This window comes from Idiotropiscis lumnitzeri, chromosome 19 (genome assembly GCF_059441095.1).
Source record: "Idiotropiscis lumnitzeri isolate Australia: NSW breed Sydney's pygmy pipehorse chromosome 19, RoL_Ilum_1.0, whole genome shotgun sequence".
In the NCBI taxonomy this organism is placed as follows: Eukaryota; Metazoa; Chordata; class Actinopteri; order Syngnathiformes; family Syngnathidae; genus Idiotropiscis; species Idiotropiscis lumnitzeri.
In genome coordinates, this window is record NC_142409.1 from 12,809,505 (window position 1) to 13,365,807 (window position 556,303).

At 46.8% G+C, this 556,303-nt stretch overlaps 21 protein-coding genes across 50 annotated transcripts in view; 12 read left to right on the forward strand and 9 right to left on the reverse strand.

The window, feature by feature from the left end:
- Positions 1-37,961: 37,961 nt before the first annotated feature.
- Positions 37,962-109,264, forward strand: LOC148318661 (cadherin-12-like). The gene is made up of 12 exons (XM_088282952.1): positions 37,962-38,267; positions 58,588-58,999; positions 69,542-69,836; positions 74,861-74,980; positions 77,192-77,359; positions 78,958-79,145; positions 93,531-93,784; positions 97,952-98,088; positions 102,543-102,664; positions 104,088-104,205; positions 105,796-106,047; positions 108,496-109,264. Exons 2-12 carry the CDS (start codon positions 58,739-58,741, stop codon positions 108,999-109,001), a joined length of 2,421 nt encoding a protein of 806 aa, XP_088139078.1. The 5' UTR covers positions 37,962-38,267; positions 58,588-58,738; the 3' UTR covers positions 109,002-109,264.
- A 14,452-nt stretch (positions 109,265-123,716) lies between these two features.
- LOC148318662 (cadherin-18) lies at positions 123,717-226,528 on the forward strand. 5 transcript variants are annotated; one of them, XM_088282670.1, is made up of 13 exons: positions 123,717-123,767; positions 125,029-125,144; positions 191,322-191,823; positions 199,777-200,071; positions 203,624-203,743; positions 209,620-209,787; positions 209,852-210,039; positions 210,183-210,436; positions 211,414-211,550; positions 212,883-213,007; positions 214,557-214,674; positions 221,627-221,878; positions 225,722-226,528. In XM_088282670.1, exons 3-13 carry the CDS (start codon positions 191,581-191,583, stop codon positions 226,237-226,239), a joined length of 2,418 nt encoding a protein of 805 aa, XP_088138796.1. In that variant the 5' UTR covers positions 123,717-123,767; positions 125,029-125,144; positions 191,322-191,580; the 3' UTR covers positions 226,240-226,528. The 5 variants fall into 5 exon arrangements, with proteins under 5 accessions (XP_088138796.1, XP_088138799.1, XP_088138797.1 ...); XM_088282673.1 differs by lacking the exons at positions 123,717-123,767; positions 125,029-125,144 and adding an exon at positions 136,725-136,874; XM_088282671.1 differs by lacking the exons at positions 123,717-123,767; positions 125,029-125,144 and adding an exon at positions 136,975-137,082.
- Positions 226,529-226,651: 123 nt separating this feature from the next.
- On the forward strand, positions 226,652-284,048 carry LOC148318663 (serine/threonine-protein kinase H1 homolog). Of its 2 annotated transcripts, XM_088282675.1 has the most exons (6): positions 226,652-227,661; positions 262,210-262,303; positions 275,257-275,616; positions 277,191-277,666; positions 277,922-278,163; positions 282,772-284,048. In XM_088282675.1, the coding sequence occupies exons 3-6, from the start codon at positions 275,258-275,260 to the stop codon at positions 283,030-283,032; spliced, it is 1,338 nt and encodes a 445-aa protein (XP_088138801.1). In that variant the 5' UTR covers positions 226,652-227,661; positions 262,210-262,303; position 275,257; the 3' UTR covers positions 283,033-284,048. The 2 variants fall into 2 exon arrangements, with proteins under 2 accessions (XP_088138801.1, XP_088138800.1); XM_088282674.1 differs by lacking the exon at positions 262,210-262,303.
- A 6,163-nt stretch (positions 284,049-290,211) lies between these two features.
- On the forward strand, positions 290,212-305,568 carry LOC148318664 (enhancer of polycomb homolog 1-like). 3 transcript variants are annotated; one of them, XM_088283022.1, is made up of 15 exons: positions 290,212-290,714; positions 291,357-291,467; positions 295,380-295,539; positions 295,796-295,941; positions 296,576-296,782; positions 296,869-297,017; positions 298,033-298,180; positions 298,756-298,914; positions 299,798-299,887; positions 300,013-300,161; positions 301,091-301,527; positions 302,748-302,974; positions 303,052-303,190; positions 303,274-303,688; positions 304,161-305,568. In XM_088283022.1, the coding sequence occupies exons 3-15, from the start codon at positions 295,440-295,442 to the stop codon at positions 304,231-304,233; spliced, it is 2,439 nt and encodes an 812-aa protein (XP_088139148.1). In that variant the 5' UTR covers positions 290,212-290,714; positions 291,357-291,467; positions 295,380-295,439; the 3' UTR covers positions 304,234-305,568. The 3 variants fall into 3 exon arrangements, with proteins under 3 accessions (XP_088139148.1, XP_088139146.1, XP_088139147.1); XM_088283020.1 differs by lacking the exons at positions 290,212-290,714; positions 291,357-291,467 and adding an exon at positions 291,491-292,902; XM_088283021.1 differs by lacking the exons at positions 290,212-290,714; positions 291,357-291,467 and adding an exon at positions 291,491-292,902 and having other exon boundaries at positions 298,759-298,914.
- A 5,822-nt stretch (positions 305,569-311,390) lies between these two features.
- Positions 311,391-332,672, forward strand: LOC148318665 (uncharacterized). The gene is made up of 44 exons (XM_088283421.1): positions 311,391-311,515; positions 311,602-311,666; positions 321,458-321,705; positions 321,766-321,936; positions 322,045-322,176; positions 323,109-323,183; positions 323,425-323,511; positions 323,874-324,015; positions 324,097-324,149; positions 324,224-324,388; positions 324,465-324,491; positions 324,875-324,937; positions 325,012-325,086; positions 325,156-325,215; positions 325,296-325,412; positions 325,608-325,661; positions 325,747-325,782; positions 326,053-326,187; positions 326,261-326,311; positions 326,389-326,424; positions 326,500-326,544; positions 326,770-326,832; positions 327,008-327,043; positions 327,108-327,191; positions 327,273-327,338; positions 327,465-327,527; positions 328,022-328,108; positions 328,193-328,228; positions 328,311-328,364; positions 328,572-328,628; positions 328,725-328,784; positions 329,123-329,164; positions 329,262-329,289; positions 329,368-329,436; positions 329,565-329,584; positions 329,667-329,765; positions 329,851-330,001; positions 330,063-330,154; positions 330,372-330,500; positions 330,591-330,638; positions 330,711-330,773; positions 330,875-331,072; positions 331,219-331,334; positions 331,762-332,672. Exons 1-44 carry the CDS (start codon positions 311,505-311,507, stop codon positions 331,961-331,963), a joined length of 3,711 nt encoding a protein of 1,236 aa, XP_088139547.1. The 5' UTR covers positions 311,391-311,504; the 3' UTR covers positions 331,964-332,672.
- Positions 332,673-332,836: 164 nt separating this feature from the next.
- ggh (gamma-glutamyl hydrolase (conjugase, folylpolygammaglutamyl hydrolase)) lies at positions 332,837-335,986 on the forward strand. Of its 2 annotated transcripts, XM_088283071.1 has the most exons (10): positions 332,837-332,917; positions 333,129-333,155; positions 333,231-333,339; positions 333,423-333,473; positions 334,031-334,115; positions 334,191-334,329; positions 334,412-334,518; positions 334,932-335,022; positions 335,116-335,250; positions 335,328-335,986. In XM_088283071.1, the coding sequence occupies exons 1-10, from the start codon at positions 332,887-332,889 to the stop codon at positions 335,444-335,446; spliced, it is 894 nt and encodes a 297-aa protein (XP_088139197.1). In that variant the 5' UTR covers positions 332,837-332,886; the 3' UTR covers positions 335,447-335,986. The 2 variants fall into 2 exon arrangements, with proteins under 2 accessions (XP_088139197.1, XP_088139196.1); XM_088283070.1 differs by lacking the exon at positions 332,837-332,917 and having other exon boundaries at positions 332,924-333,155.
- A 2,465-nt stretch (positions 335,987-338,451) lies between these two features.
- LOC148318667 (A-type potassium channel modulatory protein DPP6-like) lies at positions 338,452-413,932 on the reverse strand. 5 transcript variants are annotated; one of them, XM_088282934.1, is made up of 26 exons: positions 413,688-413,932; positions 362,727-362,841; positions 359,856-359,954; positions 351,345-351,439; positions 351,003-351,077; positions 350,535-350,587; positions 350,357-350,438; positions 348,368-348,488; positions 344,793-344,947; positions 344,604-344,701; positions 344,399-344,522; positions 344,185-344,223; positions 343,994-344,101; positions 343,807-343,898; positions 343,586-343,633; positions 343,390-343,508; positions 342,762-342,848; positions 341,860-341,967; positions 341,693-341,762; positions 341,151-341,345; positions 341,022-341,076; positions 340,513-340,612; positions 340,252-340,310; positions 340,098-340,170; positions 339,957-340,030; positions 338,452-339,746 (listed from the first exon to the last, which is right to left on the reverse strand). In XM_088282934.1, exons 1-26 carry the CDS (start codon positions 413,742-413,744, stop codon positions 339,597-339,599), a joined length of 2,451 nt encoding a protein of 816 aa, XP_088139060.1. In that variant the 5' UTR covers positions 413,745-413,932; the 3' UTR covers positions 338,452-339,596. The 5 variants fall into 5 exon arrangements, with proteins under 5 accessions (XP_088139060.1, XP_088139062.1, XP_088139059.1 ...); XM_088282936.1 differs by lacking the exon at positions 413,688-413,932 and adding an exon at positions 406,142-406,575; XM_088282933.1 differs by lacking the exon at positions 413,688-413,932 and adding an exon at positions 404,391-404,585.
- Positions 413,933-424,371: 10,439 nt separating this feature from the next.
- adgrg2a (adhesion G protein-coupled receptor G2a) lies at positions 424,372-434,019 on the reverse strand. Its single transcript, XM_088282796.1, has 19 exons — positions 433,705-434,019; positions 432,975-433,051; positions 432,298-432,623; positions 431,923-432,181; positions 431,809-431,850; positions 429,081-431,428; positions 428,881-429,017; positions 428,653-428,809; positions 428,429-428,581; positions 428,169-428,291; positions 428,045-428,090; positions 427,871-427,968; positions 427,642-427,766; positions 427,294-427,562; positions 427,117-427,216; positions 426,722-427,008; positions 426,497-426,598; positions 426,310-426,423; positions 424,372-425,935 (listed from the first exon to the last, which is right to left on the reverse strand). The coding sequence occupies exons 1-19, from the start codon at positions 433,731-433,733 to the stop codon at positions 425,823-425,825; spliced, it is 4,905 nt and encodes a 1,634-aa protein (XP_088138922.1). The 5' UTR covers positions 433,734-434,019; the 3' UTR covers positions 424,372-425,822.
- Positions 434,020-434,878: 859 nt separating this feature from the next.
- ptchd1 (patched domain containing 1) lies at positions 434,879-444,493 on the reverse strand. Of its 2 annotated transcripts, none has more exons than XM_088282792.1 (6): positions 444,472-444,493; positions 441,614-441,783; positions 440,976-441,454; positions 439,119-439,821; positions 437,007-437,689; positions 434,879-436,657 (listed from the first exon to the last, which is right to left on the reverse strand). In XM_088282792.1, exons 2-6 carry the CDS (start codon positions 441,630-441,632, stop codon positions 435,554-435,556), a joined length of 2,988 nt encoding a protein of 995 aa, XP_088138918.1. In that variant the 5' UTR covers positions 441,633-441,783; positions 444,472-444,493; the 3' UTR covers positions 434,879-435,553. The 2 variants fall into 2 exon arrangements, with proteins under 2 accessions (XP_088138918.1, XP_088138920.1); XM_088282794.1 differs by having other exon boundaries at positions 440,976-441,511.
- phex (phosphate regulating endopeptidase homolog, X-linked) lies at positions 444,132-451,449 on the reverse strand. Its single transcript, XM_088282795.1, has 23 exons — positions 451,304-451,449; positions 451,084-451,240; positions 449,587-449,643; positions 449,355-449,516; positions 449,196-449,279; positions 448,773-448,999; positions 448,553-448,621; positions 448,083-448,199; positions 447,932-448,015; positions 447,603-447,745; positions 447,394-447,487; positions 447,182-447,310; positions 446,670-446,771; positions 446,522-446,599; positions 446,344-446,447; positions 446,068-446,126; positions 445,896-445,950; positions 445,714-445,781; positions 445,505-445,635; positions 445,266-445,331; positions 445,098-445,202; positions 444,948-445,024; positions 444,132-444,651 (listed from the first exon to the last, which is right to left on the reverse strand). The coding sequence occupies exons 2-23, from the start codon at positions 451,220-451,222 to the stop codon at positions 444,549-444,551; spliced, it is 2,253 nt and encodes a 750-aa protein (XP_088138921.1). The 5' UTR covers positions 451,223-451,240; positions 451,304-451,449; the 3' UTR covers positions 444,132-444,548.
- Positions 451,450-452,918: 1,469 nt separating this feature from the next.
- Positions 452,919-458,918, reverse strand: mbtps2 (membrane-bound transcription factor peptidase, site 2). 3 transcript variants are annotated; one of them, XM_088283119.1, is made up of 12 exons: positions 458,585-458,918; positions 457,646-457,794; positions 457,354-457,492; positions 457,091-457,194; positions 456,377-456,504; positions 455,559-455,677; positions 455,297-455,477; positions 454,971-455,068; positions 454,700-454,898; positions 454,173-454,248; positions 453,808-454,074; positions 452,919-453,243 (listed from the first exon to the last, which is right to left on the reverse strand). In XM_088283119.1, exons 1-11 carry the CDS (start codon positions 458,657-458,659, stop codon positions 453,852-453,854), a joined length of 1,491 nt encoding a protein of 496 aa, XP_088139245.1. In that variant the 5' UTR covers positions 458,660-458,918; the 3' UTR covers positions 452,919-453,243; positions 453,808-453,851. The 3 variants fall into 3 exon arrangements, with proteins under 3 accessions (XP_088139245.1, XP_088139246.1, XP_088139244.1); XM_088283120.1 differs by lacking the exon at positions 452,919-453,243 and having other exon boundaries at positions 453,668-454,074; positions 454,700-454,895; XM_088283118.1 differs by lacking the exon at positions 452,919-453,243 and having other exon boundaries at positions 453,668-454,074.
- Positions 458,919-459,883: 965 nt separating this feature from the next.
- Positions 459,884-464,172, forward strand: smpx (small muscle protein X-linked). Its single transcript, XM_088282708.1, has 5 exons — positions 459,884-460,203; positions 461,574-461,629; positions 463,170-463,256; positions 463,404-463,567; positions 464,022-464,172. The coding sequence occupies exons 1-4, from the start codon at positions 459,978-459,980 to the stop codon at positions 463,557-463,559; spliced, it is 525 nt and encodes a 174-aa protein (XP_088138834.1). The 5' UTR covers positions 459,884-459,977; the 3' UTR covers positions 463,560-463,567; positions 464,022-464,172.
- cnksr2a (connector enhancer of kinase suppressor of Ras 2a) lies at positions 461,816-487,353 on the reverse strand. 4 transcript variants are annotated; one of them, XR_015839886.1, is made up of 25 exons: positions 487,240-487,353; positions 483,117-483,280; positions 482,846-483,048; positions 481,011-481,098; positions 480,499-480,540; positions 479,790-479,909; positions 479,624-479,683; positions 479,329-479,397; positions 478,943-479,089; positions 478,200-478,312; positions 477,982-478,130; positions 477,768-477,857; positions 476,346-476,569; positions 475,401-475,452; positions 474,225-474,400; positions 473,976-474,049; positions 473,813-473,884; positions 473,656-473,723; positions 472,881-472,978; positions 472,212-472,430; positions 471,796-471,937; positions 471,222-471,449; positions 470,942-471,129; positions 463,121-463,218; positions 461,816-461,833 (listed from the first exon to the last, which is right to left on the reverse strand). XR_015839886.1 is itself a non-coding variant. In XM_088282705.1 (24 exons), exons 1-24 carry the CDS (start codon positions 487,301-487,303, stop codon positions 463,171-463,173), a joined length of 2,898 nt encoding a protein of 965 aa, XP_088138831.1. In that variant the 5' UTR covers positions 487,304-487,353; the 3' UTR covers positions 462,170-463,170. The 4 variants fall into 4 exon arrangements, 3 of the variants coding, with proteins under 3 accessions (XP_088138831.1, XP_088138829.1, XP_088138830.1); XM_088282705.1 differs by lacking the exon at positions 461,816-461,833 and having other exon boundaries at positions 462,170-463,218; XM_088282703.1 differs by lacking the exons at positions 461,816-461,833; positions 463,121-463,218 and adding an exon at positions 468,434-469,097.
- Positions 465,395-467,826, forward strand: klhl34 (kelch-like family member 34). The gene has a single exon (XM_088282706.1). The coding sequence runs from the start codon at positions 465,595-465,597 to the stop codon at positions 467,353-467,355; it is 1,761 nt and encodes a 586-aa protein (XP_088138832.1). The 5' UTR covers positions 465,395-465,594; the 3' UTR covers positions 467,356-467,826.
- Positions 487,354-489,042: 1,689 nt separating the features above from the next.
- Positions 489,043-494,317, forward strand: tlr22 (toll-like receptor 22). Its single transcript, XM_088282683.1, has 4 exons — positions 489,043-489,337; positions 489,408-491,978; positions 492,055-492,172; positions 492,390-494,317. Exons 2-4 carry the CDS (start codon positions 489,491-489,493, stop codon positions 492,640-492,642), a joined length of 2,859 nt encoding a protein of 952 aa, XP_088138809.1. The 5' UTR covers positions 489,043-489,337; positions 489,408-489,490; the 3' UTR covers positions 492,643-494,317.
- Positions 492,787-495,812, reverse strand: ccl20b (chemokine (C-C motif) ligand 20b). 4 transcript variants are annotated; one of them, XM_088282687.1, is made up of 5 exons: positions 495,762-495,812; positions 493,941-494,229; positions 493,733-493,835; positions 493,172-493,246; positions 492,787-493,079 (listed from the first exon to the last, which is right to left on the reverse strand). In XM_088282687.1, the coding sequence occupies exons 2-5, from the start codon at positions 494,011-494,013 to the stop codon at positions 493,016-493,018; spliced, it is 315 nt and encodes a 104-aa protein (XP_088138813.1). In that variant the 5' UTR covers positions 494,014-494,229; positions 495,762-495,812; the 3' UTR covers positions 492,787-493,015. The 4 variants fall into 4 exon arrangements, with proteins under 4 accessions (XP_088138813.1, XP_088138810.1, XP_088138811.1 ...); XM_088282684.1 differs by having other exon boundaries at positions 495,419-495,788; XM_088282685.1 differs by lacking the exon at positions 495,762-495,812 and adding an exon at positions 494,683-495,050.
- A 1,567-nt stretch (positions 495,813-497,379) lies between these two features.
- On the reverse strand, positions 497,380-508,541 carry map3k15 (mitogen-activated protein kinase kinase kinase 15). Of its 2 annotated transcripts, XM_088283122.1 has the most exons (30): positions 508,229-508,541; positions 507,627-507,766; positions 507,469-507,492; positions 507,167-507,247; positions 506,580-506,773; positions 506,090-506,258; positions 505,909-506,015; positions 505,655-505,825; positions 505,460-505,572; positions 505,093-505,252; positions 504,840-504,990; positions 504,661-504,768; positions 504,530-504,579; positions 504,118-504,213; positions 503,959-504,046; positions 503,684-503,817; positions 503,358-503,485; positions 502,976-503,106; positions 502,812-502,917; positions 502,107-502,264; positions 501,840-502,023; positions 501,568-501,742; positions 500,730-500,907; positions 500,289-500,474; positions 499,549-499,654; positions 499,210-499,459; positions 498,343-498,455; positions 497,769-497,875; positions 497,605-497,681; positions 497,380-497,517 (listed from the first exon to the last, which is right to left on the reverse strand). In XM_088283122.1, the coding sequence occupies exons 1-30, from the start codon at positions 508,539-508,541 to the stop codon at positions 497,424-497,426; spliced, it is 4,092 nt and encodes a 1,363-aa protein (XP_088139248.1). In that variant the 3' UTR covers positions 497,380-497,423. The 2 variants fall into 2 exon arrangements, with proteins under 2 accessions (XP_088139248.1, XP_088139249.1); XM_088283123.1 differs by lacking the exon at positions 507,167-507,247 and having other exon boundaries at positions 498,313-498,455.
- Positions 508,542-509,505: 964 nt separating this feature from the next.
- On the reverse strand, positions 509,506-525,555 carry sh3kbp1 (SH3-domain kinase binding protein 1). 3 transcript variants are annotated; one of them, XM_088283306.1, is made up of 18 exons: positions 525,302-525,555; positions 522,211-522,368; positions 519,095-519,212; positions 518,619-518,725; positions 517,919-518,063; positions 517,757-517,836; positions 517,506-517,595; positions 515,053-515,125; positions 514,885-514,979; positions 514,722-514,817; positions 514,455-514,509; positions 514,284-514,355; positions 513,357-513,483; positions 513,198-513,268; positions 513,021-513,127; positions 512,641-512,760; positions 512,153-512,437; positions 509,506-511,634 (listed from the first exon to the last, which is right to left on the reverse strand). In XM_088283306.1, the coding sequence occupies exons 1-18, from the start codon at positions 525,303-525,305 to the stop codon at positions 511,596-511,598; spliced, it is 1,842 nt and encodes a 613-aa protein (XP_088139432.1). In that variant the 5' UTR covers positions 525,306-525,555; the 3' UTR covers positions 509,506-511,595. The 3 variants fall into 3 exon arrangements, with proteins under 3 accessions (XP_088139432.1, XP_088139433.1, XP_088139434.1); XM_088283307.1 differs by lacking the exon at positions 514,284-514,355; XM_088283308.1 differs by lacking the exon at positions 525,302-525,555 and having other exon boundaries at positions 518,619-518,727; positions 519,096-519,212; positions 522,211-522,359.
- A 1,410-nt stretch (positions 525,556-526,965) lies between these two features.
- tfr1b (transferrin receptor 1b) lies at positions 526,966-535,376 on the forward strand. The gene is made up of 19 exons (XM_088283203.1): positions 526,966-527,086; positions 528,460-528,499; positions 529,199-529,424; positions 529,544-529,760; positions 530,115-530,252; positions 530,380-530,464; positions 530,546-530,668; positions 530,759-530,854; positions 530,936-531,075; positions 531,149-531,270; positions 531,355-531,474; positions 531,662-531,747; positions 531,832-531,895; positions 531,969-532,036; positions 532,104-532,171; positions 532,258-532,348; positions 532,437-532,664; positions 532,946-533,095; positions 533,332-535,376. Exons 2-19 carry the CDS (start codon positions 528,467-528,469, stop codon positions 533,542-533,544), a joined length of 2,268 nt encoding a protein of 755 aa, XP_088139329.1. The 5' UTR covers positions 526,966-527,086; positions 528,460-528,466; the 3' UTR covers positions 533,545-535,376.
- A 146-nt stretch (positions 535,377-535,522) lies between these two features.
- tnk2a (tyrosine kinase, non-receptor, 2a) lies at positions 535,523-547,525 on the forward strand. 6 transcript variants are annotated; one of them, XM_088283342.1, is made up of 22 exons: positions 535,523-535,763; positions 535,857-535,951; positions 537,213-537,506; positions 538,104-538,266; positions 538,342-538,412; positions 538,550-538,759; positions 539,240-539,389; positions 539,505-539,600; positions 539,671-539,852; positions 539,938-540,064; positions 540,139-540,285; positions 540,359-540,453; positions 540,800-540,994; positions 541,279-541,370; positions 541,452-541,496; positions 541,562-541,821; positions 542,852-543,076; positions 543,308-543,885; positions 544,467-544,602; positions 544,671-544,766; positions 545,141-545,268; positions 545,643-545,832. In XM_088283342.1, exons 3-22 carry the CDS (start codon positions 537,387-537,389, stop codon positions 545,647-545,649), a joined length of 3,123 nt encoding a protein of 1,040 aa, XP_088139468.1. In that variant the 5' UTR covers positions 535,523-535,763; positions 535,857-535,951; positions 537,213-537,386; the 3' UTR covers positions 545,650-545,832. The 6 variants fall into 6 exon arrangements, 5 of the variants coding, with proteins under 5 accessions (XP_088139468.1, XP_088139469.1, XP_088139471.1 ...); XM_088283343.1 differs by having other exon boundaries at positions 535,523-535,746; XR_015839946.1 differs by lacking the exons at positions 535,523-535,763; positions 535,857-535,951 and adding exons at positions 545,925-546,011; positions 546,896-547,525 and having other exon boundaries at positions 536,865-537,506; positions 545,643-545,707.
- Positions 547,526-549,136: 1,611 nt separating this feature from the next.
- Positions 549,137-556,303, forward strand: part of tmtopsb (teleost multiple tissue opsin b) — a 9,251-nt gene continuing 2,084 nt past the window's right edge. The window contains exons 1-3 of the mRNA XM_088282999.1: positions 549,137-549,662; positions 552,411-552,739; positions 556,125-556,303. The exon at positions 556,125-556,303 is cut by the window's right edge and continues 55 nt beyond it. Of these exons, the coding sequence (XP_088139125.1) occupies positions 549,236-549,662; positions 552,411-552,739; positions 556,125-556,303 (935 nt within the window). The 5' untranslated portion in view covers positions 549,137-549,235. The remainder of the gene's footprint in view (positions 549,663-552,410; positions 552,740-556,124) is intronic.

Below are 556,303 nucleotides of genomic sequence, written 5' to 3' on the forward strand. Positions count from 1 at the left end.
TTTTTCCGAGCGCCATTCACTGGCTGTTTTAGCTGCAGTAACCTTGGCTTCTAAGGACCCGGTAAATATCCGCCTTTTCTGCTAAATGCCACATTCATGTTCAGAGTCTTTTTGCCGTCCGGGATAGGTAGCGCACATGTGCTGAAAACAACTTCCTGCCCCTGCGAAAGACGACGGCCTTTTGAGACAGAAATATCCATAAGAAGCAAAACTGACTGACTGCCGATTGGATGCTAATTATCGTTGGGTTCATCGGCGGCGCCAGGTCCTTTCACATGGAAGCATTCAGGATTAATATCAGCGTGTTGATTAAAGCGCGTCAATGGCCATTGAGAGACTTTTTCCTCAATTTCGACTCATCCGCTGCGGAGGAGATGGCAAGCTAATTTGACAAGGTGGCGGCGTCAGTCATCAGAAAACTGCCATGGCGTCTGCAATGACACCGTGCGGTATGTTGCGCGAACGCACACTCAAGGGCGAGCGGAATCGATAGAAAAGCCAGGCTCGGGAAAGGGTAAATGATGTTCTGCTTGACAGAGTTGCACTTGGGGGGACCGTCGGCGGATGCGGTGACACCTCGGGTATCATTACAAACTCTCGATGAACGAGCCACCCCGCCCGTCTTTGTGCTTCAAACTGGGATAATTTTATTTTCCAAGACATACTGCATCTACCTGCTGACTTGTCCGTTCACGAAGGAGAGAGCATCTCTGCAGACCAATTAGGAAGCTAATTCATGGCCGACTTCTTGGTGGGAAGGCGCTGATGGCAGCGCGCAGATTGCTTGACCTCTGAATCCGCTCAGCTGCATCCAATGCAGCAAAATGAAAAGCTTGTTGGCAAAAAAATGGCGCGGGTTACCGAGCCAACGCCGCAGTAAATAGACTCCTCCGGTGAAGCGATCTGGAGTGGCCGCTTGATCCATATGGCCCGAGTACATTCGTTAGACTGCCCGAGCCAACCGCGCTTGCGCTTCACTCTAAAAGCGCTGCCGCGGTTTTAGTGGAGGGACTTGTTCTGTTGGCTTCGCAGAGGGAACCCGAGACAGTTGATCAGTTTCAGGTCTTGTTATCGTCATGAAGCGGCAGTTTCTGGAAGGCTTCAGAAGCGAAGCGTTGCGGCTGGTTTGACAGACCACGGACTTCGCTGGGCCGGCTGCAAACTTTCCAACTAGATGATCTCATCTCTTGCTTTTTGAGATTTGGCATCTAGAAGTCTAGTGTCCAAAGAGGGATAAAAATAAGAAATTCTAAGAACTATTTGTTGTGTGTGTGTAAGACAAAGTTGGTAGTTTTCCAAAGTTGGACCCCCTCCCCTCGGATGTCACACAAAGCAATATCAGGCGACTATAAAAGGAAACAGTCAGAGTTTAGTTTTATTATCCTGAGAAATAGCTCAGTGGCTCGGAATGCGACATTTCATATTTGATGGATGACTAAGACTGACACCAATTGTACTTTCATAAGCGAACTTTGTGCCCGAGTAGCGCGACGCTAACACAATTTTTATAACTTGGGTCAATTTGTGACATCTGGTTTTAATAAAATGTTTAATCAAGATTTCTAATAAATAGCCAGAAAAAAATGTTATTCATCGCCATTTTTTGTGAACTCTCCATCGTTTTGTAAATTAAATTTAAAATTGAGGTCTGCTATTTCACGTACGACATCTAATCTGACGGATGTGTCCCTCCTGTTGCATCATTCACGAGCTTGACGAAGTGGGTGTGGCTTCGGCTCCTCTCTGGCGATGCATTTCTTTATTTTTATTTAGTCTCGCAATTGCCACATGACCGACATGCAACTGTACTCGTATATTTAATTAGCATTTCAAACAAACAAGTCGCAACTCGTCGTGTCAATCTGCATCTCATTAGTAGTCTCTGGAGTAAAAACACCAAATTGAAAAAGTCCTTCATTAAATTAAAATAGGAAGGTGTCTTATTGACGGTTTTTTTTTTTTTTAAATAAGGTCCCTGAAAAAGAAATAATTCAGTGTACTTTAGTCACTCTGCTTCCCAAAGGGACTCATGTTGACATTTTCTTGCTTCGGACTTTTTCAACGACTCCCATTGTATATTGACGTCACTTTTGTTGTTCCCAAGGCTCGTGCGCGAGGCCACTTTCTTTTGTCATGTTTACAATAAGCTACAAATAGAAGTGATGAATTTTCAAGACGTTTTTTGCGCATGTACAGCGGAGTCATGAAAACATTTCTGCAAATATGTTCTGCTCTTTCCTATTGTGACTACGTCAAGTGCTTCGCCGCCGTCATCTTAATGCCTGCAAATGTACTCGTGTTATTTTCTGGCCGGCAAAATTGCCTTGCCGTCGTGTTTGTGTGTTTAATCTGCGTGTGCCAGCGCTTTGCTGACAATCCCCAACTGCTCCCGCCTGAGTCAGTGCCAAGGAAAGAGGTCTGATCACCAAATGGATCCCAGGAACGCCACCAGCTGCACTCGTTATCACCGCGGGGTTTAAAAAAAAAAACGACTCTTTTGCCTTCAGAGCTGCTTGGCTGTGATTTAATGTGAGCAGTCAGTCACAATAACGTTCCTTTCTGCTCGAGCGCTGTCGCTGCCGACTTCAAATTTGTCTTTGCGGAGCACACGCCCACAGACCGGATTTGTACAAGAATGTTTGAGGTATCATCTTACCCTGTCCTTGTTCTCAGTAATGTCGCCACGAGTTGGCCTTTTGGTCGGAGGCATTTCTCGGCCACTTGTACTTTTTATTTGTAAACCGGGTGGAAAAGACGCGCTCGATGTGCACCGAAGGGATGACTTTGTGTTGGATGCGACGTGTATCTTCAAGCCCTCTCATTAAAAGACCAGATGTTCACCTTCAAAGGCTAATAATGAGCACAAAATAAAAAAGCCATTCAACTCGGCACCCACGTCACTCACCAGAACAGACCCCGCCTTTTAAAGCCATACACACTCAAAAGTCACCAAAACTAGAGCAGCGCTTCAAACGACAAGCCCAAGCGGACAAAAATAAGACCCGCACCTGACATGTATGTTATCGTGATTGCAGACGTAATTTGTGTAAACGTACGGAAAAGTATGCAAATGCGTTGCTGAAGTGTTGAGCATAAAATTGCTCGCTTACAATCTGTTTTCAGAGGCAGAACACTGGAAATAATAGGAAGCTACGAAGTAGCCTCACACTCTGACTGCCACCACGATAAATAAAGTAGAAAAGGTTTCTGTGGAAGTCGCTGAGGCGTCCGCACAAACACGCGGTGCTGAGGGAAAAAAAGGGAGGGGGGGGCTGGGGGGTGGGGAGTTCAGCAAAGCAGATAAGAGATGGATTAGGGGAAACATCTGTTTATGAAATGAGACAGATGCCCTCACAAACTTTACGACTCATCATAGCAGCTTTCATCATCCGTTGATTCGCTCGCAAATCAAATTGTTTTGTTTTCCCCCACCGGGCCTGAGGGAGGTGGAGACCATTTTACCGCAATAAATACTCGCTAAAAGACTTTCAGTGGGGTATTTCCCTCGAGCGTCGATGTGGCTGGTCGCGGCAAGGAACGCATTTCCGAAAAAGAAAAATGACTCCCGGTGAATGTATCCAAAGAGAATTTTTTCTTGGGATGGACCCGACATGGTTTAAAAACCACGTCAAAATGTTAGTGTCTCAACAAGATACAGAAAAACGTGTTTGTGCTTTTATTTTCAGTAGACTCGATTCCTGTAATGCTGCATCTACCGGTCTTAAAGGAAAAAAACAATCAGGCTGCTGATCCAAAATCCTGCTGCCAGAGTCCGAACTAAACCAGGAATCTGAAAAAGCATAGTCTTCGAACTGTTTTTTGTGTAATATTCTTCAAAATTTATGTTTGGCTTTTAACGGAAAATATTCAGCGAGTGACCTCTAATTTGGAGGCACCGCTATCCTCCCAGTTTGGGCAAATTTGCCGGCTTCCCAAAAATGCAAATGTGCCGCAGTGTGTCCCACGAAGGGACCAAAAGGAACAATGCGCGCATGTTAATGAAGGCATCATTACCGAGCACGCCGCTACTCGAAAATAGCAAAATATTTACTCCTACCGGAGCTCCGTCATGGAGACAGTTATGACCCATTTTCGCGTGACACTCCCTCACCGCCGACGAGTAAGTCGACCAAGCGTTTTAAATGAGCCGGGCTCGCCGTAAAAATGACAAAAAGACACATGCGCCAAGGTCCCCGCAATGTGTCTTGATGCAGTCAAATAAAATCAACTCAAACACGGGCGAGACTGCATAATTTGAAGAAAATTACCATAGCGTGTTTTTGTGCAAAGTCGGTTCGAGATGAGACAAGGCAGTCGGCCACTGGCTAGGAATGCAAATAAGGCTCGAAAACACGTTTCGGGCTACAAAGTTGGGTTTGAAATTTGGATTTAGTTTCTTCGGTTTTTCCTGGCTTCGTTTTGCTAAGTAGGGTTACAAGTCGGTATTAAGGTCTAAAACAGGGGCGCCCAAGTCCGGTCCTGGAGAGCCTCGATCCAAGCCTGGACTTGGAAAGTCAAAGTCTAAGTAAGGGTTGGGATTTCCCAATGAACAGGTTTATCGTTTCAAAGTCGTGGTTCATTTTCGGGTCTCTTACTCTGAACGGATCGCTTGTAATTTGCGTTTTCTTTGGATTTGTGTGTCTTTTATTCCCCACGAAGCCGCCTGAAGAGCGGCAGCGATACATCCGACTAAACTGCAATCACCGCCGTCACTCCAACAAGTTTAGTTTGCGCCTCCTCGCATCAGAATTGAAGTAAACGCTTTTTAATCGCTATTACTTTTGTTCCACCGCAATTCCGCGGATGGAGAAAGTTTTGTCGGAGCCTAAAATAAGTATTGCAACGGGGTCCCTTTGAGACCGGCTGTCACTTTCTATTTAAAAGTGCAAGGCGTTCCGCCGACAAGTGTGAGAAATTGCTTATGTTCTGTTCAAAACGTTGACTGTTCCATCCTTGCGTGCTCTCCAAGTGCGAGCAAACTCGAGATGAGGATTTAAGACATCGTATCTCGGGAGGTCCTCTCGTTTCCCGCGCCAGCGTCTGACCCGCCCGTGCGCGCCTTAGCTCGGCGCTCCGAAACCTAAGCTCATTATCCTCAAGACTTCAAGTGAAAAACGTAATACCACCGGCGACCCGCGTCGTCTTGGCCAAATATGTTTAATTCGTCCGCCGTCTCCGGAGGAAGACAAAATGGTCGTACAGGAGCAGCGCAAAAACGCGCAATCAATTAACTCCCAACGCAAGTGACGCTTTAAAACGATCAGCAAATGACTTCAGACTGGAAACGTTTCCCGTCGTCCTTTTCACAGTTAGTTGATGCTAGCTTTTTTTTTTTGTTGTTGGACTACGGGAAATTTTTAGAACTGGAGCTTGCCTTTAAGTTTAAATTTGATGTGCTTTCTTTTGGATTTTTTTTTTCTCAAAAACATTGTCCACGTTTGTCTTATGTTAGTCTCTCACTGACGCTGACTTGGAGCGAGTGGGTGGGCCTGAGAGAATGTCGGCAACTCACACTGACGAATGACCGTCCGGATCCAAAAAGAACAAAATGCCGACCAATTCACCTTTAAATTCAAAACTCCTGGATGATACTTCTTTGACGCCAATGTACTCTAATCGTAGGTTCAAACCCAGATCTCCTCGCCGTGCTACCATGCATATGAACTACAACCAGAAAAACTAAATCTGAACATATCCAACGTTTAACTGGAAACTCCAGCGAGAAAAAAAATCAAATAAAATAATGCAAAAATACGAGAAAGGTGAGGTTTTCGTGCAGTCATGCGGTCGGCGGATGAGGCTTTGCGTGCGGGGCGTGTTGGAGGCCTCCAACATGCGATGCCCCACCGGTGAACCCCCCTCGCCGGCAGCTGACAAGAAGCGGCTGACCAATCAGGACATATTGGCCGCGTAAGGGGAACGGCGCGCAGGGCCGAGGTCAAGAGGGGGCGTCGGAGGGGACAAGGCCGAGCGGCCATCAAGTCCGCCAGGGATAAAAAGTCCATGGCGACGGCGTGACCACTCGTCAAAGAAGACAGCAGCCTCCACTCCTATTAAGTATTGCCTGACACGTCGTATTTAAATGGCCCTTAGCAACAAATCACTTTGTGCCCAATCCAAAGCGCCCCTCCCTCCCCCCTCCTCCTCCAGGCAGCGTCCGGCGGCCACAACATGTCTGATCTGAACTCAAATTGAGTGACAGAATAATTCTCCATTAATAGAGAGACTCGCTCACACTTTCCCCTTTTTCTTTTTCTTTTTCTGCTTTTTGCGCCTGACAATCAAAGATCAAAACCAGCGGCGGCAAAAAGGAAGAAAAAGGGGGAGAGTGGGAAAACATGTTTTATTTATTTATTCATTGCTGATATGCCTCACGCTGGCGTCGCCATTCTTTTGCTGGAAAACCGATTCAAGTCTTTCCTCCACTCGAGTGACGCTTTGTAAGCGTGTTGGCTTTAACATCGTCACGTTTTGGAGCGCAATTCTGATGGATTTGATTTAAAAAAAAAAAAATCAAAAAAATCTGATTAAATGTGCCTGAAAGACAAGCTTATATATTATTGAAACGTACATGATTTATCAGGAAGAATTTTAAATCCCGCCTCCCCCGTTTATCGGTGGTTCAGAAGCGAACCAAACAGGAGTGCGAGCACGATGGCCAATCTTGACGAGACGTAACGCTGCGCGGACCCCGCGACACTCGTCAAACATCGACACACTCGTCCATCGACTGCCGATAGATTTGTTCCCGAGCTTATTGTAATATTTCAAATTGTTTCATATGCGAGTGTGTCAGATGGCAGCCGTCAAACACGTTCTAAACAAAGCCGGCTCGTTAACGCTGAATTGTAATTGCAAAACCTGTCTGAAGTGACTCGAGAGATGTTTTAATTATAGAGTTGTGGCAGAGATCTCATTCGAGGCCCGCTAATATGCTCTTGTTTATTCCGACCGCATGTCTGACGGAAAGTGGCTGCCATCCAAAAGAGGGTGTCGGCGTCCCTTCAGCATTTTTTGCCATCTCCGTGTCGGTGTTTGCATCGTTTTTAAGTGACGGGATTAAAATGTACTCAGACTTGACTACGTCCCGCGAGGACGTTGCAAAAGATAACGCCGCAGGTCCGGCGCGCCGTTCGTATGTTACGTATGAAAAGTAAATAAATAAATTTAAAAAAATCTTTCAGCAAAAAACGTCTCTTATTTGCATGTGTTTGCTTTTGCGGCTCTGTTGTGAAAATAAATTGGCAAAGTCAAGCTTTGTTGTGCTCTTTGCGTGTTTATTGTTGCGGTGGCGCCATTGCAACGCGTCCTTCCTTCATGTTGTTTGCATGATTTTAGCCGCACGGTAAAAATAGAAGGAAGACCGCTGAGGGATATGCGACTTTCTAGAACATCATACAAGGAAATGGAAAATAGATTTTAACGCTTGCGTTCAAAATGATAAGAATCCGACAAACAAACAAAAAAGAACCCGTGCAAGAGTTCCAAAAGCATTTCCTATACAGTTGAAAAGGTTTTATAAGGACACTCTCCATTCTTCTCTACACTGACCGTAAAACTTTAGTGGCTTGACATGAATTCCAAGTTGCCTGTTCAAGTCAAACAGTTTTGGGTGAAGTGCCTAGTTTTGGGCTAAAGTAGCTAGTTCCTGGCTAGGACTTCTAGTTCCACAGTAAAGGACCTAGATCTTATTTAAAGTCCTAGTGTTGGGTTAAAGTTGCTAGTACTGGGCTACAGCTTCGAGTTCCTCAGTAGAGGTTCTAGATCCGCTTCATAGTTCATAGAGTTGGGCTAAAATTGCTTATGCAGTGAAGTTTCTAGTTATGCGGTAGTTTTGGGTTGCGGGTAAAAGTTACTAGTTCCTAACCTAGGCATAAAGTTTCTCGTTCTGTTCTGGTTTAACATAGACTATAAATTGATTTCATCGAACTTGACGACTAGCTTGTTACACAATGCAAACCGGTGGAGCTGCCGAGAAGCCGTCGTTAACACTCGCGTTGTGTTGCTTGTTGACTCGGCTGCTGCTGTTAACGCTAAATAAAGAAAGCGCTAGCGCAAGACGACACCCAGCGGGGGGGGGGGTGGATAGGGGGGAGCGTGATGAATGTATCAGCTCGCCTCACCTGCTTAGACGGAGGATTACAAAGAATGCGACTCTTCCCAAAAACGGGCAGAGAAGCGAGTCACGCTTGATGATGACATGAAATGAATCCCATAATTGCGCTGACCTTATTGTCTCCCTCGACTCACCACTTTTTTCTTTTTTGTTTTCTTTGTGTGCGCGCGCTGCGGATGCTAATGTGTCTTGATTTACTCATTTATTCTTATCATTCGGTTATTACTTACAGCACGTACTTGGAAAGGTTTTCGGCAGCATCTGCGTGGGATAATGACAAACATCGGCAAGCGATACGGAGATTCATTACCGAGCGTCGATTACGTCTGCCACTCAGTTGATGTTTACATCTGTTGGTCCATTTTTCTAAAGTGGATTTTTCAAGATTCACACTTGAAATCAACTTCAAAATTCTAAAAAATCATCACTTTGGGCCTGATCTAAATTTGATCCAGATTTGACGCCAGTGTAAATGAAAATCCAATTGGACTTTTCAGGTTGTCATTTGTCGTGCTTGACTTTTTTTTTTTTTGAATGATACCGATTCTGATTTCTTCCTTGACAAATGTTTGCGCCTTCACTTGCTGGCTCATCAGCTCACCTTTACAATATTTGATCAAATATTACCAACATCGTTTAGAAATCTCAAGCCCGGTTCATTTTAATGATGCCGACTTGGGCCGACATCCAAATCATAAATCAGAACGCACGCACCTTGCGATCATGATGATCGTTTTTGGCTGCGCATATTTGAGTTGAAACTATTTGCTGTGCAGACGACGTCGGCTGAATGCGGAAAGCTCACAAAGACAACAACGCTTCACGAAAGAAAAATTGACGCCCACCTAGATCATATTTTAAAAAGCAATTCAAGTGAAGACGCAAAAGTCGGAGCAGGGCATGAATACTTATTTGTCACCAGGGGGCGCCGATGAAGTTCTTCAGGGTGGAAAAGTCATCACACACAAAATGGTTGGTCAAGAACCAACCTTGTGCAACTGATTTAATCGTATTTTTTTTATTTTATTGGCAGACTTGCTGTGTTTATTCACTCCTGACTTTTTTTTGCCAAATTTTGTGAGCCAAGGCAGCCAAATTTGATGACGCTCAGTCAAACTGAGCCTGAGCTTGACGAGTTGACATTTTAGAGTTTTACATTCTACACGCGATTTGGAGCAATTTATCGTCGGCCATCTTTCAAATTTGCAGAGCTGGGCACTTGACCCCTTTTTGACGGTCAGTCCCCCGCCCTCCAGCAGCGATCTCGGTGCCGTTCCGGCCTCGACCCTCCCGCCTTACTCATAAAAATGGACCTTTTTTTAAAATTTGTCGTTAACTTCCATGCGTTACCTTATGAATAGCAAAGCGACAAAACAATTTTGGATAAAACTCCATCCGACTTGTTTGTCTCTGCAGACGCTAAGAAAAGGAAAACAGGAGCACGTTGATAAATGGCCGCCGCCCGTCTCAGGACCGGAACTTGCGGCCCATCTCCACGTTGTTGGAGTGAGACGTGAAGCGCCGGTGATTCGTGCCGCCGATCCTCATGGGCGCCCATAAATCAGGCCATCTCATTTCGATGCCACCCACCTCGCCGTTGCCGCTAAAGGAGCCGTTTGGCCACGGCGGCTATAAAGAGATTACAATGACATCCCTTACGCGCCGCTGACAGCTCACCCGGACACAGCCTTGATGCGCCGCTAAGAAGGTGTCAATAACGCGGCAAATACTTTATGGAGGGGAAAACATTGCCTGACACCAACTGGCGAGTTGAAGATTCATTTTAAAAAAAAAAAAAAACGAACTGGCAAAGCTTTTTTTTTCTTCCGGTGGCGCTCATACATCACAGTCAAGGATTAGCGGCAATAAACATTCATCTTGCCACCCTCTTAAAGGGATATTTTAAAAGTCAGCGGATTAGGGCAGAGCATGCTTGTAATCACTAGCTGGAGATAAAAGCGGCCACGTCTTCAAATGCCTCCAATTAGCCCAGACGGACTACCTGTCAGCCTTTCAGCCACACTTCTACAATCACTTGGACTCCAGAGCAAAAACCAAATCGTCAGGTCACAGACGACAGAGTGGGCTTTTTTTTTTTTTTTATTTCGATGGAGGTATTCTCGTCAACTGGCGTGGCGGAATTTCATCTGATTAGCATGCTAAAAGTCTAGCTAACGTCCCAAATTAGTGGTTTCGTCAGGGCTTCTGAAAGGTTGCGAACGTGCTCACAAACATTTTTTGCTGGCCCAAAAATAAAATAAAATCATACTCGACTCTTCGAATTTGACATTTACAAAAATGTTCCGTTTTCATTTTCTCGTGATGACATTTCCGTTCACAAATCACATTCCAGCCTGCTTGCCATTCGTAAAACATTAGAGCAACGCTTGTGTGTAAGGATGAGAGTGAAAAAAAAAAAAAAAGTCTTCAATCATTCATGTGAACTTTCAGACATGCCAAATCTCAACGCTCCACTTCACCTTTTTCCTTTTCGTCATGCGATGTTCAAAATCAAACGCAACTCAATATCGAGCTTGTGTCCAAACTGCGTCCTCGTGGGCCGCTGTCCGGCTTCATTTCCGTCTCTGCAATACACCAAATTGGGTGGGAGGGAGCATGAGGTGGATTACATCCATGGCAAATATTGATTTTTGCTCCGCCGATTAATCGGCAATTCATTAAGCTAACAACCGTGTCATGGTTTTGGATCCTGTTAATTCTGATGACATTTCTTCACATATAAAAGTCTCAACAAGAACCTTTGCTCACCAGCTAAAAAAAGCAAAAGGAAAAAAGTGTGGAGTTGCAAGTTGTTCTAAGGACACCATGCCTCCCACGCAGCCTCATCACATCTCCAGCCTGCGTCCATTACTCTTAGGAAAAAGCCAAAAGCCTGGAGGGCCTCCGCCTTGGTCCTAATGTGCTCTCTTATGAACAAATACATTAGCCGCCATTCACATCGGACGTGCCGCTCGCCGCTCATATTGACGCACGCTTCGCTCTTATTACCGCCGCCCCTTTAACCCCCCTCGGGAGTTTGTTTCACGAGCCCGTGACGGCCAACCGGTCCGCTGGGTCATTAGTGGAGCAGTGAGGGGTCCGGAGGGCGCGGCGCCCGCCAGCTGTCTTACCCACGCGTTCGTCAGCGGGGAGGCGGGAGCAACAAAAAAAAAAATAATTTTCTTTAAATGCTGCTTTTAATTAACTCTCTTTGCATTTCTTTCTTTTTTTTTTTTTTTTGCTCCCATCAGAATTAAACGTGCCAAAGCGATGAATTGTCCCACGCTGCGTCTAACGGACGCGACGTATCGAGACGCAGACGTTGGAGCAACTTTGCAACACCTCAAAATGTTTTATGTATGATCAGACGTTTCCGCGGCCGGCAAGCTGCCATGGCGGCCAACGGAGGCCCATTTAGGTAATGGCTTTGGAACGTCAACGTGAAAGATAAATGGGGAGAACTGGCACGCCAAAACAATTAAAAAAAAGGACTAAGAGGTTGTATGTAGGTCAATACGTATCAGCGCGAGTGTATTTAACGTAAGAAGAAGAGAACATCGTGTGCTAATTTCTCATCACATGGCGTAGTTGATTTTTTGTTCTATACGCATTCACTGTGTGGAACAGGTGTTGCCAAATCCGGTCCTCGAGAGCCCCCTTTCCAGCTGTTTTTGACGTCTTCCCCCTCCAGTTAGTGTTGGGCCGTTCTTGAACGATCCGTTCAAGAGCGGTCGCAGGGCGCGTGAACAATTGGGTGAACGAATCTTTTGAACGTTTCTTTTGAACGATTCTTTCGAAGGATTCTTTCAAACGATTCTTTTTGGTGAACTGATTTTAATGTTCCAGTTCACTTAAAAGAACCGTCTTGCCCTTCACCACCTCCAACATAATTGATTCAAATGATCAGATTTGCAAAGAGCTCATCAGTTCAACACTGCAATGTAACAATCCTAACAGCTGGTTAACGATGTTTTGAGTCATTTTCAAAGTTTGGCCAACTTGTTCGTGATGGACTTTTCCTCAACCTCCGGGGAGGGTTTATTTAGATGCGCGCGGTGGTGACAAAATGGCAATGCCCCGGGAGGCGCTCATCCATCAGCGAGATGCCCTTGCGGCGCGTTCCTATTAGACGCTGTCAGGTGGGCCGGGCTCATTATTGCATCATCGTAATGGTGTCATTTTTGAGCTTCATCAGAGTAATTGCCGCAATTTGTCAGCTCTGATGGCGAGATCGGAACGTCGCCGGCGGACGTAACGTTCGCCGCAAGACGCGTCGCGGTAGTGTTGTAAAAAAGAAAATAATAACGACGAAGGTGAAACATCTGGTCGCGCAGGATACGCAAACAAAATAACTTAATAAAAAGTCTGATTTGCTGATTTTTATCGACCTGTTTGTTTGCCACAATCTGCTTTTATTTGCCTCGGTTTTGTTTTATTTCACGTTTTGTCTTCTTCTCTTGTGCTCGATGTCGTCCTTGCTCGTTTGTTTTTCTTCTCCACCTGCTCTCGTTGGCCGTTCCTTGCGTCAGCCAATCAGGTCCCTCCGTCCACTCTCGCCTCGTCCAGGTGTGTCTCGTCGGCTCGTTCATTTGTTTGTATTTAGCTCCCTGCTTTGCGTCACTTCATCGTTGCTGTCGTGTGCTTTATGTGGTTTTTGGGTGCTTTGTAACTTTCAATTTTTTTTTTGCAAATTTAGTAATACTAGTTTGTCATGAAACTTCTCCTTGTTTTGTTTCGAAATACTTTTCAGAGATTATTTCTTCAGGGGGACATTATTGGTCTGGTTAAGATTTGAGGCTAACCATTTATTTATTAATTTATTTTTATTTATGGTTTTATTTATTTTATTGATTTATTTTTTAACACTACCCCAATTGTTCTCATCGTAAATATCAGAACCGCATCACTGCAAATAAAAACTGCACTCAGTGCAAATACAGACTCAAAGATGTCGATTTTGGGCCGTCGCGAGATTATGAAGCATTGTCGTAGTCAGCGAAAGAAAGCAATAAATGTCACAAAGGGAACAATGTGACTCGTTGAGACAAATGCGCAGTGACAGGATGCCCTGAAGTGTGTGCAAAAAAAAAAAAAAAAAAAATGGGCGGAGTTGTGAGCACTCAAAAAGCCCATTTAGATATTAGCCACTGTCACAAAGACACTTTTATGCTCTTAAAGAAGACTAAATAATGGATGCGGTCAAGCTGACGCTAAATCTCAGCCCTTAAAAGGCTGCCGAGAATTAAATGCACACACCTAATACTGTTAATGCATTTCACACGCACGCACGCACGCAAATAAAATGTCAAGGAAGTCAAATGCAACGCAACAGATTGCGCGACAAAGCACTTAGCATAACAGCGCTTGTCACTTGTCTGCGTCGATTTATAATCTCATTCCATTACGAGTGTCAAATATAAATTAACTTGTCGCAGATCTGCTGCTGTTGCGGCTCCTTAAAGACAATTAAAAAGTGGAAAAAAAATCTAAATGTTGATGGATTTAATTTGTGTTTCATGGAGTCGTCAGAAAGCGTTTCATTTGCGGAATAATTTCGCGAGTCCCGTGAAAATAACCGACTTTATAGAAGAACGTCTTATCGGGATTTTTTCATTTGATTATTAATGTTCTCTTTGGATTGTGTCTGTACCATTTTTCATTTGAGTTTTATTTGGTTGTTCTGCTCAAAAGCCAAAATGCATAATTAATAGGATTAGGTCAATAACATGAGGGAGAAAAAAAATGCAATTCCATCAAGTAAAAAGCCGCCGTGTGCAGCATGCTCGGACAGGTTGATGTAATTGGACGTGAAGGCGGGACAAGCCCAACTGGAGGCGAGTGTTTTCGGTTTCCATTACGGCACTGAAGAGAGCATTTGAAGGGTGTTTTGTCCATTGGGTGTTGTTGGAGCCCACAGCGCTAGCCGCCGCTCTCATTTGAGGCGAGGCAGCCCCTGAAATGGGAAAAAAAAAAAAAAAGCTTTGAAATGATGGATGTGCCATGGAAGCCGGCACATTTACAAGTTTTTTTTTTAACGCTCAGCTTTTCCAACCTTTATTACAAGCCACAGAGACATTTTGGCTAAACAAAATCTTTCCAAACAAGCGCCTGTTGCTTTTGGAACGATCCAGCAACCAACACAAACACCAAAACGGAAGTCGGCAATTACGACGACACCCACAGAGAGTGAGCGTCCACTCTTCTCAAATCATTTGGAGTGTCCATCTATCCAGAAAGAATTTTGTGAGATGCCCTCAAAGTTGGAGGCCGATAATTGCTCAAAATGTCGGCAATCAGTCAGAGACACCAAACACCTGATTCCAAAAATCACGATCGTTTCGAGTTGGGAGAGATCTAAAACGGAGAGGCATAACCGGAAGTTCCCTACGACTGCTTTTAAGGAACAAATAAATTTGTCGTGTAAAAAAAAAAAAAATAAATAAATAAAAAATCAAAGGTCAACCCAGGGTCACTTGATTGACCGGCTTGGCAGAATTTTGACGATGTTTTCAGGCTCTAAAACACGAAACCAAGTTGAGATCTTTGTCGATATTTGTGGTATGGTTTTGTTGGAGTAAGTTGGTGAGGTCCTAAATCCGGATTTTTGACTCTGTTGGAGGCGGGGCCGACTCATGAAGGCCGACTGCAAATCTCGTAGGGCATCGTTACTCGAGCAGTGCGCAGATGCGAACGAAAGAAGCAAAATAAACGTCTTGGCCGGGTCGTAAAAGATTTTTGATGCACCTGTGTTTTTTCCTTTGACTCGAGAACAGAAAGAGAAGCAGAGCAGACAGTGGCAATTTCTCCCGGATTTGTTTTGACACTCGGCATGAATTATAAAAGGCAATCTTCTAAACCTACTCTACGTCTTTTTGTGAGAGTTCAAAGACAATTTAGCCTTGAATTAACCTGACATACGGCTTTTTCTCAACATCAAAGACTTCGATGCAATCAACTTGCGTGTGTGCGTTCGGCGCCGGCTCTAATTAGCTTTGACTTTCTTGTCACACGCAATCGACTTGTTTGGCGCGAATGTAAAACTTCTTTAACGCGTGCGCTCACTTTTGAAGGGAATTTTGCTTGCTCGGCATGAAGTTTTATTTCGTTGGAGCCACATAAAGAAAAACGTATACGGACAAACGGGATGCGTCCGGTGTCGTAAGGTACCGCCCGACGAAGAGTGACTGCGACGAGTGGTCGAGAACGTTGGAGCGCCGCGTAAACCTCCATCGGCGTTGATCTGGCTTTCTATTTTCCATGGCGTCGGAAACCCCGAGCCGCTTTGTCATTTGGCTCCCGTCGCTCCGAGAGTGAAGATGAAAAAGCGGCTGAGACAAAGGCTAAATTGCTTCTCTCAATGAATCGACGAGAGACGCCGTGCAAGCGGCTCGCTCAGCCGCTTTGGGATTGTTTGCCGGCCGGCGCCGTTTACAGCATTGGTCACATGACCGCCCCGGCGTCGGCCTGACGCAGAACCTGCGGGGACTAGCCATTTCTTTTGGTGCTGCGCCTCCATCTCGCTGACACTCTCAGCCGTTCTAATAAGGTCAGCGGGGATGCAATCATAGCCGAAATGAATTTGGGAGCCCAAAAAAAAAAAAAGTTCCGAGTTGCAGGTAAATGAAAATCCCCCCTCGATTCCTCAAAATGCGAAGAGGGGCGAGGAGAGGTCCATAATGAGGACGATCCCGGGAGCCGGTGGAGGCGCCAAAGGCGGAGATTATTGTCATGGCTGCTTTGAAAGCACGAATGGCCAAGCTCCTTCTCCATCACCAAATCATTGACGGGCATTTTTACGGCCATTTCGCAACTTAGCGGAACACGCCAGACAAATGAATACTTTGGCGCAGCCGAAGCTCATTTTCACTTTTTTCGATAAATCTTGAAATCACCCCCCGGCTCCTCGTACCGGCTCACGCAAGATGTGCCCTGCCTCTCAAAAGCAACCAAAACGTGAGCGCACCCGAAAATGGAGGCTCGTTAATTATTGCCGACGTCTTCCGTGTCCACCGCGCGTTCGTCCGACGCCAGAGCTCCGAAAAAGAGAGAACAAGAACTTTGTCTGTCCCCACGGTGATGTGCAAAGCACTTAACCTGCCAGCCGGCCCGCTCAGCGGGGTTTCCACCTCGACACCAGACGGCGGTCCTGGCGGCCTTAAAACAAAGGCGGTGCGCACGCGAGGGCCGGGCGCCATCCGTCCACCTCGGCACTTACGCAACACGACGACCACGACCGGCCAGTCCGGAGCGCCCCATTTCTGTTCTTTGCAAAGATTGCTGAGGTGCGCAAAAGACGTTTTCCGCGGGGACCTCTCAACATCTGACACGCCTCGTCTTGATTGTGCGAGGAACGAGGAAAGGCGGAAAGCGAGTCAGTTGTTTGCCTCTCACTGGCGGAATCAGATGGAGCATGAACATCAGAGGAAATGCAGAAACTCTCAAAGGTTTAAAAAAAAAAGAAAAAAAGCCGCCCGAAGCGACAATTGGCAGTGTGAACGCGTCTTGGAGCGACTCATCTGAATATGGATGACGAATTCAGTGGAGAGAAGTGCATAATTGTCTTTATATAGGCGCTCCGGCGCAATGAATCACGGCGGAAATGCAACGAGGCAAGCATTACCGACTAATGCCGTCATGCTTTAAAACATATAGCTCGCTCCTTTTATACTTTTGGAGGAAAAAAAATCTCCACAAATTCAAATGGAAAAAAAGAACGACATCCTCTTGCAGCACCATTTTCCATTCACACCGTCGGGGCCCAAAATTCTGTGCTGGAGCCCACCCCCAACTTTAATAATACCCCCCCCCCCCCCCCAAACGTAACCCGCTAGCATAAATGTGCAATCGCTTTCAAACGGCCTCACTGGAATGTTTCCAGAGCCTTGCTGGCTTGTCTCGAAAGCCCCGTTCAAGCTGCCCATCAGTCAGTTTCTTCATTTTTTTTTTTGTCCTTGTTCAGTGGGAGCAGTCCAAAGAACAAAGAGGGATCCAAGTGACAAACCTTACAGCTAACCCTTAACACCCAAAATTAACTCTTAACACCCAAAACAAACCTTAACACCCTCAAACTAACACTTAACTCCCTAAACCAGGGGTGGGCAAACAATGGGTTCTAAAATTTGACAGAGGGGCCAGACCAGGAGCAGATGGGTGGAGTGTTTTGGTCAGCTCACCTCATTGGAGAAAAAAAAAATACATTTAATTTGAAATGAAAATGAACAAAAGCAGGACAACAAAGTATCTGTGTTTGACACACCAAAGTATTTAGAAAATAAAAATTTATTAATTGAATTTTTCTTCAAGTTTGGCGGGCTGGATTAAAACGTTTAACGGGCCGCACGTGGCCCCCGGGCCGTAGTTTGCCCACGCCTGCCCTAAACTCACCCTTAACACCCCAAACAAATCCTAACCCTCCCGTCTAGCATCCTTTTTTGTGTTGCCGTCAGAACTCTATTTCATGTGCTGTCGAATGATCTCATTAGGAGAAGCGGCGTCATCGATCAACCCGTGCGGCATATTAAGATGTGAAAGTTCTGAACAGGTGCAGGAGTTTTAATGATGTTTTCAGCCGCATGGCCTGAGAGCAGACTGTTTACAGAGATGATTGGACGCTCACTGGGCAACTTATTTCGATAAAAAATGAAATAAAAAAAGAAAAAAAAAATGCCCCTTGGTTGTTTAGCAGAGTGTCTCATAAAGTTGATATAAATTATGAAAAAAGCTCGCAGGCTGACTTTTGTTTATTGGCGCAGAGGGAAGAGAAGGACGAAGTTGTGAGCATCGGCGCGGATTCTGCCGGATCCGACCACCTTGTTTTTGTTTCGGTTCGGGTGGCATAATTCACTTCTCGGATTTGACCTCTTAAACGTTTGTGAGGACGAAGCGATGACTGACATTCTCGTCAAAAGCCCTCTCACCACTTTGGCGAGAACAAATCAATGGAAGCGAGCCAAAGTGGAAGCAATCAAAGACACCCCGACGCCGAAGAGTGATGGCAGAGCAGGTTAATTAAAAGCAAGCAGAGAGAAACAAGAGCCGCAAAATGAAACGTGGCGCCGCACATTTCTCGCTCTCCTGACTCGGCGCTTAAAAGTCAAATCGGGGGGAGGTGATTTCGCTTCACGTCAAAGATCGTATCCTGATTTGTAAAGTTTTTGTATTTGATCGAATGGAAAGTCGGCGCTTGGTCGGTTGTCGTGGTCGTTGGTCATCTTCATCGTCATCACTCGAGGCTTGCTTGGGCTGTACCGGTTTGAGGCGTGACCGCGTGCTGCTCAATTTATGGACCGGAATAATGTCCGTGACGTTTGTCATTTTCAATTCCCATTCATAGAAATAAAAACGTGTAGGAAAGTTGACTCTAGTCTCGTACGGGCCAAATACGGTACACAGCCAGGGGAAATGTAACGAAGGAACATGTGGCAAGTAAACGACCAAAATCCTTCTTTGACACTTTAATCAGGGCCATCTTTTGGAACGCCACTTTTAAACGCTATCCCCGTCTTGAATGTCGAAACAGAACTTGAAACCCCAACCTTAATTCAAAGCTTTAAAACTTGACCTATACTTTCTCAACTCTAACCCTGGCTTGAAACTTGCGTCCGAAACTTATTTCGTCTACTGGTAGTGAATGAGTTAATTTGCCCAGGGCGAGATGAGGCTTTTATTTTGGCGGCCTTGTTGCCCGGCATGTTGGAAGTCATGAGGTCGACTGCATTCCCGCCGGTAATTGTCGCGACACGGGCGGCGTCCCACCGATTATCATACCAAACACGTTGAATGTGTTTGTGTCGCCAAGACGAAAACCTCGCACGCTGGCTAATTAGCCAGGAGATCTGAAGAGGCACAAAAACAGTCAGCCTGCTTGCTGTGTGAGACACTCGGCAACTTTTAATTTCTCAGCGGCTGAAAAAGCGCCAACTGGAGGCGCAGATGCATTGTGGGAGGCGGGGGGGACAGCTCCCATGATTGCTATCCCGCCTCGCAGGGACGCTCAAGTCCAGCCTCCGGGACGGGCAAACTTTGCTCGGCTGCTCCTTTCACAGCCATTTATTTCAAGCGGGCGGAAAATGGCCAAATAGATCAAGTTTTACTGTGGCCAGGTGACTCAGCATCACATCACTTTCACACTTTTTGTGCGAAAGTGATTTACCGCCGAGGCCAGAACGAGGCTGAACTTCCCGGCACGCTACTTTTGTGATAACTTCCCAACAGGAAGTCACACTCAGAAGGTCAAATTTACTGACACTGAAACTCTCAACTGAAAATCTAACCGTGGTCTGATCTTGAAAACCAAACCTGGGCTTGAAACCAGAACTTGAAACATTAACCTTTGCTTGAAATTATCGATGGCAGCTACCTGGATTGGGCCGCTATTGGCCTTCTTAGAAGGCAACAGATTCTTGTGGTGGCTGCCGATACCAGAAACCGATACTTAGGGCAAAAGAATTCTGACATTGGCTCGTTGGTGCTCTACGGCCGCAGATTACCACATCAGCGAAGGAAAGAAGCGACTTTGTTCGTACAATTTTTATCATTGTGTGAAAAGAAATTTTAGTGGTATCGGTACTTGGTATCGGTGATTGATCAAAGAGGGATTCCTCCTACTTGGAAAAAAAGAATGTATCCCGACTTCAAACTGGAAGTTAATCAGCTATACGTTTTCTGAAACCGTATCCCGGACATGAAACCGAACCATGTGTTCTTGGAACTTTCATTTGGAAACCTAATCGTGTTTTTAAAATGAATCCAAACAATCGAGGGTTATTGAATTAGTGTAAGAGCAACACGCTGCGCTAATGAAAGCAGCACAGCGAGTTGCGTCCGTTTACCCTCTTGCCACCAGAACAAGAGGCGGACGGAAGCTGCGGCCGAGCAATCTGCCGTCTTTGTCCTCCAAATTGTTGGAATTGCTTGGCGCGCACACCTCGTCCAAGGCCGGCACATCGGAGCGCACGCCGCTCTAATGGGACCGACGGGCCGCGCACTCACGGACAAAGCAGGGAGGGCGCCGAGGGGGGCGGCGAGGAGGGCGCCGGCTCGGTCGGATTCATCAACTTTCATAGCTGAGAGAAAAAGTGAGTCGGGCTCGCCGGCTTGATTATCAGATAGCTCGCAGCCCTTTTGGCGGCGATGGCGCGCCACATTTTCTCTGGAGGCTCTCAAAGCGTCGACATTATGGAGTGCTCAAACAAACGGAATATAAAAACCATGCACAAAAAGTCAGCATCTAAAATCCACGGCAGGATAAACCTTTACAGCTCATCTTAAATTGACCTCTAAATTTTTGAATGAAACACAATCGTAAAATATATACCAGTTTTTAGGATCAACCTAAAAATTTATTTTTCTCAGTGGCGGACGGTCAAGGCCTTCGAGGGCTTCTCTGCTGGCCGAACATGATGAAAAAATCATGATCATATTCTTCACATTGATGTCATATTATATCCTAGTGTTTTATTTTTCGGGTCGAGTTTTTGTCCAATCAGAATTCAGCTAGCAGGTGTTGCCAGGCAGATTTCATAATAGCAGTAGCACACACTATTCGGCATCCAGCTGATGTTAGCATTCACCGATGCGCTCAGGGACCAAAAAAAAAAAAAAAAAAAAAAAGCTTTGTGGACGCGAGCTTGATGACGAGGCCGAGAAATAAGAAATGATGTCATTATTTCAACAGCCATTAGGATGCACGCAATCATCTCCGTGAATCGTTTCCCCCTAATGAGTAAAATGTTTTTTTATTTTTTTATTCAGATGCTGTTTTCAAGCTCGCCACTTGAAAACGGCAAAAAAAAAAAAAAAAAAAAGTCTAATGAGTATGGTTTGAAGGACGTCGTGAATAAAAGCATCAGGAACGCCAGACGTCCTGGATTTAAAAAAAAAAAAACAAAACCAAAAATTTCCATTTCCACTCCAAAGCGTGGCGTTGAGTGCGTCCGGTCGAAGGTGGGCCAAGCCATCTCCCCATTCCGAGTAGCTCCTGCGGGCGTCGTATTACTCCGTCAACTGCGGCGCTTGTATGCACGCCTCCGCGGGCATTCACGCTGAGCGCAGTGGGCAGCGGCAAAATCACACACCTGAAAGGCTCGTCCACACAAGGTCACAAAGCGCACAAGAGTGACGACTCTTCCAGAAAGGCTTGAATAGATGAATCTTAAGTGGATTTCACCTTTTGCTTACTGGAGGGAAACGTTCCGGATATCACGAGTCGAGAACGAGCTTTATTTACTGCAAGAGGAGAGGATTAGATCGAGTTCGAAGGACTTTCATTTGAGTCTTCTTGAATGTGGGCGAATACTCCCCTGGAACAATGTGGATGTACGCGGCAACGTAGGAGCAGTAATCAGGCTCAACGTTTATTTTTATCCAGTCAGATCGCAGGAAATATCAGCCGGTATCGAAAATATCGTTAGATACTTTTTATTCATTTTTGCAGCTCATTTGATCAAATTGCTGAATCGGGAAAAAAGAATTCCGATACCAAGGCGATACTGGGTTAGTATCATCGATACCAAGTTGATATTGCAACAAATGACCAATACATCATTTGATATCAAAATTGATAACGTGAATACTTGCTAAATCGGAATTTTTCATGATCGCATCAAATACTGGACTGGTTTCGCCCAAATAAATTCTGCACGTAAACCAAAAGCAGCAGCGAGACGTCTGCAAATTGCTAAAGCGGAGTCAACAAATATGACGAAACCGCAGCAACCGAAAGAAACCGCGGCCTGGTATGGTTGACGTGATTAATTTTTATTTCGTTTGGATCGATCCAGCCCGCCACGACAACACAACGGCTCACAATTGAATTTCATCTTGCGCGCTCTCGTAAACTTGCTTCAAGCGAACCGCATTCCTCGTTGACCACCTCCATGAGATTTTCCGCCTCCCTCGCGTCGGAACAGCTGCCGCCATTGTTGCCCCCGAAATAGCACGTGACGACGATTGTGGCGCAGCGTCGTCAGCGCTAATCCCGGCGACGGGAGTTTGCCGCATCTCGAGGCGTCACGTTGGTTCCATCGCAAAATTGTAAATGGCATTCATTGTAAACTCTCGTTTCAAACCCAAACACTTTTTGGAAATCATCACGTAAAACCCAAATCCTGGCTTGAACCCGTCACCTTGTCTTGAAATGAAATAATCCCGAGGTCTGGCGCTCGCCTCAATTTGATTCCAACGTTTTTTATCTCGTCCAGCGATTGGGAGCTTCGTTGTGAGCAACCTTTTGCCCGGCTTACTGTTCGCTTTTACAGCGCACACCACATCTCACTTAAGCTTGTAAACAGCGCGTCCAAAGTTGCCATTACGTTTTATTTGTGCTTGGCGGATAATCCCATTAGAGAAGAATTAATATCCTCCCTGTGAGGCAAACTCCTTTGACAAGTGAGCAAATAAGTATGATGCCAGCGCTAAGTGAAGTCCGCGGAACTCCGCGGGAGGCGCGCCATTAAAAACAAAAAAAAAAATGACAAGCAAACAGCATGAACGTTCTTGTTTAGGCAACACGGGAGCTGCTATCCTGTCACCTTAATTATTGGCCGACAAACGCGGCCGGTGGCGCGGTCCCCGACCACGGCGCTTGGTTATTAGACGGGAACCCAGCGGAGCTCGTTAGGCCGGCCCGGTAAATAAGGTTAATTGGCCACTCTGTCAGTTCCACGAAGAGGCTTACACTGACACGGAACAACTGGAACGTGAAACCTCACACCTGCCCCGCCCGGTGTGGGAGCATTGGCTCCTGTGGCGCCATCGCCGTGGTGATCGTCAGGGAAGCAACGAAAGGGAGGAGCGGGAATGTTTTGGTTTGTTCGCTTTCTTGTTACCGCAGAATGACCTCATAGGACCGAACCCGAACCCTAAACCTCAACCGGACATTATACAACCCCATAACTTATTCAGCTTTCCCTGGAAAATAATCCCCGCAGTCTCCGCAAAATGGGAACTAAGGGACCTTTCACAAAAAAGGATTGTGCAAAATTTCTGGATCAGCGTCAACAAAAAAAAAAAAACGTCAGACAGCGACAACAGTTTTTGAACTACAAGGTGAGCGAAGTGAATCTCATCTGTTAAACTTTGCACCTCTTTCCTGTCATCGTTACACCTCCAGATGCTTCTTCGGATGATAGAATATTTCAGATTGGCCCAGCTGATGGTTGCCCCACACCCACTCCGAATCGGAATCGATGTCGTCCAACTCTTCTAAAGTCTTTTGTGTTCAAGCACAAACGAGGCGAACCAAAGACGCAAATTTGCGTGGCGAGGAAGTCGCCGAGGGAGGTTGCCGTGGGTGGGCGTGTCAGCAAAAAATAGCCCGGCCGTGCAGCGGGTTGTCCAATTACCATCTCCCGCCTGAGCTAACCTTAATGATAGTGTTGACAAAATCGGAGGGCGCCGAGCCAGTGCAAAATAAACGATGCGCTTGAAGTCATCTGCGAGGAAATATTGTTTGGAAGTTTGTTCCGGTCGGTCAGCCTTTTGCAAACTTTTTAAGCCACGCGGCCTCTCCGGCATCCCCGCAGAGTCGCCGCGGCCGAGGAAATGTTTATATTTAACATCAAACGGTGCAAATGACACTTTTAATCTCGCCCCCTGGAGGGCATCCCCCGTTTAGGAAACCCTGCGGGAGATCCTAAGCCTCTTTCACACTGGCCATCCCAGCCGGCTTTTTTGTAAAAGGTACCGATGTGGGAAGGGGTGCGGGTATCAAAGTCGACCCGACGCTGTATTTAGCCGGCTTCTGACAAAGTACCAGAACCGTACCAGCGTGGATTTGAACACTTGGGACTCTCTGGCCACGCTCATTTGCGTTGAAAGCCACTGTCCATGATTGCTGAGGGTCGCCACTCGTATTGTGCGCCACAAAACTGCACCGTCAGATAGGAGGTCACCTTTTGGAGGGTTCTGTCATGGACAAAAATAAATACCTCTCGGCTGTCAGTGTGAATAAAAAGTGCTGGCCCAGATTTAGCTCTCAGATCAGTTCTGGTACGAGATTGCACTCATATTGTGGTGGGCGAGTCTTCCTTTTATGGAGCGCAGTCCAATCCTCGGCGTAAACGAGATGGATATCGCAATTAGCCGAGAGAAACTGGAGCAATATCAGTGAGCAGCTTTTGGATATACGCTGGTGTTTCTTTTTACACTCATGCTAACTAATCAAATGGAAAGTCTGATTGGACGGGAGGGGGACGGGTGCCCTCATGGGCCCGAGACTTTCTGCTGCTCTGCCTAATGGCAAAAGACAGCTCATTAAAAGGGTCTCGCCTGTTGGGAAACGGATCCCTCTCATTGTGCCCACTCAACCGACGGCGACAATTCCAAAATGGGGTGAGGTGATGACTGCAAGATTGCCGTGATGCTTCACAAAGGAGGACAAAGTCATTTGAAAAGGACCAGGACGGAGACCTCCTTAAATGCAGTTTTTTTTTTTATGGGGGGGCAAACCATTTTTCCCCAGTCCTGCATTTCCTGGCTTGCTCTCGTCTCATTCAAGTCCTCATGAGGTCGTATCTCTGCGGGTCTGAACCCAGCAGACCTTTTTTTTCCCCCCATTAGCGGATCGGCCTTTGGAGCTAATGAAGCATCTCTTGGTTGTAGGTTGTTTCCAGGAGAGCTTCCTGTGAAGCTTTTCCAAGGCAAATGCTCTCTCAAGCACCCCCCCCCCCTCGGCGCAGCCCACCAGCTGGAAAGTTTCAGCAAAACTCACTTCTTGACGGGAGTGTCAAAGGGCGACCTGATTTAATGCAAAAGAAAGTAAAAATCGCCGGACTGTGGATGCAGCAGTCGACCAGTGCCTTTAAAATGTCCTTTCCCCCTCAGGCTATTATGTAGCGCTGCTATTTGAAAGTCCTTATGGTTTTTGTTTTTTTTTTCTCATGGTTCACCGTTTGATATTTTCTGAACGTTATCAACTCTACGATTCAGTCCTTATCATTCAAATTAATTACAATGCACTTGGTCCAATTATTTAGCGGGACAATTCAATGCAATTACCGCACGATGTCGCTTGATATGATTGGCTCCAAAAGCGACACACATTTTTTTTTTTCAATTCCGTTTTTATCCTCTCCAGTGTGAAAGTGATGCAACAAGATCCAATTATGACCGGGCGCGACTCCTTCCGATGATGATGCACTCGTTGAGTGGTCCTTTCCCACTCCTGGTACTCTAGGTAGTGGTAATACTTAGTGGGCCCCGATGCAAGCTGACTGGACAATGGAAATGTTGGAAACTAACAAACCAAGTCTAATTTTCAGCTTTGGTGGTGGTAATTCTTCAAAAAAAAGAAATAAAAAAATCTCCGACTAGCATGATGTCATGTCAGGCGATGAAAGCTAGCGTGTAAGCGAGTATCGCAGATTCAAATCCTCCAATAAGCGCGCTAATAAACGCCTCGATTAAGTGTGTGACCTTGAGCTGCAGCGCCGTCAGTCAGCGTTTCTTATTTATGCGACCATTCTTTTTGATCACGCCGCAGTAAATCCCAGGTTAAACTACAGGAGCACTCATCTTAAAAAGACGCGACGGGAAATGGGAAGACTTTATGAGTGCCAGGAACAAAAGCCCATAAAAGAGGCGCTCATTTAATCAGCGCTGGATGGAGGGGGACGCATCAGTGGGACTCCCCAAAGGCGGGAGGCGCCCGGCTGATCATAAATCAATAGTTGGCCGTAATGTGCCAATGCTAAAAAGGCGATTGACAGGAACGTGCACTTTGAAATGTCCAGCCTGCGGCGTGAGCGCGGCGCGGAAAAACAAGATGTGCACTGATTATTCCTGCTAATGTGGCCTGTTTAATGAATTGCAACGAATTTGGGGGGCACATTTCTCGGGGGCGCAGACTTCAGCGGTTTGATGATTCACTTTGAGCCCATAATTCTCAATTATGAAACCTTGCTCAACTTTTTGGTTTCTTGGCCGCTCCATTGTTTGCACAAACTTTGGCCACTCCGTTTCTTCAAGCACACTTTCCACCAATCAACACACTTTACTGTGTCTGGATTTAGTTTTTGGTTTTGTGCCATCATGTTTGGGAGTCCAAAAGCTTTTCTGGTATTTCAGAATCATTTTGGTGTCATCTTCATGAATGCGATGCGTATCTTGCTACACGGCCTACAATGCAATTTGTCCATGTATAATGTACGTAAAAAGCCAATACAATGTGATACGATAAAGTATATTCATGTGTAACGCTCATAGAACGCGGTACGATGACATCACTTTATGATCGAGTTCCATCCAATCACGATGCAGTACGAGTTATCCGATACGATTAATCTCATCTGGATGTGATACGATTCAGTCCAATTCCGATACTATGTGATTCGTTCCCATGACGATGGCATGTATATGATTGGATTCCGTCAAATGGCCATGAACTGTGATAAGATGCATTCCAGAAATGAAGCAATTCGATTGTGTACAACTAATTGGAAAAAAAAGATTCGATTAGATTGAACTCAAGGGAAAATGCCGATACCATTATATTACCGTCCGGTTCAAACCGGATATGTGATACCATTCACTCTAATCCAATGAAAACGAAATTGGATAAGTCATTCCAGATACGATACGATTGAGTTCAACTCTGATCACCAGAGATGCGATTTTGATGCGCTTCAATCAATCCAGAGTTTTGAGGAGATTTGGCCACTGGCAACGGAGACGGTTGGAAATGCAAGAGAGGATGACGTCATCAGAAATTATAGCGCCTCATCTTTACCCATGAGAGGCAATTTGCAATTTGAAGCGATGCATCGTGATTTCCGCTTGAATCGGCGACATTGTGAACGTCCCCAAAAAGTGTTTGACTTCTGCCTCCCCGTTCTCAGATTTGGTTTTCGTTTCCATGCTGTCACATCCCAAAAACATTTGCTTCAGTGGGTGCCCTGCAATTGGCTAGCCGGTCCTGGGCGCACCCCCGCATCTCACCGCAAGCTAGCATGTATAAATGGATGGCGGGCTCGGAGCAGCCGCCTGAAGCCTGATGGCCGAAGCGCGCGTCTTTTTGTCTTTCCCGCGACCGCGGGACACCCTTTCGCTCGTCATCACATTCCATTCGATTACACGCTGCTGTGATAGATTTAAAAGAAGAAAAATGGCGCGCCATTATGAGCCTTGTCAGCGGCTCGGGGCTCGCTTTCAGTCTCGTGCTCGCAATCAATTCAAATGGCGGCCATCTTCAATTGATTGAGCGCTTTCAAGCGCGGCGCCAACGAGCTGCGTTGAAACAATGATGCATCACGCTGGTTTTGTTCCCCTGCTCGCCAAGGCCAACATATGGATAAATAATCGGAGCACATTCATCACGGCGGCCATTGTCCTGGCTCGTCGCCTGCTAACGAGAGCCCATCAGCCCAAAGCCAGACTTAATTAAGCGACGCGCCTTTTGTCCGAGCGGGCTCGACGGAACATCTAAAGCGGCCTTCGGTGCGCTGGCGCTGATGAGATTTCGATGCTTTTATGACTCTAATTACGCCGATTACGTCGAGTGTATTGATGGCGGGTCACTTAATTAGGTACACCGTGTCATTCGACGCAAGGCGAGACGCGCACTTGGAGGGCTGACGAACGTCGGTGGTTTTTTTCGTATTGGTGGCATTTTCAAGAGATTTCAGGAGGAGGAGTCATTTTTCCGATTTGTTGGAGCAATATTTTTGATGGTGATTTTTTTTAAAAGTCATTGTGCTGTTTTGAATTTTTTCTCGGATGTTCTTCTCCTGGACGGTCCGTGCTGCTGTTTGCTCCGGACATCTGTGCTGGTGTCCGGCCTGAATACGAAGACAAAGCAGAAGCGGCGGCGGCGGCGGCGGCGTGCATGCTCCTGCACAGTCCTTGACCCGCAGAACATCATTAGCTCAATCATAGCCCCGCTCTCGTCATTATATGAATCATTTAAAAAGTCACATTTCTGCTCCCGAGTAGCGCCGGTCGTCGTCCTTGAAGGTTTCATGTTTTAATAAGATGGAGGCGGACTCGGAGGAGCCTGCCCCCTGCTGACTTTTATTCAGCAGTAATGTTTTTTTTTTTTATGCCCCCTTTTTTTTAATTTAAAACGATAATTGCTTTACATGATCTGCTGCTAAATTAAGCGTTGATTAAACTTTGTGATTTTACAGGCACGGCAGGATGAACCTTTTCATTTTTAAAAAAAATTAATTTGCATTAAATGTATTGTCAGTATCTTTTTTTTCTATTGCTTTTGTCTATGAGACTGAAACTTTGCAACTGCATTTGCATGCTGTTGTCATGGCGACAATGTTGATCAAAAAAAGTTTTTGAGGGTGTAAATATTTTTATTGTACGATTGTCAAGAAATGCACACACACCAATGAAGCAAAGGTGGAGATTCTGTGGATCCATTGTCACGGCAATCCACTAAAAAAAAAATGAATATTTGAATTCTTTCACAGTTTACATGAAAAGTGTGCGAGAGGCTCCATCACTTTTATTCCTGGCAAAGTTGAGGCCGTTTGATGACGTGTTTTACGGCGCGGAATGAGGACGTGTGCGTTGTGTTGAGATTACTTCCATCAATCACTGGAACGACGCGCTTGCCTGCGCATAAAAAAAGGCCCCCGTGCTTTATTTATGCACGCACGTATGTTGTGGGAGTTTGCGGGCCGAGCACACCTGGCAATAAAAGTGTGGCAGTGATGAATATCCACCGACGACCGCTTTTGGACTTTTTTTTTTTTTTACGTGGAGAAATTCATGGAATCTATACAAAGACTTTGCTGTGTGGACAAACGTGGCAAGGATGAGGCCAACACGCAGGCCGGTCCAAACTGCTGCTTGCCATTAAAAGCGAGTACGTACACGCGTCATGATAATGAAAGTATTTCCGCTCTCACTGAAGCTGCGATGATCGATTATCCAGTGTGCGGTTCTTTCATCTTCGGTAAACTCAGAAAGCAGGCCGGGCCCGCAATCGTAAAAGTTACGAGATTTAGTTTTTATCTCGTGTTTACTTGAGTTTTTTTTTTTTATTTAGTTAGTTTTAGTTTTTAGAACAAGTTTGTTATTTTTTTTCAAAACTGCTTGGTTTCAGTATTAGATTTAGTTTTTTTATGTGGAGTTTCTGTTGAGTGTAAAATTTTTGTTAGTTTTATTATATAAGATATTATTATATTATTTAGTGTTTTGTTTTATATTTTATTTTCATTCATAAAAATGTTTTTTCAAATATTTTTTGTTCAAAACATAAATCATAAATCGCAATTTTTTGGTCTCACACACAAAGATTATTCTTTTTTTTTTTTATTTTGCGTCCCAATTTGCTTTAAAATATGTTAATGATCTTAAATCGAAGCTGGTCAATTTTAATGGTTGTTCTGCGCAACCGCTGGTAACTCCCGAAATTCAACTAACAACCCAGGCTAAACTGAGCTCCGCCCCTACAAACAAAGTTGGACTCTCATTCCAGATGTATCCCTTCAACTTCAATTGTAACTTTGTGAAGAGTGAAGCACGAATATGTGTGTGGGGGGGGAGGTACTCTCGTTGCCCTGCCACATAATAGTTTATGTTTAAAAAAAAATAAATAAATGTTAGCAAGGCTGATGGAGGAACGGTGGGCGGGGCAGCTTAATACGCTCGTCTCTGAGCAATCGGAAAAGTTCGCTTTCAAGTCCGGCGGAGGGATCAAGCGGAACATTTTTAAGTACTTAATCCCTCATTTTAGAGCGGGCTACGCAGTATCTGCTTAATTTCCACCAGCGAGACGCTCCTAATTGTCCCGCTCGTCAGCTCAGGCGCGCATTTGAAGACCCCACTCGAGACAAATGGAGTCAGGGATGGAAAATATGTCCAATTAAGTCATTACCATACCTTTGAGTCACAAGCTTCTCTCTTTTTTTTCCCCTCATAGCGCCTGCCAGGTCACGCTGTGTGAGAATGGTTTAATTAAATTTGCTGTAAATGAAGTTTTGTGCAAATAAAAGTTGCGTTATTGCCCATTTGGAGTGTCACCACAGTCCAAAGCGTACAAACTTAATGACAAGCCTCCAGCATTTAAAAAGATGTTTTTCCATACACTGCTTTCGCTGTGTCATCGCTTGAGCGCTTACATTTTTTTTTTTTTATTAATGAAAAAATAAATGATGGATTAGAGTGCAATTATGGCCATGGTGTTGTATTAAAAACTCACGTACAAAACTATTGTCTTCATTCGTCATATAGCGAGCGTCTGGAAAATATTCGCACGAAAAACAAAAGGGGAGGAAATGAAGAGGAGCCATTTAGAATTTAAAAACCTGCAGTAATGGCACGAGCAAAGACTACAAATCAAGCTGAGCTCATTCCAGGTATTCACAACACTAAGAAAAAAAAAGTAGAGGAGAATCAAGAAGATAGCTAAAAGCAGGTCTAAGTTGTGGCGCCGGTGTTGGAACGTGATTTTGGTGGATTTGATCCAGAAGAGGATGTCATCGAATTTCATTCAGAAATATGACAACGCATTTCACCCCGACCGACTCGACGAGGTCCACAAGGGGAGCTTTGCAATCTCTTTCTCCTCGGCTGAATTTAAGCGATTGTCTGGAGCCGCGCTCGTTGGCTACGATGTCGACCGGCTGTGTTCACGCCCACAACGGCGCAAATGCAAAAACTTTGCCCGTCGATGAAAATACCAAAATGAGAACTGATGGACTGCAAGACTTAAAAATTCGATAAAGTGTAAAAGACGTCGTTTCAAGTAATGTAATGTAAAAAGAAACAAATTTCAATTCTGTGATTGCTCAGTGCAACAATTTCCCTTTTGCATCCTTCAATCGCAGAGAATTATTCGGGAAGCGGACGGAGTTGAAAGGTCGCTGATTGTAGCGACCGATCAAATATTGGCGAGCGCCGCCATTTAACAACGTCCGCCATCCGTGTTGCGAATTTCGAGTTAAAAGCCGCTCTAATGACGGAGACCTCTCATCAAATATTGATCGTGCCCGAGTCAAAATCCCCAATTGACCGTCGTGCACGTTTGCCACGCGGAAGAAATCACATCTTTATTTATTTTATTCTTATCACAGCTTCTTCAGGCCTCTGGAGGAGGGAGCGGAAAAAAAAAAAAAAAAAAAGCCTGCCTCAGGAAGCGAGGACTTTTATTTTGCACATTTCTTCTCTTTTCTTTCATTTGTGGCGTCTGCAGCGAGCCATATAGGCGCTTCTCCCCGGAGACGGAGCGTGACGCGCCACAAAAAAGGCATATGGCCCCGCGTCTCTGGGAGGCATTTACAGAAATTTCAAATTCAAATACAAGCGTTTTATTGCTAGCGACAGATGACACACTCTCGTACTCTTTGCATACTCCTGCGTCGCCCGCAAAAGTATCCAAATCATGGCGGCAGTCCCGTAGGGGGCCGGCGGCCACACGGCAGATGGACGGAAAACACACAACACGTGCACTCGCCGACCAATTAGTTGCCAATGTGGAGCACAAAGTTTTGCTGGTGAATGATGATGCACGTTGCGTTTCAATGCAAAGAATTTTCGGCTTTTTTTTTTTTGCTGCTAATTCACTAGAAAAGTCACAAAATCTTGTTTTGGGTTTTTTTTTTTGGGAGGAGGTTGTCTACGTGTTGCTGCACCGTTGTTGTTCAAATATGAGTTTCTTTGAATTCTAACTACTGTGACCTCCATGCAATTTTTTTAGCCCACCTACTGAGTTTTGCGGCGTGAGTTAGCATGAAGCTAGCAGACTTTTGTGATTTTCCTCTGATTTGGTTGCTTACACATTTTTTTTGGCTTTTATTAGATTGCAACAAACCACAAGAAGAGTTCAAGTACAGAATGCCAAGCGTCCGTCGTGCGACCGTCCGTTGCGCACTTGCCGTGAACCGAGCGGCGAAATGCAAGAAGTCGATAAATAAGTCAACGCGTACGCTCAAGATTGATTGTGTCGCGACGTTTTTCTTCTTTGGCGAGTGACATCTAAAGTGCATTTGAAAAAGCCGGACATTTGGCCCATAAATAAAAGATTGTGCGAGTTTGACAAAGAAAGCAATCCGACGCCGCTCGGCGCTGGTCAAAGGAAGCCACGTTTCAAAGTGGCTTTTACTTTGGAACGCGTCCGCACGCAACAGGCAAGCTGCACGTTTCAGGTCGCTAACGGCTAACTTGACGAACGAACAACCGCATCATCCGACGTCATATTGTGGCTAACGAGCATGGAGGTAAACACCGGGGGGGGGGGGGGGGGGGGGCTAAACAATAGCCTGGCAGCGCGTCCCCACAGCGCCATGTGGCCCGACAACACGGCGTGTGATTGGTCGGGAGTGCAAATCCGGTACATCTGCCGGTTGGCCGCATCGTGGGAATTCGGAGCATAATCGCTACGTGGTGGGGGTGTCGGCGTGAGGTGGCGGGGGGGGGCGAGCGAACCCGCCGTAAAGGGAGATAAAGCCACAGTCGCTGGCACGTCACCGTCCCCTCTCGTCGGGACGGAGCGGCACAGAAAGGCCGTTTGTGGCACACTTCCCGCGGGGAACGCCTGAGCTGCATTCGCGCATTCGGCTCACAGAGTCTCCTTGATTTGAGGAAATTTGGGAGTGAAAATTTGATTTCTAATTTTGGATTTTAATTATTCTAATTATGAATTTGAATTTCAAAGAATTCTTCATCAGAATGATTTAGAATTTGGATTTAGAAGCAAACAGCGGAGCAACTTAATGGTCTTCATTGTTCAGTTGAGTTTGGGACAGGCCGCCTCCCACTCAGCACCTTCGCGACCCAACCCTCCCCCCCCGCGGGCCGTCCTCGTTCAATATCTCGCCCTCGGCCCGCAGGCGGGGCGCTTCATCTGTGCTCCGTCTGCACCGTACTTAATGTGTTTCCAAACGGCGGCACCACGTGAGCGCGCCGCCGCCGCCGCCGCCGCCGAAGCAATATGGCCTCATTTCAGCGGTCTTGGCTTACGGCGTCTGCGCAGGCTGATTAGCTGCTGATCAAATTGGTAAATCATCCCAACTTTTGAGACACAACTTGGCCTCCACCTGCAGCAAACGTGACCTCATTTTGTGTGGCCACACAATTTCCACACTTGCCACAATTTTTTTTTTCTGCAGACGGGCCTGATGGGACTCTAAATCAAATTGCTCATTTTTCCCTCGCCCGCCCCGCCTCCTCCTGTCGGAATGATATTTTTCATCCGTGAAATTACATTTTTCCGTCGGGTGTCTTAAATAGCGGTCGGGAATATTTGCGGGGCCAGGAGAAGCTTGATGAGAGACTCCGGCAACCTGAATGGTCGCACTCGCTTCACTCTGAATGTTTCCTTGTCAAAAGTCGGGCGAGTCAAGTACGAGTCCCTCGCTAAATTTCAACCGAGTCAAGTCGAGTCATTACTTCGGGTTAGACAAGTCGTGCATCAAGTCCCGATCCATCTCCAACGAACCGTCGGCCGTTAGAAAACTGCAGTTGCTCGTTTACTTCCTAAAATCCCATCGGGGGTAAAAATGAGAAACCTTGAGAGGGGACCACAGACGGGGGAATCCCCCCTTCCGGGATGATCAGGTTGAGTGGGGCGGGTCCTCGCGGCCGGTGGTCAAAGCCGAAATCTCCGTTGCGTGACGGTTGCAAGCTCCCTAATTGGACGACATCAGGACGCGGGAAAGATGGAGCGGTCTCGCAGCAGAACATTTGGTGCGCGCACATTATAGTGCTGACTCTCAACGTCTGCTCGCCACCCAGAATTAAAAAAATAAAATAAAATGATGATGCTGCTGAACTTTTATTTTCCGCATGCAGCTGGACTGGAGAGGAGGGATGTGATTTGAAGAATGGACACGAGAATTGCTTCATAGGCTGGATTGAGGCGGCGTGCTTCAAGTGACCAACACAATGTGGGCGAATCGAAAGCCTCAAAGCCCAACTTCCATTTAAAACCCGAATCCAGCCTCCAAACCTTCATTTGAAATTGGTCACGAAAACCTCATTTAAAATCCAAACCTGAAACTTCCATCCCAAAATTTTGCTTGAATGTGATCACGAGGAGTGACGACTGCAACTGTGTTACTCACAAGACCTTGGACCTGTTCTGTCCACATTTTCTTCTTTCCTGCAACAATTGAACCAGAATTAATTTCTTCCATCGATTCAACGGACAAACCACAACAAGTCTGGCATAATATGGACTAAAAAATACACCCCCCCCCCTTAATGGAACAGGCTTGAATGCTTTCATTTGGGGTGGGGGTCTCCAAGAGTGCCCTCCTGGCCTCAGAACCTCTCGAGGGACACGTGGGGCTTGTCTCGAGCTTCCCGATGGAGAGAGGAGAGGCACCCCGCTGATTGCATTAGCGCCACGCTGGCGAGTTGAAGCTGCACCTGAGCCCCCCTCCAAAAACACCGCAAAGCCCCCATCCAAACAAAAACACACCCCACCTCGCGAGCCCTCCGCCCACACCCTGCACACGCCAATATGGACGTTGGAGGACAAAGGGAAGAAACGTCAATCGTTGACGTTTGAGATGGAAACGTCCGCGCTGGCGGGACTGAATTCAAATCAAAAGTGTTGAAAATGAGATGCCGGTCTACGTGGTGTACCTAATGTTGTGTCCAGCGCGTGTAAACGGAGACGGCATCCGAATTTGAAATGAGAGTCTCCCGAGGACCTTTTCAAACGGGACGCGTTGGTGCTCTTTGGGCTGACGTGTGACGCAAGCCAAGAGAAAAACGACGTCCGCCGAGAGCCGAGAGACGCGCCGTGGCACTCCTCTGGCGGTCAATTAACAGACAAAGCCGACACCATAAACGGCACGCTCATACACGTGCGTGAATTTGGCACTGTAAATAATCCCTCCGTGGAGGAGCCTCGTCTCATATGAAATAAATATTCCAACATGAGAATCTCGGGAGTTTGGTGGAGCATTTGATCATACGAGCGGGTCGTCCATGAAGCGACGAACGTGTTCCTGCAGCACACGTCTTCATACATGACAATGACAGACTTGATACGGATTAGTCATTGACCGATTCCCAGCCAGGCCGATATTTGGCATTTTGCCGATTATCGCCATCTGCCTTTTTTCCGATAAATTAAAAGCTGCTTTATTTCACAGTTTTCTCTCTCTCTCTCTCTCGCTCGCTCGCTCTCTGGTGTGCTGGTGGCCTCGCTTGCAGAAGCAGATTGGCCCGCCCATAGCACCATCTGATTGGTTCCTTGTCGCAGCCAATCAGCACTAAGCTGCCTGTTTGCACTACGGGAGAGGTCCCGGAAGGTAAAGCAACAGACTTTGCTGAAATTTGAATAAATGTCAATCTACTTCAACTGGCAACTAAGCGAAAATTAATTTAAAGAGAATTTATTTTCATTGAAATAACACAGTTGTCGATTTAAATTAAAAAAAAGCTTTGACGTGTTATCGGCCTCGTGACTATTAGGAATCGGGTAACAAAGCATATCGGTCAATTCCAGATTGAACGGATTGTCTTTTGCTCTTATGTCAAATCAACAACGCTAAATGCTAGACGGGGGACATTTTTGTTCTCTCTTGACCGGCCGGCGATGTTTGACCTTCTATGAAATGTCAGGGATCGTGTTGCGTTAAATGTGTTGCGATGTTCAAGGCGGTGCGTGGAACAAAATGTTGGCAAAACGGCTTTTTCGCCACGTCAAGTTGACATCAAATCTGCCGTGATGTGAATCGCACGTGAAAGTCAGCGACAGTATGTTCCAAACGCGGCTTGTTTCTTCATTCTTTTTCTCTCGCATTTGGCATCGGGCCGCCGTGTTTGATGACCTTCAACGAAATGTCAGTCAATCCCCACCCTGGCGGCACGCCAACACGTTCTTTGGCCCGAGTTTGCGCGTGCGCCGCGGCGACGGCGTCATCGGGCCGGCGTGGCCTGACTGACGCCCGACTACAAGCATCCGTTCCACCTCTGGCTTAGCCCGGCCGGTGCCAAGAGGATTAAAAGCAGGAGTTCTCTCGGGCCGCACCGAGCCATCTGGACAGGCCTGATCCCGCCGCAGCGTTTAAAAGCCGCACGGCCACATTTAAATACAGCTTTTTTTTTGGGACGGGCATCCGCTGGCCTTTTACGAGCGTTTCGTGGGAGATGCGGGGACATTTGTTTTTATTTTGTTTGTAAATGTGTCGACCCTCCGCTGGGCTCAAACGTGGAAATAGCATAATGTCGCGGGTGTTGTGATTTGCCATCCGAGAGGATGCCGTACGGCACTCGGCGGAGAGCGGACACCCCGCCAAGCACGAACAATAAAGAAAGACGGCGTGTTTTGTGAGGTGCTCATTTGGTTGCATAATGGTAGGCTAGCCCTAGCATGCGCGCTACGCAACGTCTCATCTTGGATAATCGTTGTCAAGCTTTATTCGCAAACCTCTTTTCAAGCGATGGGCAACCCTCATAAATGAAAATCATGAAAATGACAAATTCCCTCCCTAAATCTCCTTAACTTCTTTTTTGTCTTGATCTTGTCATGTGGTAGAAAACTGCAATAATGATCCGGTCTCGATACACCGCCCCCTAGTGGAAGAGCATTGCCGTCACAGACCGATTTGCCGTGAATAAATAGCGCGGTGTTTACAAATTTCAACTTCTCGTGTTCCACGCTGAGTTATTTTGTCGGCCTTCACAGCTTTTGACAATCGAAACGCTAACAATCATGTTGTCGCCGCGGCTGTAAAATAAGAGCAGCAAACAAAAGGTTATGAAATGACACCACACGTTGAGCGCTTTTTGCCGTTTTCATTTCACCAAGTTGATTTCGACGGGAAAAGAAAGCGCCGCGTCCGTCTTGGTGACAGCGCAAATAAAACAGCGCGAATGCTAAATGCCGAGTAACCTTTTCCGCCGAGTGACGTGTGCCACCACATTATGTCCAGGCCTCTTTTTTTTGTTTAAAGGTTAAAGCCGTTGGTGGCTCCTCGGCTAAGTCGACACGGCGACCCGGCGAGCCGCTAAATCATGCAAAAAAAAAAAATGAACTTGAAGAGAATCCAGGTCTCGGACTTGAGAGAAACGAGTCAAGTTTTGATGTTTTCATGATGTAACACGTCTCTTGCTCATCAAACGGGAGCTGACTGATGTCGCCGCCAGAACTGTTGTCTCGTCACCTTCCTTCAAGGCAAACGCCAAGGACGCGTGTTGGGAACGGAAACAAAAGTGACTAAATTGCATTCGTGAAATTTTGCCTTTTCATCGACACTCACAAAATGTTTATTCAAATTAGACCAAAAACGGAGCGTATCTGTTGCTTATGTGTTTTCATTTGCCTTCTAATTTCCTGCTCATTTATAGGACACCATAAGGAAAGCGCTTTGTTACAGCTCCAGCTGTCGTGAAATGCGCGATAGAAATAAAGTCGTATCGTATTGTATTCATTATTAAATTGAGTAACAACAAAGTTCAATTCAACGTGAGGGGATAAAATATATATATATTTTTTTATGAAATTCTATTCACAACGTATCTTTTTCATATTGTGTTCTGCGGCTCATACCCAACAAACACATCATCTTGATTTTGTGGGAGCGAAAAGTGTTTGCTAAGCCTTTGAATCATCATTTGGACTGTAGATCTTCAAAACGTCAAAATAAATAATTTGAACACAAAATCGTAATATCAAAATGCGAGGTCAAGGCCAAGTGTACCTAATAAAGTGACCTTTGTGATTGGGATAATTGTCTCACTGTGTGCAGACAAAAGACAATTGACCACTACGAGTTACTGAGGGGAGAGTGCGCGTGCGTGCGAGCGTGCGTGTGAGCGTGTGTGTGTGTGCATGAGTGAGAGCCGCGTCCGCTAATCTGCTCCCCCAGCATAGGAGGTGTGTGTCTCTCTCTCTCTCTCTCTCTCACACACGCGCTCGCTTGCACACTCACACGTGCACGCGCAGGTTCTCCGGCTCAGTCGTCACTCTGCAGAGCGCGAGTGCTGCACGCCTCGCCATCGAGCACGCCTCGCACGCGCGCACACACGCACGCAACACATTGTGACAGCGGCGGTCGCGTCCACCGCGCGCGGAGTCGACCCCCGCAGGAGCGAGCATGAGAGCGAAGCGGCCGGACGACGTGGTTGGGAATTAAACGCCAAGGAGGAAGACGAAGCGTCAGTGGGAAGCTTTCGTTGGAGACTTTGCAGGACCAAGCCGGGCTCTTTGGATTTTACGTGCACGTCAAGCGTCCCACTGAGGGTAAGTCAAGTGTGTCAGTTTTGCGACTGTCTTCTTCTGGTTTTTCCCTGCGAGGTCTTTCCTTACCTTCCAGATCTGAATTAGGGTACAATGCGCCCTCGTGCTTCCTCCCGCTTGCCATTAATTGAGCTGATTGGTTTGACCTCGTTTGTGGCAGGAGTGATGGAAGTGCTTATGGCACTTTGATCCCAAACACCGAAGTGTGTGTGTGCTTGTTGGGTTTGACGTGTGTGTGTGTGCTAAAAGTGCAGTCAGTTGCTGAGCTTCTAAAAGCGTTTGTTTGCACACACGCCGCATCCGAGCGATCCCGACGAGTACTCGTCGGCCGCCTCCGAGCGGACCGGGATTAGAGCCACCGTCCGAGCGGCTTGACGGAATCTGATTTGCAGAGAAACAAGGGATCACACATGCAACACTGCCCCTAGCCGCCCCTCCCACTCTGACCTCTCCACCCCCCCCTCTGCAGCAAGCACATGCTTATTTAGATGAGCATCGGGTCCGAATTCCCCGACTGCTTTCTGACTTCTTCCATTCGATTGTTCCATCGCTGGACAGTAGGTGCACTTTGCATCGTTTTATAACCTGCAGTTCCCGTAATGCACACGCGCACACGCACGCGATGCGAGCTTGAGTGTGTTGTGATTGCACCACCACCAATCTCGCGTCGTCAACATTCGGGCACGTCGGCTGGAAGTCACTTGAAAGTCTTGCCGGCATTCTGCAGCCGACACCTGCTTGGGGGAGAAGCAAAGCGGCGAGACGGGACCGACTGCAAGGGGAGGACAGTGAGGCTACTGTGCGCAAAGCAGCCCCGCTCGGGTGGCGTCGTGCCACCGGAACGATTCGCGGGCAAGCTATCGGCGACGGTCGGTGGAAGCTGATGCACGGAGGGGTCAAAACGCTACGATGCGCTTAATACTCGAGCAGAAAAAGGTGAAAGGTGACCAAATTGAAATGGAATCGAAAATCGATTTTGAACCGATTTGAATCGGCTAAATCACAATCGTGGCTCCTTTAGCATCTTTTTTATCAGTTCAATTTTCCGACCTAAAAAAAAAAAATTGTTTTTTTTTTTAAAAAAGAAATTTTTGCCAATTTTTTCTGCTTTTATGTGGGAAATAAATTCACAAATTTTTAATAGGGGACAAGTTTTTTTTTTACTTTTAAATCATTAAATAACCTGAAACGAGCTGGCGATATTTTTCTCTTTAAAAGAAAGAAAAGTTTGTCCTTTTTCGTGTTGGCCACTCAACGGCCGCGAGCTTCTTCTGATCTCTGCTTTGCAAAGCCTCCTCCATTGAGTCCATCTTTGGTCTTGTTGCCTCAAAAGGAAAAAAAAAAAAAATGTCCACGCTCCCGGCGCCCGTCGGGAGGCTTACACGGAATCGATAGCGGAGAGAGTCTCCTTGGTGGCGGCGAGTCATCTTGACAGCTTTCTTCCCTGAATGACGCCAGATGATCCTCCAATGTGTTAAATTTAGTTTCAATTTGAAAAAGACGACTTTGCGCAACTTCAAATGAACGACCTGCGCCGGGTCGGCGCCGTACACCTTTCGCAAAATTAGCTCCACTTACAGCGGCAGCAAAATTAGTAGGCGACATTTTTTTTTTTCAGCTCACTAATTTATTGTACGGCTAAAAAGGCGAAATGCGTTGGAGTCACCGTTTTTTTTCAGTTTCCCGCCGTTGTTTTTGGAGCAGGAAGTTAACCGGAAGCTCACGAACACTAAAGACGAGGCGCTTCAGTACGTTGTGCGTTACTTCCTTGACACCCATTCCGATTGAAACTGAGATTTGGCGCCCACTTGTGGCCACTTGGAGCATTTTAGAAAGAAAACAAAAATATCAATTTGATCCGTTTTGGGTAGGCATGATTTGCAAACCAGATTAAAAACACAACGCAACACAAGTCGAGTATCGAATCAGGATTACGTCCCCCGCTTTGGAGCGACTCTCAATTTGCGTTTGTTCTTCATTTTTATGGAACGCTTTGGAGTGGACGGATCGGCCTCGGCTTGTTTGCCATTCCTACTCGCTCTCTCTGAGGAAAGACGTTCGCACCCCCCCTCCCCCCTGGAGCACTCTGATGCCGAGGTAGCCCGCCCCGAAGCCCCCCCGCGGTGCCCGCGCTGCGCTTTGGTTTGGAAATAGACGTGGGAAGGATGCAGTTACCTGGAGACGAGCCTTTTTTTTTTTTTTCTACCTTCTGAAAACGTTGGGGCTGAGGACGCGTCGCTTGTTTGCTGGTTGAAGATCATTTCTCCGTCTTTTTGTGCATCACTTCCCAAGGCGAGATGTCGCATATTTGCACATTTCATTCACACAAATGCAGCTTTTATCAGCTTTAAATGACTTTCACAAGCGTCTCCTGTGTGGACACTTCAAAGGCAGCTATTGTTGGTTTGCTTTACAAAGAAACACAAACCTGATTTTTTTTTTTTCTAATAGGCCCAACATTGCTCTAAAGTCTTTATTAAAAAAACAATCCCAAAGAGGCCTCTGGGGTGTCTTTTTGGTTTGCATCTCTTGTGAGAAGCGCACATGAGATTCTTTATCTGGATGTGATCGTAACCTCGTAACGAAGTGACGGACGCTCCGTCTTCACCTTAAACACGTCGGCGGCAGACTCCAGCCGCCATTTGCGAGCCGCCTCCCCTCCACCGGCAAAGATTTGCTGTCACACACGCGAGTGACTTTTAGTCCAACGAGCCCACAGGTAGCCTCCAATGATTTCTTCTTAGGCTGCTCGCGGAGGGCGGAGGGGGTTGTGGGCGAGGAGGGGGCGGGGTCATTAGATTTCATTCCAAGCAGAGCGAGCGGCGTACTGGCACCTGCGGGTCACAGTTTGGTGTATACGCAGCGCTTAACGCATTAAATAGACAACGTGATCAAGCTTTAATGCAAACTATTTCAAGTTGATTGAGTCGGAGCGCTTTCAGGAAGCGAGATGTATCCCGCTTTAGATTCAACGAGGCATGGGACGATCACCGGTTTACTGTGCTTTCAAAAAGGCAAGGTCTGCGCTCTTCTTTTTTTTGGAGGGGGGGGGGGACAGTCAATTACCTCCAATTAACTTCCTCGGCAAGCAGAGAGGGGAGGGTTGAGCAGTGACACACGGAAAAGGAGTGGGTAAAAACAAATAAATGATTCCAAGTGCAACATGGTTATAAGCCACAACTTTGTTCTACAAAAATAAAAGTTTTAATTACGCCCCGTTCTGCTTTTTCGTTGACTTTCACTTGCTGTTTACCGCCTGACTTCTTTCATGTCACGATTTCTTGCCACCTGTTGGATTTTCTTCATTTTATTTCAATGACCACCACACCTTTCTTCATCCCAGCAATAAACGCCGTACATTAGCCCCTTCCCAAATCCGGCGTTGGCGCCGACTATTCAGCACGCCGCCGGCGCAAAAAGCGCACACTTGACCTTGAGGAAGTGGCGACCTAAGACGCCTTGCCCTGGCCTTGTGACAAAATGATTTCTTAGTCTATTTAACAGGAGCAACGGCATGCTTTAGCACTTTTAGTCAACAATGCAAGGGGGGGGGGCGCAGATTCCGTTTTTGTTATGCACGACAAAAAAAAAAAGAAAATAGAATCTGATGATGCACGACCGCCCCTCCCTCAAACGCTGACATTTTACGTGCGGCATTTGTTGTTGCAAGATAAGCTTGAGTGAAGACTGAGGCGAGTCTTTCTTTGTCCTTCTGCTCTCACATCAAGCTGAAAAACAACACATTGGACGCCTCTGTGTTTTGATTCGTATTATTAATATTATCATTATCAGCTCTGGGGTGCGCTTGGTTTTTATTTTATTTTTATTTTTTTTTGGGTGTAATTTAATTTCTAGGTTGTTATCTCACAATTTCACAAAAAGTTCACATAATCGCTACAGGTGACGTAAAGCCAAACAAAAGCTGTGACAAATTTTAGAGCGCTATGGCTAAAGGGGCTACATGAAGGCTAACGTGCTACGATACAGTCATGGAGGCCAAGGTTGCCCGGTTTACCAAAAATTGATCAGTGAAGACAATTTAACGCATTGTATCTCTATGGTCATGCTAACCTGATTAGCATATCTTACGGCGCGACCAGCCAGCCCGCGATGCAACATTGAGGCTAACGTGCTTTGAAATGTGGGAACTGAGTTAAAATGAAACAAATATGTGACTTGATTAAGCGTTAAAAAACGACCCCAAAAGAAATTATTTTATGTCCTCCACTTTGCGGTTCTGTCGACTGTTGAGACAAAATTGGCATTTTGGTGAGAGGCTAGTTAGCATAACTGATGGCAGTGCCATCTCTCAGTGGTGTTTAGCCCGACACTAACGTGCCAAGAACGTTAAAATACAAAAAAAAGCTACAGAGATACTGATTAGCGTAAACGCGCAAATAAATAAATAAATAAATCCACGTATATCGTCAATAATTATTTCATCAGCTGGTGAGCCAAAAGTACAAATTTCATGCTTGGCTGGTTAGCATAATTTAAAGGCAGCCGCCATCTTTACAGTAAAGCTAACTCACGTTTTAAAACCTCACGCATGAGAGAAAAAAAAATGAATAAATATATTGAATGTGTCTCTTCAACCTTATATAATAAGACGCTAGTCAAAGTTTAATGCGGGGAAAAAAGATCATTTTCTGACTTGACGAGCCATTTTGTCACAATTACGAAAAAATGACATTTTCCTCGGACGTTTACAGATTCTCGCAATCTCATCAATGGTATGTTTTTCCCCCCCTCCAACCCCACCCCCAAGTGAACGCCCCAATGTGCAAACACCGCGTGATCACAAAAAAGCCAAGTAAAGACACAAATAAGTGACATGCAACGAACACGGCGCGCACGGCGCGTTATCTGGATATGAGCATGAATTACGTAATTAACACTCACTCGGGGGAAATCAGCGTCGGCGTCTGGAGGAAAAAACGGCGGGCATGTGACGCCGTCTCATGGCGGCGCCTCGTCAAATCGTAATCATTCGCACCCCCTCCCCCTCGCACTTGAAATGAATCTCCATATAATCATTACCGTCATTTTCAACATTCACCGTTTTTTTTTTTTTTTTTTCAGAAATCACAGCCATTCACCTGCCATCATTCGCACGTCAAAATAAAAGTATGCTGGGCAATTTTCTTTTTTTTTTGCGCTAGCTTGTTTTTGTGACTTGGCAAGAAATGGTTTGCGTCAGCTTTGTGATTTGCTCAAACATCCTTCGAAGGAGGAATCATGACTCTTTTTGATCCGTTTTGCATCTCCCCCAAGAGGCTGTTGGTGGAACAGCAGATGACCAAAGTTTGATCAAAAATGAAAAGTCTTGGTGCTGCATCACAGTTGCGATTTTGTTTAGGACTTTTTTTTTTTTTGGTATTAATATTATTATATAAATTAATGTTGTGTAAATGAAACTTCAAAAATGTTTGTGGATTTCGTGAGCTATTTTTTTCCCCTTCTGGAATAAACCGTACAAAAAAACTTGAATTTGTTTCTCTAAAATATTTTTTTTCTCTGAAAAAGGACTATTCTCCAAGATATTTTTCATAAAATAAGTTTAACTTAAAAAAAGACTTTATTCTCATTAATTAAATTATTAAGAGTAATTTATTTAAAAATTTAGTCGTTTTTTTTTTCTAGAATAAGAATCTTTTTCATCAAACGTTATGGTACCACACGGAATTGAGTCTTACTTCATTATCTTTATTTTATTTCTTTGGAATTTGTGCAGGAAGCGGTCGATTGGCGTGCAGCGTGCGTTATTTCGCAAGCTCCTCCTGCTTTCTGCAAAAGACGGAAGCCTAATTGGCACTTGGCCGTCAAAGCGGGACTGCTCCAGGTTAGCGCTCAGTCGTGCGGTGAGGTTCCTGTCAAGCTTCGAAAGACAAGATTGAACTTTCACTTTTACATTCGGAAAAACGGTGAAGCGCTCTCTATCGCACATTTTGAAGCCGTCGTCTTTGATGAGTTTTTACACGATACTGGCAAGTTTGAATTTTGAGTGGCACACTTTTAGTGTTGCAACGCACTTTAACGAGGTGCAATGTTTAATTATATAATTTTTGGGGATTCAGTTTTTATGTGTTGTTGCTCCACGTGTTTTAAATTAGCAGCTGTGTGAAGGTTTAGAATTACCGGAACATTTATGCTAATTCCGTTAGCCCGTTTGTGCTGTTAGTTTTACGCTAGTGGACATTCATTAGAAAAAAACCCCCAATATTCTTTATTTATATGTTTTTAGAAGTTTCTTGCCTTTTTTGTTTTGTGAATTTTTTTTCAGTCAAATTCCACCGGCAGTGGCAAACGATGCGTTTGTTTTTACATTATGCTAGCTGGGTTTTCAAACGTATCCCCAGCGACAAACGAGCGGGCTCGCCTTGGAGCTGAGCGACGGTGCGACAATCTGCGCGAGCGTGGTGAAGTGGCAGACGTGTTTAATTTTCACCTGTCATAGAATTAACGTCGATTAGCGGCAAGCGGAGTGACGCGGCTGACAGCGACGGGAGCTCGTTTAGCGTGCCCATCGTCTTTACTAATCGGAGAAGAAGAGGCGTCAGACGCGTTCACATCACGCGTGTGTTCGCCACGCTTGCTATCATTCTTATAATAAACACGCCCGGATGGATATCCGGCCGTCGTGTCAAGTCATCACGTCGCATTTGCATCAGAAAAGAACGCGTTTCAAGAACGTGTTTTCGTTACGTATATTTTGAACACACCATGGAAGTTCTTGTATGAACTCGTTAACGTCAAGTGGCGGACATAATTACGCCTTTAAAATTTCGGTCGCTCGACCGGGCGTCATTACGAGTAGATGGATGAAACGTCTCTAAATAATCGAAATGGCCATAAAGTGGACATACGTGTTTTTTTTTTGTTTTTTTTTGGGAGCGTTGAAATCAGTCAGCGCTAATGTGGCAAAAAAAAAAAAAACCCTCATTGATTGAACCGACACACGAAGCTGCTGCTGCTGCTGCTGCTGCTGATGATGATGTTGTTTTCCTCGGCGCCCTCCTCCACCTGCGTGGAGGCCCACTTGCGCATGCGGCGGCACGGCGCGCTATCGACCCGGAGAGACAGAGCCATTACAGAAAAGACTAATTCTTAATCTTGGATATTGCTTTCTCATTACTCTGCCTCCCTCTGGCCTCTGGCGCGATAACTGCTTGATTAGGGCAGTTATGTCGCCAGGGAGCCCCAAAGAACGCACCTTTTAATATTAGCCGGCTGACTGATGGCCGCGTCGTCGCTCCAGGCTAATAACAGCGAGGCGGCGACCCGCTTGATTGCCGACGCTGATGGCCCTTCGGTGACGCCGTCGCCTTCGGCGTGCTCCAATATTAATCAATAGGTGCAGATAATTAATTTAGCCCAACGTGCAAACTCAGCGGCTGTTATTGTTTGAAAAAAAAAAAAAAAAAAAACAAATCTCCATCAAAAAGGCGTAATCGTTTGCCATGTAGGATAATCAATCTGCAGGATTTATTCACGATAAAACAGACCCGACGTCAACAACTTGACGTATGACATAATCATTATAACAAATTTGATTTTCCTGTGAGTAGTTTAAACCAAGAGCTGTTCAATCTGTTTCATCGCGATTATTGTTGTCAATTTAGCCAATTATACTATTTTTGGAAACTACAACATTTTTAAATACTCACCCAGGCACATGTGTGTTGCGTCACCGATTGTGACCGCTGTTATTAGAAGAGAAAAAAAAACACAAAATATTTACATATCAGTAGCTTTTTATTTATTTATTTTTTTTACATTTTATCAATTATTTCATTAAAAAAATCTATTTATGATACAATTTTATTAAAATAAAATGTAAATTTTCTAATCTAAATTAAAACAAAAAAATCTAAATCTAAATAAAGCTATTAAATTAAATGCATTATACTGTCAGAAAAGTTCTATAATTATTTATATATATATATATATAAAATGAGTACTATTCTGTACTATTAAAATGTTGAAGAAAATAAAAAATCCCCCCCAAGCCATGAAACCAATCCAGGTTACAAAGTCAAACACAATAGACAGGAAGCCGCGTGCTGCACCGCGTTTGATTCGACTTCAATAATATGACGGAGACAACAATCCAAATGAGAGTTCTGCCACCGTCTTGCAGCTTTTCTGTTTACTCGAGAGCGTGTCGAGAGAAAACCGGCATGAGTCACGCGCGGCGTGGGCGGCCCCGCGTCGGCAAAACCAGCAGCTAGGCCGAGCTCTCTCTCCGGGGCGAGTCGGCAGATAAAAGAACATCTGACAACTTACAAGGAAAGCCAATTCCGACATTTTCCTCATCCCGAGTCGCTGTTGGATTTCAAAAAGCGATGACGTTGAATTGAAAGGGAAAAATGTGGCGCGGCGGCTTGTAGTGACCGCACCGTGCGGCCTCGGGGGCCAAATGTCGGCGTGTTTGCGCGTTCCGCCGCTGCCGTGCGCGCTAATGTTGCGTTGACATGCAGGAAGCGCACAAAGACATTAGCATAGCATAATGTGATGATCATCGCCGCAGAACCTAAATGCCTTTTGGAACCCCCCCCCGCCACGCACAATCACGACGAAGGGGAGAATGTCTCTTTTGTCTGCCACGATTAAAAAAAACAAAAACATGCGAAATGTTTGAAGGAGGCCGTGGAAACGTTCCCCGGTGCGTTCACCCCGTCTGAACCAGCCTTTCCTTTGCTTCTTCCTCCTCCAACGCTCCCGCGGGAATGTGGGATTTTTTTTTTTGCTCACTGACGCTGCAAAAGCTGTTTAATGAAATGATTTCCAAAGCGCTTGGTCAGGATGGTTCAAATCGGAATGTTTTTAGGGCTGATGAGTCCATTTTTTTTTTCTCATTTTAATATGCAAAACTGCAGCCGCCGTCTTTGGTCGTGAGCGTTGTGATTTAGAGTGGACGATTACGCTGTTGTGCTGCGGAAATGACTGATATCATTAGAGTGAGTTGAAAGGTCGAGGTTAGGGTTGCGGTTTGGGTGAGAAGGAGACTCTCTCTCTCTCGTGACATCACAGTCCAAACATCCGACTTCTGATGCCCTCCAAACTGATAAATGACTAAAAAGGTTGCAGTGGTAAAACACACGCATTGATTTGATTCATCGGCGGCTGACATTTGTTGCGCTGACATTCGGACTCCCCGTCCGGCCTGAAGGAAAATAAGATTTGTGTGTATCGACTTGAAGGAAATATTCACGGTGCGGCCCGCGCGCTTAATGTGAAATCTATGAGAATTTAAGAGCAGACAACATTGCTCAATCACTCGGCGGCAAGCGGAATTCTCGTGGCCCGGCCGAGACCTTAACGACATCGCCGTCTAGCGACTCCCTCGGCGCGCCTCGACGGATGCAATCCGGAACACAATAACTGTAAGCGTCCAAACGATATGGGCGGTTCTGACCCGAAGAAAAGCATCCATCACCGTGCGGCGGCGGCGGCGGTCCGCATTACTCCTGACTGACAGAAATCCGTCTCCGTCGCGACGTTTCTGCCGTTGACGCTGACGTCTTGACACCTTAACCCTTTACTGCATTCAACGCTTTTGATGTTTAATATCTTTTTGCCAAGACCGCCGAGTCCGTCTGGGTTTCTTGTCAATCAGCATATCCTGAATCTCTTCAGTGATTGCGAGACCAGCAGTAGAATTGAAAAACCGGTTCCGCAGCTGACTGGGAGCCAGTTCAAAGCCTTTAGAACAGGAGTAATTTGTTCTGATCCGAAGCTGCAGCATTCTTGAGGGAGTTCGGTCAGAAGTCTGTTACGATAATCAAGTCGACTTGGAGCAGGCGATGCTTTAGTCTGGATACGATTGAAATGGCCTTTGAAAGTCATGTCACGATTTGGGACTTGGACTTTGGTCCGAAAGATGGCGACTCCGCTTGGGAAATTGATTCTTATCGCTGAGTGTCATCTGCATAGTCGCGACAACTAATGTTGGCGTTCTGAATCATTTGAGCCCAGGGTAGCAACTCCAAACTGAACAAAAGGGGTGCAAGGACCGAGCCTTGAGGAATCCCGCAGGTCATGGCCCTTGGATTAAAAGATTCAAAAGGACTGTTTTATTTAATCCTACTTCAGCAGCAAATTCTGATCAGCTCCGGAGTGATTGACAGTAGATCCGACGCAGCCACTTTATTAGGTACGCTCGGAGATTGAATGCAAAAATGACAAATTGCACTTTTTGTCTTTATAATTGTGGTTTGCCGCTTGAAAGAATGCAAAATGCTCCGCATTGCAGTGCAAACTGTTTTGAATAGAGTGACTCTCCCCTGGAGCCACATATGGTCACTAAAAGCTCACACAAGTCCATTATTCATCATTTAAACATTGGCCCTCCAGGAATTATTGATTATCAAGTCGAAAAAAAAAAAAAAGCACAAATAGTGCACATTTCTTCCACGGGCAAAAATGGACGGCGAGTGAATTTGTGATTATAAAAGTGCTGAAATATTCTCCTTTTCATGTCCACTACTGAAGCCATTTGAGGCTTTAAATAATTAAGCAGACCTCCGGGCAACACACTGATTCACATTATTTATTCGGAATGCTTATTGGACCACAGCGGACGCGCTCTCAAACATCATCAGTATCACCGAACCACACGACACGGGAAACTCGGGCCGGAATGACGTCGAGATTTTCACATCGGGTCGATTACACAACTACGTGTGTGTGGGGATGAGTGATGATGTCACTCACGTGGATTTCAGTCATCGCGGCAACTCGATTTGTAGAACAGAAAGCTCACGTGTTTAGAAAATGTTGCGTTCATGTGGAAGTTGAAGTTTGAATTGAGGGTGGCTGCATTATATGAAAGGGGCGGAACAATCAATGAAATGTAATTGCAAAAAAAAAAAACATTTGTGTCATATTTTTGGGTCAAACAATTCAAATGACAAATATATATTTATACATATATATATTTTTTTTTTTTTACAAAAAAAGTAGACAAAAAAAATTTAATGACTCAATTATTTTTTTTTTAAATTTGGTGTCTAATAAATGTGGCTTAAACGTCGTAGGAAAAGTTTGATCACATCACCGCCAGACAAAAAAATCTCGTTATGTTTTGAGAAATTCGAATATTTGTAGAGTTAAAAAAATGTACAGTGATTCATTTTATTAATTTAATTAATTTAAATACTTAATCATTTATGTCATATAAATAATTTTCAGGTTTTTTTTCTCCATTTTACTATTTAGTCAATGCACCAATGATTTTGTCCGATAATTGCTTCAACAGTTCTGCGCAGTCACCAAACACAAGTTGAATGAACGTGGAGTTTGATTTAGAGCGTAAAAGTAACTTCATCACGTTCGACGATGTCAAGTTGAGAGCATCAAAATGCAAAGCGAAGCTCATTATTACCGTTTGATTGCATCCCAACGCTTGATGAAGCATCACACACATTTGCGCTTTATGAAACGCACAAAAAGCCGCTGACGCCTGCCTCACACTTTTTTTTTTCCTCTTCTTCTTTCAGGAAAGCTTAATGTTTTTGTTTGTTCTTATTGCTCACACACCTGACGTGCGCTTGCGATCTCTCTTTGCCCAACATCTCCTCAAGCCGGCGCCAAAATGTTAATTGCCGCACTAAATCTTCCTTTATGTTGCGGCAACGGATGCAGCTCGATGCTGAGACGGGAAATATATTTAATTAGCCTCAAGTGGAGAGAAGACGGAAAAAAAAAACAACTTCCTGCGTTTTTCAGTCTCTTATCGTCTACTTGAGGGTGCGTCGATGCGCAGAGGAGATTAAAACGTTGCTAAACAACCCGACGGCAGACGCTTGGCGGCGATAAAAGTCTGCGCTCCGTCTCGGTCATGTCCAAAACTCTCCACACCTCCCACTGAAATACCGACGCACACAAATCAGCCCGTCCAGAGGAAGGAAAGTAGATAATTTTTTACATTTTTTTATTACCGTAAATTTTCCTGGGAAAACTCGGCCTTGGCCATTTGGAGCACGATGGACTTGAGGCTGTTGATTTTTATTGCGTACTTAATTTGATGTTTATTTTTATATAATTTCATTTAGAATGGTCACGACACTTTTCTTTTTTTCTAATTTAGCAATTTTTATGTCTTTGTGCTTTTTTTTGGAGTGTAAATATCTCCTAATTTAGAAATTTTATACCACAATTTCAAAGACAATTAAGAGTCATTCATTGCAAATTTCATCAGAACAAGAATTTTTAAACTTATATGGGAAAAAAAAAATCCTATAAATTTTGCCTGTTAACATTTCTTGCGTAACGGTGAAATCACATGAGCAAAGTAAACCGTGACGCTCATAATGCGAGCCCGAAGGCAGAGAATTGGATTATAATTGTTTTATTCCACAAACGCAATATTAATCAAAAGAGCATGCTTGACAAAATACTTCTTTTTTTTTTCTGTGAATTCCGAAGCTTTTTCTGAGTTATGCAGAGGACGTCAACATCAACTCGCCAAACAACGGGATCATTGAAATATCTTGTTTGGACTGCTAAATTGTTCGCTTCTAAAAAAAAAAAAAATGTCCCTTCTTTTCCGAGTGAAAGGATGTTGACGTTTTTGAAATCTAACATGATTTAAGCAACACAATGAGCCAATTCATTATCAGGATGGCTTTTCCAGTGTTGTTCTGCTCTCAGTCAACACAACAACGACATTGATTTTTTTATTTGAATTTTTTTACCGTGTTTGTATCGTATTTCAAAAAAGCTCGCCCCGACTTCATACAGGTTTCCAAAAAAAAAAAAAAAAGCGCGTCGGCCTCGCCAAGATGCCGCTTTGCACTCATGTTCAATCAGCGGCATCTTTTCTCCCGCCAATAAGTCAACATGATAAGCATTCTTTAGCTCAGATGGCATTTCCAAAAGAGAAGGAGCACGTCTCAATTCCGCCGCCTCCGTCGCACGCACATGCTGTGCCAGGAGCATCCTCCTGCTGGAGAAAAGGGACACTTCCCATTTGCATTTAGATGAGCGCGGTAATAGAAAAAGCACAGTGATGAATCTGGTGCCCCAGACGAGGCTAATGTGCTTGTATTTGGAATAAAAGTGCAGAATTAAACACTCTGGAGTGAATCGGAATGAGAGCGTGTGACTGCAAGAGCAACACGTGCGCTTCCAAACTTCCCGACTTGAGTTTAAAAAAAAAAAAAAATCAATATCAATTGGAGTGAGATGCTTTTTGCAGGTTTCTTGGAACGCATCAAAACAACAGGAGGCTGTTTAGTGGACGAGATTCAAATCTGGATGAAATCTCAAGGACTCAATTTCTTGAGAAAGCACCTGGAGATTGTCCAAATGGATGCTGCTTGAAACCAAATTAACTTTTCAGACACGACATCCTGAGACGTTTTTGTGGGGATACTTATTATAGCGATGCTTACCAAATGTCGCGTTGCAAAGAAAAACATTTTGCAGGGGGCTGAATTTGCAAATGTTTTGAACAAACTGGAAATGGACAAAAGCAACCTAAAATAGCCACGTCAAAACAAAATGGCAGATTTCCTGTCTTTTTGGGGGTGTGGCTTCTCTTTTTTGTGGGGTCTTCTCATGATAGTCATGCCTGCTAAATATCTTGTTGCTCAGTAAATTTGGCTTCAGAGGTTGAATTTTCAAAAAACAACTTCTGGTCAAAATGGACCTCCTGTGTCTTTTGGGGCATGGCTTCATGAGACTTTTGATTGATTTATTTATTTTTATTTATTATTATTTTATTTTATTGAGAGGAAAAGCCACATTATCAAAATAGTAAGACTTAGTTTGAATGACATGCGTGTGTTTCATTATTCACAAAGTTTGAACAAGCTGCCCCACTCACACACATGCACCCACACACGCACGCACGCACGCACCCACACACGCACGCACACGCACACAGACCACTAAGTAGAAGTGGAATGAAGTAGTTGTCATCGTAGCTCATCGACATGTGATTGAAACGGAACGTGACACCTCGTCAGGGCGGCGACTTGATTTTCTTCCGCCGCTAAACGAGGTTTGGGATATATCACTAGGACCCTAAGTGCCCCCCCCCCTCATATCTAATTTATCGCCATCTGCTCAGCTAGGCTCTAAATCCACACGGCGACTGACTCTGGCGCCAACGTTTTTATCTGCTAACATTTAGCAACGTCTAATTAAGAGAACGCGCGGAAGCAGCCATGCAGCAGCGTAACGGCGCTCGTAATGGCCGCCATATACTCTGCGAGCGCGCGCCTTATTATTCAACGGGGCTAATGAGAGCGCGACAACAGCCGTAACGGTTGATGCGGTTAAGAGGCGACGCCACATCAACTGTTTGCTCATAAAAAAGGTTTTCAAGGTCAAGCGGAATTGATCACGGATGCTAACGGCGACACGGGAAGTTGTGGAGGGCGGCGGTTTTCAAACTGAGGTCTGGGGAGGAAAAGAGAGTCATTTGCATCCCATTAATTAGGTCATATTAAAAAAATAAATAAATAAATGAAAAAAAGCTACATACGGTATATCAATGTGAACATAAAAAAAATCGATTAAAAAACAGCTTGGCTTCCCTACGTTAGCTTCATCGCAGGTTTATTTTATTTTTTTTGTGACCTGATTGGAATTTATTTTGCATTTACATTTCTCACAGCACAGATTTAACCTTAAAACGATTTTGTTTTTCAAATATTCTCAAGATATCTTTTAACTAAAAGGACTTAAATATAAAAACAACACCGCTGTTGCCATGGATACCTACATTGAATTTTGGAACATGTAAGGCAATTATTTGAGGTGTCCCTGTAGATGCGTGAATGTGTTAAAATGATTTATGACGGGTCATGCAAAATTTATTGACTTTTTTTTTTCATTTCGACACCCACAAAAAGTCTCTAACTGTGCTCCAAATCAAATATCTGCGAACAACCGTGACGAGCGAATCTAGTTTATTCATGCGCTCCGACGTGATCGTCATCATTAACACACTCTCGTCAATTTTGCACGAGCGCCTGTTGCGCCAAACGTAAAACGAGCTTGCGCCGATGCCATTTGACTTTTACACGGAGACAATTTTCAATTTTTGCCACTTTAAACTTTACGTTTCCCTCCCCCCGGCAAATGTCAGCCGCTATCTGCCAAGTTCCGAGCGCTCGGCTTCCCCATCCGCCGCTTTAATGACACGCGGCAACCAGCGCCTGCAAATTCAAGCCACGGGCTTCTTCCACTTTCGAGCGGCGGGCTCGACGGCAGCAGGTGGACGGTGATTCCAGCCCGCCCCGCTGTCAGCCGCCGCCTCGGGGGGGTTTGCGAGTCAAGCTGGCGAGTTTTCATGGAACGCGCGTCCACCCGGGCGGGATCGCTGGAGAACAGCGGCGGCCGGCCATCCACCCGCACTCGTTATCAGTCCATGACAAAGACGCCTCCGCCAGGGTTGCGAGCTGCAAACATGCCGTTGCTGCCAATGTCAGGTTAGGCCGGCATCCCACGCACCAGCCATGCAAAACTGAAGGATCCAATTTTAGACATGCACGCTTTGAAACGACGGCGGATCAGATCAAGCGGAGCGATCCAGTTGCCATCGAGTCGATGTCCTGAGAAAGTGTAATGGAAAGGTACATATAAAGGCCTCGACGTACCGATCCAACGTCAGTCGTTGAAAAGTCGGTACACGTTTGGCGTAGAGCGCCACGTCGTAACGTCGGCTGCCGGCACAAACGAGTACTGATGAATCAATGCACTGGACACAAGAAATGCAATTTTGCAAAGCGGACACACGGTGAAAATTGAAGCTAGTTGTCAAGAACTAAATGAACTCTACGGACATAAAGGCTGGCTGGACCAAAGCGCGATGACGTCATCACTCTTATTCTGGAAGGACCGCCGTGATTGGACAAAAACGTCTAAAGCCGTCAATGGTATGGCGGGGTACTACTTGTCGTATGCGCTGATGGTCCGCAGTCGTTGAGTCTCCGTCGGTTAAACGTGTCGACTTCTAGACCGGTGCGACAGTTGGCAGTGGCGCAAGCAAAAAGGCGGATGGCCGACCAGACAAACAATTCCCCAAATTCCGTTTTTTCGTGCCATAAACATGTTCTTGAACTGAGCTTCCACTCTCGACTGATTCAAATGACATTTTTATTTATTTTTTTTTGTTCCGAAGCCTGCAATTATCTGGATTAGTTTCAGGTTTCGGGGAGCGATTGAAAAGGTTCCCTTCAAGCAAACTCTAATGACTCTCGCAAGGAGCAACATCATTTTGTTGAAATCTCATCAAATGCCAAACAGAAAGTGTCAAACTTCTCAGCAGCTTCGCAAAAGGTCAACTGTGACTTGTTTCTTTTTCAAATTTTATGTTAAGCCTTTTTTCATACTGGCGCAGCTCGGACTTTTTTTTTTTTTTTCCTGGAGGGGGCGGCAAGCATATCTCAGTGGGTGTGCGCAATAATTGTATTTATTTTTTTTGGACAAAGAACAGAAAAAAATGATACAAGTATGTAATGTAGAGCAAAAAAATCTTGAAAGAAAATGGACGAATATCCAAAAATTGCTGATCAGTGCTAAGTAGGAACTACGATAGGATTTCTTGGAAAGTCTCCCAAAACCATTTTGCTGGCTCTCCCGAAAAGAGTCATCGCTAAGAAATGGATCATTTGATGCTGATGGTCAGATTTTTTTATTTTTTATTTTAAAGCTGCATTCCAGCGCCAGAGCCGACTTCCTAATTGTGTTAGCACGTCGTGACGGCGGCGGCAGCGGCACAGCATAAACAGTCTTGGCGAGGAGATGACGGCCGCCATGTGTCACCAATAAAGAGTGTGTACGTGTGTGTGTGTGTGTGTTGGCTGGCGGGCTCTCATCATGAACCTGATGAAAAGCTGAAGACGTTCCAGGTCCTTCAAAGTTCTGGCATCCTCTTGACTCGTCTGGACGGCTTCCGTTTATTTGGAGAAGGATCCTCCGCGTGCACAACAAACACGGCGAATGGACTCTGAATAACCGGCCAAGAGCCGGACAATGATAGCTCTCTCTCTCTCTCTCTCTCTCTCTCTCTCTGTCTTTCTCTCTCTATCTCTCTCTCTCTCTCTCTCTCTCTCTTTCTCTCTCTCTCTCTCTCTCTCTCTATCTCTCTCTCTCTCTCTTTCTCTCTCTCTCTCTCTCTCTCTCTCTCTCTCTCTCTCTCTCATATGATCCTGAATCAAGGCACACTTGGAGGAAGTTGTGGTGGAAGAACAAGCCCATCCAAATCTTTTGTGGTGAGCTAGAAGAGAGACGTCAAGCCGGCAAATGGACAGGCAGACTATCTAGAGCGGTGGTTTTATCGGTCGCGGTCCGGTTCATACAACTTTTTGCGGATCGGCAACCGGGTGGGATTTCGTATTATTGGGGTGGAATTTGAGGGGTGCTCGGCGCATATTGTGCAGAACGGTCTTCATACGACATACATGAACTTTTTTTTTTTACTCAGTTTGCTAGCGCTGTGGTTTTAATATGAGCGCAATGCGACCCAATTGCGCAATTAGCATCTTGACATGCGTCGAGAGTCCATCATGGATGGATGGAATGGAAATAAAATCAAATATTTTTCAGCCTCGAATAAAGAAAGTTCTGCATGTGTTTTCGTTCCTAAGTGGCCCACGAACCGGTACCAGGCCGTGGGCCTGTGCTTGGGGACCACTGATCTCCTGGAATGCTCCAAAGTCTATCAGAAGGATGAGGAGGAGTACATTTTAGAAAGAAAGCACGAAGCTTGGTTTGGGGGGCTCCTGAAGGGGGCTCGGTCACGCTCAAATCACGTCGGTGCCTCAATACTTTTGCACCTTGCCTGAGCACGTTAGCGCGACAACCACGCAAATGTAATGCGAATGGTCGCCGCGGCGAATAAAGAGCCGACAAGATGACTCATGTGACGTTATTAACGTTAGCATTGTTTTGTCGTGGCCGGCGGGCAACGCGCTTGAGAGCGTCGCTAACGCCGCGACCCTCGTGAGGCGTTGTGCTAGCGTTGCTACTTTTCATTAGCTCGCCTCCACCTTGGCGCCTCCCTCCCACTCTTTCCCCCGAAGGCCTCGCTGATATTAAAGTCTTCTCGAGCTGCGGCGCTGCATCTTTGCACTCTCGTCGTGAGGCGGACAAGATTGTTTGAAGCGTTTTTAGAAACAGCAAGTTTTCAGCACAACTTGACGTGAAAAACATCCTACCCTCGAAACACAATAGTCGCAACCTGTATGTGATACTTTTTTTTTTTTTAAATTACTTTTTAATTACAAATTATATCCTGTTTATATGAACAACAGTTCTGATTAAATGTCATGCTGGATTGCAAGCGAAGACGCAAATTGAGAAGTGGATACGCATTTTGATCATGAGGTCTAAAAAAAATGAATAAATAAATAAAAAATGAAAAATGATGCAAAGTGAAATGAAGTTTTAATTGAGTCATCATAATGAGAAATGATTAAATAAAAAAAACAATCATGGATTTTTACAATCATTAAAAAAGAATTAATTATAGCAATAAAATTAAACAATATAATTGAATTTATAATTTGATTATTCTTTCTCTCTCTCTCTCTCTGTCATATATATATATATATATATATATATATATATATATATTTATATATATATATAAATACAAAACTTTTGTTTTTTTTGGTCTTTTTTTCACAAATGAATTTTATTTATACCTTTTCTGGGATTTGTTTTTGGGCACGTACATATATCGGTCTGAAGGTAATAAGAACGCGATTTTATGTATCTACAATGTAACTAAACAGTTCCAAAAATTATCAAGCTTGACTTTGAATATTTCTGTGTTTCTGAGCAAATTATTATTTACATAAAATAATTTAATTATTATTATATCACCATTTGCCATTTTTTTTTAAGATAAAATTCAAAGTTCGGTGGATTATTTTTGATTTTTTTTCCCGGCGTTCCGCCACCATCCACGTCGTCTTCCGTTCATCGAAAGTGACATGCGAGACGAGACGGGCGACGCCGCTGATGCGTCGTCAGCGACGGGTCAGAGCGTGCGACCGCCAGCGCAACGCATGCTAATGAACTTAGCCCATCAAATAAGCGCCGAGCCCTCTCGGGGCGACCCGATTTTGCCGGGCTTGCAGGAACACTCATTTTCCATTATGTCTTGGCTAAATGAGTAGCGACCTGCGGGAGACCCCGTCTGACCCGAGTCAAGACAGACCTCACCGGCAGAACTTTTGCAGCTCATTCTTGACTTTTTCGATAATGCGGCGTGAAGACGAATGGGTCGGGGTCGTCGGGCCACGCTAAACTCGTGATCTGCTGCTGATGTCGATGTCACGGGTCGGCGTAATTAATCAAAGACAATCAAGTCATTGAGGACTCGGCTTATGAAATTAGAAGCTCAGCCTCTCGCGACGCTTCAAATGTGATGAGGTGACGGGGAACAACAAACCAGGTGAAGTCAGAACTTAGACCGCAACATGTTCATAAAACAGAGAACAGAAAGCATTTCTGCACCTGATCTGATGAGGTTCTGACTCTGTGGCCAAGGTTAGAGGTCAGGATTCCTTTTAGACGGCGAGCGAGATCATGTCCGCCGCTCGAAATGTTATCGTGATATCGTGGCCGCTGGATCATGTCGCGTTATTCGACATGATTCCGTGCTGTATACTTTTTTTTCCGAGGGTTTCACTCTTGCGGTTGACTTTATGTGGCACGCAGAATGCGACTCAATAAGGCGGCGTGGCACGGATGTGACGGGCAGCGTGGCGTTCTCGCCACAACCAACGCAAACACAGACGAGTGGCACAGAGAGCAGATTACGTATTAAATTGCACGTCGGCAAGCCGGATTTTACCTTCCTAAACTTTTTCCACGTCTCCTCTTTTGTAGCGTTTGTCAATACTTTTTTTTGGGGGGGGGGTGTTTAAGTCACGTGGTCATGATATCGACGAGTTGCCGATAATCAGCTCGACAATGTGACGTTTGACCACATGAATCCTCAAAGGGACAAAGTTTTGCCTCATATCAAATAAGAATAGATTTTTTTTAACGTCGTCTCTGAATGAGATCCAACTTGCCACCCTAACCCGGTTTTGCATCTCTTCCCCTGGCTTGAAACAACATTTTGAAATCCAAACCTTGGTTGGTAACCTCCATTTGAAGACGTCGTCCTTGTTTGCAACTCTAATGCTGGCATGAAGCCTTAATTTACAATCGTACCCCGGCTCATAGCCCTCACTTGAAACTCTGCGCCTCGTTTGAAACCCGAGTTCACGTTTGAAACCCCAATTCAGACCAAAGAGTCACATTCCGAAACTCAACCGAGGGTAAGGCGGTAACAATGTCTTTTGTGTTTCAGGTGATGACGTTCTGAAGACGTGGGAACAATCACGGCGCCCTTCCTCGGCCGCCACCGTCCCGCCTCTTTCCTCGCCAAAGTGCTTTCAGCGTGGCTCAGCTCTGGTCCCGGTGCCATTTCAACTTTAAGAGCTGACCCGCCCAGACCGCCAATGCTAGCAAGGAACTGCCTGCTGCTGTTCCTTTGGTATCACCTCCAGGAAGGCTCGGCCTCGCCGCCGCCCCAAATGGGGCCGCCCTCCTCGCCACTAGGACCCGGCGGCAGGATGGCGGGGAGGGCGCGCCCCAGGAACTTGCTGGGTTCCGTGAGGAACGGCCCAACTGGGTCTCAACGAGTGAAGCGGGGCTGGGTGTGGAACCAGTTCTTTGTGCTGGAGGAGTACATGGGTTCCGACCCGCAGTACGTGGGCAAGGTAAACCACATTCTTAAAATATTGCTACTACTACCAATACTACTCCTGCTTCTTCAGGGTATTGAGAAACACGATAAGAGATCTCTTGGCTGTAATGTTTGACAGAGTACTCAAAACCCATCTTGAAAGAACTACTTTTGAACCCGGAAATTGAGTCAACCCTGTCTTTGAAAGCTTAACCGAGGTTTGAAAGCCTGACGCTGAAAATCTTTTGTAATTTCCTGACTCTGTTTTGAAACCACGACCTGAAACCCAAATTCTTGTTTGAAACCATAATCCTGGAATGAAGTACTTACCCTTCTTTGAATCCCCAATTCTGGTCTGAGACCCTAACCTTGTATTCAAACCAGAAAGCCTTATTAAAAACCCAACTTTGGCCTCCAATCCGGACCGAACCAGAATTTCTCAAATCTGTCCTTTGCTGTCTTTTCTAAATTTGGCATTGACGAACCCGAGTTACCCTGACGTTTATGCCACCCAACATGGCCCTCACGTGGACTCTACTTTGTGGCTTGCGTGCCGCTCATTGACAGCATCCGGCGACACGAGTGGGCCTTAACGACGTTGATGGTGGCGCAAGCGGGAAGGATGAAAGACTGCACAGATGAAACCCGCTGAGGGTGAGGGCAGGGTGACAGTGACACGGTCTTCCACGCAGTCATCAAGTTGACTTGAAAGAGCAGAAAAGATCACAGTCCTCCTTTCAAGAGAACATAAATGAACCCAAGTGGACCACCGGCTGGGCCAGCGGCATTAAAAGAGCTTTTAGAAGGTATCCTGAGAGCAGGCTCAAAGTGTGATTTCCACTTAACAAACTCGACGGTGCGTCTTTGCCCGCGTACTCGCGTATGCGTGTGTGCGTTTGCATTTGTGTGCAGGAAAGCAGAAACAAATGAAGAAACAATTAGCGAGCTGATTGGCGTCATCGTTTTTAGCTGCCTGCCTATTTGATGGAGACAAAGCAGCACATTTTCTCTCACCAACGAGCTTTTTAACGATTACGTACTTAAGCAGAAGTAATGGTGTCACGGGACTCCTCGTTTTTCCCTTCTGTCCCTCGATTAGCATGTTTAGCATTTAGCATTTATTAATCGTAGCTTGAACGATGGAAATTGGGCACTGTCGTCGCACTCCACTTGGGAGATGAAACCGCCGTGCCGCCGTTCATTTTTTTTTTTACGCTCACTGTATTTGAAAGAAATCTCGGAGATGTACCTAATATTGTGACCTACAGCTGCGTATTTCCTGCGTCTTTATCCCGATGCACGGCCATCGTGCGTGTTTAATGGGATGCATCGATCTGGTGTGCATCCTCTGCTGCGGTTGTTATCGCACCGCTTTGTTTTCATCTCGTCAGCCATTAAGATGCATAAGTACAGCATCTCCAGCTCGGTGTGTGTGTGTGGGTGGTGGGGGGGTGGGGGTAACATTTGCCATGTCAGCCCGCCCAGCACCTGGCATGCTCGTCCGCCGCACTCTTGGTCTCCTCCGTCGTCTTGTATTAATTTACAATTTACGTAGCCTTTGGGCCGCTCCATAAAAGTCAACGATTTGAGTCGCCGAGTGGACGAGCACCCGGCGTCAGATCCCATTTTGTCCGCCGTATCGCTCCCATTATTTTCTGCTTGGTCAGTGCGCACACACACGGGGAGATGCACGCGAGCCCAGTCAACGGAGTGTTCTGCGTGCTCAGCGCATTCCAACACACGTGGACGTTATGCTATTTTTATTTTTATTATTATGGAGCAACTAGATTGCGAGACGGGAGCAAACTGTCAACCCCAAGAAATGTATCCTGAAGAGCAATCCTCAAAAGTCAAACGACATCAAAGTGACTGCACCAAGATAACCTATCTTGTCGTAATCCCTTCAACAATTTTGATTGTTAGCTCTTAGCTAGTTAGCACCAGACTAGGTTAATAGCCGCCGGACCTCGGTCACCCGACCTATTACCCGTTGCTGTCGAGTGCAATTCCAACTTTGGCGCGACTAACAAAATGCGACGTCAGTCACGGCGGCGTGCACAATTTGGTGTCACGGGAAGTCGGGGGAGAAGGTGGAAGACGCAGGGGGGGAGACGCTGAAGGTGTTACGGATCGGCTAGTTACGCTATTAGCGCTTGACTTTGTCCTTTGAGTTGCTCGGGATGCTGGAGATAACATTTCAGTTTTTATTTTCTGTCCGCACAAATATGCTAAGGTCACTTTGGATGCACGCGCTTTGACTATTTGGAATTTTTTTTCCCAAAAGTTTTCTGCTGCCATTTTATGGTCTATCAGAAGAGGGCGGGGCTAAACTAGTGGGAAAAAAAACTGCACATGGCCAAATAAAAAAAATGTGGAAATCATTTTTTTTTGTTGTTGTTGGTGAGCGAGGAGCATTGTGTTGACGCGATGTTGCACGCGATCATCCGCGGATGCTTCGATGCGCCGCGATATCAACGAGCGCGGAGATGCTAAAAGACACGCGGCGCCAAAGCCGTCAAATGGCGTCTGCTCCAGTTTGACTGGACGAGTGTGAGCAAAGCAACCGTCGTTTAAAGGCTGACTTTCCTCGCGAAAGCGTTGGCGCTGAGCGCCGCCGCGTTTCCCTGCGTCGGACCACATTTGACCAAAGCGGCAACAAGCCAAGTGACATTTTCATATTGATTTAGCGCTCTGCTAATTGCTAATATGTTTGTGTTGTGAACAGCAGCCACTAAACTTGAAGGCAAACAACCAGCAGCTGCTGCTGTTTGTCCTCGCGGCTCACCAAGGTGCAAATAAGGTTGCGCCGCCGCCGCCGCCGCCGCCGCCATCTTTAGCAGCAACCCACGCGCTCTTATTAAAGTCATCTAGCATGTTTTACATGCGGCCTCTTAAAGGCTCACCTCGCCTCATCGCTGCCGAGCAATGTTGTTAAGTCTGTCCTCTTAAAGGGGAAATATTATGGAAAATTGACTTTGAAATGTTTGGACATTGCGGGCGACGGACGGAGCACGGCGGAAAATAGAGAACAAATGCAAGTAAAACAAGTCACGAAAGCCTCCCCCTTAAAATCGGGATCCCTTCCTGTATGAGTCATTTCAACTGGAAATGATCCCCAATTTGGAAAAAGGACCTCCTTTTAGGCGTGGGCAGAGTACGGCCCGGGGGCCACAGGCGGCCCGTTAACTGTTTTAATCCGGCCCGCCGAAGTTGAAAAAAATGAAATGAATAAACCTTGTTAATGTTATATTTCAAAGACATATATATTTGTGTAACGCTTGTGTTCACTTTCATTTGAAATTAAATGTATTTTTTTGGATCCTGGTCCGGCGCCTCTGTCAAATTTTCCAACCCATTGTGGCCCGCCAATCAAAAAGTTGGCCCACCCCTGATTTAAAGCATGCCAAAAACATCTCAACAGCGCAGAATTGCTTGCCTGACTTCAAAAACTTGATGCAACAAGGCCTAAAAATGTATCTCCCTGATTTTAATTCTTTTTATTTGATTTGATGAATCAATTTGCGTAACTGCCAGCACGTCCTTGAGTGCACGTCCTCCACATCGTTGCACATTAGCGGTTCGAGCGTGGAGGACGTCAGGAGGGTTAATGTGCCAATTAGCTCACGCGGAACGCCGGTGATGTGCGAACAAACGTCAGCCGTCAGCCTTCCGACCGCTCGGGCTGAGCGAGCGCAGACGTTCGTCTCTCTCGCCTTGGCTTCTGATGGATTGGAATCAGCGGCACGTCCGTTTGGATTGTAACATTAATTTGATTCATTTGCGGGTTAATTACACTCTAATTCCGAGAAGGAGTTTGAATATTGAAGGGAATATCCTGAAATATTGAAGGAAACTTGGTCGCCAGCGTGATTGGAATTGCGGCAACTACTGGGAACGGATCCCAGGTCAGGTGATGTGAGGCATGACCGTATTCGCCAAGATCGCGGTTTACCATTCGATTGTGGATGAGGCGTCGCGAAAAAAAAATTAGCTGTCTGTACAATTAAGCTTCCGATTTTCCAGAAATTTCCACTCGAATGCGGTCGCCCTTGGAAACGTCCCAGATGACGCCCCAACGCTTCTGACACCGGAAGACGAAAGGTCTCACATTTACATCAAAGTCACGAAAGCACTTTTAAAGCGAAAGGGCAGAGCCGCATCTTCTTCGGACTTGTTTTGCAACCTCGCCTCCCGCTTGCCGAGGAATGACCATCACTGCTTTTATTGATGGCGCTTCCCCGTCCCACTTCCCGCTTCTCGCTTCGCACCTCCGCTGAGATTTATTAGGAATCTAAACTTCCAATGAGGAGTCATGAGGGACGAAGTGGGCCACCTTTTCCACCACGCCCTATTAAACGTGCTTTAGGAATTTTATTGTAAAACGCTCCGGGAGCTGAGGTGTCCCGTCGGACCACCAAAAAAAAAAAAAAAAAAAGTGAGTTCACGGTGGGCGGATGACACAAGCTGCATATCTTAAAGCCCTCAAGTAAGACGGAGCCCAATAATTAATCCAAATCAGACGAGCAGACGGCTGCCCGGAGCGCTTGTCGCTGACCTCCAGCCATCTGAGGACATGACGAGCATGACGATCATCTTGTTTATCTGTCAGTGGCATCCAGCTAGCGGCGTGGCTAATACGCGCGCCGCCGCCACTTATCAGCCATTTAATGATCTTGAAATAGGATGGATGTTTGAGAGGAGTGCAGGAAATATGTGCACAGCCTCCAACATACGGACAAGTCACCTTTACACCGACACGATGCGAAACCAGACGCTCGGGAATCTGTACCGCTTTGGTTCTGGAAAATGAATACAAAGCGTGACCTTGTACTTTAACTCATTCACTACCGGGCCGATATTTGGTATTTTGCGGATGATCGGCATCAGCCTTTTTTGAACTTTCAAGGCCGATCCAATATATTAAAAGCTGGTTTATTTTGGCTCACTGCAGCACACTTCTCTCTCTCTCTCTGCTGTGCTGGTGACCCCGCCTGCAGAAGCAGATTTTCCCGCCCACAGCACCATCTGACTGGTTTCTTGTGGAGCGGGTCACAGCCAATCAGCAATAAGCCGCCTGTTTGCTTTTTCTCCTCGATTCACATGCACTACGGGGGAGGTCCCGCGAGCAGGTCCCGGAAGGTAAGGCAACAGACTTTGCCCAAATTTGAATAAATGTCAGTCGACTACAACTCACAACTCAAAGAAAACTATTTGCTGTCGTAAACTTTAAAGGGAGGTTTGTTTTCATCGAACTATAAGACATTTAGCTGAGCCTGAGAGCTCCGTGCAGTTTTCACCATTTTTTTCATCTAGATTGCAGTCTGCAATCTGAACTGCTCAACGACCAAAGACTTACAACCCAAGACCTTCACCATGCATGAACTCTACATAATCAATACTTTTTGTCATGAAAACAAATTCTCACAACCGTATAGGTGAAGAATAGCCGTGGTTGCCCTTTCATTGATGGCCGTAAAGCGGTCCGCTCCTTGTTAAGAGGCCGCTAACGGTCACAACTCGATGATAAATGTCGCCGGATGAACTGCTCGAATTAAGGCTAATGACGACCGTTCGTCTGTTCTGTCAAAAGAAGTTGATTGTATGTTTTTTCCTCCTCAAACGTCCAGCCTTATATTTCCACGGCGAGACCATCGCCATTTGTCTCACTTACATGTGTCCGTCTTCTCCACACGGTGACATTCAAGTTTCACGTCACAGTAAAAAAAAAAAAAAAAATGGCCCACGCGGTTTAATCAAGTGTGATATGAGAAAAGACATGGATCCGATCGATATTGCTCGCTAATGTCGTCATATGTGGCGGGCACGATGAGACGACAGAAGCCATTTGGAGGCTTGACCTATGTGGCCATCTTGTCAACAAACACGGCAACTTGTGCAAACGGCTGCCGTTGCGCTGAACTAACAGATGGCGAGGGTCTACAAATAAAAAAAAAATATATATTCTGACAACGATAAAAAGCACGGGAATATTCATTATGACTCGAGTCATCCCAAGTCTGAGTCCGGAGACTTGGAATCGTTCCAAGTCGCAATGACTCAATTCAATCTTTGCGTGGCGCTGAGGTCACGGCGCCTCAGTTACATGTCGTATCCGTCTTATCTATTCAATTTTGTGGCCCCGCTTATATGCAATACGCAGATAGCATGTACGCTTTTCATCCCCGACTTGGTTTGGTCCGTCCGTGTGCTGCTGTAAGGCTGGCGGCGGAGGCGTGACGCCGTTACAGATAGCGAGGTGCCATCCGCCGAGAAATGGCTCGCGCCCTGATATCGATCAGCTATAATAACCTGGCTGCGCCCTTTCTGTTGCCTGAGCTTTCTCGCCGCTTTTACTGTATTTCCGTGCTAGCGCGTGGCCGCTAGCTAGCGTCAAGAGATAAACAAACAAGCGTGTCAGGTGTAGCGTTATCTCAATCGATTCATTTGCGGGAGTTAATTGGATCTGCGGCGTGAAATAAAATGATGCATTGGTGCGTATGACACGATTATTAGCATACGTTGGTGTATACCGCACCAACGGTGAACTCTTGCAATTTTCAAAGGGTTAGCAACTGACGGTTAAATCTGCAAATTCTCATTCTAAATAGGTAGAGAATGAAAACTATGAACACAACATAAACACTTCAATAACGTTTCAAATGTGTCTCTCAACTTTAGCCGTAAAAATAAATGTACAAAATAATCAAGCGCTTACTGCTCGCGGCTCTTGCGCTAACATAGCGCAGAGGGAGGTGAAACGATTTAGTTCGAGAATGTTTCACTGAAAAAAAAAAAACAAAAGCACATTGGTGCGTTTGAAAATGATGAAGCTTTCCTGTGTCCCCAATTATTGTAACTGACTGTCGGGGGCGCTGTTGTAAATTCACAATTATTTCAGATGCAGAATCTAAATGTTTCAGAATAATTTCTTTGATGGCACTTTTGATGTGAGGAGTTTATCAAGAGTGACCTTTGTTACGTTTTTTTTTACCTTTTTATCCCCTACAGTTGGTTGATTAAAATGTATTTATGACGAATAAACACCTGCAGATAATTTCGACTGAAGCCTTTTTATGGAATGAAAAAGAAAGATGAAGTACCCGGAGAAATCCCATACAAGCGCAGGCACATGACCCAAAGCTCAAAAGTGTGAGACAGAAATGCGAGCCGCTGGTCCACGTGTGGCTGCATACTTGAAACCGATCAAACGCAAATAACCTCGCCTCATGCTGCTTCACCACGATATTATGATCTAATCACATCGAGCAGCTTGCCCGGGTAGATTCCACGACTCGGATTCCACAGCGCCCCCTTGGGGAGAAGAGTTGATAATCAGGGCCTTTCAGACCTCATGCGGAAGTCAACCTGATTGGTCAGGCTTGCCGGGCCCATTCCCAGGCTTCCCATGCGCATTCCTCGGAGGGGCGCCGTATAATCCCGGCTGCAGAAATCCAATTACGCCGTTTTCGACGCAGGCTGCTTACATTCGCCAACCAAATCAGTCAAATGAATCAATATGCAACCTTTGCGCAAAGCAGATGAGAAGCGCCGCTTGGTGCACATCATGCGAGTGGAGCACGACGCGCGCCGATCTCCCCTGGCCGGGAATTTGTTTAATATGGATATCACGCTTAGAATTCATATTCCTGGAGTCGTGTGAACGTTATGTGGACAAAATTTAATGGAGCAAAAAGTCTTTTAAAGGGGAGACGTATTGCAGAAAATGTGCATTTTAATTGCATGGATACAAATACAGTCGCTGCTCGAAACAAGCGTGTAAATGTCTTGCCGTCTGACTCTTTCTGCGTTAGGGAGCGAGACATTCTGATTTTTACCTCATTGTGAATTAACAGTATGGCTAATTTACATAATCCCGCCCCTGCCATGATTGGATAGCTGCGCCATTTTTCACTAGCTGCATTGAAGCAAAAACTATTAGCGCAGATTAGCATTAGAATACATACTCAGATGTCTGTGATCGTCGATGTGTCCGCTGCATGCGCCACATAAACAAATCCGCACACGAATTGACAAAATGTTGTTGGCAGTTGAGTTTTGAAGTGCTGCCTGCTCCAGGGAAATTTGGACTTCTCACCTTTCATTTTCAGACTCCAGGCTGTTGTCACGGTAACAAAAGCATATTAGCCCCGTAGAACACTGGGCCGCTCCCTCAAAACAAAATTGTCTTAAATGGAGCTTTACATTGTTTGCATTGTTTAATCATGCAAACATTATCCAGAAATGTGATAAAATGATTTTTTTTTAAATTGCATTTTTTTTGGGGGGCTGATGGCACTGAATCAGAAATGCAAATGGAAAAAATACAAAAAGAAACCGCGTGTTACCTCATTAATTTTTACTCGAAATGCTAGCGGCTTGTAATGAATGGGGAGGGGGGGGGGGGACGAAATGCCATTAATTTAAACAATGAAAATCAAGCGCATCAAACGATTCATTAATTGGCACACAGAGGAGACGTATGATCGAAGAGTTAAAAAAAAAAAAGTGATTTTCTCTTCACTATGCTGGGAAACAAAAAAGTCGATTTAGTTTTGTATGGATCAGACAATAAATCAAGAGAACAGTGTGTGTGTGCGTGTGTGTGTGTTACTGAATTTTAATCTCACCGTTCCATCGAGTTTTCCTTGCATCTTTTTTTTTTTTTTTGTGAGTATTCGAGACAAACGTCGACCAAATGTCGCCCGTGTGACTTTTCTTTACGAGCCTTTCATTGCAGGCCTCTCCCGCCAAATTGCATAAGACTCCGCAGATGTTGCACTTTTTCTCGGTTTGATTGTAAAACTCACTCGGAGTGCGATTAGCACGCAACGGTCCGTCTGTAGGATTTGCAACGCGCCGCGAGCAAAGTCTCCAGCAAAGTGCTTTCATGTAACTATTAGCATCTGCGGCGGCCTGAGTCCACACGAAAAAAAAAAAAAAAACGGCAAACAATAAGTGCGGATGGGAAATGAAGCGGCAACAGCTCGGCAAATTTGTAAGTCCCCCCCCCTCCCCCGCGGGTACGCCTCTCCAATCTGTTCAGCACCCTGCAACCAACAACGTGTTTTATTAAAAACTTCCAAACCTGCGAGTGCATGTTTCAGGAGAGCACCCGAGAGCAAAGACGCTCTTAAAGTCGACAGCTGGCTGCCAAACAATGCCCACGGGACGTGGCAAACTTTGATTTGAGGCAACCCAAAAAGAAAAAGACGCATCTGTTGGATGATCGTCTTTCTTTTTGTATCACAAGGCGAGACCACGCTAACATCATTAGCGGTTTTCTTTTTAGGCTTTTATCCACTGCCCGATTAAAGCCTCAAGAAAAACAAACAAAACGCATGAAATAAAAAGAAGACAAGAAAAGCACAACGGCCCTCGCAATGCAAACATGCATTCAAAGTCATCCAAGTTCATTTCTTTCACGCGGGCGAGGCTTTTTGTTGCGTGTACAGCAGGGGCGGGCAAACTTTTGGATTCATGGGCCACAACGGGTTCTAAAATTAAAAAAAGCATTCCAGCAAAATATGTCTTAGAGTGCGCCTCCAAGTGGGGACACATCAGAATTACAGGGAAAATAAAACATGAACAAGGTTTATTCATCTAATTGGTTTTTTTTTTCAAGTTCAGTGGGCCGGATTAAAACGTTTAACGGGCCTCATGTGGCCCCCCCGGGCCGTAGTTTGCCCACACCTGGTGTACGGCACGTAGCGGACTGCCTCTTAGCGTTGTTGGACCGGCATTGCCGGTAAGACCACTCGTGCTGTCTGTTGCCAACGCCGAGTAATTCTCCAAATCCCTTTCGTTGTTATCGCGTCAATGTAGTAAAAAATTAATGAAGTAGCTGAAAGAGCAGTTGAACATTCACCGTGGGACAGAACATCGTAAACACCGTGTGGCTTAACTGCTGTGTGTTTTTCACAGGTGGCAAAAGCAGAAGGAAAAAAAGCCTTTCCCCAGTCCAAAGACCCCGAATACGATTAGACTAGAAAATGGATTTTTGGGATTGTTTCTTTGTCATTTCCACGCAAGTCCGACCAACGAAGAACTGAGTGTGCGAAATAATGTTGTTGCATTTCACCATCCTGGCCTAATTTACTCGAAAGGTCAACAGTGAAGTCTGTTCCGAAGCTAATAGGAGGACATTGACTCTTGAGTGAACCATCGCTTGGATGACGGTTCTGAAGTCCATGCGACTTTGTCGCTTGGCGCAGGATGCATCGACAACAACAAGAAAGAAGGAGTCACAGGTGGCCGCCGCCCGTTCGCTTCAAAGTCGACGCCTCGGAGACAAATGTGCTTGACGCCAAAGTGTCGCACGTGAAGGCAATCGGGTCTTAATCTCTGCAGTGAGCGTGTTTCATTTCGGAGAAATTTATCCTCATTAGTCTGACAGCGCAATCGTTTTCTTTTTTTCTCTTGACAGCGTCTGTTGAGCTTTGAGTTTCTCGCTACTGTCCCACACGAGTCGCATTCGGTGACGGCTCTTCCCCACCCGAGTCGTCCTCGCCGCGTCATTATCTGTGTCCGTGTTTGCACTCAACCAGTCTTCTTCTGCTTTTTTTTTTTTGTCTCGCAGCTGCACACTGACCTGGATCAGGGCGACAGCGCGGTCAAGTACACGCTCTCGGGCGACGGGGCCGGCTCCATTTTCACCATTGACCAAACCACGGGGGATATTCACGCCTTACGGAGTCTGGACCGCGAGGAGAAGCCTTACTACACGCTCCGTGCGCAGGCGGTGGACCTCAACAGCAACAGACCCCTGGAGCCCGAGTCCGAGTTTGTGATCAAGGTGCAAGACATCAACGACAACGAGCCAAAGTTCTTGGAAGGCCCGTATCGGGCCACGGTTCCTGAGATGTCACCCGTGGGTAAGGCGGCAAACAAGACCAAAATACTTTCTTTGTCTGGGCTGTTTCTAGTTTCTCAAGACTTTTGTGTTTAATTAGTAAACAGGATGTGACTTGACCAAGTGAGGCAGAACCACCATTTGTGTCGTCGGAATGAATAATGATATTGCATCGGTGATGATATTCCTTCATTATCCGTGCAACAAGGAGGGAATGCAAACAGATCCCTGGGGAACACCGCATTTAATTTTCAGCTGCGATGAGGTAGAACTGCAAATAAATTTTAGGTGAATCAAATTCTGTGGCAACCGTTAAATGAAAGCACTGGCAGGGCTGTGATGTGTCGGAAATTTGCCAGAAGCAACACGAACGTACAAATGTTAATTTTACCGGCCTGGTGTGTGAAAGGTTGGCTGCTTTTCTTAGTTTGATATACTCACAGCACATTCTGGGTGTTGCCCCAGATGGGATCCCTCAGAAAATCCACTCAGTAGTCTCTGAAGAGATAACCTCCTGCCACCGGTGCGTGAGATTGTTCATCATGTTCGGACACCCGTTTAATGATGATGATGGACTTGAGCTGTGAAACATGCGGGAAGTCGGCCGTTTTGGTTTGAAGGTGCTAAGGAGGTAGCCCGTCCTACGTAGGACATGTACCAGATCACCACGTCACAAAATTCAATGACGTGGGAGAAAATAATTCATCATCCAAACGAAACAAAGGTCCCAAAGCCACTTGGAAATATTTTCCTGACGGGTTCCGAGATCTGCTGTACTTCCAAGTTTTGCTGTCTACCCGGTTGTCGGAAATCGAAATCGGAGAGTTCACTTTCAGGCTGGTGAGAAATGACAAGGAGAAGCGTTGACACTCTGATGTCACAAAGTTACAAGTATTTTCCACAACAGCCTTCGGGGGGGATGTCAAAGTGGTGGCGGCAGCAGGATTTTCGATGTTGCCTAATACTTTTCAAGTTGTTGCTTTCACAAAGGATCATAACGTGTCATGTTCACCCAAGAAACAAAAAAATAAAATGTGTCGGGAAAGGAGAGAAAATAATTGAACAGGAAAAAGTTGATACCGGAGAGTCGCCAATAACAAATGTGCATAATTAGTGCAACATCAGTCCACCGGCTCGTGTGGATGAGTTCTAAAGGTCGCAAATTCGTTGATAATGAAGCCCAAGATTTGTTTCTGCCAGTCAGCTCTCTTTGTTCAGAGTTTCCCCGAGTCCAATTTCTCCATGTGGCTGTTTTTCAAACAAAGCCGGTTCACCTTCACGCCGGATGTGGAATCCCGTTTGTAATCGTAGAAGTGAAATCATCTCCAAGGTCGCCAAAGCCCCGAGGGACGGCCCGATTGGAGGCAGGCGAGTCGGAATAAATAATTCAGGTCATTTTCTGCTTTTGAAGGGAAACACGGCAACATCAGTCACCGTAACCTCGGGAATATTCAAAACGGCCTCGAGAAGTCCGGTTTCTACTTGTCGTCTTTTGCTGAGTCAGTCCGAAGCCATCCAGAGCTGTCCTGTTCCTTTTTGAGTTCTGTTGCCCCGGGGGCCGCCGAATCATCGTGAACGATCACGCCGACAAAGTCAATGCATGCTAAACATGACACATCTGCGGAGTCAGCGCTAAAGTTGAGTGGATTTATTTTGTTGCTGGAGTTCCCTAAAGTGATAACAAGTCAGACACTTCCAATAGAGACGAGACGGTCACAAAAATTTACTTGAAAAACACTTCAAGTTGGGTTTCGCACGACTTATAATATTGGAAATTTGGAACCAAGGTTAAAGCTTTGTTAGTTTTTCAAGTTCGGGTCTAAAAGTTTCAAAATGTGGGATGCATCCAAACCAGGTTTTGGTTGGAAAGTTTCTGCTTTAAGCCTGGTTTAGGATTTCAAATTAGAGCCTCAAACCAGGATGAAGGCTTCACGTTGTTTTTAGGGAATTCGAGTTTGAAGCCTTGGTTAGAAGTTCAGACAATGTGAGGGTTTTGATTTAAGGTTCCAACACAGGGTTTAGTTTTCCAGTTTGGCTTTTAAGTCTGGGTTACGGTTTCATCGTAGAGTTTCGGACAGATGACGGGTTTCAACTCGGGTTTGCATTCCATGCTTAAGGTTTCAAATTTGGCTTTGTCTGGTTTTCTCGTGAGAGTTTCATGTCACGGTTGGTGTTCCAGAATTGGGTTCTGGTTTTACATTTGGATTTAAAGGCTGACATGGGCTTTGGAATCAGGGTTAGAGTTTCAATCCATTCCAAGGCTTTAGTGATGCGAGTGATTGTGGCGGAGACATCCCAATGGTTCTTGTTGCACGGATACCGGCCCGCGTCCTTTCCACTTTATCAGATAAATGCAAAGGTGAAGACGAACAGTCAGTGAAGTTGGCTTAGGGATTGGCAGGTGAGCTCCAACCGGCGTGCAAAGCCACTGCCTCACTCGCCCTGCGGAATCCTGACATTTCAGAGAGAGAGAGCGAGTGCGGCCAATCCTCATGAGAGCAGATCAAGGTAACTCGCCGGAAGAAGAGTTCCTCTCTGTCAGAATGGCAATGCCCCCCTCAGAGCGGGAACAAACCAAATAAATAAAGGAAGACGGAACAACACATGCTGCAAGGATACGAGTTCAGATTGAACGCTGGCGTCGCCGTGGCAACAGAGCTCCCGATAATGAGATGATTGACAGACAGCTAATTAGCCCAAACTGATTATCCCACAAAACATGTCGGGTGGATTTTTTTTTTCCTTCCTGTTATCAACGGGATTTAATAATAAAATTGATTTATTTACATGGCACATTTAAAACATCGGCTCACGCTTGGCTGGAGATGACGATAAAAGATAATGAGTCACTCGATGATTAGCTCTCGCATTAAAACATGTCATTTATTCACAACAGTTCACGCCTATTATTGCTCATTACTATTTAAATAAAAGATCTATCGGAACCTTTTTCCGACGGCAAATTACCTTGTAGAAGCGCTGCAATTAATACTGCCAACCAAAATGGCCGACTTCCTATATAATTGGAGTGTCCTTGAGACTTTGTGTGTGCATCCATCCAGTTCCTTGTCAACTGGTGAAATTGGGAACATTTTTTTTTCCGACACTTTCCAAGACTTCTAAAAGTTCCCATCAAACTTGGATGCCATGCTCCTCCCACTGAGCATCCTGCAAAAGTTCTCAAGAACCGATCCAATAAAAGGCTTTTAATGCCATCTAATCATTTCGCCAGCTGTGCTATTTCCGCTTTGAGTGGTCTAATGGTACGCGCCATTACAAAGTGACAATCAACTCAAGCACGTACCTATATATTAAAAAAAAAAAAAAAGCACGTACACACACTAAGCCACTGTGTACAATTTGGGTGTCACTTTGACGTTAAGAGTCGGTCACGGTAGATATTGCAAGCTTCGGTTGCCACGGTAACAATGCCGTGCGCTGTGTTATTAGGCCCGTCTGTCAGTCGTGGCAGGGATGGGGGAGGGGCGTTCGAGTGGGCCTGTCACATGCGGAGGGGAATTTGGACCCTGAAGTGGACATGACACGGAAGTTGAAAAGTAAAAGTCTTTTCGTTACGAAAGTACACCGGCATGGAACAAAGCTGTAGAAACCTTGACGCACTGACAATGGGGTCACCGAGTTACTTGATCTTAAATACTCTAAAACAGGCTTGTCAAACTCATTTTTGTGGACGGTCCACATCGTAGTTATGGTTCCCTTCAGAGGAACGTTAAGACTGTGAACTCATATAAATGTCAGTTTTGAAATCAGTCAGTAATCGTTTGTTCAACAATGTTTCAATTTATTTTAAAAGGGGAGAATTGGTAACAAATAAATGGCAACATCTCATATCTCAATGTTGTTAAAAGTAAAGAAAATGGGCCAGAAGCGGGCAGTGGACGCACATGATTTGCCCTTCGCGGGCCGCATAAAATGAGGTCACGGGCCAGATCTGGCCCCTGGGCCTTTGGTTTGACACCTGTGCTCTAAAATATCAGGCCTGTATTACATAGCTACTAGTTCTCGTGCAGAATTTTGTATTTCCTGGTCTCTCTCTCCTTGCTCGGGACTGTCCGTGGCCTCCGGCGGCGGACACGTTCTATTTTAAGAAGTGCAAACACGGGAACCGCTGACGACTTGGGACGTCCTCTGCTCGTGTTGGGGTCTCCGCACGATGAGCTGCACAATGGCGGCTTTGTTCGCTGCTAATCTGCTTCACCTAATGTTTTAATGTTTTCCGCTCGTTTAGGCGGGCTCAGCAGATTGGGATGTTCTGGAGACGTGGTCAATATTGATAACAATGTTTGGTGTTGATCGGTATTTTCATACTAGATTAATAAACAAATCCTGACTTGTGGTGCATACTGCTTAAACCCGAAATATGAATCTGGCTGGCAAGAAAAAAGGCTTTTTGATGCAAAGGAATTTTAGTGAGCAGAGGATTAGGATACACGTTGATACATTTCTGCATTGATTAGCTACAAAAATTTAGATTATTATATATTATTTAAAAAGATTAATATATATTACATATTTCTAAGGTACAAATTGTGAATGTTTATTTGGCTTTTCGTTCTTCATTTATAAGAATTCAATTTTTTTTTTAATTACATTTTGATAATAAACTAGATTTGATTATTTATTTGTTTATATTTTATGTAGGCATTTATATTTTTCCATAATAATTTTTATGAATTTTTGCATACTTGGCTTTGTCCTATCACGTTTTTAATTGCATTTATTTTTAATGACTGTATTATATTTTTAACTTATATTCCAAATTTGCTGTTCTCTCCAAATAATTTTGCTCACATTTTGCAATTCCGCAGCCTCCATATGTTGACTTGGATAAAACGATTGAAAACATTCTTACTTGTAATTGAAAAGCCACGCTAAATAATGACGAATGCAGTTAAGCGAGGTGGATCCAACATGTAATTCCACCGCTTGGACGGCTGCCACGCTAACAGCGTTGGCAAGCTTGCCTCTTTGTTTTCCGTCTTGATGTTTTTTTTTTGTTTGTTTTTTTTCCATCTTTGTTTCCAGGGACCTACGTGACGCAGGTGACGGCCACCGACGCCGATGACCCGACGTACGGGAACAGCGCCAGGGTGGTCTACAGCATCTTGCACGGGCAGCCCTACTTCTCCGTGGACCCCAAAACCGGTAACAAGTTCGAAGCCATGCCCAATCCCAAAGTGCGGAATGCGGACGCATCATCAATTCTTCATTTACCGTTTGAACGTCCCTAATTATTACCTTGGAGTCATTCGATGCGCGTTGGCGAGCCGGCAGCATGCAGATGTTTCCGTTCGCCGACGCTTTGTTGCGGACTGGCTAACAATTGTTTACGGCCGCCGCTTGAAAATAACCAAAGATAATTACGCCCAAACATCAACGCTGGTATTTATTTTGTTGTTTATGTTCACGTTCTGCTGGAGTCAACGCAGCAGAACGGCGGTAAAAGCTTCTGGATTGGCAGCTGACTGGCAGGAGTTTTTTTTTTTTTTTTTGAGTACGTAACTTCAAGGAGAATTTGTTTGGATTTTATTTCTCAATATTTGAAACAGTTTCTGCCATTCGTATGTCAAAATACACCAAAATGATCAATTCACTCGAAATTGCCCGATGCGTTTCGTTACCATGCCGACCAGAGGGGCAGGCGAGTGCTTTGCGAATTGGCGTGTTTCGCCTTGCATTCAAATAGACCCCCAAAAAAAACGTATTAGAGAAGCCTCTCTGATTGGCCATGATTGAAATGGGGCTGTGATACCTCCCACTGCGGCGCAGACCTCCCTCTCGCCTGCGCTTAACTGTGAAATTTCCATCATCCACCAAAATTGAACGTCAATTTGCAAATGAGCCCAATTGTGACTCCGCTATTCAGCAAATTTCAGAATGGTTCTCTTAGAGACATATTTTGTGAAAAGGGCAGATAAAAGAGTCAATGTTGTTATTTAATTTCACACTTCACGGGTACGCCCGGACTCCAGACACACCGCTATTTGTATACAAGCTATTAAAAAGTCACATTTCCATAATATGTCCCCCTTTAAAAGACACATTCGCCGGTAGCGGGACAAGCGGGACAGCTCGCGGTGTCATAAAATCCCTTCATGCATATCACAACGGCGACACAGGTGGAAGGTGTTGCCACTCACAGCAGAGCGCCTGCTGAGGCGGGACGGCAAAACAGCGACAACTAAAAACACAAATCATGCTGCGACAATAAATGTTTTCCCGGCTGGGCGTCCGTCTATCGGCGCAAACACTCGTCAGCAATCAACAAACAAACAATCAACAGGCGGGAGGCGAGCCAAATGCTGCTATTGTGAAATTATCTTCACGGGTACACTCGGAATTTCAAACCGAAATCTTCTCCAAATTGGAAAACTAAACAAAAATGCCGCCAAGGAAACGTATCTGAAATCAAGTCTGAATATGCGTGTTCTCGTTTGCCAAGATTTTTCATATGCGCATTTCGTCGCTTGACTTTACTTGCTTGAAAACTCAGCCCGAAAATCTTCCCTGGCTTTCCACAGAACCGCCGTGTTGTTATTTCGATTCCCTAGACAGGAGCTAGCCGCGCCGCCGCTGACCACGAGGAGCCTCGTAAGCCTGTTAGCACGCAAGCTAGCCGGCGCCTTCCGCCATCGAAAGCCTCGCGACAGCCCAGCGGGATTTATTTCGGCCACCGGAGGCTTTGAGTGGATATATTTTGGTGGCTTGAACACGGAGGGATGAGGAGGCATGAGAAAGTCGAGGGATGACGTGGCACGCATGTTTTTCGGGGTTTTATTTTGGGGCATAACAACACTCTTTATATTTATCTGTCTTTATTTTCGCACTGCAAGTGTTTTATGCTTTTCCCATCCATCACGAACATCATTTAAACAAAATTTTTTTTTTTCACGTCGGGAGTATAAATAACCTGAACTTTGATCCAACGCAAACATGGTGAAGCAGCATTTCACCGTTACGACGCGCACAAATGGAATAAGCTGCCGACTCGTGTTTTTATTCCGCCTATGGAATGATGCCATTATTTTCAGATCAATTTATTCCTTGCCAGGCAAAGTTTGAAAAGGGTCATATTTTGAATGAACGCAAGTACAAAGCTCGCTCGACACGATAACGCACACGTCGCCTTGAGTTGACATATTTCATCTCGGCTCGATTTGATGTGAAGCACAAACGCCGTGCGATCTTCAAGTGAATCACTGCAGGTCTTGGCTAGAGTTGGCCGTTTGAATGTCAAGTTTGTCATGTGACCTCTATTCCTGTTCCTCAGGTGAAAACGCGGCTTCCAATCAAAACGTGCGCTTTTCCACGCCGTTCCTTTAAATGCCGTTGTGACATTTGCGTGCTGTGCTGCAGGCGTGATCAAGACGGCCTTGCCCAACATGGACCGAGAGGTTAAGGAGCAGTACCAGGTGCTAATCCAAGCCAAGGACATGGGGGGGCAACTGGGGGGGCTGGCCGGGACCACCGTGGTCAACATCACCCTCAGCGACGTCAACGACAACCCGCCCCGGTTCTCCAAAAGTGGGTGGCCCCTTTTTCAATTTGCATCTTTACATGAGTTGTTGAGTTGAAAATAATGCTTTCCAGGTCAGATCTTGTTCTGTTCACGTTGACGGATCAAACGCCAAAAATTGGGACCTGCGTATTCAAGTCAAACGCAATCATTGACATTTGAAAATGTGTCATTTGAAGCACGCGCTGTAAATGGCGTGATGATGATGGAGCACTCAAAACGCCGACGCCAACGCCTGACTTGAGGCGCTTCGTCAATCCATCCGTCAGTCATCCCTCAAAAACGTCTCCTCGCCAAATTTGTTCACACGGCTGCGATTTTATGCCAGATACGCTTCCTGATGCAACGCCGCCATTTCAGGGAAGCAATCCGGTAGATCGACACTTGATGAATCAAACCCGTGGTTGGGAATGCTAATTAAAAGTTGAACGTCTACAAATAAATTTAAGAGGTTTTGCAACATATTTTGACCACCAGGGGGCAGTATAATTAATAATACTCAGTAAACTAATTAGTAATTCTTTGCCGAGGATGAAGGAAATCCACCGACACGTATTGTTTTGGCAGCTAATAAGATAATGCTATTTTTTTAGCATTAAGCTAGCAGACGTCAAGGCTGCCGCTCTAATGACGTAGCCACGATGCAGGATTTGGCACCTGGTCCAAACCTTGACTAGATCTGACCTCTCAGCGGTCAACCAAAACCAGATGGTCCGTAACATATGAAGTTCAACATTTCCTCCAAAATTACTTCTGCCGTAGCGTCGCACGTAATTATGTTAACGCCCAAAAGCTCGACTTATTTTTGCACGGCCGCGCAGACGAGCTCCGGTAAATAAAGCTTGTCGGTCGGCTCGCGGAGCTTCCTTCTATATTTAGATTTAGGTTTTAGCACGATGCACCGAGGGGGTCTGACTCATTGCATTTCAGCACAATGCTCTCACGTCACTTTTTTATTCTTTTTTTTTTTTTCATTTTTATAGGCTGCTAAACCTCGTGAAGTTGCCTCTTTCAATCCGCAGGGCAAAGTGGTTAAAAAGGAAAATATAAATAAAGAAATCCATTTGTGTAAAGTCACCGATGTGCGAGTTGTCCACACTGGCTAATGTCGGCAGCAGCGAGCGTATGACAGCAAAGCGCCGAGCGGCCCGGAATGGAAATGGAGCCGAGGTGCGGAAAGCAAAAGTTGATATTTCCATAATTCGGTCACAGCACAAAGGTTGGCGCCACGTGCGGATGCTTCTGGGCGCCGCCGAAGACGTTTCAAGTCCTCGCAAGACCCGATGAGGGCTTCGCTGGAGAGAGAGTTCTACTTTTGACTCGGAATGATCAATCCTGACAGAGAAGCGTTTCTCAAAGGAACATCCGCTTTTGGCAAAACGTTGAAAATCAACACCTGACCTTCAGAGTTGTTCATTATTTAGCGGGCAAATAACTGCCAGATTCATTCGGAAGCTCCCTCTCGCGCCTCCGATCAACATTTGAGGTCAAATTGAGGAATAACAAACCGGAGCGCGTGTGTGATTACATCCAGCGGGGGCTTGTTCAGGTTCGCCTGCAAGACGTTCGTATTTGACGGTCTGAGCGTGTCCGATCTGGTTTGCAGGTTTCTTCCACTTGCGCGTTCCCGAGTCGTCGGCGGTGGGCTCGGCGGTGGGTCGGATCAAGGCCCACGACTTGGACGTGGGCAAGAACGCCGAAGTGGAGTACACCATCGTGCCGGGCGACGGGGGCGCCATGTTTGACATCACCACCAATGACCACAACCAAGATGGCGTTCTCATCCTCAAGCGGGTGAGCGGCAAAATCGCTTTGATGTTCTTGTCATGGAGAGTCAACTTCGACTTCAGAAAGATCCAATTTCCGAAGCGTGACATCAAATTTTGCATTTGAATTTGACCGGGCTAGCTTTTTTGGACTCCCACCACTCGGGGAGACCGCGCGCCACTAAAACTTTGCCACTTCTCTCGGTTGCGGTCGAGATGGCGCTTTCCAAGGTCATCGAACATAATCGAGCATCTCCTTCACATGCTGGGTTAGGTTTTTAAGTCATAATTGAAGTTTCAAACGAGCGTTGTTCAAGTTCTGAAATTCAGGTTTCAAGTCTGCGAGCTCATAATTTGTACTTGCCCCAAACCGTCTTCACATTGTTAGCCAAACTGCTGACATGAGCTCCTACCCGTCATGGAGCATTTTGTAGCCAAGTTAGCGTTTGTCCTTACGAACCGTTTTGCGATCCTACTTTTTTTTTTTGCCCACATCAACGACAAACTAATCCATTCATTCAAATGATCTTTGATGATTTGTAGATCGGAATAACTCCCGCAGGCAAGATCCACACACCCAAGATTGAAACACTGAACCTCAGAATTGTCAAGCAGACATGCTCACCACCATGTCCCCCCGCCCAAAAACATGAATTTAGTGGTACAAAACCACGATGAGACGAGTCCATGCTTCTTGCATGGAAGTCACAGACGGCGCCAGATGAAATATGCAAGATACATTATACATGTCGGAGCGGACTTTGTAGAAGAAAAGAAACGACGGGCAGCGGGACCCCCTGAACCTTCGTTAGCGGCTCCGCGTGTTGCGCCGCCGCCGCCGCTGCTCTCCGGTAGCCGGCGAGTGCTCAGCGTGGAGGAGCTCATCTCGCGGGCCATATGTTCTGCTCGCTAACTTGATTAAGACTCCCAGAGGTCGGCTTTGATCCGCACTGCAATTTATTTCCCACGCGAACCTTCGCCATTGGTAGGGACACCATTTTGCTCGGCCAACTTTGTAGCAAAGTGGCGGCGACGTTAGAGGAATTAATTACGTCGGAATGAAGCCTTCAAGGTCTATCGTCTCTTGTTTGAACAAAAAGAAGACGTTACGGGCGTGCACTAAAATTAGGGTGCGAAATGGAGCAGCCACTCGGAATATATTAAACACGATAAGACGTAAAAGTTATTAACTTTGGCCTATATGCTTAAAAAAAAAATATGGAGGCTTAAAATAAGCTAACCTATATGTTCGATGTGTGACACAATTAATGATTTGTCATTTGGTGAACTATTAGGAATGACTTGACAAATGTCCTGCCGCTCAATTTTCATCTGTGACACTGACGTCAGGGAATCCTGAAAATGATCAAGTTGGATCCACAAAAAAACAAAAACATTTGACATCCATTTGTGATGAATACATCTTGATGACATCGTTTGCACGGGTGTCCATCGTCACGATAATACCGATTCCGAAGCTTCCGATTCAGGCTCCTTTTTGGCTCAAAGTACAGGCTCCGGAATTCCAACTCCCAAAATAATCGCTCCAAACCCAAATGAGAAATTTCTTCCGGCCCGGGTTCGTATGACTTTGTTGAGTCCTTATTCATAATGGACATGGCCGCCCACATCTGGCTTTGAAAAAACAAATATTTGAATGAAACCTCTGAGCCAAAACACAAACGAACAAACCTCATGCCATATATTTATGGATGTTTTGGAGCCCCCTTGTGGCCATGAAACAAATTAGCGCGCAGATCTTGCATTCAACACAATTCCCTGACTTGTGAGGACTGGCGCCTCTTTGGAGACGTGCGCCATCCATCATGTCCAAATTCACTCAAGTCAGAGAACGTCACGCCACTTCCCACGCCGCTTCACTGTGCCGTCTTATTTCTCCTCGGATGCGGGGGACGCGGGGGGGGTCGGCGCGAGACCAGTTCAGGTGCAAATATGAGCAGCACTTTGTTGCAGTTAAAGATAAACACAAAGATCCTTTTGGAATAATCTCAGCGGGTCATAAACGACCACAAATGAGCAGTCTAAGTGAAAACTTGATCTAGTGACGCAAGTGTACGATTTTTAAGCCCCCCCCAGCCCACCGGATATTCGAAGTAACTCTCCCAAGATGAAGCTGTGTTGTTCTACGAACACAATATCAAATTCATTAGCTTGCGTTGCTAATGTTGTGCGTGCAACCGCCGCAGAGCAACACAATCCATTTGCGATGCTCACGTCTGGCGAAGCTTCGCGAAGCGCCGTCGAGCCGTCAGACAAAATGAACGCGTGGGTTGTTCGGGCCCACGCGCACCGGCTCCGAGTGTGTGTATGTGTGTGTGTGAGGTGATGTGTGTTTTACACAAGTGCTTCTATTCTACCTTCCACCGCCTAAATGTGCTTGCTTACAATACCCCTCCCTTCTACACCCCCCCACCCCCCTGAATTCTTCCTCCCCCACGCACCGCTTTGGGCAGTCCAAATTCAATTTGTCGGCGCTCGAATAGAAATGAAAGGACTAAAAGTGTCACAGTCATCACGCGTAATAGCACCAGCCGCTAAACTCGCTTTTGTCAGGCAGAGGAAGAGAACATGGGAACATGTTAATGCACTCCAGTGAAGCGCTTCCCCACTATTACTTGAAACTCCTTAGAAAAAAACAACGTCAAAGTGAATAGTCACTTGAAGAATAGAGTGGATGAATTTGAATTGAAGTTTTCAGAGACGTGAGTGGAACACGCTGACTTGCTTTATTAGCAAACGGGAAATCTTTTTCATCGACATTGATTCTAATCACTTACGTTACCTTAGAAGGGCTCCCTCTGGTGGCGGGCCAAAGAATCGCTCCTTACCTTCCATTTAGTCATTGTTGTCAAGACGTTTGTTCAGGTACAATTTCTTGTCAATTTTTACAATGGCTGCCAAAAACATGAATATTTAGCAAAACAATTTTCCACTTTCAGATTGATGTCAATCTCTACGCTGAACATTTCATCAGCAAAATGCTTCCGCATGCCTATTTCCACTTTCAGAGCGTTAAATGTCGCGTGGCTATTTTTAGCGCCGAAGGTGCTCTCCATCCTTTTTTGATCCACACCAAAAATATTCGCACCGGCAGTAACAGCTCGTCATTGTGTGTTGGTGTTTGAGTTTAGTTGTGTGTGTGCTGTGTGATGTTTTTGTTGTTGGAAGCCTCAAAGTGTACAGCCAAGACAATTTGAACAAGAGATGTTGGGACATCACAGGCGTCCGCCACCTGCTGTGGAAATGACAACACAACGCAGCGGTGCCAAAGATGGCGCGACGCGACGCGACGTGACGGGCAGGCAGGCAGAGACAGACTCCATGACTGAGTCTCTGAGTCACTCAAGTTAGTGACTGAGTGACTTTGTGAACGACCAACCGACTGACTGACTGACTCAGTCACCGTGAGTGAGTGAGTGAGTGAGTGACTATGTGAGTCAGTGAACAGCTGAGCGACCGACCATGTGACTGAGCCACAGTGCGTGAGTGACTGCTAACGGACTTGGTGAGTGAGTGAACAGCCAATCGAGTTAGTGAGCGAGTGAGTGAACAGCTGAGCTCCAACCACGTGACGGAGTCATAGTGAGTGAGTGAGTGAAGTCTTAATTAAGTCATACTCAAGTCTGAGTGAGTGAGTGAGTGAGTGAGTGAGTGAGTGAGACGAGCAACGGTTTAGAGCGAGTGACCCCGAATGTGCGAGCGACTGACCGAGCGGGATCCCGATTGAGTGAGTGCCGGCCTCCGCCATGTAATTAAGTGCACAATAAGCGGGTGAGGAGTGACGAAGACAACGATGAAGGTGTGAGGGAGCCGAAGATAAAGCCTTCATGAGCTACTCGCTGTGTTCTGACCCGCCCACTCCATTGTCTTATTCGGGATTGCTGCAATATCCCCAGAGAGCAATCCTTCTCCTGCTCTCCTTTCCTCCCTCGTTTGACTTTCCGCTTGCGCGCACACACACACACACACACATGCACACGTACTCACACGGGCAGGCGGCAGGAGAGCCTCATTGTACACAGCCGAGTTTGGCAGAAGCCAAATTAGAGAGTGAGGAAGGTTGGCTATGATAAGAGGATCAGGCTGAGTAATGGGTTCAAAGGATGATCATCTGTTTCCCAGCCTGGCGAGGAGAAAAAAAAACAGGCGTGAAGGGGCCGCGCACATCCCATCTGCTAAACATAAGATTACGTGAGACAATAGGTAAATCCGCCAAAGAATTCCCGAGGAGGCGCGCGGACCGATGACACGCGCTACGGCGAAGGACACGTTGACAAACAAGAGCCTCGGGTCGCCTCGCCCAAAATCACTTCCTCTCCGATTAAACGTCGCGTTTGTCCAGATGCTCGCTTATTTACCTTCTCCCGGCAGACGCAGGAAAGCGAGCGTCGTGAAAATCTGCTCCTGCCAGCCTCGGGGGAAACGGGGGGGGGGGGACCTGCATTGTTTGACAACGGCATGTGTGGCATAATATTTGGCTGGCACACTCGCTCCGGGAAGACGTTTGAATAATAGCGAACGGAGTCTCATGTGCGACGTTGCGCGTCGACTTTAAGCTTCCGCATTTTTTATGCAGCCATCGCTTTTATTTCAGTCCAGTGGTCTTTGGTCTCTTGGAATCGCAGCTCAGACGTGTCACAAGTCGGTCAACTGCATGCGACCAAAAGAAATTTATTGATTAGCCGTTAGCGTTGTCGCCTCTGAACTAGCTTCGACAATCTCTCTTGAGTACAAGCCCATCCAAAAATCATCGTAAACCATCAAAAGGTGCCTTCAAATGAAATGAAACGAATCTGTTGCCAAACAAAATCTATTTAGCGCTCGTCTCACTTGCTAAAAGTTTAATTTGTCTAAATGCATTTTGGATGTCCCAAATCTTCAAGCAATAAAACAACAAAGTACAAAAGCAATAAAAGTGAGAGGGGTAAACTCCTCGTTAATCTTCTACCGCCGAAGTCCAGACCAAACAGGGCCAAATCCTCGCTGATAAAAAGCGCTACGCGAAGAAGCGAGGAAAGCCTTTATTTTTTTAGCGTGGGCCGCCTTCGAATTAGCGCAGTGGGTTTGCGTGTTTGGTTGGCCAAGGAGACGTTTTTGGGAGACGTTGGTAATCCGGCAGAAAGCAAGTCAGCTTTTAGCATGTTGAACACGCGTCCAACTGAACAGCCGTGAGCAGCTGAACCTGTTTTTTTTTTTTTTTTCCATGGCCCCGGTAATCTCATGACCCGCCGCCGCCCTTACTGACGAACCTTACCGTATGTGCCAAGCCACAGTGGAGGCTGGGCAGGCTCCGGCAGCCAAATCTGGTTCTTCCCAACCAGCCTTAGGGCACATGGACGAATGAAGTTTTTGGTTGCCAAATGTGTTTATTCATGAGGCATGATCAAGCAAAACGAGGATTCCAGGCAGCCGAGTGTTCGCTGGATTGACTCGGTATTAAAGCTGGCTTGGGAAGGTTTGGGTCATCCCCCCCCCTCCTATCGATGGTAGAACCAAAACCAAGTCTGCACGGTGACATCTAGGGGGCGCCGTACTGTTGCTAGCTGTTCACTGGCCAGTCTTTATGCGGCCTTGGATGTAACCAGAGGGGGTTGATGTGAACTGGGAAAGACTGAGGTCCCACGACAGCAACAACACAAATAAGAAGTCGATAACCAAAAGAAAGATGAATGAACTGTGGCCTCCATCCTCTGTAGACACACCAACAACATGGGGAAATCTGTGTGCCGTGTGTGCTCAGAGTCAGTCAAGGGCAAGTAACCCTCGTGTGGTCTTTGGCTGCCAAATGTTTTTATTTATGAGTCATGAGCAACTGAAAAGAGCCTCAGGGCAAAACCAAGACTCACTGGACTCTGTTTCACAGTTGGCCTGGAAAGGTTTCTCTAATCCCCCCCCCCCGGTAGATCTGGAGAAGGAAGGTGAAAACGGGAAGTCTAGAGATTCAGATTCTGCTTCTCCTCCAAACGGGACGCGGATGAGCAGTCGATGTCTGATGGAAAGGGGCAGCCAAATCTGATCCAAACCCGTCGGGAAGCCGTCTCAGAGCAGACCTAGAACATCCTGGAGGGTCTTTGTCTCCTGCCTCACTATCCCTGCAGCAGGGGCGGAGGATGTTGATGGACATGGACTGCTGTCGCAATGAACTGGACCAGATGAGGTCTGAGAATGAACAGGTCAACAAGGACCAACCCATTTTAAAGACAAAACTACCCGTCTAGGTGAGGAGTGCCGCCCACATTTCCAAGCTCCCTGCCCAGTCCAAGGCTGCGCTCGGATTTCCCGACGCAACTGAAACTGTAGACTTACCGATGAAAATGCTTGCAAAAAATAGAACTGTTTAGTCGACAATCTGCTGCCACACGGAAAATCATCTGACGTGGGCAAAAATGCACTTTTCTCTGCTTTTTATCAGGGGAACGGGTTTATCGGATAAAAACCTGCAAGATGCCACAGATGAACTGCAAACAAAATGACTAAAAGTGTGACTTTTTTCTTTTTATTTACTCTGAGTGTACCCTTGCACGGTTGAGAGTATTCTGTGGGTGTGGGCCCGGCAGGGAAAACGACTCTATGTCGGATCACGGCTATTGATCCCGGATGAGCTCCGTTTAAGCTCCTCCAGTCAACGCAATTGACAGTATTGAGGCAAGAAGCCTTTTCATCCTCGCTGCCATTAATTAAGAACTTAATTTCACTAAAGCCAGCCAGCCAGCGAGGTCCACTTCCTCCATCATAAATGTCATTAGTGGTCGGATTGAAGAAGAAATCCTTCCCCAGACCAGAATGAAGCCGCTTTTGGCTTTCAGTCATGAAAAGAAATGATTGCGCGCTGGCAATCGAGGCTGCCGGAGGGCCATTAAAACCAAACGCGTGACCTCGGCTATGTCCGGCCTCTCGGATGCCATCATTTTAAATCAATAGCAGTCAAACGGGGATATTCAGCTCCGACCATGTCGGGAGTTTGACATTTTCATGGGCTGAGAGGTGAAAAGTAAACTGCACAGATCTGATAAGGAGATCCAGGCTATTTGTGCAGGTAGCATACTGGACATTGAAAATCAATAGTGCAAAAAAGAAGTATTCCTGGACTGCATGGCTATGTGAAAAATTGATACGGGCGAGCGAAAAGTAGCTGAGTTTGATCGTGGCCATTTTGTACAAGAATATGAACTTTGGAAATCAACGGGATTCTTGTTTTGCCTGGAAAATGAAGCTTGGCACGCCTCTGGTCTCAAACGTATTTTGATTTCAAACACATTTGACTAAGATTGATTCAAATCCAGGTCGGACAATTTTTCATCGTGGTGCCTGGAGTTTTGAGTGACTTGATTGTTCGGCTGATGTGTTATGTGATCCGAATGTCTGCCTTCTACTGCCCCCGTGTGGCCATGGCGTGCACACCAGAAGGAGCAGCACAATGACCAGTGAATGGAAAAAAAAATTAAAAAGCAGTTACGGGATGAATTTGCGTTGCGAGCCGTTAATGCCCCAAAATCTACAAAACCATTGTGGGTAAAACCGCTAGCGTGACGTATCGTTCAAAAACGAGCACAGAGTCCAGTCTCAAGTCTTTTTCCTTTGGGGCGGCGACGCTTGTTAAGGTCATCCTAAATAACGCATCATCGGCGGCGGCATCCCCACCGTGCGACAGAAGTTTGGGAATTGCTCGACCGCTGCCGGTTAATGACACCCGATAGCGGCGGAGGATCATCCAGCGGCATCCGAGCGCCGGCTGCTCGCCCACAGACCTGACTGGGAATTAATCCATTGATTACAGCGCTCAAGGCTCCCGTGGGAGACGAGGCCGGCTATTTTGGACTCGGCGCTTGGCTTAAGGCGTGAAGAGGAAACGATACTTCCAAGCGGCGAGGGAAAAAATAACGCCGCACCAGGTGACCGAGTGGAAAGTGTTTGGAGTACGTGTTTGTGTGTGTGCGATGCATTCAAGGGATGAATTGGAAGTTGGCTGACACGGTTCGATTAACGCAGTCAGACGGTAGTTTGTGTTCATCCCTGGGGCAAATTTACATTTTGGCGATCCCCCGGAATATTTGGAATATTTAGCACCCTGAATCGGTTTAAACCATTTTAGGGCAATTTTGATCTTGCAAGCAAATTTGATAATTAAACCAGCGACGCTTAGAAACATGAATTTTGCTATGCATGTCATTCGTGAACCCACAAAAATCTTCAAGCGGTTGTGCCTGAAAAGACAAAGCGAGTCTGGCATTTTATTTGGAGTTAAATTTGAAAATTTGGTTCGACCGCCATCAGAGGCGAGAGATTCACGTGCTAATGTCCTAAAAGCAGCATCATGCTCGAAAACATGCTGCCCGGAAACAAAGCGGCCGCGGAAGCGCTGGCGAAGGTCCAGTGTGGTGCGAGCGGTGCAACGAAGGCAAGCGAGGACACAAACTGATGTGATTGATGGCGGCACAATAAAGTGAGCATCCCTCCTCCCTCGCTGGTGCCGGCGGCGGCGGCGGCGGCGGCGAGGGAGGGCGGTTGGATCTCTTCGGGCCATGTAATCTTTTCTCTCCCGATGACGAGCTTATTGAGCGCCCCGCACTGCCGACGGCGCACGAGGCCAAAAAGAAATCTCGGCTGCGACTCGACTGGCTCACCACGGAAAGGTTACGCCGGGCTCCAAAACGCTCTCGATTGCGTTTGACGGCCATTTTCTCACCGGTTGAGCTGCTTGTTGACGTTATTCTCCACGACGGAGATGACTCCGTAAGCTCTTTATGGCCTCTCGCCCCAAACTGAGAACCAATCTTTCTGTTTTCAAAGCCACAGCTTGACTTTCAACTATCGTCAACCGATTATCGCCGATTACAAAACGAGTGCCACCAAAATATTTGGACATTTTCCGAGATCACTATTTCAGTAGCTTTGCTGTGTTTCCTCACTAAAGGACTTGCAAGCGCCTGAGGTCATATTGGTCCACTTTGGGCGCTGTTCTCGTTTCGGCATCGCTGAAACGATCAGCTCCTGACTCGTCGGCGGCGTCTCCAGTCATCGCCTGACACATTTTGCCGATTTAAATAGTGCGAGCTGCGCTCGTGAGTCACCGGTCTTAAAAATGCAAGTGCTTGCTTTTTGCTGTTTGCATTCCTCATCGCCGAACGAGGAAGCATTTGTTTAGCTTTGACAAAAAGCTGCGCGTGCCACAAAAGAACTGAACAATTTATGATTATTTGGAGGACGCATTTTTCAGCCGGCACGGGCGGCATCCCTACGTCAAAGGTAACAAATCGCTCGACTGAATGTCTCTTCAGAGCGCCGCAACTTGTGAATTTTTCACGGTACGGGCAAGGTATTACCGTACACGTGACGGACCAAAATTTGTCCACGCCAGAAGTTTTTCCGATCATCGTACGGGTGACAGATAACGAACTGACAGACTTGACGTGAGCCAAAGCGGCCTGCCTTAGCATAGCATAGCATTTGCAAATCCCGTGTTTTGGTTTGTCCTAAGTGGTCCAGATATCGCGTGGACCACCAACTTCTAAATTTGGACCTGCCGATGTTTGCTAGCATCAGTCAATGAGTTTGTTAGCTTAGCTTTGAGCCACTCGCCGGATCACGCCATAATGATTTGGAAGTGTCTTTGTAAATATATAATAGTGCACGTAAGCAGATTTAGCGCCGCTGCCGCACGGCTGACACGTTGGATATTTTCCGCTGTTTTTCTGCCGCTCTTTAATCTCCTGGCGTAACACCTTTAGTGCTGCATTGCAAACAAATGGAATCAGCCTGCTTGTGATTCTGAGCGATGCTGACTCCCCCCTACGGGCCCTGGCACAAGACCGCCATCGCCTATCGCCCCACCCCTCGCCTTGCTCATTATCGTGGCCGGCGTAGGTGTGAGGGGAACATTCAATATTCTCCGGCAAATTCCTTTTTTACGCTAGCGTTGACGTAGCGACACTCGCTTTTCCGCCACGAAAGCTCACTTGACGTCAACTTGGACTCTCTTCTCATTTGCACTTGAATTCTGTCCTGGTCTTGGAGCACCGCATCCGCCGCGACTTTTAGAGCGGGGGTGCAAACCATCAAGCGCAATTTAATGGGGGAAAACTGCATTGATGTATCCTGTTATTGTTCCCTGTTGATTTGTTGTTTTTTTTTGTTACTTTTTTTTTGCTCTCTTCAATCTATTTTGTCTGACTGCATTCTCTGTGAATTTCCAACTAAGAAATGAAAGCTCATTGGTGGGTCGGCTGTGAAGAAGAAGAAAAGAAAAAAAAAATGTCAACCAGCAAAAGGCACAATGCCTTATTAAGCTCGTGGTCCACATTAGGCCTCGACTGGCGGAGTCGCTCAGGTTCTATTGTGAAGCGCGACGACGCTCCATTCGGCATCGGCGACGCTCCATTCGGCATCGGCGGCGGTGCACGGAAGGTGCACATTTGCATATCAAAGGCCAGGGAAACATGTCTGGAATTTCAAGTGACTTCTGTTGTGATGTGCTCTCGACACACGAGCAGGAGGAAAGAACGAGGGGGGGGCGTTGTTGGGGTGCAAATTCCTCCGTCGATACGCTTCCTGGTTTGCGTCCGCGCCGGACCGCGGCCGTAATGTGAAGCTTGAAAAGCCGAGCGCAGGTGCACGCCCGGCGCCTCGCAGCCAATCGCGTAAAAGTAGGTCAACCTCCTGGAAAAAAAAAAAAAGAATTCCTGGGATATTTCCCTCATGGCCTCCACATCTAGTGCGATGCTTTGACGCGTCGTCTCATTAATTCAAAACTCCTCGTCGCCCCCTACTGGGTGCGTGTTACTCCTGCAAAATGACAAACTGCAGCGAGGGACGGACTTTTTCATGAACTGCAGCGAGAATATGTCCTTCGGCTTACATCATTGTCATTGAATTCTCCTCAGTGGCGTTCGTCACCTCTTACGCATTCAACGAAATTAGATAAAACATTGTTTCTCATGCTAGAGTTTGAGGAAGCTGAAAAAAAATCTTCCTTGCGGAGTTGCTTTAATTCGGTAAAAGATTATGCCACAGCATTTCAAGTCTGGACTTCACTGAGACAAAACTGTATTTATTTATTTCAGTAATTCAGAAAAAAATGGTCTCTGAGGATCTTCCGGTAGTCACAGCAAGTGGTCCACCTCGCCACCCGCAGCTTTTAAACGTATTCGTGGTTACACGACCTGAAAAGTTGTGTTGTCCAGCGGTGCGCTTTGTTTGTGGGTGGAAGATTAGCGGGCAAAGGAGAAGCTCCACACTGAGACGAGTTTTTTTCTCTCTTCTTCCTAATGGCGGACATGCATCGCGAGCTGGCTAATGAGGCCCCTCCCCTTCCCCCCCGCTGGCCGACCACCCGGTGCTGCCGCCCCTCTTCCACCTGCGCTTTAGCTGAGTCTCACATGTGGGGCTTTCAGGACGCTATACGTCCGATCTATTCCCAAGAAATGTTGTTGGTCGCTGCAGGTGATGTTCACATTTGGTCCGCTTCGTATTTTTCACGCATGGATGCACCTGACTGAATTTAGTGGCAGAAAGTAGACTGCATGCACTCCAGCGAGTCCATTATGCTTCCAGTTTGTATAATGCGCGTCTGAATTTAAAGAGAGTGAGACGAGTTGCTTCCATCGGCCGGTAAGTGGCTCGGCTGTGTTCACACCCACAACGGCGCTCTCACGAAAATACCAAAAGGAAGACAACTCCGCCCTGGTGCACATTTAGCAAAGTCACCAATTTTTCTTTTTCATCACTATCGTGATTCATGAGTCTCGCTCCTCCTCCGGTAAATGTCGAGTTGAACCGTTGCAGCCACACGGAGCTTGGTGGTCTCGCGCTTGAATTAAGAGCCAGAGGCCTGGTGAGCAATCGGCACAAAAAGCACTCAAGGACTGCATTTAGTCGACCCGGAGGCATTTGAAGCCCCGTCACCTCGGGTTGGCTTGATCAAAGTAGCACTCTGACCCCCTTAAAAACGGATCGCACGCTGTGTTCGCGCCGTGCCCGCACTAAATATTCGATTTCTTTCTCGCTCCACGCTGTCGTTGTTTGCCCGGACGATTGAGGCCTTTTAGTCGTGGCTTTGAATGCCCGCCACCACCACGTGTGTGTTATCCGTTCCTGCTCGGTTTCCTCCTGACCGTGGTCGGGGGGGCGCAGGGGAGATTCGTCTCCAAGGCCGGAGTTGCCCGGGGATCGTGATCGGCGCACGTCGTCGGAATGCGGAGTCCGTCTTCGCGGCCGGAGTTGCCCGGGGATCGTGATCGGCGCACGTCGTCGAAATGCGGAGTCCTCCCAATCAATAATAACACGCCAGCAGGGAGACAGTGGTGTACCTGTAGCCTCGCTTTATTGTTTTCATGCTCTTCCCTCTTCCATTTTTCACTTCCTCCTTTCATTCATTCAACACTCCAACAACATCCGCCCCCTCCCTCCTCCACGCATGCGCACCCCACACGTCACGCAAGCTTGTCACCATACTTGCAACATGTGTCTTCCAAAGTGCGCACGCGAGAGGCGAGGTTGTCAACCGGCGCCACCGACTTTATTTCCTGATGCATTTCCCCAGTGTGGCTACGAGAGGCTGAAGCGCTCGCATCTGCTGCGCTGTAATCAAACCAATCACGCCAGCTGATGGTCAGTGATTGCTTTTAGATTGGCAGGCCTCGGCATGCCTTTTTTTTCACCCTTCTCCTCAAGTCTTTTAATGGACACCTGCTCCTGCAGAACCCGAGACGACTGAGTGGAGGAACATTTGAGGATGTTCACTCGCTTTCGCCGCCAACGGATGCAATTTAGCTTGAGGACAGAGTGAGGATCTTGATTTATTTTATTTTTCTATCATGTAAAAAAAAATACTCATTCTCATGCGAGTTGCAGGATTAGAGTGATTGTGAAAAAGCTTGAAAAAGAAAGTTTGCTTTCCCGAGGCTGAAATGGACCAGAAGCGGAAAGCAGCATGTGACGATTTTTGAACGTCCTGTTTCAAGTGGCAATTATGTGTTAGTGAGCACAAGACGACACCGTGTTGAGTATGAAAGCAGTCAGAAAACCGTGCACTTTCCGTACAGCCTGTACTGGATTTTCATTCTCAACGGTCACGATGGTGAGATCTATTTTTTTAGTTTTGTTAGCATTTCGGCCTGGTTTCAAGTCATGTACTTTTGTACTTTTGACCACCTGTAAAAAGTCCCAGTGTAGTAAAAAAAAGCCCATGAAAATCAAGATGACAGATGTCTTGGAAAAAGCCGGAAATAACTTGCTTGCAAAGCTGCACTTTGACTCGTCGAGGTGCGAGGTCGCCCAAAAACAATCACTTGCTCTCATTCCAAAGCGATTTGAACTTCTTTCCAAACAAGCTGCCAGACAAATCGGGCGTCCCGGGACGCTAGGTCAGGTAGCGGCGCCGCCGCTGCCAAGGTGCCGCCTTGTTAGTCCATTTCAAGTACACGCAACATGAATGTCTCTCGTGCGACTGCGCGGCCGGCGGAGCGTGACGGTTGGCGTTCGGCGCCGAGTGTGGGCGGTCTCACTTGAGAGGGCAGCAGACAGGCGTAGGCGAGAACAAGCGCGTCACCGCTGTCAAGACGTTCACACCTCAGACCTCACATTTCGGCCGTGCGCGTTGGTCCGCTCACGTTTGACTAATTGACCCTGAGCCGACGTGTCGGAAGCAGCCGGGAGGACGAGCGTGTGAACCTCTCCGCGACTTCTTTTCATGATGATATATATATGGAGAGGGGGGTAAACTAAATCGGCAAAATTGCGTGTGCGAAATCGCGAGTATGGAAGGATGGATCTGTAATTTTAAGTTGTAATATCACCAATCACCACTAGATGGCTGATAGGTCTTAGTTGCTCTTACTTTGGGTATTATACTGTCGTGAGTAGGCCTCATATTTTTTTGCAGATTTGGAATGATATGCGGGACAAAACGAGTTGCTTTTTATGAGGAAAAAAAAATTGCAAAATGAGTTCTTCCACTTCATGTTGTTTTGCTGTACAGCAGTTTTGTGCCGTCCTTGAAAGGTCAATTTTATACAGTTATGAAGTTTCCCATCCCTGATCTCGTCAATCCATTTCAAGTTTGGCGGCAATTGGTTCGATCCCCGAGGAGGAATTTGTTGCCTGGAAACGGCAGAAATAACAGTAGCCTAGTGCCTTCAAGGCGCGAATGTTTTCTCGCTCTCCAGGAAGCGCTATTATTGTTATTATTACCTGGATGGGCCTGCTGATCTCTTTTTTTTTCCGTGGGTGCGGGGCTCAGAAACGGTTGGCAAGCACCAATATGGACCACCCATCCCTGCACTGACTTCCAAAAACAACCGTTATAAAATGGATGTTCGGGGTAATGGCTGGAAATGACAAATAACCGTCAGCGCCGGTGATTGTGACTTTTCTTCCTTTTCTTTTTGTCCTCCAGCCGCTGGACTATGAGAGCAAGAAGGCTTACACCTTCAAGGTGGACGCGTCCAACGCTCATCTGGATCCCCGATTCCAGACCTTCGGGGCCTTCAAAGACACGGCCACGGTGAAGATTAACGTGCTGGATGTGGACGAGCCCCCGGTGTTCAATAAGCCCGCCTACGTGATGGATGTGTACGAGGACACGCCGGCGGGCACCATCATCGGAGCGGTGACGGCGCAGGACTTGGATGCCGGCAGCAGTCCAGTCAGGTGAAGTTCAACTCGGAGGAAAACTTCTTTCTGGGACGCCCGCTCGTCCGCGTCCGTCGATCGTGGCAAAAAATATATTGCCAATGTTCAACGGCATGGTTGTCATGGTTACAAATGAGCACAAGCCACTGCGGGGAAGAATTTGCAGCTTTAAAATGATTAAAGAAAATCATTATTATTATTTAAAAATGTATTTTCTCGATGAATCGGATTAAACATGTTTACGTTTTCCATCCCTTTATTCCAAAGCAGGACATTATTTCCAATTAACGGTGTGGAAAAAAATGCACAAACAATATTTGCGATTCACTTTCTGGTTTGGTTTGTAACACGTCAGCAACTGGGCCAAAAATTTGATTTCCAAAGTTCAAGTGAATATTTTATTTCGTCTTCTTTAGGTATTGGCAAACTTTTTTTGTGCCCGAGGAAGCTGATTTATTTATTTTTTTATTGTCCTAAGACGTCTTGGCGAATAAGAGCCCATCCAAACAATAGACATTGACAAACAAGGAGAAAATGTCACTCCATTATTTGCAATTAGCAGCGTAAATGTAATTATGAGAACAAACAAAGCGCTTTGGTCCTCCTAATGAAGTGCTCTTTAAAAGACGCTGATTGGCGGCCGCTCCCTATTGGACGGCGTTTCCCGACAAGAGTGTCCCGACGTTCTCTTTGATTGAAGCGTTTTCATCTGCTGGTCGATGTCCGCGCTCCTTGTTCATCAAGGCCGCCGCCGCCGCCGCCGCCGCAGACTTCCAAGCCAGCGCACGACTTGTCATCAAGCGCGAGAACAATCAATCAATCAATGATGGCTCAACATGGCAATCACGTTGGCGTCGTCGCTTTGTTGTCTCGACCTTGTGAGGATGACGACCTCACGAAAGGTGGGCGGTGGCTTCCGTTGGTCGAATTACGTTTTCACAAGAAGGACTCAAAAGCAAATTTCATGTCTTGCTTCCGAAATCCTGCAGAATTAGGCCCAGTATTTTTTTCCGTTCACGAGACGCAATTCGGGAAAAATCGGGAAGATTTTCAAAGAATCTTGGAACGTGATTCTTGCCCCCCCCCCAAAGAAAATCGAAATAATTGTTAAAATTGAAAAATAAACATTGAAAATATCACAAAAGAAAAAAAGTTGACCTGAGAATTTTTGCAGCGATCAACTGGAGCTTGTGCCAAGTCCACATTCGCACGAAGCCCTTTGGGAACGACGACCCTTCCAAATCTTTTCGTGTTCTCTCTCCGACTAAAAATCAATTTGCTCTCTTTCTTCCCGCAGTATCTTCAAATCTCAGCTGAGCGCTTGGAGTAAAAAAAACAAAACAAAAAAGGCAAGAAACGGGTGCCAGGTCAAATCCACAAGGACAAAATATCGGCAAAACATCACAGTCTCGTTGTCCTGGCCTTGATTTAAGCCCAGCTGATTTTTCTCGCTCTGGAGTCCGCCTGACGACGACAAAGCTGACACCTCTTGCCCGCGCCATCACGTCGTCGCAGCGGCGCAGCTTTTTCCCACATCAAAATAACTCTCGACCGCAAGTGGATGACACGGCGTGAGGGCAAAACGAGCACTGCAAAGAAAAACGCTGTCGCCTGGCGCGATAGCATCTTAATCGAAGTTCAAGCGTTGTGCTTTAGTGCTGCTCACTCGCCGGTAATTACGTTTAAACATCAGCGGCCCGTTATGGATGGGACAGCAAACGCTGGCGTAAACTCCGCACGCCCTCCCTCGCGCGTTCACGCCATCGCAACGGAAGCCGGCCACACGCGGCCCGCAACAATAGAGTCGTCTTAAAAATGCATGAGAAGCCTTTTTCGGGGTTCTTCAAATTTATGAACATGCTGAGACGAGATGCCCCCGTCGGACAAACGCATCTTGCGGTCCAGAGATGGTTTGGAATGAATATTTTACGATGCGAGGCTACAAAACAAAAGCACAGAGCTGATATTTGGTCAGTGAGAAAAAAAATAAAATAAAGTACAAGGTCTCTTGTTGGTAAAACTGCACTTTGTCTCCTGCATGTTAAATATTCATCTGTGACATGGCCGCCACTTTCGGCGGTGGAGTCCAAAAAAAAAAAAAGAAAAAACAATAGCGAGTTGCCGCCGCCGTGCATCGGCAAGCATGCTTTTAGGCCGCGGTGCAATTTAGCGGCGGTGCGTGCCGTTATCAGCGTCTGGGGGGACAAAAGACCTCATGAATGTTGGATGGCGCTCTGGTTTTAAGGAGCTTTTCTGCGTTAAAACGCAAAGACCTCGCTTGCTAGTTTGCGGTCGAAAAACTAGCGACCGTGCAGCGTGAACTTCAAGTTTGTTTTTTTTTGGGTTGTTTCCCCCTTGATTAACTTGAGTAGAGTGCGTGGCGTTTGCCGGCGCCGGTTAACACCCGTCAATAATAGCATTAAGTTTATGAGTCACGACCAGCGACGTCCAAGTTAGTTTGGCCAATTACGGGAAATTGCTTTGCACCAAAACCTGATCGGCATCGTGATCGGCGGTGGGTGGGCCCAAAAACGTGTTGAAAGTTTTCTACTTTCCAACCTGATGGCAAGAGTTAAAGGTTTCTCGACCTGGCAGTATTATGGCGCACCTCAGCAATTTATGACAAGTCAGAACCGTTGAAAAGGGGACACGTAAATAACGTTCGTCAAGAGTCCTCTGCCAAATTTGAAGCATCCGCAGCCTGTGTACAGTGAACCTCGTCAGTCGGCGGGGAATTCGCACCAGTAGTGACAACCCGCAAATATCGGACGACTCTGAAGGGTTACCGTTGCCTCTAGAGTGCCGCAATTCTTCGATGTGGACTTGACAATAATGAAGAAACTCGCTTAAATAAAAAAATAGATAATACATCACGCGCAAGTATCTTGGACCTTCGCGCAAAGTGGTTGCGCCTGGAAAACGCCGTTCTGTTCCACCACAATTCAAAAAGCTGGCCCTCAAAGAAAGAACAGGCCTAAATCAAAGGCAAACAAAATGGACGCCAACCAAAAGTTGTCAAACATTTAGCCAAAAGTGCTTCTGTCATCATCTTCTCATCTTGTGAACATGAGCCAGAACGCCTCCGCCTCCTCCCGGCGTGCCTCCGTCCATCCACTCCGACTCTCAGCGGGGAAAGACGAGAAGAAAAAAGTATTGATGAATATAAATGAGAGGATCAAGTAACTCGCCATCAGAAGAAGAAAAGTTGGGACGGTGGCATGGTGAGGCGCTCCTTAAAAAGTCCAGTCCGGATTCTCAAGAGAACTAACAAATGGAGTCGTGCATTTGCGAGGCCAGAAAAGCCCTCGGACCGTGGTCCCCCCCGTGTCGTGATTGCACTGCAGAAGTACAACACGAGTGGGCTCTGATCAATATTTAACTACTTTCTGACATTGCTGAGTTTGTTGAGCTCCACATTGTGAAGTCCGTCCGCAAAATTCGAGCGTGATCGACGGATGGCTCCAACCTTACTGGATTCAACTTGAACGAAACCAAAGTGAGTTTTCAAATAAATAAGGCGGCAGAATCACTCGCTTTGATCCAAATATCCATCAGGACAATCACCCTTCTGTTTATTTGGCAACACTGCCCCCGCAGTTTCTCGTTGGTACTGCGTCACGCGGTCCAAGTGTGAACTGAAAGCTGCGTGGCTATTTCACACTTTTTCTTTCTTTCGTTTTTTTTTTTTTTTTTTTTGCTGTGAAAATGAAATCAAGCAGCAAAATGCAAGCGTAAATCCATTTCTTAACATTTTGGTTTCATGACACACACACGAATACGAGCAGCTGTGATTTGGGGTTGCACTTGAGACAACGATAACTGCTATTTCCTGCTGACGGACAACGCCATCATTATGTATCAAGAAGCTTTTAGCAGCCGGCGCTGAAGATATTTTCTGACTATGTCGCTGATTGGCCGAGAGATTGACGGCCTCTGAATGGAGTTGCCCAAAAAAAAAAAAAAACCACAGTCATTCATTTCAGGTGGCGGCGCAAATGGTTTGCTCAGCACGTTGCCCATTACCAGATTGGAATTTCGACACCGTCCTCAGCACGTTGGCTGGAAATGAGCATTCCCGATGAGTCATCAACACTTTGACAACATGATTATGGCCCGAACCCGCGGCGGGGGGGGGGCAGGCGGGCCATCGGCGACAAAAATAACAAACTTGACTTTGTCTCGCAGGTACTCCATCGACTGGAGGAGCGACCTGGACAGCTACTTCGACATCGACCCGGCGGAGGGAACCATCTCCACCAATGAGATGCTAGACAGGGAGAGCGTGGCCTGGCACAACATCTCCATCGTGGCCACCAAGCTGAGTGAGTCGCGAAACACCACGCAAATAGTTGTTGATTTATTTTTGGCCACTTGGGGTCGCCGTCCTCACGTTCTTCTGAGTAGGATTTGTGACGTTGAATGCGTGTCATTAAGTGGCAGAATTTGCTGGTGTTGAAAACAATCTGTACTTTCTCCTTACGTTGTCCAAATATGCTTGCTACTCTTTTTTTTTTTCACCCCCTCCAAATGACGACATGACGTTTAAAACAGAATAAATAGAGAGAGGATTGAAGTATTGTCATCTTATAGAGCGTAAAAAAAAAAATGATCAAGGACAGCTGCGTCACGGCGGAATGTTAAGCAAGGCGCATTAACGACGACCGTAATAGGTTTGAAAACGCAAAGTTGAACTTTTCGCCCCCGGCAACAAGATTGCGGCCATTGAACACTTTTTTTTACGACCGTCAATATTCAATTGCGTTTTTTACGCCGAGCTTTACGGGGCGCGATAAAGCACGCTGGCGTCTCCCGGGGCTCGCTCGACTTCACCGTTTTCATTTTTTAACGGCGTTTTCAAATAAAAACGTGAGCCTCGGCGACTTTTACGGCCGATTAATGGCGGGCAGAGCTGCGGCTTTAAGACACGCCATCAAGCTAATTATCTCCCCTCGCCCCGTTCTCAATGAAAGGAAGCACGGCAAATTTCCGGATAAATAAGCAAATCCATCGTCATCAAGTCATCACTCCTGCTCAGAAGCGTCAAAGTGATTATCTGCCGAGGCGAGCCGGCGCTCAATCAAAATTACCCACGCTGGATATTCATTAGGGCTCGCAGTCAAACTCGCCGCTGTCGTCATCTCCGTCACCTTGGAAACGGATCCGATCAAGGTCACGGCGGCGGCGCGCCAGTCATGCTTGGGAAGTGCGCGGCGGCGGGCTCCTTATGTCGACCAATCAGCTCACTCCAGACACTCGTGGCGTGTCCAGGTGTGCCCGGTTGTCTCATTTTTTGGAAGGAAGAAAACAAATGTGGACAAATGTTGTCGAGTTGACATGAGCTAGCAGGCTAGCTTCTGAAAATCAGAACAAAAAATTTTTTTTAGGGGTGCAGCTCCGCTTTGTCATTTTTATTTCTTTCTGCATGACAAAACCACAATTTTCCGTTTGACGTTCCAAACACACAAAAAAAAAGTTTGTCAACATAATCATCCCGCCAGTGAACGGTATTTTCCTTTCCGCATGGTCCTCGGTCACCTGCTCCTCGCCGGCGCTTCTTATCTCGCTTCCGCACGGCGTCCGGTGATGTTGCTCAAGAGCAGCAATGACACGCGGTCAGGCTGCTCGGGAAAAATAACGGCCGCACGCTTTCCTGTCCGGGCCGCGATAGACGCGTCTCGTCCGACTTGAAAGGAGAAATTGCGCTCTTGACCTTGAACGAGATTCGGCAGGCGCTCGAACTCGGCGCTCTCGGATGCTCGTTTTTGGGCCGCCACGTCCGGCACCGGCCCGTCATCCCGTGAGCGGCGTTGTCACTCGTTTCAAGTCGACCCCGGCACAAATGATGCTCCCTGCGACGAGACGAGACGTGCGAGCGAGGCCGACAGCCGTGTCGGAATTGCTGTTTTATATCCGCCAGAAAATACGGTTTGGCTCAGCTCTTAAACTTTGTCGCAGTTCCATTCCAGAAGGTTCCCAGATAAGTAATCGTACTTTTGAGGCAGAGTGATACATTTCGGTTCACTTGTGTGCAGAGATTTGGCATGGCAAAAACATAAATCACAAAATGCTTCCACTTATCATTGGTAGCTCATTTACTGCCATTGACGGCTAAAGACGTTTTTTTTGTTTTTTTTAACTCTGCTGGTAGTGAATGAGTTTAAAGCAAACGCTGATCCCAAAACAGTTTCTTAGCATCTCAAACTCTTTTTACGCATGCAGCAAAGACTCTCCTCAACTTCCACTAACAACCCAGGCTAAACTTTGTTCCTCCCCAAAGTGTTGCATAAAACTCAGATGCATTACTTCAATGTTCTTCCTTGATACTCGTTACTGGACTGGGCAGCCGCAAAAACTGAAATAGCAGACCCGGGTTCATTCTGAATTGAACCCGACTGGACCACTTGGTGGAAACGTGACTGTGGTGAGTTCACGGCTCTTTGGCCCTTCACAACGAGATTTTCTGTCAAAACTCTTTTTTTGAATCGTTCCTCCATTATTTGCTCTAAAACTCCGACGAATGTACAGCTGCGCTCGCGTCACTGCAATAAAAGTAGCGCTTTGCTGCCATCTTGTGGCATTTTGATGCCAATGCGTTAAGTGAGTTGAAGAACTTCATTTGACAAAAGTAGTGCTTTGTCTCCATCTTGTGGCTTTGTCTTGTATTAATGAAGTGAGTTGAGGACCTGCATGCAGACAAAATGAGTGCTTTACCGCCCACCGTGTGGCGGCACGTCTCGGCAATCGTAAGGCTCGTTAGCGGGATGTCGATTATATTTTTGTTGTGCTGTGAGATTTATTTTTTTTTTCCAATGCTGGCTCACTAAAGGTTGCGAATGCCTTGTTAAGCCGACATTTGCACACAGCGGGATGCTTATTTTGTAAACGGAGGTCCTTCATTAAAGATTACATGTAAAGACGTTGCCCAAATCACTCCATGAAGTCATCAGGAAGCATCTCGGATTGCTCGCTAATAGAACCGTCCATCATCTCGCCTTTTTTTGTTTGGCTTCTCTTACCCCGACTGAAGTGAAACGACGACAGCAGCGCCGGCTCTCTCCCGGGAGATTTGCTGTGCCTGCCGCCGCAGTCATGCAGCAAAATGAGAGCGCCATCTGCAGCTCTCCAGAGACGCGGCGCCCCGGAGACCCGAGGTGACGGTAACGCGCGTTCTCCTGGCTGCTCGCATGCCGGCGTCCTTACCGGGCCGGCGAGCAACAACAATGGTCGAATCGTCGCTCGGAGGCAACGAGGAAGCTCGTTGGAGCTGCTCCTTACCATCCGACTTGCAATTCTGTCTTTTATGGCTGGCAAATTTTCCAGCGACGTGGTTGACTGAGGCGTTGTCAAATTCCTCGCTATATTCTCTTGCAGTGTTTATGTTGGATGCTCATCTGATATTTTTGTTTTGTTTTAATTAAGTTTCTATGTTTCAGGCCTGCTGCGAACAGCAAGAAAATGTCAGTAATTGAGGCCCGACTCAAAAATGTTCAAAATGGCCACAAAAATGCCACTTAGACGAGGCTACGGCACGGCGAACACGGCTTGTTATCATTAGCATGGCGTGGGAAAAAACAAATTGAAAGGCAAGCACCGACATTCCAACTTGAAATCATGGAACCAAGAGCCATAAGTTGTAACCATTTGTCCACTGCGTAAATGCACAGTCGGTGTGACTCCAAGTCAACATTATCTGACGTCTGGAGAAACGGTTTGAGGAGCTTTGTATTAAAGCAAGTTAAATCTCAAAGTGATAAACAATAGAAACGCTTCACCGGCTTCAGAGGAATTCTAATTCATAAAAACAACTAGAGCATGTGTTATGAGGCTCAGGAGGACACCAAAAAGGCGGCCTTGTGGTACAGTGGCGCCACCTTGTGGTCTAAATGCGCCAGTCAGGTGTCCAAGCTTTGTACTACAGTTCTAAAAATCATTTTTTTTTAAAAAAAAGATTTGAAGTTCTCCAAAGTATTCAGGATCTCGCAAATCCCGCGTGGCTCCTGGCACTGCGAGATTGCTTTTGACGTCAAGGTCAGAGGCGGGTTACTCGCTGAGCTCAGGACTTGCATGTCAAATCCCCCCGAGACGACTCCACGAGATCCCCGAGTCGCAATCCTGCCGCCTCGCCATCCCCGACCTAAGTAAGCGGAGAAAAGCCTATTCCCACATCAAATCCACAAAGTTTACCTTTCTGCGGCTCTCGTATCAAAAGAACATTTCCCCCTTCCGCACTGATGAAATGCTGCCGACGTCTTTCGGGGTGGGGGGTGGGGGGGGGGCTCTCCTGCTTCCATTTGAGTCACGTGGACATTTGCTATGTTTGCCAGCAGGAAGATTTCACAATAATTGTCTCCATCAAATTCTGCACTTGATATATTTTCAATATGTATTCTTAGTTTGTTTCATTACATCATTTATTTTGGGGTAAAAATCTCAAATCACATAGATGCATGTCATGCATCTATATATATATTTTTTTTTCAACAAGCGCAATAGCCACAAACTTAAAATGTTATGAATTGAGAAACTACAATGTGACGTTATACAGCTCAAAAGTGAAAGTGCTCACATATGTTATTGTAGTTAACAAAATAACAAACTAAAATCGAAAAAACATTCCCTTAACAAAATCAAATAAAATGTTTTGTTTTTTTAAATAAAGCCAGGCTGCATTTCCCACGGTGTCCACACGATGTCACTGCCACCCTCTTTGTTGCATTCACTTCCTCCTCTCACATCCAAATTCTGCACCTTGACGCTGTTGTCTTTCCCCGTGCAGACAGTCCGGTTCTGACCAGCCGGGTGGCCGTCTCCATCCACGTGTTGGACATCAATGAGTTCCCGCCTGAACTGGCCAGTCCTTACGAGAGCTTTGTGTGTGAAAACGCTAAGGTGGGGCAGGTAGGTGGCAAACTTCCCAATTTCTCCACATGACATTGAACGCAACACGTCATCCAAACGAAGCCTGTTTCGAAGTGATGACACGTTGCTCCTAAACTAAAGTCGCCAGAGTGAATTTATGAATCCTCCAAGGACGGAATATTTCACGGAAAGCGAAAGTCACGAAACGTACGCATCTCGCAGCACTTATGGCGTGATCTAATTCAGACTGAGCTCATCTGAACGTGCGCGTAAATAAGAATTGTAAAGCCGCGACGCCTGCAAACGATCATTAGCTCGCATCTCCTTGTGCGGGCGTCGGGCGTCGGGCGTCGGGCGTCGGGCGTCGTCCATCACAAGTTCGACCGCATCGAGGAGGTTCGTGCACTCATCAGGAGACGCGACGCGCTTCACGGCACGGAGACTTTTTTTCTTCGGGGATTCTCGCTGACGTGCAAAAATGTTTTCAAATTGAGAAATGATGGATTGGAAGTTGTCAGTCGGAGCTACGAGGAAATTATTGACGGCGCGCAGCTCAGGAAGGACGATCGTGTCAGATGTTCAATTAAAGTGCAAAGACATATCGACGCGTTTAATCAAGTGGCATCGCAGCGAAGTCATCAAGTCGAGAATCATTTCACATGAACATCTTCTGGCCTGCTATGTTGGTCGTCCGTTTTTCTGTAGATGGACTAAAAACAACTTTAGGTCTTGACAAAAGACAACTTTACTTAAACGGTCACTTAGCATTTAATGTAAAAAAAACCCGATATGTTCAGAAGTCTTAACCAACACAGAAATATTTTGGAATAAGTGACGTGCCTTGCAAAATGATAAAACTACAATGTTGAGAGTTGGAAATTTGAAAAGTTGAGTGCATGTGGTCAACTTGTTTTTCATTTGATTGTTTCATGTTTATCGCCAAGAAAATTTGGCAGAACAAAATGCTGCAGTCAAGACTTTTTGTGTTCGTGCAAGTTCGTTTTTACTTGAGAACAAATTTGGCCCGCCGCCACCGAAGAAATGGAACGGTCCTCAAGCAAGTGGCCCCCGTGCTCGACGGATGCTAAACTGCAACAACAACGACAAAAAAAATGCCATCAAGCCCCAAAATGGAGCAAACTCCTCTCAATTTCCTTCCAACTCCGATTGAATCATCCCGAGCGTGCTGCATCATACCGAAAGCTGCTTCCCGATATTTTATTGGCGCAACGGGAGGCGGCAGAATCAGCGACTGCGTCGAAAGGTTTATGACGACACAACCTGAGCGGGCAAACATCGTGCTGTGGCAGTCCGAGCGGTGATGGATGCGAGCTTGCAAATTTGGGCTGCTTCCACTTGAGCGAGGTCGACACAGGAACAGCTCAATCGTGTGTGTGCGCGCGCGCGTGTGTGTGCGGCAACACGGCGTTTGAATCTGTTTTGTTTGTCATACGAAAAAAAGGTGATTCAACTATTCAGCGCGAAGGATGAAGATGTGCCCAACGCTGGACAGCAATTCTCCTTCAAAGCAACAAAAGACGAGCTAAGGAACAAGAACTTCACCATCAGAGACTTTGGAAGTGAGTCTTTCATTTTGATGAACTTTTTACACCGTGCATCAAAAGCGACAAATATGGCGAGAATATTTGTCGCCATGACTCAAGGTAAAAGTATGAAGTGAGGTTTCCCAGGGTCAATTACTTTCTTTTTTTTGTTTGTTTTTTTCTGACAGACTGACTAATACTCGAAACGTCCTGAAGAGGGCGCAATCCAATAAGCTAACTGAAATGACATTTTGGGTTTATAAAATGAATGCTGATTATAGCAAAAGAAAATGTTCCTCGTTTTCATCTTTGTCAATTAATATCTTGCATGAGCTGTCAGGTTTGATTTTAAATGCGTTTATTTCGGTATTGATAACGAAAGAAAGTCAGACAGTTGTTATTTTTTTTATTTCATCACAAACTACTTAGTTACATTTTTTGTTGTCTTGCACAGCACCAATATTTCATAGATTTAAAAAAAACTAAAACATTCTCTCAAAACTACTTGAAACTCACAGAAAATAATCAACAAAAATCAAAATGAAGCAAGAACAATCATGAAAAATCTTCCGAGCTTCACAAAAAAAGAAAACGATTCTTTCTTTGACATCTTGCTGCAGCAGAATTTCTTTAAATGCGACTCGTCTCACCAAATTATTTTTTTTTGTAGCGATAGCGACCGCTAACGCCCCCGTAATGATGTCAAACGGTTCAGCGCTAAAAATATCTCAAAGGTGCTCGGTCGGGCCGGCGTGGAGGGCTTGAACGGCCGAGGTCTTTGAAGTGCAAAAGTGGGACATGTCAGGATGAGGTCTGCCGGAGGGAAGCCGAGGCGTTCGCCGTTCCGTGACGAGGCCGCATCCGAACGCTTCGGCTCACTTTTTACCTTTTAGAACCTCCGTCCTCCCTTTCGGGCGGCCCTGGAAGCACTTTGTGCCGTCTGAGACGTGATGGGCTGGGACAGGAAGTAAACATCGGCGGCGCCACCAGCGGGTTCATCGTGAGCTGCACGGAGCGAGAAAGCGAAAATGCTGCAAGGTGCGCTCAAACGCCCGACCTCCTGTCAAGAGGAAGTGGCGGCCTTGTTGCGAAGAACAAAGCGGCCGTGACGGCGGGTCAGGCGCTCCGGCTCGAGCCGACACAACCGGGCCGCTTCCATCTGACACGTTTGCTCGCCGTTACGCGCCGCGTCAACCTCCATCGCCTTCACGCGTCGTCACCTCGTGTTCATTTTCCTCATTGCCTGTCATCACCGTTATGTTTTTTTTTTTTTCTGGACTGAGCTTAAAACTTGACTCATTTTTCGCCATAAAACATGAAACTCTGAAAATTAAACTGCACAGCTGGGCAGGCAGTTCGTCCCGGACCGGCCTGACGCCCGTTTTTTTTTTAATAATGCCGTAGGGTCAAGGCCGGATGGATACCGAGCTCGAGGCCGAAGGGCGGGGGACTGACCGGCCAAAAAGGGTCAAGTGCCCAGCTCTGCAAAATTGGAACAGTTTTCAAATCCAGCCACGATTTCCATTTAAAGTGGATTTTCTTGCAAATAGTTTTTGTGCCTCCCCATCCACATTTGAACAACTCTCAATAACGTAGCGCCCGCTCCAACCTTCTCCTCCCGTCCAGACAACACGGCCGGCATCGTGACCAAGCGCGGCGGCTTCCGACGGCGCTCGCAGGAGATCTACCACCTGCCCGTGGTGATCGAGGACAACGGTTACCCGTCCAAGAGCAGCACGGGGACGTTGACCATCCGAGTGTGCGGCTGCGCGGCGGACGGCTCGCTGCTGACGTGCAGCGCCGAGGCCATTTTCTTGCCCGTCGGCCTGAGCACGGGCGCGCTCATCGCCATCCTGCTGTGCATCGTCATCCTGCTGGGTCAGTACGCCGTCGGATGTTTTTCTGCGCCGCTCTCCAAATGCTTTCTCCTCTTAGCGCGATGCCAAAGTTGCTCATCCGTCTCCGACTGCTAGCTAACGTGCGGCAAAAGTGATATTTTGCAAATTTCCGTTTTTTTCAGCCCAAAATGGCGAAAAGCTGCACGAAAACAAGTCAAATATTGCTTTACCGCCACCTTGTGGCGAGTTAGTGCCGAGGAACGACATTGATATGAGTTGAGGAGCTTCATTTGGACCAAAAAAAGTGCTTTGCTGCCATCTGGTGGCACCAATCGGCAATTTTAAAGATGATTGGAGGGCAACAGTTACTTCCAGACTGTTGCTTGAATTTAAAAAGAAAAAAAAATGCCAGTAATAGCAAAAGAAAGCAATGCAAAAGTCCTCATGACAGCAGACGGCGCGCCGGTTTTGACCCAAACAAGCCGATAATGATATCATTCACACTTCTGCAATATCTTTTGGTGTTTTCAAACACTTTTGCGTTGTCAGACAAGAACATCTTGAAAAAGATTGCGTCCATGTGTGGTCCAGGCCTTTTCCAAGAGAGCCAGTTGCCACGGCAACCCGACAGCAACTCCCCCAACAAGCCCCAGATGAGCCCGTCCGCATCATTTCCCAAACAGTTCATCGGCGTTTACGCTGCTTGCGTTTCTGGACTCGATGACCCAGAACCAAAGTTCCCTGTATGCGTTCCCGCAAGGTCGTCGGGGGCACGACTTAATCCCGAGCTGTTAATGTCCAAACTCATTTGCATACGAGGGAGGGCGAGATAATGGGCAACTTTATGGCCATGTTTTGTGAAGCATGAACGTCGGATGGTCGTTGCTTGGTGGAAGTTAATGGAATTCAAGGACAAGCCTTCAAACTTGACTTTTATTTACTTTCCTCCGCGATGGCCACTGGATGTCACCAAAAATCCTGCGGCCAAAGTCTGCTTGATTTCGCCATTTGAAATTTTATCACGAGGACATCTGCTAAAAAAATGTCTCTGGACGTCATCCAGAAGAAGTAAGTCAGCCATTTTGGTTTGAACTGGCCATTTTGGGGTGAGACAAAAATGTGAAGGTTAGTCGTTAACGCCAAGTTGGGATTAATTCAAGAGGTCCCTGCATTTTTTGGGGACTATGGTTATACATAAAGTACATTAAAAATGTAAAGTTTTAGCATTCAAATATTAACCGTCAGTTCAAAACAGATCAATTATGTTCAGTGGAATCCATAAAAACACATTTTTTATGTTAAAACAATATTTTTGAAAAGTCTGTCTTTATTTCCTGTTTTAAATAAAACTTTATCCGACAACATAACTGTTAAAAATGCCCATTCACTAAATTATGCATTGGCAAAACCAGTTTTCATTTTTATGCGACGCAAGGCTGAATAATTTACTTTTCAAATCAAGCAGTCAGTAAAGTGACTTATTTTACAAGGTAACTATGGCAACACAGTCTCGGATTTCAACCCCACATACTAAACAGGGAAACTCAACTTTGAGTGGTGCGCTCATCCATGAACTCCTCCTCCTTGTTTTTAATCAGATGTTAAATCATCAACACGAGTGACGTGTGTCTCCCGTTCCCACGGAAACCAGATTCACACTGGATTCCGGAGCAGGATTAGTGGGGATGAGCGGCGAGGTCGAGCGATGAGCTAAATTAAGCAGATGAGCCGACTCTCATTTGCATTGTGAAGCCGCCGATAAAGTTTGAGCCTCCGAAATAAGTGATGGCATGTTGTTGCGTTCTGCCGAGCCGCCACAAGGGGGAGCTGACACACTACACCTCGCAAAAAAACGAAGGGAGGGCGAGGCAAGGCAGTGCGCGAGGAAGAGACCTACTTCGGGCTTTATTCTCTCCATTTATTTATTTTTATTGGGCTTGAATCTGCAGTTTCATCGTGTCTGTCTATACGTACATTTGTTGCAATAAATTAGGAACATTTAAAACACAATCCAGCGGAACACAACCTGACGCAAACGATCGCGAGCCTGCCGTGTTTGACCTCCAAATAATTCCGGGCAGTAGCCCACAGTGCTCGGTGTTATTTATATATTTGTTTTCCAAGCGCTCGGGGGCCGACAGAGAAGTGCAATTCCTAGTGAGGGTCAAACGTGCGCACGTGCAGGTTCAAGCGAGGTTGAACATGCGTGAAAGTCAAAGAGAATGTCAGATTTGTGCATGGCGACATCACCTGGAGCAATTTTTATTTATTTATTTATTTTTTACTCTTCCCTGCAAAAGTCAACAAACTCGTTTCAAGGGACCGCACGCATGATTGATAGCCAACAAATTCCATGTGGGCCCCTTTTGCACAATCAAGCGAAGCATAAAAAAAAAAAAACAAACAAACAAAAAAAAGCCATGCCTTTAAAAACGCGCACCTCAAATTCACGTTAATATTCTTTTCCGTGTTGCCCCTCCCCCTCCAGTCATCGTGGTCCTCTACGTGGGCTTAAAGCGTCAGAAGAAGAAGGAGACGCTGATGTCGTCCAAAGAGGACATCCGGGACAACGTGATCCACTACGACGACGAGGGCGGCGGCGAGGAGGACACGCATGCCTTCGACATGGGAACGCTACGCAACCCCAAAGTGGTCAAAGACAACCTGTTCCGCCGGGACGTCAAGCCGGAGGTCAAACGGGGTCCCAGGGCGCCCGCCTCGAAGGACAGCGCCGACATCCGGGCGTTCATCAACCAGCGGCTGAAGGAGCACGACGGCGACAACTCGGCGCCGCCGTACGACTCGCTCGCCACGTACGCCTACGAGGGCAACGGCTCGGTGGCCGAGTCGCTCAGCTCCATCGAATCGCTGGCCGTGGATGCCGAGGAGGACTACGATTACCTCAACGAGTGGGGACCCCGCTTTAAGACGCTGGCGGGATTATTTGGCGAGCAGGCGGAAGCCCGCTCGGACTCGACGAACACGGAGCATTGAGGCTACTCGCCGACTCCACAAGCGAACATGTGACCTTGTTTTGTTGGTGATGACGCCCTTGGCACGCTGGATGTTTTAGGACATCATCGAGTGTCTGGGGGGGGTCAGGTGTCACAGAAAATGGGAAAAGAAGATCTGACGAGTTCATTAGATTCTCGCCGCCGATATCAAACGTCAGCATAAAAGTCATGCAGTGTCAGGAAAAAGGTTGTCATGTTTATGGAAATGCATCATCGGATCGCTGTCAAGTCCATACGCCGGGAGGGGGGTGGGGCCAGGTCTGGTCCTCCAAAGTCCCTGTTGGGCCTGTTTTAGATGTCTCCCTCGTCAAACACACCTGGCTAAAAATGAACAATTAACATTTTCCGTCCCCTCAATGAAAACATCTAAATTGGGCCCAACTGGAACCGAGACTCCGGTCAGCCTGTCAGTGCTCGGACCGGACCCAACGCTACATCAAATGGGTCAAAGATGGAACTATGATCTGTGGTCTGATGAGACAAAGATCAAATTTGGTTCAAGTGGTGTCAAATGAGTGTTGACCAGTGCTTCTCAAATAGTGGGGGGGGGGGGGGGGGCGAGTGTGACCCTGGGGAACTTGTTTTTTTCCTGCCGTACTACATTAAAGTGTAATTGCACCTCCGCTCCAGTAGTTGGCAGTGGCGCTCTCCTTGCCTGTTGGGCGCTGCGAGTAGTAACGCTACGGTGTTGCGGTTTGTTTTGCAACCAAAATGCGGCGGAGAGTGAGTGGTGGTCGGGGGGCGGGAATTGTTTTCTTCTTGCTGGGGGGGGCATAACCGAAAAGGAGTTAAAAGACAAAGTGTGACTTCTCCAAAGTTGAACATGAATCAGTTGCCTTCTGTGTGGCGACGCTCTTTTGTGTGACGGTCGTCGGTGTCATTCCATGAACATGACAGAAAAATGACAACCTCTTCCCTGACATGCGGAGACTGGTATCTGACATCGCAAAGGTGACGCTGCAATTTAATCAACTTGACATTTTTCTTCCTGAGACTTTTTCATCTCCCGTCTTGACACCCGACCGTGTCCTCGAACGCCCGCTGGACACTTTTCCATCATTTTTTTTTCCCGGTTCTGTCTTTTCTGTTTTCATGATCGGTCCCACAATTGTAAAAAAAAAAAAAAAAAAATGAAGAGCGCATACAGTGACGTGATCCGATCTGTCCTTCAGTTTGAATGTTGTTGACGCGTATCCGTGGAGATGATGTCATTTCCGTGAACATCCTTAAAAGTGCCTCAATAGAAGATTTCACGCCACGCACGTCCGATGTTTTTTCAACGCGAGCAAAACGACCGACGACGTCACTTCAGTGGCCCCCCGTCAGGCCAAAGATGTTTTGAATGTTATTTATCCTTCTATTTATTTAATGGCTGATTTATTTGCTTGTGTATTTATCTATTTATCTTGCGGTCATACTATTTTTAATTTTTTTTTTTTTTGTGGGGGGGGGACACTTTTTGTAACAAAGGCCCGCGTGAAGAAAATGGATGTTGCTGTTTGGTGGGTCGTGTGAATAGAATTGTAAAAAAAAAAAAAAAAAGCCAGAGAGAGCGAGTGAGCAAGAAAGAGAGACTTTAGGGCTAAATCCTGCAGTTCTGTCATGTTCTCAACACATTTTTCTTAAATAAAACACATTTGAACAAAGTTTGGCATGGGGTGAAAGTTTCTTCAAACTTCTTTTCAATCTTTTTCAACAAGCGATTAACCTCCTTGGCACCTCCTCGCACCTCCCTCGTCATCCATCAGATAAACACAATGTTACGTTCTCCAGGTAATCCCCGCCATAAAACATTCAGCCGTATCTCACTTGAGAAATAAATCCTCCGCTGAGTGCCCGTGCCAAGACGAATCAACAATTAGCCCACTGAGGTTGCCGCTAATGGAGAAAAAGCAACGTGTGCGCTGTTGTCAGAGCGTCGCGTTTCCCTTTTGTGTGGTGAGCGCGAACAACAGAAATGGAAGTTCTGGCAGGAAGCCAACGCAGTCAAGCGCTTCTCATCAAAGCTCGCCTTCCATCCAGTTTGACAGAGTTTGATTTTGTCCAAGAGCAAATTCGCAAAGTCTGCTTCAAAACAAAAAATTCAGAATGTTCGCGGAATGAGATCTAAAATCAAACGTTAGCCCCGTGACAGCGCGAGATGCTAACGTAGCATTCTACGTCTTCACGTAGCGTCCCCCCCCCCCCATGTCACAGATTCAAATGTCTCACGTCAATTATTTTTCCCATATTATTTCTCTTGGGCCTCACACCCAAAAAAAAACAAAACGTACGATCGTGATGTTCTTATCGTCTAACGGAGGCTGTCCGTAACGAAGTGCCAAGAGACCCCCCCCCCAGTCGTTGTTTTCAAGTGAAAAGGACTGTCTCACTCTGTGAAACAGACGAGAGGCGGCAAAACTGGCAGCGGCGAGTGATGGCATTGATGCTGTTTGGACTGGAGCGTGTTCAAGCGTCTGCTCGACGCTTTTGTCCAGCTTCATTGTTCACTCCCGCTTAATCCAGCTAGCGTACGGCGGCTATAAAATCAAAAATGTCCTCGCTCCGGCGACTCCATCACAACAATTAGCGTTTAGTCGTCCCCTGGGAGAATATGAAAGCATTGTGGGAAACGTCAGAAAAAAAAAAAAAATGAGCAGCGAGCGATTGTTTGGATGCCAACTAAAGTATTGACAGCGTTCAATTTTGTGTGAGGCGGAGATGTCGGTTGTCAGGCTTGGTCGTCGAGACTTTGCTCTGAGCCGCGGCGATGAAACTCACATTAGCAACAAACACTTTGGGAAAAAAGTACATCTGCTCTGATAACCGTGCGGGTTCCCTTTGGAGTCCCAAAGAAAAGCTCGGAACAAAGACTCCACTTGGCTCGAGTATTCGCGCCCATGCGAAAGGATGAGGCGAACGTGAGCTGTATTTACGAGGGAAATAACTGAAGAGCTCTCCGCTGCCGTAGACGGGATTGAAAACATCCCGCCGGTGAATAAAACATATCTATTAATGTGACATTGGAGCGCGTTACGGCAAAACTAAGCCGCTAAGAAACTTTGCTTATCGTGAACACTACTTCAAAGAAAGCTCGCCAATGTTGCAACGTAACAAAATTTGCATCATAACACAATGCGGAAAGTCCATTTTTGTTTTTTTGTTAGCTTGTTAGCTAAGTAGCCAAGAAGGCGTTCACTGTGAGCCATTCACACTTGGCTTCTAAACGGCGTACGAACCAAGTCGGCCGCTCGCTGGATTCAATGAAACCGCCGCACACGCGCGCAGTGGGAGAACGGGCCCAAGGGAGCAATGGTTCTATTTTTAAATCCAATAAGAAAGTGGCTGAGCTGCCTCGCAGGAACGCAACGTGCATACGATTACGGCGAATAAAACGGATAATATTGGTCAGGGTCGCCTTCTGCTCGCAGTCTTCCTTTCCCGGCCGGCGCTTCTTCCAACCTAATTACATTCGTATTTACGTCTCACAGTGGGAGGGGAACGCTTGCGCTCAGGGTGTACTGTGATTCCGCTTCACCGCATTCCGTCCCGTGACGCCGGCTCGCGCCACTTCCATTTCTGATCATCATTTGCTCCAGAATCAAATCTCTATTTACTGGCAGCTTTGAAAGTAAAATTGTGGCATTGTTTACTGTCACTAAATATTTAGGAGGTGTTTACTATTTCCAAATTTACAAGTAAATTGGAATGTGGTGACTTTTTCATTCTCATAAATGGATACTTCCTGATTCCAATTTGTTGTATTAAATAATCCGACAAAATTATTACAAAAATTTCACTGTGGCTATTTTCCCCTGACAAGGCTGCCGAGCACTTCCCCACCGGTCCCTTGTCTGGGAATTGCTCACAATTTGGTGCCGGGACCTGGATTCGAACCCGCGGTTGCTATGGTACAATGCTGGAAGTACAGCGCGTCTTTAACAACTTCTTTTGCGACGTCATCTTCAAGTTCCACCGATACTGCATTCCCTTAATTTTACAAACATGCGGCTGAACTCCATGCATCGAAAACAGGATAACACCAAAGAAGTGACAATAATCCTGCAGCAGCCTTCTGCACTCCGCTGATTGTCCTGCCTGGCAGGTGTGAGGCTCCGCCCACCGCCAGCTCCCAAGAGCATGACACGGGTAGGTGATCACGGCTGTAACGCGTCCAAAAGTGTCTTTTACAACTTTTTTTGGGGCCGCCTGTCTCCAAACAAACATGAGCTTGTCGGCACCAATAAAGCCGAACCGCTAAGCCAACTGTTAGCCGCGTGTGCATTGTTTCATGGAGCGGCGTCCACCTGGCCTCTTTTTGGCTTCCAATTTGGACCCGCTGACAGCGACAGACTCGGCAAAATTGGATTTCAAGAGCGCGACTCGGCATGCCACCCACGTCGCCCGGAAAGGTCCTGATGCGAGCGCACGTGTGAAATTGAGCCGATTAACACTCCCGACCGGCGGCCGGAACTCCCGCTCATCCTCTTCCAATATGAGTGACGAAGTTCCACATGACATTGTGATAAGCCACATCAGCAAAATAGATTTCAATCATAGAAGGATTTTTTTTTTTTTTATTGGCAGAGTCGAAAAGGTAAACTATTTGAGCAATTCGAATCATGATTCCTTTCAAATGGGAGCCTCCTTCGTCTTTGAAACGCTTGAATCCACATTTTCACTACATTGGATCATCCTTGAGAAATAATCACAGACGGCATTCATAATAAATAGTGGAACATGTGCATGAAAATTTAACACCTATTCATTTTTCTGCAGATTCCAGCCACCCTTGACATTTCTTATTTTTTTATTCACCATCAAAGATGTCGTGCATTAATATATTCTAGAATGTCCAGTAAATTTTCAGAATTTTCAAAGGAGTTGCACAGCATTGCTTATTCTCAGCTTTGACATTTTAATTTCTATAACATTTGTAGCATTTACCGATAACTTGGGTTTATCTGTATAGTTGAGATTATGCGAAATTGAACGATACTTTGTCGCATTTGTAGCGTGTTAGCAAACCAACGGCGAAAGGCAAAATGTTGAGACAGGTGTCATTTTCACTAAGATGGCGACGTTCTGCTAGCGCTCTTTAGCTAGCATCTTCCGCGCGTTCCTATTTGGACTTTTGTCAAGCAAATCAAAAGTAGGACTGTACGATTCATGGCCGTTGACGTCCTCAAATGGGGACTGATGGAGGACGAGTCGTGGCGCTGCGCTGGCGCACTCGTCGAAATTCACAAGTTGCCGCCGAATAACGACTTTGCCAAAAGCAGAAATAGAAAATGAGCAAAGTCATTACGCTGTCACTTTTGTTCACTGATGAGGAGCGCTCTCTTCCAACTCAACAAGCGCCGGCGGGGGCTCCGCGCAAAGACGGAACGCGCTCGCCCTCAAATTGGCCACTTTATTCGGCGCTAAGCTAAGCTGCCGACGTTTTCCACTTTGGCACTTTTCTCATTAGAACGTCGGCAAATGGACCGAGCTCAGCTCATTGCTTTCCGCCAACCAAGTGCTGCGTGCCCGCCCGTCGGGACACAAAATAAACTCTTCATTTTAGGCCTTTGACTTTGTTGTTGAACCCCACCGGAGATGTTTACCGTTGGCTTACGGCGGAAAAAAACAAAACACGAGAGCGAATTAAGCTTGGATTGAAGAGGAGATGGTGAGGTTTTCGATGTCTCTTTCCTCCAACACACCTCATTGAATGGATTTCAAAAATCCGCATCCTTCTCACACCTCTGTCGAGCTTGCTGATGAGCCGATCGTTTGACTCAGGTGTGTTGGACGAGCATAACATGGAAAACCTGTCCAAGTCTGGAAATGCGGATGCGTCAAAACCAAAATGGAACACTTTCTGTTTGTGGTTCTGCTCATGAAAAAAAAAATGCTTTCCAAATTCCACGCTGCTTCGAGAAACATGCTTGCTGAATTTTCTAAATATTCATGAGGCACGTTCTGCGGGTTTTGTGTTTTATGGCGAGTCATCAATCATTGCTGTCATTTACAACCCATGCGCATTGATGAAAATTGTAAATCGTCCTGATTTTGTTGAAGCGTCCGTCTCGTTTATGTGGTTCAAATTTGGTCCCAGTCCAAGTTGGTCTTTCGAGGCGCCCTGGAAATTCTCAAATGAGCCAAAAATGGCCACTTCAAACCAAAATTATTTGTCTTCTCCGGCATGACTTTGTCTCCGGGTTATTTTTTAACAATTCCAAGGGACCCGTTTTTGAGGGCCCCCGCCGACAATTTCAGCTTCCGCGAGGTTGAACACACCAAGACCCACCTGCCAAACATCATGCGTCTATTTTGCCGAAAAGCCCAGAAAATGTCCCCAAAAATTTGGGCCGTCAAATAACGATGACGACGGAAAAAAGAAAATTTGGATCCCGGCACGAGTGCGATGCACACCTTGAAAACTTTTCTGTGAGAAGCGAGTGTTCGACACCTGTAAGGAATAACACATAGCGTATGTTGTTAATTAGATTCAGTGACGAAAAGAAAAAATCTTTCGTGGAGGACGAGAAACCAAGGCGACTGTCTGTCAAACCCTCCCACAAGTTTTGGAATAACTTGAAGTCTGACTTGAGGGGGAAAAACAGAAAAAAAAAAAAAAGCAAATCAGCGCTTGACACCTTCTGGGAAGCAAAAGCGCCGCCCGCCATGGGGCCCGAACCCTTGGAAGAGAAACTCGCTCGGTCCGCCAAGGGCCGCCAATGTCCATCAAATTACGCGTTCCATCGCTCGTCTTCAAGCCGTGTTCCTTTTTTTTCTCCAACACGATATCCGTCCCGAGGGCCCGGAAGTGTAATTAACAAGCGGCCGCGCGTCGTTATGCATGCCAGCTGACAATCAGCTCGCACCTCCGAGAGCCAATCCGTCGCTCGCAATTCCTCGCCATCAGAAAACTCATCAGCGTTGTTGATTCTTAAGAGTTCCTCAGGGTCCGGTGAGGATAATTAGCCACGGGCGCGCCGTCCCTTCTCAAGCAGCCGGACCATCTGGAGCGCCTCAAAGATGCCTGAAGTGCCAATCGATCACAAGAACCAGCCCAAAAGGTCCGGTCCACAATGACGTGAAAACACTCCAAAAAAAAAAAATAAATGACGTTGACCCGTGAAGTCACGTCGCCAATTTTTTGCTGTAAAAGCGCCAGATTTTGGCACGCCTCTCTAACGTCTGATCGCGAGCCGTCTTGGCAACGACATGGAAGGTTCCGGTAAAAACCTGACATGTAGGCTGGCAAAACTCCTTCGTGCCACCGAAGTGAACTTCTCAAGATGATTGTGAGAAAAGTTCGGAGTCAAAGTTAAGAGATGATCAGATGCTCAAAATAACGGAGACCATAAAATTATTCCAAAGTTTGCGATCAGGTAGAAATCGGATCTGTGTTTTGGAATCATGCTTCATTCTATTTTTAGATCTTCGAAAATGTTCAAGGCTTCACTGTCCAGCGAAATATTGGAGCGTCTCCATTGTGGGCAAACGGCCTGTTGCACGCGCGCGGAGAACTCTCCGGAATGTCGAGCTGGCCCGGAAATGGCAGATTAGCGCCGCAAGGTGACCTCGCAGGACGCGGCTGGAGCGGGCAGATAGGAAGATGAGTGAGGTCGGCCGCGACTGCCGCGCTTTGGTGTCGCTGCACACGTGCTGATTGGAGGGAATTCATACCAGATTGAAAAAAATTCCCCAAAGCTGCACTGTACTTATTTTCTAGGATTTAGCGTGCAGAAAAATGAAGAAGGATGAAAAGTCTCCGTCTTTCTTATGTGCTCTCTGCACATCGCCGATGCATCGAACGTACGATTTTAAAGATTTTTTTTTTTTTAATTGAAAAAATTCTGCCCCTTCCTTCTTTGTGGTCTTCTTAGGTTTACTTTCATCTCAATTTGCTTCCAAAAAAGACTCTACGAAGCCGACTGCTGTGATGATAATTGAAAATTGATCTGGCGAGCCCAACATTAATTTGAGTTTATCAACAAACTGTGATAAAATCTCCCCCTCAGCAGATTGTCATTTCTTTTCCCCGTCGCAAGATTTGAACATAAAGGTCAGCGCGTGACACGATGACTTTTCTTCTTGGCCAACATGAAACACTTTTGAAGGATAAGTCGACAACACGCGCTGACCTTCACGCCACGACTTTTCACTCTTCATCTTACCTCCCGTCGACGTGAAACACCGTAGTTGCGCCACGACGACGCTATTTTTCCCGCTTTTGCCGCCACTTGAGTCCCGCATCCGCGCTTTTAATGGCCCCGACGTTCACAGCACGCTCGCGTTCGTCCCGACGCTGTTGCACGTCTGCGCCGTCAACTTTTCAACGCTTGTCAAATTCCCGCTTTTGTTCTGACATGTCGGCGAGATGGTCTCTGCTATTTGGCGTCCCTCAAGGAGTCTTGCGGAATCGTGTCGGCGCCTTCAAAGCGGCTCAGCCGGCTGATGCCCCACTTAAGTGACAAGACGAGCGAAGGAGCCGGCGTTTGTCTCCCAAACAACGAGCCGCTGCGGAAATACTCTCCAAACTCGGAGTGACGGCTGAGATGCGTTCAAGTTTGCGATTCGGAACGCCAAACATTTGTCCTGGACCGCAGGACAAAAGGTGCTCAAATCTTTTGTACTGGCGTCCTTTGTTTTGGTCTCCTTCCTGCTTGCTGGAGCTTGTGAATGTCCTCGCCTGCGCTCTTGTCCTCATGTGGACTTTGATCTCCTCGAAGGGAAAAACTGGAAACGCTTTCCGACGCTTCGGCGATGACGATGTTGTCGCGTTTAACTTGCGCGACTTGAACAAAGCCGTGATTGGTCGATACACGAATAAGCTACTGTGATGTCATTTGCAGTTGACAGCAAGTGGCAAGATGGCCGCCCTGTCCGATGGATTCAAACCTTTTTGGTGGATTAATTCATATTCCACCAAAATAATAAATGAATAAATAATCGGAATGCCTTTTTGGTTCGCTTTACGCTTGAAAGTGTGATTTGTCATTTTTCAATTATTTTTTTTAATTTTATTGAAGCCAGATAACACTTTGTCACCAGTACAGAATGTGCAATGTACTTTAATATTTGCTTTATCTGACACAAATTCGCATCCTTCTTGCTAGCGACAAGTCCCAGAACATTTTTTTTTTTCGTTTACATTTTATATAGATATCATAATAATTCTATCTTACGATATAGAAGCTACCTGTATTCTTGCGACTCTGCTCGGAGCCGAGCTGACCCGCGGTGCGGTCGTGTTGCTTTCAAGCGCCTTCAATAATGTAGGAACCTTGGTCGTCAAAGAAGGCGATCATGTTTCATTTCGCCGCATCAAAGGCGTCCATTTTTCATGAGCTTTCGTTTACGCGGGTGAATAATTCAGCTTTGATGAACGCCTGCCACATTCGTCACGTTTGTGCGCGCGTCGACGCCGCCCCACCCGCGTGCACTCGGCACGCCGTCGGCCTAATTATTCATCCTTTTATTCCTTCAAAAGCAAATATATGATGTCTGTCAATGTTGCGTTCATCTAAAGAGAGCTGAGTGCTTCTTTTTTTTTTCCAGATGCCCCCGAACTTCACATTCATCTCCGCAAGTGTTCTCTTTAGAGCCCTTTTCTTTTTTTCAAATAATTTTTCAAACTTATTGATGTCTTATTTCTTCGCTTGTCACCTTGCACTTAGCCTCGGAGGAGCTGTGAAGAATATCACATGGAGTAAAAATGCTCCTACTTGTGTGCTGACCGAGATCACTACTTGACACGATGTTTGTCAGCCATTTTGTAATTGGGCCATCAACATATATGTCTGTGTGTGTGTGTAAAGTTACCGAATGCGTGGCCAAAAGCAAGCGAGCGGAGCAAAGCCGGCCACCAAAGGGGAGTGACGCTGCACAAAAGCAATTTAGCGGTGTAGCCTTTCATTTGTCACCGGCAGCTAATTCGGTGTCACGGCTTCACGCCGCCGAACGGAACACAATGAAAGGTGAAGCCGGGAAATAAGAGACTTTTAATAATTTACACTAGCGCCGCCAATTGAACGGAAGTCCAACCGGCGTCCTCCCAATGATGCATGTTCGGGCGAGTCGCGAGGAAACGCCGTCAGTCAGCCGACGCGCCACAAAATGGCCACTTGACGACGTGTCCGCTGACTGCCAAATGTTCTCGATCTTTCATCCATTCCAGCTCGCAGCATTCACTCACTTCAAGATTTGTAGCTCGATGCGGCGACCGCTCACTTCTTAAAGCGGCTCGTGGCCCCTATTTCTTGCTAGCTCAGCGCTTGTTAGCTTTCTCTTTTATTCTTTTCATAATGGCACTTCATCAAGTGAACATTCGTGCTCATTCGTTGCCTCCTTCCGTGTTGCATGCAAAATTCGTTTTGGTTCGCTTTGATGTCAAGCGAGTCAGAGAATATGTCGTAGTCGGCTATCATTTAAATGTATTGCAAATGTTTTGGTGCGATAATTAAAATGGGGAAAATATTGCCATTGATTATTAGTTTAAAAATCAACAAGTTTTTTGAAGCAAAGCAGTCAATCTATTGTCTTCCGCCACAGGCCGCATTTCACCCACCCTGACAGACCATTTCTGGCCCACGGGCTACACTTTGGACATCCCTGGATTTGACGTTTGAATACTGTTGAGCTATTTTTTTAATTTATTATAACATGTTGAGATCAAAGTGCCGCTCTCCTACGTTATGTATCTCGCGCTCGTAAGCGACACATGAGCTCCAAGTGATCCGACTCCCAAACAGACGATTAGCTCGTAGCGTGACCATTAGCTCCCAAACAAATTTCAAACTCGGGCGAGGATTGCGAGTTGGGCGGCGAGCGACTTAAAAGATAGCTCATATGTAACATTTAACGATCGTCTTCAAAGGAAAGGGAGGCCATAATTGCGTCAGATGATTAAAGATCGCATTCAAGTTTTTGCTAAATGGAGCTTCACGCGCTCTGGCGCCTTCTCAGCCAGATGGAAATAACTCAAGTGAGGACTTCAATCTTTGAATATTAGCATGTGGAGATGATCAAGTTGCTTTTAATGAACTCGCTAAAAGTTGACTTTGAAGACGCTGAATCAGCAGACAAAATGTTCAGAAGGAAAATAGCCGCTCCAAATTTTTTTGCAGAGCTGGGCACTTGACCCTTTTTTTTGCCGGTCAGTCGCCATCTTGTTACCGTTCCGACCTCGACCCGCCGACCTTATTCCTAAAAATTGTCGAAAGCATATGTTGTGAATGACCATAGGTGGGCTAACAGAAATGACGCCAGCTCGTCCTCTTTTTTTTTTTCTTGCTCTTCTGTACGCTGCATCTCGTCCTGTCGAGCTCAGTGCTGCCAAGCGATGTAGTGGCACAATGTGGTACTACACGGAAGGCAGGTAACTCCAAATTCAAAAAATTGGTGTCCAAGTCAGAACATTATAGCGAGTTGGTGCTTTTTGCAATTGAGACAAGCTAACGCGCCGGCGGCCTCAAGTTGAACTTTTACCTGAAGGTGACATCATCGCCAAGAAGCGCAAGACGTCTCCCAGGCCGTTTGCTGCGTCTTATTTCCACATTCTGTCTTGTTGTTGTGGTTGCTTTGCATGCTGGGACGTTGCCGACGTTTGTTTGCGTCGCTATTGGCTTCATTTCAGCGCCCAGGCGGCCTCCTCCTCCTCCTCCTCCTCCTCTCAGGTGGAGGCGCAAACGCTTCAAGTTTGTCCCACAATGATTCAGCAGCTCGTTTGTTTATTCTCTTTTTTGTCTCTAAAGAATCCGCTGACCTAAATCGCCCGTGATGGTGCTACTATTCGTTAGTCCAATCAAGCCTGCGATGAGATTTCTTTCCTTTGTGATGCCCTCGTTTTTTTGTTTTTTTTATAAAGATGGAGAAACTTCTCTATTGTTTTCTATATTGCAGCAATAAGCTAAAAAGGAGGGCAGCCAGAGAGCTTTGCGTATGAGCTCAGACTCAGGCAGAAGGAAGAGAATCCAAATGATTTTTAGTCCAAAGGACATGAAACGCCGCATGCATATTTATAAATAAAAGGCGCAATCATTTCTCAGAAATGTCAACAAAATATGCGCCATCTTTTTGGAATGAATGCCGGAGTTGTGTTTGCAGTTTTGCAGCAGACAAGGTCTGCTCTCTGAATAAATTATATGATGATATTAATTGAATTGATAAATTGATTCACACAAGATAAAAAATATATATAATTTTGTATATATTTTTTGCCATTCAGTTTTGAAATAGTTTATCAATTTGTAAATGTGCTTTTAATTTTGTAAATTTTTTATTTTACATCAATTTGTTTGCACCCATCATTTCCAGATTTTGTATTTTTTTTTCTTTTATATAATTTTTTTTCTTCTGAGTAACCGTAGCAGAAACGGTGAGCCCACCACTGACCAAAATCTCCCCTGAAACGTTCCCCAAATGCTGCAAAACGTTTTCCTCACAAAGCGCAAGATGCAAATCCTCCCGTGATGCGGAAAATCTTTTTGTATTCGCAGACAAGCGGACACGCGGCAGCGGATCTTCCCGCGTGGCTCCATGTAGGCCAGACCGGGCCCTTGGACGCCGCACGCAAGGTCACGACGTTCCCAGGTGAGCACGAAGCATTTGGACACCGAAGCGATGACACGCGCTGACGGAACTTTTTGGTCGGGAGAGAATTAACCGGCAGGCGAAGCTACAAAAAAAAAAAAAAAAAAACTTGAGGTGACCGCTGGTGTCCTCGCAAAGCTGCAATTTACTTTCTGTAATCCCCCACAGCGCAGCCCGAGGGGCGGCCGGGGATATTCACGCGATTCCCCGAGGAGGGAATGTCTCTGAAATGTCAGATGGCTGCGAAGATAGTCGCACCTTCGGCTTCGGCGTGGCCAGGCAAGGAAAATACTTGGCTGGCGAGATTGAATTGCCTAAACTCACTTCAACTTAGTTCCTTGGTGCTAAAAAACGGTGCCAAAGCACTACTTTTTTTTCACATTTGTCCAAAAGAAGCTCCTGAACTCACTTCAACGCAGTTTGTTGGCGCCAAGATGCTGCAAAACGGTGCCAAAGCACTACTTTGGTCAAAATCAAGCCCTTCAATTCACTTCAACGTAGTTGGTGGCAAAATGACACAAGATGGCGGCAAAGCATCACTTTTATCCAAAATCAAGAACAACAGAAGTTGATGCGCAAGATTTTTTTTTTTTTAGCGGGCCTCATAAAACAACGTGGCGGGCCGGATCGGGCCCCCGGGCCTTAGTTTGGTACCTGTGGTCTAAAAGCAGATCCTCAACTAACTTCAACATACGGCCGTTTGCTCGGCACCAGAAGGGCAACAAAAGGCGGCAAAGCTCTACTTTTTTTCTCCTTCCTCGGAGAACTCGATTGTAGAAAAGCAAAAACTGTTCTGAGTCCAAATGTGTATTCATGTCGTTTTCTTATGAACTCGTCTCTCATAAGCACTGCAATCCTTGCCGCCCACTCGTGATTATCATCATTTGTGTTCGACAATAAAGGTTTGGCCTGAGGACAAAAACAGCGAGACGAACCGCCGACTTGTCAAGTCCGCAGTCTGGACGACATCAACGAGCTGTAAAATCTTCGCTCCCGTCCGTAGAGCGCCTCTGAATTATTACCGCCATCATATTTGCGTTCCTTTAGGAGGACTTGTTGGAGGAGTAACACGTTTTCTAATCAAATTCTTCAAGGCGCCGCGTGGACGTGAGGAATGTCTGGTAATTGGCTTTCGATCTGCAGCCGCCGCTCGTTTCGTTTAGCGGCTAATGAAAATATCCCGCGGCGTAGCCTTTCACTAAAGATGCCCTCAACCCCGGCAGTGGCCGTGTCCCGCCACGCGCTTTTTTACCGAAGGGGATGACGAGGCAACATATTCCCAACTTGAGAACAAGAAAAAAAAAATCTGCAGTAGTGGGTCAGGGCGGTCCCAAAAAAAAAAAATCAGCTTTAAGGGGAAGAATGTCACAATGTGAACAACTTGACATAGATGGAAGATGAGTTTTTTTTCCTTCTCTTTCTTTCGTTCTTTCTGCTTGCAGACAAAAAAAGGCCACAAGGTGTTCTTTCTCTCAACAGGAAGAAAAAGACAAAATGTGCTCAGTGAAATTCAACGTGATCTTTGTCCATCAGAGCAGACTTGAATTTGTCCTGCAGACAAGACCGACCGACCGCCCGTTCGCTCGCTCGCCCGCTCACTCGCCCGCTCACTCTCGCCCTATTTCTCCCTTCCCCGATCATACGAGCCCAATTTCAAAGTGTAATGGAAATTTACTGGCGTTGTCTCTGAGTAATATCTCGATGAAGCAGCATGTGGCTCATTCGGTTTTTTGATTGGACAGGTTCCAGTTGGGTGGGAACCTTTCTTCTAGGACTTGTTTCTGTTGGAACTCATTTAGTGACGGACTGCTCGGCCACATTTCGAGGGGTGAACATAAGACACGCCCCCTTTTGACCTGCATGACGCTAAGCTAGGTGGGGCAAAGGCGTCTATGAATTTGCGTGGCAAGAAAAGATGTTGGCATGTGTTGCATCACGTTGCGCAATGATGAGGGAATTGAAAATCTAATTTGAAAGGTTTAAGAAAATCTAGTAAAAATGTCGATAGCACACATTTTAAAAATGAAACCTCATGAGAAGGTCACGACTGAAGTTCGACGTCAAAGGCGCCCCTCCCAACATGGCTGCCACGTGGGCGTGTCAGTGGGCTGAACTACTCCAGAGTTATCTCGCCATCCTATCTGTGGGCGGAACTCTGTGGAAATGTTTGTTTGGGCAGCCGGTAAGAACTCTTTTAGGCTCTTCTGACTAACACTTTCGCTTCAACGATTTTGGTTTGTGCATATTTTATCGGAACTTGTGCTTTTTATGCTTTGGTGCCGTTGATTTGAAGGTTGATAACCTGCTTACCAAGCCAAGCTGCTACATGCGGTTGAAGTTTTAGACTGCGTGAAGCAGCGCGTGACTCATTAGTAACCGTGAGCACAAGGTGGCTCAATTGACGAGTTGCTGCCGTTTATTTCTCGGGACACAAATTGAATTTTTCCACAAGCTTTCCGAGGAGCGATTTTGACCAAATCTTTGAGACGCGCTGCTGTCTGTCTTCAATGTCATTGCCCCTCACCATCTCCCAAAAAGTAACAACGTGACGCACCCCGGTCACATGATCTCGTGCATCCACACTGACATGAATCATCACGTCTGCGAGCCAAAACACGGCGGCGCCCAGAAGAAGCTAATTGACCACCTGATGGACTGTTTTGCTCTCAAGCGCTTCTCAAATGTGCTCAGCGTGCACCTTTGGTGTGTGCGTGGTGTGTAGCACGCGTGTGGAGCCCTCAGTTGTTTGCATATTATGACTCATGAAACATCCTGGCAGGTAATTGGAGGAGAGCCACGCTCAATACATTTCTCATCATGATTCATGTCTCGGGCCTGCCAGAAGTGTGCCGGCTAAACACGACAAATGACTCGCACCTCGCCGCCAAATAGAAGAAATAAAGATTAAAAATAGTCCATTTCTGTAGGGCCTTTCTGATGAATATCTCGCGCGCGTGCCGGTTGGCGATGACGCGCCGGTCGGGCGCGGGAGGTGCCAAGTCCTAATTGGAGTCGTAGTGGCTGAGTTATTTTCACTAAAGCGGCGTACACGTGTTTCCGGGCCCAATTTCATTCCGTAATTACCGTGAGGGATTATTCACGTTGTCAAACTTGTCCTGTTTCATTTTTGACTGCACTAAAAATCAACCAATGAAATGTGACCATTTTTGCAAAACGGACCTCAAATACGAGTGCTGTCAAGCAATTCATTTTTTTTCTGGAAATAATCGCAAAAATGTGCATAATTGATCGCGATTAATCGTGTTTTTCAATTCCATTTTTTGCCTTGGAATTATTGCGGAAAAACTATCATAGTTTATTTCTACTCAGACTCTTCGAGTTGCTTTCTTTGATCGTCTAAAAGTCCGTCTTTGCGATAGAAACTCTTCTCTCACTTAACAAAATAAATAGAAAATTTGAAAATGTTTTTCTTCTTTTTTTAGCGGTGCCACAAAGGAAAGACTTTTTCCAAGTTGTCCCATCTGGATGACGCGACGCAAGCATCAAGACTAAAAAAAAGAAAAAAGTGTCATGGCAACAACGCAGCGCAATATTTGACGTGAGTACTTGCGCTTTTTCACAAGTTGACACAAATTTTGCTGTATTGACAATTTGACAAGAGCCAAATTCCTGCAGCGAGTTGTTTATTCATTTCCTTTTTGTACATTGCCTGCCCTCCCTTTTTTTTTCAACTTCAGCATTCATCTTTCATATTTTCAAATTGCTCCATAGTCCCGTTGTATTTTCACACGTCTTCAATCTTGACATTTACTGTGTGGATTTTTAGATTCACCCATGTGTGTTAAAACAACAAAATTGGCGGCAATGGAAAGACAGTTGACTGTCACATTGGACTCGTGCCGAAAAATTCTATAAAAGACGCCGTTGGATCTTGGCTTCGCCCAGAAAGAAATCGCATGTTAAAAAGTCATTTGCATTTGAAATTTGCGTGTGACACGGCTAACAGTGTTTTAGACAATTCATGATTAGCAAATTAAAATGAATAAAATAGCGAGGAAAATACTTGTCAAATTAGAATTCAGTGTGAACAAAAATAAAATGTTTGAACTGAAATTGCAGCAAATTGAACTTTATCAAATGCGTGAGAGAAAAATCCACACATGGAAAAAAAGTTCCTCAAAGCATTTTTTTTTTTAAATCGTAGAATTGCCTGAAATTTGACCTTTTGTACCTCCCAAAAAAAAATTAATGAAAAGTGATCCGATTGAGTTGCTTCAAAATTCAAACAATTTTCAGGTGATTATTCAATAATGACGACTAAATCCCGTAATTGCACCCAAATATTGCCTCAAAAAGAATTTGCGGTGATGACAAAAAAAATCAAAAGCAAACATTTGGCGCCGCCATCCCTGCGAGGAAGGCGTCCACAAAAGATTTTGGATGATTTCATTTGTTTGAAAGAAAAGTGTCAGCTGCGTGATTCCTTTTTTCTCTTCCCGCCCTCTGACCTTGATTAATACCTCGCAGCTATTTCTGCATTTGTCCGACCGGATGATGCATGGTACCGCCGGCCGCGTGCACTGCTGCACAAAGTGAGCACATTATTATTGTTTTTTTTTTTTTTTTTTTTCCACACACCGCGCTCCGCAGCTGCAGACTATCAATGATTGCTCATGATAAAAAAAAAAAAAAAAAAAGCGTAGGTTGTAGTGTGAGGTAATAAAAGCCATTCATCGTGGTGTCGCCGAAGCGCGCCCGGCCCACCTAACAACTTGTGCGAAGCTGCCAATGAAGCCGCCTTTGCCGCTTTTATTAAAATGATCAATAAAGTCACTTGATTGAGGACGGACAACTCAAAGAATGTGGAAAGCTCATAACAAACAAAAAAAAAGTCAGATTCATGCATCCTTTTACAAGTATGGATTGTGAGCGCTATCGTTTGTCAAAAAGTAATAATTGGAAATAAAAAGAACGACCAAAAGCTTTGTCGGGGGGGCCCGAGCGTCATGATGAATTTATTCTCCTTCCATAAAGAAGAGTTTCACAATTACTTTAAGCGACTCAGTAAATGGCGGTAATATCGATCATTTTGCGCCGAGGATAAAGAAAACATGCCAGAAAGTCAGCCCACTGTTAGCCGCCATATTGTGTTTTGCTTGGAGTGTTAGCTTTAAGCTAGCGCGAGCCAAAGTAAAGTAAGTAGCTGTAAATAAAATCAATCAAAATGTAAAGTATGATGAATAAAATCGAAGTTTGCGTACATAGTTAAAGAAATGAGATTCACCTGATTGAGCAAAAGCAATATAATATTTCCATTCAGCACTTTCAAACTGTCCAAAATCATCTTCCAAAAAAAAAAAAAAATAAACATCTTCGACTCTAAATGTGTTGTTTACCAGTGCTGCCATCCTTCCATCGTCAATTTGACGAGACAGCCGGAAGGCCGCGCGATGCAAATCGAATCCAACGGAGAATTCCGAGCGCGCCGACTCAGCGGATTTGAAAAGACGGCAAGCGATGCTCACGGGGGTCGCTTGTTAAGCGCGAGGCCAAGGTTATTTGAGAAGAATTGGGCGCCGAGGCCGACCACCTCTGACCCCCGGCGCGCTCGGCTTATCGTCAAGCGCAGGTGAAGCTCACACGGCAAAAAGCCGCCACGTCCGCGAAGAAAAAAAATAAAATAAACGCACTTGAGATTTGTGGTGTGCTCCGAGCGACTATCTGGCCGGCGCAGATCACACGAGCGGCGCTGATGCATAAATGTAAAACGCGGCCCCTCGCTCCCGGCCGGGTCTTATCTCCGACATTGGACGGGCAAAAACGGGATCAGGCGGCGACGTCAAGAGGAATGTCATCGCAGTGCAATTCCTTTTTTTTTTTTGTGCTCTCCATTGAATAAACAAAAGGTCCCGGAAGTTCCCACGATTGAATTTTGCGTGCAGATCAAGGCTGAGCCAACGAAGAAATCCTTTTTCATGCCTTTTTCATCAATTTTTTTATTTTTTATTTATATATTTATTTTAACAGTGGAGTCGCTTCTTCATAAAAGAGGAAGTGCATCGGCAAAGAAATGAAATAATAATAATATAATAATAATGAATAAAAAAAATTGAATTCAGTTTGTACTCAATGTCCTTCAAATACTAAAATGAAAATAAAATAATTAAAAACAAGACAGCACAACAGTTCTTTCCGGTTAAACTGTTGCATTTATTTGACTGGAATGGCGATGCTCGTAACGGGTTGCTAAGCAACAAGAAAGAAAGGCGTTTTCTCGCAACAACTAAATCGAAAGCGTTACTTTTGCCAGTCAAGTAATCAGATTACAGTTACTCTTCCAATATCACAAAATGTTACGACGGGCATGATTATTTCATGATTTTTATTTTATTTTAGTTGCAATTTGGATATCAAATATTTTTGAGTTATTCAGGATCCTGGCAGACAATCAACAATACAATTTAATGACAGTCTCTTCATTTGTCTAGTATTTGATTTTGTATTTTTTGGCAAGTCTTCTCTTATGTCTACCAAATGTCACGTGGTGAGCGCAAACTTTCTTTGGGTTCTGACTTTTTAAAGAACTAATGAGGGGAGTCATTGGCGCTGGTTTATTTATGGCGAGCCGTCAAACTTCACTGCCACTGCTGCGCTCACACACAATGACGAAAAGTCGTATTCTTCGCAATTTATCGCCATCCATCTGTTGAGTACGGGAGTGGGAAACCGAAATGCTGGAGGGGGGGCCGCCATTTTTCATCAGTGCTACCGGGGGGGGGGCATGGGACTCATTCTCACGTATATTCCCGTTTGAAAATTTATCTCCAAGGGTTCGGGCAGAGGTGCTGATATATATTCGTGACCGGGACATGATCCATGATAAAATGAACCACCCCAAAAAAAAAAAAAATGGAGAAAGTATTTCCACATGACGCTAACGCAGAAATGTCAAGCTGGTGACGTGGTATTGGTGTCATTGTATCGGAGCATATTGGATTGGTCCAAGAATCGGTTCTAGTTGGTCTTGTTTCACCAGGAAGTGTTTTGAGTTGCTCTCAAAATTGACATTTGTTTGCTTTGAATGTAAAAATGAATTCCAAGCATCCTTTTTTTTTCCTTGAAAGAAAATAAGAAAATTCAAGAGAACATCCCCAAAAATGTTCCGCTGTGATATCTCCGCTGGTTTGTTTGCACTTCATTACGTATTTGGAGTCATCCATCATTTTTCTCGGCTTCTCCGTCGACAAATCGGCGCCGACGTGAGCAAACGCTACCTGGCCGTTTGGCTGTCAGCGCGGCGTTCGCTCGCAAAAGAAAGCCGAGATGATGAGCCGTTTGCTTTGCTTGTCGCTCACGTTTAGCCGGCGGCCAAGCGGGAGCGGGAAGCCGCCGTTATGACTCACTCGGATGTGCAAAGCATCAGCCAACTGTCTCGCTCGGCATTAGCCGCGATATTGCATCAACGTTGGGATGGCGCGCAGATGGCGGCTCGCGACGCCAAATGGGATTGAGGTTCCGATGCCATGGAAAAAAAACAAAACAAAAAAAAATGTTGAGTCGGCCATCAAAATGTGCTTTTATTGGGGATTGGACGCCAAAACCAAACAAACGTCAGCGCCCGGTGGGAAGAAGTCGCAAACAAACGTCTGTTCCCGTTGTTTTGCCGCCTCCGAAACAAGCGGTCGGGGGGGAAAGAAAGGCAAATGATAAATAAAGCAATAAAAGTGCATTGTCAGCGACTTAGATGAAAATGCAATGAGGGGAAGAAAAAAAAAAAATAAATCGGATGATATGAGCGAAGCCTTTGTGGTTCATCCAAGAACATGATTTCCCAAATGGAGCCTTACAGACAATAAAACAACAATAATAGCGATATCATAACACATCGTGAGGTTCTTTTCTCTCGTGATGACATCGTGTTTTTGTATGCTACACCAATGAATGATTTAGTCGGCCAGGAGCGGATTCACAACATAAATAAATGCGGCGTAAATAACACACTTGAACGTGTCAAGCATGTTAACTGCGTGTGTCCTCACAATTCAGCAGGGAGGAACATTTCATTGACATTTTTCTTTTCCTTATTCAAACGTGGATTTATATGCGTGAAAAATGTGTAATAAGCATGTAATAAACTAGTAGTTGGAAACAAAGTGGTGCCTTGAGATAAAAGTAGTCGTCCCACGTCAGATATGAGACGTGGGACGACTATCGCTCTGACTTGCCGTGCCAAAATATGACGGTGGCAATCGAGCAAAAATCAAGCAGAGAGAATTGCGTAACGTTGTCCCCAAAATGCCATAAACAGGCTAACACATTCCATCTCTGTGACAGCGTTCGAACACCAATGGTCAAGCAACACATGTCGACAGATATTCACAGGAATTTATTCTTTATCCTCTTTGAGGAGAGACTAATTTTGCGGCAACTTATGAAACTCTTCATTGGTCGACATAACTTTTACCCTGCCGCCTCGTGGCCAAATTGTGTCAACCAAATAATTTTATTAATGATACAATAGACATACATCGTAATCCCGTGCACAAGAAACCTAATTATTCGTAACCCGTTCAAGTTTTGTGGCACATCTGCATAGGAATTATTATTTTTTTCAATTTTATTCAAGCCTGAAGTTGGCAAAGTTAATTAATTGGCAAGAAAAGAAAGGTCTTCCCACAGACGAGATTGCGTGTGTGCGCGTGCGTGTTTTTCGTGCTTCTCTCATGAATCATTAACACCTGCTTGCGGCATATTCTCAACATACTGTAAATATGCACATCATCAGTCAACGTGTCATGCATTGGAAGTGAACGTGTCTTTTGGGTGCTGTTCTACCATCTTCCTTTATTGAAGAGCCACAAATACGCCTCAATACCAAAAGAAAGGCCTAGAGCAGCGATAGCGTGTAATAAACATGTAATAAACAAGTCAGTCTGTCCGATGTCGAAATATGCTAGTCTAGAGTCTAGGCTTTAAAAAAAAAAAAAAAAAAATCCTAATTTGGTTTTGTCCTCTTGTAAGCATGAAGGCCATGTTTATTGTTCTGTGTTTGATTTTTAAAAGGAAAGCAAATATCTTTGAACCCGATTCCCTCGAGTGATGCATTTGGATGTCAGTAAATGTTTACTCGGCTTATTGGCCGCGATTGCCGAAGACGCCGGTGCTGAAAGCTTGTCAAATGTCGCAAATTTGACAGATTTCAGACGCGCTCCCGTTCATCGGCCGATATCCAAACACACTGTGGCGCTTGCAAATGGCAACAAATCACATGGTCGCTTCAATGCATCATAAGCTCAAAGAAAAAAAAGTATGAAGTATGTTCAGGATCTGCTTGCATGCCGCTAAATTCATTTCCAGCTCTCGATTGCACATTCGGAAGGAAATTGGAAGCGGCACCGCACGGACTTTGTTCGTCGCGGAAGCTGATGAGTAAGATTCTCCAAATGTGCGACTCGCTCTTGCGTCAGACTTTTTTTTTTTGGGGGGGGGGGGGGGGATAATTTGACCACTTTCGCTAGCTTGCTGAGCGTGCATTTATTTATTTATTTATGATTTTTATTTTATTATTATTTAATTTTAATTAATTGATTTTTTTCAAAATGTCAAAAGTCAATTTCAAATCACGTCCATATGAATATTCTGTTATTTAAACGACGGTGATAAACACACGACATGTGAAAGCTCATCGTCCAAGGTGGAGGGAGCTCAATGCGGATTCGGCAGTTTTGTTTGTGAGTATTTTTATTTTTTTTATTTATTTATTTTTTTTCTACCTGACAGTCATCTAATCAGCAGCTGATTTTCCCCTGACGACGTTCGCCGATCGTGATGACGTGCAATCAGCTGGCGAGATGCGCCGAAAACATCTTGAAAATCACGACCTATTCGACCAACGCCTGATTGGATAACACGCGCACGTGAGTCGGAAAACAACGGCTCGGAATTACGCAAACGCGTTTAATGGCGAGACGGGAGCCGACAACGTCAGCGGCAAAAAACATTTCAGAAATATTGTCAGCTAGCTGTGGCAAAAAGAAATGAGGTGACTTTCCGCCGCTTTGGTCAAAGATGAACGCGGCCGTTATCACGCCGGCCAGCCGCATTTGGGCGCATCTCGCGCGCCGCCGCTGACCTTTCCGTCCCTCCCCTGCGATGACTAATGCTGGTGACTTTGCTCAACATATCCCAGCAAGACGATTTCACGTTCACCGGGAAAGCCCGACGGCCGGCGTGTGTCGCGCTGTCAGCTTGAAGTGGGTCGATCGCCGCGGGATGTCGCCTGACTCGCTTCATGGGCAGAATCGAATCACATTGCCAGTAATGGGGAGGGGTGGGGGGGGTCGCTGTGCATGACGACGACAAAAGGGGTCGTTGGCATTGATGCTGATTGGCCTCAATCACGGCGGCCGACGGCTTGACATGATGACGACGGCGTCATCTTTGCGTGCACGCCGGCGTGAATATAAACGGCCAAACGGAAGCTCGTCTAAATACCTCCGACTGCGAGATCCGTTGAGGCCACTGCAGGGGATGAGGCAAGGAAAGGCAAGGCGGCTTTATTTATAAAACACTTTTCGTACGCAACATAGCTCAATGGGCTTCACGTCAGCAAAAATACATCTTTGAATAATTGCCTAGTGATGCGCCAAAGCACTTATTTTGCCCAACTGAAGCTCCTTACCTTACTTCACCGCAGTTTCTTGGCACCAAGATCCCACAAGATGTACCAAAGCACTACTTTTAATCCAAAAAACACTTTGACTTAGTTTTGCGACAGCAAGAGGCTGCCAGATGATGACAAAGCACTACTTTTGTCCACGCAAATGCACATCAACTCACTTCAACATAATTCTTTGGCACCAAGATTCTACAAGATATACCGAAGCACTACTTTTATCGAAGAAAAGGCTCATTAATTCACTCCAATGTAGTCCTTTACCATGGAGCTCTGGAAGCAAATGATTTCTGTGAGCGAACAGCAAAACGCAAATATAGCGCGCGAGTAACTGTACAAGCCGCTGTCATGCTCAACTGAATCAACGGGAAGACGAAAAAAAACCCCCCAAAAAACAGTAGCGCCTCCTCGTTCGCCAAGCGCAAAGACTGGAAACTAAAAACACAAATGCAATTTGTCAGTTTTTTTTTTTTTGTCGTTGAATTTTTTGTGGCGTACACTTGAGTCGCGCCACCGCGTTTCCCGATGGCGACACCAATCATGGTTGCTAATTGCACTTTTCCGCTACGTCGGCAATTAGCGCCACATGGCGTCATCACTCTGAAGACGAGTCAATGAGCTCTTTACGCGCGCGCTTGTGAGCTGCGGCGACTGTGGAGCTACGTAATTAGACTTAGCGTTGTCTAAATATTCATCATGTTGTTTTCCCGCCATCAATCGTAATTGGCTGCTTCAAGCGCACTCCTCCCGTCCGCCACTGTTTCCATGGCAACAGTGGACAGGCAGCATGCGGAGTTGTTTTATTTCAACAAAACGGCGCTCATCAATTAGCTGCTCGTTAGCATGCCGCGTCGTGCTCTGACGCGCGCTCGCCGTCCAGATCAAATCCAACGACTGGAAAAAGGGAAACAAATTGACGGCGTGAATAAAATCCGCTGATATTTGAAAAAGAAAACTCACGCATGTAAGCTGTCAAAGTAGCGGGTGGTGCTGTGAGGCGTAATCGTAAGAATAATCGTTAGGCGGTTGCACAAAATCAAATATTTTATTTGATATTTGTTTTTATTGTCCTCGTCTTCCTGCTTCCCTGACACTGATGGAGCAGGCCGGCAAGGGGGGGGCGGGGGTGGCGGTGGGGCGAGACTGCGGGCCGTTCAACAAGGCAGAAAAGCAAGACGGCTGGAAATGCAGGTGTAACGCTCAATTATTGCCAACGCTCGCTGAGAAACGCTGATGGATACTTGAAGACGCGGCGCACTCTTGACCGTGTTCGCTCACACAAACAACAAAAAAAAAGAAGATTTTTGGGTCTTATTGCGATAATCCGATTCCAAATTGTGTTTCTAGACGGGGATCAGGTTTTGAGAGTAGGGCTTCAAGACAGCGGAAGTTGTTTTGAAATAAGGTTTGAAGTTTCAAATTTCAAGACACGGTGAGATGAGCTTTTGATTCGATTTCCAGGTCAGCGTTCGCCTTTACGGCTTAAGATTCACCGCGCGTTGTCCAAGCAGCAAAACATTTTTTTTTTTTTTTAAACGTAATTCTGCGATCTACTCCGAGGATGGGGACGACGTTCGTTTGCCTCTGACATTTAACGCAGAGCGCCGACACGTCCTTGTGTCTCCGTGTCCTTGTGACGCTCTCGTCATCCGTCATCGCGCTTCCTTTCCAAGCTGTTACGCGAGGCACTCGGCAAAAAAAAAAAAGGATGTGACTTTGTGACTTCACATCTCCTTGGCATGGAATACGCAAAGACCACAACTGGTGTTCATGTTTTTTTTGTTTTTGTTTTAAAGCAGCCGTGGCGACTCAATCCACCGACTTCATTCCCCGATAATAAATTGGACGAGTGCGGTTGCTTGTTGCGGGATTGCGTTCAATTTGTTCCCATTTAAATGAATAATATGCTTCACGGTTGCATTCATAAATCTTTGTTAAAAGATTTCCTCTTAGATTTGTTTCGGTGGTGACTTTTCGGGCAATTTGAGATCTTCCGAAATATATACTTGCGTATTTTTCCGGACTATAAGGTGCACTCAAAGTGTTTTCATTTTCTGAAAACCTTCTGGGCCTTATTGTAAGGACGTCACGTTAACGTTGACCAAAGTCATATTTGCTGGACTGGAAATGTGCCTTATAACCCGGTCCACCTCATCTACGGACATTTCCCCAAATAGACGGCTTCGCTGAAACTGCACCTTATAAATCCCCGAATACGCTACAGATTTTTCTAAAAAAACAGAATGAGCCCTTCAAACGCTTCTAAAAAAATGAAGTGACTGTAGACCAGTCCAGGATGTACCCCGTTTCTCTTTCTTGTGAAGATGGCTTGCTGGCGTTTCGGCTGCAAAATCAACAAACATGGAAAAGCGTGTCATGTTAAATGAGAGCAAATGTATTCCGTGTTTTCCACGGCGGGACGCCGTTAACAAGCGTTTGCACTTTGCCGCCGCGTTGAAGGAGCTCCTCGAGGAAGCCATTATGCACGCGCCGTCGTTGTGGTCAACAAGAAAGAAGACGAGCCCGTCACGTGTTTTGGGTTGGAGATGGCGTCGGGTAAACCGACGCCGAGGTGAGGATCACGCGGCGGCGCGGTGATAAAAGCGGTCTCCTCTTTGCAAGTACGAAGCATCTGGCGGCTATTAAGCGCTGCCCGCCATCTAAAAGGCAAGTGTCGGAACAAGACTTCTTCGCTGGGCCCGACCAGACCAGGGGGTCCTAAGTTAGTTTTTTGTTGTTGTTGTTTTTGGCCAAAGTGCTGAAGCCCCCCCGCAGCGTGGCCATGTTTTATGCATCACCTCGTGGCGCTTGTTATGGTCTCTGCTTCTTGATTTTCACAGACGCTCCTTAGCAAAAGTCTCTTGAAGCAAATCCGTCTTTAAGCTTGACGATTTTTTGACTTCATAACCGGACAATAACTTGGCGGCCAAGCCAGGAAAAAATTTGGACTCCCTTCATGTAAAATTCGAAAGGTCACCAGATTAAGCGTTAGTTTCTGGCGCTTCCGGTGAAATGGAAAACAAATTTGAGTCACAAGACAATTTGGAAAATCCGTCGCTTCATCACGACACGCTCGCGTCACCCCCATTCGTCATTTTAACACGGAACCGCCTCTCCTGTGATTGACTGATTTCATGCGGAGTCATTCTTTCTCCTTCGTATATTTTTACGGAACGCCATCTTGCCGCTCCTTCTGAAGCTTTCGAACACTTAAAACCTCCTCAACTGAAGAACACGCGTCCGTTGTGACGGCCCAGGAAATGCAACAAACAACTACCTCGGAGTGGAATAATTAGACCTGTGGGGATGGAATTGGACTCGGAGCGCACCCCGTGTGCCGCTCTTCAAAGAAGGCTCGCCACATCCAATGCAGGAGGAGCGACGGAGCATTCTCTTTGCGTCAAATTGCTGGAGCAACATTCTGTGAATGTCACGTATCGAGTTCAAGGAAGGTTCTCAGTCTCCACTTGATTGCACGGTTACCCCAAACGGGCCGACGGACGCTGTTATTTTGCACGGATTCTGAGCATCGAGCCGCCGTGGATCAATTCCTGTCGGGGAGGCGAGTGACTCATTATCGGACTTTTGCAGCTGAAGAGCAGATGATTTCCCATCGCAGCTGTGTTCTGGCTAGCCGCTAAGCTAGCCTTGATTCTCCTTTACTCAATTTTCAGGACCCACCCGGGAAACTTTCAGTGACGTATCAGCATTTTGATAAACAATGCTTTGGCCTCGGTTTACGTGCCGGTTACGTCACACGTGCACTCTGGCCCTTCTTCAGCTAGCATCACGTCGTCAGACAGAAAATTGTGATTGTTGCCATCTCGTCGCCCGAAAATGTGAAAAACAGAGAGAGACAGAAATCACTCCTAAAACAATCGGCCTCTAAAGGCGACATTGCCACTGTTAGCTTAGCATAGCACAGGCAACGTGATCAGCCTCCAAACGTTCTCGTTTCAAGGTAATGTGTCTACATTTGGACCATGCGGGACACGTTTGCATCCAGTGTGGCCGTGAATAGCCAATTTGAAAGCGATCACTACTTCTGTAGGCCATGCTGTGTGGTTGAGGCGCAGAGCAGAATCGTAGCCCCTAAGTTGGGAATCGGCGAGTGTTAGCGTAGCAGCATGTAGCCCACTTTAGAGGGACACTGTCGGCATTTGGTTGGGCAAGCAACAGGGTTTTTTTTTTTTTTCAGACAAGTAAGTGAGGCTGAAAAGGTTGGAGCCCGCCGCTAATGTTAGCATCGCCAATTTAAAGGCGTTGCTGCTTTGTTTTGGGCCGCACCGGGCGGGCAACAGGTGCGTTTTCGGCATTTTACGACTCGCCGGCTCCGTATCGTGTTTACATCTCGTCTGTTTGGTTCGCTGGGAGCTTACAAACACCTGCGACAAGCGTGGAATAATTTGTCTGGCTACTAAAAGCCCGATAAAGTGCTCCCGGTGGTGAGCAACAGATGTGACAGCGAGTCCAAAGGGGGTCCTACAGCGCACGGCAACTTGATTAGATTGCTTGTGCACATTTGGGCTCGGGGATGTGATGGGATTGCTCCGATATGATCCGCACTTGCTCGGTGCTTCGCGTTCCGCGGGAATCGGCGGCTCTTCAGCGGACGCCGCCTTTTGATCCACACAGAAAACGATTCACACGGCGGTAAGTGAAATCAGCAAAGAGGTCGCTCGCTCTCTCACCATCTCACATCTATAATTCAGCGTTTGCCGCCTACCTCCCTCACCCTCCCCTCCGCCGCCATCGCCTTCCTCCTTACCGGCTGCCATGTGCACTCCGGCGTAACGTCCTAGCAGCTGGCCATCAGCCGTCTGTGAAGCGGCCGTCGGTAAGTCTGCGTGCGGCTGCACAGGTAAGGCGGGAAGCGCCGCTCGAGTGCCACTTGGTGTCAGACTTTGTGAGCTGTGAAACGGACCATTTGCTTTCGCACTTGCTGCATCGTTTACGCTCCTTTTTCTTGCCATCAGCTGCTTTATTTTATATTTTATTTTTTTTTTTGTGGGAAGGGAGGGACGAGGAGCTGGAAACGCTGTTGCCATGGCAGCCTTTAAGGAACTAGAAATTGCAGCACCACAGGTATGTTAAGGAAGCCTACCTTTATTGATGTCATGGGGTAAAGTTTTTTTCACTCGGTTTTGGGCGGCTCCTTCGCCTCTCAGCTTGCGAGGCTTAGCGCCGTCGCTCTCTCGTGTTTGTCTGTTTTCTGCTATATTGGATGTGCACAAATGCATGTTGGGTCGCTGCTAGGATTCAGCTCGTGTTCTGTCTTGCTCCGACGGCCTATATGAATACGTGTCCCGAGCCATAGGCGGCCGGATTGAAAGGTGAGCCAGCGGGTGCGGGGGGGGGGGGGGGGGGGTGAATGCATTTGATACACTGCGGCATGCAGTTCAGGAGTTCCTGTTGACTCTGCACTGTGAGGCAGCGGCTCCGCTGCGACTGTGAATGAGGCTACGAAAGCAGGTTAGCCCAACAAGCTTCTATTTCAAGCCAGGCAGCCCAAGAAATTCCTTTTTAGGATGTTAGGAACAGGAAAGGGGCGGCGAGAACAACTTGTGTTTGAGCTACGCTGCTAAATTGGAACTTATCCTGAACGACTTGCTGTAAAAGTCGTGTGTCCTGATTCTCTTGACATCACACTCCAAACTCAGACACAAATTTGTGACATTTCATCATCACCAGCTTTCCACGCTGCCGTTCCCGATCAACAACCGCTACACTTCTGCGAGCATGCTACTATTAGCATACGCAACGTTTTAATCACCCACCATGAGGTCATACGATCACATCAATGGCGTACACGACCCTCTATCAATGCCTTTGTTGCCCCCCCCTCACAACTCTTGTTCCTTCCACTATTATGGCGCACCTGAAAAATGGGGTGTGGTGGCGCCTTGTCAGAGGACTGTACTATCTGAGTATTAATGTCTGCTTTTTTTCCCCCAAACCCTTACAGGAGCTCAGTGTGTGTGCTCCTCACCAAAAGATAATGATTTCGGATCATCTTTTCCGTCAGGTCTTTGATTCCTGGCTCAAAATGGGCCCGATTATTGGCGTGCGAGTGCGCCGTGCTGAAAGCTGAGAATGTCAATACTTGTCTCAACCTGAGAAGATGGCGGTACCAATTGGTTTCTTCAAGATCGCTTATCAAAGGGACACTTTTGGCTTTGTTTTGGCGTGGCTGTCCTTGTCTCGCCTCGAGCTTCGGCGGTGTCATGGCATTTGTCAAACGGACCAACACATTTCCACAATCTTGGCCGGCCCGGGTGGCTCGCAACCCACTTTCAGCTCTGAAAGCGAGCCAACGGCCGTCACGACGCCACTGCTCGACAAAACCAAAGTAGGACAAAGAAAGTCAAATAAAACAAAGTGGCTTTTTAAGGCTCAAACTATTCACATCAAAGAGGATAAAAAAAAAAAGTACTCCTCTTCATTTGAGGCCGTCGAATAAAGTGAGGCAGAAGAACATGAGATCATCTCAGTCCCAAACCTTTTTTTTTTTTTTTTGCGTTGGCTGGTCCTCATCTGTGTCTTTGATACATCCTTGTGGCGCTTCCCATATTGCTGTCGATTAAAAGCGCCGGCGGCAACAATTACGCAGCTGCTCCCCGACGCGGGAATACAATAAGCCTAATGGTTGCTGTGCGCTCAAATGATACGGCGCGCCTTGTACGCTGACGATGTGACTGCAACTGAAACACCGCCATTTGGACATATAGACGTGAGAGACAAAAGTAGTGTTTTGGTGCCACATGGTGACAACGACTGGATGCTTAAGTGCGTTGAGGAGCTTCATTTAGCTAATAGTAGTGCTTTGGTGCCATCTTGTGGCGTTTTGGTGCACCCGGAACTGTGTTGCAGTAAGTTGAGGATCTTCATTTGGACAAAAGTAGTGCCACACGCAGCTCATGTTAGCGCAGCATCAAGCCAATTTTGACGCCAAAGAATTTTGCGCCTCCTGGGGTCAACTTTGGATATCGCCGCTATGTGTCACTTTTAAAATAAGAAGTGTTTGCAAAAAGTTGCGCTGACTTTGCATCGTGTCGCGCGTCACCCTTCCCGGGGACAAATCGACCTTTGATATTTGCCGGCTTGGGCCCGTTTGGCCCAATTTCATTGATCGCCATCGATTGGGCGCGCATGGCGTCTCTCCTGGGCTGCGTTTACCTTGATAAATGTCTCCGTTGGGTAAACAAAAAGCGCCGCTCTCCGTTTCCCGCTTCGAGCATTCCATACTAATCTCCTCGTCTGCTTGGGTGGCGATAAGATCCTGCAAAGATATGCTTTGCCAAACGCATTGACCATCATTTGCCACCTCGTCTTCCGTTTTCCTGCCGCGTTTGCCGTGAAGTGACGAGAAACAAAGACTTGAATGGCCGACGAGCTCGCTGCGGCGTTCTAAAACAATTTCCGCACCCCCCCCAAGAGTCACGGCGGCTTAACCCGGAGCTCCCTCGGCAACTCATTCCATCAGAAAACGGGCAAATATTTGAGCCGGCGTCAGTTCGCTCCCGTTCTGATGAGAGCAGAGCAGCGTGACTTACAGCTTCATGAGAACCAACAAGTCACACATGAGGAGAAAAAAAACAAAAAACGATGCCGGGCTTGTGAATCATCGTGCACGTTGCTTGCGCCAGAACGAACGCAGCCAAAAATGTGAAAGCTGTGCAAAAAATGGTCAAAATATACGGAAAACGACGCCACTAGCCAAGACGTTATCGAGACTCCAGACGAGATTTATCCAGGTTGAAACTGAAAAAAAAACAAAAAATGTAAATATTCAAATTCATACCAAAAAACTAAACAAAATGGTCTCTTTTTTTTCTCCATTTTGTTTGCCGCCAAAAACAAAATTTGCTTTGTTGTTTTTGAAATAGTACACTGAAAAGGGGCGTGGCACTCTTGGTGAAGGCAGCGTTCATTTTTCATCACAATTGTGCCTGCCGGGTTTCGAGCAGTCTTGAGCGAAAAAAAAAAAAAAAACTAAAATCCCAAACCGAGACAAGGAAGGGCCGATTAAAAATGCCTTCGATTCCGTCAAACCTTAAAAAATGGTCTGGAGACCAAGACTGAGAACTGCAACATGACTGACTGCATTGGAATAAATAGTCAAAGCGTGCCAATGTTTTGCCATTTTTGTGGCCTTATAAATATCGATTGACATGAAGAACAAAAGCGGACCGGGGTGGATTTTGTTGGACATCCGCGATTTAAAAAAAAAAAAAAAAAAAAAGCTAATTTTCCTCCACCGTGTCAAACGTAAAAGTTGATGACAGCAGGCTGATTTTCTTCCATCCACTGCTGCCGCTTCAAATACGACGGCGTTGACCCCCAAGCCCCGCCCCTCCCCCCTCCGTGTAATTGCCGTTTGCGCTGCGGTCTCGACTTGTTTCGCCTGCGTGACAAATTGCATGATCCGCCATCAGGAGAGTTTGTCAGCACTTTTGCCGGCAGCTATCCGTCTTGTCCGAGCGCCGGCGACATTTGCAGAGTCGCGCAGCAGCAATTAGGCTGATGGCATCACCGTGTTCCGCAGATTAGCCCGTGCCAAAAAAGGTGTAAACATGAGCTTTGGAATGCCGCCAAATACAAGCCGTCCAAAAAGCGCTTCAGGAGACTGTGTGTTTTTTTTTTTTTTTTGCAGCTTTTTGACTAATGCGCAATGTCCCAAAGTCAAGTGGCTGACAAAATAGCACAACAGAATTGATTCATCCAAAATTCTCTGCAGGAGGACAAAAGTCTGTCAGTTTATTATTTTATTCGATTTAGTTTTTTTTCGATGCTAGTTTGTACCACAAGGGGGCGAACAACCTTATTTGGTCACTTCAAATTGAAGATGAAATGCACGTTCAATTAATAATTCAATTTACATGCAAAGACTTGTAATAATGTCACGTTTCTTCAATAATAGACAACTTATTAAAATAATACAAGTTGCAATTTCAAACGGCAAAAAAGTAAGACTTGAATGAGGACATTTAAAGTGCTTTTGTGTTTGCGTTTCAACTAAATTAAATCATTACTCTCCCGTTTTGACACTTGCTACACAACTGAACCTTTTCGCAAAAAAAGAAAAAAAAGAACTTCACTGATAACCTCGCCCGGACTTGAAATAATAAAGTCATTAATAACGCCATTTGGCGGCGTGCTTCTGCGTTCCGTAGCTTGGACGGCTTCAAGTCCTTTCATCATTTACCTTGCAGAAGTACAACTCCGTTGATTTGGCGGGACGGCGCCCACAAATCAGCCCCCGAACGGCCTTGAGCGGCTGGCGGCCGATGCAAATTCAAGCTAGCGCGGCGGCGCCATCGGCGGCCATGACCCACTCTTTGCTCGACCAATGGGGAGGCGAGCTGCGGCGCGATGATTAATGGTTATGATTACCTGCTCTGAAAGTGTGCTTTTCTGGGCCATCACTTTCACACTTGTGAGCTTCAAGCGTGAGATGGAGGCAGGGTGGGTGTAGGCGCCGTTGTGGGGGTGGGGCCTTGGGGTCAATTCATCTCGCCAGCAAAGCACAGCATATTCTCGTTTGTCTGAAAACAAAAAAAAAAAAACGATATTTATTTTCTGCAATGTTGTTTTTCACGGTTCAGCAGTCGTGAATTTGCCTCATCGCAGTTTGTGCTCAGGCCAAACAATGACCGTAATTTCCGATGACAAAAAAGTATAATTCATTCCAACAAATTTATTTTGGAATGTTCATACAAAATAAAAGTGACAAAATAAAATGAGAAGTTGTATTTCATTTCCTGTTTTGTGTTCTTCTCAGCTCTGAGCTAACAATTAAGTTCTGTGCTTAAATCCTGCACTTCTAATAATCCGAACGGCTGAGGACGAATTAGCCACATTAGCGCGCTAGCATCGGCAACGGCCTTTCACGATACTTATGATGCGCACGTACGTGCACGCTATTTGCATATCGTCGAGTCACCTGATGTCGTACCGATTGCGTCTCGTTGCTAAGTAATGTCGGGATTGAAAAACATTCACGTTATCTTTTGAATCTGTCTTCATTGATATGATTTATTCTGATATTAAAAGAAAGCAGTTTTACACACAAGTCGAGAGAAAAAGGTTGCTTTGTATGCCGTGCCGACGAATCAAATGAAATCATCTCTAAGGCTGACGTTGTAATGACGTTCAACTCTCTCGATGTCGGAGTTTTGGGCACGATTTATGGTTGAATTCGTGAGTAGAGGCAATTATAAACATTATTAAGGCTGCGTCGATGACTCGCCGTGGGATTAGTGGAGACGCAGTTTACATGGAGGCCCAGGTGATGAATAAACCAATCGATAATGTCGGAAGCATTAGCGGGGAGGGGCGGGGGGGGGGGGGTGGCGAATCGGCTGCTGCCTCCTGTTGATTGTTACTCGCCGTCAATAGCGGCCCGGAGAGCTCGTCCAGCTGACAGCGGTGAAACTCGGCTCCCGTCTTATTGACTCTGTCGCTGCCCATAAAGTAGGAAGCCAATTGAACGCGCTCAAGGATACCGCCGAACGTCCCAACACCTTCAAGTGTAAACGCACATCCCGTCACATCCCGTTGGTGAAACATAAAAAGTTTAGCCCATTTTGTGACGCTCTTACTGGTTTTATTTTCTTTGGGTTACGACTTGCTGGTTTTGTTTGCTGCCGCCTTGAAGGTTTGTTGTCGACTAAAGTCGTGTCGTATTTCAATTAGGACGCAGCAAGTGACATCATTTTTATTTACTTCAAAGTTCATTCGTTCAAAACATGTCATGGCCTGACAGCACTAATATCTAAATCTATCAAATGCAAAGTGAGTAAGCGACTGCGCCTTCTTATGCTGTGCGGCCGCGTCTTCTTCCGGCATTCAGCCAAACGCGTTCAAAGTGTGGAATGTTGCGACCGTCGTAAACTGAGCATAAATAACATTTTTAGGAACTCGGAAATGACTTTGCCACTTCCTGGTGCCACTTGAGTTGATTGCCTGTCTGACGCGGGTTCAGAACAAGACAAGAGCTTTAAAAAAAAATAAAAGAATCACTCGCATTGCAAGAAGAGAATATCAGTTTAAAATAAAGAAGGCAGGTTCAATTTGAAGCAAAGATCGTTTTACGTTGGACGGCGTGAGGCACTGAAAGGAAAAAAAGACGGCGCGTTCCTTAAACGCAAACATTGTGAGAATGTCCTCGCAGCCTCGACGGGTTTTTTAAGGACACCGTCCAAACAAATGTGTGCTCACCGCTGACTGCTTTCCCTTCAGGGATGAATAAAGTCTTATTCTATCTTATCTTGGGCGGCGGCGGCGGCGGCGACAGATTTCTCGGCACCTTATGTAAATGTACGAGCGGCGATAATGCATTGGCGCCGTCGCCGCGATAAAGTCGGAAAAACACAAATGGCGCCAAATGGCTTCATTGGCAGCGGCGAAGCAAACGGACTCGGGCAGGCTTTGAGTGCGCGACACGGCGGCCGACTTGGACCGCTCGCAACCTAATCATTGCGCTCACTTCCAATCACGCCGTGCAAAGCCTCTCGCCGATTCGCCACGAAGGCCGCCAGCTTCTTGCCACGACACGTTCACCTGAAGGAAGACCGAAAGCAAGGACAGAAAGGGACCGCAATCCCATTGAAGGACTCAATCATGACTTCGTTTATTTTTGTATTCATGCTTTGCGCATTTTTTTTTTTTTTTGCAATTTAATTGTAAATATTGTTCGGTTATAGCTTACATCAAAAATTCCGATGAGCATACCAATTTGGCTTACGCCACTGCTGTAAGGAAAGACCTCTTTATTTTATTTGATTTGATTTGATTTTTTCAGTCTGAAGTAACACAATAGCACCTAATTTTTAAAACATTATTTTACTATGAGTTTTAGTTTTTTTCATTGGACGATTGAGTGTAAGATTAAGAACCATTTTGTGTAATTCTTCAACGACCGATCTTCCCTCTTCAGTCACTTTGAATGTCCAGCAATAAATACATTTTCATTGAAATGAAACCCAAAAGCTCATTTGCGATACTAATTAACAAAGACGTAAACATAAGTCATTATTGCTGTTCAGTTTAGTTAGCTTTATGGGAGTAAAATGTAGTATAAATTAGTATTTGCTTCAGGAAAAGGTCACTTGTGGACTTTTCTGGTCACGACCATTAAAATTTCCATTCATTCCACGGTGGTGTCAAAGCGCTAAGCGCTGCGCTAATCTTCCATTGGCTTGTGAGGCAGATTGCAAGTCGGGCCTTCATCCATCACGAGGCCGGCAGGTTGAGGCGGTGAGAATTGTAAAAGTAAAAAAAAAAAATGAAATGAAAATCACTTCCTGGCGCTGTAGCAGGCGATGATCAACAACCTTATCAAGGCATGCGGCGACGCGGCGGTCACTGTACGCTGCTTAAAAAACTTCCTGACGGCACCGTGAACATCTTTAAAGGCGCCAGCTTGCCGTGTTCTTCGCATGCTTGAAACGCGGCGGCAAACTCGCTGAGACAGACGCCAATGCTATCGTGGCAAACAGGCGCCGGGCCTCCCGCGAACGCCGCTATTAATAGACCCACTCGGGCGTGTGTCAATTACGAGCGTCGGGAATGACGACTGGCCTATTCTTGGAGCGCTTAAAAGCGGGAGGCTGTACTAAAAATGGCGGCGTGTGTTTTTGCTTAATTCTGGTTAGCTTAATGCTAACGGGAAAAAAAATGCAAATGAAGAAATAGCCTTGTTGCATTTGTGTTCGAACTCTTCAAGAAAGCGATATTTGAACGTAAACTCACATCGGTCGCCGGTATGCGTTCTTTATCTTCTGCAAAGAACACTCAGATTTCTGTCCTTGTCATAATTAATTGTCATACTATTATTATTAAATACACAAACATTTTTGGGGCTGAAAAATGTCATTTCCATTGATTTCAATGAGGAAAAAAATGATAAGATAAATTTGTGATTTTTGTTGACAAAAAAGTATTTTGTAAAAAATAAAAAAATGCACACTAAAATCTAATTGAAACTAATTGTATATCTATATAAAATGAAAAATCAGTGTTAGTCTTTACTGTACTTCCTTAACACCAATGTGCTCGACGGGCTTGTGGGCCCTCTTGTAGCATCCGAAAGCATGATCAAAGGAGTCCAATAGATTATTCAAATTTTTTTTTCAGTAAAAAGGCGAGTGTGTACAGAAACACACCTGCAAGGTTTCATGCTCATAATTGGAAGCAAAGTGATTCACGAGGGCTAAGAAGGATCTTTCGTCCACAATTTCCACGTCTGTCATTGGCGCCCCGATCGGCAATTAACACCGACGTGTTGGATGCAGCACGAAATGGCCGCATGCAAATTGTGACACCAATTTGCAAGATGGCAGCTCGCCCGCAAGTCGCAACAAACTCAGGTGCAAGTTGCTAATGATACTTTTTAAAAGCAGGAATTCAAATCGCTTCGGTGCTGTCGGGGACTTTGATGTACATTGTAATTGAGACTTTTTATGGAAATGAATTGAATGTGACGCGAGCACTTGCACCCCCCCAATCGCCCACCGCCGCCGCCGCCCGCTATTAAACATGTCCACCGCGGTAATAAAACCAATCGGGCCGGGCTGACAAATCCTCAGCGGTAACGTTGAAACATCCAAAGTGCTCCGGCTAAATCTTTGATGAGGGCCTTGGTCTTGTCGGAACATCATCGCGAATCAGTCGGGTCATGTGACTCGTCGCCGTTGACTCTTCGTGGTGTCCAATGAGGGCGGCCTTCGCTTGGAGGAGAGAAGAAAGAAAAAAAAAAAAAAGCGATTCATTAAAGTGGGTTTTGCCGCCTTGAGGGAAATCAACAGCGCCGGTGTCGGGGGGCCTTTACCTTAATGCGCTCGGGTCGGATACGACGAATAGAATCGGTCGACTTTTATGACTAATAAAGTGGGAAATAGTTAAGCTCTTGAGGGGGCGAAAATGATTCAAATGGACAAAAGCCGTCTGTGGTGGAGTCAACACGCAAACCGTCAGCACCGGAGGAGGGGGGGGGTTTAAATGTCAGCCATCTTAATCTCAAATGAAACAGCACAACCACTCACCGATCCGAGCAAACAGATTGTTTTCTTTTTTCTAAGTGTTGTTTTGACGGAGATCCTGGAGGAAATGAGACTTTGAATCATTGTAGTTAAACATTAAATATTGGTTTGATATATTCTTATTAATTAAATGGAGCGCTCGGCTTTGTCTGACGCATTTAGTGCGAGCCGGCCTCTTGAATATTTGATGAGAATTTATTGCAATCGCTCCGTTGTTTTCTTGTTAGACTTGTTATTTAACCCCGAATGGTCGCCGGCTCGCGTTTTATAGCTTCCATATGCCGAAAAACCTCAGCAAAGTAAAGAGCCACACTCGCTTTGCTGCAATACAAAAAAAAAAAATAGGCCAATGTTGATGGTGAATTTACGAACTAGTTGACCAGAGATGAGAAACTGGTGAATTTCTTTTTCTTTTTTTTTTGCCCCTCAAAAACCGGAAGACAAAAATACTCAAATATTCTGAAAATGCCCCAAAAAATATTGCTAAAAACTCGATATCTGGCCTGGCACATGCAGGGTCCAAGCATATTTCAGGGAGGGGTTGTGGGGGGGGGGGCAGTGCCCCCACAACCCCCCCTCTCGTTGCACCACTGCTACCAATTCTTTTTTTCCAAGTCCCTCCAAGCAGTTTTGCTCATTTGATTGCATTGCCACCGTAAAATTGGCCTTCATCGCCATCCGAAACTGTCCACCTCATTTGAAAAGACGCTCTGGATGGCAAAGGGAGGGATTTGTGTTCATGAATATTTATTTGATTGAATTTTTTTTTCTTTTTTTTGTCGTCACATTGTTCACCTGATGCGCTTAAGCTGTCTCGCCTACACAACAACAAGCCTGATTTTGTTTGTTGACGGATTTATGTCTTCATTTAAATCGCAGGAGTCGATAATTCTGCTTGGTATTTAAATAATGTTGTTTGCAATCTTCCCAATATGAACAACGGGATTCATATCGACAGATACAAGAGAGGATGATGGGATGGATTCAGTTTGAGTACTGCTGAGGTGTCATCAAATATGCACAGCCGGGCACTTGACCCCTTTTTGTCAGTCAGTCCCCGCCCTCCGGCCGCAATCGTTGCCGTTCATTCATTGTGACACGTTTGCCGGCGACGACCTCGAAACGCTTTGATGTTTGGCTGCTGAATATTCGCCAGGCAATCGCGAACGGTAAACAGGGAGTCGTCCCGCTTTGATGTCGCTCGCTGATTAAACCGCAAACGAAGACCCCCGCCGAGGCTTCGGCTATCCTGCTCGCATAGCGAACAGGCACGACTCACAAACCGTTACGCCCAGTGGAATTTGGGGGGAGATTTTGGAATTCATTTGACCTTCTCCAAACCTTTTTAATGTTTCATGCACGAATTGCTGTTCTCCTATTTCTACTTTTTTTTTTTAATTCCTGACCAGCAGATGCCCATTTCCAACAGTCATTTTTATTTGTTTATTTATTTTAATGTATGTTTGTGAAGACAGGAAAAGAAAATGCAAACAATACGGAATCACATTTGCGCCAAAAAGATTCAAACAAAACTTTTTGAACCGCCAACAAAATCCTTTGACGCTCGCTCTCGATATCAGATTTCTGATTTGTGCTGCCTGATATTTTGCCTAACTTTTCCCGTAAAGAAAATCTTGTAAGAAAATCAAATGAATTCACTCGCGTGAATGAAAAAAAAAAGAAAAAAAAGAAAACAACTTTTTTCTGGAAGCAATGAGTTTTCAGAAAGCCCAAAAAGCAGCTTCCCGCGGAAAGAAAATTGTCGCCATGGCGATAGCGGCGCGAATGCACAGCGACGGTGGCTTTCGACCCAACTGGAACACGACGTGGGTGTCGGCTGCTCGACTACGCACAAAGTTGCCGAAATGTTTTCGGGTTGCCCGTGTGTGACATCACGGCAAAATGGCCGCTAATATTATCGTGAGATGCTTTAAATAATTAACCTGCTGAATGCGGCCGTTGATGCGAGAATTTTCAATCTTCACATGACATGCCGCTGACCCTTTCCAAAAACTTTGAGGCTCGTTTTTCAATGATTGTCTTTCCCCGCCGTAATTATCGTGTTCGCAAACGGCCGAAACGTGCCATTTTTATCTGTCGTCAGTTGAAAAAAAATAGCGTGCGTTGCCGTTGTCTGTTCGGTATTGACTCCCTCCCCCGGCAAGCAGTCATTACGCGCCAAAACGACAAGCGACAAATCACGGCGATAAAATATTTACAAGTCGGCTTGGAATATCGCCATCCAAATTCCCGAGACGCCAACATCCATCACTTTTTGTTTGCTGGAACTTCTTTGGTCTCTGTTTGTTGTTTACTTGATAAAGAAGAAGCCGGCTTGTCTCCCCTGCATTTGGTCTTTCACAACAAGTGAAATCTAATCAAGTGAGGCGCTTTGCAAAAAAGGTGACGCAACTCGCTTGCAATGGCAGCCCAACTTCATTCCGAGCGATTAAGTTGGCCCGCGACGACCTTCCTGCTACCGATGAACGTCAACGCTGGACCATCCTCAAGCTAATGAATCCGACAGGAACAAATAAACGACGGGCAAAATAGAAATGCAGATGCCGAGACCCTGTTTCACATCTGCCCCTTCAAAAAATACGACGTAAACGTTTGATTCCAATTGACGAGTATAAACGTCCATGGCAGCGAAGGAGTTATTAATTGCATCACGATGAGAGCAAAGCACTACTTTTGTCTTCATTGAGCCCCTCAACTGATTTCAACATAGTTCGTTGACACCAAGTGGCCTCAAGACGGCAGCAAAGCACTACTTTTTTTTTTTAAATTGAGCATAAAAACATTTTTTCAGCCGATCACAAAACAGGCAGCAAAATAAAATCCAGGAATGGATTCAATCAGTCACACTTAAGAAAGTTCTGTTTTTAAGTTGATGTAAATGTCGACAGCAGACGTCTTGACGAACTGTTAAAAAAATCACTCTCAAGATTCACACCGCTGACCTTGAAGCATCTGGCGAGAGGGAAATGTTTATGATTAACTGCCGACAAAATGAAGACGCGCTTCAATGCCGACTGGCTGAGCGCTGTGATTAACTCGCAGCCCCCCCAGCTCACACCCTCTCAGATGAATTAAATATGAATGATTGCATGATGGCCCGCCAGATCTCAACACCGCTTGACTTTGAATGGATCGTCTCAACTTTATGGGACATCATCATTTTTAGCCACTTTTAAGGCCCCGCGATCGATTCTTTCTTTTTTGTTGTTGTTTATCTCAATGGAGAGGGGAGCCGCCATGGTGACAGCATGTCAATTGCTGGCGAATCAATGCTTGGCTCCGAGCCGCTGGCCTTTGCATTCCATTAGCATAGTAATGCCGTGTTGACCCTGCCTTAAGAACAGCTTTTGGACGAGTCAAACGCCAACCAAGAATGAATTATTCCCACTCGGAAGATCACATATCAAAGTGCTGAGAGGTCGTGATGTAGCGGCTCAAAATGTCCTGCGTCCACTGCCCAAAGGCGCTGCACAAATACGTCGCTGTGTGCGCGGCCGTTGTAACTCAAAGTGTCACGAGCGCAACATCTGCGCAATCAAGCAAGAAAAAAAATCTAGTCAAATATATATATATATATATATATATATATATATATATATATATAGTAGCATTTCAACTTGGATTGGTTTCAAATGGGATGAGAAATGGCCGTTGTATAACCGAACGTTGGTGAGCAGTCAGTGTGACGTTTCAGCACAGGAGGACTGACTAAGTGAAGTACTTAATATATGTATGGCAAAATCCCAAACGTCTGAAACCCTGCCAGGCGAGATATCCCTCCGGATGTAAATTGGGATCTGCTGCTTCGAGAAGTGTCAGGAAGCCTCGCTGGGCCGCCACGCCACGTCGCGCTAATATCAGCCGTCAGGCGGCGGCACGAACGTGGCCGCGAGGAGACTCCTGTCTGGGCAAGGTGCGAAAGGATGAGAATGAACACGAGTTCGCGCCAGGACGCTTTGACGGCGTCACCGTTTTGGCGGCGCTGATGTGCTGCGGCAGGGAAGAATTTATGGAAAATTTGCTTCATGCGAGGCAGTGGTTAGCACGTCGGTACGTGGTTGGAATCTCGGCTTCCTGTGCGGCGTTCGCTCCATGCTCGGGTTGTCCGGCTTTCTCCTACATTTGAAGAATATATCCGCTTGATTGAAGTCAAAATTCAGTCCGTTGGATGTGAACTTTGCTGGGCTCGCAACCAGTCCAGGGTGTGCCCCAATTCTTTTCCCGAAAGTAAAGTTGGCGAGACCCCACCTCAGCCGAGACCCTGAATTGTCCTTGGGCGTTAAATCTCAGAGATCGGTTCCGGTACATCTTTGATTGACTTTGTGCTTTTGGACGGCCAGTTCCAATTTTCAGGGAATGAAAGGATTTTCCTGGAAGGAAGTCCATTAACTGCTTTCATCTCTTTTTTTTCCCCCCAAACCTGAGATGAGAGTCATCGCCTCCTTTGCTGCCATGTAGGAATTCTGGTGTCACAGTAAACCGAAATGACCGGTCGATCGATTTTCTTAAAACCTCGACAAATCAATAAATACTTGGTCGTCTCGTCACGGCAGACCGGGAGAAACTGTTCCTCTCCGCGTTGAAGCGCTGTCGTCATCTACTGACAGACGCGAGTCCCACGGAGAGCCGTAGAAAACTCACTTCAGGCCCCAACTCCGCCTTTATCGGGAAGCACCTTTGAAAACTCAAATCTTGAAAGTGGGAGGAGCGCATACAAAGCTCGGACTCGTAACAAGACAATTAGAATTGGGGACAGACGTTCTGTTTTTCTGGCGGCGACTCTACCAGAATTGAATACAAACCATAGCTGGGCACTTGACCCTTTTTTGCCCTCCGGCCGAGATCTCGGTACCGTTCTGGCCTCGACCTACTTATTGATAAAGACTGTCAACCCCGTTCCGGTCCCCGTCATCTTATATGAGCTCTGTTGGTCTTGTAGGGATTGTGGTCTTGCCCCCCCCCCCCCCTCCTTGTATTGGTGTGCGTCCGTGCAATCGAAAATCCTGATTGAAATGTTGCCGCTTTATCGGTAAACACACGCGACTAAAGTGGAGGCACTAATTGCGATTTAAGGTCGTTGAAACTGCTTTGATGCAGGAAATTTTCATGAAACGCAATTCTTGGTTTTGCACCCTTTAATTACGAAGAGTCGAGGTTTGCAGGATGTCGATGTTCCCAAAAAGAATCTCATTGTGGTGACTTTGACCTTGCGGTGGCTCGTCATCAAAAAGTCAAAGAAGTCCCTGCGGCAAAGTCGCTAATGAAGCAAGCGAGGCGAATGCTAATGAAACACCTTTTTGTGGTTTTTTTTTTTTTTTCTTCCGCACAATCTCAAGCAACACACCAGCTGCGGTATGAGGTATTTTTAACGATAGCAAATTTATTGCCGTTTGACATGAAGTGACATGAAGGTCACATAAACGTGGTCTCGGAAGAACTTCAACGCAGAATAAGTTTCTACTTTTTCTGGTGGTCACGCCGCTGTCGACTCATTCCAAAGTGGGCAGCGCCACGTTTTTGAATATGACGTTAAATTTCAATTCTTTTTGCACGATCAACGAATACATTTAAAGTTGATGAAATTGCAGACGATGTTGAGTTGAGCCCAAATTGCTTTGAGATTTCAATCGGAAAAATCGTCTTAACGGGATTGCGTCCAATGAAGGTTTTTGACGCGGAGCATTGCGCTTTATATGCCTTTTAATGGCTGCTCTCATTTGAGAAGGCAAGCTACCCTGCGGCAAATGACACTCATGTGACCCAATGGATTCATTTCCCTAACAAGCCGACAAGTGCATTCATAAAATGTTTGCGCCGATCCATCCTAATAACTGCCGCCGCATTAGAGACGAGCAAAAGTGCAAACACGGGGAACATCATTTCCTGCACGGTGACGCGCAAACAACATTTCATCATTTGACTCTTTTCAAATGCGCCTTTCTATTTATTTTTATGATTATTTGGAGGGAGCCGCCGCCGCCGCCGCCGCGGCGAGGAGAACATTTGGCAGATTGCCATCTCACTGGCGGCTTGCTTAGGAAATGAAAGCGAAAACCAAGAACAAGCTCCGCCACTTGAAAAAGATGCTCGGCGGTAAATACCTTCTGTCTTTGTGAACCTCGGAGCGCCAGGAAAGTGGAGGGTTTTTTTTGGTTTGTTTTTTTGTTTTCTTTTGTGGAGCCGCAATATAAGCAAGTCTGTGTTTATTTGGTCGACCCGAAGACTTTAAATCAGGACTCTGTCCGCACGGCGCGCGAGCCAATAGATCAGAGAATGCGCAAACCAAAAAAAGAAAGCTGGCTTGAATCATGGAAGGCGGCTTGATTAAAAGCGCCTCGCCATGGATCACGAACGGCGGCGATTTAAAAAGCTCATCATGGAATAGGAGGCGGAGGGAGGTCATTTGGACAAGATGGAGGATTGTGCGGCAGGGGTGGGCTTCATTAGAGCAAACCAGGACGTCTAATTGTCTCCCCGCCATTAATTGACTGATTTGTCGACTGCTTTGATGGCGATGCCAGCCGCGAGGGGGCGTGTTGACCGGGCCCGGGTTCTGATCGGGAAGAGCGTTCGGGGTCGTCCGGGCTGCTTTTCAAACGATTGTTGTTGAGTTTTAGTGAACGCGAGCAAGCGGGCTGGTACGGAATCCAGAGTCGAACGGAGCGGTCGCAGTGGGCGGAGCTATGTTGCGGTATCGATACGGGGGAAGGGCTCGTATCGATTCCATGAGCGCAGAACTCTTTTGCGCAAAATGGGGGCACTTGACCGTTTTCTGCCTGTCAGTCCCCCGCCGGTCCGGTCGCGAACTCGGTACAGTTCCGACCTCGACCCTCCGGACTTATTCATAAAAATTGTCGTCCCTCAACCCCGGTTCACGATTTCCGATATTTGCACCAGAATCGTAAATATCGTAATCTCCTGTTTGCAATTTGTCGTCATTCCAGTTGACCATTTATTGAATTCATCGTAATTCAAGCTATGTCCCCCTTTTGGTTATTTCAAATTACGTTTGAGCGAGGCAAATTCTGCTTGGATTTTTTTTTTTTTTGTGCTGCTGTATTACATCCTGTTTTTATTGCTTTTGCGTTGGATTTTTGTTGTATTTATATATATTTGTATGACAAATTCCAGTTTTTATGATGGCGATAATTACCATGATTACCTCCGGGCAAAAAATTGCAGTTGGACCAGCATGCCGCTCGACAGTGCCCTAAAAGACTTTTTTACAGACTCGATTCTCTTGCGCTAAGTGGCTTTTACAGTCGCCAGAGGTTAGGCTACAAAATAAAAACACGCGCACCATGTTGTCGTTTTCCATTCAACTGAAAGTCAGACGATGGTGCGCCAGATGACCAAAAGTTGTTTTCTCGGCTTCGGCTTCTGTTTCACGAGTGCGCGGCGGGATCCAAATTGACTTCACGTTGAGACGCCACACACACACACACACACACACATTAAGTTCATATTCACCTGAAGACCTGATTCCAAGCCGATGAAACGAGGACGAGACATTTCCGAGAAAAATTGGAGATCACCAACTCAAAATTTACTTTGAAAGCCGAAACTCAAGCCGTTAACTCGTCAGTTAAATTGTCGAGAGGGTCTTGAAACCCGAATTGGAAAGCTAACTACCGAGATTGAAACTCCAAATTGTCTTTTCTAGGACAAAATGAAGCCGGGACGTATCATCCGGACAACATTGAGCGTGTTTGCGACTCGCCATTAATTGGAGCGCTTGGAATTCTCCAGAGTCGATTTCACGCAAACAGACGGTGAAATGAAAAACTGATGATTTGCAAATGAATCATCGTCACGTAGAAGTTGAGCGCGATGCAAGGCCAGCGGCTAGCCATCGCAAATGAGAACATCTCCTTGAGTGACCCGGCTCGTCTTGTTGGTCGAAACATAAAAAAAATTTAAAAAAGCGCACACACTTGTGGGCGTGGAGCTGCAAACTAAGTAGTGTTGCCCGGGGTGAAGATTACAATGACAAAGGAGAGCGGCTGCGAGTGCTCGGCGTTGAGATGGAGATGCTAATAAAGGCTCTCTGGTGGATACAATAAAGGAAAAAAAAAGTCGATAAATAAATAAAGTGAGTGCGAGCGGCGGCGAAACATTTTAGCGGCGAGGATGGAGGAGACATTAGCAGCCGAGTGTGCAGATTAAAGTTTCACTCCGGGGGTCAAATGAAGCATTATGGCCGCCCGCTTTACTTTCAAGCGTCGGCGACTTAGCGCTAACTGGCTAGCCGCAGGTTTCTTTAGCGTTTGAACCAGGAGCTTTTTTTTTTTTTTTTTTTTCCTCTTTTCAATCATTAGACTCTATTTCGTTGTCTTTGTTATGCGCAACCTTGGTGAGCTTTGCTAGCTTTTGCTCATTTCCTATTTTTCACCCAAAAAAAAGAGCAAGTATTTATCATTGCGAAAAGCGATTCATTGGATGCTGTGGAAAGTTGTGCTGTCCGATGAGTCCACCAGAAAGTCTGGAGAAGAACAGCTGAACTTTATTCAGAGGCACTTTTAAATGGCGGCAGGTGTGCTCTGGCTGTGATGTTTTGAACGCCGTCAGAAGAGGGGGTGCGCACTTCTGCAACCACATTATCGATGGGATTTATTTATTTTTTTTCCCGTTTGAGTTGCACAGGTTACAAGTCGCCGTAATCATAAAAACCTTACCTTTGAACAAGGGTGTGTAGACTTTTGATAGCCGCTCTTTGTATCGCTGTCAACCTACCAATTGATCGATCGATCCACGTAGACCTTGCGGGCAATTCATACGCCGGCTTGAAACAGGATTTGACACCCTAATTTGAACCCTTTCCCTTTGTTTGAAACGGTCATTTCAAACCTCGATCGAATTCCAAAGGCAGACGATCGCCTTGAAACACGAATTTGAAACGCTAACAGGTCTAAATAGATTAGGAAGTCTTGTCCAACCTCTTATTGATGAAGAAATTGATCAAGAGGCGCGTTTGGATATTTGAACACCTCCAAATTGGTTTTAGTCGGGTATCAAACGGAGCGGCGGCGGCATATATTTGTGCACCGTCAATAACGATGCGTCGGAGCTCACTAATGACGCCGCTCTCCGCGTCTTTTCTTCTCTTTATTCATTTTTTAATCAATGCTCGCTCCTCAATAATGAAGCGCGTTGTTTCTACCTGCAGGCAAAAGGAGGGCGACTAAATACACTCATTATTACCGAAACACACACACACACACACACGCGTAGGAGATGCTCCATCGTCATGTTGGCAAAACGTCTCCGAGGATGAGCAGACACTCAGACGTCTGGTGGCACAAAATGGAAGCCAGTTGCTTTCACTGTCGGGTGTTTCCAAAAAATGGTTTCCCCTGAGCGGAATGTGAGTTTCCTTCGTTGTCTTCTCCTCCAGCTTGGGCTTAATGCGGGAAAAAAAAAAAAAGGGACGAGATCCTGAAGCATATGGACGCCAATAAAAAAAAAAAAATTAAAAAAATGCTGTCATGTTTGCTGGAATCTCGCAACATGCATGATGCTTTTGCTCACATCTGAAAACATGGACATTTTCTTTTTTTTTCTTTTCCGTCTTTTCGGATCAATGAAAGGCTCTTATCCGGTCCCACTGCTCATTTGCATAGTCCACACGTACGCACGGCTAAATATAGGAAGGCAAACAACAGCTTTGCTTTGCAAGGACCTCACACTTGCAACCAAAAATGCGTCTCGCTAAATCGCAACTCACTCGTGCGCTAATTAGTCCTAAACACGGCGGAGGCATGTGCCATGTTTACACGCCGCATGTTGCTGGCAGCGGGTATCCCCCCCCCCCCAAAAAAAAAAAAAATCAGCTCCGAACGCTTTGAATTCGGGTAAAAAAAAAAAGTTTCCTTTTTTTTTTAAATCAAGGCTCGACATCACTCGGCGGGGACGACAGATGGCAAACGTGAGATTTATTTGCTCGCCCGAGCCGGCGTGGAGCCGCGATGTGACGGATATTTCAAAAGGCGGAACCGTTAATCTGCCTCGCGGCGGCCTCGGAAGCAGCTTCAAGGCGAAACAAAAAAAAATAAAAAACATGAGGCGACTAAATCTTCGGCGCGTTCGCGTGCAGGCTAGGCTAGTTCGGCTCCAAAGGACGAGAAAACTCAGACCTCTGCCAAGGCTCGACATTGCTTTTTTGAACGCAAACCACTGCACAAGGACATTTTGAAGTCGCTTCCATACAAAAAGAAGAATATTTGAACTATTATAATGTGATTTTCAATGCATCAAAATCGATTTCTGCTGATTGGTGCGTTCCCATTGAATCTGTTCCCAATCTGGATCAAGTTTAAAAGAAAAGTGGTTTGACATGATGGCTCCTTTTACTGATGCTGCAAATTTGCAAATCTCTTTTGAAGAATTATATGAAATAATTATTTGGATAAATAAACAATCATGGCTCCTTTTTTAATCCAATCGGAAAATTTTAATAAATAAATTTATTCCTCATCATGTATGAACGTTTAAACCACTTTGGCGGACGACTGAGCCCCAAAAAAAAAAAACACAAAAAAAAAACAAGCAACACATGTAGACGAGAAGTTGCACGCAAACTAAAAAAATCGCAACCTAACGAGCCTGCGCGATGAGATTGCGATGCATCGTTGAGTTGCTTGTCAAAACGTTTTCGGATATTTTGTCGGAGCTGTTCTGACCAAAATGTCAACGCGGCGGGAAAAGAACGTTCACACGGCAGCGCCGGCGCTCCCGAGGCCACCAAGTGATTCCTAATCGCTTTGTGGCGATGGCGAGCGCCTCGTCTCGTCTCACGAGGTGCGCACAATTTGTACCAGAACAGACGTCCCATGACTGCGACATGCTCATCGACTCTTCCCGTCTTCTTTGCACCTTTCCTCCTTGGCAAGCTTTCAATTTTCCATTAGTAATTTTCTTTTTTTGGGGGGGGGGGGAACGTCTGACTCACGACGGCTGTACAATTATTTTTTATTTTCCAGTGAGTCTTAATTTATTGCAGTTTCAGTGTAAAATAAATAATGATCTTTCGTTGACAAAGAAAAATGTGTTGCATATTCATTGAAATGGATATTCCGTAGGTGTTGAAAGGCTCCACTTTTTTTTTTAAAGCTGGCAGGGTGCCTATTATTTCTTGCTTATTGTTGCATTAACATGTTAATGAATGCACGCGGGAATTAAAAAAAAACCAAAAACCCAAACTGACGCTACCGTCGGTAATGGAGCAACATTCGCATGTCAGAACGGATGGCAAGTCTGCAGAAGTCGCGGCAGTGTTGGCAATTTGGTGCCGTTGTTTGGGGTGCTCTGTAACGGGCCACCTGCCGAAAATTGGGATGTTTTTGGTGGTCACTCGTCATCATCATCATCGGCGGCGGCGGCGGCGGGAAATTCATCCTAATGAAATGTAATATCGCGAGCTCCTCATTATGCAGCACCCGTCTTAAATGTCAGCCGTAAACAAAACAAACGTTCTTCCCGAGAGTTATCGCCAGGCAGCTGCGACTCAATCATACCTTATATGAAATTCACGTCTCGCTGAACATCACCTTAAAGAAAAAAAATTACCCTTTATCGACTGACGTGTCAAAATAAGTAAGTATGCCCGTAGTTGACTTTTCATTTTTTTTTTTTAAAATGGACTGGAATGTCAACCAATGAGTGCATGGCTAAAAACAAATTGAGATGCTGCTAGCTTCCTAGCGTGTGAGTGAGCCAAACTGTACAGTTCCACTCCAGTCCTGTAGGTGGTGATATGGAGCCTCGCAAACTGGCAACTTCCAAATGATTAAAGCGCTTTTAAAGGATAACTGAACTTCAGCGTTCATTCGGAGGCTACGCTAGGCTAGGCTAGCTAACAACTCCAAAGAAACGACAGTCGGCGCGTTTACCTGACGTCGGCCAAAGTTTCGATGTTTTACGACCGGCAAATCTAAATCGCAATTTGGATCCGACGGGAATGAAACGTTGGTTTTGGCGTGACGGAGGTCCTCACGTGTTTTTAGCGTGATGTATTTTCGTATGATCAAAATGCATTTGTGTGAGCGCCATCATGTGTTTTTGTGGACTTTGCGAACAGGATCTTTGACGTCTTTAGCCGTCAATGGCAGCAAATCACTAAACATTTTGGAGATGACAAGCCTCTCTTCCGTGGATTGGCTCCGCCTTCGTGGCGTCGACCACAAATACATTTTTAGTGGCATCCTCACATTTTATTTACATCATGACGTCAAGTTGTGATTTTTCTTTTCTGCGCACTGCTTCAGTCACTTGGCATTTTTCCCGCGCCGTCCGCTCGACTGCCACTTTCACTCAGGCGCTCTTCCGCCGTTGCCGCGACACCCGAGCGGGACGTCGGCCGGCGATGGGCGGATCCTCGGGCCGAACCTCGGGCGTCCGCTGATGTTTGCCGACAATGATGGATGCAGCTGTCAAGGCGACTGACACGCCAAGCTCAATTACATTATATTCCAACTTTTTTTCCCCGTTGCCGCCTTCTCGTCACGGCTAATGTCGCGAGCAGATGAGACACATGTCGACGGGACGGCCGCGTCTCCGGGACGGCCGCGTCTCCGGGACGCGAGGTGACAGCGTTGACGTTTTTTTTTTTTTTTGCGACTCGCCACTGGGAGTCGATTTATCTCCTAATTGTTGAGTCTTTGCTTTGAGATTACGCGGGCCCCAAGCTGCCGCCCGCTGATATCGCCATTCAATTTAGCCACGTTGACAATTGCGAGGACGGCAACGGGAGTCCTACTCGCCGTTTATCGCGGCTGTCCGCCACATAATTAATTCACATTTGCAGTTTTGCCGCAGCACGTCTTAAATGATATCATATTCCCGGCGTGTCGGCCGGGTCACGTCCGACAAAAAGACGATCCACCGGGCGTAGAGACCCCCGGTCACGGCGGACGACCTCAAGGAGAGACCCCCCGGCGATGGGCGCTCCTTCGCGTAGGAGCTCATGAATTTCAAACGTGCGCAGATCTCAAATTGGAGAGAAAAGCAACGTCGCAAGTCAGGCTCAAGCTGCAAAAAAGGAATCGGGCTGCTTTCGTACTCGCACTTTTGAAATCAGGTGCACATTTAGCGATCGCATTTTTTACCCCTTTCGATTAAAGACAGCACAGGCTCGATTATCGGAGGTTTCTAAAATGTGATCTTGGGCGATTATTCTGCAGTGTTGTTTGTTTTAAGAATCTGGATTTTGCTTCTATGATCTTCTTGTAAACGATCTCGGACGACAATCGTCAACAAATTATCCCGATTAATTGTTTCGCGATGTGGTCTTACGAGTGATTTTATACGCATTGATATGATCAGAAAACATTAACCATTGTGAACGTTAATCTTAGTTGAGATGGTCTGCAACTTATCGATATTCGATCCGATTATCCATTATCAGACGTCTCGGTGGAGATTTTGTCCGTCAGCCCATTTTCGATCTGAATTTTCAATTCCATTTCAACAATGCAGCAGGTGGAAGAGCAGGTCAAGTCTTGCTCCTGTTTAACAAGCAGAGAAGTCATGTGTGTGCGCCCCTTCCGATAATAAGACAAGGTCAACGTGTCCCCGTCATCGGGGTTTTCCTACCCGCCGTTTGCTAAATGGCGGCTGACCTTGTTGTTGTTTCCCGTCGCAGCAGCCCGTCGTGCCGAGGGAGGGGCTGACGTGCTGATTTGTCGTGATTGGAAGTAAGATGGGAAGAATTGCACGAGGTGGGGTCGGGGGGGCGGTTGCTGTGTCGCCATGCAGCATAATGTCTCACTGTTGACGAACTGGTCCGGCGCTCCGTTTGGCCCGAGGCGCGTTAACGTCAACCAACATGTCGCGCCCCCGCCGCCGCCTCGACTCTCGTGAGGTCATGTGTTAGGTCGTCTGTGGGCGGCGAGGTCAGCATCAACTTGGTCGACCTTTTAAATGGAGGGGCCAGATTCAATGCCGTAATTGCGGAAAACGCTGGCGAAAAACCGAGCGCGTGGTTTTGCTTCTTAAAACGAAACAAACATCGTTCACGTTCATCTTTAGATTTATTTATTGAATGCAAGACAATGCACATTCATCAACAACGTAAATGAATTAGCTTCATTAAGCTCATTTTCATCGCCAGTCCTTTGGGCAGATTTTAACAAGCAATTTCCAAAAGTATATATTTCCCGTCCTGTCTCTCAAAATTGAAATTCAGCAGGCCGACGATTCCAACAGTTCAGCTCGCTGAAAACAGAAGCTTTCTTGTTACACGACCGCCACGCTAGCTCGCCCGCTGGTCAAAAGACGGCGAGTGACCGCATTCGTCCGATGGCCGCCCCACTCAGTAAACGTCATCCCGCCTCTGCCATCACCCCTGAAAAGCGATCGATGGCGCAATTCGTGTACGCGTGGATCACGTGAGACGACTAATAACGTTATTACTCATACTGGACCTGTTGCGCGGAACGGCGGCCTGACCTCCTTTTAACCTGTCGCCCATAATAGACACAGTGTGCGCATTAATTGAATATAAAGCAGCTTCAATTGAGCGAGTGCGCGCTCTTCGCTTTGTTCTTAATGTCACTAGATTGGCGCTCGCTCGGAAAACAGCCTCGTGTTCGCCACACGCTGGAATAACGAGAGACTCGCAGTCTGCAAAGGAAAAAGAAGAAAGAAAAGCTAATATAATACCGTGTAATGCATCCTCCTCCATTTTTCCAAAATGTTAATAGTAGGAGGGGGGGGGGGAGAAATCCTAACTCTGCCCGTGATTGCGCTATAGTGATGGTTGGGGGGTGGGGGGGGGACTGCTGTGGTTCGACCAAAAAAACTTTTGTGTTAAGTTGCCGTCGAGTATTTGTCATCTTGATTTGGATTTGGGGCGAGGCGTGCGTGTCGCAACGTTGCAAAGGCGGCGTCGTTCCAAAACAACAAAAGACTTTGAAAGAACACAACAAAGTGTGTTTGTCTCCGCCAAGGCTTCACTTGACAACGCAAACACGCCATCGTCGCCGTCCGTCCGCTTTTGTGTTCCAATAATTGGGCCGCATTGCGCTAAAAGGAAGACTTTCCGTCTGATTGGCTATGAAATCGAGCGGCGCGGTTGCACTCGATTCCATTGGATGTGCAAAAGCGGAGGCGATTGCGATTTTTGATCCCCCCCAATTTTTTTGTTTTTTTGGTAGGAATGGAACAATTAGTTTTGTAAAGTTCCTTATTAGAATTGCAGAATTTTTATATTTGCAACCAAGCGACGTCATCCATGGTTTTTTGTACAAAAGAGCAATTTCATGCGATAATTGAAACTTTTGAAAGCGCTGTTGCCCGCCTTACTGTACTCCAGTGAAGCAAACGTATCTTGTTTTTTTTTTTTTTTTACTGCACAACAGTGACTAATTAGTATAAAAAAAAAAAGAAAAGAAGAAGCGACTTTTTGTTGCCGTTATCCGAGACGCGTGTCGATAGCGAGAGTCCCTCCAGAGCAGCAGATGAGCACCAAAAGCTAATTTCGAGACATGCCCGCTCATAAAGTCAGCACTCGTACAAAAAAATGGCTATAAACAAGCTGAGAGGTTAGTAAAATGGAACAAGGCCTGAAGGTTATACAAAATAAAATGGAAAAAAAAAAAAGGACTGAACCTTGTTGGATATTGAAGAAAATCGAACAAAAGTGCATGTGTGCGCTCGCAGTTAACCGACGTGAAAAGCTTTCATTTGCTCTCAAATATCGCCACACACTTGCGCCACTGCTGCCGCTTTCATTTCAGCAAAATCACTCCCAAATATTTTTGTTTCTGTTAATCCCGAGCAGGTACCTTTTGTCACGTGTGCCACGCCTCCGCCCGTCACCATGTCATCATGCGCCTTTTCCAAACCCACCCGCGACCTATAACTCCGCCTCGGGTAACAGCCGGGCTCGCGGGGTGCCACTTTTTCAGCCGGCGGCGCCACTCACGGGCGATAACGCGCCGATCACAGCTCTCCTTGTTGCTAGGCGACGGAAATGGACCCGCTACAAGCACCGGTGGACTTGGAGTAAAAGTTTGACTTAAATTGCTGCTGCGATATATATGTATATATATTTATTTATTTATTTATTTATCTATCATACTGCTCAAATTGATACTGTAGGTGAGCTATTTATTGTGCAATCCACCAATGATATGAGCTGCGATGAATTTCCCTCATTGTCACTCGGCGCTATTAAAGCAGCCGTTAGGACATCGTTTGAGGGCGGAATGTAAATGTGGAATGTAATGACATATATGGTCACAAAAAAAAGAAAAAAATATCAATCGAGATATTTGAAGAAGTTGCATTCCGCCAGGAGACGACCAAATCAAACGCTTGGCGCGACCTGTCAATACGACCTCGGCTCAACTCCGGCCAAGCGAAGGGCCCATCATCATCATCGTCGTCGTCGTCGTCATGGCGCCGCATCGCCGGCAGCGAGCTGCTCAGCCGCTCATGCAAATGCAATCTGCCGGCCCATCGCTTCGTGCGTGCACACAAAAGGCTGGTCAGTGCCTGGACAGAACCCCGCACGAGATTGGACTTCTATTATTTTTATTTGAAGAGAGGCCGGTTGATGGGGCAGAAATAGCTGAGAACATCAAAAATCAATGCAGCGACTGCTCTTGTCTGACTCCGGTTGCACGACGACCAAAACAAAGATGGTGGCAATGATGAATTGCACCCTGGTGGAGGTCACCGGAGGTCACAACTGGTTTTGGATTTGCAAACCTTAACAGCCTCAAAGTGCTGCCGGTGATACTTGTAAGAAATTTGTGGACGTGACCGATGGGCGGAGAAACGCCGATAATTGGAAATTGCGAGGAAACGCCAGACATCGATTTTAGCCATCAAGACGTCTGTAGAAAGTGTCCTGATTGCGCAATCACTGAAGTCCGCTTTTAAACGCGCTAGCCGTGTCAATCTGATGTTAGCTTAGCATTTAGCATGGCTTGTCTGTCTTCCCTCATCGTACTTTTGTGAAAACGAGACTTGTCAAAAATGACGATTACTGATGAGCTCATTCAGTGCCATTGACGGATATATTAGTCAAAAAGTCCGTTCATTTTACCTGAAGCTGGCAGGAAATGAGTTAAGGAGCGACTTTGCAAATCCACTAGCCATCCGAAGCGCTTTGCTAGCTGGCTAGCTCGCTCGCTGCTACGGTGCACGTAGAACATTTTGTGGCACCGAGACCTGACGTCAGCTGGGGTTGCTAAGGAGATTTACGCTTGACTTTTGCTAATCCCGCTGACACGTCGCCTCTCGCCCGCCTGGGCTTGTGCGCCGCCAGATGCGACATAAGAGAGCGCCGGTGGTAATGAGTCTTAATCTTCCATTTCAGTCGGAGGCAATTAGTAATGCAGTCGCACAACATTACTCAATCCGAGCATGCGGCGTAGCACACGTGTGCACATCGGACGCACGCGCCGCTCGTCTGATTGTTTTTGTTGGCCACTTTAAAATGAAGGGCTGTGAGCAAACGTGCCTGTGGCCTTTACGTCTGGCTAATGAGCACAAATAATCGGCTTTCCACCAACACGCCCGCTCGCTCTTTAATGACAATTTCCTGGACGGGAACATTTTGTTTCTTATTAAGTGCCGATGCCACTCCGCCGTCATTTACGGCAACGCCCGTTTGCGCTGCTCTGCTCACGAAGTTTGTACGGCTCAAGACTGAAACATTCTGGCTATCAAAAGCAAATTACATGAAGTAGAAATAGTAAACCGAGAAACAATTTTACCGACATTATGCTACGTTGGCAAACTTCAAAGTGATGCTAGGCTATCGTGCTACAACTCAACAGTTGCGCTACGATGCTTAACTCCCATAACATATTTCCTCGACCACCAGATGGCGCCGAAAAAGCGTGTTGTTGACTTTTTCAAACCAAATCAAATGTTTTCGGAATTGGCAAAATTGCAAATGCTAAACCGCAAATGGCCTCACCGTGCAGCATTTTTATTTTTTTTTGGGGTTTTCCAGTCCTGCGCTGATTGCAGTGCGGCTTAATAATGAACGTGATTACAAAGACCAGATGCTCGGCTCATAACAGGCCACGCCGTAATTTGATTATCAAATTGTTGAAATCGAGAGCGACGGGCCCTTTGGGGAGATCCGCTCGCAGCTTGCGGGGGCAGCGGGTCGCCGGCCGGCGCCGTCCCGTTCGCCCTTCCACGACAAACGGCGAGCAGATGTCACAACGGGAAGCGCGTGTCGTTTATTAGCCCGATCATTAGGCCGGGGGGCCTCGCGGCGGCGAGCGGCCGAGACGCCCGAGCAGACGTCGGCCCAGCGGCGCTTGGGTGGCGGCCAATTACTTCAAATTGGCGGCGGTTGTGATTGCCGGTTGCGTCGGCTCTGCTTGAGTGGTAGGCGGGTGTCACCGACGCGGCGGCGGGTGGTTAAGCGAGAGAGAGAGAGAGAGAGAGAGAGAGAGAGAGAGAAGAAGTAAGGACGCTTGATGAGGCTGGAAAATTGCTTTCGCACTTCCACATTCATCAAGAGCGTCGGCGGGCACAAGTGACAGGCTGCGCCCATCTTAACAAGACGGCCTTTGGAGAAGAATTATGCTCCGCGACGGCTGGCTAACATTGAGACGTCGTGAATTAGAGGTGTCTAAATAACACTCTCGCTAGCAAGAAAATAAATAAATAAAAATGACATGATGAACGGCGGCGGGCTGAAAGAGACGGACGGGACGTCAGCTTGGCGGTCAAACTCGCGGTTGATGCCGCGTAAACTTGATGGCTGAATGCAAACATCGCGATTTACACTTCCTGATGGATGGCGACGGATCCTCGCCGGGAATCGCAAGCGAAATCGACACGAAATGCTCGCAACGGTAGAACATCGGACCTCGTCGAATTGAAGCCGTTTTTTCACAGGGAAAAAATAGATCTTAAATATAAAATAAATAAAAATTAAAGTTAGATTGTCACGAAAAAGAAAATAGGAATTAAATAAATAATGTTTTGGAAAAATAAATAATTATACGGGAATTAAAGAAAAAACTTAAAAATAATATTTTGATTTGGAGAAAAAGAAATGGAATATTCAAATAAATATAACAAATCACAATTTGCGTAGACTAAACTCAGTAAAATGTTGCAGTTTTACGAACATGAAGACGCCAAACAAACGCGATCCAACATTGGATTTTCTTCAAGATTAAAGTCACAGAAGTAGTTTCACTCTTGCAATTTAAGACAATTAATATTAAAATAAATCAATAAATCCTGCTCACGTTGATTGTGGAGCCCCAGTTAGCATCCGTGTTGCATTATGGGATGTCGCTCTATTTGGCAGCTCTTGTGAACATGAAGAGGAAAGCCGTCTTCCATTGAGGGGACGGAAATGACAGCCGAGCGTTTGTCTTTGTTCCGACGGAGGCGACCCCGTTCGGAATCAAACGATCGCAGACAGACGCTTGGCGAACGCTTGATGTTCGCCCGCTCGCCGTTTTGGCGCGATGAAAGGAAGCGACAAAGAGAGCGCGAGAAAAAAAAACAAACAGCCAGCCTCGTTTGCGCCGTGCTCGTTTAGCGGGCAGAAAGTTTCGGCCTCCGGCGCAAATCAACATTTCGTCGTGAGAGCTTACGTGTCTCGACCACTGCGCACTCGTCGGGACGTCTTTATGTTTGTGCCAAAATCGTGTTTCACACTTTTTTTTTTTTTTAAACATAATGGGCAGAAATCATCAAAATCAGCTAGCGATACTTCAGGCAAACAAAACAGTCTCGACATCGCTCAGGATATTTCTTGGGTCGTTTTCGTACGCCAGCTCGTTGCTGCCAAACGTGTCGGCGGCGGCACGCGCAAAGACCGCCCGCGTCGTTCCAGCTCGCGAGGAGATGGCGGGCACGATGAAGGCGGCAGATGCCGCTGCACTCAGCATATGTGCCAGGTCATAAATCCAGATTACCTTCTTCCCGTGTCCCTTCTTCAGCCATCTGCTGCCTGCTCAACAACTTCTTCTTCTTCTTCTTTTTTTATTAACGCACCAAACGCCTCAGAGCGCTTATTTGGATTCCGCTTCAGTCAAATTGAGAAGAAGTGTTTTTATTTGTACGCGCGTCAGTGTGACCCGCGATCACAAACATTTGTCAGTGTGCTGCCACTACTTGTAATCCGAACGGCTTTTGCTTCTGTTTGACGAGGATTTGATGTGACGGGGTCAAATAAAAGAGCACATTTGAATCCTTTCATTTATTTTTGCAGAATTTCTTTTTTGCAACGTTCAGTTTATGAAATTCTTCACAGTCCAAAATATTTAAAAAAAAACTTTTTTTTTTATCTTAAATTTGCAGTCGAAATATTTCAGAAAAGAAATGCTCCAAAATGATTTTGAAATATTTATTTGAAATTATAAAAATAAATTCATAAAAATGTCATTGATGGAACATTTATTATTTCCCCCATTGTTGATTTTATGAGTCCCATAATTCTTTAATGACATAAATGAAACATCGAAATTTTACAAGACCCCTTCAAAGTTAAACACACAACACTTCTAAAGATTTGGGCCATGTCAGAAGTTTTTTTTGGTATTTGCTGCAGAAAGCGATCCACAAATGGCCCCCGGGCCGTGGTTTGGACCCCACAGCTTGAAAGAGCCTAGCCTTTGGTACTAATCTGTTTAGTAGTTACCGAGTAACTTCCTCTTCCGCCACTCGTCTTAGCAGAAACTGGAATAACGTAACACGTCCGTCTGAAATTCTCCAGAATTTTTTTTGGAGCATCTGGGCGCCGATTCCGGCGTGTCCCATCTCATCAGCTTTCCACGTCGTATAACAATCTCGCCCGGCGTAATCAGCTTTCACCGTCAATTGTGAATCGAATATGAAATTAGACAGAAGTTGCCGAGACGTCGGCAAGGCGGTCCTTCCCGTGTGCGCTGACCCCCGGAGTGATGGAGCGTGTGACCGCGTCAGGTGGACACGCTCATTGTCCGGCTGCCTTATCTCCTCGAGGCCATTTCGCTTCATGGGTGAAAATCAGCCAGCCTGACAGAGGACAGCCATTCCCGCCAAACATTCCCGAGCAGGTAGCGCCTCGCGGCAAGCCGTCAGCCTTGCTGGCGTGATGTGTAAACAACCCGCCCCCCCGCATGCCTCCCTGGATGGTTAATTGCCACCAGCAGGATGCATTAGCAATAATTCAGCGATAAGGCGAGAGAATGGAGCGGCCTTTCCTCTTCTTATTGCTTTCATGGAAGCACTTGAAGGCCTTTGGGAGATGCGAGTGATGGGGTGGAGGTTTGGCACGCCAAAGCTTTCGAATGGAGCCGGCCCGCTTTGTTTGGTTGCATCTATCACGGAGCTCAGCAGACGTCTGACGCCATTTAAAGTGATGTTTACCTCCACCAAGCATGAAAAGTGCCAAGTTCCTTGGCATTTCATTTTTTGGTACGGGAAAAGAAATCATGGCGGCCAATCACATTTTTTTTTTTTTCGTCACTTCTTGTCGCTGTGTATAATAAAAATACTATGAGGATTGATGGATAATTAAATTACATTTTCAATATAGATGTAATACTTATATATAAAAAAATCTCTATATAAACACTAACGTAATTAGTGTGTGTTAGATTGATTTATATGAATGAATCGCCGCCACGTTTTGAGGTCAGGAGTGGAACAGCATCCACCGTTTAGGACAAGAGTGAGTCTCACAAGGCTTGGATGTCATACACGTTGCCATGGCGACGACCTTATACGTGATGTCTACCGATAACCGGCTTTACGCGAGAATGTGTTCCACCGCCGTGGATGTTTCCAGAAAAGATGATGAGGGCACTTTTTTCTCAGGTGATAAAAGCGCACGCTACCGCAAACGCGCCACGTGAAAAGCAAATCTGGCCCGTTTGTACGGTTAAAGTGATAACCGGGGATTAGGCGGGTAGACAGGCCTGCTTACTGCAATGCGGAGTTGACGCTCCGCAGGTGGGGCGGGAATTTTACTGCACGCTAAACAGTTTAAGAGATTAAGACGTTGGTCTGTCAGTGCCGAAGCTGTGTTAACACACCGCAGTATAAAAGCAATGTTGATGTCTGCTGATGACTCCACAAATATGGGCGGACCTGAAAGCAATATGGAGTTCAAGGATGTGTTCATGTGGTTTGTTTGGATCAGGGGTTCTCAAATGTGTTTGGCACAAGGGGAACATTTTCTGAGGACCTCACAATGAAACTTGCAAGATTTTTGTTATTAGCGACGGATGAGTGGCGATACTATGTATCGGTATCCGGCTGATACCGTCCTTTTAAGGTACCTGTACTTGCGGAAGTTGCCATGACCAACCACCGATACTTAAGCACCCCAAAAAATCCAATCATTTCTCAAGAAGTTCCTGTTTTCAATTTGGTTGATTTATGGCCGATTTATGGGAAAATTTATGGCCGATTTATGGTCATTTTTAATTTTTGCTTTAACCATCGTGTTTGTGAAAGACTTGTTCCTGTAGTAAAGGAACTCAGTCGTAAACCACGAACCTCACAATTATGACAGAACATTACATTTTCAACTCAAACGAGGCCGCTTGCGATGACAGTGTTTCAAAAAGTTAGCCCCACGAAAAACTTTTCCCCCAGAGGAAAAAAATATTTCGGTTTAAATCAATGCAGCCTTAAATCTCGGTCGCCCCGTGGACTCCCGAGTCTTGTTTACTAGCTGGGTCTCCCCACTTAACTGGCGTCAGTTTGACCTCGTAAACGCGACGCATCGATCACATGTTATTAAATGTTTACAAGCCTTGCGAGTGCGGCACTCTCACGTGAATTTATCGCCCTGCTTAAGAGAGTACAGCGCTCTGCAGCCGAGCGCGCTAAAGTGGGCCTGAATAAATCAGACAGGTCGAGGATGCTTGGGGAGCCAAAACCAAAATGAATGGCAACGGGCTGAACCAAACTTTTTGAGTTGTTTCCCGCCCCCTCTATAAATGTAAATGCCACAAACGAAAGTTATTTTTACGTGGTTGATTCCGTAAAGTAATTATGAAGCTTCTAAAAGATCCAAAGACTGCCTTGGAAACAGTCACAAGAAGGAGTCATGACATATCTGCGACTAAACCGCTTTCAACTCTGCATTTCCTCGCACTCAACTGAAACGAGTTGCATGCCGTAATATTGTTCCTCTGTAAAGTATTGATGGTTTCCATACCAGTAAAGTGATAAAGTGAGGATTAAGTCAGGTCTATCCTCACTGAAAGACCAGGCAGCCAATAAAGAGCCCTCCTCTGACACGGAGGTCCGGTTTGGGCCACCCGACTCCCCCTCACCGGAGTTGGTGATCAGCTTATCCCAGCGGCTGGAGGCCATATTTAGCGTCAGGCGTCGACATGCTCGACCTGAGCCAGCGAGACACACGCAGACACACAGGTTGGATTACCTGGTGCTCCCGATTCGCTAATCCCAGATCTGTCCCGCAAAGATTAGGAGTGAGAAAGTCAGCCACACGCAAAGCGGAGAAGTGGCACAACTCCATGACTTCCTGCCTCGCACCTGCCATGTTTGCTTCTCACAAATAAACATCCACAGGCTCCAACAGCCTTAAAATGTTGAGCTATTTCCAGCATCTGCAGACGTTGTTCTCATTAGATAATAATTTGTCCTCCAGCGAGCGAGGCAGGAACTTGTTTGGCTGCTTTTATTCCCCCTCCCCATCCTCCCCCCGACTGAGCAAAAACACCACAAACGTGTCATCCCCAACATTTGATCTATTTGATCCCAAGCCAGCGCCTTTGCTTGAAATAAACCTTCACAGGGATTCTACTCGATCGGGGCAAGATGCTGATAAGATGCAACCAGTCAAATTAGGACTGTGAGTCTAACGTGAAACGCTGCCAGCCCCCCCACACCCCCAAAAAAGTGCTAACGTATTTGTGCTGTTAGCTTGAATTGTTCAAATGACATTTGCTAACAAGCTACAAAGAGCCTGATTAGCCACTGTGCTCACATCAGCATTGTGTGGCTACAACCACACCTGACTCAAAATGCGACTAAAAAAAAATCAAAATAACTTCTCATGTAATGTTTTTGCTATTTCATACCGTCTATACTCTAAGTAGATTTCGGTTTTTTTTCCCACGAAAAAAAACATTAGATGAGGCTAACAGGCTGCTGATCGCCTAATTACCCTTGGAGGGTCCTGTTAGCATGTGGTCACCCCAAAAATGGCTCACGGTAATGGATATGAAATTTCCTGCTGATCAAAAACTGAATCTTTTCCAAAAACGATAATTAGATGAGGCAAACAAGCTGTTAATCGCCCAAGTAACTAGTTTGCATTCCTGTTAGCGTCATGTGGCTACAACTGGACAAGATCACAAAAAAAAAAGGGTTCACGATATGAGATGGCCGATTAGATACTGGCCAAAAATAACAATTAGGTAAACCCGTTAGCCAGATTAGCTTCTGATTGGGCGGGTCTGAGTAACAAAGCCCAACTCCAAGAAGTTACATAAACCTTTACCAAGCTGCCCTGGATTTTCCAGAGTTGTTTTCCATGTACCTCTAAGGAATTGGTGTTTGCAAAAAAAATAAAATAAAACCTTGCCAGTATCAGAGGTGTAAAAAAACTCAAACTGTAATCTAAAAACAAGGTCACAATGATAGTTGAGCTATTTTCGACCAAACTAAAAGTGTATTGTCTCCCAAAATTAGACAAGGCTAACAAGATTCGATTAGCCTGATTAGCTGCTTCATTACACATTAGCTTCGTGTTGCTAAACCTTGCAACTATCCAAAAATATTTTGACGGGATTGACCCACAAATTCTTTCTAAATTATTATCAGAGTTGTAAAACAATCTGAAAAATTGGAAATTAAAAAAAAAAAAGCAATATTTGTGCTAAAATTCCTCGCGGTTTCCCAAATTGTCAATTAGATTGCGGCTAACAGGCCACAATTAGCCAGATTAGCTGCTAATTGAGTGAGTCAGCGTTACGAAGCCAAACGGCGATGAGTTAAGTAGACTCTTTTTCTCGCTGCCAATTACTTCACTTTCCAATCACTTCCAAAGCTAAAAGTTATCAAGGCTAAAACGCTGCTAATATCCACATTAGCGGCTCATTTGGGAGATGAGTGTTTCGTAACTAAACCTCAACAAGTTGTAAAAGCGCCTTTCCTTTGACTGAAGAACATCGACTGCGGACTGGGTGAGGAGCGTGAATGATAACGTTAGTGCTATTTGGTGCTTGCTAATAGCCTGATTAGCTGCTAATTTAGCGGCTCAATGCTACTAAAAATGAGTTGCCCGTGAATGAAGGCGATTGAACATCACTTTAAAGGATGATCTAAAGAGACGTCGGGTTGACTGGCTTGCAATGTTTTGTGGGACGCAAACAAAGCTTCAAGCTAATGTGCTGGGCCAAACAAGCCGGCTTCACCGTGGGACTCATGCTCCATGAATTCAGAGTTAGAGGATGTAATGAGGCCTGGAGTGCGAGCAACACACTGTGTGAGCGATGAGGCCGCTCGAGGTGGACCTGAATACAGATCAAGGCGCTGGCCGTATTCGGGAACAATGGCGCCGCTCCGCAGGGGAGCGTCTTGTTGCGCGGCGATTTTGTCGGCCCACTCGGACAAAAAGAAACGGCGAGAGGGTGAGGTGGTGTTGTGCCCAGCGCAAATCAATACTCTGGAAATTGTCTCGGTGCACAGGCCGCACGCTTGGAGTTCACCCAAGACGACCTTGGTGTGTCAGGTTTTTAGGGATATTGCTGGACTCTTTGCAACTGTTAAACGCAAACAACGGCTGCCAACATGTTGAATAAAACAACAAAATGTCGGCTTCGCTCGCTTTAGGAGAACATCTTGTCTCGGGGTGGTGCCATCAGAGGTTCGCCCGTTACGGTTTGACATCTTGGTGCCCTTTCAGCAACGGAAACGCTTCAAACTGCTGACTTGGATTCTCATCGTTACAATATGCACGTCTGATTTCAAAGGACTTTGTTGTTCTGCAGCTGTTAGAGTTCCACACGTGGAGCATTTTGTGGCGCCTTTTCTCAGCCTCGACTCGGGTTGGTCCCAAAGTGAGAAAAATGAAGGTAATCACTCACGCAAGTAAACTTCCGTCTTTGTTTATTCAAAGAAGCTATTTTGGTTCTGTTGGTACCCAACGAGGTCGGTCGGATTAATAAGAGAAATGTTTGTATGCTGATGGCGTGACGCTAATCAGATTTGTCATCCAACATTTACAGCAAACTATGAAAGCTTTATACGCCATCTCGTCTGTTTTTGTCGGCAAGCCGACATTGTTGGAACGCCGCCCGCCGAGCAACCGCATGAATATTTCACCGCGCTCGGCTTGCCCCGGCAATTCCTGGTGGCGTTTTTCTCGTCGTGGGCCGTCGAGGACGAACGGGAGTGACGCAGGTGTGCGTCTGCCTCTCCATCGCCTTCACGCCGATGACATCCGACAGTGTCAATTTCCACTTGGCGTCGGCGCTGGCGCTGCGGGCAACTTTGCCGTGTCGTCTCATCTCCCGCAAATTCCGTTCATGGGCAAAACGCGCACCTGTCGCCTCGCGTTTTGTCAGGCCGTGCCCCCGTCCTGAAGTTGTTACCTCAGCGCGGGGGCTTCCTCTCGACTCACTTTGTGTTAAATAGTGCACTTCCTCCTCGGGCGCAATTGGAGTTCACGGTGCGTGTGGGACCAAAACAAGGCTGGCTGATGCAGAGTTCGGCAGTAAAAGTTCCATTAGTTTAATTGGTCCCTCGCAATGCGTGCAGGAACAAAAGAGAAGGGATTCGAGGACGACTAAAAAGGACCTTTTTTTTTTTTTTTTTTTTGCTGAACAAAACACCCACTAAGGGCTTCTTTGAGAAGAGAGAATCGCTGTTAAAACGCCATATGTCATTACAGTAAGTAGGGTCAACGGGTTTTTTTCCTTTTTTTCTTAGTCCATTAAACAGCCGTCAGATTTAGTTCTTGAAGTTTTGTTTATCGAGTGCGGAAAGCTTGCGAGATGGTCGGCCATCGTTGACTCGTTGACACGAGAGAGTCCTTTTCGGAATGTGAATCCGTCAATATCGATGAGTCTTAATCAGAGCTGCCAGCATCATATTTGGACGTTATCACTTCGGGATGTGAATTAGAAAAAAATTGATCATGAACCTAAATCCGTAATGCCACCCCCTAAATCTAGTCATAATCTTAAAAGCTTAACTCTGATCCATTTCTAAATCTCTCAAAACTCAAGTGGCAACTCTGAACACGAAAACCAGACCTCTACCCTGTAAAACCTCACACCTTAGACCTATCCCCTAATTCTAACCTTAAAACCTAGACCCTAATCCATGAATCTAAAATGGAAACCCTTCACCCTGACTGGATCCCGAACCTGAAAACCAGAGTTGTGCACTTGACCCTCATTTGCCAATCCGTCCCCCGCCCTCCGGCCGTGACCTCGGTACCCTTCCGCCCTCAAATCCCTTCAATCTAACCCGGGCCCTAAAACATTGATTCTACCCCCAAACTCAAAAGCTAATAGCCGCTTAAACAGCTGTATGTCATGAAAATAAGTAGGGTCATTTGAGTTTTTGTCGGCCATTAAAAAGGGGCCGTATTTTGCTCATAAAGTTGCGTTTATTGAGTGTGAAAAAGGTTTTGAGATGCTCGGTTACATCCGGGCCACGGGAAACAGTCAATGGCAAATTCTGCCTGCCAGGATGTGAAACTTTTAGACCCGTGACTTTCCATTATGTTCATCCATAAATACTTTTATGGGAGCTGCTATCAGTTGGCTGAAAGCCTGTAAATATTGGAACGTTTGGTACGTTAACAAAAAAACTGAAAAAAATGATTTGCTTGATCACAATTGGTTGTTATGACTTTATAATCCTGACCCCAACCTTTACTCCCAACTCTTATCTGTAAACCTGTGCACCATCTCTTAACACTAACTGAAACTCTAACCCGATCCACGAGCTCAACTCACGACAGCTAAAAACCAAACATTCACCCCAACGACTTACTCTTGAGACATTAAGGCAAACCCAGCCGTAATCCCGAAACTGGAGACAAAGTATCTCCTTAAATGGCCGTATATCATTCCAATAAGTCGAGTCATCTGGGTTTTTGTCAGCCATTAAACGGCGGTCGTATTTTGTTCATAAAGCCATGTTTATCGAGTGTGAAAAAGGTTAGGAGAACGTCGCTAAGGTTGAGCCACAGACACCGCCGGCAGCAGTCGCCATCTGCCAGGAAGTGAAACCTTTTGACCCGTGACTTTCCATAATGTTCATCCATAAATATCACTTTACTTTTCCACGGCTGAGCTTGGCGGCGGCCGCGCAGTCGGAATGTGGCTCGACTACAAAGTCGCGAATCACGGCGGATCACATTTCAAGTTTGACGTTCCCGTTTCGCGCGGTGGATCGGTTGAAAAGTTGTAAAGGCGACCACAGAGAAGCTCGACCTCTAAGATCGAGCAGGGCGTGTTTGCCCCTAAATACGAAATAAATCAAGCGGATCCCGTCTCTTGCTGCCCCGTGTATCGAATGTCAAGCTCGTCTTGCGACGCACTCGCTGCCTGGCGGTCACGTCGCCCGGTTGGAACGTCAAAAGCGGGACTCGGATTTCATGCGTGGCTGCAAAACGACATTCTCGACTTCATTAATGATTCAGAAGCGGCGAAGACATACAAGCAGTCATCAGTTTTGGAGAACGACAGCCGACAATTATCGGATTTACTCAGACACAATCGGAGAACCAAATGGGAATTAACGAGAATAGACTAAAGGATCGATTTATGCGAAAGCTGCAGTGAACAAAAATGGAAGCCGACCTCAGGACATATTTGTGGAGCTTGTTCCACAGGTGAGGGGCATCGTAACTAAATGCTGCTTCGCTTTGTTTGGTTCTGGTACTGGGAACACACAAGAGGCCCGTTCCAGATGGCCTGAAGCGGTCCGGATGTTGGATCTTGCATGGATTTTTTTCCTCCAGCAGCAAGATTTTAAAATCTATTTTTTGACTCACTGGAATGCAGAGTCGGGATTTGGAACCCAACCTAGTTACCGCCAATTTTTAACTCCAACTCAAGCCACCCCAACACCTTTTGTCCCACGCGAACCCCTCCCGACCTTCCCTGTCCGTGCCTTTGTGCCAGAATTTGCCATGAATTCATCCCCAACACTTGACACCATCCAATGTTCACGATGCTGCACATGCGGACCCGCAGGGGGTGCGCACGACAACCGCATTTTCACAGCAATCGGATCACAAAACTCCCACAAAGCACACACGTAATGGTGGGAAATGTTGGAACTTCCGCCCCTGCCTGCATTCTCCCGCCTCTGGCAACGCCGCGGGGATCCTCCGCAGACACACCGCGCACCCCCCGCCGTTCCTCCCTCCCTCCCGCCTGCACGCACTTGCGCGGTCCGCATTTGAAGGACCCACAGCGGCAAGCTGTCTCGCACCGAGAAGCGCAATCAACCGAGCAGCGACGATTCATCCATTCTAACGAGGTAACGAGATGTTCGACGGCCAAACAAACACGCAGCTCCGGCGCCGCAATTATTCATGTCGGCCTTTGTTTACGGACGTACACAGTGCACTCCTCGTAGTAAAGTACTTTATGGATTTTTAACGGTGGGAAAACACCGAGCCGGCATTAAAGTTGGATGCTTTGCAGCGAGAACGAGCAGACTCATCGTAGCTGGCAGCTCGCAGATCTTTCAAGGATGTCAAGAATTAATTTTATTTATTTTTTTAAACCACTGAATACACATATTTGAATGAATGACGTCTGCAAACACACTCAACCCTTTTGACCCTTGTGGAAATCAATTCAGTTCAAGTCAACATTACGCCGCTGTTTTCCAAAGCAACCGCGTTGCCGCCTGCTGCGGAATGACAACAGAAGGTGGAACGTAAACGTAAAATTTACTCGACATTTAATGTGAGAGTCGAAACGTCTTCTAAAACAAACGCAGGTTAGGTTAAATTCTAAGAAGTGGCTTGAAACAAGTCCCAGTGGGACTTCAGTTGAGAACCGCTGATGAGGATCACCGTTTAAACCCAAAGTCTTCAATCCTGTTCTTCGAGGACTGCTGTCTGTCCTGTTTTCCATCGGTCCCTGCTCCAACACACCTGATTCAAATGATTAGTATCGTTATCTAACTTCTTCAGACCTTGCTGATTATCTGATGATTTGAATCAGATGTGTTGCAGCAGGGTGAGATGGAAACCGGACATTGAGGAACAGGAGTGAGGAGCCCTGCTTTGGACTATCGGTAGTTGTGCAGTTCACGTACACGTGAAGGTTAGAAAAAAAAATATCAGACAATAAAAATGCATTATCATTCCCGATATTGATCGCACATTTTCTTTGGAAAGCGGCAATTAGCTGTGATTTAAAGCGGCGTCATTAAAAAGTCGTCAGGGAAATCGTCGCGGGAACGACCCCCCGATCGATAGTCCAGCAACCTTTCCGCCGTGGCGGATTGTTGTTGTTGTGGAGAATCCGCCTCCTACGTTAACGGGGATTAACACTTCTATGAGCGCCATGGCCTGGCGTCCATTAATAAATCATGGACGGGATCCATGCGCGTTTACGGCCGTCATCCGGCTTTATAGGCTGTTTACTACTGTTTTAATACCACTTTACCGCCTCCCAGCGGAGCCTTTCGCCGGGCTTTATTCAAGAGCTTTGTGCTTTCATCTTTTTCATGCAGAGTCTTGCGAGTGTCTCCTGCTGCTCCTCCTCCTCCCCCTCCTCCCTTTGCTTCTCCTCACTACTCGCTCGCTGAGATAAGGAACGCGATATTTGTTCGCGAGATGTTGACAGCCCGTTTGCAGGGAAATGGCAACAAGAGTTGAAACTGCAGAAGATGTCAGACTGCAAATGAGCTGTCGGTGACTTGTGACACCACAAAAGAAACGGCAGGAAGGATTATTGGAGAGGGGGGGGGGGATTGCGCAATTTTTGGACCAGTGGATGAAATGTCTGGTGCAGAGAATTTTTTTTTTTCATTTTTTTTTTTTTTGCCTTCATCGCCCTGGAGCAGTGTGACGGTGGTTATAGGAGCTGAAAAAAATCACAAAAGTTAAGCAAGTATAAGATTACCGGAAAGCCTTCAAAGTTTTGCATAGTAAAGTAAGACTTCAGTTCGTCCTTGTTTTACAACGTAACACAAATTTTCATAGTCGGGAAGATCAAATGTAAAAAATTATTCAATAATTGAAGCCCACTTCACTTTTGTAATTTCTTACATGTGCTTGATGGCGCCAAAGCACTTTTTTTTGCAATTAGACATCGTCATGGCCTGACGAAATGAAACTTGCTTCCTCGCCGCCAAGATGACACAAGTTGGCACCAAAGCACTCTTTTTACATCAGATGTGGCCTTGGCCAGAGTGAATTCGCCATTTGGCTTGTGTGCGTTGTTGTTTTGTTGCTATGGCAACAATCCACAAGCAAGCTAAACTGTCGCTAACGGTGCCAATCAGGAAAACAGATGTCAACAAGATGAGAGACCGTGCTTGCATTCACCCCGAGAAAACAAACAAACATAAAAAAAAAACATCCCAATTCCATTTTCCTCCATCCCTCTTGGAAAACGCAATTAGGCCATGTCGGAAACGCGGCCGCTCGTGTTCCGCCGCATGTTCCTCGTCCGACTGGTTGCTGTCAATCAATTAGTCAGTCAGTCATGTCCGACCTGCCTGCGCCTGCGTGGCCTGAGGCCAGCTGTTGCGTGTGCCCGTCAATTCAGCCGTGCCTTTGCTCTGGATCCAAAGACTAACTCCATGAATAATGAACGTCCGCGTGGAAGCGAGAGAAGGATGGCGAGAGAGGGTGGAAGGGGGTGGGGGGGGTGAGAGAGCGGGAGAAAGGTCCTTGAGGAGCAACAGCATGATGGAGAGCGGCGAGGGGAGGGCGACTTGTTAGTGTTCGCTCATCAATTAGACCGTGGAGAAGAAATCTGCAGGACGGAGAAGAGGATGGCGGGGTGGGGGGGCGGAGCTAGGAGCTGGGAATCATTAACGAGAGGCTGTGGGTGGGGGGGCTTTGAGTGCTTTTCCGGTCGTCGTATTGTAACGTGCATCGGCGATTGGCGTCTTTTCACCTGCGCAACTATTGCAGGAATTACGGTAGTCTTGAAAACAACTTTTCTCCAAACTGCGAAGATTTTTTTTTTTTAATCTGCATTACTTTGGGTAGTCGGATGTTAACAATCTTTGTGGGCTGTGGTGTCGTTTTTTTCTTTTTTTTTTTACGGAGGTGGTATTTTTTCCTGCCCAACTTTTCAGGGATATATTTCAAGCCGTACAACTTTTGTGGATTTACTTTATTCTTACTTGAACTTGAATAGAGTTTGGAGAGATTTAAAGTCGTCTCGTACCAGCAAACCTTTTTCAGGATTTTACCGAATTCTTATTGGGAAATTTCCAGTGCAGCTTTTTCTTTTCATTGGGTAACCTTTTAGAAATTCTCGTTTTTTGGGAGAGAGGGGGGGCGGGGCTTATGGCAATGGGATTTCAATTGTTTCAATTTTTTAACCAATTTAAAAGATAAAGGTTGTCTTATCTTAAAAAAATTTCAGTCTCATTTAAAACCTCCACCGATTTTCGGCAGTCCAACTTGAACGTTCCCCGCTTCCAATGGCGTTTTGATTTGTATCTTCCCGCACACAAATACAAAAAATGTGACAATTGGAGTTGTTTGTTTCAAATGTTGCATTGAACGGCAGCTCCGATGATGGCCGCGCAGCAGCCGGCGCGGCGAGGCCCCGCGGGTCGCCGCAGCCTGTCATTGTCACCAAATGTGTTGACACTCGAAGAGGGAAGTGTTTTTGTCAGCGGCTGAGGCGTCGTTGAAAATCAGCGAGGAGTGCAAAGCGTCAGGTTCAAATGCTGTTTACGCTTCCTGTGAACAGAAGCTCTGTAGGCAGCCGCGTCTGTACGTGAACGCACATGACGATTGGATTTTCTTTTTTTTTTTAATCTCCTTACCATCGAATTGTCAACGTCTCCGTCACAGCCCGTTATTTTTCTTCTCGGCAGATAGGCAAACATAAATAGACACCTTGGTGGGATGGAATCTTATTGAGCAAGCTGAACAAAACATCCAAGCGCCGCACTAGTCGACCGACATCTCTTTTTGTAGTTGTGACTAGCGCAGCAATTTTGATGTCATAAATCTTCAGAGCCAACTTCCTGAATAAATACGGAGGCCAAACTGCTGAAAACGCGCCGGACTAATTAGGAGTTGGACATCTAAAGCCAGCTTCATGCATCCTGTTTTTTCTTTTTTTTTTTTTAAATGTGCTGACTGCTCTTTCGTGAGTGCTTTACAGGCACTTAGCAACACAGCAAAACGTATCTGCAGCAGTTGTAGTACCAAAAATGACCTGTGGAGGGGCAGTAGAGTGCCACGGAGCATAAAGACTGCTGAGATATACGCTGGAAAAAAAAGGAGTAGTAGAAGAAAAAATTGACGCTAAGCTAGCCGTTAGCGCCTGATCGGACAGTGTTTTGTTTCATGTCACAATCATGAGCACATTGAAAAAAAATTATGTTTTCCCATCCATATTTAAGCGCAGTGTTAATGTTCAAACTGATAAAGAAGTTGGGGGGGTGAACACTTGCGCACACTATACTGCTACATTTAAATGTTGGCGGCACTTGGAGAGCAAAGTATTCTTTGAGCTGGTTCTTGGTGTAAAAAGTTTGTTTCAGAGCATTTCCCTAAAAGTCTGGAAATTGGATTTTTTTGTGAGTGCGTGCGGAAAATTAGAGTGGGATAACATATCGCTTCGTGATCACTATCTTCTGTAATCACGTGTTAACAGAGAAAGTGACGAGCCGATGAGGGAGGAGATAACCGGAAAGGTAAAGGAGGGAGGAGATGAGGCAGAGGAGAGGGAGAGCGAGCGAGCGAGAGAGAGAGAGAGAGAGGGAGGGAGGGGCGGGGCTTGACGCCGATTGACGCGCGAGGCGACCAATGAGGAGCCCGGGGAGCCTCTGGCTGGACTCGCTCGTCCTGCAGCCGCCATCCGCGCGCACACACGCGGGGGAAGCGAGCGCGCAGACAGGCAGAGGACCACCACGAACATGAAGGTGATGGACAATACACTGGCCGGGCTTCTTTTGGCTTTTTAGGCGGGAGATCGGCCAGGTAAGTTTTTTTTTCCTACCTGGGCTTGTTGTTATTTAAAAGCTGCAAGTTTTTACGCGTGCGTGGGGAATGAAACGGAAATGTCACGAGGGGACAACTTGAAGATGAAGATGAGGAGGAGGAGGACATTGCGCACTTTTCACACCTCATGGTGATGATGATGATGATGATGATGAAGGCAGACGCTCCTCTTCTTCATCTCGAGTGTGTGTGCGCGCGCGTGTCAAAAACGCATAGAATGAAGGGTGCGATGGTGGAGTGATCGCTTGGTTGGCTGTGCGCGTGCACGTCGGGAGTTGGAGGACGTCCCACGCCACTTTGGCCCCGAATTGACGCGTAATTGCTGCATGAAAGCAAAGAAGGAAAAAGAGTGAGTGAGTGAATGGTGCAGCCGCCACTGCAAAGGAGAGAACGCCTCAACGTGTTTGTGTGCGCGTGCGTGTGTGCTGCGCGTGCTGCGCGTGCTCCACCGCCGTCCCTCGATAATGTCATTGATTGTCTTCCAATCGGTTGCGTGCGTGAGTTAACGACTTCGGCCAATGTGTTACACGGGCGGTCATGCGCTCGCACACGGGACACTTGATTAGGTACACCTGCATCACTTCATCAGATCGCAAATTCCGCTTCAAGGTGGCTTATTTGTTAAGCACGTTCATGCGTGCGCGAGCCAGAGAAGTAATTTGTGATTTGAAATCAAGGTTAAATAAATGAATGATTTCAATTTTAAAGAAAGCTGGGGGGGGGGGGGCATGTGTGGAATTTGTTCAATCATTTTTTGGCATGCAGCTGGCCAGGCCTTACGAGAATGGACCCTAGAATATTTTGTGTAAAAAAACAAAATAAATAAATAGAAAACCTTTCGGGCTGCCATGCTAGCAAGCGTTAGCCTCACTGCTAATTTCTTTTATTTAATTGAGTAAGCCTTATTTCGACTTTTCTACCTTCCGCTTGTTCCTCAGGGAAACTGTCCATGGCAATTAAGCCAAATGTATGTTCATAAATAAGAATAATTACAATCCAAAAGCTCCTAAACTTTTGACTTTTCGGACAATCTGCTGTAACGCGTGTACAAAAAGCAACCTGCAAAATTTTCATGAATAGCAAAAATTGTCCCGGTGCTCCAAAGGTTTAAAATTGCCTATTTATGTCACAAGGTGGCGGAAAAACACAACTAATGGAGCTCCTCAAATCACTTTGACTTATTCCTTTATTTCTATCCCGCTCGCGACCAATAGAGGGCATCCTTGCGCAGTGCAATATCTTTCACTCGCTAAGCTTTATGGTGAAGCACCAATCGTCAAGGTGGCCCTCCAAATGATTTCTGCTCATTTTCCGTCATTCTACCGACACAACGGAACGAAGAACAGCGCCATCGTTGCTTCGAGTGCGCTGCTCGGATGATGTCCAGCGTGCTCGCCGTGGGGGGGGTCTTTTGTGAGTGACCGTTCCAATGTCTGCAAAGGCCACCGAGCGAATTTGTCTGACAACCAAGACACGGTCGGGCGGCGGAAGCGCGTTCACACGTCCCCGCCGCCGACACCAGCAGAGCGCGGCGCCATGTGGGAGGTGAAATGCTACGCTCGCCTCGTGACGGCGGCGTGTTTATCCCGTTAGTTTTGCCCGCACGCCAAAGCGGTGATTCTTCATCACGGTGTTGTGCCGCGAGAAATGATTTATTTTCACTTAACTGGTTTGAAAACGGTCATTTCTCGACGACTGATACGGTCTCGTCTTTGCCGGTGATGTATCGTGACAGGCCGGACAATGAAATGCTCTTCCGCTAGATGGCAGAAATGAAAATGAACATTTGTCTTCACCTGTTGACATTTGTGCACGTGAATAATATGTTGTTGTTCCGTTAAAGAGCCCCAAATGTCACGCTAATTGAATTTGGGAGTAAACTGAGACGAGCTCGTCGTTCTGTCAGAACCTGCAGTGTTGACGTGAGCCAAATGTGGCGTCGGCGCCGCAATAGTTGCCAACGTCTTTCTTAACGACTTTCATCTGGACTGAGGAAGGTCGCGTGAAAGGCCAGATAACTTTGCCGTCGAGGTGGTGAAACGTTGACCATTGGGAATTCGTCTCGGGCCAAAGACGTCTGATGCGCCGTAATTAGCGAGTCGCAGGTCAGGGATGCGAAAAGGAGGGCTGAGAAGTCGCACTTTTGTTGTCTTTGGAGCAGAAATCCCCAAACAGCCACGGGGACAGGCAAACGGTTTCAAAGGCGGAACTTGTGGTCGGAGGCCAAGAGAGATCGTGGGGCGGTTTTGACTGTCAAACAATCTGACAATCAGTGAGTCAGCAACAGGTGGGCGTGGCTGATTGGCCAAGGTGGGCGTGGCCGACTACCGTCTTTCAAGACTCAAAAACTCCCCCTTTTTGTTTGATTTCGCTCATGTCTTTGAAATGAAACTAATGCAGCCCCGAAATTAAATATTTTGGGTGCGCCCCTCTTTTTGAGGTCCGCTGAAGTTCACCCACAACGCTACAGAGGAAATGTCCGCACAAGATGGCTGAAAAGTGTACAACAAATCAACAAAAATGATCAACTCCATTTCCAAGCTTGCGGCTGTTATCAGGTGCCCTTTTCCCGCCATTGGATCAAAGGTTTTAATCAATTAGCACGATCGATGACGGCTTCAATGGAAACATCATCGCAGTCGTCCAAGAAGATGACTTTCATGCCTTCACTGAAAGGGTGGGGGTGTGCACGTTAGCATGCCGTCTGGGCACTTCCAGGCTAGGCTGTGCTGTCTCCGGGTTCATTTGATTCTTCTTTGGAATTCCATTTGCAGGCTTGGCGCTTTCTCAACCAGCAGGCGGGAAGTGGCCAGTTGGAATTTATGAACATGACAACATCCAAACTGGAAATAAAAATATGTTGAACAGAAAAAAAATCCGCCATCGTTCATGCGGCGCGGATTTCCACCTTCCACCCTTGCGTTTGCGTCCCCCGGAAAAAGAAGAAGAAAGTTTTCTCCGCCAAAACGGCTCATCGACAAGACGGGTGGCGCCTTCTCGCATTCGGCGGCAATCTTATTTCAGGGCCGCTTATTCATTTAGCGCCTATTTGGGGAACGCGGGCGGGGGTGTTCAGAAAAGTGAGACGGGTGTCGATCTGCGGCGTCGTCGGTGCAATCCCGACGAGTACGACAAGTTCGAGCATCGTTTCCTTCGAATGCGGCGCGAGACGTGAAACGACGCGCGGAGTTTGTGTCATGACTTTTTTATCCGTCTCGATGGGAACGGACTCGCCAAGACCTGACGACGCGCCAAACACTTTGAGGAGGTCGCTTGGTTTTAAATTCCTGCCAGAGAGCAGAAAGACGAGCGAGGGCAAGAAGAAGTCAAACATTTTGAGCTTCTCCTTGTGAGGCCGTCGCACGATCCCGTGAAGACGGCTTTCTTCAGGTCCCGAGTGTCGCCGGAATCTCACAAGAGTTTTCAGAGAGACCACCCGCGTTTGACATGACAGAGAAAATCTTCGTGGATTGAGTCATGAAAGCGTAACCCCGACAGGACATGGAAAGCGCCATTGATGTCACGCACAGAAACGACGTCCAAGTTGAAGCTCGAGTTCTTGCGACGTTCGTCCGACCGTCAGCGTGACGTGTTGAGACCGGAGAGCAAAAAAGTCATCTCTCCTCTCGAGGGCCTCAGTCACATCACAGCAAGATGGCGCCGATCTGACGGGATCAGTCGCAATTTCTGAGTTTGGTTGAAACTCATGGACACCGGTACCAAAACCGGATCCAGAAAGCAAAAATCCTCATCAACCCACCGGCAGGTAAACGAGCTCTTGGTACCTGCCGGTTGATTCCAAGCGATTGTGGTTCAAGCCAAACTGGGGCTGGGTTTTTACTTCTGGACCTGGTTTTGCTGCTCTTGCTTGTGAATCCCGCAAGCTGAGCGTTATTGACATTATTGGCATTATTGGGTCATTGCGTCCTGGAACCGGTTGGTTGTGGCAGTGTGTCTTGGGACCCTTTTACCGTCGGGTCGATGAATCCTGGCACCCGTGCCTGATTGGGTCAGTGGGTCTTAAGACCAGAGAAGTGAATGCATGTGAGGACGAGCGCCTCACCGGGTCAGCGCATTCCCGTCAATTTCTCTTCGGATCAATGCATGGTGGCGGGCCAGCCCGTCTCTTGAATCTTCGTATGACCAGCACATCGTTGCATGATTACGACGTCGATGCGTCATGGGGTCCGTTTCACCTGCAGATTTCTGTCACTCAATTAATGATGTCATCGCATCGTGCCATTCGGCGTGCACGTAAATGATACGGCTGCATTTTAACACGGGACCGTCATGAGAACAAAGATGGCATGAGACGACCAATCGACACTGGCGTCCAATCTCGCCGGCAGTGCAAAACTGACGACGAGCTGTTCTCTCTTCTTCTCTGCATGGTTGCTCCTTTCTGTTTTTTTTTTTCTCAAGTTTGAAGTGTGTCTTTTCCAAACATGCAAAGCGAGTCACGGCCCAGCATGAATATTTGATGTCCTATTAGGTGAGCCTCGTTTGTGTGTGTGTGTGTGTGTGCGCTCGTTGCATTTGCAGCCTTTTAAATGTCTCTTAAAGGATCCGCCGTCATTATGTAATCGCGGCACATTGCCGCTCGGCATTCTGGGGCATGAAAACGTGTCAGGATGGCGAGCGTGTGTGTGTGTGTGTGCGCGTGTGTGTCGTTTTCACCAACTCCTCCAGTACAGAAAAACTATTACATAAAGTTCTCATTTTCATGATTTACACGTTTAATTTCCTTTTTCAAAGCGGGACTAAATTGGATTATTTGGTGGTGTCGTCCCAACGCAGCAAAAGGCGCAAAATTGCAGTTATCAACAAATCACTTCAGGAAGGAAATGATCATGTTTAAAAAAAAAACCTCCGCTCTATTTTCAGTGGTGCTGATTCTCTACCGCTGCTCAGCACGAGCCAATAAAAAAAAAAAGAGAATCATTGCTCATTAGGGTGCATTCTTCATTTGCTTATGCTCAAATCTGCTCGAAACCCTACCCGAATTTGGAACCGAAATCATAACCGCTAAAAAAAAAAAAAAAAACTTAACACTCAGACATCCACTCCAGCTGCTCATCGTCTTTTTTCCCATTTGCTCAGCCGTTTTTTTTTTTTTTTCTGAAAGCTACAAATTGCGTATTTGAGCACACCCCCCTGCGAGCGAGCAACCCGACGCGGCGCTCAGATCAAACCTGTCACTGACCGACCGACGCGCACTCGACACGCAACAGTAATTGGAGCGAGGCCAGCGCTCCGTAATGGGGCGTGGGAGAAGGACCGAGCGCCTCCACTCGTTCAAAGATGGACGAGGATGATGAGAGCCCGTCAGGGGCGTCCACTCCTCTCTCATTCCAACTTAAAACGACAATCCGACGGCGTATCGAGTGCATTTACCCTAACCCAACGTTGCCGCTCACTTCTGAGCAGTTCTTTGATAAAATAAGAACGGCAGCGATGAAAATGTGCTTTTCACGGCAATATAATTTATTTACAAATGCCACAATTGTGCTTTTTGACACACTATTTGCATGCTAATTAGTAGTCGTAGTCGTATATAGCAGCGTGTGTGCGTGTCTATACGCATGCCGTCGTCACTTCTACTTCTAAATTGAAGTAATCTCGTCTCGTTTGTGACACTGTTGATCAATTTGACTTTCCGGACATGTTCCAAAGCGTCAAAGCACATGTTTTGACGAACAGTGAGCTCATCCAAAAGAGGCTCAACACTGCCAACTGCTGGCCATGGATATAGAAATATATTGTTTTTCATTTGCTTTGTCTAACCGACATTTGGTGCCATTGTGTTCATCACTGGCAAAGACAGATGAACAAAAATATATTAATCCTATGTTAAAAAAAAAAAAGTAAGTAAGTGAAAATGAATAATGGTGGGTGGGAATGACGGCAAAAATGGCGTCGGATGTGGTGACGGTGGTGTAGGCGTGTCGGCGTGGTGTAGAGAAGGGGAAAAAAAAAACCCAAGGCCTTGCAGGAGCAGCACAAATTGAGAAATAACGAGTGGGAATCAAAGAGAAGTCAGCGGCGCCGAGGATGAGGAATAATAAAACCAAAACAAGGCTCGCAGTTTGCTAGGGAGGACGCGCCGATTGATGTCGCGGCGTCAGATCCTGATTGGCTGAGTTTTTTGAGTTTTTTTTTTCCCGCTAACAACTTGATCAATTCTCTTAAGTTTGCCACTTCCTTCGGCTCGTATGCGGCTCAAGATGAAACCCTAACCCCATCTTGAAGCCCTAACTTTGGCTTGAAACCTTATTTCCGTCTTAAAACCCAACCTTACCGACATTTCCATTTGGGATCGACTACCAATGGAAATATTTCAACGTCCGGCTATTTTCTTCGCCATACTCGTAGTTGCCGTGCGGACGCTCCCCACCATTCGTCCAATCATGTAGCGGCAGTCTGACGAGTCGGCTTCTTCCGAACGCTTGCGGGATCCGAGTGATCCGGCGCCAAGCGTAACGAGGAGGAGAAAAGAAGCGAATGGAAATGTATTCCTTTTGCCCACAGCGTCGTGACACCTTGGCGTCACAAGCAGGGGCAGTCTGGACGAGCAGGTGGGCTTCGCAAAAAAGGCGGGAGGCGGGGCCGCGCCGCAACGCGTCAGCTAGCTTCTCGCATTAGCATTTCACAGCCTGATAAGCAGCCACCAGGTACATTCCCCTGTGAGAGTGCGAATGGAGGGACTTCATGCTCCACTTCAAGGATGTGTGTGGGCGCGCGCGTGTGTTGGGTAGGGTGTGCGTTTCGTTTGGCAGCCACTTGATTAGGTACACCTCCACTCTCTAATTGCATCCAACGGATATTCGCCATGTGGTTAAAAGAAAAAAAATCCGGTGGTGTTCTTTTGAGATTGAAAGTAAGGTTTCAAGCCAGAGTTTGGCTTCCAAATTACGGTTTCAAGTCATGGGCAGGGTTTCAAGCTTCAAGTGAAGCCAGGTTCAAGCTAGTGTTGGGGTTTGAGTCCTCATTAAGGATTCAAGTCAGGGTTAGGGTTTTGATTTAGTGCTTTACGACAGAGGGTAGGGTTTCAAGTTAGGGTGTCAAGTCTGGTTAGGGGATTCAAAAAAGGACGTGACGGCTTGAAGGCATGGTTGGGTTTTTGAACGGGGCTTACGAGCGACGGTTGGCTTTCCAAAGTAGGTTTTCAAGACAAAAATGAGGGTTTCGGATTGCTGAGCTCAAGTTTGGAGAGCAACAATTTGTTGTTTTGCTTTGCAATTAGCCGACATGCAAAGTGTGAGCAGAGGCAGACGTGACATTTGGCTCGCAAAAGTTTGTTGTGCCGCAACCTCCCGAGAGCGAGCGCAAGCCGTCTCCAACTTGCCAACTGGGTCACGCGTGCACACACGAACACACACGCGCACTCGAGTAACTTGCGTGCACAACTCAAAAGAAAAGAAAACGGGAAAAAAAATAGCTCATCAGCGAGCGCAGATCCGGTTTGCAAATGAGACTCGTTGACAACTTGCACAAAGTTGACGCGTCACACTCGCTCACTTTGCATTTTATATTTAGACAACAAAACTTTTTAATTTCTGAATGTCATCGGAGGAAAACGAAATGAGGGTACAAAGTCAAATGCAGCCACGTTCAAAATGTCCCAAACTGTGAGGGTTAAGGCTTCAAATGAGGGTTTAGCGACCAAGGTTTCGGCTTTTGGGCTTCAAGTTATGGGTAAGGCTTCAAATTAGCGTTTGAAACGCTTCCTCGTTTTCAAATGAAGTTTTAAAGCCTGGATGACGGCTTAGTGGCCGGTGTTAGGGAGTTTAGAATTGGGGTTTTAGATGTGTGCTTCAAATGAGGGTAGGGCGCAAAGATCAGGGAGTTAAGAAGAAGGCTTTTGAACATGGGAATTACAAATTAGGGTTGAAAGTGGATTAACTGCATGAAATTTGCTCGGCACGTGGGGGGGCTCTTAAATGAGGACTGTTGGCCGAGTCCTAGCTCGGGTCGGGTCCAGTTGAAGTTGTTTGCGAGACCGCTTGATTGGTTGTGATTTGTATGAATAAAACACAAGGCAGAGGCCAGAAAAAAAAATGCGTCTTTGTGGGCCCTGACAGCGCCGGCGGCCGCCGGCGTTTGGATCGGTCGGAGCAAAATAAACAAGAAAACCAAATCAACGCTGCTTTGCACGGCGGGAAGGCGTCAAATCTGCCGCCTCGGGAAATGCTCGGAGGCAAAAGTACAAAAGTGGTTTGTTAAATTATTGACGATGTCATCCTGACCTCGTCTCCGGCGTGAAGACGGCTGAAGGTTCCTGCCAAGCGAGGAGACGCACGCTCTCCGCAGGGGCACCTCCGCAATCCCCAAAATAGCAAAACTCGTATCCGACGGTGAGCGCAACTTTTCCGCCATTTGGGTGTTTCTCTACCTTTTGCCGACAACGATCAGGATTCAGATTACACGTGTTGATCCCCGGCTGCTTAAATCCGCCACCGCTTGCCTTCCGTCGGGCCGCAGCTGGCGGCGGGGAATCGTCCGTCAACATGCGCCTCCTCAGCGTCGCTAACAAGTGTCGTGCGGGATTAGCCGTGCCGGCTGAGGACAAATCTAATCAACATGTATGAATTATTTATAAACGCTGGGAAATAATTCCGCCGTTATCGCTTTGTAGTGTGCCAGTCGTAAATGATGTCACACTCCAGTTTTGTATCCAACATAAAGTACACAAATGGCGGTTTTTCCAAATGAATTGGAGAAAAACGGCGTTGGGGAAAAAAAAAGATTCACAAACTAAATCAACTTGTCAGTGTGCAGTCAGCAAAAAAAAATAAATTGTACTGACAGTCGTTTGATCTTGACGGTTTTTGCTTAGCGTTACCTTCGTCGCTGACGACATTTCCGCGTGGAGTCACGTCCCCGTTTGATGATGTCACGATGCGGTCGGACCCTTGCGGTGCATTCGCCGTCCGCGTCCACGCCGTGCTTTTTTTTTCTGCCGTTGTACCTTCAAATTTAATGAGCACCTCCACATTGACTTTGCTCAAACTCCTTTTTTTTTTTTCCAGGCTGACAAAAGATTTCTTTTGCTTTGTGTCTGGATGACAATCCCACTTGTAGAGTGGAGCTCGTCAGCAGAATTAGTTGGCGACGTGTGACTTCAGAACCTCGCCAATGTTTGAGGCTCGCATCAGTTGCTTGCTGTGACACCCCGACATTCAATTTCACAACAAATCAAAACACCACAATTCTCTGTGTTCCTTTTTTTTCAACTTTTCTGCACAAAAAAAAAAAAAAGTTGCGGGGGAAAAAAACTGCACTCTGCAATTAAGAGAGCGAACATCACACGAGCGTAAAGTTGCAAGGCACACAATGCCGCGTCGCTGGAAACTGATTAAGTAAAACTGAAGACATATCGAGATTATGTAATGCAACAGAACTGTACTCATAATTATTCATTATTATTATAGACTAGATTAGACACAAATCAGCAACTACAATGAAATCAGTGATTTCACAAGCGCAAATTAGTTGAGTAGCTTTAAAAATGCAAATCCATAAAAAACTACACACTGTATTTGATGCTGCAAATGAAAACGGAATTGAAGATTTCCAACAAGGATCAGGGTTTCCAATGAAGGTTTGGATCTTGAGATAGGGTTTGAAATAAGGGAAGAAAGGTTCTCAAAATCAAAAAGAAATTGTCGTCCAAGCTTTTGGTAGGGTTTTAAACCGCAGTTAAGGTTTCAAGCAGTTTAGAGTTTTGAATTCAATTTTTTTTTTTTAGACTGAGTTAGGTTTTCAAATTTTGGTTCAGGTATCAAATGAGAATTCAAACAAGGATTAGGATTGCAATTAGGGTTTGAAGAGTTTCCTGTTAGGGTTCCAAAAGTGGTTTCAATTTTCGTTTGAAGCTTGCGTTAGTGTTTGAGATGCATTTTTTTGATCCTTGGCTAGAGTTCCAATCGGGGATTAAGGTTTCAAATTCGGGTTTTAAGCAAAGGTTAGGAAAAAAACAAAACCATGTGTCTGTAATTGCTTCTACAGCGGAACAAAACTGCAACTAATCGCCTTAGTTTTCCCCCCAAAAAACAAAAAGCACGTCGAGTCGACTGAAGATGAAGAGAGTTGTTGTTGTGAAAGCGTGTGTGACTTGAGACGGGTCCAGGGTGCGCACCGTCTCAGGGATTAGCTCCAGCCCTCCGTCCCCCGGGACCCTTCTACGGTTAAGAAACCACGCGAGCATGAAACGAACCGCAAGCGTTCCAAAATGTCTCAGGTCCTCCACAACTTTGAAGATCGGCCCAACGGTGCGCGCATTTAAGTGCCTTTTTCTTCTCCTTCTTTTTCTTCTTCATGTTTAATTTCATTTTTGGCGGCAGACGGCGTCTCTGCTCTCGTATTATGGGATGCGCAAGCCTCGGCGGCTACCTTTAATAAAGTCGAGTCAGGTCGCATCTGATGAATGACGCTGACCTCGGGTGCGAGCTGTCAGTCAGCACGCGCCCGTCGCGACCTTGCTCGTGCGCGTTGAGCGTAACATCTTCACCACAAAGCGCCGCCCCCACCTGGGCTGCGATGGCCCACGGTCCTTTGATGGTGGCGGGGCGGGGGGGGTTGCTTGTGCTTAGAGGACGTTTAGCCTTGCATGTCCATCACTTTAATCCAGGGTTAGGGTTGCAAATTACGGTTGAAAGCAAAATTAGGCTTTCAAAACAGGTTTAGTGACGCCAAATCAGAGTTTCAAGACTGGGTTTGGGATTCAAATTAGGAATCGCGGTTGAAAATGAGGGTTTCAAGGTGATGGTTTCAGATCAGGGTTTCCATTTAAAGACTTGGTTCGGGTGTCAAGCAAATTTGGGTTTCAACAAAGGGTTGGGTTTGTTTCATTTGGTCTTGAATGATCCTTGAGTGATAATCCCACGTTTGCTTGGCTCTCTCCCACAGAAAATCCACGATGGCTTGTGGGATTAACCTCCTCCACGACTAGAATCGTCCGCGCCTCTGCGTCCGTGGCTCAGTTGGGAAACTCCAGAATGTAAAGAGTAGCCCCGCTTATTTTGGACCATGACCTCTCTGGGATTTACTGGGACCGCTCTTCTCCTCATTGGGATTTAAAGTTTTGCCTTGGGAGAGGTCGGCAGCGGTGGCGGCTGCGAGGAAATTCCGGTCTCGGAGCGCTGGGATAATCTTGCGAGACGCCGCCATGAGGATCCCCGGCGCGGGCGGGCTCTGCCCCGTCCTGGTCTGCCTCTGCTTCATCCAGAGGGCCCACGGGGCCGGCCACCACCTGCCCCCCAGGGTTCTGGCCCGGACCCCCGGCAGGAACCAGAGCAAGCTGGCCAACGGGGAGACGGAGGTGCACCACCGGCCCAAACGCGGCTGGATCTGGAACCAATTCTTTGTTTTAGAAGAACACATGGGGACAGAGGAGCAGTACGTCGGGAAGGTAAGGAGATGGATCCTGTCAATTCTCAACGGAATTCTAACGAGTTAACTTGGACCTGTTTTGACATTTGAAACGTCGCAATGTTTGGTAGAAGTGTTGAATCGAAAAACAAGAGTAAACCAGAAACACCGGTTAAGGAGTCATTAATCAATCACGAAAAAGCTTTTTTACTCTTTGAGCAGGTGAAAGAACAAATCCAAAATGTTCTGTTCTGACTTTTTTTCCCGGTCAACGTGTCTCGTCTCATCCAGTCTAGATGCAGGAATCGTGTTAATCGTAACGCCTGCAAAGAGAATCGGCTCCTCCCGTCTCTCGTCTGCGCCGGTTTCCGGGGCCGCAACACTTGGCATTCGCTGACACGTTTTCATTTTTGCCGAGGCGGCCCACATGATGCGCTCGGGTCGACGGCAACGTCAGCGTTCCGCCGCCGCCTTCTCGTGTGAAGTGGAAATGCCCGATGTGTTTTTTTCTTTGTTGTGCCATCGTTAGCACAACCGGCAGAAGACTGCCGCCGATGTTTTATTCCGTGTGATTCATGAGGATGCCGCGCCACGAGGAAGAGTAGCCTTCCACGCGGGGACATCCGAAAACCGAATGATTAGAACCCGGGCTCTCTGCGGGAAATGACGGCAGATTTGATCTGGCGGCGGGAAATGAAGCGCGGCGGCGGCGGAGGACGCCAGCGGGCTCGGTTGCACGGAATGTCATTTAAAAAGTTGTCCCTGGCTGTGCTGCAAAGACACGAGTGGCTGTCGCTGTCCACGTGACCGGTCGTGACTCGCGTCGTGAATCGCGTCGGCTCCGCCGCCAACCGCGGGGAGTCGCTTAAGTCCTCTTGCTTTGCAGATTGCCCGCCCTTATCTCCCCAAATGTGAAAATGTGTTTCTCCGCTGCGATGATCATTATTCGAGGCACTCAGGCGCAGGCTAATCCCCTCAACTGCGCTGCCAGAGCCAGAGAGACAGCGTAGTGACTGCACATATGTCGGCATTCCGCCGTCTTTTGGAAGCGGCCAAGAAAGAAAAGCGGGATGATGTGCTTGGGAAAAGGCAGCAAGTGCAAATATCACTTTCCGCCTCAAAAGTCTGTTTATTGAATCAACGGATGGCGGGCGGGTGTCCTTGCCAGGCGGGGAAAACCGCAAAGGAAGGTTGAAGCGTGTTTTTGCTAACGTCATGTGACGCAACAACACACCGAAAACGGACTAGATTCCGTCAGGCTCCATCGGAGAGACGCGTTCGCTGCGACGAGGCTTTTTTGATTGTTCAACAAAAATGGAGTCAAATTGTCCCGGTGGTGCTTTGCCGTCAAAACAACCGCGATCGTTGTAGTTGGTCCCAGATTGGAACTAAATTAAAATTTCAAAAACATAACGCCGTTTGAAATATGTTCGCATTCGGGCCACAGCATATTTCCGTCGTCAGAGAGGTCCGTGCACAGACGTGCAGAAGTTGCGTGTTGGTGGCCCGGGCGTCGTGTCGTAGCAACGAGTGAAAACCAGACGCCATATTTTCACGAGGCTCTCGCTGATGTAAGCCTTGCAAGGTTTTCGACGTGCGCACTTACTGAGTCAGCACCGCACTGGCCACTTTTCTTTTCTGTTTTTTTTTTTTTTTTTTTTTCGGAGCCTCGACGAGCTCACTTTGCAACTCACTCTGCGGTCTGCGGCTTCCCAAAACACCTCCACTCTGCAATCACGCCGCGGCCAGTTGCTGGCGAGCAGCAAGAAATAGGCGGACGACTTTTTTTTTTTTTTGCACCATGACCTCACACAATACGTTGCCGTTGCTCGGATTGACGGAGAGGACGTGTTCTTTTGACAGCGTCGAGCTTTTGTCGCATTGACGTGGAGGATAGCGACATCCAACTTCCTTTGGAGGTTCTTTTAGCGTCTCAGGGCCCCCGACGACGAAGGCCGGCGTCCCCCGCTCGATATCATCGATGGAATCGGGCGACGGCTGCCCGTTTGACATTCCAACGCGGCGACGCGAGCCGTTTTGATGGTGTCGCTCTCGTCGGCGCGCAACTCCCCGGACGAGCTTGGCGATAAGCGCAGATACATCCGAGGATCTGACGCCGACGGCTGATAAAACTTCAACCGTGCTCGACCGCAAGCGTGTGAGGAAAAAGCCGCTCATGTACGCGCGTGTGTCCTTCAGATGTTGATTTAAAAAAAAAAAAAGTGCGATTGCAGTGAGTAAAATCGAAGAGAATCAAATGACATTTGAGATCATTTAACGTCCCGTCGGCAGTATTACTTCCAGAGCTGGGCACTTGACCCTTTTTTGCCGGTCAGTCTCCAAACCCTCTGGCCGTCATCTCTGTACCTGTCCGGCCCAAAAATGATTTAGTTTCAGGACGTCACCTCGTAAACTGAGTTACGATCTTGGCTAAAAAAAACATTTTCAGGTTGATGGTCAATCAATTTATGGAGTTTGCATATTTTGTCGATATTTGTTTGCGTGCAGATGTTGATGGAAGCAAAAAAAAAAAAAAAAAAAGAAACGGTTCATCCTGAGTGATGATAAAGCGGCAGGAAGGAGCACAAACATTATTAAGGAATCAATTTGACACGCGTGTTTTCATAGACGAGGCCTCCAGATGGTTAGCGCCAATCATAACAAAAAAACATTTAATTATGTGAGCCGGTGCCGTTACGCGGCCGGCGGGGCAGGAGGACCCTCAATTAGCCAAAGATTGCTTTCGGCACAACGCGTCGGATTTGTTTTGAAACCCACGTCAAGGAGCTGCTGCTGTTTTGTTTGTTGGGATTACGGCTTGAGTCATCGCCACGCAACTTTGCGAGCCAAGGGAGAGAGCGATTCCATTTGGATCACGACTAATTACGGAGAGATCGGATGCTGGAAATGTGGCACATTAGCAGTCCACGCTAAATATGCTACATTAGACACACATGCTACATTCCATACGATGCAAATATGACGTCAGTAAGGCACATATTGGTGAATCTGCAATTTGTAAAAAAAATAAATAAATTTAAAAAAAATTACTTCATTAAAGGAAAGTTGAAAAAAAAAAAGCATTTACACTTGGCACTGACTTGACTTGTGTTGGCAACTTTGCCAGCAGCATAACAGCTAAATGCCGCTTCACCATGTTTGTATTGAAAAATTGAGAGGCACAAATATTAAATACGATGGTGCCTCAGATGTGCGAGAAAAACAATGTGGATTAAGACCGACTGCCTTTCGACTGTTCTGGGGTCGTCAACGCAAAGAATTTTGATTTGTATTTATTTTCCTGCCATTGTTGAGAGAATCAAGTTTTTCCCATTTCACACCTGCAACGGGAATCCAGCCTCTTAATTGCCTCTTCACATTCTCTTTGTTCTCGGCATCGTCAAAAATGCGTCGAGGTTCTGTCGCGTCGCTTTTGTTGTTGCGAAGAAGCTCCGAGGTTGAAGACGAAGATTGTCTGCCACTGGCGCCCAACTGAGCGCCTCCTCCTCCTCCTCCTCCTCCTCCTATTTACATACGCGCAGTCAAACACGACAATTCTTTTTCTTCCGTGTTGTGTTGTCTTCCGGGCCGCTGCGTTGCACGCGCGGCGACGCGACACGACGTGACGTGACAGTTGCCTGATTCTGTCACAGAGCTACACGTTTCACGACGTATGAATAAAACATTGTAGTCACCTCCTTTGTGAAGTTCTCCGCCGAGGAACACGACACAAGACGGCGGCCGATGCACCTCGTCCGACCGATGTGGCCCATCCACCGAGACTTGAGTTTGTCGTACTTCACCGCCCCCAAAAAATCAAAACAAGCGAAAATCAAATGAAATCTCCGTCCTCTTCTCGGGCCGATTTTTGTTGAAGTGCATTTGACTCGTTAAAAGCGGCTCGATTGGAGACATTTCGTTTTCGTTTCCGAAATGGTCTTCCATCATTCCTCCAAAGCTCGCCGACTCGGTGGCGAAGCTGTCATTTCCCGAATGCGTCAGCCCTCCCGGAAAGGTGTCAGTGGGGATTACGGGGACACCTCGTGGGGATTAAAAATGTTCTTGACAGAATGGCCGCTTCACTTCTTTCCTTGGTGACGGCCCAGCGAGCGACCGTAATAAAGTGCCGGCGACATCTTCAAAGTTGCTCGCTCACTTTTTGCCTCTTTGCTGAATTCACCAGACGACGTTCACGCTGCATGTCGAAGCACCGGATTCTGCTTTTCTATTGAATTGCTAAAACAAATCAAGTGTCCGAACCGCGACTGCTCCAGTTTGTTTTCCTCCACAAAGTATTAAGCTCGTGTCAATCACGATTCCTTAAGTGTAATTGCACATCCACTCCAGTAGTTGGCAGTGGCGCTCTCCTTGCCCACTTTTTTGAACAATTGTAATCGGTCAGATAAAAGTGATTTATTCATTAATATATTAATTATTGTATTAATTTAAACAAAATGTTTTTTTTTCCAGATGCATACTGTGCCCCTCCCTAACGGGAGCATAGTTTGGTGCTAGTTTTTATCTCCCTCCCACAGTTGGCCAAAACTTTTCTCGTCCCATCCCCCCCAAAAAAAACGTAGTTGACAGCTAGTGAATCATTCTTGCCAGAAATAATCCACAAATTCCAAGCGTGAGCCAAGTAGTCCCGTTGAGTGAATGGCGGGTCTTCAACGTCTATTTACATCCCAGCGCTTTGCGATTCTCTCAAATCGGATGTTGTTGTCCAGTTTGTCCAATTGAGTTTTGGGGCAGAGTCGTAAGAGCGCATCGGCCATTTTGATGGCGTACTTACCCATTTTTGCGACTTTGGCGCCGGAGATGATGCCTCTTTACGAGAGGACATAACGGCGCCGAGTAGCGCTACGGCGCGTAGATCACAAAGATGAGACGGACGCGTGGAGGCCGAGAAGCGCCTGGCTGGATATTTAGCGGCACGGCAAGTTGGAAATGCCCCCACAACTGAACATTTGACTATGAAAATTGGCAGGCGTGTCTCTTTAGGATGCAGCTCTTCTTTGCCACCTCCAATATGGCGTCGACGTACAATTCAAGCGGGTGTTTATGTCGACGGGGAGTGCGCTTCATTCTTCCCGCCTCCTGTTTCTCTGCCTTGACTTTATTTCCTCGTTTAAAGCGAATAGCATTCTGCTGGGCACTGGTGAAATTTTCTGCATGAGCAAAATTAATCACCCCCGTGTCGGGCGCCCCGCGCAGACGGATGATCGCCGGGATTTGAAATAATGCGACAGAAAGTTTGCTGCCGGTCCATTTTGGTTTCAGTTGTGATTAAGGACATAAATAAGCGCAGCGAGGTCAGGCTCATAACGGCGCTTTTGGGGAATTGTGGGAACGCGGCACACTGCTGCTCATGATGACTGGTGCTAATGACGAATGCTAATGATTAGTGCGCCTGTTCAGACGTCCGTATGTCTTAAATAACTCGAATTTGGGGGCCGATGTTCCCGACTTGGAAACATTAGGCCGCAAACATGGCCACATACGCGTTCAATTGGCATTGGTGAGCTAACACAAAAATAAATCATGTGAAAATGAAAACAAAAAATGCAGTCTTACTTGAGTGAATGCCAACACAAATATATTTTTAACTGCTTTTTAAAAACAAAGCAGAAGTGTTCTTAACCTTTAGTTGCGTTAGCTAGCGATACATAGTTAGCGTTAGCCCGCTAACACAACCACAAGGCACCTCTAGTTTACTTTGGTCTCAAAATAAAACTCATTTTTACAGACAACAATTAGCATTGATTAGCAAACACAATCACGCCTCAGCCTCCGTTTGCTTATTTGTCCGGAACGGAGTGAAAACATAGCATTGCCGTGTTAGCGTTAGGCCGCTTGCATGACCGCGGCGCACCGTTATTTTACAATCGCTTAGCCTTAACCACCAAACATGACCGCAGCAAACTTTGACTTGACACCCACCGTTAGCGTAGCTTCAATTTGCACTTTTTTCACACTTGGCAGTCAGCGGCACACATAATGCTTTGAGCCGTAGATTTAATGGCGGCGCAGCCCGTTGGCCTCGAGGCACCTAGCGGATCGTAGCTCCGAGCACTCCTAATCTTTTCATTTTCTATCAGCACTCCTCCGTGGTGCGCAGGTGACTGAGCCTCGGAGGGGCCGCCTTATTTGCACCCCGAACGCTCGAAAACGAGTCAGCCCGGCAGCCAAAGTGGTAATTACGCACTCATCTGGCCCTCCGTCACGCCATCTTGCTGTTTTTCGCTCGCCCTTCCCTCTTTCCGCCTCTAAGTGCCTTTCAAAGAGTGAGGAAGCCTCAAGTTTGATCTCCAGCACATGAATAATTGATACGGCCGCGCCAATGTTTATCTTCCGGGCTCTCCAAAGACTCGCGTGAAGCTCGTTAGGGATGAGACGGAGGTGCGTGGAGGAGAGCCAAAAACGCCACCAGGAAGAGAAATAAACCAGCATGTTTGAAAAGAGACGTATTTCACGTCAAAACAGAGAGTAGGGGTGGGCAAACTTTTGTGCTTGAGGCCTTTGTTTGATTTTTAAAAGAGTTGGGCCTGGTCCCTTTGTAGTCAAATCATTAACCCGTCACAAAAAAAAAGAAAGTGGTTCAAAAAGTATTTCAGGACTCTTGATTATGTCAATTCTCAGCGGGCGGGATTAAAAAAAAGTCTGGTCCACATCCGGCCCACGGGCCATATTTTGCCCACCCCTGAGAGTGTTTAGAGAATAAACGTGTTAATCCTCTTGGTATCAATTAGAGTTAAACTTCTCACAAAAACGTCCCCGAGGATCTCGTGCGTGTGCGAGAGACGCTCGAGTACGAAGACGTGTGTCGACTGAGCTCGGCGTCAGCGGAATAATTCAGCGGAAAGGCGCTGCGGGGTGCCGCCAAAACAATAAACGAAAGGGACCCACGCAACGGGTGCGACTTTGCGCTGGCTCATTTAAATGCATTGAAGACGACGTGTTGTGCATTTTTCCTCACACTTTCAAACCGTTTCCAGGTGGGTTCTTCTCAACAACAAAATTCTTGTCTTGCTGAAATGAGCGAGTTTAGAGGGGCCTCGTGGATATTCGCCAACGCCACAGACCGGCTCGTATTGTGTTGCCATGACGATGGAGGCATTATGACGAGTTGAGTGGCTTCGATTTGCGACGTCTTGGGTGTCGAAAAAATGCGAATGTCGAATAGATGATTGAACAATTTTCCCTGGTGGAAGCAGCACTTTTTTTGGGGTTTTAAATTTAACTTATTTTATTGCTCAGAACAATGCACAAATAGCGCCCCCCAACTTAGAGATCTCAAGGATGTGATTTAAAAAAATAAATCAAATAAAAAATAAATGAATCAATTACTTTGCTTTGGGCTTGGCTCACTCGCGACAAAAGAAGAGCTTCAACATTATTTCTCTGTTTCCACTTTGAAAGGAAAACGCCGCCACTCGCCTGACAATTCCTTTCGGTATCAACAAAGTCCACCAAATCCAACATCATCTTAATCCCTCACGTGGAGCTTTCTTGTTGAAGAAAAGTCCATGTTGGATTTTAAACTGCGTATTTTCCACACCTGTCTTCCTAAATCCATCGACTTGTCAAATGTGAGCCCCGCGACGGCTGCCGCTCACTTTAATAACAAACGTCCTCGTTTTGCCCGTACTGGTGTGTCGTTCTGAGCTGGCGGTGTGCAAAACTCCCCGAAACGGATTTTTTGCTGTTCGCTTTGGACAATACGACTGTCGCCTCAATTGATTTTGCTCAAGTTTGTCCAATCTGATGCCGATAAAAACGAACGTGAGTTCTGCTGGTTGTCCGTCGCTAAAAGCAATCCCGCTCGATATCAGCATCATTTGTCAGAAAAAGATTTCAAAAGAAAATTGACGGTTGGAGCTGTCATCGGACGAGGTCCAATGAGATGTCGGAGGCTCATCCGAGTCCAAAACCAGGACCGATTTCCGTCAATCCTGCGCAAAAATTCATTCTTGTGCATCTTTTTCCGTTGCAGCTTCACTCGAACTCGGACAAAGGCGACGGAACGGTGCGCTACATCCTGAGCGGCGAGGGCGCCGGGACCATTTTCCTGATCAACGAGGTGACGGGCGATATCCACGCCACCCGCAGCCTTGACCGGGAGAAGAAGTCGCACTACGTGCTGCACGCGCAGGCCTTGGACCGCCACACGGAGGAGGCGCTGGAACCAAAGTCGGAATTCATCATCAAAGTCCAGGACATCAACGACAACGCGCCGCAGTTCCCCGACGGACCTTTTGTCGCCACCGTGCCCGAAATGTCAGACGTGGGTAAGTCAACGCAAAGTCGGTGTCGCGCGAATCAAATCTCCAATCAAGTGGAGTCTTCTCGCAAATTTTAGCCGATCAAGTGCCGAGTCTGAAAGGAAGTCCGACTGGAGTGAAATCCTTCGCCCTCCAGACCAAATGGGATGCGGGATATAATTAGCCGGCCGCTCCTCTCACTCTTCTGCCGTCCCACATGGGAAGACCTTTGGAAAGCACTTTTGCATAGCGAGGACGTGAAAAGAAAAGCTTCCCTCCGCCTCGGATGCATCGAGTGGCGAGCGCATCAATTCTTTATACTTCTTTTTGTTCTTTGGCTGCGGCCAACAAAAGAGGTCCTCTTCTCGCTCCAGCGGCTTCATCGCCGCTGCACGTTTTGCGAATGTTTTAAAAAGGTACGCTTGCTTGCCACGCCCCCCTGCGAAGCAACCTCGAAATCCACAACGGGGAATGCGCCAAACGTGCTCCCGTCGTCGTCCACCCCAGACGCCGTTTTTTTTTAATATCTCCGTGCAGCCTCTGAGAAGAAATTGAATCATGGAGGCGGTAAAATGTTTTTTTCTTTTTTTTTTTTTTGAATAAGTATTTCAGTGTTGCGTCGGCGGCGTGCTGTGAATACATCCTCCAGTCGAGACATTTTTATTTTGTTGTTGTGTGTGGATGACCCTCTAAATCCTCCTCCTGTCCGCGGCGGAACAGATCACAAGTTTTTGTGCTCGCCATGGAGGCACGATAAAAAAATGTCCTTGAACCACTTTGATGGCAGTTCTGTTGAAGTCGACTTCAAAGGAAAGTCCTTGCGGGGCCTTTTGGATGACAGCAGTTTCGGTTTGTTCATTTTGTTCGGCGACGACCAAAGAACGCTCTGCAAATGGAACGTTTGCAACGAAGAATTGACGGCAGAGGACTCAGAACGCAACCTTGAGGCACCCCATTTTTTTTTTCTCTCCTCAAATATCTCAATCATGCGAAATGCGGCGGATAATTCAAGTATTGAAATGCACCCGAGTAGCAAATGTGGTGATCGGCGGCGATCTTTGCGCTCCAAGTCGCGCCGCAGAAATGAATCCACGTGGAACGGATGTCCATTAATTATGCAAACATCAACACAGCCGCAGGCGCCCTCTTAATATACGGTCAATACGTGCCAGCTCGCTCTCATGTGTATTCATGTCCACATCGACGAGGAGCACGCAGGCGACAGCAAAAATGCCGCGCCGGCTCTCGGAATGTCAAATGTTTCCCAACATTAACAAACAAACTGCAATGTAGATGTCAAAAAGTGTCGTCCCATAAGTTGGCCAACGACGAAGCAAAATCTCGTTTGGAAACAACAACAAAGTCAACTTGGGCCCAAAAAATAGGAAAAAATACCCAATGTATATTTCCGGTAAAATAATCAAGCAACGACAAAAAAAAAAAAAAAAAAAAAAAAAAAGCAATTACAGAACTATGATCTTGAATTTTCAATTTCATCTTAAAGACGTCCACAGAGGAATTGCAGTTGGATCGTTGTGAGATGTTTCTTAAAAACAACTCCCGGGTTGCGCTCGAAGCATTGAGGAGCCAGAAACGTTGCAAATATCAGAAATGAGATCCGCCAGTTTGCTTCTGATTTTCCATCCCCTTGACGGATTTTCGGTTAAATCCACTTCCGTCTTCTTCCATCGGCGCACATCTCGGTGGCCGTCAATTAACTTTCCGTTTATTTCGTGTTTCTTCCGAGGAAATCTTTAAATCTTGTTTCCACCATCTTTAATTCTTGATGACTACTTTTTCGAATTCTTTTTTTTTTTCTTTCTTTCTTTTCGAACATCCCTTTCGATTCGCGGTGGCGCGAGTGAGGCTACGCCGGTCGTGCTCGGGACAATCACGGAGGCCACGGCGGGCCGGTGATGACCCAAAGGGAGGAAGTCAAGTGGCGTGAAGGGGGAAGATAATTAGCGGCGTCTTCCCGCCCCTCGCCATGGCTAATCTCCGTGAAAGTAGCGCCTCTTAATCGTGCGTCTCAAATGCCTTTGGAGCGGTTGTGGCAAGATGGACGTGCGCTGCCGTGAGCTCGCGTGACGGCGCAGTCGCAAGGTAACAAATGGGGAGCTTTGAGCGGTTTAGCCAAACGAAAGCGCAGGTGCGGACGAAGACGCGTCAATGACTTCCGTTTTGGGAAATCCCCAAAATCTTGATGGATGGAAAAGAACAGCCGTATCGACGTCACAAAAGTGTGACGCCGTTTCATTTGGCAAAGTCGGAATACATTTGGACGACCGAAATGGCGCGCTTTGCTTGGGGGTCCCGTCTTCTGAATGTCTGCCATCAAATACGATCTCATGAATAAATATCAGCATCCATAATATATTCCGAGAAATATCAACACTGCGGGCGTCGGGATCGGCGCATTCGGTGGACGGTGTTCGGCTCTGACGGGCGTCACGTGATCCTCGTCCTCGTCATGTGATTATTCGCCAAATGGCTTAACGGAGCTTGTGACGTTATCCGAGCGGCAGCCGCCGGCGTTGGATTGGTGCGCAATCGCTTGCAGGCATGTTGCGCAATGACACCAAATAAAAGAACCAGCGGGCCGCCATCATTCTTTGTCTTGGGCGGAGAGAAGAAGAAAAAAAAATAATAAATAATCAGAGGTGCGCCATCGCTTCAAGTGAAGGTCGATGACCAGAAAAAAGAGCAGTGGTGAGACATCATCTAGCAGCAAATAATTTGACTGGACTTAAGTTATTTTTTTTCTTATTTATTAAACAAAGAAAATTGGATTTCAAATCATTTCTACTTGAGATGAACATGAGTTCCATTTGTGTGCAGCATAACAGAGAAATGGCGCTTCACCATGTTTGATTTGAAACAAACATTTTATTTTGATAGCAGAAAGGATGCAACAATTTTCAATATGAATTCATAAAAGAGGTTTTTTGAGTGACTATTACTTTATTATATGCAATTTTCTTTTCTCAAATGAGTACTTTTTTACGTTTTTATTTAAGTATTGGAGTCGAATCAGTATTCCTCCTTTTTTCTTTTTCAAAATGTATTGCCCCAGCATATTTCAACATGCCACGTGCTTGCCGTTCTGAGATGTCGTGCACGTCTGGTATAGACTTCACGCTCGCTGCGCTGCGTCAAGCCGCCATCACACCGGGATCACATTAGGATTCAATATTGCCGCGGTTCCCAGGAGAAGCCATTGCTGGCTTGTCGGCTGGCAGCAAGAAAAAAAAAAAATAAAATAAAAATAGCTGTGTAATTACAAGCAGAATTACACCGGCAAAAGTAGCCCCGTACCCGCACAGGATTCGATCGCAACGGGATCGGACAGCTCGGCTTGCAGATCAGGAAAAATCGATCGGGTTGTTGTTTTGACAGGAAAAATGTCATTCCAGAAAAGGTCGGCATGGACGTCACAAAAGAAAAAAAAACAATCTTGGTTGACTTGTTGAAATGAAAGCACGTATCTGCACTTCCATGCTTACACAATCTTAAAGACGTCATGACGGCAGACTTTTGCAAACATTTTGTTTTTGTTGTGTTTTTTTTTTTTCTCTCCAGGCACGTCTGTGCTGCAAGTCACGGCCACCGACGCCGACGACCCCACGTACGGAAACAGCGCCCGCATCGTCTACAGCATCCTACAAGGACAGCCATATTTCTCCGTGGACCCCAAAACAGGTGCCGTTAAACTCGACAGCGGAGGTTGGCAAAAGTACTCGAGTAGAAGTACAGATAAAAAGACAATTTTATAGATATATATATGTATGTATGATTACCTGTGCCTGTAAAAGGGGCGTGGCCTAGCAATTGTCACCATGAGCTCTAGCGTGCAGTTAATGACATAAAGTCGTTGAAAAACGAAATACTCAAGTAAAGTCGACTTTCATCGAGTACGTAAATATTTGTACTTTGTTCCTCGCCGCCAATGAGAAGCTCAGGATGAGAACTGCTGCAGTGCCACAGAGAGCAAAAAAAAAAAAAAAATCCTCAGAAGCTGCTGTTTTTTTTGTTAAGTGGCGGAAAGTGTCGCAGCAGGAGCCTAAAAAGATCTTTTTGTGGTGCAGAAGAAGCGATTAAATGTAAATCACGTCTGAAAGTGGCCGACTTTTCTGTGATGAGAAAAGCGCATTGTCACCAGCCTCTTTGTCATCGTTGTCATGTCCGCCGACTGCTGAAAAGGCCGAGACGTGGAAAGCGCCGCGCTCAGCCTTGAAACCCGGGCTTCCAATTCAAAGCCTGGCTTAGAACCCTACTTTCAAACCCTAATCGGAAACTCTAGCTCTTCAAAGCTCAACTCTGGCTTCAAAGCCGCAATGAAACACTTTTGATTTTAGCTCCAATCTGAAATTTCAGCCCTGGTTTGAAACCGACATTTAAAACCTTAACCCCTGTTTGGAACGCAAACACTTTTTTCGATTTGAAAATCCAAACTCCCGTTTGAAACCCTCATGTCAAAACCCGACCTTAAAACCTTCACGCTGGCTTCAAAAAAATAAAAAATGAAACCGGAGTTAGTTGGCCCAACGTACCTGAGTGCGCTCCGAAACTCACCTCTCATGTTCCATGCCTCGTTTGCATGTGCCGACGCAGCGACTGAGTCCGCACCGTAATTCTCGCTCGGGGCGTACGAGAGACGGGGCACGCGATGGAAGGCCAGCTGCACATGACACACACGCACACACACGCTCCGTTACACAAGTAGCCTGTTGTTTTCGCCACTGGCCATCCACCCTTATCCCTCAAATTAGCACGCATGGAGCTGCAGGAGAAGATGCGGAGGAGGAGGTGGAGCTCTCATGCCACTTTGTTGAGTCTTAGCGCGCGTGACACGGCAGCTCCGACGCATTTGGTTGCTTGAGTGCAAGTCAAGTCATCCGCTCGTGCTCACTCACAACCAAAACCAAGGAAATAACAAATACAGACATTTTCCTTCAGGTATAAAATCGAAACAAAAATGCCTTTTTTAAAAAAAAATTAAAATAACTGAAATGATATTTTTACAAAAATATCTCTCATTTCTGCCTTTTCCAATTAATTTAATACTCGGAAATAATAATTGTTTCAATAAAACTAAAGCTAATACTACAACGAATAAAACCAATTAAAATGAAGCATTTTCAAAAAAACATTTCATTAATTGTTGAAAGAAATTTTTAATATTTTTTTTCAGCCCTTACACAACAAAAAACAACAAAAAAACAAGCCTTCCCTTGAAAAAAAAATGATTATTGGAAGGTTATCACTCTGATTTTTTTTTTTTCCCAGCGGACCAAATACTCCTTAATGAACGGAGCACGACTCGTTTTTGTTGCTCCGTGTTCTTCAATGAATAGCAGCGTCGTGTCATATGTCATGCGCTCATTTGAAGGGCACGCTGAATAGCAACTAGATGATTGCTTTTTCACTCTTCCCTCGTAGAATTAAAAAGGCGGCGATGCAGTTGCTTGCCATTCAGCAGGGTCCTCGAGGGCCCCTATCCAGCATGTTTCTTTCCATGTCTCCATCCTCTAACACACCTGATTCAAATCATCAGCAAGCTCTGAGAAGCCTGATCAGGATCCTGGTCAGGTGTGTTGGAGGTGGGAGACATCGAAAACAAGCTGCGTAGCGGCCCTCGAGGACGGGCTTGGGCACCCTTGCCGTTGCAGATGCATCGTATTGTTTATTGCATTTTTCCAGAATTTTTAGAATCCTCTAGATCGCCTTTTAACGCAACCGTCCACCGATAAGCATGAGCTAATGTTGCTAATGCTAGCAAGCTCGTCATCTGTAGCTACTGGTCATCACGTTGCGCATTTTTAGCTGTTGGCTTGTCAGGATCTCATCCTTGTCTCATGAAGAATCACAACAGCAACCCCCTCCAAGGCCTTCCGCATCCTAAATAGGCTAATTTCTCTGCTGATCTGGGATTTGCCAGCGTTCACGTTTAGTGAAGGATCTGACACAGATGGAGGCTGCTGCACTTTGCCTAAAGCCTCAAGCTGTCATGCCATCAATCACACCATTTAAAAAAAAAAAATCTTTTTAGGATGTCAAACCACTCCGATTGGGAAAGCCAAAAAAGAAGTTTGATTGCCATCTCGCTTCAGCGCAACACTCGGGGATAACACGGAATTGGACGGGCAGGGATTCCCGAAGACGGAGATTGAAGGGCGTGTCGGTAATCTCCTCTAATCCTTTTTGTTCACCCAGGAGATTGTCCTCCTTCAGAAGTTTGCAGCCAGACAAAGAGGTGGATCGCGTGATGCTATCAGCGCTAATAGAGCACGGAGGTTGGCCAAAAGGTTAACCACCTCGCTGTGTCAAATTGGTCCGATTCCAGGAAGTCAACTCGCCGGCAATTATTTTCTGAATTAACCCACGGCCCTCGGCGGAGATTGGGCGGCACACGTTGTGGGCGGCATTGTGCTCCGACGGCGAGTTCAGGGGTGCAAAAGCTGGCCTTACCTTTTTTTTCCGAAAAGTAGAAGAGTCGCATTGTGGTCCAGTTCCACTCCCAAGTGAAATGCGACGCGTTCTTTCTTCGCCAAAAGCAAAGGAAGCAAACATCAGGTTGAAAGCGGACGTTTGCCGCCGCCGCCGCCGCCGCCGTGTTCTGAGTTGGTTAATAACAGGCTTTCAGCGCCGTTCAGCGCTCAAACGCGACTTCATGCTGTTTCTTGGCATTTCCTTTTTTGGAAACTTTGCAATTGCGTTCTTCGGGCTAATTGAACGTTTTGGCGGCGGGAAAGGTCGCGAGCGCTCGCAAATGCTTTTCTCTTTCAATCGGTCGCTGTGACGCAAGTGAAGTCAACACATGTTCATTTATTAATGCCGGAAATGAGCTTGTGTGTCACTCGACTAGTTTGCGGTTTTCTCAAGGTTGCTCTATCTCAAACTTTGTCCCAAAAAGTAGTTGGCTCTACCAAAAAAAAAAGAATTTTATTTAATTTTACTGTAAGATAACTTGCATGTTTTAAATTAAATATCGGAAATGCCTAATGATTAATATATAAAAAAAAAAAAAACTAAATCTTGCTTTTGATTTATTCCACAATGAAATCATCCACCTGGTGTTGATTTACGGTCGTTTCTCTTTCATTTTCTTTTAAGCTGCAAGCAAGTCATGTGACTTGCGCTAGCGCTCGTCGTGTCCATTTGCACGCTTGCGGCCACGCTTGCGGCCACGCTTGCGGCCACGCTTGCGGCCACGCTTGCGGCCACGCTTGCGGCCACGCTTGCGGCCACGCTTGCGGCCACGCTTGCGGCCACGCTTGCGGCCACGCTTGCGACCACGCTTGCGGCCACGCTTGCGGCCACGCTTGCGGCCACGCTTGCGGCCACGCTTGCGGCCACGCTTGCGGCCACGCTTGCGGCCACGTCGCCTCACTGATGTGAATGAAAAATGTCCTGACCAAAGGTGTGTTTTGCTCTGTCATGCGTGCTTCTATTCAAAACTGCGAGCGTGCGTTTGTTGGTTTCATTTTTTCCAGCGTGGAGTGCCCCCGCCGACTAGCGACGCGGCAGAAACGTTGAGCTCACAGGTCACTCGGTGCCCGGTTAATTAGGCCGGCAGACTTCTGGAGTGCACCGCCACACCGTGATGATAATGTTGTGAAGAGCGCAATAAATAAAGACGAGAGGCGCTGAGAAAAGTGAATTAGGGTCCTTTGAGCTCACGTAATAGCTGCTCTTTTTGGAGGCCATAATGTGGTAAATGACACGCTCTTCAGCGGGATGAAGCACAAAAAAAAAACAACAACAAAAAAAAACATCAAAAGAAAAGCAAGGATGCTATAATTTAGCGTATGTTGACGTTTCAGTCGTTAGTGAGTCAAATAAACTGCAAAGTGCAGACGAGTGTGTTGCATATATGGAATGTGAAATTAGATTAATGAGGTGCGCCTGTTGAATTGAAATGGACTTATTTGCTGTCTTAGTTTGCTTCTCTTCAATGTGCCATATTATGCAGCGCGCCAGATATAAGAAAATACGTTTCCAAAAGTAGACCTGTTCATTGAGGCTGTGCCTTATAGTCCGAAAAATATGATCAAATATATGAAATAATCACTGCAAGAATGTTGGAATAACTTCTATCAGTATGTTGATGCTACGGTTAACCCTCGTACCAATGTGAACCGCAGCAAGAAATATATATCTATATCTAATATTTTTCTAGATGGAGGTCAATGATTGAGTTGATTGACGTGGTGTGTCAGTGCCGATTCATCCGTGACGGGCGGGCCGATTCGCTGCGAGTGCGTCTTCCTCATCCTGCTGCCTCCTTGACCCACTTTTAATGACGACTCGGCCCGGGCGGATGTGAGAGGGATTACTTTCCATCTGCGGGGTCCTGACGCAGGAAGTGAGGGAGAAATGACCTTTGCCACCTCGTGAAAAGCGCTTTCATTCACTGACTTTTGTTCAGGGGAAATTAGGCTTGTCCAGACTTTTATTGATATGAATAGCGGGAACGGAAAGGATTAGACCAGAAACCCGGGAAGGCTTCAAGTTGCCTCTTTGTCCTGATCTTATTATAGAACAGTTATCTTTGAGCAATTGATCATCTAGTGGCGGGATTGCATCACCGCGCTTCAAGTTCTTGTTCGTGCATTGCAGCGAGCAGGCGTACCTAATGACCTGACCCGTGGTGACATCGACTAAAAGGTCCAGGTCAACCAAATTGGTTAAATTGCCGCCAATCCCTCCGGAAGTCCAAAGCGTCCTGTCAAACTATCACCAGCGTCAAATGGCGGCGTGCGTTCTCGCCATCTTGTGGCCTTCCACACCACGCCATTTCCTCGCCGTTCCCGCTCAAGCGAATGATTGCCAGAGTTCACAAGTTCACGAGAAACGTTGAAATGTTGGACGACTGCCGATTGTCGCGGGGAACTGGCTCAATTAGCGCTCGGGGCACGGAGGCGCGAGTGTGAGGACGTTATTACGTCTGGAGCTGGTGAATTAAGACTCTCATTGCGACTGGCGCCAAAAGCCTCAAACGCAACACGCGGCGCCAACTTATTGCATCCCGTAAATCAAAGCGCGTTCTGCCTTTGCACTTTGCGTCTCGGTGCCGGTTGGAAGAAGTCGCAGTCGTCTTCTCCTACATTATTGTTGCTTTAAATGTGAGCCAGAGGTTAAAAAAGGAAAAAAAAGTCCTTGATTCAAGGCTGAGCTGCCGTTGAATGTCGAGCAATACGAGGAAACGCCTTGACAACGAGCGAAGCGACCACGAAGGCGGCACGCTGCACCGATCGGCCGGTTTCTTTTTGTTCCTCGCGTTTTAATGCCGATTGTTAAGAAGTGTGAAGGCTCGCCGTGAAACGCCCGACTTCACAAATGTGAGCTGCAAGGTGACACGACTGGAATGCTAAAATAAAAACCGCATTTCAATTCCATTTGTATGGATATTGGTTTCGAGGGATGCCCATCACATTCCGAGGATGAGTGACATCCGGATCAGGATGGCTCCCTTTTGAAAAAAATTGGCAGCTCGGAGTCACAATCTTGATTCCAATATGCTCTCCATTTACATATTCACCAACGCGGTCCTCCGAAATTGTCTTTTGTCGCAGGGACCATCAGGACCGCCTTAGCCAACATGGACCGGGAAGCCCGGGAACATTACATCGTGGTCATCCAAGCCAAAGACATGGCGGGCCAAGTCGGCGGCCTCTCCGGATCCACCGTCATCAACGTCACGCTGACCGACGTCAACGACAACCCGCCAAAGTTCCCGCAAAGTACGTCGTCCCAAATCGGCCCGCTGGGGAAGTTCTCGTTGCCACATCCGATTTTCACCCGCAGAAAATTACCAGCAGTACGTCCCGGAGTCGGCTCAAGTTGGGAAGCCGGTGGGGAAGATTAAAGCCAACGACGACGACTTGGGCGTCAACGCCGACATCAAGTACAGCATCATTAACTCGGAAGGGGCCAACATGTTTTCCATCGTCACGGACAAGGACACCAAAGAGGGAATCGTCACCCTCAGAAAGGTAAACCGTCGAGCTGGCCATTGCACTTGGGGCGGCTTATATGGTTCCATCCCTCAAAATCTGACTTTCCATGAAAAAAAAAAAATGTTGGTCGCGGTAGCGCGCTGGAAATTCTTCTTCAGACTTCAATCTTTCCCCGACAGCCGCTGAACTACGAGCGGAAGAAGACGTACACGCTCCACATCGAGGGCACCAACACCCACGCGGATCCTCGTTTTTCCTACCTGGGCTCCTTCAAGGACACGGCCACGCTAAAAATCACCGTTGGGGACGTGGACGAAGCTCCCGTCTTCTCGTTGGATTATTACATCATGGACGTCTACGAGAACTCGCCCGGCGGCACGGAGGTGGGCGCCGTCACGGCTCGGGACCCCGACGGCAGGAACAGCCCCGTCAGGTAAGACTTTCCGTATTTTGGACGTGTCGGAAGCGAGGCCATCTTGCGCAGTCATTTGATCCCTTGCGCCCTTCAATATCGCTTCAGAGCTCGAGAGAAACTCTTTGGGAATCCCTGACTCTGATTTGACCCATCCAGAACCCGAACCCCAACCCTGAGAATCCCTAATCCTGAAATGTTATCCTGACGGATCTCAGGCGATGTGGATATCCTTCATCCAAGCCACGACTTTTTCCATGATGATGTGCAAGACTTGCACTTCACGTCTTCCTCTTCTTTCCCATGAATATTTCCGTGAATGATTTCTTTGTTTCCCGGTCGAAAGAACCGGAGGCGCTACAACTGCTTAGCGCATTTGTATGCGCTCTAAACTCCAGTTTGGGAGTCGGCGCAAATGGAAAAGACAGCTCGCGGCCCGAGGCGGCGGACTCGTCGGAGGTTTTTTGCTATGCACAGGTATCTCGTTCTGTGACACTCGTGCGTGCGTTCCGCCCGCAGCATCGAGCGACAACGTCAAGGTGCTAATGAGATGACGTGCCGCCGCCGCCGCCGCTACTCTTTGACGAGATTCTGTCGCTTTTTTTTTTTTTTGGATCACTTTGCAGCCTTTCGGGGAAGCGTGCTTTTTAGGAACAACAGGCGACTGAGGAGTCTTTGTTCTTGTCCGCCATGTTGATGTCGTCAAAGTCTGACGTTACGTTGTTCGAGTTCTATTTGCCATCTCCCAACTAGGACGGGTGTTCCGGTGCGTCTATCTTGGTCTTCTAGAGTCGACCTTTTTCTATCACCCCACTGGTGTACCAATCAAGACGGCGTGCTAAAGTGTCACACCCTGAGATAGCCTCCAATTACTTTGGCATCCTGTCAAAGAGCGTGACGCATGATACTCGGCATCAAAGCGGCGCTTTTGCGTTTTTTTCGACACCGTCAAGATGGCGGAGTCGAGCCGAGTTTTCATGACCGAGTGATGTGTTCAGGTATTACGTGGACAAAAAGGAGTCGGAGCCGATCTACTTTCGCATGGACGAGATCAGCGGCATGATCCGGACCACGCAGCCGCTGGACCGCGAGGACACGGCCTGGCACAACATCACCGTGATGGCCTCGGAGGTTGGTAGGTACCCGGCGAGTAAAAGGCTGCGTCGCGAATTCCGGCGCTCTGCTTCTTTTCAGTCGGTGTTGCGAGTGTTGATGCGGCGCGATGATACCATCACAAAAGTGAGTAAATATTGCCAGCGTGAGGCGCTTTCAGCGTGAAATTTACAATTGCGTTTCCCGAGGATAAGCGCAATCATTTCCATATTGATTAGAGTGTATTCAAATCCGACCCGGCGCACACTCCTCCTTCTAATTGACGAGCAAAATCAAATTAGTCCCGATTGTTCAATGTCCTTTCATACAGTAACAATTAATGAAATGAAAGCAGGCCCCCGCTAACTTTAGCTATCAGGTAACTTGGCTAATTTGTAATCACAATTAGGCAAATCCCCCGCCAAGCAACAGAGGTAGCGCATGCTAATGCTTCATTATCTCCGCCGTCTCTCATTTGCATGCGGCCGTGCGCCTCCGTTCAAAGCCGCCGGCCAGTAAAAGCAAACCTTTCAATGGGCAAGGACGCCCGCCGTGACGCATAAAAGACCGGCAGGCAAAAAAAAAAAAAAATGAGTGAAAAGCACCAAAAATGTGTCAAACAACCTCTGGCAGGCGCTAAGACAAATATTTGCTGAACCAAAAACCACAACGAGGAAACGACGAGTTATTTTCTTCACTCTGTCCTTCACGTTGAATGTTGGCATGACAAAGAGCAGGCGTGACACGCAGAAAAAAGTAAAAAGTCAATGCAATATGAAAGACACGATCAGAACTCTTAATCGGAATAAAAGCATACATCTCAATCAATATCGAAATATTTTTAAATGCGAGTTTAAAGCATGGTCAGAAGCGTAAATGTCAAGCCACATTTAATCTCGATTTGATTTCATTCCACAAGTTTATAAGCAATCTGTCTCTTGTCTGCCGAGGAAATTGTTTTGTTACTCTCTGGCTTTGCTCGCAATAAACATTTAACAGGGACAATTCGATTTAAAACATTTTGACAAAAGTCCTCGGGATGAATGAAGTGTCGAACGCGTCTTTTCAGCACAACCGACGTCTTTATAGAACACCGTTGAATATTTAAAATGGGACAAAACGTCTTTGGTTGTCCGTTTGTCCGTTTTTGGCTCAGGTCGGCGATGGGCAGTTACATTTCGCCACCTAGGAAATATCCCGCCGCCTTTTGTTTCCAAATGGAAAATGAGCGCTTACTTTCTGGAGAGTGAAAGTCGGCGTGAGGTCTTCAGAACACAACAGCTACCACTACAGGGACAAAAAAAAAAATATCACTGCACTACGGATGAGACGGCTGACCTTTTTTTTTTTATTTTTGTCTTTGATATTTCGCCAGATAATCCCGGCCTCCTCAGTTACATCCCGGTCACCGTGCAGGTGCTGGACGTCAACGACAACGCGCCACAAGTGGCCGCCGCCGCCGATGAGGTCATCGTCTGCGAGAGCACCAGGGCCGGAATGGTGGGTGACGCCGCCACTACCGTCGTCGTGCTCCGTTTTTTGAGCGTCATCCACGAAGCATTTTGCAAAAAAAACTGTCATTTTTTTCCTTTTGTTCTTATTTTAGGGTAAAAACAACAACTAATGAGCCACTTGTTTGTTTTCCAGTTGTCATTAAAAATGGAAAGAAGAAATGACAAATTCTCCCAATTGAAGCTGCTTCCAATTTACTTTCACTGCTGTTTGAGTCGTTTGAATTAAGCAGCAATTTTTTTCTTTTTTTTTTTTTTTTGCCTCCTTTTCGGGAGATAGAAAGCAATCAGTCACACGAAAATGGCTGAGAGGCCGACTCGCTGCCGGAATAGAAAGACTAAAATAAGAAAACCTAATTTCTAATCATTTGAAGCTAGTTGGGGAGAAGTTTGAATTAAGGTTTGCGCTAAATGAGGCGGCGGCTTTACGGCGGATTAAGTGCGAGCGTGCGTCATTGTGCTCGACGCTCGACTGCAGCAATCGCTTTGTATGTTTGCACGCCAACGTTCATTAAGAAGATAGCCGGCTTCAGCTCAACCTGATTACGTTGTAAATTAGTTAAACACTCTAAAGTGCTTTGAAAAAAAAAAAGGGGGGCGAAATGCGAGCATGGCAGCATTTGTTTGGAGCCAAAGTCTTTTACTGAAATGTCAAGAAAAAATGTTTGGGGAGTGCACTACATGGCTGCGACCAGCAGAGGCAGTATTGAGTCACTCTGGACCTTTCTGAAAATCAAGACAGACACCATTTTTTTTCCTCCAATAACGGACGATTCTCATCATTCTCAACTCAACTGAAGAAATTCTGCAAATTTTACATTTTGCAAATTTGGCTTGACAACAGCATGAAGGAAAATTCCATGCTACATTTCTTCATTTTGGTGTCATTTTCACAGATGAATTGGGCTTTGTTTGTGAGCGTCAACCCAACATAACGATGGTCCTTGTCTGTCAATAAATCAACAAACATTTGCATTTTACGAGCGTTAAATTTCTAAATCCAATTGAAAAGGATCCCAACCAAAAGATGCCGTTTGTTCACCGTCCCAAAATTGGAATTTGAGACGCTTAAAGGTTCCACCGCCGCTCAAGATTTAGCGACCATTTTGTTTATTCTTGGTTGGCATTTTTAGAAAAGATGATGGCTGAAAAGATGAAGAATCATTTGAAGAAAATAAATTCGGTCCAATTTGGAAAGGCGCAACTTGCCGAGGATGCCAGCAAAGCCGACCCAAAGCTGGCGTTTGTTTGCCGTGTCGGCCCATAAATCACAGATTGTAAAAGTCGTAATTGGACGGAGTGGAGCGAGAGATTTCCAAAGATGAGGCTCAGAAGAACATCAGCGAGCTCTCACTTGAAGAGAAAAAAACTCTGCTGGCAGCTTGTTTTTCTCCCGAGGCGGCTGTCACCCGTCCCACACGGTCGCCAATTAAAAGGAACTCCAGTCAGCCCCCGTCAGTCCTTCGGGCCGGACGACGCCCGGCGCCATTCCTGGTATTGTTTCAGCTAATGATCTTGTCTCGTGTGCCCAATGTCAGCTGATCCAGACGGTCAGCGCCGTGGACAAGGACGACTTTGCCAACGGACAGCGCTTCTCCTTCGCTCTGCCGAGCCAGATGCCGGTTAATCCCAACTTCACCCTGAAGGACAACGAAGGTAATTGAGCCGCGCTGGCGCTTATCTTTGCATTTCTTATGAGTTCCTGCCGGCCTCGCTCCGGGTTGGCGGCATCGGCGCTCCCTCGTACGCCGGCTGGGAAAAAGATGGCTTGACATCTGGAAGCCGACGAATCCAAATCATGTTGTTTGGCGTGGTTGTGGTCGTTTTCGGGACTTCGGAATGACAAATGCAAGAAATTTGGAAGGCCTTCGTTTTGTATCAATATAAGAATGTTTTGGGTTCTTCACATTGAAAACCAGAGATGGGCACTTGACCCAGCCCGTCCGGCTGCGATCCTTCGGCCTCATTCCTAAAAATTGTCGGCCTGCGACTCCATAGCTCTCGCGTGGCTAGACATGTAGCGGAATCGCTTCAGTGAGAGCAAATATGGTCGCTGCGTTCTCGAGGAAAGACGGACAAGGCATGCTAATGGCTAAATGACGGAATGTTAATTAATTTTCCCAAAGAAATTGCTCCTCAAACAAAGTCATTGATTGGCACAATTGCTCGGCAAAGAGAACAAAAGTTATTTTCAGACGTGATTTTTTATTTATTTATTTATTTTTTTACATCTGGGAGACGAAATACCAAAAGGGGGCGGCTGGCGGGAACGAGGTGGTTCGGTTGTTTGCCTCCCAAGTCGGCGCGACGAGCCGGGTAGCGTGCTCGCATGCGGTTGTCAAATGGATTAGCGGCGCTTTCGCTTTGCTACTCTCCCCGAGCGGCAACGTTTGTGTGGAGCTGACGGAAGGTGTTGCCATGGCAACCATCTCTGCCGAACACCTCGCTGTGGTGGGACTGCGGTGATCGGGGGAGGCTCATGCTCACGCGCACCCCAAAGCGCTTTGGGTGCCAAATTCATGAATGTCGCGTGTTTACATTTGATGATGGATGTGTTGTTGGATTTATTTCACTCATTTTTATTTTGTTATTATTATTCACCTACAGACAGATGTGTTTTGGTGACAGGTCACAAAAAAAAATATATATTTTTTTCTTTCTGTTCTTTGTTAATATTGCACTCATTTATAAACAGTCTAATCAAAAATCTAATAGTTATTAATATTTATCTCGATTTAATTCAATTATATCAACATCAATTATAAAGACAAAATAAATTCAAAATTATTTACATTGCAGCTGTACTATTCAATGATTTTCCTTTTTTATTTCGACCGTATTTTTGTACTTTTAAATGTGACCATTTTCAGGCGCTCCGCTCGTGTGCTCGTCCTGTTCAAGAGCGCATTCGCAAACGTTTGTTCAGCTGCCAAATGTTGCTCTGGAGAACATGAAGACAAAAAGTCTCCCTCCGTATGCTTCGTTGAAGGTCACATTAAAGTGTCGTCCCGCAATCCTCGGCGGACGTATTACTCGTGTGACGCCACCTAAAAAAGGGGGGACGGAAATAGATCGGATGACTTTGCCATTCACTCTCGGCTAAATCAATTCAAAAGATGTGCAGCTCGGGACGGCGACGGCGTCAGATCGGAAGGGCCGGGTAATAAATGTCTCGCCTGGCTGGACTTGTTTGTCCTCAACCCGAGAACGACTAAGAGGCCGCGGCCAATAAAAGCAGCTGCATACCACGGGGCGGCTCCATTAAGGGACTCGGGATGCGTGGTCTCGCTCCGGCCACTTGGCAACGTTAGAAAGTTGCTGAAGTGCGCAAAAGATGCCATGGTGGAGTTTCAAATGAACGTGAGCGGTCATTCAACCGGCTGGCAGAAGTGGGCGGTCCGACCCGAGGGTGGAACGGTCTGACCCTCCGGCGCAGCCTGTCAGCCATTTTTGGGGCGGGTGGGGTGACAAATTTTCAAAAAGGATTCGATTAACAAAGGCCGGCCCACAAATCGGCCCTCGTGCGTGTGATGAACCAATCGCGGAACGAATCTTTGGCGCCGCTAAAAACTTTTTGCGTGCGTTTAAGCGTGCCTGGATTTCCTTATTCCGACTTCACAGAACCTGCGTCTCGGGGTTTGTACGGCCCGTTTGAAGTCGTCAAGAGTGGAGACCGGAACTCGATCACCGGGTTGTGGAAGAAGCTCTGCTGACATTTAATCATTCGCCAAATCGTGATTCCAAGCGTCTCCGTAGTTGACGTGTGACGGATGTCGAAGGAAGTCCGCTATCATGTCCTCAGTTTTGACGGAGTTCTGATCCAAGCAATCATTCCAAGTCCCGAAAGTTCTCTGAGGTCCGACCGGCGCCAGTCGCATTTTGTCCAAAGATGTCCGACGCCAGCTGCGTTCTGAGCGTGAAGCGGCTTCAGCATCCGCACTGGCATGAAAAAGACGGCGTTTGAGCCTCCGAGTGGTCCGCCACCGCCGCCACCGTGGATTAGAAGTCCTTTGCCGTGTCGGCCCGATTCACACAATGAGGCACGTCCGCCACAACTGCCGTCTTGTAATTAAAGTAAGCGCCTCTCACACTGCCGTGCCGTCTTTTATGTGGCGGCCGGCTGCTCAGTGGCAGGCCCTAATAAAAAAAAAAAATAAGCCTCTGTTGTTGTGCGACTGGAATAAAAGAAAGAGGAAAAAAAAAAGAAATCCCTCACAGTCATTCACACGGCTAAATCTCTCATGACCTCCTTTCTGCTTGGTGAGACTCCGACGTGGTGTTTTGAGTTTTCGTTGCTCGCGCTTGTTTGTGCGACTGTCAGCGGGATTACGCCAACGACGGGGTGAATTCAATTCAAGTGGGAGCGAGGGCCAAGGACGAGATCGAGGCGGGAAGGCTTTTAACGCTGTCAGATGGGTCACAATATTCGCTCGCAGTTTGGTGATGCGCATGCCGAGAATGCAAAGCGCTGTTTTTTTGTCTTGTCGTTTCGGAATCTTCTACCGGCATGATGACGAAACTGACGATTGTTGGGCACTGTATGTATATGAATTCAGCGGAACAATGACGAATGTGGCCACATATCTTTGCATTTGAGCAAAGTGAGCGATTATTTCTCCCTGCAGTTCATTTCAGTCACTTTAGCAAAGTTGACTTTTAAGCGGGCCCATTAGTGATGGCGTCCGTCACTCTTAAATGTCAGCGTTGCGCTGACAAAACGTCGCCGAGCGCGGGTCAAACGCTGGCGCCATTACAGCTAAGTGCTTGGTGACTAACTAGCAGAGGTTGCAAAAGTACAAATAGTTGTTATAAAATAGCTCTGCTTCAAGAAGAACTACTTAACTTATATCAAATTTACATAGTAAATAACAAAAAGTGCTGCATTGGCGAATGCCAACAACTGAACATTTTAATTGTTTCCAATTAAATCTTTGGACTTTGTTTCATGCCACCGCAGCTCACTTTGTTACGTTCCCGTTTCCGCCAAAGCACTACTTTGTTCTCTTTATCAGTCATTCTGCGATGACATTTCCCTTCAGAAGGCGGCGAAAGGGGAGATGATCTTTGAATAATCCACCCCCATCCCTCAACCCCCCCCTCCCCCTTGCATAAATAGATCAATTGATTTCTGGAGCCATCCCCTTTTCCGCCGCGCATACTAAGAGGCCGTCTCACATTGCGGCTGATCAGCGGGCGTGCACACAAGAGCCGTCAAGGCCGTTGATGCGCGGGACGTTTAATTAGCCTTCGTGTCATTCATACTCCCGGGGGAGAAAAAATAAATAAATTATTCAAATGTCCGATTGGTGCAAAGAGAGCAGAGCGGCTCGTCGTTTGTCGCGATGGGTGTCACAGGCAGGATGTTGTTTTGCCACCGAACAAGACAAAATGTAAGTACATTTCATTTCCAAAGTGCATGTGACAAAGACAAGCGCGATGCCAGACGTGTGTCGCAACACGATATCGTTAAAAATGAATGGCTTGCAGATGATTTTGTTTGAAAAAAAAACACATTCGCAGCTCTTCATCACTTCCACTAACGACCCAGGCTAAATTTAACTCCTCCCGACAAGGAAGGCTTTTCTCTCAGTCAAGAAAAAGAAACTGCAGCTTACTTAGAGCCGTCTTGTTTGTCCGCATATACCGCCCCCCGGTGGCCAAGTTGCGCACACACCGAAAGGAGCAGCACAACGGACATTGAATGGAAGTCCTAAATGTAGCAAAAAACGGTTCAATTCTAAAAGACAACAATCAAAAGTGCTACTTTCCTACCGAAAAACATGGCTTTTGAGATGCCGGCGTTTTGAAGTTTTAGTTGGACCGAAAAACTTGCCAGTCGGCGAGCGGCGTGGATGCTGATTCACGACAAGGCATTTGTTCAACGCACGGAGCTGTTATATGATTCGTCTCTGCCGAGCAAATGGGATATTTTTATCCTCCCGACTAAAGCGTCCCCCCCACAGCGGAGGCCGGCGTGTTCCTGCGGCGCTTTAATGTCCGCTTCAGCACATCCTGGAAGGGAAAAAAAAAAAAGTGCTCCGTCCACTTCAGTGAGCTCCCTCCCAGGCCAACGTGTCCTGAGACTTCAGTTTTCATTCTTCTGCAGCCAGAGAGAGAGAGTCCGCTCGCACACCTCAACCCCCTCATTGCCACTTTGCCTTTTTTTTTTTTTCTTTTAATACTTTGCCATGTGTGGAGTGTCACGCTGTTATCGTGCCATGAAAAACATGTCTGGCCATTTCACGACTGCAGATTCATGCGACTGTCCCGTACTTTTGGATGTGAACTTTCTGGCTGCCAGATGTGCCCAACAAAAGTTGGGAAGTAGTTTCATGAATCCACTTTGAGTTGCTGATGGGATGCAGCGATATGTAGTTTTCGGGCCTCATCAGGGGCGGAGCTACAAGGTGACCCGTGGTATTTTCAGTAAATATGCTGTATTATGTGTCATTTCCTGACTAGGAAGTGGATAAGAACAAGAAAGATGCTTTTTATGCAGATTTATGATTAATTAATTTTTTTGTGGCTCGTGAGTTGCCGCCCGTTTTTCAGTGAACAGAAACATTCACTCTCTTTCAGTGTACACCGTTAGGCAGATAAGATGTTTTGTTGAGCCGGTAATTGGACATGTGTGGACTGCAAATATGCTGCTCGGGTCGTAATGACGATGCTGTCGTCGTGCTTCAAAACGCGCAGCAGGAATCCAAGTGCAATGGCGCCGCGCTGAAATGCTTTAACGAGCTTTCCACTCGCTCTCGGGGACGTACTCGGCCTCCCGGCTGATTACCTGCATCACACACGGCCAGCGCGAAGACTACAGATGGCCGTCACGCCGCCGCGTTAATCAACAGGCGGGTGCGCCTCGACCACCCTCGTGGTCTCATGGATGTGCGCGGCCTGATTTTTATGCTCGCCGAGAAGATGCGCTCATAAAAAAGGCAAACAAACGACGCGGGCGAGCACGCGGCTGTTCCACCACAAAGTACGGCTTGAATGACTCGAGATGTTTTGTCGTCGACCGTCCACTTGCAGTTGATGAATCAATGACAACATTGATTTTTTTTTTTTTAAGCACAGTACAAGTTTCACATTAAGAAGGGGTGCCAAACATAAGGCCCACGGTCCATAATCAGCCCATCAGGAGGTCCAAGTAGCCCCATGAGGGCAGAACACAAAATGCATCAAATTTGGGTGAAATTGGCGCCTGAATTAAAACGAGTTTGCAATCCCTGCCGCAGATTTATTTCGAAGGACAGCGGCAGAACCAATCGTAAATAATGAAAAGACCGTCGAATTTAAAAAAATGATATATAATTATACAATAACGCTGGCATTCATAATTTGCAACAATTATTCACAAAAACAAACTAGACAAAATGTCGCGGAACCCACAAAAAAAAGTAATTGCCAATTGATGCCACAAGATGGCGTCAAAAAACTTTTTTCCTTTAGACAAAGCTACGGTGTGACTCAGTGAAATTCTTCCCATCACTTCTACTTTGTTTCAATCAATCATAAAATGTGCTGTAACATCGTACAAATAATCCCCCCCCCAAAAAAAAATAGTCCACAATGATGTGTTTGCCGTCCACATCATCTTCCAGGTCTTATTTGTATGCACACACTCACATCCTCCCCCCCCCCATCTCCTTACCAGCCAGCCGCCAACCCGACTGCATGCCGATTCGCTGATACGGCGAGTCCGACTTAATAAAGCTTGAAGTGCGTGTTTTCGTTCCCACTGTCCATCACAGCGATTATTCACAGGAAATTGGTGGGCAAATTCGGACTCACGGCGCCAATGTGCATCCCTCCGACTGATTTTATACTTCTTCTCATTGGCGCGCCTCGCATTGGGCGACAGCCAATCACAGGTCACGTAGACAACCAAGCATTCACTCTCCACTCACATTCAGGCTGCAAATGGCTCGCTTTGGTCTTTAAGATGGTCAATCCTGTATTTAAAAAAAAAAAGAAGACTCTCTTGTTGTGTTGGACCTGACTGCAGCGTCCACCAGACTCTGTTGGCTCGTTTGTGGCGCCAAGTTGGCATGATTAAGGACTTATTATTTAGCCTTTGTTGCTCCGAGTCCAACTTTGCCCAACTGCTTTATGGTGTTCCACAGGGTTCAATTTTGGGGCCCCTGCTCTTTTCTTTATATTTGCCGCCGTCTGGTTCCATCGTAAGAAAGCATGCTATTTCCTTTCACTGCTGTTTGGATGACCATCTCTGACTTTGTTCCACCGAGCAAAAGGGAAGGTTCCTGGCTTCCTCCACATTTTCGGACCAGATGCTATCGGAGGTACTGAGGACTAAGCGGAGCATCCGAGAGGATGTTGCTTTTTGCGTTGCCAGTCCCTCCCTTTGGTTCAACGTTAGCCAAGCCGCCTATCTGTCCATCGTTACAACTGTGGTCTTTAAACACATTTTTTGCTCTTTGCTTTTTTTTGACTCAGCATGAGACTTGGCATTGTTTTAGTCTTTGATTGCGTTTACTCTTATGATGTTCTGAATTTTTTTGAAGCTGTGATTGTTTGTAAAGTGCGCTATGAATAACGTTGACTGGAGTTGAGTTGAGTTTTTTTTCTTTTTTTTTTGATGCCACAGACAGCACGGCGAGCATCCTGGCCCGGCGACGGCGCTTCAACCACCTGACGCAGGAGCTGTACGAGCTGCCGGTGGTGGTGTGGGACAGCGGCGAGCCGTCCTTGAGCGGCACCAGCACTCTCACGCTGCACGTGTGCCCGTGCCAACGCCACGGCAAGATCCGCATGTGCCAAGGCGAGGCCTTCCTGTCCTCGGCGGGCCTCAGCACCGGCGCGCTCATCGCCATCCTGTTGTGCATCGTCATCCTGCTGGGTGAGTCGCGCAAAAGAAATCGCACGCCCTACCTGAGAAGAAGGACTGTGGTTGCCGGATTTATGACCAACGTTGCCTTAAAAAAGTAACTTTGTTACTTTACTGATTACTTGTTTTTAAAAGTTACTTTATTAGATTACAAGTGACTTTCATTGTTGCAGTCAGCAGATACTCCGTCAGAAATACTGACGTCAACGTCAAGATAAAGTAAATCTATTCGTATTGCGAGAGGAACTGTAATCTGATTACTTGTCTGGAAAAAGTGGGCTCAAGTAACGCTTTACAGAAATCAGTGCTTCAACTTGTGAGTTTGTCTGCTCGTGAGTCATCCCTTTGTCCGATTTTGGGTGGGCGGAGTCTATTGTGGAGGAGATGTCGGCAGCGTGTGGGACAAAGACGGGAAGATGAATAAACTTTTGAGGACACGGGTGGGATTCCGAATGAGGCTGGCGAGAGCCAACGAGGCCCGGAGTGCGGGCGGGAAAAGAACCGGAGGAGCTTTTGAAGGGCGCGGCGAGAGGACGACGTGAGGGGAGGACAAAGGAGACGAGTCCGGTCGGCGGCTCGCACGACGACTTTGCGCCGCTCGCTAAAGGCCAGCCCGACCGTGCTTGAGTCCACATGACATTTCAAGTACGCCGTGCACGGCTGGCGTGCGTGCGCCGATGCCATCTGCGCTACACGGCGGATAATTAATGGGATCGCTCCAGTCTCCATTTGGTTCACGATAACCGCCAACGCGCACCGTAAACAGAATGACCAGAAATAATCTACAGTCGGTCCACATGGCGAACGGCCGCGTCCACGTGCGGCGGAATAGGATTAACGTGACGGCAACGACTGCCACCTTGCACAATGCAAACAAACACATCAACTCGAAAATAATCCGCCGACAATCCACAATAGTGTAATCCCCAAAATTGCTGCTTGACGTCACTTTTGTCTTTGCCGCCCACAACAAAAGACGACAACTTTATGGAAAGACGCCTCCAGAGAGGATTTGCACATAAACTTGTGAACTGTACCAGGACTAAAAAAAAAAAAGTAGCTTGATGTCAGGCGAAGAAATCGGGAACAAAAAACATCCGGCGTCAGGTCGTCTCGTGGCCCGCCAGGCGTTTGGGACCGGACGTGATGCGATAGAACGCGTGGTGCCAGCTGCTGTCTCGGGGTGTTAGCGCTCCAACATGATGCAGATTCACGCTGGCTTTCCTCGGTCGGGAAAAAAGAAAAAAAAAAGGCCCACTCCACCACGAGAGGGACGCGAGCGGCTTTCGTGGCGGATTGCATGTCGAATGTTAAGACAATGTAGCCGCGCTGAAACGTCAAAGGAGGAAATGAATGCTGATTACGATTTTGCCAAGGTCACATTCAAGTTGTTCTTGTGAACACTTCATCACGATAACAACCGGGCACAATAGAAACAAGCCGGCAGACTACAAATTATCCGCAGAGCCGAAAAATAGTCCGACCGGCGCTCCCTCGACACACAATAGAAAAAAAGTCCCACCCAGGTTTAGTCCCGAGGTGTTCAACCCTGTTCCACGAGGGCCGCTGTCCTACCTCTTCCAAATTCAAATGACCCGGAAATCTGCAAGGTATGCAGACGCTGAATAACCATCGTGATCATTTGAATTTGCATTTGTAGCGAGGGACGGATGCAAAACAGACAGGACGCCCCCCATCGAGGAACAGGATTGAAGATTTCTGCTTGAGGAAAATTCAAGTGATTGGAGCACTCGGCACGTAAATGAGTTTTGGCAAAATAATCCAGACTCAAACAAAAGTCCTTGCAACGTATCATAACGACGAGAAATAATCCGCAATCGAAAAAAAGTGACGGCGATAACAATTCTCACCGACAACAATAGGAATTGAAAAAATTAGTTCCTCAATGCAAATGTCAGAATAAAGTTTGCAAAGCTGCGCATTTGTGTGAACGCTCGACTCAGCTTATCTTGCTTTGGCTCTGCAAGAGTGTCGTCATCTTCAAGCATCGCTTATCAACAGCCAGCACGCTCGTATCGCCGCATTATCCCAACGTTAGAACGAAATCTCTTGTTTATCCATTGTCGAGACGCCTCTTATCTGTCATTTAGCGAAGAAAAAAAAGAAAGCGTCTATTTTAAGAGGCGGCTTTTGATTTTGACGAGCTGGATTGGTCGGTGCCGGGTGTGCGCTAATGGAGTGAAATGAAGTCCCTTTTGGATGCGACGCCGCTGTAAAAAGAAGCCATTTATTTGAGCAGATGGTGCAAGTTAAAAATAAATAAAATCAAATCAAAAAACAGAATGCAACAATACAGATGCGTTTTCGACTGGGCTACGACGTTGTAGCGTGCTGCTAAGTCGTTTGAATGAGTTTGTAAAGTTGTGCGAACGTACGGAGAAAAAATATCTTTTCACATTTTGCCGTTTGGAAATTGTTTGCATGCCCAGATCAATACTCTGTGGCATCATCGGGGAGAATGCTATGTTGTTAGCATTTAGCCTGTTTTATAACAAATTGACATTAAATTCAAATAGTTTTAAAGAAAAATGTCATATATAGTGCTCCAAAACAATTTTTATTGCCAACAGTATATTTCTTCGCCTTCCTGCAAATAAGGTCGTCAAGCGGACAGCGTCACCGCCGTCAACTGAGGCGTGTTGTTGATTTACGACTCTGACGCGTTCTGCTGCTTTTTATTGTCCCGTTCGAAGAATTTGATAAATCTACACATTAAAAAAAAAAAAAGAAATCAGCATGTTTACGAGGCACAACATTTGTGTTTTGAATTAATGCGCACTTCATGCCGGCATTAACATGAACAACTCGGCAGCTGTACTTTAATGGGATTGTATCCAGTTAATTTAACAGGAAACTCACATTTATTTATAGAACGCACTCGACAACCTCGAGAGAAAAACAATAACATAAAATACAATCGCATAAAAATGCAAGACGGATGATGCTAACGAATAGCGACGCATTCTTTGGAAGGCTCATCGTGACTTGTTGTCGCCATAAATGCAACTTTGCCAAATAGAATGAAATAGGACAAGAAATAGTTCAAAGGTCATTTAGGTCAGTCATTGATGTTCCGCATGACACATACGTTATAATCTTCACTATCAAGTGATGAAAATAATGAGCAAAGAATCAAATAAAATGAAATCGAGGTTGTCGGCATTCGTCGAAAGTAACTAATGAAGTAACTTGTACCTGTAATCGGTAACCATGGCAACCGGGACTATAACGCTGTTTTTCAAGTCCTCCTTCACGCCTGCTCTCACTCTTCTGCTGTCAAGTAATTGGAAATTGAGGAAATGATGAGTTGTTTCTCCAAAATAAGAGCACTCTGTGGAAGCCAAGTCTAAGTTGCATGTGGACCCGAAACTGAAGCTTCTCAGCGTTGGTGACGCTTACTAACATTGGGCCGGAAGACTTCTCGGTGCCACTCGGCACTTGACTGCTGGTCCTCAAAAATGCCAAACTTGTTCCAGTCTGCGAAGGACATGGCCTTCAACACTGCTTTGGAGTCCTCCCCTCAGGCGGGGAGATTTAGAGTCCACAAATTAGTCCAGTGAGTCCATTTGCCCTCCAGCAAAGCCATTGGAATTTTGCACGGATGAAGTAGAAGTGGCGTGCGTCTTTGCCGTTATCTGCCAACTGCTCAGGTTTTGTTTGGATGGTCTGCTTTCTTCAAAATTGCCTTGCCTGTCTTTCAACCGAAATGAAAGACAAGTTTCCCCGTTGGGACAAGAAAGTATCCAGAGCTGAAGTAGTTCTGGCAGGGCTCGGTCCATTTCTCAATCCCTGCTTGCGTTATCGTTTCCTTTTTTTTTTTTTTGTGTCCCGCAGCCATCGTGGTTCTGTTCGTGACGCTGAAGCGCAGCAAAAAGGAGCCGCTCATCATCTCGGAGGAGGACATCCGCGAGAACGTGGTCACCTACGACGACGAGGGCGGCGGCGAGGAAGACACCGAGGCCTTCGACATCATCGCCCTGCGCAACCCGGCCGCCGCAGAGGAGCTCAAGTTCCGGCGGGACGTGCGCCCGGAGGCCAGGCAGCTGTGCGGTGGCGGCGGACACCGCGGCCAACGGAGCCCCTCGCTGCAGCTGGACGAGGTGGACGTGCACGAGTTCATCAAGCAGAGACTGGTCGAGGCCAACATGGACACCAGCGGGCCGCCCTACGACTCGCTGCAGACCTACGCCTACGAGGGTCAGGGTTCGCCCACGGGCTCCGTCAGTCCTTTGGACTCTCCGGGGACGGAAGCGCAGTCGGAGAAGGACTACCTCTACTTGGACGACTGGGGGCCGCAGTTCCAGAGACTGGCGGAACTCTACGCCGAGGCAGAAATGAACATGAAGACTTAGTGTGCCGCATTGTTCCTTCTCGGACCGAACCGGATTGAAAACCTTTTGGAATCTTTGCTGACAAAATGAAGCAACGGATCTATGGCCCAACGGTTTTTACCTTCTGAACTGAGAATTTGTTTGTTTTTTTTATCCTGGCTCCTCGGTATGGAACTACGATGAGGATGAGATTTTCAGAATAAGGAACAACACCATGGGGAAAGATGAAAGGGATATTTTCCTTGTGTATATTTTTTATTGCTCAATAAAGTTGCGATATCCACGTGGGTGGATATTACGTGAGAAAGTGCACGCTTGTCTTCTTCCTTCTTCTGGATCTCATCATATCGGCTTCTGTTTTTTTTTTTCTTGCAATCCACGCGGCCTTTTAAACAGCCTCCGACACGGCCGTCATCTGGACACGTACGCTTGTATTGTCCGTAGCTTTGAAGTTAATTAAGGAGGCCTTTTTCCGGCATGCGCGGGTTTATGGCGGGAATATTGCAACGGATGGACATAACGACGCTCCGTGGGGCCGTAGAAGAGGCAAAGTGGCTAGCTCGTGTCTGACGGACGCTGGCGAGCAAACGATCGTCACGGTGAGCCACTTTGGAGGCCTGATGAAAGAGTTTAAGATTCCGATTGCAGGAGGAAGTGCCAGTTGGCAAAGATTTGCATGAAAGTGTTTATTTCAAAGTCTTTGGGATAGAATCCTGTTTTTAGGTTTTTTGCGAAATGTTTCAGCTTTTATATTCTTGACATTTGATTTTTGAACCTGGAAAAGTAAGTTGGAGCTTTGGCAGGCCCAAGTGTCTCCCCCGGATTGTTAGTGTTTGTTAGCAAAAAATGCTGATGATTGTTTTTCAGAGGATGTTAGCATGAATGTGTATTTTTATTTGATCATTATTGCTCTTAGTTTTCTGAAATTTACCAACATTTTTTTTTTTTCTTTAACAAAGAGTTTTAGACTAGTTGGCAGTCGTCAGTGAAAATGACGAAATATCTTCGTCGCCGAACCCCACGTGACGGAGAACGAGACGAGACGCGAGGAAAATCAATTCACGTGATGATACGTCGTGCAGTTTGCAAAATAAGTACAATGCTAACATGTTTCCTCATTCTTGTTGACCAAAACGAGACGTGTCGAAATATTACAACGTTGTTTAATCTCGTTTAGTAGTTGTATTTCTATTCTGATTAATTCCGTTTCCTGTTTCTGGTGCGTGGCTGCGTGGCTTCATTTCGTTCGTACCGACTGGCGGTCGCGTTTGGATCCAGAAGTTGCAGCTGCTCTTGGTTAACAAAATCGGACTGACGAAGCCACCGATGGTCGGGAGGGAAAAAAAAAGAATCATTTGGACACACTTTTGTTACGATGTCGTCGTGGAGAAAACGGAATATGTTGTGGAAAAAGATCTGCGGGCATTCCAAAATCAAACTGAGGTAAGTCAAGACTTCAATTGCCGTTGATGTTTCATGTCAAAATAAATTAAAAGTTTTTGTTGTTGTTTTGGACAGTCAGTGTTAAACTAACACCTCTGGGAAGTTACAGTTGTTTTATTTGCACCTTGTTTAGATTTATGTTAAACCTGAATGTTTTTTTTTCTGGCATTGTGGTGCAATTCTATTTCAATGTATATGTACTTATAACATGCTTTTTTTGGGGTCTAGAACATACTATACACTATCAAGCATTTTATATATTGATAGGCTATAATAGAATTGCCTTACTGAAAATCGAATAAAAATATAAATTTCAATGACTAAAACTAGACTCAAGTGTCATCAGATTTCGTCGACTAAAATATATCATGAAACATTACGACATGCGAGGAAAAAGAAAACAGACAGATTTATTCTCATTACAGTGCAGCTGCCGCCCTATAGAAATTAATTCAACCAAAGCCGACGCTGAAAAGTCTTCCTTCCTGCTTGTTGACATCTTGATGTCATTTTACATTTGGTTGTGTGAACCGCGTTGCATTTTGATCAAAATTTAATTATCCAACCAGCTTGTTTTTCTCGCACGGAAATCAACCCTGAGTGTAGTTGCCGTGACAGACAAAATGGCTGAAATTCTTAATTTTCTCCCTGCGGGGAAGGAAAAGTCAATAAAAAAATCGATCGGCTTCATCCCCTTCGATGATTTACATGCGCCATTTTAATGCAATTAAAGCTCTATTGGATGCGATGACACCGGCGTGACCCCGCCGAGAAGCGGCGCTGACGACATCACTTCCTGTTGATACAAGCCATTGTTTGCGCGGGAAATAAATGACTTTTTTTTTTTTTTCAGCCATGAGTGGAAAAAGCTCATCTGTGGGCAAATAGTTGCTTGTAAATGCTAATTAAGCGCGTAAGCACACACACACAACACGTTTCTTTGCTGAGAAATGAACTCCGGCGCTAATTAATTAAAAAGCACTTGTGGAGTTTCCGCTCGGGTGCCGAGTGTGTGGGAAACCAAGCGGGAGATAAGCGCCCGACACCACCGGAGGTTTACGCGGATTAACGCGTCACTCCTGAAATAAAGATTTCATCCCGGCAAATCTATTCCGTCAGAGGTCTGAACAGCCAGCGCCCTCCAAAGTGGGAGGATGGATTGCAAGCGTCTCGGTGGATCAACCGGAATTCCCTGCAAAGAATTCAGAAGTTGAATACTTTCGCAAATCGTCCTTTTTCTTAAACGGCCGAACAGCACACAAACGCAAAAATCATCGTTACCAAAGATGATCACTTGATTGCGTGCAGATCTCCTCAAATAAATGTCTGTGGCTAATCCAGGTCGGTTGTAAAATGACCGACCAATGAGAAGCCAGAAAAATCACTATTCGCTATTTTGGAGTCGTCAAAATGAATTTTGCATATCAGGTCACGGGGGAGCCATGCAGAGTTTGTTGTGTGTGTTAGATGCGCGCGTGTGTGTGTGTGCGTGCTCTCGTGTGTTTGAGGTCGGAGGCTTGGCATGCCGCTACGGCGGTGCATCTTATAAATGTTCATGACTCCTGAGTGCACCAAGATGATTTGGAAATAAACACATCAAAGACACACGCGGAGCCTTTCCAATGCAAGCTTGCAGCAGTCATTAGACGACTTTGGAAGGTTTTGGGGAGTTTTGTTTACCGCCGCCAAACTTTTTGGGGGTGGGGGAGGGGCTGACTTGTCAGCATCATGTTATTTATTTATTTAAATTTTTTATTTGTTTCAGGTTCGGGTTTGACGTCGAGGTTAGGATTCAAAATGATTGTTTGCCAGGCTTAAGACGGAGCCAGATTTTCAAATTAGGGTTTCTAATCAGACTTTGAAGCCAAAGTCGAGTTTACAAATTCGGGTTTCAAGCTCCCGTTAATGTTTGAAGGCAATGTCAGAGTTTTCATTTCAACAGTTGCGCTTTCAAATTCAGGCTTTAAGACTTGCATTTGGGCTCCAGTTCAGCAATCAAGTTTCAAGTTCCGCTTTGAAGCCGAGGTTAAGGTTTCAAGTTGCCATTTTTCATGCCAGGGCAGCGTTGGGTTTTCATTTTGGCTCTCAAGCAAAGGTTGGCCTTTCAAGTGCGTCTGCGGCTCGACTCAAGTTGTTTATTGCTGCGCAGCGAAAACGAGTCTCGTGGCCGCCGCTCTTTGCAGAAACTGACACTTGTGATTTAGCGCCAAAACAAAATGACGAGCTTTTTTTTATTCGCGTGAGCTCCTTCTGAAAATGAAGTTGCACAACCTGCGAGCGGCAAAGTAAACGGGTCAATAGTTACAAGCGGGGAAGTCTCACTTTGATTTATTTATTTAGTTTTGCCCCTCAACAGCAAATGTTTTACTTTGAGGGCCGCGAAAAAAGGGACGGCGGGCCACAAAGGGCCCCGCGCTGTAGTTTGGACACCCGTGCTGGACCAAAACATTGATTGTTTACATTTTGACGTGATCGAGTCTCCCCAAAGGCCTCATTATCTTGTTCATTCTCAATTATTCCCGCAACAAACGAGCGCACCTGGCAGCCGCGCGCCAAACCTGTCGATGATGAACCGGGACGCGTCTCGCCGGAGACGAGCGGGATGACAATCAAACACGCAGGCGGCAACAAACGCACAAAAATGACAGCCAACAGGTCGGCGGCGGCGGCGACGCGCGCGGCCACTTTCGAGACGCCGGCGAGCGTCGCTTAACGTCTTGGCGCCAGCCGTTCTTTCGGGTGAAGTCGTCAGCTCTGATTGCGGTAACCATGGAAACAGTCCTGGGATTGGACAGCAGATGCTTTGTTTTCGTTGTGGCTTACTTCAATGACACCAAACTGTTTGAAGGGGACAAAAATACTCGATGTAAAAAGTGATCGTCGACGGAGGCTTGGCTTTGAAAACCCAGTTGAGGCTTCAAACGAAGGTTGGGCTTCAAGGAACGAGGCCGAGCCAGAATTCGAGTTTCAAATAAGGCTGAGGGTTTCTACCGGAGGATTGCGCTTGTGTCTGAAGTCAAAATTCAAGTTTCAAACCAGGGCTAGCTCTTCAAATAAAGATTTCAAATTAAGAAGACCCCCGAGGAGGAGTTTAACCAGTTGAAAAATGAACTCGCTCAGATAAATGAAAGCAAAACCAAAAACGGGCCCAAACTATAAGACGGGGCACAGTGTGAGTTTGGAAAAAAAAAAATAATAATTTTATGTTTATCTTAATTTGTGGTTGACTTGATGATGCCTGGCTGGATCGGAAGCATCCACACATTTTCTCGAACATTTCGCATGCGGGCGCTCAAACGGATCGGAGCTGAGACGAGTTTTCGCCGAACGCGGACATTATTCTGGAACGTCACGTCATGCTATTTCGAGGCGCGGGGCTTTTGTTTGGTCTTAGTTCAAAGTTGTGGCCGCCATGTTGGTCCACGGTACCCCAAGGACACCATCTTGACTCTCTGGCCCAGCTTTGAAGTGAAACTTCTTTTCTGGCTCGCTGACTAAAAGTCCCCCGGAGGCTCGTTTGTTGCCGTTGTCGCTTGACGTGCGAGACGTGTGACAGGAAGCCCAGCTGGGAGGAACATCGGCAAGGAAAGCGACACCCTCTCCTGCCCCCGCCCCTTTGTTTGCTTTTGTATATTTATGTGGCTCCCCCCCGGTGGGGGTCTCATGAGTCAGCGGCGGCGTTATTCCAAGACGGGACGTCTCCGGGGAAGACGTGACTCGGCTTCTGCTGTCCACGTTCGTTTGCGTCGGTGAGCAACGTAAACAAATGTCTCGAGGAATACAAAATGAGCTGAATTTGTGGATGTCACGTAAAGAACTGGGGAGGGAAAAAACAAAACATTCCAAGAACCCACCTCGTCTTCATAACGACAAATTTTGAGAACAAATCTTTGTAGAATCAATCAAGAATAAAAGTTGTCATCTTCACAAGAACAAAAATTGATTCTGTTGTGGAAAAAGTCGTATCCAACGTAGGTCACAATTCCGATATTAAGTCAGAGTTAAACGATGAGTCATAAAAAAAAGGGCAACTTTATTATCACCATAAAACGACTGATTATATAAATGATGTCTTTATTGAGGGGAAAAAAAATAAAAACCTCTCACATTTGGCGACGTCTCTTAAAAGCACAGAAACTCCAATAATGACACTTTATAAAACCCGTTCTTATAATATCGTGACATGCTCTTTTATTCTGTTTTTCAGGGCAATTTTTCGAGGATAAAAACACGCAAAATGAAGCTTAGACGTCAAGGGATGCCTGAATTTTATTTATTTATTTTTTTTGCCGTATATTTGCAAAGCTTTAAAAGGCTCGGCTCGCGTGTAGCGCTGATGCAAAAACAAAATGTTTATTAGATTTCTCGGCGGAGATCATTTCCTGTTGTGATCACAACGTGACGACAATGCGCCTCCCTCGACGCCACCGCCAAGCCAACGTTTGGCTGACATATTGAAACTCGGCGCCGCCGTTGCTCAAAGCTAATCGCGGCGGCGCTTACGCCCGTGTCTCCGAGGTGAGCTTATTTGGCGAATCCACAAACAAACACGCAACTTTTATGAGCTGGCTCGCTGGCCAATTCCCGCTCGCGGCGGCGGCGGCGATGCTTCAGACGTAGCCGCTCCAAAGTGTGCACCTTTCCGTTCGGCGGGCAAACGAAAGGCCCCTCCAGCAGCAAACGGTGCCGACGATTCTCCGAGCGCAACCCACGCGTGGCCGGCTGCCATTTCTAGACGGTTGCTGCCAAGGCGTCGCGAGCACGAGGCCCACTCCGTCCCGAGCGGTGCTTCAGGATCCACTTGAACATCGCTGATTGGACGGAGCAAAGAGCGGCTCGGCAACACGCGCCATTTTAAACATGCGGCGTGACCTTGACCGACCGTTTGACCGGCGTCACCCCTTCAGAAAGTTTGAATTCGGATTCACTCTCATTCGGTTGCAATTGACTTGGGTTTACATCAAAATAGGATTCACTCCAATTCCGATCACATCCAATTGACTCGATTGACAATCTGATCCGATTCCATCCCCGTTTTTAATTGCGATAAATAAATACATAAAACGCCACCTTGTTGGAGGAGGCGACGGCAAGTTTTTGCGGAGAAGGCGACGGGAGCCGCCGCTCGGATAAACAGCGCACACCGTCGAGTCGCATAACGCCTTTTTTTTTTGTGTGTGAAATTTCTCCAGATGATAAACAGATCGCAGGATGCGACGACTTCATTAGCGACTCGGAGTGCAAAAGTACGGCGAGGCTCGACGCTCTGCCCTCCTCCTCACATGAGCCTCTCTGCTCCTTTCACACACACGGCGCGACTAATGGAGGCGGGAAAGGATTTGGAAAGGAAAGCGTCTGTGCTCGTGCGTGCATTCATTGGGAGCAAATAAAGACGCTTCGTAAACCTTCTTCCAATGCTCTTTATGGACTTGATCCACTTTGAAGACCAAAATAAATCTGCATCACACAAACATATTATGTTGCGCAAAATAAAAAGTCCCAAACGGGTTTCTTATTTCCCGTTGGTCGCTTTCATTTGTATTCCGTTGAGCGAGTAAGGCGGCACGGAGCCAACTGCCCCCCAGGAAGTTCATCATATTGATATCGCCGCCGCCTTTTTTGATACTTGATTTACGATTCAACGCCACGTTTTAATCACGTATGTTGCGCGGCAGCGGTAATCAGATTTTCACGCCGCGTGCCGGTGAGGAATCGATGAAATGACCTCGCGATTGAAATGAAAATGAGAGCCCCGCCACGCCATGTGCGGTCGCGCACGTGAAATCAAGACGCTTGCAGACAAATGACCGACATTCGCCGTTGCCGTGTTGTGCGTGGCCACAATGTTTCTGGAACGGAATGATGAAACTGAGATGCAATAAACGCGACGCGCAGCTCGCGCGCTGGCTTTCGATACGACGTGCGGCCGGCGGAACGGTGAGACGTTTTATTCTTATAATTCTGCATTTGCATTTTACAAACCCAGAGCTGGGCACTCGCGATCTTGGTACCGTTCCGGCCTCGACCCTACCAAACATGACGCCGCCACGGTAGAGATGCTAACGGCCGAGCTTTATTTAAAGATGATTGTTTGCGTAAGAAGAGACGTGAGAAAGCAACGTGCGTTCAAACGTGTTTGTATTTCTTTATTCTGACATCCCGAAACCTGCTACTGGGGCATACCTTTAGAAAGGGGGGGGCCCTTTTAAAAATCATCGGCTGGCTAATTTACTCTTCAAATGTGCTTCCCTTATTATGGCGGGAAGTGTCATATTTCTGCTCGGCTCGGTTGAAGTTCTTCACCCAGGCAGTTAGCGTAGCTACGCTTGGGTGGCTCCGTCTGTCCCTTGAGGCTGATCACGGAGCCATTTCGACGCACACTGGCGCTAAAGACCCACACCTAATGAGTCAGTGAGAAGAAGAAGCGCCGTCTGTCTCTTGTGTGGCCGCGACTCTTAAATCCTCCACCTGGACGCTTCTGCGCATTTTAGCGAGGGCGGCTTTGAAGTCGTCGCAGCTCAGCGCCGCCTCGAAGCGCCGAGCTCCCCATCATGACGGCGGGAACGCGGAGTCATGCCGGGCCTCGCCGCCGCTAATGTTCTCAAAGGCGTTACAAATGCGAGGGGCGGAGAGGCCAGAGGGAGGCGTGTGAGTCGCATGATGGACGTTCAATTTCCACTCGGCGTGTCCAACGTTGCACAACTTGCCGAACGGCAACGTTCACAACGGGTGTGTCTGCGAGCATCGGAGGCAACGATGTCACGGAGGGCTCGGCAGTGTTGCTTCAATTTGAGCGATCGCCGTCGGCTGTCGTTCAACCAGAGACGGCTGACGAGGAAATTGGCAGCAAAACGAGCCGTCCGCTTAAGTTAAAATCAGAACGCTCGGCTGGTTTGCGTTTGGAGATCTTGCGGGTTTTTTATTGGCGAGGGCAGATCTTGCGGCGCCGTCATTAACCGACGGATGTGCCGCGATCGGGTGGCCGCCCTGTGAGGTATTTACAGTTTGCGTCGGCGTCGCCTCATTAGCCCTTCGCTGCCCCCGCCGGCCCGAACGCAATCGCCCGTCTTATTACGTGTGACGTGTACGCCGCGCGCAGACGAGCTGTCGCCGGGCCTCGACATGCCCGAGCATCTGCCAGAGACGAGGTCGGATGCCGCAACACACCTCGCTGCAACCGGCAGCTTTACCGGCTGCATAATAATTGGCGGTGAGTTGTGTCATTTGCAGAATCGCACGCCAATCAAACAAAGAAATGAATTATTTCTTCAGGCCAATTAAAAGATAAGACCTTTTACCAAAGAAACATTTCCGATGGTATTTACATTCAGTCGTTATGTTGCATTGGCGTTAAGATTATCCTTGAAGAAAAAAACAAAATCTTTTAATAATCCATGATTTTTTTTTTTTTTTTTCTGGCTCCTTCCACACGTTTGCCGGCGCCCATTATTTATTTATTGATATATTTTCCTGTTTGTCGCGAGCCTGCTTGCCGTCCTACAGGTGTCTGGCTGCCATCCAGCGCTGACCTTCTGGAATTGAGGAGCATCGAAGCGACGTTTCGCACACGCTCGACAAACCGCGGCTCATCCGGACGCGACCCCGAGGGCGCTCGCTTGTGGGCGGGCGGCGGCGGCGGCTGCCGATTTGGGTGGCGTTTAGTAACAGTCTACCGGCGTGATTGTGGCTCGCGGTGCGCGAGGTTCAAGGTACGGTCGAACCTTCGGGCTGTTTGGGGAGTCAGCGGGGGGGAATTGTGGTTCGTGAAACGCCAAAGTGGTCTTGGAGGGAGCCAGGAAGGCAGACTGCAGATTGACAAACGGAAAGCTCGTTTGCTTAGCGTGACCGTCGGCTAGTTTGCAACATTCGATGTAATGTCAATATGATATATTAAGGATGAACAATCATGGAAAGAGGAGAACTTGCCACATTAAATCTGCAAGGGTGATTTATGACAAGTGTATATATTTAATATGGTGCGAATAAAATAAGCGAAGAGCGAGGCAACATAAATTAGCGTGGGCACATGGCGTCATGTCAATGACGTCTGATTATTCACAAAGTGTCTTGACAGCCAGTGAGTCAACGACAAGTACAGACGCGAGCGTGAAAGAGGAAAAAGTAGCAGCAGTGGAAAAGTCCACCTAAAGACTCAAACGTCATTGAAAATTCAAAATGAGTTTGTGCTGACGGTTATGTAGCATATGTTTGATAAGAAAATCAGCTAGCAAGAAACTTGTATGCTAGTTAGTTAAATATGTTCTTACAGCGTTGCAAACATTTTGAACAAATAAAATGCTGAATTAGCTGATGATTACAAACGTAAAAATACACTTTATCTTCTATTATTGTGGTTTCTAATCTGTCTGAAAAACAAACGAAATCCAGTCAGCAAGTCGGCCATCTTGTATTTGGTTACTTCCCGCCACTGTCAATAAGTGCAATTTCTCCTGATTAGCAACCCGTTAGGAACGCGCCACAGGCAGACACGTCGCATCCGAGTACAAAGTGCCGGCTTTGATCCGTTAGCTAATGTTGTGATGCTAATGGGCACGGAGAGCCATCGCACGTTAATGAACGCCGCCATTGGCCCGCATGCCGCGCTAGCTATTAAAGCTAATTGCTTTGTCTGCAGTGAGCAAGACCCAGGCACTCTGCGCCTTTTTGTAAATATGTCATTTAGCATGAGAAAAACAAACAAAAAAAACATGTTTATCTGAATGGCTCGAGATTCAAGAATGTTTGCTGTTCACGGACCCGACGGGAACAGCAAAATGTCACGTAACATTAATCGTTTAAACCATCACGATACCACAAACTATGACCCGCAAATGATTATTTTCATTATTTATTTGATTTTTTTTTTGTAAAACGTCATCACGCAATGCACAAGTCGTTTAGTTCCTTTATTGTGTCTCGCCGTGAAAACAAAGATTAGCTGCCATCTCGCTAAAGACTGTCAGCGAATCTTGGAGGCGATTTGTCATCATGGTGTAAAACTTGACATCAAAAATCGTCAGCAAATGTTTTTGTTGCAAAAATGCTGCTTTTAACACCAACACAACAAAAGTTTGTGTTTCGCCCAAACTAGCATTAGTACGCTAAGCTACACGCCGCGTCAAATAAATGAGGCAGCACACGGTGATAAATCATGGCCATGTGCTCGGACTTCATTTGCAACCCTTTTGTTTTTAAAACCATCGATCAATTTTCGTCCGTTTGAAAAGAAACGTGACACTGATAAAAAGCAGATTGGGAAGTAAATACTAAATTAGTGATGATCACGATGCATCTTCTTGCCAAAGCGTTATTGTGATGCATGCTGCTTTTATCCAGAGTGGCCGCAAATTTCATAAAAATGCTCACAAATGCAACGGGTGAAAAATGACTTTATTGAATTTTTTTTGCCCTCAGTAGTTCGTTTTGAATTTACATTTCAAGTATCTTATTGGATATTTCAAGTTATTAAAAGGGATAGCTCGAAGAACAGATTATGATGAAGAGCCTCATAATATAAAATAACATTTTGAAAAAATTCTTCACAACTCTTCTGGGATCCATCAGGAATACGCCATCCGTTGGCTAGTCGGGATATTGCAAAGGCGTGTCGTCGTCGTCGAGCCGCCATGAGATGTCCTGAACCAAGAAAACGTCACTTGTCCTTTGCGTTTGTGACAGCAGTCCTGATTTTTATTTTATTTTCTAATAATCCTCATTGGCATGCATTGACATTTCTTTCCTATTCTCGGCGAAGTGGAGACCGGCTCGGCCGTGACACGCATCGCCTCTTCGTTTGGAGCTCATCAGCGCGAACAACGCCGGCGGTTTATTTTGCAGGAGAAGGGGCCGCAAATGAGCTGAAATTAATGCAGTTGGCCTGCGTGACGGAGCACAATGTCCGCGCTATTAAATGTTATTTGCGCGCCGGCGAGCCGGGAGATGAGAGAAAGGCAGTCGGGAACAAGGGAGGAATGGAAACAGCGGCGAGGAATTAAAAAAAAAAAAACCCGCGGCCGACACAATAACCTCGGCCCCTCTGAATACAGCGGAGACGCTGTTTTGGTCCGGGAAATGAAATGCAAGAAGCCTCCGACTCGATCACTGAAATGCTAATCACGTTGTTAGCCCGATATGCGGACTCGGTTCACGCCTCTCATAAACTTTTTCTTCTCTTTGCATCACTTTTGACAATTTTTATGGACAAGGCCGGAGGGTCGAGGCCAGAACGGTACCAAGATTGCGGCCGCAGGGCGGGGGGAATTGTTCGGCAAAAAAAGGTCAAGTGACGAGCAGTAGCCAAACAAAAAGTTTTTTTTTTTTTCAGCTTTTATTCGCTAACGAGGTCGCGCGTAGCGCCCACATCTTCAATCGCGATAGAAAAACATGGAAGAAAAGCGCCGAGCCTACGTGCCGTGCCGCCTTTTGTTCCCGTGACAACCAAATGAACACACTTGGATGTTCATTGTCTCCACGTAAACACGGCGTCCTTGTGTAGCGCTACAAAAGGGAAAATACTTTACAAGCAGCTGACAACAGAGATTACGGGTCAGAACCGCCAACCCGAGTAGGCAATTAAAACGAGGATCCCGCCGAGCAACACGAAAAACAAAAACGGCAAAAACGCAACCCCGTTGTTGTAGGCGGCAGGAAATGAAGGGAAAGCGCTCCATGTTAGCCTTTTGTGCTATAAACAAAAGTGATAAGACGCCGCCGCCTCGCTCGTGCTTCACCTGCACTTCATGTGCTCGGGCGGCCAGATATGCTAATGCGGCGTACGCAATTGCTCAGCCAAGCCATCCTCTCCGGAGAGGCTCGCCGGCCTGATGGGAATTGGCAAGTGCAAGCTAATGAGATGCGCTCCAAAACATGGATTAGCGCGGCGGCGGTTAGAAAGAGAAATGCCGCTAATGCCATGCTAGCCAAAAAAGCTCAAACTCAGACGAGCGTCGTGGCGTTTCCATCGAGCTGGACGGGAACGGGTGGGCGGACGAGTCACTAGGTGGCGCCCATATTTCTTAGATGAGAACGGGAGAAAAAAAGCAACCCGAACGATGGGGGCACAGTGTGAGAGATGGAAAAAAAAAAAAAAAGAAATCTCGGCACAATTTTCACGTTTTCAATTTTCGTATCGTGTTTTAAAAGGCGTCAATTATTGAATGAATTTCGCTCTGAATTTCAAAATCCGTCAATTGTTCATCATTAAAGTGACCCATCTCTCATCAATGCTACGTTCCCCTGACAAATTTTTTTTCATTTTGTTCCTGATGGCATGAAAGTGCTCTTTGAGTCACTTCATGTTCCCACGTCGGCAAACGACGGCTTTTACGCTGAGGCGACGTTATCGCAGCTGGAGTCGTCAGAAAAGCGCACGTTCCATTTGTTCTCTCAGCGGCTGCTCGGAATTAGCATGAAATTCCTTTATTAGCCGTCTCCTGTTGTACCCGAGGCACATAAAAAGAAAAAGAACAGCGAAGAGGACGTGTGAATTCTGTGGACGATAAGAAAGACGTCCTCGCAAAGGTTACGGCGCCGCTCCAAGCTAGCCGCTAACGTGATTAGATCGGAATTGACACGCTGTGCGGTGTTTAACATGCCAATAACACCGCGCAGTGTTGAGATCAACCTCGGAGAAGTTGACACGGAAATTACGTGCATGGACAAAAGTTTTGGGACGCGAGCGAGCGGGTGGGTGACAGCCTTTCCCGATAAATGAAAGAAAAAAGAAAAAAACTACATGACGTCGGTCGACAGTCTCGCTATGGCGACGATAATTTCTATGCAATTTTCTCCCTTCTCGATGGGCTAATGTGACACGTTCAAGGTATGTAATCGGTAATGAAAACGCTTGCTGCCCCCAATTATTCCCGCCGCACGTGAACGCTCGGCAATAAGTGCATTTGTCGAAGCTTGAAGAGCAATCTAACGAGCGCGAGTGCCGCCTTCCAACGCGCTCCTTCCAATTTCGGGCCAAAATGCGAAGAATTGTTTTGCTGTCGGCCGCATCTCAAATGGAAATAATCAAATGCCGAGTGCTTTTCGCACGTCCGTTTGCCTTTGCCTTGGAGAGGATGATTGGACGTCCGCTCCTCGCAAGTTCAAGCGGCGAGAAACTAAAAGTTCTCTCTTTGTAAGTCGGGTGTGATCTGAAATGCGCGGGCGCCGCTTTCTAAAAGTGGGAGAACTTGTGTGACGATGGACGTCGCGCCCTCACAAAAGCCGCGCTTCCTTTTTTGGCAGAATCTACGACTGGGAAGTTCCGAAAGGATCGGACGTCGGTCCGAATCAATGGAGATGGTGCTCGGATCGATGATTCTGACAGAGATGACATCGTTGCAACTCGACACACTGCAAGTCAGTTGTTGTTTTTCTTTTCCAAAATGTGTTTGGGCTCGGGTGCGTTTCGTCGTCAGAATTCATGAAGGCTTCCTTCCGTCGTGTCACCGAAACGCACAAAGCGAAGACATACGGAGATTACGGGAGATTAATAAATGACGAGCAAAATTGCTCCTCAGCGGGCGGCAAAAAAATATTTCACGCCAAGACGCTTCTGTTCTCATTTCTTCCTCTGGCCTTCGTCATTTTTTTTTTTCTGCTTGATTAACAACGTCCGCTCGGGGAAGCCATTGAGGGAGGAACAGGTGCTCCGTTCAAAGCCGTTAAAGGCCTTGATCGGAACGGAGACGTCAAAAACAGTTGACGAACGAGCGGCCGTCTCCCAAATCGTCTTCATTACCACACGGCGCCAGCCGCGCAATTAACGAGCTCGTCTTCCACGTGGGCGGACATGTTGACGCCATCCGCTTTCAAGGTCAGCAACGTGACGCGGGAGATTTGAGCAAAAGTCAACTCGGCCGATATCGGAGATTGATTTCATTTCACACCAGTAAGAAGCCGATAATTGTTCGAGGGGAACCGATTGAAATTTGCTCCGCTGCGTGATGTCATCAATTCCGGAAGGTTCTTTTCAAAGCCGTTTGTTTGCAGAATGAAATGACGCACGCTCGCCGTGCAGTTGCCGATTCAAATTGTGCATCAAATAGAATATGAAAAGAAGTTTGTAGAAGGATACATCAAGCGTGACAAAGCAAATCCACTTAGTAGTCCGGCAAAGTCCCGCCGAAGGAGCGACAAAATGCAATAAAACCTTGGCCATCCTTCAATGGTGACAGCTTGTCTGATGATTGGCCTGAATATAAATCTCCCCCCAAAAAAAAAACGCGTCGTGCTCCTCGTCTCCGCTGGACAAACAACGGCGGCGCGGCGACGCTGACCTTCACACGTCATCGGGATGACGTGTTAGGAATGTTTGGAAAGGCCAAAGAAAGAAAGGAAATCAAGGAGCATTTTTGTTCACACCAAGTTTCAACAATCTTTTCATCGCGCTTACGATGAGACGATCCAGATCAAGTCGCGATAGTTACAAATTTAGAAATCATATACAGAACAATTTTGTGGGGGTCCAAATAGAACCACTTTGAAATCTGCAAAGAATGATCCAAAATCTAAGCGGGCTTCAATCGACGTTATTTAAAATCTGTCAAATTGACTGGAAAGGGAAACGGTGTCATTTGCATGTCGGGCCACTAGTTGGCAGTGTCACTTTGGAAGGAAACGCTTTGCACGCCTCTTGGGTGTTCTGCAAAACACATTTTATTCTCGGTCTACTTTATCATTAATAAACTGCCGTCAAATGTGAATTCTGCTTGGGCTTCCCTCAATGTAGTAAAAATCCAAACGGTATTCTTTTGTCTTTTGTGCTGTTAGCTCACATGCACTCTTGAAAGTGATGAAGTTGCTGGATCCAGTGTGTCGTTGTTAACACACACACACATACACACACACACACGTGCGCTGCGAGAGATTGTAGAGAAAAGACCTTGAGCTGGATTTGCATATGAAAAGTAAACTCCTGTGTGGGAAGAGATATCCGCCCGGGTGGATGTTACACAAGCGCTGTGTTTCATTCACGGCTTTACTACCTTTTTTTTTTTTCCCGCCGAGTGTGATGTTTGGCTTCTTTCACATCGGTCAACACACTGGCTTCCGGAATGCCTCCAAGTTTGAAAATAACGAAAATAATTAAAGGCCTCCAAAAAGGATAGAAAGAGAAAAGTATTCAATAGTGTGTTTATATTTTGTAGCCTGAAAATGACGACACTTGCAGCACTTTTGAAAGGAGGCCAAAATCAGGCTCGGAACGATCAGAACTTTGCAGCCAATCAAGTGAATTTCAAAAACCGATAACTTATAGATCACTAAAAGCCAAAATGATGCCCGTTTAAATGCTTTCGGGGGGGATAAAAAGAAATCCTAAAAGTAAGCCAAAAATGTTGATAAACATTCAATATGCAGAAACCTGAAAAATGATTTTCAAATATTGGGAAAAAAATGTGAGTATTATTGATGGCCGGACCGAATTAATTTGAAACCTTAGCCTTGTCTTAAAACTCAACAATGATTTGATTAAAAAAAATAAAGCAAAACAATAACAGCTCCAGGACTTGCTTTGGCAGCCAATTTGTGCAGTTCCCATCCGCACTACGGACAGCTCCGATTCTTCGGTAGCTAACCCGGACAGCTCCTGCCGACCATGAATTGGAAGCCAGTGGACTTTTCTCAGCGGGATTGATTTAAATTTAATTAGCACGTGAACACACTAATCCTTTTATCCACTTATCAAAATCTTTTTTTTCTTTATTCCTTGCATTTGTTCTGCTTATTTGTGGAATTATCTTTGAATTATTCTTGTAAATGATTTATGTTTATCAAGTGTTTCGATGCTTGTGGCCGGTCTGAAAATTCAAGGCTGAGTGAAAGCTTTTCTCCAGAGCTTGGCTGAAAAGTGAAAAACACCAAATCTGCACTCTAAACGCAATTCATACAAATCCAAATCACACTTTGTTACCGATATGGACAGAATTGACTTTTAATTTTGCTTAACCTTGCGTTCGCTCCCTGGTGGTTGACTGACGCATGCTTGAGAGGTTTTATTTGATTTATTTTTTTATTTTTTTGTGAAGCAGTGCCGCCAACAATCAGGTCGATTCAATCGTGGCAGTAAAAATTGAACTTAAAATTCTATTAATTTTACCGCCCTCCACTATTGTTACTCTGCCTGTGTGAATATACGTTTTTGTTTTTTTGAAATTTTTTACAACAGTTTGTAATGATAGCAAAATCAATGCTAACTTTGTTGTACTTCTATACAAGTCATTAAAAAGAGCATTTTATACAAGACAAGAAATGTTCTGACTTTGAAAATGTTCATCCAGCGCTTTGACTTGGAAGTTGCCATCGTTGAGGCGTTGGGCGGAACGGCGACTCGCCACATCAGAGGTGCGAGCGAGGCAGACAGCCGTCGGGGACTTGAAGTGACGGATTTGTGACTTTGAGCGTCATCTTTGGCATTCGCAACCGCGTGGTTCCGGCGGGGCTGTCAGAAAAGAACACGGCTCCCGGGCGCCTTATTTGCTTGCTCTGGCGCGGTCAAGCCGGTGCTTTTCATTTGCTTTGTTTGAGATGTCAACTTTTGGGCGTGTTTGAAAACTTGTTCACGACTTCATTTGACTTAAATATGTTTCAAATAAGAGTGTCAAGCAAGTTGGGCACGGCTTTCATATTGGTGTGGTTTTAGTTTCAAACAGGTTTATGATTTCAAAAACATTTCAAGCCGAGTTTAGAAAGTTTAGTTTGTGTTTCCTTTTCCAGAAGAATCGCATGTCGATATGCTTATTGCGCCGTTTGTGTCTGCTCTGCCGCTCACTCGTGGCCCCGCGCCGTCACGTCACACCGAGTTCAGGATCGGATCCAAATTGGCGACCCCACGAGAGCATTTAAGTGTCGTCATGTTTGCTGTCGGCGTCATGAGCCTCTCGTGGGCGCTTTGAGGGCGTCGGACAGAGCAAACGCACAAGCAGCCCTCATCAAACGGCGGAGCGCTCTTGGCGCCGGGAGTGGATGAGGCGGCGGCTTGCGCGCCGGTGATGAAACGCGCCGCGGGAGATTCGTCTCGCGCTTGTCAATGAAGTCGTCTTGTTGATTGAGCGCTCGCTAAGCCTTCCGTCAATCCTTTAAGCACTCGTGTGGTGTCGCGACTCGTCTGAACGATTAGCGCGGGAATATCGAGCCGCGTCCCACTCGAACCCGCGACCTTGCCGCGTCAGAGATTACGTCGGCGGGAATCGTTGATGTGCACCTTCAGAAAAGTACGGCCGTCGCCCGACTCATTTTGGTTGACTTGTCACAGTGACAATTCAAAATAAATGCAAGGATTTCGTTTCTGGTGGTCTTGCGCTATTAGCGGCGTTGGCGGTACCCTGACCAAATTGGAGGACCCGCCGCCAGGCGCCGCCCACCCACATTGTTGTTCACCCCGCGACCGGCCATGACTCATTCACGGCGTACACGTACGGACTTGCAAACATCTGCCCCCCCGCAGTCCTCCCGCCTTCCTCATTGCTATTCCAGGCAGCCGGCGCTCGGGTTCTCAATCCACACTTAGCCTCCGGCTGCGCACGGCGGCGATGGCTGCTCGCGCCGCCGGCAGACGCCAGAGCATTCCCGGGGAACTCCGCCTCCGAGGTCGGGGCGACGTTCCCGCCCCCAACACGGCGACAACAGACGGGAACGGAATAGCAAGTGGAGGTTTTCATGTCATGACTTAGCGGGCGTCATTGTTTTCTGGGAGAGGCGGGGCTAATTACAGCGTCCTGAGAAATGAAGTCGGCAGCGCATCGGACATGCACGACTTGGCGTACTCGACCGCCTCGCGCTTGTCCAAAAGGATTTTCCCGCTCCAGTCAGCAGAATGTTCACTTGCTGCTTGGTATTTGTTTGGGGTCAAATGTGGGCTGCGGTCCAGTCGGTTTTCACCGCCTACTCCATCTGTAGCTGTCTCTCAGCTCAACGAACACGTGAGGCAGACGCTTCACTTTGCTTGTGAGCGGTCCAAATGGAAAGAAAAAAAATCAGTTCCGAGATCAGGAAAGAAGCACAATGAAGACATGACGACTTTTTTTGTCGAATGAAGATCTGCGGTCCACCGTCCCGCGTGACCTGATCTATTCCGATCTTCCGTTGAAAGGCGCCACTACGTAAATCACAACGGCCGTTTTACGACGGTGTGACAGGCGGAGATCGATGTTAACATCCATCCATTATCTGAAGCGCTTGGCCTCACGAGTGTCACGATCGCCGTCGTCTCCGGCGCGCGAGTTATCAAAATGGAAATCATTCAACTATTTCGGACTCTGGGAGGTCGTTTACCTGCCAGTTGGCTTTCGACTTTTTGGATTACCAACTTCTGATTAAAAAAAACAAAAACAAAAAAAAACATGTTTCAAGTCGCTGATTTGATGTTTTCAAGTGCGTCAACGTTGTCCGGATTTTCCGACTGAACTGCTGACGTGACCTTTGTTCCCATGGGTCAAAGGAATTTGCCACCAATCTAAAGCCACGGAAAGTTCCATTCAGATTCAGAAATTTGATTCCCATTGAAATGTTTATTTGTTTCCGTCTGCTCGTTGCGTTTCATCCTCATCGGAACACAAAGCTCCTCGTAAACCCGTTGAAAGAAAGCTCGCTTGTTCCGCTCGTCAAAGGCCCACCGTTTGAGCTTGTTTTTTTTTCTATTGCTTTGTCCAGCTCAGTCCAGAACAAAATCTTAACATTCAAGTCTTTGTGTCCCGAATCGCTCACGGTGGCGTCGTTTCATCCAAGATATTGTCTTGAGATTCCGAAACCGACGATCAACTCGCAACAAAGAGAACTGATGTCTAATTGGAGCAGACGCCACCTTAACGACGGGGTCCGCTCGTCACCGTCACGCGATCGGAAGGCGCGAGCTGCATATTGCACGCAACACTTTGATTCACGCACGACCCGCCGCCGCCGCTTGGCCAAATGCGAACGTGGCGCCCGCGTCGTCTCGGTCGTGACGGATGCACCCCGGCGTTTAGCCATCAATTCGCTTAATTTCATTTCCCTGCCGTCGCTTTAAATGATATATGGGCGCACCTGATATCTGGAAATGATCTCGCGCTGCCTTTGTGTGACTCTCGGGTGAACTGAAGGGAGGCGGAAGCCTCGAAATCGTCGATTTAATGAAGCCAGAAAAACGTCTGACAGTATTGGCTGATTAGAAAATCACATAGCGTGACTCCTCGCATTGATTTCTCCCGGTGCCATCCGTCACGAGGCGCCGTCGCACCTTTAAATACTCAATTGCGACGGTGAAAGTCAGTCATGTGGCCGCGAAGGGGGATGAGGAAGCTGCTTGGTCGTTAGTTCCTTCATACGGAATGTCAAGTTCGTGTAGATGTGCGCATGGCCCGTTAGCCTGCTGGCTCATCGGCGACGCCGGGAATTCATCGGAACGTTGCGATCGCCACACAATTTCAGCCATTCTCAGGAAATGAAGTGTTTGCAGATTAGTGGAATCAAAGATTTGGATGGCGCCACAAAAAAAAAAAAAGACATTGTGACAGGTAGTTAGCATGTAGCATTAGCCACACTGTATTGCGGCATCGCAGATGATTAATACCTTGTTTATTGTGAAAAACTTCTGCAAGATCTCCACTTGCTGACGATGCAAATTCTCAAACGCGTTAAACTGTGTTGCTGCACCGTGTTTGTTCAAGTAGATTTTTTTTTTCAAAGTTTTTAATATTGCTACTGTAACAATTATATGCTAATTTGCTTTAGCCTGTCAATGGTGTTTCGTATTATTTGTTAGCGTTAAGCTAGTAAAATTTAAATGTACGACGTTTCACTCGCTTGTTGTTCTATCTCAACTTCTGCTCAGCATGATGAACGTTTTTGCTTCTTATTTGGAGAACGGTGAAGACGAGGCTTATTTTTGTTGAAAACACACCACAAGTCCAGGCAATCGTCCACATCAAAATTCCGGTTTCAAAGTGTATAAAAGGGAAAATCAGAAAACTCACACACGCACACATGAAAGAGTAAGAGAAGTCCGTCTGGAATCGATTTGATGTCAAAAGCATGTATTTGCTTCAAAAAGCCTTTCAGCGCTTTCTCTTTCAAAAAAATGGCGGCGTCGCGCCGCTGGTTGCCTCGGTCATCGGTGGAACTAACGAGCGGGCAACGTGGGAGGAAAAAAAAAAAACGGCAATGCAAGAGAACGTGTCGCGACGAGGTTGGGAACAAATCAAAACGTCATTTGCGTTGTTGACTTGAATAATGCATGCATGCGCGCAAAGCGACATGGAGGAAATTTGCAACAAAACAAAACGCGCTGAAAATAACTTCAGTAAATTCAATAATAATTGCACAAATCAGCAACTAAAAGAAGTCACGCTGATTGGCTGGAGCGCCGTCTGATTAAAAAAAGCAGAAACAAGAAATGAAGCAAAGCAGCACAACGGGGAGCCATTTTGCAAACAAAGCCGCAAATAAACAAGCGGCAATTACCAGCAAATGTCGTCGTCGTCGTCGTCGGGAGGAACATCACGCGTTGGCAAGTGCCGAGCGCGTTATGAACTGGAGACGCTGGCCGTGTCTTGACATGCCGCGTTAGCGCAAGCTAATTAGCGGTTGCGTCATGCTCCCGGCGCCCACGGCAGTCACCGTTGACATGACAACCGTGATTGCTGTGGATGCCGGGTTTTAAAAACAGTCCCTAAATTTGCCATGGGATGCGAAACTTTTTTTTTTCAATATTATAAACTCGAAATTGTGTCCCAGGCTTGAAACGCGAACCTCAGTTTTAAACCCGAACCAAGACTTGACACACTGGGCTTTTAACCCCGTATGCTTTTTTACATTTGAAACCCTAACCTTAACTTTAAACCCTGATTTGAAACCCTAACTCGCTCTTCAAAGCACTAACCTCATTTTCAATGCCTAAATTCAAACCCTAAGCCCTAATTTGAAATCCAAACCCTTGTCTTGAAACCCTAACTTGAAATTCTCAGCCTTACTCGAAACCAAAAATGTGAACCCTAATCCTGTCTTGAAGCCTTATTTGTCCAAACACGGCTCGAAATACTCCAACTTGAACGATCCCGTGTGATTTCGAAGGAATTTTGTGGACATTTCAGCCGACATTTTTGCACTGACGTCTGCTGTCGTGTGTGAATTTGTGGAAGTATTCCGGTTTGCGGCGAGGACGTTTCTTGAATTTGTCCAACGTTGGACCTCGAGGGACCAATTAGGATGAAGTTTCAATTCACATCCCGGTTAGCCCAAAGTGATTTGTCGGCGACAAACGTCTCCCGAGAGTTAAGGCAGCTCTTGATGGCTTCATCGAATGTCCTCGTTTGTTCCTCGCCAACGCAGCGGCGCCGGCACTTCCGCCGGATTACGCGCCATCCCGCTCCGTCGGCGCCAAGCAAAAAAAAGAAAGAAAAAAAAAACAAGAAAAGCTGATCGCCCGTGTCATTAATCACGTAAGGCCAGCGCCGCGCTAACAGGGCGCGGCGTCAAGGTGTACGGAAGACACGGGCGGCTCTTCGGAGAGTTCAAGGCCGTTCGCCGTTTTGCTGACTCGGCACAAAAGCGAGACTTCGGTGGCCTCGTTCGGGGAGAAAGCGACAACGTGGTTTGGAAAAATAGGACTTGGTCAATGGTGCTGAATTCTGGCTTCTGATTGGCTCACGAAAGCCTCGAGTCTTCTTTTTCCGTGTCTTCAAAGTCTCGTCCCACTTCAACTTCTCGGTGTCCTTCAAAAAATTCAGATTTTCACCCTTCGCGATTGGTTGTGGAGCGTCGTGCACTCGTGAACCGTGATGCGACAAAAGAAAAAAAAAAAGAGGCAAACGCGTGTCCATTTGGCGGCTCTGAATTTTGCCCCGAATGAGTTCAGGCAGCGGCGCTTGTTTGTCATGGAGTCAACAATGACACGATGAAGGTCGAAGCTGACCGAGTGCCGGTCATTGACTCATTTCATGACACCAATGGGCTTTTTTTTTTCTTCTTTCTTTCAACCTGCAAAGCTCTTAATCCATCCGTTGCCAGGGAATGTTAATGAGTCTCCAGCCTGGGTGTGTGCACTGATAAGGAACTGTGTGTGTGTGCGCGCTTATGAGTCTTTCAGTCCGCATGTGCGTCTGTCTGAGTTTGTGTGCGTGTGTGTGTGCGCGCGTCACACGGACGCCGTTCTTTCTTCTGCGGGCGTTTTCCAGGCAAATGTTGTCTAATTGCACTCCAGCTGTTTCACGATTCAATAACACTCCAGCAATGAGTGAGATGATGTGACCTCCTGCAGGGAAGGAGGATGACAGAGGCGGGTCACGTGATGCCGCGAGCAAAATGGCAGACGGCTTGGAAAACCTTTGTTTCTGGAATAAAATCCTAACTTGAAGCCCTACCCCCGTATTGACGCCCTACTTTGAACTTTGAGAGTCTAACTTGACCCCGTCCGTCACGGCACATGATGTGGTCACATGACCCGATGTGGTCTGATTTGGACTGCGGCGCCCCTCAAGCCGAGGAAAGAAGATCAGATCATTTTCCTGAAGATTGATGATAGAAAGCGCCAATTACATTTTAAATATGTTGTTCTTCATAACTCATCGACGCAAATCAACAGCTCTTTTTATGTGACTTTTGATCTTTCTATAAACGTCCAAATAAAATACGACACCGGATAAATCTTAATAAGGTGTAAAAAGTGTCCCGGCGGTATTGACGTCCAAATCACAAACGCCGTAATTCTGTGCGGCTCATAATTTATGCCGTTTGCTCAGCGGCAGGATTCCCGCTTTGCTAATTTGTTTTTCATTGTGCAGGCCGCCGGCGAGCGGGACCACACCGGATCGGCGCCGCGTCGTCCTGAAATATTCATCAGTGTCCCGCGGGGCTCGTCCCGCTGAGACGGGAGCCGCAAACGCGGCAAAATAAAAATACAAAGAAAAAAAATCCAGTGCAAAGCGCTTTGCCGTCACAGTAAACATTTTGCCCCTCCAAATAAGTCGCAATTACGCCGTCTCGGGAGCCGCTGATTCCTGGTGTCGCTTTCCCGCCAGTCATTGCGGAGGAGGGGGGGGGACGAGATTTCGTTTTTTTTGTGTGTGTGTTTGCGTGTGTCTATTTTGACAGACTTGTTTCTTTGCACACATGCTAATAAATCAAATCAAACCGATTTTTTTTCTCTTTCACAAAAACATGAAAAAAAAATCTAATTCTTTGAGCAAAACAAAACTCTCCATGGGTCCAGCATTTTGAGATTTTATTTGAAGAAAACGCAAGACCATATCCCCGCAAACTTTAGCCATCGCTTTAAGAATGCTTTAGCATTAGCATTCTATTTAGCAGTGGAACGTATGTCGCTCCTCAGCATGCAGAAAGACACGATTGCACGATTAAAAAAACAAGCGTTGTTAGCGTTAGCGCCCGCCGTTGTTTCTCCTAATTTCAGAATTTTCAAACCCACGAGTCGAGTTAGCGGGTCGGCGTGTCACGGCGGCGCTCCCTTGAGACTTTGTGAAGGTTAGCGGGATGCTTCTGCGTTTTGTATTCTCATCTGGTTTGAATACGAGCGAGGCGGTTGCGCGGCGAGTGCTTTGTTATCTTCCGCCGCTCAAGACATCATGTGGACATTTGGGGAATATGAAATCACCGCGTCGTCGTCGTGCGGCGTTGAAAGATCCTTTATGAAAAACAACGTCTGGCGCTATTAATAATAATAATGAAAGCTCTGGAGGGTGCAGCCACGGCGATGTAACGAAGCAGATGTTGGGTGAGAGTCAAGTGTGGTGTTGCGCTTCAATTGATTGGCTGCCCCAAACGCAACATGAGTCACTGCTTTAATGGCCCCGCACATGTTGGCCCGCTCACGACATATGCGGGTGACTTCTCCGACGTCATCTCCATTTATCTGGCCTCGTTTGTCCACCGGCCTCGGTGGGCAGCTTGCGTCAACTCTAATTTGAAAAGCGAAGACAGACTTTAAAACGTCATTTGAAAGCCGACCTTTGGCCTTTGAAGGCTACCAAAGTCTAGTCCAGACATGTTCTCTTTGGCTTTCACGAACGTCCCCCAACATCTGACCCACTGGACAGGAACAGTTTCTAGTTGTTGAACACTTGAAACCAAAAATTCTTCACGGCGTCACCTGCTAACTGCGCCATCGCTGACGCTCACCGCCGGGAGGGAACACGCCGGCTGTCGAGTGCGACCACCAGGTCACAGCTCCTCATCGGCGGTAATGAGCCCGAGCATCCTACTCCCTCCGAGATGGCTTTTCCAACCTCATTAACTGAGAATCAACCCCGTTACTTTCCACAGGCGCCGAACCGGCCAACGAGTCGGCTCTAATTAGCCGATCGTGCTCCGGACCGCAAACGCAGAAAACTGCGGTTCAACTTGTGTTCTGTTGGCTTTCGCTTTGCATTCTGACACATTTAAGTGTCGTTTGTCAAGTCCCATTTAACAGTTCTGTTGTCGAGTCTTCATGAAGTCTTTGACCGCCCTGAGCAAAGGCAGCAGTGCAACCACATCCGTCTGGGCTTGCTAGGCGGCTGAAGCTCATTTGGTAGAACAGTGGCCGAAGGTTCAGCTGTTTTTGCAGCTGCCTTTGCAAATGACCGCAACAAGACCAGCCAGACTGCCGCTGTTGCCCTGCTGGTACCTGGTGACACCAGCCAGAACTGGATGCAAACATCCAAACAGTGCTGGTCCATCATGTTTGTCTTGGGGGTTTTTTTGCCGGGTGTGGCTTCATGTCAATCCAATCAGTCTGCACTACTACTACCTGGTCTTCAGGCAATCTTGGGCTAGGCTATAGGTCAATCTTAAAAAAAAAGTAAAAAGATCTGTGTTGGTGTGGACGATATCTCAGCTGCAAAACACAATCAAGACATCAGAAGATACTTTCAGCCTCTCAATTTGGCGCAGCGTTCGCAGCCGGCGGACGCAAACACAGGCGAGTGAAGCAGAACCAGACAGAAGACACTTAACCACATTTTACTCCTCACTCATCATTTATTCCACTCTCAAAGCAAAAGCCCGAGACCTTGCGGAGAGACAAGGACGAAGAATAAATGAGCAGAACAAGGAAAAAACTCAGGAGTTGTCATCAAGGTCTGGCTCGAGTGCCGCCGCATTTGGAAGGAAATAATCTCCGCTAACGAGCTCTCACTTTTTTTTTTTTTTAAGATAAAGTGCTGATTATCGTCTCCACTTTGGTTTGCTGTCCCCTGGGAAGCACTTCAGAACCAAAGAGCAGCCGTTTTGCTGTATTTGAAAATAGATCATTGACACTTGCATCGGTGATTGATGTGTCACGTCTTGGCGCCAGGCCGAACGGCAGCGCTGGGACACCTGAGTTCCAGAGAGCCACGTTTGACTCCTCGGTTGGATTACGCCACAGAACGGACCGAGCCTTGCTTGCGGGCTAAACTCTGCTCCTTCCTTCCATTCAAAGCTCGTCTTGTGCCTTGATCATTTCCGATTTGGCCAAATGCTTCGGCAGAATCGGAATCGGGACAAACCAAAAAACAGGAGCGAAATAAAATAACGTACAATTAGTGACGAGTGAACCGTGAATATTCAGCGAGTTGTTTGACTTCTGTCTCTGACTCAAGATCCTCAACATTCATCCGGAATTTGAAGGTCTTTGATCACGATTTTATCAACATTGCGATACAAAGAAGGAGAAGAACAATCGGCAAATGGCAGACTGATTATTTCCTAAATGTCACGCTCCCCCGCATGAGTCACGACGACGGCGTCTCGCCGATGGCGACTGATAACGGTGCCCGCGAACGCATCTGCATTCCAATGAGCCGCATTGTTTTGCTTTCCCGGAAACGCAACAACAAGCGGATCAGACAAGACGGAGATGAAAGAATGTGAATGTTGCCACGTTTGATTTATGACGCTGCTCGCGTGTTTCGGAACGCAACGTCGACTGGGTGGGGACTTTTCTCTGATTTGTGTTGCTGTTCAGCAGCACCGTTGACTCGTGGTTCGCACGTCTTCCTCCGGTTCTGAAAGTTTGAATGGTAGCAAGGTTTGTAGTCTTGACGTAAGCTTGCTTACCCCCAAATTCCCAAAATATGAATTTTATCTCACTCTTACTCATTTGCCTACAACTCTTGGCAATTTAGAGAGGACGTCTTTGGAATGTGTTCCAAAACGCGTCTAGTTAAAAAAACAAACAAAAACAGGACATCAGATCACTTGAGGAGCGAAAGATTTGCCCAGATTGACAAATGATGATTGCATAATCGTTTTGGTGACGATAATAAGATGCGATTGAGAAAGTTTCTTTTGCGGGTCAGTCGTTAACACGAAAACCTGTGTGAACTGGATCAGATCTGCTCCGAGGTTCCACGAGGGGGCGTCGTCTCTCTCGGCTGAACTCTCACCGGCGAGCTTGTTAAGTGGCACAAAATGGCCGTCCACGCTGCAGAGCTATTGATTATTCGGTGCCCTCCTGTAGCCTTTTGTGCCGCTCCAGACTCGATGTTTTTCTTCGCGTTCAACCAATCGGCCTCATTTCAGGCCGACTTGCCAGCCGTCATATTTGCTCAGACTTGCATTCAAAACATACACGGATGAGTAATCGACTTTATAGTATTTTTTTTTTTTTTTCGACGGGGTGGAGATCCAAATAATTTAGAGTTTATTCCAGACAACGAGCAACTTAAAGGGCAGATCGATGCGTTTATGTTCTGGTGGGAGATGTCTTCAACACATTTTCTTTGACGCTTTCTGAAAACAAAATTTTTATCTTTGTTGGTATCTGCTGCTGGTTGGAAGCAGAGATGGCAAATCCAGGTGCAGAAACCAAATCAAATTGAGTCGGCGCACCTGTGTCCAAAGTCAAACTGTGGTCGGGTTTTTCCTCTCTGGACCTGGATTTCAGAGATTTTTGAGAATCATGTCTTGTAGCGCCTTGACTTGGACTCAGAGTCAATGCCCACGTTAAAAATGCGAGACTTGTGTCAGGAAAGTCATCTGGTGTTAGTCAGTTCTTGCGTCCAGTCTCGATGCAGTCCATTAGATGAGCTACCTGTCAAATGATAACAGGCGGCTCATCAGTTCTGACATCAAGTCTTCACGCGTCCTTTGATTCGTAATCAGCAGCACCTTATCAGTCATTTTGACGTCTTTCCTTAATTCAAATGTGTTCTGTTGTGCTGACTCCAACAATTTGGATGCTGAGATGAGTTCTATGTGGCGAAGATTATGAATTGGCATTTGCGTGGATAATGTGATTACTTTTCCACATGGTTTTGTTTGAGTGTAGCATGAATAAGACAATTCAAACTCACGAGTCAAAGTCCTATTTTGACGGACATCGTTTGAAGGCGATCGGTCACTCCCGAATGACTTGAGTTTTCTCCCCCTGTGGGAACGAGCCGGCGCCCTTGCGTCAAGGGTAGTCGCATAGTTTGGACAGTTTCTCTTGGCATCAAAAGGTGAGTGACGCCCCTCCCCCCTCGTGGAGTCTTATTTACGGCCCGCGCCACAACAGATGGGCGCGGCGGCAAAAGGCCTCGCTTTAACAATCCAAGGCCACTTGGCTCTTTACGCACCGCCTGACATTTGGGGGACAGTCAAACCAGGAACACGTCTATCACCCCGGTATTTATTACGAGGCGACATCTGATGCCAGACCCTTTTTAAAATGTTTGGAAAGGAAAATGATATTTGGCATACTTGATAGAAATTTGCATAATTCGGAAAGAGGAATTAGAGTTAGCGTGCCCTCAGTCACTACAATCATTGTTTAGTCCGTTCCATCACTCAGTTGTTGGCCGGTGTGCATGTCAATCAAAACTGGCAGTTCCGCTGATTTGGCAGTTCCGTCTTCGCGCAGTTAGCGGTCAGGCTAAATGTCAATCATGATGTTCTCCGTTCCGTCGCCTCCTCTTCAGTTCCACTTGGCGTTCGCAAGCTTCGGCTACCAGCTACGACAATCTCCTCTTCGCCAAGCAAGGGCAGTTTGGCGTAACTGATTCTGACTGATGGTTTGGGATTTTCTTTTCCAAGACTAGCTGGCCCTCGGCGGAGCAGGAATGAATCGGCGTCAAACGGCTCCGCTAATTTGAACTATGCTTTGGTCAGTGACAGCATGAGCGATGACGCCATTATTGAGCAATAAAATGGCGTCGGCCGATGTGACGATGGTCACGCAACCCGGCCCAGACGCAATCTATACGTCCGCCGGACTCCGAGCGAGGACACATGCGACGTTTCTGTCAAAACACGTCTTGTTGTTCGTCATGTCCTTATTGCCGGCTGCGACTAATGAGGCTGTTTGTGTCATTCAAAAGCCATTAATTGAACAGCGGCTCTTATTATGGTGATTAAAGTGACAGGAAGTGGCGCGTTGCAATTAGGAGAGGAAAATAATCATCAGCCGCATGGCAACCAAGCGCAAAGCGACGCTGTCAGCAAGCAAACGCCGCGGACGCTAAAGATGCGTTTACTACAAAGGACTCGGCGCTCATCATCATTCCGGTCATTCCCCGTAATGACGGAAAATTGATTATTCTACTGCCATTCCACCTTTATGATGATCTGGTTTTCTTGTCTAGATTCTATTTGGTTGTCTTGTTTCAATGATTTGGATCCTCCTCTGGCCATCGGAAGAGACGGGAATATGACTTTTGTGAATAATTGTTTTATGAATAGAACTATGCTTTCGCTCGGTTTGTGTCGCATCTGTTGCCGTGAGAAGTCACGACTCCCATGATCCTTTGGAGTAAGTAGCCGTGAAGGGCATCTCGGGTGCGCGGGAGTATAAAAAAGAGTGGCGATAGCGATTGAAACCATATTGGCTCGCGTGTTTGCTGGCCGATAAATGACATAAATCCAGCGTGCCAGTCAACGCCAGATAGCGGGTCATGTTAAAAATAAATAAATAAATAAAAAGCAGAGCGGCGCGAGGCCCCGAGAATAAAGATAATTACTTTTGATAAGACGCCACTGAGGAAAGGCTAAGTTGATAAGAGACAGTGGGCCGAGCGAGCGAGCATCGTTGACGCCGACGTTTGTCTTATACTGTACTCCCGCCGCATACGCATTAACATACCGATAATGTCACACGTTTTTTGTTGTTGTTTTGCGGCTGTGTGCCACAAAAAAAGTAGGATTGAGGCTCAGATGTTCACAGGGCTGCGACCTTGGAATCATCGTGACGATATATCGTATAGATCATCAAGTCTACATGCCGGGTGTCGCGTTAGTCTTCACGTTAACGCGTTCACGTGTTAGCATAAGAAGGTTAGCAGGCAATAATTAGAACAAAACTTGTTAGCCGTTACCAGTCACGTGTTAGACGTCATGTTAGCGGTTAACGAGCCACGTGTTGGTGGTGATCACGTGATCGCAGTTGGTCACGTTATTGGTCGCGTTTTAGCAGTCACGTGTTAGCATTCGCATGTTAGCGCTTCGCTTTCAATTGTGAGCTATCACAAATTGGCATGACAACAGCAAAGCAGTTAATGATGAAGGTTCCGAAAAAATTAATGACGATGAATGTGAATTGCAAAAACCGTAGGTTCACTCTTAGTTCTATTAGAAAAGGAAAAGCAAAAAAAAAAAAAATCTTCTCACATTTGCTTTTCCTCCAAGTCTGGAGTGCACCATCGGTTGTCAGTTAGGTCTAGATTTTGACGGCGCTTCATATGAGTCGTACGCGTTCTATGATATAAGTCATCCGATCTTCTGACACGCAATAATTGCAAAGCTCTTCCAAATGTCCCCGGAAGGAAGCGGTGACGCTGGCCCGGCAGTTAGTGTCATCAATCATGGCGAGCGTTGGTAATCAAACGGCGGAATTATGAAAAATGGTATCTGTCATCATAAGATGGCTGCCGAGCGTCAGAGTGAGGAGTCACTTCATCAGGCGTCCTCCCGCCACCCAAACGCTTGCTTCCGATGCTAATTTTGCCTCCTCGCCAATGAAGTGCGTGAAGAATTGACTCCCCAGCGTGAGCTTATCTGCAGTCCATGTCCATAAATCACTCACGGATGATTTTTTGTTTTCCGTCACTTTGCTGGGCTAAGCACTTTAAGCCAAGAGGCCTTTTGATCAAATTAGCCCTAATCTCATGCCGAGATGATTTGACAAACCTCTGGAGCAAACGCTTAAAGCAAATATCCGCATTGATCAGCACAACATCACGCGTGTACAGCAACACATAATGGACACGCTGACCTCTACGAAGGACACGTTGGATCACGGTTGCTAACAATAAGCTGTTAGCGCTCGGTCACGTGTTAGCAGTTGTAGAAGCGGTCGCGTGTTCGCAGTCAGACGTTAGACGTCACCCGTTATGTTAGCAGTTGGTCACGTGTGGTGATCACGTTAGCTTTAGCGTCTTAGTATTAATTTAATTGATATATTTTTTTGTTGTTGTTGTTTCTGATTACGTGTAAGTGTTTAGCAAAAAACGTATTAGCGCTGAGTGATCACGTTAGCCGTCACATTTTAATGATCGCATTCTGATGATCACGTTAGCGCGGTCATGTTAGCGGTTAGCATTCACGTTAACGGGCCCAGCCGGTGATAACGATCACATGAGCTGTCATACGCTATCGTTAACGTCATTTTCATCAGTGAACAATCGTTAGCGGTCGCATGAAGGTGTAATGATCTTGTGCTAGCATGTGTGGCGTCCTGCTGTGTTCCGCACGTCATCGCTTGTCCAATTAGCATCTGAAGCTAAAGCCGCCCCGCACCAGAAGTCTTGAGTAAGAGAAGAAACGTTCTTTCCCCAAACATTGCCGGTATGTGGAAAAGCACACGTTTCTTTGCACATTTGTGGAGCGCCACTAAAGTCGTCGATAGCGTGAAGAAAAGGATTTTGAAAAAAAATAGGCGAGTCGCTCATTCAAGCGGGAATGCGAGCGCTTGTCAGCGGGCGCTGCTCTACATTCGCTCGCCGGCTTTCTTCCTCCTCGAAAAGCTCTAAAGCACTCTTGGCTGGAATTAGAGGCGCTTTCACCCTCACGGGGAGCTTCAAAGCCAGAATGGGTGGCGGCGTGGCGTGATGGCGGGGGGGCTTTGGTTTATCACGACTTGAAATCGTGGAGGCCGGGGTTTCCGATGCGTAAAGTTTATTGAGGCCTCTTTGATCCTGATGTGCTCTCGGACGGATTTATTCACGCTGACTCGGTGTCCAGCAGCGAGTCCGCCGGCGCTTTCTGTTAGCGTCCATGAAAAGAGACCACCCATTCAAAACAACTTCTGACTGGCAGTTACAGTATATACTGTATTTTTTTTATTTTTTCCCCTCTTGGCTAATTTCCAATGGAAAGTTTAGTACATAGCAGTGAGAGAACGAGAGAGAGAGACCAATTATTGAGATGAGTTCATTCTTCTGAGATACGAATAAACTAACCAATAGAAATTCTTCAAAATATTGTCAATAACCACAGCTCCAAGGATGCTCAGTGGACTTTAGTAAAAACGTAGTGGGGCCGTATGTTGACCCTTGGGCCATACATCAAAATCACAACATTTGTTTTCCCCAAAAGAGCCAAAGCAAAAGCACAAAAGTCTCACCGAAAAGCGCTCCAGTTGTCAGGCTTCAAAAGAAAAACAAAAAACCCCCAAAAAATGTTTACCGACTCGCCCGTAAGCGTCGTCGTGTTTGTTGTTGAAACGGCGCTACATTAAGCGCGCGATTGCTTTTCAATCGGGACGTCACGTCAGTCACATTTACATTTCTCGTCACTTTGCATCTTTTTCAAACGCTCACCCGCTTTGAACTTTGACAGCTGAAACGCCACCACCACCACGACGGGAGGAAACTTATAACTATGGATGAGAGACGGAACAATAAGTGTGACGGTGGCGGCACCGTTTCTCACAAGAACTTGTACGTGCATTCTGTTCGTCTGCTCTCTGCTCGGCATCATCTTTTCACTTTTCTTCAAAAGCATCCTTGGGCTTAAATCATCATTTTGGACGGTTCTCCCATTTTCAAAACGCACAATTTGGCGGATGTGTTCAAATATTAAAAAAATGTCGCGCCCCTTTTGAATTGTGCAAAATTCTGCCAAGTTTGACTTAAAACTTACAAGTCATGTCTCTCATGAGCAGACCCACAAAAAGTCTCGAGACATTTTGCCAAGCGAGCATTCTCGTTTTGATCATTTTCAGAAGTCCTGCCTTGAAATTCTCTTTGACAATTGCGATGCTTTCACATCCCAACATTCATTTTAGTACACTTGCCCATCACGTCTCGACCCACCCGAAAAAAAATCTCAGTCTGAAAATCCACATGATGGCTGCCATTTTGATTGATTACATCGAAATGGCATTCCAAACCAAATAATCGACCGATCGCCGACTCGTTTTAGCGCTGGTGTTGTAATGGGAAAAAAAAAACATCTTCTTCCCATGCTTTGACGTGGAAATAATAACATTCGTCAAATCGGCATCCATGTCTTCATGAGATGATCGACGGGCCGTCGAGCGTTCCCGTTTTGCATGCATTTTACATGTGGCGCCTCTCCGTCTATTTGCAAACGGGAAAAAGGCGCAACAGGCACATGCGTGCGTTTGATGCGTGCTGACGAGAGCTCACTTGAAGTGCGTTTCCATGAGAGCGAGATTGTTAGAATGCCCGCAGCCTCGCCGCCTTCGCCATTAAAGCCAAATGAGGAGTGGAGATGAATATCAACACGGCGCTAATCGGGTCTCGCGCTCGCTTCGTCGCACTTTGGACGATTATGCGCTCCCCGCAACGCTTAAGATGCGTTTGCGTTCGTTTGTGTGCAAACACTTGACTCGTGATGTTCGATGATTCGACGTCAGACGCATTTCGTGCACCAACGTGTGCGTTGGTCGTGTTCTTGTGGAGTCGAGGAATCCGGTTCTGTTAATTGCTCACTATAAATTCATTTATATGGAATGATATCCACTTGAAGTCAAATCAATAAGATTGTGAAGTTTCATTAAAAAAAAAAAAACGATTTTCATATTGCACGTTTACCTTGAATGTGGCGGATTTTTTTTAGATAAAAAAAAACGTTTTTTGCTAACATTATTTTAATTGAAATATTATATCGGATATCTGATCGACAACATGTCGATATTTATGATCCTTTATGACTTCCCTCCATGAGCAAATCTCGCACCACGAGGAGCCGAGCACACCCCGCTGCTGTTTTCCCCGACGACAGTATGTTTTGAGTTGTTTTTTTTCTCTCCATTTCTCTCCATTTTCTGCACTTGACTCATCCGTGTAATTGAAATTTGCGGCGTTAATTAATTAGCGCGTAAGTTTGTGTTTACACGGCACCTCAGCGCTGGCCTTTGCACACTGCCGACAAACAGCCCTCTCGCGCCGTGACCAATTAAAGCCGGCAGCCATTGTGACGCTTGTGTCACGGCGGCGTGGTAAGCACATCTACCGGGTTAATTACGTTGACCCAAGGTTGTTGTTGTTGTGGTTTTTTTTTCTTTTCTTTCTTAATGAGTTAATCTCAACTCCGGCTACTGTTGCCGTCGTTGCCGTGCATCTCGCGAGTTGTCGGGGGCGGACCGGCAAAAAGTGCCCAGCACCGCAAACGATGACGAACGTCCCTGACCGACCAAGCGAACTAATCAACTCACAAATCGAGCGCTTAAAACGAACCGGACGAGCAAATCTCATTTTGCATTGGAAAAGTAAAATGCGTTTGGGTCGTCACGGTCATTGTAAAAGTGAAATTGTCAGTCCGTCAGCGCCAACCTGTCAGTTGCACCTTTCCAAAAGATGCTGAGTCATCACGCGGCAACTGGCATATTGAAAAGGTTACATCATAAAGGTCATATTGGCGGGAAATCAACATGAAATGAGAAGCTGGCAGAAAAGCGGCCATCAACTGCTGCTGGACGGGAAAAATGATCAATTAGCGCTAATTGAAACGTATTTGCGGGAATGCTCGGCGTGTGAGTGCTTTTAATGCTTTCATCGCACACATTAAATGCCATTAAATGTTTGTTTCGTTTTTTTAGCGCATTGTCTTTAGCATTAGCATGACAAGTGTGAAATGTTGTGGTATTTTCTGAGCTTTTTTTATGATGTGTAGGTTGTTTTCTCGTTTCATTTGGATGAGAATCCTCTACAGTGTAATATGCTGTAAAAATATCATTAAAATTTGATGAATCTCTCTTTTATAACGGCTAATAAAAACGTGAGCGTAGCATAATTAGACTACATTTATTACTCAGCATCTATTATTATACGACTTCTCATTCGTGTTTCTTTTGTTTTGATTAGATTTTCAAAAATAAAAATCCCTCCTCTGATGTTGACACTTTTGTATATGAAACCAAAATTTGCCTTCTCGTTTGGCAACCATTTCAATGCAACATCTCATTTAACACGCTCTTTCTTTTTCAGCATTTATGCTGTTTTTTTTTTGTTTTTTTTAATGTCGGCAAAAATGGATGCAGCAAATTAGCAGCAAATGTTGATTGAATGGAAAAGTGCGATGCACTTCCTTCCACTCAATCATTTGCTCTCCAACAAGAGCGTCGCAGCGGCGCCTCACTTAAATGCACTTTCGCCTCCATTTATACGACATTATATGTCCCGCAAGTGTGGGTGTCTGCCTGGAGCTTTTTTTAATAAGCACTAATTGCCAGCGACACACTCAACCATTAAAAAGCGACAGAACATTCGTTTGAATTCATGCTCATCTTTGGACACACGCGTGACATGACAGCTACGCTACGTTTGAAAGGAATTGTTTTTGTCGTTGTTGTTTTTTTTGTTTTTTTTTACCAGGCCCAGTGAAATTGGGCATGACATCATTTCATTTGGTAGCGGGAACTGTAATAAACGGACAAATAGATCAAATAAATAAATGCAATAACTAACGTGGATGTTTGCAACTCGCTAGCAATGCTTTGTATGCTAGTTACGCTAGAGCGGCACAACTGCTTTAATGTAGGCTACTAGCTAGCTTGCTAATTAGCTCAGTCACTCGCTTAGTAATGGAACAAGACGGCGACAAGTGCAAATGCAGTCGTTCGGTACTCACTCAGAAGTCTTCACTGTAAAATTTGAGTGCGTCTGTCAACATTGGACGCACAAACAAATCTTGTCAAGGCTTGCTTAGTGTGTGATTCTTGCTGCAAGTCTGGCCGAACTTGAAAGAAAGAGTCGCCTCCGTTTCATTGCGCAACCGATAAATTTGGGCGAGCATTCATTGGTTTCATGTGGATTTTTACTTCACGTTTAATGTTCAGATGTAACTTGAGTTTATTTTCCACAGACACTCTCTCATATTGATTTTTCAAGCGTTATATAGGGCAATCAATTCGCCAAATAATGTCCAAAAGTCGGCACTCTCTCAAATTCCTCGGCAACAAGCTCAAACTCTGCCATCGCCCGGGGCAATTTTCATTAAGAGCGACCGGAAGCCGACGAGATCTCGGCCTATTCAAATGACTTTTGAAGCATGACCGTTGTCCTTGAATGCTAATGGCAATTTCCCCCGGCGCACGTGAGTCGGCGAGGGTGAAATAGCAAAGCCGCCGCCCCCTCCGCCCTCGCAGGAGCTCCGCTGGGCACAATATGTCTCGGTCCTGTCAGACGCTGACCTTTTGTGTATCCCTGCCTGATTTCCCAGTTTGCGGCGGCGCGGCCGGCGCGCTACTCTGCTCGTAAAGGCCAATCGTCCCGACGCTAAGCAGGCGGCGGTGACGGCGCGAAACACCGGGGGGGTAAGTGATGGAATTTTTTATTTTATTTTTTTTTTTCCGACTGTACAGTCAACTCTCGCTCTTCGCAGGTGGTCAGGAAGCGTTTACCGTCAAATTTTGATGATGACACAAAAGTCGTCATAACGTGTCACGGTCAGAAGAATTACGTCTAAAGTTGCGTGGAGATGTGACGGGATCTTTACTGCATTTTGAGTCGGATATTATTATTATTTTATATTTTGTGTGCAGCGCTTTGGCACAGCTGCGGCTGTCGTGATCGCGCGATACAATTCAAGTTGAACTGCGTTGCAACGCGTCACGTTGGAGCCTTCGAAGGAGCCGGCATCCCAAAAAAAAAAATGACATGTACGCGAACGCGCAAATTGGGCGACACCCCCGCTGAAGGTTGTCGTCGTCGTGCGTTCGATATTCAACCCAAGGGTACGAAACAGAAGGGCAACGCCAAATGGCGACGCTTTTTAAGTGGTCGCCGTGGCAAAGGTGGATGATTGGCCGTAAAAAAAAGTCAACTGCGATGACTTAATCCCAGCGAAATCCGCCACACATCAACGACTTCAAAACATCGCAACGACTCCACATAAAACTTTCTGATTAAAACATTCATAACGCAAATCCGGTAGGATGGAAAACATTTACAGTGAAAGCGATAAATTGAGCGTTTGCGTGCTCGTCGTTAAGGAGTGACCGTATAAAATATTTGTCGCGGTTTGATAAGTGACGGGAAGGTCACGGCGCTGCACAAACACGCGTTAACCTCTGACTTTTATTGGACTCCGTGTCTGACTCGGTAACTAGGACGCTTTATGAGGGCGCGTTAATCTTCCCCTCCGGCGTGTCGGCGGCAGAGGTCAAAAATGGTGGCGGTGACCTTGGCTAAGCGGCCCTCATCCGTCACGAGGCATTGCCGCAGGAAATGATGTCAGCGGGAACTGGACGCTGGATCACCGCGCGGTCCGGGCTCAAGTGACTCTGTGGTCAATGATGGTGCGAAACATTTCGGCTCGTCTGAATCAGGCCAAGTTGGACTCCGGTCTTTTTCTTGTCGTGCATTTTCACAAGCGTCGCTTCCCGGTTGGCGGGCTCCAGAGGACAAGTACAAAGCGCGTCCGTCCGAGAAGCGAGTCCACTTCCGCCGCGACTCCGCTGGCCTTCAGACGCAGCCTTTCCGCTTCCAAGACTTCCGTCGTCTTTGAGCGCTTGTTGCAAATGTGTTTTCTCGGCGATCTGAGGAGTTTCCTGCTCAGCGGCGTGTCGCTTTTATTGTGGAATTGAGCCGCCCACTGGTGGATGAAATGGCGTGCTCCCTTTTGACTTTGCCCGACATTCAATTGCACACTTAGTTTGCCCTCCTTCTCATTTTCCCGAAGCTGTTGTCGATCTTCCCATCTGGCTGGCTTTCATCCTTGGTTTAGTCGAGCCTGGCGGTGTGCGTCACCCATTGGGGGAGACGCCATAGGAATGATCAGTTGCCGCCTTTGCGCACATCTGTCAGCCTTTAATTCTCCGCCGACGCGTCCGCGGGGCGAATGCGGGTAAAGTTGTGCTGCGATTCCATGCGGAGGCGCGTGAATCCCAATTTGAGATAATCCCAAAAAAACTTGACTTCCGCTGAGTGATATGGGCTAATGTCCTGCGGCCTGCGAGACGTCAAGTTATCGGCCCAAAGTCTTTTCAGGGCTCGGTGGGTTGTAAAAGCCTCCACCTCATTGAGGCGAGGACAGTATGGACGCGGAGATAAGACACCTTTTAAGGGCCGCGTTGTTTATTCAAAGCATAAACAGCCAGGAAGGCGGAGACGGCCGAGTGGAATGTCAGCGCATTCGCCAGCTTTGTTTTATCACTCCTGCTGAAGAAAGCGCAGGTGTTGACGCCGATTCCAGGCGCTTGAATTAAAAAGCACACGAGGGCACATGCCACCGTTTTTTTGGGCGCCCTTGAAGGGCCGCAGCCTGCCTTCGACAGCATAAGTCAACGTTTTCGTTGACAAGTCATTTTTCGGTGCACAAATTCTGTATATATTCTGATTTCACCGGCCAACAAAATATGCATCTATTTTTTTTTCCTTTTTAGTTCCTCCAGATACTTTTCTGGTTTCAGAGTAATTTTTAGCAGCAGAGTCAGGAAATGACTCTTTGAATTGGCTCGAGTTTTCGAATGAAAAGAATTAACAAACGCTAAAATGCAATTTACGTCGCTCATCTTTTGTTTTTGTCATCTCCATATTTTGATAACGTTAATCCTGACGTTTTTTGCTGTGATATCGGGTGGTCCTTAGAAGCTTCGCTCCTCAATTGTATGCGATACGCCGATGTTTCTCAATATATCTGCCGCACAACTGCGCAGAAATCCAAGCGTCTTTGGTGAAAATGACATCGGGCTGCGATCCCAGCGGCTCCCGTTGGACATTTATCAGCGTATAACCGGGAGATGGCTCTTTGTATTATTAATATTGGAGTCATTATCTCGATGAATTATTCATGAGCATGACCGAGCGAAAGCCCGAAGGCTCTTCGTCATTTGAATAAAGTGCAATATGGCGTCCGGGAACAACGGTAAACATTGGCGTGTGCGCATATGAAACCCCGCCTTCAAACGCTATTTCCAAAATGGCAAATGTTTAAACCCAACCCAACCCAGACCTGCCACCTTACTTTCAAATGCTCGCACTGATTTGAACCCCCAACCCTTTTTTTAAAAGCCTGATCCAAACGTCAAACGCTTCTGTGGAAGCATATCCCGTGTTTGGAATCCTAATTTTGTTTTAAAACCCGACCCTTGCGGCACTTTGCTAAACGCTTGAAACAGGACAACGGTTGTGACATAAAAGTATTTCTATTAGAAATGTGATTTTGTTTTTTTATCGTTTAACACGGTGGCAGACATTTTAAGCGGCTTAATAATTGAGTATCGATCGGGAACTTGTTGCCATGACAACGCGGAGAAAAGACAACAGATGGCGCGCATTTGGCCGCACAACTCAACGGAGTCGCAATGTATGTTTTTCACGTCCTTCCATGTCAACGCGCGTTTGTCAGACGTCCCTCAGCGCCGTCCCGTCTCATCATGCAAAATAATGGAAATATTATCAGCCGGCGTTATGAAGTCATTTGTCGCGGCGGCGGCCGTAAATCAGCGCCCATCAGTCATTAAGTCGGCAAGTGCTACACATAAAGGCGTCCCGCCGCCGTCCCCCTTGCCGCCGTGAAGGATGTCCCCACGTTGACGTGATCTTGAAGCGACCGCGCCGGCAACACTTTTTGTTCCGCCAGTCGACTTTTTTTGCGCATTTGCCACAGCGTTTACGGGAGTGCGAGACCTTGTCCACATCGGGCTGTGTTCCCGTCTTCTCGGTTTGAGAAGCTTACCCGGACTTCAAACCCCAATTTGAAATATCAAGATGAGCCTGAAACCTTACTTTTAAACTCGACCAAGACTTGAAACCCTACTTTTGAGACCGCAACCCCGGATTGAAACCTTCCACTTACTTTAAAGTCCTCAACCTTACTTGAAAACCTGACCCTGTCTTGAAACCCTACCTTGACACCCTAAGTCTCATTTGAAGCCCAACTTCAAAACCCTAACCCATTGTTTGAAACCCTAACAGAGGTGTGGACCCGAATACATCCAATTCGAAGGACACGCGCTCATCATTTCTGAGAAAGTCGAAAGCTATAATCCAACGTTCTCGTTAATGTCCCCATAAATCCCATTTCCGTGCATTGAAGTGTGTTTTTCACCCCCTGTAGGCAGGATGTGGCATTGCACCACTTCATCAACTCTTCTCACTGCTGTCTTTCAATGCAACTTTATTTATACAGCTCGTTTCGTTCCACAACAGCTGGAGCTATATCAAAGTCATTTCTCCTCAAAATGACGCACATGAGCCCATAATTACAGATTTGGTCTCAAATCCGCTGTTCTCCCGGTCTGCGTGTGTGTGCGTCCGTATGGAGTGGCAACATTTGGCATTGTCGCGTTGCAAATGTCACCTCCTTTATTTTGTGCCAAAGTCGGGAGCGAACCTCATTTTCCGACGTGAAGCAAAATGTCAACGGCGACATCTCTGCGACCGGCTTCCTGTGAACAAAAACGGACGGGACGCATCCACCATCGTGTCATCGCAGATGTCCTTGGCGCAGTGATGTAAGACTTTGTGATGGTTGGTCACGTCGCACTGCGGCGAATCCCGTTTCAGGACGGCGATCCGGATCGTTCCACGCCAACCTGCAAAACGTAAAAATTGTGAAGTTTACTGACACAATAGCGTTGTTACGGTAGCTAGCTAGTTAGCGCGTCCAATTATTGTTTCAGCCGTTTCCACGAGACTAATTGAAAAATGAAGCCGAAAATGGCTGATGCGACGACGATAAAACAATTCTCAACCCATTGCGAAGCGAGGCCTGTTTTTCCGCCAACTCGTTTTTTTTTTTTTTATTTTGATTCGAATTGAGTTTATCAGACTGATATGATTGCAAGCGTCCGTGCGCTCGCCTTCAGCCTCCGAGCGTTATGCAAATGGCCATTTGACTCCGTAATTGTTTAAGCAAGATTGATGTCTAAATTCACGCGGCGGTGGCACGAAACGCTCCCGAATGGAGCCGCCAGTCCGTGTCCGAACCTCTCGTCCCTTTTTTTTTTTTCCTTCCCCTCCCTCCCTTTCTTCCCTCGCAAAGCTTAAATGTGGCATCTGGACACTTTGGCAGTTTTTAGAGAGAGGTGTTGAGTGCTGACTTTAATGAAGATGCATCACGCCTGTTGCAGATTTATCTCCCCTCGTATGGCCGAGCAGATGCTCGCCGAGTGAACCCGCAGCTCCTTTTTTTTTTACTTCCCTTTCCCCCACCATCAAAGCAAACAAGCGCAGAGCCCAGCAGCAGGTCTGTTCGTGGTCCCGCAACGCATGCCGGGAGCTGCGTGGAGACGCCGAATTAAACCTTATCTGTGTTTGCTCAATGAAAATGAATCAAAGAGCATGGCCGGGCGATGTTCGTAGACGTGTAAAAAAAAAAATGTAATAAAATTGAGCTTCGGATGATATTCATAAAAATTGTGGGACTCCGACCCTGTTCTGTTTTTTTTTTTTTTTAGTCCTCTTGAAGTTGGGCTGGTTCAGGTTGGTCTCAAAAAACAAAATGATTTCTTAGTTTTTTTTGTTTAAATTTGCCTGGATTCATTCAAGAAATTCATGTTGCCGTTACTCTCCACTTTTATTTGACGAGGTGTTCTGCGCAGGATTTTCAGACCAACATTTTCTGAGCTTTTTATCGTATGGAACGATCTCGTTTGTATTCCGATCGTTGGCAGCAGTTGATTTTGACCTTGCATGGAACGTTAGCGTGTAGCTACATCTGCACACGCTTGTTTTTGTGCTCCCGAGAGCACCGAGGTGGATCTTATTTCCACCAGAAGAGCTCGGCTACGTCTTTATCGTAATAACGTGCCTGAAGCGCATCTCATTTCCTGGAGGGCCTCCCTCTCCCGATTGGTATCCGCCGCTTGATTTACGCCGGCGCTAATGTCGAGCCGAGTCCTCCGGCCGTCCACGTATGATCTGCTTTGTGCCAATTTGTGTTTAGCGCCCCCCTTTGACCTCCTCCGTCTTATCTGCCAGGCGCAGGCGTGAAGGACGCGTGCGAAGCAAACGCAAACCTTTATTGACTTGTAAATATTCCAAATGGAATGGCCGCGTCCTTGCGCGCCGTTTCCAATTACGGCGGGGTAATAAGACGCCTTTGTCGGGTCAACTCCGTCACGTCTCGCCGCCTGATTGCTTGGGTGGCTACGATGCGAGCTGGCGTACTCCCTCCCGGGTGGCGCTTGGGGGGGGGGGGGGCAGCCTGTTGCGTCTTTATTACGCTGCTCGTCATTTGTGAGCTGTTGCGTGCGTGAACATTTCTTTGAGCTCTTCGTTTAATCGCAAAATGGACCATTTTGATTCTTTTGTATTCAAAATAAACACAATATTATATATTGTATGAGTCTTACCACACCATAAATACAATTAATAAAAAAAAAAGGCATTTTATAAAATACTGTTTCATCACTAATAAAAATGAAATACATGAGACGTGAATCTATATCCCATTTTTCACAAGAATCACATTTGACACGATGACCGTATTTAAAAAAAAAAAAAGAATGCAAACATACAGATAAATGAATACAAATAAAATGCTTCTATTTGTTTTCTGAAATAAAATATGTAAAATTAAACATAATTTTTATTTCATTTATGATAAAAGAACTAATCAAATGAAAATGATTTCACATGCCAGTCATTAAATTGGATGCAATTAATTCAAAGTAAATGCATTGCCTTCATGAATCAAACTGAATTTTAAACAAACCCCGTAACATGAATTGTTACATCATTGTTATATCAATTACAATTTTATGAAATAAAATATTTTAAAAAAATAAAAGCAATAATAATAATTCAGTTTCATTAAATGAAGGGCTTGCGGCTACCTGCATCTTTAATATTATGCATGATTTGTTTTATTGTTGTTTAGCCGTTAGCGATTTTGTTTGTGTTTTATTTAAAAAAAAAAAAAAAAAAGATCCATAATGTACACAGTGGGTGCTCGAATACATTCCCGTTTACTAAAAAAAAAAAAAAAAAAGGTCCGCCACCTGCCATGATTGTTGCCATGGTAGCCGGAGCCTTCATTTCGCTCGCAGTGGAAATTGCATTGGTTTGTATATTAAGACACGATGGCGGCCATCTGTTGTAATCGCTCGACTGTTCCGTTAGCAAAAAGCTGTTAAAAAATGTTCTCGAATAATAGCGGCCGCAGCGTCGTTTACTGATCGCAACTTCCGCCAATTGCACTTTATCCAGCTTCAACCTTCTCTGCACTTTTTTTCTTCCTTCTCTTTCTTTTTGTCCGACAGCATTAAATCGAACAAACGTCATTGGCACTTTGGAACGAAAGAAATGTTTATTATAAAAATGAAGCTCCGCAGGAAACGTTACCAGCGGAATTAATCAAGTCAAGATTGTCTTACGTGATTGGCGGCAAATTCATGCTGACCGAGTGCCACAGGAATGAGAACGTGTGTGTGTGTGTGTGTGTGTTCATAAGCCAGGTGAGTTGTTCTCGTTTTGTAACAATGTGCTAATTAATTCATAAACTTGGTCAATTCTTTTGACTTTGTGCTTGGAAATCAATCTGGAGAGTCCTCATTCATTCATTGATGTGAATTTTGTCGTAATGATTCAGTGACGACACTTTCACCAGTCTATATTCATTCATTCATTCATCAGCCAAATTGAACTTTTTATTGTCCCAGGCCAGCTTGTCATTCATTAGAAGAGTCCTCATTCATTTAGAAGTCACGTGACATGTTTGACTTTTTTAGTAATGTCCTCATTAATCCACTCATTCATTTCAAAGGTGAGATGATGGGAAAAAGTCAGTTAGATTAAACGTTAAAAAAAAAAAATGGCTAGTGGGGAGTTGCAAAGGTTTTCTCCTTTCTTTTTTTAATTCCTCCCCGCTGAAGAAGCAGCTGAGCCAATTAGACGGTGAATTAAAAGCGGGACCTGGCGACCCCGCCGACACTTGATAATCAGCGACCCGATCATTAAGCGCCAGATAACAAGCTCTGATTTGCTTCCTTATTACAGCTTGGCCACAATCCCGCCGGCGTCGGCGCTACTTAAGCGCCTTCCCGGACACGAGGTGACTTTCAGGCGGGCGCGGTTCACGTTGGCCGCCGAACGCGCGACACTGATTGCTTTTATGCCTCACTTAAAATGACTTAATGTGCTGTCTGAAAAATGGGCGAAAAAAAAGAAATCAATAAATAAATGATTGAGTTAGTGACGAGCGGAAATGACAACACAAGCTTCGACGAATACGGTCCCATCAAAAAGTTCAAGCGGACACAAACGGGCAGAAGTGCGTCTTTGATCGCTAAACTCAGGATGGGAGCAGCGGGACGGATTCTGAAGTCTACGAAACAACTTAGTCTGGTCATTTAGACCGGCCGAGCCAATCCCCAACCCCGAACCCGATCGAGCATGCACATGACCTCCCGAAGAGGGAGAACTCCGCGGAAACAAACAAGAACTGAAAGTGAAGTCTTTCAAATGGAGAAAGCAACCGTCAATATTCATCTTTTGATCTGAAATCCGAACGCCGTCCGTCTGCAAAGAAAATTGACCATGTTGTTCCAATACTTTTGGCCAATGCATGCGAGGTGGGCGTGGCCTCGACTTGAAGACGCCGCCGACCTTTCCCTTTCCCCGACTCTCCTGTCAGCAGGAGGAAAAAAGTTCTTCCACAGAGAGCTGCGGTGGCGGCGTTTGAGCGTGTCGTAAATAAATCTGGGCGCTGAGAGTGCGGCGGCGGCGTGGCTACGCGAGAGCGGGAAATTGTAGTATGATAAATATTGAGAGCCACAATGAGCAATGGTTTTGTCACGCCGAAGCATGAAATGTGGCTTTGTGATTGGATGGCGGCGCCGACGAGTAATTCACGAGGATACGAGAGGAGACGCAAACGCCGAGCAGCCTTGATGGAGTGTCCAAGATGGAGGACAGGCGAGAGGGTGGGTGGGTGCAAGGGGGCGGGACATGCTCGCTAGCTTTGCTCAACTCGGTCATTCCTTCATCATCAGTCGTCAATTATTCTTCATCAATGAAATGATCCACTCGTCCACTTTATCCATTTAAAAAAAAAAATGTTTTTGATAGAATGACTTTCATGTTTTTTTTTTCTTATTATTGTTTTCTTCATTTTGTTGTTAAATGTCCAAGCGGCTCAAATGTGATCCGAACAGTACGTAAGAATTAAGGCGGTGAAAATATTTTTATTCAGCGGAAGCTTTCGGGTCCGTCCGCCGTGAGAACGACAAACAAAACCGTTCCTTCCCTCTCTGTTGTCACGACAACTCACTCACCGAGGCCCTCTCAGGTGCTCCGGCACGCTATTATCTCGCCGCCACCTTCGTCTTATCGTCCCCGGGCAGGAATTGTGGATCGCAACGCGGAGAAATGATTACCTTGGCACTTAACGTTCGCATTCATCACTGATTGTAACCGGTGCGCACGAAAACTTCCCCGCGAGCTCAAGCCACGTCTTGCGCAATAATCAGGCCGCCTGTCGGCTGATGAGGAATGGCGTTGACGCGGCGGCTGCTTACATTGCATGCCGTGTTTGGGTCCAACCTGCCCAAAAACTCCATTCGCACTGAAATAATTGGATGCTTTTTTTCGAGCAAAGAAAACAAAATTGTGACTTGAAGCATGTCCGTCCCATGCACGTACACGTGCGCGCGCATGTGAGGCTTTGCTCCAGCGAGCTTCCTGGTCTGCAAAGGCGGACGTAACCTTTGCGAGGCCTTTGCTCGATTCATTTGATCCACCCTCTCACCTCTCACCTCTCGGATCACGACACCGAGGGAGGATCATCTCGCGCCGCTCCTGCCGCTTCAAGACACAAACTTGTTTTTCTTCCGCCAAAGGCGACGCCGCGTCTTTTGGCCCTTCCGCACTTTGGGTTCAGCTGAGCGAGATGTTACGAACACCTGTCACGGTGGTCTTAGTTTGACATTGAGTCTGAACCGGATTCCGTCTGGGAAACGATTGGGGTCGCCAATCGTAAATGTTAAACCTGTTCAATATTTCGTCATGACCGCCGACTGTGATTGATGTCTGAAACGGAATCCTGAGTGCGCGCACGTTTGGAAAAACAGCCAAATTCATCCTTTATTTTTTTCTGCTATGGTGTGTGTGCGTGTAAGTTTGCCAATTGTGCACGAAAACAAACTCTTGGACCACTTTATTGCTCCAAATTATTCCGATAATCCAAACATGAACGACGTTTATTCAATGCAAATGATACATTTTAGCAAAAAATGTTCTGCTCTTTCTCTGACGAGTTTACGAGCGCTAGCAAGTAGCATACAAAATCAACTCACTCAGCGAGACGTTGAAAAAAATAAATCAATAAAAGGGCTCAAATTTGATTGATTGCTTGCGATGCCGAGAAATGAAAAGAAATGAGCAATTTGCATCTTAATCGCATTATTAGCGCCACTTAAAGGACTTGATTAGTTGGAGTGATGTGAGGCGGGTAAAAGCAGCACTCGCCTCACGATGACATCATCGTCACGCTAACGCGAACCAAACGCAGCAAGTGTGCGTGTTTTGAGCACAAGACGAGCTCGTCCGGCGAGCGTTGCCACATTTGGCCGCGGTTGATGGATGTGGTGCAAATATTCCACTCGCGTCACTTCTCTTTCTGCCACGAGCCAAGCTAAATAATTGAAAACTTCCAGCTCCGCATGCAATATATCATGTGGAACCCCCAAAAAGGTTTCGGCCTCACAATTTGTTGTTTTAACAGCAAGAAGCTCACACCAAGCGACGTTTGTAGCATCCGAAGAAAAAAATGGCTTCATTGGAGTCGTTAAAAGGCAAAAGTACTTTGATTTCCTTTTTTGTCTTCTGGAGATTCATAATTATTGATGTTTAGTATTAATTTTCAATCAACTGATCGTGTTTTTATATCTACATTGAGTAGATTACATCAAATAATTTCATGGTATATTTTTTTGCTTTTTTATTTAAATGCTAAAATTATCATAAAAAGTTGAGTTGGAAAGAAAAAAAATGTAAAACATTTTTATTTCATTTCATTCACAGTTTTCTTTTCCTATTTTTTTTCCAGTTTGACTTATTTTGGAAGCTTTCGTTAAATCGTTCTCAGCGAAATGCAACCGTTTGCGGCGTAGGCCGGTGAAAGCGTAAACATTCCCTGGGGGAGGTAATGAAGCACCTGACAGCTTGGTGGCGCTCTGACCGGCCTTAAGGTCCGCGGGGCTCACTTGCGCGTGTCGCGGCGTCGTTTATCAGAGCAGGCGGCCATCTTGTGATCACACTGCCGACTCCCCGGAGGAGGTCTTCGCAAGGGCGATTATTTACCAAGTCGCTGCCGATGCGATGCGTGCGGCTCGCAACACGCAAACGAAATACACACAACTCAGGGGAAAGAAGAGTGGGCCAGAATATTTATTGACGCATGCCCCAGAAAAGTTGTAAAAATGTGTATAAAAAAGATGTATATATATTTGAAACATTTTGGCAAGACTAAAATAGGATGAAACTTTGTCCCAAAAAATGATTGCTATGCATCCAATACAAAAAAATAACGCCACTGTGTATAAACATATTTTCATTGTGCAATTTTAATTTGGTTTTTTTTTCACATTACTGGGATGTCTGCAATGCTGCAACCCCATTCACGTAAAAATCCCAAAATAAAATGAAATAACTGACCAGTGTTTTTCACAGAATGATAAATAATCATATTGATAAAATAGATTTTTTTTTTAAAAATGACGATACTTGTTTTGGTCAAAAACTGTTGCTATGTGTCCTCACATGTTCAAGTAAATAATCTGAAAGATAATTGATATTTGACTGTTGTCTCTCTACATCAGTTGTGCATTTAGAGAGCATGAATGTTTTGGGGTTTTTTGGTTTCGTTTTTTTCGGGGGGTCCAAAATGTATTGCTATGCCTCCCTGCATTATCATTTTGTATCCAGGAGCACATGACTTTTTAGTGTGTGTGTGTGTGTGTGTGTGTGTGCCACTTGTCAGTTGTTCAGGAACAAGTTCCAAAGAGTAAAATATTTAGTAGAGTGTGCGCTTGCGTGTGTGTGTGTGTGTGTGTGTGTGTCAATCCAAGCGAGCAGCGTTTCTGTTGGAAATGGTGATGCAAGACGCATGTAAACATGTCCACTCAAGCATTCAGCCATTTTGTCCCGAATTTTCTGAGCTCTGCTGACAACCACACACTCGGGGGTGGGGGGGTATATTCATAAATATTCTCCCACACAAAGGCCACTTTGTCATTTGCAGTTTTTTTCCTCTCTTTAAGGAAGCTCGTGGCTGCGAGTAATCATCTGTTTTATTTCCACTCAATAAGAAACATTTTCTTTCTTTCTTTTTGCTGGTGACGATAGCGTTTCGCTATAAGCTTATCTTATCTCTTGAAAAACATGTTCAAGTGTGCTTTTGTGAGAATGCTGGTAAAAACCGCAATAAAACGGTGACATCTGCTGCCGCTTGACACGTCTTCCAGTTGTCATTGGGAAAAGGTGGATTATGAAACAGATGCTCCTAATAAAAAAAAGGCCATGATGAAAGTTTTTATCTGAATGAAACAGCTTTATAATACGTGAAAACAAAACGACAGGTAGAGGACGTTGTCGAACGCACCCTAATGTTTTACTGCCACTAAATAAAATTTTTATTTACGTGGCACACTTCATGGATGAATGGAGAGCCTCTCAATGGGCACAAGGATGCTTGTTTGGAAATGGGTCTAGGGCAGAAATGGGCAAGTGGCGCCCCCCTCCTAAAAGAAGAAAAAAAAAATTTAAATTGGGGTTAAAAAAAAATATTTTGGCAATTGTATTTTCTTCACAAACCCAAATATTTCTTTGAATAAATGCTGATAAACATCTAAAATGGGATTTACTAAAAAAAAAAAAAACGTGGGAAAATGTAATTTCACCAATCACCACTAGATGGAAGACATGTCTTGCTCTGTAAGAAAAAATAAAAAAAATAAAAATACAAGGCAACAAACTTCAATACCATTTTATTTTGGGCAATTCTTCCAAATAATTTAAGTTTGGATTATTTGAAAATGGGCTTTCCTGCATTTTTAACTCAGAAATCTGATTTTACAGAACTCAACTTAAAGATGTAAGTAAAAACTAGTCTGCAAACAACTTTTGCTGAATAACATTCTTACCATAAATGTCAATCATTTAGATTTTGAAGTTGTTCCCTCTGAAATGACTTTTTTTTAGCAATACAAGTGAGGAATACAAAGTAGGCTGCTCGTTTACTTTTTGAGCTCCATTGTGTCCTCGGCCAGTTGAGCGGCGACAATGCCTTCAAAGCGCTTTCCTGTTTGCGTGACGCTTTCAGGATGAAGAAGCGACACCTGCTCATTGGGCCAGACTTCACACGTCAAGCTGCCGGCCTCACGCGAGCGCCGCGAGCCGCCATTGCCATGATGGGCTGCGGGACCAGCAAGGTGCTTCCGGCCCCAAATGGAAACGACACCAAAGAGAAGACGGAGCGCTACGTGAGCGTGCTGCAGTGGCTGCTGGCCTTCACCGGTGAGCGGCACCGCCGCCAGCATCTTAAAAAGAAGACCAGCGGGTGGATTTCCACCAAAAGCAAGAAGACCATTCCTTCAGGAAAAATGAGGTTTCCAGATGAAAAGCGGCGAGTGAAAAGCGGCGACACATACAAGGACAAGTTTGACGCTCGGGTCACGGCGAGGTAGGAAATTGTTCTTCGATTGTATTTTAGAAAAGCACACTGTAATGACAAAATGAAATAATCAAACCGGCTTGGCCACCAGGGGGCAGTACAAGGCCTTGTACGCCTGTAAACTATCGGCATCTAAGTGCATTAAGGCCGAAAATGTCTTCTTGTGTTATCCTCTGAATTAAACGTCATTGCTGTTAGCCAAACGCCACCAAGCAGAGGCGCATTTGTTCGCTGTGTTGCTAGCGTGCTTAGCTAACAAAGCTAGCCAGCCTCGTTGGAACCGTCGTTCTCCTCCGTCTCCCTCGTTCGTATGCTACGTTAGCTTAGCATCTCGATCTGTTTGCCACGTTACGAATTCACTTCAAGGACGCAGTGGCGTACTTTCTTCTTGCTCGTGCTTGCTTCGCAACAATGAGGGACGGGCAATTACGTCAAGACGTGATTAAACAACCAATTCAAAGAATCCTCAAGGGTCAATTAATCATGAATTGTGCGAGACACAACAATGTTGGCGAGAAAAAAACCATTGTCTTGCGTACACGTCTAATAATAAATTCACTTTTCTCCTGACTTCTTCTCGTGTTTGGAAATGAAACGCGTATCCTGTTGGCTCTGGTGAGCACTTTCTACTTGCTTTTGCGTGCCAACATCTCCCAAATGATAGCATAATAGCTAATTGCACATCTTCCCTCGCCTTTGTAATTATTTGATCAAAAGAGTGAAAACATAAAGCTCGCCACCTGTGGAGCGCTTCGCTTTCACCATGAAAGCAGTCGAGAAAGATATAATTAAGGCTCCCGAGCAAGAAAGATGATGCGTAAAATTAGAGTGTGTGGAGAGAGGAATTGTTTACCAGGTGACATCAGGTACAGTATGAGTTCACAGAAACCGTCGGGGGTCTATATTGCAAATACATATATTCATTTTTATTTATTTATTTTTTTATTGTGTGTGCGTGTCATGGAACAAAAGTCTACTAACCATATTAAAATGTAAAGGATGGAAAGGAGATGTAAAACGAGTCACCTACCGCAAGATATTGGACCGTAACGTTCCGGAAAAAGAACGACTTCAGCTGAAAGCAGAGTCTGTCCCCGAGGTGGAACGGTCCGGCCCGGGGCAGTCCGGCCCCATTTTTGGGGATTTTTTTATGAATAAGGCCGAAGGGTCAAGGCCAGAACGGTACCAAGATTGCGGCTGGTGGGCGGGGGACTGACCGACAAAAAAGGGTCAGGTGCCCGGCACTGTATAACAGATGTCTGCAATGCATTTTTGCTTCCGACCGCACGCAATGTGAAGCGTAACGTCACCTTAAAATCAAGTCACTTACCGAGCCGTGATTTTTGCCCAGCCATGCCACCCCTAATGTTTGTTTATCGTGGTTCTACGTCGCTTTCAAATCCTGGATTGTCTGTTGGTTTAATTTCCTCCCACTTCATTTCACGAGAAGGCACTTTTTCCCTCATGAGTGCGAATTTTCTCCATCCCGCTGACAATGAGAGCGCAAACGTGCTCCAGATGCGCCGACAGATGCGCCCGCTGTGCTCCGATGACTCATCAGCGTTCCCATTCTGCCTCATCAGATACCACATCAAGGCCCTGATCGGTCGCGGCAGCTTCAGCCGGGTGCTGCGTGCCGAGCACAGGACCAGTCGCCGACCCTTCGCCATCAAGCTGATGGAGGTGGAGGCCCCCCAGGCCCGAGAGGTGTGCGAGGCCGAGCTGGCCGTGCTGCGGCGGGTCAACCACACCAACGTGGTCCGCCTGGTGGAGGTGTTCCAGGTTCCGAGGCGGGTCTACGTGGTTCTGGAGCTGGCCACGGGCGGGGAGCTGCTGGACCGCGTCGTCAGCAGGGGGCACTACACGGAGCGGGACGCCGCTCGGGCCCTGCGGATGGTCCTGGCCGGTGTGGGCTACCTCCACTCGCTGGGGATTACCCACAGAGATTTGAAGCCGGAGAATCTTCTTTACTACCACCCAGGCGCCGACTCCCGCCTGCTGGTGACCGACTTTGGATTGGCGATATTTGCAGGCGCGGAGGCGTCTGGCAGATATCGGAGTAAGTCGTATAAAGTATTTCCAAGTTAAAGGCATGTAACCTTAACGTTTATTAAGGAACATCATTTCACCTCCAAAGTTTTGAAGGCACATTTTTTGAATGTCACAGCATGTCTAGAAACATTCTGTGCAACTTGGTGACTCTTCAAGTCTATTTACATCTTGGTCGTTCCGTTCTTTCACAAGTCCCAAGTCGTAGAATTCAGTCTCACTTGAGTCAAGTTGTGTTGATCGCGTTCTCACTGTCTGGCTTCAGCTGCCCAAAGTGGAGACCTAAGCGGGTCCAGCAGTACTTGGTCCTTGCGAACCACATGTGGAACACCCGAGTACCTGGCCCCAGAAGTGGTGCTGAGGAAAGCCTACTCCTGCGCCGTGGACATGTGGGCCATCGGCGTGATTACCTTCATCGTACTGAGCGGGTCCATGCCCTTCGAGGATGACACCAGAACTCGGCTCTACAGGTCCATCCTCCGGGGGACGTACAGCTTTCGTGGAAAGGTGAGTTACCGGTTCCAACATGTTTCGCTACGTTGTCATTTATTACGAGACAGGACGGTATTCTCACAGTTCCTTCTCGAAATCTTTGGATCTGTTTTTCTCTGACCGTCGTTCATAGTTCTTGTTCTTGAGTCCAACCATCCGCGGCTGTGACTTGAGTTGTCCCACCAAGGTGGGTGTGAGCCCCAGGCTTTCAAGTTAAGTTCTTAACCCAATTGAACAAAGAATCGGGTTTCCTTGGTCAGTCCATAGTTGTGCTTCTTGGTCATTCGGGCTAAAAATGTTTCCCATCCGTGGCTGTGACTTCCTTTGGTCGGAGTTGTTCACACCTCGGCCATTGAAGTATTCCCACAAGCAGCAGTTGAAAGCCTCCAAGCTCTTTGCGAGTGTAAATTGGAAAAAAGTACAGTGAGCATGTCGCAACGGAGACATTGCGAATGTGTGTGTGAAGAAGAGATCACGGCTATGCTAAATTTAGCCCAATCTGCCGCCTGCGAGAAGGCAACAAAAGGGCACCGCATGTTCTCCCGGAGCTGAGCCGTGTATTTTTAACACAAGAGCTCGGAGGTGAGTTTGGGATGGCGCCGTCACGCTTATCTTGGAATATTCACTTGGCCGTAATCTGACATTTTAGGAATGTTATCCCCGGTGTTTACACTCGTGCACCAGCGACCAAACAACAAATCCACTGAATACTTTAGTTTTACTTGAGATTTTCACGTTGGCTTTTGCCGTCTTTTGTCTTCTTTGCAATGTGCTTCTTGTTGATGTGAGCACTGACCTACATTTGCAAAATAAATTCACATATCTGTTGCCCTGCAAAATTGTTCTAATTGATTCCCAACAGACCATCCTCTTCGTTTCAGAACATTTCGCCGGCTTCCACCACGAGCCTGTGGATGTGGGAATTTTTGTTTTCATCCACTCAGATTTCAGCTAACATGCTAACTGTGAGCATGTTAGCATTTTCACCCATTCTCATTAGCCTTTGTACTGAAAATAGGATCTTAGTGCAGGTCATGACGCAGAAAGAATATAGATCCATCAATGAACACATCGCAGGATAGAATGCTAAGTTAGCAATTAGTTGGCTGACAGAATGCTAGCGTGCTAACTGTAACCAAACCCATCACATTAACCTCCTAAAATAGTAACTTCCTGCAGGGAATTCAATCAACATGTGTCAGGACAGTTTATGTCTCAGGTTGTATGCTAACATAGCTTCTTAGCATACTAATTAACAACATTTTTCATTAGCCTTTTTTTATAGTAACTTTCGACGGGGAATGATGTCAAATGTTTGTGGAAGTGACTTGAAATTTGAGACGGTAGGATGTGCTACCAGCTGCTATGCTGACATAACATGGTAACTGCTAGCATGTTAGCATTTAAACCAGTCACATGGAGTCTTCTCCTATGCTAACCTAACGTGCTAACTGTCTCATTAGTCTTTTGAAATGCAGTTTGTAGCTTTGTAAAGGACGTCGATAACTTCTGGGTCATTGTCCACCAAGCAACATGTGCCAGGAAGCGACTGCCGGCCGCTTCTGATTGGTCGGCTATTCTTTGCGTCCACGAGAGTGCGTGACCTGCGAGCCCACCACCAAGACGAAGGTGACTCAACTGGCACTTTTCCCGAAACCTCGCATTCTGCAAAGCCCCTTGCAGCACCACTGACACACGATCGCACATGGACTCCAACACGTCCCCGCACACACACTCACACTCCTCCTAGGTGCAACCGCCGCTTGCCCGGGGGCATGCGCCGCAGTGTCACACTGATGTGTTTACCCAGCAGTGCGAAGGAGGAGGCGAGCGGCGCGGTCTGAGATGGATTGCAGGGGGGATTTGGGACGTTGGTGGAAGCTGCGGGTACACTCCTACACGTAGCGGGGAGCCATTTGAGCATTCATTCCTTCCGGTGAAGGTACTAGTATGCGCTTTGTCCTCACTCGTAGGACAATTGACTGCGCAAGTAGACTGACTAGTGCCTATTCGCAACATATTTCCACTAATGGGGGACATTTCTGCACACTAGTAGGACAAGTACATGATACTAGTAGGGCAAAAGTGTGCACTAGGTAACATCTGTGTGCTATTATCATTACGAGTGGCAGATGTTACCTTCATTTAGAGCAACAATTTTATTAAATCATTAGTGCCAGAATATGAAATGAAAATTGAGCTGCGAGAAACTAAAGTTGAATTATTGTAATTGCACTGAAAATGTTAATTGTACAATTTGAGCGTGTTAATTTGGAACTGAAGTCCAATAAATATGACACGGCTACTTTGAAAATAGCAATCGATCGCAGATAGGTAAAGCTCCTCTTCGGCTAATCAGCACCTTCGCTTTTTTCAGCACGTGACATGTAACCTTTAGATCCTCTTTTTTAAAGTCATTTGATCTCACCAGTCACATCCTGCTACTGGGGAAGCGCGACTTGTACACGGACCTTAAGAAGGATATCAAATAAATGCTCAAACGCTTCCCATAGGGAGGGAGAAAGAAAACAGGGCAGGAGGAAGAATGGGTGTGGGGGAGCTTTTTGCACCTTGTGTGTGTGTGACAGATGTGAAGCTAAATAATTCCCTCCCACAAGATTCTCCCCGACTGCATTGTGCCGCACACTTTCGCCTTGATGACCCAAAGCAAACAACTGCAGCAAGGCAGCATGGGATGGAGGGGGGGAAAAAAGAAATGGGAAGGAAAAAAAAACCAAAGTGTAGCCAGCCTGCCCCCTAGCGATTGCGGTGAGAACACACGTCAGGCTCAGGCGGCTGAGTGAATATTGTACATGACAGCACAATCTCTCCTGCATCCGCGTATTGATGTTTACATTTAGCGGAGTTCAGCCACGAGAACGATGAGCGGCGACGCGATTTTTCTGACAATTTCCTTCAGCTTGGTGGGGAAAGTCTTTAAATTTGGATGTCAGTCGCCGTTGCAAGCAGTCCGAGTTATCGAATCCGTTTTGCTCTTTCGTCTAATTGTTGCCATGCAGGTCTGCTCGGGTCAGGATGGATCACAGACAGGATTGGGGGGGGGTTGTCTGTGCAGCACGCTCCTCATTCACGCGTTAACAAGATGTAGCTTAATGAAGCAAGCGTTCCCTCAAGGTTTTCCTCCTCGATGCCTTATCGGAGCTTCTCTTCGCTTCCTCCTCAGTGATGTATCGCTCCCTCCCCGTCTCCCCCTCCCTCCCCAACACAATAAAGCCTTTGTTTATTTGCGCGCGAGGAGATAACCCTCCTGCAGGTGGCTCGCTTGCCGGGGAAACAACAACACTCGTCTTTGTTGTGCCACCGCAGCACTGATGGAGGAGAGCAAAACTTTTACGAGACTCGCCTCGCTTGCTTTCTCCCATCCCGGCTGCTTCTTGTTCAAGTGTGTATTGGAGTGTGTGCGTGTGCGTGTGAGTGTGTGGAGTTGTGGATAAAAGATGCCAGGTATACCCTCCAGGGTAGCTTTCAGGTGTTTATTTTCATCCCATGGTTTTCACTCTGAGAAATAAAGGAAGTGCAAGCAGGGGGGTGTCCAAACTTTTTTTCATTTGAGGGCCACATAAGAATGCAAGAAGGGCTGCGAATCCAATTGACATCAACACGCTGAAATCAAGCAAGCAAGTTGTTTCTATTTTCTCATCCTTTTGAAAAAAAAACAAAACGGGATATGATACTCGCATGTTCCTTGAAGATCGTTCGTGTTTGTAAATCCAACACAGAGCAGCTCAAAGCGGAAGAAAACATGTTTGTTTCAGCTTGTTATTGTTTCAGTCATAAACACTTTAATTGTAGATTTGCGTCGCGAGAAAAGCTCAACAATGTGAATATCCATCAATATTTGTTTTGTGTCCATTTTTAGTATGGTATGCCTTGGGGCCACAAATGGCCCCAAGCCGTAGTTTGGACACCACAAAGATGATCATTTCTCAAACGGTTGTCCACATAGCTTCGAGGTCCTCATATTAATTTTCAAAACATTCCGATGGTGTATTTTTTTTAATGCGTCCCGTATTTTTTTCGGAATCAAGATGATAAAAAAAGTCCGTTTTTGTCCCAATACTTTTGTCCACGCCCTCTCGTCGGACCCGCGTTTGCATCTTTTAGCGCTCTCGCCGTTGTTGATTTCACACTCGATTAAGCGTCATTATCCGGTAAGAAGAGATGATGCCTGAGACCTCCCCAACGGCAAAAAGCGAGAGATTTGCGCGCTTTCGCTTGATTAGCGAACGAGAGGATTGAAGAGCGGGATGAAAGCTTTGCGAGACATTTGTTCTTTGTTTGGCAACTTGCTGCTTTAGCGCAAACAACCAAACAATACTTCAATCTACTTGCGCCGAGGAATATTTGATTCCGTACGAGCCTCTGTGCCGCAAAGGTTACCGTTTTCCTCGGGCTGACCTCCATTGCAGCGTCAAAGAAAAAAGACACCATGAATTATTCCACAATGTTGAATTAAAAGGAGAATGGTCCTTACTGTCAGGAAACATGCAGACTCGTCAGCGTCTTTGCATGCCCAGGTGAGGCCGGAGGGACTTTTTACCTCCGCCAAGCACAAAATGTCATGTTTGTGCGCTCACTATTACCCCGTCTCATCTTCCGCAGCCCTGGCCGTCCGTGTCCAATCCCGCCAAAGACTTCATCCGGGCTCTGCTGGAATCGGACCCGAGCCGCCGCCCGCGTGCCGAGCGAGCCTCGCGCCACCCGTGGATTCTCACCATGGCCGCCGGATCCTCGGCGAAAAACCTCCAGCGATGCATCTCCAGGAACTTGCGTCGTCGGGCGTCCCGGAACTCGTCGCCATGCCAGAGCAGGAGCGCAAACTCGACGTCTGCTCGATTTCCAGACGGCGTGCTGGAGCGTTAGCTTGGTGAGGCGGAACGCATGCTGGCACGGCTCCTTTTCACGCAACTTTCTCAAAACGTCACAGCATCACGAGTGGAGAAGTTGAGTCAGAAGTGGTGATTGCGTTACGAGACTTTTTTTCTTTTTTTTTTTTATCTTGCACTCAACAAACACTGCATGTATTAAAAAAACTAAAGCAAATGCTAAAGCTATCGCGTGACAACGTGTGCAAGTGCAGCACTGCATTAAACGGCCAAGATTCACCATAAATGCGACGCGTAAAGTTTGGTGACTCGCTTGAGGACACGTTTGTCCCTCCAGTCGGAATTATCGGAGGCTGGATACAAGCCGATCGTTATCCGCCCTCGTCGGCTGACCTGCGATCAATATTTCTTGTGGGGAAGCAACCAAAGACGCCCCCCGCCCCCATTTTTTAATTTAAATGTGTACGCTATTTATTTTTTTGTTTTCTTCTCTATCGCGTCGCTTTCCCCCACAATATTTGACAAACTGCATTCATTTTTTTTCCCTCCCATTCAGGCGGCACAACAAAACTCCGCCTACCGACTGCTAAAGGACGTCAGAATAGAGTCGCAGTCAATCGCAGAAAGCGGCGTTTTTCTTTTCTTTTCTTTCCCTTTTGATGATGATAATTCCATTTCTGGGGCCGCCATTATCTTTTTGAGAGCGTCTCCTCTTGTGAGTCACGCATCCTTGTGTGCCGTCGCCGCCGCCGTCGCCGTGTGGGTTGTCAAGTGAGCTCGCTAGGGCCGCTGCATCCTGCAAAATGGTGCTTCTCAACTCAGGGTCCACGAGTTGGCGCTTGCGGGGCTCCAAAATAATTCAGCGTTGCTATTCTGGCTTCTGCCCAAAAAAAAATTATTTTGGGAAATGGAAAATAGTTTCATAATATTGTATTTGTTGTTGTCGATGGCATGTTAGCATTGTGCTAGCATGTTGATGTTGATGGCTAGCTCGTAAAAGCAGATGGTCCAAAGAAATGGATCGTCAACGTTTGTTAAATTGAGTTAAGTTGAGCAAAGGCATTTGTTATTAAAACAAAAAGTGCAATTATTTGTTATTCCTGGAGACAAATTAGGTTGCTTTTGAAAGTCATTTTTTTCCTCAAGTGAGCCCGAGAGAATCTGCGTCGAGAGTCGTTTGGGTTTTTTTTTTTATGCCATTATTAGCATAATAGAACTTTCATTATTGCTACGGCTCACTTGTGTTAAAAAAAAAAAAAAAAAAAAAAATGATGTTTTACACTCTAATGGCTTTTGGGCAAGTTTGCGTCGCCAATAATGTATTCAAGTTGTCCATGCTTCTTTGAATCAACAAAGTACCTTCCAGACGTGGCTCCCTCTCGCTATGCGCGCCATGATGGCGAAAAGGCCGGCAGAGTTGCACGAGTGGCGTCTCGTTTACCTCCACCTGGCGGAGGCTCGTAAGGTAAGTGGCTCTTCTTCCTCCCGTGCGAGCCCGCCACTCCCGACCACATCAAACATTTGTGAGGCGCTCAGGGTGGAGATTATCCACCTCGGGCGGCAATTACAAATCCTCTCCACTTAATGATTGTCGAAAGAAAAAAAGTGGGCCTCATTTGGAGTCCTCCTCTCCCTTTTTTTTTTCCCTGGTGTTTTGCCGCGGAGACGTTTGGTTCGATATTTCCCTCATTGAGGATGCGACGGGCGTCAAGTGTGTCATTATTCTCCGGTGGCAGGTGTTGTCATTGAGACCGTCGCCCACATCCCTGCCAGTTGTTGTCACCGCTCAAAAAATTTCCTCCTGTCATTTCCTTGAGGTCCTCCAGGCTCGAGCTGGTGACATGCATGCCGTATTTTTCACCGCATCTTTCTAGAGGACAAAAGTGTTTGTGTTTCGGACGATATTGTCTGCTCATATTCAGCCAAATGTTTTATTGGACGACGCTTCGCAGTGCAGATGGACAATGACCTAAAGCGAAGAACTGGCTGTGTTTACAGGGGGTTTTTTTGTGGGCGGGGCATGTTACCCGCACACAACAGAAAACAGACTTTTTATTTTTATGATTTTATGACAGTTATTCAATGATAGTTCTCCCTTATTGCATTTTCAGTCTCTCGGGGGTCATAAATCAGTCATAAATCTTCGGTTTTGAAGTTAGCTGCAGCATGACTGCACATTTGATGATACATTTCATGTTATTGTTAAGGACAGATTATTTTTAAGTAAAAATAATATATGAATATTTTACTGTTAAAAACACACACCTTTGCTCACCACCTCATTCCACACGAGCGAGGGTCATAAATCATATTTGACATATGCAATGTTATTGTTCACTCTCACCGAGTTCAGCTCGCAATTCCATACTCGCCTTCTTCTGTGAGCGTATCGTTGTCTTTCCTGTGGATTGAACCGGAACCGCCGTCACAAAATCCCGTTGAACCGGCACCCCTGTTCGATCGGCTCTCGGGACCCCCAAAAGTTCTTTCGTCCTTCCAGCCTGAAGGACGACGACTCATCCCGATGCTCGTGTCCGCTCATGCGACCAGGTCGGGCTGGCGTAATGCCGCTTTAATGCGGTTTATTGAGCTTTTTTTCAAGCAATCCGTGGTCTTTTCATGCAGAAAATCACGAGTAAGAAGACACCATTTGGTGGCTCCTCACGGATTTGGCAACAGGGGTGCCGGCTTGCTTGGATAGCGCCGAGCTTGTTTTCGAGGTAAGACGGGGACACCCGGCAAGCGGCAGGATTGTTTTGCTGCTGTTTGCCGGGAATCATGTGGAGAAAAACAGCGCGGACAAAAGATGAAGGCATTTTGAAACACTGTTAATCCTTTTAAGGGGAGGCAGCGTTCGTCTGATCGAGTGGGGTGTACATTTCATCTCTGACATGCACAACACATTAGTTAGTGATTGTGAATTTTATTTTCCAAACGCCTGCCGGCATTGCTTTGTCAGTCACGCTTGCTTATTTGCTTTGCTGTTCTTTCTTCCTTTCCACGAGTGCATCGGCACCCTGAAACTGAAAGAGAAATTTGAGCGCTGACAGTCCCAAACGTGGTTTCAGGCAACGTCAAGAAGTCCTTTGGCGCAATGCGCGTCAGGCTGCCATATGTGCTCGCTCTGCTGCTTTTTGTGTTGTGGGGACTTGATCATGTTTATCCCACGGTGCAAGCTCGCCAGCGCGTGCTAAATTGATTCCCGCCCGCAATCCCGGCAGAGAAATGGAGGCTCGGCCCGGCTGAAGGTAGGAGTCAAAGACGAGAGATTTAAAAGGTCGCCGTGCTCGTCTCCGCCGGTCCATTTTGGCAGGCCGCTACAAAAATCAAAGATAGCGCTCGTCTCGTCATCTCACTGCTTTGTGTGGACAAGGCTGTTTAGGTGCGCTAGCATTAGCGAGTTTGTGTTTTTGTTCATACAAGAAAAAAGACTCTAAAGACTATACCTGAGAGTGTTGTTTTATTGTCTGTCTATATTTGTTGCTGCACCATTAGTGGCGAAATATCAATATGTTAACCTGTCAATGATGTCTTAACACGAGGCTAGTTGACGTTCCCAAGACGGTTACGTGGTTGTGCATGAAGCCTCTTTCTGGCTACTGTAAAATTGACGCATGACAAAATATAATTGAACATTGTACATTATATTCAAACAGCAAATGTTCAAATAAGACGTGTCATTTTGTCAAGACAAAGTCAACTAGCCTAATGCTAACACATGATGGGAAACAGCATATACAGGCTAACTGAAATTAGCATTGATGTTTCCTAAACCTTCAAACAGCTGCTATTTTAATATCCAGAGAATAGCAAGGGCCTGCCACTCCATTCAGGCTTGACTCGATACTGTAAAATAAAATAATAGCTCCAAAATGTGCAACGCAACGTATTACGCTTCTTCTGCATCGTCAATAGGTGTGAATTGAGTGAGTGCTCTAATGAGGACAAGCGTTACGGAAACTGGATGGATTGCTCATATTTACCTCCTGTTAATGAGTTTCGGTTTTGCTTTGTTGGTTCAACAATGCTGCACGAAAACTACTTAAGCGCTCGCCATTCTACACAATGTGCTAAGACTGATGTAGCATCCCCCTTGGGAAGTGATGCTGAGCCAGGATTCATTATTCGCTAAAAGAACGGAATTTCTTTGAAAGCATTTTCTGAAATATGGCTCTGAATATTGCATACATTGAAAGGGCATTTATATTCTACGACTCGTAGTTATGAACTGAAATTCCAATGCCGGCTGATGTCGATGACGCCGATATATTTTCATCCTTCTGCGGCCATGACAGTTGCAGCCACTGCGGGTGTACCTAATGAAGTGTCTTCTCAGAGCGGGCATCGTGTTGCCTGCAGCTTGCATAACAAGTTGCAGACGAGATGGCGGCTGGAGTGTCCTTGAGACAAAGGTCCTGCAGGTCCCTCCCCATCGTGGACAGCTTAATGGCCGTGTTGACCTCTGCGCCTGTTGTGGCGAGTGGCGAGATGCCCACCGGGAGGAAAAAGCGCTCTGGCATCGCTCAGCAACTCAAGAGTTGACTCCGTAAGTTGCCAAATGACAGGAAGAGGGAAAATTGTAACTTTAATTGCGCTCGATGGTTTCTCATGCTGTGGGCGTGTTTTCGTATTTATCCGTGTGTGTGTTTATTATTGTGTATTATTATTATTGCATTGTGTATTATGAAATGTGTGTGTGTTAGAGTGCATGCATGTGAGTGTCATCAGGCCTCAAGGCCGCACTCCAACAAGAGGTGCTGGAGGTCCCTCTGCCGCTCGTGTTACAGTCAACGTGGCTCGGTCGCTCGTCTCCGTCTAACGGGTCGCCATGGAAACGCCGCTCCAAAGGTGAAGTGTCTAGAAGGCAACAATTTAACTAACAGGCCTAATTTCAGGTTACTCAGCAGGAGGCGGTACGACTTGCGTTTGCGTTTGTGTTTGTGCCAATCTGTGTGAAAACACTCATGACTCCAGTATTTGGATTGGGGGCAAAAGTTAAAAGTGCTGTTTTTCTTTTTTTTTGGTTTTTGTTTTTAGTGCTGAATCCCAAAAGAAGTTATGCGATGTTTTTGTGCACAGGCCAAAGCAATTAAAATGTTACTTTCCTGCCATATTGTGGCACCATGGTGCCAAGGAACTATCGTGAAATTAATTGAGGAGTATCAGTGAGAAAAACGTAGTGCTTTGTCGCCATATTGTGGCACCTTGCTTCCAAGGAGCTGTTGAAGTGAGTTGGGTAGATTCACGTGGACAAAAGTAGTGCTTTTGGATCCTCTTTGCTGAGGCTCTATGGTGAAGTCAGATGAGTTTTATTTAGACTAAAGTGGTGCTTTGCCGCTATTTTTTGGTGCGGTGTACCTTTAAAATTAGTTCCTTGTCTCAATCAAGGTTGAGAAACGCCGTCGTAATCAAAGCGCAGAAGATGAAAGGTTATTGATATGGACAAGCAGGAATAATTGATTTTATCCGTTCCTGGTTTGCTGCGCCGCTTCTGTTGTTGGGCGTTGAGGCTGCCGTTGCCATGGAAACTGCCGGCCAGCATCCTCGGGGGCGGGCCTGCTTCTGCACAGCAGGCAGAGGCCCAAACAAATCCAGCTCAAGAGGGAAGAACTCAGTGCGAATAAAAGCGGCAGCCGACGAGTCGTGACAGCCAGTTGAGTTGTGCCGGCGAGTGAAGTTGTTTTTTTTTTTCTAAAAACGGGATCCCCGTGGTGACTCCCACTTAAAACAAGGGCCCAACCAACGCGCGAGTCGATTGCAGCGGGTACTCGTTTGGTGGGGACGCAAATGGGTGCGGATGTCTGACTTCTCCTCTTTTGATGTGTGTATTCGACCCCTTCATCCCTCATTTCTTCCCTCGCCTACATACGAACGGAAGCAGCACAATCACTTTGCTCCTCAGTAGGCCGCATGTGGCTCCAGCCAAGCTCCTGTTGATTAACTTCTCTCAGGCTAATTGCAGGAGTGTAGTGTAACTTTTTTTTCCTGCACGGCATGAATGCTGATTTTTTTCCCCCCCCTTCCTTCTCACGAGGCAAGAATCATGCTGCAGTGTGCATTGCAATGCTGATGGAAGCCAAGAGAGGCTTTTGCATTTCGTGGCTCTCCACTGCCCCCTCGTGGAGAAAGCAGTGTTAACTCTTTCAATTTCGTGCATTTCAGTCTGCACGTTTTTTTTTTACTTTCATTTCAGTAGAAGACTGTTTGTCTAATTTTCCTAGTTTTATTTTTTAATGTGAATACTTTTGCCAACTCTGTGCACCAACAACAAATATGAAACGTTTTGTTCTTACACCTGAGAATTCATGCAAATATTGTGTTCAATCGCAGTTTTGCAGAACTAGTTTTATTGTGGAGAGACCACACACACACACACACACACTTATACAATATATATGATAACGAACAAAGCTGCCTGTGCTAGTTAAGCGCATAAAAACAGTTTGAATAACATTAAGGTAATATTAAAGAGTAATGTTTTCCCTCCTTCTGTTGGAAGTGGCTCTTGGTGACCTTGCAGGGGGAGTTGGGCAAAGCTATATTAATCATACAGGCCGCCTCCGTTACAACATATAATGTGAATGTGTAGAACTTGATGTAAATTTTACAGCCCTCCGTGAGGACAATCTCACCAAGACAAATTTACACTATTCGTGGAATGCGAGTTATTTTTTATTTATTTTTTTTCAGTTCTGCTGCTCATTGTGATGTGCAGGCCTTGGCCATCGGGGGGCAGTATAAGTTCAAGTCATACGTCACACTTGCATTCCTGCACTACACTGTTGCTGTCCACAAAAAAAACTATGTACATGTACATATAAACAAGGTGTTTTTTCAAAAATGTCAATATTGATAGATAAGAAACGTTCTTTTATCCTATGTATCTTATTTCTTTTTTGAACCTTTCCTTATCCTGCTATGACAATTGAGAACAGATTACTCATGTGACCTGTCTACAGTCAGCAGAGTACAACAAAAATCCAAGTACAAAACTTTTAACTGAGAACAAAAGGGTTAAAATAAAGTACAGAATAGGACAAAAATGCACACAACTGGAATGTGAATTGGCCGACATGCTAACTTTGCAAATCTAACATTAGGACACCGTCCGTTTTATTACTACAGGGGTGGGCGTGGTGGTTGAGTGAACCAATGAGGTCTCACCTCAAAGCTGTCCCCTCTCGTGATTGGTGACCTCAGCTGCCAATCACACGTCACCTGCCAAGCGGCTCCTGGTGGTCACTTTGTGTACGTTTGTCAAAGTAACCTCGGAAAGCAGTGCAAGTTTTTACCGAGGCTGACAATAGTCTCTCTCTTTTGCGAAATCGTCGCCTGATACTCAAGCCTTGCTGTCAACTACTTGCAGTCGCGGCATTTTATTAGAAAAAAAATCTCACGAGGATATTTTTTTCCCTTTTCCAAGGCGACCTGTGGGGGAGCTAGCCACCGTTAGCATCGGGCTAGCAGTATGCCAAGTACAAGAAGAGCTGTCATCGTCCAACTCCAATCGGGGGACTTTGCTCCGCGAGTCGGTACGCTGTCACGGCGACCTCGCGGTGGTCGAGGAACATGTCGGTGGCACGACTGCGCTTCGAGGACAAGTTTGTTGCGAGTTGGCAAAGTGCTGCTACTGTCATGGCGCAGGGTCAGGCTTGCTAAACAAGCAGCTAGGCTAGGCTAAGCTAACGTTAGCCGTGTGCAAACAGCTGTGCGCGACAAGTGAGTTTCCATAATCTCCTCTTTGCGTGTTTCTTCTGATTTTGCGCGTCAGCTTGTTTACGCGAATATATATGTGCATTGCAAGCACCACTTGCATTTTAAAACCGTCGCAGTCCAAACGACGTCATAAGATTTGTGGTTCACATATCGTTTTGTAAATAAAATACTTGCTTTCGTTGTAATGTAATATTATGTAAAGTGTCACATCTCACAGACGTGTGTCGAATAACCTAGAGATTGTGTCCCGATCAGATTTTTGCAACATACTTTTTAAAATGGCTTCAATTAAGCAGTTGTACAAATCAAGTAAACAAAAACACTATAATCTTGATTTTAGGATTAAAAAATGTGAATATCGCTATTGATCATGAAACAATACCAAATAACAATCAGTGAAATATTTTTAGTGTATGAAATTATCAATTGAACATGATTTTGGTGTTGTTGGTGTTTTTGTCCGATGGTATGTGTTAGCCAAATATAATACTCAAATATAATACTAACTTGATCAAAGTGGTGTTTGGTAACTCAATCAAGATGGTGTGTTTTTAATTTTCTATAATTGATTGATTTGAAAGAAGTGCGGATTCCACACAACAGCAACATGTTTTTTTTGTTTTTTTCAAACCCCAACCTCTCTAGGTCATCCAGGATGCTTCACACATGGCAGATGTGCCACTTTGCTCCCAAATGGGTGACAGTTCTCCTGGTACTCTCTCGTGATGCTTCCGCAATGTAAACAAGGAATCTGAGGTTTGAATGCTTTTCCATATTTTTCATCACTACGTGTTACTCTACTACACAATGGGATTGTTGCACACACATTTCAGCTTGTGTTGAGCAGGAATTATTTTATATAATAGACATACAAATGGTGTTGTATTTGTGTTAGGAACTGAAACAATTGCATACTTGCGCTGAAATAAGCTGATAGAGATCTAATGTTCTACTAACTAATTACAAGGTAGTTTTCCAGACTTTAAGCTTTAAATTGATAAAATTGAACACATTTGTTATTCAGCGTATATACATTCGAAAACAATTTTGAATGTATTGTTTGCATGTGTCTTATTTAAATAGCAGCGTAACAAGTGGCAGCCATCTTTGTGGAATTAAAAAAAGAGCTCTTCAAATGCCTCTAATATTATCCATAAAAAATTAATTCACAAAAATAATGCATATGTACATGGACTGTCCAACTGGGCGGACTGCTTTTCTCAGTCATAACCTCCCATCCAAGCTGGGTAACTTTTTTTGTCCATGTCACATTGCTAATAAAACTTTCAATTTATTTGTTGTGAATGCAATCAAACTTGGTGAAAACGATTTTAGTATACATTTTGCATTTTTTAAATGCATATCTCTTAAAATAACCCATTAATTCATTTAATTAACAAATCTGTTCATGAAATAAACGATTTACATACAAGTTTAGCATGGATCCACAATGAAGAAGTTGTTTCAATTATTTATAATTAATTTCTTATGGTAAAATCATTTAACGTATTTTCCATCGGCTATCTTTATATAGTCTCTCTTTTTTTTTATTCCAATCCCGATCTGAACAAGATAAGTTCGGATGCGAATTGAATTTCCCTATGTTTCCCCTCCGTTCCCCTCCTCATCTTCTTGGCCGGTACCCCCTCCTCCTCTTCGCGGAGCCCGCGGCCGCTTGTGTGGATCGCGCACGCGTGCCAAGCTGCGTGGGAATGGCTGTTGGTGCGATGGAGGGGGTTGGGCCGCGCGCAGGCAACAGAGCGAGCGAGCGCTACACGAGTTCCTAATGTCCGCCATGTTGGCCATGGCGCATTGAACCGGGGAGGGAGAGCGGAGCGCCAGAGGAAAGCACACCGACGCACAGCCACCGAAACGCGGGCCCGCCCGGCTCTGCTCGAGCCGCTACGCACCCGAGCCTAGCCCGGATCGAGCCTATCGCTCCCGGAGACCGTCCCGGATCCACCCATGAGACCAAGAGGCAGAATTCCTCGCTCATAGACTAGATTGATGCTGCATTTGCTAATATAAGTGTAATAAAATGAGTAAATTGTCGTTTCGGGCGCGGGCGCTGGATGCTAGTAAGCCCCTGCCCGTCTTCCGCTGCGAGGATTTACCGGACCTGCACGAATATGCTTCGATCAACCGGGCAGTGCCGCAGATGCCGACTGGGATGGAAAAGGAGGAGGAATCGGTATGTTGTTTTTCCTTCCCAGCGGGCCGGGGGAGTCTCGACGATTTTTTTCTCTGCCCACCTGGCGGTAACAACCCCGCCGCTACGCTGCCTGCGCAGGCTCGTTCAAAATGGCTACCGCGTCTGCGCTGGCCGAGCGCACGACGACGGATTGTCGGCCAATTCGCCGCGTAGACGCCCCGCTCCAACGCGGGCGTCGTCGCGGGGATTTTCGTGGTCGACACGCCGCCGGCTGGCCGCGTCGCGCCCGCTCGCCCCGCCACAAAATGCGGGGGAGCGCACAAAGAAGTCACGTGACGCGCGTCGGTTCCACCATTTTGTTGACTTTCCGCGGGCGGCGGGCGAGGCCGCGGTGCACTTTCCGCGTACAGAGGCCAGGGGGAGACGCTGAGCCTCGGCCGGCTTTTGACAGCCGTCCTCGGCGGAGTTGACAGCTCCCGAGGCGGCCATGTGGATTGCTGCGCCGGTTTGGGCCAAGATTGAATCCAGTTTCACTTTTGAATCGGCGCACGTGGAGGACAGCATGTTGTTGCTTGCAACTGTAATGGGCCGCTCTTGTTTTAACAAAGTTGTAGAATTGTTCTCATATTTGCATTTTAACATATTAATCTTTTTTTTCCCCTTAAAGTTAGTCGACTTGGTAGTTGTTTTTCACGGGTTATATGTCGGGGGTGTTTGAAAAGTCACTACACGAATTCGATTCCATTTATTTTCAACTCAAGGTTCATGTATTTGCTCAACTTTAATTGGGAAACTTGCAGTAAAATTGAATGCACTCTAATTTTACGAACACCTTGTACATTTTGAGGCTGCTGGGTTGAATCGTTTCAGAAATCGAGAAAAAAACCCACATATGCTCCACATTTCTCAAGAATCAACTTTTTAAAAAAATATGCAAACTAAAGTAATTTTTACAATAATTAGCTTATATTTTTCGGCATTTTAATTTATATTTTGCATAATTCATTCATATCATTGTTTTCAAGCTCCGTTTGCCTAAACCGATCCCCAAGTCCATACTTGCCGCGCTTCGGTCCTAGAGCTGATCAGCAGGAGAGCCCATCTGTGATGCCGAGCGGCAGACACAAACGTCAGGAAAACACAGACGGGGCCCACCAAGTCAGCAGAAAATCCCCCCCACCCCCGCCCACCATCCTGTCACCCTCCCTCCAGCGACGTTACATAACGGAATGACAAAAGAGATAAAGAGGACCGTTTTACTCCAGGCGGCGCGGCGTGGCTTAGCTCCATGACCTACATCCACTGCCGGGTCAGTGGAACGCACGAGTGGACTTGACTGACCGCACCGCACGTTGGCCGAAGAACACGCACTGACCCGTGTCAATTAAGCGGAGCAGATGGCGTTTTCATCTCTACCGTACACGCTCAGCAACTTAGCGGCAATCAGAAAGTTAACCGCGAAGGAATGTTCTGGCGGTTCAATGCGGCCTTGATGTTTCAATTCACCCCGCAGCTCGGCGCAATCATCGACCACTTCGCTGAAAACACCTGCTGGCGGCCACACGTTAGTTGCTTAGGCAACCGTATTCGTCTTTATTGAAGCCGTTTTCTTTTCCTTTGGAACATTTAATTGAAAGAACGTGCAGTGCTGTGAAAATGAGTTTTCTGCGGCCCTGACAGAAAATGAAGTTCACAGACTCCATTTTTTTGTTTTCTATTGTACTGAGAAAATGGAAACGACATCTATATTCTGATTCTATAATAACCGGGAGCAAAACTTTCGCGGTAGGTTTCGTTACTTCGCTGGCGCCGATGACTTAAAAAAAAAAAAAAAAAAGCAAAGCGTGACGCCATTTCTTGTGCGTGTGCGTGCCGCCAAACACTGAGCGACATTGCCGACGCTGGCCAAGAAAACGTGGCTGTGAAAATGTCGTAACGTGTCAAAAAGGAGTGGGCGCGCTGCTAAACAAGTTGCGAGAACACGCCGTAACTGCATCGGCCGTCTGTTGCGTCCTGTTCCAAGGACTGGCGTGGTGAGGAGAAGAAGCTTAAATTGAACTGGTTTTAATAAGAGCTGTTGGTCTTTTTTTTTTTTTTTGGTCTGTTTATATTGCAGTAGCTGCCTGTAGACATCTGTTTAGTTTGCGTAACGTGCTTCAAGATTGTTTTGATGGAACGGCTTTTGTCAGCGTTTCCTGCAATTTATTCTGCATCATGCCCTCTACCTGTCAATTCAACGGCACTTAAGTTATTTTCGTGAGTTATTTACAGACAAATTTCCAAGTGAGATGAGCCATCAAATCGCCAAAGCCAAAAACAAGCAAACTGCCGCCTTTTCTTTTTTTGGCTGAGTTGATTGCTTTTTGAAGTGCAATTTAATTGCGTCTTGCATCTGCTCTTGAGCCGCTTCTCATCCAGGTTTTCCCCGTTGAGTAAAGGAAAACACGTAACGATTGCAGCGTGTTGCAGGAGGCCGACGTCATAACGGCTTGCGTGCGTCTCTGCTCGTCCGACAGGAGCACCATCTCCAGCGGGCCATCTCGGCGCAGCAGGTCTACGGCGAGAAGCGGGACAACATGGTGATCCCCGTGCCCGAGGCCGAACGCAACATCACGCACTACGAGTCGCTCTACCCCGGCGAGTTCAAAATGCCAAAGCAGCTGATTCACATACAGCGTGAGTCACGGTGCTCGTGATGATCTTTGTGGGACGCTTGCGTGTGTGCTGCTGCGCTGCTGCTTTCCACCCACCGTCAACAAATCACAAAAGCGATTTGTCAAGCTAAATTACTTTTGCGGGGAGTTAATCCATCATCTCCACGAGGACGTGGAGCGTTTTACTGGAGTGAATGAAGCCCAACGCCGCTCCTTTAACGTGTCTGAATGACTTCAAAGTTTCTTTTGTCACCATCTCAACTGTGGTCTCGCCGCAGCTTTCGGTTTGGATACGGAGCAGCCGGACTACGACCTCGATTCCGGGGACGAGACCTTTGTGAATAAGCTAAAGAAGAAAATGGAAATCACCGCACTGCAGTTTGAAGAGATGATTGACCGTCTGGAGAAAGGCAGCGGGCAGCAGGTAAAAGTTGCGTGCAAACGCGCACTCGCATTCTGCTGATGTTCACACTGCAGCTCGATTGCATTCTTAATTTTTTTTTTGTCGATGTGCGATGCGAATCTGAATTTTTTTTTTTTTTTTTTTCCATGAAAAGTGAACAATACAATTTATTTATTTTCAAACTCTGACCTTGGCCTCTTTTCGGATGTAAATGTGATGTCTGCAGTATGAACGGTCATCGGTTCACATTTGATCTATACGTCATCAAAAGCCAAATATGCGCAGGCGGGAACTTGAAACATGACGTGTGCCGATGCAAGTCGTTCAGCCACACGGACGGTTCGGTTCATTTATTACTCGCGGCAAAGACGAGACGTCATCTTTTGTCAACGTTTCCGTTTAGTGAGATCAAGGTGGTTCAAAATATTTCTACCCACTCGCGACTTTGGCCATAAGATGATAAAACGAGTCCTTCTGCGGACCTTTTTTACTTTGCGCTGTTTTAACATCGCAGCACGTGTCGTCTTTATTTATTTTTGGAGGGGGTGCGCGTTACTCGACGTTGTGCTTTATCTTGGCTCGCTTCCCGTTTGCTGCCGTTGTTGCCAGTCCAGACCCGACGTCATTTTTGTTTGGCGCTCTCGTTCCTTTGTAGTTTGTCAGTCTCCAAGAGGCCAAACTTCTGCTGAAGGAGGACGACGAGCTGATCAAGGAAGTGTTTGACTACTGGAGCCGCAAGAGGAAGGTTTGCAAGTTCGGCACCTTCGTGTCCAACATCAAGCAGGAAAAGCGGGACGGCTCCAGCACCAGCGACCCCTACGTGGCCTTTCGCAGACGCACGGAGAAGATGCAAACCCGGAAGGTCAGCTGCAAACATGTCGAGAGGTTCCCGCTTTCCGAAGAACTTGATGCAAGTAAATGCAAAAAAAAAAACGTTTCCGTGTTCAGAACCGCAAAAATGACGAGGCGTCGTACGAGAAGATGCTGAAGCTTCGCAGGGACCTGAGCCGCGCCGTCACCATCCTGGAGATGATCAAGAGGAGGGAGAAGAGCAAGCGCGAAATGCTGCACCTCACTCTGGAGATTGTCGAGAAGCGGTGAGACAAGCTGCTCTTACTGCTTACTTATTTTTCTGCATTGCTTCGGATCAATTGTGACCGGGCCCGCACGCCGCTTGCATGTTGCAAAGCCTGTTCGAAAGGTTGCGTCATTTTGTGACCATCTCGCTGGCTCGCAGAGTCTTTAAAGTACCTCTTTAATTTTTTTTCCCAACCCTGCCGCTCTGACTCGTTCCTCGTCCCCCAAAGCGGCGCTTTTGTTCTCCGTCTTGACGTGACGCCCAAGTGGAATGAATTTCCTGCGAAAGTAGCTGTCAACCGTGAGCGCAAATTGAAGCCGTCTCCTTGAAGAGTCTTTGATTTGTAGTGACATTTCAATTTCCGCTTGTTATCCTTGCCTGGGTTGCGACTGCGCACGGTCGCCGCCGTTCACACTCTCTCCACACCTCTTGTGCGTTATGCTGACGTCGTCGAGAGAGGCCCAGCTGCAAAGCCACAAGCGTGTCGTCTGCCACCAAATGGATCTCGGGAGTGTTCCGATGCTGTTTTGAAAGCTGACGGCCTCAACTGGTGTCGCGTGTTTGACGGATTTGTTCAAATGTTTCTCACAAACATGATGTTGCGGCAAAAGCTGTTATTAGTTGTGGAACTCCCTCATGGATTTTGTAATTGAATATCTGCAATATAGCCCATAAAAGAATAGTTTGACTCTTGAAAACAAGACATCAGTACTTTTGTTGTTGTTCCCACCTCCAAGGAAACACTCATCCCAACATTGAAATAGTCACATGGTGCATTTATTATTCGTCCCATCATCAGCTCTTTGATAATAAAAAAAAAATTGACAGTTCTGGCGCACTTTCTGAAATGTCAGAAGACAGCGCCATAGTGCTGGCTCGTAGGAAAGTAGTCGTTGGTGTCAAGGAAGTATATTGAACTGAGCAATAAAACCAGTTTGTGTTTAGATCGTCATTTGTGATTCTATTTCCAGTTTCAAATGTGAGCTCAGGTGGTGGCTTGCTGTCGTCTCAAGTTTTTTTTCTTCCCCGAACAGCAACTGCATGCCTGACTTTGGCAGCGAGGTGATGGCGGAGGCGCTGGCCCAGCAGGCTCTGGTCAAGCCCGTCTACACCATCCCCATTATTCCCAGTGCCAACCAGTACCGACATCAGGACCACTTGGACATGAAGGACTACAAGAAGGTGAAAAGCAACGCGCGTGCTCGCTCGCTGTTGGGTGGCTCCATGCCAGCCTGTTAATTAGAGTTTTGGTTTCTGCTTTTTTAATGTGTGGACCCCAAATATTTGATCCGTTTTGGCATCGTAACCTCATTACTAAGCTTTATAGTTGCGCTGGTGTCCTCTGTCGTCATTATGACTCAATTAGCTCTCGTGACCAACAGCCCGACTGCCACCGCCGCCACCTCTCCTCCCACCTCTTTCCGCTTTTCTTTCTGAGATGCCCTCGGTTGTCGTTGATTGGCTTCTTCGCTGTCGTGTGGCATCCAAACAGCTGAAAAGGATCGGACTAATCCTGGCTTGAGTGTGTTCAGTCGGGTTATTAATGAGGGGGGTGAGCGTTGGCGAGAATGGTTTATGGCGGGCGGGGGTGGGGGGCCCATCTGGCACTGTGACGACGGCATCTGGCACGTGTTGCCATCTGCATATCAATGGCGCTCTTCCTCTCTCGGTACAAAGAGGACGTCTCCATCTTGCCATGCGGGAGATGCATTCCGTCCCCCCTCATCTCATCTCTCTCTCTCTCTCGCTCGCTCCAGCAGGAGAAGACGGAAATTGTGCGAACCAAAAGGAAATATGAGAAGAAGCCCAAGATGCCCCCTCGGTCAGCGCCCCATCACGCGGGGCCCTCTGTGTTCAATCTCAAGGACCTCAATCAGTACGACTTTCCCAGTTCCGACGACGAACCCTTCTCCCAGGTAAACCGCGTCAAGAAAAGTGCCATGTTACATTTTTCATGAAGAAAAAAAAAGCTGCGAGTCGCATCCTGTAGAACATTTGTGCATTGGTGTTCCTTTGACAATCATGGCGCCGTCAGTCAGGTTGAACAGATGTGTTGTCGTCGTCGTCGTCTTGGATGTTTTTGACAGTTTCAAAAGCATCTGCAATGTATTTATTCGCTCAAGTCGAGTGGCGGCGGATCTGAAGTTTGCACAACACAAAGCAAAAAAAAAAAAACCCACTATATTTGGTTTTATAGTTTAGGTTTGCACTGAACCACAATTGAGTATGCAAGACTTGAAAGCGTAAACTTATGACGCACAAAAATGCGAACAAATCTTCGGCTTTTTCTTTTTTAAATCTGCCACTTTTAACTTTAACTGAAACATTAACACGTAAACATTTCGACGAGTGCACTGGAGCTCACAACTAGCACAATTGAAATGAATAAAATAATAAAAAAAATAATCGACTGACACAAAAGCCTTTGCTATTAAAAATTGCTGTCGATTTGAATTATTTTTTTTCTTCAAGTTGCCAGAGAAAAACTTTGCCGTGGACTTTGAAATTGTCTTCCGTGTTTACATATTTTTTTCCCCCCGGTTGATTGTTAGACCCAAAATTGTCTTTAATGGCTTCAGAAAGTTGCCTTTGGTGTGTTGACGCGTCCAAATTGGCGTTTCTGTTGACGAAAATGTGCGCTGGGTTTGCAAAGGGACTCGAAATCGTCTCTTTTGTTTTACACACAAAGAAAGCTTCCAGCCATGTTCGCTTTGTGATGAGCAACATTGAGCCTGCTGAGTTTTCTCAAGTGGTCCTTTTTTTATTTCATTTTTTAAAATTCTTTAATCCATTGTACAGATTCATTCAGGTTCTTCGGAGGCAGAAGAGGAGAACGACCCAGATGGCTGCTACGCATTCAGGAGGAAGGCCGGCTGTCATTACTACGCTGTGAGTGCTCTCTCTCCGCTTCTATTTTTAACGTACACCCATTAGTCTGCTGCACTCGATGACGAAGAGTACCTGATGTCGTTGTTTTTTTTGTTTGTTTCATTTTGGTGCTCCCGCCCCCGCAGTCGAGTCCCAGCCAGAGCGGCCGCTGGCCGTGGGTGAGCCCGCTGGAGGGCGGCCTGGGTCACCCGCGCTTCCGTTTCTGTCTGACCTCCCTCAACACGCCGCGGAGCTGCGTGGGACTGGCTCGACGTCGCGTGGGCCGAGGAGGCAGGTGAGTGGGGAGACGCGCGGTCACGAGGTGCTTGCCGGGTTTCTCCTGGCTCACATCGCCGCTGTAATAAAGATCTTTTTACAGTTCTAAAATGTTTGATGATGACTAGTGATAGACCGAGGGAAGGAACCAATCAGATGGTGCTGTGGGTGGCGCCAATCTGCTTCTGCAGGCAGGGTGACCAGCACATCAAAGAGAATATATTGTGTGCTGCAGCAAGACAAAATAGACCAGCTTTTAATTTATTGGCATTGAAAGTAAAAAAAAAAAAGGCCAATGCCAATCAGCGGGAAAACGCCAAATATCGGTTCGATAATCGGCCTGGCCAATAATTGGTCTATCACATGTTGTTATGTTGTTCTCGAGCCAGCGTCAGCCATTTCCAAAGTGAATATTCAGGAAAACCTTTGCATTCGACTCTACTCAGGATCTTCTCGTGAGATGTGTGCTTGAGGGCAAATGTCCTCTTGGAGACGATGGTGCGTGCTGCAAGCAGCTGCTGTGCATGTTAGCGGCACGCTGGCTCCTCACCAGCCAGCCTTTTTGGCACTTCTGAACATCGAGCCGCTTGCTAAAGTGTTGAACATGTTCCCGCTTTGGCTGCTCGTTCACGACACCACCTCCTGCCGTTTCTTTTTTTTTTCCCGCCTCATGTCACCTTTGTAATTACGCCGATGAGTGGACTGGTAGTTTCATGGCGGATGTCGGCGCCAGTCCACTTGACACGTGCGGCTTCTGGCAAGATCCTGAAGTGTTTTGTTCTAGAAAAGGAATGCGAGATTCCAACTTGAAGTGTCATGTCAAATCAGTTATGCTGCTCGCGACACCACACTTGGGCAAGAAAAAAAAACGCTTGTACAATGTTTCCCCGCATTGTATGCTAACGTGTTAATGTGTTTTTTTTTTTCATTTTTTGGGGCTGTTTTCAGGTTCTTGTTGGATCGGGCGCACGGCGACCTCGACGTCGTCTGTCAGTACCTGGACTCGGATCGGCAGCCCGACTCGCTCGCCTCGCCACTTCCAAGCTCGCCACTCCGCAACTCCAGTACCTCGGAAACCAATACCTCGGACCCCGCCGGTTCTATCGGCCGTCTTTCGTCCTCTTCCTCCTCCGCCGCCGCCTCGTCATCGTCATCGTCTTCGTCATCCAGCCTGACCGTGGACCTCAGCCGGATTCTTTTGAACATCAAATCGTGCCGCTGGAGGCATTTCCGACCACGGACGCTATCCCCGCAGGCGTTGGGCGCGGGCGTCTCGTCTCTTAAAGGATTTGGGGATTTTAGTCGGGCCGTATCGGGACTAACTCGGAGCCTGTCTGGAGGATCCTTCCCGCAGAACCGCACCGGTCTGGCTGCTCCTGTCAAAAGTAAGCATGCATTATTTCTTCTATTTTGAGACTGACTCTTATCTAGCAGATTATGTTGATGTGTTCCCAAACTATTTTCTCTCTGGGAAATTGAGGACGCACGTCACGACTTAGTTGCTGATTTATCTTCATGCCATTTTGACTCTTTCACTAGATGAGATGGTCGTTTAACTTTCCATTTCTTGTTATTTAAAGCTTTCTTTGATGGACTTTTCAGAGATGTCTTAGTTTCAGAAAAACGAGTTGCGGCAACAGTTGTCAAGTTGTTGAAAGTGCGCAATTGCCAACTGTTGCCGTAATCCAAAAGGTTATCGTCTGTGTGTTTTATGTCCTCAAGTCCGTTGAATGTGTGCGTTTTCCTTGTGCGGCACATCAGCACAAGAATGTTTAGGATCGCCCGAGTGGAAACGTAGAGGCTTTTATCTTACGTTAGGACGTTTTTCTAGCTCACATGCGGACACCTCAGTCGCGAGTCTTTGGCTTCCCGCCCGAATAGGTTTTAATCATTGATCACATGTTGCCTTGGAGCACAACCTCAAAGATGGAGTGTGTGTTATTCATTCATGTATCGATTGAGTCATTGATGCGAGTGCACCTCTGGAGAGCGGCTCTTCTATCAATGGAAGCCTTTTAGTTCAACTCGCAGCTGCTCCTGCGAGGACGCTACTTTATCCCGGTATTTGATTTTGCGGTCCCTAAATATTTATACTTCATACAGCTCTTTAAAAAGCTGGTTGTCAAACACACACGTGCCGTAATAAATAGGACAGAAATCCATTTCTGTGGCGTGCCTTCGTGTCATGGCGATTAAAAAATGTGATATGGTTGTCAAGTGTCAGCACGTAATGCAAACTTGTCTTAATGAGGCGTCTTTTAATCTTTTTTTTCTTCTTTTTTGGGGCAAAGGCAAACCACGCGCATGCTCTTATTGAATGAACTTGTGCTGTGCTCGTGTATGTTAGTCAAAGCTCACCCCACTGAGCTTGCAAGGCGGCCGCTGAGGCTCAGACTGATCGTGACGTGGTGGCGGCGCGGGTTCGAAGCCAGACTTGGGTGATGCCATTTTGGTCTTGGGGATTTAGACACTTTAAAATCTGTTGTCCAGCAGATGACATGAATTGCGCTTCCTAGCTGTGTCCTTTTCATTCTTCCATAAAATTATTCAAAAGTGAACATCCAACTTCCCTGGTTTTGCGTGCCTTTTTTCCTCCCCGTTCCAGTGTTCACGGCAGAGCAGTACCAGCAGCACCAAGAGCAGCTGGCTGTCATGCAGAAGCAGCAGCTGGAGCAGTGCCAACAGCAGCAGCAGCAACAACACAAAAAGGAGCAGCAGCAACAACAACAACAACAACAGCAGCAGCGATTCAAGGAGCAAAAAGAGCAGCAGCGGCAACAAATCCAACATGCCAACAAGTCCCTGATTGGGGCCGGCCCGCTCATCAGTCAGGTGTTTACACGCCACGCTCGCCAGCGTCCACACGCCTTGTTCACGCCGTCGTCACACGCTTGACTTGATGCGTTCAGGTTCTGGTTTCCAAGACGTTGGACCAGGCCAGCGCTCAGTTTGCGGCCTCGGCCCTGGTCACCACCGACCAGCTGCTGGCGTTCAAGTCCAAAGAGGAGCTGATGCTGGCCGGCGGAGTCAACGGCGTCCTGGGAGCAGGTTTGTCGCGACTGTCATCGTCGTCTCCGTTTCGTTTCACGTCGCTGTCCACGTATTCTAAAGTGATCGTTTGCCGTTGCCAGGTGTCTTGAAAGGTTTGCATCTGTCCAGCACGGCCGCAGCGCTTCACCCCAGCCACCCGTCGCCCACCGCGGCCGCCCCCGCTTCCCTGCAGCCCTCGGCCCACCCGGCCGCGCCTCCGCCCACCGCCAACGCCGTCCCCGTCTCCCTGGCGGCCGCCCCGGGCAACCACGCCGCGCTGGGCCTGCTGGGATGTGGCCCGCCCGGCGCCGCCCCCGCCCCCGTCCCCGCCGCCGCCACTCAGGTCCTCATCGGGAACAACATCTGTCTGAGCGTCCCGTCGGCTGCCAACCTGGCAGGGCGCCACCTGCCCCGCGCCCTGGCCGCCGTGCCGCCCTCTGCCTTAAAACTGGCGGCCGCCACCAACCTGCAGAAGCCCAAAGTTTCTGCCACGCCGGCCTTGGACATCAACTCCAGGTGAAGACGAGCCTCAGATTGACTTTTTGGCCAAAAGGAATGTAATCACAGCTTCTCCGAGTCAGGATTTAGTTGAATCCCGATAATTGAACCACAGCGTGCTAAAATTGAACCTAATTGTAGCTCGTCTGAGTCTGAATTGAAGCGTAGCCTGGTGATTTAATTTCCGAATTGAAAATCACATGAGTCGGACTTCATTTTGAGCCCTGAATCGAACGGTGGCCCGAATGCAATCGAATCTCGTCCATCTCAAACGTAATCGAAAAGTCAGTCTCGAAATTGAATCGAGAGAGTAGAACATCTGGAATGGAATTGAATCTTGGCCGTCGGGATCGTAAGCCAATCGTATCCCGTTGTCATCGTTATCTTATTTTGGAGTTAGAATCAAATTAAATTGAGACGTGTTGCATGTTTATTTGTTGTAAGTAAACTGTGTTTTTTTTTTAATTGTGTGTGGGTTTTTTTTTTGCAGGGAGAAGCGCGAGGAGGACAAATCGTCACTGAACAGCATAGTCGACAACACAGTGGCCATGGAAGTGACGTAATGGCGGCGGAAGGAATCCATTTGAGTTTTCAGGTGCTGTGCATCGTAGCGTTGGAAGGGGGGGGGGGTCGCGGGGTGTTAAAAAAAAGGGACTGCCAGGATGACGTCCTTGTCGTCCTTTTTGTTTTGTTCTTTTTGTTACCGTTGAGCGACGTGCGTGGTGTACATTGTGCAGAAGTGTACAGTAAGGACTGATTTGTACATACCACTTGAATACAAAACTGTCCGTTTGTGATGTTTTGCACTTGGGAGCGAAAAAGAGGATGGAGAGGTAAAAAAAAGTCAGTGTGTGTGTGCGCGTGTGTGTGTGTGTGTGCGTTGTATAGAGACGTTTTATCACGTGCATGGTGCGAGATGCTGCTTTTGATCTATTTATTGTGCCGTGTTTACACTTTTTTTTTTTTTTTTATATATATATATATTTGTGTTCTTATTATTTGTACACTGTACCTTTTTGTTTGCTTCCTGTGCTCTTGTACATGTTAGCCGGCCGCAGACTCTCGTGTGTCTTTCTTACGTTGTCAACACAATCCTGTCAGAAGGAAAAGATAGCGGCGGCGTTGACGTGACGGGCGGCGCCGATTTAAACAGGGATGAAGTTTCTTCCCAGAAGCCTTTGCTGCTTCGTTTTAAAGCACTATTTTTGTGATTTTTTATTTTTTTTTTTGTCTTTTTTCCGTCAATGGCTTTTTGATAACGACAATGCTGCTTTTTGTATTTTGGGTTGGAAGGGAATCGTCCTTCATTATTTCATGCAACAAGCCCCACTTTTCTTTTGATTTTATTTTATTTTTTAAATCTCACCGACTTTTTTTGTATTAAGAGTTATTTTTGTATTTTGTGTTCTCGTGGTCGACTCGATTGTAAGCTTTTAAATGTGTCACGGTTTGGCTCGTTCAATGCATAGATGACGATAAGGGAGGCGACTGAACGTGTTGCATCATTCCAGTTTTTCAAGAGGGAAGAAAGCAAAATAAGGGGGGTGATGCCCCCATTTATCTTTTTTCTTTTTTTTTTTTCCTTCTTTATTTGAGAAACAAACAAAAAAATCTCCAGATGGCTTGGAGGCCAACAAAACCACAAGTATTTTTGGGTGCCTTCCTTTGGGGAATTTTATCACTTCTCTTCTGTGAAGAGTCTGCCACAAAGGCAGCATTACTTAGTAGTGCTTGTGCGCTTTGTGTGGGGGGGGGGGTGATTTTGAACGCCAGCTCGGCTAGCGGGATGTGTCCTTGAGGTTTACTTGTCCCACCTGGAGGCTGAAAAGATGTTAAAAAAAAAATGTGACGGCACTCTCACTAAAATAAGACAATAAAGCCCAGGGCATTAAATGTGAGCGACATTGACTCGGCTTTCATTTTCTTGTGGCGTTTGCAATGAGATCGGTTCTGAGGATTTGGAAGGGAAGGGCACAAGTGGTCCACTGTTTCCTCAGCGCCGCACCTGCCTCGGAGAGAAGCATCACAAAGAAGACCTTTAACAGACTAAATGCAAAACGTAATTGACAACATAGACAGTTGGAATGCTTTCGGTTATATTTAAACTTCATTTTCGTCCGAAATGTAACTTTTATTTATCTTCGAATTGGGTCATTAAAATATATTTATTCATGTTTTTTTTGTATTTGTACTTTGATGCAGTTTTATTACAAATAGGTTTGGTGTGACATCATTCACTGCGCTGATTAAAAAAAAAAAAAAGGCCAAATTATTCTCATTGTGTGTGAAAAACACTCAAATAAAAAAAGGTGGGAACGGGGATGCGTTCTCAGCACCGGCAAAACGGCAAGATTTGTTATTGATTTTCCAATTGTCCCCTTCGTAAAACCAATGCGAGGACGAGACTGCAGGTTTTGTTATTCGCTGAGGCAATTTGCCACCAATCGATCATCTTTTTCACGTTCCTCGGCTCCTTGCGCCTAATCAAGACAAAGATTGCTTTGTACGTGTAATTGCTCTCCGCAAAGTACACGAGAAGAAAATGGAAGAATAAAAAATAAATAAAACTTGTCTGCATTTGTGGCGTAGATTAGCTCCAACCATGTTGTTTGAAAATACTGCATCTGCAGCTCTGCTTACCTTTTGTCTCTGAGATTTCCACAAGGTGTCAAACTATTCCTACACCAAAATGCCAAGCACAATTTCTCGAAGTCGCAGTTAAATAGGGATCAAGATATCAGGAAGATCTCCCGTTAGGATACTATCCAAATTCTTCCCAAGCCGCTGTGATTTGCCATTTTGGCCGCTAGATGGCGCAACGTGCTTTCAAAATCCACCATGACGGTCATCTGGTACGGTGCATTTCTAGCACGTGGCCTCCAAAAAGCAAGACACATTTTCTTCATCTCCGAGGATAGTTTATGGAGAAGAGAAGTGGCAAGACGCAATGATGATGTCATCGAGAATTGTAGAGCTTGATGACGTCATTCGTGGCTCCTGTCAAGGAAGAAAAAAAAGTTGCCATAAAAAAAAAAAAAAAGTTGCTCCCTCAGCATTTTCTTTTTGAAATTTTACGGCTTTGGGGAAACAATGGAACCTTTGGCAATAAGGTGTTGAAACATTTTATGTTGCCGGCCGGTTCAAAGCTCGCGAGGAAGGCCATTTGGCGTCATTCGTGGGGGAAGGTGACGCGCTTTTGCTGCTTGTTTTGGTTTTGTTTTTTTCCACCTGGTTCGATGGAAGTTTCTTGCTGCTAAGTGGCTCCGCGTGTGTTCTTGTCTCAACAAAACAGTTTGAGGTCAAACTTTGAATTACAATAAACAAATAGCTGCTTCGTGTACGTGAGCTTTGGATGGAAATGCTCTTGGTTTAAAACGCTAATTTACATCAAGTATCAACAGGATATGCGTGCATGGTAAAATTGGTTGTTACTTTCGGTGCGGGACACTAATATGAATAAAGTGTGACCACCATACACACAGCAGCGAAATGTGGTTATGTTTTTATATGTAACAAAACAAAACATAATCCTACTTTAGGAGATTGGGTTGTAGTCATACAACAATCTGCCACTAGGGGATGTGATGCCCATGTCAGCAAACGTGAAAGGTAAAAAAAAGAAGAAGAAGAAGAAACAGGAAGTGGTAGAAATGTTTACATCAGGTGGAATATTAGGTGCGTTATTTATTTTTTGCTCTTTTCTTTACAAAATCCCAAATAAAGTACAGTAACAGGAAAGGAATATTAATTTATGATATGCAGGGTAAAAAAAATCCTAGTTTTAGATGTTTATTTTTCAATAATTGTGAATGTAGAATGATATATTTATTTCTTTATTTTACTTTTGGAAGTTCTTTCACCAGATTGTGTCATTTATTCCTTCCGTTGATGAAAGCTGGGAAAATTTCTCTCTCCTAATTTTTTTTTCAGCTTCCCTGCGCTTTCCTTCCTGACCAATGATGAGCACATGATGACAAGCAGGAAAGTGGAAAAGTTTGGTGCATCTCCCCAAGCGGGGGCTCTGAGGTATACATCCGTCTGTTTACTCAGCATGATAAAAGAAACGAGAAAAAAAGACTGCAGAGGTTGAATGGAAATTGTTTTGTGTAACACTTGGCGAGAGCGCAATGTCCACAATGACTTGGAAAAGCTGTGATCGGGAATTACGTTTCGGGACATATCGCCCGAAAGAAAAATCAGTTTGTTTGTAATTCAATCAAACTTAAGATGGAGTCACCATTTTTACTGATGCCACAAGGGGAGCGGAGAAGCACTACTTTTGATCAAATGAAGCTCCTCAACTCACTTGAACATAGTTTCTTGCCAACAAGACGGTGATGTAGCAAAACGGTCTTCTCAATGAAGTTTGCTCCTCAAATCGGCTTCATTACTGACAAACTAATTGCGGGAAAACACTTCATAACATGAAAATAATTAATTGTGTCTTGGTGGCCGCATGGTGTCCTCGTGTCCTGTGAGGTTGGAGGTTTGAATGTGGGCCTTCCCGTGTGCTGCCCTGAAAGTCAAACAATGCTGCAAAATGTCTTGATTGGCGTGATGAACAATTCACATGTCAGCAAATGATTGCTTCATGCGTTGGTGAAGAGACTTTGGAACAAGATTCCGTATTGCGTCGGTTTGGACGGCTGTTGAATGGCAGCGTTGCCACGGTGACCAGGTTTGTGTGCGCAAATAAAAATGTTCATTTCTTTTCCCTTCTTTAGTTAATAACATACTACAAAACTGTAGCAATTGAGAACTCGAGTGGCCTAACTTCATCTGTGTCATTTTGCAGGAGAGGGGGGTCCGAAAGTTTTATGGCTGGGCTGTTTACATCTTCGGTGATTGTCTGCTCACCGATTTCAAGTAAGAACACCTCAAATACTTTTGATTACATCAAAAAAAATAACTCAATGGAAAACTCAAAGTGAAGAAAGACCCTTCTTTCTCACGCAGATGATGATTCGCCGAGGTGTCAAATGCTGTAATATTGCGCCAACTACTGCTGAGGAGGACTTCCTCAATGCATGTTTACAATTTTTTTTTCCCATGTAAATCTTCCAAATATTTTTTCAGTGTAAAATGTACTCAATATATTTAACTGGAAAAAAAATACTCCGTTTAGACGGATTCAATGCAGTCTTATTTGAGTAAAACGTACTCTACAAAATTGACTAAGTTGGTGGTGATGGTAATAAAAAAAAAATTTAAAAATCGGCCAATTTTTGCCAAATTTTGCCCTGTGTCGTGTGATGCAACCTTAGTGCCGTTTTATTTTCCCTTTAAAATTCTGTTGAATTTCCAAAATGAAAATTGCACCGTTCATTCAACTGTAGAAAGAAACTAACCATTGCGGCTAATCGCATAAGCTCCAGTGCAGTCTTATTCACAAGACCAAACACTTTTTTGTTTTTTTTTCCCTTCTTGGGAAAGTTATGTTGGCAATTTGTATTAGTGGAAGACACAAATTGCAAACTGTGGCCTTGCGCTGCGTACGTGGAACTCCAAGGCAAGGTTGAAAGTGGAATTTGGTGAGGATACAAAAAAAAGAAAGCTTCAAGGCCAGCGCAATTAAACGTGTGTGATTAAAAACATGTTGCAAATATAATTTGGAAACAATTTTGGACAAATCATCCCACTGGAGCTTCCTCGTAGATGCGCAGGAGTTCATTTTTTCCGTCTTCCTTTCCACTCGCTTCTGCAGCCTGGCCAAACGCCGGATGAATGAACAAAGTCTGGCTGCCTCACGCACACGCGCGCATGCTTCTTTTTTTTTTTTTTTAAAGATCAACTTTCACCTTTAAAAGCAGACGTGCCCTTTCGGCTCAAGTCGCTGCCAATCACTCTCAGCGCAGATAGACAAATACCCCTCCCCCCACGTGAGCCCCCATACAGCCACTCTTTTCCTACAAACACCCCCCCCCCGCACCCCCTCTGCCGGTGGCTGCTCTTTTGTCAACTAAACATTTGGTTTTCAGCGTCAAAGCACACACAAACTAAGACGAGACCACCCCCCCCCCCCACCTCATCCATTCAGAAGCGCGAGAACCTCCAAGACCGGCAGAACTATCGTCATTTGGTTCAGCACTAAATGATCTGACAAAAATATTCTCGATATGAATGGATCCGATCGTTAATATTCATCTGTGTTACTCGTTGACAAGTGAAGGAAAATGTCAACAAAAAGTTCCAATTTGCAATGATGACGAGAAAAACAAAATCTTGATTTGCATCATGAACCGCATTCGTCGTCCTTGGCTCCTTGTCCGTTTTTTTTTTTGTGTCTTGAGTTTTGAACACAAAATAAAGTTGAAATTGCAACCTAAAAGTAAGACAACTTATAAAAGTCGTCGAGCTTCATGCCAACACATCCTAAAAAGCCAGCGACACGCCAATGAAAGCCGCGTTGGTGTTGTGGCGGTTGTGATTCTTTGGCGGTTTGCCAACTTGAAATTTGGAGTTGACACGTTTTTGGTTTTTTTCACACGTCGAGCCGTCAACGCAACTTTGGATTTTCCTAAAAGATCTCAATAGGACGCCCTTTTTTCCTCATCATGAGGAGACAACTTGTCCTTTCTTTTTACTTTTGTTTCGGTGGCATTCCAATTCCGACCCACAAATTTCCCAAAGGTCAGCCCGTGTGCCCGAAAATCTTGCGAGGCATCAAAGAAATGTGCCAACGTCGCTTAACAAGCCAACGGCAGCCGTCACGTCGGAGGCCGGCGCGCGTGGCGTGAGCGGCGTCTTATCGGCGAGGCGGCGTCCCTCGCATGCCGGCGTGACGCCTATCGCTCCAACGCTGTCAGGAACGCCGTCTTTATCTCCGCCGTGTTTGCTCAAGGAGCATTCCAAGCGAAAAGCACTTGAGGCCAGACAAGGTGGCGGACGAAAGGACGATGACATCACTGACGTGTGCCGCTTCGTTCCGCAAATGGAGAAATTGCAACGTTTGCATTGTGGCAACGGACGTCCATCTGTTGGCCCCCTCGCCGTTTTGACGAGTCCCTTCAACGCCTCTGAGGGGTCTTGTAAACACGCTGGAAATGCGCGTGTGCGTGCGTGCGTGCGTGCGGGGCCTCGTGTCTTAATCAAGAGCCGCTAATGATTCGGCTCTCGGCTGTGCAGTCGGAAAAGAAAAGTCCAGTCGGAACGTGAGCGCACAAGAAGGGATCACTATTTGGCACCTTCTTGTTTTTATCTGATGACTTGAGTCAATTTTGTCTTCATGCTGTGAAGAGTCTCGGGACATTTTACAGAAAGTCGCTCAGGTCTTTGCTCTCATTGCTTTTGCATTTTAGACCCTCGTCCAATTGTTGCCGTCACGCTCGTAAAATGGCATTATTTGGATTTCCCGTCATTCAAAAAGACGAGCGGAATTACATCCAACGAGACTTTAATTGATATTTTCAGCCGTTTTGGGGATAATTAGAGAGAAAATGGGCAGCTGCGAGGATGTTTTGAGGTCAAGGCCACACGGGAAGAGACTTTACATCAAAGCGAAAGTGACGAAGACTTGACTTGACTGCTGTGTGTGTGTTGTGATGGCGTGTGCGCGCGTGCGCGCGTGCGTGAGTGTGTGTGTGTGTGTGTGTTGAGGCCGGTGGTCCGGTATCAAGTTTCAAACTCCCCTTCCCGCCCATTTTTGGGGAGCCGGTGCACTGAAGCTGCTTTGTTTGGACCAGGAGGAGGAGGAGGAGGAGGAGGAGGAGGAGGAGGAGACGGGCTTTTAAGCTCGGAGCGGAGCCGCAGGAGTCAGAGTGGACTCCATCTCTCTCTCGCTCTCTCGCTCTCGCTCACTTGAGCAAAGGTTTAGTTGTGATCCACAGCTGTCAAGATGGACGCACGGTAAATGAACCAAACAATTGAATGGAACGACTTTGAACAAGAACTTTTCATTTGATTTTTTGGGGTGTTTGTTTTTTTTTCTGCAGGATTCCTCGCTGGTGTGTTGGATTATTTGTCATGCTGAGTTTCTCGGCGGCTGACCAAGCGGACGGTGAGTGTCTTCTTGCTGATGCATCGCTGGCGAATGAATGACCGCATGAGACGCGCTCGCTTCTGACTCGGATGGCGTTGCAAAAAAAACAAAAAAGTGAAATGGACGTTTGAGCTCCGACAGGTGACAAGTTGAGCAAGTGTCGCGCTCGGGTTTGGTTTGCGCTTATTTGGAGTTAAAAAAGTTGTCTCGAGTTGACGTTCTGACGCTTTATTTGTCATTTTCCCAAGATGCCAATCAAAGCCAGGCAGGCGATCATTTTGGATTTAGGTGCAGTTGTCAAAGATGCGTGTGGATGACATGCAAATTGTTCTCTGGAGTAGCTTTTATGCGACTGTTTAGGTTGCGTAGTTTGCTGAGTCAGCCTTTTTTTATTCAATAGAACACCCAGTGTTGAGCTGCACCACAAATATTTAGAGGCAAATCTCAAGAGAGATACATCTTTTTAACATCCATTCACAATATATTTTGCTTATTCAAAGTAATCAAGTAGAAATACTCCATCAGTGACTACATTTCCCGCACTGTGGGTGGTCGTGTTTCTGCCCTTTTTTTCTGCCATTTTTGGTGACGCGAAGCTTCAGAGGCTCACGTTTTACAAGCAGTGTCTTGTTTGGATTTTTTCTACATTTTGTTTTTAACAAATGCGACAGCATCATATTCGAACAAAACCATTTATTGCTTTCCCACAGATGAGGTCATAAAAGTCCATCTCCTCACATGTACGCGTGAACCTCCGAGAGAGAGCAACTTTTTTAATGTCCGGAGGTGACTCCGCTAATGGCAGAAACTGCGATTGCATGTTTGTAAGATCAGCTTTTAATGTGCACCGATTGGACGACCTCCCGAGGAACTTTTAGCAATGACTCGGCTGCCCTTCGCTTCCCGACATCTTGATCGGGAGTTGTTGGGAGCGACGCGTTCATTTTTTTTGGGGGGTTGTTGCCATGGTAACACGGCGTCAGGCGCGAGATGGTGCCGGTGTACCTAATGAATTGTCCAGTGAGCTCGGGCTTGACTCTGGGACGGCGCTGGCGGCGTCCAAGCAGCCGTTCGGTTATCTGGAGCAGTGATCGTCGCGTGACAAAAGCAGCATTGTGCTCGTTAGTTACCTCTCACGCAGTAATTGGGGACCTTCCTTAACGAGAGTTTGTCATAAAACTCCTTTTATTTTATGAGCAGGAAATTGGAGTCGACGTCTGATGTAGACTGGTGAACGTGTCGTTTTTATATTTTGTCACATTAATGTGATCGACAGCATATGAGTTTTGATTTGTCTTTATTGCATTAAAAGCTGTTAATGTGATGAGATCATTTGCCTGATGATTCAATTAGCCACCAAATTGTAATTTAATGACAACACCCATGTTTACTTCAAAGTGAGTTTGAATGTAAACAAACAAGTGTAGTTGTCTAACATTGGCGCATGCCGAATGTTCCGTTCAATTTTAACTGTAGCCTTGTCGTCTCGCCATAGAGTCTAAAATGCAGTTGAGCTAATGTAGCTAACACAAAATTGCTATTTCAGGATATTCAATTTGTTTGCTAACTAAGTTGCCTGCCTGACAAGGCAACTTTTCTGATTGACTGAAGTGAAAATAAATCATTTTAAAAAGAGTCATTTAAAAAAAAAAAATTTTAAATCTGGAAGCTATTAGCCGCTCAGACATATTTTTTGAGGCTTTCCAAACAAATCAGCGCATATAATATCCACTCGGCCGCATGCTACTGTTGTTCCGATGTCTTTTAAAATCTTTGCTCAATCAAAAAATGTCAACTTTGGAGGGAACGTTCCGCCGGGCCGCTCTCATCCGTAGTAACTCAGCGTCGTAATTGTTTCCAAAAGCTGCGTCCTGTCAGGATCTTGTCTAAACACCAAACACAAAAAAATGAGTTCACGAGACAACACTCAGCTCATCTTAAGTGTACGTCCGTTTGGTGAGTTCAAGATTATTTCTATTCTAATAAAACAGATAATGTGAATGGTCAGTGATCCGAAATAAACGAACCTTAGCCAGCCATTGTGTAAAAAGATCATTTTAATTTTAATATTTTGACGGGGGTGGTAGTGGTCTTCACGGGCTAAATAAAGAACACCCCCCACCTGTAAATAAAGAAGGGAAGCGTTAAGCTACACAAACGTCACCTTCCACTTGCCACCAAACGGCACAATATGCCTTGTTACGAGTTTTTCCTTTTTTGTTCGCATCAAAATAACTTCAAAGCGTGTTTTGAAAAGGAAACGTTTAAAAGCCCCCCCCACGCAGGAAGTGACATTTGCGTTGAGTGGCGTGCTCTCTAAATGGAAGGCCGCAGATCAAAACACGTGGTGGGAAACAGGAATGGCTAAATTTACTCGCGACCAAACAAGAATCAACTTTGAGTTCTGAATGTTGTAACAAAAAAAAAAGTTTTCAAATGTGCGGACAAAGACAGGAAATATTGGAGGAAGTCCACTTTTCATATGGAACTTCCTTTCTGGTCAGGTGTAAGAGCGTTTAGCGTGAGCGGCAACATTAGCGAAGCACCTTAGCTTGTCTCTCATCTTTTTATTGTAACAATGTTGAACATGCTAGCACAGACATCGCTAATAGTTTGAGAAAGGCTGGTTTGATGCCGTTCAAAGTTTGTGAACCCTCATGACTTTCCTCCGTGACGTTGTTGGCTTTTAGCATGTTAGCCTTTTCGTGGAACATCCCAAAAGGACGCAACGCAATGTTTGTTGATCTGGGAGCGTCTGGAGCTCGCTCGCATGGAAAGAGTGGCTCAGCGCGGAACACAAGCAGGTACTGTTGTGTTGTCGTGCCAGAAGGTCACAAGAGCAGAAATGACTTCAGCATCCTCAAAATGACATTTTACGACAACATTATGATGTTGTCGTGACAACGCTGCACTTTTTGAAATTTTTCTCTAAAATGAGGGGAAGCTTTTTTTTTTTTTTTTTTGAAATACCTTTTTGAGAAAGTGAGCCAAATGAATTTGATTGCGTTATGTTGTGTTACTTTGTTGTCTTGTTTTGTTTACTCAGCTGGGCTGCAGCTGCTTTTTTTTTTTTTTTTTTCACTTCACTGCAAGCAGCAGCCCATCAGCATTTGAAATGAAGGTTTGCTCCGATTGTTGGCTAGTAAACGTGAACTAATTGAGTTTCCGTCTTCCAAGGTCGTTTCGATGAACCAAAGTTTACACAAAGTGGAGAAGCCGAGCTCGCCGGCTGCTCTTCGACTTCTAAATATTTCTACTCGAAAAGTTGCGACCCGTCGCCGTTTTGATGTTGACGAGCGAGATGACGATGGCAAAAGAAGTGAATGATGTTTGCTTCTTGTCCTCTTTTTGTTACTATAGAAATGAAAAGGCGCCGCTGAGTTTATTGATTTAAATTCTGGATATTTATTCAAAAGTTTCCGTTGTTTTAGTATTCTGCATTTAAACTCAAATTGAATGAGTCTCACATTCAACCTTTGAATTTAACTCCACCGAAATTTTGGATGTGAGCTTGAACAAGGCCGTGGCGGCTTCCCTCTGGTTTTGTGGTCGACGTGTAATGCGAGCGCGACCGTTGCGGGCCAGCTGGACGTCGTCACGGCGGTTAGCGGGACCGAGCCGGAGAAGTGAGACAAGTTTTGTCGGGCAAAAGCAAAGCCAGTGTGTCGTGTCTGTCGTTGTTGCCTCCGTCTTGTGAGGGGAAGCTTTTTTAATTTTTTTTTTTTTAATGCAAACATTTATTGTGAAACGTAAACTATGCTAATAATGCAAAATCACAATCGGGTTATTTTAGCGCTCCCGTCGTTCGATTTCAAAGACGTCAGAAGAACTGATACCTCAAAAGAAGCGTCCAAACATCTTTTTTATTCTTCACTGTCTGTTCTTGGCCAGAAATGGAAAAGAACGAATTGAAATTGGTCGTAAATCGAACACGGCCTGCGGGATAAATTGTCCGTTCTGGCAGCGCCAACAAAGCAAAACATGTTTTCCATCGCCACATTTTTCTGCGACACTTTCTGCATTTGGACTTCTCGAGTCGTGCCAGCCGCACACCACGTGCTTTCTTTTCCCGCCATCGTTGACCAATTTGTTTGCAAATAAACTCTTTTGGAACGCGACAAATGAAAGTTTAGAGGCCGAGCAAGGTGGCAGGAAGTGACCCGGCGCCGTCCAAAAAGGAGCCAGAGAAGCCGACTGGCTGCCGGCAGCTTCTTGTTTGGGGATTTTTTTAAATTTTTTTTTTTTGGGGGGTGGCTGGCAGACACATGTGACCTGAGAGGCCGTCGCTTCCAAATCTGGAAGGCTTTTATGGCCTGTGAAAACACACACACACACACACACACCTGAAGCAATGCTTCAACTTCCACTTGTGAAGTTTCCTCGCGTTGTTGGACCTCACTTGCTTGCTGACTTGCTCCTGCTGTAAAAGTGTCTGTCAGCGTCTTACTCGAAGCTAAAGAGAGTTCTTTATTGAATTTGCAGCTACGTCCTCTCATGAGGAGATGTCAGCGTGTCTCCAGCAACAATTTGAACTTTTCCGTCTTATTCTTTCGCAACAAACTTTAAGGACGCTTGCTTTGTGCACTGAAAACAGAAAAGGAGCTTGCTTCAAATGTGGCTTTGCGCCAACTCGGGTGGTTTTCCCGTCCAACCTCCGATTGATTGACTTTAGTCACCGAGTAATTGTTCAGTTTGCAAACGAACACTTGTTGCGGCGTTTGTGACTGTCTCTGGCCCCAAATCATTAGCGAAGGAACGTTACGACATGGCGCTTTGGCTCTTCATATTTCTGCTTTTTATTCCGCTTCCCGTAAGTGCCGCGAGAGCAGCCGGGATCGTTCGACAAAGCGTCGGAATGTTTTCCAAGCTTTTCGGGCTGATCGGGACTCTCTGGAAGTGTCCTCGTTGGAGTCTCCGTCGACTCGACTGACTGAGAAGTCGAGCCAGAGCAGATGGTATCGCTCAGAAGCGCCCCCCCCCCACCCCACCCCCCTGTCGGAACACTTTGGATAAGTTACACAAGTATCTCCAATGTGATGAACACAAACATGGCGGACCTTCAGCTGACTCCAAAGCTTTGGCGTTGGTCGCTGAGTGCGAGGGGGAAGCGGGGGGGGGGGGGGAATATGGGGGGCTGTTTTATGGTTCTGTGCTGACTCGGATGAAAGCGTGCTGTTAAGTTGCACTTTTGAGTTGCATGTCGGCATGTTTGCAGGACTTCGACGTTGTCATTCTTTTTTTTTTGTGCTGAAACTTGCGTCTCTGTCAGTTTGTCTTTGGAATTCTCGTGAAGACATTCTTGGCTAAATAAAGTATTTGGCCTTTGGCTCCTGGCATCACGGAAGCCGCCGGCTCGTGCGAGCATGCCGGAAAGTCAAAAGTCACGTCGCATCGACCCCGATTATCACATTTTGGTCAACTGAGAACTGCTTGCTATGTTTTGACATGGACGTTACAACATTTGGTCCCAGCAGGACCCGAGTCTTGTCAAAGCGTGCGCCTGCCGCTTTCCGTCGTGAATCGATTCAAATGCATTCGATTGCACGTCATCTTTGTGAAAGGCGGCTGTCTGAGGACACGCCGCCAAGAAAAGTCCAGTCCTGATCCTGTTTAAAATGAGTTTTGGATAGAACACAAGAATGTGCTGCTCCTCACACCGCAGCGCCCCTTTGACGCAACCGACCCCCCCCCCCCCCGCTTCTTTACCTGTCGCACAGAAGGCCTTCATTGTGCGCTCACGTCGGGATTATTCCGAGTTTGACATCGAGACACGCTTGAATGTTGCGATGACTTCTGCCCTGAAAGTCTCCACTCCAAATAATGACACTTTCCTCAAATCTCGGTCCGGACGGGAGGTCTCAAGGTGCACAAGCGAGTCGTTTGCACGCTCAGTTCGTGGCGTACGTTGCTCTTCTTCATCTGATTGGCTTAGAGGTGTTTCACATGCAAATATTTACTTTGGACTTGGACACAATCCGACTTGTTTGAGTCAGAATACAGTGCATCGCTTTGTTGCGGGAATGTTGTCGCCAGGACCGAGTGCCGCAAGATCGACTCGGCCCGGAGCGAAACCACCATTTTGCTCCGACAGCGCTCCCGCTTTCAACGTCCCTTAAATGAACCTTCAAGCTCTGCTTTTGCTCCGTCACATTTTCTCAACGTGAGTCAGCACTCGAGTGGGACGGGAAGCAGTTTGAGTGCTGCGCTGTGTCACGCCCCACCCCCCCCCCGCCCCCCGCCCCTGATTGTGAGCTGATAATATTGACTTTGGAATCCCTTGAGGGCTTTTTATCCATTTACTTGCATGAAAATTGTAGCGAGCTCCCACGGCATCAGACAAATGAAGTTCCAGTTGGGAGTCGAGAGCCGTCAACTTGATCCAAGACGTCTTTTGCCCTGTAGACAAGTATTTGCACAAAAGGGATCCCTAATCCCCTTTCCCCCCCGAGTCAGATGTTTTGTCCACGGGGCCACATGGGCTCAACGAAGGTCCCAACGCTTCCGATTCTTTGGCCGCTACTTTATCTTACGTCTTTTGGGAACGATACATTAATTCTTCAGTCGAGTGTTCCAAGTCGTCTAAAGTTCATTGTTGTACACGTTTTGTCAGTGAAAATATGTCCGAAAGGATTCGAGTCATGACGTGTCCAAATAGGTGCCAAAGGTGGGATCCGCAAACATCGGGTTGCTTTCCTGTTCGACCGCCCGGGAGGTCTTGTAAGTCCGAGAATCGCACCGACAAGCGTCATCGTCTGTGTTTTTACATCTCGGACAACAAACGACGTCTTGCGGCTTCAGGCCAGATGAGATGGCGATGGTGTGTGTGCGTGTGTGGTCTCTTTACAACGACGGCAACACCGAGTCATCCTTTGGAACGCTCGCCGACACACGGCGCCATCAAAGACAACACAAAGACGCCAAGCGACAATGCAAACCCGCGTTTGGATGATTTTGCCGTATTTGCGTCGGGTGCGCGCGACAGTTTCGGCTCACTTGGCCAGCTGCGATCGTTTGCGAGACACCTGCTCCCCGTTCACATCGAACATCTCGTATCGCTGACACAATTTTCGCAGGGGGGTTTGCTCACTTTTGTTGCCTTCCTTATTTTTTTGGGGAAGGAGCACAATTTGACACGAATATACAAACTGAACACTGACTACTTGGCTCTCTCGCAAAAGGAAAATTCTTCCTTGGTGTTTCATGAAGGGATAGAATAAAATATTGACAGAAATGTGAAGGGGGGGCGTCGCTCGCATTTAGTTGTACGTCGCTGATTTAAGACACAGATGGAGGAAAAGAAACTGAACTCTTCCATCTTCTTTCTATGAATCCAGTTTGTGATTAAAATCTGGTGATGGCCTGCCGTGGAATTTCCCTGCAAACATTTGGTGTTGAAGATTAATTTCCTCCCGAGCCAACAAGGTCATTGGTCTTCTTTTTTTTTTTCCTCCTCATTACTGGTTCCCAGTACTGAATGAAGTCAGCCTTCAACTCGGCTCCGTTTACTGAAAACATGACCACCGCGTCACCGTTGGCACGACTGTTTGTTGTGCACGGCCAAGTGCGCGCTCACATGCGTGTGATTGCGAGTTGCACCGGGATGTTTCTTAGCGCTGCGTGCGCGTGCACGTGCGCGTGCACGTGACCCCCTCCCTTCGAACGAATCTGCTTGAATTTTGCCACGTTAACAGCAACCAAATGTGGAAGTGATCTCACGCCGTTGATCTGCGTGAGCGCAGGACAAGTGTGCCGATGTTAATTGCGCGCGACGCGCCTGCTTCTCATCAGCGTCGTCGTTCAGCTGCAAAAGGAGACTTTGGAGTCGGGTTGTGTTGCTCTCAAATGTCCTGAGTTTACTTCATATTAGTTCTCACGAGTTGCTATCAGCGTTTTTAGGAGGGGTGGGGTGCATCTTGGTCCTAAGAAACGCTGTTGAAGTGAGTTAAGCCATAGCCTTGTCTAATGTGACATCTGTCGCCGTTACAAAGCTGTCGCTCCTTTGAGCTTAACGGTACGTTATAAAGTCAAAATATTAGAAACACCCCTCCTAGCAGCCCATGAGAGTCTCCGTTGACCCAGTTGGAGACAATCGACAGAACCAAGTAACCTTTTTCCCCTCCGTGGAGCGTTTGGATCTCCAAGCATGTAAACAGCGGTTGCTATCCACATGTTGTCGTGTGATCCTCCGGCGAGGGCGCGTCGTCTTGGCTGCGAGGAAAAAGGGCGTTCGCCTGGCCTCCTCCCCATCCATTCCGTGGCTTGATTTCACATCTCTGAGTTTTGCTTCATTGCAGGTGCGAGTGGGACGACCCGCACCGGAATGACATCCAAAAAAAGACAAAAACAACCTCAAATGACACAAAAATTGTCAATCAGCGACCTGACCGCGACTCTCTGGTGATGTTCCTTGAGAGGTTGAACAGGAACACAATCGTGTGTGTCCAGCTGTTAGGTCAGAATTTGAAGTGATGTCATGATCTGAGCTGTGGGAATGTTGTCCCAAGACCCTCGCCAGCAACCGGCTGCATCTCCTCCCTCGTCATCCACGCCCGTGGAGGCGATCGTAATCGTCCGCTAAGCCTTAATGGGCCCGCGAGTGGGGAAATTGCGCAGGAAAGCGGATACTTGTGGCACGCAAGAACATTCTTACAATGTTGGGTCAATAAACTAACAATATAAGTTGATGATGAGCAGTGCAAAGGAAATTCGACACAACTCCTCAGAAGCGAACGCTCACGGCATTAATAATAGTCAGAAGCAGGTTGGCAAATCTTGGAGAGAAAAAAAAGTTTCATTCACTGTTGGATTTGAAAGTGTCAAGTCCCGCTCAGTCAGACTTCCTCACAATTAGAAGTCAAGTGGAACCGGAAATGCGGCCGGCGGCGAGCTGAGTCAGCCGAGCTCCTTTTTCTGCTTCTCAGCTCTGAAAGTCAAATCAAGTTTATTTGGATAACCCTTCCTGGCAAATACGAGCCACATCCCCCCCAACCGGGCAAAGAAAAACTCCAAATCGCATACAAAAGGCAGACAGAAAAAAAAACAAAAAACATGGCGCCAAGTCGAGTTAAGCGCTGGCTTTCTGGTGACGTGGGGGTTTGCGGTCCAATTAGGACATGTGGCAGAAGTGCGCCTGACTTCCTGTGGGGGGCGTTACTGGCCTGCGGGGGCTCTCAGCATTTACAGGAGCCGCCTTTGTGCTGCACAACTATATTAGCGCCGCCTTAATGCCTTCCAGATGTGAAGGGGCAAGCGGCCACTAGAGGGCGCTAAAAATCCAGCGCGGCCGGCGTTGTCCCGCTAAGGAAAAGCAGCTGTTTGCACGTGTTGGCGTGTGCGCGCGCGCGTGTGTGTGTGCATTAGTCTGGCCTGTCCCTCTTTTTGTTTATTGTACCAGTGAAGGCGCACGGGAGGCAGCGCTTTTCCACGTGGATGGATACGTGTTATTTATAGGATGGATTTGACACGTTGTCAGACTCGAGGGAGTCGTAGAAAAGACAGACGGTGACGTTTCTGCAAGCAAAGCAGAAATAAATGTGGAAAAAATTGCTACAAATCCATCTTAAGGCACAATGCTACAAAAAAAGAAAAGACGTATAATCGAGCATCGTGTTCAAATGATGTTTAAGTCGACGTTTAATTTATTGGTTAGTACAAACGTTGCAAAGCGACGCCACGGCTGATGTTAGCATCTTACCGCTTTGTTGTTAGCGTTAGATTTCTCTCCATTTGAGTCGACTCGAATTGAAACACAACTTTTCTTCTTTTCCTGTCCCGCCACTCGTCTGAGCGCCCTTCCGTCTTGTCCGCAGGTCGAGGTTCTGGAGACAATCTCGAGCTGACCGAGTTTATCGGATTCCCCCTCCCGGAGTCCGTCTCCTTCGTGACGGGATTCCAGGGGTTCCCCGCCTACAGCTTCGGACCAGACGCCAACGTGGCCCGCGTCACCAAATCCGTCTTGCCGGACCCCTTCTTCTACGACTTTGCCATCACGGTCGTGGCCAAGCCCACCACGCGGCGCGGCGGCGTCCTGTTCGCCATCACCGACGCCTCCCAAAAGGTAAGCGCTCCTCCTTTCGACAGCGCCGTGGCTGAAGCGCCCCCGTTTTCCGTCTTACAGGTGGTCCAACTGGGCGTGGCGCTGTCTGAGGTGGAGGACGGTTCCCAGAGGGTGGTCTTCTACTACGCCGGCCCCACCGCCGGAGGCAAGATTCAGGAGGCGGCTTCTTTCAAGATGGGCGACCTGACGGGAAGGTGGGCCAGGTTCACCTTGACGGTTGAGGGGGCCGAGGTAGGTGTGCGCTCACGTCCCAAAATGTCCGCCGCGTTCCCGACAAGCAGGACTGTGAATGCAATTTTGGAATAGAAAACGGACGGATGTACGTGGTTGTCGCTTTAGGTGCGCCTCTACATGGACTGCGAGGAGTACCACCGCGTGGCGTTCATCAGGAGCCCCGAGCCCCTCACCTTCGAGGCCAGCTCGGGTGTCTTTGTGGGCAGTGCGGGGGCCTCGGGCCTGCCTCACTTTGTGGTGAGTTCTCCGACCGCCTACGAGGCTCTCGGACCTCTTGCCTTTGCCTTTGCCTTTGCCTGCTTTACATTTGAGCGCGCGTCTGCACGCGGTTATGAGCTCCGGCCCGTAAACGACACGCTGAGTAGGATTCATGAATTTGAGGAAATCTGCTCCACCAGAGGATTTCTACATTTTTACTTGCTTACTTACAACACACAGCCCACCCGCACAAAAAAACAAAACAAAACATTTGTAGGCCTCAAATGACAGCGTCACTACCATCTTAAAGTTTCTGCTGCTAATGTGAGACGTGCAAAAAGTCAAATGAAGTCGTGGAGAAACATATCAAGTAGATTTGTCTACCTTGGGATTTTATTTTACGATCTCAGTGGCCTTTTTTTTTTTTTATTTTAAACCAGATGCTTTTTCAAGTATCTGGCACAAGATTACACAGAGCACAAGAATAGTACGACAAATAGCGAGGAATGCAGGAAGCTGTCTTTGCGTTTGTTCTGATTGAAAGAAACTCGTCGAGAAAAACAAGAAGAAGAAATTGGGTTGCACGCTGACATCACCCAGAAACACTGCAAACTTTTTCTCGTCTACGTCTTCGTCTAATCTTCCAGTCGACCCCCCCGGCTCCTCTTTGTTGGGTTCCAGCTGTTTGCGCTGGTGACTAACAAGTCTGACAATTGAAGTAGAGAGTGTCGCTTCAGAACATGGAATAAAATACATTTTTTTCACAAGTACCCCCTAAAAAAATTAAAAAATAAATAAAACACCATCATGACAAATGCAATGGCGGCGAAGGGACGTCGAGTCCGTCAATTGCGATGCCCTGGGTGGGAAATGCCACGCTGGGCTCCACGTTAACGTTGGCAAAAAAAAAAGCGCAAACGATGGACGGAGTGGTCGCCGACACGTCATCACTTTTCTTTCTTTCCCTCCAGGGTTCCATCCAGCAGCTGCTGCTCAAGTCTGATCCCACGGCCCGTGACGACCAGTGCGAGGAGGACGACCCTGAAGTAAGAAGCACGCACGCACACACTCACACGCACGTGGAAGCAAGCCCGCGGGCTCCATCTGCTGGCCAAAATGTGCATTGCATGATTATCAATCCAGAATGTGCATTATCATGTTTGCGTGACTTTCTGCTCGCCATATCTTGGAGTTTAAGCATAAACAGGAAAAAATGTTACATCAATCCATCTAAAAAAATTAAATCCGGAAAATGTTTTCAAACTATTTTTCTCTTGTCTTCATCAGGTGTCCGGAAGCGGCGACGACGCTTTCGTGGACATGGAGGGAAAAGAAGAAGTCAAGAAAGTTGTGGAAGAGAAGGAGTACAAAAAGGTAGATGCAATGCACACACATAAGCCTTAAAATCAAAATTTTCTTTTCTTTTTTTTCCCCTTTATCTCACACTGAACATTTTAAGTTCAACAGGCGTTTGATACTCAGAAAAATCGCAACACTTGATGATTATATTTTATAAACTGAGTCATGTTGTTCGGCTGAAGTGCAGTCCCAAGTGTTTTGCAGTCTTGAGAGCGCCACCTGCTGGCTCACTGAAAGGGTGTTGAGGGTGAATGCTGTTGCCATGGTGACTGAGGCTGTTCCATACTTGATGAAGGATAGAAAATAGAAGCGTCATTGAATGGCCATTTTTTTTATTGTTGTTCGCTGTTCTCAAATGTTTGATGTCATTTTATTAGGAACTGCTGCACCCCACATCAAGTAGCCCGTTGCAAGCCCCGCCCACCGAGATGTCTCCCACTTATGATGTTGATGACGATGAAACTGGAGACGACACGGAAGAGGCTTCCGGGCAAGAAATCCAGGCCACCACATCCGCCGGTAACGAGAGAAAATATGATTTTTATTATTGAGATTTACATTAAGTGGACAACATTTTCATATTTTGACATTTTTATACAGTAACAGTGCAACCGGCCCATTCAGCAACAACCACAACGTCCAAGTCCAACTCCGTAAGTCCACAATAAAGCTTTTCGACTTGTGACTTGTGGAGACGCATCAGGCTCATTGTGTTCATTCCATCCAGATGTGGACGGGACAGAAAGGCGAGAGAGGTGAGCCTGGTGCGCAGGGACCCCCAGGACCCGCCGGCCCACGAGGAGACGGTTCAGCATTGGCAGGTGAGCCCGGACCACGTGGTCCGTCAGGACCTCAAGGACCTCCTGGAGCTGCAGGCAAAGACGGACAGAATGTATGTTTTGCGAAAGCGGTTTTTTCACACAAAAAGTGCTCTGAAACGATGGCTAAAATTATTTTTGTTCTCCCAGGGAACAAAAGGAGAAAATGGTACTCCGGTAAGTAAATGACGACACGTTAACAACATGCTACAAGCTAACCGAGGCTAAATGCGGCCGTGCATTGCTTTGGTCTCATCAATCAAAAATGGAGCAAGAATTGAACGATAAAAACAGTATAAATTAGGTCATATATAAACAAAGAAAGTTAAAGCAAAAGCAGGACACAGCATAAAACACTAAAATAATGACTCAAAAGCCTCAGAATAAAAATGTGTTTGAAGATGCATTTTAAAAACGGGTCAATGGGGATTGCTTAACATTTAGCGGGAAAACAGGAGGGGCCCCAAAGTTGAACCCTGTGGAACACCTCATGACAGGGGGGACAAAGCGGGACATTGTGTAAAATGAGATTGTTGATTTTTTTTTTTTCCCCCTCCCAGGGAGCCACTGGCCCTCCAGGATTCCCAGGCCTTCAAGGGGAGCCTGGAGCGAAAGGGGAAAAGGTACGTTCAAACGGAATTCCCTTAAGTGCAAAGTGAAAAGAAGTGAGTCAAAATAATGTCGTATTTGCCCTCAGGGTGATGCTGGCGTTGGGCAGCCGGGCCTTCCGGGACCTCCCGGACCTCCAGGCCGCTTCTCCTCCAAGTTCTTGGTAATAATTTTTTTTTTTTTGTCATCTTCACATTTTCTTGTTGAATTTTTGCCACTGTGTACTTGTCAGGAGGGCTCAGGCTCGGCTTCGGGCTTCGACGACTTTGACGGCGATATGGAGATCATTCGAGTGAGAGCGAGGACGCTGCAAATCAATGATGATGTCACCACTTTGTTGATGACTGGGACATTAATCATCTCCTTTGTCAGGGACCCCCCGGCGCTCCAGGACCCCGCGGCCCCCCCGGACCCCCGTCTGAGGAAGTCATACCTGGACCGCCTGGGCTTCCTGGAAAAGACGGACAAAAGGGACAAACTGGACTTCACGTAAGCACAGCAGTCTTTAATATGATCCCACCTTCTGTCAGTCAGTAAACAGAATAAATATGGACAGCTTTAAAAAAAAAAAAAAAAAAAAAAAAAAAGCCTTTTTGAAACTGTCCCATTAAAAAAAAAAAAAAAAAAAAAAGGCCTTCTTGAAACTGTGTCCCAAAATAAACGAATGTCCCCTCTCTCTTTCAGGGAGTTGACGGACTAAAAGGAGAACAAGGACCTGCTGGACAAAAGGGCGACACGGTCAAGATTTTATTATTGATTTTTTTATTTTTTGTCGCTCAAATTCTGAACTTTGGAATCCAACTCCCTCAATTTAATTTAACAGGGAGAACCTGGAATGGACGGCTTACCAGGACTTAAGGTACAGTTCTTACTCATTTAGTTCGTTTAGTTTGTGATTGCAGCAAAATCTGCGAGAAATCATGTCCTCCCGAAAAGGGTTGTAATTGCCAACAGATGCCACAGGGTGGCAGCAAAGGATTTCCTTTCTCTTAGAAAAGGACTTTACCCTTTAATGCCACAAGATGGCGCCATTAAACTATATTTATATTGGAGCGTTGACTCGACATCATTTCCGTGTAGTGTTTTGGAGTCACTGAAGAATGTTGTACTTTATTTTGTCATATTGCAGGGAGATCAGGGCCCTCAGGGCTTCCCAGGACTCCTCGGGCCCGAGGGTCCAGAGGGCAGGATTGGACCCCAGGGTCCAGCGGGTCCTCCCGGGCCACCCGGCCCCCCAGCCAAAGGCTTCCAATTTGACATTGAGGTACATAGAATCGAAAACTCCGACACATGTGCCATACACACGCTATCCCGACATCATGCTTTGATATTTTCAGGATCTGGAAAGTTCGCCATTGCTCACTGGTCCTGCATCAGAACGCTTTCGGGTAGGACTCCGCATGATGTTCTGTCACCAGGATGAGAAAATGAGCTCAAATGTGTTTTGCAAATGTGTTTTCAACAGGGTCTTCCGGGAGCTCCTGGACTTCGAGGACCAAAGGTAACAAACACTTTCAATTTCAAGCGAGTGTGGCCGTCCATCACTTTTGTTCAACATCATTTTGTTTGTTCATAGGGTGAAGAAGGCCTCCAAGGGCCTGCTGGAGAGCCAGGTCGTAAGGTCCGTGTCCAGATATTGACTTGATACAGAAAAATACCAGGCATATGTGCGACTTGTGAATGCATTCATGGCCATTTGAGTTGTGTCGGTGATGAATTCACGATGACGCTCATTCTTGGATTTGCGCACTAATCCATGTTTGTGGTCGTTCGTGTGAAATATGTTCTATAAATAATGCATCATGGTTGTTTGTGATCACGCATGGTGTGTTCTTGTGTTGTGCAGGGGGAGCCCGGCGCTGCAGGTCCGCCAGGTTTAGCGGGACCAGAGGGCACCAAAGGTTCTGAGGTCAGTGAATGCGCCACCTGAACTCCCCAAAGTTCCAGAAATGAAACAAGAGCAATTTTCACAAAAAGCACATCCACTTTGTGCATCTGTGTTGCAACCTGCCATCAGCAGACTGGAAGAGTCGCAGAAAGGCATTTTGGAGATAGAGAATTAATTGCGTTTGTGTTGCATTCAGGGTCTTAAAGGAGATGCCGGCGCTCTGGGACAAAAGGTAAAAACCAAAAAGCAGTCGTGTTGACTTGATGCCATTCTCACGTCACCAACTTGTTTCTCAGGGCGAGCCAGGACGTGATGGGATCACACTACCCGGGCCTCCAGGACCTCCCGGACCTCCAGGACCCGTCGTCAGTCTTAATGAAGTAAGACACGACCAATTGACGCCACTTAAGTCGGAAAACTTTTTTTTTGTTCTTCATGCCTCCTCTCCTCCTCTTCATCAGCTTCTACTCAACGACACGGATGGCGTCTTCAACCTTTCAGGGATTTATGAGGCTCAGGGATTGGCTGTGAGTGTCACAGAAATGAAATTTGAAAAGAAATAGGCTCAAAATGCGGTTGCAGTCCAGTAAAGGGTTCTGGTGTTCAGTGAGGAACATGCCGTGATCGTCTCCTTCTCGCCTCACTGTCCACAGGGACATCAGGGCCCCAAGGGAGACGCCGGAGTGCAAGGTGTTGAAGGACCTCCAGGACTCAAGGCAAGAGTGTGCACACGATTGAAAAAAAAAACAAAAAAACTCAAAATCACCAAATTGGTCACAGAAGGGACATTTGACCAGAAAACAGAGCTACTTATAACTTTATACATCACCTACATACAGTACTTTAGAAATATTGTTTTCTCTCATTTTTTAAAATATATTTTGTAAATTACTTTCCTTGTAGAGAAAAAAAAGATTTAATTCCGTTTGCAATTGTGTGTTTCTTGAAGTTCAGCGTGGGCTTGCTACTCCTTCGTACAATTCATCGCATGTCCACACGGTGGCGCCAGAGCACAGAAAGCAACTTGCTTCTTCCTTTTGTCACCTTCGCGATTTTAATTATGCAAAGCAGCCTTGGAATAAAATATGAATGAATAAAAATGCCTTCATGACAAGAAGAATAACTTTTCACTTAACATTTGAAACAAAAAAACACACAGATGTATTAGTGGCTGGCCTTCTGTCAGAGTTTACACTTCACGTTTGCGCAGGGGGAGAAAGGAGAGCCGGCAATGTTCATCTCTGAGAATGGATCCTCCTACGACCTTTCTGCTCTGAAAGGGGACAAAGGATACAAGGTGATATTCAGAACACATTTCTTAGAATTTTCAAAACACATTCTTCAAGAAAAGTGTGTTTATTCTCTCTAAAATGGTCTGCAGGGTGACATCGGTGCAACCGGACTTCCCGGACCACTCGTGAGTCTTGGAATACAAAACGATGATGGATGACGATGCGTTCAGGGACTGCAAGAACTGATTATCGTTTATTCCCAAACAGGGAGCGATGGGAATGCCAGGACCAAAAGGGGACTTTGGCTTCCCCGGCAGACCCGTAAGCACTTAAAATTCAACACAATACAATGAACTTCTCTTGAAAAAAAAAAATCGGACTTATGTGTTTATTCTCCGAAGGTGTTTGGTCTTTTAAAAGTGGATCCCAGTTGTTGTCTGCACGGCATATTGACTTCGTGCTCATGCAAACATTCCATTTGTACTTGATGCTGACACTGTGTGTGTGTGTGTGTGTGTGTGTGTGAAGGGTCGTGTCGGTGGGACAGGACCTAAAGGAGAGAAAGGAGAATCGGTTGGCAGACCCGTAAGTCACAACTTGAAAAAAATAAATGTTCTTTCGTAACTGAACCAAGCGTTCAATCATTTCTTACTAACTTTGACCTTTGACTTCCCTCCGCAGGGACTGCCAGGCCCTCCAGGACGACCGGGCCGCCCTGGAATCTTCCGATGCTCCAACGGAGTAAGGAAGCAATAAAAACCACTCGTTAAGTTTGTTTTAATCAACAGTGAACATTTCATTCAGTGAACCGCATCATGATTAGCTTCATGCTAAATTATGATGCAAAACATCATAGAGGTGCTAAAAAAATGAGCATAACTTGTGTTCTAATGATAAACCCTCAAGCGACTGCTAATTTAACGTACATGGAGGAGCGTTCGCTCTGTCTCTTCTTCTTGCATTGAATGACGCTGCAACTCTTCCAACTCTTTGGAGCTCAGTGCTGCCCTCCAAATTGTGGCACAATATGGTACTACACTAAAATGCTGGTTAATTTGCTAACTCTGCTGCCTTTCCAGACCGTGTTCCCTGTGCCTGCTCGACCCTTCTGTAAAATACCGGCAAGTCACATTTTCTTGGACGATTTCTATTTGAGAGAATGAATTTGCCTCATTTTTTATGAATAAAGTCGTAACTGACCGTGTGTTTAATCCGCAGCTCAATCCCGACGGAAGCAATATGATAGGTAAATGCCTCAACCAAATGATTCTTTGTGATGAGATCTTTTTTTAAAAAAAAAAACAATCTTGTTTCTGTCGTCAAGGTCATCATCAGGACGGGATGAAAGGACAAAAGGGAGAACGAGGCGTTCCCGGCATCCCGGCGCCACCAAGTGAGTCCAAAGTTGCCACTCTTGTTTACATTTTGATTTAAATTTGCCCAAATAAGCTCCAGTCGGATGAAAGTATGCTACATTACATACATTTATTCTTTCTAATCATGATTTTCTCCCCACATCAGACACGTTCACAGGACGCTTGGTAAGTTCCAAATATGTGATCATAAGATTTTCTTTGCAATGCCACAAGAAAAAAAAAAAAAATCTGTCTGCGTGTGCGCCAGGGAGTGAAGGGCGAGCCGGGCATCGAAGGAGAAAAAGGTGAAAAGGGCGAGCCGGGGTTGCCCGGGCAACCAGGTGCTCCCGGGAAACAAGGGCCAGTGGTGAGAGCTGTTGCCATGGCAACGCAACCGCACAATGTTCAAATGAGGCAACTCGAGCTGCAATATCGTTTCGCGAACCCTCCAGGGACCCAAAGGCGAATCTGTGCTCGGACCACAAGGCCCCCGCGGAGAGCCGGGCACTCCGGGTTCACCGGGCTACGGCAGACCCGGTCCAGCGGGACCCCCCGGCCCACCGGGGCAGACTGGAAGCTGGTCGTTAGGCTTTGGTAAAAAAGGTGTGTGGATCGTGTTCTTACTTTGCGTCCGACTTTGAATGACTTTTAATGTGTTGCTCAGATGCGCGTATCGCTGGACCGCCCGGACCACCCGGCCCCCCCGGACCCGCCGGATCCCCTGGCCCACGCGGACCCTTCGGAGGCTCTGCTGCTGTACGTTCGGTTGAATTCACACAAATCCTCACTGGATGCGTTAATGCCAATGTTGCGACCCCATTTTGTGATTTCCAAATTCATCTCTTGAAATATATCAACTATATGACGTTTATTCTCTCAACTCTGAAACGTTGCGGACTTCACGTTAACGTGGCCATTTGGAAATGTTGCTAAAAGGGAGTCAGGCCCGTGACGTTGATTTTTGCATTTGCAGGTGACAACGTTTTCCACGGTTGAGTCCATGATGCAGAAGACGTCCAGGGAGGCTGAGGGCATGCTGGCCTACGTCATGTCGACCGGAAGTCTCTTCCTCAAAGTGTCCAAGGGCTGGAAGGAGATTCAGGTGCGGCCATTGTGATTAGGAAATTCGGGATGGTCAGGCAACTTTGACTGAATGTAGCTTCATAGTCAATGTTTTTTTTTTTAAATCTAGCTTGGCAGTCTGCTCCACCTCTCCAGTAACATCCTCCCACAAGATGAGGTACAATTTAAAACGGGACCATTTTTATTTTGGCCTATCAAGTATGAACCTTTTGTTCTGGTGTCCATTTAGCCTCGCGCTGCCCAACAAATATCAGGCGGCACAATCGAGCGAGTGCGCTCCGTCAACGACAGGGTGAGGAGCGTGAACCGCAACTTCGATTTACTCCATTTTTTTCCCCCATCGATGACGTAGAGTTGGTTTGTCGTGATAAACCCGCCGCATGCTTTGTTCAGCTCAACCTGGTGGCTCTGAACCAGCCGCACACGGGCGACATGACGGGCCTGGACACGGCCGACCGGCTGTGCTACGAGCAGGCCAAGGCCATGGGCCTGCCCCCCAACTACCGCGCCTTCGTCTCCTCCAACAAGCAGGACCTGGTCCACGTGGTCTACCCCGGCTTCAGGGACACTCTGCCCGTCACCAACCTCAGGGTGAGTCCGACCTCAGCGCCACCAACTACAGCTTCATTTCGACCGGCATCCACCCGGAAGATGTTCGATTCGTTTCCGCACGCATTTACTTGACTCCAGTTGGTCAGTGGCTACGAGCGTGTCTGACGCGTGATGCCTCCCCACAGGGAGACGTGCTCTTCAGGAACTGGAGGTCCATCTTCAATGGCCAAGGAGGAGCCTTCAACACCAGGATACCCATTTATTCCTTTGATGGACGCGACGTGATGGCCGATCCTTTCTGGTCAGCGAACCTCTTACTTGTTGCTATTGTGACGGGAGTGTATTGCAAGAATAATTATTTTGGGGGGGAAAAAAAGCATTTTTTTTCCAAAGAAAAAGACATTCATGCGCGTTATTTTCAAGACAAAAATATTGTTTTAAAGAAAAAAATAATAGAAAATTCTGAGGGGGGGAAAAGGAAAATATTTTTGAAATAGAATTTTTTTTTTCGTATTCCAATAAAAAATAAAAAATATATAAAATGGAAAGTAGGGAAAAAGTCTCGAAAAAGTCATTTTTGAAGGAAAAAAAAGTCTTCCTTCCAAAAATGTTGATTCTCGCAAGTCAAAAATGGGCAAAAAAGTATTCCCAAAAGTAGATGATTTTTGGAAGTAGTTGATGTTTGAAGTTTGGTATGAATGAAATTCCAATCCTGCGTGTGCCGGCAGGCCCGAGAAGAGCATCTGGCACGGCTCCAGCCCGCGTGGTCTGCGCGTGGTGGACAAGCACTGCGAGACGTGGCGCGCCGACCACGTGTCGGTGACGGGCCAGTCGTCCGGCCTGAGCTCGGGCCTGCTGCTGGGCCAGCAGACGCGCAGCTGCTCCAACGACTACGTGGTCCTCTGCGTGGAGACCCACAAGAACCCCTGAGACCCCGTCCCCGAAGAGTCGGACCCCCTTGATGCATGCTGCCGAGACCTCCCGTCCGCGCCGCAACGCGTCGTCCCTTTGGCACATAAAATGAAGCATTGATGGGGCCAGTTTTCACTTTTTGCCAACTCTGGTAGGGAATGTGCTAGATTTTAGGTTCCTGCACCTCTTGCCCCCAACCCAAGAGACCTTTCTTTTCTTTTCTTTTTTTTTTTAATGATCCCCACATTGTCACCCATTGTCCACAACGAGGGAAGTAAAAGATGGCTCTTGAGGGCTGTTTTGTTTTGTTTACAGGTTGTCACGGAGATGTTCTAAGCAGTTTCCACTACTTTCATTGCGTCCTTCCATCAGATGGCCAGTGACCGATTCATTTGATGCACTGTACTTCATTTCTTTGTGGTGTTGGCTCAGCACCGGGCTATTTAATTTAAATCCATTATTTATACTTTCACAGCACATAAACATGAAATCAGAGGATGAAATCTAAGAATGTAATTTATCTTTTGTTGTTGTTTGTTTGTTTTGTGTTTTTCTACTTTTTTTGGCTACTATAGTAGACTGGAGAAGAGTTGGCATGCTTATTTGGAGTGCTCAGCCTTCCAAATGACTTGCGATATATTTTCATGCTAAAAAAAAATGTAGAAAAATAAATTCCAAGTGTTGGTTTGTGCTTTGTGGAAAAGAATAAAGTTTTCTCCTTTCATAACAACGGCTTGTGTGTTCTTTATTGTCATTCAATCATGAAACCGTTTGTGTCTCTTTTGTGTCATGGCTCAAGTCATAATATCGAAATCTTAAAACAATAAAAGATATAAATACTTTTATTGTGTAATTGCGGAATGCTTTTACTGTGACGCGTCGCAAGCGGAAGTTGGTATCGATGCACTTCCGGGCTGACGCTTGACGCTTGACGCTTGAGTATGCTCGACTGCTGGGGTTTAAAGTCCAAAGGTGAGCAAACAAGCCTTTTCCATTGATTTTTTTTTTCCACTGCCATTGAGTTCCATGACTTTTATCGACGACGAGTTCGCCAAGAGACGCTGCCGCACACTCGAGTCGTCTTTGTCTTCTTGTTTGTCCTTCCGAAACATGTTTGTGTTTACCATTTGCATTTCTTTGCTGCTTTTGTGTTGCTTGCCGCCGCTTGACTCGACGACGCAAGTTAGCAGCAATGACGAGCCCATCATAGGTGCGTTTCCTTTCACACTTTTGCAATCTGTCGCAGTCTCATTTCTTCCTCATGTGTGTCCGTTTTCTTTTGAAGGCATCCTGGCGCAAGATCTGTTCACGCCCAAAGACGATCACAATGCTTACATCGCTGCGTCCTACGTCAAGTTCTTGGAGGCGGCAGGAGCAAGAGTGGTGCCCATCATGTCAGCGTTGACAATTCCCATCATCATCATCATCATCATCATTCTGATGATGAACACTGCGTTTAAACTATCTCTCTTTGCAGGATCAACCAGACCGATGAAGAGTACCGGAGACTTTTCAACTCTATTAATGGGTACGTAAGATGACAAATTTATAAACCAAAGTCAAGCGTGCATTCCTCGGAACATATTTCTTTCTCTTTTAAAGGGTAATAAGATATTTTTTTCTTGGCCTATAAAGGGTTAAAAGGGAAAATTGCACATATTTGTTTTTCACCAAGAAAAAAAATGTTCGAAAATAATCTGATGTTTTTTTTGGGGGGGGGGGCGGTGGATTGCTTTTGATAAGTATTTATTATTTAAAACTGTCAGTCTTACAAAAATGATAATTTGCAGGTTTTTTTTTTGGTTGCTCAAGTAGACAAACACGTTACTTGCGCTGTGTCAAAGTGGACAAGCAAAATTCCATTCTGCCAAACACGATGACAAGAGAAATTCAACACTATGTAGTAATCTTGTGGAAAAAAATATTACATATAAAGTGTATTTTATTGTCAAAATTATTATTATTTTTTTCCGTTGTGGCCATATTCCGTTTTCACTTTTCTTCAGGTCACTTGCATGCTCGCGTAGTGCGAGCCATGTTTCCTTGTCGCTAATTGTCATTGTGGCACTTGTGACCCACCACCAGCGTGCTTTTCCCCGGAGGCGCGGCCAGCATCTTCTCATCAGGCTACCAGAGGAGCTCCAAGATCTTCTACGAGATGGCCCTGGAGGTAGTAACGTCACGTGATTGCACAGCAAAGCTTTGAGCCAAAGATGTGAAAAGGCACGTGTGTGGGCCGGTGCAGGCCAATCGGAGAGGCGACTACTTCCCCATCTGGGGGACGTGCTTGGGCCTGGAGCAGCTCCTCCTCTTGACCAACGGCGTCTCGCTCCTCACACGCACAAACACCACCGGAGTGTCCTTGCCGCTCAACTTCACCAAAGGTAGGAGGAGCAAGCATGTTTGTCTGTTGCGTCGTTAATGTCAATGTTGGCTTCAATTTTTTATATTTATTTTTTGACCCAGAGGCCAAAGGGAGCAGAATGTTCCGAGGTTTCCCCGCTGAACTCATGGATGCGTTGGCCTTGGAACCTCTCACTGAGAACTCTCATCGCTGGAGTTTGGCAATGGAGGTATAGTCCTATTTCTTCCAAGAAACAATTTCAATTGGTTCAAGTTTCACTAAAAGAGCTTTTTTGGGAAAAAAAGATTTAATCACACATGAAAAGTTACCTTTTATTGTGAGAGAAATTGTTAATCTTTAAAGAACGGTTGCTTATTTTTACAACAAAGATAAATGATGCAACCATTAATGTTTAGAAAAAGTCATACTTTTCAGAAAAAAAAACATGTCAACAAACAAAAAAAATTAACAAATCTTGCAGTTTTACGAGAAAAAAATAGTTTTGGGCGGGCAAAATGTTGCTTCTTTTTCAAATGCAATCTTCCATAAATATTTGATTTATTTTTTTAAATCCCAGGTGAATCACAACATATTGTCGAGTTTTAGTGAACTCAACTCATTTGTTTCCTTTTTGCTTTTTAGGCGTTCAACAGCAGCAACACACTGACCTCATTTTACAAAGTTCTGTCCACCAACACAGACGGAAAAACTGAGTTTCTGTCCACAGTGGAAGGTCGGAAGTGACTTCAAGCCGACTTTGGCTTTGTTGGTTTTTTTTTTTCTCGAGAACCTTTGTGACTGACGTGACGTCTTGTGTGCTCCGTAGCGTTCGATTACCCCATTTACGGCACACAGTGGCACCCGGAGAAAAACGCCTTTGAGTGGCGGAGGCCGTTTGTGGCGCACACCCCCTCGGGGGTGCGCGTCACCTTCTTCGTGGCAGAGTTCTTTGTGGGTGAAGGTACGAAAGCGGCTCTTGTTCTCGCGTCGTCAATCGAGTCGTTGCTGAAGGGTGCGCTTGTTTTTGTGTCGCCACAGCCAGGAAGAACTTGCACCGATTTGCCACAGAAGATGAGGAGAACCGAGCGCTCATTTACAACTTCAGCCCTGTGAAAAGCAGCGCAAAGAGCATCTTTGAGCAAATCTATTATTTCTGACACGCTCTCATGACAGCTGCCGTAAGACGCAAATGCTCGCCTCGTGGAATGCAACAATAGTGACAACTACACGTTGCTCGTTCCATGAGGGAACATTTAATTGAACTGAAATCTGCAAAGCGCTTCTTTTCACTTGGAACCCTGCGAAAATGAAGCTCTTCATGTCATTGTAGTTAATTGCCACAAGATGGCGCCAAAGCCATAGCTTCCTATTGGCCAGTGCTCCAGAATGAACACGAAAGAGCCCCCCCCCCATGACCCAGTGAATAATTGGTCAAAAAAAAAATTATGCGAATTTAGCAATAAACTGTACCGTAAGCGTCGCATTGCGTTTATCTGGTCAGTATAGGCAAGAAAGTTTACACGAATGCAACACCCTTTGCTATAAGAAGACCAACCAATCATTTTCAGTATTAATTCAAGTCATTTTTTTAAATGTCTGTCATTCACACTTGTGTTGTATTTTGCTCCAAGTTGTGGTGGAGCGAATGTCAATGTGACACAACGGAACCATCATATTGATGAAATGCATATTTTTCATGACTGCGAAAAATAGTGCACACGCCTTGTGGACGAGAAGACGCACACTACGCATAGATTGAATTAATTTCATTTGTATTCTGATGTTTGTTGTTATATGACCCACACACTCACTCAGGGTTGAATGTTTACTGTCGGCTTTATTGTATAGAGGAAGGAACTCATTTATAATATCTGAACATGAATGTTGGATCAAATCATTAAAGCACTGAGTCCCAAACATCCAAGTCTTTATTTTATAGTCTGCTGGCATTTACTGTCTGCATATTTATTTTATTTTATTTTTCTAAGAGAATGGCCATGAATAGAAAGACGTTAAAAAACAAAAACATGAAATCATCACGTTTGAAAAGGCGCAACCACGTCTAGTTGGATTTAAATTTTGTTTCTTTTTAAACAACCTTGTATAGTACAAGGATGAAAATTTTCTGCCATTGGACCAAAATGACTATTCTCAAATCCGTTGGGAATTATTATTAAATAAAAAAATATATATACAACAAAAACAAAAAAATAAAACCCCAAAAAATTGTCCAAATAAAATTGTCAAAAAACGTTTAAATAAAGAAAAATAATAAAAATAGAAAAAGTTTACAAAAAATATTTAAAAAATTATATAAAAAAAGTTTAAATAAATAAAAAAAACAAATGATAAAAAAAGAAGAAAAAAATATAAAAAAGGTTAAATAAAAAAATTTAAAAATTGTAAAAAAATATATAAAAAAAAATATAAAAAAACTTAAAGATATATATATATATATATATATAAATTTAAAATAAAAAAAGTATCCAAAAACAAAAGAAAAAAGTAAAAAAAATTGTCCCAAAATATTGTCAAAAAACAAATTAAAAAAAGTTTAAATAAATAAAAAAACTAAATAATAATAAAAAGACAAACCAAAAATAAAAAAAAGTGTGTGTGTGTGTGTGTATGTATGTATGTATGTATATTTTAAATATTTAAAAGAAAATGTCAAAAAAAGGGTTAGGGGTTAGGGTTATATATATATATATATATATATATATATATATATAAATAAAAGAATAAAAAGAATAAATAATAATAAAAAGACAAACCAAAAATAAAAAAAAGTGTGTGTGTGTGTATGTATGTATGTATGTATATTTTAAATATTTAAAAAAAATGTCAAAAAAAGGGTTAGGGTTATATATATATATATATATACATATATATATATATATATATATATATATATATATAAATAAAAGAATAAAAAGAATAAATAATAAAAAAATATTTAAAAAAAAAAAAGGTACCCCCCCCCCAAAAAATACTAATTTGATTCCAACTGTGGCTTAGTCTGTTTCTTCATTTTTTTCATATCAATCCATACATACCTGTCTGGTAGGGAGAATATCGGTAGGGTTCAAAGCAGCAAAAAGTTTACTTAACGCGCTGTCCTCTATAATAGAGAAGGGCAGGGAATCCTGGATGACAATGTCAACCAAAACATACATCATGCCATGTAATAATTACAAAATTAAATATTGAATCAAACTTTTGTTGGAAAAACATTGCACACGATCGAGCACCAGTGAGGGTCGAACCCGCAAATCGGTGGACGCAGAACAAGAGCTATCCCACTGTACCACCACGATCGTTATTTGCTCGAGTCTAACGTTGATTCCTTCTTGTAATTTCAATGTATGGAATTAAAGCCGGGGGTCCACGCTGGCTTTTATTAAGGCAGGTGTGACTGGCAGTGCAACAAAATTTGAGATGTTCCTCAGACAGGCGATCAAGGTAGTTGCAAATCCAAATGAACCTACAAAACAGACATAGTGATTACTTCCAAATTAGCCCATTTCCAATCACTAAACCTGTTTTGTTTCTTGCCCACTGGTTTTAAAGTTTCAGGGACACGTGGTATGCGTGAACGAAAGATGCTTGATCATTTATATCGTGATATGTTGGCCGTTAACCGCATGTGACTAAATCATCTGAGGCAATCATTGCTTTATCTGATTCCACGAAATGTTAAATGCTGTTCTTGTTGTATCCCAACTCTTTATAATAATTCAGCCATTCAAATATAATTTGATTCTGCTGTAGTTTTTTCATTACGTTTTTCGTAGTAATAAGATCAAAATGTTCCCAAACAGGGGAAACTCTTTATTGGCTCCATATTAATCGTCAAGCGAATTAGCAACTTCTCACAAAACGGGAAACCTCCATGACGTTTCGTTTCTGCTTAAATCAGAAACTGCGCCTCTTGAAGCGCTTCCTGAACCGGTCACGTGGTACGGCCGGTTTCGAGGCTTCGAACGTCATCACCTACGTCACTCGAACATTTTCTCAAATACTCGCTCCCAGTTTACTCGGTTCACACATCGGAGCCTCGACACATCACTCGTAAATAAGGCTTTTTTTTTTTAAACGACCATGGATATTAAGCCCCCCCCCCCAAAAAAAACGACCATGTAAGGCATTCATGAACAAAATATCAAATTTCAAAGTCTTCTGGTTTATTCAAGTACATAAAGCTTTGTTTTTCAAATAAATAGCAGATGGTGCACAAACCTTTTTTAAGCATTTCATATACATTGGAGTAATTCAAATAGAATACATTAACTTGCTTTTTGCATTTGAAATAAAAATGATTTATTAATGAATACATAAATAAAACCATCGTCCATTCAAAGCACAAAGGATTTGTTAGTACTATTATGTAAATCTCAGTTTCATTTACACTTGACTTGTAAATTTGCCTGCTGTTTGTGTTAAAAAAAGTATTTTAAATGAATGTACTTTTTTTTGCAATTGAAATGCGTAAATCAAATGGATTGACCTCAAAGTTGTTAATTGAAAAGTGTAGTCTTGAAAAAATCTCATTTGATGACATTGATCTTTGTTCTTGCTGTCACTACGCCTCCATTGATGAAAGCTTCATGGAAGCGCAGAAGCGCGCTCGCGACGTTCCCTTCAAAGCATCAAGCTAATGACGTTAGCTTCGGAGTTGACGCTAATGCTCGGCTAACGGTTGCTTATTTCCTTGTACGCTGGACTTGTGACGTTTTCGTTTTGACTAAATAAGGCAGTCGGGTGACAAAAGGAAGGAAATTTGATGTAGAAACTAAAAGATTTGTCTCCTCATTTCTTGAACTACACATGGTGAAAACATGAACATTCTGTGCGTCTTTTAATCCTCACGTGGATGTTTGTGTGTGCTATTTTACGTACATTGACAAAAAACAAAACAAAACAAACAAAAAAAACAGTTGAACATGAAAAGTTCTTCACCACTTTAGAAAATTTTTATCACTGCGACCTAGCGGGCGTCTCATTTTCATTATAATACAAGTCCACCAGTCCGATTTTTCGCGTCCCTTTCGCGAGCGTCAAGTCCAAGTGGGAATTTGTTCGTGGGAATATTCCAGAACATGTGAGGGGGACAAAATGACGAGGAGGAGAGACGGCGCCGATCCTCTGCTGCGCCGGAGGAAGTCTCAAGTCCAGCATGCGGACGAGACAGTTGCATAAAACCGAGGAGATGTTGTGCTTGGTCCAAGGTGGTCGCGGTGGGGGGCTCGTCACTTTTTAAGGGCGTGCAAGGAGACGGGTGGGGTTGACGGTCCGAGCCAGGTCAGGCTAACCCTCGTCTTCGGTATCCTCGTCCAGGTCGTCGTCCAAATGTCGTTCGGGTAGCCTGAAGCACTCTTCGAAGAAGTTGACCAGCGCTTGGCTGAGGTGCTGCCGGGTGGCCTCGTTGTGGATGAAGTGGCCCTCGTCCGGGTAGATCTGAGGAGGGCCGTGTTGGAAACACAATTTCACAATCCATATCATTTAAAAAGGCGTATTTGTCGTGAACAAAAGGGGCGGTCGTTGAGTTGCTTCTTCCGATTCATTTCCTCTTAATTTGAAAAGAAAAAAAAAAAGCACGTTCAACATGAAACGCTAATGCCACCTGGTGGTAGAAAATTGACTTTAAAACTCATTTGTGCCGGTTACCTGTAAAGTGTAGTTGGCCTTCTCGTGGATGAGCTGTGCGATAAGTTTGGCCGAATGCTGGAAGTGAACTTTTTCTGCAAGAGGACAAAGCGGACGACATTCAGCGTCGTGCTGCGGCGACGTCAGCGCGGCCTTTCTTACCGTCCGCCGTTGGATGGATGATGAGGAATTTCTTGTCCAGGAACTGAGCCGCTCGGTGGACCAGGTTGGCCATCTGAGCGGGAAGCAAACATGAAAGGACGCGACGTGAAAAGGCGGACAAGAAACGTCAGCAGTGAGAATGTGGAACAAGTACCGCGTAAGCCCGAGGATCAGGTTTGGGCATCCCGAGGTAGCGCTCAGAAAAGGCGGAAGCTGCAAACAAAGCAGAAGAGGTTCACATGAGAAAGCTCGGGTCAGGGAGGTTTGGAGCGAGGGTTAGGATTTACAAATTCTACTGTTAGGGTTTCAAAGTATGGTTTTGAACTAGGATTAGGGTTTAGAAAAGTGAGGTACGACATGGACGGGTTGCCACTTAATTGAGACGTAGAATGGAAACGCAAAAAGCGAACCTTACCGTATAACTCAAAGTCTGTGATGGGCGAGAGGACAGCGCCACATCTGGCAGGAGAGAGGTCAGCGCTTAGCAACAAGCTGGTGACGTAACCGCCATACTCCTAAAACATCAAGATTATCTTGAAATCAATTCTGGTTCCCAACTGATGACATTTACATTTTAACAATCTGCCAAAAAAAAAAAAACAAGTTCGGATGAAGTCAAAATACTGAGAGCTTTTTGCATTTAGTTCTTCCCAGAACTTCTAAACTGGACAGTGTGTGGGCTCCCTCTAGTGGTGGGCAAGAAAATCACAAAAGAACCTTTTCAAATTGTCCAGAACATTTACTGTTCATGGCGAATTGACCTTTCCTCTTCTTTTTTTTTTCCATTTAACTTTCATGCGTGATAGCCTTTAATTTAATCATGATTTAAATGGTTTTTTTTTTAATTGTTGCGATATTTAGGAGCCGTGTTAAAGTTCAAAGTGTGGATTACAACAATAGTCAAATGAGACAATGGTTGCTGACCTTGCCAAAGACTCCCACTCGGGTCTTGTCGATGTACGGCTCCCTCAGAATGACGCTGCGACAAACACACCAAATGACGTCAGCCGATGGGGCCGCCGCGCGCCAACTTTGCCGGCGGCCGGCACCTACTTGATGGCCTCGCGCTGGTCGAGCTCCTCCAGGACGCCGGGCCGCTTCTGGATGCGCTGAAGCAGGTTGGTGCCCTGGAAGCCGCCGCCGCGCCCGTCGCAGCGCGCCACCACCGCGCCGAAGCTGCTCACCAGCACCGTGGCCCAGTCCAGGCCGAAGCGCTCCGACACGCTCTGGCCACCGGGGGTGCTGTCGCTGCACGCAGGAGCAGCAGAAGAAACATTTCAAACGACAATTTCGGTTCCGAAGACACATTTCAAATCAACCCGAGTTGGGGTTTTAAAGACGGCTTCAAGGCAGTGTTAAGTTTGAGAGTTAGTGTTTTAAAGTAGCATTCAAAACACGGTGAGGTTGCAAATTAAGGTTTCAAACTGGGTTACCTCCTCAAATGGGGCTAGTTTCCAATTTGCGGTTTAAGAAAGGGTCAGTTTCAAAATAAAGTTGGAATCAAGATTTAAGGTTTCAAACTGGGTTTTCAAGACCTGGGTTGGGTTTCAAACCGTTCATGTGTGTGTGCGTGTGTGTGCGCGCGCAACACATACATGAGCAGCATGAGGGGATAGTGCGCCGTCTCCACAAAGCCAGCAGGTTTGAGGATCTGCATCGACAAAGCTGAAAGGCAACATTGATATGAGCTCGCAGAAAAATACGTCACGCTGCAAGCGCCATTTTCAAAAAATTGTGGCGATGGACAGGTCACATGACGTACTGTAGTCGTCGATACCGATGTCCTGATACTCCACGATGGGCATCTGCATGTTGCCCAGCGTCAGCCTCAGCATCTGGTTTCTCTCCAGTTTGCGCACTTCCACCATACCTGAGAAGCACAAAACACGAGACGCCGTCAGCGAAAAGGATGTGGCGAAATATGTCGTCGGCCTCGCCTCCATGTTGGACCTGAAGCGTTTTCGGAGACTGTTCCCTTTCATCCTACCCACGTTTCCAACCACTTTGATAAAAAATGATGATCAACGCTGCCATCTGTGGCCAGGGACGACATTGAAGAGAGTTGAGGAGCTTCCTTTTCAACAAAAGTAGTGCTTTCCTGCCATCCATAACAAACCTTTTCTTTTTTTTGCTTAACCTCCCACGGAAAAGCTCATCCAATTGGCTGAAGAGCAGCAACTCAACTTTGAGGCGAAAACATCTGCTTTCGAAGCAAGAAGACGTGCAGCCTCATGTCAAAAGAAATCAGGTGCAAATGAGATGTAAATACATCGGACGTGTATGAGAGCAGCCAGAGAGCGCCGGCCAGGCAATGAAAAATGTGATTAGAATGTGCTGGTGTCACACGCGCACGTTCTTCATTTCATGACAACACATCCTTGGAGAGGAGTAATCAGATTACCTCCAAAGTGGACAAACATCCACTCGTGGAAGGTCGTTGGTGTGCTGTTCAGATTTTCTTACACCGAATATATTACGGCACAAACAAAAATGGTGCAGCTCAGCTCCCGGTGAGCAATATATATATATATATATATATATATATTTTTTTTTTTTGTACTTGTATATGTATTTGGGCCTCATTCATTTACTGCATTTATTTCTCGGAGATGAGTTGTATTTTCTTTCCGTATCGCACCAAACGAATGTTTCAGCCATACTCACTCTCTCGGTCCCTCACGTCATCATCAACGTCAACGTTTCCTTCGTCCGTCGGCGTTTTGTATACGGACACGAACGGCACATCCGGCCCTAAAGGAAGCATCGCAACAAAGATTCACACAAACTGCAACAAAAGTCATTTTGCCACAAAATACGATGCCAAAATCAACTTCATTCCTCTTGGGAAAGTGGGAACACACCCCGTCCGTCTTGAAAACAGCAGAACAAATCAACGGAGTGACGCTCTTAGCCAATTGGGAGCACGGGTCACACTCCCGCTCCCGCCTCGTCCTCCGCGCTGTGACCATGATGATGTCACGACTTTATCAAATCATTTTTACAAGCAGCCCGCCAGGAGCGAGCCGGCGTGGACCTTTGTCCCCCCGACGGGCGAAGGGAAAGCGCTTTACTCGAGGAATCTCATTTCCTCCGGCGTGAGCGGGAGGCCGTGTGACGAATGGGAACCGAAATGTGATTTTATGCGCACCCGAGCACAAATCTGATGGATTTGCACATACGGGAAATCGGATAGAGTTCCACTATATATATATATATATATGTCTATATATATATATATGTGTGTGTGTGTGTGTGTGTACAAGGTGAGCAATTAATGCAAGCGTGACGTCACCTTGGCAATGGAGCAGGAAGTAGCTCATGTTGTGGCAGAAGGAGCCGCTGATGTAGCCGCAAGTGTCGGCCAGTCCGCACGATAGGCAGCGGCGGTTGAAGGAGCCAAACGTGTCGGCGCTGAGGAGAAAAGCACCAAAAGGCCTTTGAACGCTTGTTTTGAGGAACTTGTCGTTTCTTCACATTTCGAGTCGCACCTGTAGAGATGACGACGCTTTGGGCCGTCTTCTGTGCTCAGGAAGTAGCTAGAATGAAAGTGGTTCTCAAAGTGAATAATTCAGGCTTATTTGGGCAAATTCCCTTGACAAAGTTTGTCAAACAAAAAACTCCGGAAACATTTTTAGAACGACATATTTATTTAGTTTCGGCAAAATTGATGGGAGGAGTTAATATTTTTTAATGCGTCGTTTGGACTCACATGAGCTGGCTTTCCTCATTATAGGCCAAAACTTCGGTGACGTCCCAGTCTCCAGACGTGATGGACTGCAGGGTGTCTGTACTGGTGTTTGGCTGCACGGACAAAAAAAAAAAAAAAATGCAATCGTGACTCAACTACTTCTTCCCTGTGAATGTTTGTGTAAATGTTGAGTAGCAGCGAGTCATACCTGCGAGATGGACATGGAAATGTGGAAGAACTTTCCACGGCCGCCTTGCGGGATGGCCCTGGTGAAAAACAGCTTGAGACCATCTTTGGAAAACAGAGGCGTCTCGTTCTAAAAGACGACGAGCACGTCAAGTCAATAAATGTGTGGCTTCAATCTGGAAAAGTCACTCGCTCGCCCGCCAACGTTCTCACCTGCCTGTAAAGCCACCCTTCACTTTCATCTTCGTGTTTCTGGGGGACAACACAGCACATCATTTTTAAACATGCTACCAATGAACAATCACCTTCAACAAAATCTCGCGAGGGGTCCGAAAGAATACATCGATTGAGTTTTGAGAAGGATTTTTCCAAATGCCGATATTCTCTTTGCCTTTGCCGTACGCACACACAAAGTGGGCGGGCTGACCTTGGCGCAGACCCCCGTTGTGGCCTGACACAGCGTCAGTACCGAGATATTCTGGGCTCGGTTGAGCCAGTTGACGGCCAGTTTGGTGGTGGTGGCCCATTTCACCACGGTCACGTAGAACTCACTGAAACGCACGCCATCGACAACTCGGTGTTCTGAGCACCAAAAACGTCAGCGTCACACATCTTCGGCTTGGGCTTCTCACCTCAATCTGGGGTCGTCCGGCTTCCTCATCTCGATGGTGTGAAGAGGCCCGTTCAGGTTGACCACATACAACGTGATCAGCGGGTTCTCCTCGCCCGCCTGCACGCAAAATAAATGTGAAATACCGTCCAAGTGCGCTCGTTCAAGCCATTCCTTTTGCCAGCGTTTGCCGCTCGGAAAAGGAGTCAACCTTGGGGTAGTGGTACTCCTTGCCCGTCGGGTAGAGCATTCCGGTGAACATGGGCAGCTCCATTTTGGGCACCAAAGTGTCGTTGATGGTGGCGTATGCCAACCGAGCGCCATCCGGAGACCACCAGTGGGCCAAGTGGGAACGGAAAATCTCCTCTGAAATGTGAAGGCAGACAATGAAAAGGACATTTTCATTTTGACATATTTTTGAAAAAAAAACAAAAGCCATATTCACCGAGGTTTAAGTGTCAATAATTGAAATCCAGGTGCGCCATGTCGGTCACACTGCGCATTTTCATCAAGCGTGGAAAGACTTCATCAGCAGTTTAGCTTGACTTAAACTGCTTGCATGTCCGATTTGGTTTGGTTTTTTTCCAACCACGCGTTGAATGTGGGTTACATATCAATTGATGGGTTTATGAATCAATAACGAGCTATGAAATGAAAAAAAAAACATTCAAATGGATCAATCTTTTTTTTTTTTTTTTCAAAGCGCGACCAGAGAGAGCTGCAGTCGAGTAACGTTCGACTCCGCAGTCGGCACTTTGCACTTGCGCTTCTTTAATTAGGTGTGAAATGATCCCAAACTTGGGACATTCTCTGCCTTTGCGGCACTCTTTCCGACAGGCTCGTGCTGATTGCGACGTGAGTCAGCAGTAGTCGCAGGAAAGTAAATAAATAAATAAATGAACAAAAGTGCAATGCACCCAAAACCGCAAAAAGGGAACCACGAAATAGCAAAAGACGACTGGATGGCCAATCAGTTTTTTTTTTTGCTTTCGGTGACACGTTATTCACAATTGCTTTTGCAAATACTGCATTTTTTTTTGTTTGTCATCACACAAAGCCGCTGACTATTCTTGCTATTGTTGACATAACAATCAAGTCTTTCTGGCCAGTGGCCTCCACATACGCAGTCCTCAAGATAAAATTTGTTGCGATGAGCCGCCATTTGTGTCGCTCTGCAAGCAATCATCTTGTGTTCATCAAGTGTCTTTGCCATCACGACTTCAAGTCTCCACGTGGCTTCCAACATTGAAGAGCAAAGCGGCATCTTGGACTAATTGGCTCTTTTCAAGAAAAAAAAAACAAAAACTTTCTTCCATTGAAATCACGAGCGGCACGACTGTTGATCACGACCCGATTTGACGTTTTGCTCAAGGACTCTTCAGCACCGAGACCGGCGCTAATGGGCCTCTCGTCCGCATTCGGGCAAACGGCAAATAATCGTTGCCGCTCCGAATGCCACTGGACTGCGGCGCGTTTGCGCATTCCGAGGAGGTCAATTTGCTTGTTGTGTTGAGCAACGCTGGCGCATGTGGAACAATTTCTTGTTGGGTTTTTTATTTTTTTTACTTCGAGTAACTTCTTGAGATAATAAAGACTTTAAGTGGAGCAAAACTCCTTTTTCTTATTCATCAATAACTTTGAAACGTTCAGAAGCAGCAGAGACGCTCTTGGCCGCTTTTCTGGCTCACTTCCAAGCGGACTCGAGAGCTGCGGAGGTGGGAAAAGAACGTTCATTTCTTTAATCCGACCCGATGTTAGATTTGCGCCGCCCTCAAAATTGGAGGAGAATCAGTAGAGAAAACGGATGGAAGGATGCCGAATTATTTTTTTATTCAGATGACCTTCATTAATCCGACAAGGGTGAAGTTTTCATGAAATTGATTGATTGCATGTTTTCAAATCAAACCGTTTATAAAATTACAAATACACGTTAAATGAAAACATTTTCTCCATTTCCGTATCAGCAAAATGTCGAGGGTCCCTGATTCGACGTTCTTTTCGGCTTCTCCACTCGTCAATGGCGGTGAATGAGTTCAAATCGACCAAGCATCATTATTTTGATCATCGTTATTTCTTTTGAGTTTTTTTGACCTTGCCTGCCGCCCACCAGCGCTCGACTGAGTGGGCGTCTTTGTTTGCAATGCAGCCAACCGACAATTGATTCGAATACGCCGGCGACGGCGTCAGAAAATCTCATGAAAGATGCTTTTGTGGGATTAGGAGGCAGCCTCGGCGGCGATGCGCTCTCCATTTTGTTTTCGTGACAATTTATTAAAAATGCCCGCCGCCGCACTTCAAAGGGAGGAAATCGCAAGTTGACATCTTTACTCGCGAGTCGCCCGCAGGAACACAAATACCTGCAAGGCAAAAGTGACTCGGATCAAAGTCACGGCAGGTGTTTGTTCGTTTGGTTGTTTTTTTTTGGGGGGGGGCGTTTATCGGGCCCCAGCAGAATAGCCGTCAGGGACAGAATCCACGATTCCATTTAATATATATATACCAGAAGCCCCCAACATTGATCAAAATATGCTTTTCATATTTGCAGTCTCCTCCTTCCACAAACATATGGAAGATGAAGGCAGCGATGCAAGAGCCAGAGGATATTCAAGGCCGGGAGATTATTGGCCAACCTTTTCACATCAAATCTGCCGCTCGGTGACAGGCAGACGCGGCTTAAAACCTCATTTCTCCTCAGCGGCGGCCTGAGCCTCCGCTTGACCTCGCCCCCCCGGAAGACTCTGAGTCATCGTGAGGAAAATCAGCCTCGGCCGAGCGTGAATACACAAACGGCGCGAGCGTCGCTAAACAGCTTTTCAGGTTCGAATGTTGAACGGCACTCTTCAGTATTGATAAAAGACAAAAGCCTTTCGCTTGCCTCTCATGCACCCCAAAAGAGCTTTGGGAAAAGGATCTGGCGCAACCATGCAAGGATAACAGAAGAATATGGCTTAAAGTGACTCCAACAAGAAAGTCGGGTTGAAAATCCTTCTTTGGAGTGCCCCAGGGATCTTTCCAAGAGCCACGCACGTTGAAAGCCAACACAAGAAACACTCAGTAGTATTCATGTGACATCAATGGACCAAGGATAGAACCTTGCGGGACGCCAGATGCTGAACAAGATCGGCAGCCCAATGAACTGCAATTATTCCTCTTTGTGGACTAAGTCACACCCATACTAGTCAAATTGCGCAGGAAAAAAAAAAACATTCAGCACATGAATACCCTCAAAAGAAAAGCGCGCCGTTGTATTGTCTTGCATTCGTCAGCGTAAACGAGCGCAAAATGCATCGACACGAGGCAGCGGCTGAGCCACTGCAGCAGCGTTTGACGCTTAAAGAGCCGAGGAATCAAGTGAGCCTGCTTCCTTTTAAATGTCAGGAACGACGATGAAATTAAAAGCGAGCTAATCCTGGCGCGGCAAGCTAACCTTTACATGGCGGCATTCAATTACGTTCAATTCCATGACGCCAACGACGTCGGAACTTTTGCTTCACGACTTTCAGCGTGTGGTACAGCGCGCGCCGTCGTTTGTCCGCATCTTCCATCTCGCCGTCAGCCACGCGACTCCGATTTGAAACTGGTCAGCGTGCGCTCCGACGCCGCCCAATCGTATTCATTAGCGGGACCCGCCCCCTTTTTGCTTCTCTCGCTCGCTTTCTGCGTTCGGCAGGAAAGACGCGACTCCAAAATATTCTTGGAAATAAAATGCGAAAGTGCCCTCGGACTCGCATTCCGTCACGTGACCAAACCCGAGAAAATCTGTGCCGTCGTCAATAAACGCCTTACCTTCATAGAGCCAATCGCTGAGGCCGTTGAAGATGACGCCTTCCTTGCCGGAGGACACCAGACGAATGGAGCGGCTCTCCACCGTCGAGCGATAGTAGATGTTGTTCTCGAAAATGAAGATCTACGGCACACACCGCAGTCAGTTTCACGTATGAAGACGGCGGTAGGGTTTCAAGTCATTTTGTGAGGTGCTGCTGCATGGCAGCGTCTCGTGAAAACCTGATTTGAACCCCAACCCTGTCTTGAAGCCCTAACCTTGGCTGAAGACCCGATTTGAAAACCCTCACTCTGGCTTGAACCACCAATTTAAAGCGCCAATCCTGTTTAAAAATCCTTTTCTGTAAATCAAACACTGTCTTGAAACCCTAATTTGCAACCCTACTCTCATTTGAAGGCCAAGGTGGGAACGGGAACTAGAAAAAAAATGTGTGAAGCTAACAATTCTCCTCGCGCCGCCTCACCCCAACAAGTCTCCCCGCTTGCAACACAGTCCAAATCAGCTCCCCCTTTGTGCTTGTTGCCTTATCTCAAATTGCGAGTACAACCCGACCCGTTTCTTCATTTTCTGTGCCGTAAATAAAAGTCGAAATCCGTGCGCCGATCTCTTCGTCGGGCGTCACATTAATGCACGCTTGCACCCCAAGGTGGATTCTCAGCTGTGATAAGGTGACTGCGGCGCCGCCACCGGGGTCGCCCCCCCCCGATGATAAAGCGCATGTGAGACCCACCTCCGCATGCTGATAAGCAAACGTGCGGCTTTTCATCCTTGTTGGAAGCCTTCCGAGCGCTTTCATGCAATTTTCTTTGGCCGTCATGCAGCGTCGCTCTCGAGTAAATTCCATTCTGAAATTTGCAAAGAATTGCGATTGTGAACTTCGACAGATGGAGTGCATTGTTGAGATGGGGCGAGTGACGAGGTCCCGTGTGTGACTCCGCCGTGCAGCCGGAGTGCTTTCTAGGTCGCGCCACAGGGAGAAAGCCTGACCCTCTTTCTGAGGAAATAGAGCAGACCTTCAATTCGACTCTCGGCTGCAAGCGTGCAACATTGTTCTCGACTCAGCGGCGAGAGCTTCATTAACGTCGGACAATTATTACGAGCACGGTGGTCGGAGGCGGAAAGGATGCAAACGAAGGGGGAGGCGCATTGTGGGAGGCGTCGGCCATCTTTCTTGGCCGTGGTAGGGTTGCAAATGACGTTCAAGATCGGGTTTCAAATTAAGGTTGCAAGTGTGTGTTTGAAGCCTGGGTTCGGGTTTTCAAACGGGATTAAGAGTTTAAAATTCGGTTCCCCAGGCAGGATTTGAAACTGAATTCCAAATTGAGGTTTCAAGCCCGGGTCAGGGCTGGATGTGATGAATGAATTTGAGAAATCGGGAGCAGCAACTCCACAACCTTGACATCCACAATTTCACCGTGAAGATTTTGTCTTTCTAATTAAAAAAAATCTTGACGAACGTCAGCCATCTTGAGGCTACACCAATCTAGCCAGCGTGTGAATGAATCCAGCGACTAGATAACGGCTAATTCATAGCATTGTGCTGCGCGATGTCATCAATTTCTCAGACTAAAACTAATTAGGTTCCGGCAAGCACTGAAGTTTGTTTACCTGCAAAAGTCAACTTCATCTTGAAAACGCTCCAGAAACTGACAAGCATTTCAGACAAAATCAAAAAAAAAAAAAAAAAAAAAAGCCTCCTAAAGAGTCGTGAAGGCCGTTGTGAACGTGGCCTTTTTCCCATCATGCACGGTGCCACAATCGTTCGGCGCGTGCGACCGTTTACGAGGTCCAAGTCGTCAACCCGTGAAAGATGACCCCCCCCCCCCCCCCCCTCAAAAAAAGCGGAGCGCCATCCATTTTCTAACGCGCTTATCCGGAGCCCATCCGAGGCGACTTTGGGTGAGAGGTGCCGGTGCATCCCGGACTGGTTGCCAGGGCAACCGTGCTATCCACTGAGAACGGTAACGGCCCCGTGCCAACGCCGTCCTTACCAATTGCTGACCCTGCGGCCCCCAGCCGGCGTACTGCAGCTGAGCGTTGCGCACCTCGGGCGGGTTCAAGTTCCACGTCTCCCTGAAGTGAGGCGGTCGGACATTTCAACATCCGTTCATCAACACTTCACAAATTCAAGCTTCAAATCATAGCGTCGACTCGTCCTTGGTGACTTACGGCGTCTCCAGGCTGCAGATGATGTAGAAGGCCGTGTAGGAGGAGCGGTACACCTGCAACGAGGCAATTTGTTAACAGCAGAAAAAAAAAAAGAGGTGTAAAATAAAAGTAGAACATACAGAAGCGGGCAGGCCGGAATGAAGTGGCGCAACTTGCAAGTAAATAACAGAAACTTGCTGCTTTGACAGTACAGCACATTTCCACGGAAAGAAAAACTTGAAGAATTTGTGGAAAGCCAGAATGTGTAGTTGGTCGCTTGTCAAACTTTTAGGACCAAAAAAAAAAAGTGCAGCTAAAAGTACTCGGGAGAGGTCAGGGAACTTTTCGGGTGGGAGCAGTCTGTTGCGCAGAACAACATCTTACCACAAGATGGCGGCAAAGCGCTACTTGTATCTAGGAAGCTCCAAACTCATTTCGACACAGTTGCCACTTGTGGGAATCCAAAAGTAAGCAAAAAGGAAAGCTCACCGGTGCCACGTTGTAGGCCAGCAGAACGTGCTTCATGTCGGGAGACACCTCGTACTTGTTGGCTTTGTACATCTCCTGCAGGAGAGCAACGACATGGTTCAGCACGCTCGCTCGTCGCCGCTTCATTTCAATCGAGTCTTTCGACGTCCGACGCACGGCATTTATCTTTGCGCCTCCTCCGAGATGTTTACAAGGAAAAAGCGAGGCGAGTATTAACGACGCGCAGCACACTTGTGAGTCGTAATATTCGGTTTAATGAAGCTTTTAAAAAAAAAAAAAAGGGACGGGGGGGCGATATTGCTGAAGCTGCAGAAAAATTTGAATTGAATTCCTGTGACTTACAAACTTCTTGTGGTGCACCAGGATGGTCTTGTCGTCGCGGTCCACGTCCAAGCGGACCACGTTGCCGTCACGGTCCCGGTACAGCAACTCATTATCTGCGACCAAGACACGTTTGGACCCTTAGTTTTGTTCACGCATGAATCGAAAAATCCAGCGTCGACGGTTGAAGGTGCGGTCACCTTGGCGGCGGCGGCGGCGGCGGTCGGCCTCAAACAGACGGCGGTTGGCGGCGCCATTTAACGGCGGCACGGGGAGCGTTGAAATTCATGCGAGCGGAGCCAAGCCGTCAAACGTAACGAGGCCGCTTTTGATGAATGACAGTCGGAGGACGCTTCAATCTTGGCGCACCTTTCAAAGCGCGCAAGTCCACGAGGGCCACGTGTCACCATCTCAGCACGCAAAGCGAGAGGAGATGAAGGCAATGGTTGGCCGCAAGACATTTTGGGTCGCTTGCCTTCAGCGCGACTTTTTGTTCGCTTCTTCAAGTTGGGGAAACTTTCGAAGAATCGCACAACGGGATGGAAACAATTTTTTTTGCTTGGTTTGAAGCTTGGATTAGTCTGATTGCATTCTTGTAAGATGATCACTTTCTGAGGTTGATTGAAACGTTTGAGCTTGCAATATTCTTTGAAGATTTCCCTCCAAAAAGTATTCTTTTCAACATGACCCTTTCTGTCAAATTCTTACTTCCCGCTCTTGAAAAAAAATATTCTCACATTCTTGTGGCGCAAAGAATGTCTACGACGATGGTGAATCCAGGAACGTCCTCTCTTGCTGGTCCCACAATGAACGTTGAAGACTTGCAAATGTGTGGGACGACTGAGCCAACAATTTGCGCGCATTTGTCGATTGAAAAGCACCCGCGTAAACGCCTCCGAGGTAGACAGACGCCGCTCGTCCTCCTCCTTGTTTAACAAGCCTTCCACGTTCAGCTTCAGTCCGTCAGCTCTCCTTTGCAAAGCCACACACACACACGCACGCACGCACACACTCACACACTCACTCTCACCAGCTGAGCTAATTAGCATCCGGAGATTGTTATGCGGCGTGTTTGCTAGCTGCTAGCTAATTGACCATTAGAGGTGACTAAATTCCCATTACAGCGGCTTTGATTGGCAACGTGCTCGTGGGAGCCAATGCGGATATTTTTAGATTATTAAAGTCCTACGACCCCCCCCCCCCCTTCCCTCATCTTGTTACACAAAACCCAGCCGAATACGAAGACGCTAACAATGCGCTCACGTACGGAAAGCACAGCGGCTTCATTATGCCACTTGGGCTCAACGCGGCGCATTTGGCCAAGATCTCCTCGGAGAGCGTTGGCATTTGAAGGAATACAAATACGGAACGGAAGGAAGCGCTTATTAAAAAGCGGTCCACGGTGGCGACGGATGGGCAACTTTGACGGTTTTCATCCCGAATGCAACTTTGGAATCGTCGTCTGCTGCCGACCGCTGAGCAGTTTTGATATCCTTCAAAAAGATTTGGCATCAAGTGGAGTGACACACGCCCAACTTTGACAACTTTGGAATCGCCGTCAGCAGTCCAAATGGATGTGCAACTTTGCAATGAGGTGCTCAGACAAAAATATCAGTCCACGTTGGTGTCTGATGTGTAACGAAGGTCACGTATGCACAACTTCAACCAACGAACTTCATATAGAAGACGCCGGCTTTTGAATAGCGCTCGTCTGTTGTAACAAAGAAACGCGTAACTCAAAAATATTCCATTTTTACCGTAAGTATGAATCGAATGTGTTACTTGCAACGTCACAAGTAGATCGCAAAAGCTCTCTCTTCTGCATCCCGTCGACAGTCAAGCGCTCTTGACGGCTTCTTAAGCGCAGCACGAAGGAACAATTGACAACATTTCAATTGGGATCTTTTGTTTTCCAAACTAATAATTAGCAAATGAAATTTTTCTAGATGAAGACACTTTGCAAACAACGGTACAGTTCATAAAAAAAAAATAACGCAGGAAGGAGATTGATTTGCGTTTTCAAGCTGGACGTTCAGTCAAACTTGTGAGAATATTCAAGTGACAAAGTGTTATCTAGCTTCAGAAACACTCCCAGTATGACAAATATAAAAAAAAAGGCAAAAAACTTATTCGATTTATAAACAATGTGCAGCATAAGTGTGACGATTGCCAAGACAATTTAAGAATTAAAAGTCGGGCCAAAATAATAAATTTTGGGAATTGTATTCATAAAAACAAGTAACAGATGACATGTCTTGTTTTTTTTTACAAACGTGGTTTTGTGTTGAATGCAACAAATAAATTTTAAAGCATTCATTTAGTTACTTTTAAATCAAAGTAAGCCAGTTACTTTTTCAAGGTGACCGTGGCAACGGGTTTAAAGAGACAAAAACCTTTCCAATGGTCGCGCATAAAAGGACAAAATAACTTTTCATGAGCCGTCCACCATGCGTGAAAATTGAAAACTCAATTATGACGTCGAGGATGCGTGTCACGTTTTCCTTTTGGAGGTGAACAGCCACATTAAGTTTTTTTTTTTTGTTTCTGACTTCCCTCCACTTTTCGTCGCGATGCAGCGACTCGGGCTCCGATGGTTCCCCCGACTGCCCTTGCCACGACTTCCTGCGCCTCACTTCAGTCCTTATCGCCCCTGCATCGCCTCTCAAACTCTTCATTCCGACTCGCAGCTGTTTAGATTTTCACACCACCTCGGGCGTTCCCGCTTCCCTTCCTTCCATCCATCTTCTTTTTTTTTTTTTTTTTTTTTGCCGGCGAGCCTCACCGGGGCCTCGCCGTGTCAGCCCAGGGTGCTGTTTGCCGCTCTGATCTACGGCCGCTCTCTCGCCGCATCGTCGTATGAATACAGCGTCACGCCTTGGGCCTCCCGCGCGGGCGTCGCTCGCTTGCTTCAGCGGCTCACCGTGGCCCTTATTCTTTGCTCGGAACATGTGATGATCATACGACATTTTAGCTTCCAAATGTGCGCGTCAGTTTGGCTCGGAAAGTGAGTCGTTGGGATTTGCGGCAATAATGTTTTATTTCTCGATTTAGAATCAGAAAAAGAAACTAACAATGTAAGGATTAAAATCCATACTTAAACGGGTCCCAAAAAACCCGACGGAATTAAAAATGCAAACGAGGAGAACAATGAAAAGTGAAATGATAAACGTCAGCGTGAATTACGGCGTCTCCGTGAGAGCTCATCAAGTCAACAGCAGGACTCCAATCTTCAATCTCGGCCACCTGATCGCACAGACGTGATTCATAAAACATAAAACGGCAACTTAAAGCGCGCTCGTGTCTTATGAAGTCGTACAATGGCGGCATTTGGCTCCCTTTATGCGGCGAATGAAAAAGAAAGTAAAAGTCTTTTTTTTCCAGAGCCAAAGTGGAATTTCAATTCTTTGACAAATGAGCGCGAGAACAAATGAGCAAAAGGCGTCAAATTAAAAAAACGCACCCCAGGCTGCAGTTAACCTGCTGCCGTACACTTTTGCCAATCTTTTGGAAATCAGGCCCGTCAATCAGCCTTCATTCGCCGCTGCCTTTTTTTTTTGGTGAATGTTTGGCTTGGAGCAAGCGTCTGACTTTGTGCTTATTTGCTAAATGCAGATCATATGCCGCACGCAGATATCGCTGGAGTTTTCCTCGATACAAACGAAACCTACGCAAAAAGCCTCGGCTATAACCTTGCAGACAAGGAAAAGAATAATCTCCCACCACCACGTCGCCAAAAATCTGCATCGCTCATAAGACCCGTTTCTATCTTTGAGCCCATCGGGTCCTTGACAACCGCATCATGTTTTTGTCGTTCAATGACAAATAATAAAGACAAGTGAAAGGTATGCGGAGCCTACGCCCGTCACAAAAGCAGTCGTAGAAATATTTGAGACAGGCACTCGTTTTGGGGCTGCAAAAGAGTGAAGAGGTGAAAGCATAAACATGGAGTTTGTTTTTTTTGTTGATACTACTTTCATTACTACTTCCCGCACCCTTTTGTCTCGTTTCCTGCCGCTGACAGACAATTGGCGGCTTTCAAGCGCTTGTTGAAGGCTATTATTATGCGCTGGCAAACCGGCAGGCAAAGAACGCTTGAAAATAATGCAAATGTGAGAGGGACGCCTCATAAACAAAGACCAGTCAAAATACAAATGTTCATAATAAGCAATGTGTGCCGAGAGTGGGACCGAGGAGGTATGCACATTTTTAAAAAAAAATTTTAAAGCAAAGGAAGAAAGGCAGAAAAAGACTTTGAAGGAAAAATAATTGCAAAAGTGGAAGAAGGTTGGAGAGAAGGAAAGAGAGCAAATAGAAAAAAAAAAGTAGGCTTGAGGTGAAAGGAGGTAAGGAAGGAAGGCAGAAAACTTGGTGTGACAGATGGAAAGAGACATTGAAGGCAGAAAGGTGGCATTAACTTAAGGAAGGAAACATTCAAATAAATCGGTGTGAAGCAAAAGTAGGAAGGATGAAAAGGAGATTTGAAAGGTGAAAAAAAAAACTGAGGGAAAGGAAGTGGGAATGAAGGAACAAAGGCAGCAGGAAAGGAATCAGGACAAAAAAAAAAAGAAGTCTCATACGCGGGCTACATTTTGGAAGTGAAAATATAGTTGTAAGAAGTCGGAATTCATCACCCATTTGGAGTCGTCATGCTAATTAGGCCGAGTATTCTTTGCGCGCGTGACGTTGAAACGAGTGACGTTGGTTTTACATCTCGCAATCAAAGGCGACGACGGCGGAGACTTCCGAAAGGCTTCTGAGCCACACGGCTACAAAACGTAGGACGCCTCACTCGCGTTTATGTTCCTCCCTTTGTGTTCAGAACAGAACATGAATATCGACAGCTGCACCAATTGAAAGACGAAACGTTAGTTTTCAGCTGGCATCCGTCTGCGTGTCAATTAGCTAACACTTTAGCTAACTAACTTAGCGACACGATTATTCCAAAATGTTTCTTGTGTGGAAGCTTGATGACAATGTGATCAAGCTAGCCTATTAGCCAGCTAGCCATGTTCAGCGGAATTAAAATGATAATGAAGCCGGAGAGCTAATGCTGAGAGGCAGAAAGGCTCATGGGGGGTCTTAATAGGAATTTATATGAAGATCAAGTTTTTTCAGTCCTCCGTTTGTATTGAAAACAGAACATCGGACGAACGAAAGAAGATTCCTCGTCTCTTTAAAGGAAGCAATATTCCGGTGCTCGCCTTGACGAAGGCGCTTGCCCCACGACAGTAAATCAAGTGGACGCGCTTGCACTTAATGTTTGTGCTAATTAGCTATGTCTCATTGGCAAGAAAATGGCCCGTCGCGCGATGCCATTAAGCAGTGACACGCGTGGCGGGCAAAAGAAAAGCAAGTCAATAAGATGAAGCTTTTTTTCCCGTCCTGTTCCGTGGAACCGAGCTGCAGTTATATGCCGACGAAACTCAACGATTTGAGTACGTCGGAAAGTTGCTTTGAGTTGGCTTTAGTGGTTGGCTCCGAAAGATGAACGCACACATTCGGATGGAATTGGGAACAGAATTTGTCGTGTACATCGATTGGATTATTTTTTTTTTTTTGATCAATTACCTGCGGTAGGCCTGTAAACGGTAGCAGCGACGCGAGCTCCAAGGACAAAAGACACACGGCGGTTCCGGGACAGCGTCAAAGTCAACATTTCTTTGCGGCTCCCCAGCTGGCTGAGCGCAGAACAAACGACTCCGCTCGCCGTATTCAAATGGCGAGCAGCTGCTCCGGTCCCATCGCGGCGTCCCACGGGAGTTTGGGGAGTTGGGGGGGGGGCGTTTTTCACCTTGGCGTTGGCGGAATAATGTTGATTAGGCGACGTCTCCTAAATGCGATCCGCTGACTGCACGGGAGATTTATAATGATGGCCGCCGCACGCGCTCGCCATGCTGATGGCGACGCGCTGCATTTTCAAAATTCTCACGTTCCACCAGACATTTGCTTTCTTTTTTATCCTGTGAAATTCCGGTTTGGAAGACACTGTAATGGCAAACGGATCCCTGAAGATGGCGCCGTGTCATGGCTTTCAAAAATGTCATATTTCTTCCTTTGGTTTTACACAAGCAAGAAATATGAATTCTTTATTTTAGGGAGCGCTTGTTTTCTCCACTTTTTTTCATAAGTTTGTGTTTTGGTGAGACCTAAGAATGGAAAAAGCTAAAAACATTTTTTGGTTCCTGTGAAATAACTGCACTACTTTCTTATCTAATCACACACTCGGGAGACATAACTGTTCGTCCAAAATATATAAAATATCCATTTCCCACAGTAGGTCGCGCTTTTGAATATCGATTAGCACGGCACACCATCTGATCATTCGAAATAAACGACAAGACATCCCGGCCATTTTTTTTTTGTTATCCGACAATCTTTAATAAGTGATAATCCCCGTTGTCGCCACGGAAACCTGCAGCAGCTGTAAAAGTCCTTGTCGCCTTATCTCAAACGTCCCCGTGATGTCGCCGCCGCCCGATAAGACGTCAAACCTCGCGCTCGATGATTCACGTCCATATTTCATCCACTCCGAGCGGAGGCGACTTCCTTTCTTGCTCTGCGGCCGCCTGAATGCCAATTAAGACTTTTCACCTGATTTGATTTTTTTTTTGGTTTTGTTTTGACAGAGGCAGCTCACAAAACATTGACTTGTCTGTATAATTTCACACTCGAGAGCATATTTGGATGCGAGCAATTAAAACGTACATTTTCCATAAGCTCCCGTTTCAACGAAACGATCCTTGGAACTTATTTGACCGCAAAACAAGAAACGGCTAATTGGACGACACCTCATTCCACAAGAAGCATTAGTAGCAAGAAAAGTAGATATTATTCCTTGGCGATAACGACCTTTAAAAGCGCTCAAGCGCTTGTTGGCGAGGAACAGATGAAGCGCAAATTCATTCTTTTATCTTCTTCAACTCCAAGTGCTAAAGTTTTACACGGCGTAATGATGGCGCCGCGTGATCACTTCATTTAGCGTCTTAATTGCGTTAAGGAAATATAAAAGCGCCGGCCGAGCCAAGTCGCCGCTCTGATATTTTCATCCGTGGAAGCGCCGAATGCCAAAAAGGAGACGAGGTGCTCGAGGTTCGAATGAGGCAAAATAATATTTCTGTGCGTGAGCGTGGGAACGACAAATGTTTTGACGTTTTTACAGTTTACAAAACAACTTATACACTACCCGCAGAATTTTTTAACTCCAAGGCGGACGTCGCGGACGTGACGAATATTTCCGTCATTGGCAATAAACGGCTGCGGTCCAGCTGATGAATGTAAACGAATCTACAGCAGACATTGAGTGAAAACAAAGTCTTCTACAGACCGAGTTGGAGGTCAAGTTTTCGTCCAAATTGTCTTCTTTGTTGAATCCTTGGGAGGAAAATGCGCCGAAACGCTGACTGACTCTCAGCAACGACATTTTTCAACTCCAGCGGAGATGAGCACATGTTGAACGGTTGAACCCGCCTGCCGCGCAACTTCTGTTCAGCCCGACACCGAACAGATGTTGGCCTCCAGATGTGTTAAGAGCACTTTGTTCTCGCAATGGATCCGTGTTTGCGGCGGCGCCAAAACGGGCCACCGGGGAGGCGTCTCATGCCTCCGCGACATACGGCGAACAGAGGTCGTCATCACGCAAACGAGGCCCAACAATCACCGTGCTCATCAGCGCGTCGGACGGTCCGCTCGTGAGGAAAGAGACGCCGGCCAATCAGTGGGGCCCGCATAATCAGGAAGGACGCTTCAGCGTGTTGCTTCAAAAAGAAAAAGCAAATCAGCCTCGTTATCCCGTCACGTCTGGCTGCTGATGCCTGCCGAGGAAAATCCAGTCTATAATTTGCCCTCCCTGCAGCCATGTGAGTGTTTGCGCTGTCGTTTATTTATTGCACCGATCGCCGGAAATAGGAGCGCTGCGCTCGCAGGTAATTGGACGTGCGGAACAAATGGCTTGGCGGGCGGGCGCCGACGCAAACGCGCAGCGGACTTCCACGACGCCGCAAATAACCGTTTTTTTTTTTTTTATTGTTTGACAGCAACGTTTGTTGTCTTGGGCGTCATTAGCGACGCAACCGACAAGACGACGTCTTTAAAAGCGTTCTTCAGTTCGGACATTGCGGACCCGTTTTTGCAAGTTTTGCAAACCGCCAACCGGTGGTGGTGAGCGCAGGAGGGGAGGATGCTCACCGCATATTTTGCAGAGTGAGCTTTGTACGTGGCCAAAAGTTTAGTTCAGCCTTGAATAATAAATACATTTTTTTTTTTGGCTGACAACAGGTGACGTTCAAAACCTTTTCAGAGTTGCACGTTCTGGTTGGGAATGAACAAAGAAAAAAAACGGGAGTGATTTGTCACCAAGCACAACACGTGACTGCACTTCAAAGGCTCCGCCCACGAGACCACCATGCCAATGACGCTGCCCCTACCGGCGGCCTAACAAAGACGGACGGGCCCCAACTTGCAAACGGCTCCGAATGCTGCACGCCAGTCAGATTGTCACGTTGCCGCCGGGAAAAAAAGCAAAAGCCGACTTACTGCCGATCCATCGAGCGTTGGGGTCGTGCACCCGGAAATCTTTTCGGAAAAGGTCCTCCACGCTCACTTTGCCCTTGAGAGCCAGACGGTCATCTTCACCTGTAAACACAAAAGAAGCAAACACGTCGAGTGGGAGGATATGAGCATGAATTTCCATTTCACGCCAGCTTCAACAAGTAAGAATCGAGATCAACTTTAATTGAAAGCGGCAGCAAATTTGCTCTTTGATGATTTGCGGCGGCTGCCACAAACTCTTCATTTCATCCGACATCACATCCACGCGAGACGGACGGACGGGGAAGACGTGATTAACCTTTGTGGGCTTTCGCTTAAAAACACATTTTGTTGGGATTTATTTCCCCCCCGCAAGGAATCTCCCGGCAAGACAAGGCAAACGGGAATTTTGGGATCAAAGTTTCGTCGTATCGGCGGGAATCCGTCAGCTTAACCGCAGCTGTCGGTTTGCAACATTTTCGGCTCAAGTCTTGTTCGCCGGAGCGTGTTTAAAGACGGCGGAGACAAAGTACGGAGACGTTTGTGCGGACACGGCGGCAATGTTGAGAATTGAAAAATGAAAAAGAGTCGAAACGCCATTTGCATTTATTTTGAAACTAGAATTATTAGGAGGAGTCCATTTTCATGCATTAAATAGTTAAATTAACAATTAAATAATATTTGTTACATGGTGCAAATTTTAAAAATTTGAGGAAATTAAAAAATAACTTCTGTCTCGGGACCAAAACTTTTATTTTGACTTTAATTATGGGAGAGAAAAAAAAGTTTGGGTGACATTAAGGGTTGGCCAGAGGCAGTTTGGTGGAGAAGGTTGGTTCAGGTCGGTCGGGGTGCCGTCAGGTCACGTCGAGTCCGACTTGGTCTGCCGTTAAATAAGTTTGGGTGATTGTACGGCGAATGAAGTTCTTGCGACGGTTAGTGTTGGGTTCCGTCAGGTCCGGTCAGGTTTGCCTCAAGTTCACAAGTTGCTGCGAGACAAATGTTGAGCAAAAGCGGTCCCGTCCCACTGACAAGTGAGCAGAACCTTAAAAGCCTCCAAGAGTGTCCGGTGCCGCTGCCATTTGTATTCCAGACGTGCGGCTCACCGTTGACATTTTCCACCAGAACAAGTCGCTCCAGTACACAAGCTGTGTTGACGACTTCACATTAAGTATGTGCTCAGCCGCTTATGGCGCAGCTTTATTGGAATGGAACGGGTTCCTCCCAAAAAATGCTTTCTCCACAGTAGAGTTGGGAGTGCAATTGCCTTTTTATAAAAAAATAAATAAACAAACGCAATCCTGTTAAATTTCAGTCTTTTGAATTTGGAGCGCTAAAAAACGTCAAAGAGGATCTTTGCTGATAACTCCCACCAAGTGTGAAGTGGAGCGACGCCGTTTGAAAGTTTTCCAAAGTCGACGAGGACGCCAAGCAGCAAATCACAATCTTGACGCGACGACGTGAAAGTCGCAAGACGTCAACTCGGCGGTGTCGTGCGTTTGTGTCACATTGCGTCCAACAGACGGACGCGAACACGCTAATCCTCGCCGCCGCCGTCTTAACGCAAAGACAAACACCTTTGGAGGCAGCTGCTCGCCACCGCTAGATGATCTTTTTCACGTCAGATGGTGAGGTTCAAAGGATAAATGACGCCTTTTGGCTTTTTTTTACTCACTTAAGATAACCAGATGGACGGATTAAAACGCCGCCGTGGACAGATGACTTTTTTTTTTTTTTTATGAATAGCAAGGAGCAAATCCTTTTCCTTGGCTGAAGTTGCGCACTTTATCTCAAAGTAGGAGCGGTGTCAGCAGTTTCTATATGCTAATCGTTATCGCTCGCTGACCTCATTTTCAATACCATACGAAGCGGCCAATCTGGAAGCGACTTAACGTGCCGAGGACAGGAAGCGGCTAATTGGTTGAAACGGAGCACAGAATTTGCAAGGATCATATTTCACAACGCACAATTTCCAAAGCAGGAACCTTTCCGCTTTTAAAACACGACACGAGGGCAGCGTCACCTGTTGCGAAAAGTTGGGCGCCTATTTTTGGGGCGCGAGGGTGACAAATTAAAAAAAAAAAAAGGGTTTGATGAACAAAGGTGGATTTTAGTCCAGCCCACGAATGAGTTCTCGTGTTTGTGATGAAACGACAAAAATTCCTCCAAATGCGTCACGAGCAACTGTTTGTGTGTGAAGAGACGGGAGACAGCAGCGTGCGTTCAAGCGTGCCTGCATTTCCTGACTCTGACATTGCAAAACGTGCACACCCCCCCCCCCCGCTACTGGGGCATACCATTACAAGAGGGGGGGGGCAATACCCCAGAAAGAGAGAACATTAAGGAAGTCAAACCGTCAACCCCCAAACTGACAATTTTTATGAATAAGGTCAAAGGGGCGAGGCCGGAGAGCGGGGGACTGACTGGGTCAAGTGCCCAGCTCTGGGTGGCGTTTAGAGCAACTTGTGCAAAAAGTCTCAACATTTTTTCCTGAACTTCCAACCGAACGGCGGCGAAATTTAACTTGAAAGCGCCCACGAACCAGAAGACTTGCGGACTGACACCAGAATTCGTCGTTTACATCTTCGGCGGCCGTTTTGCGATCGATGAGATCTCCTTGGCGGAGGTCGCGAGCTCAGGGAGAGAAACACGTCAAGGTCAAGCTGAGTTTGGCGATTGGCGGCGTGAGGACGACTCGTCGACTTTGATGGCCGAGGTGATCGTTGGACAAGAGGACAGCGACGCGCTCGTTCGTTGCATTGTTTGCGCGCTCATTTATTTGCAAGTTAATGGCCACGACTGCCAATGATAATGTCTGTGCAAACCACGCCCCCCACCCCACCCCCCCCACCCGATAGGGCGTCCTGTGCGGCGTACCTGGTGTCAACAGGATGACGGAGGTGACGATCAGCGAGCAGATGACCAGAATGACAAGGAGGGCGATCGCTATTCCCTTCCAGTTCCTCTGCGGCGGGTTGCTGCCCACCAATTCCTGCAAAATGCCAGTGGGGAGGGGCACGGAGGCGGGGAGGGAAGGAGAGATGCATTGTGGGAGTCAATCAGGGCGCAATTTGCACGGAGATGAAGACAGGATGACAGAAAATTGAAAGGAGCAGTGTGCTGGAAATAAGAGAAGAGTGACGACAAGACTATCGCTCAGTAGCTAACAAGATGAATCAGAGGAAGCGCTGGGTGGGGGGGGGGGCAAGGGGGGGGGCGTACAAACAGTTGCCGCCTCGCGGATTTCAAGGAGGAAAAACAACGGCGGCGGTGGGAGGAGGAAGATGAATTTTCCTAATGATCCGCACACGGGCCGCCGACGGATTTGACGCAAGTGAACGCAACCTGTGACACATCTGCGCATTCAACGCATCGCAGCAGGCAAGGCGTGTGTGTGTGTGTGTGTGTGTGTGTGTGTGTTTGGGGGAGAGGGGGGAGTTGCTGGTCCGGGGGGTTCGCTAGTTAAAAACAACCTTGACAACCTTGCAAAAGTCTCAGCGTGGTAGGACAAAAACAATTTGGAATTGCCACAAGATGGTGGCAAAGCACTACTTTTAATCAAATTGAAGTGGTGATTGTTGTCGAGCAGACCGGCGTCGCCTTGAGTTAAGTTTCACTTTTAGTGAGACTTTCTCTAATGGCTTCATCACAAAAAACAAAAAAGCTGCACAGCAGTTCCGCCACGGAACTTTCAAAGTCTCACATTTTCTCCACTACCTTCGCCGACGCCATGAATCAAAATCATTTAGTGGTTGGTCTCAGCAGATTTGTGGGTGGATGATGAGGAAGTTCCTAATTGGTTGATCGAAGATAAAGAAGGGAGCAAGTTGGGGGCGTGTCGGGACCAAATGAGAACAACGTCGCACTCTAATGACGATGAGAATGGCTGAACTAGTGAGCGGACCCCCTCGGGTGATCACGCCCACCTCGGCGCAGACTCGTCGCCTCCACACCTTAATTGAAAAAGAGCCCAAGGCGTCGTTAGCCGGCGGAACAAAACCACTCGGCCTCTTTGACAAGCCTGTTATGATGAAAATGAATTGCAAGCCAAATCGAACACAAAAAAAAGTTGGCGGTACAATCAAAAAGCCGGCAAATTCCATTTTCTGCTAATTATGTGCTGACCTTCTGCATTCAGAACAAAAGCTCCTTTCAATTGGACCGGAAATCCCGCTCCAGAGAGAGAGCGCGTCGTCCTTTACGGCAAGTCAATGCGAGTGCGTGAAAGTGGAGAAAATGACAAAAGGATTTGGAGAAGACGAGCGACACGACTTTGGAGTCATTATGGGATGTGTGCAGAACATGACAGCAGCTCCGTGACGATTAGTGACATTTATTGGGCTTCTTTGTACTCGTCGATAAATAACAAGCAGCTGCTCGGATGCAAATCGAGCAACAAGGATTTGTTGTCACCGGAGCACCACAAAGTCCACACTTGTGGCGAAAAGAAAAAAAAAGTTTTATAAAAAGATTCCAATGATGAATTTAATTTGATATATATATATCTCCGCACACACCTCCTTGCCTTTGTGCGCACCCCCGTCACGCCGACAAAGCCAGAACCTTTCCCCCCATTTCATCACATTTCCCAGCAGTTGCGACGAATGCGTCAGCGAGCGCGAGAGAGGCGACGTGTCGGCAAATGCGATTGGCATCAAGCGCGCGTTCGCCTTCATGGTTACATGAAACGTACGTCGTTATGGATCGGCGCGCTCGCCGGCCGCGGGCGTGCGCTCGGGTTCTCGGCGAGGAGACAACGCGGACGGGCGTTTTCTGCGTTTCGAGCGAGTGATTCCCGAGAGGATGGCAGATTCTGATTGGAAAAATGAGGCGAGCCATGTTTTGACAGGAACGACGTGAACAAAATCTACAAAATGTGTTTGAAAATGGCGCAAACCGCGAAAGCCCGACCGACGTGATCGCATGTCAGCAATTCAAGGCTTTGTTAAAGTTGAAATTCAATTCATTGTGCTGCTCCTGCTCGGCACGGCTCCACCGTTAGCCGGCTAAACGTTCGCATACACGCGCAGGCGAGATGCCGTTCGTTTTTGCCGTTCATATTCTCAATTTTCTACAGTCGACTCAACGCTGGCGGACAGACGTCGACATAAGACAAAAGAAAAAAATCAAGGCGAGCGACTGTAAGAGGGCGAGATTGTTTTTGGTATTGAGGTTGTGGCGGCACGCCGTCGTGAGCACCAAGAATTGAAAAGTAACTTTTCTTTTGTTCTTATCATCTTCCGCCTTCATTCCGTGACGCGCCGCCGTCTCGCCACTAGCGCAAAAAATAAATTGCCATCACGGAAACAATGCACACACACACACACACACACACACACTTCCTTGAAATGAGATGCGGCGGCATACTCGCGTTTCTGGGCGCAGGGGGCTCATAAAAAGCGGCCCCCGCTGATATTTGCTTGGGCTAATGTATTCCGGCCTGCTGCTATTTTTTTTTTTTTATCACCTCCTCGAACAAAATATGAACATCCATGTGAAAAGAATAGACTCTTGAACGCTTATCGCCGCCATTATGTTTGATTAAAGGGATCAACGGATGAAAAAAACTCAGATACTTATGAGAAGTCATTTCCTCTCCATTGATGGATAAACAACAAACCAAAAAGTGCCAGCTTATCTGGCGCGTGGGAAAAAAAAAACAAAGCGCGGTCGGACGGCGCAGGAAGCACATAAGAAGTCTTGAGGAAGTTCAAAGACATGAAAAAACTCAAGACGCCTGAATAATGAATAACATTGTGAGGCCTTCTTTGTGTCTTGCTGGGTTGCCACGGCAACACGCTGGGAAAACCTCGCCCAGTGTTTGTCTTCGCGTTGCTACTGTTGCAGGTCCGCACGTGCGCTAATCGGCACGTCCCGCCACCCGCCGTCCCCGCTTGAGGCTCCAAAATATTTCCAAAAGGACAAACGTTTGTGTTCCAGGAAATGCTGCTTGGATTCTTTCAGGGTGCTGCCCAAGTGTCCTTTTTTGTCCTCAGCATCGCAATCAAAGGAAATTTCTTGATAAGAGCAACAAATTCAATAAAAATAGCAGGGGCCCCAAAATCGAACCCTGGGGAACACCGAACGACGGCAGAACTCGCAGCAACCGAGGCCAGCGCAAAAAGTCGGACTCGAACCACTCAAGAGCACGACCACCGACGCCCACCTGGTGCGGCAAACCACCAAACAGAATACTGGCGCTCCATCGTATCCGACGCTGCGCTCAGGTCCAATAGAACGACACACAAAGTGCTCCCACCAACAATATTCTAGTCAATATTTACAATACTCACAAAAAGTTTGAAATTTCCCAACGAAGATCACGGCAACCTTTATCGATGACCTCACTTTGACCTTTGGGATCACTCGTCTTACTCGACGCACATAAATTGTGCACAAGTGAAGTTTTTAAAGTCTTTTTTTTTTCTGCCTTCTTCGACCTCGCCACCGCCGCCCACAGGAAGCGTCCGCCTCCCCCGGGAGCCGTCGACTTTGCTGTCAGACGGCGGGCGGGCGGGCAGAAAGTTCAAAGACGTGACGCTCAGCGAGGGACGGCGAGAAACGCAAACCAATCCCTCCATGAAAGCGGCGGACGGCCACCGCCGCCGCGCGGACGCGGGGCACACTCACGCGTATCGCGGCGATCGATACGCGGCAGAGAGAAGCTGCCTAACGAGCTTTTTGTCGAGTCGATAGCGTCTGACCATGACTGGAAGCCGAACGCGTCCACGCGGCTTCGTCAGCTCCTCATTCGATAGCGTCGGACGACAGAAAATCTTTCATCAAGGTGGCGCAAATAATGACGGTTATCTTTTCATAAAGTACAAGATGAAATCCACACGGGATCAAGTGATGAGCCGGTAAAGCAGCATGTGGCTCACGCCAACGCATTTCCCAACTCTTATTAATACGGAAGTAACGAGCTTTTGTCCAAGGATCAGAAATCATAATCACTTAAAAGTCTATTTTTTTCGCTTTATTATATAAAAATATTTTCAAATGCAGACGAGGAATAGCAACAACAAGTAACGGGATGGAACTAAATGAAATAGAAATATAGCCGAGACCTGACCTCGAACGCCACGACTCTTAATAGCTCGTTGAAGCGGTCGTCCCGCAGAGCATTTTATCCAAATTACCGCCGGCTAATTTTACACTCTCCGAGGAATGAAGTCGCTACGCTGTCAGGATTCACAAACGCAAAACTTGCGCAGTTTTTTTTTTGTTTTTTTCTTCAGCCGAGACAATCCATTTCAAGGGTGACGACGACAACGACAATGAAAAAAACGTCTTTGGAATGAGCAACATGACATCTCGAGAGCAAAACTAAGATTGCAGCAATTGAGTCAACATTTGCGTGTTGAAATTCGGGAGCGAATGAGATGACTTCATTGAGACCGATGTGATTCGTATATTTGGCACAATCAAATCTTAACATTTATAACGATAACGAGAACAATTACAACACTTTTTCCTTTTTTTGTCAAGACTTTGTCTTCATAGACGTGTTCATGCCAAAATAAAACAAAAAACAATCAGCCGATTTTTACGGATTTGAAAAGAGCTAACAATGGACGATTAATCGATCCGATTTATAACAATATAATAACTAGACTAACATTTTCAAAGACTGAAGCAAATTTTCCACCCAACCCGCAGCCCTTCCGATTTGAAAATTGGATTCTATCACACTGCCACGTCGACGAGAATCGGATGAATTGCTTCGTTGTAGTCGCTCGGCCAGACGCAAGCGATCACGCCACAAACGAGCGAGCGACAATCATGCATTTTTCAAGACGTCCAAGAAAGAAGAGGTGAAATCAAATCCCCGACAGCATCTCAAAAAGAATAGAAAGGCGATCAGCTTGCGGACGTCTGGCAGCTGGCGACCAAAACGCGGCGCCCGGGCTCGGGGCCGGCGTAATGGCGAGCTTTATTGATTTCCGCGTCCGTCTTCATGCCCGAGGTGACCTTTTGTTGGAGAATAATTGCTCTATTAGCGGCTTTATTCAGGCACCTGCTGGCGAGCGCGCCATTATTGTGTTCCCGGGCCAGTAAAACAGTAGCCGTGTTGTGATATGTGGGCCGGGCCCCGACGGCAGCGCTGATTGGAACCTTCACGAGTTCACCCGGCGAGCGGCGGGACGCCGTCACAAAGAAAATCACTTTCCAGCCAATTCAAGCCGCCGCCGCCGCCGCCGCCGCGTAAAATAACTCAAGTCATTTCTTTGCCGGGTTGGTTTGCTAACACGCTCGATTTGGAGCCGATCGGGTTACTTTTTACCAAGGTCGGCTTTATTATTTTGACCCAGCAGATTGAATGTGGGCAGCCGGAACCGTTTGACACCAGCGCATGCGCGCAGTGGACATGACGCGTCATTTGCGTGATCGATTCTCTTCTTTGGAGTCAAATAGATACAAACGCAACAACTGGAAATAATCCAGCAAGTCAGAAATCCGCGTTTGTAGTCGGACGCGATCCAAATCACGGCAGCGAGTCGAGCCAGATCGATACGGCACTCGGAGCACCATTCCTCCATCTGACTCGTGTTTGTGTTTGCCATCGATTCGTCACAGTCGCTCGTGTCCAGCTAAGCATCGAGCTCATCCCGGGCGTGGGGGGGGCTAAGGTTTCACTTACTTGGCAGATTAGCTCGTCTTTCGATTAGCGCCGACCGGCATTTGATTTGAGGGAGGGGTCAATCGCAGAACGGGTGATAAAAAGACACTCAGGGTCGTCATCGTCGTGCGACCCCCGAGGATCAAACCCCTTCCTCTCATTTTGCTCCGCAAAGATAGAAACGAGCGGCCGTATTTCCTCCGTAGTGTACACGAAAGGACGATGCGGAAGCGGCGCCAGGATGAGCAACAGTGAGATAACAATCTCAAGAGTATAAAGCGCTGCACTGCGGGGACACTAATTGCCGACGCCGGCCAACGGGAGGGAAAATGAAACCCTTCACAAGTGGATTTAGTCACGCCGAGGATTCACACGCGGCGCCGAGCTGGGTGGAGAAATGCCGTCACGGTTTCAAATGAAGGTTTCAAGTCAGGGTTTGAAAGTAAGGTTGCATGCCAAGGTTAAGGTGCGGAGGGACGGCTTCAAGTCAGAATTTCACGCTCTGCCAGCGGTCAACTGTGACAGTCAGCCGGCGAACTTGCACGCTCATTCGCCGGCGCCCACGTCACTCACCACGCTTTAAAGTCACACACGAGCCATAAGTGGACTAACGTAATACCTGCCCTTCATGTGCACGTTATTCAATTTAATAATGAAAAAACTGATTTTTTTTATTTGAAGAATTGATTGATGGAATAATATCTAAAAAATACGAGCCGTCAAAAAGAAAATACAATTAATATTGATCGTTACGGTTTTAAAACCATTTAGGCATCGATTCTTTATCCTCTGCAAAAAGACTGAGGAGTCTTTGTGACTGCCTGATGCGGGTCGCCGTGGACGACGTGCAAGACGGCAGGAGAACAGCACAGCAATCACTACGACAACTCGTTGGTGGCTTTCATCTGCGGCATCGCCATGGTAACAAGGCTGCGGCCAGCAATACAGACGAGATGCAAAGTCGAATTTGGGCTTCGGGAACATGACAGACGACAGTGTGGGGGGGGCGACGTTGTGGCACGCCGCCCACTTTCCCGCCTCCGCCGTCGCATTTAAAAATGCGGTCAATTCCGAGCGGCTTCGTTATTCCTCGCGAGCGCAGCACAATAACAGCGAGGCTTTCGGGCGAGAAATGTCAGCGGGAGCGGCGAGGCGAGGCGAGGCGGCGAGCACCTGAGCGGCTAGGCGTGAAGCCCCCGAATCTGACGCCTCGCCGCTTAGTCGGGGGTGGGGGAGGGGGAGGGGCGCCTGGACGACTCGTAATAACAACAAGACAGAGGACAAAGTCGGCAGTCAACACAAGATCACGCTAATGACAATCCGTGTCCGCAAATAACAGCCGGCGGGCCTCGGCCAATCAGGCGCCGGCGCCGAGCCAGCGGCCAATTAACCCGCTCGCCACTCTCGACTAGCTAATGGCGAGCGGGGTTGCGGGGAAGTCAGCATATGCAACGATTCAATGAGACGATCTCCTTCTGCAGCTGTGGAGCTTTGAGGAAGCGTTACGGTTCCAAGACGGGATTAGCGTTCAACAGGAAGGGTTCAAGACAATTCGGTTCTGAAACAATGTGGAGAATTTGTAAGGAGCGATTTTCAAGCAATTATGAAACAGAGGTCATGCCAAGATTTCAGTCACTGCGTTATTTATCGTCGTCTCTAAATCGCCACCGAACAAACATTTAAGCGCTCACAACCGACGCCAGATGATGATCGGCACGCCACGGGTATTAGCGCCTTATCAGTCAAAGACGGAGCGGAAACGGGAGGCCGATGACCTGTCGGCAAAAAGTGCATCATCTCGGCCGTCGTTCTTATCGGTCTCATTGGCGTGAGGAAATCATCCCGAGAGCGTCAAGTGTGATGGCGGCGGGTCAACCGACACAGCCCCCCCCCCCCCCCCCCCCCCAGTCGCCAGATGCGCTTCTGGATCGACTCACAGGAAATAAAAATGAAACGTGTTGCCATGATGAAAGTCGACAAGGTGATCGTCGCGTCTCGGCTCACGTAATCGAGTTGACCCGAGAACGCGGACGTCGGCTCATTTGCATGCCGGTCGCCGGTCGGTCGGAATGCAAAAAGGATTCCGATGACATTTGTTGCAAAGATTCCAATCAAGTCAAGATGGTGAATTTTGGAAATTTTGAGGTGGATTTCACTTTATCACTGCCAACCCTTTTTAGCATTTTGGCTGAACAAAGCGACCCGAAGAAACGGCAAACGTTCGTCTTGCGTCGGAAAAACAAAATCAAGCATCTCATCGTTGCTTCCAGTGGCTAACGGAGGGTTTTGCTTCCGAATGTGCACTTTGCCCGCTTTGAAAACAGAAGCAAGTGGATAAAGATGCTCTTTTGGCTTGCTTTCATTTTGGGGGTCTGCAGATGCTCTCACGCTCGCTTGAGAGCCTCCTAAGGCCGCTTCGGCGGCCGAGCGTCAAAAGGCAGATTATTGGGCTCGGGTCGGCCGAGGCGTCGCCACGGACGGCCGAGCCTGAGCCCTCCTCATTAAATGCTCGCCGCTGTGATCCGACTTTAAAGGCGCGCTGAGCCTCCAATAGATGTGAGAAGTAGCCGAATACCAACGAGCCGCAAGACTCGACTCGTCTCGCCTCTGCGGGCCGCTCCAGAGGTTATTTGGTAAAAGCTCCTTTAAATGTTGTCAGATCAACAATTGCCCTCACCCCCAACACTGATGTAGAAATATCGATTGCTATCATTTCTCTCTTTGGTACACTAAAATAAATCAATCAATAAAATAATTAAAAAAGGCTCCATGGGCCAATATGAGTCACAGCACGTTTAAGCTCGATGGAATTGTAAATATAAAGAATTCAACAGTTTGTTTGCGGCCATCTCCTTCTGGTGTACTCGCTTTGACCGCCAGAAGGCAGTCAAATCGAAAACACTTCTCATTCTTGGACGACTGTGAGTGACTCCAGAAAAATTGAAGGCACATTTCTTGGAGGATAAAGAATATATGCCCAAGAGTTGCCGCAGCACCGTTAGCCTCTTTGCACGTCATCGGATAAACGACCAAAAATCAAATCTCCGAACGGTAAAGCAGACGTGCCAAGCGAACGGCTCGTCCAGCGTGACAGACAAAATGGTGTCTCCAAATCTGGAAGGAAAGAAAAAGGTGCGGGAATTGGCTTCGGGACGTGCCGCGGCGGCGCCCTGCGAGCGACTGATTAGAGGCCAGCCGGCGCTATCTCGCCCTCGCTCGGCGAGCTCATCGCGTCCACCTTGCGGCCATCCATCAGGACAACGCGACGGGACCTCACGTCGAGGCGGCGGGCGCCTATGTTGGTGCTCGCCAGACGCGTGTCTGGGTCACACGTTGGCTCGACTTGGAGATTTATCACGGACGACAGCTTATCGCAAAGCGCCCACTGCTTATCGACAACGCTTTACGGTCCGTGTAAAAAGTCTACACACCCCTGTTCAAATGCCAGCTTTATGTGACCCTCCCCCACCGATATGGACAAACGATTTTTTTTTTCCAAGAGCTGAAGCAAAAATACACAACTGAGTGGTTGCGTAAGTGTGCACACCCGCTGGAAAACGAGGCTCGTGGCTGCGTTCAGAATGAACCAATCGCGATCAAGCTCAAAAGTGACTCAACAAACGACTGACGACATTTCACGGGCCTAATAAAGTTCAGATGCTCAAATTTTTTTTTAAATTTATTTAATTAAATGTTAAATTCTGATTTGATGTTGTTTGACGCTGCACATATTAATAAAAAACAAAATAAGGGTAAATTTAGATTTTGCTACATAACGCTTGCGACATTTGTGCTGCTGTTCAACTCGACACGTAGAAAAACTTTAGATTTTGTCTTTGCAGAGCTGCTTACTAGTGCAGGAGTTGATTTCATGTTTTTGAGATGCTGACTATTGGTGCTGCCGTCCACTTTTCGTATTCGTGTGCATCGGCTGCTCAAATGTTTGTTTGTTTCATTCTTGACTTGATCCATGGAGAGATTTTTTTTTTCTGCCGACTATTTTTGCTGCGTTGCTGTTCACATCCGCGCATGTGTTTACTCACACTCTGACATCCGCATAAGAGTGGTTAGAACACACACACACACACACACACACATTTGCCTCATATACTGCTGTGTCGTAAATCCATTCTTCAACTGAGTTTTTTATTCTTGCGTGCAGCTTCGCCGCCATAAAAGCGACAATCTTCCCCTATTGCGGCACAATTAAAGCTTATTTTATTTTGGCGTATAACGATGGGAAGAACATTCGCACACGAGCCGTTTTGCCACCGAGGAAAAAGTCACATGATGTCGAGTTGACGACCGTGAAACATCATCAATCATGCGACTGGTTACACACACACAGTGCGTGAGCGCACACACACACACACACGCGCACACGCAGAGAACACATGACAGGGGAGCGAATCCACACATGAAGTTAATTTGACTGCAGCAAGGTGATGCACACTTTCACCCCAAACGGGTTGCGATGGATGTTGCATGCCGGCTGATTTTTGCCTCTACCTGCTCCTGCTGCTGAGCCGCTTTGAGCGCGTTGCTGTCCTTGGCTGTAGTCATATCGATGAAGCGGCGGCGGCAGCGACAAATTTAAAGAAAAAAACCCAAAACAAAACAAAATGAAGATATGCGCCCGTGCGGTGGCAACCGGTGGGTGCCGGCTGAGAAAAAGGAGAAAAAGGAGCTCCACTGATGAGGAAGGTGAGGAAAGGACGCGCTGCTCGGGACTGAGAGGAGGAGGAGGAGGAGAGAGAGCGCGAGGGAGAGGGAGAGGAGTGAGCGAGCGCAGCCGCGCCAACGCATCAATTCAAGACAACGTGCATGCAAATGAAACACCGGGACCTCCATGTTGAATTCATGAGGAATTTGAGCTCATTGAATATTAATTAGCCGCCACTGGAACAGGCTCATTTGCATCGCTAATAGGTTAACTGGAGAATAAACGCACGTTTGGGCATGTCAGCGGGCGATAAAAAGGGTTTTTTTCTCCACGCTTGCGCTTGTCGGCTGCTGGATGTGGGGGGGGGGGAATGACGTTTATCTTTTATTAATTATTAAATAATAAATTACAGTGCTTTATGCAAGTGTGTATATGCATACACACACACACACACACACATCCAACACATTTATGAAACATCCTCTGCTGCACTATCAACTTTTGGCGACATCAAATTGTTTTCCGTGCAGTCCAATGGCCAAAGTCCAGTTGTTGCTGGAAAGTGGCTCGGAATGCTCACACAGCCCAACTGCCAAGTCATCGGGGGGGGGGGGGTCACACTCGTTATGTAAATGAACAGACTCCTGAGAGTCCAGCATTTGCATACAAGCCATTAAAAAAAAAAAGACGGGAAAATGAACTGGACTGTCTCCTGATTGGCCGACGTGATTAATGACATTTACGGCCAACGTGTCGGCGCGTTCCCATCGTGCACCGCGCGGCAATTACTCTCGCTGATTCGTTCGGAGATGCGCTTATTGTTAATTAATACCTTGGTCTGCAGCTTGACTCGGTCTTGGACGGGCGTTGAGGCGCACTTAATTAAAATGGAGAGGCAGCTGAAGGCAATTACCCACAATCCCGAGCGGACGGCTGCCAGCGCATAACTTTTAGCGCCTGAAGTCCTGCTGATGTTCAACCCGAGGACAGATGGAAAAGGCGCACGTTGGAGGGACGCTCACACGTAGAATGTTGACTTTGGGGATTATTTTGCGTTCAATTCTATTGCGGTGAGACAAAGAATTGTGCAACTCGTACGATATTCACACCAGGCCAATAATTTGCATTGCGGATGTTGAGCTTGACTGTCGAGAATCGCGATCGCATTCGACACGACGAAGCAAACGTGTCAGCGAGATTTTAATTTTTTTTTTAATTTCTGGATTATTTCTAGTGGTTCTCTTTCTTTCCACTGCGCAACACGGTAGCACCCTTAATATGGACCAACGGTTCAGCGGGGTGAGCACATTCATCACGACATGCTGGGTGCATGTTTGACATTCTGCGGGATTTTACAGTGCAAGGTGGAGGTTATCGTGAATAATCGGTGAGAGGAGCTGAATCGATTCGGATCGTCCGAAGGTGTGACTGAGGCGACTGTGAATGTTTTTTACCTTGCGGATTATTTCTAATGGCTGTTTGTTGACTCACATCCTGCATGCTGCAGACATTTTTATTTATTTTTTTTATTATTTCAACCATTTGCCACCAAATGAGAAGAAAAACAATGACCGCAACGTCTGAGGAATGAAGTCGCGATGGCGAGAGTCTGACCTCGTATGGATTCATTCGTTCGATGACGAAGACGGCAGCGAGGAGGAAAAAAAAAAAGGTGCAAGCCGACCTCGCTTCTCCCGCCACTCGCCGCGAAACACGCCCACCCTGCCGATGGAGTCGTCCACCCGGCTCGGAGGATGACATGTCACGGCCGAGCGGCGAAGGCCGAACGCTTGCACGGCGAGAAAAGTGCTGGCAGGCGGCGAGAGAAAGCGAGTACGGGGGGGGGGGCACGTTTCAATCTGGCGAGGGGGAGACGCACACACATCCCTCCATCCACCTCATTTTCTCTCTCGCCCATCATCCCTTACTTCGCCTCTTCCATCTCTCTCTCTCTCTCCTCCCCCAATCGTCCTCCTCGCCTCACTCTGGCACTTCCCGTCTCTCCCTCAGTCTCCCCCCTTCAATCGGTCGCTCTCTTCTCCTTCTCCTTCTCTTGCTCTTTCCCATTTTCTGTTCTTCTTCCTCACGCACTCCCCCCCCCCTTTTCCACACTCACTCTGTCACTCTCTCCCCAGTGCCCCTCCCCTCTCGCCCTCTGTCTCGTTCTCCTCCCCCCTCTCTTGCTGCCTCGCCTCACCTATCTCCCTCTCCCTCCCCCAACACATTCTCATTGTCTCGCTGTCCATCTCCCCACTCACCCCCCCCCCCCCTCTCTTTCTCGAAAGCGGCATCCATCACGTTCATCAAACGAGCACGTAGCGGCCGCCCGCGGCGAGGAGGACGAGGGGGCGGCAGCGGGGAGCCCGCCAACCCTTCCCGAAAGTATTTAATCAAAACAAGTTGCAACTTTTTTTGTTTTTGGAAGCACGCCATCAGGCCGCACGCCGTTTGGGGCTTTGATGTTGGAATAAATGGAACATTGACTGATGATGTCGGACTTTTGTGCCTGCGCGACGTCTTGCGGGGGAGTGCAGCCGCCTGGAACAGACGATTATGAATTGACATTATCGCACAAAAGTGAGTCCGCGTCACAATCTTCAAAATATTTGATCACATATTTTCACTTTTTTTTTAACAATATTTTGAAGGGCTTGGAGTTTAGAAAATGCTTTCGAAACAAATTTGCCTGCCTGTCGCGTAGGATTTTTTTTCCCACCTTCTCTCTGCGACGTGCGTGCACTCATGACCAACAATGAGGCGCTCTAAAACGGCCGCAACCGCAGGGGTGAGCCAATTGAAAACAAAAGTTTTCTTGCTTGTCGAAATATGAGCTCACATTTCATCGCAGAGCCCAAATTCTGTGACACGGGCTTCACATTGCATCTCATTTGAGGGTGTCCCTAATGAAGTGGCCGGCGTGTGAACAAGAAATGAGCGCAGTAACAGGATGTACTTTAGCTTTAGGAGACACTTGCATCTGGACTGACGGCTCCTATAATGGAGCTTAGAATTTGTGCTCCCAGTTGCCTCCCGGTGCAAATAAACGTTAACGAGCCTCTCAAGAGGAGAACGAGGCGGCGGCGGCGGCGGCGGCATGATGACAACAGCAAAAAAAAAAAAGGCCTCACACAACCGGCGGCCTTTTGTTCCGCTTTGTGTCAAGATCACATAAGCCGCTTCACTCCAGTTCATTTTGCAACCTCGGTCAGCCTCGCGCCCTCCCTCCTTCGCTCCTTTTGTCGAGAACCAAAAGTGACGAAACCCCCTCGGAGGAATATTGACAGAACACCTGCGCCGCTTTGCGAGCGCACTCAAAAAGGGAGAATCGAAATCGATGCGGGGCGAGTGGCAAATAATCCTCCCCGGGGAGATGACGAGGGGCTGATTCAGCAGCGCTCCTGTCAAGGATTCGCATTCCCAGCGCGGCCTCGCGTGCTTGCCGACACGCTGCTCGGACTGCGGCGCCACTGCACCGACAGCTCCGCTTGGAAATATTCCACATCGGGCCGATGAATGGAAAAAGCATTCGAGATGGCCAAGTAACCGCATCGGGTCTCGTATCGGGCCGAAATGTGACTTTTTCTGAGGTATCGAGTACTCGCGGAGACCGAAGGCAAAACTAAATCTGACATCCTTGTCGCCAGTCATCGGCTTCATCGTGTGGCACTTTGAAATATTGTCATCAAAAAGATGCTCCCGATTTTTGGTCAATGGGTCGAATATCATTTTCGATGCTCCCATTAGCACGTCGATGATGTTTCACATCATATGAGCATCGAGCGAGCAGACCTTCAGGAAGTGATATTTCTTGTTTTGGCGGAGTGTTCCGATGTTTGAAGATTGCTAGTTGACGTCTTTTGCTTTTTAAAGGAAACGGTTTGAAGCAAACCCGCCGTGCTTCTTTCTCAGAAAAGCGGTGCAAGCGAGCACTTTTCATTTGGTCGTCAACACGCTCGCTTATCGACCGTGCGGGTCAGAATCAAGAGCATTTAGAATTCAGGGCGACGCGCACCTTGACGCAATCGACACGTACCAAGTAGAAATAAGCCTCAATTAATTGGTTGCATCGCCGAGAACGAGTTAAGCGGTCGCCGGGAAACTTTGGGGACTTTGCCGAGTGCTGCCTTGGACACGCGCCAAGAAAGAAGCTTTTACATTTTGGTGTGCGACCAGAAAAAAAAAAAGTGCTGATGTTGGATTGGAATTTACATTTTTGTTAAGATGGCAAGATGGTCTGATTTGGAAGCAATTTGGTTCTCAACTTCTCGGTGAATAATGCATGAATGCTAATGGCAGCATCCGTACGAGGCGTATTTAGGAATTTGTTCCAGTGGATGCTGATCCAAATGAAGATAGTTTGGTGTCGCGCCTGCCGCGCTCGTATAAGATGAAGGAAATGTCAGAAAGGCAATTTGGAGTTTGTAATCAGTTCAGCAAAAAAAACGACGTGCAAACAAATCTCGACGACGAGTCATAAAAATGCCACACTTGCTCAATCATCTTAATGGCGTGACTGCGCAGTGTCGAAAAAAAAAAACAATCTGCAAGTCAAGTGACAAAAAAAAAAAAAAGTGAAATGCTTTCATAAAAATTGCCCGCTAAGAAATCATCATCAAATGTCGGCAGGCTGACAACAAACTTCTTTTGCCGTGATTTGAGCCAATTTCTTTCTTGCACAACATCGAGTTGCTGACGTACGTGTCAAACGTGCGCGTTTGCGGCGGGCTGTAAAACAACATCCCAAATAAACGCGTCGACAAGCGCCGCGGCGTGATGCAACGCGGCGGCCGGAGCTGCAAAATTGCGTCGCAATATGCAAATGAAATGTGCTTGCCGGAGATGTGACATCATTAGCACGCACCGTGGCCCCGCCCACAAGCGCGGGAAGACATTCCAACGGCAACGCGGAAGCCAAGGCGCTCAGGCGCTCGTTGGAACATCCTCGCAGTTCTTCGGTTTCTATGTCAAGAAGGCGCCAAAATTGGAGGAATCTCAAGCTAGCAAATTAGCATGTTGCTAATGCTTCCATTTTGGAGCGTGACCAATGACGTACACGAGAGCAAAGAACAAATTGCTTCTGAATGACAATTTTAGGAACGGGAGGCGTTCATACACACGAATGAGTTCCATTTTGCACGCCGTGGTTCTGTTTCGTTTTGCTGACAGCGCATTTTAAGGGGATGGAAATTCCCCCAAACAAACGGCAGACGTTCTTCCGAGGAAGAAAAAGAGAAAAGCCTCGTTGGCTTATTACAACAAAAGTGCTGGGCTCAGCCTTTTAGAAAGCGGATCCGAATGTTGGAAACACCCCCCAAGGGGCCGCAAGACAATAGCATGCAGACTTTTGGTTTTTTTCACACCACAGTGCGACTGATGTCCGAGCGCGATGGTGCCGCCGCTCCTCATGACCTTAAAAATGTTCGAGAAAAGAGAGAAGAACGACGCGGGGGCGCTCATCTGTACTTCTGAACCGCTTCAGGTGGAGGCGGCGCATCGCACTCGTCGCGTCCGGCGGGAGAGCAAATTTGTCACAGCGGGCCAACATGTCGGCTCATCACAGCGGGACTTTGACTTTTCTTTTTTTCTTCCCCCTGCGAGGAGGAAAATTTAGTGCGGACACGCAGCTTTGTCGGCTCGGTGGTAGCCGGGCGGGCCTTTGGGGTTAGAAGGGAAGCGGAGCGCCGCGTCAGAGGGAGCTCAAACCGACGGGGGACGAATTGAAATGCGCCGTGGAGACGCGTAACACAGATTCAAAGCTGAAAAGCTTTTGGAGAAAAATGAGAAATACAATTTGGAAGTCTTCCGCCTTCTACCAAATTGTTGTTTTTGTTTTTTTCACAAAACTGAAGAACCTGACAGGAACTCTCTCACAAACAGGACTGAGACACTCTCACACTCATTAGTGAAACGCTCTCACATAATCTTCTACGATTCTCACATCAACGACGCCAATGCGACTCTCACACAATTCAACAAGACACTTAAAAAGCTTCTCATGATAAAAAGAAATAATATAAATATATTTGATGAGGATACAAAATCTGAATTTTAGCCAAAGGTTTTTGCATTCTTGCTCAGCAAATAATTTCAAGTGAACTTCTTGACCTTGACAGGCCACAGCAGCCTGATAACATCTGCAGCAAAGCACTGTGGGTAAATGTGCACGTTGGCGCACGTGAACCGCCACCTTTCCGCCACCTTTCCGGCTTGAACGGGTCACGGGCCGCCGCCGCCGCCGAGCTGGCCGGGCCCGTAATTGAGCGCCGTTGTCGGACGTAATTGAACATAACAAGTCGCTCTTGTCTGCGGCCGCCAGGACGGGGGGGGGCGCACTCGAGGGGGGTCGTTAGTGGAGTTGAAAGGCGAAAGCGGCTCAGTCATGAGCCGGTGATGTCGCCCGGGGGAAGGACGCTCGCGAGGAAACAACAGCCGCTGAAGCTCATCGGCCCGCAAATGCCTCGAGGGAAAAACAAAAACACCAAAGCAACAGTTTCATGGTTTTCTTTCTTTTTCTGAACTCAGGAGCTTGGCATGATTCCTTTTTTCAATTTTTCAGAGTATGCATGAGTAGGGCAAAAAAAGTCTGAAGGTTGAAAAGAGAAAAAAGGATGTCATTTTCAAAATGTGGCGGGACGAGTCTCGATCCGGCACGCTCATATTGCTGCCGAGAAGAAAACATCGTCCATGAATAAAACAAACATTTGGTTGACTCCGCCTCCTGCTGGGAGAACGACGGCGTGCAAATGTCAACATGCGGCGTCGGAGTCAGACTGTCAAAGCAGGCGGGAAATGAAACCGAGGCGAGCGCACGGGTGAACGATCACAGCCGGGACCTGCGAGAGCGGCGCACACCTGCTGCGCCGGATGACAAACTTGTGCAACGTGCCAACAAACTTCATCAGAATAATTGTCTCCATCGGATTAGGAACGATCAAGTTTTTTGTGACATGAATAAATGGATGATAAATATTGAATTCCTGCACTTTTTTTTTCATCCCCATCAAGTCTGAGACGTCCCAAAATGGTCGTTGACCCGTCACACGTCCGGAAACTTTGTCTACTTTCCATCGGAAACGGGCGAGGCCGGAGACAAATGCGCCATTAACTCTGCGGCAAAGCAGGCGCGCTCGTTATCGTTGCCATTAAAACATAAATATTTGATCGGAGCATAAAAGGCCTCTCGTTGAAATGCGCGCACACACACAAGCCAGCAGCGCAGCATGCCTCCAACAATTCCAAACATCCCGGACCCGCAGAGTGTTGCTAAAACTCACCCAGCGCCCTTTTGCGGCCCCGCGGAATCGGAATTATTTATTCAAATGATTTATTAACGCCTGACGGGGCGACGCATCTTTTGCGGCTGCTGAAGTGTGCGTTGTGAATACAGAACGAAGCGTGACAGAACCGCAAACCGATACGTCAACAAAGAGTCCAAATTGGGAGTTGCGAGCGTTTGGCATTCGGGCCAGCGGGAATCTTTTCAGCGTCGAGCTGACTGACTTATTAGCGATTCGTTTTATCAGCAGTCGTGAAAATTCATTGCCGTGCCCTGCCCACACAGAATGACAAGGAAAATGTTGCGCAATTTGGCTCGGGCCATCTGTCGCCAGCGCGCGGCTCAAATTGGGGAGCAATCGGACAAATTTGGAGTTGCAAAGTGCAGCTGGCTTTGGGGGCGGAGTTTTCAAACTTTTATCGAAGCACTCCAGGCCATCGGCAAAATGGCCGTTTGGAAGCGAAACGGCAGCCGTTTTGTGACTTTTTGAAAAGCACGCCTACCAAATGTCAGGTTGCCAAGCGCCACTGGCGTCCTCGGCTGAATTTTCACGACAATGCAGCGGCGATTTGAGCCCGCAACGCCGACCGAACGGCTCGTCAACGTTGGCCAGAATCGGCGATGATGAAATGAAAATGAGCTCGCGTAATATTTCTCGTTATCTCTGAAAAGCCACATTTTTATTTCATTTTTTGGGGGGTTTTCCAGTCAGAACCGCCATCTCGCTCTTCATGTCAATCAAACATCTTGCCGTTTTTCTTTCACTCGGCAGGCTTCGGCACTGACACGGAATATGCTCGACACATTCAAGTCAAATCCCGCACTCGACGCGCTTTCAAAACAAAATGCGCTCGCTCGGCAGGAGACGAGCTCAAGGAAGGAAAGAAAAAAAAAACATTGCCAGTCAAGTGTTTGAGGTCCAGCTAAGCAACAAAAAACAAAAAAACATGCTCGAAAAGACTAACTCGGTGTCCGAGTACGCAAGGTTGCCGCGGAGCAACGAAGGATTCTTCATGTCACAATTAGCAAACATCTGCAATGAAAATCAGTGAAATGACAAAAAAAAAAAAAAAAGGTCTTTCCCTCTTAAGGTCACAAGATGGCGCCAGAGCAACGAAAGGCCTTCAAATAAACGTTTCAAGACAGAAACAAACTTTTTTTTGTTGGTTTTGCTTTGGAACACAGTCGGCAGCGCACCCGTAGACGCATTTTCTTTATCCCCCGCCAAGAAACGCGACCTTTGTGCTGACGTGACGAATTACAAAAAAAACAAGCTTTGATGAAAGATTTTAAGGTGAATTTGCGCGCGTCATTTTCTTGAACAAAGCAACAGAAAATGAATTTGTTTTCCAAAAGCACTCGAAAAAGCTCGTAATGATAAAAAGGCCTTCTTGAACGTCCTCCAACGAGCAGGCGTCAACAACATCTGCGCGCTTGGCAATTTACGCTCATTAAAAACACAAAACGCCATTCGGAAGGCATCTTCACGACGTCTTCTTGTCACCGCGCCGAAATGAGAAGCAAGTTCGAGAGTCAAAGCAAACATTAGCCCGGGCAACGGTGGCAACGTAAACACGGGCGGCGCCGAGCTGATTGAGTTTGAGTCAAGTGGGGTTGAGTGCAACTTAGCGGGTCGACGGCAGCGGATGGAGCGATCCGGCGAGCGAGCGTCGCGCTCCGTGAGTGATGCGGCCCCAATTGAAGGCAAAAGCTGCACGGCGAGATGGATGGCGCCCGCCACAAAAGCAACAGAAAGCCTCGCCGCTCGCTTACGTTTCAGAGACGCCATCGGATCGCATCGGTATTCGGGACCAGCGCTTTTCAAGTGATTGTCCCGCGAGGGATGCAATATTGACTCGCCTTGCCTCTGCTCTCGGGAGTTTCATTGCAAGCTCACTTTAGCTTTCAGAACCTTTTAAATTTTCAGGTTCTGGTCAGGAAGGCTTGCAAGGCGATTGCGCAAAAAACGCCAATCAAGCGGTTCGGGTCGAGTTCCGGGGTGGATTGAAGCGAATTGCTGCACTTCCAGCAAAAAATAAATAAAAATGTTTTAAGATGCGAAGAGATCGCGACCTCAAACACCCCCCCCCCTTTAATGGCGCTTGTTTGTTGAAGTTAAACAAGGCAAACCTTCCGAAGATGAGAATCGACTTTGATGCGGCGTCCCTTCTTTCCCAACCTCATTAGTCTTGACGTCTCCCGGGACGGACAAGAAAGGCAAAGCCATGTTCAACTTGCTCGTCTTCGTCTTTAATCTTATCACAGGCGCGCCTTCAAACGCGTCATCGCCAAACGCCTTCAACATCCATTTGCGTCCAAAGCCTTTGGAAAAAAAAAGATGTCTGATTGTTGTTGGCAGCTCGCGACAAGCGCACTGAAAATGTTCTACCTTCGCTTTTACCGCTTTCACATTTGGCAAACGATTCAAACCGGACAAATAGTCCGAAGATTCCGCACATTGGGCGACGCATTCTCCGCATTCCAGAAATTCCACACGAGCAAAACAAGAATAGTCAATCCAAGTGGAAACTGGGAGTCGAACGGATGTGCACAGAACTCATTTGAACAATGAGATTCCCAAATGGAAAGATCGCAACGACTCAAAATGGAAAGATCGCAACGACTCCAAATGGAAAGATCGCAACGACTCCAAATGGAAAGATCGCAACGACTCCAAATGGAAAGATCGCAACGACTCCAAATGGAAGTGGCAATTGCACCAACTTCCCGTTCGGCTTCCGCATTCCCACATTTCCCGCGCTGTCGGCCGTACCTAATGAAGTGGCTCGGCAACTCACCCTCCAGAATCTCTTGGCCGTCTCCACCCTCGAGGGCTTCCTGCCGAGGCCCAGCGGCGTCCCGAGCGGATGCTCGAACATCATCTTGGCGTCGGCGGCTCGCTGATCTTCTTATCAACGCGGCTGCCGACGTTCTTCTCCGACTGTCCTGCCTGCGCTACCCTCTTTCTTTTTTTTTTTTTTTTGGACCGAGCCGCCGCCCCACCTCAAACCATTAGCACGCCCAGTCCGTGCACGCAAACAAAAACATCAATCCCTCCCCGCCCGTTCGGAAAGGCTAATGGAGGTTGCCGATTGGCCGAGATGGCCTTTTTAACTCCGGGAGAGTCTTCGAATAAACTGCGAACTGCGACGTGACTTGTTATTGAGGCTGCTTCCGCGCATCAGCGTGACGAGGAGGCCCGAGCTCATGAGCGTGCACGGTTGGGGGGGGGGGGGGCGGAGGTAATCCAACACCTAGCGAACGAGCCGCCGCAGAGGGAACGCATCAGCGCCAAACTGTTTACGCTGCTTTTAGAACATCAACACGGCGAGATGGGGAGCCGGACCCAAAAAGGGACGAAACTAAAAGCAGGATGGATTGCGGCACGTGGGCGGAAAGCTAGCCATCTTTTTACAAAAAATGTTCAGCTGAGCTTTTTGAGTCGAGGGCAGAAGTCAGAAGAATTTGGTGGTTTTTTTTAAATTCCTCACAGTAAATCTTGTCGAGGACATTTTATGATCAATTTTAGTCTATTTGGTCCCAGTAAAGAGAGAACATTTTGAGAGTCAAATATTTGAGGTCTAATCTTTTGTTTTGTATTTATTGAACGAAAATATCTTTTTTTTATCTTAGTTTTTTTTTTTTGTATATTTTTCATATATTTTTTTTGAAAAACTGCAAAAATGGGTGGACCATTTTTGGCCCAATTCCACAAAGTTTTTGCAGTTTGAAACCTGGAGGACACACATTAAGAAAGATGATAGCGACGCATTCCAATGTCAGTCCTGACGTGAAAATGTTTGGCCCGCTTCGGAAAACCGTTTTGCACAAAGTTCAACGAAATCCAGGCTGGATCAGTCCTTAAAACTCAAAGTGGGTGACACAAAAAGCCTTCAAATCTCGGAGCCTCAGTCGAGTTGCCTCAACATTTACCGATGACTGAAAAGACTCATATGACATGAAATATATTGAAAAAAAACTAAATACCAAAGACACGAGGTTCAAACGTGAGAAAAATGGGTTCGGCGCCAACTTTTGATCGGCCTCATGAACTTTGGCAAAGAAACTGTCAAGAGTGACGCTGAAGATTATGTGAGCAATCATCGCTCCAAAAGCGTGACTTTTGCCGACACAATGTGATTAAAAAAATTTCAGGTCGCTCCAGATGATTTGTGACGTGCCGCGTGCCGATGAAATCCAAGCAGGCGGCGCCTCGTGTGCAAATAACGTGGAGGTGCGCACACAATGTGCTGAGTGACTCTTAAGAACTCCTTGAAAAGCGCATTTTTGATCATTAAAACACAAGCCAAACTTTTTTCTTTTTTAATGTCATGCAGAGAAAAAAAAAGCAGTGATGAATCATCTCCATTTCAATTTGGAAAATTCTATTAGGGAATCTTCCGGCCTGGGGGCTCCGCCTCATTACAATAAAAAAAAAAAAAACCCCGGAGCCTTAATCACATGGAAATCCCATTTGTTCATCGTTGATGGCGCCGATGATAGAGCGACAGCGCCACGTTACAAGTGGAGGAAAAGGAAAGAAATATATCCACGCCGAATCGCTCATGACGGCAAAGCGGGAAGTTATTACCGGCGTGCGGCGTCACCTTGACGCTGCGCAAACGTCACCAAATGAAGCGGCACACCCGCCGCAGGGGAAGCAAATTAGACAACCGGGCAAAAAAAAGAAAAACGTCTTCACTTGCTCATTTCCAAGCGCTAAAGAAGGAACGCGATATGAGCACACGCCCAAAACGTTTTCTCTTGCGGCGTGGACTATTTCAAAATGTGACACGACTCCTACTACACGCACGGCAAAAACAAGATGGCCGCCAAGCAAGCGAGCAAAGGAAAGCTACGAGAAGATGACCTGACGTGAAAGGTCACGTCGAGCCGAAAGATTTGCTTTTACGGGAGCAGCTTCCCTCACTGGACCAAACTTTGAAGGACAGCCGAGCGCCTCCTCAAATCGTTTGCCTCCAAAATGCTTCGAAAGGTGGAGCATTCCCATTTGTGTCGTTTTGAAATGAACAGAATCGGGCAGTCCGTCCCGATCGATGAATAAGGCCGGCGGGTCGAGGTCGGAACGGTACCGAGATCGCCGCCGGAGGGTCGAGGACTGACCGGCAAAAAGGGTCAAGTGCCCGACCATCAGCGTAAAACAATCTTGTTTGAGCTCGGCTCAAACTAAAAGGCGCCCGTCCAAAACCGTACGGGCAAGTCGACTTTGGAAACAGAAGACGACTCCGACGACTTGCACTGCGACTACTTGACGGAACAAAGAAAGAAAACAAGCAACATTTGTTCCGTTGCCTTCGCTTCCCATCTGAGGGTCATTCCTCACGCGGGGCGGCCGGAGCCCGGCGCCTCGTAATGGAGCGCATGGATCCCCGACACAACAAAAAAAAAAGCGTGAGGTCGTTTGTTACGGCGAGAGAGCGCGAAACGACGAGGTGCAACTTGCTCGAGTCATTCATCAAGCTGCAGGAGGGAGGCGACATGACGCGGGAGGTCAAGGACCAGCTGGAGGTGGCTGGTGTGATGTCACGCATCGCCGAGCAACATCGCAGGTTCAAAGGTTGAGAAATAAAAAAAAAGGAGGAGGAGGACAACTCACACGAGTTTGAAATCCTACTCAAGCCTTGCTTGAAAACCTGTCGCTGGTTTGAAACCTTCAATTTAAAACCTTGGCACCTTTTCCAACTCCAGAAACTTTGACCAGGCCTGAACCCAAATTTGAATCCATAAACATCATTTCAAGCTCGAACCGTCCAGGCCAGCTGGGATGTTTAGCCACCATTTCCTCTGGAAAAAAAAATCTTGGCGTCATCTCTCACTTAATCACACGAGCACGCTGCTCACCAAAAAACAAAAAAAAAGTGATTCCCACAAATTTCTCGACTTTTCTAAGGTCGGCGCTCACGATGTGACTGCCGCGTTGCCCCCTTGAGGATTTTGCCTCTCCTTTTTTGATGCCAGGCGCCTCAAAGTGCTTTTTTTAAATTCCCTGAGTGAATTCACGGCAAAGTTATGTACAAGGCGACACAAAAGTGTTTTGTGGAGGGCGAGAAGACGACGTGGCGCTCTGGAAAGGATATTCGGCAGCTTGTCAAAAGGCAGCCGCAGAAAGCGTCTTTAGCGACAGACAACATCAACAACCAAAAGAAAACGCTGCAAAACCACTCAAAGGAACACCGAAGAAGAAGAAGAAGGAGGAGAAGAAGAATGCGACACGGTTGAGGCAGACGGCTGCATCGCCGCCTCGCTTTGGGTGATACGATTCATTCTTCAAGTGCGCTTTTCCAAGAATCAAAAAAAAAAAAAAGAGCAATAAATAAGAAATTGATTATGCAAATTGAAGCATTGAATCAATCAATGGAAAATCATTATATATATATTAGGGTTGTTCGAGAGCACTTTTTTACTTTTTTAGAGACCAGAACGGGTATTTACTCATCTTTCTCACCGATTTTAGTTTTTTCTTTTTACTTAATTTCATTGAACACAACAACAAAACATGATGAACAAAAAAATAAAAAAATAAATATTTTGGTTTGCAACTTTGGTTCGGGTTTCAAAAGAAGCTCAAGATGTAGCGGATTTTTTTTCTCTTTTTTTGTCATCAAGTGGCAAGTAAACAATTCTTGTGGAGGTTCTGCCAGCGTAAAAAAGGCAACAAGTAAGAGTGCGGACTTCCCCCCTCTCGTTCCGTCTGGCGGCGGCAACAGATGGCGACGGATAACAACCTCTTTTCCACGCAAAATTTATTCCCGCCCGCTTTTCTTTCCAGGCTTTTTCAGCTGGCAAAAATAGCCCGTCCACACACACACACACACCCCCCCCCACACACACACACACACACACACACGCCGTCCTGAAGAGCTGTGCTGCATTTGACATTTTTATGCCTGACTTATTATTTATGAGTGGATGCTCTGTTGTTCAAAAAAATATTTTATGGGTCATTTGGCCCTAGAAAATTCTGGAAACATGAACACGCCAAACACTTCTGCACCTCTCAACTCTTGTGTACGCAACACACTCTAGCTTGGAAAAAAAAAATAAAATAAATCAGTCTGTGCTGCTTCCATTCCAGGGTGTTTCCAATTATTATTTTTTTTTTACATTATTTCAAGGTGAAATGATGACAAACTTCTGCTCTCGTGAGTACGCGTGAGCAAAAGTGTGCAAACTCTGAAACGACAGCTGTCGGGTCTCAGCCTCACTTGAGGACGATATCGATACCGGCAACCGATACGTAATTCTAATTTAAAAGCGGAGAACTGGTTTGAAACCCTCCTTCCAATCGCTAACCTTGGCTGAAATGTCCAATTTGAAACCCTAACCCCTTTGTGAACCCCGAACCCCGTTTTGAATCCCGACTTTCAACCACTGACCCCGCTTTGAAACGCTACTTTCCAAAGCTAACCCTGTCTTGAAACCCTAATTTGACACCCTAATCTAGAACCTCACATCTAAATGCAAACTCGCTTGAGAGCTTAATTTGTATGGCTTGAAACCCTAATTTGACACCCTACTCTCTACTTGCAACACATCTCAGCACGTCGGAAACCACAACCCAATTTTGGCAGCGTCACGCAACAACCCGTCTTGAAACCTTACCATGCGATGAACGATTTGGGGATGACCAAAGGGCAGCAGGGACGAGACACGTGACCTCCTTGTGGACTTTGCGGTCAAAGTGAGGCGTTGAGCTGCAGCAATATATTATGGGATGCGGTCGGTAAAAGCTTCCCCGATGATGAATAAAGCAGTCGGACATTTTGCTCGCCGCCGGCTTGCATAATTCATCGCGCCGCACATACGAGGGCGTCGTCTTTGATTAGCGCGCCGCGCTCAAAGATCGGCAGATGACGGGAAATTAGCCGGATCAAGCCGGCGCCCTAATTACATTTACGCCGTACAAGTCATCCATACACACCATCGCAGAGTGATTGTGTCATCTCCAACAAAAAGAGAAATAAGTGGAAATAAAACATCACGTCATAAATTAATAAATAAAAAAAAACGACTCTCAATAATCCACAGACTCACAAGGTGGCACTGATGTCGACGAGGTGGAGGGAAAATAGCCTTCAGTGAAAGTCCTTAGCAACCAACTCTTAAAAGGTCACATTAGACGAATGCTGGACCTCCGTTGCTATGGTTACGTCCATTAAAGAAACCAGCCGTCTAATGTTACGAGTTGCAATTGTGCTTTTCAAAATGACCCTCGTGAGCGGGCCCGCTATTGCTTTTAGTGGCTTTTGACGTCGTAGTTTGCCAACATTAAATTTCATGCGCCGGTTTTAGCACGGGCGCATCGGGCGCGAGTCGTAAGCTTTTATGACGTGAAGTCTGCGAGCGAGCGCGCCGGCAATTTGCTGAGTCTGGACAAATGATCACGCCGTAATGCCTTTGCAACGTCAATGTTAGCGCAGCGGCGTAAAAAGTGTACATGAATGTCGTCATGGGCTGCGTTCTCAATTTGTCACCCCAAAGGCATTAGCGGCTGAGTTTTATGTCGTCAAAAGAAAAAAACGACGACATGATTGAAATGAATGAATGAATATTGTCATTTGTAATGCGTCGCGTGTGTGCGCAATGTGCAACTATTGATGCTAACGTTAGCATGTCACTGTTGTTGTTTGCTAGCATTTTCACTCAACTTGAATCAAGAGCACTTGGACAATTTTCTTTTTGGTCTCAAATAGTTTCCTCAAATGTTCATTGATCCTAAAACCGTGACGAGAGATGCTAAATGTTAGCATGTCAGTGCTGTTGCGCGTTTTCTATTAGCATTCAAATTAATTCAAGTTGAACTTGCCATTTTTTAAATAAACAAGGCGTGTGGAACGTTTAGTTTGACTGTAAACTTGGAAATTTGGCCATCATCTTGCTTCGATAAGAAACAAAAGCAAAAACCAGAAACCAAAAAGGCCCCAGTGGCTTTCTAGAAAACGCAAATATTTTATTATTGGCCGTCTTTCAAGTTGGGCCTTCTCATAGATGACAAGCAGAAAAGTATAAAGTCGTTATGCCTGCATTTGAAGAGTTTTTTTTTGTTTTTTTCTGCTCCTGCTCGTCATCGTCGTAATGCAAAGTGCAGGCGCAAAGCCATGAGTCGGCAAACTTAAGTGTGACGAGTTGGCTGAGAAAAGTACGTGACTTGAGCGTCTCACACACACTTTCAACTAGCCTGTGTGTATGTGTGTGTGTGCGCGTGTGTGCTTGCGTGTCACCAGAGCCTCATTACAAGTGTGCTGATTGGACCAGCTTGAGACAACAAGATGACTGTGAGAAAATGGATGTTTACACTGCAGCGAGCGAGCGAGCGAGCGGGAGAGAGAGAGAGAGGGGAGGGGGGGCGACTGCAAAATCACCCCACTGGGACTCCACCTTTGATTGCAAAAGTAAAGATCTATTTGGACTTTTGTTTGTTTTGTTGTTGGGTTTTTTTTTTTGGTAGTTTTGAGTTGAACAGCCTAAACGCTACCCGAGGAGCCGCGTAATTAACGCGTGTGAAACAAGAGACGCTGCGATGACTTAAAAGAGGGAAACTGCAGCAGAAACAAACAAACAAGGAGAGAGAAGTATTTATTTTTTATATATTTATTTTCATGAATTTTCAATGCTTAATTGGTTTAATCTGTGAAGATTCATCATCACATATTCATTTACGATGGAAGAAAATCAATTATTGAAGTCTGTGCAAAGTTTTGCTCAATTTGCTTAATTGATGAGGCGTATTGACAAGGAATAATTTATTCCTAGCCGAACTCCAAAAACATGTTCTGTTCAGGCTCCAAACGATACTTAATAAAAACATACACTAATGACAGACTAAGTGTTTCGTAGCACACACCACGGCCACCAGGGGGCGGCATAAAACTGCAAGTCAGCTCCTCTAAGCTTCTCAGTATGGCAGGAATATGCGTCGTTCTACGCTGAGGATAAAGAACATCCGACCGTGAGTGTTGTTATATTATCTGTCTGGATGTGTTGCTTAAACTCAAAGTCAAAGTTTGGGAGCGGATCAGCATGAAGGCAGAACTTAACGAGCAGCCTCACAATGGAATGACTAAAACATGTCCGCCCTTTCATTTGAGAGTTCTCGGCTGCGCCGCTTGAAAGTGGAAGCTTGAGTCAAAGGCTTTTTTTTTTTTGAAGTGCGCTCGATGGGGGCGGCCCAGTGGGCGGGCGGGCGAGCCCTTCATCCCGGCGGGCGGCACCCGTCTGGATGAAAATGTCACCGACGGCAAAGGGGCAGACCTCATTTTGACGCACATCAGAACACAAAGCCGGACGACCGTCAGAGAGGAGAAAAGCTCAAGACACAAGAAATGACTTTCAAATTAAGGATTCAAGACAGGGTAAGGGTTTGGAGTTGAACTTGGTTAGGGCTTCAAATGAAGATTCTGGAGTTTGTCTTTTAGTTTCTGAAGCTCTGCCGGGAAGCGTTCCAATTCAGGTTTTATAAGAACTTGGGTAGCGTTTGAAATATGATCTAAAAAGTTGAGGTTTTAAACAAGGGTCGGGTTCCAAGCCTGCTTTGGGGCTTTGCTTTTAAGCCACGTGAGGGTTTTAATGATCCACCTCATCATTATCACATGGCCTATCAGGACTGGATCAGAGGTCCTCCTTAAAGCCGCGCGTGGTCTCCCTCCAAGATTGACGAGGAGGGAAGATAAACGGAGCGTTTGCATCGATTTCAGCTCAGCCGCGACTTAGCGTGCCAACAAAGACGACGCGCGGCAGTCAATGAATCAAGCTCATGTTCTCGGCATGACCAGCTCAAGTGCAATTTTTACCGGCAGCGAACACGCCACCGACTAAACTGAGTCTTCTTTGGACAAGTGGGAGGGCGAGGGAACCGATTTTCGGTTATTTTGTGTAATCTTAGTGCCGAGGAATTTTGTTGAAGTCCTTTTTCAAGTTGTCAAATAGAAGCACTTCGCTATTAGCAATTAATTATTTTTTTTTTTTTGTGCGTGGGCATCAATTACTGTAACTGTTCACAAATGAACCGATTCATGTTTGTTTCTGTGGAAACTGCCCGGAGTTGCCACAAGGAGGCGCCAAACCATCAAAATATTAAAGTCAAGTAATTGGTGTCAAGGAAGGCTATTTGAGCAAACACATTTCAAGCTGCGTGGCTTCAAAAATTAAATAATCCCAAAGCATTCAAGTCTATCGATCAGGGATTTTTCAAAGCTGCCAATTCTGGCACCGCGGACAGCTCTTCAGCCCATTTTGGCTTTCAGCACCGCGGACAGCTCCGCAGTCGCCACGCGCTCCACTTCAGAGCGGCCTCGAGTTTTCTTGCATCACGTGAACATTGGATGAGCGATGACGTCACGGCAGTGATTGTAAATAAATCCGCGGCCCGTCTTTCCTGGTTTTGATCCACAAAGCCGCGCAGACGACGGGTGCACGTGCACATAAGATGACGTGACGCGTGCAATGTATAAGTTCGATGCAGAGAGCAACAGCACCACCTTGTGGATTAAATGGCGCATAGCAGCCTCAGACACCATTTTTCTTTCACACCCCACATCCACATAAACTCACAAAATGCAAGAATTATAAATCTATTTTAATTCTTCTGTAATATTTTTTTTCCAAAATTTTAAGCTTACTTAAAACATTTCCTTAGATCACAAGCCAAAATAGGGACAAAGTTGCATTTTATTTTCAATATTCACTTCTGACGAATGCAGCCAAATTTTGCGCCACACCTCACGTAACATTTCACTCATGATTGATGAACAAGTATTTTTTTCTTAACCCTAAAACCCCTTTTTTTTTTTTTTTTTTTTTTTTAAATGGTCGAATCATCAAATCCTCCTGATTGGTCGGGAAATTTGATACTGGTGTCAAATAATAATAATAAAGCACTTTAGCCGGAGAATAAAAAGAATTTGATGACTATAAGTAAACCCATTTTGTATTTCGTTTGGCGTCTCTGCATGAGCGCAAAGCATGCTGGGAAAGAAGAACCTGGCCTATTGTGAGACACAAAGGCGGTCTTGTTGTAAAACGGCGTCCGAACCCAGACGGCTTCCTAAACGGATTACGTCCACGCGTGACTCGATTACTCGAAAACACAACAGACCTCTGCCAAAATATCTTGCCATTGATTTTCCTCAATTGGATTAAAAAGAAAAGAAAAAGACACTGTACAGTCTCTCCATGCGTCTCTGACCAACAAATGTAATTTAAATGACTTTCCAGGCGCAGTAATAGCAGGCAGAAGAAGAATATTTGCAGAAGGAGGAGAGAGCCAACCTCATTGAAGTTGGCTTAAATAAAGAAAAAAACATTACAAATATTCTTCATTTGCTTTTGGATTAAGCGCCGACTCGTGTTATTATATTAGCTCGGACTAGCGAGGAAATGCTGAATGATTTCTTCATTAATAGTCCGAGTACAATCGTGGTGAATGATAACGACAGTTGTCCACTAGGGGGCAGCACAATCGTTCATTTAGTGTTGCTAAAAACATTTGCATCAGCTGCATGAGTCAAAATATTAGGAACAGCCCTCAATGCAATTTGAAGCAGTCTGCCGTTTGAAATGCACACACGGTCGTCTTTTAAAAAAAAAATATTTAGAGCCTGTCTGACATTTGTGAATTAATCTGAGTGAGCGAGAGAAATGTTAAAAGTACATTTTCAAGGTTTCCCCCCACGAAGCTTTTAAAGACGACCATTTGGACGTTTCCGTCCAAATGTGGTGGAAACGCAAACGGTTCTGTTTCAAGCCTTCTAATTTGAGAACTCAGTCAAGGAGTCGTTATGTGCGCCGGTGAACACGTGACGTTGTGTAAGTGTACCTAATCAAGTGTCCGTTGAGTGTATTTCAACATATGGAAAATATTTCTTTCCTTTTCCTTCCCTCGACATCCAAATATCGGATTTGGGCGTCGTCGTGGAGGTGAAAATTCACATTTGCCGGGGCAGCCAACCCATCCGTGATTTATGACTGGTGCGTTCTCATTTCATGCTAGCACGCACACACACGCGCACGCACACACGCACACACTATACTCAACATGCCTTCATCAGGCTGCGAGTAAGCAACAACGGAGACGCCAAATTGGATATTTACTTGACTATGTGAATGTGTTTTTGTATCAATCACATTTCATCATTTATAAAATGCACCATTTTGACAAAAGTAGTGCTTTGCCACAGGCGCATCGGTGCCAAGGAAGTATTATGATTCATTTGGCCAAAAAGTAGTGTTTCGCCGCACTTGTAGCAATCTGCAATATTGGGCCAACATAAATCGGTCTTCGGGGCAACCTTTAAAGCAGCACAAAAGTGATTTTTGACAGTAGTCGTGCGCGAGCGTGGCGAAGATGTGCAGCGAGAAATGTGAGCGAGCTTTGACCTTGTCAAAGAAAGAAAAAAAAAAAAAGAAAAAGTGACGGGAGAGAAAAGAGTCAGGAAAAAAAAAATCTCAGGTGTGAGAGAGAGAGAAGGCATGAATTTTTACCGCCGTGCCACATTTCTCTGATGGGGGCCATTTTTCACCCCGAGTACCGTCATAAACCTCGGCGCACCTTCAATCGTGCGCGGCTCGCTTGAGGCGAATCAATGAGAGCGCGTAAAGCTCAAATGTGGGCTCCGTCGGAATGCCAAAAAGAAGAAGAAGCCAATTTTCAACCTCCACGTCCAGTGTCATCCGCATTCCGCTGCGGCAATTTCCCAGCGGGATTTAAAAGACAAGTCGTTCCCGCTCGGGGCCGTTCGGGTTGGAAAGCCGAGAGGCCCGTGGCGGCGCCGAGGAATGAAGCAGCCCATTAAAAGCTGCACCTGCGCACGAGCACGCTTATTATTCAATCACCAATTCGTAAAGCCGCCGAGGGGCTCACTATTCGCTTTCGAACATCCGTGACGCAGAGTTGCAACATGGCCGCACCGATGCTATCGGTTAGCCTGCGGATGGCGTTTGGCAAAACACGTTAGCATGAAGCGAACACAACGGTTGTTTAAAATACACAAGACGTCGTTCTCTTCATTTGCCGTTTGTCAAATTCTTTTGCTGACTCACACGAGCTTTTCCAAAGGCGAAATGTTGATTGCGCAACGCCTGTCGAAAGTCGCTCAGACGACAGCTGCTAATCAATAAAATCAACTTAAGTGCCAAGCGGCATTTTGCTGATGAGATGCTCGCGTTCCTTTAGCGCCTTTAAAGCGACAGAAGCCATCGGAAAGACGACAGGGATGAAAAAAAAGGAAACGGGAACGACTTCCTCCGTCAAGTCAACCGTGATTCTCTTTTGCTTCGAAAAATTGCTCGAAGCAAGCACGCTGGGCCTCTTATTTGCAAAGCAATGCCAATGAAAATATTTTTTCATTTCCTCAAAGTGATGTTATAAGATGGACGGCAAAAAAGTAGGAACAGGCTCAACTATTTCAGTCACATCTCACACACACACACACACACACACACGTGCTTTGAAAATCAATCCCCTTCATCCCGCATTTGTCCACTCGGTTTTTTGGGCTCAAAGGTGAATGTCGCACGCTCAAGGAAAAAAAAAAAAAATATATAAATATAAATAAAGTGTGGATTCAAAGTCAAGATTGATTTTTGTGTTAAAAAGAAGTTAAAGAGAAGAAATATAAACATTTCTTGTTATTTCAAAAGAGAATCAATAGCAACCTTGGCTCGGCTTGCATTTCATTGGTTCCTATTTCAAACTCCTCCACGCGACACGGATCAAAAATTGAAGTGGAATAGCAATGACTTTTTTTTTTTTATTATTGCAAACGGCTCCTTCAGAAAAGTCCGAGCAACGTGCGACGCTCGACGTCAAGTAATAAAACACCAATGAAGAAATTGCACGGCATTCGGCTGCGATGCTGCCGCCGCATCAAGTGGGAGATGAAGTCGAGCGAGCCGTTGATGTTACATTTGAGAGCGCGCAAAAAAAAGAAGCGCCCAGTCAGCAAAAACGTTTCAACACGAAGAAGCTCCCGCCAGTCGTCTCCAACACGCCACAAATTGCCTGAGAGCTTTGAAAGACATTGCAGATTATTTTTCACCCTCATTGAAAACATTTATCGCGGAATTAAATTAACCATTTTGTAATCCAATTTCGTCAGGAAAAAAAATAGCTGGATCATATTCAAACAGAATTAACAACACAATGACGCACATGAAAGCATTAAGGATATAAAACAAATAATATGGCGAACAAAATAATCTGCAAAAATAGATTAAAAAAATAAATAAATAATCGAAGAAACTATTCCACTGAACGAATGAAAAGTCACTTGAATGCTCATTTTAATTTATGGAAGAAATGCATTTGTCACGCAAATCTTATCTTCTGACATTTTTACTTCCAAATGAATTTCTGCTCAACAAAAACCACAAAGGCTAAAGTTCAGCAAACCAATTTTGTCGTCACACTCGCACTCGATAATTCAGCAGTTTTTTTTTTTTGTTGTTTTTTTGCTTGGTGTTGCCAGCCAACATCTAAATTAAAAAGTTTCAGGTACAAAAACGCACAAAGTCAAAAGAAAATAAAAAAAAAAAAATGACACTAAAATGTAGAATGACGAAGCCACGCCCTCTTAATGACAAAACCCAAATGTACGACTGTCGACGGTATCGTACCGTTTCCATTTTCATGGTCCTTGCTTCTTTTTCTTCTTTGCAGTTTGCAACTTAAGTGCACATTACTGCCCCCAACAGGCACAACGCTCGCACCGCAAGGAACCAAAGCGACGTTTGCTGCCGCCATCTAGTGGAGGCGGCCTGAAGTGCACTCGTACGACTGAATTTGGAGTCAAGCCAGCACAGCATTTAAACGAGTGAGCGCAGAGTTAGAAAACGTCGTCCAATGGAGCAGCCAGCTGTTCGCATCCGACAAACTCGGCTCCGTTCCTGTAAATCATCGGCTGTTGTCTACGTAACGAGTCTTTTATTTGAGAAGGCCTGACGGGGACTCTTTCCATCACTCGGCTTTAATTGCGCTAATGAAGATGAGTCGCTAAGCAGCAGCGCCACCTACGTGCTCGCCACTTTGCGGGCGGTCGTGTCCGTCCCAAGTGTGGCAATTAGCAACCACGTTGCTCGCTACCACTTTTCCATGAAGTGTGTGTGTGTGTGTGTGTGTGTGGGAGGGGGGGCGGGGGCGGGGCATATGGGGTAGCGCCCGGGGTCAGGCTTAACTGACAGTTGGTGGATTAATGGAGCCCCCCCCCCTCCCCGAGGCGCCCCCTTTAAAACATGGCTAGCGGTTAGCTTGCGGAATCCAGAACCGGTCCGCGCGCGGCCATCAATCATACTGCGTCGCGCTCCAATGCGCGAGGATCCATTCGGTGGCTCGGGATGTTTGGGAGCGAGCGGGCAAAATATGAGCTACCGCAAATGACGTTCTCTACATCTCCAGACAAAATTAGTTTTGGATTTTTTGATGGGCATTTCGTAGATGAACGAGGCCAAACAAGGAGCTTAAAAAGAATTTCGAGCTCCAAGACGGCTGAAAGTGAAGAGACGGCGTTTAATCACCGCCGCGACGCCACGCTCAGATTTATACGGGTCCCCGCAATTTGCACTCGTAAACTGCACCAAACATCTCCGGGGAATCGTCGCTACGTTGCGGGCGAACTGCGGACAGTGTGAATTTATGTTACGTTTAAAAAAAAAAAAAAGAAGGTGCAGTTTTTGCAAGAATGTCAACACTAAGCAAGCGGACAAATTTTACATTCCGAGAATAAACTCCAAGATTTTGTTCATTAAGATCTTCGGCACCAAATTCATCCCAGCGAGTCTTTTCCTGTCATTGCGCAACATGAACAGAAAAAGTCCAAAGGAGACAAACAAGCGATTAACAATGGATAAATTCACCGATTAACGCCGAACGCGTGTCCACGCGTGTCATTGAATGTCGCGGCAGCCACGATTTTGAACAACACCCGGATTTGATCGGAATTTTACAAACAAAAAATAAGACGACAAAAGCGAGCTGCAAAGTTGTTTCTGGCTGCAAGAATTTTTATGAGACAAAATACGAAATGCAAATTGTCCTTTTTTCGGCGGAATGATCGTTTGAATTGCCTTAATTGAGCCCAAAAAAAAAAAGAAGACATTCATTTCAGGCCAAATTGTCTCCATTTGCAGGCTGGCTCACGAGACTCCAGATGAAGCGACCTCAAGTGATGCCAACGGACGGGAAGCGTCGCCCTCGCCTTCACCGCGCTGCACTTTAAACATTTAATGCGCCGCCACTGCAAATCCGTTTCCAACTGGCACGGCGACAATTCCAATCGTCTCCTTCGCTTTGCCGTCGCAATTCAATTTGTATTACACGAGTGGTTAATAAGTTGCCGCGCGAGATAAGCGCACGCGGCCGCCTCAAGTCCAAATAGGCCCATTGCTCATCGTAAAAGTGGCGCCGCCGTTCTATTGGAGGGCGAGTGTTATTAATCGGAGCATGTGACACGAAATATGCCCAAAATGAAAAGAAGACGAGGACGACGATGATGAAAAAGTCTTTGGGGAGGGTTTGCCGGAGATGAAGGCGGGCGCGTGAATAAAAGATGAAAGTTTAGGCTCCAACTTTCTTCTCAGGCGGCTCGTTAGCGACGGGATGCGTCTTAAGAAAATAGGAATGACGACAACGGACGAAAACAAAACTCGAGGGAGGCGCAAGCGCGTCAACATCATTTCAAGTTATTTCAGTTCATCTTTGGGGGGGGGTCGGCAAATGTGATTTTGTTCCAATCCGCAAGAAAAAAAATATATCATAAATGGTCCATTTCTCTGGAGAATTCTGCAGGTGCTAAAAGTCCCAAAAATGAAAAGAAAAAAAATCCAAACCCAGTTTTCACAAAAAAGTCGGATTTTTCCGTCTTTGGCCCGAAAGTAACAACAAAGAAAAAGCGGCTCCTTGTTACACACATGCAGTGACTGATGTCCCCCACCTGTCCTCCTCACCACTCCCCAGCGATTAGACGTGGTGGACAAAGCACTGCCACATCCCCTTTAGCTGCAAACGCCCCCCCCCCCCCCCCCAGTGTGGAGGCAGACTCATCCCGCAAGATGAAAAGGACCATTGGAGTCTCACGGGCCCCGAAGGTAAACGTGGTTTGCGTTCACAAGCAGGCCGACCGGCTATTTAAAGACACATGCTCGGTGTTTGTCAAGCGCGAACAAAGTGCGTCCCGGCGGAGGTTACTGCGGTTTCCCGCACCGTGGGCGGCAAACATTTCATTTGCATCCTCGCCGCCGCCGCCGCCTGGCTCGCCTTATCGCTCTCTATTTGAGCAAGCGATTATGCGTCAGATCAACTCGCCGAGGTTCAAATGTCTCCACGGCCTGGCGGGGGATTTGCATGGCGGCGCCGGCGTCTTCGGTGTTTGCCGACGGCTAATATGACGCCCGGCGCCATAAACAAGGCAAATATTGGACCGGAGGAGACGGAGTGGCTTCAATACATCTCATTGACTTCCGATGCCCGGCGCTGACCCGGAGGCTCGCGCTTCGGCTTTTCTCACAAATAAACAGCACAAAGGAAAGCCAAGACTTTTGACACGGGCGGCGTCGCCGTGCCGACGCAACAAATATCAAACGGAAACAAGGCGGCCACCACTTTCACACCTCAAGTCGTCTCGTCCGCTGGCATTTCTCTTTCACGGCGTCGCTCGCCATTCCAGAAAGAAAAAAAAAGAAAAAATCCGGAGAATGTTTTTGCGTTTCCCCAGAGAAGGCGAGCTCAACTTTTGCTTCTCGGGCTCGTCAAGGCCTCGGAAGGATGCCAAAGACAATTGTGCGTTTGTGTTCTTGACTAAAAGCCAAGGACGATTAGCATTCTGCAGGCGAGCGCTTCAAACAACAGATGTGACGCTTCGCCGCCCAATTAAAGGTGGAAGATTCATAACAAGGAGGAAAGAAAAAGAAAAGAAAAGAAAAGTGCTCATTTACGAAGACAAAAACATCCCATTAGTGTCTCCCAAAAAGAGCTCGTCATTGTTCCACGGACGCTGTTTGGACACACCGCAACCGAAAAATAAAACATTTTGATCATTTGGCAACACTCGAAGAGACGACGCGTTTTAGACAAACGAGTCATGAGATCAATGTCCTCAGCTAGGAAGAAGACAAAATGAGACGAAAACAAAAAAAAAAAAAAAAGGAAGACACTTGACGTTTTGGGGCGTGGCTTCTTGAAGTTTTTATGTGTGGGTCTTCCCCATGAATAATTTCATGTTGCCAAGTTCAAACAGTTTCGGGTGCTGAATTTTCTAATATTTCGAGGAACGCAATTTTTTTTTTTTCGGGGACACGCCCGCAAACCAACGCAAGATAATACGTCGACGTTTCGATGGACAACGTATGGACTAAAAAAAAAGAGGCAAGGAACTTGCCAAACGTTTTCAGAAGAGTTGGACAAAGTTCAGTTTTCAGCGACCTGCTTTAAAATTCAAGAGGGACGCTTTGATCAGCAGGACATTAGCTTGACATTATCGTCATCTTCATCATCATCATCTTCGTCGTCATCGTCATTTGGGCGAGCAATTTTGCTGCGGCACAACAGCAGCGTCGGCGTCCCCGCAGCAAACTCCATTAAGACTCGGCGGAATGGATGAATCGCACTTTGGAGAGGTGCGACTCCCTTTTGCACGCCAAAAAAAAATAAATCAAGCCCAACTTCATCCTTCTAACCTCTGAATTAGCAAAATAACCCGAAGCACAAGATGTTCAACGCCATGTCCAATTAGCGAGCTAAAGACTCCAGACACGCAGTTGTGGATATTTAGTCCCGGGCCCAAAGTTCAGGCGGCCATCAAAAGTGATTTCCCCTCGTCAGATGGTCGGGAAGTGAACTTTGAACCCAGCGGGGGAGCACGGCGCTCCGGCTGACAGTCAGGTCGCTCTGCCCGATGTTCGATGAAGAAGCGCGTTGACCTTTCCGAGACGTCGGCGGTGACGGGCGGCGCCGAGATGCTCCGACTTAAAGCCTCTCATTAGCTCCAAATTCTATCAATCCGCGCGGCTTTTCCCGCCCGATGGCTGAAGGGGGAAAAAAAATGGAAATGTCACGGGCGTGCGGATGAGAGGCGCACTTTTGAGGAAGATGTTGCGGCGGGGGGGGGGGGGGCGACGGCGGAAGGTTAACCGAGATGAAAGGAAGCGAGATGACGGCGGGACGCTCGCTCCAAAACCATTTCGAGGCGAGCGAATGGCGGGCGGCCGCTCATCGCATTCGCAAGTCGGGAATTACATCCCAAAGGGGAGAGAGCGCCACTAAAACAGACATCAGACAATCGGCGGCGCTTCAAAGCACTTGAAAAGCTTCCGCCGTGAAGTCTCGCCACAAAATCGCAACCAAAATTACAGCAGCGGCAGGATAAATAAGCCTCGCTCGCCCGCCGTGCGAGCAGATTGGGCCGGCGACGTAGCCAGCGAGCATCTGCCCGATCGGCGGGGATCGGCAAACGGGCCCAAGGAGGATGCTGTCGCGCATCAATTCCGCTTCGCTGAGGCGCCAAACGAGGGCTCGACGGTAGATCGCTTGAGATGGTCCGAAGCAAAAAAAAAAAAAAGAAGAAAAGTAGCAGTATTATTTTTCATAAAAAAAAAACATTTAGTCAAAGTGAAAAAGTATTTGACTGGAACGCCCAAATGAATCTTAACCGTCATTTATAAACGACGCCTCTTTTTTTTTTTTCCATCAGCTTGGAGGCGCAACTTGGCCAACATTTTCGGTTGTTGGGCCTCAAACTCCAACCGAATTTGCGGCGGCAAATCTCTTCCTGCGGCTGATGAAGACAACCACGGCCTTCGACCAATCAAAGCCACGCAATTTATTTGCATTTTGTTTTCTGGGCTGGTTTTCGACTTCTAACGAGCCGCGTGGCAGCTTTCCGTTTCAGAAAAACACGTCCGCTTGCCGTAATTGCGCAGCAGGAAAAATGTCCACGAGGCCTTGGTGAGACCTCCAATTAATTCAAACGAATCTCGAACATGAATGGAATGATTGAAAAGAGTTCATCAGGACGTGCGATTGTTCATTCGGGCGGCGAGGAAGGTTTTGTGAGCGAACATCCCTCAGGTGTTGAGGGAACGCGCATCAACAGGTGCTCGCTCGTTCCTCTTCAGTGCCGCTCGCTTTAATGATCTCATTCGACAGCCACTACAAAGGGGATGGCGAGGGGGGCGGGGTCTCGCGGAGGCGTCCAAACACAATCCTCTTCCGTGCAAGACGGACAAGGCCGCACGACGCAACAGAAAAAGCGAGCGAGCGAGCGAGACTAATTGAATTCTCCGGCCGGCTCCCCGGAGACCGTCGGTGACGGAGGTCATTGTACGCCGCTAAACAAAATTGTTTGCGGCAGCTTCCCCGACTTCCTCGGCGACAATTCAGACGCCGGCTGCAACGTCAGAGACAAGAAGTGCTTTTGCAACGTCAGGAGAAAACATTTATTTCTCCGGCGTGCGGTTAAAAAAGTGCAACAAAATGAACTTTGATCAAGCGCCTCCATCGGCCACCAATCGGCTTCTTTCCGAGCGACTCGCCAACTCGCCACCAATCGACGGCCGACTTAACAATTTTACGCAATTATCTCGCCAGCAACAAACTTAACGACCAGCGCACTTAAATACCGAGCCACATTTTTTGTCAAGACTGACTTAACTACGCCGCTCTATATTTATTTATTTTTTCAAGACAACTACCCACCAAACTGAACAAGCAACCCACCGACTGGGCGATTTACCAAACAACATACTTTTTTTTTTCATTAACTTATATTTGATCTTTTTCCCCCCCTAGCGATCGACCGGTACCGACCGAGTGACCAACCGACCAAACCACCTTCCATTTTTTTTTTGTCTTTTGCGCTCCCTTCATTTCCCCCCAACTACCCGCTTCATAACCGACCACCCAACGAACAACCCCGCCCCCTCAAAAATAAAAACTGAACTTGGTCCCTACGCAAGCGCCTGCCGTCTTTAAGACGCGGTGAGAGACGCATCACCGACGCGTGAGCCTGAGAAGGAAAATAATAATCAAAAAGCCAAAAGCGCATTAATGCGCGTCACGACGAGCGAGAGGGAGGCGAGGCGCCGAAGGTGAGCGCCCGGGCCGGCGCGTTTCACTTCGGACTTTAATGGCAATTTATTAGCTGCAGATTGCCGCCGCCTTTCTCACCTTTGCATCTTTGGTCGAGGATACAAAGAATGACAAAGTCAAACACGACCATGTGACGGAAAAAATAAAAAAACTCTCTGAAAGACCGAAATGAACGTGAGCAAGATTGACAAATACTTTTGGAAAATTACAAAGAAACGGAATATTTGTTGACGCGTTCAAAACGTCTTTTTTTTTTTTTTTTGGGAGTACCAAACTACACGCCGACCAACCTAGCTAGAGTACCGACTGACTTGCCAAATACCTCGTGCAATGTTCTCGGAACGCAAAACCTGACAGCAGAGAATTTATCTCTCGGATTCGGAGTTGGAAAGTGGATGGATCGTGTTCCGTTGCGCCGCGAGACAAATTTGTCCAAAGAACCGACCATCAAGACCTCAGCAAAAGTCGCGTCTGATGACGAGACGAGACGTTCACCTCCACTCCGACACCAAGAACCGGACCGCCCACTCGCTTGAGCGTTCTGCCCCGATTGCATCTTTGCTGTCGTTTCCTCGGCGGGTTTGTCCATTCCAAACGGCAACGGAACACCTCCGGGCCGTTTTCTGCTCTCATTTTCGCGTCGTCGCCAACACAACTCCCGACGGACGGCGAACCGCGCGGCGCCGTCTGTAGGCCGCGAGCGCCGCAGCGCGCGTCCCTCCCCGTTATCGAACAAAGAATTCCCGCGTTTATCTCTGTCCACTCGCACGCTCGCGGCTGTAATAAATCCGTCAAAATCCAAAAGGATTGCCGGGCGGCGCAATTGCCTGGCCGTGTTTTCGCCTGCGAACTCTCCAGAGGTCAAATCCTTCACAGCCGACGGCGGCGGCGAATCCGGAAAAAGTCCGCCGACGAAACGCATGTCAGGAGCGCATCTCCAATGAAAGCCATTCCGGGAAGTCGCGGGTGGCGCATTAGCGCGCTAAGCTAAATGCTACTCAGGAGCTCCTTTAATGTTCCTCAGACGGAAATAAGGAGCATAATGACACAAAAGTCACATTTTGGTCTTGGTTGGACACAGCAAAGAGTGAAACGTCGTTATATCGCCGCTGATATTTAAAGCGTGTTGTGCCGCAACATGCCAAGAGCGTCGAGAAGAAGAGGCAGAGAAGAGCAATTCCAACAAAGCACAGCATAAGTTTTCAAATATTGAGGTCGCGACCCGAAGCAGCCTCGTCGCTTCTGAGGGAAAGAGGGCGGCTTTTGTGCTCATGTGCAGGCAAAAGTGAAGCGTCGGATCAAGTTTTGATGTAGTTTGCACTCTTCCAATATGATTAGGCGTCTCCTCTAATGTTTATTTGGGGGCGAGGGGCATTGCCAAATGACTTGCATCAGTCTCGTCACCTCAACCGTCACGTTGGAAAATAATTTAAAGAGCAACTAACTGAAGAACCGCACGACATTCGCATCCCGTCTCTGCTGCTTGCATTCCAAACTTTTCATCTTCAGAAATTGCGCAATACTCTCTCTTGTTGGACTTTCAACTCAATAGACAGAAATTCTTCACACAGAAGTGAAACGTCAACTTTAACAACTTGTTGAGACATGAGCAGGGAAAAGGTCACCAAAAATCCCGAATGATCAAATATCAACAAATCGGCAGCTAATTTTTAACAAGCTCACATTTTGGAACAAAAACTCACAGTCACCCTGCAGAGGCTCACAAAAGAGGACAAAACTTTCTTCTAGTGGGATTGACGTGCAGCGAGAGAAGGGCGGGAACCTTTCCCGGCAGATGACACCCAAAACGGATTATTGTCATGCTCAGAAATCTACGCGCGAAAGCCGCGCAGCTCATCCATTCACTCATTCACTCATTCACTCACCAGCACGTTGCCTTGCATCTTGGCCGTCTCGATCAGGTTCCTCTCCTTCATGCTGCAATTTGCGTGGAAAGCTGCACACGTCGCGGAACAAGTCACGAACGACGCGGAGATCGAGCTCGGCTCGTCTGTGGCTAGCGCGTGCATGCGCCCGTGCGCGCGCACGCACGCATCGGACAAGCAGCTTCGCGCTCCCCCTCCGCCACCCCGCGCGAATACAAAGCAACGTGGCCGCGCACTCCTGTGCGCGTGAGCGCGGAGGGAGATCAACTGACGTGATTTATTGACGCGCGCGAGAAGGGGGGGGTAGTTGCGCGTGCACGCCGGGTTGCAGATGTCACGTGCTAGAGAAATTGTTTTGACAATACCAAACAAGTGCAAAACTGATCCACCAAATTAATTAAATGTGTATTTTGTTGATTGGTTATTTATTTGATCACTTTTGCGGATCATTCTTCGTCACGTGACGAAACTTGTAACTCAAATCACTTCCACCGTTGAAATGACATCATCCGTTCCGTACTTCGATGAAGCAAAAAAATAAAGAACTAAAATATTCAGAGTCATTTTCAGTCCTCAAAAATGTTTCTAATGGCCTCTTGTTGCCATGACATTGTCTGACCAAATGAAGCTCCTCCTTCCACTTCCACAATGCCTCAAATATGGACGCAAAAAAAATGTTGCCCATGAGACGGGCCTGACTAATTGAAGTTCCTCCCTTCACTTCAACATTTGCACCAAGTTGCCACAAGATGGTGCCAAAGATCCAACATGTCTTTGGCCTGAGTACAAAAACGAAAATAAATTGCATTTTTTGTTGGACACACGAATAACATTTCATGGTCAAGCTGTAATAATTGGTGCCATTTTGTTTTTGCGGCAGAAATTTAGAGCACTTTAGCAGTGGATAGCGGCCTTGACAATAATATAAACACACACACACACGCACACGCACACACAGCTCTGCTCGCCATCAACCCTCACCTCGCCCCCCCCCACTCACTTCAGCTCAGCCGGCTCTATAAATCAATAACCCTCAACGTCTGAATTTAGACAGTGCATTAAAAGCCGTGATGGTGCAACGCCGGGGCGAAATACGAAGAAGTGAACAATTACACGTTTCACAAAAATCCCACTCAGCCGGGAAGAAGATGAGGGAGAGTGGGGAGACTTATGCTATTAATTACTGCGAATAACAGTGTCAAAACAAGCTGGCGGGGGCCACGAGGCGGCCCTCGACTCCTGCTGGACGGCTGACAGCACAACCACAGCAGCTCAACTTGTTAGCGGCCGCGGCGGCGCGTTAAAAGCCCGACGTAGCGCTCGGCGAACGTCAACACCGGCAGCAAAGACGTTTTTTTGGACGCGAAAGGAGAAGCGTCTGGCTTCGGTGCAGAGAGGAAGAGATGGCAAGCGTGGCGGAAGTCTGCAGGCGGGAAAAACGTCTGGAAAGTTGTCAGCCAGGAAAGCGGCCAAGCCGTGTGCGAGCTGCGGGGAGGCCTGCGAAAATCTGCTTCGACAAACGTCGCCTGATGCCAACGTTTGGCCACAGCCTGTCAAAATATTTGGAAAAAAAGAAAATTCATTTGTTCAGCTCCGTCATCAAAAGCCACCCAAAAAGAAGCTGCGGGCAATCAGCTCATCAGTCTAAGAAGATAACAGCAACAAAATGTGGTTGCACAAGTCAGCACACCCTCTTAGAACTGACGTGAGGCTGTGTATGAAACACACGGGAAAGTGAAGTCGGCACACACCTGCCAGCTGTCAGTCATCCCAAATAAAGTTCAGCTGTTCCAGTAGGCGTGACTTTCTCGTCGAATCCGGCAAGTTTTGGATTTAAAGGCGATTTGGAACTCTTCGGAATTGGCTAAGGCGCCAGCTGAAGAAAAACTGCCGCCACGCGCTTCACTGGAGGGAGGGTGTTCTTTGTCCTCAGTGTTGGCTTTGCACCCAACAACCCTTTTGGAAGTTTGGCCACAAAGTTCAGCCTCGTTTTCAACGGACGCACGGCAGAACAAGATTGGAAATGCTTATGATCGTTATTATCTGGCCATCTTGTGTCCCGTATTTTTTGTTCTTGAGTTGCCGTTTGCCGTTGCGATGCTCCGAACGGGATTGAGTGAAACCAACAAGGAACAAGTGACGCAATCATCCAACTCAATTCAACTCCGGCGAGGCCTCGACGACGGCCCAAATCGATATTTTCATTATCACCTTAATTCCGCCACGCGACATCTTCTCACGTGTGGGCTGAGGGAAGCCTTTTCTTCTTTTTTACGATCCACCCGACAAGAACGCTGCTCTATTGGATTATTTCGAGTCCTTGAGTTTATTTCTATTGTGCAAGACGCCATTCATCTTGATTACCTGGCGAGAAGAGGAGAAAAAAAAAAAAAAGGAAAAATTGCAATGTTACAACTGCTTGCAAGATTTAAATGTTGCCTCACTCGCCCTTCACAAAATGTTCCGTTGTGCGCATGGCGTGATTCATCTCAACTCATTTTAATTTCTTTTAATTTATGCATTTCTCGTGTGCAAGACTTAAAAAAAAAAAAAAAAAAATCACACTAACTACAGTCTGTAGGTAAGAACTAAAAAAAATCCAAATTTAAAACCATAGTAAAAACAATTTCCGTGAATTAAAGTCACCTTGTGACGTCCTTCCATTCGAAGAAGTTGGCGGGCTTTTCCACGTAATAAGACGGCGATTTATTCTCTCGACACGCTCCCCATCTTGCATCTCAAACATTATTGCTCAGAAAATGAAAGTAAAATGCCAGGCACACGTCTCCCTCATTTGTTGAGCAGCTTTGGGCTGACCTTGCCCGCCCAGGACAGATCGTTACCACCTCTAATGAATTCGGCAGCAGGAAAAAAAAAAACGTTTGCCCCCCTCGCATTCATCTCGCAGCGGGGGGGGGGGGGGGGCTACCTCATGCAGGTCCACTCAAATATTCATTTGCTCATTTGGGTGAGTAAACTTTGGTGGGATTCTCTGTCGGGACAATAGTTTCCATTTTGATCACAACGCGCAAGTCTAAAAAATACTGCTCGTGGTGTCTGGGCGTGTCTTTAGGAGGCGGGGCCGGATGAGGCGGCGCTTAACGAGCGACATTTTTTGTACAGTTCTTCAATGACTGAAAAGGGTCCAGGCCACTTTGGCTCTCCTTTCCCACATGCAACGAAAAACGACGGCAAAAAAAAATAAAAAATTCGGAATCCTCAATCAGAGCCGTTCGTGTAATTATTTCCCAAGCGGAGGAAACTTTTTTTTAATGAAACAGTTGGCTGGAACAGCAGGCGATTGTCAGGAACTTGGACGGCCTTCGCAGCTTTTAACCTGTGACTGCACATGGGAGTGAAAAAAAAAAAAAAACAACTTGACGCAGCGGCTCAGGTGAAGAAAAGCAACAGAAAAGTCAACGTCAACCGTTTGTGCATAGCGACCGAAGTGGCGAGTTCTTCACAATTTGTGGCCTTGTACGCGTGACGTCAAACGTGTCGGCAACTACAAAGGAACCAATTTGAAAAAAAAGCGTAAGAGAAACCAGATGATGTTTTTAGTCACCGTCATTTTGGCGGTCAACAAGCGAGCGGCTTGCTCATGAAAAAGGAGGAGGCGCTTAAGAAGATCCGGGAAGGCGCCGCACTCGGCAGGCCTCGGCTCGGTCGACATTTACGTTCGAGTCCGACGGCGGCGTCAAGCGAGCGTTAAATGATGAAAGCTGGTGGCGGCGTAACGCTCACAAGCATTAAAGTTGACGGTTGGCTGCAGGAAGCGGCGCGCTCGTGTTGACGCGCTTTTTACAACAATTCCTTTTTCTTGAATTCCGATGAAGGCCAACGCCACACCTGGTGGGCGGAGCTTTAAAAGGCAGTTTGAGCGCAATTACGAATGCGACGCAGGAAAAGTCTTCAAATAATAACCTCTTGGCGCTTGAGTTAGCGTCGCTACTTCGCTAGCTGACACATGGCAGCGCTACTCTCATTTAAACGCAAGACGCGCTTAACATTTTTTAATAATCATTAACCCATAAAAATGACAAGGATGCGAAGCTAAGCAATCGTCGCAGCGGGCCAGGCGAAGCGGCGAGCTCGCTCCAAGCCAATTTCAAAAATTTGATTCAGTGAACACAAGTTTGGATATTTTGGCCTCTTTTGACATCAAAACCAAAAACAACAAAAAAAAAGCCCCAAACGAAGCATTAGCCTGACTGAACAAACAAATAAACGCAAATAAAAGTGAAAACAACGTTGGTCCAAATATATCCAAGATTAAAATGAAGTCTCTATTTGCTTTGGATTTTTTATTTTTTTTTTTAAGTTCATTGAACGTATCCGTCATATAATTTGAGCCATCATGCGTCATCGGAAGACTGGCAAACGCGACACGTGTCATCCTCCCGGGAACATCTGCGTCTTTCAAAGCTTTCATTTCCACCGATATCTCGAGCGAGAACGTACATTTGGGAAGATTAACTTCTTCGGCGTGTGATAGCGGCGGCGCCGCGGGCCTATCGCGGCACCCGAGGCGCTTTCTGGCTCAATAGCGCCGCCATCAATCAGCAGAGTCGGAATCTGGCTGGAGATCGGCGTTCACATGCAAATGAGCGGCGGGAAAATTGCAGAAGGAGGAAGCTTACAAAACCACGAGAGGACAATCCAAATTTACCACTTTGGAATCATTTTAGAAACTATTTTTGACAAACTCTTGGACATGTGTTTGTGTTTATTCATTTCAAATTCAGTTTCTCAATGAATTGGGTCCCTTGCATGCAAAACGTTGCACACTATTCTCATTATTTAGATACACGAGCACAATCTAATGACAGCGGCATAAAAAAAGAAAAAGTGAAAAATGTGCCTTTGAGGATAAGGATACCGAGTTGCATGATCGGTGACGGCGAGAAATGGACTCCTTCCATTCATGTTGAAGAATAGAAGAGCGGCCGTGCAAGGAAGCCGCACACGTTCTTCACTTGGAATGCGTCCCGATATTTTTGCCCGTGGGAAACATCAATATTTAACAAAAGTCACCAATGTCGTTTACGTTGGGTGCCGTCAACGCATACAGTTGAGAGCGCCGCCATTTGTCAGCACGTATCGCCCGCCGACAGCTGCCGAGGGCGCGCGCACACACACACACACACACACACCAAGTATGAATGTGTTTGTCATAAATCCAGAAAATTGCCTGCGTCTGTTTGGCGGAAATGGGATGTAGCGCAGTTTGAAGTCAATACTGTGCTACCTTGACTTACAAGTTTAATTCTGTCCAAGCTTGTAACTCAATTTACTTACCAATTTCAAACATTGAAATGAAATAAAACGCTACGACTCCCTTCCAGCCGTCGTGAAAAACATTTTTTTTTTTTTTTGTGATTGCTCAGAACTTGAAAAACTTGCAAGTCAAGGCACTACTTTTTAATGTACGAAAAAAATGTCATCCACACCAATAGGGGGCAGACACACAACGAGCCAGAACTCCCAATGTGCATATTCTTGCATATTTAAAACAGGATCAGATGAAGTGATTGTTAGCGAGGGTTTCCGCCAAACGCTCCCTTTGTAATTATCACCACAGGCTACAAGCGCTAACGAGAAGAAAAGCTACAAAAGTCCCTGCTGGGTGGCTCACATCAGAACAAAAGCAGAAAATTAGGAGCAAGGCGGGGAGTTATGGCACAGTATAGAAAATTATGTGGTGGGGGAGAAAAAAAAAAAAAAAACAGCAACGCACACAGGCAGGGAATCAATCAAGCAATCAATAACAATCGGCCAACTCATATCAATATTAAATGTCAAAAAAACGAACGGAAGGGAAGGAATTAAGAAGCCCAAATCAGGTCAAATTTGACCCTCGGTGTGGAAATTAGCTCAGAGTTCCCGTTACATGATCTCGGTAAATAAAACAAATCAGATTGGAGTGAAGCGCGCGTTTCGGTGCCACTTCTGAACAGCAACATCTGCGCATCCAACAACACTGGAGCTCTACTTCGCTCTTAAAAAGAAAACTGGCGTCATATATTCTGGAAAAGTGACTTTTTAAATTGGAATGATTTGGATGATCCATCACACCCCCAAAAAAAACAACCTCCCAAACATGGCGGATGTCGGGCGTAAGGTGACTGTTAGCATGTTAGCATTTGAGCGAGGATCATTTTTAAAATGACAACAGGCCACCTTGGAAATTCCACATCAATCTGCTTTAGCACTTTTTCTATTCAGGTTAGCATTTTGCCGTATGTTAGCATGTTAGCATTTAAGCAATTGTTCCCGTCACACGACACCATTTCAAATCTTACGACTTTCTCTACCCAGGTTGCGCTCTCGCTATCGTGTTAGCGTGACAACTGTCGCATGTTCGCGTTGCATCAGTTCTTCGTCAACTATTCATCTACATGTCACACTTGAAGATGTTTCGTATAAAACAAAAGCCATCATGGACGTTTAATATTCCTCCAGTTCGCTCTCCCAAAAGTCTTCCGTCTTTCCGTGATTATCGCTCCATGTCGGAACAAGGAACTTATTGATTTGCAGTCACCAAACCGAGTGAAGACAAACGGCGACGTTTGCAGTCATATCTCCCAGCGCTGACGCCAAAAATAAAATAATAATAAATAAATAAATCGACTTTGAAGCATATTAATGATGCGGTGGGAATGGAATAGATCGTAGCGCCGCGTTCAAATAACTTTTCTGCAGTGTTGCCCCCCCTCACCTCGATATCTGCTTTAAGAATTTGCTTTTCAGACTCAATAAAAGATGAATAATTCTGCTTGCGCCGTAAAAACTTTATTGGCACTTCTATACATTTTATGGTGCGATAAATATTGCAGATGGAGCTGTTTATCTGCTCGCCGGGAACGGCAAACAACAAATCTCCAATGCAACGAGAGCGGTAAGCAAGGAAGAGGCCACGAGGAAAGGGAGCTCGATTTCTGAACATTCCTCGGCGCAAAAATCTGAACGTGGAATGCATGTATCCAGGTGAAAAATGTTTGCATTCAGGCAACACAAAATTCACTCAGTAGCGCCCCCTGGAAGGTTCGACCAAAATAGCATCTGACACCAGTTTGACCAAACAAACACAAAAGTGGGTCGACGTGGCGATCATGGAAGGACGCACAAAAACGTCTCAAGGAGCCAAGCTCCAAATTGAAGAGGAAGTCGGCCATCTTGGTTAAAAGCCGCCGTTTGGAGCGAACGTACTTGGACGAAATCCGACCAGGAAATTTGTCCGAATAAGTCCCATTCGGAAGCAGGTTTGCTAAAAAGATGGACAACGCTAACTCGCTAAAAAAAAAAAATCATTCAAGTGTCCTCAGAATGAAATGAACGGAAAAAGAGAGAAAAGTGCCGATGATGATGATGACGACGACGACCATAAAGCTTCCCACGGCTAATTAGCGCCACGTGGCCGTCAGCTGGGAAATCCGCGACGTGATTGAGACAAACACTCGGCCGCCATTTCATCCGACGGTGAGGGAAGGAATCGATAATCATTTCCATAAACTCCTGCGAGGTTACTGAAGTGATAACGGCGCATTATAAAGTCCCGCAGCGTAATGAGCGCGCCCGCCGATCCATATTTGGCGCATTCGGCCCGCCGCTAATTAACAGGCGATGTCCTGCACACGAAAAGCTTTCAGCGGGCTGAAAGCGTTCAAATATGCATTTGGCACTTTGGCCTTTTGAGGAACACCCGGAAGAACTTCCGAAATTGTGCCCAGAAATAAAAATGGAATAATGCCCAGAATGACTACTCAATTATGGCCTACAATAAAACCAAAAAGCACAATAAAAGGGGGAAACAATCAGATATCAAATTGGACAAAAAAAATAAAAGGATTTTACAAGGATCTAAAATTATAGCGAAGTACTTAAAAAATGACATGGAGAAAATTTAACATAATGATAGCTGTATTATTGTGTTACTATTTTTCATCTTGCAAAAAAAAAAATCTCATTTTATGTTGCAAAAACTATCAATGAATGTCGCTCACATTCATTGTGGCCAACTATGCTTGTCTTACACTGCCATCTAGTGGCCAAGTTAAGTCCTACTAGTATTTGCTCTCCAGCTCATCAACAGAACAAATACAACATACATAAAAGAATGATGTAACCAACAAGACTTTATGGACATACTTTTTAATCAATAACTCAAATTCAACTAAATATTTTTGAGTGATGAAACGAAGCGAAAGAGGACCCAAAATATTGAAAGCTGAACCCCCCCACACATTTCGCACCCGACACCCCCAATGTTGCCGGGTGGCGCTTTCAGCACCCGCACTTTCCCGGTGAGAGCTTAGCGTTGATGTTGACGTGAAGGCCTTTCAAGTGGGACCATGAAAGGAGCGCCCCCGTGGGCGACTTGTCAACGCGTCCGCAAATAGAAAAACCGCCGCCCAGACAGACGGCTCATCAAAGAGTCGTCCGCCTCTCGACAAGCTCACAATGGTCCCGCCGGCGAGTTCAAATGAAAGGGATGCGCATGTAGGCGGTTCTGCAGGGAAAAAAAACATCTTTTTTTGCCCCCTCTCTCTACTTTTGTACAATACGATTTCCCGAGTTGCTGAAATCTTTTATCATCAGTGGGAATAATAACAATTGATCCTTGTAAGCAGCGAGGCAATATGGGGGCATATGCTAATTAATATTAGTCAGAAATTATTGAAATATATTTTCAAAATTCTAAAGCCAGAAAAATGTTTTTATTTTCATTTATTTACCATTAATGCAGCTGAGAAGAACATCAAAACATGATGTCGTTGCAGTGCACCAGAGGGATCTGCGAGCTCAGTGGCAGGATGAGGCGCCATTTTGTATTCTCTCAATCGCAGACGCCAAAAGAAATTGTGCTCTTTCTGAGAGTAACAATGTGTGAGATGCACTTCTTCTGTATGCTTTCTGCAATTGAGACTTTAGCATGAGACTTAATTAGGGAAGTAGCTCCAATTCAACAAAAACGGATTCACTTCACAAGATGGAAACCTCCCAAGGGGCTAATTAAGTCAAAGTATTGGCAAGAAAGCTCAGCGGAGGACACGACGGTTAAAGTGTCGTCAATTTTATTGCGCGTGAACGTCAGTGGGCTGCACTCGCATTGGTGCACGCGCACACACACTCTTACGTGCACGCTTGTGTTTTTTCCCCCCTTCAAGTCTTCCAACCACATTCTTCAGCTTCGCATGTCTCCCCAAAACACACGCACACGCACACGCACACGCACACGCACACGCACACGCACACGCACACAGCCTCGCGAAAAAAGGGAGGGGGGGAAGTTCCCACCTTGCCTGCCTTGGAGCATCTCCGGTAAGCGTTGGTGGCTCCCGCGGTTTGGTTCATGTTGCCAACTTGCCCAAAACAAGTTACAAGTGAAAGTCGGCCGATGCTCGAATCCACAAAGGTCTTCTCTTAGCTGCAAGTTTCGTCTTTCTTCAGATGTAAGATGAAGTGTCAGCGTGCGTGGAGCGTCTGAATGAGCCCACTTGGCGCTCGCTCTTCTCGCAGCGCGTGAGAGGAAGCATTTGCGCACGCGCAAAGCAATTCACGGGGGGGGGGGGGGGGCTGACACTCGTGTCAACTCTGGAAAGCTAGTTGGTCCTCAGTCTACTAGTGCGCGGAATTGCACAACATTTCAGTGCACTAGTACAATCGGAGGGCCGCTTCCACGACTGCATGACATTGGTGTGCACTACCGAGTCACTTGCAGTGAAGAACAGATCCTTCAATCGTGTCCTTCCCTTATCATTTGACATTTTTGTGCACGAGGAGAATAACGAGGATGCACTTTTTATCTTACTAGGGATTCTTATCATTAAATTTTCGACATGGCTGCCTTCCTCTACTATATACAATTTCTGCCCATGAGTAGAAAAGCAACGGTGTACTAGTGGAAGAACTGTGGTTTACTAGTCATTTGAATAACACACTTTGCTCACTGTGAATGCTTGCTTTTTCAAAATGAAACTCGAAGAAAAAAAAAAAAAAAGTCTCGCAGTGATTTTCATCGTCTCGGAAAAGTTGGAAATGTCAAAAGGTAAAATCCATTGCGGAGGGGGGTGGGGAGGGCTTTCGGGGAGGTGTTAGCGGGGGCTTCTCTTCCTCCAAAGCGTCGACATGACAGAGATTATCTTGATTTTTGTAACCTTTTGCTTTTCGGCGCCGCTCGCTGCCGAATGTTAATTTGCTTCTTCCTGCCTGGCTCCGAGCACATCGTGGATTGGTGCAGAATAATCTCATTGTGGAGTCGCCTGATAGCATCTTCATCTTATCAAAGGAGACTTTTTCCTTTTTTTTTTTTTATGTGTGGGCTTTATCTTAAAACTTTGAGCTTTGGGTCAATTAGCGTCGAATAACACTCGAGGTCACACTTATTAAAGTCAGAACTGAATCCCAAATATATATCTAAGGGTGGTTTCCGATTTTAATGTCCACCTCGAGGAGATAAGCATACTTTTACATTCCTGTGTATTAAAAAAAAAAAAAAAAAGCGAAATGACGTCAGCAGTCAACAAGCCAGTCAGGGATTTTTGACTTTCAAAAGGCCTTGCCGTGCCTTGACGTTCTCTTCAATGGTGGGAGCATCAAAAGGCTCGCCAACGGGCGCGCAAGATTAAGGCGCCATCTGCGAAAAAAAAAAAAAAGAGCGTCATTGTTAACCGTATAATGGATGACTCCCGAGAGTTGCAATAACGTCCAGGCAGGAATTTAAAAAATCTTAAACGGATCTATTTCAGCGATGGAAATGCGATCCGTATGAAATGTCGTTAAATTAATCTCGTCCGTGGGAGGCGAGCGGACGCCCCCGGGCTCGTTTTTACCGTCGCGTATGGAAATGAGACGAGTGATTTGAAGATCCTGAGGGAGAGGGGGGGGGGCGCCATTTGCACGTCACCTCCGGTGTTGACTGACAACGGGAGAAGCCCACGCAATTCCCCAGCTAGCCTTTATCACTCACTGCAAAAAAGTTTGACACCATGCCACAACGACGTTTTTAATTAAGGGGATGATCAAAGAAGTCGGACGTGAAAGATTTGGTAGCAAGCTCGAACCTCCAACAAAGTAAAACAAATTTGGATCAAAAGGCGCCTACTGCATATTTGGAAAACTTTTTCGTGACTACGTATGAAGAAAATTTACCTTCAAGTTCATTTGAATTGCCTTCAAGCAAAAAAAATAAAACATTAAAAAGGGACCCCACTGGAGTTGAAGAGTTTCATTTAGACAAAAGTAGCACTTTGCCATCATCTATGTTGATGTGAGGAGCTTCATTTGGACAAAAGTAACACCCTGGGTGTTTTATTTCGACAAACGTACGGAAGGTCACCAAAGAGCAGTGTACCTAATGGTGTGTCCCACCGGTTGATTTTTAAATCTGCGGCCCCCCATTTAGTAGCGCTGAGCTTTAAGCACTAGAAAGTCATTATGGCTTGTCGCCATGGCAACTGGACTCATTTGCAGGAAACAAAACACATTTTTGTTCCGCTCATTGCAAAACTGAGCCCATGGATGGCCGAGTGGTCTAAGGCGCCGCGTTCAGGACCCAGTCTCCCCAGGAGACCTGGGTTCGAATCTCTAATTTCCCCATTGTGGGACTAATAAAGGGAATATTATTATTATTATTATTATTATTTTCAAGCGCTTTACTTCTTCCTCGCAAAGATGGCCACTTTTCACTCGACAAACGAACGTTTCCCAACTGGTCCGACTTCCAGAGGGCCTTCTTGTGATACTTTAGCGAGCTCAGATGTCAAATTTGACGGCCCTACAAGAGGAACGTGATGCTTCTCGCTCTCGGCAGACTGTCATGCTTCCTCAGTTTGAGGAAAAATAAAAAACGACTTTGACGCGCGTCCACAAAGGCAAACATTGTCATGCAAACGCTCATCAATTCAATTGCCACTCGTTTTTTGGGGGGGGGGGGGGGGGGCTGGTTTCGCTGACTTCCAAGTGGGGGGGGGGGTTCTTGGAAACACGCGTGGTGGTGGGAAACAATGGCATCAAGCAGAATGCAATTCAAGCAGCAAACTATTAACGGACTTTTCATTTGCACTCTCCCCCGAGAAAGCGGCTCAGCTACACTTGAATTTAAATGCGGAATGTCAAAAGGAGGAGAAAATATAAGCTTGGAACACGAAAATAGATGAAGCAGGAAGAAGATAACAGCACACTCGGAACGTTTTCTTTTTTTGATCAAAATAACCAAAATCCACATTTTGAATCGAACAAAAATGCACATTTTTATATTCCAAAAATATTGCAAAGTAATGCCTTTGGTGGTCACCACATTGGTGGAAAAATAAAAATCCGAATATCCTCATACCGAAGAGAAAAGTGTCTAAATGTGAGAATATTCCATCTATATTTACATCAATTGATCGTTTGATGCTATTTTTCGCACCACTTTTTGGGTCGCTATTATTCCATGCGTCGCATTTTTCAGTTCATGCCTCGAGTGGAAGAACATTTTCACTGGCCCCGAGGAATGATTTGGAAAAAGTCAGTTCTCCTTGAAATCTAAAAGAATTTTGGTAGAAAAAAAAAAAACGAGAGAATCAGGCAAAAGTTTTTTTTTTAGGATTGGAATTGCATTTTTTTTTTTTTTTTTTTAAAAAGCACCAATCAACATTCATCAAGGGAGCCGCAAACAAAAACGACTCCACCGAGCAACTGCAGTCAAGTGGAAATTTGCCGTCAGGATTTCTAATTCCGTCGCGTACGTTTGGATCGGAAGCCCACGTGGGGGTTTGTGGTGACCCACTTGGCAGCTCAGCTCATCGGAAGCCGATGCAAAACGTGACTCGATCATGAAGCCGTGTGACACTCGGTTGATTTGTTGATGAGCGGTGAGGCCGAGCCATGAAAAGACGGGACCAAAAAAAAAATCTTGAGTCTGAAAAGCAGAGATGCTGCATAAATGTTCTTCAATTGTTCAAATAACTGCCTGACAACCACGTTGAGGGGAAGAAAAGAGAGAAGAAGCTCAAAGTCTGTCCTACTTTTACTTTTGGAAGAAAAAAAAAAAAAAGCGACTCATGAAAATCAAAGTTTGATCGCACAAATGGCCCTTTTCATTCCCCCTCCACCACCACAACGCTTTCTCGCTTTTGTGATTTTGTAACACCGTCCCAGGCGGAAGGGAGGGGGGGGGGTGATGCCATTCTGACAGCCCAGAGGATATTATCAAAAAGAAGATATTCATGGAACTGGATGGCGACAAAAAAAACAAAACAAAAACCAATAGCGAGCGCACTAAAACTAACGAGATTATCCGGAAGAGGCGATCTGAAACAAAGCCAAGTTCAGAACTTCAAGTCTTCCTCACGAAATGCAGAAATGTCCACGTCAAGGACGTCCATGACAGCAAAGTCCACGTCCCGACAAACTGGACCGAACGAGCTCACGAAATTCAGTCAAAAAGTGCAGACGGCAGAATTTGTCCGCCGCCGTCGACGCCGTCGCGAGCCACAACAAGCCGCCTTGTACTTAGCCCGCTCATCTAATGAGTCCGTCTGGGCTTTGGTGTCGTCTTTCATCCATAATCAGCCCGGAAACGCATCGGCAGGCCAAATAAGAGGCCCGAGCGGGACAGCGCCGTTTTTTTTTTTTTGTCGGAAGGCGACCGCCACTTGAATCGATGGGAGACGACGCCGAGCGGGAAAAGGTGAGAAAAAAAAAAGGATTTCCCGTGTCGGGGAACTTTTGATGAAGAGGCCAGCGAAATTCTTTGGAGAGGTTTACGACGCAAAAGGTTGCGCGTTTGCTCATGTTTGACATTTCTTTTTTTGATGAAGACTTTATGAGCAGAATGTCAACGAGCCTCTTCGGGCTCATCCGACTGCGGCGGACGACACTCGGCATTTCAAGTGGATTTATCGGCAATCTTAACGCGTTCGCTGGCGGCGGACGCGTTCATTTGTCAAGCGGAATCCAAACGTTGACTGCCGATGAATTTATTGGGCAAGTCGAGCATCGTCACACGGGCAAACTTTTGTCACAAAAAGCTCATTTTCTCTTCTTTTTGAGTCACAAACCTTTTTTTTGTTCTACTGCTGTTTACTCAAGAATTCAAGATTTTTTTCTGGTTTGGTGCTAATAGCGCAATATTTGGAGCTGAATGTTGACCGCAGAGATTTAAAAAAAAAAAAAAAAAAAAAAAAAAAAAAGACTTTCAGCACATATGCAAAAGTTTTTCGGCAGGAGAACTTTTTTTTCTCCACAGTAAACTCGTCCACGCAGAGAAGAAACTTCAGGAGACGTGTGACGATTAACTCATAGCGTTCAGCATATTAAATATGAAAGCCTTTGTGAAGAATTTCAACTCACACTTTGCAGACGAGTCCATCGCGAGGCCGTTGAAGCTCGTCGAAACGCGCTCGGCGAGGACGGACGGGCGCGAGCGGAAGGCTTCTGGGAAGTTCACTCGCTCCCATTGAAGTGCAAATCTCTCAAAGGCTGAAACAGAGAAGAAGATATTTGAGGATCACATTTTCATCCCAGCGACTCAACTTATTTTTTTTTCTTCTTCGGGCTGCAACGATGAGTAAGTTTGCGTCTCGGCGAGGCCTTTTTGAAGCTATATTAGGAGCGGCGCGAGTGACCGGCAGACACGTTTGATTCAGGATCCAACTCAACACGTCGACCCAGACACAAATCTTACATTTAGATGAAGCGCTCTTGATTCCAATCGACAAAAATTTGTTGCCATGCTCTGCTCGCACTCACGAGAACAAACTCAAATTTGATACGGGACTTAACGTCCATCTGCCGAGCATACGTGCTCTTAAAAGGACCCGAAAACGGCCACTAAAACTTCAAGTGTGGCTTTTTGAGATTTTTGGTGGTTCCGCTCATGATCGACTTGCCTGACAAACTTCCTGCTGAGAAATAAAAACCTCGTCCGGGGCTGAGACAAGTTCGTCGAGAATGGCCGCCTCAAGACAAAATGGCCGACTTCCTGGGTCTTCTTGACCACGGCTTGAGACTTTTTTTGTGGCTCTCGTCATCCATATTTGCTGAAAAGTCCTTCTTTTAAGGACCGCTGGGAATGGGACAAAAAAAAAAAAAAAAATTACTTCAACCTCCGGAGGGGTTTTTTTTTTTTTTTTTTTTGTGGGTCAACTCATGAAAGACATGCCACCCAAATTCAAATGTTCTTATGTAGAGAAGGCCACTTGGGCTAAGACACGTTTGTGTTTGAAGGAGCCCAAAAATGACAATAATGGCCAAATCGGACCTTTTCAAGCATGACTTCCTGAGACTTTTTTGTGGGTGTGATTCCGAGTATCTAAGCCAACCAAATTTCATGTTGCGAAACTAGCTTGGCTTCATGGGCTGAATTTGCAACCCAGTGGGTGGATGATTGACAGCTGGCGCCAGCGTTAAAGCTCACCGTGGGAGAGCTCTCGCAGGTTCTCTTTGGCGCTTTTGTCCTTTCCCGCTCGCAGCCAAAACGCATAACGGCTTCAAAAAGAACAAAAAAAAATAAAAAAATATGACCCACTTTAAAAAGCAGCCATTGTGAGCGGGGGGGGTCGTCTGCTTTGCGCCCGGAGGTGAACACTGCCCAGCGTCCATTTGCAGTCAAAGCTCCTCTTTGGCAAATTGGCGACAAGAGCGCTCCCGTGTGAAATCTGAGAGCCCGAAAGGAGATGAGCATGGATTTTGTGGACGCGGCTCAGATTCCCCATGCAGGGAAGTGCTTTGCGCTTGCAGTGACAGATCTTTTCCTGCTGCATGCTGAGAATCAAACATTTGCATCCCGATGTGGAAAGGAAAAAAAAAAAAAAAAAAAAAAACACAGGATGTGACGGCAGCCAATCAGATGGCGTCGATGACCTCTCGAGCACTTATCAGAGCGTCTGAGGCATGAAACCAACATCAGGTGGTTGTGAAGTAGCGGGCGAGCCCAGATGAGGTTGGGGGTCCGACACTTTAATCAAGATGTCGATTTAAAGCAAAAAAAAAAAGTTTTGGTCATATTGGACGCCTCAGAAGCAGAAGAACAAATTCTTAATCATCTCTTGAGTTAGAAATGTTTCAGACGAAGCCTTTCAGCGGATTGGTCAATTCGGAATCATTTTAAATCACGTCAACTGATCAGATTTCACATAAATATGTGTTTTTGTTTTTTTTTGCCTTGAGCAATATTAATTAGCATTTTTGTTGTTTCATTTCAGTTATTTAATTGCTTTTTAGAGCAGGTTATTTCCTCCAAAATTCTTCAATTTAATTGATTTTTTATTTCAAACAAGAGTTATTTTTTTGTTCACACTATATGATAATCTTGCTCTCGTCTTTTTTTTTTTTCATGAGTTTAAACAAAAGACAAAAGTCTGCCTTGACTTCATTTCACCAAAGGATTAAATGCGAAAAGCAAAAGACACAAGTCGGCAATTTAAATTTCAGCGCGCGATAAAGGCCCGACCGATTCATCGGCCGATTTCACGGCCCTCGCTGCTGAAATGAGAGATTAACGCATCTCATTTTCATGCATTTGAAAGTCAAGCCAGCCGCTGACAAAATGCTTGGCGCCGTTGGAACGGGCGGCGCCGTTTTGCGTGGCTTAACGCAATCTCCCGCGGCGCTTGAACGCCACATCTTGCAAACGGCGTGTCCGTCACATTGTGCGCACATGAAGCGCACGCGTGCAACCAAGCCGCGGGCTGACACTTTTATTGGAAGCGAAAAGAGGCCGGATGATGGCGGTTTCGGTAATTAAAGGAGACGAGTCGCTTTCGCTCCCGCCGGGTCGCGCTTCCTTTCGGTAATTCACACCGCAGGAAGTGCCAACGTTGTTTCCTGTATGGATCGACCAGGAAAGGTCAGATTTGAAACTTGAGCAGTGACACAAGTCATTTGCAGGAAAATCTTTCAGATTTTACTTCACATAAATATTTTTGGACGTGTCGTTACTGAAGCTAGATAACACCCAGCGGACAGCACGTTCGGCGTCACACGCCGATGTGAAGACGGCACACTTATCTGCAACCACGGAGAAAGCAGAATACGGAATCAAAAAAAGCATCATTGCGTCTCGCAAACATGCTGATTCTCGAGAACTAGGAGGCACACCGTCAAGCGCCGACGCTAACAACAAAAGAAAGTTGAGACGAGCTCCCGTTGGCAAATCAGCATTTTCTGCACGTCGGAATCAATCGAGGACGCAAACGCACTAATTAAGCGACGCGGAAGGCGCCGAAGCGGCCAGTGACCCGTCTCGATGGCACTTTATCATCCCAACAACGTGCAGGCGATCCTGAAGTCGCCGCCGTTAAGCACTTATCGAACGTCTTTATGTCCTCTGCTGATTTGTCACGGCTGGCCGCGGGAACGTGATAAACATCGGCGGTCGAAATCATCATTCCGAACATGAAAAGATTCTTCCTCTCGTTGTTGTTTTGTTCTCAGTCAACGCGACAAACGTTCGGTTGTACTTGACAACAGGAAGTGGGATGAAAAAAAAAAAAAAAAAAAAGAAAAGAAAAGCTCACCGCTATTTTTAGAAAGGGCAAAATTCTATTTTGGGGAACAGAAGTGCGGCTGCTGTTTGAAATTTGAGACATTGCGAAGGCCCGAGCGTTTCTTTGTCGAGATTGACGCCATTTCGAGGTCTTTCCCAAAAGCGCACCAAAAAAATGAAAACCAAAATACAAACCTTTTTTGTATTTAGGCTCATTTTGGAACTCCAAAAAAAAAAAAAAAAAAAAAAACAGATGCAGGAACACACTCAAATTTTTGCCAATGAACATGCTACTTTTTTTTTTTTCATGACATTCCAGCTTTTGTCTGCGTCGTTTTTGTTCGGAACTCACCTGAGCGGAGCGGCGCCACCTCTGGCGGACGACGTGAACATCTCGGCCGTCCGTAGGCCAGCCGAGCGGGCAAAATCTGGAAGAGGAACGGCGAAACGTGAGCTGCAACCAAAATAATGTGAAGCGTTGTCGTATTAAAAATATATCGGCTGCTCAACCAAACATGCGAGATGTTGCGAAGAGGATGTTCGATAAAAAAAAAATGGAAGTTTGGCCTTTGCTAGGAGACCTATGGCGAGACACGTTGAATAATAGATTAGGACTCGAGCTTCTATAGATTCATCCCTCGTTGTCCGACGCTCAACTTCCTTCTCAATTTCATCGCGGGAATACGAAAATAATATCTTCCGCAACGTGTGCAAGCACTCACCCAATTTCAAATCATCCATCCAACCATTATCTGAGCCGGCCGGAGCTCATCCTAGCCGTCTTCGGGCAGGGGGCGGGGCTAACAGCCTGGACTGGTCGCTAATGAACAAAGTTGAAGCATTTCAAAAAAGTGAAAGGGCCATTACAACTCAAATAGAAAAAAAGGACACAATATGAAAAGAAATCATTTGAAAATGAATTCATCCGTAAAGTTATGACTCATTTTGGTTACAATTGCACGCTTCGGGCTGCAAGCCAAAGAAAATGCTGTCAAGTGGAAGACCGATGGCGCACACGTGACTGCAGTCAGCCATTTGACTTTTTTTTTTTTCTGACTTCATTTGCATGACATTCCACTCAAGTGCAAATTGGCGAGGTGACATCGCCAACCGCCGTTTGATCGGCACATTTGCCATCATCGGCAGAAATCGTCCGACTCGGGCCACATTTCCAGAAACCTTCACACGTACGACAAAAAAAAAAAAAAAAAATCTCTTCCTTTTCCCAACGTTTGCTGACGTGCAGAAAGTCGCCAAGGAAGCATGATGGCAAGCGACACCTCGAGCGACGAGTTCCGCACTTCCAAATTGATGCCGCATCATTTAGCGCGAGGTCCATTCACTCGTCCACTCGTCGTCCTCGCAAGGAAGACAATCAAGCTGAATACTCGAACCGCCGCGCGCTACTCGTTCCATTTTCCACGACTGCAAACGAACACGTCATTCCGTCGCTCTGCTGACGTCACGACTCAAGTAAAAGACTTCAAATACTTTGTCGTACTTGCTAGGGGAGCTGTACTTTTACTTCTGCTCCCAACGTTTGAAATCTTGGAAACTCGACTTTATACAAGTGGACACAAGCACACGTGTGTAAGGAGGCATACCGGTAAAAAAAAAAAAAAAACAAAGTTTGGAAAAAAAAAAAAAACACGTGAAATAAACTCACCACGACTGGAAAGATGACGAAGATGAGGGAACGTGACTTGCGACTCCACAACAAAAACTCACACCGACTGAAAGAAGTAGGGAAGGAAAAGTGAGGTAACTAATGAGGCACACCTGGACACCTGGCTGGAGGAAGCTGATTGGTTGACAGGGAACAAGGCTGACGAGAACCGGGAGGGACAAAAACAAAAAAGACATGAGACAAATATGTGCCACTGAAAAATAATATGAACAAAAACTAAACCAAGACCGATGCTAACAAACATTCAACGTGTCAGCACATTTATTCTCTCTCGCGATCAAAGCGTGCAATCGGTCGACCTTGGATTTGTTGCTAAAAACAAAAAACAGCCGGTAATGGAAGCTGGTTCCGTCCAGTCGACTCCGACCTTGGATCGCGGACTCATGTTCACTCCGAGTGCCGGATTAATGAGTCCCTGAAGAGATCAGCGGACCCCTTCTGTGAGCGGGCCCGGCCCGATTCCCTGTGGACTCTCGCTGTGTTAGCTTGAGTGGGCTTCAGCAAACACTCAGAAGTCCGCCGGGAGCTCCACTCCGAAAAACGCAGGCGCTTGATGTTTTCTTCTGCAGGTGACGATAGACTCGCCATCCGTTTTCTCGACAGCTCACGAGTAACACGGACGAGCCACACATGCTAAGCCCGAGCTTCACTGTGCTGTTTTTTTTTTTTTGGGGGGGGGGGTAATTCAGCCCCTGAAGCCGAATTTAGAAATATATTTTATTGTGAACAAAAAAAAAAATCCACAAAAAAAAAATGAACATTTTGATGTTCAACAATAATTTTCAGAATTTAATTACAAAATATGAAACATTTTCAGCACAATTCAGTTGTATTTAACTTTAATTTTCAAATACAAATTTTATTTCATCTTTCGGAGCGATTCATTTTAGGACATTTTTTTGCATGAATTCAATCGACATTGTTGCCACTTGGGGGCAGTATAATACTCATATTGAAAGCCACATGAAGAAGTGTTTTCCAACTGACTTTGCAAGCCGCAGTAAAATGTTTCGCTTTTCCAGGGTCAAAAAGACAAAGCGAAAGTCACGTCGTGCTCCCACAGCGCAAAGTTGAACGTCTGACTTTGTCTCCTGCTGACTCGCTCAATCAGCAACTGATTGAGCACTTTGCGTCATTGATCCCATCACTCCCGCAGGAGGCTTGACTTTGTTGGAGCCTTGCTGATGTCCAGATTTTTCCAAATATGAGCAATTCGGACACTTTTGAAATGTTTTCTTTTTTTTACTTTAACTCGCTAGCTAAACTCGAGATACTAGCGCGGCAACTCAACAGTGTCTTGCAACTCAAACTAAATATAAAAAAAAAAAAAACAACCACATGACCCTGCTTTCGAGTCTGCTAGCTGGATGCTAACACAAAATGGGAAACACCATTGACGTGCTAATGAATAGCATCAGTGTTGTTAGAAGGATATTTGAAGAACAAATGTAGACGGACAACAACAAAACTCACAGGCATATATTCTTTATCCTCTGCAAAGAAAGACGAACCATCCCCATTTTTATTTGCGTTAGTCTTATCGAAACACAAAAATGTGGCAAAATCCTTTCTTTTCATATTCTTTTAAATGAATCATGACTGCATGTTTGTGTGTTGTACAATATTGTACAAGAATATTTTGTCATTCCTGTCGATTTCTGGAGGAAAATTCTTGTTTTACGCGTTGTCCCCGTTCACGAGTCGACCGTCGGCAGTCCTCAGTCGTCCCCAAAAGAGGACACACGATGGACAAATTAACTTTTTGAGAAGTTGTGACTCACAAGTTTGATTTATGACTTTTATAACGGTCGCCATGGCAACATCTGTTGCGTTCTTGATATAAGGTCTTTCCTTCTCATCTTTTTTTTTTTTTTTGTAATCTCGCCAATGGTCTGAAGAGAAGCGGACGCTATTAACCTCCTGCAGCAGAATGAACGACGGCTACAGTTGTGACATGACCCCGAGGCGGGAGACGACCTTCCGTATGACCCTGATGAAATGCTGACGGCTTGCCATGAGAGTGTGAGGATCAGCAATCCTTCACTGTTATCAGAAATGCCCCCAAGTTATATAAAAAAAAAATCATGTCTATAATGCTCACTGCTGGTGATGCTTGCATTCGCCAAGCCATCACGAATCGAACCGTTTTGTTTCCAACCAATGAGCAGTCTTGCACTCCCATCTAGTGGTCATGTCTGGAATTGTAGAGGCGAGGACGCTCAATGCCGGCCCAAGGAGAAATACTGACAACTAAATGTACATTCGAACAGAATCACAAGTGGTGAAGTGGACTATGTTCAAAAATGACAGTCTGTCTGTGCAGCTCGTTGAGGACCACGTCGCTGCTCGAACCCTCAGACATGCCGCTGTCTGCGAACACTGAACCTGTGGGGACGAGGACATGAAAACCTCAGTGTGAAAATGTGCTGAAATGGCATGTTCATTTTTTAAATAATTACAAATTTAAGTCACAGATTTGGGGAGGAACTCATCTTCTGCACCTCTTTGTGTTTCGGTGCTCAAGCCATGCAATAAAAGTAGCGCATTGCCGCCATCTTGGTACTAAAAAATGTTCACGTGGGTTTAGGATCTGCATTAGGACAAAAGTAATACTTTGCCATCATGTGGTGACATTTTGGTAACAAAGAACGTTGTGAACGTGCGTTGAGGAGCTTCATTGACCTAATTATCATTTACAGTACATCTAGCGTACGGCAAAAGTTTTTTCTCCGGGATGTGCTGCGTCGACATACTGCTACCGTTCGTGCTGTTGCTGACGACCGAGGAACTCCGAGAGGCCAGCTGGCGAGTCGACACGCCCGACGTGGTCACCGAGAACTTCCTGTTCCCCCGAGCGGCAGTCCGACTCCATTCTGCAACCATTTGTGTATTCGTTTCTTCTTTGTCCTTTTTATTTTTAACTGGCTTGAAAATTGGAGAAGTCACCTGAGTTTTCAGCCAATCGCAGATGGCCGCAACACAGGAAAGTTCTCCACTGCCTGCGGACGTTCTCCTTGCAGGCACAGTGGAACACAAAGACGAAAAAACCTGCAGAGGACGTTCAAATGGGTTTGAGGATTCATGAATGGACAACAACATTTGGACATAAGTAGTGCTTTGCTGCCATGGATATATTGACCCGATGGAAAAGGTAACATGAGTTGTACTGACCTTGCAAAGAGTTAAAAACGGTGAAGAGGTAGACAAAGGGCAAGTAGAGCGGCCCCCAGGCGAACAACGCGAAGCCCCACGCCAGGCCGAGCAGCGTCACCAAGCCGGCGACGCTGCGCAGGTCGGCCGCCACGCCGCGCTGAGGCGACTGGTTGTGCGGGTTCTGCTTCTTGATGTGCGACAGCTGCGCCATGACCACGGCGAAGACCAGCAGGCATGAGGCCAACGCCACCAGGAAGTAGGCCACCACGCCGGCGTAGAAGGCCGCGTCGCTGCGCAGCCAGCAGCTGCAGAACGCCGACGAAAGGAAATCAAAGTCCACAAAAAGGATGTTTCCATATGCAAATTTGTATCCGTCAATTCAGACTGCAAAAAAGCCTTTTTTTGGGACTTACAAGTCCCCAGAGGTGCCGTCCGTGTTCCGTCCGTACGTCACCAGGCCATAATTGTCTTTGTCCGCCGAGATCACCGCAACCACGACCGCGAGCGGAACACCTGCCGGCGACAAAACCAAATGGTCAAAACTCAAAAATCTTTTTGCTTTGCCGAAACGCCCAATTTGAGTTCCTGACCCCAGCCGATGAGCGAGAACTTGAGCATGTATCGGCTGAGGTACGGCGTGAACACCCGCACGATGCTCAGGTACATGTGCAAGGCCTCAAGCCCCGCCCACGTGAAGGAAGTCAGCAGGAAGTAGTGCAGGAAGAAGGCGGTGCTGATGCAAAGGCCGCGAGCCGGGAACCGCGCCAGCCAGCCGTCCAGCAGGTACACCAAGTTGAGGAGGAGCAAGGACGAGCACAGCTGCACCAGAATCTTGGCGGGAATGTCACGGAGCAACTTCCTGCAACAGTTTGAAGGAGACGAAAAAACAGGCTGGACCAATCCAAAAAGTGCGTGAAGGCCTCGTTTAAGAGCCTTACTCAAAGGAAAGGTACGTCAACAAGGTGGCCGCCAGAAAAACCGACGAAACACCGCAGCCGATATAAGTGATGAAGGTGAGAATTTGCGCCTGCCGGGGGTCTTGGATCCCGCCTCTGGACAAATCCTGTTTGAGGACACACAACACAAACGTGCAGTCGAACATTTCAAGAGCGAACCCGCTTGTCCGGATGGAACGTTGGCAAACGCCGAACGACGTCAAGCACTGACCAGCAACACAGCAAATGAGGTGAGGTGGTTGCAGCTGCACGTGGTTCCCCACGGCGTGGCGCTCACCACAGCGCAGCCGGCCGAGCTCCAACCACCGCCTGAAAAGAATCCAGAGCGGAATATTGAGAACCAAGCCAGCTAATCGCCGTCTTGTTGTACGAGCGGCAAGCTCACCGTGCAGAGCCGAATCCCAAAAGACACAAACGGCCTCGTAGTGGACCTGCCACGACGATTTAGACAAAGTCAGGAGGACGCCCCCCGAAAAACTGGTTTGGCGCTCATGTTGGTGCGCACTCACGTGGACGGGTTGGCTGTTTCGAATGGTGAAGCCAATGTTGTCCGTCAGGTTGCTGACTGACATGTTGCTGATGCTCGATGCCAACACTGGACTGACCACAGTCCGATTGTTCAACGTGCGGTCCTGCAACACACACACGCACAAAAAGTATATTTCCAGGATAAAATTGATCTTGTGTAAACTTTTGAATGCCGCGTTTCAATTGACGATTTCAATGAACGTCGATGGCAGTGAATGAATGAGCGTAGCGAGGAACGCACCTGGAAGAGGATGGGTTTGCAGTAGAATGTAAACTGGACCCTGTCCACTTGCTTCTGCTCGTCATCACTCAAGGCCGTTGTGATGGAAGATGGCAGGAAGACGGAGGCCATGGTGGAGTCCCACTTCCTGGATCTGCTCCCGCCGTCGCTCATCTGCACCAAATCCACAATAAAACCCAGAAAAGTTTGGTTGTCGCACTCCTAAACGGTAGCCGTGGAACTACCTCAACGTCATCCGTGTTGAAGATGTCGACATTCATCTGTGGAAAATGGCTTCCGCCCACTTTCCGGACGGCCAGAACCAGCGAGCCGGACGAGAGGACAGCATGGGCGTCGCTTACGAGCAGCTTGAGACCCAAGTCCTCCACCACTCCAACGATCCTGAGGAGAACACCCGGAGGAATTCCCCTTGGATGCGAGTCCGTTTTTGACGGAATTTACGTGAAAGGTACCTGTTGGCGGACGCGTGGAGCGCGAGGGCGTCGCCCTCCATCAGGTTGCTCACGATGCCGACGGCTTTCGAGGCCAAAGCTTGAGAAACGGTGGGAGCATCCACAAGACGCTCCAGCTCCGCCACCAACGTTGCCACCTGCCACACCCAAGTTAGTTGCGGCCAAGTTGGACTTTTCATTTCGTTGGATTTGAATTTTACCTGCGAGGAGTTGAGCTGAGACGCATCTCGGGTTTTTTCCAGAAGTTTGTCTGCTTGCTCCTCCAGGTTCTTCTTTGTACCCGAAGACAACGTGGACGTCATTCCGATCGCCTGTTCTGGAGCGTCGTTGTTACTCGTCGTAGTTGAGGTCATCGTGGTCGAGGTTGGAGCAAAAGGTTCGCGGGAGCCTCCGACGAGCGTACTCGAGTCCATTCCGGTTTCAGAATGATTGCGTGACGAAACGGGGGACATGTCCCCGAGATTGTCGCTTATTGCGTAATTCATCGCTTCAGGTGTGGTGCGGTCGGTCGCTGGTGTTGCGTGGTTGGAAATTGTCGGAGCGGAAGAACTAGGACGTTTGCTTTGGTAGGCAACGGTCGTCTTTGGATGCATGTCGCCGATAACGCCATCCTTTGAGTTTTGTGTCGCTGTCGGGACGTGTTTCGTGAAAGTGTCTGTAACGGTGGCGTTGTCCGGTTGCGTGGCACCGGGAGTTGTCGTCATGAATGTCAGCCTACTCTGAGGTGTCCGGTTGTGGTCACGAACGAGGATGTTGGCTGTGCTTACATTCTGATTTTGTTTTGTGCGATTGGCACTGGATGAAAATGCTTTGTAGTGAGTCGTTACATCGTTGACGGATTGAGGGGAGGATGTATTTTGGTTGTCTTGTAATGTGTCTTTGATTTGGGTTGTCGTTCCATTGAGGTCTGTTATGTCAGTCGATGTTGCGTTGGTTGCTACGATGTTGTCCACTGTGGTGTGATTGTCAACTAATGTATGGAAAGCGGTAGTTAGGTTGTATGGTAAGGTGTCTTTGATGACGGATGTTATCACACTGACCGTCGTCACGTCGCGGTTTTTTGTGTCGGTGGGTGTTGATGTGTTGGCTGCTGTGATGATGTCCATTGTGGTGTCGTTTTTTAATACTTTGTGTGTCGCTACATTGTCAACTAACGTAGAGAAAGCGGTAGTTAGGTTGTCTTGTGATGCGTCTTTGATTTGGGACATTATCAAACTTTCTGTAGTTCCATTGACGCCTGTTATGTCAGTCGGTGTTGCGTTGGTTGCTGCGATGCTGTCCACTGTGGCGTCATTGTCAACTAATGTATGGAAAGCGGTAGTTAGGTTGTATGGTAAGGTGTCTTTGATGACGGATGTTATCACACTGACCGTCGTCACGTCGCGGTTTTTTGTGTCCTTGGGTGTTGATGTGTTGGCTGCTGTGACGTGCACTGTGGCGTCATTTGTAAAGGACGAAGGTGTAGTTAGGTTGTATAATGTTGTGTCTTTGATGAGAGGTGTTACTATGGTGACTGTCATCACATTGTTCTCCAGTGTGTTGTTAGCAAATGGTAATAACCCGCCAGTTGCTTTCTTGTGCATTGTGGCATTATTTGGAAGAGGTGCTGATGCTTTGAGTGTAGTTACATTGTGGGCTGATGTTGAGGAAGGTGCCATTACGTTGTATAGTGGCGTGTCTTTGATGAGAGGTGCTGTTGTTCTAACTGGAGTTACATTAGTCTCGAGTGTGTTGTCTGCAAGTGGTCGGAACGAGTCAGATATTCTGTTGTCCGTTTTTGTTTCACTTGTCAAAGCTTGGTTGTTTGTCGTTATATTGTAGGCTAACATAGAAGAAAGTGTCGTTAAGTTGTATCGCAACGTGTCTTTGATGAAGGGTGTGATCGCACTCGGTGGAATTACATTGTGCTCAAGTGTGTCATTTGGAAGATGTGTAAAAGTTTTGAGTGTGCTTACATTGAAGTCAGACGCAAGATCGGACTGTGGGGTGTCTTTGATGGGGGGGGGTCTTTCACTAACTGTGGTTACATTGTTGTCAAGAGTGAAGCTTGCAGACGGTAGTAATGGGTGAGTTGTTGTGTTGTACATTGTGTCATTTGGAAGATGTCTCAATCCTTTGTACTGTCTCGTTACATTGTAGGCCGAAATAGACGAGGTCGTTAGGTTGTACTTTGACGTGTCTTTGATGAGGGGAGTGATTGCACTTATTGTCGTTACATTGTCAGCAGGCGGAAAAAACAATTCACCGATTGTGTGGTTTGATTTTTGTGACCTTTCATGAAACGCCTGAATGCTACTTGAGACACGATTGGCTGGGCTGTGGAAAGTGGGCGGGGCTGAACTTGGAGGCAGCGATGTAAAGTCGCCGGTGGTGATGACGGAAGAGTCCGTGATGTCCGATGACATGCTGCCGCTTATTGATTCTGCACCGGGAGGTGCCGTCACTGACGGATTGGGCATGCCGAGTGAAGTTTTTTCCGTGCGGCCACTAGGTGTCACTGTGACAGACGGAGGCTCACTTCGATGGGGGCTGTCAGTAGGTGTCGAAACTGGAAGCAAAAAGTCGTAACGATGACTTTAAAAAGATCAAAATAATCACAGTTTGATCGTACATGTCCTGTTGAAGCAACTGCACGTTCGCTTTTGTGCAATGTGGAATGAGTCAGGTGACAGGAAGGGAGTTGTGTTCGGGGTTAGGTGAGCGGAAAGCGTTCGCGCTTCGGTTTAGGACTACGATTATCTTCTATCTAAGGTTATCTTTTTGAGTTCTGGATTTAGGACTCGGGTTATAAATGACGGTTTATGGTTTGGTTAGGAGAGTTAACTGTTTACGGTTTTAGGTTACAGTTAGGATCATGGTAAAGGGTTAGGGGTCAGGGGTCAAGGTTAGTCATAGACTAAGTGCATTATGGTATTATCAATTCCTTACCAAGTGGAGGAGGGAAAGCGAGTCCAAATTCAGGTGTTTGTGCTAAAAGCAACAAATATGCTCGCTATCATTGCAGCACTTGCGCCAACGTTTCTTCCAAATCGTAATATTCACCACAATGGAGGTTGCGGTCCGTCTGCCGAGCCCTGGGGCTGGTCACGCCCCAGAATCCAGCGTTCCAGCCGATCACGGTGCCGTCCTCGCAGGGACCGTGTTGGGCCAGGTCGGCCCACATGCGGAACATGTACACCTCCACCTGCCCAAGCGCGGCGCCGCGCGGCCGTTGCCGAGGACGACAGCCCAGCCACAGCGACCCCGAGTGGGGGATGGGCTGGGCGATGACCGTCCGCTTGGCCACCAAACGTCCGTTAAGCTGAAAACCAAAAGTCAGACGGCCTCGTTAAAGGGAAGGCAACTTTTTTAACTGAGGACCACATGCAGAATTTAGAACAAAAGGAGAGAACGTGGATCAGACTTTGGACTGATTACCTCCAAGCTGAACGACTTTCCAGGGACATCTCTCCTCAAGCACACGCGGTGCCACCGCGCAAGCGACAGACTAACGGGGAAGCGGTGCCGGACCCCCAGCAGCCACCCGTACACCGCCCCCTCGTTGCCCTCCAGGCCCAGCTCGGGCCGGGGTGCGTGCACTGAGCTGTAGGAGAAGGCCACCCAGGCACCGGGCGAGACCACTCGCACGTCCAGGCACACGCTCATCTGCAACAACACGGGCATGGACGTGCTGCCCTGCAGGGTCCAGTGGTCTTTGCAGCCATTCAGCACCGCCTTGGTGTCCCCCAGGAAGTAACCAAAAGCTTTCATGGAGGAGAGGACTTTAGTTTTTGGGTGCAGGTGGTACTGATCAGTGGTGTTCTGTGGAGTGGCTTAAAACCAGCGTCCCACCAACGTGGTTCAGGTGCTAAATCGGTGCTCTTGGTTCCTTAACGCCATGAAAACGAGCAAGCAGCATTTTATATGACAGTGATAGCAGCAGGTTTTCCTACTTCAAACACTGGCGACAAGAGGAAGAACCGGTTCAGAGTCCTGAACGCGGGTGCTTGTATAGAACAAAAGACGGTGGCGAAGCAAACCAGCAAGAAACTGAATCCAAACCTAGAACCGGTTGAGCACCACAACCAGATTGGATGGCAACGGGACATTTGTACCTGGGACGGGAGCAGCTCCCCAAAAGGAAAGCCGGAGCACTTGGAGCAAAACGTACGCGCAGCGACCACTCGTCCTCCTGGAAACACATGTGAGCAAAAGTAATGGGACGCACCTTAGAAGCGACACGCCCCTTTCTTTAGTTCCCAGGACAAAACGCAAGGTTCGAAAATGCAAGCTATGGAAGGACGCACTCGGGATGAACTGGAACGGGGAACACTTTTCATCTCACCTGACGTTGACGTTTAGAATCAAGCGGTTGGCGTCACGAGACCGGCACGTCAACTTCCCAGTTGTTGATTGTTATGTTGTGTTTCAATACATTTGTCAGTTTGGACTTCCCCAAAATTCATTCGACACGATGTTAAGAGAGGACAACACTTCCTGTTCCCGCCTTTGTGTTGTCAACATCTTCTCCGATGACTTGGGCCACCTTCAACACTGGAAGCGGTTTTCCGACCTCGGGGCAGGGTTGCTCCGCGAGCACATTCACACTTGCATCACCGGCAACCTTTTGTTTGGCGCCTCATTGTCCTGACGCGCTCGAGTTCTGCAGATCGCATGTCAAACTCTCATCGGCTCATATTTACACAAAGACACGCCAAGTTTGTCACCATGGTGGAGGAAGTTACCTTTTTTTTTTTTATGGCCGTGCTGATTTAAGGACGCTTTCAAATTATGAGACACGTAACACAACTGAAAATTGAAAAAATAATAAAAAAATAAAACTACCTGATGCTTTTGGTGCTCTTTGGGTCCATTTTGCATCCGTCCTAGGTTGGAAAACTGCTCGGTTCGTGCAACCGCCTCGCCATCCTCTCGCTTCTTCTTCTTCTTTTTCTTTTGTGATGCGACTTGCGTTGATGTGAGTTGAGCGCTTCGATAACAAAAAGTGTACCTCGCTCGCTCTGCTGCGGCGAGTTTGTGCGCTCGGGAAATGACAGACACGCCCACACGGGGGGGGGGGGGTGAAGACGTCCGCCCGTCTGACCCGCCGTGACTCATCTCTCCATCCAAGCTGTGTCATCCGTCCTCCTGTCCGTCAGTCCAAGCCACTTAATTGTCATCATCCATCTGGAAAAGAAAAATCAACCTCGTGGAATCGTCCATCTCTCTGCGTCCTCCTCGTTTGTCTTCCGTCACTCCGTCCATCCATCCGTTCGTTAACCAAGCATCCGTCTGTCTGTCCATCATTCCATCTCTCCATGCAGCCATCAAGCCATCCACCTCGTACGCGACCGCAGGGCAACAGCTGGTGCGACCGGATGCAGGTCCAGACACTTCCTGGACGGAGTATTAGCTTTTTATTTGATCCGTCTCACTGTGCGCAGCAAAACACAAGAAAGTATGCGGAACATTGGCACAGTGGAAAGACAAAAGCGCAATATTGCGCAATTCTGCTTCGAGAAATGTTCCCCCCAAACATTCTCGCACACGCTCACGGGTGTGGCGGTGAATTTGAGGAATGGTCGCAAGACGGCTGAAAAGTCAAGCAGACGAAAACATCCTCAAGGCTGCTGGGGGGCGACTCGGGTGTAAGGCGGGCTTTGTTCAGTTGCACTGAGGAGGGATTAATTTATTTATTTTTCAAAGATGATTTTTCATTTTAGAGTGAAATGTTGTTGTTGTGGCAGCATCGTGGTTTCGACGCATTTTAGGTTCACGGTTTGAAACGCGTTAGCGTCATTGAACACTCCAAATCAGGGGTGTCCAAACTTTCGCTTCCAAGGAAAAAAAAAAATGCCACTTTGACATTGATTTACTAAACACGCATCAAGCAATTATATGTTTTTAAATAAATTTTATATTTTTTTCTTACTTCGCATAAAGCTCCAAACAAAACAAAGTTGCGTCGATGGACGAATGATTTTGTGAAGCAACGTCACAAAGGCCAACAACTCGAGCGTGTTGAAATCACCGGGACTTTATTTGAGTAGCAATCCAGACATTTGCTTTCTTGTCTTGTCACGGACGAGGACACTAAACGGACAAAAGTATTGGGACACCCATGGGAAGTGAAAAGTCAAAAATGTGGAGCGTCAAAAAATACTTTCTCACGTTTGTCTGGGGCAATTTTGTGTCCACCTGAAAAGATTTCTGCTAATGTATTAGTTTGTCTGAAATGATATCCATGAGTTAGTTCTAAGGACCGTGATTTGTGTACCGGAAACAGAAAAGGAAGCGTTGGAAGCAAAGAATTACCCAAAATATTTTGATAAGATGATCAATTAAGTGCTCCTATTATTGATTGGCTGTCCCAGAACTTTTGTGCAGCTTAACTCGAAACTGTAAAGCAAAAAGCTGGCAGCAGCCGAACGATGAGATCAGTTTTACGGTACCCAAAAGGCTGAGCTCGGCTCTTTGGTTGTTTTTGGCAAGCCTGTTGCCATGGCAACACTCCATCCAGCGCCTCACTCCTCTGCCCTGGTGAAATGCAGTTGCTTCACCTTTTTCCCTCCACGTGCTCGATCCCGCTCCCACATGGCGGTGTCCATGGCAACCAGCGGGTTTGAAGAGGCCGACGCCGCACGTGAATCTCAAGGATGTCAATTCGCCAAAACGTCTTCGCACAAAGCTGCGGTCAGACCGTCGTGATTTGGTCGACCACCCGAGTGCTGTCGTCCATCTCCACGCACTCCACCTCCTGCCGAGGGGCGTCGCCCGCGGGCGTCCGGTGAGCTCGGTTTTTGGACGGCGGCAGGAAGGTGAGCAGGGTGGGCAGGAAGGCCAGCGTGTGCAGGGCGGAGCATCCGGCCGTCAGCGCCAGACAGCGGAAGAGCGTGCGCGTCAGGTTGGAGCGCACCGAGCCCACGGGCGCCAGGGCGGCGCCGTAGCAGAGGAACGCCTGCAGCGAGGGCACGCCGTGCCTCTCCAGGGCCACCCTCACCCAGTGGGTCCTGCTGTCGCCGCGGCCCGCCGCAAAGCCGCACAAGAGCGGCCCGCTGCAGTCTGCGGCGTGTCCCAACGCCAGGATCAGACACAGCACCGACACGCAGTCCAGCTCCACGCCCCACAGCGTCATGAAGCCCAGGACGCCGAACTGCACCGAGAGCAGGGTGAGCCCCAGCCACACGGACACGAGGGGCTCCACCACGGCCAGCGAGGACAGACCCAACAGGAAGAGGACGGCCAGGAGGGAGTGGCGCAGGGGCGAGCTGACGGCGGCGGCGTAGCGGTCCAGGTAGACGAAGGACGGGTTGAAGATGAGGAAGCGCACGCGGGAGGTGAGTGACAGGCGGCGCAGCGTGTCCAGCAGCACAGACATCTCCTCGCGTTTGTTCTCCGTGGTCTTGGCCACCAGGAAGATGCGGGATGCCGCCACGTCGGGCTCCTCGCCGGGACCCCGCTCGGCGAAAATGATGTCGTCGGCAAAGTGGGCAAACTGTGGCTCGCGCAGGAAGTCGTGGCGGAGAGTGTGGGTGAAGTTCTCCCGGGACGAGCTGGCGGACCGGTTGCGCTCGGACAGGTAGGCCAGGTAGGCCTCCAGCCAGCTGATGCGCTGGAAGCCTTTGGCGTACTCCAGAAGGTCGCGCTGAACCGTGGCGTTCCAGTAGGGGGCGCTCTCGTAAATGTAGAAGCCTATGACGGGCGAGTAGGAGCTGAAGTAGCGCTGCTGGGCCTGGGTGTACGACACCGTGGCCGTGTCCATGGCAACCAGGGCGCTGGGGTCCGAGCCCTGGGTCACCTGTTAACGACACAAGTATGGCTTACTGGTTGCTGATGGTACATACTCACTTGAGTATATATTTTTTTCCCTCTTTTTCGATGAGCAGAGAGGGGAGGGGTGAGCAATTACGTACACGGATGCATTTTTGCTTTTTGTCAAAAAAAAAAAAAGAAAAGAAATTGTGCCAGCGGGTACTAGTTAGCCCCAAGGATGACATTAGTAACCTGTGTCTGTTCTAAAAATAGCTCACCAGTGATGATAAATATACGCAAACATTTACACATTTCTACACACACACACACACGCGATGTCATTGTGACAAGTTCTTCATGAGAATGAGTCATTTCTTGCACACTGAGTGACTCACCTGCAGGAAGCCCATGAGTCCAAAGGAGATGTAGACCAGATAGAGCAGCACGACAAAGGGCTTGACGTAGGTATTGGTGATCCAGTCTCCATAGCAACGCCTCACGCAGCCCAGCAGAAGGTGCGAGTCCTGGGGATGCGCGTCCGAGGCGTGAGGGTGGGCGGGGCTGCTCGTCGGGTGGTTGTTGGCCGCCCGAGGGTGGACGTAAGTGCGCGTATGCGCCATGTTGGCCGGGTGGGGAGCGTAGGGAGCGTGACCGAGGCCGTGCGGCGTGCCGGTGGCGGTCTGCCCCTCGTCCTGGTAGCGGGTGTACATCAGGCATCTGTACCAGGCCGGTTTGGAATCCAGCCGGTCCTGTTTGGGCACGCGTCGGCAAAAGCAGCCGTGTCGGTAGCCGGTCTCCAGGTAGCCGGTGAGGACCAAGCAGGAGCTGTAGAAGGAGAGCATGTAGGCGTAGCTGACGCCCACAGCGAGCGCGGCGGTGCGGCAAAAGAGGCGCACCGCCTCCATGTTGGTGAGCGGCGAGGCGGCCAGGCCCAAAGTCATCAGGTGGAGCGCGGTGGTGCCCGAGAAGCGCAACATGACGTCCTCGAAGACGGTCGCCACGCGCTCCTTCACGTGCTGGTCCTCGCGCGTGCGTCGCCACGACGACAGCATCTCAAAGGAGCCGAAGAGGCCGTGACCTGTGGGGGGAAAAATAAAATAAAAAATTCGAAAATTAAAACAAACAAAATATGGATGGTGAAACCAAAACAGTGAATTAAATCAAATGCAAAACACTTTTTTAAAAAATTGAATTCAATGCACTTTGTGCTGCTCTTTCTGCTGTGTGCGCCTTCACCACTTGGGGGCAGTATAATGCAGGCATTAAAAAATTGTCTATTGATTTGCAAAATTGCTGCACCAATTGACCCAGGGAATAATTGAAAAAACCTCAATACAACGATTAGTTGATTTATTTCGTTTTTTTGTTTTTTTAACTTGGGGTTGAAGTTAGTGGGTTTAATTACTTGTTACGCTGTGAGTGTTAGGTTAGCCCTCCTGCTATGTTCTGTTATTGGCCTAATTGTGACATTAAAAAATATTTTTTTAAATATTTATATAAAAAAAAAGTAAAAAAAAATCAACTTACTGGTCTTGGTTTTATTATGTTTCAATTTTGCCAAAATTGCAAAAGGGATTCACTCTAAAGGGTTTGTAATATTTTGACAATGACGCAGCAAGTCCAGGCCCAAAACTAACCTGATCATGTTGCAGTAGCAGCCTCGACGGTTCCATCTCGCGGTTTTCTTCGGTTGCCACGGCAACAGTGACACACATAAAATCCTCCTCACCTCACCTCATTTGGGTGACCTCAACACGACAATGCACTTCACACCTCCCAGGCCGAACTCTTTGGGGAGGGGGGGTGAGGATTATGCAACCAAACAAGCTGAAGTTGGTTAGAGAAGTTAAGGCGATTTCTTCCCAGCATTTTCGTCGCATTCTGCCGTCTTTCCATCATAATTATTTTTTTTTTTTTATCCATCAGTTAAGTGTGACACTGCTGTGTGCGCATCTCCTCTCCTCTATTTTGGGCGGCTATTTTAAGCGATGCCGCCTTCGCATTACAGAGGAGCTAGAAGACTGCATGTGGGCATGCTCGCGTGACACAAAAGACCTTAAATGTACTCGGACAAAAATATTGCGTCGCATTCCACCAATGAAAAGCGCAAAGTACACAAACCGGGCAGATTTTTGTCTTTAAGCTTACGGTTGGCTCACAGTGAGGATATCCTGGTTTGAATCTGTCCAAACTGCTTGTACTTTCCAAACATGCCGGAATGCTTGACTAAAAAAATGTAAAGAAATCATTTTTGACACTTTTTTTCCCCTTCAATTTAATGATGTGTGCACATTGACCACTAGGAGGCAGTATAATACTGACTGTAAATGGAGAAGTTTACAGCTCATCAGTAAACTGCAGTAATTTTCTCAAGAGGATAAAGAATAGATGACGGCGAGCATTGCTATTATCTGTCGACTCTGTTCCAGCGCCGCACAATCCCGATAATCCGCATATATCAGTGAACGTAGTCATAAATGATTGATGATCAATGCCAGTCAACTTACCCAGCATGACGAAAGGAATGCCCAGGTAGGTGGAGTTGTAGGTGGCGCCACTCAGGTTGAGGATTCCGGCGGCCGTCAGTCCCGCCAGCGTGACGGACAGCAAGGCCAGCAAGCCCAACCACGGCTTGGAGCGGACGCAGTCCCGCATGGAGCAGCACAGGACGGCCAGGACGCCGCACAGCCCCAAGCTGGCCAACAGGGGGCGGCGCGCCAGCACCGAGGTAAACTGGAAGTCGGTCCTGAGGGACGACGACGTGGCCGGGTAGAAGCCCAGCTGGGGGTGGAGGGCCGCAAACTCTCGCAGCTGGCCACAGAAGGCCTTCTCCCATTGGCCGGCCACGCCCTCCATGAGCCCGCCACGCGCCTGCAGGTAGTAGGTGAGCTGGAGCGCCTGGGCCGAACGCACGCCCTCGCCCCGCGGTCCTCGCGCCGCGGCGTTGGGGGCCCAGATTTGGACGCCGCCCAGCTGGTGGCCGATGTAGGCTTGGCGCCCGTCGGCCAGCTGCGTGATGGGGTAGCGCAGCGGCGGCGCCGAGCGGTTGGCGGCCCGGGCCGATTGGATGTCCTCCATGGCGTGGATGATGTCGTCCACGATGCACCCGTTCTTGTCGTCATGGAGACACAGGTGCGAGAAGGAGTAGTTGAAGCTGTTCGGGCCGGTCGGGGGCACCGTCACCTGCATCTGGTAGAAGAGTCTGTGCAGCTGGCAAGGAAGAAATGACGTGCATAGAATCAAATAAATGAAATAACGCCCCCGAGATTTCGCTGCCACCAATTAAACACCTCACCCCCTGAAAAATGTTGATGGGTTGGTGCATTGACTTTTTTTGTATTACGAGCCTTCAAAAGTAGCGCCATCTTGTGGCCAAGGAACTACGTTGACGCGAGGTGAGGAGCTTCACGTTTCGAAAGTAGTGATTTGCTGACATTTTTGTGCCAATGAATTTTGTTGAAATGAGTTGAGGAGCCTCATTCGGACAAAAGTAGAGCTTTTGCCACCATCTTGTGGCATCTTGGTGCCGAGGAAGTTGAGAGTTGAGGAGTTTACTTTGTTCACATTTTTGGACCAAGGAACTTTGTTGAATGAGTTGAGGAGCCTTTAGACAAAAGCAGTGCTTGGTCGCCATTTTGTTCACCACAATGTTCCCCATTGGAAAAGAAATATTAAGGTGAGAACTGCAAATAAGCACCAGTTGACTGTGTTTTTTGTAATCTTTTTCCACACTTGTGGAGGTTTGCAAACATGTTGACAAACTAAGAATCATCCCCAGTTGCCATGGCAATAGGACAACAGTGCCAACATCCCCACGGTTGGTTACCTAGCAACAAGCCAGATGCGAGTCGCTCTCAACTTTTTCCTGCCGTTATTCCATCGATGCTTTAAAATTGACAATTTTTTGAAGTGCCTCATATTACTTTTCATTTCACGCTTGAATCCCCCAAACGCATTCGCTGCCTTTGACGGTAAATTGGCTTTTCAGGCGAGCTCGCTTGCCAGTTTATACTTGCACCTCAATTAAATCATAGTGGGCTGGGGCAATAAATTGGTTGTTTTTTTATTGCAGCAAGTGTTTAATTTGCTTGATTTGGCGTTTTCTGACTTTGATTTACGCTCTTCGTCAACACGCAATCAAGCCAAATGAGAAATGTCCATCGCTGTCAGTGAAATGACAAACTTGTTCCAAAAGTTTGAATTTAAGTGACAGCAAAAGCACCACTTTAATCCAGTCTGTTCAATTCCAATCAGTGCATACAGACTTGTTTAAAATGTTCACTTCATTCATTCACTCATTTTTGTGACGGTGCACTTTTCCCCCCCAGACACAAACCTAACGGAGAGTTCATTGCGTCTCTCACCTCGAGCACGGCGTCCAGATTGGGCGGCTCCAACACGCTCCCTCGCCGGGCGGTGACGATGACGCGGCCGTAGCGGCCGGGCGTCTGCAGGTCCGAGTAGAGGGCGTGCTTGGAGTGGTTGATGGGGAAGAGGCTGTCCACCAGGTTGCCCTCGATCTTGGCCAGGCTGTGCTTGGGCGCCAGCAGGCCGTGCACGTCCTCCTCCACGCGGTAGCGGCTGAAGCTGGCGCCCAGCAGCACGGCGAGCAGCACCGGCGTGGAGGCGAACAGCACCGGCTGGCTCGCCACGAAGCGGCCGAGCGCGCGGAAGCCGCCGCTCAGGCCGGCGTGCAGCACCTGGCGCAGCATGGCGGCGCGCGGCCGACGAGCCTCCAGCGGCCGCTCCAGCCTCTCCCAGCCAGCGGAAAGCCCCGAGGCGGCGCCGAGCTGCATCAGGGGCGGCCGGGCGCATCGGTGGTGCACGCCCCGCTTCTCTGCATCTGAAACGAGGGTGGGGGGCGCTCTAGTGGCCTCCTCTCATCCGCCAAAAAGTCTCGCTTGAAAAAATAAAATGACGAATAGTAAGTGAGTCATGTCGCCGTTCAGCAGCGACCTGAACCCCCCCCCCTCCCCGGTCCGGTCCGGTCCGGCCCGCCTACCTGATGCTGCAGCGGGCATCCCCGCTCGAGACGCCGCAGACGAGCTGCGTCTTCCGGCGTGTTGGAGCGGATCTCCCCCTTCTGCCAAGAGCAAGGTCCGGAACCTGCGCACTTCGGGACACTCAGCTGAGCCCAGCACTGGCACGCGCACGGCGCGGCTGTTTAGTAGTCTGCTCGCGTGCGCGCACGCATCACAGTAGTAAGATGTCAAAATAAGAGCGCCTCGTTGGACAACGGAAGTAAGACAATAAAGCAAGCAATTCATAAAAAACAAAAACAATTTTGGCGACACGATTCATAGAAGTAAATCTCATCTTCGAGAATTTCAAATAAAACGCCGCCTACCGAGCACTTATGGAGTATGTCAAAGAATCGACATTAAAGTGTCACAAATTACACACATTCAAGTTTTGCTTTTTACCCGAAATGTGATCAAAGTCAACCTGATGTTATAGTTTGCGTTACGTCGTTTTGATAATCGAGCCGTCGCTGACTCTGATCGTGATGGATGCAAAATGCTCCAATTCAGCCCGATAATCAGGATGTGTGTCCTTTGCTTTCGAGACATCCAATAATCGGTCTTACTTACTCTTCCTGACGTTGATAAAGAGGAAGGGAAAAAAATACTGAAATTGGGTGTCACGCTGATCAGTTTTTGTGTTCTGCGCTTTCGAGTCATTTGTTACTTTATCAAAAAAGTGCAAATGTGGCTCGTCTAAACAGTCCTCATAAAAGGCTAAGAGCGGAATCGGGCGCAAAGTGGACGTCCGCTGTGTTTGTTTACATTTAAATCCATGATTCAATTCAGGTCCAATTAGCTTTTAATAGCCTCGGGCGAGGCCGAGCCAGCCAATGAGTGAGCGAGCGTCTCTCGAGGCAGGAAGCGAGCGCAGGAGGGGAAATGAAAGAGAGAAAATTAATGTGGCAGCCTCAGGGACTTTTTCTGAGAACCAAAGTCATAATTAGTGCAGCTCGCAGATTTATTGCAAACGGAATCGTGCATATAGGATTTGTTTTTTTCCTCCTGGCGACGTGATGTCCATTATTTAGGACGCACGTACGGTGGTCGTGAGTGCTTCCTCCTCCATACGTTTGGGTGCAGCTCATCCATTAATAAAGCGTGCCGTCACGTCTTTTTCCCTGGCTCGTGTATATTTGATGACCCCATTAATCGGCGAAGCGCTCCAAACATGGCAGCCACATGTTCAGGTTGCGACCAATCGAGTCATTCGGCTGCACTGTCACATGAATGAGGAAAGTGAAAAGCTTAACGTTACGATTAATCGTCACCAAAATGTATGTGCACATTTCCACTCATGTCCACTTCAAGCTCTGAAAATTGAAATACAATCATCCGATTAATTTGGATTTTGTGGACGAAGCCTTTTCGTTAAGCGAGGTTAATTACGTTTTGAGGTTGTCCCCGTGAATGTTGCTGCACGAAAATCGTAACATCTTGGCTGTGTATTTGCGCGCTGGTTGTTGAGCGAGGAGAGTGACCGTCCGTCATTTCTTAACGACATCAGGACAAACAGAACGCCTAACTGGCCTGGACGGGGGCTGATGTGAGGGCGGGGTCACGAGAACAAGCCGTCAAGATTGGATTACGGGCCAGAAAATGCAGACGGGAAAATGTTGCCTTTGTGTGCGAGAGGACAGTGAAGACAAAAAACATGCATGCGGCTCAATGTTGCATTCGCTATCGCTGCAAAAGCAAACAACAAACGACGTAAAAAGACGTCGAAAATAAATCTTAATAATAAAGAATTGTTATATTGTTGAACTTTATTACCGTACTTGCAGGTTTAACAACGGCAAATCACGTTGGGCAAAAAGTGGAAAACCAAATGTCTGTGCCTTTCTGTGCCGCTGCGGCTGCACGCATTCAGATAAGTAGGCATCGGGCTTCTGACACCATCTGCTGAACATCTTATTTTCAGCGACTACTTGGGATTTGCACACCAGCTGACACGCACATGGACTGTTTTTCTGGCTGCAATGCCCGCCAGGGTTGCCACAGATACAAGGTCATTAACGGCGTGCCTTCGCCCCCCCCCCACCCCTCCCATCGCCTGCCTGCCACTCAATTGCATTCAGCATGACCCTGATAAGAGAGACGACACAGCAGGTTGCCACGACAACCGCTGGCATCCTTAGAGTGAGACAACGCCCGTGTTTGTGTGTGTAATAAATGGCCACTAATCAATGAGCTGAACTCAAAGAAAAAAGAAAGAGAAAATAAAAAGCTCCCGAGTTTGACACATTTGCATGGCAGAATTTTTCTTGCATCTGAAATATGAAGACTTCAGGAAATTGCTGAAATAGTTCATCAAATGCGTCTATTCGGCTCATAATCATCTTCAGTTCACTATGAATGGCTGCTGAGCCAGTTGCCACGGCAACATCCGGGCGACAGCTTGGGCTGCTTATAAAGTGACTACCGGCACAACATATTTAAAGTTACAAAATCACATTTATTTTTGTATTTTCAAAATAAATAAAAACGGAAATTGCCAGATTTTAGTGTAAAATATTCAGTAAAATAGAAAATAGAATACAAGTAATGCAAGAATAGACAAGCGTAACATACTTATAGAAGTCATCATTTGAAATGAGTGATTATGATTTATGTTTTTTAATGAACGCGCATTTCTTTCATTGTAACGTTTTTGCCATTCAGGAGAGTTCTTCTCCAATTGGCGGGGAGAGAGTTAACCAAATAGGGTTCCTTGTCCAACACAAGAAAAAATGCTTTAAACGTGAAGGTTACATGAAGAAAAAAAAATTCTCATCTTGTTGTCGCTACAATGAGATATCAAATTTTAAAAAAATGTGTAAAAATTTCCGCTGGTACAAACCCAAAGTTGTGCGTGAACAAAGCGTAAAAGTTGGCAAAGTAGGCGGGCACCCTCGGGCGTCAGGCTGAGGTGAAAGGTCACCACACCCGGCAGGACAGCGCGCCTCTGTTCATCACCGACGAGTCGGGGCAGCTGAAGGCCTTGCTGAACTCCGGGAAGTTACTCATTGCGCCGATTACCCTGCGCGGGGGGGAGCCAGTTTCAGTTTCAGTGGCTCAAAAAAAAATCATTAAAATTGCCTCTGCAACTACGGTGAAGTGAAATGAGGAGCCTCATTTAGACAAAATTAGTGCTGCATCCCCATCTTTGAGCAGAGGAACTCTATTGAGCCAAACATTTGAGTCAAAAAAGTATGATGAAGTGACACATCTCGACCGAGAGATCAACTTTAGCCTGGGTTGTAAGTGGACGTTACGGCAAGTCTGGGATGGAGTCAGCTGGGATAGACTCCACCTCGCTCACGTTCGTTTCCTCACCTGTACTTTGGCGGACTGTGCGCCCCGCTTTGTACTTGGTCCCTGGCGGCCTCGGGTCTGTACGAGTTGCAGCGGACCTGCGGACACACGCAGGGCGCGAGCGCGTCAGACCCGACGCGGCGGTCCCGGCCGGGGAGAGCACGTCCTTACGTGCGAGTAGCTCAGGAAGAACAGCTGGTTGTTGTCGAGTCCCACGCCGGGCAGAAGCAGCTCCTCCACACCTCCTCGGCTCTCGGCCACCCAGCGCCGGTACGCCTGACGCGGGAAACAACAATGGGACCCGCCTCACCTGTGACGCCTACGCTAACGCGAACGTACCCTGAACGCTTGTCTCATTCCGCCGTTGTCCGCGATGTTCTCCGCTAGCGTCCGCTTACCGCGGACCTGAACAAAACACACAACAGTCATCGCAGAAGCTCGCTGCAGCGACGACTGCTGATGATTGTTAGCCTGTCTATGGCGTTGACACCAAACTTGAAACTTCGTATTTTGTGTAGAATTGCAAACGTTACAGACGAGAACCCGAAAACAAAACCGGGACTTTGCGCCGTTCTCACATTTAATCCCGCCTCCTCCCAGTAGTAGTCGTCGTACTGCTCCACCATGCACTGAGTCTTGTCTGTGAAGGCCGTCACCGACGAGTTGCTCCACCACTGCTCCAGGTTGCCGTCCTTGTCGTACTTCCGTCCTGCTCCGGAGAAGAACCGAGAAAAAGCGGATAAAATGCAACGAAATATTGCGGCCAACAAAGGCACGCCGCACTCACCGTTGTTGTCGAAGCCGTGCGTCAGCTCGTGTCCGACGATCACGCCGATGGCCCCGTAGCTCAAAGACCTGCAAGACCACGAAAAAGGACTGATCGGTCACGCTCGCCCGCAGATGACCTCTAGTGGCCAAGATGTGTTAACGCAGCCTACAATACACAACGTCATTTGATTTGAATCTCACCTTGGATACTCTTTCCCCCAAAAGAAGGGTTTTTGGAGCTCGCCAGCAGGGAACCCTGAGAAGGAAAACACGTTTTGCTTATTTTACCATTTCAAGAACCCGACACAGCATTGCGACACGCTAGCTTTTCACTTCATTTGCTTCCATAATTAAAAAGTGAAATGAGTCTTACTGATCTGGTTGGTGGAGGAGCTGTAGAAGGCGTTGACCGTGGTTGGGTTGGTGAACCACCTGCAACATCAAATAAATGCGGGAGAACCGCTCGTTGGTGGCCAAAAAGTCGGAAGATTCGCGACATGAACTTTGGTTTTTGCCACTTATAACACGGCAATTATAACAGAGCGCCAGTTTTTTTTTTATGGGAACAAGTGGACAAAAGTCGTGGCTAACTCTGCTTTGAGCCAAGTCGGGAACGTTTAAAAAATAATAATGAAACGGGACGACTCACTCTGTGCGCGGGACCGTCTTCCGAAGCCAGCTCACGTCAGCCTGAGCTATGAACTTGAGCGTCTGCAGCACGTTGCCGTAGTAGTCGTTCTCGTCGAACTCCAGCTGAAAACGTCCATTTGGCTGATTAGTCATCGGTGGCGACAAAACACGAGGACGACGGGAGCCGCCGTGACAACCTCCTTCAAGTCGTCGTTGAGGTACGTGTCGTTGAGAATGAACTCGGGGTAGCCCACTTTGGCCAGGACGGCGTGCGCCTGCGGGACGGACAAAAAAAATTTTTTTAAAAAATTTCAAAGAAAGAGCAAAGGTGACGAGAAGGCTCACCTTTTCGACGGCTCTCGTCTTGGTCGTCTCGTCCATCCAATCGTTCTCTTTCTGCAACATGTCGATGAAGGCCCCGCGAACGCCGTCAATTAGCTCGTCCATCTACGGAGATGACTTTTTAGATTCACGAGAAAACATCCTTGCATCCTTTGAAGAATAATGTCAAATAGGAGACAAGTAGGCTTTTTTTTTTTTAACTCAGACATAACCACGCTAGGATGCTACGTACATAGAAAACGTTTTTACAAGCAAACACCCCATGCATGGAAACGGGCATACCGATGAGGATCCATCCTCAACAAGTTGACGTCCTTAGCGACCTCACAAGGATGCATTTCAAGTAAACAACCTTGCAAGGACACCACCTTTGAAAAGTTACGTAAAGGAAATGTCCTTCATGACCTCACGAGGACGAAAGTAACTAACGTGTCCAACGTGGCACGGAAACGCCTTCATGCATCAATAGGAAAATATTCACGGAACGTTGTGGTGACAAAATATAACACACACACCATGTGTTTCTTGTCCTCCTGGAAGTAGTTGTCGACAAAGAGGCGGCCCGTGGCGTAGGTCAGCGAGTTTTCAATGTAGTTGATGCACTTGTCCCAACGCGGTGTCAGAGAAGTGGTTCCCGTGGTTACCTGCCAAAGCGAGGTCAGAACCGTCAGCGAGATCGTGCTGACTGCGTTCTTTGCATTTGTGTCATAAGAAGGCTGACGCTGACCCTGGCGTAGTCGAGGTATCTGTAAAGGAAGCGGCGACTGAGGGTGGTGAGCTTGGAAAAAACGGCTCTCCACTGTACGTAGTTGGCCACGGTCCTGCAGGAAGACAAATTTATGACGTAGCGTCATGTGACCTCATTAGTGGCTGCTAATGAGGGAATGGAGCCCCAGGAGGCCCCGTGTGTGTGTGTGTGTGTGTGTGCGCGTGTACCTGGGGTCTGTGGCATTAATGAGCTTGACAAGGTCCCGGAAGTACTGCGGCGCTCGCACGATGATGGGTTCCGAGGTGGAGATGGAGCGAGACGTGTCGCTGTCGGACTCCACCACCGACTTGACGAAGAACGACCAGTCCAACTGCGGTAGAAGAAAGTCACGCAACGGAGAACGGGCAGAGTTAAATGAAAATGGACTTTTTACTCAACGGATAAATAGTAGGTGAGTCTCGCTCATTTTGGGGAGTGGAAAAAGCACCAGAACGTTTGCAGAAAATCAAACTCAAGTTAAATCCAAGAGCGCACGATACATTTGAACGAAACATACCTGCGGTATCCGATGTTGCAGTCGGGACAGCGTGTATCTGTTGTACATGTTCTCGCTCGTGCGGTTCTCGTAGGGAATTATGATCTGGGTGAGTAAAAAATGTCACGTGTGTTCCACGTTTCATGGATTTATGCACAAACGGCGTCTTTACGTGAGCCAGTTTGGTCTCAAAGTCGAGCGCTTTCTCCATCTGGACGCGGGCTGCTTTCTGGGGAGCGCCCAGCATGACGGCCGTGTCCACCATCAAGCTCAACAAGGCCGCACGGTACTGCCCACGCACACACACAAAAAGCCGCATTTACACGCAGGGAGTGGATAGGAAAAGTCTAAACACCCCTGATCAAATGCCAGGCGGTTTGAGATAGAGGGGGGAAAATGATGTCATTTTCTACCTGAACAACTCGAGTGGGAAAAAAAAACAAATGAGAAGTAGTTGCAAAAGTATGCACACCCTCTTACAATGGTGTTCAAACACATGCAAACTTATGTCAAAAGAGAATCAGTGCACAACTGCCACCAATTCAAGTGCCTCTGATTAACCCTAAATAGTGCATAAGAATAAAGTTCAGCAGTTCGAGCAAGCTTCAGTTGGGGAACTTTTATCCGGACTGAGATAGGCACCATTTGTGCAGCAGAGGAGTTGGTCACGTAGTCCTCCCTCGACGGCAGAGACAAGGAGGCTTGATCCAGCTGTGATTAAAAAAAACCATTTGGGTTTATTTTCACTGGAGCATAATTAGAAAAAAAAACAGCAGCAAAATAATTTGCCATCATTCTCAGATATGACACGTGTGCGTTCACATGGTTGCCTTTTATCATCGCGGGCAACATTGCGTCCGACCTTGATGATGTATTTAGAGGAGTTTTTGTCGTCGGGTGAGACGAAAATTCGGATGAGGACGCTCTTGCTGTGCCGGTTCCGAATGCGGGCCAGAGTCCGGAGGAGGTTCCAGTCGGGCTCGGACCAGCGGAAGTCGCCACCCAGGCCGTCGCCCAACACGGGCCAGCGGAAGTCGGGCTGCTGAAGCGTCCGCAGCACGGGCTGCGCGTCCACCTCCTCCAGCAAACCTGGAAAGACGACCAAACTAAAGTTGCTGGAGGCACATTTGGTGTTTGGAACTTATGTCAAGCAGTTCCTTTTGACAATGTTCCATTTATTTATACATTTTTATTTTTTAATATGATTTTTTTTTTCTCCTAAAACTTGCGTACTTTTTTTGGGCGGCGCTTTGGCGTCATGGTTCGCGTTCAAGTCTCTACTCACTCTCGTTTATGCAGGAGCGGTAGAGCGTCTTGGCCTTGGTCACCGCCTCCAACTCGCCGGGTTTCCAGGGCGCTTCCAGTAAGTCTACGAGTCAAGAACTTTGATCTTAAACATATTTTGCCACATGAAAAAGTAGGTTTTCTTCCCGCGCACGAGCACCTTTGAGTCGCACGTCCACCTGCTGACGAAGCCACGGGTAGATCCCGAACGTGGACGAGTCTTCGGGAATGGGATTGTTCTCCAGCCAACCGCCGCAGGAGAACGTGTAGAAGTCCTCGCAGGGGTCCACCGATTTGTCCATTTTACTCAGAATAGCTCCAGCTGGATGGAAATGTTATCTCGCTGCTCAAAATTTTAGAAAGGAAAAAAAAACAAAAGTTGTTGTTCTCACCTGCCTCGATGCATTCCGGAGTCAGACAGAATTCTTGCTGTTTGCTTCTTTGGGAAACTGATGGGGAAGAACGTTGGTTCAGGTCGAAAAGCAAACTTTGCTCTCCAGAACCTGGAGGTCATTCGCGACGGAAAACAGATGGCCGGAAGAACAAGCAGGTGTACCTAATGTTCTGGCCTGCGTTTCTCAAAACTTGCCATCATTTCCCGGCCAAAGGGAATCGACGACTCCCAGCGGGAAGCGCCGCAGAGAAAGCGTCTCTTTGAGCCAATTTTGGAATACAAGACGATTTTGTGTTTTTAAGCCCAAAAGACACAAACGCGACATTGTAAGGTTGCATCACGCGTCATTTTTTGGCCGCTTTCTGACTTCTTCCTTTGGCTTCTGTTTGGGATGTTGCAACATGACAAACTGTGGAATGTTTCGGAGCCAGCTGGTGCTCTACTGCCATCTGTTGGTTAGGAGCGGCAATGCCGAACTTGTTCCGCAAAATTTCCCTCCCTTACTTGACTTGACGTGCCACTGATGCATTTCCACAGACGACGAGAACCCGCCAAATGAGAGCACGGACAGCAAATCTGTGGCTGACCTCTGACCAACCTCGACTACGCTTGTCGTACAGGAAGCGACGACGCTGGCTCGAAAACAAGAGAGGGCATCCAGAAAAAAAAAAGTAAAACAAAAAGTGGAACACTTGGCATTCTTGTGTGCGGTCACACGCATGGCGGGAGACGAGAGGCTTTGGGGCGTCCGCAACACGCAATTACACTTCGAGGGCGCCACAAGAATGCGTGACAAGCACACACACACTTGAGCGCAACATCTAAATCCAAATGGTACTAAAAATACGGCGCAACCAAAATTGTTTGAGATGATGTGAATGTTGCCACTGTGACCCGCAACAGGATAAACATGACTTCTATACTTTGTCGGATAAAATTAGACATTTGGTTCCTCCCTAACACCTCAAAATACATCATGTTTTACAGTGGCATATCGTTGCGGAAATCCGTTGGTCCAAATATGGTCAACGTCCGATTTGTTTTTTTCACAAATGGATTATTAATCGAGATTTTTTTTTTTTTTTTTTTGCATGGTTTATAATGGGAGTCAATGCGACAAAATTGATGAAAATAGGTTATTCAATGTCAATCCTTTTGCTGCCGGCTCAATGACAACAATCACTTAGAAATGAAAGGTGCCATTTTGAACTTGAGTTCTAAAAAGCACAATTTAATGCTTGAGCACACCCCCAGGACACACCCCCTTTGCATGTTTTTGCCGTCCCAGAAGGCCTCCCCGGGCGAGTAACGTGTCGCATGTTGGCGTTTGAAACCTTATATCAACTAGAAATAGGCTGACATGAGCCACGACCTTATTTCAGTCTGCATGTGCGCTTCTGTGTACACTTGGAAATTCCTCGCAAATTATAATGCGGCATGAAAACAGGCGTGGGTGTGTGTGTGTGTGCGTGTGCGTGCGCGCGCATGCACTCACCCACTATGAGCCCAAGCAGAAGAATCCCACAGAGACACGCACACACAATCAAGGCAGTCGTGTAGCGCCGGCTGCTGCCCCGTTCGGGTTTGACCCCGACCCCGACCCCGACCCCGCCGCTTAAATGCTCCGCTTCCATGATGGACAAGCTCACACACTAAAGTGAAAAGAAAGAAATTATTAAATGAAGTGGAATCTGATGGTGCGGGATTGGGCTTACCTTGGGCTCGGCTCTAAAGTGTCACTCTGCAGCCTCCTCCAACTTGTGCCGGCCTCTTCAAGTTGCTTGCTCGCCCCTCCCGCAGTCACTCCGCCCTCCCAGTTTGTGTACGCACGTGTGTGTCAGCTGACGATCGCCTCCTGCAAAAATGCTTTTCCAACTACCAGTAATGTGCACTACTTTTGTATTTTTTGGCATATTTTTCCATGTTCTTGTATAATGTATTTAAATATTTTACATTTTTCATTCATTCCATTTTCCCTATTTATAATTTCATTTTTTAAGCATTCTTTCATTTCCTCATCCTTTTTTTTGTATACTGCATTTTTACATACATTTTACAAAATGTTTCCTGTTTGTATTTCCTAATTTAAATTTCGCTTACTTTTTCTAATAAAATGTTTCTATATTTTGTCTTTGAATTATTCCTGATTTTGTTTGTTGCTTTATATTTATATTGTCTTTTTGTATTTCTTCTATTTTTCTGTCCATTGTGAATTACTTTCCTACCTTTTTTTTCTCTTCCATTATGATTTCCCTGAACATGTCCGTATTTTTCTTTTATTGTAAGCATTTTTGGGGGAATGAGGTAGTACTTTTTTCGATACCTCATTTTTTTCACCTCTACCGTGGTAATATCCTAAAAAAATTCTATCGTGATTAAAGGTGGTCCTTTTTCCCTATTTTTTTTCCAAGTGCATTTCATCTCAACCTGCTGAGGACACGCTGCCCTCCGGATGCCTGATTGACAAACGCACACACGGCCTGTTGAATCATTCCGATGATGGCGCCTGTAAAAGTTTGCTGCCGGCAGACAAGGCAAAGATTCCCATGATTGCCCCCCCCCCCAATCTTCTCAGCCCGCCGCGCGGAGGAAGCGATCCCACACGTGCTCATTAAGGTTTGGGGCGCCGTCCGCAATTCTTTTCTCGACTTCCTTTGGATTGCTGCTGGTGTCAAAGTGGCGTCTATTCAACTTCTTTCATTCATTGAACTGGTGGTGGAGGTCAACGCCCGCGACAAGCCAACAATTTGAAATTGCACAAAATGTTTCTACTTTAGTAAGAAAATCTCAAATATTTTTTAGTCAATTATTAAATATTTTTATTTTGTCTTTACAAATCGTTTGGATTTCTTTTTTATCTACTGTTTAAATAATTAGCTCCACTTTTTTTCCATGAGTATTATTCAAGTATGTAATTTGTTCTTCATATTTCTCCGCACATGACAAACAATGCCTGAACGTTTTAATGAGCAAGTTCATATTGTATCATCAAAAAGGTCATGAGAAAACACATTTTAAGTTGAAAAGACGCAGACGGCAATGGGAAAACAAGCGATTTAGGGTGCCAACCTTGAGATTTGCGAAGATCCATCAATGCCTTTGTGTCCTCCGCCTCCTCTTTGGCCACACACACACACACACACACACTTGCAAAATGCACAAAGATTGGGAGGGAGTCAGCCTTCACACGTTATCCCAACACAAACAACAGGATCCTTCAGCGTCCATCTCATTTTTTTCAAACCTGCCATCAGGAGGACGCACAAATATTTAGACTTCAATCAATCACTTTGAAATGCACCCTGTGAGCCTCGACATTGTGCACACACGTCAATTTGAAAACAATGGCAGCACTTTATTGACGGATTTGAACAGTGAAAGACGTACAACACAAACTTGAATGGGAGCAGATTTCTGCCAAGGCGTTTCCTCACTTGTGGAATCGATCCACGGCCGGAAATGTTTCCGATGTGTTCTCTGGGAATGATGAGCTGATCTGATGACATTGTGAGCATGTTCAATGTGAAACGCTTCTTGATGAAAACAGGAGTTGACAATATGTTCAGGCTCGTTTTACACAAGATTCAGGTCCTTCCAGTATCTGAGGATGCCTTGAGATATCACTTGTAGTCCTGGTGGTGTGTAAATTGGCCACCTGGGGCAGTATAAGACAGACATATGGATATACCCTTCTGGAGCGGCGGCTCCTCTTTTGGCCGTTCTTCGCAAAAGATAAAGAATATTTGCCTGTGAGTGTTATCGTTCCACAAGTGCTGCTTAAAGGCTAACACTGCCACATAGACGCTAACTGTTAGCTGATGAGGTGTTGCACGTTGTACATTAGCATTAAGCTAGCAGATGCTATGGAGTTGGTTTTAAATACACGATATGGAACTCTTTGTTTATTTGACCGGAACCGTCAGTTGAGAAAAAAAACAAAAAAACATATCAGTCAATCATGTCATGTCAGAAAACGTCATACCATTATCATTGTATTCCAAAACGTGTACACAAATGGTCAAATAGAATGCAAATGCCACAATCAACATATTTGGTGAGGGTTTAAAAAAAAAAAAAAAAAAGTATAAATTAGCAGGCCATCCTCAATAAACATGATCACATCGTTCAAGCACACGTAAACAAGGTTGAGCGTATTTTTTTCAATGAGGTGTGTGTCTTTTTTGTCCCATGTGGATGAGCGACAGCTTAAAAGGCAAACCTGTGGGCCGGTTGCTTAATGAAGTCTCCTCACAATTTTGTTTGTTATCGCGCCGTCACCATCCACAGGCCCAGCGCCACGTTGGCGGCCAGCAAGGCGCTGCCGGCCAACAGCAAGAAGAAGCCCACCAGCTCGCGCTTCTGCCGCTCCGGCACCACGCCGGCCAGGGTGGCCTCCAGCAAGGCGTTGAGCATCCACTGGCCGTCCAGCGCGAAGCACGGCACAGAGTTGACCACCGCCAAGGCGCCTGACAAGGAAAAAACGTACCTGGCAGGCAGGGGGGATAAGGACTTCCAAACGCAAAAGATTTGGGGACAAAATGGTCCAAAGGTTTTTGTTATTTAATGCAACATGAAAAAGGATACTTGCAGAATGTCTCCAAGAAGACGGGCAGGTCCAAGTGGAGAAAACCAAAGCGGGGCACAAAGTTGGTCAGACTCACTGAAAAAGAAAACCAAAACAAATGGTCATTTAAGGTAGTGCGCGGCATTACCGGAATTTCGATGTATTATAATTTATTAAAAAATAGACAAAAAACAGAAGCTGTTACGACAATAAGAAGGTTGTTGAGTTTCCATGTTGTAAAACGTATAATGGCAAAGTTACTGTGAGGTCAAAAGAAAACAATTCAGTTTCGGTGCAGATTTGGTTAAACTACGACAGAGGACGGTTCATTTCTCGGTAAAAAAAAAAAATAATAATGCACATATCTTAATTCATTATAAAATTGCAGTTACAACAGCAGGAAGGTTGTTTATTAGTTTCCAAAGTTTTCGTGTTTTAAGCGGCGTTATGCCAAGTTGCCTTAGTAGTCAAGCAGGTCAAAACTGAGTCGTCGTTTATTTTCTGTACAGATCTGAAGTGTCAGCAAATAACACGGGAATGTTGGTACCGGCAAGCTGGAGATGCGGCGGGTACCCCACGAAGAGCATGTGGGCGTCGGGGGGGTGCGCCACCCGGATGAAGCGGGTCTGGTTCTGCAGGGAGGGCGTCACACAGACGCCTGGGCCGCCGTCAGCATCGCAGTCGCGGTCGCTGCGGCACACCTGCGTGCCCGTCACCATTTTGCGCACCGGCATGCAGGCGTACTGCTGACAGAAATTGAGTTGCAAGTCCCGCCTTGGCAGACACGTGTGCTGTGAGAAATTGTACGCGCATGAGACCTCTCTCTCAGAGCTGTGCCGTTTGATGTAAGAGAAGCAAAGGTCCGTCAGGCTGTTGTTGCTGCAGCAGTCCATCGTCCCGTCCAGGCGCTTGAACGCTGCAAATGCATTTAGGGAAAACAAAACAAAAATCATCCAAATTGAGTCCGCCAATTTCAATTGAATCAGGTTATGTTAGACAAGATCATTTGTGGCAGTACTTTGGCCTGTCGTTTGACTCGGAAATTTTGTGCAGTAAAATGAAAAAAAAGTTGCGTAGAAATAGTATGAAAAAGACTTGAGTTGATACCGCGTGCATCAATTTGACGTGACTAACACACACGAACCTCGTCCGTGTGCCCAGCTGGGCTGCAGGCTGGCGGCGGGAACGCAATATCCCGTCTGCGGCACGTGAGCGATGTGAGCCAGGCAGCCGTTCCAGTCCTCCACCCCTGCGACGGGACACTCCTCCAGGCGTGTCACGATGTCCCCCGCCGAGAGGCCGCGGGGCCCTTCGGCCGCCGAGCCCTGACGCGCGCAAACGTCAACACATCAACGTCATCCTATTGACAGCAATAAAATGGACCTTTTGCGGCTTTGCGGACTGACCTGCACCACCTCAGTGACCAGCGCCCCAGCGCCGCTAGAATACAACGGGAAGAGGAAGAGCGGCAACAGGAAGAGGAACGCCAACGCCACCACGCATAACACAAAATTGTGCCAGACTCCTAAAGAGACAAAAAATACATTTTCACTTGTAAAGTGTGCAAACAATTGTGCTTGAGGGCCACATTTGACTTTTTTAAAAATGTTTAATTAATACTTCAGGGTCAGGTAAATTGTCGATTGGATTTCAGGCAATTAACAATATTTGGCAAAATCGAAAACCGTAATGCACACAATTTCTACTTAAATAATATTTCTTATTTTATTTCAAATAAATTAATTACAGAAAAAAATACAAATAAAAATGTATAACTAAAGACGTGTTTTATTTGAACAATTTCTTGACTATGTAAATGCCCCAAATAGAGCAGACTGAGATTTTTCTTAACCTCATCAAAAGCACAAAAATTACTGGCAGCCTTTTTAACCATAAAATCATAACTTTTTTTTCATTCTTGGAAAAGATTTTTGTCACGCCTTTGGGGATCAACACAGCTGCTTACGGGGGAGGAAAAAAATGGCATGAGAATGTGGAGCACATGTAGAAAGTATTAAAATTGCATCACTTGACACAACGGGACTAAATAAAACAAAAGCGTCCAGTTGTGAGAAGCATGCTGAGCAAACCTCAGCCGCAGTAAAAGCAGAGAAAAGCGTCATCGGCTGCTCTTTGCTGCCCTCCGGAGGCTTTCACGTTAAGCACACAAAGGCCACAATATTAGGTACAGCCCTAAAAATGCAATTCCTGTCGATAACCTCACCGGCACAGAAGATGCGCAGCTGCTGGGCGGGCGACACGATGTTGAGATGCGTGGTGAAGAGGTCCACAAAGGCACCGGGGTACACAACGAACACGAACATGCCGAAGCCGTTGACGCGCACCTGCTCCCTGTGGACACGAAAAACCGCCTTCAAACATGCTTCAATCGGGGCAATTGGACTCGTTTTGGGTGTTCAAGACATTTCACATTCTGAGATGCAAATAAACTGTTGACTCGCTAAACGCCAAGAACGCATTAAAAGTCCATCCGAATCTCAACCCTCAGTGCCATGGTCATGTGACGTGGTTTGATCCTTTTTTTTTCATTGGGGGGGGAACGTGCTGGTAATGAGCCAAACCGCCAGCAGAAGGTAGCAGTCCCAGTAAGTTGGCGTCACTCCAGTGCGTCTATTTCACTAGATTCTAATTTTCAAAAGCATTTCTAAATATCAAATTAGATTATTTTAAAGGATTAAATCAATGTTCACATATCAGAGATGTCAGAGAAGACGTTATAGTAGCATAAAGTCACTGTTTGGCTTGATATGTTTCTTTCAACACATCGATCGGAATCAAACTTTTTTTAGGAGTTGATGCATAAAATATGGATACTTTAAACAAACATATCAACAGGCAACAAGGAGAATCGAGAGACATATTCCAACATGTGCCTTAACTCGTTGCCATAGCAACAGACAAGTCGGAGCGCATGTACCTCAGTGCTGCCACCGCGTGGCCCAGCTCGTGTATGACGCCGCTGAGCAACAGAGCGAGGAAGAAGTACGCCAGGTGACTGGTGGGCAGGTTGACACCAGGAACCTGAGGAATATTATTTTTCCTTTGAGATTGGTATAGGAGGGAAAAAAAATCTTAATTCCTTGTAAATGTCTGGGTAATAAAAAAACCCACACAGTTCTTCGCAATGTCCTTAATTCCTGTCAAAGGGGCTACATTCCACTTCCCAGGCAGGGTACGTACCACCACCTGCAGGGCCTGCTGGGCTCCGATGCGCGGATTGTCTGTGGTCATCTGAGCGAGGGTCTGCTGCAGCGTCTTCACCAGCAGCACCACCGACACCAGCATGGCCACCACACCAAACACCAGGCCACCGTTGAACCTGCACGAGACGCGCCAACGTCACGTTTATTTGTCCACCACGAGACCAGGCAGTCACATGCCAGTCCAGTCGGCGGGAGGATTGCGCCTCACGAAAACGGTTGCGCCATCTGTTGGCCTCAAATGTCAGCTGTCGATCACACTTGCAACTCACCACACGTAGAGCGCTCGCGGGTGAATGCGTGCGCAGTACGCAAACAGTCGGTTGAAAATGGTCGTCTGCCACCTCACATGGAACGGCGACAGCATCAGGCCTCGTCTGGCCAGCCAGGACTCGTAGCTGATCCGATGCGTCGGCGACGACTGCAAGACAAATTCACTTTTCAAATTTAATGACATTGGATGGATGGATGGATGGATGGATGAACTCTCTGGCTTCTTTTGCTGCCTATTCTCAACGACAAGGGTCGCGGGTGTGCTGGAGCCTATCCCAGCTGTCTTCAAGCAATAGGCAAGGTCCACCGTGAATTTAGAGCATCCAACCAACCTACCGTGCCCATTTTTGGGGAGGGCTGTGGGAGGAAACCGGAGTACCCGGAAAAAACCCCACGCAAGTACGGGGAGAACATGCAAACTCCACACAGGAACCCCCACAACCTCTGAACTGTGACACCATCATGCTAACCATTATCAAACTAGGTCAATTAAATTGTGCCGCCATGGCCACCTCTTTACAATGTCGAATTATTCCAACCAGAGCAAGTTAAAAAGATGAAGACCTTAAAAGTACCAGATAGTGCCCTGTCATAATAGTCTCGCTACTTTTTCTTCCTCCACGACATGAAAATTATTATCCATTTCATGATCAATTTTCTTATAATTGTATTAAATCGGATCTTGGTGATAATGTAATGTAGCTATGCGCATGTCAGGGTCTGTACTTTTTAAGTAAATGGTTTGAATCAAAGCTTCTGCTTTTACCCGAGTCTTCTTTTGACACAAGTACTTGTACGGATGTTTTTTTTTAATCAAAGCAGCGTCCTTAGACTGCAAGCACGTCATCCGGTTGTGTTTATTGATTTAACTTCGACATCCTAGTGGCGGCCACGGCGTACTAAAGACTGCAAGTATTTTTATTCATTTATTTTTTTACCCGGAGCAATGTGTCCGCAAGGTACACGGCGCACCAGCCGGCCAGCACGCACACCAGCAGGGACACTGGAATCATTGTGCATCAGCAGCTCCGTCCACACAATCAAGCGCACTGCGCCGCCTCCATGTCTCTCATGCCGACCTGCCGACCCGCCGAACGGCGCATGTCCAGCCACATAAAAAGATAAAAGCTCCTCAAGTCTTAAATGTCCTCCATTCCAACTCTGTTACTGAGCGTCAGGAAATGAAAAGAGAATCACAGCTGAATTACACTTCCGCGATGCGTCGTTCCTTTTCTTCTTCGTCCAGGCTGTGAGTGCAGTCGAATTGCTCTCTACTGCCACCGCGAGTAGAATGGCGCACCTGCACACGCAAATTTAATTGAGATGAGCGGAAACGAATCATAAAATCTGTTTGTTGACATGTATCGTTACCATTGTTTTCAGCCAACTTAATAAATACATGAATTAGTAAAAAAAACAAAAAACCACTCAAGTCAACACAACTTTATTCGCACCTGAAAACAAACCCAAAAACTAAGAGTTGATTGTTTTTTTTCATCTATGTTCAACATAGATAACTATATAATTACATGTGCTTGGTGGAATATATACTGTATACAGAAACTTATGTATTAAAAAAATAAAGAAATTAGTCATTCAATATGTATCGATGGCTAAATTAATTCTCAATAATAACATCAAAAATGTAATTAATCATTACTCTATAATTCATCATTTTATTTTTTAAATGTAAATAAAATATGGCCCTTGAGCATAAACCTCAAGTCAATCCACCACCTTTCATCCCACTGCTGGCATCCCCCTCCAGAGTTTACCACCAGTGCTTTACGTACCCCATTTTTACCCAAAAGATATACTGTGTAGACGATTCTGTTTGTGCTGTGGCTGGGGTTCAGAGGATCCCGGTCTGCACACAAACATGCTTAAAAGTCGGAACTAGAGGAGGAGCTTAGCGACTCTCTCAGCCAATGGGAACAGGCGGAAACAGGTCAGGTAACTGAGGAGGACCTCATCGAGAGCAGAGCAGCAAGGAGGTAAGAGGGCACACACATCATTCACAAACCTTTTCCTTATGCCACCACCAAGAATGGCTGCACCAACATCATGCATGTGTGCGTGTGTGTGTGTGAGCGCACATGAGCCGATACACACGTGTGTGTCCATGCAGAACTGGGCCAGTGCCATTTTAAGCTTTGGAGCATCCTAGGTTGTCTTTTAATGGGATCCGAGCTTAAAGCGTCCGTTTTGTTCATGAACGCTGGTTTCACCAGCACAGTTTGCTCTCTTTTGGGGCTCACCAACTTCTGGACTATCTGGTGGGGGGGCTCCGAGTGTGACCGTGAGTGTGTGCCTGTGTGTGAGTGTGTGGGGATGGGAAGCAGGTCCCTTCTGTGTATCACTCATCTATTTATAGTGAGAACAAATCCCAGATATGAGAGGAATCCTGCCACCACTTGGAGGCAGGACGGACGAGAGAGGAGGTGGAGAGAGAGAGAGAGAAAGAAAGTGCGAGAAGGGAAGAGATGGGAAGTAAAGAGTCAACCCATGCGTGTGGAAAGTCAGCCTGCAGTCAGTTCAACTTTTGTGTCGTCAGCAGGTACGTTGCGTCTAGTTTGTGTTGTCTTGTCTGACATCAGTGGCGGGTCTTGTGTAATTGCGGGGATTGCAAATAAAAAAACATTTGAAGCTTTTCACGAGGATGATTTGATGTCGGCTGCCAACATCACGAGTACAGAATGTGTGTGTCGCGTCAAGGGCAGCTGAGTGTGTATTGTTGTCGCACAAAACAAAACAGCACCCTGGAAACTCAGCCAGCGCAAGTCTTGCTGCCCCCCCCCCCCTGCAAAAAAAGGCCACAGCTTGATAAGATAAATAGGCCATGGAAAGTTCTACAATTACACGCCAGCTGGGGTGTGCACGTGAGTGTGCGTGGGTGTGCGAGTTACTGTCAACCCAAACACACACACCACATCGCTTTGCCTTAGCCAAGCCCACTATAGCTTAATGCTAACAAACAATGCTAAAACAAACACGTATGTAGCGGTGCTTTCAAACTTGATACAAGCAAACAATACTCAAATGCATATATTCTTTATCGTCTGCAAAGAGCAACTGAGATTACTGCGACTCGCTGAGGAATTTTGAGCAGCTTCATGTGTGTCCGGCGCACACCTGTAGGAGTAGCACAATGTGCATCGAAATGTTTTTTTCTCAAGTGCAATATAATAGAATGTCCAATTCTAATCTAAAAGTACTTAAACAGCTCAAGCTTCTGTCGAGCAAAGTGTAATGATCGCTTCTGATTGCCACTTCAATAACATTTGCTTTGGCGTTCTGAATGGAAAGTACAATAGAGAGCAAAAAAAAAAAGTTTTTCAAATGTGATGAAAACAATGAACGTTTGTTGAAACACATGGACAAAAGTATTAGGACGGCTGCAGGAAGTGAGTTGCGCGCCCTTTTGCAGCCGCAAAAGCTTTTATTCTAATGGGAAGACGCTCGACTAGATTTTGGAAGCAAGCGTGAGTGTGTTCGTTCAAATCCAACTTTGCCTTTTTTGCACTGGGAACAGAAAAGGTCATTTGTCAAAGCGTTCTCACAAAGCTGAAAGCGTGCAATTGTTTCTTTTTTCAGGGCCAAATAAAATCATTGGATTATCGGTCGCATTCACAATGTCCAAATAAGTGACTAATATTTTGGCAGGCGATCAGTCCAGCGTGTTCCCCGCTTGGCTAAAGTCTGCTGAAACTCAGCTCTTTGGTTCGTTCATTGTGTGGCCTCGCAGCCGTCTCATCAATGATGCACACGACAGTTCCTCTATACCTGCCGCTCCGTGCGGGGTCGCGAGGCAACTGAAACGTTATCCCGGGACGGAGAAAGCACGCGGAAGCAGAGGACACACACGCACACGCACACGCGCACAATGTCGCCGATCCTCGACTGAATGTCCGCGTTCTCTGTCGGCAGCCTTCAAGTCAGAGGCCATTATGTCTAAACCTTCATCCAACGTCAAGGCCCTGCAGGTAAAAAACAAAACAAATTGCTTGCTAGTGTGTGACTGGATGCATTTTAGAAGAGCAATTGTCGACGTATTTGTGGGAAAATGATGATCATGTACCAGAAAAATTACACTTTTTTTATAGAAGCCTGCACTTATTTATATACACATGTATGGGTAGATGTCATCCAATACGTATACAGACACACACACACACACACGCACACACCTATGTATAGTACAGTACTGTACAAACTGGAAGTCATCACTTGTTGCTTGGCACATTTCCTACTCGTGCTCTAAAGTGATGGAAGTCACGGAGCACTGAATCAATCAACCAAAAGATTCACTTTTAGAGCAGAGCTTCCGTGCCAAAACACCAAATCAAGGACAGGAAGATCGGCAGGCAAACAGTCGGATGAAAATGAATGACACAAGTTTCAATTTCAAGCTATTTTCAGCACAGTGCCACGTGTTTATTGGTTTTGTGATGGTGGCTAAGCTAACATGCTAAAAACAAAAATGGGCCCAAAAAAAAATAAAAAAATACACAAACTAGTCACTGTGTGCGTTTAAGTCTTTATTGGTGAAGGCAAGAGCACAACCGCTTCCAAAGTTGACATGAGTTGCAAAGAGGCTTTGGGAGTTGAAGTGCAGCAGCGTTTCAGCCAGGCAGAGCGCGTATGGCGGCGGCGGCGGCGGCGCATGTTCGAATGGCGCGTATTCTCACGTCATGTTTCCCGTCTCGCTCCGCCTGCTTGTGCTCGTTTGCTCGTCTAACCATGAGTCGACATCTTTTTCCTCTCCTTACGTCACTTTTGTCGTACGGAAGAACAGCGTCACAATAAGAGCACAAATAATCATAACGATATCGATTAAAAAAAAGTTTAGTACATCAACATTTTGAGTGTTTGTTGTCAACGGGGACATTTTATGTCAAGACTCACTCTTGGCAGATGAGATGTCACAAAATGTCTATTTGAAGCTCCTCAACTCATTTGAACAAAGTCAAGATGCCACAAGATGGCAAGAAAGCAAAACTCCAATATTTTGGGGACTTTTAAATTGCTTGTATGCAAAAAAATGGTTCAATTAAAAACACTTAATGGTGAGCTAAAAAAAAAAAAACACTTTTGTATGTTAATTGTACCTTTAAAATAGCATCACAATAGCATATTAATTATATATATATATATATTGTAAACAAAATAGTACAATTTATCGATGACACTTCTACTCCCGTTTGTCTTTGGTTGCTCCCGGCGGAATGTTAGGCGATGATTGTTAACGGCACGCGGAATTCATTGAAGCAAACATGCTGCGGATGGACACCTTCTCTCCACAACCTTCTTCCATCCAACGCAAACGATCGTTGTAATAACAAAAATCCTCCTTCAGACACTTTCCACAATGTACACCGAGTGCGCATTGACACGCACGAGTAAACACATCTGAGCACACTCCTTTTAGGGGCAAGACTGGAGGATTGTGGGTCAAGGCACACACACACACACACACACTCGCACACCTCAGTTTCTCAATGGCTCTTTCATGCTGTCCGTCAGGCTAATCTGAACATCCCGATGGGGGCTCTGCGTCCGGGGGCGGGGCATCCTGTGAGGAAGAGAGAGGAGACGGGAGACACACACGTGGTAAGACAACGTATCAAACACGCAAACACACACACACATTTGGCACAAAATATTAGCTCAGTAAATTCTGAACGCGGCCTAACAATCCTAATTGGCTCGTGCAAACATTCATTCAGATGCACAGTAATCTGATTACATTTCCCGCAGGCCCACTCGCCAACGGAACAACCGAGCGACGGAACGCACACGCCGCAGGAGGAAAAAAAGCCTTTGCCCGGCGCCGTCAAGCCGCCGGGGCCAGCCGTCAACCTGTCGGAGTTGCAGAACGTCAAGAGCGAGTTACGATGGGTCACCAAGGAATAACGCAAAAGGTGAGTGGCGGGAACAAAGACAGTTCTCGGGAGCTTTTTCATCTACAGTTTGACTGGCGAATCCAGTTTAGTAGAAACGGCCTCAGTGTGGCGTTTGGAAATGTTTTCAAGTCATCACATTTCAGCGTCAAGAATAAATTTTAAGGCTGTTGTTATTTTTATCAACCAATGTCAGGTGTCAAAACTGGACATTAGTGAGCCAATAGAAAGCTAGGAGGAGTCGATTGCATGCTGTGACGTTCGTGTCCACACGGGGGCAGCGTAGTCTGTTGCACTCGCTTCACGGTGCGGGCAGGCCAGGCTGAGTCAGGTGCTATTTATAGCTCAGATAAGTGAAAGTGTCAAATTCAAGTTTGTGTTTTAAGGCCAGCCGAGTATAAGAAACACAAGGTCAAGTCATGAAAAGTGAACATTCCTTCTTTGTAAGGTTGCCTTTATTTTTTTTGTCCTTTAGAACCGTGCTGAGGGAGCGCAACATCCACTTGCTGGTTACCATGGCGATGCAACAGGATTCCAATCACACGACAACATCAACAAACCTCCCGTCGAGCGTCACCACCCCAGCCCCCCCCCAAAAAAAGAAAATGGTCAGCTCGGCCTGTTGTTGTTTAAAATCCGACACAATTCTTTGGACGCAAGCCAACCATGTGAAGCGTTTCGATTGCGGAGAATTTGGAGCGAGTCAGCCTAACTCGAGTGTTTGGGCCTTTCAGTCGATGAAGACGAAGCAAAAAAAAAAAGACTTGGAAAACTAGTCAACGGTCATCAGCATTTGATTTGTAAATCTTTTCAGTTCGAAGTGGGTCTTTTTTGTTATTTTTGTCTTGTCAATAAATTGTCTTGGTTGAAATGAAGTCCTCATCTTAACTTTGAGGAAGTGAGCATGGGCCAATGTCGGCGTCAAATACCACCGTGTTTATCATCCCATGAACCTCTCGTATAGGTGCTCTGTGCATCATCACTTTACATGCCACTCTCACACACACACACACGCACAAACAGAGAGAGTGAGCGAGCAATGCGGAACAGCTGTATCTAAGTTTAGCCTCCATCAGGTCGGCGTGCAATGACAACATCCACACGGGACAATCTGACATTGTGTGGGAAGGAAGAAAACGTGACGCAAAGAGGCGTGATGCTTATTTTGGTGCTCATGAAAACACACACACACACACCCTTCGAATGTGGGCGCGTACACTCACCTCGGAGGGCGGCGCGCATCTCTTCCGAGATAATAATCCTAAATCGCAGTCAAATGTAAATGGCAGAGAAGGCGGCGGCGCCGTGAAACAAAAGTTGCTCGCACGTGGAAGACGGTGTTGTGTGTCGCGTTTCTCTCCGCGTCAGACGGACGGACGGTCGCAGAAACACACAAACAGCTTCCAGGAGCTCGCCATTAATCAAACGTCCATAAACACGCCGCAACCCGATAGAGGTTGCACCAAAATAAGCGCACGAGCTTAGCATCTCTTGTCGACATCCTTGTCGTGACACTCGGCCAAAATTTCGATGCGGTTGATGCGTGACCGTTTTGAGACGAGCGAGAGGCCGAAGCGTTCGTTGTTTCTATTCTTGTCACCATGGCGATGAGAGCGCTTAAGTGCCTGAGCCACGGCGCCCTTGGACTCAGACGGCCAGCCGTGTTTACCAATGAGTTCATCCATTGGGACAGACTGTAAACCCTGCCAATGTGTGTGTGTGCGTGCGTGTGTGTGTGTGGTATTTGGCTGATAGTCCCACCCGGGGCGCAGACCAAAGGGCAGCGGACATAAAGTGAAGGATCACATTGGGAACATCACAAAGAAAGATGGGAGGTGGAGCTGGTACTGCAGGATTTAGCTTGTGTGTGTGTGTGTGTGATAGTCCCACCCCGGGCGGAGACCAAAGGGCAGCGGACAAAAAGCGAAGGATCCGATTCAGGGCATCACAAATCAGACCGGAGGTTGTTGGGAGGGTCGGTTTCGGAGGGCGTTGTCAGTTGAGAATCGTAAGACGGTAGGATTGACCGTTGTTTTTTTTTTTGGAGGATGGACAGCTACTCCATCCTTTACAGCTCGTCCCACAGGACGGAGCTGCTCGCCCGCTTCCAGCGTTTGCGCTCAGCCGGGAGGATGTGCGACGTGGTGCTTGAGACGGAAGGCGCCTCCTTCCCGTGCCACCGGGCCCTCCTGGCCAGCTCCAGTGATTATTTTTGGGCTCTGTTCGGGGAGGCTACCCCAGAGAGATTAGCGCGCAGCGTCAGGCTACCGGCGCTAACACCTGTAGGCTTAGATGTCATCTTAGACTTCCTGTACTCTGGTTGGCTCAGGGTGTCCACGAGCACACTTCCTGATGTTTTGGAGGCGGCAAGGTACCTGCAAGTGGAGACGGCCGTTTCCATCTGCGAACGCTACATCACGGATGAGCTCAGCACGGAGAACTGCTGCTGCTATGCTAACGTAGCAGAGCAGCACGCGTTAACGGATGCGTTGGAAGCAGCAAATGACACCATCGCCACCGAGATGGCCACTCTTCTGCAAGAAAGACGGGACCATCTCCTGGGCTTGAACATCCAATCGTTTATGGCGGTGCTGGACGCCGAAGAAATTCCAGCAGTGAAAGAGGTGGAGCTGGTCAAGCTGGCGCTGGACTGGTTGGGTGAGAACGGACCCCTCCCACTGCTGCAATCCAATCAGCTGCTAAGCCGCTTGCGCTTGGGATTGGTCGCTCCTGCTGATCTTGCGCACCTGAGCCACGCCAGCCAAGCCATGAAGACACCTTTGCTAAGGAGCCAGGTGACGAGGGCACTGGAGTACCACAGAACAGGTTCGGCAAGGCCAGTAAGGCAGAACAAACAGTCAACACTCAGAGCGGCCAACCGAGTGCTACTTGTCGGTGGTAGTTCGAGTCCAGACCACCCGGGCCAGGAGGTTTTGACGTTCAATCTGAAAACCAGGACGTTTGCATCCCTCGCTACCTGCCTGCCGCTGAGACTAAGGAACCACTGCGTGTGCTCTTTGGGGGGCTTCCTCTTTGTGGTGGGAGGGGAAGTGGTGAGCGAGGCAGACGAGAAACCCGTCAGCGCAGAAACCTCCAACCAGGTATGGAGGTACGACCCCCGCTTTGAGTGTTGGCAGCAGGTGGAGTCCATGCAGCAGAGGAGGACCAAGTTCGCCTGCTGCGCCACCGCCAAGTCCATCTACGCCATTGGGGGGCAACGCACACCCGCCGACACAAACACACCTGCCACGATGGCTTCCGTGGAGTTTTATGACTCAGAGGAAGGAGCTTGGAGGCGGGGACCGCCCATGCCAGGACCGCTTCACGGTCACGCTGGCGCCGTGCTCGGAGAGAAAATTTATGTGTCGGGCGGTCTCTCGGACCTGATCCCGGGCCAGAGCCAAAGCAGAAAAGAAGTTCTGTGCTGGGACAGCGTGACTAGACTCTGGAAAAATGTGGCGCCCATGTCCATCGGCAGGTTCGGCCATCGCCTGGCGAGCGTCCACGGTTATATTTACGCCCTCCTCGGGATGTACGAGCCCTATTGCGATATCGAGCGCTACGACCCGGTAGAGGACCACTGGACGCGCCTTAGACCGCTGCTCACTCCTTCGTTCAGCTACGGGATGGCGGCGATGCCAAGCGGGAGCGTCCTCGTGTTTGGCGGGAGGAAGTGGAGCAACGGGCAGGAGGTGGTGCTGAAGAGCGTGCTGGAGTATGAACCCAAGAAAGATCACTGGAGGGAGATCTGTCTGCTGCCAAGACCGCTCACGGGAACGGAGTGCACGTTCCTACCGATGCCCGACTAAAGCACACAACGGTCGGGTCTGTCCCATTTTATGCACATTTTGATGCTAATTTTAGGAGCTAGCTATTGATTACCCGGGTTTATCAAAGACACAGCCGCTCCGATTCACAAAGAGACTCCCGGTCTTTGAAAGAATGCTCTTTGAAGATTGACTCTTTCTTTGCCTGCGGCACAATGCTGCCTCACACGGGTCAGTCTTGGTACGCGTCCACAATTTCTGCCAACGGAGCTCTTGGAGACTTGACTTAAAATTGGATTACCCATACGGAGGATCCACAAAATGGATTTTTTTTTCTCAGTTGACAAACAGCTCGAAATGTGCACCACCGCCATCCACAGGACCGGAGTGGAACAGCACAGACCCAAATGTTCATGCTCGACTTTCCATCGCAGTCTTGCGGCGGGAGCGGGAACTTAAATACAACATATCTAAAACCGCACAGCGTCTCCCCGGCTTAAGATGAGCCGAGAACTATTTAAGGCCAAGGTGAGGACATTTAGCAGGAAGCAGACGTCAACGGCCGACAGAGGTCAGTGGGGTGGACGAGGGAAACGCCGGCTGAATTTGTAAGCGAAGCTCGGGAAGAGAGCGGCATCTCCGAGCATTTAGAAGCAATTATTGATTTAACTTCACGTCTTTTTTGACTTTCAGTTTCATTACGACCTCTGTCAGCTCGTCGAAGCCGCAGTGTGGTTATAAAAAGAAAAAAAGAGTGATTAGTCGCTTGTGTTTAGTTGCCGTCATTAGCATTAACCTCAGCTACTTTCTGCATCAACGATTAAAAAGTGCAAATATGAATTGTCCTCATTCTTTGACCTCGCATAAACTCAAAACAAAATACACGGTCATCCAAACGACCAAACTTTATTGATCCGCACGCGTCGTCCAACAGAACACACACATTTTTTTTAAAATCACACTCATTTATAACTTCAGCATTAAATGATCTCGACACTCCTAAAAAAAACTAAAAACAAATCGAGTACATCAGCCAAGTGACTGCATCTAGCACGTTGGAACACAAAACTATCGAATAATTATAATCCAATCAATAATATTCTGCGTATTTACAGCGACTCACGACCAGCGTCGGCGGCATGAAGCCGAAATGCCAGCTCAGCTTTGCGTTCTTCCGGCCTTTCTCGATTCGCCGCTTCGTGGCTTTGTGCCATTCAAGGCCAAGAGTCAGAATATTAGGAACACCTGAGATGCGTCATATCCAAATGTTCCAAGAAATGGATCAAGCGCACTTGTGCAAACGACAAGCGCAATCATAAAGAGCGTGAAATTAGAACATTTTTAGATGGGTTCGCCCAATGTTCAATTTCAGAACATTGATGCTATTTATCAATCTGTTGTACAAAGAATGGCTGGAAAAAAAAATGAAGCATACACTCTCCTTTTCAATTGTCAAGTTCCAAATGACTTCTCACGACGTCAACGCTGGGACGGCCACGCCTCGCTTTTTGCGTTGGTGCGCACGCGCATCAGACGTGCGTCTCGATATAGGAGTGCGTGTGGGAGAGCGAGGGCGTCAAGGGCGGGCCGGGCTCGGCCTCGGTCTCGGGTTGGGGCTCGACCTCGGGCTCGGGTTCGACCCGGTCGGCCTCGGGCTCGTCCGCCTCGTTTGGCGCCCGGGAGAAGTTCTCCTGATAAGCTCGCTTCCATTCCTGGAACTCTGCGGACGAGAGCTGGGGGCGGGCCAAGAGCCTGTCAATCAGCGCTAGCTCGCCCTCTCTGTCCTACGCACAAACACAGGACGGGAGCGCGGACGCTTTATTGGCGGTGGGAGGGGCTGACAAAGCGTTTCCACGTTTAAAACGCAGACACACGGAAAGCAAGACAGACACAAAGTTTGGGGACGTCCGATGTTTGGAAGGCTCCGGAATCAAGAATGGTATTCCTTTTGCCCACGACTCGGAGCGAAGATTCTCGACTTTCAAGCCAATGGGGAATTTCAAACTCGATGCGAGAATGTCGGATGTTGGATGTCAACACGGCGGTAGCGGGTGTTTGGGGATGGCAATGCGTCCGCCGCATGCACCGCATTCATGGATCATATAACAAAAAAAAGTCGAAATGCATTCAATGGCAACTTGATGCGATGATGATTCTGTCAGCGCAAGAAGAAGTCATTGTGCAGACTCTGATCCCGTGCAGCTGAACGTTAGTGATTCGGAAGTGTTTTCAATCAAAGTCGGCTCGCTTCTCCCGCTACAGTTTAACCTCCGCCGTGCCTTTGCGGTTTCCACAGCAACTGAAGAATCTCACCAGCTCACAATTTGGACAACATGTCCCTTTTCAAGACTTGAATGAGCTTTAGCGCGGGAAATCATTCAGTGAAGCAGACCTCCCCAAACTCAGCCAACAGTGGTGCCTTGACTTACGAGTCTCATTTGTCCAAAAAAAAATCAAGGTACCACTGCATTCCCTGCAAGCGGAGATATTAAACGGGGGACGAACATGACAAAGATCAGCCACAGACCGACAAGAAAAGCTCCCGAACCCCAGACGCCGACCGTCCACACAACAGGACAACAGCTCGCAGGCCGCAAACAAATTGGAGCAGGAGACACAGTGAGACGCGACCAGACGGGACATTTGACAGAGCGTGTTGCTGACACGCTGTTCCATGCACGATACGGCTCGTCGGGATGCGAGCCAGCTGGCCAGACAAGAGCGCTCAACGAGAAAAAGTACAACAAAATCAATCACTTGAAATTCTCTTTTAGGGATGCAAATGAACCGCCTTGGAGAGTTTTTATAGCAGCCGCATAATATCTAGGAGTGCGTTCTCTGCAATGATTCGTCTGCAAGTGGTCACTGTTTGCGCAACATTTCCAATTTAGGCGCCAAATTGGAAATGTTGCGCAAACAGTGACCACTTGCAGACGAATCATTGCAGAGAACGCCTTCAATCTTTTTGATCAACTATTGTGAGCTTCTATTTATTTTCACGGTTCATAATTCACAAAATATTATTAACGCTTTGTTGGCCAAGGAACCAATGAAAATGACGAAAAAACTACAATCAATGATGCAAATATTGATGATGAAATCTTTTTTTTTTTTTATTTTAATCAATTTACCGAAAAGTAGGTGGTCAAAACTTTTTTTTTTGTTTAAGGGACAAGTCATTCAAGTTAAAATGTGTCGGAAAATGTAAAATACTTTCTTTTAGTCATAAATAATTATAATTTGCATGTTTACATTAAATTGTTCATTAAGCTCTTTCTTTATTCACTATTAATCAATTAACTAATTTGTTAATGAGGGATGAATAAAAAAAACGGAAAAAATACATTTCAATTGACAGTATTAAGGCTAAACAAATACAAAAAAAATTACATGAATATATTTTTTTTTAAAATGAAATGAACGACTGGTGAGTTTATTTCTTTAAAAAAAAATTTCAGTCCTGTAATAATTAGTCGAACGAAATTTGCCTTTTTACATCCAAAAAATGGTTTATTAAAATGTTTTTTGCTTTATTTTATTTTTTTTCATTCTTTGTTGATTTACGAGCCCGATTCAAGAAGACCGCTGAGCTAAATTGTTTAATCTGACCAAGAACGCTCGCACCAACCTTCAGCGTGGAGCTCAGGATGCGAAGGTCATGCAGACGCTCGTTGAGCTGCGGGTCGGCCGTCCGCCGCAGGAACGACTGCCTGAACGCCGACTGGCCTTTGGCTTCGCACTCGCGGCCGAAGGGACACACGCCGCCTTGCTCGCACGCGCGGAACAGGTCGCCCAGCGACGCCCCCTCGCTGCCACCTTGAGGCACAAACAACATTTTATTTATTTTTTTTTCCACAATTTTTTTCCCGTCTTTATTTGAACTAGTATGCCCCCCCCCCCTTCCTCACTGTTGTGTGCGTGCGGCTCCTCCTTGGCGGGCGGCGCCAGCAGCGTGTGTAGGTTGCTGTCACGCGGCAGCGTGAAGCTGCGAGGTTTCCCTCCTTGCGTTGCCATAGGAATGAGCCTTTGCATCGCCATGGGCAACGGTACATTTCTCGGCGCGGGAAGCGTGTAGACCGCCCCGGCCGACATGGGCGTCGGGCTGGCCGGGTTGGGCTCGGCGAAGACCGCGTCCTCTGAAATGAGAAGGCGATCAGACAAAGTTGGCGAGGAGATAGTTGATGGAAAATGTAACTGAGATGTACAAATCGTCACCGGGGCGCTTGAAACCAAGTGTGGAATTAAAGCACCAGGATGCAAATAGGCACTTTCTGCTTTTTTTTGTTTGCAAAAATGGAGGTACATCATGCCAATCGCCAAGTTTTCAAAACTGAGTTGCCCTTGCTTTGACGCTCCGCCCCCAATCCTTACGCTCTTCATTCGTATAAGACAGAACTGCCCCCCAAAACGGAGTCATTTCAACAGGTTTAGATCATTTTTCAAGAAGCAACTTGTGTCAAAAATATGAAGCCGTGGTGTTACCGAGCGGTCCCGTCTGCAGGTAGTGCAGTCCGGCTTCTGTCAGCGGCGTCTCGATCAAGTCCTGCCAGGAACGTCTCTGAGACGAGGATGAGCGGCCGGGGGAGCCGGTCTCGCTGCTGCCCCCCGCTGGACTGGAGCGGTACTGCAGGGTTAATTTCAGTGTCAGGCCGTGTTACGTCTTAACTCGCTAAATCTTGACAGAAGCGGAGCTTAAACGGGAAACGTTGCCCTGGAGGCGCTGATGCAACAGAAGCTGTTAACGTTATTTAGACGGGAATTCAAATTACACGCCATAAAAGGAATCATGAAGCTGTGGAATGAGTGTCATGATTGCAAATTAGGACAAATGCATTCAAGTGTCACTTAGTTTGGAAATGTGATGACGTAGCCAAAGGAATGATTTTTACCCAACGCACCTCCACAGGGTCACATCGGTACGCCATATCGCTGCTGTTGCTGCCCCCTGGCCTCCTGCCGCTGTGCATGGTACCGCCCCCAAGAGGACCAGGGTGATACTGCGGCTCGGCGGCGGCGGCGGCGGGCTCTCCGCAAAGAAAGTCCTCCTGGGACGAGCGGGAACGCGACGTCTCGGTGGAAGACAGTCGCGTCGTTCGGCCTTCCGAGTAAGCGCTCATCTAGAAAAAGAAGGTTGGCAAGATGGCACCAAAGCACTACTTGTGTCTTTTTACGCCATTTGGTGCATTGAGCTAGGAGTGGAAATCATTCTGGAAGCAGAACTCAAATCGCTTGAGTCTCAAATCGTCTTTGAAATGAATGGAAATGCCATAAATCCGTTTCAAAAAGAACTTGGGCGTCAATATCGTGTCAACTCTTTGCAGAGGATAAAGACTGCGATATTGGGTGTTTCTATGCTTGCAGATTTTCACCGATCCCCCACAATAAATGAAGGAATGCGGGCCTGCTCTTCATGGTGGCTTGATGTGGGTCAGCAGTTCCAGCAGTGCAAATTTAGCCGTAGCCTGCGGCTGAAGGTTAAATGAGCGAACTTTGAAACGTGAACGCGGCTCGCAGAAGAGCAGGCCGGCATATCTTGGCCGAGTGGGTCGGTAGCGCGCGTGACTCACCGACGGGGGTCGCGGGTACGTATCGTACGGAGGCGGGGGGCTGTCCTGTTTGGGGCTGGAGGTGGCGTCATCCTCGTGCTCGCTCTCGCTCCAGTAATCTGCGGCAAAGCCACGCACGTTAGCTTCCACGTGTCACCACCACTGCAGGTGGACGACCGCATCAACATGCGTCTGCAATCCAAGCCGGAAATTGTGACGTGTGTTGGAATCGTTTCGTACAGCATTGAAATCATCAAATGAAAAGTGAAGGGAGACGCTGGATGTGTTGCGTTGACCCTCCTGCCATCTTGTGGCTCCTCCCAGAATTGAAATGATCACTTTGGGCAGAAAACAATGATTTGGTTTCATTTATTGGAATCTGGGATGTGCTTGTAAGGATTTTCCCCCACCTAAAAATGCATTTGAAATAAATTGAAGACTCTAAAGTACATTTTCTTGTTACGACTTACAAAATATATTCAGATGGGCGCTTTCATTTTTGAGCACGCATTTTTCAATGCATGGAAAAAACATCCACGATCCTAACCCAACAACAAATAACCATTTATTGTATTTTTTTTTCCCAGCTAAAAGGACTCTCTTGCATAAAAATTCAAGAATGGCACAAAACCGCGCAACAAGAAAGCAAATGTTTTTCGTAATTTTATATGATGCAGTTCATGTGTTTTCAAATAAGTAAAAAAAAAAAATCAAGAAATATTTGACGTGTCTCAGACATGTCAGCCATCTAGTGGTGATTGGCGATATTACAACTCGGGCCATTTTGAAGGCTCACCTTGCTCTTGGCGAATCCTCTCTCGCTCGGCGTAGCCCACGGCGGCCATGTTGAGTCGACTCAGCCATCTGCGTGTCAGAAGGCCTTCGGGTTGAACACGCGCACGCGCAAACAGAAACACAAGATGACTTGCCAAACATTTCACGTCCGATTTGACCTGTTCATGTCGTCCACGCCATCTGCCGCAAAGAAGAAACTCTTGACCTTGGGGTGGCAAGCTTTGAATGCACTGGAAAGCGCAAACGTGCGCGGTGAGACACGCACGCACGTGCGCACGCACACGCACACAATCCCGCATCGTCTTTTCATTGTTCACTTACTACTTCTTTCGGCATTCACTGGCGCGATCGATTTTAAACTCGGGGAGACTGACAAAGCCCTCTGCTTTCTCATCCTGCACACAAGAGATGACTTCAAATGAGTTGACGACGACGAGACGGCGAAGCTCAAACACCAAATTCCACCCGGAAAACTTTTTTTTTTTTTTTTGGAGCGCAACGTTTGACTGGCGTTGCCTCGAAGCGCTTTGCAGCCATTCGGCGGCCGGCGCGGGAATTGCGGCGTTTTACCTCTTCGTTGATGTACCAGTACAGGCAGTTGTCCTTCAGAACGAACCAGTACTTCTTCCATTTCTGAGAAAAGTAACCCTTGGCATCTCTCTTGCGCCACAACCAGCCCTCGCAGTCGCCCCGGCCCAGCGCCTTGCAGGAAACGCGGCGGCGGCTCAGGCCGGCCAAACTTCGCCCTGGAAACAAAAACGTTCAACACGTTCCACACAAATATCTTCACTTCTACTTTGACCACCTCTGCATTTCATGAAACGTAACAATACGAGTTTGCTTTCGACTTGAGGAGCATTTTTCAGAGCGGGCTCCTCATTCCCGCAAAGAAAACATTTCCTTGATTTCAGTGCAATGAGCAAATTGCAATCTTGCAAAACTGACCAACGTGTGACGAGTTGACGCCGCATAAACGACACTCAGGGGCCAAAAACGCCGGCGTCGGCTTTACAGAGACGATCATGATCACTTTTAGGGATTCTTGTAAAATGCTTTTTTTTTTTGTGACAACAGAAACGAGAGTCCGACAAACATTTCATGGCCTCTGTCGAAATGTGCAGATGAAGCTTTGACGGCAGAAAGGAAGAGCGTCATGCATTGGAATTGAAAGCTAACTGAATGGTTTTCCTGGTGGGACGTTGAATGGCGCATCCGCTTTCATGTTGTCGCCAATTCAGGATGGCGGCCGCACGCGTGGCGGCGAGGAGGCGGCAGGCCACCCACCGGAGGCCTCCTCGCCAAATACGCGCCGCACCGCCCGCACGTGCCGCTACCGTTTGATACCGTATTTGGTTTGCTGGGACGTTTTTCTCATGCAAAATATGTGCTTTGGCGTCATAAAGTTGAGGAAACACTCATTGAGTTTATTCTTGCCGCGCTGACAACTCTTCCTAATCGGTATCAAAGGGCAAAATATTGCTTTGCCTTTCATGTCCCCGTTTAGATCTCGTGTTGCTTGATAGAACATTTGCCGTCTTCAATTTGGTGATACGGGAACAACGTTGCTCCAGACGCCGTCGCTGGCGGGGTCGCTCGTTTAGCGGCAACGACGGCCGCGTTCGCGTCAGCAAAGATCACAGTTGCCTTTCGCTTCTTTTAATTCATGTCAAAAGAAATGAGCAAACGCGGCGGCTTCCTTCGAGCGCGACTGACGATCCAAAGCCAACGAGCCGCTTCGTGGCTTACCTTTATTCTTCTTCCGGGTCTTCGTCTGCAGCGAGGAGGCCTGTTGATACGTCTGTCGGAGAAAAACCAGAGTTGATTATCTCGGTGACCTTTTTAGCTGCAAAGCATCGCCGGTCGTAAATGGGATGGATATCGAGGAGCACAGGAGCACACTTGGGCAATTATTTCAAGGTATCGAGTCGTCGGCAAGGGTGCCGATACAAGCCATCGATACTTAAGATATGATCATCTTTTTTTTCCCATTTATGTCATCGTATTAATTGACATTTGATGCGGAACGAGTACTACTGGGATCGGTGAGTACTCGAGAGTGAATACTTGAACCGGTTATAGACTGAAAAAAAGTGACATTGAAAATTCCCGGGGTTGGCATTTTGGCCAGCTATTAATTTCATACAGTTTGACCCCCCCTGAGTCCGAGTACGGCGTTATATCTAAAAAAAAAGAGAAGTGCGGCCGCGTCACAGCGCCACAAATATCGGTGCCTGGAGCTCAGCCATTCGCCGCCCGCCGCTCGCCTGGGCTCATGACAAGGGCCCGCCCACGTCCACTGGCACGCCATCTGCCATCGCAACAGCCGCGCATGCAAAAAGAATTTTCAAGGAGATGCCGTCAAGACGTATAAGATCACCGTCGGACAAAAAGACGAGTCAGCGTTGGCTGAGGTCAAGCGCTGCTCAGCCAAAGAAGAGAATGCTTGGGATTAATTCTTTAAAAATGAGGACGCGCACCTGTAAAAATGCAAACTACTTTTGTCCTTTTCACTCAGTTAGCCACATTAGCTTGCTAGCATTGCAAGATTTGTTTGCGGCACGTATTATGCGCATGTTTTGCATCTTGTGGAGTCGTCGAACGTGACGATTATTTGTGTGGACGCGGGAAATGATGCTCAATCCGTTTGCTTCATTTCACTTCACATGACGCACTAAGCAGAAAGCGACCTACGTGGTAAATGGAGGCGGGGTCTCGGGGTGGCGACTCTCTCTGATTGGCTTGGAGAATGTAGTGGGAGGGGCTCTGGCTGTGGTGGCTGCGCCGTTTGGCGCGCTTGGCCGTGTCGTTGCTCCGCTTGCCCGGACGCGCCGTGTGGGAGGCGTAGTCGTCGGACGCGGCGCGCTCGTCCACCCCGCCGCCGCCCGTCAGGCCCACGTAACGCAGCAGCGACGCCTCTGTGGAAAGCACGTTTGAGGACGAGTGACTTCAGAATTTTAGGAGGGGTTTTTTTTTGGGGGTGGGGGCAAACACACTGACGTGTGAATGGAAACTGAAAGGTTTGCAAATGTGAATGAAAGTACTGTGTGAGATGACAAAGACTAAATACAGATGTGTGTGTGCGCGTGCGTGTGTGTGTGCTTTCCACGGGGGGGTTATGTCGGGGGTCTCGCTACCTCTTTGATACCTCTCAACTCTCCTGTGGTGGCCTGGTTGCTAGGCAGCGAGCGAGCGGCCAAGAGAAGCGACAAGAGCTGCTGTCAGGGTTGCCATGGCAACAGCGAGAGTGATTCGTGTGGAGGTCAGAAAGAATAGTCTTCTTCTTCTTCTTCTTTTTTTTTTCTCTTTATCTTTTTCTTTCCAGCTCTCCTCCTCCTGTCTGCGTGTACGGATTATATTTTTATCCCGTGCAGCCAGCCAGCGCGCCCGTCTTTGATTTTTCTTCTGCCTTTGTGCCAGCCACCTCTTGCCATGTTTTGGCCTCTGCTAATCGCAGAGAGAATTAGAGAACATCGAGGTGCACTGATCTCCCAAGAAACCCAAGTACAAGTACGTTGTCACTTGAGCAGAATTTCCAGGAGTCGGAATCACGCATTTTGGTTATTTTCACTCTTCAAAACAAATATCTGCACTTTTTACTCCGGACTTTGTCAAAATAGGCGAGTTCCTTTTTTTTTTTTAACCTTTCTGGATGACAACACAACAAAAAAAAAAAAAAAACGATCGATCGAGAGCAGGAAAAATTCAAAACAACAGCGTCATGTTTGCGAGAATCTTTTTTTTTTTGGATTAATAGCAAAGCGTTTGACTTTTCCCTCAGAGTATTTTTGTCAACAGGTTTCTGTACTTTAACTGAACTCCTTCAGACTCTTTTCTCTCACCATAAAAAAAAAGTTATGTTTTTAGCTTTTTCCATTCTTTCGTAGTCGGCAGTGGAATGTGAGTCCATTTCAACAAAACTCGCGGTTTCTGCCCCAAAAGCAGAGAAAACAAACTTTTCATGAAAAGGTGTCAAGCAGATGGCGCCTATGATGCAAATATTAAATTGCAGTGGATGAATGAAAACGACCGAAACGAGGTAAGTGCCGAGTGTGAAATCTTTTTGGATCTCCAAATGCTGTCACGCGCGGAGACGAGAACCTACGTGGGACTCACCTCGGCGGCTTTCCCGGTGAAGCTCGGCGGGGTCTTCGTAGTCGCCCCCCCAGTTGCACTCCACGGGCATCGAAATGGGCCTGAGCCGGCCTGCAAGCGAGCAAGCGGCCGCAATCACCGCGTGTTCGCGGCCTTGTGATTGTTTTTGTCGAGTGGCTCAATTGTGGAGAACGACCGCACTGCACTCATCCAAAAGGTAGGCGTAAGCGCTCACCGTACGTCGGCGTGGTGCAGTAAACCGGCTCGTCCTCCTCTGGCCGCCGGGATTCTTGATCCAGGAACGAGTTGGGCGAATCCGATCGCTTGGTCACGCCGCTGTGGCCGCGAGATGCCTCGTCGCCCGACAAGGTGACCGCTTGGTCTCTGCAGAGGCGAGACGGTGAAAGGAGTGGATTTTTTTTAACATGTACTGAAAAGTCTTTGTCGACAGACCTGGGCGTATACGGCTCCATGGGCGGAGGCGGAATGTAGAGTTCGTGGAGGGCGGAGGTCTTGGTGGGGGTGCCCGAAGGCGTGGCCGAGCTGCTGCCCGGGCTTCGGGTGGGCTGCAAAATGGGAAACGACAAATCATTGGAAGAAATCATAAAGTAGCGAAAAGGTCGTTTCCAGGACCGTTGAGGCAAAACGAGTCAAGAAAATGTTGTCACATGTTCAGATCATTTCATACGCGCTACTGCCGCCTACAGGACGGAAGTGGAACTACATTGCCTGCTGATTGAACTTTTGAATTTGGCAATTTGGCAACTTCCTCCACTTTTATATCGTAAGAAAAGCCGCAGTGTTTTATTCGGGCCGGGCTCTTCAACTCCTCTTTTATGTGTCGTGAAAACATGGCGATGGGCAGGTTGATGGGCCGGATTTACGGATGCCGTAAACGACACGAATACAACGTTGGGCAAGGTGACTATAGAAGCAATTCAGGACAAAATAATGAATTGAAGCCATTAAAAATCTGAACCTTCATGTGCCTCGGCGCGCTACTTTCTTTTCTCAAAGCAACAGAGAGCAATTTTGGAATTGGAATTTTCAAGCGCTAATTCACGACAATATTGCCAATGGCAACGGACAGCGGCTTCGAAACCAGAGCTGCGACCTAATTACAGGCTTTGGCTGAGGCCCGTCGGGGGAGCAAAGTGGGCCAAGGCGTCGTCTCCATCAAGTCGGGCGCGTCCTACCTGCAGGGCCAGCGGCTTCCAGCGCATGTTTTTGAGCAGGGCCGGCGCCGAGCTGAGCGTGCTCTGCGGCCGCTTCTTCAGCGTGAGGGACACCACGCCCTTGTCGGCGCGCAGCGAGCCCACCAGGTTGCGCAGCTGCCAGCCCACCTGTGGAAAGCGCCGAGTCGTGATGAGCGGAGGTGGAGGTGCCGAGACTCTCCACAGAACTTGCTTATGTAACCCGCCCTCAATCGGACCACGCGCTCACTCGCTGCACCTGCACGAGCTCAGAAAATGAGACAGCAGTGTACCAACCATTTGTCTACCTTCGAAAACTTTTTTGCGACATTTATTCTCCCCATCAATCCAGACGCACAAAAAAATGTTCGAGCTTTGCACAAACTCACCACCGTCTGGTGATTGACTTGAATGACTTCATCCCCGGCGTGGATCTTCTTGCAGCGGTCGGCCGGAGACTGCAAACATGTCGAGGAGACGCAGAAACAGGAAACGTGTGAGTGGACGGCGAGCGTCGTATCGATCGCGGCGCGGAGCGTTAACGGCGTTCTCGCCGCGCAACCCGATATGATGTCAGCTCAGAGATATTCTCGGCCGGCGGGCTACCGCGTCCGTCCACGTCTGGCGGGCGGCCAGAAACGCACTTTGGTCTGTTCCGCATGCTTTGTTTCGTTCATCTCTCACCCCTTCCGTCGTTCCCGTGATCACGTGGAGGCCGTCGTAGGTTGACTTGATGTACATTCCCTGCAAAACAAAATACATTTGCAATGGGGCGAGATCCACTGCAAGAGTTGGCATTAAAACAAAACAAAAAAAAAACGCCATCAGTTTGATTAGTTTCATTTGTTACCAGGCCTTCGGAGGCTTTGACGTTGGCGAGGTGGACCAGCTCCAAGTGGGCCGACTGAGACACCAGCGGGTCCGACGACACGCACACGATGTGCTCGCACACCTCCGACAGAGTCTTGCACTGGCGCAAAAAAAAAAAAAGAGAACAGTAAAGTTTGCATTATGTGATGAGAGGAGGTTTTTTTTTTTGGTTTGTTTTTTTTGACCCGTGACGGAAGAAATGAATGAATGAATGACAAGTAAATCGTCTAACTTCCCGGCTCGCTTTTTTTTTTTGTTTTCAAACATCGTCACACTTTTCTTAATATGCAGTGACAACGCTAAAAAAAAATGAATGCGTATGCGCTCAACAAAATGGAAGTGACGTTCATGAAAAACATTTGAAACCGACTTTAATGAAAGTCGAGCGAGCCATTTGATTGGGAGAGACAAATATTAAGTTCATGTGACAGGTGTAATCTGTTTTTTTTATCTTTTTAATTTCATTTATGGACCTCGTCGCCGCCCCGAGGTTTTGAAAAAAAAAAATGGAGCTTGAAAAAAATGCACGAAACGTCCAAACGTTCATTAAATATTATGTCCCCCATTTGCAAAATATTCTAACACGTGACTTGAGATAAAAGAAAAAGATTCTTGTGTTGGCACTAAAGCAACTTTTTTGGTTTTTTTTAAGAACACGTTTCCGGCGTTTCCAAACAAGTCCGACTCACCACATGCAGGATTTTATTCTCTGTCTCGAACACGGTGCAGTCCTGAGGGGCACACAAACAGAATGTCAGCAACAGCGCACTCCGCCGCTTGCCGTCCGCGCCTTGACTCAGTCAAGCGCTCACCTGCGTGCTGCCAAATCAAAACAATCCCACGCAAAGTCACTCGCAGACAAGCCGCTCTTTTATTTGGACGATCAGCAATCCTCAAAGACAGACTACCAGCAAACAATCGGAAAAAAAAAGAAAGAAAGCCTCACTGAGGTTTCGTTTTGCTGCCAGTGAGCGGAAAACTCACACGCGGGGTCAAGGGTCAACTGAAAAAGGTCCTGGTGAAGCTCATCCTAAGTTGCTTAGGCGATGAGTTGAGTCAACAAAGATGAACGGACGATCACCAAGCTCGATTTAAGCAAAGCCTTCGTTCACCCCGAGAGGGAGAAAAGACGTGTCGAGTCCGAAACACGGAACAGCACACACGAGCGCGGACAATCCACACACACGCAAACACACACTACCTGCTGCACAATGGTGGTGAGCTCCAGGCACAGCTGGATGACGTTATTTCGGGTGACTGAGTAGTCGGCCACCGCGGCGAAAGGAGACCTGCGGAGAAGCAAAAATCTTCCTCGTGTGGACGCAGGACGTAAAAAAAAAAGTTACACTGCAAACGTGCACACGGGACACATGATTGGGCACACCTCCAAAGTCTAATCATGAGCGCCAGTAAATAAAAATAAGAATTCAAATTCACACTCAGTTATGAACATTCAACACGTTGAAGCGCGGAAGTGAGCGACACGGCCAAAAACCCGAAAACGAGCACGGGGACACACTCGGCGGCTCCGAAGACGCACATTTTGCTGTTGGACCGCCGGCTCGTGCGCCATGTGGGTCGTCGCCATTGAGGTTGCGTGCTATATACACACGCAGGGCCGAAGGCGAGCCAAGCCGGCCGCCCGCTGGCTAAACGGCGGACCGCCAAAACTCAGATTGTCAGGCGATCGCCAACACAAGCAGCGATGGTATGCACTTTGTGGACTCAAATAGAATTACAGAAATTCGTATGGTTACAAAATGAGCGTTGAATTAGAAGAAGGCTACGGATTCATTTTGAAAAAAGAAAAACAGAAAACCGCAACAACGTCGAGCTTCTCTTTGCATTTCATTCGATTAGTTCCCACTAAGGGTAGTTTACGTGAATGGATTATGTGTCTTTCAAAGGCTTGTTGCCATGGCAACGGTCCACATCCTCACTGCCTTTATTTAAGAGATCCACCTTAAACACCGGCGTTAATTCACTTGGCGCAGATGAGCTTTAAAATTGCATTAGCGGGGACGATTGTCAGCGAGTCGCTCTGAAATCCGCCAGCGAATCCTCCCACGCACGCACCGTGGCGTCACATGACTAATTCATGGGCAGGTGCTTGCAAACGTGCACATCAAAAAGGAAATTGACGAGGTGAGATTTTTCTCTCCCTGGCAGATGCGGGAAACTTTATTGATTGATTTATTTTGTGGCCACGCGTGCGCTGCGTCAGTTGGCCGACGGCGTGACGCACGAGCCTGCAAGCGCTGACTGCGAGCGGCGCCCACGTACGGTCAGGAAGACGTCTTTGATTGCCTTCAGTAGACGCCGATGGACCGAGACGTCCACGTCGCGAGCCCGACACGGCGAGAGGGGGAGGTGGGGGCGCCTTGGCGTCGTATCAAAGCGCCCGCCGCGCGTCCACTCCAAAGTCGTCTCGCTAATGAAGCGCGGCCGGCTCCTTCCTCGAGTCCCTTGCTGCCGTTTTACGGTTGCATCATCGTTACGTGGGCGGCCGCTTGTGCAGTGCATGCAGATGTGGGGGTGTGCGTCAACGTGGGTGTGTGTGCGTGTGCGTGTAGGGCGCGAGCGAGCGCACGAGTGGGCGTGCGGCATTTGGAGACCTTTGCAGACGACAACACGGAGATGGTGACATTCAATTGATTTGAACCTCATGTCGCTGATTGGCTGCGACAGAAAACCGCAGACGGCGATTGGACGCACGCTGCAAAAGGCGAAAACTCCCTCGCTCAAAACGCGTGGTGAGCATGCCGGCGAATCGCCAAAATCGCGAGGCCACCCATGAAGATTCGGAATTGCCAATCGGTGCCACAACATGGCGACAAAGTACTTTTCTTTCTCTATACAATTATTTTCAAGCGATAGTTTATTTGTTTTTGTTTTTTTTAAACGTTGTGCCACAACATGACAGAGATGCGTTCCAATTTTGATCTGAGCTTGGGTCCAGCACTGCGGCACTGACCGCGAACTGAACCCGGGAACTGCACAAAAGTTAGCAGCATGTGTTGCTGAAGTTGCTCTCACCGATCCAGCCAGGCGAGCAGACTCTTGGCGGCGGTGATGAGGTCGACCACGGAGGTGAGCAGGTCGTTGGGGAGCCGCCGCGACGTCCTGCTCTCCGATTGGCTGCTGCGACGGCGGCCCGAAATGAAGTTCTGCAGGTTTTTGGCCGAGGCGCCCAGCTTGTGGGCCAGCGTCCTGACGCTCTCCGTCTCCAGGCCGGAGTTCTGCGCAATGCACGTTTATTTATCTGCGGGAAACCAGTCGAAAACCTCGCCGGCATTCAACACCTTACCAGTGCGCAGAGCAGGTCCACAGCTTCCAGTATGAGCTCCTGGTGTCCGATACGAGACACGCCGAGGTCCTCCAGCTCGGCATGGCTGATCCTGAGCAGCCTCTCGCCGCACACGCCGCCACGCTCAAACACACACACGTACTGCTGCAGGCAGTCATCCAAACCTGCAACACACACACACACACACACACCGCAAGAAAACGTTTTTTTTCACACTGCATGATTTGAATTGTGCTGCCCTTTTTTATGTCTGCTGGCTCTTTTCACTGGTTGATGTATGATGTCACTTTTGTGCGACACATTATAAGAGAACTACAAGTCCCTTCTTCTGGTGAACGGCCATTCAGTCATATCGGTTAAAATGATTGCCAAAGACTGGAAGTAAGGACATTTTTAGTTAGTTTTTGTAAACGTCAAATTTAAGTATCAGTTGGTTTCCGTTTAATCTATTTTTAAACAGCATTTTTGTTTATTTTGTCAAAGAAAATGTTTGTTTTTTTATTTTAGTTTAGTTTCCGTAAACTAAGATAACCACAACAGAGATGCTAGTCAGCGTTAGCATGAAGCTAGCGGACTCAAAATGCTAAACTATGTGCCTACTCGTATCTCGAGTCTGCACTCGCAAAGTCAAAACAAAAGCACACACACACAAACGATGCAGGAGTTTGTTGTGCTAACCAAGGACCGAAAGACTTAAAGAATCATCTTGCCCCCATAATGTTTTCCTACGCGACTTCGAGTGTGCATTCGTGCAGTTGAGCTGCGAAACTTTGCTCACCGAGCTGCTCCGATTGCCCAAATAAAGAATGTATCCAGCCTCTGACCTCGAAACAAACACGCCTGTCGGAGGGCAAATATGCGCACGCACACACTTACGAACACGCCCTTGCGCACACTCGTCCTCTGAAGGAGCGAGCATTGATTTCCCCTGCTGCTCCGAGCGCGCTCCATAACAAAGTCATCCGTCAGAAGCCCTCCAAGACAAATGCAAACACGAGGAAGCAGCTGTTTAATTGCAAGCACGCACACGTGCAGCGACACGCACGCGCAGCGACACACGCGCACGCACTCCCTCGTGCACTCTTGCTTCCCCATCGACAACTGCAAATACAAAGAGAGTGTTCCCCATTCATCAAGTTCCAGACTTAACCGCAGCATACAAAAACTATTTCAAAGAATAAAAAGATGACAATATTTTCATGATTTGACTCTTCACTATAGTTTTGTTTTCATTTACTTTGTTTTGACGTTTCACAGTGATCAATCGGTTTTCAGCATATTAAGCACATTCATTCTCATCTGAAATATTCCGAAAACTAAGGTTCTGCTGTATTTTTTGTGCGCTCAAATGTCAAAGCGGGTCAAATTCAACCTGCAATGTAGCTCCCAAACACGCCCACGCACGCGCACACACACTTCTCTGCTATTTTTAATGCACTCCCAGCGAGTGTTTTATTGAGTGTTAATAGCGCCTCCCAGTAGACGAGAAGCCGATTAAAACAATGTCGGCTCTCGCAGCCAGAGTGTTACTCTGCTGCTGAAAGAGGCTCACGAGCAGAAGGAGTAGTCGGGTGGATGAAGACGCACTCTGAGGCCACATTTGGCCTCGTAATCGCCGATGCCCGTGAATAGCGACGAGGCAATTTGTGAGTGGCGTCGCAGAGTGCCCGCACGCCCACGCTTGGGGTGCGACGCACATTTAATATACATCGGCAATGTAGAGGTTTACTTGTGTGCGTCAGAGCCAGAACGGCGCTCATTCAAAGGTTACGGTGAGTCCTCGGTGAAATCTTTATTTGGGAATTTAGCGGGGAAAAGCAAGCAGAAATGCACGAGAAGTCGATTTTTCGTTGTTCGGGTCGGCTTGAAATAAGTCGTTTCGTCTTCAAGTCATCTTTATAACGCATTGCCACCTCCTAGCTGGTCTTCAGAACGAGAGAAGACCGCAAGCACCTTCATGTAGTACCACGTCGTGCCACACAACGTGGGGGGGCAGCACTGAGCTCTGCTGGAAGAGATGGAGCATAATTGGAAACTTGGGCGAGCTCAAGCGCAGCTCAAGAGCAGGCCGAACGCGTCACGTTCCCTCGCTCTGTCGGTATGCGCCGATGCGCCGCGAGTGTCGGACAGAGACATCGTAATGAAGATGAAGGTCCGATATTTGCGTACGGAACACAATAAGCACGCGTGCCTGTGCTCAAATGCGACCCAAAAAATGCATGATTCATAGCTGACTCACGCACTCGACTCCCACAGATGCGCACTTTGCACAAGAGAAGGCGAGCCAAACTCCCACACACGCACACGCACGCGCACGCGCACAAGCTGGAGGTCCCGCAGTGACTCCTTGAATGTTTGAGAGGTGGACAACAACAGATCCGGGCTTGCAATTCTGCCAATGCTGTCATGAGTTGCGACTCAGTGCAGCAGGATGTTACATTGTCGATATTCTTAATTTCATGCGCTGAAGACACTTCCCCTAACAACCCAGACTAAACTTAGCTCCTCCCCTCACATCAACTTGCAGTGATTTCTTGGCAAGCAATTGCCCCCCCCACCCCAAAAAAATCATGAAGCACAAGTTAAGATGTTGAGCAGCCAACAGGACTGACTTAGCCACTCCCCTTAAAGCGCACACATCACATATTCGGGTGTTCGTTTCTACTTGGACACAAGCGAGGCTCCGTTCTGATTAAATGAAGCTCCTCACCTCACTTCAACACACTTCCTTGACCTCAAAATGGCGCCCAAGCACCATGTTTATATTGCGGCTCAGATACAGACGTTGTCGCCAAATCGAAAATGCCTGGACCCTGTGACCCCCCCCCAAACGTCCCTGGCATATGTTGCACATGATCACACACACACACAGTGTTGCCAGACACACCCGAGAGGCCGAACATGGCTCGAATGTCGCATGAAGGCCCGGCACACGCGTGTCGTCGAGTGCCTAGCTTGCGCAAAGGTTTGTTGTGTGTCGTGTGCTCTGTTGTGTTTTTTGTTGTGTTCGGGGCGGGTGGGCAGCCGTTCGCTCTCGTCAGCTGTTGAGCACAGACGCTCTGAGACCAACAACTCGCCATCCGCCCACATGCCAAGCACACGCACACACACACACACGCGCAAATAAGCACACGCCATATGCACATGACCAACCGGTAACCTCGCGGGAAATGTGACAATCTCGGTCACGATTTGTGATTGCGCGTCACTGAGTGAGACATCCTTGACCTGATTTCTTTTTTATACAACAAACCATCAACATTCAATGTCATGAGTCATTTTTATGTTTTTTTAATGAAGGTCAGTCTGAAACTGAGATGCTCGGGGCTCCACGAGCCGTAGCTTGGGGCATGGCAAAATTGTGACTTTTTTTGTTTTTAATGAATATTATTCGTGAGGTTGAATTACACAATTCTCGATTCAACGATTGAAAATGTTTGACTTTGATGATTGGTGTTTGTTGAGAGAGAAAAAAAATAACAATTACAGACCACGTCTGGACGGAGCTCGTGGGGAATTCAAACCAAATTCTTGTACGGCCTTGCACGTCATCGAGTGTCCGGTCAGTCGACCCTCCCAAAAAGTGTTCCTCGCTCATGCACGTTGTTGTGCAGCAACAAATCAAGTCGACTTGACGTTCCGCAAAGCGACTTTCGCTGCGTTCGCAAGCCTGCGGGCGGCGAGCGGCGAGCGGCTCAATTATGCACGGATGCAAGCTGTCATCTGCTGCGAAATGGGCGGCAAGGAAGAACAAAGGTTCTCGCAGGAAAGTCGCCACACACACAAATGAATAAAAGAAAACAAAAAGAAAGAAAAAGAAGTCAAGTCATCTTGACATCATCGTCAGAGATGGATACATGGAGATATATGAAGAACATAATCGATGATTTTGCAATTCACGAATATGTTGTTTGTTTTCACCTAAAACTACTGACACAGCAAAACTCCCAAACTGCAAATACAAGCATTGTCATTTTTTGGGCTAGAAAATGCCAAATAGAGAAAAAGCTCAACTATTGTTTCTATACAATAAATGAATCGTGACGCGTCCGAAAGATGACATAAAAGATTTTTTTTCTTTTCATCATCATCTTCATCATCTTCATCCTGGCCTCTCACGCACCTTTCATCCAGTCCACCACTTGGCTCGCCGTCCACTTGCTGACCGGCTCCATCACCAGCGCCATCGGGTAAACTTTGCGCCGTCACCCCCACCCCTTTCTCCTCCTCCACTCCCCCTTCCCAAAAAAAAATAAATTCTCGGACCCCTCCTCTCTCCTCCAGGTAACAGCCCTCCCTCCCCCTCCCCCGGTCCCGTTAGCGCAGCGGGATGGCGTTGAGCTGCGGACGTCCGGTCCTGCTCCGGTACATTCCTGAGCTGGCTTGCCTCTCACGAGAGTCTGCGCGCCCGCATCGTGCCTCGTCCGGCTCGGTTCGGCTCCTGGCAACGGCGCACGGTGACATGAAGCGTGCGTGTGGAGGTGTGTGCGCCTCCTCGCCTTCGATTGGGAGGGAGAAGTCACACACGCGCACACGTTCTCTCTCCCTCTCTCTCTCTGATTAAGCCGTGCGCGCGCCCGTGGGTGGTTCCACGCGCACGATGATGGCTATGAGGCAACGTACCATCGGATGGAGGGAAGATGTCATCCTCCAGAGGCTCGTATAGTGTATGCGTGTGAGCGCGCGCGCATGCGTGTGGGTGCTTGTGTGTGTGCGTGAGGCAGGGAAACACCACTTTTCCTTTTTTTCCCCTTTCAGCTGGCTTGTGTGGGAACCATAATGAATCCTCAGATGACCTCCTCGTCTATTGCCTCTCTGCAGGCTGCAGAGGCGAGTCGCTTCAGTGGCGAAAACTCGCCCCTCACCCCCTCCCACTCCTTCCGGTGGGAACTCCCATCGAGATCCTTTTTTTTAAAGTTCCCTTTTATGCTTGTGTACACCGCATAATGATTGATAACTGCAAATGCAGTTTGGGACAAAGCCCCCCCCCCCCCTCATTTGCTCCCCCCACCAAAAACGGGTCATAATAAGATGGTGACAAAGCACTACTTTGGTCTAAAGGAAGCTTCTCAGCTGTCAGCAGTTCCTTGACACCAATATGCCACAGATGGCGCCAAAGCACTTGCGTGCAAATAAATATGTGAAGGGGCGTGGTGCCCCATGGACTTCGACCCCGCCCATTTATGTCTTGCTTGCCACAAATTCACCGAAAGCCGCCACCAAATGTATTGGAACGGCAAAGTCAATTTCCAGAGCTGGGCACTGACCCTTTTTTGCCGATCAGACCCCCGCCCTCCGGCCGCGATCTTGGTACCGTTCCGGCCTTGACCCTCCAGCCACGATAAAAATAAAAACATTTTGAGGGGGGGGGGTTCCCCTTCACTCTCCTCTTCAGGCGATTTGGTGGAGTTTAAAAAAGTCTTGGTGATTTTCAAGGGCTTGCGTTTACGACACGTGACTGTGTGTAGTCACGCTTCTCCTTTTTCCTCCTTCCTTGCCAAATGTCGCATAAAAGACTCGATCCTTTGATGCTTAAAGTGAAATCGTTTTATGAACTTGCGAGCTTTTTTTCCCCCACACTTGGACTCGAAGCAACGCTCGAGCTGGACGTGAGTAAAAACGTTTGCAGTTCCTGTTTTGTTTGCAGTTTCTATGGAAACGCAGATTGCAGAGAACAACTTCCTCTGTATATTTTCAGGATTGACTAACACAAAAAAGTACCGAACTTGCAACACTGTACATTTTCACCTGAATGGAGGCTCTTGTCTGGATGGCGAACTGTATTTAAATTTGATTTAAATGAAATCCCTATGACATATAAAAATGTCATTTCTGTTGTTTTATTTTTTTTCACGGTCTCTTGAGCTGGTGAAATTGTGTATTTCCCGTCGTTGTAAATTCTACTCATGAAAATGATTGACTTTTTAAACTGAACTTGGATGTCAAGAAAAGAAGACAATCCCGTTTGCGTTGCCGTTGGACAGACGTCCCCTCGCAGGACGGCCCGCCTCTTGTCGTGAAAAGTGAAAGTAAACCTGAGCGCTCTCGCTTCTTAGTCCATGCGATCCATTCCCGAGTGAAGAAACGTCCCGGCCGCACACTCTCACTTCCTCACTCGTTCCACAGCGAGACGGAATCCAGCACAGGAAAACCAAACTTTGACGACCCTTTCAGTCAGAAAGTCAAGTCGCGGATGCTAAAAACTCCTCGTCAGCTTCTCGGTAAGTACGAAGAACCTTCACGATGTTTTCCTTCTCGCCTTTATGCCTTTTTTCCTTCTTTGATTCGCAGATTTACTTTTGAAATGAATCCCGCTGCCTGGTCGGACTAAATTTGAATGTTTGGCGCAAAGATTAAGACGAGCTTCTTCCGTGATGGATGACGATGGCTTCGGCAATGGCGCCTCCTCGTGGCTTGGCTTCTCGTTCGTTTTCGCTCTCACCACCAACTTTTGCGTCGGCTACGTCATGAAGGACTGTCGGATAAGCAACAACAACGTCATTTGTTGGGGCAAATTACGAGCCGTCCCTCGGGACATCCCGGCATCCGTCAAAACCTTCGACTTGGGTGCGAACCAAATCTCCAAGATCCGAGCGGGCGATTTCCTGAATCACGCGCTCCTGATGGAGTTGGACCTGAAGCGCAACAACATTTCACAGATCGAAAAAGGCGCCTTTGCTAGCTTGCGCTCACTCCGAAAGTTAAATCTGAATAATAACCGTCTGGCACAACTGGGGGATTTTTTCGAGGGTTTGAGCAACCTGACGGAGCTACGACTAACGAGCAACGGCGTAACAAGCGTGGCCCCTTCCTCCTTTAAGCCCCTGACTAATTTGAGAGTCTTGGACCTGTCCTTCAACAAACTGCGACACTTGACCAAGGTTCACGACGCCATACGACATCTACCAAATCTGCAGTATCTGTTCCTCAAAAAAATCGAGGTGACCGTTTTCCGGTGGTGGGAACTGACCAACCGCTCGGTGAGCTTTGCGTACCTCGATCTGTCTCAGAATCACATCGATGTCTTTGCGCTTGGCGCAGACGTTTTCCAAAACCTCACTTGGTTGAACATCGGCGGTTCTCCGAGAAAGCGGAAGTTGTCATGGGAGATGAGTGAACCGGCGGGACTTAGCCGGCTGAGCACACTCGATATCGGCGGCGTTCATTTGGAACGGAAGGACGCCAGAGCGCTTTTTCGGAGCGTTAACTACTCGCTGAGCACGCTGCGGATGAACGCCATGAAATGCGACCTGCGAGAACTGCTCAACATGTCCTGCGCCATCTCGACACTGGCTCGGCTGCAACTCCGACGCAACAATCTTCGGAAGGTTGATTCCCGTCTTCTTCGGCGGTGCCCCTCCGTCACCGAGTTGGATTTGGCGGACAATCGAATGAAATACATTTCCGACGACGCCTTCCGAGCGCTTCAAGGTTTGAAGAGTTTGACCCTCAGCCAGAACAGCCTCTCCTCGGTCCCGCCCGCCGTTCGGAATCTGACCAGACTTCTCGAACTGGACCTGAGCTTCAACAACATCAGCTCCCTCACCTGTGAAGACTTTGCGGATCTGGGCAAACTCCGAATACTCGGCCTTTATAAGAACTCCATATCGAGCATCAAGCTGTGCGTCTTCAAAGATCTGGCCAACCTTCAGGTCCTCAAATTACAGACAAACCGACTCACTCAACTCAACAGCGCGTTTAAAAGATACTTGCCAAATCTGAGACAGCTGAAACTGGATAACAATCAAATCACGACGATCGAGAAGGGTGCGTTTGCGGGTTTGCGGTCTCTCCAGAACTTATCAATGCAGGGGAACCAACTGCAAAAGCTTGAAAGCGGCGCGTTCATGGGCCTGACGATGCTCACCGACATTCTGCTGCAATCCAACCAGATCGAAGAGACCGAGATAACGGCCGCTGTGTTCAACCATCTCATTAACTTAAGGAGGTTGAGTTTATTGGACAATCGCATCAAGTTTCGAAACAGTTCAGCAATGCTCGCGGCCCCGTTCTCTCGGCTTTCTCGCCTCGAGACTCTGGCCATGGCGGGACAACACAGCAGAGGCCGGTCCCAGCTACCTCGCAACTTTCTGCAAGGTTTGACCAACCTTCTCATTTTCGACACGAGGAACGTCCTACTTGCCTCTTTGCACCGAGACACGTTCAAACACACGCCGTCTCTTCAGAAGCTCGACATCAGCTCAAATGACCTCACGGAGATCTCTCCGAGCTTGTTTGATCCCATCCGGGACCTGCGCAGCCTCTACATTTCAAGAACCTCCCTCCGCTCGCTAGATTTCCTGAAGGAGGCCAACCTTACCAAGCTGGAGTTCCTCCAAGCACGCCGGAACCAGTATCCGGTCATAACCGAGGAACAAATGGCCTCCCTTCCTTCCCTGGACTATTTGGATCTTCAAGGGAACAGTTTCTTATGCGACTGCGACAACGCCTGGTTCCGCCATTGGTTGAACCAAAGCCAAACTCAAGTATATGACGCCTCGAACTTTGTCTGCAACTACCCGCAGAACCTTAAAGGCTTGAAACTGTTGGACCTTGACATCCGGTCCTGCTCCGTAGACGTGGGGTTCATCTACTTTCTCTCCACAACGTGCGCCATCCTCCTGATTCAGCTGGCGGCCTTCACCTTCCACTTCCTGCGATGGCAGCTGGCCTACGCCTATCACCTCTTCCTGGCGCTACTTTATGAGAGGAAATACAGGGACAGGCGGCCCGAGTGTCTCTATGACGCCTTTGTGTCTTTCAACGGCCACGACGAGGACTGGGTCTTCAGGGAGCTGCTGCCTAAACTCGAGGACGAGCAGGGCTGGAGGTTGTGCCTGCACCACCGAGACTTTGAGCCAGGTAGGATCACGTTGTAGTATCACCTTTGCTCCACGGGGAGTCGCTGTTGCGCTCATTTTGTTCCCCGCCCCTACAGGGAAGCCCATTATGGAAAACATCACAGACGCCATCTATGCCAGCAGAAAAACCATCTGCGTCATCAGTCGCAAGTACCTGGAGAGTGATTGGTGCTCCAGAGAGTTTCAGGTGGCCGGGTAATAATTGGACCTTTTATTGATGATTCTTTTCGACACACTTAACAGTCCATGTGTAACCACTCTCGCCACTAGGAGTCGCTACAGTCACTCTATTCGGAAGCCAGATTCACTTTTTTTACTTCTACTTAAGCACAGAGTGTGAATACTTTTGCCACCCCTGCAAATAACCACGACACGGGAAAGATTTTCACGTCGCATAACTCTGTCCTGACAGCTTCCGCCTGTTTGATGAACACAAAGATGTTCTCATCCTCATCTTCCTGGAGGACATTCCCATCTGGGAGCTGTCGCCTTACTACCGCATGAGGAAGCTGGTGAAGAAGCGGAGCTTCCTGAGCTGGCCTCGGGCGGCCCAGTGCACCAACCTCTTCTGGGAAAAACTCCGGCAGGCTCTGAAGTCCACAGACGACGCCGGCGGGGAGCTGTTACTCCTGACCGTGCACGACAGCTGCCCAAGAACACGATGAGGAGTGTTCACAAAGTTTTCCAGTAAGCTCACATTCTTGAACCCAATGTGGAAGCAAAGTACAACACTAATCCCACCTGGGAATCTCGTGACGTCATTCGACCCGCGCGATTCTGTCATGTCATTGCAGTGACTGAAGACGTGGCAAGTTACAAAGCAAAACGTTTTAATTAATAAATAAGCATGAAAGACATTTGAGAACTCACAGACGTTGACTGTCCAGCACAAAACAGGAAAATGTGAGAACTACCCAAAGTTTGTTTATGCATATTCACAATACAACTCTTGGCTGTTTACAAAACAGAGCTTAAATGAAATTTGTGTTGCATTCGAAATCAACATCAGAATGCTGAGTGCAGAACAGAAAGTGATTTTCATGCTGCTGCTGTGCTGTTGGCAGCTTGCTGGGAGGCCTCTGCGCTCTTCCTCCTGCGCTCGCTACACACACAAAAAAAACAAAAAACAACATTGATTAGACACGCAAATGACGACACGACAAGCGCACAGCCGTGTGGTGACGTCATACTCACTCGACGCAGCTCATCACTCGTTGGGTCCAACTCGCAGTGGGCTTGGCGCACAAAAACCTTCCTGGGAGGTGAAAGCTGGAAAAAACAAATGTGAGAATGAGCACACCGGAGGAATGTCAGCTTTTTTGCAATGCAATTCTCCGCCATGGTCAGCAGGGGGCTCTCTTCACCAAGCTTTTGTTAGTGAACCAAAACCAACGGAATAACTAAAAAAAAAAAAATCATTTACGAAATCAAATAAAAACTAAAAAATGCTTTATTATTATTTTTTTTAATAAACGAAAACTAACTGAAAGCACATTTCAAGTTCATAAAATAATTATGTCTTCATTCATTTTAAAAGCTGCATACTCTTTACACCTGTCGTTTCTTTTCTCCTTTTTATTCCTTCCAACAAAACTTCTGACAAGACAAGATGTACTGTTGTAGAATACTCTTTATACATTTTGTTACATGCTAATAACATGCGAAAAAAATCTAATATATTCCCAATTAAAAGTCTGCATTATTCTCTTTGTAAAGGTCCACGTCTGCATGGTTTGTGCTATGAATTGTACTCACATGATAGCGTTGATGTCACATGACTTGCCCATGGACTGGTAGGTGTAGCCTGACACCTGTTGGCATCGCAACTGTCGCTTGATGTACCTCAAACAGCAGCTGGCTGCAAAAACACACAAGCCGCTTCAAATGATTTTGCATTCACTTTTTTTGGTAGAAATGCACACATTTTAATTCGTCACGCTTTGCTTGATTTAAGAAAGCTCACCTGAGTGTGTGCTGCTTGTGAGGCTAGTGAGGATGAGGAGTGCGTTGAGGAGATAAACGGTGCGGCCTTCCATGCTTCTGATCTTGCAGGTGTCGTTGAGGGCGTTCGGTGCAGTTGTGACAGAGGACGGGGCCGTCTCGTGCGTTTATGTAGGCTTGCTCGCTTTGTTGGGCTTTCCCACTCCGGGGGTGGGGTGATGCTCTTGGCGCTTGTGCAATGGCATGCGCAGCCAGCCCGGGAGCAATGATCATCGGCACTAGGTGGGCGGGTGTCAGCTTGCATTTTTTCCCTGCAAAAAAAAAAAAAAAAGCTCCTAAAGATAAACAATGTGGAATGCGCCTGAAGTTATACCATTTGGACAACCAGCATTTTCAGGACACCTTTTCATTCGGATCTCATACGTCAAGTCAAGTCACAAAAGTGCCTCAAGATCACCAAGAATGAAGACATTTTTGAGTCTAAACCTCAACTCAACCAGCGAGGACAAAAAAATGTCTTTGAAAGGAAGAAACCTCGAGATGGAAAAATGTCACTTTCAGGATGACATTCGAAAATATAAGCGGCAGTAAAAGAGGCCAAAATCCTGACGGCAGCCGGTTAGGACACATGGAGCTAAACGACTTGACTCGTTATCGTTTTGATGTTCTATTTTTAACGGTCGGGTCAGCATGGTGGCCTCGTGGGAAGCGTGAGCGCCTCACATTTCTGTGGTTCGCAGTTCCAATCTTAGCTTCCCCCTTACCTGAGCAGTTTTCTCATGACTCGTGTCACACCAAGGACGCATTTTTGTCTGTCAAACGGTGATGTGGTTTAGGTTGGCATTTTTTTGCATTCACTGCTGGAATTTCTTAAGGCAGCTTAATTAATTATTTCAGCAACCTCAGTGGAACAACCTTTTTTTTGTTTTGTAATTGCAACAGTCTCGTTTCGACTGGCATGGTAAGGTGGCGTGACGTCACTCCACCTGCGGCGTGATCATTATATCACCATCATTGAAATCTATTTTAAACCGGAGGCGTCAGCGTCAGCGTCCTAAAACAAAACAAAACAAAAATAAAGAAGGCGGAGTTATGAATAGTAATTCATTAACACGTTGGAGCGGCAAGCACACTGCTGACGAGGGCCGACCGTTTCCTTGTTTTGTTTCCATGACGTCATTAAATTCCATCGTAAACTTCATCTTCTGCAGCTTATCACCTGTCATGATCCACTTTCAACATTTCTCGATGGCTCAAGATCCCCCCCCTCTCTCAATGAATTTGTGATATTCTTTGTTTGGATGTTTTATGAAAATGCAGGACAAAAAAAAAAAGAAAATGAAACATCTCTAATGTAAATTTAATCCTACTGTGTCATGATTATTTTGGTCTAGTACTGATTTCATTCTGAAGTTGCATTTAGTGGAGAAAAACAAAAATCTCTTTTTGTAGATCCTAAGCATCCTTTTGTGTGTGTGTGTGAAGTGCTTTCTGGTCTACTTGTGTGCGTTTGGCCTTGACTTTTCTTGGCGGTATCTTTCGATTGCTCTGGACTTGGTTCAGTGGAAGCGACGCGACGATGACGCGCGGAAAATCGGAGGCGTCCCGTGCAGCTCCAGTTCCAACTTGTCAACATCTCAAGTGAACTCGTCTTCAACTCAACCGCGTCTTGGTTAATATTTGAGATTTGTTTGACGTGATCAAAGGAGAGGACGCCATTCTGAGTCACTCATGAAACACTTGCAAAGGAACGACAAAAATTGGAGAATTCCGGCGCCTCGTGGTTCGCATGTCAACTCAAATTAAATGTCGGGTTTCCAGAACACAAAAAGTCCAAACAAACATTTCGAAGAAGACTCGGACGTGCCGCTAGACGATAAACGCGACAAGGCGTGAAAGGAAACAAGGACCTAACTAGAAACAAATTGACGAGACGACGAGGAACACCTGGACGAGACCCAAAGGGGAGGCGGGAGCTGATTGGCTAACACGACGGAGTGGAACGGCAAACACAGGTGGACGCAATCAACTTAATGACAGACACACACGAAGGAACACAAGACAAAAAAAGAAACTGAATGTCCAAAAGACGCAAACATCACAGTTGGGCTCTGACGTCTATCATAGAAGATAGAAAAAGTCTACACACCCCTGTTTGGTCAAATTGCAGATTTTTGTCACACAAACTCAAATAAATCAATTCAATTCCAATTTAGTCAATCACATTCCAACTCACTGCCTCCGATTAAGCCCAAATAAAGTTCAGCTGTTCTACTAGACCGGATCACAAACTAGAATCCAGTTCTCCGCGAGCAAAACAAGTGCGACCAAAACCACTTGGATGACCGTTTACATGCGTGCGATCTGGATCAGACATGAACGTTCACATCACTTGACATGATGACATGTTTTGCTATTGCGTAATCGGCGTAGATTCAAAAAGATTTTCAAATGGAGACATTTCCACAAATCCAAGTTGGATTTTTTTTTTTTTAAAGCCATAAGAGTGCGAGTGTGAATGTTTGCTCGTCCACACCAGCCCACAAAGTGCACACGCAGCAACTTTGACTCTCTCTCGAGTGCTTCACCTGCCAATGATTGATGGCAAGAACTTTTGTTTGCCAAAGTACGTCCCGATCGTATACATGAACTGAATTCCGTGCACGTCACGGAGATTTCATTCGGCCTTTCATCTCCCGCTTGATTCATTGGAGGAAAATGTAACGTTTTGTTCCGTCGCCGAGGCACACAGATTAAAAAAAAAAAAAGCCACCTCGTTTATCTAAATCACTCACACCGCCGTTATAGAATGCGCACCTGACGGAAATGCGTCGCCGTAAAGGACAACAAAGTCCGCTAGTGGGAGGTGACAAAGAACAAATACTTGAAGTCGATTTTACTTTTTCTGTTTTTCTTTTTTTTTTTATTTTATGAATCCTTTTATGACGTACTTTTGAAAGGCGACATCTAAACTTTGCATTTCTGCCTTTATCAAAATAGGTGTCACTCAATTTTGGTGCTGTGGCCAAGGCTAAAATATTTCAAATGGTTCAAATTTTGATTTAGGCCCAAGGAATTATGTTGAAGTGAGGGGGAGGAGTTTCACTTGCAGCCCGTGTATATCGTATCTGTCCTTTGGGCACCTCTGACAGAGACACCCAAAAAGGGAAGCCGGGTGCACGTCACGCATCTTTTTTAGGTTTATTGCAAAGCAAACATTTAACAACAGAAGCACACAAAAAAAGAGAACGGGGGAAAAAAAATGCGGAATTATCAAAGCTGAGCGATGACATCATCCTCAAGTAAAGACAAAATGGCAGCACGCTTGGTCTTGGGTTGAAAACATTTTGATAAATTAAAACGCAGTGGCATGCTTTTTAATGCGACACATTTTGGCATTTTGATGAATGCACACAACACAGAAAGTTGCGCCTGCGCTAAAGCGCTTTGGTCAAGTTGAGCGGAAACAAAAAATGGCACTTTGGCAATTTGACATTGGCAAGCGTCACGCTTCGTCCTCCGAACGCTCGTCTCCCCTCGGCCTCGCTCGCTCTCGGTGCCGCTGGATGGCCCGCCAAATTCGGCACAGGACGCCTCCCCTGAGGATGCGCGAAGAAGAAGGCGGAGCTTAGGGGAGGAGTCCAAAAAAGCTTTTCGGGGGTTGGGGGGGTGCAAATTGGTCATACCTGAGGCGGAGACAGCGTAAATCGTCTTTGGTGACATCATTCAGGACGTCGGTCAGCGTGTATTCTTCCAGCGCAAACTACACAGACGGACGGCAACGTTGACATTTGTCAATTTGAGGAGTTTGCAACATTTCCTCACTATTAGCGACGGGAGTGTCGTCAACCTTATCCATAGCGTCCGGGTCCGCCCCCTGCTCCTTCAGCCAATCGGCGAGCTGCTTGTCCGGCTCGTGCTCCGCCGGAATGTGGAAGACGGACGGAGGTGAAATGTCTGCAGTAAACACACAAATGGGCGTCAAGAGGTATTTAATGAGAGAAAAGGTTACCAAAATACAGCCTGGGGGCCATTTGCGGTCCCTCGATTGTTTTTTAGCAACTGGCGCACATTTACGAGCATCTCTAGATTAGCAAAAATGCAAAGACACCATTTGAGGTTAAGATAATAACATTTGATAAACTATTTCAAGGGAATGAAGGACTGCTGGCCACTCCAAAAATACGGAAAAATACGTCACTTTTTGCTTTATCACACTTTTTTTTTTAATACACAACAAACTTCTGCAGTAATATGAGTTGCTTTTGCACAGAGGATAAAGAATGTATGCCTGCGAGTGTTGTTGTTTGTATTCAAAAGGGTCAGAGCACTTCAACGGCGTTTTCCACTACATGTTGGCATTAAGCTAGTGGGGGCAGATTTGTTTCAAATACCAATAAACACAAGTGTAATTCTTTGGTTACCTGGTGGTCTGTGACGGACTCGAACCAGGTCCAGGTCTTGCGTACGTTGCTGCAGCGTGGCCTTGAGGACCTGCTGGTACTCTCGTTCCTTGTGCAGCAGTTCCTCCAGAAGCCTGACACCCGAGGGGGGGCAGCAGAGCGCAAAAATCATTCGGGTCACGGAGTGTCGTGAAGGCTTTTTTCGATCTCGTTCGATGATGACATCATTCGTCATATCAGCCGCAGCAGTGCGTGTGGGTGTGTGCCGGCGTGCACGTGTGGATGTGCAGAGGTGGCAAAAAAAATCCTGCTTGACTTTACAAAAAGGGCAAAAAAAAAAAAGTCGCAGACACAAAGTGCAGAACTTGTATCAAGAAAAATTGAAGACAAGACAAACTGTTGTGTGATCAAGTAAAAAAAAAATCCATTTGGACTGTTTATTTCCTGTTCTGATGACTTGTACACGTTACAAGTTGTTACAAAATTAAAATAACATCTTGTGAGCATGCGCGTGCGTGTGTGGGCGCGTTGCGAGTTTTGAAATATCCATGTAGGATTTTATCATCGTGTTGTTCCTCTGACGCAACTCAAGTGGTGAAAGTGACACACCCTCGCCTGCGTCACGTCAACAAACGAAATTCACACGAGCGGGAAGCGAAGTCTAGAAAGCAATCTCCGACCACCCCCACAAAAAAATGAATGCAGGGAAATCCAAAACAAAAATCTAAAAATAGGTCATGGGAATTAAAATGCTGCTTATTTTCAAAGAAGGCGCAATTATATTATTAGTTGGATTATATGAGATTGTCAAAAAAAAATACCCCAAACATTCCCAAAAAGTTCCGTCCCCTCACTTGCCGTGTATGTCCCAAATTCTTTTTTTTGTACCTGCTGGTCTCCTGCTTGAGGCGGCCCAGCTGCGCCCCCATCTGGTGGTGATGCGAGCGTTGGTGCTCGTGGGCGTGAGCCGGGTGCAGCGCGGCGCCGGCCGAGTGCAGCGCCGGGTCGGCGGGGGTCCCGGGCTCGGCGGCGGCGGCCGGCGCCAAGACGGGACTGAAGTCGGCCTCCTCCTCGTCCACCTCGTCCTCCTTCTCGGCGCCCTCGCACTCCGACGCCGGGCCAAAATGCGTCTGCAGCTCTGCCGACGCAAAAGAAAATCATTCCTTTCTATCCGTCAGAACCGGAATTGGCCACGTGTCCGGCGGGCGTCAAAGGAGCCGATCCCACCTGGAATGAGGATGGTGATGGCGGCCTGCACGGCCCTGCGGATGATGTTGTCCATGGCGAACATCCAGTGAGGTTTGATGTGATGATTCCTCAGGACTTTGTTCACCTGACGCAAGCAATTGACGGCCGTTTCAAGAACACTTTGGGCGAGTCTCGATGCCAGGTATCGGTGTCGGTTCTTTTTGAATTGACTGCCATTGACTGATATAGATGTCAAATCGCCATGTTGCCCGGGAGGGCTGGCGGCGAAAGAGTTACGTTATCGGGTACTCGAGGAGGCCGCCGATACAGTCAGGTGACAAAAAAAAATCTGACATCGAGTAGGTCCTCCTTGGCAGTCGCGATACTGCTCAGTCTGACACATCGGCCAATCGTCCGTCATATGCGTCATAAAGACGGAATTCGTCTCCAATATGGAAAGTACGGAATACTCATACTGGTATCAGTCTGACAGCAAAGAGCAAGAGCAAAGTCGAGCTTTTATGTAAATGAAGCTCCTCAGCTCACTTCACTTCATCATAATTTGTTGGTGCTGAGACGATACCAAAACTCTACTTTTGTCTCAATCTAGCCATTCCACTTCATGGCAGCAATGCATTCATGTTTGTCAAACTGCAGTTGCTCAACTCACCGCAACATTGTTGCATCGTGACATGATGCCACAAAATGGCACCAAAGCACTACTTTATTCCAAATTAAGCTCTCAAATCCAAGTTAAATGAAAATAACGGCGGACTCACCGAGTCCTGGAAGCCGAAGAGGACCAACTGGATCTGGTTGATGGAGGTGGAGTCAAAGTCCAGGTCCAGCTTGAGCTTGGAGATGGTGGCTGCCATGACGCGCCGCTCCGGGGAATGGATGAAGTCTCGCAGGATGCAGATGATCTGCTTGATGTGCTCCACCGACAGCTGCAGCTCCTCGCTGCCCTGAAGTGTGGACGGACCGACAAACGGCAGAGGCAAAAACATTTGTTTGAAAATAAAATTAAGTTTGAATCCTTTCATCCTGTCTTGCTCATCCCTCCACTAGAGGGAGCCCTCGCAGATAGCGTGGTACTGCGACCACACCTTGCCAAGCACTCACTCAACTGAAATTGAAGAGTATTTGTTTTGGCTTTTGACTCTCAGTTTTTGACGTTCACGATGCCGCTTGCACGGACGCACGCACGCACACACACGCACCTGGATGTAGTTCTCCTTCAGGTTGGAGATGACCTTCTCCTGGTCCTCGTTGAGAACCTTGAACAAAATGGCTCTCCTCTCGCTGTCCTTCTTGAGCAGGAAGAGGCCACCGTCCCTGTCCTCGGGCGAGGGGGGGGCGCCGCTGCGGTCCTCTGACACCGAACCTTCGTCTGGAACGCTGCCGCAAACATGCAAACACACGGTCAGCTTGATTTTTTTTTTTTATATAACCTTTGCGAATATAAGCCTCTCCTGGCTACTGTGTGTGCCCAGCAGAGTGAACACACGTACACGTCTATACGAGAGTGTGTGTGTGTGTGTGTGTGTGTGTGCTCAGCCATCAGCAGCAGCTTGTAAAGTTATCAACTTCATTATATCAGAGCTGTAAAAGCTAGTGGTGCATTCTGAGACCACAATAAGGCCACCTGCCACCAAAACGCACACACACGCACACACACACACACGCACGCACGCACACACACGTTCATTCACATCTTTGTTACATTCAGAGCAGGCACAATATTTTCTTTGCCAAGCTAGGAAGGTTTTGTTTTCTTTTACATTCGAAAACGGGGACAAGTTCAAAATCCGACCGCGATAGCCGAAAATCTGCAAACGAGACGATGGAAGTTTGTTGCGTAACTTGCAATAGAAAATAAAAAACAAACAAACAAATCACGCATTAAATGTTTTAAAAAAATCATATTGTGCTCAACTTTTGCGGCATCTACAGAACTAAGTTGACTACTTCCATTTAGACAAAAGTAGTCTTCTGGTGACTGTGGGGTAACTTGCTTCTAAGTGACTCGGCGGAAGTGAGTTGAGGAGGAGGTCGCACCTCAGGTAGTTGGAGTTGGGCGGCTTGAGCAGGTTCTCCGAGCCGGAACTTTTCTTTTTCTGGAAGAAGACGTCGTGTTTGGAGTCGCAGTCGGGACTCATGGAGCCGTGTTCGCTGCTGCTGCTCCCGGTGGCCTCGCACTGCAGCTGCACCGGCAGCGAAACGTGGATGTAGTCTGACAAATGCGGGAAGAAAAAAAAACGCACTCATTCATTTACATCAGCGGGTGTCAAGATGAGTCGCAGAGGGCCGCTTTCAAAACCGCGCTGCACCTGACGGCTTGAAGGCGATCTTGCTTTTCTTGCCCTTGGTGTTGTGCCGCACAAACGTGTCCCTCAGGAGGTCGGAGGCCAGCGCTCGCTTGTGAGGGTCGGGCTCGAAGCAGCGCAGGATGAAAGACTTGGCTTCCAACGACAAAGATTCGGGGATCTCCGGGTGGATCTTAAACATGCCCACCTGTGTGTAGCAGGCGTAAAACCATCCATAAAATCTCATGCGCTCTCCTTATATCGCCGACCGAGGTGAAACCGGTCACCAACTTTGAACATGGCGGCTTGTGGCTCGCCCAACTCGTGGAACGGAGGCTTGCCGGTGGCCATTTCTATGATGGTACATCCCAGAGACCAGATGTCGGCCGGGGCTCCGTAGCCCCGAGGACCCTTATCGATGATCTCCGGGGCCATGTACTGCAAAGTGCCTGCACCAAGAGATGTTGCTCGGTTAAGCTTGAACATACAAAAATGTTGATTCGTCTCGAGCAGATGTGGAATTTGCCCTACATCGTGACGTTAACAGTTGAGAGACGACCGAGACAATAAAAGTGAGAAGGAGGAGATAAGGACACACACACACACACACAAAGATACACCTCCTAATGAAAGATAAACAGTGTTCTGCCTCCGCTTGATTAGCTAATCTAATTGCACACAGCTCGGACCGATGCAGAAGGTTCCAGATGGTCCGCGGATGTCACTCGGGGTGTGTGAGTGCGCACATACTCCAGCATGCCACCTCGAAGCGTTTCCATAGTTAGCAACCAAGGACATTTTGTGGACTGCGTTGGACGTGACTTTTATGTCTCCCTACTCTTAAATTGTTGTACTTGAAGGCCCCGTAGAGCAAAAGGTGTTGTGGACAAACCTGCCAAATTTCATTGATTACATAAAAAAAAAAGCCAATCAATCGGTCCCCCAAGTCGTCATTAAGAGAACTCAAGTTCACATCCGTCCAGAAGTACAAATTACCCGTGAAGGTCTCGGTGCAGGGGTTGACTCCTGCCAGCCGCTTGGAGGTACCAAAGTCTGAAATCTTCAGAACGCCACTGTAGGTGTTGACCAGGACGTTGTCGCCCTGACGAAGAATCGAGCGATTAGTAAAAAGGATGAGCAGCCATTTCTCTTTGTCAGACCTTTATGTCTCTGTGGACGATCTGGTTCTCGTGCAAGTAGCGCAGGCCCTCCAGGATCTGTCGGGTGTAGAAGATGATGGTGGCCTCCTTCAGGGGACCCCATTTGGAGCGCAGCAATGCCGACAAGCTCCCTGGAGGACGGACCAGAAGATGGTTTATGGATTTTAGTGGCTCTGTGAACTCGTTTTTTTTTTCAGTTTTCAACATCAAAATGAATTGTAATCCATTGCTGCCTCCCCAAAAAACTACTTAAAAATCTCTTCTTAAGTCAAGGTACCAATGTAATGTCCTTGAAGCACAACAAGTCTGCCAAGTGACAGTCTCTGGTCTTCAGTACACCTGCACAATCAATACAACACAACCGCAACACAAACACACACACCTCCGGGGACTTGCTCCATGAAGATCTTGATGTATCCGTTCTCTGAAACGGAGCCCAAATACTGGACGATGTTTCTGTGCTTGAGGTACTTGTGCAGGGCAATCTCTTCGTGGAGAGGCTGCGAGTACCTGATTGGAAAAAGACGAAGAGGAACAGTTTTTAGTTCGATTTACAGATTAGCTTCAAAATTCTTGTAGAAATGCCCTTCATCTTTTTTCAATGAGTCCACCGGAACTTGAGGGCGACAAATCCAGCAGATGTCGGAAATATTTGTACGGAGAAGATCACCGGACAAATTGGCACAACGACTCTTGGGAATCACCCACCTGCTGTCTCTCTCCGGGATCTCCTTGATGGCAATCCGGACCTGGTTGCTCACATCCCTCCCAGCGTACACCACCCCGTAAGTGCCTCGCCCCAGCACCACCCGGTCGCCCGTCTCATCCGTGTCGTACTCGTACTGCGGCAGTGCAAAGTGTGTCACACTCAAGTACGCTCTTACCTTGACTTGCAAGTATAACTCCAAAAACTTGTAGGTTGGGACTACCGTAAGTCAAGGTCGCAATGACCAGCACAATCAGTGGAAATCTTGGCAACTCACCTCCAGGGTATCTCCGTCGCCTTCGCCCTCCAGCTCCACGGCGTTCCCGGTACCGTCCGATATCATCTCCTTCACCATGGAGCAGAACCTGAGTCGATGTGGTTCGGCACGTTAATGCGCAAGCTCACTAAAACCCAAAATGGAGGTGCGCTCCTTTACCGAGCACACTGCTCCTCGGTGGAAAAATAAATCTGGAAGTCGTCTGAGTTGTCGTGGACGTAGAGGAAGCAACAACGTTCGTCAAACTTGCTGATGCTGGAAGCAAAAAGTGATTCACAATAAAAAATATTGCGGCACCGACGTTTTAGCGATGTTTTTTAAGTGAACATATTCTGTGTTTTTTTTTTTTGGGAAGACAACATATACACAAAGGGATGCATTGTAATAGAATCTGAAGGTCCCCAGCTGCTCAATGTGCGTGAAAATTGAAATTTTTTTTCCAGATTTTTAATTACTGTGACATCTATGCTCGTTTCCGTTAGCCCGTCAAGAGCATTTTGCATGAAATGTTAGCATCAAGCTATTATTGACGATGACTTCTAACTTCTTTGAACTGTTCTCGCAAACATACCTGATACCTTTGATGGACATGGCGGTGAAATTCCACTCGTGTATGCCTTTCTGCAACATGTGAACACAACGGACGGTCACCAAGGAGAACGGGGAAGGTTTTAGTTTGAGTTGTGGGAAGACACCACAGACCGTTTCAGCAGGGGACACGTGCCAGATGGAGACGTTCTTCTCTTCGGCCTCGTTGTTGATTGACACATACGAAGGCTGGTACACTTTAGTGGGCTCCAGAATCAGTACCTGAAACAGGAGATGTTGGTGAACAGTTTTGGGGTATTGGATCCGACTGGATGCATTTTTGGGGTCCGTACGGGAAAACGCAGTCGGTTGGTGGTTCCCTGCGTGGCCTCCACAATGATGTCCATCCAGAAGTTGAGTCTGTCCCGCTGAGGCGAATGTTCCACCAACTGCTTTTTAAACCTCTGGATCAGTTGTAGGTTCTGCACCACAGACCGCAGGTACCTATGAAGAGAGAGGCCAAATCATAAACCTTTGATGGACTACCAGTTTTAGGCATTACCATCAAATTTTGGATTTGGTTCTTATGAAGGCATCGGATCTTACCAGAGAGGTGGTTTCAGCTTAAAGAGCTTCTCGGCAGCTTGGGTGGCTTTAGGGATGTCGCTAGCCAGCATGCTAACGGTGAAGAACTGGCCCACATCCCAGTAGTTGTTCATTTTCTCCAGGGAACCTTTGCGTCCCAGCAGACTGTTCAACCTAACACCTGAAGAATAAAGCAGCAACTTGACTTCGGAGTCTATTTGTGTGTTTGACTGGAGAATCTACCAGGCGATGATAAGTAAGGGCACGTGTTAGTAGGTGGGGGGTGGGGGGTGGGCAATCAAAAACAACCTGAACTCTCTAGATGCTACCGAGTGAAAACCTGGGCTGGGTGGCTGATGGTTGGATGCCAACTTCAAGATGGGCTTACCAATTTTCCTCAGTTCCATGGAACTCTCAAACTGTTGGCCGGCGACTATGAGGAGAACAGCCAGATTAATGCCCGAGTAGAGGGTAGGCTGCAGCTCAAACCCCTTCCTGTACCTGCAACAGTTTTTGGGCCTCCACTTCAACAGACATCCCACTTGGATTCACCTCATGGTTGAGTCTAAATGTGCATTCTTACCACTGTATGGCATTGTCCCTATTCTTGGTGTCCTTGCAATCAGAGTCCAGGAAAATGTCCTTGTAGATTCGCCCGCACAGGCAGAACATGTCGGGAGCGGGGTGTTCGCAAGACTGGAGGACGTGCAGCATCACGCGTAGAGCCTGCTCCCTGTCACCAGGACTGTTTCTCCTGTAAATATCGAAACTTTTTATGAACTACCTGAAAAATTTTGTACTGTCACAAAATATGTGTGAATATCTTCTCCGTGTTACCTGTTTAGTGCGAAAGCGTAGTGGAACTGGATCATGGGCTGCGTTGCCAGGTCACAAGTAGGCAGCATCTCCAAGGTCTGCACCAGTTTGACCATGGCATCGTAGTCCTGGAGAACCAAAAAAATGTGATGCGTGACTCATGTCTGATGGTTTGCAACGGTTTCTATAAACGCAAGGCCACCTGAATGTCCCTGTAGGAAAAGAGCAGATTCATGACGATGTCCTGCGTGAGGACTTCGGTGTTGTCGATGCGGAGCTTGATGCGGGAGAGCTCCTTGGCCAGCTCCTCGCCTTGATACTTCTCTCTGGCCTTCCGGATGTCATTGAGCAACGTGTCCTTAAAGGAGGCACTGGAGAAAGGATGCACCCGGTTTAGTGTTTGTCAGCCTCAAATATCTAAGAGTTAGCTAGTGTCGTTCCCGCCCCGTTTTAGATCTCTTCCCACTCCAAACACACCTCATTCAAACCATCAGCACATCATCAAGCCCGGCAGAAGCCTGAAATGATCCTGATTATTTGAATCAGGTGTGTTTGGAGTAGGGGGAGGTCTAAAACAGGCAGGATATGGTAAATCATTTTGTGAAGCCCGGAGCGACGGCTCCTGAGGAACCCGATTCAAGAACCTCTCGCCCAATGAGCCGTGACGTTGGTTTTCACAGTTGGTTTCTAACCAGGATGTGACGTGGATGTCCTTGAGTAGGCTGGTGAAGCGGTCCATCAGGGGGACGCAGAGAGGCCCGAGCAGGTTGTCCCAGCTGGGCTGCATGTACTCGCTGGCCCTGCGCTGGGCGTCGCTCTCGCAGCACGTGTACTCGTGGTTGGGGGTCACGATGTACGGGATGAAGTAGTAGTTGCCGCTGGATGCCTGGAGGCCGACAGGGACGGAATTTGTCAAGACTTTCTGAAGAGAAATGTGAATTCCATGCCGCCGCAGAACCAACTCAAACCAAACACGAGAGATGAGTCATCTGCGTTTCGTTGTTATTCTGCCGTTAGGACGTCAAAACACGCCACGGCACAATAGTGGTGCTAACGTGACCAAGCGCGTGTTAGACTGTTAGAAGAACGAGATTAGACGACAAGCTTTCCGCAGAGCGTTTTGGAAACACACGACACAGTAATTAAAGATCGCAAGCTCGTTATCGGCCTCGTTGCTTTTGCGAGTCGCTCGTTTTTGCACAACGATGCCAATGTGAACCGCCATCGCTGTTAGTCAGCACAATCTCCCAGCATGCTTTGCAGCTCCACTCCACCTTACTTTATTGCGCAGGCCTGAGCCTCGGTATTCGGGAGGCAGCTGGACCCAGGGGAACCCTAACCCGGGAAGACCAACTGCCTTCTCCGCAAACACACAAACACCATTCACACGTTAAAAAAAAAAAATCATAATTTCCTTGAAAGAACAGCTGCTAATGTTTTGTGGGATTCTATTTCAGGAGAACATGTGGGTGGCCATTGGGGCGGAGCCAAAAAGTTCACACAAATATGACTCTCAAAATAACCCAAGACACTGTGCGCGTGTGCACGTGAGCGTGTGTACGGTCACATGCAGACACTTACTGTGTTCTTTTGAGCAACCATATCCTGAAAGCACAAAGCAAACCCGGGTGAGTTTCAAAGCCGAGCATTCTTCATGCAAAAAAACTGAAACAAAACAAGCGCAGGGACTTTGTGTTCAGAAAAAGGCCATCTGCGCGTGCGCGTGTGCGTTTGTTGACCTTGAGCGACTGGGCCGTGTCGGGGTCGGTGTCGTGGTACAAGATGACGTTGTTGGCCATGTCGAAGCTCTCCCTCACGCCGAGGTGGTAGAACAAGGACGGCTGGCGGAACACGTCGCTCATGTCCACCACCGCAATGTCTGCAAGGCCGAGACATGTTTCAAATTGGGATTTGATTATTTTTTTCCAGGAAAAAGATCACGCAAACTCCACACGGAACTCCGAGAGTATACTTAACGGTTTTCTTTTTTGGAATACTTGCTTGAGTCCGTTTTGGGAAGGCTACTTTTTAATTTGCTCAAGAAGCTGTACTCTTACTTGAGGAACATTTTTGGATATTCTACCCACTTGTGGTATCAAAAGTATCAAAACAAATACTGCATTTATACTTTAATACTTATTTGCATACATTTTAGAGCCTCTGCAAGCCTACTCCCAATATTTTTCTCAACACAACACAAGTATTTGTAGGCTGCAGAGTGAGTACTTTCGCACCTCGGAACAGAAATCATTCGGAAAAGCAGACTTTTTCTTCCGCTGCACTTTTTTGCACGTCGCACCTCACAGGCACTTGAGTCGACAGTCAAACAAGATTTTGATACCTGCGTCGTAGAAGCTGTCGAGCACGGAGGTCTCCCCAAAGTCGAGTCTCCCGAAGGTGACGGTGGTGAGCAGGGCGCTCTCGGCGTCGCACGCCCGCTGCAGACACTGCAGCGCGCCGGACTCGGGGCTGCTCGCCATCACCGCCTTCAGCCCGTCGTTTAGCACGTACACCACCCGCAAGGAGCGCTGCTTGGCCGGCGGGCTGGGGCTGGACAGCTCGGCCCTCTCCCGGTCCCGCTCCAGCACGCACATGCCGGCCGAGTGCTCGCCCGCCATGCAGTCCGCCGCCTGAGCGCTCTGGCCGGCTTCCATGTCGCCGGGCCTCCTCCTCCGCCTCGGCTTCCCGTCAAGAGTGCTTCTCGCCCCCCGCGGCTCGTCTTGCGCCTCACCTGGCGCGCACCTGCGATCTCGGAGAGGAGAGGCGCGCGTCTGAGGTTGTCCCCGCGCATCTCCGCCTCATTAAGTCGCATCAGCGGCCCATTATCTCGCACCAAGGGGCTCGCTTCCTCCCGGACCGGTTGCAAGTAGACACCGCCCCCCCCTCCCCCCCCCCCCCCCCCAGTAGAAGAGGAGGTGCGTGCGTGGAAGTGGTATGACTACTGAAACGCGCATTTCAGTCGCTTTATTGTGAGCACACACAGAACGCTTCGCTTTTGTTTGCGAGCCTTCAGAAGTGTGTGAAAGGTCATCCGCAATGACACACGCAGTTTTAAAATAGACGTGTGCTTGGTCACACAAAACTTTTGTCATCGGCTCCTGCAGAGTTTGCGATGCTGGTGTTTAGTTATTCTTTGATTTCGTGCGCACTCCCCAAGTTTGGCTTTGGCGCCATCGTGTGGCCGCTTGGTGCCAAGAAACTTTGTTGAAGTGAGTTGAAAAGTCGTCTTTAATCCACGACAAAAGCAGTGCTTTGCTGCCATCTCGGGGGATCTTGGTAAGGAACTACGTTGAAGTGTGGGGAGGAGCCTCAGTTAGACAAAAGTAGTGCTTTGGCGCCACCTTGAGTTGAAGAGCTTCATTTAGACAAAATGTGTGATTTGCCGCCATTATGGCAACTATGTTGAAAATGAGCTGAGAACATTTTTGCTCATCCATCATCCCAATACTGCCTATGGCCACTAGGGGTCAAATTTGCACAATGTCGGACAACTGCCGCATGTTGCGAAATCATCAAAAGAATTTTGCGCTTTGATTCATTTCTGCCATTTTGAAGACCTAATTTCTCAGCTTGTCAGAAGTTATGTTGCTACCCGTCAAAATTATAAACAAAACACACACAGTACATAATAGCATCTTTATTCCACTGAAATATAAAAGAATATATATATATTTCTATATTTTCATCATCACTATCTTGGAGAAAGAGAAGACCAAGTCAAGAAAACAATTTGCAGCCACGGTTGTTCTTTTTTGTTGTCTTCTTGTAGTTTGTGTGACATAAAAAGAACAAAAAAGTAACGAGTGAAAGAGGAAGGCCACAGTGATGTGTTGCCATAGATTCTGTGCACATACATCGTACGAGGGGGAAGCAAACAGCCGTGCATGTTAGCGCGCACGCACGCACGCACACCTTCACAGCCTACATTCCCTCTACCTTGTCGCTAAAACTTGATGCGACCGTACATCTCTGGTGAGGTCCAAAAAGTGCACCTTATTTTTACGTGTGTGTGTGAAGGCAAACTAGACAATATCGTCGTCATATACACACACACAAACGTGTGCTCATGCATTAGCATCCTCATCGGGAGGCAAATTGAAATGAAAGCTACCATTTTGCGAGACGATGGGCTTCGGCTTGTGTCAGATCAGGCCCGTTTAGCACACAAGTCGAAACGTGACTCGAGCGAGGTTTGGCCAGATTGGACCTTCATCCGCGTCGTGACAATAAGGCTCCACAGTCGTGTCGCAATCTTCCGGGCAGCCAATAAATAGTTCAAGTGTCAAAATCTAATCTTCAGGTTGTAACTGTTAGCATTATATTGTAAGCTTTAAAAATAAAAGAACCAGTGAAAGTTCCCCAAGGACTTTTCAGTTGATGCTGTGACCCGGATTTAAATCACGGTTGCTGCACAACCGTGGAGTCTTTTTTTTTGCCAGATGCGACAGAAGCTCAAACCAGTCCAGAACGGTTGCAACTCTAGCTCCGCCTAGCTCATGTGACAACGAGTGACCCAACGATCTTAACTGGTTTCAGCTGGTTAGTGCAAATTGATTGGAAGTTGCCGAGTCAGCAGAAAAGGTCACAGTGACACAACGGCCAAGCGCAAGTCCCCTATCGACTTGTGTGCCAAAGAGGCCTGATCTAATTGTGCCTGTGGGGGGCGCTCTCACTCACTGTGTCAATAGTCGGACCGCGCTCCAAGGAATGTACAGTACAATGAACTTCTGAAATTTGAATTGCGTCGTTAGCGCTAAGCTAATCAGTAGTTTGAGGACAGAGAGAAAGGCTTTCAGAAGTTTTAGCCTAGCAAGTCCTAAAATTGACCCCAAAAAAAATTCAAACTCGAGTCCCCATCTGTGCTAACCACCGTCCTTGCCAGGTGATGGAAATTATTTGTGAAGTGTCAGTCCATGCTATAAATTAACTTCTGGTAAATTGGAGGGATTTAAAAAAAAAATACACCCGCCACAAAAACTTTTTGTGTATTTGTTGATGAAACTGAAATGGATACACGTCAACTTCATTTGACCTTCTCTTCACTTTGAAATGCTGTTCTCAAACAGTTCACCGGGAAGGCGTTATTCCGTAATCCATTTTAGACTCATCCGCAAATGTCGGCCAAATGTTTTGCGGGTAATTTATAGCCAGTTGAGATAAAATCCCGAAAATTTGGCAAATCAGCAACATATGAACGACGCAAACATCAAACCTGCTTTAACCACGTGCCACCAAGTTGGAGCTCAAATGTGCCACTTGTAAAACGGTCTCACACGCACACGCACACACAGCAGAGTTAAGAGGCGGGAAGGCCGCGGCGTGGACGCACGACAGCGCAGCGGCGGTCCGAACCGACCGGCCTGCGGGGGTTCCGATGGGCCTTCGCCACCCATTTCACGCTAGTACCTCTGAGTGATGCGTCGCCATGGCAACGCAGCGGCCACCCGCCAGTACCAGCAAGCGCGACAGGCGCCAGCAGAGGAGAGAGCAGAGGGGAAGGCTGGTTAGAAATGAAAACGAGAGTCAAGTCAACACAAGGTAAGGCGACATCATGGTGGGCTGCTGGGCGGCCTTTTTTTGAGGTGTGTGGGGGGGGGGGGGGACGAGGGAGAGGGAGGGTGGGTCATGTTGTTGTTTAGAGTCCACGATGCTCGCTGCTGATGGCGATCATCATGATCATTTGGCACAAACGTTGTTTTGGCCTGGGCTCATTTGGACAGGAGCTTCTTTATGTGCTCCACTTCCATCTGTCACAGGAAACACAAAGACGGGATTTCATATATTATTTACATCACATATGATGGGAAAGTCTCCCGACATGTTCTTCATGGTTCCATTTTCAACTTTTCAAAGTATAGTTGACATTTTGTCCAATAAGAAGCATGTATCAGATGCTTTTATTTTTTTGTTGTTCCCCCAAATTGCCACAAGATGGTGCTACAGTTACAGCAGTTACAACGTTAGGTTTGAATTCCTTCATTTTTTTCCCATCAGCGTTTCTTGGATGCTCATCCTTGAATGTGCCTCTTGCACCATTAAAAGCCAAGTAAGATTTATTTTTGGTGAGTTAGAGTTTCTTTCGGCTAGTATTCAGCTATCGGTGAGTCTCTCGTGAAGGTGGAGCGCTCGTGTTCAATGTGCCATCTTATGGCACGAACAAACAATTACAAATCTTGGCTAACTGTATTCATTCTGAACGACACGGTTGCCTGCCGTCATATTGCCGTTTTATTTCCTATTTGTGGTTTGACAAAAACAATCTCACCTGTAAACCGAGTCGTATCTTCTTCTCCTCGTCCAGCGTGCCGACCAGCTGCTTCATCTCCTGCCTGTGCTGACTCTTCAGCAGCTCCACGGAGCTCCGGAGCTCCCGCAGCTGCTTCCTCAGCTCCTCGAGCGTGGGCGCCGCCGTGGGCGACGAGAGCCGCAGCTCCGGAGAGGGGCTGGCACCCGCCGAGGGGCACAGCGAGGCGGGACGATGGCTGGGGCCGGCGGGCGGGTTCAAAGACAAAGACGATTTAGCGGCCGGCTGCGGTTTACTCTCGGCGACCTGGGGTCACAAAGATACATGCGGTGTGGCGACCTCTAGTGGACGGAGATGAAGCGACAGTCGCTACCTAAGTACAACACAAACCGCTTTTGGCCATTTTTCGTTTTTGAAGTTGGATTCAAAATAATAAGAAGCCACTTATTCCCTTTGCGATTGCCAATTGAAAAAGGGAAAAAAGAACGATTGTGAAGTTTCTTACTTACTGAAATGACAGGCGCTCCTTTCCTTGCAGAAACCTCCACAGGTCTGGACTGGACCGGTTCCAGGTCCTCCTTGGCACGCTCTGGTGCCGGGTGGTCCGCGTCGGTGATGGTCAGTGAGGACTGTGAAGTCAGTAAGCCAATCGGTAAATGTTATTTTTAATTTTCTGGTGAGCGCCAACATCTGGCATGTACACAATCGTCAGCTCACGAAACATAAATGACTTCATTTAGGAGTTCAATTATTCAACACCTTCACCTGAGGCTCATCTTTAGTATGAGCTCGTTCGCTAGCTTAAACAAAACCTTTTAATGAATGCGTCACACACGCGTCAACTAAATCGTATTTGCAATCGAAATGACGTTCGTCCAGACGTTCTCACCGATGTGATAATCTGCGAGCGAGGCCGGCGGTCCGTGACTCTCGGCCGTGACGCCGTCGGGTGACTGAGCTTCTCCGCAGACGGGACCACCGCGTCAAGGTCCAGGTCTACACGCACACACACACACACACATCAAAAAGACGTGACGTCACGCCGATGGTACCGCTCCGACCTCACCGGTGCTATGGGACCTGTCAGGAGCCGATTCAGGTGTCGAAGCCCCACCCTCGGACTTGGGGCTTTCACACCTGAGCAGCCAAACCACAAAAACACACACACCAACGTTAGGGTGGGACAAGGGGGGGCACACGAGATGTTGTGAGAGCGCGTACTGACGCCAGGGTGGGTGGTCTTTCGGGGCGCCTCGGGGGTTGTTGGGAAATGGAAGGGGAAGCGGACGTCTTTGAGGGGAAATGTTTCTTGGGGAGGACAGTCGGGACGGGGGGCTTGAGGATCTCGTCACCTACACACATACACAAACACGTCTTTATTTGCAAGCCAACACATTTTTGGAGGGAAACGGCAAGTGGAAGTCTTTGGGGAGAAGAAGAGACGGAAGTGAAGCGATATTAGAAGCAAGTTCACCAGAGCGGACGTTCAAGAGATAGAAGCTCGTGACTGTAAATATTACGTCAGGGTTTCTGCGGGTAATCTAATTTCAATGGCGTTCTCAACCACGTGCGCACATTTTTTCAACTCATTATTTGCATGATTATCCAGAGTTAACTCGCGATGACTCACAAATGAATCACACATTTTATACTTGTTCCAAAATAAAAAACCTAATAAAGTTTTTCATCCGCTTGTTAATGAACATAAAAGTTGAATTGACCTCTTTGAAATGGATGCATCTTGTCAGATTTGCGTTGAGGTATTGTTTTGCTTCAAGGAATTCCATTTTTGTCTTTTCAAATTAAGAGCAATTGAATGGAAAAAGCAACTTTTTTTGTTCATTGCAAATTACAGCTCGTCCCCCACAAATATTTACAATATCGACATTTGTTTCCGATTAATTTGAGCGAAATTGTGTGGTTGAGCCCTTTGCACAACGTTGAACGATGTCAGGCTTCCTGGAAACAAACCACAAATAGCGCCAATGATGTCACGCGAGCCATTTTAGGGAGTGGCTGAAAAAAATACGCCTCAGGCACGTCCGGAGCAAAATCCATTTCATGACTTTTAATTCTTTGGACTGACCCGCAGAAACCCTGATCATTCACAGTTGGCGGTTAAAGTGAGGGCTGGCGGGACCAAGGCGGGTACCTCGATCCTGGTCCCTGTGCGGCAGGTGCTCGGGCCGCTCCGGAGGAACCTTCTTGCTGTCAGACTTTTTGTCTAATGGTCACAGTTTTGTCTCGTCGTCATTCTCTCGCACTCTCGCCCTCAGTCAGGACTTCAACATTTCAAGCGCGAGAGGAAGGACATTTTCCGTACCTGCTGTCGCGTGTTTGGCTGACGGTGCGCTGGGAGGCGGCGGCTTCTTTGGTCTCTGCAAAGAAAGAGGCGCACCATATGGACAAAAGTATTGAGACAGCCCTTTCAAATCCATAAATCACTCAAGCGCTACTTGTTAATCCTATCAAGTTGTTCAGAAGCTCCCTCTAGTGGTACGCAAAACAATTACCAGGCCCAATTTTTCATCCCACTTTTTTCTGCTTTTTCCTTTTTATGGCTCCATGCAAAGTTAGAAAATGCCATGACCTCTTTCTCGGTTTCCAGCAGCTTGACAAAGTTGTCCGGGAAGACGCCCTGCCTGCCGCCGACCTCGCCCATCCACCAGCCCGTGTCGGCGCACTCCTGCACGGAAAAAATTAAATAAAATGAATGACCCGGGTAATTCCAACAAACACACACGTATTGTCACCTTGGTGATGATGGCGATGATTTCGCCCTCTTTGATGGTCAGCTCATCTTCGTTCTGCGCTTCGTACGGAAAGAGGACTTTGCACAGCTCTCGTCCTGGAAGCGGATTTCAAAGATTCAATGTCGGTGCGGACGAGCGCTCGACGAATAGCGATGAGCTCAAGTGGACCTTTTCCTCGGCTGTCAGGGTCGCTCTTCATGTTGTCGGGGGCTGCCGAGCTCGCCGTCTTCCGCTCGGCAACCTGCGAGACATCGACGGTCACGTTTCCGAGCTTCAATTATTGAGAATCACTTTCCATCTCACGTGAGCGGCGAGCGGCTCTCTCAAGGCTAATTTGACGAGATCATGAGCGGTTTGAATGGCCGTGTGTGTGCGTCGGCGTGTTAAAGGCCTCGTTGTCTTGGGGGCCCGAGTGGATCCCTTCCGCAGTGTTTGTGGAAGCAGGGAGGCGGCTTCTTCCACTGGAAAACACTCACAGGGCCGCTTCTGTGCCCGACAGACACGCACTGCTCTGTTTATAGCCCCCCAAAAACCCTTCAGTGTTGCTCATTAGATTGCTAACAGGAGTCAGTGGATGCAATATACTCATTTTTATATTGACTTTTTTTTTTTTTAATTAACACTAAGCTTGTGCTAAGGAAGTCAGATTTGTTTTTTTCTTAAATGCAAGCCGCCATTTTCCTGCCCTGACCCCGGCTGGTGTGGAGCTCGTTTTCAACTGTGATCCCTCCGCATATTTAAGATTCCCCATTTGTAAATTCATTGAAATTCTTATGAAAGTACTGCTTTGGCGCCATCTTGTGGCATGGTTTTGACCCATGTTGAGATGAGAAGAGGAGCTTCATTTAGTCGCCATGTGCTGAAACTCATTTATTCACGTTTTTTGTGGTCTTTCTGCAAAGCAACTTAGGTGCCACAAGATGTCGCCAATGTAACAACTTAATGTCCATCGGGAGGAGGCAAGTTTAGTCTGGGTCGTTAGTGGAAATGAATGAAACCGGATATTTAAATGGCATCTGGTTCAAACTAAATGTGTACGCGGTTTCAGAAACCATCACATCAAACCAAATTGAATTCAGATCATCCACCACATTTTGATTACAATTTATAACATCTAACACATGGAGCTGCATTAAATTGTTCCGTGTTGCGTTAAGCGCGATCATGCTCGGCCCGTCGAGCGTCAAAGCCTTGACGGGGTTGCGATGGTGTTCATATTTTGATGATCTCGGCGCAGACTGACACTGACTCAGTGAAAACTTCACCGTTTCCAATCATGCGCAAATGTTTGCGTGATGAGTCGTGCGGAGAGCTCAAGTCAAAAGGTTCAGATTCAGCATGGAACACACCCGTGAGCGTTTGGCAGAGGTTGCAAGACACAAAACACTTTGTATTGAAGTACGAGAACAGATTCTTGTGCAAAAGAAAAAAAATGTCCTTGCCAGTTTGCAGGAGAAGCGTGCAAATCTAAATGTCCAGTAAGAAAGTCTTTGCACTCGGTTACTTGCCACCGCTGGCATTTAGCATCTGCTCACAAACACAAGTTGCATTTTGCAGAGGGCTGACGTGGCTTTGGGTGACTCGGCATCAGCACTTGCACCCCCCCCCCCCCTCCACAACCCCCGCATTCAGCACGGAGACGTCGGCTGGGTTGTTACCTCATGAGACAAGCTCAAAAAACCACGCGTGGCAGGAGGGAAATCACTTGCATCTCATATCAACTTTTCACATTTTAACGGATGAAAATGCAATCGATCCATTTTAGCCGAGCGTAATGTTTTTTTTTTTTTAAATAAATACTAATGTATGGAATTTGTAATGTGTACGATCCGTAATGTACAGACCCTTGATCTTTAAAAACTCTGTATTGCAGCACGGACGCATGTGACAAAAAAAAATAAAAGGACGAGAGTTAAGAACCGGAAAGGATGCAAAAGTAGAAAAGAATTCATCATTGATCTTACCTTCTTCTCAGCTCGCAGTCAGACGGACGGACAGACGACACTTTGCTACATCAGCGAAGGCAGCAGGAGACCGAGAATGTGTGTGTGCGCGTGTGTGCGCTTGAATCTGACGGCGTCAGTGAAAAGGTGTTTTGCTTTTATTTTTTTTGACCACCTTCCTCTCTCGCTCTCTCTCTCTCTCACTTCTGCTTTGCTTGTCATATCACGTGCGTGCGTGTGCGCAAACATAAAAGCACTTCCTGCACTGTAAAAGTGATACGCAGGAAGAGGAGGAGCCATCACCAGACTTCCCACACCCAAAACAAAAAGATGACAGAATCAAATAGGTGGTCATGTGACTATCGGAACAAGTCGCAGCCACCATATCTACATTTAATCGCTCTGTCATTTCCACTAACAACCCAGACTACACTTGGCTCATTCGCCACATACAACGCTCGCCCCTCAGTTGAAAGGAATCCCTTCCACTTATGTGCTGAATGTACTACCTTTTTATTGGACACCACTTTGGCGCCATCTTGTGGCTGCTGAAGACATTTCAGAAAGAACAGAAATATGAAAAGGGAAACGTGGGGACAGGGTCCACAAAAAAAAAAAAAATGTGATGAGTGAACCTGATGGGGGAGCGTGACAGACACCGTTTGTGAGAAGATTCACCTTGTCGCCGTCAGCGTCAACGTCCATGGAGCGAGGGCGGAGCTTGATGGGCTGGTCTTTGAAGATGTCGCCGAAGCCGAAGCCTTTCACCTACGCCGAGACACGACTTTTTGTCACGTTCCAGAACCTTACACTTTTTGGACTACGTGAGCTCGTGAGTCACGAATTGTGAATATATACGTGGGAACGCTGTTGTCGGAATAAATAATAATAATAAATAAAGGAGGAAGCTACTAAAATACTCTGATTACCTTTTTGGGCTGGATTTCACCAGAACCCGTTTCGGAGCGACTGTCGCCACCATCGCTCTCGCTGCCTGGACTGTTCTTACCTGCACACACAAAAAAAAAAAAAAAAAAACCTCAATAAACCCACAAACTGCCATTCCCGCAGTCTGATTGGCCGAGACTCACTGTTGCGGCCGCTGCGGGGCTCCTCCGGCGAGGCGGCCGTGTCGGCGGAGGGCCCGTCGCCCTCCAGCACCATCTCTTTGGTGAAATTGGAGGGGAACATCCCACTTTTGCCATTCAGGACGCCTTCCCACCAGCCCTCCTCCACCTGCACACAGCACAAACACCAAGCACACGTTTCACACACATATGGGCCACCTGGTGCCCTCTAGTGGTCACGTTTTAGAACTACAAACATTTTTGAGGTTCGACTCCTTTTTTTCTAACAGCAATTATTATTTTTTCCAGGGAATTCCTTTCAGGCATAACTGCAATTTTTTTTTTATATTAAGTAGAGACCACAAAAATAAAACAGGACCAAAACAAGTCTTTAAATTTGACATTCTCAAATTAAAATGTTTTAAAATAAATAATTGTTCTCTTTTTTTTAATGAAAATTATTTTGGGGGGGATATCCTGTGTTGTTGGCTGAAAAAATACAAATTCCCCCTATTTGTGTTCACACCAATATTGCCATATTGTAGCAACCAAGGAACAATGTTGACATGAGTTGAGGAACGTCATTTTGACCAAAGTAATGCAAAGCCGGCAATCCTTTTTGAAGAAGGCGGCAACAACTTGCAGGGCTTTTGTGTAAAAGTTTGACAAAATGCACCTTTTGTTCTTTACTTAAAGAAAGAAAATCACAACTTGAGTTTCTCACCTCAGATACGATTTGGATGATGTCGCCTATTTTGAGCTCCAGCTCATCTTCATGCTGAGGCACGTAGCTGAAGGCCGCTTTGCACCGCCGCTTACGGATCTGCTCCGCTGTAACCGACATGGGGACACGAGCTAAGCATGTGAGCTCAACGTTTTGCTTTGGTGTGAGACTTCCAGAAAGCGTTTTGCGTGTCATCCGATGACATCGACTCCAAAGAGGTTTGCTCATAAAGCTTCGTGACATGGTTTAGCGCAAGAGGTGGCAAACGTGCTTGCATTCCGTGCTCAAGCAGAAGTACAGGCGGATACTTTGTGCAAAGGCTTTGAATGCGAGTACCAAAGTGAAACTTTGGCAGCATACAAGTCTTTCAAGAAGCGCTCTTAACAAAAAACGTCTTGGTGTGTGTTGCTGTTCTCTTTTCGTCCACTAGGTGACGGAAATCTCATAACAAAATTGCCGGCCATTTTTTTGGTTACCTTTTTTGGCCGGTCTGGTGCTGGCCTCGGACACGGGACTCGTCCGGCCGTTGGACAAGTCCGCTGTGACCGCCGCGCTGGCCTGTCCTCCATCTCGCTTGCCTTCCTTCTTGATCTCCTTCAAGGAAGCACACGGGAGACCATCATGATTTTTGGGTGCTTGGCACACTAAAAACTAAAATGATGAAATGCCGCCGCCGGTATTCAGACGCATCACCGCTTTGGAGTAATTTTTGGCTTGTTGATTGAAAAGGCGTTCACGTTCAATTCATGTGTTCCTTCAATCGCATAGAGAAAGCCCGTCTGGACTTCTTGCCTTGCTGTCCGCGCCAAAGCCAACCAAAGCAGACAGGACAAGAAATATGGCGCAGAGGGAGCGAGGAAAGTGGACATGACGGGTCACATGTCCCCCGCCACAACCATGGCGACAATGTTTCATAAGCAACTTGGCCTGTGGCCAACATAGGCCAGTCAAGCAGACGGGCCGCTTGGACTGACTCACGCACACACACACACACTTCTCACGTGTGGCATTGAAGCCTTTATGAGCCACGAGGTCCAAAAATACCAAGCAGTTTCCTAGACAACAGCCATTCCGCTTCATTTTGGTCAAAGGAACACAAAAGTGGACAAAATGTCGGCACCCGCACTAAAACATGGTGACATTTTTTTTAGTCATCTACACGTTATTAAATAACTCAAATGGCATTCATGTCATTGAAATGAATGAAACCGCTTCTTCCCATCGTTTTGTTGGACAACGGTAAGCAAATAACGTTGCGCGCGAGGCGGCTCTGAAGGCGGGAGTGGGAGTGGCTAACGGCAACTTGACATTCTCATTGGCTGACTCTGACCTCACCCAACAAGGCAGGTCCACTTTTTAAACGCACGTGCACGTTGAACGTCACAGATACTACAGTGTTCAACGTGAGGATGGCGAGCCTAAAATAATATCCGGCACCTGACGGGTTAAGATGTCATGAAATAAATATTGGGTTGCGAATTTGCAGATTTTCTTGATTGCGGACGGATGACTGGAACTCCATCCACATTTGAATAAATTCATGCTTCTGATGATTCCTTAAACAGTTCAAGGTTACAAAGACCGGGTCGGCAGAGTGAAATGATTAAATCATGCAGCTGCAAATGCGCTCATAAGAATTTTATTTATTTATTTTTTTAAAAAACAATACAAACAGAATCCCAGAACATATGGACACGCTGGTACTCTGAGCTGAGTTCTGTGTTCGCCGCAAAGTCAACACAAGCAGCGGCCGAGCGGGAAGTCAACCATCGATTGACTCCGCGTGCCTGCACACACACACGCACACACACGCACACGCACACACACGCACGCGCACGCGCACTCGCACGCACGCGCACTCGCACGCACATGCAGGCCCACGCAAAAACCAAAACCCGCAACAGCCATTTGCGAGCCTCCAGCTTCCTCTTCCGTTACGAGCGCCGAGGGACGCGTGTGACGGATTTACGTTGAAATGGATTAGAATTGGAAAGTACACAATACATGTGTTGGGCACTCTGACATCCAAGAGATCACACTTTTTTTTTATACTATTGTCTGTAAGTTTAACAGCCCACGTTTGTTTTAGAAATCGGCAAACTGCGACGACTTGAGGAAAAGGCAGATGAAATGAGGAAGACAACATGATTCGTCATATCTGAACAGGAAACATCTGCATGTATTGTGTTGTGTTGTGTTGTGTGGGGGTGCGGCTCACACTCACCATTTGAACGGATTTGACTCAAAGAACTGAAATTCAATCGATCGATTGCAGCCCCTCCAAAACTATTGAAGCAATTTGAATTTTGATCGGATGTCAGCACGCTAAGAATTCAAATGGCGCTTGCATTCTTCCATTTTGTGCGAATGCGGCCCTGGAAGGAAAAGGTTTGGATTAAGTGAAGCGCTCGCGTCGCGTCGCATCATGTGAGTGTGATTAGCCGGCGCGTGATCAGTTTGCACTATAACATCCACAAACCTGTTGCCGACCCGTCTAACCTTGACTGCGGACTTCCTCTGACTGCAAGCAAAATCTGAACCTTACAATGCGATGCGACATTGACGCAACCATTTTACATCGTAGCAAAGTAGAATCTCTTCACATGAAGAAATGGGATCATTTTTTTTCCTTTACAATATGAGGCCTGGACTCGCGTTTGTGAGCGTGACAATAATCCTCCAGATGATGGCGGAGGATCAGCTCAGTCTGGCGCAAAGTTGTCGCCGGGCCGTGCCCGTTCTAGAAAGATCCAGTAAGCTAAATCGCTTTCGAGGAAAGAAAGAGCAAAATTGAATGTAACATTTAAGAGTTTAATCGTGTAAAGCCTAAATGGTCCGAATTAAAGAATGTGGCGAGTGAGGTTTTTCTTTCTTTTTGCCAACGTATCGATGATGAGGCAATAATCAATATCACAATGATACCGTATTGTAACATATATTGAGTTACGGCCTTCCATGACTTCCAGTATCGTTTGCAATCCCACTGTGGACATTCTTCCTTTCTTGCTACACGCACACACACAGATTCCATGCATTCCCATAAGTGCAGTCTTGTGACACACCAGTTTGCTCTTACAGTCCCCACATGCACACGTAGACAGACACACACACACACACACACACACACTCGCAGGCATTGTCCTCCAGCATGACACTGAATGGGCACTGTGACGGGCTCAGCACAAATCAAGCGCATGACAAGACCGCAACACTGTCGAAATGCGTTTTTGTGTCGTCGTTCACTTCCTGCCAAAACACACACACGCGCGCACATTTCTCGCCATACACAGACAAATCATCATCAGAATCAGGTGCCGCTGGCGGAGGTATTCCCATGAAATCTCACTAATATCCTGATGACACTTTGTAAGATAAAAAAAAAAAGAAAGTTCAGAGGTCATCTGAAATGAACATGAACACAAAAGTAAAATTGGAAAAATGTTATCAGCTTTTTGTGGTTATCTAAACAGGTGCTGTTTATAATTAACAGTAAAAAAAAATAGAATGCCTGAAAAATCTACTTAAGTACAGTCACAAAGTATTTGTACTTGATGACTTGCCACTGGTGTGATATGACGACGAGCGTACTCACCCGCACAAAGTTGTCGGGGAACAAGCCCCGACATCCCCCCAGCTCGCCCTCCCACCATCCTCCGTCGTCTCGCCGTATGTTCACGATGACGTCGCCCACGCTCAGGCTCAACTCGTCGTCCTGCTGGGCCTCATAGTCGAACTCCACCACGGCCTCCACTAGGACGAGTCAAAGTGTGACAAGTGTTGGCGTGCTGCAGCGAAAGGTCAAACATTGCACAGAGATGCATCACATTGTTCCGCTTTTACTCTCGGACGCTCTTTGAGAGATGGAAAGAAAACCACAACGAGGGAGAAACAAAAAATAAATAAATAAAAAGAAAGACGGCATTTCGACATCAAACTTTTATGCTGCCGGGCGGCTAAATGTATCAAGTTGAACCTCGCGTGAATAAAAATAAGAGCAGAAGAGCAGAGGGCATCTGCCAACGCTCCAAACTAATCTCTCTTAAATCTTTAGGGCTAAAAAAAATAATTAAAAAAAAAAAGCACGTAAAGTTTCAAGAATTTCTTCTGGGAACAAATGCGCACAACAACGAGAAGCTAATCTGATGATATTTGATGGAGGAATCGTAGCGTGATAACGAGCTTGCTAAGCTAACTAGCATGATCGATGAGCTAAACCGGTTGGTGAGCTAACTAGCTTGAGCTAAGTAGCGTCGGTAGCTAGCGAGATAAACCACACAAACAACTTGTTGCTTTATGTGTATGAACCTTGTCCAAATTGCGCAGGGGGGGCAGAGGGGCTGTTTGTCAGGGTGCGGTAACCATAGAAACAAGCGTAGAAACGGGTGGCAATGACTCACACGCACACACTGGCTTCCCCGCTCCAATTTGTTGCCTCGACGCACACACATGCAACAAATCGATGCGCAAAGCCATTTTTAAAAAGGGAGCGTCGTTGCAATCATTTTCGAGTCTGCACAATGGAGACAAAATGCAGCAATACGCAAATGAACGTGGAAGTGACGCCATGTTGATGATGGGATGGAGAACAGAGTAGGAACTTGTGACTTGTGTCCGCGTGGGAGCAAAAAAAAAAAAAGGAACAAAAGCGTGCAATACACTTGGGGAAGCCAAACGGCGTTACCTTTGACCTCAAGTCCAATTGGCATCTCACTGATTACAGTTGTGATGTTGTTCAAAATCACTACGACTCATCGAATTAAAAATGTGTTTTTTTTTCTCCGCACTATGCAGACGGCCTCTTCTCGGCCTGATCGCAATTGATGCTAATGTCGCTGACATTTAAAAGGTGCGATAAAGACACAAAGAGGCGTTGAGAAGAAGCGAGGCACAACAGACAAAACAAAACTCCCACTCGAGCGGCGGAGCGTCACACTTTGGACTCGGAGGGAGATGAGCGCCGCAGTGTCCCGCGAACAGCTGCGCCCCATCCGGGTTCGAACTCACGCAGACAGACGTGCCGCATGCTGACGTGTGCGCTTGGCGACAGCACAGCGCTTGCATGTTCTCGCAGTTCTGCGGAAGTGGCCCACGCATTCGCTTGAGTCAAACCCACTCAAAATGTGGATCCGACTTCCACAATATTCTCCCACGTAACCAAGGAATGCCGGAAGCTCTTCCCTTTGACATTCATGAGCATTCGGCACACTGCTTCGGTCTGCATCGTATGCGCGTCAAACGAAGCTTCTGCGCCACATCAAATCATCTTTGGCCGCCCCCACACAACCAACAACATTTCACGTAGGCACGGCAAAAACATGCAAGCCATTACCTTTCACACGATCACTCTTCACGTGTTAAACTCTTGTCATGTTTTTGCCATATTTCAAGAAACATTTGCAGCTGGCCCCCAACTTCAGACAGATGCTTGACTTTATTTGCAGCTCGATACGATCACACGCGGCGCGCAAACTCCAAAAAGGTCATCAAAGATTGGAGACTTCAGCTCGGGTTCTTTCGCTTTGGGTCTGTCCTGAGATCCAGGACTTCGGTTTCTCTGCTTTGTATCCTTAAAGTCATCTTTGGGGTTACGTTTTGGACATGGACCTCATTCCTCTGAAATGTTGCCGCGCATCCTGTTGCGTTGCGTTAACAAACACATCCTGGTCCCCCTCACGTTTGCGCTACGAAAGATGCGTGATGCCATACGGCGAGCGATGCTTTCGCCTTCATGAGTCGCAAGTTGGCGAGATCAAAATGGCATCAAAGGTTCTTTTAACTTTCAACCAACAGTTCAGCATCAACCAGGGCGGTTTTGACTTGAACACGTTTCGCATTTTGTCACTGTGTTCAGACGCCAAACGGAACCTAATACGCCAGTTTGCGCCGAGGCCACTGACGACACACCGAAAAAGCTTTGTAATGGCCTATAGTTACCACGAGATGGCGGCAAAGCACTTTTCTCAATTAGACATGGCTTCGGCCGAATTACAAAGAGGACGTGAACATGTTAATCGCGGACCGCGAATAAGCGGAGGTTCACTGTACATACTTTAATCTATTTTCAGCTCAGAGAGGCTAACCAGCTAGCTTGGCTTTGTTTGTTTATACGCATCACAAGGAGCAACATGTCATCGCTTTCATGTTTTGGACAAAAACATGAAACAAGCTATCAGACACGTCTACTGCCTGCTAGCCTGTGTGCAAGCGCGCTATCGATGAAATAATTGGCGATTTAGCGATCGATGGCTCAGCCATCAGCCCACCTCTCTGCACCCTGGGGGACGACCCTAATGAGGAATGTCACAAACTGCACACACGCATACACGCACACACTCGAACGCATAGTGAGGGTGAATGCAAACGTGTCAACATCTGCAACTCATCATCTCATGAACCCCCTCACGCACATCCACGATCAACCATGGCGGGAGAGGACTAGATAGCACACACGCACACGCACACATGCACGCACATATTTGAGCACCCACGGGGGAGGGGGGGTTAAAGGTGGGCAGCGAGCACCCAGCCCATGGACCTGGGCTTTCGGCTTTCCGCTCCTGCTCATCCAGATGCGCTGGGGGATATTCTACAAGACAGCAGGCAAGGAGGAGGGAGGGAGGGAAGGGAGGATACAGCAGAGAGGGGAGTCCTCCTAAAATATGGGGTGAAATGATGCACCTCACCCATTTATGTCTCCTCGGTGCTCCTCGGGCTTGGTTCGGTACCGTACCAGGCGATCGGTTCAGGTATCAAGCGGCTTTGTTGAGCGCCGAGCCACGCAACCTCCTCCTCCTCCGCGCTACCAAAGATCCGCTACAGCGGGAGGAGCGTCACATGAAACCATATTCCTTCCTCTTTTTTTCTTTCTCCCCCCACCCCCGAACACCGACGCGCCACACAAGAGTCAGAGAGCGTGTGGCCAAAACGGGAAGCAAGCTGGCTCTTCTGGTGCCTTAGTGTGACCTCGGAAAAAACAATATCTCCCCCCAGGAAATGAGAATTGGGCGCACTGTGACGCAACTGGCAGAAACATGACACTGGTTAAGTATCACAAAAAGCGTTTTAACTCAACTTTAACGCTATGCATCCGAATTAAATATTATTTTTTGTGGGGTTTTCCCCCCATTGAAATGTGTTATTTAATTTAGATTAGTTTACTCAGTAAATTCAGTAAAAAAACAAACAAAACAAAAAAACGTTATGAAAACGAAAATATTTCCCTTATGCCATATTTCATTAAATAATTGGTTATTACTGGCCCTATATATACATGTCTTATATCAATAACAATTTTAACTCATCTTCGTCACCTTTGTCTGTCCAGTTTAAAAATCAGATGTGGAAGTGGAGAAAAAAGTTTGCCGACTCCGGATCCACTACATTTGGTTATCCTCCTCAAATATTGTTTAGCTTGTTTGTATCTCTTATTCTTATAATTACTACTACTACCACTCCCAAAGTTGTATGAAAAAATCATTACGGTGATATTTTAGTAAATTACATTAAAATTAGTTGAACACCATATACTTAAAATTTTGACATTGACCTTATCGTGTAGCTAAAAGGTCTCAGAAATATTAGGAACACGAAGGATGGTGCAATCTCCGACTCCCATTGAAGGCAGCATTGGACTGCCGCCCAAGCCTCGCAACCGTCCTTAATTCTCGCGATGATTACAATATGTCAGTTTGAGGGACTCGCAGTGCTGTATATTCATTGTGACACGAAGAAAACATTTTATTCATTCATTATTCAATTCCCTCTCCATATGTAACGTGCCTCGAGACAACTTCTGTTGTGCAATCGTGTCTTAAAACTTTACAGCCTTTTTGTCATTGTTTGGCTTGTGATTAAACAAAATATATTAAAAATAATTATAACAATTGGCCCGTGTGTTTGTGCGAGACGGACAGAATGCGCTGTGTTGAGCCGGGGCCTAAAATGAATAAATGCGCCGTCCAGGAAATTGAAAACAAATTACGTGTCTTGTAACCAGCCCTTTGTCATTGTCGTTTAATTATAACTACATTTTATCGAGTGCGTGCGCCTGTGCGCGAGTGTTCACGCGCGCTCGTGTGAGTGTATGTTTGAGCGCGAAAGAGACTCACTTTTGTTGCAGTGTCGAATCAGGGGTTTTAAAATCATTAACGGTCCCTGGTACAGGGAATAAAATACTACAGGCAGTACGTGTTTTGTCATCGTGACTCACACTAAAATAATATGTATTTTATTTTAATGTTATTGTGTTTAGTTGACTTGAGAGTGAGACGCAAACAGAATCGGTCGTTGTTGTGACGAATCCGGGCTTTTAAAATCAAAGATTAACGACCCACGAAGTGGCGTACGTCATCAAAATGTCACCATGACGTATGCGGAAGCGCTCTCTCGGCCTCTGTAAGGGCAGGACAAGAGGACACATTTGTCGACAAGCCTTCTCTGGTGGTGGCGGAGCGGAAGCGTTGCTCAAGGTGAGAGAAAATGACACAATGTATGCGGCTATAGATATAGATATATTTATATTTTTATCTTTATTCTAAAACCTTTGACGGTTGCACGGCCTCTTCGCTCCATTTGCAATGTCACATATGTTTGCTAGCCGACCATGTGCGAGCATTAGTCAGAATGAAACAAAAACAACATTCACGCTCTATGTTTGCCGTAATTTACTGACAATGGGAGCTATGCACAACCTCCTGTTTCATCTTTAATTAATTAATTTTGTGGCGTGTTTTTTTTGCTTGCATCACACAATGAATGTCTCTTCGGTAAAAAAAAAATGTGAGCAAAAAAACAAACAAAACGTTTAAACCTTGTCCAGTGAATGAACTTGTCGTTTCAGACAAAATGTCTCCGTGTTGGCGTGAACGCTACTTCCGTGATGCTTACCGCGTGGCGCGCGTTAGGTTTTTTTTTTTATGTGCAAAGCCACGATGACGAAACACGCCACACCTATTTTTTTCGTTTACGTTATTTAACGTTCACTTCATGTCGTAACCGGTTCCTCTTTTAGTCAAATGTCTTAAGTGTGAATGCCGCCATCTTTGCATGGCCGTAACAAATGTAGTCTTAACGTCTCAAAAGATGTGCTGAAGTTCAATGTCATGGTTTGCAAATGGAGCATTAACATTTACACGTGCCATTTTGCGTCCAAAAAAAAAGGCTCACAAGAGTTGTGTCCTGCATACCAAATGTTTTGGTTGTAAGCTTTCATTGTAGCTCTTATGTTAACGATTGTTAGGATGGAGTGGTTAATGTGTCATTTCAAGCTTGAGAATTAAAGTGTGACCATTGCACATTTTTTGGGGGGGGGGGGTGTAGCATTTTAATCAAAAGCCACCCATTTATTTATGTACATTGAAAGATATCTCAATTTTTTTATGTAGCATTTATTCACAGCAGAGGGTGTGCTACTCCAATAAGGTCTATTAATAAGGAAAATTCAAGTCGAGTGACATTCTCACGACTTCCAGGAATCCGTTACGACTGCAAGGCCTCATGCAACCCGCATACTCGTGGGGGCGGTCGAAGAAACCAGTTTTGATTCATTGCACCGGTTGTCGTCCTTGATTGTGATATGCAAGTGACAGAAGGAACGTGGAGTGTTAAGGAAGCATTCGGGAGTTAATTGTTTAGAATGCAAACACTGATGCCAAGGTGAGGTTTGCGAAGAGGCAACTTGAGCTTTAATCTTCACATTGAAGTCAAAATAAGTGGCTCAGAGGAAACCGAGGAGGCCCCAACGTACTTATTTCTGTAAGAACTAAGCAGGGAGCCGGACAAGCTTGGCTTTCGGAGAAGGTGTCGAACCTACTCACAAATGGATTGTCGTTGTCCGTTGCAGAGTCAAAATGGATCGAGTGAAGACTACGGTTAACAACATGGTGAGTGTCGGCTCAAATTTTTATTTTGACTTTGGGCCGTTGCTGCAAGACGGTCAAACTTGTTTTTCTGCTTTGCAATGCAAGTAAATGACTTAATTGATATCTTCAGCGAGACAAAATACTAGTCTTTGCTATTCTGTCCTGTTGTAAAACGATTATACTGGGTGTCCCTAAAGTCTGAACATGTTGTCGAATGACGGCAACGTGGTGCTGCCCATTTTGTTCAGTTTTTTCTCCAATGAATCATCAAAAACAAATTCCTCCTCTTTATTCGAAAACAGAATATTTCAATATTATTTCCAACGTGTCATAAAGTTAGCCAAAATGTTGATCATCATCTTCCAACGGAAAACGTTTGTAAATGATTTGAAGAAGCCGAAATTTGAGAATATTTGCTGTTGAGAGGCGCAAATCTGGAATATTTCATTTAACAATAGGCTAATCACGATTAAATTTAAATAAAATACAAATGTGTTGTTTTTTTAATAAAATATGCTATTTTACCGACAAATCACTTGTCCCATCTGTTACTTTTTTAACAACTGGAAACGTAACCCCCACGTTTGCCGACAATCATGACAGCGGCATTTTTTTTTTCTCCATGACCAGACAGGAATATTTGCGTCAATTACCGCGCAGAGCCAGTCAGTAAATTTGCCGGATCACATTGCTGCCTGATTTTGATTCTCCTTCCGTCAGATCAAAAGCGTCCAGTACAAGCGGTTCACCTTGCAGCGCGACGAGGAGGCCGACCGGCACGTGGAGATCAAGCTTTCAGACGACGACGACGACGCCGCCGACGCGCACGAGGATGTCGCGCAGGCCGACGGCTCGCCCAGCTTCCGGCCGGCCCCTCGGCGCAGCTTCGGCACCACGCGCCTCATCGTCATCCTGGCGCTGGGTTTCCTACTCGCCTTCATCGTGGGTAAGAACACGCGTCTGCATTTTGCGAACGGAACGGTCTATGGGCTTAAAATGAAATTCCTCATTTTGCATCCATAATTGGCACTTTGACAACATGGTGACCGTAGGACACTTTTGCAGGCTACTTTGTTGGCAACCTCACCTCTAAGAAGCCCGACGTTGAGCCGATCGGCTGCTCGACTCAATCGGCACCGACTCCGGGCGCAGCCGAGCAAGCCAAGCAGGAAGACGACGACGACGAGGAAATGCCGCATGAAGAAGCCCCGCAAAGCTGGAACGCCATCAGCCGGCTGCTCGACAACAAACTCACCGGCGCCGCTTTTGACGCGCGTCTCAGGTAAACCCTTTCGCTGGTCTGCCTTACAAGCACACTTAGGACATTTACGTGGCGTTTAGAAGCATGTTCACTTATTCCAAAAACTTAACAGCAGATCAAAATGACCCCCAAGTCTATTGTTGACCGCTATTTTTCAAAATCATTCCGCCCTACTAAACAATGCGTGAGTTGTGCTCTCAAACAACTGCAACTGCTTGAAATGCATGTTCAAATGTCAGCAGGCAGTCAGCTGACTGATGAAGCGAGCAAAGTCAAGCGCAACCGTTTAGTTCCACATTCCATCCGGCCAAACGTGATGTTCCAAATCCTTTTTGACACAATGTGCTCAAGTTATTTGACTGAATCTGTCCTCAGGACCTTCGATGTGCCGTCACGCTCGGCGGGCAGCGATGGCGACGTCCAACTGGCCAACTCGATTTCCAACGAATTCACGGCGCTCGGCCTGGAGAGCTGGGTGGACGTTCACTATGTTCAGCTGCAGAAGTCCGACAGGTGCTCATTGCGCTCGTTTCATTTTTAATGTCGCTGTATTCATCTCCTGTAATATTTTCTGCTAACCATACATGTGTGTGTGTATATATAATTTTTTTTATTTTTATTTATTTTTGGTCATGGGCAGCGCACGTCCCAACGTGGTCACTTTCGGCGCCGACGTCTTCAAACCAAGCGGCTATCTTGCTTATAGTGCCACCGGGAAGGTCGAGGTGAGCGGTGGCGGCCGTTTGCCGATATTTGCTGGAGGATTCTTGCGCATCACGTCATTACGTGTACTGTGTGTGTGATAGGGCAAGCTGGTGTACGCGGCCTACGGCCGTCGCGAGGATTTTGACGCCGTAAAGAAGGAGAATGTGGAGGTGAAAGACAGCGTGTTGCTGCTGAGAGCGGGAAACCTCAGCTTTGCCGAGCAGGTCAAGTGCAACGTCATTTGAATGATTGGAGCATATTCGAGATGCTCATTATTTTTATTTTTTTTTAAATGTGACTTCTCATTTCCCCAGGTGGCCAACGCCGAGGCCCGAGGAGCCGCGGCCGTCCTCATCTACCCCGACGCAGAAGATTTCAACTACAACGCCGACACGCCGCTTTACGGCCACGTGGGTGCCACTCGAGCGCCATCCGCTTGCTCGTTTCATTGAACGTACCGGCCTCACTTTGCGTCCGCTTCCCTTCGCCAGGTACATCTCGGCTCGGGCGACCCGTACACGCCGGGCTTCCCCTCCTTCAACCATACGCTGTTCCCGCCCACCCGCTCGTCGGCCCTCCCCGGCATCCCGGCTCAGACCATCACCTTGAACATGGCCCAAACCCTCCAAGCGTAAGCCCGGCGGCCGCTTTGTCACTTTAGATCAGGCGAAATCCCTCAATTTATAGCTTGTGCTTCTTTGCAGGAGAATTGGTGGCCCGAACAAAATGGGTGGCGTGGAGAACATCAGTGTGGAGGTCAACAACGTCCTGGTCAACACGGAGATCCACAACGTGTTTGGCGTCATCGAAGGATTCATCGATCCCGGTACCACCGCATTTTCTCGACTCCCATTCCGTGTGCACTGTCAAGTCTGTACATTTTGAGGACGTCATGAATCGTGTGCTGCAGACCAGTATGTGGTCCTTGGGGCGCAGAGGGACGCGTGGGGTAACGGCTACGCCCGAGCTGCTGTCGGCTGCTCCGTTCTGATGGAACTGGCCAAGGCCTTTAAAGACTTGGTGGAGAGAGGTACGAAACAAGAAAATGAAGACGGCGCAATAACGTTTGGACATCTTCGGACCGCTTTATTGTCTGACATGCATGGAACCGCATTTCCTCCTCATCAAGTCTGACATAATTCAACTTCTGGATGTCTCGAATGTTTCCAAGCTTTCTGCTCGACCAGGTATGTCAATGTTTGCGCGCCTCTTCCCAGATGGTGTCCGGCCCAGGAGGAGCTTGGTGTTTGCCAGCTGGAGCGCCGGAGAATACGGAAGCGTCGGAGCCACAGAATTTTTGGAAGTGAGCGAAGTGATGGTTTCCGGAAATCTTTTTGAGCAACAAAAAAAACCCCAACAAATCTAATAAGAATCTGTTTGTTTTCAGGGTTACCTTTCATCCATTGACAGAAAGCTTGTGACCTACATAAGCTTGGACGGGGTGCTCATGGGTAGGTACAAAGTAAAAGCGCACACAATTGACCCTGGAAGGCTTTCTGTTAACCTCGCGTATCGCCTGAAAAGGTCGCGGCGGCTTTATTGCCTCCGCCAGCCCGCTGCTCTACAGCCTGCTGGAGGACACGATGAAACAGGTCAGGAAAAAATAAATAAGATTATGCATTTTTGTTTTCCTGTCATTTAACAACATTTCACTCCCAGGTGAAGAGTCCGCTCAACACCGGCACCGTATACGATATGGCTGGAACGACTAAATGGGAAGCCAACGTGTAAGTTGACACATCCTGACGTCCAAAAGCGGGCTGATGAGTCATGAGGAATGTTCGGGAATAAATTTGTGACTGTCATTTTGTAGACTGAGGCCCCTGTCCGTAGACGACCCCGCGTATCCCTTCTTGACCGTTGCCGGCATTCCCTCCATCTCGTTCCACTTCATCACTCCCAAGGTGAGTCCTCAAGGCCGCGTTTCCTCCATGACTTGATGATTCCAGTGGGCTGAGCGGTTTTTTTAATTTCTTTATATTTTGCCTAAAGTTGGAGGCTTACACTTACTACGGCACCTCCATGGACAACATGGACCACCTCAACTACAACACGGGCCATAAAACCGGCGAGATGACGGCACTTGCTGCGCAGCTGGCCGGCCGCATGGCCCTCCGCCTGGTCCACAACCACATGCTCAGCTTGGACGTGAGCAGGTACCGCAAGGTCCTCTCCAAAGCCATCAACCTGCTCTACAGGCACGTCCGAACGCTTGTCCAGGTGAGGCCTTTTAGTCATTTGGGAAAAAATGTGTGCGGCAGGCTTCTTGGAAATGAAATGGTCTTAGAAGCTTTTGCCATATTTCCTCGGGTTCGTGTTTAGTGTGGTATGCACCATGTCACCATTTTTTTTCTTGGTTAAGAGAAATAATTTTGAGTTGCAATTCAAAAGCAGTTTTATAGTAAATGGATGAGCGCAGCCAACTTTCTATATCAGTAATCAGTCATTGTCGCGTGTCAAAAATGAGCGAATGAAACAAATGTCTATGTTGTGTCGTCCAGAGCGGTGAGCTGCAAGGCGTGGACCCCGATTGGCTGAGCAGCGCGTACGGCTCCTTCATGCGAGCGATGGCCAACTTGAACACGTTTATCATGAACACCGACATGAACGAAGAACGCGGCTGTCGTCGTGTCAACGAAAAGCTCATGAGCGTAAGTCAGAGCACCCCGTTAGTTAGTTCTTTACATTTTCTGTTTTGATATAATTGCATTTAGGTGCCACAAGATGGCGCAAATGGCCCACCCCCTTTTATTTATTTATTTGGGTCAATGCGACAAGCCTTGTTGCCTGATTCAATAACATTCCTCCCCAAATGCCAAAATCCTTTAAGGTAAAAAAGATCATCATTGACAGTCATCTTATAATGCGTCTTCATATTTTTCTGCAGGTGGAGCGCAACCTCCTCTCGCCGTACGTGTCCCCCGTGGACACCCCCTTCCGCCACCTCCTGCTGGGCCGAGGCAACCACACGCTGGGGGCCCTCGCCGAGACCACCGACCCCCAGCAGCTCCACACCCAGCTGGCCTTGGCCACCTGGAACCTGAAGATGTGCGCCAACGCCGTCGTCAGCGACATCTGGAAAAACAACCATCAAGCCTAGAGCGTGCGTGCGTGCGTGAGTGCAAGCAGCAGAAAATTAAGACAATTTCAGGAAGAAAAAAAAAAGCACTTAAAAGGCTGTCAATCACAGCTCTCAGTCCCGCCCTTTTTAAAGGTCCAAGTTCTATTTGACACTCCAAATCAATCGGGGGCGTCACCGCTCTTGTTGTCAGAATGAAGGAAATGCTGTTTTGGTGATTAAGTGGACCTCTTCCAATGCGTTTTTTGTTTTTTGTTTTTTGTGGGGGGGCTGGGCTCCACATCCCATCCTAATACTTGAAAACCTTGCATGCTACTGACACGCCCACCTCTTTGCCATCCAAACACTGAGGACCTTATTTAATTATTATTATTATTATTTTTTTTTGTATACGAGATTATCGGAAGCAGTGCCTTCCATAATTATGACGGTTATACTGTCTCATCTGATAGCAGTATCTGCTACGTGAACTCGAAACTCAACTGTTGGCGCTGAAACGGAGGCAGCTCAGAAGCTTGCAAAAAGACAGTCAATTAAGCAAATAAAAAGAAATGAAAAAGGGCTACAAATTGAGTAAATCGGGGGGAATTTTCAAAGAGACACAAATGTATTGAAAAGCAGGAAAAACTAAAAGAGCTGTAAATTTAATTTTAAGTGGACAAAACAAAAAAGCTCATAAAACAGATGGAATTTATAAACGGCAAAATAAATCTGTTCCGGAACAAATGACAAGACTTAAGGCCAATAAAAATGATTAAGGAAAATCCCTCAAAATAAAGCCCATAAACAAAAGTGCTCTTTAGGGGCAAATCAATTTTGGGCCGTTTTTGTCCACTTTTGGAGTAGTTGGTGCGGTTTATCGGGGGCAGTGACTCCCATAATGAATTTAACCCATTATCGGGAGCAGTGTCTCCCATAATGACAAGTGACGGTAGTTTTTATCTACCAATGCGTGTGTGAGTATTGACTTTTTTTTTTTACATGTGTATTTATCGGGAGCAGTGCCTCTCATATTTCACTCCAAGGGTGGAACAACTTATCGGGGACAGTGTTTCCCAGAGTTTTATACGTATTTATTATGATTTTTTTTTTTTGCTTCGTGGTAGCTCTTTAGGGCCTGTTTTCTTCCTCACTGAATTTCCTCCTTTGTCTCCAGGGAGAAAAGTGTGTATCTTCCGCTCTCTGTAAGAATATTTTCGCTCGCTGTAAGAATATTTTCTTCTGCATTGAAATCAACTTTCGTCCATTGTTACTGGGGTGTTGTTTGACAATCTCTGTCCTGACAAATTGTCAAAGTAAGGTTTCCATCAAATTTTTCTGACGTAACAATTTGAATTGTCCTATCGATCATGTGGCTCTTCGGGGGGAATTGAGACTATTAAAAAATACAAAAACACTTTTTGGAGGTAAATTTGGAACTTGTATACTGATAAACCAAATATACAGCTGAATTGCAAATTCAGAGAGCCTTGCAATGCCTCAATTTGCTTTTTAGCAACAGCATCAGCTATAATGCATAAATTGAAGCTAGTCATGTCTCCAGGAAAGTAAAAATAATAAATTGCTACATGGGGGCAAGTTGACTTGTTTCATCAGGTTATCAACTTTGTTACACTTGGGGGAAAAACATCGTCACCTTACATTAATTTGTTAGATGTTGGTGGAATTCTGGCACTTGTTTGTGATGTTTACTTTTTCCATGTATTGGTCAACATTCGGGGGGGGGGGTAAGAAAAAAAACGTAAACTGAATTTAATGTTGGATTTGGCTTTTCTTTCACTTGATTGGAGAGAAGAAAATGTATCCATGTTTGGTGAAGTTTAAATGAAATAAAACTCTAAGCTTTGCATCAAGTTATTTGTTGTCGTTATTTTTGGGGGAGAAACCACGGTATTTTTTGTTTCCTTTATTTTCAATTTTGCCGCTCAGTCGTTTGGACACTTCCGGGTTGCATCGCGCCGCGGATGAATCAGAATGCGGTGCTCAGGCTCTGCGAGCTTTGCTGCGGGCGCTTGACTCGCGGTAACGGCGGAGGGACGCGACGACAGTCCCGTTAGATTTCTGCTCATTTGATGATAAACCATCGCGTCCTGCTCGAGTGGCATTGTAAGAGAAGAAAAACCACTTAGTCAAGTGATCTCGAAGCCCTTCTCCACTCGTCGGTCTAGGCGGTTAAACCCACGGAGCTCTGAAAATGAGGAAAATTAAAAAGATAAACACAACGTGAGCAACGCGATGTGGTGACTTCCCACGTTCTAGTTTCATTTCACACCAAAATGAAATACGCTTTTTTTAACTTGGCGATATTGCTCCTGTTTTTCTTGTAATTGCAGGTGGATGCAGTGTCCCGCCTTCAGCCACAAATACCTCCAATGACTCCTAATCCAGTTCCGTTCCAGTTCTAGTCCAACTAGAGCGCGTGTGCAAGGTAATACCAAAATACAGTACATTTATTTTGTCTTTCGGGGGGACGCACAAGCATTTTGATGTCAGACGCACGAAGGCTTCAGACAAAGGTGGCTCGTAGATTAAGAGATTAAACAATTAGTCGCAGAGACATGGTCACAACATTAGGTACCCTTACACACTCTTCCAATATTGTGGAAACAAGCGCTTATCTAAAAATGACTTTACTGAAATGAATTGGCAGGATGGCATTAACGTCACCGTTGGAGCCCTCAGGGTATTCATATAAAATAACTAAAAACAATTGATAATGTGGAACACTAAGCACTCTATAAATAAATCTAAAAAAAAAAAATATGTTATGGAGCCAACGATGACAATGACAGCGGTTTGTTTGCCCTTTTTAAGTGGGCGTGGCCTGTGACGTAATGTCACCGCAATTGACAAAATCGATTACAATTACAGCATAGTTTTGAATAATTTTAGTATTTATTCACGAGCACCTTTCTAGTGAAGGCTAATGTGCTTTTTTTGTATTTAATTTTAAAGGTTCAATTTGACTTACTTGTGGATGTTACTGCAATTAATGAAAATGTATACGATTAATAAACAAGTGCGTTTTATTCATTTATATTAATTATTCTGAGGATTTGTATTTTTTAGGCATGCTTCATTTTAAATGAGCATTAATATTAGTATATGAAACTCCATTATATCATTTTGTATTTATTCATGAAATTCCAGTGTAGGTCGCATTTTTAAATGACGTTTCAGTTTTGCTACATTTAATTAAATTTGTTTTTTATCATACTAATTTAAGTTAATCAAATTCCTATTTCAATTAATGAGAAATTATTTATACTGCAAAAATATCAATTATGCATGGTATATGTCTTATCTATATCTTTTTTTTCTTTTACTCAATTAATTGGTGAGTAACATTTGGTCAATTTAGCCTGAGCTGCTATTTTTAGAGCGTTGGCCTATTTCGAACCTCATTTTGAGGCGCAGATGCGTTCATGCACAAGGGAGCCTGCGGCCAGTGGTCGCCATGGTAACGGTGGGGGTGGGAGAGATTCACGTGAGCACAGACAGAGAACTACTACATTCCGGTACATCTCGTTTCATAACATCGTCATGTGTGTAACATCCACTTGGGATGTGCTAAACTTGCTGCTTATCGCTCGCCGCCTCCCTTAAGTGCATGCTGGGAAGTGTCCGTCTCTCCATCCTCATTGCATCCTCATTTGCCTCTGCCTCCTCCTCCTCCTCCTCCTCGATAGCTCTGCTGAATTATTTAGCGAGGCGGCCGCGAGGGAAGCAATGGAGGTGGCGACGGGACGTCGTGACTCAGCGGCGGCCAGCGTTTTGATAAGAGGGCGCGACGGCGAGAAAGGGGGACGCAAATTTTTCTTTAGGTGGAGGACGGCAGCTTGAGATTAGAAGTCGAGCGGCAAATGGGGGACAGCTACATGTACCAGAGACTCCCCTACGCCAGGGGAGGAGAGGAGACCGACGAGGAGGACGCAGAGGCGAGGGCGAGGATGCCGGAGAATGCTGAGAGACAAATGGTAAAGGTGGGGGAGGATGCGCCACAGTCACTCTTGCGTGTGCGTGTGTGTGTGTGTGTGTGTGTCTTTAATTAGAAGGATGTTTTCATCAGCAGGGCTTTGTCCATTTGCTATGTAAACTGGCATTTTTATCAAATTGAGTCATGGCCACTTTTTTTCCTCTTCTGGTTGCGTCTTCTTGAATGTGAAGCTCTGAAGTCGTACTGAGTTTTATTGGAATCAGATCTAAATTGTGCAGCAATGAAAATGCAACTTGGAGGCGCTAATGCTAAATCCAATTGGATCAGGATCTGAATGAGATTGTTCAGCAATGTAAACGTAACAGACGCTCGCAATGTCAAATGAACCCCTGGAGGCATATCAAGCTTTATTGAGATCTGATCCAGATTACAAAGTGTAAATGCAACACAGAAGATTTAATGTCAAATAACATTTGATCAAGAACTAAAACCAAAATTCTAACATAAAATGAAATTGGAACAGGATTGGATCCAGATTTCAAAGCAAAGTTAATGCAACACAAAGCTAACGTCACATCAAATTGAATCAGGATCAGATCCCGACTGCACAGCAATGTAAATCAAAAATGTCAATTATGTGTAGATGCAAGGCGAGGAGGGCACCGAATGGCTTCTGGAGCTGCTGACGGACGTTCAGCTGCAGCAGTACTTACTGCGCATCCGTGACGAACTGAACGTCACGCGGCTCTCACACTTTGACTATGTCAAGAACGAAGACCTGGAAAAGATCGGCATGGGCCGGCCCGGTCAGGGTCCCGACACTCACCCGCTGCGTCTCCATGTGTATGTTCCTCACAGTGGTATAAATCATCTGTTTTCAGGTCAGAGGAGGCTGTGGGAGGCCGTGAAGCGGAGGCGAGCGCTTTACAAACGCAAATCCTGGATGAGCAAGGTCCAGTACGACACAAAAACACACCAGCAAGCGGCTCAGTCCGCTTCACATTACACTTTGATCAGGATTGCATCCAGATTGAAAAAAAAAATGGTCCTTTACTAACAGAAGTTGACTTCCCATCTTTGCGCCTGCAGGTGTTTCCTGTGAAGCGTCCCGACACTGACCCCCAGCCGACCGTCCTGCTCGGGGCGACGGCATCCGGCGGGTCCTCGTCCGCCGGGGAGTCGGCGGCCTCGCTCACCTGCCTGATACGAGAGGCCGAGCTGCAGCTGTTTGAGCGTCTCGGCGACGGCACCTTTGGGGTGGTGCGTCGCGGCGAGTGGAGCGCTCCAAGCAGTCGAGTGGTGAGACAAAAACACAATCCAATTTGAAGGACGCATTTTATGAATGAAGCTCTTCCACTCACTTTCACACTTCCACAAGATGACGCTAAAGTACTACTTCTGGTTAAATGAAGCCAATGAATCCACTTTAAAATAGCTCCTTGGTGCCGAAGCACGTCTGTTGTCGCCAACATTGTGCCAAAATTCCGCATGGTGATGCCAAAGCTCTACTTTTGTCTAAAATCAAGCCACTCAACTTACTTTAACGTGTTCCAAGATTGGAAGACTTTTTTCTAATTGTAGCTCCATGAGTCACTTCAACATATTTTTGGGGCACTAAAATGGTGCCAAAGAACTACTTTTGTCTTAATACAGCTCCTCAAATCAGGCGCTTTTGTTCTGAAATTCATTTCAGTCTGTGCCCTCTGCACATAATGGATGATAAAAACCAACAACCAAACTCATTTCTTCATTGATCGATGTCATTTTGTGCTCCGGCAGCTGTCGGTGGCGGTGAAGTGTCTGAAGGCCGGCGTGCTGGAGTCGGACGGCCTGGACGACTTCATCAGAGAGGTGAACGCCATGCACTCCCTCAGCCACCAGAATCTCATCCGCCTCTACGGGATCGTCCTGACGCAGCCCATGAAGATGGTGAGCGATGCGCACGCTCACACACCGTTCAGCAAATCAAGGAGAACGCATTCCCCCCGAAATCCAACAAACAGCGAAGATGCCAGCGTTCATTGTCAGTTTTCACTGTGCCCAGGTGACCGAGCTGGCTCCTCTGGGCTCGCTGTTGGACCGACTTAGGAAGCGTCAGGGTCACATCCTCATCTCTTCGCTCTGCAACTACGCCGTGCAGGTTTCCGCACAACCTGGATTAACGGCGTGTCGCGAAAGCACAACTGACAGTGTTGCGTTGCGCTGTGCAGGTGGCGTGCGGCATGGCCTACCTGGAGCAGCGCCGCTTCCTCCACCGCGACCTGGCGGCTCGCAACGTGCTTCTGTCCACCAACGAGACGGTGAAGATCGGCGACTTCGGCCTGATGAGGGCGCTGCCGTCCCACGCCGACCATTACGTCATGGAGGAGGGCCACAAAGTTCCTTTCCCTTGGTGAGATTGGCGACCTTTTTCTCCATCACGCTCTTCAGGTTAGCCTAGCGCTGACGTTAGCTAGCATGCTAAACATTCCCTGCAGGTGCGCTCCAGAGTCCTTGAAGACTCGCACCTTCTCGCACGCGTCTGACACCTGGATGTTCGGGGTCACCCTGTGGGAGATGTTTACCCACGGGCAGGAGCCGTGGCTAGGCCTGAACGGGAGTCAGGTATTCATAATCATCCGAAATGCAGCGCACACTTCCTTCATGAGGGCCACTTGAACTTGCCTGGCCTCTGGCAGATCCTCCACAAGGTAGACGTGGAAGCAGAGAGGCTGTGCAAGCCGGACGACTGTCCTCAGGACATCTACAACGTCATGCTGCAGTGTTGGAGCCCCAAACCCGAGGACAGGCCCACCTTCGTGGCCCTCCGGGACTTCCTGATGGAGGTACAGCCACCACTTTTTGCAGTCTTTGGACTCTTTCGTCCGTGGTGCCGATGGGAATGTTATGATTGTTCAGAGCACGCCTGCCGAAATGAGGGCCTTGCAGGACTCTGCGGAGGACGACAAGCTCCTCATTCAGATGAATGATGTCATCACGATCATTGAGGGAAGGTCAGTTTACAGTTTTGGATTTTTCGCTCACCGGAGATGTTAAGTATTAAATTGTATACAGATTTGTTTCTCTAGTCCAAGCTGGCGAGAACAAGTTTTGCTTTGACCAAACAACCAGAGGTGGTTACATGAGCCAGCACGACTGACACACAAAGGCACAAACACAACACCAAGGCTAAAATCTGATTGGACAAAAAAATAAATAAATCTAACATCTACTCATGCGTACTGGAGTGGAAGCAGCAAAACCCAAAGAAAAGCTACAAATTCCAACAGAATTTAGGCTGATAGCTGACCCGCGACAGATCAATAACGTGCGTGGCTGTGTGTGCGCACGTGTTTCCAGGGCCGAGCACTACTGGTGGCGCGGCCAGAACCGGCGAACGCTGCGCGTGGGCCAGTTCCCTCGCCACGTGGTGACGGCGGTGACCGGCTTGTCGGCGGACGACATCAGCAAACCGTTAAAGCACTCGTTCATCCACACGGGCCACGGAGACACCGACCCGCTCAGGAGCTGGGGCCACGCGGACCGCATAGACAGGTCGGGATCATTCCTCTTCATACTTTAATGAGATTAAAGTCAATTATACGTTGCAAGAAGGGTGGGGGGGGCACGGTGGACATGTGGATGGCACATCTAAATCACGGAAGAAGGGTTTGGGATCTATTGTATGCGCCAGTCCATGACAAGCGGAAAGTTGCTTCGTATCACGTTGCCATGCAGTTACAGCGAATATCCGCTAGAGTGCAGCATTCCACCGTAGCTCGCAGTAGGACCATTGAACACATGATCAGGTACTTCATCTGATTGCTTTTTCTTTTCAGTCTTTATTTGGGCAACCCCATGAAGCCCCCCGATGTCCTCGGAATGGACCCTTGCGCCTCGAGACCGGCCAAGCTCCCCAACCGGGCCAAGAGTAATGAAACACACATTTTTGGCAACATTTATGTTTTTGGGGGGAGCCAATTATCATGCGCTGTCAAATTCATTTGAACAGAACAACCCCCGCCTCGTCCTCCTCAGCCTGCGATCCTGTTCAAGAGTAAGTGTCCGTCACCCTCTATGCTAAAATGGCCGCCAGGTCGTGATGCTCGGCGTGTTGCTCAGAGCCCTTCTATGACTCCGTGATGGAGGACTACGACGACGAGGAAGACACCGCCGCCGTCCCGGCCGCCGGCGCTCGGTCCGGCGCCAAGAGGCTGAGCGTGTCGCTGGGACTGAAGCTGCGCCCGTGGGAGGGCTGCGGCGCCGTCCGGCTGGACGCCAGCGAGGTGTCGCTCATCGACTTCACGGACGACAGCTTCAGCTCCACCACCACGCCCTCGCCGCTCACTGAGTCCTTGCCGCACGACCAGGACACGCTCAAAGTGCGTGTTTGTTAAGTCGCTTTGCCTTCCTACCTGAATGTTTATTTCCTCCACCAAAGTCATTGTGAGCGATCGCTGACGTTTTTTTTTTTTTTTTTTTTAAATATTTTAAAGTTGAGCCAAAAGACAAAAAAAAAAGGTGAAATCTGAGGAACAACAACATTCGGGGATCCCACTGGGCTCGGCGCTAAGCCCCCCCCCCTTGGCCTGGAAACGTCGTAAGGCTCGTTCTTCTCCTCGGATGAACACGATGTGACGAGATGGCGCTCATTGATTGGCGCGGCGCTCCTTCACGCTTTGATGCTCCACTTTGTCTCTCGCTATTTGCACTGGTCTTACATCAGCGGCAAAAAGACAGTCGAACTTGAATGTGCCTTTTGGGGTGCGCGCTTGTCGCTGGGGTGCTTTCGCTTCTCTTTGACACTCGGCTGGGGACCATTTGGGGCCCTGGAGGCCCTGCAGAAAGTGCAAATCGTCGCCGTGTAGATTGGACATGAAGGGGAACTCATGGATTTCTAGTGTATTCTGTGTCCGACGGTGAAGATGTCATCTTCGGCTTATTTACGCAATCGCCTTGAATGAAAGTCAGCTCACCCTCGCTGGGTGCTTCAATAACAAACTTGCCTTTTTTAAAAAAATATTTTTACAAAAGCGTGTATCATTTAAAAAAAAATATATCATAAACTCTGATACGTAATTACCGTAGCAACTATGCTAATATTGCTTAACCTGTCTATGGCGGTAGCATTAAGCGAGCGGGCCTTCGTCAGGATTATTTTGAAGAATTTGCTAATTAAAATATGTTTAATATTCTTTGTTCAATAGATCACTTTTACAAAAAAAAAGCTTGAAGCAAGCACACTTTGCATTTTAGTTGGAAACTATGCCGGTGATAAATAGAATAATTGATCATTTTTATTTATTTATTTTTTTTACATGATCTCTCTATATGGCCCATTTTGTCTTATTCCAGATTAATCTGTAATATTCCGAATCCTTGCGAACAAATAAAGTGTAAGTCATATTGTAGGACACCCCCTCCATCCTGGACTGGCCCCTCCCGCAGCCGGCCTACGACGAGGTGGCGGCAGAGCTGCAGGAGCAGTCCGAGGACCAAGAAGTGCGCGCCATCAACAAAGTGGTGGCTGCCGAAGAGCTCCCGGCCGCTCCCGCCGCCGCCGCCGCCGCCGCCGCCGCCACGTTGGCCCGCAACGAGTCGCAGTCGGCCGACCTCTTCCAAGAACTCCAGCGAGAGGTGCAAATTCGTACATTGGACGTGAAACCTTATTTTGATGCCATGCTGGACATTTGTGGCCACCCTTTTTTTTAAAAAAAAAAAAAAAAAAAAAGGTTCAAGCCTTTTCGATGTGTTCATGTAAATTTGATGAAACTTCCAAAGGGTGAGGACTTTGGCCTGATTCTGTTCCTCCAACAAAGACTCGAGATGTCACGCTGTGCTAATATTTTTGTTTTCGGCTTGTTAAAGGTGATGGTGAAGCTCCAGGTTCCCATGGCGACGGGGCGTTCGCTGCCCTCCTCCCCGCTCCCCCCGCCGCCGGCCCCCTTGGCACCTCACCGGCAGATCTGCCTGCCGCCGCCCTCGCCTTCTTCCGCCTCGGAGGAGCGGCCCGTTCTGCCGCCCCGCAGCCCGGCGCCGCCGCTGCGCCCCGCGGCGGGTGCCTCCCACCCGCGCCACAGCTCCATCTCGCTGGAGCTGGACGACGCGCCCCCCCAGCTGCCGCCACGGGACCGAGCCCTCTCCCAACCGGGCTCGCGCTCGTCCTCGCCGCTCGCCCTGGCCCCGCCGCTGCCGTCCTCGCCGCCCGTGGCGTTGCCGCCGCCCCCGCTCTCCGTGTCCCCTCGCCGCGCCTCGGGCCTCCTGGGTCCTCTCCTGTCCTCGTCCTCCTCCTTGGCCACGCTTCCCAAAGTGATGTCTTTGTATTCGGCCAGCTCCTCGTTGGACCCTCTGGCCGCGCGCGAGGCTTGTGGACCTTCCCCGGCGATTGACGGCTCACTGAGTTCCGCACGCACGCCGTCGCGAGAGCGACCGGCTCGACTGGATAGGTATGAGCACGCTAAATGTAGCTTTCGAGAACATTCCAAAAAGTTCAAAGCTTGACTAAAACATACACATGCGCACAAACGTACTTTTTGTCAGCTAATGATGCAATTTTAATATTTTGAATTTCAACCAAGTAATTGCTTTGCTTCACCTTCAATTAGTTTACAGAAAGTGAACAAACTCAGCGACATCCGATTAAAAGGCATGCCAGCTCTGCCAGAATGAAAGGTGGCTTACGCGTTACACAAGCAAATTCCCTTTTTTGCCGTTTTAGCACTCGTGGTTGCTATTTTTAGCCTCAGCTTGTGTAAACCATGAGAGCAAAACATCAACACACGCAACACGACTGTGAACTTCATTTGAACGTGCGATTTGAAGTTCATCTTGAAATTTCTTCCCAAAACCGGATTTCTCCATTTTTGATTGAGGAGAGTCGTCAGCCTGCTGGCACAATCCAAAAACGATTTTATTCCCCTGCTAGCTGAAAGATTGAATTATCAATAGATAAGCAGACTCGGCCAAATGTCACTTGTCATAATGTTGATTTGAAGACTTTGAGTTGTTTGTTCTTGTTGTTGGCCAGACACGGCGCTGCCAACATGGCGACCGTCAAACCCATGATTCAACATCCTGCCCGAGATAAGCCCAACTCCTCCTCCAACAACAACAACGGCCGACCGGCGGCTGCCACCGCGCAGCGCGAGCTGAGCGTCGCGCGGGTGAGGAAGCGAACGTCGTCGTCGTCGTCGCGGTTTGCCGATTGATCGATTGATTGGATCCTCATCAGATCCGCGAAGCCGTCCACGGCGTCACGCTGGACGAATGTCAGGCGGCCCTGCAAGCTCACGACGGGGACGTCCAGCAGGCCATCCGCCACTTGAAGGTACCGCCTCATGCATGGCAGCTTTACAGATACCACGTGGCCAAAAGTATTCCGACGCTCCGCTTAATTTGGGAATGACGGGTTCTCCTTTTTCCAAGATGCGGATTTTTACATAACACAGCCAAGTGGAATTTCGAGTCGCGTGCCTTTAGTGTAAAGCACGTTCGGCCACAAATTAAATTAGAATTTTTTTCACTGAAATAGAAAAAAAAGAAAAAAAAACCTTCTGGAGTGCAAGACCGTCCAAATTCAGGTTTTATTTTGGTTTCAGTTGAATCCCGCATGTTGTGCCGTACGGAAGTAGCCTGGTGTCCATCTTTTACAAACATCCTGAACATACTTCTTTTTTTTTTTTTTTTGGTGCACCGATGAAGGTGGAGCAGTTGTTCCGCGTGGGCCTGCGCTCCCGACGCGAGTGCGAGGCGCTCCTGCAGCGCTGCCAGTGGAACCTGGAAGAGGCCAGCTCGCTCATGCTGGACACGTTCAGACCGCACAGCAACAGGTAGCATCGACGACCTCTTCTTTTTTGTTTCCCTTCCCGGCTTTCGGAACGTGGCTGGTTTTGAGGAGGCGCTCCCGTCCTGTGAATATTGGCGACAGCCCTCCTTTGGGAGGGACGTCGGTGTTCCAGTAAGATAACGTTTCACGCGGTGAAGTTTGCCAGCTGTCACTTGAAAGTGGCACAAGATCTTTGCTCCTCCAAGTCATAGGCAGAGAAATTCAGAAATAATCTCTTAATTTGATTTCCATCAGACGCCCCCTTTAATTTATCAACATATCAATGGTGTTCCTCAGGGATTTGTCGTAGAACCGCTCCATTATGTCTCAACTCCTCAGTGCCCTTGCTTTCGTCTCAACCTTTTGTTTTCCGGGCAGGAAGTGACAGCGGCAGAAGACGAGGATGACTCGTCCACTTACGGACCAGAGAATGTTCATCTCTTGTATGTACTGTGAATAGCTGCCGCACGAACGGTTTGCAATATTCCACAATGGAACTGCTTATTTATTTTCATCAATTCATACAACACTGAAATGTTCCACTCCAAATAAAAGTGACGAGAGAGAATGGCGTGTGTCGCTTCTTGCGAGCAAGTGCACCTATCTTGGAGTTTTGTTTGTGGCCTCTGCGGCATCCAACTTGTGACTTTTCCATTACAGGACAACATGGTTGCGCGTTGGATCGCTGAGCTCCCTGGACAGCCTTTCTGATCCGCAACAGCACTAAGCACTCGGCAGCGCTCAATGGTACTGTGTGACACACAAACACACCGTGCAAAAAAAAAAGAATATATATATAGATTTTTTTTTTTAATTGTTTTCGTCACACCCCTTTCAGCCCAGACGGAAACGAGCGAGACGGTCCCAATGAACCTCATTTGACTGACTCGATAAAGCAAATTTATCAAATCACATGCTTGTGATTAGCAAACGGCCAAACGAGATGCTGAGTCGCGTCCTCAACTTTACCGCCGATAGTCGTGAACTTCCAGGGTCGTTGATCTCATGAAATTTGTATGCGTTGCAAACGGAATGATAAATCCAACGCATGTTTGGCGGTCGATTGATTTAGAAAAATATAAATAAATAGATAACGGCGATGGTGGTTGAGAGCAGTGACCTTTGACCTTTTGTGCAAAACCGACGGGCTTCGAAACATTCATAAATATCCACTTGCCACGATGCCATCGGAGTCAATTTAATGAGTGGGCGGTCTTGGCTGCAGCCGGTCCAGACAAACAAAGCAAATGTCTTTCTACACCACTGATCTCCACCTGCGCTCGCTTCCCACACGAAAAAAATCATTCGCTGCAATTGTTGCGAGTGTGTGATGACGACGATGGACAAAGGATAAAAAATCTTGATATTATTTCCAAGTCAGCGTTGAGCATGCGGCAGTCACTTTGGAGTTCTTCTCTTAAAAGTGACCTTGGCGAACGTGCGCCTTTGCAGCTCACGGCGTTTTGTGTCGCACAAAAGCCAAACGGGACAATTTGAGGCCGTCGCAAACGACAAAAGACGGCAATTGTGTCTTTTCAGAGGCGCTTTTCTGCTTCATGAATGCTCTATTTTTCTCTTTTACCGCTTTTCTGTCACACGTGACCTTTTCTGATGTTCTTCTTTCCTCCCAGCCGATGGAGTCCATTTGTGCTCTTCTTGGCTTTTGAAAGAAGCGAGAAACAGTCCAATATGTTTGGCATGCCAGTGAACGATCCTCCTGTGAGCCGGCCCCCGGTTATTATTTTCCTCTTATTTTTCTGCTATTTACAGTGACCCCCCCCCCCCCCCCAGCTCTTGATTGATTCATCCGCATTAGTAATGATTTTGATTCCTTCCAACGCTGACGTCCTTCTTGACACAGATTGCTTGTAAGAAGAAGACAATCATATGAATATTTACGCAAAGCGAGAGCGTGGGAGAAAAAGGCGTCCGCTGAGGCCAAGTGACTCATCCTTGAACTGGGAAGCGATCGATGGTGTCAAAGTGAGAGAAGAGAAATGTTGCTCTCCCCCGAGGAAGCACGGCAGGAAGCCGAGGAGGAAGAGCGCCTCCTGAAAACCAAAAAAAGAGGAAGGAAAGGCGCCAGGGTGCGATTCTTCACTTCTTTTCATGTCCAACTCTTCGTCGTCTTTCCGGAACAGGATTCCAGCAATCGGCCTTCAACGACATCCGGGAAAAAACCTGCCTCTGAAATTGTAGCTACGTTGTCAAACTACTCGGCGGCGCTACCACTTCATGCGATGACCTCACAGTAACATGTTCATGCGTGTTTTTTTTGTTGTTGTTGTTTTTTGACCTTGTGTGTTTGTAGCGCGTGCAATCGCATTTTCTGCAAAGAAAAAAAGCCCCTGGTGTCCTCCAAACAAAACCTGCTTCTTCTTGTCGCCTGCGTGGTCCGGTCGGGGCCCGAGCGGCAAATGGCGAGACAAATGATTTGCTTGCCGTCAGGTCAGCGTGTCTTCGTCGTCCCGCTTCGTGTGCGTGTGCGTGCGTGCCAGCATTGCGTCGTTGATTTCCACGAGTGCCAAAACCTTGTGCCAACTCTGCGCCCTCGGGGACGCCTTTTCTTCATCAAATGTTTGTCTCTGTCTTTGTCTGTCAGTGGATGAACAATTGCGCCCATTTGGATTTAAGCAGGACCGATGAAGCAGCGAACGATGGCACACCCACACATTTTTCAAAGATCTTTGAAAGTGTTTACAGTCCCAATTTTGAGTGGCACACCTTTGGTGTAGTACCACAATGTGCCACAAAATACTGGGCAGCACTGAGCTCTACTGGAAGGCTTTTGGGGGGGGGGCAATTTAAAAAAAACAAGACTTGAGTTTAAAGAATAGCTAGATGACATTTTTGGAGTAATCAAGAAGATTTAGATTTTGTTTTCATTTTTAAGCTTTTACGACTTTTTTTAACTGAAACCTACCGGTTTTCTTTTTTTATATAAACCCCTATTTAATTTTGGGGGGGAAAAAAATATAAATACATGATTAAAAACATTTTAATGAACACAATTAAGCGACGAAATGAATGCAGCAAAAGTTACAGGAGTCCTGACCAACTAAATGTTCCGTGATCGGATCTGTATCTCCTCCATCACGTGAAATCTCAATAAAATAAACGGTTTTAACGTGACAAAGTTAGAAGTTGAGACAGCTGCGGATTTTCGACGCCATCGCCATCCAAGGTGCTTTTGTCAACGATTTTCCTGAATGCTTCTCTTGATTGCATTCCCATGAGTGCTTTTTGGACTTGATTTTAGCAACAAAAAAAAGGAAGCTCCGTTTCCAGGAGAGATGCTGGAAAAAGTGACCTCCCTCATCACAAAACATCGGGCTGGCGGGAAAAAAAAGTCCAATTTGGCAGAATTTTGCCATCTAAAAAGAAGGTGGTTAAAACTCTTGGCAATCAGCTGAAAGCGGAAGCTCTCCTCTCTTGTATTTATTATGAACAGCCGAGCCAGTGGGGTTGAAAAGTTTGTTTTTTTTTCATTCCCTTGGGCTTGCGATTAATTCATAAAGTGTCATTAGGACGTCCTAAAGTTGAATTGCGAGTGCGATGGAGTCTGCTGAAAAGAAAATGACTTGAGGCCCCTCCTCACAAAAACAACACCTGCGAGACGTTTCGCCTGACGAGGCCGCGCCGATTCAACGCGGCTGCCAACGACGCTTTTGTCTCGCCCGACCCGAGCTCGTCACATAACCATGGGGGTCGAGGGGTTTGCGGATTGTTGGCGAGTGCGCGGCTCAGCGGCACAGTGGGCGATAAAAGCGCAGACATGAGAGGAAGGAGCGCATGCACCAAGTGGGCGGGGCGGAGCCACCGCCGCCACCACACCTGGGTCCTTTCGCGGCGACTCTTCCCGCTCGGCAGCGAGTCCGTGCGTAAAAGGCGCACAGGACGGAGCCCGCCCTGCGCCTCCTCCAACTGCTCCTCTTCCTCCTCCCGATGGCTCGAGTGACCGAGCGAACCGGATGCTCGGGTCCGAACTGGGCGTCATGATCGACTCCAACGTGAGCCTGAGCTGCTCGCATTGCCCTGCGGGAGGAGGCGCCTCCGCCTCCGCCTCCGCCGCCGCCGCCGCCGCCACGGCCAAGTACGAGGAGGTGTCCGGCTCGCCGCCCCCTCCGACGCTCAGCCCGACGGGTCACCTGCTGGTGGCCGTGTGCCTGGGCTTGATCGGCACGCTGGGCTTCCTGTGCAACTTGGTGGTGCTGGCCATGTTCTTGCGCTACCGGGCTCTGCGCACGCCCATGAACTTGCTGCTGGTCAGCATCTCGCTCAGCGACCTGCTGGTCAGCGTGCTCGGGACGCCTTTCAGCTTCGCGGCCAGCATCCACGGACGGTGGCTCATTGGGCGCGCGGGCTGCGTGTGGTACGGCTTCGTGAACGCCTGCCTGGGTGAGTTCCCGCCACTTGGAAGGCTCTTCTTCTTTCTTTTGGGCATGACGAAAACGGTCGTCATGCGCTCTCAAATAATGAGACTTATGTGCGGACCTGCAGTGGCAAAGTAATGAGTCATGTCATATTAAAAATGTTCGTAAACCACTTACTCGTGGACACAATCCACATTTTCACCATTTTACAAGTCTCAAGTGTCAAGTTTTGTACTTTCATCATCATCGATTCTGAAAGTTTTAATCTAGTTTCATCATGAAAAAGATTTGCTGCAGTCCTGCTCGAAGCCGATGCAAAAATAGTTTTTTGTCAACTTCCTGTATTTGCAACGCGTCCCAATAATTTTGCCTATCTTCAGTTCATTTTAGTTGACCTTGGCATGTCGTCTTTGGCTCGCGCGCTAATGAGACACTCTCCACTGCAATTAGTGCGCAGCAACTGTCAGCTGGTGACTAATCATCATGCTTGCTTGCACTCAGTCGTTTTCGGCGTGTTTCCAGAGGAAGTGCTGCTGTTGCTTCGGTTGAAGTACCCATACTTGTGGGGGGGGGGGAGTAACAGATATACTCAAAGTAAATCAACAAGAACATTTTTAGCTCCCTTTATTGCCTCCCCAGTCAAAGTTTTCTCTAAAACAAAACATAAAACAAACCACCACACAACTCTGCTAGCTTATTGCTAGCTTAATGCTAGCAGGCAAAGCAAAAACAACAGACAGGCTATCGAATCGCAGCGTTTAAGGAACAAATATTTGAACACTAACACACGCAGACAGATAACGTTAAAATACTCACAGGCATATTCTTTATCCTCTGCCAAGAACGACCGACGATGGTTTCAATTTTGCTGTCGGTTTGTGTTATAGTGCCCCCAAGTGGCCAAGGGTGCTCACTTCAGAGGAGTTGACTGAATTAAATTCAAATGATACCAGAAATTTATTTACATTCTATTTGATTATTTCATCACTGGAAGTTTTTAAAAAGTAAATGATGAGTGATTGTTATTTTTATAAAAAAACACATTGCAAAAAGTGCATGAAAGAATGTTCGGAAAACCCGAAACAATGTTAACACGATTTCATGGACACAACTAATTCGACGGAACTTGACTGAAAAACAAATGCATTTGTTGAAAATGTAAGCAGACGTGAACATGTGCTGCGACTTTTCAAGCTGAAAAACCAATTAAGTATGATGTCATTTTCAAAACCAGCGCGTCGATGTGCTGTCAATCAAAAGTGTCACGCTTATTGTTTGGAACATTGCTGCCGCCTGTTTAATGTTGGCATGCTCTTGATCGTCTTGGACACACTCACACAAAAAAAAAAAAAAAAAAATGTTTGGGACGCTGCTCACTTTCTTCCTGATTGCAGGAAGCAGGAAGCAGGGCTCTTGTTTGTGCGCTGTCCAAACGAGAAGCAAGTGACCCGCTAATTCTGTGTCAACGCCAACTTGTGCTCGTGTGCGATGGTGCCAAAAAAATACAAATAAAAAACGGAGATAAATCAGGAGACTCGGCCACAGATTGGAGGCTGAGCCATGATTGGGCCTTTTTTGCTGACTCAGTGGAGGGATGCCGACCTGGCCTGCTTCATTTTGCCCCTCCAGATGTGTGTGAGGGGGGAGGGGTGGCTAAGAAAATTCTGGCTTGAGGTGGGAAGACCATTAAAAGCTGCAGCCCAGGATCAGAATGTGCCGCCTTTTGAGTTGGCGCCACAATGCGGCACAAACCATTCGACCCGAATAATAAAAATAAGAAGGTCGTGTTGGCCCACGTCTCAACTTGGAGACTTTTTTTGCTTTAAAAAGTGCAGACAGAAACTCGTGCTGCGGCACACTTAATGCAGAGACAAATAGAAAGCGGACATTTTTGCTGCATTTTGGAGTGGAAGGACGGAAAGAAGGTGGTCGGCATGGAGCTGTATCGTTTGACGCTAAAGAGCAGTTGGAAGAAAAATAGGTCTCAATTAAAGGTATAAATGTGTTTTTTGTGGATTTTAATTGGCAAAGAATTGATCCAAAAGTTGCAATTTGCTGCAAACATTAACGAGGCAAAATTGCACCGAAACACTAAAAGTGTCATTGCGTTTGCATTAACACAGCTAAAGAGTTAAATAAGAAGGAAGCGAAATGGTCACAAATTTGATTGATTCATTTTTTTTTTAAATGCAAAGCGTACGCCACAGAAAATGACGGCACACTCACAAGCATCAAAACACAATAAAACATAAATGGCACCTGCCATCGGGTCGGTCTGTCTTTGAGACATTTGTGGAACCAAAACCAAACCAAAGAACTTTGACCAGCAGGGCTGATGTCGTTGGAAAAAAAGGCCGAGTCAGCAAGTCGGCGTCCTCAACCAATCAGAAAGTCTGCTTCCGAGTGGCTGCCGGACGAGCTCTCGGGCTCATTAGCGCTGACCGGTTCTGATTTTCCCCCGCGGGGACTCGACAAGTGAACAATTAGCAGCCCACGAAAGCTAATCACAGGATTTGCTTTGTCGTTTTGTTCCACACCGCCAACGGCAACACAATCGCTTCATCAAGCTCATGAATTCTTCCTGCGTCTTAATTGCTGGTTTTGTTTTTCAGAGCAGGTACTTGTTTTTTTTTTTTTTAACTCATTCAGTGTCAAGTAAAACTAAATGTACTTTTTGGCGGCGAAAGGCCATAAGAGTGTATGCGGGGATGGCGTCCGACGTGTCCTATTGGGAAAGCCCGGTTGTAAACGTGCCGGCCTTTCTCCTTCTCAGGCATCGTGTCGCTCATCTCTCTGGCCGTGCTGTCGTACGAGCGCTACTGCACCATGATGGTGCCCAACATGGCGGACGGCCGCAACTTCCGTCCGGCGCTGGGCGGCATCTGCTTCTCGTGGTTCTACTCCATGGCTTGGACGGTGCCGCCCTTGCTGGGCTGGAGCCGCTACGGGCCCGAGGGTCCCGGCACCACGTGCTCGGTGGACTGGCGCTCGCAGACGGCCAACAACGTCTCGTACGTGGTGTGCCTGTTCGCCTTCTGCCTGGTGCTGCCCTTCGCCGTCATCGTCTTCTCCTACGGGAAGCTGCTGCACGCCATCACGCAGGTGAGGGACAAACGGGTCGTGGAAAAGCAGCGCAACTCCACCGCTTGGAAGAAAGCGGCCAATGCGCCTTCCCGGATTTCCATTTCCGTCCGACGATGGTTCAGGAAGTCTGAGATTTCTGACAGAATGGTGTCTTTGAGCGTCTACGGACTTGTCGTTCCAACGTGTGAAGCGTGCGTCGAACACATGGCGCTCGTGAGGCGACAACAAAAGTGAGTTCATCCCGAAGTGAAAGTGTCCAAGTCGTAACCCGTTTTGCGCGGTCTCGTCAGACCACGGTCTGCTTGTGTTCACTCAACGCTTTGTGCTTCTTGCGCTTGGTCTTTGGAAGCGGCTTCCTTCTGGCACGACCGCTGCGCCGATCACGTGACACTCGGGAGGTTGAATTTGACTCACTTTTGTTGCGCTCAGTTTCTATATTAATGGCTGTCGGTTGTGTTCGTTGACAGGACGGAACTTTTTCAGTGATATTCAAGTCTGAGCAACAACCAAGTCACGATTATTTGATTTTGATGAAATTCTTTTTGGGAGGCCATCGTTTTTAGGAACGCCAATTTCAAAACTTAAAGATGCTTGCTTGCCGTTGGCCGCTTGAACTTGATGTTGCCTTCTGGTTAGCGAGACATGCTAATCCCTGCCGGCTAAGCTTTTGTTGGCCTGACAAACATTTCCGTGTGAGGAATGCGTCTTTTGCTCGAAGCGGATTAGCGAGTCCGCTTTGATCTTTTGCAGTCGGCGACCCGTGGAAATGCTCAAAATATGTACACCATTGCTTTATTTCTTTTTGCTGTTTTTATAAAAAAAAAATTAAAAAAATAGCGCAAGTTCGGCATCAAACCGACTCGCAGAATTCCAGAAAAATGTTTGAATCCAAACATGAAAATAATAATTTTTGTCTTAAATACTCTGTTACTTCTAGTTTCTTACACAACAAACAAAACAAGTTATGAAAGTTTGTCAAAGAGACCCAAAAAAAACAAACAAATCATAGCGAAGCGTTTTCCTTGATTTTCACGTTACTTTGGTTTCCCGGTAAAATGCCTGATTGGGTTTCCCCTTCATGAGCACAAAGTCGATTCACAACATTTCTCAGTAAGCTTGACAAATTTGTGCACATGGGGCACAAGTGACCCAAATATGAGAGGAGCGACACATTAACTAATTATTAAATAAAGCGCTTGATGAGCTGTAAATATAGTTTGGGGCCCTACGGAATGGAATTCCTTATCTGCGGCCGCTGCCGATGTGGGACGCATGAAGTCGATTATTGCCTCCGAGGGGGGGGGGGGGGGGGGGGGGGGTTGGGCATGCCACATTTCTGGGGAAAATGTGATGCAATGCTTATATTTCCGGAGCCAGTGCGGATTACTTCCCTCAATGTCAGTGAAGTCGTCATTGCGAGCTAACAACTAGTTAAAAGGCTCCAGAAGGCGCCGCACTCCATTTTTTCCCCCCCTTTTAATGTTACATAATCAAAGTCACCAGAAGGGACGCTTAACATATTCGGGCGGTCAAAGAGGCTTTCCGAAAGCTGCGTGTTTTGACAAATGTCAATGGTGACATTTTCCTGCGAAAATAAGTCGTCTAACTTTTTTTTTGGGGGGGGGGGGGTTTCCCCAATACTTTTGTAATTCCTCGCAGTCATCACGAGGCTGACATCCATTGAGGTCACGTTCTCCCTCTCGAGGCCGCCACTGCGACTGGAAGTCAAACTTCTTTGAATGCTTTTTCATGTTTTTATTGATTTTATTCTTTTTAAGAAATGTTCATTTTTACCTTATTCATTTCTATATATTTTTTGCATTTGTTTCTGATCTAAAGTGTTTCAACTTGTCATCACTTCTCTGGGTGTTAGATTTGATTGTTTTAACATTTTGTCATTTTTCATTTTTTTGGGTTTATTCTAATTGTTGTCAATGTGGAATTTTTGCAATAGAAAAGTGATTTTTGTGTTTATTGCGTATTTGTCGTTGCCGTCGTGTTGAGTGGGCATCTCTCGCCAGGGCGTCAGACGACAGCTCGCCACGGTCAAATGTTGTTCAAATGGAGGCGGGGGCGTAATTTGCTTCATTTGGCTGACGTCCAAACGAGAGGCCGAGAAAAACACACCCGGATGATGTGAGACAGGAATAACAATGGCAAGCTGCTCAGTTGTTGATGAAAACTTGTTGGACTTGACGCTCACTTGAAGCCGCCGTGTTGATTAGCCAAATTAGCATGACGGAAGCTACTGTGCTATTGTGCTTGAGCAAACATTGGCACCCGCGATACCAAGAAAGCGTCGAAAGACAAACCAAGGGAGCACATCCAAGATGGTCGTTACAACGCAAACGCAGATGTCAAAGCTAGCTTGACGTGCTAGCATCTCACCAGTGGCACTGCTACCAAAACAAATTGGCTGGGACGCTCGTCATGTAATTTGTTTGACACTTATTTAATCGGTTGAAGTTATGACGCAATACACTTTTCAAAACGCACATTTTTTTGCAATACCGTGAGAGCTCGCTCAACCGAACGCAACGACGGCTGTCAACTCGCTGTTAGCTTAGCTGGCGATCACATTGGCATTTTGTCTTGGTTTCTTCTTTTTCCTTCTTTGCATTTTTTTCCATAGTCCGTGATGGACGTACGCACAGGACCTATTTTTCTTTGTCTCTCTCTCACTTAACCGCAAAAGACAAAAAGCAGCTGCCTATTTAGCATTTTGCTTCTTTGTGCTTTGTCCATCAAACTGCCGTGGGTGATTTTTCTGCTCTTTGGTGCCATTGAAAAACGTGACAATCATCGGCGTTGGATTTGATTGCAAAAGTCATCCACAGAGAGTTGATGCCGAATGAGAACAAAGGTGGCGCGTTTGAAGAAGGATAACTTTCAGCAGCCGTTCCTGTTCATTTGCATTGATGGCCGTCCGTAACCATGGCGACCAAGTCAAGCAGCACCCGCAGTGGTCGTTTGATTGAAATGCCCTCCTCGAAAGTCTGTTCATCAACCCTTAACGAGACAAATGGAAATCACCAAACTATTATTTACGTCACCTGAGTCCGAGTATCGCAAACATTGTTGGCAATTCGGGTTGGAATTTGCCCAATTTTTTTTTTTTTCTCCTTTGCTTTTGTGCTCGAGGTTCATTCAACCAATGCACCAAAAGACTTTTTGAGTGCCATTACACCAAGTCAAAAACTCAACAGTCAGAAAATGAAAGAAAGTCGTCGCGGATAAAGGCACCCAAGAAAATGAGAATCGCACGTTGGTCACAATCACAACTCGTTAAACTTCCACGTCAGCTAATCCCGCCCCCCTCAAAAAAAACCGTGGCGATAATGGATTGGACGTCCATTTTGGTTCTGCAGAAAATGATTTTTGTGTCCCTTGTCCCTCCTGGCAGGTGCGCAGCGGCAGCTCGGTGGTGACGCGGCGGCGAGAGCAGCGGGTGCTGGTCATGGTGGTCACCATGGTGGTCTGCTACCTGGTCTGCTGGCTCCCCTACGGCGTGGTGGCGCTGATGGCCACCTTCGGCCCCGGAGACCCCCTCAGCCCGGAGGCCAGCATCATGCCGTCGCTGCT

Bases quoted from the DNA above. Each gene is read 5' to 3' on its own strand.
- LOC148318661 (XM_088282952.1), top strand. From the start codon at position 58,739: ATGCTAGCAAGGAACTGCCTGCTGCTGTTCCTTTGGTATCACCTCCAG. The intron at 98,089-102,542 runs GTGAGTCGCGAA...TTCCCCGTGCAG, and splicing joins CATCGTGGCCACCAAGCTGA to ACAGTCCGGTTCTGACCAGC. The intron at 102,665-104,087 runs GTAGGTGGCAAA...TACGAAAAAAAG, and splicing joins AAAACGCTAAGGTGGGGCAG to GTGATTCAACTATTCAGCGC.
- LOC148318662 (XM_088282670.1), top strand. From the start codon at position 191,581: ATGAGGATCCCCGGCGCGGGCGGGCTCTGCCCCGTCCTGGTCTGCCTC. The intron at 210,437-211,413 runs GTAAGACTTTCC...TGATGTGTTCAG, and splicing joins GGCAGGAACAGCCCCGTCAG to GTATTACGTGGACAAAAAGG. The intron at 214,675-221,626 runs GTAATTGAGCCG...TTGATGCCACAG, and splicing joins CACCCTGAAGGACAACGAAG to ACAGCACGGCGAGCATCCTG.
- LOC148318663 (XM_088282674.1), top strand. From the start codon at position 227,594: ATGTCGTCGTGGAGAAAACGGAATATGTTGTGGAAAAAGATCTGCGGG. The intron at 275,617-277,190 runs GTAGGAAATTGT...CTGCCTCATCAG, and splicing joins GACGCTCGGGTCACGGCGAG to ATACCACATCAAGGCCCTGA. The intron at 278,164-282,771 runs GTGAGTTACCGG...CATCTTCCGCAG, and splicing joins CGTACAGCTTTCGTGGAAAG to CCCTGGCCGTCCGTGTCCAA.
- LOC148318664 (XM_088283020.1), top strand. From the start codon at position 292,750: ATGAGTAAATTGTCGTTTCGGGCGCGGGCGCTGGATGCTAGTAAGCCC. The intron at 295,540-295,795 runs GTGAGTCACGGT...GTCTCGCCGCAG, and splicing joins GCAGCTGATTCACATACAGC to CTTTCGGTTTGGATACGGAG. The intron at 303,689-304,160 runs GTGAAGACGAGC...TTTTTTTTGCAG, and splicing joins GCCTTGGACATCAACTCCAG to GGAGAAGCGCGAGGAGGACA.
- LOC148318665 (XM_088283421.1), top strand. The intron at 326,188-326,260 runs GTACATAGAATC...TGATATTTTCAG, and splicing joins GCTTCCAATTTGACATTGAG to GATCTGGAAAGTTCGCCATT. The intron at 329,437-329,564 runs GTGAGTCCAAAG...TCCCCACATCAG, and splicing joins CGGCATCCCGGCGCCACCAA to ACACGTTCACAGGACGCTTG.
- ggh (XM_088283070.1), top strand. From the start codon at position 332,972: ATGACTTTTATCGACGACGAGTTCGCCAAGAGACGCTGCCGCACACTC. The intron at 334,330-334,411 runs GTAGGAGGAGCA...TTTTTGACCCAG, and splicing joins GCCGCTCAACTTCACCAAAG to AGGCCAAAGGGAGCAGAATG. The intron at 334,519-334,931 runs GTATAGTCCTAT...TTTGCTTTTTAG, and splicing joins GCTGGAGTTTGGCAATGGAG to GCGTTCAACAGCAGCAACAC.
- LOC148318667 (XM_088282933.1), bottom strand. From the start codon at position 404,534: ATGCACGCGCTAGCCACAGACGAGCCGAGCTCGATCTCCGCGTCGTTC. The intron at 342,849-343,389 runs GTGACGTCACGC...TGCTTCCTTTAG, and splicing joins CTTCCTGCTCCATTGCCAAG to GGCCGGATGTGCCGTTCGTG. The intron at 340,171-340,251 runs GTACTTGTTCCA...CTTCCCGCTCAG, and splicing joins CTGATCCTCGGGCTTACGCG to ATGGCCAACCTGGTCCACCG.
- adgrg2a (XM_088282796.1), bottom strand. From the start codon at position 433,733: ATGGACCCAAAGAGCACCAAAAGCATCAG. The intron at 428,091-428,168 runs GTGAGTGCGCAC...TCGTCGTGGCAG, and splicing joins GAAACAGCCAACCCGTCCAC to GTCCACTACGAGGCCGTTTG. The intron at 427,767-427,870 runs GTCAGTGCTTGA...GTCCTCAAACAG, and splicing joins CCTCATTTGCTGTGTTGCTG to GATTTGTCCAGAGGCGGGAT.
- ptchd1 (XM_088282792.1), bottom strand. The intron at 439,822-440,975 runs GTGAGAGACGCA...CTTCCTTGCCAG, and splicing joins ATCTGGACGCCGTGCTCGAG to CTGCACAGACTCTTCTACCA. The intron at 436,658-437,006 runs GTGAGTCACTCA...TGTCGTTAACAG, and splicing joins GACTCATGGGCTTCCTGCAG to GTGACCCAGGGCTCGGACCC.
- phex (XM_088282795.1), bottom strand. From the start codon at position 451,222: ATGGAAGCGGAGCATTTAAGCGGCGGGGTCGGGGTCGGGGTCGGGGTC. The intron at 449,517-449,586 runs GTGAGAACAACA...ATTTCCATCCAG, and splicing joins TCCGGAATGCATCGAGGCAG to CTGGAGCTATTCTGAGTAAA. The intron at 445,025-445,097 runs GTAAGGACGTGC...GTGTGTCCGCAG, and splicing joins TCTTCCTGAGCTACTCGCAC to GTCCGCTGCAACTCGTACAG.
- mbtps2 (XM_088283119.1), bottom strand. From the start codon at position 458,659: ATGATTCCAGTGTCCCTGCTGGTGTGCGTGCTGGCCGGCTGGTGCGCC. The intron at 457,493-457,645 runs GTGAGTTGCAAG...CGTCTCGTGCAG, and splicing joins CCGCGAGCGCTCTACGTGTG to GTTCAACGGTGGCCTGGTGT. The intron at 454,075-454,172 runs GTATCCTTTTTC...CCTGCCTGCCAG, and splicing joins TTCTTGGAGACATTCTGCAA to GTACGTTTTTTCCTTGTCAG.
- smpx (XM_088282708.1), top strand. From the start codon at position 459,978: ATGGGAAGCAGGTCCCTTCTGTGTATCACTCATCTATTTATAGTGAGA. The intron at 461,630-463,169 runs GTAAAAAACAAA...GCTGTCCGTCAG, and splicing joins CCAACGTCAAGGCCCTGCAG to GCTAATCTGAACATCCCGAT. The intron at 463,257-463,403 runs GTAAGACAACGT...CATTTCCCGCAG, and splicing joins AGACGGGAGACACACACGTG to GCCCACTCGCCAACGGAACA.
- klhl34 (XM_088282706.1), top strand. From the start codon at position 465,595: ATGGACAGCTACTCCATCCTTTACAGCTCGTCCCACAGGACGGAGCTG.
- cnksr2a (XM_088282703.1), bottom strand. From the start codon at position 487,303: ATGGCGCTGGTGATGGAGCCGGTCAGCAAGTGGACGGCGAGCCAAGTG. The intron at 479,398-479,623 runs GTGAGAGATGAA...ACATGTTTGCAG, and splicing joins TCACGGGAACGACGGAAGGG to TCTCCGGCCGACCGCTGCAA. The intron at 478,131-478,199 runs GTCTGTCGACAA...TCGCCTCTGCAG, and splicing joins ATGGAGCCGTATACGCCCAG to AGACCAAGCGGTCACCTTGT.
- tlr22 (XM_088282683.1), top strand. From the start codon at position 489,491: ATGGATGACGATGGCTTCGGCAATGGCGCCTCCTCGTGGCTTGGCTTC. The intron at 491,979-492,054 runs GTAGGATCACGT...CCGCCCCTACAG, and splicing joins CCACCGAGACTTTGAGCCAG to GGAAGCCCATTATGGAAAAC. The intron at 492,173-492,389 runs GTAATAATTGGA...CTGTCCTGACAG, and splicing joins AGAGAGTTTCAGGTGGCCGG to CTTCCGCCTGTTTGATGAAC.
- ccl20b (XM_088282687.1), bottom strand. From the start codon at position 494,013: ATGGAAGGCCGCACCGTTTATCTCCTCAACGCACTCCTCATCCTCACT. The intron at 493,247-493,732 runs GTGAGTACAATT...TGTTTTTTCCAG, and splicing joins TGTGACATCAACGCTATCAT to CTTTCACCTCCCAGGAAGGT. The intron at 493,080-493,171 runs GTGAGTATGACG...TTGTGTGTGTAG, and splicing joins CGAGTGATGAGCTGCGTCGA to CGAGCGCAGGAGGAAGAGCG.
- map3k15 (XM_088283122.1), bottom strand. From the start codon at position 508,541: ATGGAAGCCGGCCAGAGCGCTCAGGCGGCGGACTGCATGGCGGGCGAG. The intron at 507,493-507,626 runs GTCAACAAACGC...TTGTGCTTTCAG, and splicing joins ACACGGCCCAGTCGCTCAAG to GATATGGTTGCTCAAAAGAA. The intron at 503,107-503,357 runs GTGTGTGTGTTT...TCCGTCCTCCAG, and splicing joins CATGGAGCAAGTCCCCGGAG to GGAGCTTGTCGGCATTGCTG.
- sh3kbp1 (XM_088283306.1), bottom strand. The intron at 518,064-518,618 runs GTGAGAAACTCA...TGCTGTGTGCAG, and splicing joins TCATCCAAATCGTATCTGAG to GTGGAGGAGGGCTGGTGGGA. The intron at 517,596-517,756 runs GTAATCAGAGTA...GTCTCGGCGTAG, and splicing joins GTGAAATCCAGCCCAAAAAG to GTGAAAGGCTTCGGCTTCGG.
- tfr1b (XM_088283203.1), top strand. From the start codon at position 528,467: ATGGATCGAGTGAAGACTACGGTTAACAACATG. The intron at 530,855-530,935 runs GTGGGTGCCACT...TCCCTTCGCCAG, and splicing joins ACACGCCGCTTTACGGCCAC to GTACATCTCGGCTCGGGCGA. The intron at 531,475-531,661 runs GTACGAAACAAG...GCCTCTTCCCAG, and splicing joins TAAAGACTTGGTGGAGAGAG to ATGGTGTCCGGCCCAGGAGG.
- tnk2a (XM_088283342.1), top strand. From the start codon at position 537,387: ATGGGGGACAGCTACATGTACCAGAGACTCCCCTACGCCAGGGGAGGA. The intron at 540,995-541,278 runs GTCGGGATCATT...TTTTCTTTTCAG, and splicing joins CACGCGGACCGCATAGACAG to TCTTTATTTGGGCAACCCCA. The intron at 541,497-541,561 runs GTAAGTGTCCGT...CGTGTTGCTCAG, and splicing joins GCCTGCGATCCTGTTCAAGA to AGCCCTTCTATGACTCCGTG.